Source organism: Alternaria dauci, chromosome 5 (assembly GCF_042100115.1).
Source record: "Alternaria dauci strain A2016 chromosome 5, whole genome shotgun sequence".
Lineage (NCBI taxonomy): Eukaryota > Fungi > Ascomycota > Dothideomycetes > Pleosporales > Pleosporaceae > Alternaria > Alternaria dauci.
In genome coordinates, this window is record NC_091276.1 from 1030996 (window position 1) to 1563328 (window position 532333).

The window sequence follows — 532333 nt, forward strand, 5'->3', positions numbered from 1 at the left end:
TAGCGAAGAGTACTAGCCACAAGGTTTGAGATGCTGTAAGGATTTCCAAAAAAAACCACAAATGCGTTCGATATGTCTAGGATCTCTTCCGCGATGAGATGACAGTTGTCAAGTGGATTGTGCTGATTCGGCACACGGGGCTTCAGCGATGCCAGAGTCAGGTGAGGTAAGCTTACGTCATTGGCATTACTCGCGACCTTGGGCTTCAACGCGGCTCGCACAAGACTGGCACCGGTTGGAGTATCATGTAGCTCAAAGGCTTCGGGCCACAGAGTCCGGATGGCTTCGAAAGCTCCACGCCGTATCACTATACGCGAAACTTTTTGTCCATCTCTACCGGCTGAGGTATGGATCAACGTCTTCCGCTATCACACCGACCTTGCCCACCTCTGGAACGTCGTCCGACGCGTCTCCCCAACCCTCCGCGCGTGTGTCGAGCATGCATTCGGCCAGCACTTTCTCAAGGACATACACATAGACTTCCAGCTCGAGAAGTACAACCTAGGTGGGAAGAGCAAGCGGCCGGAGGTGTCTACAAGGCTCGCGCGACGTGGCAAGGGGAAAGACAAGACTGTGGCTTGGTTCAAAGACGAGCGACCAGACATTGCCTCCGGGAAAGGAGCGCAAGGCAAGAAAGAACGCGAGCATTACCACAAGGTCACGCGTCGATGGGAAGAGAATGTAAAGAACTGGAAGGCCGAGATGCCCAACTACACAATCAGCATTGGGGACTTGGTAAACGATACCGAGTTGCCAGACCTCAGCATCGATGTCGCAGCCCGCGAGATCGCGTTTGATTGGAAGAGAATGCTCCAGCTCTTCTTCCGCGAACAAGAACGGCTCCGTGTGTTGAAGGACGAGTGGCATATCAAGACGGCGAAGAAGATGCAAGCCAACAATGCGCGGGTCAAGAAGGGTGACAAGCTCATGCCCTCTGATTATCCGCCGCCCTGGTCGACTGCTGAGGCTGAGATACGCAAGGACATTAGACGGGCAAGGTTGAAGGAGCATTATCGCGACGACGAGCAAATGGTGTGGGCCATTGACTCATTGAAGCATTTTGAACAATATGGGGCAGCGACTGGCCATACTAAAGAACTAAAGCTCAATCCAGATTTGCCGGGCGCTGGACTGGGGGAGAAGTGGTTTGGTAGTGTCAATTTGGTGCAGGAACTCTACTTGGATGAATGGAGTTGTATGCATAGGATTGATACAAAGGTTGAACATATCCGGAACGGTACATGAGAACCATTTTGTCTTCTGTCAATTAAAGTAGCCAGTTCTTCGAGCGGGACATTCCCGCGTCCGACTCCTCACAAAGTAAGGGACCTTGTCTGAACGACGGCAGACTGATCAAGGAGTCGCCGTAATCAAGGCTATCGATGTTTACCACTGTGCTGGCCTATCTTCACAACCAGACACTAATTGACATCCGTGTTTCAAGGGGTAAGAAATATTCTACGACGAGAATGTCAATTGTATGAGCTGTTGAATATTCAAGGTTTCGTGAAATAGCTACGCATAACTCCGTACATGCATTGAAGGCTCAACACCAAAGAGCCGATACAACCGTTAGCCATGAAGTTTATGAAATCGCATTGCCATCAACAGAAGCCAATCCCAGCATATCGCCTCATCCAAGGCTCTGTTCGTGATGATTCAATCCGTCAAAGAGATCGTGATGTTCCAAAAAATATCGTTCGATTCCAACGCATCGCTCTCAAAGCCGGCATCGTGATGGAACGCCATCCATTTATTGCCGCCAAGTCAAACACTTGCTCAACTCAGGAGAACCATGAGTTCACCGCCATTCCCCTCAGCTAATCATCCAACTCGCTTGCTTCAGAACCAGTGACAGAGGATGTAGCAGTAGGTGTAGCCATAGCCGCCATCTTTGCCTCATGCTCAGCGAGGATAGAAGACTTGGCAAGAGCAAGAGCCTTGGCCCGTCCACAAAAGGGAGCGCCACAGTCCGGATCCTTGTTATCAGAATGAGCCATGGCGAGAGAAGAAAAGGTGGCGAGGACGGCGAGGATGGTTGTGAACAAGTGCATGTTGCAAAGTCGGGACCGGTGGTGAGGTTGGGATTTCGAAATTTGGTCAAGTAAAGTTTGAGGTGATGGGACTTTATGGAAGTTGTGGTGTGGTTACAGGATAGAAGGGTCAGGGGAGGGGTTGTATGTTTGAAGATATCAGTGCGGTAGAGGAGGGGGTGATTTGAGTCAATTTTTGAACAGTATTATGTGCTGTTCGGTCTAACATTGATGCATCCGGGATCACAGCTGCTGTGAAAGGACTCTTCGTGGTCTTTCGTGGCAGTGAAAGTGACTAGCACTCGCATGACGTCGGACTCGATTCATTTGCATATGTGATGTACAACACACTCGCCTGCTGACTGCGCCTGATACTAGCGTGTATGTTGGCACCATCGATTCATGGCCAGTCGCGGACCTGACAAGGAAATTCACGGAAGAGTATCACGCGCAGGGATTCGAGTGAAGAGGAAGACATGACCAGATATGAACGTGGTTGGGTGATTTAACAAATGATCGGAGTGGACGTTTGCTCTCCAATACGCGGAATATCAAACCACGCAACTCGAGACTACAGACTATTTCTCAACAACTCCAGCTTACACCGAGCATTTTACTCAATCGAAAACGATACGGTTGAATTCAGGATATTACCCAAACGCGACAAAAATTAGTCGATGAACGATTCCCAATCCATCTCTTTCGGCTCTTCATATGAGAGTAGCGCACGCAACGGGTCACTGGGAGTTTCAATTGACTGTATAGGCTGCTCCGTTTCGGGATCGCTTCTTTGATCGCTCGATGAGCCGATGGAAGCTGGTTTACTGTTGGTTCCAATTGACTGCGTTGGCTGTTTACTGCTGTCGGTTGAATCGTCGCTTGATTCGGATGTTGATGACTCTTTCCTAGTAAACTCGATGGGCGGCCGAGGCAACCTACGGTCGTCTACATTGTCGCTCATATCATTGTCTTGAGAGCCGGCTCGGCTCCTGGACCTAACAGGCTGCGAGCTTCGTCCTTGCAGAGCAGCATAAGCGTGGGTACCGCGGGTTTGTAATTCGATTGTTCGTTGTATTGACGGTTTACTCCAATGCTTGGGCCTTTGCGCGGGCGCATCAGTATCACTGTTAGGGCTAGACTCGGTGGTGTCTGAAGTGTCTCCTTGAAGAACAGGTGGGGCGTCAAGAGGCTTCTGGTTGGCCAGAAAGGCAGATTCAGGTGGAATTGTGTCGAGTTCCTCCCATTGGGCACAACATCTTGTCCAGGAACGCCAACCATCAGGCACTGTTCTAATCTTCTCGTCTTCCTCCAGATCTTCCTCGTCGCTATCTTCGCCAACGTTCGCTTCTTCGGCCTTGGTTGGCTCAAGGCCAAGCATTTCCCAAAGGTCTTGCTCCTCCTTTCGACTTGTCTCTCGATCAAACTCGCCAAGTGTCGGCTTTCGAGGCCCGCGCCTCTCGAAATCTGTGGCCGGCGGTGGATTTGCAAGTGGATCCACAGTATCTTCGGACTGGGATGTGGTTCCGGAAGGAGTTGCGCTATCTTCGACAAGTGATTCATCGTCAGAATCCGATAGCGCAAGCTGATCCATAGGGAGTGGGGTTCCGCTCCGCTTCGCTCTTGCACTAAAACCAATGTTATCGTTACCGGATGTCTCTGCGTCTGTGGTCGGGAGCTCTGTCGACGGCTCAACTGGAGCCATGATTCGCTCGAATTCGTCCCACGGCACCTCTCGTCTGGTGTTGCTACGCCGGTAACGTGACCATTTGCCTTCGTATACTCTCAATGCACATCGTCTGGCTACTCCTCGCCATCTCTCCCGACTGTTCCGTGGCATGCCCACAACGTCGATAGCAGTCAGGGCATCTCTCCTTTTTATTAGAGGGACACCACCCTTGGCTCGCTGCCTCTGTGCTCGAATACGTGAAGTTGCTTGTATGATAGCAGTTTGTACGAGCCGCTTGGTGATGGAGACGACCAGTGTATGGAGATCGCTGAAGGCGCTACGATATATGCTTGGTTCTTGAGCAAACTCGGAGGTGTATTCGGACCAATGTGGCCAGGGCGAGGGTATCGTTGGTGAGCGGTTCATAAAGAGTGTCTTGGAGAGGGTGAGCATGACCTGTGGGTGTAGTAGACGGGCTTCGGGAATATCTTCGAGGATATCAGCCTTGGGCTTGGGTTTGGGCTTTTTCGATTTCGCGTCAGGTCGGTCACCCGTGTCGGGCTTGATAGACTGCTCTGGATATATGCATTCGCCCGTATTTCGTCGCACGCAGTTGGCGCATGGTGTTGCTCGATCGCACTTTTGCTTGAACTTTTTGCACGAAGTGCATGCTCTGGTACATGTTAGCAGACTTGTCTTTATTGCAAGCAGGGTTCCAATACCCTACAATTACTCTGCCACCCCTTCGTGCAGGCTCTGGCTCTGGATCCGGCTCGCTTGCAAGTGGTGATGTCGTGGCTCGCAGATGGCGGACGTCGAGTGCGCTCTCGATCTTGTCAGCTACGGCAGGCGTGATCAGCCAGTGGTCGCCGAACTTGTCTCGCTCCTGGCCCGCTTCGAAGACCTCCTGGAACCAGGCCAAGGCATCGGCCGCAACATGCAGCTGCTCGTTGCACTCGTCGCCCACGTCGATGGCGGCGGGTATGTCGCGGAGTGTTAGCCTGACATCGCCCTGCTTTGTGGCAGCATCATGGAGCAGTAGGAGCAGCTCCTGCGTCTCTGGTATGCTCTTGGTGCCGATCGCACCTGCTATGCCGGGGATGTCGTCCTTTCCCAACCGCTCAAGAGCCCCAAAGAAGACAGCCTGTTCCCTTGGCGACCAATTGGATGCACCAATCTGTTTGCTGTAGTATTGGAAGTCGTTGGGATCCGTCTCGAAGCGCGCAGCTGCGCGGTTCACGTCGTCATTGAACAGCACGCGGTAGGCGTCGTTGTACTTTCCCTCGAGATAGTATCTGCGTACGCGGGCAGGATCGACCGACTCTAGGCGGCGTCGCTTCTGCGGTGTGTGAGAGCGTGTAGGCGGTTGCGAGGCTTCATCGCTGGAGTCTTCTGACGACTGGGAACGCTTGAAATCGGATGCGGAACTCATGGCGGACGCGGTGGATTAGACGCGTACTCGGTATCTCTGCGGCATGTGCGCGGATCGGGGTCGTACATGCGCGCGCCTAGAGCGGCCATGGCGAAGGGTGAGGAGGTGGAGACTAGGTGATGAAGGCGGGAAACATTTTGGGTGGGGCTCGGCCTCGGCCTACCACAGGGTACAGCCAGCAGCCAGCCTTGGATCTGCGTCATGCATCGTGACTGCGCGACATCTTCGCTCCCTCCACGCATACCCTGGAACGCGTCTTGATGTTCACTCTCGCCCAACATGTGCTGAGACACTGCAGGCGAGCAGGCTACGGGCCCGTCCGTGCCACAATCAGACATGCTTCGACAAGATCAAAGAGGCCCCGGAACGTGGTGGCCAGCTCGCCAGCACAACCACCGCCGCCGCCGCCTGCCCCGCCGCTGAAGATCCAGCTGCGCGAGTATCAGGAAGACTGCATACAGGCTGTCATCTCCTACCTCAATGCCGGACACAAACGTCTCGGCGTCTCGCTGGCAACCGGCTCGGGCAAAACCGTCATCTTCACCCACCTCATCGATCGCATACCCGCCGCCGGCAACGCTTCGCAGACGCTGATTCTCGCACATCGCCGCGAACTCGTCGAGCAAGCCGCCCGCCACTGCGCTCTCGCATACCCCGACAAGCACATCGACATCGAAATGGGCAACCATCAGGCCTCTGGTGCCGCCGACATCACCGTCGCCTCGATACAGAGCATCACGTCGGGGGCACGGCTGAACAAGTTTGACCCCTCACGGTACAAGCTTGTGCTGGTCGACGAGGCACATCACATTGTCAGCCAGACATATCTCGACGTCCTGGAGCACTTTGGCTTGAGGCATCCAGCTGACTGGACCCAAACAAAGGCTCCTGCACTAGTCGGCGTCTCGGCTACCTTCTCGCGCTTCGACGGCAGGAAGCTTGGCTCGGCCATCGATCACATTGTCTACCACCGCGACTACGTAGACATGATTGACGAAAACTGGCTTTCCGACGTTGTCTTTACAACGGTCGAGATCAAGGCCGACTTGACCAAAGTAGGCTCTGGCGCCGGTGGCGACTTCCTGACTGGCGCCCTCTCTACAGTAATCAACACCGACGAAACAAACGAGCTCGTCGTAAAGACCTGGCTGGCCAAGGCAAGGGACCGCCACTCGACTCTCATCTTCTGTGTCGACCTTAGCCATGTCACCGACCTTACTGCCAGATTTCGCATGTCCGGCATCAATGCTCAATTTGTCACTGGTGACACTCCACCAAAGATCCGCAGCGCGCGCATCCAGGCTTTCAGGGACGGCGAGTTTCCCGTGCTGCTCAACTGTGGTGTGTTTACAGAAGGAACGGATATTCCCAATATTGATTGCGTCCTGCTGGCTCGCCCCACAAAGTCTCGCAATCTCCTCGTCCAGATGATCGGACGCGGTATGCGTCTACACAAGGGAAAGCAGAATTGCCACATCATAGACATGGTCGCCGCACTGAGCACTGGAGTAGTGTCGACACCCACATTGTTCGGCCTTGATCCGAATGAAATCGTTGATGGAGCAGACACCAAGACCTTGACGAAGCTCAAAGAGACAAAACAGTCTGAGAAGCAACGCGAACAGGAGGCTTCCGACCTGAAGAAGAGAACGGTTGCGAAAAAGTTACCTGGCACAATCTCCTTCACAGAGTATGACTCTGTGCACGATCTCCTGGCAGACTCTTCTGGTGATCAATACATACGTAACATCAGCCAGAACGCTTGGGTCGGTGTTGGCGATGGAAAGTACGTCCTCACTGGCAACACTGGCAACTACTTGGTCATTGAGCCATCTGGCGACATCGAAGGTCGTTTTAGAGCAAAGTACTACTGGAAGTTGCCCGAGTATAAGATCATCAAAAATCCCTACGGCACACCACGTGTCATCGCTGAAGGAGATTCTTTTGATCACGTCGTTCACGCAGCTGATACGTACGCGGCTGATGCTTTTCAACGCTTCTACATCTCAAAACATCAGCCATGGCGTAGGGGTCGTGCATCACAAGCTCAAGTCGACATGCTCAATAAATTCCGCCCGCCAGAAGATCAATTGAAACCAGAGGACCTTACCAAAGGCAAGGCAGGTGATATGATCACACGTATCAGACATGGAGTAAAGGGTCGATATGCCAAAGCCAGTGTAAAGGAACGGACCAAACAGCGTATGAAAGCTCGCGCAGAGACAACACAGCAACGACTTCAGGGACAAGTAAAAGTTGGACCTTTGGAGCAAGGTCAGACACTCGAGGAGAAGCTTCTTGGCTAAACAGCTCCATGTTTGCAGATATCGGGCAACAGCCTGTTTCCGTAAACAGAATTGACTTGTTGCGGAAATAATCCAGAGCTCAGACTTGGTCGGGTGGTTAGTCTCGGCAAGCGCGCGCGCAGCTCCCGCGGAGATGTTCAGCCTCAAGCACCAAGATCTAGTAGACCATCCAGAGTCTCTCCGGACATGCTTCTCATCGAGCCGTCTGTTTCGCATGCGACGCAAGGCCAACTGAGGCTTCTCCGAGGCATTTGGCGTTGCACCAGACAATTTGTTCCAGTGTTGACATCTCCGCTGGAAAAATGCCGGATCCACATGCAAAACCCGAGCCCCCACACCAAATCCAGCCTACTCCGTCCGGCCAGGAACATATCTTAGTCGCATCAAGGCCCGCTTACTCCCTTGCCACACAAATGGTGCGCTATTCCTAATCCGAATGTCAAAGATAAGGTCGCATGCGAAAATCCAAGGTAATTCGAGATGATCAGAGCCTGGCGTTCGATGACAGCTAGGATGATGACGGAATGCATGATTCAAGGATTTCCCCACAGATCGAAGTTGAGTTTCCGCGGTATTACCACTCAGTAACTGACGTTGACTACAACGTTGACTGGTCCCACTAGCTGATTGAAGGGTGCCACTACATTCTTAGAACATGTCGGATTTGACTTAGTACCAACAACTCCAGATACCTCCGATTGCAATTCCTACCTTTTGTCCGGTTCAGTCCTGTCTGGAATCTCAGCATTGTGTCGTCTATTGATTGCTTGACCGATACCCCTTTCGCAATACCAGCAGAACTTGACCAACTTGTTGTATTTCTTTCGATTGGAATAGTCGTCACGTTTAGTGCAAGCGCTATACCCACCCGCTGAATCCATTCATCACAAGATTCGGTACTGCATCTCTTAGTCACGCATGATGAGCGTAGCAACCCAGAACAAGGCAGGAGTGCCCATACCTCCTGCACATCAACACCAACCACAGCCACATGCCGCTTCAGAATCGATACAACTACCGCCATCGCCGCCAGAGACGGTAGACGGAGACGACAGCAAGTCTACCACTTCGACATCAGAACCAGATTTCCCACTTCCACCACCAGCAAACACCCCACCGCAAGTCCTGGATGTCGACAAGCCTACACCAGACGCGCATGTTCCACGAGATCCGAGACTAATCCGGCTAACGGGCGTTCACCCTTTCAACACCGAAGCACCCTTGACGGACCTGTTCAATGAGGGCTTTCTGACCAGCCCAGAGCTGTTCTATGTGCGAAACCATGGTGCAGTCCCGGAGGTGCACGACGCCGAGTGTCTGGATTGGGAGTTCTCTGTCGAAGGGTATGTTATCGCCCAAGTATAGGATGACATCATAAATCTAAACTTTGCATAGTCTAGTAGCAAATCCCCTCAAGATTACTCTGCGGCAGCTGCTGGAAGAATACGAAAACGTCACGTATCCTATCACTTTGGTCTGTGCTGGTAACAGGCGGAAAGAGCAGAATGTAGTGAGGAAGAGCAAGGGCTTCTCGTGGGGCCCCGCAGGTGTTTCAACGGCACTGTTCACTGGTGTAGTCATGAAGGACATCATCGAGCGAGCGAAGCCATTACGAAAAGCGAAATACGTGTGCATGGAAGGTGCTGACAAGCTTGTAAGTCACATGCTAATGGTCAACATACAACACCTAACACTATGCACAGCCTAATGGATACTATGGCACTTCCGTCAAGCTCAACTGGGTCATGGACCCGAATCGCGGCATTATGTTGGCGCACAAAATGAATGGCGAGATGCTGAAACCTGATCACGGCAAACCGTTAAGAGCTGTGATACCGGGACAGATCGGTGGTCGAAGTGTAAAGTGGCTGAAGAAGCTGATCATCACGGCCGAGCCAAGTGACAACTGGTATCACATCTACGATAACCGCGTACTCCCCACGACAGTCGACCCAGACGAGGCAGCCAAGAATGCAAAATGGTGGATGGACGAACGCTACGCCATTTATGACCTGTCACCTAATTCAGCCATTGCATGCCCCGCACATGAAGAGAAGCTGGCCCTTTCTTCGAGTCCTGAATCCTACAACGTCCGCGGCTATGCCTACAGTGGCGGCGGGCGACGTGTAACTCGCTGCGAGCTTTCTCTGGACAAGGGAAAGACATGGCGACTTGCAAATATTGACTACGCAGAAGACAAGTACCGGACCGTTGAAGACCGACAGCTGTACGGTGGAAGACTCGACATGGATTGGCGTGAGACGAGCTTCTGTTGGTGTTTCTGGAACCTAGAGATCGCCACCGACGAGCTGAAAGAGGCGGATGACATTGTGGTGCGTGTCATGGATGAGGCGATGTGTATCCAGCCAAGGGACATGTACTGGAGTGTCCTGGGCATGATGAACAACCCTTGGTTCCGGATCGTCATACACAAAGAAGACAATACTCTCCGCTTCGAGCATCCCACACAACCCGCACTAATGCCTGGTGGCTGGATGGAACGCGTCAAAAAGACTGGCGGGAATCTTACAAATGGATACTGGGGTGAAAAGATTGGTGGCGAAGAGCCGGAGCATGCCGCTGTTGAGCAGGTAAAGGAGATCAAGATGACAAAAGATGGGGTTGGCAAAGTTATTGAGATTGATGAGTTACGGAAACATGACAAGGCCGAGAACCCATGGTTTGTGGTCAATGGCGAAGTCTACGACGGTACTGCTTTCTTGGAAGGCCATCCAGGTGGTGCGCAGAGCATCATCAGCGCTGCAGGCCTAGATGCCACCGACGAGTTCATGGCGATCCGTGAGTCTTGCAGCAACATGAAGCGCGAGAATGACGGCTAACAACAAGCAGATAGCGAAACAGCCAAAGCCATGATGCCAGACTACCACATCGGCACTCTCGACGAAGCTTCCCGCAAAGTCCTAGCAGAAGGCGAACACGTCCCAGAATCCAACGAGCCGCGACCCATCTTCCTTGACTCCCGCACATGGCGCAAAACCCTCCTCCACTCCAAGAAGAAGGTCTCCTGGGACACACGCATCTTCCGCTTCAAACTCGACCACGATAACCAACCCCTTGGTCTCCCAACCGGCCAACATCTCATGATCCGTCTCCGCGACCCGGTTACCCGCGAGGCTATAATTCGCTCCTACACACCCATTAGCCAAACAACACAGAAAGGATTCTGCGACGTCCTGATCAAAGTCTACGCCGACACTCCCGACCGTGCTGGTGGCAAGATGACAAAGGCACTCGATTCTATTCCTACGGGCCATTGGGTCGATTTCAAAGGCCCGATCGGCAAGTTTGAATACCTTGGTCGTGGCCTCTGCGCTATCAATGGCAAAGAGAAGAGGGTGAAGCGCTTTTTCATGATTTGTGGTGGCAGCGGCATCACGCCCATCTTCCAAGTCTTGCGCGCTGTCATGCAGGACAAAGAGGATACTACACATTGCACTGTTCTCAACGGCAACCGCCTGGTGGAGGACATTCTGTGCAGAGAGGACCTGGACAGTTTTGCAAAGGATAATGCAGAGAAGTGCAAATTGCTGTATACGTTGACACAAGGACCAGAGGACTGGGAAGGCTTGAGGGGTCGGATTGGTGCGCCATTGCTGCAAGAACATTGTGTCAAGGATGAGGGTGAGAGCCTGGTCCTTATCTGCGGGCCAGAGGCTTTGGAGAAGGCTGCACACAAGGCGTTGAATGAGCAGGGCTGGAGCGATGAGAATTTGATGTTTTTCTAAGACGCTCAGTTTTAAAGGCAGCTCAGGAGTTTGGTATCGTCGTTTATGACGTCTGGAGTTGGGGACAGCATCGGGATACACATGTTTCGGCTTCTTTACTGTATATAGAGCCATTGCTTATGGCACGAAACGCAACGACTTTGATTCAAACCACGCATCATATCTAGGTGATCAGCTTCCCGAATTTCCAGCGGTAGAGCGGCACAAGTATGGCACGTATGGTACATAGCGACACTGCGTCCTAACTCGATGCGAGAAAAGAGCGCGACTTCACAATGACATGGCACTTCGCTCGCCCATCTCGATTTCGCCCTCCACAGCATCGTCAAGTCAAGCACCACCTGTATAATGACATCTTCCGGAAACCCAACAACACCAAAATGCATCTCCGTAAGAGATACTCCTGATAACGAAGCGAGCGAGGACCCCTGTCGCCAAGCCGCCTAGCTTGCGATAAGGAACGTCCAGCCACTCGACGCGTCTCCACAGCGAGTCCACATCACGCGAACTCTCTCAATCTCCACGGAGAACTTTGTCCCTGCAGCGTTTCCGTACGATAATGAGAAATGTCAATCGTTTGACTGGACGCACTCTTGTCCCCTTGTCGCTCTTACATGCCTGCTGACAGCGTGCCGCGGGACGGGAGCTAGGATGCGCTTTGCAGGCCCAGTTGCATGGGCATGGGCATGGGCATGGGGGGACCATAGAACCCCGCTGCGTCACGATGCATTTCCGTAAACACCGCGGGGCATGTGTGATTGGAGATGAGTGGTTCGATGCGCTAGTTGGGCTATCTATGCTCATTGTGGCGGGAAGGTTGGCGCGGGAGGGATGTAGCGTGTTGGGTGAGCTTGCGGGAGATGTCGTGCCACGGAGTTGTAGCTTGCGGGCGTTGAGGTCTATCAACTTGGTATTGGTCTTACTCGTTGGAGCTCGTCTCTTGTCTTCTGCGCATTCCTTTCCTCTCAAGTCTTGTTTCCTACACTTCTTGGAGCAAACAGTCTACGCTTACGGACTGCGGTATCATCTTGTGCCCTCTTGATTGAGTGTACTGGTACGACGACTTGCTTCATACGTAACCTTCTTTATTGTTGCGTCGAGATACCCAAGGCTTTCGTAGCCTCGAATCACACCATGGCCGAGACGGAGCCAATCGTCACACAAGGCATCGAGCCCTCATCCGGCGAATCACACTCACCACCCGGCGACCGCCATATCACAGCAACATGGGGGTCGAAGGACGGGAACATCTCTAATGCAGAGTGGAACGACGCAGAAGCCAACAAGCTGCCTGAGAAGGTAGCTGATTTGGAGAAGAAGGGCGAAATCAATGATCAACATCCACGGAAAAAGGTTGTGGTTGTTGGGTTGGGTATGGTGGGCATAGCATTCATGTGAGTTAGCCATCTCTTGAGCCGAACAAGACGAAAATACTGACTCTGTTCAAGCGAGAAACTCATGAAGTATGACGTCAAGCGGAGAGAATACGATGTTGTAGTTATTGGCGAGGAACCACATCTTGCATACAACCGCGTCGGTTTGACAAGCTTTTTCCAACATCGCCAAGTTGAGAACTTATATCTCAACCCCAAGGAATGGGTACGATCTGGTACACTGAAGAGAAGGCGTTTACAGCTAACCCGGGCATAGTATGCATCGATGCCGGAAGGTGCATTAAACTACCACCTCAACACCCTAGTTACCGAGATCAACTCTACCGAAAAGCACGTCAAGACCTCATCCGGCGAAACAGTACCCTACGATATCTTGGTACTGGCAACCGGATCCGACGCCCTTCTCCCACGACATACGCCCGGTCACGATGCAAACGGTGTTTTCGTATACCGCACAATAGAGGACCTTCAAAGACTCATTGAATTCTCCTCAACAAGGAAAGGCACAACAGGCGCGGTGGTTGGTGGCGGCCTACTGGGTTTGGAAGCCGCGCATGCCATGATGGACCTTGAAGATTTTGCAAAAGTGAAGCTCATTGAGCGGAATCGATGGGTCTTGTCAAGACAACTGGATGGTGATGCGGGTGGTATGGTTGTTGAGCAGGTTCGAGCTTTGGGCCTAGACGTTATGCTTAGCAAGAGAGTGGGCAAGATCTTGACCACAGAGGATAACTTCGTCAAGGGAGTTGTCTTTGAGGATGGTGACGAGATGGAGTGCTCCTGTATATGCTTTGCGGTAAGTGCTTTTGGATTTCGATCCGACGGCGGAGACTGACTTGAGCAGATCGGTATCAAATCACGAGACGAGCTCGCCCGAAAAGCAGGCATCAAATGCGCTGATCGAGGAGGTGGCATCGTGGTCGGACCTGACCTAGCAACCTCGCAACCTGACATCTATGCTGTGGGCGAATGTGCCAGCTGGGAGAACCAAACCTTCGGTCTTATCGCTCCTGGTGTTGAGATGGCAGACGTCCTTGCCTTCAACCTCACTCAAGCGAAAGCGCATGCACCCCGGAAGTTCAAGGCTCCCGATCTCAGCACTAAGCTCAAACTGCTTGGTGTTGAAGTGGCGAGTTTCGGTGACTTCTTCGCAGACCGCGACGGACCGAAGAATATGCCTGGACGCCAACGAGCCGAGAAAAAGGAGACCAACGGAGCGACGCCGAGAGATCGTGTCAAGAACTTGACAGACGGACCGGCACCACCGCCTGTCAAGGCGCTTACCTACAAGGACCCGTTCCAGCAGGTGTACAAAAAGTACCTGTTCACCATGGATGGAAAGTACTTGTTGGGTGGCATGATGATTGGTGATACCAAGGACTACATCAAGCTCGTGCCGATGGTGAAGAACCAGAAGCAGCTGGAGATGGCACCAAGCGAGCTTATCGTTGGTGCGCAGAAGGGCGATGATGACGGTTCAGACCTATCTGGCGACACACAGATTTGCTCATGCCACAATGTCACCAAAGACGACGTCGTTAATGCTGTCAAGGACGGAACTTGCAAGAGCATCGGCGACGTCAAATCATGCACCAAAGCCGGCACCGGATGTGGAGGTTGCATGCCACTTGTGCAAACGATCTTCAACAAGACCATGGCTTCTATGGGTAACGAAGTCAAGAACCATCTCTGCCCGCACTTCGAGTACTCACGCGCCGATCTCTTCAACATCATCTATGTGAAGGGCCTGAAGGACTTTGCCGCCGTCATGAAGGAAGCAGGAAAAGATCCAAATTCTCTGGGCTGCGAAGCCTGCAAGCCGACTATTGGAAATATTGTCGCTTCGCTGTACAATAAGCATCTACTAGAGGTCAACAACAGAGGTCTGCAAGATACGAACGACAGATTCTTGGCCAACATCCAACGGAACGGCACGTTCTCCGTCGTTCCCCGAGTTTCTGGCGGTGAGATTACCCCCGAGAAGCTCATCGTCATCGGTACCGTCGCAAAGAAGTACAACCTCTACACCAAGATTACTGGCGGTCAGCGTATCGATATGTTTGGTGCGCGGAAACAAGATCTTCCCGATATCTGGCAGGAACTCATTGACGGTGGAATGGAGTCTGGTCACGCATACGCCAAGTCGTTGAGAACAGTCAAGTCATGTGTCGGAACCACATGGTGCCGATTCGGTATCGGCGACAGTGTTGGAATGGCAGTGCGTCTAGAAGAGCGCTACAAATCCATCCGTGGGCCTCACAAGATCAAGGGCGGAGTCTCTGGTTGCGTGCGCGAATGTGCAGAGGCACAGAACAAGGACTTTGGTCTCATCGCTACCGAGAAGGGTTTCAACATCTTTGTAGGCGGCAACGGTGGTGCGAAACCTCGACACTCGGAACTCCTCGCGAAAGACGTACCACCGGATGATGTGGTTCCGATCCTCGACCGCTACCTCTCTTTCTACATTCGCACAGCCGACAAGCTCCAACGGACAGCGCGCTGGATGGAGAATCTGCCTGGCGGCATCAAGTACCTCCAGGAAGTCATTCTCGAAGACAAGCTCGGCATCTGCGCAGACCTGGAGAAGCAGATGGAAGACCTCGTCGGCACCTTCTTCTGCGAATGGACCGAGGTTCTCAAAGATCCCAAGAAGCGGTCTTGGTTCTCACAGTTCGCAAACACGTCCGAAACCATCGTCGACACCATTGAACCCACCCAAGAGCGTGGTCAAGAACGTCCGTCCTACTGGCCCAAAGACTCAGTCACAGAAGACTTCCGTGGCACAAAATGGACAGAACTGTCTTGGCAACCCCTCGTCAAAGCTGAAGAATTCAAAGACACCGACACGGGTGATAGCAAGGCCATCAAGCGCGGCGACACCCAACTCGCCGTCTTCAAGGTCCGTGGCAAGTACTACTGCACCCAGCAAATGTGCCCGCACAAGCGCGCTTTCGTCCTCTCCGACGGTCTTATCGGTGACGATCTCGCCAACAACAAGCTATGGGTCAGCTGCCCGTACCACAAGCGCAACTACGAGCTCTCGGGCGACAACGCAGGGAAATGCGCCAACGACGAGAGTGTCAACATTGCTGTCTTCCCTATCGAGGAGCGTGGTGATGGATGGTTGTATGTCAAGTTGCCTAGTGTAGAGGAGTTGGACAGCGTGCTTGGTACGAGCAAGTTCAAGATCAAGAAGAGCGAGTCGGAAGATCCGTTTGTTGCTCTGGATAAGAAGCTGCAGAGGATGCAGCTGAAGGGCAGGAAGGGAATGCAGGTTTCTCATCTTGAGGGTGGGTTAGGGGAGAAGGCAAAGGCGGCGCAAATACTTGCTGGTGGCGAGAGGGGTGTTGGAGGCTTGGACTGGTAGCCGCCGTGTACGATTTAGGGCGCGTTTGGATTGGCGTCGTGGTGTTTGTCGTATGATTCCCTTGATTGGACATTTGGATGAATTGATACATGACTCTTTCGATTGCAGTCTTGTTCTTATGCGCTGTGTGATGGACTCTCGGTGTGGTATGCCAGCGCCGTCACGCATGAGAGCCTTGCTTGTCGTCATCCGCTTTAACGGTCACTTCCGGAGTCGTGCGATCACTTCAACCTCTGCATAATGGCAGTGCTAGGAGAAAACCGCGCTATGGGTTAGGGTTTTCTTGTCCCAGTGGTTGCAGGTGACTTTCCGATTGCGCATGATCATATAGGTATGATCGATGCGTCAGCCTTAGCCATAGTGCTGGTATATGTGGTCCCTAGGTATCACTTGGTTCAAGTTGGTTGCAACATCAATGTAGCTGCCGGCACTGATGTATTCTTGAATTTTGTATGGCCATCGAACGGGCCGAGCAGGTTTTCGTTTCAAGGTGGTTGCAGTTCAGTCGCCGAACGCATGAGAGAGCGTCCCGCCCATAGTTATGTGGCCTTGATAACGGGCGCACTTGACGACATAAAGTCCGACACCATGCTCGCGATGGGCTTGGCCAGATTTTCACTCTTCCTTCTACGATATCCCAACGCTTGGTCTTCTATGTTGGATATCATAGTTCTCAAATGTCCGTATTGGAACAGGAGAGTTAGTCCCGTTCGTGTTGAACTCTTAGGTGTAAAATCCTTACCTAGGTATTGTAGCATCCGTTCTCGTGGATAATCGGATGGGGGAAAGTAACCTTGGAATGCTCTAGCCTTGGACTGGGGACCGCGAGAAGGCCCCTATGATCGCACTAGACGAGAAGACATGGCAGGTTGGCATGTGATACTCAGGTTAGGCAGCACATGGCATGTTCTAGCTTATTTTTATACGACGTATACGTCTAGTAGAGGATTCGAGCAATGAGAGCGTTGGTTTTTGCAATGCGTGTGATCACTTACGGTCCTCACAGTGACGCTGGCGCAATGCCCCTTGTTAAACAAATGACAGCCTGAAACTCTACGCAGGAAAGGTGGCCAACAATAATTCAGCGATGTTGCTTGACGGGGAATTTTCACCAATTCAGCTTATTGCAGGCTCAACGTCTTCAAGGTCAGATGATGTGTTTCGTGTTACTATTCCAGTGTCGGAAGCCCTGACATTAACCAGTACGATAACTGTATTTGCTTTTTCGATTGGTTAGTGGTGATAGCCTCGTATTGGCGAGGCGGATACAGCCACCGTCGACCAGTCACTCTTTGGATCACGTTGGACAGTCCGTGGCTGTAAAATGTGTCTGCTCACCATCGTATCATGGTTTGATCAGATATAGGGGGGCGTAAGGCTCAAGCCTTGCTGACCGCCAGTTCAGCAAACCTTGAAGGCCGCCTTGAGCTAAGGGCGCCAGCGTAGCATGGTGGAACCTGGTTTTGGGGCGGTGATCGAAATTGTCGGTAGCAAGTCTGCTGGAATGTACGGTGCCCCGCTCGAAATTTGACGTAGACCGTCTCTCGTTGAGATCCTGCATGCTTCCTAGCGGATCTGGTCTGATCGATCAACGGGAATGGCGACTCCCCTAACGTTTTAGCTAGGTACCATGAGTCCTGAAAGAGCTATCCCAACAAAGCAGGCTTGCTGACTGTTGGTCCGCTACAGACAAGTGTGAGGTCACATCAGAGTGTAACACAAGGCAGACCGCTGAGTGAACGCTGAAAGTAGTGCGTGCCATACTCCTTGACTGATCTTCCGCAGGTCGGGACAAATCCCTGAATGCATTAGCTGACGTGTCATTGATAATGTTTTAGGCCAAAGCATGATTGGTTCAGCGCGCTTTTGAAGGCTTCCCCTCGTCATTGCGGAAGCAAACATCTTGATGCTCTTGTGACACATGAAAGCGGCGCAGAGTACCAACAAAGCCCTCGCCGCGGGTTACCACGCATGTGAAGTCATGACGCTCTCACCGGTACTTCATGTGTATATAGTATTCAGTTTCTGGTTTGAGTACTGCTTTCTTATGCAATCAACTTTTTGCTGAACAAGAGCTCAAACATCCTTCGTCAAACCTGCGGCCACATTACGTTTCTCTCAGTGTCACTCGAAGCTTCGCGATCGAAAACATGAGAATAAAAATCGGATTGAATAAAATCGATGTGGATAGTGGGAAATTTCGGGCTTGGTTTCCCCAGATGTCGTATATGTCCGAATTTGACAGTGATCTCGTGGAGGGTATCAAAAATCGCATTAACGGAAGGTACGGCATAACGCAACACGACATCGAATGCACGCTACTCGGATTGTTCGAACAACTGGATTATCATCTCTTTCCGGTGGAAGGTCAGACCAGAATGCGCGTCGTTAGTCTTCTGATGCGTCAAGTGAAGAAGGCTACGCAAGAGCTGTGGAAGCTCAGAGGTCTTCGAAACTCGCGGCACATGTTCATTATCCTGGTGTACTTGGCGTCAGAAGCTCACTCCATATATCTTGCCGAAGCGTTAATTCGATTCTTGTCGCAGGGAAGGCAGTACCTGATGCAAGAACCAAGAGAATATCACAGAGACTGGCACAACGCCCTCGAAAAGATCCGGGAGTTGATGGAAGAGCCTCCGAATTTGGACCTTGGAGCTCTCGCAATGGTTCCATACGCTGTGTTGCATCATCAGCGATCCCCTCGCGCCCTAGCATTGCCATGGCTAGGGCACAGAGCTCGGTCATTACCTGCGATTCGACGTCGCCACAACGCAGACATGCGCCTCGCCAATCCCGCATATCCCAGTTCTGCCTGGACATCGCCGATTACTTCACCTGTTAGCTATCCGGGGAAAGACTATCTCGAGGAACTTGGCAACCTCCAGTACCAACAGAACGAAATGAACATGAAGTTGGACAACGTCGACGGAAAGCTGGACCTTTTACTTGCTGGCTTTCACTAGTAAGTAACAACAGCGCTTGTTGAGTCCTGAACATAGCATAGATCAGTCTACTGTTCTGGAGTGGACTGTCGTGGTGATCAACTGAGGGACAGAATCGCGGGCATCCGACGGGTGGTATTGAAGATTGGTTCGACATGGGATACGAGCCACGGATCGATTGTTGGAAGGCCTTTTAGCGGTCAAGCTCCGGAGTATTCGTGGTTCGGGTACACATGAGTGTTTCAGCGAGGTGTTGCATGGACGGTCTGCTTCGTAGTCATCTATTTGCTCCTACACGATGTCCGTAGTTTTGATTTTGCTAGATAGAAGCGTTATATAGCATACTAGGCACACTCTGCCTTCCTTACCATAGTCTAGAAGCCCAATACTTTTGAAAGCGAGATGAACCCTGTGTCTCCAAGGCCGATCGAAAGATTCGCCTTGCCTGTTACTCATGTAACCTATTTTTTCCTGTGTGTGAAATGAACGCAGCAAGCCGATTTGCACTTTCGTGTTACATTGATGGTGGGCCAAGCTGAGCCATGACATCGTCAGTTACTGGCTACAATGTTATCAGGCGACCATGCGCATTGTCGAAGCAAACACGTACGACACTCCAACGCAGTCGCCTGGCGAACAAACAGTCGCAGGAGATAGTGCCAGGCTAGTTCTCACCGGCATTTGATGTATAAAAGCATCAACGAACTGTTGAGAGTATCTCTCAACGTTTCTGTGCGACCACGAGTCCCTCCAAGCATTCTTAGAACCCCCCGCCCCCTTCACCGAAGTGCGCATCTCCAAACTTTATACGGTTGATTCATGGAGGATATTGGCGCCATTTATATCAATGGCGGCCGCTCGTTCCGCGTCTTCCTGAGTGAGTTGGAGCAATGGCTTCCAGAAATCCACCAGCTGGTCCGTTTCAATGAATTTGACGCTCGTGGCGTGGTTAGGCAGATAACCAGTATGTTCAACGGCCAGGTATACCATACCGTTACAGCTGAAACGGTCATAACGGCTTTGGAAGAGCTTATGACGCAGCTAGAGTCGAAATCTCTTTTCGCTTCTGCTACTGGGATAACGCTGCAGAGAAGCGTCTCAGTTCGTCTCAGGAAGGACTTGAGTGTCGCAAGTACCGTGGGGCTTCGGCGTAGCAGAGAGCAGTTTATAGTTTTTTTGCTTCTTAGCGCTACTCAGCCGATCGCAAGCTCTGGCGGAATCTATGGCAAGTTTCCTCCAAAGTTTCATTTGGGATGTCGTTCATGGTGAAGAACCCTCGTTGTTTAGAGAGTGGTGCATGGGCATCGTTGCATTGCAAGACTTGGTACCCCACCAGATAATCCACGGGCTGCTGGGCTGCTTCGCCGGATTCTTCGATCGAGCATACAAACGCAGGCTGCTGCCTGTGTACTACGACCCATGCGCAGAGACGACAAGGAGATACTTAATGCAAGCGCAATACCACCCGCTGCTCAACCATCAACGAAGAAGAGCACCGCTGATGCTCGAAAGCCCAGCTGTATACTTACGAGATCGACCTTTGGGCGTCGGACGTCCTCGCCAGCATCATCTTCGTCATGGCCAACTTCCAATCACATACCCATGGGCTCAGCTCAACGGATACTTCGACGAGATTGGGGAAATGCAGTATCAGCAGGAGGAGATGAACATGAAGATTGACCACATTGACCGAAAGCTCGATTATCTGATCTGAGTTCAGAGATTCGAAAGAGTTGGGACTCGATGTCGTTGTCGTCGTTGTGCGCAAAATCGTGTGTATACTGGTGGATCTGATTTCCTGGGCGACTTATGCTAGGGTATATTTGTTGGTGGCTGGAGTGGTTAGCGAGACTCAAGCCGACATGACCGTCTGTAGAAACTTACAGCTGCGTTACTGTATCCGGTTATTGCATGAAGTAGCATAGGTACTTGTAATGTCATTATGCTCCATGCGCCTCGCTAATTCGAATGATGTTCCCTGAGCATTCACGACCATGCCGGGCCCTCGTACTCCTCACTATAGCTATGCCATCATCTCAGGTAGTGGATGACTAGCCAGCAGAACAAGAAAAAGACCACCACTCCACCCCAGAAGATCCACTTGTCCTGCTTCGCTCTCCGCTCCACCATACGTATGGTATCACCACTAATGCCCAGGGTGTTTGCAACGGTGTAGAGCCGCCTCTGTGTGCCCTTGAGCATATCCCTTTGCTGACCCAGGTCGCCCAGCACCGCCCTCCCTCTGTCTAGGAACTCATCTAGCTGTTCAGACGTCTTGTTGAAGAAGGTGTTTTCCCTCAGCACATGACCCTCGCGATCATAATCACCGCCTTGAGGTGCGCCAGCAGAGTACGGATTTGGCCGGTAGGGAGCGTTGGGGTTGTACGGTTGGGAGGGTGCGAAGGGCGAATGCTGGGCGGCGAGATTAGGTTGTGCGTAGGGATTTTCGGGCGTAGCTGTGTTGTGTGGACGGCGGCCGAGCAGCTCTGTGCGCGCCTCTGTACTTTGCTTTTACTAGTCAGTACTGAAGCTAGGAGTCCAAGGTCGCTGGTTCGAAACGTACAATATCCTCATTTGCGCTCTTTATCCGCTTGAAGTTTGCCCTGTACTCTTCCAGCTCTGCTCGGAAATTCTTTAATCGCTCATGCGCCTTTTCTGCCTTGGTTTGTACAGGCTCTTGCTTTGCCAGCTTGCCATAGTCGTCGATAGTGCGTGCAAATGAAGTCAACGACGCGTTCAGTTGGGCTTGGAGATGGGGTGAGGGCGAGGCTGAGTCGGCAAACTGGTCGAGGTCTTTCCGTATCGACGTCGACTGCCGTAAGGCGGAGTTGAAGAGCGCGTTCTGTGTGCGATGTGAATTTGTGTTGCGCCCATGTGGACAGGGAAGCAAACCATTGTGAATCCGAAGAGTTGCGGGGAATGTTCGAGGCGTTAAAGGCACTGCGAGTAGGCTTGAGATGTAGCGCGATGTTTGCAGCAGCCGGTGTTATGTTGCAGCCTTGTAGGCAGACTTTCGAGATTTGACACATTGCATCATCGCGAAGTCCGACTGCTGGAACCTCGGTGAATTGCCAAGCCTCTAGCCTGTCTGCGCTAGCGGCATGCCTTCACTCTCCAGAATCCGACATCTGGGTACGCTATCGCAGCATATAAATCTCAGCTTGACTTCAAGACTCCGTGCGGAGGTCCCGGACCTTATTACTTTCGACAAGCACAGTACACCACATCGTCTCCAAGTGGTAAGCACCGGATGGTCCTTTCCTGCTAGCTTGAGTTCCTCACGATGCCGCGACTGCTGGTACAATGCGCCGTCTTCTAAAGACAAAAGACCAGGGTGTTCGCGAGCTTGTATCACTACGCGTTTTTGCGAGGCCTAACATAGTATGCTACTTAGCTATGCCTGCTGCTATTCGTATGTACCTGCACAGGCCAGAACGGTATGCTCTGCATAGTGGCAATATCTCCTTCTTTCCTTTAGTCATTGCACAGCGCCTCGCTCCTTATCGGCTTCTCTTTGGCGTGTTCAAGCTTTCAATGTCCCGTCGTTGACGTCGTCTTCTCTACTCCACCTGCCTATTCTGGTAAGCATCTACCCTGTCGGCATGTAGCAGGGCTGGGTATCAACGCTTGCCGAGCCGCGGAACGGGTCCATCTCGAAGAGAGATCACAGAATATGATGGGGAACGTCTATCATAGACCCGGTATGCTAACTAGTAGGGGAAGTTCGTTGTGTGCTGCTTCCGATATGCGATTCATGTTATAACGTACCTTCTCACGCTCTGGGTCATCTAACAACCTCTATAAGACCGCAACCTACAACGCAAGCTTTAGTCGGATAACTAGCTGCTCGTCGCATCGAAAATGTACCTCCGATCGGCACTATTCGGCAGTGCGCTGCTCTCGACAGCCTGCGCGCACGAGATTCTTTTTGGCCGCGATCTTCCATTGCCAGTGGCAGCCAATGCAGAGTCATACACTGACTGTGCTAATGCCGCATGGCCTCCATCAAATGTCGGCGTGGAGCTGGTTCCGCAAGCACCAGACGATGAGATGCGAGCCATTGTTAACGAGATCAGCCCAGCCAACATCGAAGCCACAATCGCCAAATTAGTCTCGTTCGGCACCCGTCATACACTGGCTACATTCAACAGTTCGACGCGCGGGATCGATGCAGCGAGGGACTGGATAGCTTCTGAGATGCGGAAGTATGCCGCGGAGAGCAATGGCACGATGACGGTCGAAGTACAAAGCTATCTACAGGGAGTGGCCAGCAGGATCCCCTTTCCCGTGTACATCTCGAACGTCTTAGCAACCGCCAAAGGAAGCGAGGACCCAGATAGAGTATACGTGATGACTGGACATATGGACAGTCGCGTTACAGATGTCCTCAACTATGAAGCGGATTCTCCTGGAGCCAACGACGATGCGAGCGGAGTTGCCAGTAAGTCTATTCCGAACTTACTTTCAGAGAAAATGGCTAACTTTGTAAAAAAGTTGCGATGGAAATTGCGCGAGTCCTCGCAAAGCACCAGCCGAAATCAACAATAATTCTTGGTGCTGTATCTGGCGAAGAACAGGGCTTATATGGCTCGACTTATCTCGCACAAACTCTCAAGAACTCCAGCACGAATGTCGAAGGTATGCTCAACTGCGACATTGTTGGTTCTTCGACTGGAGATCGGGGTCAGAAAGATCCGTACACTATTCGTGCCTTCGCACAAGGTGTTCCTCCTTTATCTGCCGAGAACAGCGTCATTGCAGCACGACGCCTCCAAATTGGTGGTGAGAATGATAGTCCGGCGCGAGAGCTCGCGCGCTTCTCGGCCGAAGTCGCTGCCAACAATGCCACCGGTATGAACGTAGCCATCATCTACCGTCTAGATCGTTTCCTGCGCGGAGGCGACCACACTGGATTTCTCCAGGCGGGTTATCCAGCCATCCGGTACACGGAGCCCAACGAGAACTTTGCTCATCAGCATCAAGACTTGCGTACCGAAAATGGCACTGTGTACGGCGACCTGATCGATTTTGTCGATTTTGACTACACAGCACGTGTCGGCAAAGTCAACCTTGCGACACTTTGGTCCCTCTCCCAGGCTCCTGGAATGCCACGCAACGTTACCATTGATACCACAGTTTTGGACAACGATTCGCGCATCAAGTGGATAGTCTCCAACAGCACAGATGTTGCAGGCTACGAGATTGTATGGCGATCCACTACAGCAAGCCTATGGACGCGCATGCTCGACGTTGGAAAAGTCGGCTCAGTCGTGCTTCCGCTTAGCAAGGACAATGTCATCTTCGGCGTAAGGGCCGTCGGAACGAACGGGTATAAGAGCCCTGCTGTCTATCCTTTCCCAGGATAGAGGGAGCTGACCTGGAATGCTGTGTACGAGGAGGTTGTCTTAACACGTGTAATTAGGATGAGTAAGTTGGTTTTCTTAATGCAGTATATCTGAGGTCTTTCTTACATATTTGTTTCCAAGAGACTAGTGGGCTTTCAACACTGATATGGTAATTATACGTGATCGATCTCTTAGGCAAGCCCTTTCCAGTACCTCCGCTTTCCGCATGTACGCGCTAGGCGTCGCCAGCCAAGGCAGGCATGGAAGTCCTGAGTCGGAGCGATATGATACCGCTTACGGTGTGTAAAGAGTCCTGTCCTTGCTGTTGACGCAGGATGCTTACCTTGTGCAGGCCATCATTCACTGGCTTGAAGAGTGCCACAATCTCACATGTTTTGGTTTCCTTGGTATTTCTCTCTCCGATGAGTGGCTATGCTAGTGCCGCCCTTGTCAACAACTGGCTGTTTGACCGTCTCGATCAGCGCGGAATTGTCTTCGTCGGACCCATCTGCCACTTTTTGGCCTGTGTCAGTATTAGCATTGCTTGCAACACACCATGACAAGCGTGCTCATCCTAGGGCCAGGCAAGCAGCGTGCAGTGTCGATGGACGCGATTGCCCAAAGCCATCTAAATATGGGACTATGACTTCTCTGTATCCCTCCTCCCACGGCAGTAGTCGGGTGGCCTCTTTCTCGGTCTTGTTATGCACAGGCTAAACAAGTTACACCTACTTGAAATTTGTGTTTACTGGCGTCATCTCCGTGGGCTGCACCGAATGCAATTCACATTCGACGTCATGCCGCAACTGCTTGATTCGACCGAAAAGCACTAACGCGTACTGGCTACTTTGTGAGTGATGCAACTGATAGTATCTTTTAGGACTGAGGAATCTAATCTCGCAGTCTCGCGCCTTTGCCCGCCATCTCCGATCCCTCCTCGCCAATTACATCGACCTCATATCGTTGACTTCACCCGAATCTTCTCCGTCTGACACCATAGACATCTCGCACTTCCAAGCAGCTACATCGGGTACGAAACCGGATGCGAAGGTTGATTCACACGGATTGCATACCTCCTCAGCCGTCGAACCGGAAAAGCCTGAAAACAATACCACAGCAGCGAAGATGATGGAGACTTCTGCAAAAGCTGAAGACAGCCCAGCGAAACCAAAAGAAACACCCACCGACATTAGTTTGCACAAGACTCGCGACAGACACCCACCCAAGTCTGACGACACCTGTATCAAGGGTCCCTCAGGATCTCTCGCGGAGTTTATCCGTCCTCCCGATCTCGATTTCACCCTGAGGAAACTGGTAGGTGTCCCCAACGACATAATCAAAGAGCACTATGGCGAACGCGTTCACTTTCTGGCCGTGATCAAACAAGACCCCTACACCATGATTTGGTCCATCAAAACGAACGATTCGCTCAAACCTTTTGCTACCCTTACTCGGACGAAGCCCGACGGAAAACTTTTGATATTCAGAAGCCAAGGCAAGAATCATCACGATCGCCGCCCGGAAGCGTTTGAGGAACGCGGCGTAAGGCTGCTAGAGATTGCCCGTACTATCCAAGCAGCCTGCGGGTGTAATCAAGTTAGCTTCTATGACGGCGAAAACTTTGTTTTGTTCACGTTTTCGCCGGGAACCAAGAAGGGTTTCTTCATAACAGTGGCTCGCGAGAACGATGGTCGCTGCAGACTTATGATCTGGCTGGGGGAAGGCATCATCAACGCCAAAGTGATGATGTTGAAACCACTCACAGGATATACGTTGGAGGATTCGAATGTGCAGGCCCTGGGGCTGATTTCTCCACCGCAGCGGTTGATAAATGACAGTCATATCGACAAGAAGCTCCTCCTCGGCATCAAGGCCAAATTCGGTGGATCTGAGTTCAAGATGTACACTATGCAAGACGGAACTGCAAGGATCGTCACAGTCGAAGATTGCCCTCTCCCTACAGTCAACGACCAAGACATAACCACAGCTATGGGTGTTTGCAAGTCTGCCCAAGAACCATTGACCGATTTTCTGGTCGAAATCGCCAAAGATCACGTCGGTAATCCACTGAAGTTTAGTTACGACCTCCTTCCCGACGCCTTGGTTTTTTATGTGCGCAAGCCCAAAGAACGTACCAAGGAATTTATTGGCATTCTTCGGTTTGCTCCCGCTGGCACTATCGTGCCCGGCGATTGGGGGATGCGAAATAAGGACCTTACATTCACGAATGGCGAGGGGATTGTGCGTACGGCAAAGCCACTATTCGATAGCATATTGTTGCTAGGACAGCAGCAGGAATGCTTTTGTATGGCACTATTCGATTATCACAATCTAGTCCTAGTAACGCGTTGCAAGGCCGGGAAAGTGTACGCAAGCATGGTGTTGGTTACTCCCGGCAGGATCCGTGGTGCATTGATGCAATGGCTGCTACGAGCGTTGGAAATCGCGGAAGAATCGTTTCCGGCAGTCGAATGAGCTGCACTTTCTTGTCACTAGTAATTGTCTAATAAATAGATTTATTTGCAACACGTCAGAGGTCTTCACTATACCCCTCATCGGATCTTCATGAGGCCTCCCGGAAGTGCGGTCAACCCTGGGTCAAGCCGTCAGCTGATTGTATACTGCGCAAGGGTACAGAGCATGAACTTACATCCATCAATATCCTCTTCAACGGTCCGCGGTACAGTACATTTCATCGCTTCCTCGGTAGACTGGTAATCTAGCACGGAACAAACATCTCCGGTACAGCGCGCATCCATCGCTCTCTGGAGCGAGTCGTCTTTCCAGCCAAAGACGTAATCGCCGTGCTGAGTAAATCCGTGCCTACCAACGATAAAGTCAGACCCGATGCGGCATTTTTGACACGCTAGAGGTGAAATCTAGAGGCAGGAAGATAAGGGCAGTAAATGACTTACTCATCTCCAGTACTAAGCACAAAAGGCTGCGTCCCATCCTCAGGCCACAGCGCCTCGTCATTAAAGATCCTCGTATCCCACATAACCTCATACATGACCTGCGGTATAGCAACAGGATGACTTTCTGGACAAGTTCCCGTAGGGCCAACATCAGTATCCAGCGAGCCGATCGCATAAGCTACGTGACTCTGGTGATCCGGACTGTCCAAATTGACACCATCCCAGCAAGTTGGAAAGGTAATGATGGAGCGTATCCCACCAGGACAGAAGCCTGTAGGAAATGTCTGAGCATCCGGGTCTACACAGTTGAGGCGATTTTCCTCGCCAACTTCAGGCATACATCGGTAGCACACTTTGCGTGCAGAGACCTGGGTCGTCGCCGTTGCGTCGCCGACCAGCATGCGGAATCCGGGACGGAAGGCCGTGACAGCTGTTTGGTTGTCCATGTCTGGTATGTAGTAGACGGTGATACCTCCGTTGCCCTTCAGTCCTTCACTAGTGAATTGCGGAACACGTTTGTAAGTGCCATTGCGTGCACGAAAGTACATGACTGCAGTCCAGTAGTTTGAAAAGTCTTCGGAAAAGGTGCAACTGGTGCATGTGGACGAGTTGACGAGGTCGTGCGTTACTGGTGGCATGGATGCAGTGAAGGAGTTTCCGCCCACAATCTGATGGAGATGGGGAGAAGGGGCGACGTTGGGGTTCACGAGGGGGTCCAACCGCTCGACGACGAGTTGCGAACATTGGAAGCGTAGCATAGGTGGTATGTTCATCGGGGGTTGGCTAGAGGCATGGCCAACAAATAGGAGAGAAAAAGATAGGCTTATCCACGCTCTTGTGATTGTGAGGCGCACCATGATGACGGCGTTGAGGGGAGACTGGGAGAAAGTAAAGAAGACATGGCAGAACAACCAAGTCGTATCTATACATGTCGCCCTCACCCCATGTTTTCCATTTTCTGAACTCACCCACAACCGAATGCTGTTGAGTGCGAATGCAATCTAACGCTGATTGTAGTGGGGTCCGGGAATTGCAGGCCCTGGCCTCAACTGAATATTGTGCAACATCAACCTACCTTTTCGGAACTGTCTGCACTGCACTCTACGATCCGCAGCATCGGTATGTGGGGCGTCAGCCGCGCCGTTTTGTAGCATGATGTATCAGTGAATTTTAGTTAAAAGTGCTGCAGATGTACACAGTCCACACTGCATAATTGGAAGCCTCTCCACTTTGCCTGATTTATCTCACACGAAATCCAACCAACGTCGCCCACAGGCTATTTCTGCAATGCCAGGCTAAAGTCTAGGGGTGATGAAGCTCGGCCTTAGCATTGAGACATTATACCGTCGTGTTGAGTCCCATCCACTGCCTGGCACAATATCGTGTTGCTATTGATGTCAAACATAAGCTGATTACCCGGTCGGCTGCAAATGCAAGGCTGCGTACTGGAAGCCGTTGTCTGACTTGTCCAAGGGGTGACCTGTCATATCGTGGAAGTGTCTCCACAGAATCGCGCGCTCTGATGTGTGTTTTTGGACCATTGGGCCTGTTGACTTTGGCGGCCACCACGAGAGGTTTGATGCCGGGCAGAGCCCCAAATGGACATGTTGTAACTGTCGATTTAAACAATATGTGCGTGCTCAAGAGGTGCACGAGTAGGAGCTCGTAGAGGAAGGTTTGTAGAAGAAAGGCTATGAAAGCAGGACGTCATCCTCAGCAGGCCAGCGGCGAACAGCCCAGATGAACAAAGCGAGTGCAGCGAGGCTAGCCGGCCGCGGCCGATCAAAACGGTGAGGCGCCAGCCAGCTCTTCGTGTCCAGCCATGGAGGGCGTAAGCTGTGCGCTCTCGGGGGAGGTGTACTTAGGGGAGTGATGGAGATGAGGACGGTACGTTCACTTGCCGACCTCTTTTGTCGCTGTTGTCAGACCGGCTGAGGCAGTGCTTGACATGCTACCACCACTGCCACTCTTCCTTCTATGGTGTTTTGTAGACTCAGATCCGACGCTTGCACGGCGGTTGCTCGAGACTGGCTGCATGGGGAAATAACCAGCCTCGTCTTCGATGGCAAAGCGCACTGGTGTCCTCGCCCTGCTCTGCACCGGGCTCATCCGGAACGCTTCTGACCCGGCGCTCCACCTCTGGCCTGGGCTTGCGCCGCCCGTCAGGCTTCTGGCATGTCTCCTAGTAGGCGTCTCGGCAGGCAGTTGGAGGCGTGAGTTGATGCCCATCCACAGGGCCTCTTCGTCGTCGTCTCCGGGCATCCTCCACCCGCCTACGCCCTCGAAGTCGCGCGTCAGCTCGCTTGTGCCGATGAGGGCCGTGAGTGAGTTGTTCTTGTGCTTCAAGAGACGCGACGTGTGTGCCGAATGGATGCCCGTGTCTTGGGAAGACGCTGTACTTGCCGTGCTGGCCCGGCGATGGCGCGGTCGGGTCGGAGACTGTCGGGCTGGCGAGGGCGTCAGAGGGGAGCGACGCAGCGGCATGGGCTTCGGCGGCGAGGGAGAGAGCCATGCGCCGACGATTGCTACGGCGAGGCGGCAGTACACGGCCAGGGCGCGGAAGGAGAGCAGCGATATGGCGACGGACGTGGTGACGACGGCGAAGATGGCGAGCGGGATCGAGACGGAGAGCAGTATCAGGGGCGTGAGGGCGTAGACTGGGTTCCACATGGTTAGCTCGACGCTGCATGAGCCCAGTCGAAGCAACATGGTGTCGACGCGCCGTCTTGGACAAGTCGATGACGGCCGCGTCCGCATGTGAAGGTTGCGGGGAAGCGCCAAGACCTAGGTAGCATCAGCCGCGACCTTCTCTCTTCTCTGGCTCAGTTGCCACTAAACCGCCGTGCCGTGCTCCGTGCAGGTGTGATTCCGATGCCAATGAGAACGGCGCCCAACGAAGTGCCCTTGAAGATGCTCTCGTACTGCTCAATCTTCAGGCGCGTCGAGTAGGGCTGGCGCTTGATGCGAAGAAACGTCGCGCCTGTGACAGCCAGCCACGCACCGAAGAGGATCTCGTAACGGTACTTCTCCAACGCGGTTTCCGGGGCGTTACCAGACATTGTACTGAGGCGATCGACCAAAAGCAAAAGATGGAAAATGCATTCACGGACGCAGGATTGGGCGGGAGACGTCTTGTTAACTAGGAAGGGCTTCATGACGTCGTCGGCACACCATCACGCGCTCGCCACCGCCATATGTCCATCACACCAGTCCTCAGACCACTACAGTGCCACCCAGAAGCATCGTCTCCAAACCCACCATGCCTCTTCACGAACACAGCGCCCTTCACTCTTTTCCTATCACTAACCATTGTGAATGTACTGTGCAGCCGTCGCATCGCTTTCTCCGCGATTAATTCCCCTTGTCTGTGCTTCTCACGGAATTCCCATCACGCAACCTACCCAACCGTCAAGGTCAAATCAGCCGTCATGAGTACGCCAGGCAAGTCAGATATCAAGTCCAATCTAATTGCAAAAATTCTCATTCCTGTCATGGCCGTACTCACGGTGCTCGTCATCGCAATCTTCGTCTCGCAGAAGGTCATGCCCTCCATCCGTCGTCGTTCGAAAAGGTCAGTCCTACCGGTAACTAACATACCACCGCGCGGGACATCCTTCCAGCGCCGCCTTGACTCTTTGCGGGTGTGGTGGAAGCCCACATTCCCATCCGGTGTTCAGTCAGATTCACTACCGAACACGACGGAGGCGCCTACTGTGACTAAGCCTTCTGCTGCTCGCTTGCCCCAAAATCGGGATCCATTAACTTATCAGGGATGGTCAATGGGTAACCATACCCAGAGATGTGCTTGTGAAGAAGAGCGCTACACGAAGCTGCAGGAAAAACGGAAGCCGAGAGTCTTCGCCGAGGAGTTCGCAAAGTATCAGAACCGGATTGCTGAACAGAAGAACAAACCTCAACAAGTGTATCCGAACAATATGGAAGCCAAAATGGAAGGCCGCTAGCCGCACGACGTGTGTTTGCTTGGCCCAACAAGACGAAGAGCTTAACAAGGACCACCGTATATCAACTATTGGGTACATGAAACATCACGATCTTTGTATTTGCATCATCAAGTTAGTGCGTATTTATGAAAGTTATGATCATGTACTAACAAACAGGGCTAACAAGGCTCGTTTCGTCATAGCCTGTCAGCCTCGCACTCGTTGTACATCGCCTTTGTACGCAAAATGGTCTGTGGAGGCTGAGCTGGGTATTGCATAGTCACGGCTTTGTTTCTTTATGCGTTCTGCAAACAAAGGTAATTACTCGACTAACTACAACACCAGTCGGCAGTCATCTGGTCCTGGAACACGACACCGCTCTGCCATCTAGGCCCACGTCACCCTTGTGAAATCGAGTTGCTCTGAAACTATTACAATGTCACTACCAAGGCTCGAGCCTGCCGCAAACAAGACCAACTTGTTTGACACGGATGCTGGATCCCTGCCTTCAACATCCGACGACTTCCAACCTCGAGCTATATCCGAACAAACATTCGTTACCGTCACTTCCGTACTAGCCGCCGCCCTCGTCGTGGTCATCCTCATTGGATCCGTATATTTCATTCTCCGCCGACGCCTGCGGCAAGATAACAATGATGGCGAACAACAAGATGTTGAACAAAGCCTACTGCGAGCTCAAAGACCAACACTAACTATAGACACTGGTTCATCACCAGCAAACGACTTGACGAGCTCTGCAGGCAGAGCTACCTTACCGAACCCGCCCAGATACAGTGATGTACCCTGTGTGCCACTATTACAAGTCAGGACTGCTCCTCCGAGTATTTACGGCTCTGGATTAAATGCTTTCGATCCAGTGAGACTTCATAGTGCGACCAGAAGTTCTTCAGGTTCACATCCGCCTGGCATTTCTGGCAGGCACGCGATGATGCCTGTGTATCAAGACAGTACATTTGAAGAGATCAGTTTCAGAGAGCCCATGCAGGCCCACAATCCGCATGATACGAGGATCAACCGCTATGTGTAGGCCAGTGGGAGTATTCAGCAAGCTGACTGCTGATTGCACTTTGTGTGCTCACTTCCCTTGAGTCTCTACACATTGTTGTTGTGCCTGACTCTCGACTACAATCTTATCTTCAAATTCCCCTCCCGGTCTACCGATACTCTCACGACAGCCGGATTCGTAGAGCCAGCTCTCCTCAACGACGGTATCGACACATGGCGTTGTCTCTCTCGGATATAATAGCTACCGTGTCAGGCTTAGTGCTATTAGTCACAGGTCTAATTTGGTCCTTTATCTGCCCAGTTGGTCGCTTCACCTTTTCGCCTAGAAGGTGTCCGTTGACAATACGAGACGAAGAGAATCAACTCATTTTCATATCTAGGAATCTCCACTCCGGCACCAGTGCTTTCGAGACAATTGGTAACCTTACAATTCCTCCGGATCGTTGCCCTCTTCCCCTAGCACTAGACATCATCAATCATATAGGGATGGCTATTGGTCTACCAGCAGGAGCAAAGCCAGTGAGACTGAAAGGTGTCCCAAGAGTATCTTTACATTTACCGCTTCCAACGCCCATTACTCCGGCAACTAAAGTCAACATCGTCATGGCAGAAGTCGAAGCCAAAGCTGGATTCCTACATGCCAGGGGCGACGCTATGCGTAACCCAATCACCTCACGTCAGGAACCTTCTATTCATCGTAGAACTGCTTCTCACGGACGAAAGACGAAAGACCAAGGTCATGTCACCTCGCGAAGTCGGGAGCCTACTGTTGCCATGGAAAAGCATGATTTCCACCTTGGTTTGCAGACCAGTTTGGAAGGGCCCTTGGCAAGAATACAGGATGTCTTTGTCATTGGTGACAGTGAAGACGACGAGCCTGGACATGACCATCTTGCTGATTCCGAAATGGCTTCCGGCTTTGGATCAGGTAAATCTATGGCTGCGCTCTATCATGCGGTGTAGGTTAGAGTATAGCATAAAATGCACCAACACATATCTACATGGCGATTCAGAATAAAGGCTAAGGAAGAGCACACGATAAAGGCTTGACATGAAGAGACACATGATGTGAAAGAGATTCTACGACTCTTATATGCTTGCGACATCGTCCAGTACTTGTACCCGAGTCCGGATGCGTATCATTGTATGCAATTGGGGACGCTCCGAAACAGTTCCGGCTATGGAAAAGAAGGAGGTTCGTGTTGGTATCCATTAATTAGGCTTCTTATCACGTGATTCACCCGCCAGCACTCGCTAGCATACTTCATCATTTTCCCTCTTTATACAAACAGGAGAACCTTTCTTCGTTGCTAAAACATTAGCACGATCAAACATTCTTTCTGTTTCACAGAACTGTTGCCTATAGACGTGTTGTGAAGAGAAGCGGAGTACCAAAGGATGAGCTTTCGCTTGACTGAGATCAGCGGGTGTGTGCTTAGTCAGCCAGTGCTTGACGCGCTGACGCGACAACGCGTCCGCCCTTCGCGTTTCCATCTATTCTTTTCGTGTCTTCATGGTCCTCTTTCGAATATCATCCACTGCAATGCAGTCAGGGCAACCGCCTCGGCGCGCTCGGCCCCTTACTCGATAGAATTTGCTCTTCATGCAAGCCTCACTCAGCGCGCGTAACAGAAAACTCCAAGGTTGCTCAACAACCACGGCTTCATACCAGCCCTGTACTTGTCATGAGACCGCGGAGTCGCCACGCGTGCCATGAATTCAATTTCAGTACCTGGCGGTACTCGATACCCCAATCGATGAGTGCACAATCAGCGTTGGAGCCTTGAAAGGTATCCTGGCCCGCAGTTTTCGGATGCATGCGCTTCTCGTTCCCGACAACTGCCACTCTCCATCTCTCCAAGCACTGTTCGCATGCGCACTTTGAGGACCCATGTGTGGTTTGGCGTCACATTTTTGATGTTATTCATTATTACTGGCTCGTGCCTCCACAGGTCACGTTTCAAGATCGTCGCATCACCGGAAGGCCCGTCGCGGGATGATCACATCTACTAGGACAACCCGGAAGACAGGTGAGGCTCCTCTGCAAAGCTGTTTTACCGTTCCTTCAGCACCCTGTGAATCCTGGAGAGGTGGTCCTGGCTGTGATCGGGTTGTCCGATTATGATGGCTCGTAGCTGACTTCTGTTTAGAATATCACCGTATCTAGAATGTCTCCAGTCTCATTCCCCGAAATCGTATCCCTATACACCATAGCCCAGTCCTTGTAGAACATTATAATGTAGGGAGGAGGCTCCGACACAGGATGCGCGTTCTTGACATGTTGCACGCGCGACATGGACCTGGCGTGTTTCTAGTGTTTCTAGTTCCAAATCTAGGATGTTTCGAAAACGCCATCCTGGACAGCATCACCATGTCGGTCGCGCTCGACATATAGTATCGTTATGGCTCTTGGCTGATGGCCTACTTTCGTTTCTCCAAGTGAGCGTTGTGGCAGGCCACCGCCATTGACACATTCGTGCTTTGGTTCCTTCTTGTACATGTCTTTGAGATACCCCACTACTTTCTTGTAATAATGTTTGCGTTTGCTTCTGAAAGGCCGGTCTGGCACCTGCTAGCATGCTTTGCGACACTCTTTTTGCTTTATTCATCGACTCCCTTCTGGTTCGGTACGCAGAACACGATCGCTAGCAAACAATATCCAGACAGCCTCACAGCGATCTTCACACCTCAAACTATCAATGCACTCAACCAAGACGTGCGCTTACACGATGCACTATTGTCTCTTACAGACGCTATTGCATACTCGTCCAGCAATATTGGTGAACGGTTTCGCTTGGAAAGCCTGAAAAGTTTCGGGTCCAATCTAACGGACGGAGTCAACAACATGCGCAATAAGCATCAGCAGCAGTTAAAGAGGCGACACATGCAGGATGACTTGAGTGGCGCCTTCCGAGATTTGACAGGTGGTGCTGTTAGTATAGGCGGGTTGAATATGACAGGTGGGCTGACGGGTGTACTGGGCAGTCTAGGAGACCTGGTGGTTGGCTCACTTGGAATGCCCGCTTTATTTTTGGGTATCGGTCTAGGGTACGTATGCATTCAGACCACTGAGCAGAGCTGATCATCTACAGCATGGGTACAACAACTGCTCTCAACCTGACCAATATGGAAGAAGCCAACGCGATAGCTACGAATATTGCGACCGCTTACAACGCTTCAGCAACAGGCGCGAACCTTGCCGCTCAACAATTCGGCAGTGGGCTATCGAGACAAATTACCCCCTCTTTCGGCAGCAACAACATCTCTCTTGGTCCTGCAGCTTTTGCGCTGGCATCCGGTATCGGGAACGCTACTGCAGTAGGCTTTGGATTGACACAGCAACGTTTTACGCCATCGGCAGACCCGAGCATTGAGGGCGTGGCTGGGAATTTTGGTCTTGGAGTCGCTATGCCGATTGTATCCAACCTTGACCTTCAAGCTATGGTCAGGAGTTTGGGAAATAGCTCTGGCTTCTCAACGCTGATGCAAAAGCTTCCTGAGCTTGCCGCGGCTGCTGGGTTAGGTATAGGGGAGGGCGCAAGGAACGGCCTGGGGTTAACCGCATCGAAGTCACCAGCATCCAGAAACCGGAAGCGACAATCAGTGAATACTACAACGGAAACGACCGACTTTCCTGGAACTGTTCAAGCCTTCGCCCGAGGTCTCAGCGAATCGTTCATCCAAGACAGCAATTTTTCAAATCTCAACATCGGCACGTTGACGGTGTTCCCTAACCAGACCGAGCTTCAAGGCATGCTGCGACCTATAGCAGCAGGAGCTGGTGCAGGTATAGGTATGGGGGTCGCCATCGGACTGAACTTGAAGGCTGCAGACTCGGAACCAATTCTCGGCAGTAACATCACCGGAAATGATGAGCAGATGGCTCTAGCCGCAAAAGGTTTCACGCAAAACCTGTTCGTTAACCTCCTTACAAATAGTTCGGCCATCCTGCAAGCCAAGCAGTTCATAGCAAGCAATCCGCCTGCGGCGTTTCAGAGCATAGATGGTGCCAAGGCGGCAGAAGGCTTCGCCAGAGGTACCATTGAAGGAGTTGTAAGCGCGATGTACTCTGTCGGAGGGGTCAAAAACTTGATTAGTGGCGATATTCCGAGAACCGCATACGACGACGTGCCAGTTCTGGCCCCGACGCAGTTCAACGACAGCGTAAATGGCTCGGCTGTGGGCTTTGCCCGAGGTCTGACTAGCAAGGCGACGATTCTGATTGCCGAGATCGCCAGAAACCTTACGCAGGGCATGCCGAAGTCGTCTGATACACGTCCATCTCGCAGAAGAAGTACCGAAGAAATACATGAGGATTCCAGTGTAGGTAAGGAATTGTTGTCGAACGCGTTGTTGTATATGCTAACTCGATGCAGTGACATACAGTCCAATTTCCATCCGCCAATCCGAAACACAAGCTAGTCAATTCCCTATCGCTATCGACGCGGGTACAGCACAGATGGGCGCTCAGAAAGTGATCGAGACTTTCACATGCTCAGGAATTGGTGGCATCGCATCAGCAACTTTAGGCGCTGTGACTGCGGCCAAAGCGAACGCCAGTATGATGAGTAGGGTAATGGGCCAAGCTAGTCCACCACTCGACCCAACTGTTCTGCAAGCATTACCTCGAGGTCCTATCGTCCTTTCATCCGAGGGGAACATGTTCGAGATTATCGTTGAACGCCAAAGTCTCAAGATAAATGGGTTAGCACTCGTTCCCTTCGCAGTCATCACAGGACTACATGGTAAGTGACGGGAGAACTGTCGTGGATCATGCAGAACTTTGGAACTAACTTGTGCATGTAGTACTGTTTGCTGGTCTCGCTTTCCTTACATTCCTTCCACTATATCTTGCCCTAGGCGTAGTCTGGCGATTCTCGGTCCTCACCGGCTACCCAGTCGACGAAGCTAAGAACAAGAAATGGCGCCTGGGATTCTTGATTACGTTCGCTATCCTGGGCGTTGTTGGCATTGTCCTTGGTATTGTTGGTATGGGAAGTGCAAGTCACTTCCGAGATACACATGGCGTAAGCTCCCTGTACGGGTATACTTTGAGAAGTTTGAACTGATTGTTACATACAGATCATGGGTCTCGTTTGTCTCATCTTCATTTTCCCGGCAGTTGGCTTCACCGTCGTCCGTTTACGCACCGAACTCCCACACCCCGACTCTTCTGCGTTCACTGGTTTAAAAGGTCCTGTAGCGCTTGCCAAGACACCGCAACGTATCTATCTCATTAGCGGTATCAGTACCCAACTCTTGTTAGGCCTCGGCCAGTTCACCTTCTTGCAAGGCTTCTCTACGCTCCGCGCAATATCACTCTGCATCGTCGACGCAGTTCTCACCTCCACGAGTGTTGCTGGTCTTGTGAGCATCGTGCTGACGATACAAATCGGTGTTACGGCGCTGGTTGGCATCCGAGCATGGCTAGAACAGCATATCGCCAAGAAAGAAGCATCAGGTATCAAGCCAGTACCGGTGACTGGTCTTGGCAGTCACGGACGAAGCGACACAATGGCAACGTTTGGTTTCGATAGGAAAGATCCACCACGTGCTCTCAATTTCAGCTCCAACAAATCAAAGCTCTCACAACGAAAGATGGATGAACTCAAAGGCTCTGAAGATGATGGCATCAGCACACCGTTCAACTTCCGCAAAGAAGGTAGCATGGCTGAGGCGGATACACGAGAAGATCCTTTCCTTTCACCGGAAGAGCGACTCAACTACCAGGAGCGCGGTATCTATAACCCCAAGACCGGAGGCTACACCTACCAAGCCCAGGACATGAACGACGATGACTATTACAATATGCCCGCGACTTATGGAGAACGCCGCCCATCATCAGGCGTATTTGATCCGTTGCGATCTCCTCGTCCCCCAATCGCAGTAGACAACGGGCCAAGGATGACGGGGGTTACAGTACAGGACCTATGGCCTCCGCCAGTGCCGGAGGAATCGAGAATGTACATGACCTCGAAGACTCAAATGAGTGTCAGTAGTAGGTACAGCAGACCGATAGATGGGAACGTGCCTGTAAGGGATAGCTTCATGGGCTTTGGAGACCGATGATTAGGACGCAGCACGCCGGAAGCGATGCAGATCGTATATGAGCCTTGATGTATGATAGATAGACATGAATGAATGCTGTCCAAATACAACGGCCTCAAGTACGAAAGTGATGGTCATGACTATTGATCTAATCAACGGTCAATTTGAGATGCGACTGCAGGTCGGTACAAGGCATCTAGAGTGAATAATCTTCGCTTTCCATATCCTCAGATTTATGCATTGGAAAAATCCTTTATGATATCGAGATAAATCTTCGCTACGCCTCCATATGACAACAGACTCTCTGTATTTGCCCTTCTGTCCCTGTGAGATCCGAACAAGTAGTTTGCAACCTGAAGACGAGATGGTTCAAATGTAGAATTGAGCAATCAAGCCATGCACTTTTCTTACTTATGGAAGCAGGTTATTTTGGGGGGGACAAGCAAGAGTTGAGAGCGACTATGTACAATATCTATCTATTACTGCGAAGACATGCTTCTCCACTAGCTCTATGGGCGTGAAGGAAGCACATAATTTGCCGGAGTGTAGTGAGCATTTTGCAGCAATCAATTGCCGTGACATGGCTCTATGCGTCTAGGACTTTGAGCATCTCCTCAACGCTCTGAAACTTCTCCCTCTCCTTGCCTTTACTCTTGCCTCTGGCGCGTTCAGCCTCGTCAATCTTCTTCCAATCCGACCATTGTAGCGGTCTCACACCTTTCACGATATCCTTGATGCCATCCCAGCCGAGACCTGTGCTTCTGTTGTCACCGCTAGTGTCATTCAAGAACGGTACATTAGCCTCCCAATCTTGAGCGATGATGTCTGCAGACGAAAAGGCGTCTTGCATAGTACTGGCGATGACACCAGTAGGCCCACGCTTTACCCAGCCTGCACAGTATAGCCCATGAACATGGCCTGCTGTCAAGTTGCCGGGCCCTGCCGATGGCGAGATGATACGCCCGTGCATGTCATTGGGTACTATGCCGAGTTTGTCGTCGAAGGGTACGCCAATGTCAGAAAGACCAGGCAGACCGGTCGATTTGTAACCCACGGATCTGAATGCTAGCGAAGCTTCTATCGATGTCTCTTCGTTTGTAGGCGCGACGCGGGCACGTTGGTCGAAGGGGTCGGCATCGGGGACGAAGCGTTGCTTTGTAAAGGTGATGGATGAGAGATGGCCGGCATCTGCGTGCATGGACCTGGGCGCTTGCATAAATTCAAGAGCCCATGACCGTGCAGCCTCGTCCTTGGTAGCCTTGCTACCCTTGAGCAGAACTTCAGCTATTCGCTTCTGTACACGGGGCAGCTTCTTGATCTCGGGGGGATATAGGGAGCGGTCGATGGGCTCAAAGGCGACGGAAGGGATGTTCATCAGCTCGCGAGCTTCTTTGACAGTGAAGGCAGCCTGGCTTCGGGTAAGCGATGTTTTCGAGTACGCGCACTATGAGACGTACCTGTATTGGCCCACGCCGGCCAACCACCCTCACGGAACGCACCGTGCTCTCGGAGAGCGTTTGTATAGCCTGCTCCGATATGTCGGTGTGGCGTAAACTATCGACAGGACTCAGCAGTATGCGCGCAACATCGAGCGCCACATTGCCCTGCCCTATGACAACTGCCTGCTCGCCGGCTCGGAGGTTGGGTTCCAGATTTCCAAACTGCGGCAGAGCATTGTACCACCCCACAAACGATCTGGCCGAGTACACACCCGGCAGATCCTCTCCGGGTATGCCTAGCTGTCTGTCCTCACTTGCGCCGTATGAGAACAGTATCGCGTCGTAGTGGGGCTTCATCTTGGCCAACTCGACATCGTATCCAACCCTAACATTGCCAATGTAGTTGAATCGCGGCGATTGCGCTACCTCTTCGAACGTATCCTGGCAGTTCTTGACCTCGGGATGATCGGGCGCGACGCCGTAGCGGACGAGTCCATAAGGTACCGGAAGTTGCTCGTACATGTCAATAACGGCATCTTGGTTCTTGCTCATGAGTCGGTACGCCGTGTAGAAGCCTGCCGGACCAGAGCCAATGATGGCGACGCGCATGCGCCCCCGAGCAGTCGCGGCTGTGCTGAATGCATTGCGAAGTGGTTGTCGTGATAAGGATGCAATGTTGGACGGAAACGTGCCCTGTCGAATTGTGCTGATCTCTCTCAGACGCCCGGGAGTACCATGGTAGCGTCTTCTCCGAACCGACGCGCTTGCTATACGTTGAGTGCAGCTAGCGCAAACATACGGCGTCCTCTGTAGACGCTGGGTGAGTTGCATGTTGTGAAGGTCCTTGCGTTTGATAGCGGTAATCGCCGCGCGAGGATTCTCGAGATGACTAAGGTCCAGTCACTTGAAGCCTGCACTCAAGTCACAGCATCTACGCCCACGATTGTCGCATCCGCTTCGAAACCATAAGCAGACGACACCCGGTTCCAACTAACCTTCCTCTCTCTACTCGGATGCACGTGCGACAACGCTCGGCCTTGTTATCTGCCCAACGTGCCGTTCTTGCGTCCGAGTTGGACGAACAAAGTAAACCTAACCACGATTCCCTGCTGCAACTCGTCGGGCCCCCACATGTTCCTGGCTAATTCAAGTTTCAGCCGCCCGTGGCTATCACTAGTCAATGCACATGTCCGTCCCAGCCGTGCATCCTCACGTCATGAGGCGTTCTGGATTTGCATTGGTCAATATTGATTGTTGTCATGACAACCCCGTATTTACATACATATCTCCCCAGGTCCCCGCGTGGGCCCATGTCATTCAACTACCAGCATTTGCATTCCTTTGCTATAAGCGAGAAGATATCTCTCACCTTCTGTCCAGACGGTCGTGTGCAGTAGAACTTCCTTCATTACTTCTCGCTCTCCATCACAACCATGGCGGGCCGCTGGCAGCCCCATATGTATGCAGCCTCAAGGGATTCCATGCTTGACACCGACCCCACTCGGCCGACTTTCAACCCCAAGGCCGTTACCATGGCCAGTCGCATGCCGCCTCCGCCGCCCAAGAAGAAGCAGGAAGGTCCTCTGATCGATTTCAACAAGCATCCGGACAGCTACCTCATACTTCCTTACGGTAACACAAAAGCGAAGCCAATGAGTCCCAAAACCAAGCTCTTCATCAATATTGCTCGATGGATCCAGTTTGGTCTTAGGATCCTGACTCTCCTTGGTGCAATTGGAGTCTTGCTTTGCGGCATCTTCATTCGGGGCGCTCAGGCCACAGAAGGCTACATACTGAGGATTCCGGTAAGCGCGTTCTGATCAACACACAAACACGTCGCTAACATAGACAGCCTGGTGTGGACCTCGTCGTTTCTCTTTACGCTATATACCACCTAATCCGTAATCCCAAGACGCGACCGGCGGGTAGCTCCGCCAGCTACCACTTCTTTGCTCTTGTCACCGACGCTGGCTTCATCCCATTCTACGTCTTCACCATCCTCATGACTCGCCGTAACTCTGATGAACAGGCTGGAACAATTGGACGTTGGCGCACCATGTTTCCCACCGACAATGAAACGAACATAGTCCTTATGACAACTTGGATCACAGCCATTGTTACCGGTGGTCTACATCTCATCTCAGCCATCGTCGACCTGTACCTGGCCATCCTCTTCCGAAAGATTTCAAAACTGCCACCGGACATGAACCCGCTTGAGGACAATTTGACCTCGCGTAGGAAGACCAAGCACAAGCACAAGAACTCCTCCATCTCTGCCATCACACCCCTTACATCAGACCAGGAAAAGCGATTCAGCGATCAGAGTACCATCTCCGGAGATCGCGATTCCAAAACTCCTTCATACGTCTACAGCGAGATCCCAAGCCCCAACAAAAGCCAGGTTGCGTTTATGCACACACGAACAGACTCAGAGACTACGTACTCCCCTCACACGCCTGCTTCGGCTCGCCAATCCAGGGAGCGTTTCTCCATGTACTCTCAGCCTCCATCCGCACACCAGTCCCGCAAAGAGCTCAACACTCGTCAAGACCTGCTTGACCAGGATGAAGATGATCAGACACTGGCTCAACGCAAGTCGATGCTCTCTCAGCAAGCGAACATCAAGCGACACACCCGAACCGACTCATACGTCACGAACTCGTCAAAGCAAGACGGCCATGCTCCTCCGGCCAACGCACGCTCTCTGAAACAAGAAGCGTCTGGCGATCTTTCTCTCCAACGAAACTCCCAGCAGAGCCTCAAGAACGACAATTGGTTCGTGCATCCTGAACAGGAAGACGAGTACGACGACAATCACCTATCCCCGGCACCCAAGCAGTCAATGTTCTCGACAAATGGCAAAAAAGGCTACAATACTGTCTCACGCTACGAAGACGTCTCTGACATGGAGGATGAAGCTGAGGAACCCATGGTTCCCGAACCTCTGCGAATGAATCCTCTCAGCCAAAACCCGCCTTCCCCTCTGCCCTCTCCTCCACCTACCGACGCCTTCGAAAACAACAACCAAAAGAGCACACCCCCACCAGCCGGTCTTCAGCGTACCCTGACCACGACATCAGTCTCGACCGAAAAGACCTTTGATCGCTCGCACTCCCGCTCGGGTACGCCGAAATCGCGCTACTACGGCAACCTCAAAGCTGCAACCGAAGGCGTCCGAAATGCAAACTCGCCTTCCAACTCCCCGACAAAGGGATCTTCCTACCCCAAACAACCAAACCAGTTCCCCAGCGCCACAAAGCAGTACGCGGTAAACTCTCCTCCGCCCGTTCCGCAGCACAACTTGACCAACTCGCCGTTTACTCTTCACAAGAAGAGTTACACGAGTATCAAACGTACTGGGGAGGCGAACTACACGCCTGTCAAGGGACAGTCACCGCGAGTGATCAGCCGGTCTGGTGTAGACTACGTCAATCCGTATGATTTTGATGACTCGGACCTGGGCACACCGGGGCGGAGAAGAGATGTTAGTGGAAAGATTGCCGAAGAGGGACGCGGTGGTGGGTGGAGCGGAATGAAGCAAAGGACGGTCAGTGGCGTCGCCCATGCTTACTAAATTTCTGTTTTTTTGTTTTTACTAGGGGGGCGTTAGAGAACACCCAGAATTTCCATGGGAAAAGGTTTATATATATGACTGGGTATATCATTAGTGTCAAGGGTATTGGGTCTGGAACTTGGGGCTTAGCATGACTATATAGCGAATTCTGGACGACTGGAAATGACGATATGGAATCTGTTTGCCGCATTGGCTCAACCACAATTATCTTCATCAGGCCTTGCCAATCTATCTCACGGGTTGTGTATGATGTAGGGTTATGCAATTGTCATTTCTGTGATGTAAGACGCAACGCGATCCCTCAGGCTGTACTATCGACATCATACTCGACATCCGTCCTAATCACGTATTTTGCGCCCTCAACGACTCCAGTGCCCTCATGGAGGATCGCGCCTTGGGCTTCGCCGTGCGGGAATACTGCAACACTACCCATGATAGGCTTAACCGGGTAGGCGTTGATAACGCCTTCCTTGACACTTGGAATGAAGAAGGTTGTCTCGCCACCCTTGAACTCATCGTTCAGGTAGATGAGGAAAGTGAACAGAGAGGACTGACGAGCGTTGGCAGGCGATGCATCATATTGATAGGCATCGGTGACAGGATTGATACCAGAAGGTGGCCATGCGCCGTCTGTTGAAGTTAACGAATATACTCGAATTGGTTTTGATAGACCACCTACCAATGTGCATGCGATACTCCGCACCAGGCACATATCTATACACTCTGAAGCGTCGATTGATACCTCGCACTTTTTTGCCAGCCACGCTCTCCGGTACGAAGCCCTTCACTCTGTCCCATAGTTTGTCGTGGAAGGCTTGGTCGACGATCCAATAGAAGTTGTGTGCCAGCACACTTGTGTCTTCACCTTGAGGTCGCATCGGCGCATCTGGAATGAACTCTATAGTCTCTCCGGCTGCGATGATCGCGGAGCATTCCTCTGGAGAAAGTACGTCTTTGATCAGGCGAAGGTTAGGCACAATTGGGTGCTTAAAACACTCTGCTTTGGGTCCTTCGCCTAGTAGTACAGTGTCGTCTTCGGAAGCGTACAAGATCGCGGGATGAAGATTCGGCGGTTTGCGCTGGAGTCCAGGAGTAGTTTCGATGATGCGAAAGCGGTTCTTCAGATCTGGGGAGCATGACTTGAAAATGCTCTTGTCCTCAACACTTCGCCTTATTGGACGAGTAGGCTTGTCGGTGCCTCGCAGATCCCAAGTATCTTGCAATGAGATACCTGATGCGATGTCTGTGCCGTGAGGTGTTGTATCCGTCGGACCCGTGACTCTCAGAATCGAATCCAACACTCCAATCAACTCGTCATTTTGCGCATTCTTACCAACTACTTCGTGACTAGGAACCTGGACATGAATTGAGAGCCCGGAAATTACGTCCAGAGTACGCACCCATCGGCAAAGAGCACCCAGTGTCGGAGTCTCTTTCCTAATCTTCATTTCTGCTAACAAGATGAGGGCTTCCGTGTATTTAGCGTCTGTGAGCGCGCCTGATATGCGCGCAGTAAGGTTGCTGCCATCTATTCTCACATTTAGTTTTGATGTTGAAGCTCAAGATAGTCGACGTACCGGCAGAGTTCAGGCCGGTTGTACATGCTTGACGAAAATCGTATACAGCAGTCCTAAGGTCTTTGCACGCTTTTGACTTGATGAGGAGCGGATGCGCAGATAAAGTCTGCAGTGTCTCTACGGCGACCTCGATTTCTTCAGACGAGATGACCGAATGTACGCTTGCTGGTTCGAGTGGATTTGCCTCTTGTGGTGGACTTGGGATGCCCGTTGTGGATTGCTTCTTCACGACCTGAGCTTGCGCATTTGCGCTGCGCTTCCGCTTCGCCATGCTCGGTGCTCAGGGTATTGGATGTTCAATTTGAAATCGAATGGGTGTGCACCGAAGATGTGTAGGCTATTACTGCATCGGATGCGAGGTGGTCCGGCTGGTTCGTACGTACATGCCAAGGTCTATGGTGGCAAGTGGAGAATTTCTACGGTCCGTGCACGGATGTCTTGCAGTGCTAGTGTGGAAAGGCCCGCTCTCCGGTCTCACCACCTCAGGCTACATACAAGTACGTTGCGCTTCTGTATCAGATCGACCGGACTTTCAAGACGAGGTGTGTTTACCGTCCCTAATATCCACTGAGCATCAGACTTGACAGGTGTTTACTCTCAGAGAAACTATGTATGCCTCCATTACCAATCCACACCGCTATAGTACCCAGGCAGGCTCAAGCGCTGAGCCGACTCGGGCGTATCGCGGCGATATGCAATCATTGTGTTTGAGGCGAGATCAACGGAGAACCGGATTTGAAAACAAACAATGGGGCGGTATGCAATGCAAGGATCGAGTGGTAAACTATATGCCGACGTGTAACGTGGGGAGCGAAGAAATGGTACGGGACAGAATCTACGGATATATGCAGACAGCTCGGGCGATCGCCCTTGCTCTTTTTTCCAGTATCCACCTCTACAAGTTCTTGAGTGTACTTCAACCGTTTGCATCCCCCCAAACTGCGCAACCCCTCCTACTGTTACACATCCCTGACGCAGTCTCTACACATTCGCCAACATGTCTACATACTCCTTCTACCAGACCACCATTCCTCAACTTCGCGGCATGGCCAAGAGCGCCGTCACCTTCCTCACAGCAGCCAAAGATGAGCAGTCGAAGAACAGCTCGCTCCCCTCTGACGTAGACATACTGAACGCACAGATCGGCGACATGGCTTCCATGCGCGCGCAACCTATCCTCCTGGGCAGGTTCTGTCTCGAAGGCATCAACAACCACAAGCTTAGCTCGGCTTCTTCCCCGAAAATGGACCCTTCTTCCTTCTCGTCCATCGATGATGTCATCAACTTCTTCAGGCAGCTCATTGCTGTCTATGATGCTATTGACGAGAAGGCTTTCAACGAGAGTGCCGAAAAGAGTTTCGACGTCAGTATTGCTGGCAAGTCCTTAAAGATCACCAGCATGGCCGATTTCTACAACAGCTTTGTCATCCCAAACAGTAAGTCGTACCTCTGTGTTAGCTGCGTGTAGACCGAATGCTAACTGGTCCAGGCTATTTCCACCTCAACGCTATGTACATGCTGTTGAGAGGCAAAGGTTTCACTCTTGGCAAGGGAACCTACGTCAGGGCTTTCTTCAGCGAGCAGACCAGGAAGGACTTGGCGCCGCTAATGGGTTAAAAAGAAGGAATGATTGGATACTTTTACTGCCGGACATGATCCAGGGAATGCTCTAGCATGTTCCGACCAAGGATCTGAATACAAATGGAATAAACAAATACTCTAGTGGAAGGTCTCAAATATTGCGAGCGGATAGATGTGACTACGCGCAGAGCAGGTTGTACACGCATGCTTGACAGACAGAAGTCACATAAATTGGAAAGCGCTGACGAGAACCTTTATTGACGTGCAGTACAAGTCTTGGGTGCTTCTAAACTAGTTCACTTATCGAAAGCATCTCTCAGCTTCTCAAAGTGTACCCTCGTTTCCTCACCAAGTTTTCCTTCAACATCTGCCAAGATTGTACACACCAAGCTGTAGTTGTTGCACAAAAAACGGTCTCTCTTCCGTGCATCACTGGTACCCTTGCTCAACTTCGTAATATAGGCTTCGTACTCACTTTTCAGTCTACCCACAGATACGCTGACAGGTTCATCGTCGCCTGCTTCTGAAGAGAGAGCCAATATGCCTTGGAGCAGGTTTGCAAATTTCTGCGTAAGGGGTGTTGGCGCTGTAGAGGTTGCATTAGAGGAGCTGGAGCCAAGCAACGCAGCCCCAGTTGACGGGCGACCTGGCAGAGACGTTGTGACTTTCTGGAGCGACGTACAGTGCATGTCTAGAATCTGCTGGAATCGTGGCCATAGCAACATATTTGTTGCATTGATGTAGCCTTCGACTGTTGGAACCTTCCTGCGTTGGAGTTCAAATGCAAAGTGCTGGTTTAGTCGCACGCAGAGCAGTATCCCAAGTGTATCCGTCGTTGCTTCCACAAGCGACTTTGTGACCGCCTGTCCGACGGCTAGCGTAGGCTCGAAGATTGAGTTGAAGGTCCGCGAGATCGCATGGAAATTTTGCGATGGGGCGAAGTATGTAGAGATGAAGGTATACTCGAAGCATGCATTGTCGATGAGTGCGAGATTAAAGCTGCGAAAAGGCACCTCCAAGTAGTGCGGTAATTTCTCATCTTCGGCGACATTGGCTGGTAAAGCATTGACGGAGGAGCTCTTTAGTGCATCGCGGCGTCGTCCAAGTGAGAAAGCGTCGTAGGCGACTGGTGCGTTTCGAGACTGGCCGAGCAGAGTTCCAGTCCTTCTAGCGCTGGGATCTTCACCCAGAACGTCGTACCTGTCCATGGCGTGTACCTTGATCTTCTCGAGCGCTGATCGGTAGCGGCTAAAATGGTTGAGGTAGTACCAGCGCATAGTATAGATATATGCCTGTGCTATCTGTTGTGCAAGCTCTGCCTGATGTTTCGCCAGGAAAGAATACAGGTCTTTGTATTTCAGGAATGCTTGCTGCTGTATAATCTGCGCATTGATGGAAGGTGAGCGGATGGCCTTGATCTGAGCAACTATATAGTCTCGTATTCGTTCAACTGCGCGATTTATGAGATCGTCTCGTAGTGGTTTGACGTCCTTTATGGCCATCAACTCTGGGTTCTCTTTGGCTTTATCGTTGATCGCTTTGGACCGCTTCTCAACCTCTGCAAGGGCGCGCACAAAACCCTCGTCAACCGGACCTTCGGCAATCTTGCGCACGACGGCTGGTGATATGCTGATGTCTTCCACCGCTGGTCCCAGAAGCTTCTCAACCACCTTGCGGTTTTCCAGCTTGGTGTTCAAAGCAATAGATCGGTTCTGGAGTGATTCTATTTCGGCAGAAACAGCCTCGAGATCGGATTGGAAGTTGGTCAGGTTTGCTTCCACCGACTTGAGTACCTCGTCGCACGCCAGTATGGATTTGTGCAGGTCCTCAAACTTGTCTCTGTCTTTGTCATCTGCAGACACAATGAGCGAAGACCTGAGACTCCGAACATGAACACGTACATTCTTCGACTGACTGCGCACTATATGTATGTACAGAAGTGGGTTGCTGTCGTTCTGCAGTCTTGACCGCTACGAAGTCGTGCAAGCTCAATTCCCCAAAATCAATATCTTCCTCTACCTCGTCGGGCTTTCCAGACATGTGCGCCGCCTCTTCCCCATTCGCCGCAGACAAGTTGCGCGGTGGCCCTCCCATGATCGACTCTAACACGTGTATAGGATCTGGCACGTTGGGAGGGATACCGCCTGTCTGTCGCCTCCGGAGTCCTCCATTTGGCATGCGCGCAGACAGAGGCAGGCTCGCAGTCGACGCATTGGGCGATATCAGGGGTGTCAGCGAAGACGATCGTGGATTGAGCCCCGGTCTGACAGGTTGCGCCGGGGCTGGGTAGCCCCTTCGCGGAGCTGGCGAGTGGGAATCGCGTCGCGGAGGCGGCATGCCGGTGGGCGTCGAGTACGACGAGAGCCTGTCCAAGCCCCACATGTCATGTGCTAGAGTCGCAGTCAGTTGAGTAAGAATCGGGGACTAAATGCTGGCGTCGAGGACGGGTGCAGGTCGCCGTGGATGCACATAGGGACGCCGGCGATTGTTTAATCCGCAGACTAGACAGGGATCTGCTAGCGCCACCTTCCCCTCCGCGCCTGCCCAATTTTGCCCACGCAAAAGACTTCTCTCTCCATCTCCCATTTAAGGACTCTGCCCACCCCACCGCTCTTCGACCAGCAGCCCGAACTCGCACTCTTCCTCACCGTCGCATCCAACTCTCATTCATCACCATGGCGGACAACGACGCGCAGGTACGTTTCCGCGGATACCAGCCCCGCATGTGCTCTCTACCCCACCCTGTCGGAGCACTGTCGCCAGCTGCGACCAAGCGACTTGGACATTCGCGCCTCTCCGTCACGCCCTGTACTGACTCTATCGTCTCTAGCATGAGCACACCTTCGACAGCGCCGATGCGGGTGCCTCTCTTACCTACCCCATGCAGTGCTCTGCCTTGAGGAAGAACGGCTTCGTCTGCATTAAGAACCGCCCTTGCAAGATCGTCGAGATGACCACCTCCAAGACCGGAAAGCACGGTCACGCCAAGGTCCATTTGGTCGCCATCGACATCTTCACCAACAAGAAGTTGGAAGATCTCTGCCCCTCGACCCACAACATGGACGTCCCCAACGTCACCCGTCGCGAGTACCAGCTCGTAAGTGGCTCCAAATAGCCCATTGCCAAGCCTAGGCTAACACAAGCCCCAGCTCGACGTTACTGACGACGGTTTCCTCTCCCTCATGTCCGACGACGGCTCCACCAAGGACGACGTCAAGGTCCCCGAGGGTGAAGTTGGTGACAAGATCGACAAGATGTTCAACCAGGATGGCAAGGACACCAGTAAGTGCTAAATGAAAAAAAGCCCCCATGTACCGTGCTGACGTGCTACTAGACGTCATTATCCTTACTGCTATGGGTGAGGAGGCCTGCATCGACGCCAAGGAGGCTCCCAAATAAGCGGGTCGTTCAATACGTAGACTGTTTAGCAGGAAGCAAAGCGCGGATTGCAGACAGATTACGAACGGGGCTACGACACTCTTTGCATACCTTGTGCAAAGTTGTAGCTCCACGGCAAGCGTAGCATTCTCCCGTGCAATTAGTTTGCACTAGGCGACCAATGCACGACGTTCTTCGGGCGGTTTTGGGTTCCTTGCATTGCCATGTGTGGGAAACGTATTACGATTCATTTCCCTTCCTAGATATATCCCTTATGCTTCTGGCAATGAATAAAAGGTGATGACTTTACGGCAAATTGTCGGCTTTCTCATTGGTAGAAAATTCGTGTGACTGGTTCCCGGATCCGCGCTAGTGGCTGGCGAACTCCTACATGCAAAGCGTTTTGTAAAGCCACTGTAACATGAACAACTCGACGCACAGCGGCATGTAGCCTGCTCAACTTCAACTACTCATTCTTCAACGTTGCCGCGATTGAATCCTCAACCACGTTCAAGCCTACTTCATGTCGACTAAAGGCCCCGTGTGTGGCGTCGAAAACTGCAGGTCTAGACGCTATGAGGAGGGCGAAGACGGCTACTTGTATTGTCAGAATGGCCACCAACAGGGGGGGTTAGTCCGCGGAGAAGATGATGATGACTACGTAGGCGCTGCCCGAACAGTCACGCGCAAAAGAAAAGAGACGGAAGAAGACGACAGATCGACGGGCAAGATTTACAAGGGCCGTCAGGCTTTTGACCTGTATTTGAAGTGCCTGCAACTTATCCTACGACATCAGCTTTGGTATCTCGTAAAGGACCGAGGATTGCCGGTTGAGCTTGAAGCGGTCACGCGAGATCTCTGGACATTGCGGATTGCCCAGCTTGGAGACCGGATCGCGAGTCAAGACGAAGATTCGTCAGAATCCCAATCTCAGCAGCAGGTTTTCAGCACTTTGGAGAGCGAGGATGATGCTACAGACCATGAGAAAGGCCACCTCAGAGATGCAAAAGAAAAGAGAAACTTGAGGTTGTCGACTGCACCCAATCTTAACGACTGTCTAGTTCTGTGCTATCTTGGTATCACGACGCTAAGACTGCCGTTCACGCCAGGCGATATCCATGCATGGGCGGCAGATGGGAAATTAGCATATAGAAGGGCAATCAGGCTACTGCCACTCACCATGAGAGATCGTCTTCTACCTGCCTACCGCGCTGTTCTCGATCCAAGCGTGCCGCTCACTCACACCCGATTTTATAAAACACTCGCAAACCTGCAAATCAGCTACAGTAAAGATCATGGTATGACCTGGCCAGCTCTCAACGTGCCGCTGCTGCTCTTCCGATATTTGAAAGAGCTCGCCTTACCACTTGAGCTGTACGATGCAACCAGGCGTCTTGGCGACTTGTTGGGCTACGACTTCGCTCCCCACTACAGCGGTAAGAAACGTCTGGGAATACGACATCTCGCCGAGGCGCAATTAGTGAGTTGCCTTATCATATGCATCAAAATACTCTACCCGCTTGACAACGAGAAGCGTTATCCACAGTCGCCGTCGGAACCAGCGGCAGTGGTGATGAATTGGCAAGCGTGGTGTGAGCAGATCCAAGGGACTGAAGAATCAAGGCGACAAGACAACGGACGCTTTACAACCGCGCAGTTGACGGGGCTACGGGAGAAGGACGTGCTGTCGATGGAACCCCAAGACATGGACCAGTACCTGGACTTTTACGCCAATACATTCCTCGACAATGCTGAAATACAGCGCACAAGGGACGTTGATGATTTTCGAAACGCGTTGTACGACATTTTTCCTATTGATACCGAGGTACAACACGCACCACAGGAAACTTCGTCCCAGCTTCCGCTCGAGCAGAAATTAGAGGCCGTGAAGGCAGTTCATGGCGCGATGACTACAGTGCCAGTTGTAGCTGAGGACACTGAGGTGCTTAGGGTAGGGCAGGCATATCCAATCTGGAAGATGGAGCAGGATCTACCAGACGTAGCGAAGATACTATACGAGCAAGCTGCAAAGATAGCAGGGCTATCCGTGAATATGCTCACTTTGGCAGTAGTTTTCACAGAGGCAAGGGTTGAACAGTGGAAGAAGGCACAGAAGCGGCAAGCTTGACAAGGTGGCCGTGCGGCGCGTATGTAGTAATAGCCTATGCTTCCACGAAACTCGAGCAGTACCGGAGTGTAAAGAATGATTCAGATCTATCTTTCCTAAGAAAACAGTGTTGCAGGTATTCCTTGCCGTGCTATGTGTCAGTTGAACGTGGTTGGGAAGGCGTCACACGCGAGGGGCATCAGGAACACGCTAACGCCGACCAGCCTAGTCGCGCCGCACAGACACCCACACAGCGTGTGGAATTCGTCTTCCTTCGCCCTCGACTTCGATCCTGAGATCACGGAACACTCGCAACACCGCCAAAGATGCAGATCTTCGTGAAGACCCTGACGGGCAAGACCATCACGCTCGAAGGTATACCTCGTACACACAGAACGCATCAGAGCATGCACTAACTTGTCCGCAGTCGAGAGCAGTGACACCATCGGTACGCAAACCCCAGCGCCACACGACGGCAACGCACCGCACCACACCGCATCGCTCAGCGCTTGCATGGCGACACCGAACAAGGAGGATTCAGGCTGACAGTACGGGTAGACAACGTCAAGTCCAAGATCCAGGACAAGGAGGGCATTCCCCCGGACCAACAGCGCCTGATCTTCGCCGGAAAGCAACTCGAGGATGGCCGCACTCTGTCCGACTACAACATCCAGAAGGAGTCAACCCTCCACTTGGTCCTCCGTCTCCGTGGTGGTATCATCGAGCCTTCGCTGAAGGCGCTTGCCTCCAAGTACAACTGCGACAAGATGATCTGCCGCAAGTGCTACGCACGTCTGCCACCGAGGGCTGTCAACTGCGTACGTCATCACCACGACTTCGTTCCTTGATTGAACGACAAAGGCGGACGTAGCATTGGACTTTCACTAACAACACCACAGCGCAAGAAGAAGTGCGGTCACACCAACCAGCTCCGCCCCAAGAAGAAGTTGAAGTAAACTACTCGCTTCTATCGGCGTCTGGCGAAGAGAGCAACGGGGTCGGTGGATACGAATTGCAACGATTGCATGCGATGGATATGAGGGCTAGGTCACTACTACTTCTTCCACGGCACATGGCATCAACGGAGTGCTTGTCTTGTCTCGCATTTGAGACTTTATGAAGGGAACCAGGCATGTAGAGTGAATCGATTCAAATTCAAAAACCACCAGCTTCGATTCTCCCTCCCTTGCTACAGCGTGGTTTCGTCGTGTTTCGCATGTTCGATCTGGTGAAGACAGGTCACGTGAGATCGCGTCGCCATCGCACCCGTATGACGTCACGAACCATGTTGCACCCCTGGCACGTTGCACGGAAATTGTCCCTTGGAACCATTGCAGTTGATCGATTCTGATTGTCCGAAGCCATAAAAGGCCTGAACAAGATCATGCACGTCAGATTCACGTTACAATTGTTACACCAATACACGCCAGCTTTTGTACTTTTGATGGATTTTATCGCAAAGCATACTGAACATACAAGTACACACAGATTCCCTCCTTCCCGCACACCATACATGCGTGTATGCGAAGTAAAAACGTCCACCGTTGACCGTGGTTCTCTTCGGTAGTTTGCATGCGCTTCATACTCCGCCGCCTAGGCAAAAGCGCTTTGATGTCGTAATCATGACGGCCGCAATAGCTTGTTACCGAAGTCCCACCCGTCAACACTGCAAGGCCTGTATCCACAATCCCCCATAACCAGAAGCGCCATCGAGAACATGGATTGGACATGTCGACCTTGTGGGTGTGGCATGTCCAGCAGGAAGAGAACGGACACGTCGCTTTGATTCAACAAGCCACATACCCCAGAAGAGAGAATAGTACACGTAAACAAGAGAAAGTTGAAATTCGAAACTCCGAGATACAACGAGGAGCGTGAAATGGTATCGTAACGCCTCGCTATGCATATAAAAACAAGGTAGAATTCAAAAAGGTGTATACATCGTATGCGCGGTCGACGTAGGCTTTGGTGCTTAGAATGTGCTGATCGTGTGCGGCGCTTCAGTAGGGTCGAGGGCAGACATGATGGGTAGTGGAAGAGCAATCTGCCGACTGGTGCGTAGGGCACGTCTTTCGTAGAGAAGCTCAAACGCGGGGCTTCTTCCAGTAGTATTGCTGAGAATAGTCAGTAGAGAATTACGTAGATAAGCAGACGTATTACGTACTTTGTGTGTCTTCCTGACAGACCGCAGTCCGGTGCTGCGTGTGCCAGCTGTAATGGTCTCACGCCTCATCTGGTTGGAGTCCATCTCCGGGACGTAGTAGAATTCGTTCTCGAGTGGCTGGCCAGCAGCATCCTTGCCAGCACGTGGAATCTCACCAACACAGGGAGTATCGTCGAGAATCCTCTTCAACTCCTTCCTAGAGAGCTCAGGAAGGGGAGTTGATGTGCCATTGCCTTCTTCATTCTTGCCATCTGTGCCCATGCTCACACAAGCCTTTAGTTCAGCTGGAAGGTTGCTGTGAATAGCGGACAATGGCTGAGAGTGGATACGCGAGAATGCCAATTGGTTAATGACATGGTTCTTGATTGGCGACTCTTTGTATCGGAGGGGCTCTGTAACGCGACGTTTGGGAGATGGCGACAGCAGTGGCCCTCGCATACGCGGATGGTTGGACTGCGTTGGGGTAGCGGTGTTGAACGAGGCCATGCCACTGAGCAGGTTCTGGCCGAAGGGCCCAAAGGAGTGTACAACGGGGTCGTTTTCTTCATCGTTGTCGGAAAAGTCGTCGGCAGCGAAGTTCACACTCTCTTTGGTGTCGACAATAGGACGCACTTCATGGCTGGATTTGGAGCTTGGAAGAGAGGGGCGGATGAAGGTCTGGTCTGCAGAGGCTGGGGTGGCAATGCTAGGGCTGTCTGCGCTGGCATCGGCATCTTCGAAGACCTCAACGGGCCCAGACTGCGGGTTCGTGCCAAGACCGGCGAAGACGGGAGGACGGATTGGGCTCTGCGAGACAGGCGACCGTGGAACGACGGGAGGGCTGGAACGGAGGTTGTCTTGAGTACGGCTGCGAGTCGGAGTAGGCATGCCTTCTTCCTCGGATTCCCAAGAAAACTTTGATACAGGGATAAATGGCCAAGCAATCATGACGCGGGTATCCTGCACATCCAGCATGATGGCCGTCTCGGGGTTCTCTGACATGTATGTGTCTCCCTTGCTCAGCTCGAAGACGCGGCCCTTGCAGTGGATCTTCGCACCGTTCCATCCCAGACATTCAACTTCAATGTACCCATGCGGATATGGTGGGCTTGGCGCGTGATAGGCGGCTTGGACGTGAACGCGTGAAATGAGACGGTTGGTCGAGAGCTGGTAGTCGGAAGTGTTTGAGCTCCGGCCCATTCTCACAATCTCGCCGTCTGCGGGGAGGTCGACGGTGGGCACGGCACCGAGTGGGGTCCTCTCTGACAGAGCAGAGAAGGTGCGTTCGAAGCCCGGCCGGGCATGGCGGGGCGACGAGGAGATAATGTTGGTCGACGACGTGGGCTGCGGGGTCGGGTAGTACTTGAGCTGCTTGGGGAAGGTGGGCGAGTCGTCTTCAAACTTGCGTTTCGCCGACGCTGGACGTGGAAATGGCGATGAAGAGAATGGCCCGTCCTCGCCGAAGGCCGGAAGAAGAGTTGGTGTGGGCTTCCAAACATGCCCCGAGTGCGGCTCTGTCGACTCCATGAGGGTCTGGGATAGCGTCTGGGTGGGTGAAAAGTCCATCTTGCGTGCGGAGCTCCTAGGACGCGAGGCTCCTGGTGTGTCGATGTCTATGGGGTAAGGTGGACGTGTCTCAAAGGGAGACGAGCGAGCCGGCGGCTGGGGCTGCGGAAGGAATGTTGGAGACGCGAGGGCAGACACGCGGCACTGTGGGAAAAGAAGGACGTAGGTTAGGAAGAGGAGGCCATCAAGTCAATTACGAAACTACAGGTCAGTCACGAACGCGGTGGGAGAAGACGTCGCGACGCGGGTGTGGGTTGACTAGCGTGATGAAGCTAGGGCCGTCGTAAGAACCAGCACCCGATTTCACCACGCCTCTGCTCCCTTGCAATATGTCTCTTGTAACATGCTTTCGGCTGCAAAGCATTCTGCACGTCTCAGCTAATCCGATTGCGTGTCTTTCTGCACTTTGCCAGCGCTCATTTCGCTATACATATCCCAAAGTTCAGCATCTTCTGCGACATGGCTTTCACCAGCCTCTGTGCACGAGCACAATAATTACGCCTATGACATACTCTGTCTCCTCGGCTGCCTCTCTAACTTGATTTTCTCCGCTCTGCCAGCCCCTCTACACCGCAGCTGATTCCACATTAAAGCACCGTCATTCGTAAAGTTGACGCGCTGACACAAAGTCAATCACACCTGACGATGCACTTGTGCCATGCACGCCTCTTGTGCTAGAGTCGCTTTCTGTAATAAAGTGCAACATAGAGGACAAGAGGCATCGACACGCACGCCATGAACGCGTATCAAGATCTTGAGGTACTGCGCGCTCATGCACAAAGATCGAACAGCCCCACTGTCCTACGCCTGTGTCCAAATGGAGGCAAACGTCACGCAAGTGAAAAGAAAAACCTTGTGCAGCAATCGATGCAGCTAACGCGAGAGCAAACACGTCCGTAACCCAAGTGGAGCTGTTAGGCCGACGGACGCGAACACGCAGCGGTATAGACTCGTCGTAAGAAGATGGCCAGGCGAGTGCACGGTGCCGGCGTTTCGGCTCGACCGTGTCCAGATGGCCCTGATCAATCGATAACGCGAACCAGTAAATCTCGTACGTGTAGCACTGTGCATATCCGACAGCTGCTGTCACATTCATGATCCCTCGCGGCTTGGTCTCATCATGAAGAGGTGAATGCATCTTCCACCAGTTTCTGAATCGCTGCCACGGGTAACGACTGCACATGTGCCACGGCGAGTACCGTTGGCCATGCTGCTGATGAAACCGCTGACTGCATGGAAACGAGAAAGTGAAATTGATATTGGCCGGCTGGTGACAATGCAAGGATGAACAGCCTGTCGTGTGCTTGAAGATACTGTGACGCGATGATTGGTTGGAACTGCTCGTTCGCCTTCCGCTTTCAGATGGACAGCCCCGCATTAGTCTCGGTCTGCCGGAGAAACCATATCACCGGCAAAAAGTTGGAAAGTTCAGTCCAGGGTCTAGCCCAGAATTTCCAGCGACGAGAAACATCGCAAACATATCACAGCAACAATGGCCAAATCCAAGAGTCTGACCAAGAAGGCCGAGAAGGCGACCGAGGCGCCTCTCACCACCAAGACCACGAGTGGTACACCCTACCAGCTTGACCCGTCGCAAGTGGAGCGCGCGGCGAAGGCGCTCGTTGCGCACATGAAGAAACATGTCGAGGAAAAGCAGCAAGAGGCGCCAAAGAAGAGCTTGGCGGCCGACGAGGACGAGGCGGAGGAGGTCGATGAGCCCATCTTCCTCAGTCTGGCGACAAAGAAGCAGATTGGCAACACCAAGAGCTTGAAGCCTGTAGCCATGTAGGTTCGCACACGACGGCGCTTGCGACACATCGCTAACAGTGCCCAGCAAACTACCTCACCCCATCATCGCAAACGATGTCCGGATATGCATCTTCACCAAAGATCCCCAAAGAGCATACAAAGACCTCGTCGCCTCTGACGCTTTCCCGGAAGCCCTTCGCGGAAAGGTGCAGCGCGTGCTCGGCGTGGACAAGCTGAAGAAGCGATACAAGGCATTCGAGCAAAAGCGTGCTCTCCTCGCCGAGTACGACGTTTTCATGGTCGACGATCGCGTAATCAAGATTGTCGCAGAGTGTCTAGGCAAAACCTTCTACAAGAGCAAGTCAAAGCGCCCGATCCCAATTCGTCTCACTGCAGGTGCATACATCGACAAGAGCGCAAAGAAGGATTCGAAGGAGCCACAAAACATTGTGGGAACACCACAGGGTGTAGCAAAGGAGATCGAGTCTGCTCTCAACTCGACCTATCTGAGCATGAGCCCATCTGCCAACACTTCCATCAAGATCGGCAACCTCTCCATGACCCCCCAGCAGATTGTCGAGAACACTGCAGCTGTTGTTTCCGAAGTTGTAAACAAGCACGTTGGGCAGGGCTGGCGCAACATTCGCAGTTTGCATGTCAAGGGTCCTGCGACAAAGGCTCTACCTATCTGGCTCGCTGACGAGCTGTGGGCTGATTCTGAGCAAGTCCGTGACGCACCATACCATAGTGCCATCACAGAAGGCACGCCCAAGGGCAAGTCGGCAGAGCGCAAGAGGAAGTGGGATGAGTGGGAGGAAGAGATGCTCGACGACGAGGAGCTTGCCGCGAAGCAGGCCAGGAGAGAAGCCAAGAAGGCTAAGAAGACGGAGAAGAAGAGCTCAATTAGCAAGGAGAAGCGCAAAGCGATGAAGCAGGACGCACTTCAGTCGGTGCAGACACCATTGATCGCTAGTTGAGTTATTCATGATAGGCGTCGTTGCATGGCATTGGCGTTCCGGTGTTCAAAAGATCTATTTGACGATATGGTAGTATACCACTGGTCGGCATGCACTATTGCAAGCTCTTTACAATGTCAAGTTTTCTGTTGCGTAAACACACCATGATAGTAGTGACAGGATTTTGCTTCATGTTTTGGCTGTGTATATGAAGGCGACGGAGAGCTATGACCTTGCTCGGCTGTACCTGCCGCGGCTTGATGCTAACGTCATGCAACGCGCCGGAGATCACAGGCGTCTCTCATACACTCGAGTTGCGCCTCCCAACACCACAACTCTCACTTTCATCAGACGACCACTGAAATGCTCCACTTGCTTCCGCTCGCGACACTCTTACTCGTGGCGCAGACAATCGCGTCGCCACTCGCACGAACCGACTCCAAGCCACTCCCACTGCTCATCTGGCATGGCTTAGGCGACAACTATGCTGCAGACGGTCTGCACAGCGTCGGCGACCTCGCAAACGAGACAAATCCTGGCACATATGTATACTATATCCGGCTTGATGAAGATGCCGGAAGTGATCGAACCGCGACGTTCCTCGGCAACGTTACCGAGCAGATTGCGCAGGTCTGTGATGATATCGCGGAACACGAGGTCTTAAGCAGAGCGCCAGGTCTAAACGCGCTTGGGTTCTCGCAGGGCGGACAGTTTCTTCGCGGACTGATAGAGCGCTGCGGCGACCGTATAAACGTCAGGAATTTGGTCACGTTTGGCAGTCAACACAACGGTATTGCAAAGTATCAGCTCTGCAAAGACGGAGACTGGCTATGCAAGGGCTATATCAATCTGCTCAAGGCTAACACCTGGGGTACATGGGTACAAGGTCACCTCGTTCCAGCGCAGTACTTCAAAGCCACCAACGAGACAACCGGCGAACCTACGGAAGAGTATCTAGAAGCCTCCAACTTCCTCGCCGACATCAACAACGAGAGGGCGCTCAAGAACGTTACTTATGCGAAATACCTCGCTGCACTGGACAACTTCGTCATGTACGTCTTCGAGGACGATACCACTGTTATACCAAAGGAGTCGGGTTGGTTCGCATATACAAACACCACCAGCAATGAGGTCACGGATCTGAGGGATCGCGACATCTACAAAGAGGATTGGATTGGGCTCAAGAAGCTCGACGCAAAGGGCGGTCTACACTTCAAGACCACCAAGGGCGGTCATATGGATCTTGGAGATAAAGTGCTGATAGATGTTTTCGAGACTTATTTTGCACCGGAGAGGACGGCGTGGAGTGGCATTGTCAACGAGATCCAGGAGATTGTCGAGTTGTAAAATAGTGTAAGTGGCTAGCTTGTATTCCCATGTAAGAACATATACCTTGATGCGATGGACAATTGTAACGTCGTACTTTGCACTCGAGCTGCATCCCGAAACCCGCGCCATATTACTTGCTATATATATAGACGATCTAGCGCAAAATATACGCACTTCTGGTTGGCGGGCTGTCAAAAGTCGACTTTCGGTGGCTCCTACGGTGGTACATGCTGAGATACCATCCTCCGCCAGGCCTCGTATCTACTCACAGTACAAGCGGATGAAGCAGATCCCGTTCTCTACGGAAGATTCTTTGTGTCTCAGCTCGTTTGCCGACATCGAACGAGACCTTAGAAAGCATATGCCGTCTACATACTGTCCATATCCAGCGAGTATAAAGTCGCGAACATCTTTAGCATGTGTGTTGTTGACAGATCTTCAACTCCAGGACAAAGAATTACCCATCACGCAAACGGTTTGGAAACCCACTCTTAGAGTTGCAATAAATGGTCTCAGGCGTCTGCCAGACACCATTCAGAGCGACAGTGAGCACCGATAATGCTACTCCTAATCCTCCAATCATTACACGTTGGTGTATGCGCATCCCCTCCCCCGACCGGGGTTTTGCGGCAGACGTCATGCTTGTGTGGGTCACCATGAGCATCAGCCCACAGCAACACTCCACGCCGACGCCGCTCGAAACGAGTCTAGTCTTGGCCTCTCTATGCTTTAAATACTCCAGCCCTCCCCAGAAACATTGATTGCTTTAATTGACAAATCTCGCCCATCGCGGCTCCTCTCCACTCCATTACTCTTCCGCGACGCTCTCGTTGAGCTTGACGCTCCTCGGACAGCTCCAAAGCTCTATCGATAAGCAGATCATTTGGGTCACCATCATCGCATTGGAGAAGAAGAAAGCCCTGGACCAAACATGTCGGTCTCAGCAGCATTGAAGAGCCGGGTCAGGAGGCCAAGTTATCTCAAGAAGATTGCTAAGGCTGAGGATTTGCTTCATCACTTCCCCAATGGAGCATACATTGGCTGGAGTGGCTTCACTGGTGTGGGATACCCAAAGTAAGTGCTTTCTCTGCTTTTGCGCTACAATAAAAGCCAAGTCATGAGGCTCTCCGGATACTCAGCATAACCCTGATTCTGGCATATACGACGTTGGGCCTGCCGGGTAGTTCGATCTGGGATCCCGAGGTGGAACGGAAGTTTGGCCAGTGACGAAAGCCGAACTATCCCCGACTCCACAATTCGAGCTGCGCATGGATCAGGTCGAGACGAGCAGTCAAGAGCCTTGGCTATGGCACTTGTCACGCATCCTGACTTGGATGCACAATGTTCATTGCCTTGTTAGACGTGTGAGGCTAATGTCTCAATAGGAAGATCCCCACGGCCATGGCCGACCATGTCGAGAAGAACAATCTCCAGGGTCAGCTCAAGTACAATCTCTTCGTCGGTGCATCCTCAGGTGCAGAGACTGAGAACCGATGGGCGCGTCTCAATATGATCGAGCGCCGGTCGCCGCATCAAGTCGGCAAGGAAATCGCCAAGGGTATCAATAACGGCAACATCAAATTCTTCGACAAACATCTTAGCATGTTTCCTGTCGACTTGATGTACGGATTCTACACATTGAACAAGCCCCACAACAAGCTAGACGTTACCATTGTTGAAGCCTCAGCCATCACTGAGGACGGTGGCATCATTCCTGGAGCCAGTGTTGGCGCATCACCCGAACTGATCCAGATGGCCGATAAGATCATTATCGAGGTCAACACCGCAGCTCCTTCTTTCGAAGGTCTGCATGACATTACTATGACTGATCTTCCACCTCGCCGAAAGCCGTATCTCATCATGTCTCCGGAAGATCGCATCGGCACACCGTACATTCCTGTTGACCCGGAGAAGGTCGTGGCGATTGTAGAGAGCGACTACCCCGATCAGACGCAACCCAACGCCGCTGAGGATGAAACCTCAAGGGCCATTGCTGCGAACTTGATCGAGTTCTTGAAACACGAAGTCAATCACGGCCGTCTTCCAGAGAACCTTCTGCCCATCCAGTCTGGTATTGGAAACATAGCCAACGCTGTCGTTGGTGGACTTGCCTCTGGTGGTGCAAACTTCAAGAACCTGAAGGTATGGACCGAAGTTCTTCAAGACTCTTTCCTTGACCTCTTCGACTCTGGCAACCTCGATTTCGCAACTGCAACTTCGATTCGCTTCTCTCCTGACGGCTTCCACCGGTTCTACGAGAACTGGGACCGATACGCACCCAAGCTACTGCTCCGCTCCCAGCAAGTCTCCAACTCGCCTGAGATTATCCGACGTCTCGGTGTCATTGGCATGAACACGCCTGTTGAAGTCGACATCTATGCCCATGCCAACTCGACATGCGTCATGGGTAGCCGCATGCTCAACGGTCTCGGTGGATCGGCCGACTTCCTTCGTTCTTCCAAGTACTCAATCATGCACACTCCCTCGTCGCGTCCTACCAAGACGGATCCAACTGGTGTATCCTGCATTGTTCCCATGTGCACACACATTGACCAGACGGAGCATGATCTCGACGTCATCGTCACTGAGCAAGGTCTCGCCGATGTCCGTGGTCTCTCGCCCAGGGAGCGTGCCCGCGTTATCATCAAGAAGTGCGCCCACCCCGACTATGTACCAATTCTCGAGGACTACTTCAACAAGGCAGAGTTTGAGTGCCTAAGGAAGGGCTGGGGCCATGAGCCGCATCTGCTGTGGAACAGCTTCGACATGCATAAGCACCTGAACGAGCACGGCACCATGAAGCTGCCCAAGTGGGACTACTCTAGTGCTGAGAAGGCCATGTGAAGATTGAATGCCAAGTATTTTGAATGTAGTAAATGTAATCGAACCCAATGTTCATCTACCTCGCTCTAGTGTAGTGTATTCAGTTGTACGAAAGGAACAAAGACAGCGGATCAGCGCATTTGGATGTGACCAATAGCACCAAGGATAGTGTGTGTGCGTGCGCATGTGTGCTTTTTCCTGACTCTCGTCACGTCGTCGACAGAACGCATGGTGTTTTCTACACTCTCAACCTCGAGACGGCGAAATTCTACCACCCAAAGTATGAACCACTGTGCTGTCCGGACGAAATATAGCACAAACAGAATATCCGCGCGGCATCTATATCGACTTGTACAGGCCCGGCCGTGGCATTGTGCACAGATGGTTTGCGTTTGAGCCAATGCGGCAGTGTACCACGGGTCTTCGCATGGACGAGAGCATGACGTGGGATGTTCGTGTTTGGCGCACGCAGTCACTGCTGACATTGCATTGCAGCAAGCCGTACGTGTGTCGTGCCGGAAAACTCTGCCCAGGCCAGCCGTTCGCCTGCATATGGAATGGATGGCGGTCGCGCCCTTACCGCCAATGTCGGAATCGTTCGTTCGTTGGGAGTTAGATTGCCACCCGCTAATGCTACGCGTCGGCTGGCACCATGTGACTGCGCGGCTCACAAGCGGCATTCAGGTTCTTGCATTCGAGCATAACGCCTGGCTTCGTCTTCACACACCTCACCGGAACGCGCCTCGAAGCTTTACGACACTCGCCCTGACATCTCCTGGCCTCTTTTCCGCGCCCCTTGCACGCTGCTTTGTGAGTGCCGAACAGGGAACTGTTCCGCCCGTTCGCGCGTCTTCCCGTATCTCGCGTGCTGCGCACGAACACGGTGCTCCTACGACACGTCTCCGACCATCGCTCTGGCACCGAGGACCGCCATTGGGACGCTTGCCATCCTGCCCTCTTGCCTTGCATCGATATTTCTGACGCCGATACTGGCATTTGTTTCGAGACTACAAGGACAGCGCGAGCCACTAGTTGCCTACTACCCCGCCGCCACGCTCGCGAACGATGATGCGTAAGTCAGTCGCGTTTCTCTTAAGCCGAGTTATTGCCTAGGTACTCATACGCCCATTGCACCAGCAGAAGACGCACACCCCGCCCACACAGCAGCCATTGCTACCGCAGACGACGCAGTGCCCCAGGACTCGCAAGAGTCGGTCCAATCTGCCGTCTCTAGCACCTTCTCGGCACCGGCACTCGCCTCGTCCTCGAGTAACCTGTCCACCTCCACCACTACCGAGACGGACCTCACCACCCTCTCGCCGACCAATGCAGCACCCCAAAGTGAAGCTCTAGAGGCACCAATGCCCAAACCCTCGAGCCAACCTACTGCCGGAGACGTGCCAGCTGCACCGCGCATCGATACAGCCGCCGCCAACGCGCTACAGAATGGCGACACAACAGCCAGTCCCATGCCACCGGAATCTCCAGCAACCCAAGGCGCCAAGAGAACTGTAGACGGTTCGCTCAAGAGCGCAGGCCTGGTGCCCGAACCGTCATCGGTGCGCACATATGCACACAAGAGAAACAAGAGCATGGATACACATTCAGGTACTCGCATTGGAGAGGTGCGTGTCGTAGCTTCAGACTAAGTCTTCAGGTTGCTGATGCAAACGCAGTTATCCGCACAGCTCAAGACGCGTCTCTCTTACGCCATGGTCAAAGTCCAGAACGGCTGGGAGAAGCAGTCACTTGACGAGCTCGAGGAAAGTCAGTCACAGCGTGGATCGCCTAATTCTGCTCCTGGGAGAAGTGATCACTTGGCGTTTGACTCACCTGGCACGACCGATCGCCAAAGAAGACCAAGCGGCGTCTCTGACATCTCAGACCAAATGATCATGTCCCCTGCTTCTGACCCAACTCGATCACTCGCAGGAACCCCAGCTTGTTAGTCCTCTCTCAAGACCTGTTTGCAAAGTGCTAACGTCTGTCAGCCTACTGGCGGCCAGGTACGCGTCCTGCGATGAATGCTGCGGCAAGTCTCATATCCATCACCGGAGCACAGCCTGGCTATGGCCTCGCACCAGCCCCGACTTTCCAGAATAGGCGGAGAAGTCGCTCGAGCGTCTCACATGTACCCCCTCCACTACTCGGGGCTGGTCAAAGGAAACACTACAGCGATGTTGGTGCAGGCCCGCGATCGCCAGCAACCCCCCGGGCAGGTATACTTCGCATGCCAAGTCAACAAGCAGAGAAAGACGCTGTTGATACATTGCTTTTCATGAGCAGCCCCAACAATTCACAACGCTTCCCAACAGGCGGCCAGCCTCAGCCGAGTCCACTCAGAGCTGAAGCGCCTCAAAGACGTGTCATGTTTGAGGCCTACCCTCCACAAGACAGGCGCGCCATGTACCAGCCGTCGATGCCTGCTCCGCCTCATCACCACCAACACGGACCGTACCCTGCGTATCCAGCGAGATAATGACGGAAGTAATTGTGCCATCAGATGCTACCTCCTTTTCTCTCTTCAACACTATTCTTACGGCTCGACGATCGCATTGCATGGATGGCGTTGAGATACCCACTGCACGGATGCAAATATTCTTACTGTCAGGTCTCTCTTCCCCTCTACCATGTTTGATAGTGCCCTTGTGTCGCGCTTCAGAATATCCTGCGAGGTGTATTCATATCGCTTGGCTACTTGTATGAGCTTGTGCTCTTACGCTTGTTTACTTTGGCTACCATGCCTTGTTGACATTTGTATGCTTGAGCGTTTTGGCTGTCACGAATGGGTATTATGACCATGTAACGAATAGACGAATGCGCATTTCGATTCTGTCTGATGTTGGATGGTGATGAAGAGAATACAGTGAGATTGAGTCACAAACTCCTTGCTCATGGAATGTTTCAAGTCAATGAAGCCCATAACGAGCGTGGTTTCTCGACCATTTGAGCATCATCGAGGAAGCCAATGACATTGCATGTGGTCAAGAGATCGACTGACCGCAACAAGACTTGGGTTGACGACTGCCTTAGGTTACACGGGTTCACGACTAAGAAGGGCATCTGACGTGTACGCAGCACAATACACACCAGACGTAATCTTTCCCTTTGAGACTACGCTTTGAGAGAACCATAGGTTCCTTCGTGCAACACAAAAACGAAAGAAAGCTTGACCAATGCTTTTCTAGAAGTAGGTGATGGTGGTGGTAGTGGAACACTTAGCTGTGGGGACAAAAAAAGGTTCTTCTCCGCCCACCACCAACACCCTTGGACCCGCGATGGGAGGCAGGATACCGAAAAAAAGAAAGGAAGCCCGACGTGGGGGTCTAATGATTGTTAGATGATGAATCGAACAGAGGAGTCTTGAAGTACTAACCGAACCCACAACCTTGAGATTGTATGCAATCGTGTCTGTTAGGACGTGATAACTAAGAGTCTCACGCTCTACCGATTGAGCTAGCCGGGCGATTGTTGCCTTTGATGGACAAACCAAAAAATACAACAACCATAATGCCAGTGCAAAGCTCTTTCTCTATGCCATGACTCCGCAGGCATCCAAGACTGCTTCAGATAGAGCCTGGTTGGTTGTGGAAAATTTTTGTTTGGGTATGCGGGTCGGGCAGGTAGGCAAATTCGCCCGCATTCAAAGACCCCGCATCCCTGGCTGGCTCAAGCACCACCCGCGCGCTCTCTTCCTTCCAGGTTCCATGTCTCCGGCACGCTCTGTGCCAGGACCGTGACATTCGGACGTTTGTGACGGATCGAACAAGTTGACGCTTGAGTAGCCGAAGTATTTCCTTTTCGGCAGTTTCGACATTAGGACCGATGCTGTGGCTCGATACTACCTACCTAGGTAGGTAGCCATTTACTCATCGCCGTTCTGCCTTGTGAGGCATGTTTCTGCTGCCTGAACCTGCAAGCAATATGCACGTCACCGTACCAATCAAGCCACCTTGCCCGAATGGGTCAGGCGGAGATACCCGAAAGAGGAACAGTATGCCTCCCATACCTGTGCTTTACGACCGCATCGCGACAACAGACGCGTAGAGTAGTGGCGAAGCAAGACGATGGTTTCATCGAGGCGCATATAAGCTCATCATCTATGAGCTTGAGGGATTTATCCAATGTCGACATTGGAAGCTGGACAGGCCTCCCCTGGTCGGAACGTCCTAGGTGCATGCGAGTTTTGTGTTGCACACATGTTCGGTGAATTCAGTGCTTCTTGATGTACTCAGGGGTTCGTTGGGCACGTACCATGTGAAACGTTGGATATCTAATGTGCCGATTGCTAGCAGGTACGAGGCAGAATGAGAGGCTTTCTAGACCTACATGGCATCGGTTTGGGATGGTATATACTAATGGTGCGCTTTGGGCGGCCGAAACTGGTCGGTTTCCTCGGTTCGATGTCATAGTCGCGCTGACCTATGCTGATCATTCGCGTGGAGTACTTAACTCGACACGTGACGTAATCACAACATCACTCTGTACCTACGTCAATCGTTGCTGGTAAGAAGATGCCGTCTTGGTGGAATACACTTATGATGTGCATAACTCTATGATCTTCTTGCGCCCGGAAATGTGACAAACACAAAGCGGTGCACCTCCAGCTAGGAAGGAAAGGACAAGACCAAGAGCGGGCGCTACGGCAAAAGCGGCACCCGTCTTACATAGTGAGTCGATGCCCTACATCACACAGATTCCATGATAATGTTTGTGATTGGCATTGGTAGGAAAAAGTACACCATGCGGAAGGAGCATTGACGACGTGACAATGGCAACCGGGTGGTAGGATCAACCGGGCTGTCCCAGAGTGCGGACAGCCGTGCCTTGCCGATAGTAGTTACCATGTCGTATCGATGAGCCATTACCTGGAAAAAAAGACGCTAGTGTAAGTCTTTTTGGACAAGGACGAGTCACTAACCCGATATCGATGGTGTCGCGGAGTGCTCACCGACCATAGTAGTCGGCATACTAGAGCATCTTGATGGGACACATGCGACGAGGCTGACAATGGAGAAGACGTCTGGAAACAAGCAGATGGAGTACGGCGATAAGTTGAAGCCACCGCTGTGCGATCAGATGTTCTAGTCCATCTCCATCACCCTAATTCGTTCTACCATCGGTAAACCACCGTAAATCGGGCCTCCCAAAGCGGACCACTTCGCTGCTAAGCAGAAAGCTTAATTCGTGACGGGCGTGGACACGCGTCTCAATAATCCTTGCTGACCCTTGGTAAGGCAAACTACGAGGCTGAAACTTGACCTTTGTGATGTCTCGCTCCTGCTGTATCGTATTGTGTACTGTAATGTAATGTAACAGCGCGACGAAGTTACCAGTGGAATATCCCTGGACATTCAATGCGCATGTCCCTGCACTCATTTATTGATAGCGTTCTAACTCTCCGCTAGCCTGAAAAGAATTGTCGTGTGATGTCGAAGTTGTGATGTAGAAGTTATGAAGTGACAATATATCGATAGATCTCAGGATGAATTTGGATCTCTAGGTACACATGCGAGACTAAAAGCCCCTTCTTAGTGTCGATATCAAAGTTCTCATTACTAGAAACAATTTCACTCTGTGGTGCATTCGTAATAGCTACAATCACCACCTACCGCTGCACCAAGATCTGATAAAGACTTTGAAGCTCATAGTACAAGGAGACGATCTGCGGAGAGACACCTCGCCTATCGCGGGTTTCGCCTTCAAGTAGCTGCCTATTCCTTATCGGAGAGTTCAACTCCCTTACGCGTCCATGACTTCAAACAACTAACCCCAGCTTGATCCTCTGCGCAAATCATATTCCATCATCAGCACAACTGCTCGTCCTCAACTCCGAATGGCGATTCCGCACCTTCAGTCTCACCATGTGCAAACAGGCGTCCGTGATCGTACCACATTTTCGAAGCGTGCATACACCCAAAGATACTCTCTTCTCATGCAGGAACGCGTACGCTCTTCCATAAGACTTTCTCCAGCATACGAGGCCTACCTCAAGGCAACAGCATACCAACTCAGGTTGGACCCGATTCCCGGTTCGAGAATGCGAAGAATGAGGTATGGCGTGCAACATCAACGACGCAGATCGACAGGAACGGGACGCCGTTCCACGTAGGCGGTCAAATTCCATGCCAATGGTACCTAGGGTACCGCGGTAAGCCACCATCGGGCTCTCGGTGTATCTTAACAAGGGGTCAACAAACAACGGCCCAAGGGAGCAGAATGGCAAAATCTAGCCTGTGAGAGACCAAACCGTAGGTAACTCGCGTATGCGATGTGGAATGCCACATGCGTCATGCATCGGATGAGGCAGGTAGAACAGCACACCAGGCGACGAGATCGTGCATCATGCAGCGGACAAGGTGGCAGATCAGGTAATCCTCCCTACCTTAGCCACACATGGCACTAGCTTGCATGCATGTGGTGTATTGATGCGCTGCTGCAACGGCTCAGGCTGTCTTCAAGGCAGAGAAAAATAACGTGGCCGCGCATCCTTGATTCGTGATAGTGGAGACGCCGACGTGACTCGACTACAGATCCTGTCTTTTCTTCTTTTTTTCCCCGTGGAAGCGCACTTGACTGGGATGGGCAAGGAGCGAAGTTGACTTAACGCGGTGGGTGCGCGAGGCGTCCAACCTTTACTCGGGGTTGAGGCTGTGTTGCACTCAGGCAACCAATCAGGGGTCCTGGATGCCGAGAAAGTCACGTGGTTAGGCTTATTGCGTCTGGAGAACGTGCAGCATCGGCACCCAGGTCTGCAAGGAACTTGTTGAAACACGAGTTAGCCTCCGTGAAACAGACCATCGCAAGGGATTTCAGGCGGATAATTATCTCTATTGCCTATTATGACGAAACCGTCTAGAGCCAACCTATCAACACTTCCCGAATCCAACCTATTGAGTAACTGACCGCCAAGTCTTACACTATAACATACATGTTGCACAGCCTCAAGAGCGATAGTAGGGATGTTGTGAATGTCTAGGGTCACGGTACATTGCCGATGCGCTCGGATCGTAGACCTGCTGACTTGATGCAGTAGGCGGCGAGCGATTCGGCAGCGTGGCATATGCTGCTCGGTCCGTGGAGGCTGTGTAAGCAATGTTGTGGGGTGCTATTGGTTGCTGGGCAACCTGATATGGACTGTAGCCATAGAGTGGTGGGTTTGTCGGTGCACCCGTGTGCAGCAATGGTGCCGGGTGGTGTGCGTAGGGCGATGTTTGATCCCATGTGGAAGGCATGTTCGAGCCCAGTGGTGGCTGAGTATACAGATATTGAGACGGGTGGACCGATTGATGATGTGCGTTTTGGTCGGCTATGGCGGTAGGTGTGGCGTATGTCTGCGGAGATGACCATGTCGAGTATGCATCATTGTCGAAACTTGACCAGGAATGACGGTCTGATCCATGAGAGGGTGTTGGCAATAATGTATTGTACACGTGTGAACTCTGGGAAAGATAGTCGTCGTCATCAGGATAGCTTGACAAGCCCGCCGGTGTACCACAATCGGATGGAGAGCTTGGAGCATTGGGCAGAGTAATACCCTGATTCTGATATCTCCGCACGAGGACAGTGTATCTTGAGATCATCAACAACAAGTCCCAAAGGTAACGGTAAGTGACATACCGATTCTTGATATCATTCTTCGACCTGCCTGGGAAATGCTCGCGTTGGATGTCCTTCCAGTGTCGTCCGAGTTTCTGGACCGCGTCGATAAGTGCGGCATCCTGCGAAGCGCTTGTCAGCTCACTGAAGCGTAAGATATCCTAGAATAATATTCACTGACATCTGAGTCACGCCACTCGCTCCGGTCTAGATCAGGATCAAGGGACTGCTGCCACCGCTTCGCGCACTCTAACCATCGATCAGCAATGAACACAGCTATCATCCACTGAACTTACGATCTGCACTGCGTGTTCCGACGCAGCTTGCAACCACCGTCCATCTGACAATAATACAATCAGCTTCAGTACTTTCCCATAAATTTTCTTTCACTGAACCATACTTTTGGCCGTGCTGCTGCACCCCTCTTGAAAGCAACTGATCTTCACTCTTTGACCATTGTCCTTTCTTCAGGCCTCCTGCTACTGAGTTGTGCCATCGTTTTCTACAGTCTTTGTTTGTTCGTCCGGGAAGGCTGTCGGCAATCTTGCACCTGAGCATCTTGTTAGTTGCGGAATCAACTAGCATGATACATGACCTACCAATCCTTGACTTCTCCTTCCATTACTGATGACATCCAGTTAGCTAAATTGAAGAAAGGTAAATAACAATGAACACAGCTTACGTTGTGCTTCCACTTCTTCCCGGAGTTTCTGGTCTTCTGCCAAAGACCATTTTCGAGGTTGGCGAATCGAGTGGTCCATTAGACTCAGGATAAAATGGATTATTGACTTTTGGATGTACGTGTATGAACGACAAAGAGACGTTCTAGCAACCGATAAAGAGTGCAGTAGAAAAGAGGGAAGATATCTGAGAGTCTCAAGGATTACAAGAAGCTTGTCTTGTATTGGTCAAGCAGGAGTGCTGAATGACGAGTAAAGAGTACAAGACAATCAGATCTGTAGACATCGTGAAGAGACAATTACAATCTTAAGCGGAAAGCTAGCACAGCAGTAGTTCGTCGTCTTGGCAAGCCAGGGACTTGGGTATAGTGGAGGTTAGCCGGTAGGGAACAGTACGCCAAGCTGTATTGTTTAAGGTCGATACTCGGTTTGGCTAGTGGGTGCGCCGACCTACAGCGTTTTCGAAACAACCGAGTAACGAACATGTTCCATGCATATCAACGGGGCTTCGCAGCCATGACGCGTGCGCATAGGGCTAGTGCATCGTTTGACGGGCCGTTGACCAGGTGGTGTGTACAGCCCCCAAAGGATTCCCGCATGGCTAAGACCCTGTAGGTAAGGCTGCATGGGCCATACACCGCTAACCCCCTAGGAACACCAGAACTTTGCAACCGGTGGGAATAAGCTTATTGCTCCACAGGATAAGCCATGTAGTTGCCAGGAACAGCGAGTTACACACATGCATGCCTGACGTAACAGCCGTTCATTGTTGGTGTATTTTTCTCCACCCTCTGGGGCTAACACCCCACTTCCCAATGGCAGAAAGTATGCTGGAACCGGTTCGATGGGAAGAAATGATGGTCGATGTGTACACCCTGCTTCTAGAAAAACCGGATGATATAATCGCTCCATGAGGAAGTATATCCATGCCCGGTTTCGAGTTGATTTCAGAGAGGTTGCATAGTGGCTGAGCTGTAGGCCAATATCGGTCCACGCTGGTCATATTAACAAGACCGCCGAAGGAATCTCCGAGATGAACCAGACCAGTCGATAACTACATGTAACTAACGAGGTGGAATGCGCGATGTGCGTGGTACATTTTGTAGGTACACGCATAACAACCACCACTTAGCGAGAAGCGAACTGTAGTATCGCTCACGTCTAGGGACAGTTTTCGCACTCGTCTTGCAGATTTTCAGCAAGATCTGGAAGAGCGAGCGGCTTGTATGATACCCTAGTGCTGGGATGAGCTCATTTCGTTGCAGGCGCTCATTACTACCGGCGATGTACTTTTGCTGGCACGACAGACGGATAGCGCAGCGGTCGCGAATGTGGGGATCCAAAGTCAGATAGAATGAATACTTCCCGGTGAAAGGATTATTATTCGTGTCGCAAGTTCACGTGGAGAGTTGTAAGATGTAAGACAGGAAGTGAGCGAGGGTGCGAGGGTGCGAGGATCACTGGGGCTTAATGCTTGTAATTCGGCCCATCGGCAAGTCCCGTCGGTCGTTTCTACCCAGGTGGCCGCCGCCGATCACCCTGCCTCTCCCGTTGTATACAGGAGCAACGATATGGATTCACGTAGCCGCCTGTATGTGCCGGAGTCGACATTGTCGGTTAACTTCTAACACCGTACCAAGCTGAAGTGCACCCTGACCCACCGCTCGTTTTCTCAGAGCTGAAGGTAAGGCTGGATATGTAACATCACACAACATTGATCCAAGGTGATCTCGAATGTCCTGAGTAACAGAACCGAATGAACAAATGAGTTGATTCGCTCAGATGTTTCGTAGAGGTATACCCATTGAGTCGTACACCCGGCCTAGTCTGATTGTGGGCCTTCTGATTCCTAAGGAAGCGCCGTCTGTTATTCGCTGGATGGTGGACTGCTTCCCCAATTGAGCGCGCACGTCAAAACCTAGCAGATGTCGTGGTTGCCCAGCATGCGTTCGATTACATTGGTCGACATGACTTTTCACCCGCCAAAAAGGCAGCAGCAGCTCCAGAGTAAATGGGTCAATACCGTCGTTGTTGTAAGTCGCAGTGATGTCTTTAGCGCTGATTGACATGCGTGATGATGAGAATAGCGTGGGCAGAGCGATGGCTTTGGCTGATGCGGGTACACCTATCGGCATGAAGCGTAGATGATAGCGTACCCATCATGTCATGCTGATGCCTCAGGTCTTGCCCATAAGCCTCTGGGCTTTAGCAAGCAGAACTGTGCTCTCTCGCCCCAGTTTCCTCTGTCCATTTGGCCCCCTCGCTTTAGCCATGGTTTTCCTGAAGCGCTCGCGCTCAGCAATCTTCCTCGCGCGCTCCTTGTCCGCTTCTTCCCTCGCTTTTTGCTTCGCCTCGATCTCCTCCCTCTTCTTTTGTGCCACTTCGGTCTCCTTCAAAAAGGGTTGCGGGCGTGGTCGGCGTTGCCGTCTCTCAAAGTTCTGCCTGGGTTCTGGTTCGGGTGACTTCTCTTCTAGCATCGCAATGCGATCAGGATGTGGCTCCAAAGTGGGCTCTGGCGCAGACTCGGTAGACTCCTCTTTCTCACCCGCGTTCCCGTCTTCATCGTCGTGGGCCGATTCGCGATCGTAAACGGACTTGCGCGGTGTCGTTGCTTCGTTTTCCTCGCGAGCCTTGAGCTTTGCATACTGCTTCTTTAGCTTTGCCTTGCTGATGAGGCTTTTCTTGATTTTTTCGACTGGGCGCAGAGTTAGCAAGTGAACTGTATGATGCGGCGCGAGCAGATGTGGGTAATCGCGTAGTTTCCGGCTGAACCATAACACTACAATACCCTCATCCGAGTGTCCACTGCCACGAAAGCCTGTGCATAAAAATCTAGTCGAGGAGACATACTTTTCCGTCTATGGGTACCGTCGGGGAGGTTGGCGGGGCCGATGGCAAATCGACTTTTCTGCTTCTTGACAGAAGACTTTTCGTCTCCTTCATGCGGTCGTTTGGTTCCCATGTTGGAGGCTGTAGAAGATTGAAAAAGTTGAGAGTCGCGGTACCAAGACGATCGCGGAGGACGCGAGCCGATTTGATCCAGCCTTGGCAGAGTGGGGCGCGATGCAGAGCCGGTCACGAGTCCTTGGACCACCGTGACGGGCGATGAACTCATGCCTCAGCTTTGAGCGCCGTCGCATCTATGCACCCAGTATTCACGCCTCCCGTGGGGTCGTGCAGGCGCACCCGGGAGAGTTGTTCTTTTTCGTCGTGTGACATGTCACGTCGGCCAATACCGGTTCGGTGGCACGAGCGACTTTATCAGCAGCGATTAGGAAACTTCCGTCGTGCAACAAAGCTCACAGCGCGTCATCCGTTCCGGTCCCTGCGTTCCTCCTCTCCGCACCTCGAATTGGGGCGCTCCACGGTGTTTCGTCTTAAAACTGGGCAGTATGACTGTGCAATGAAGCGGCCACTGGAGCCAACGCACCCGATTTAAACTGGAAACTCTTACTCATACCATTCGCCGGGCCAGCAGCTGCTCCAACCGCTTGACTTGACTGTCTCCGCCATCCTACGACCTGTCATCTCTGTGCTCTACGGTCTTCACGCTCGCCAGCACGCCACTATTCTCTGGTTCTCGTTAGATCTCTGTACTCATGCTGTCTATTGCTACAATTTGTTACAACCATGCCCATATTTCATGATCCCCATGATAGTCCGCCGACATCGTCATTCTTGCCTCAGGCATCGGTCACGGGCTTCCAGAAAGCAGACACTCTGGGATTCGCTGTAGAGAGAAACCTGGAAACCGACATGCAATCCGAATCACCGAAAACAGACATGTCCCTGGAGAGGGACCCTGAGTCCCCTAGCCAAACGCGCAAGCCATCCATGTTTGGACGGAAGGAGTGGATCGAGCGGATCAAGAGGACGAATAGCCCATCGTGGCTGCAGCGGCAGGGTGTGAGTACCCGGAGATCTAGGAAGCACCCACAAGTAGTTTGTTTGTCGATATAGGGAATACTGATAGTGTAATACAGGGCGAAGTTATGACTGAGCGCGATGCCTCCACCCGACCGACATCGCAAGACTGCCCGGAGACGCCTCCAGCTTCATCCACCGAGCCACAAACCTCACGAATCTCTACCCCGGAGCACCTTCGAGACCCTGCAGCCATTGGCTTGGACATTGCACGCCCACGATCGGCATTACACTCCGGAGACTTCAGGGAGAAGAGAGCAGGCGCAACATCTGAGAATGACCATTCGTCTTCAGACTTCCTGGCCACTTCGCCAGTCGTCCCTTGGAATCGCTCGTTCCCAGCCTCAGCCTTTGCTCCACAACACAAAGACGTCTCGTACCCGGGATCGCGCACCAATGACAATCGTACAGCTGCACGAGCACGGGCGATATCGCAGTCATCACAGTCACCCTTTAGTTCATTCGCTTTCCTACCGCCCACGAGTCCGCTTGTCCAGCAAGCAAACAATACAGACTTGGATTTCTCCTCAAGACCAAGCTCGCGCCAGGGATCGCGAAGTCCTGACAGAAATCATCGCCGACAAACATACTCTCCTGCGTCTTTTGATGATTACCAGCCCACACAGATGGCCCGATCTGCGACCGGCACTCCAGCGGCTCGACATCTACGCCATAGCAGTTCGATACCATACCAAGCGCATCAGCCTCGACGATCGATGACGTTCAATCAGTCTGAGCCTCATTCTCATTCGCAAACGCTATTCCTCCATGCACGTCGGCCCTCTTTCTCGTCGGAGGCATCTCCATTGCAGCACGCTCCCATGGTTGGGTCTTATGAGGAGTCGATACTACGGGGGCGCATGTCCACTACACCATCACGGCCTCTCGACTTTGTCGCTAAGATTGGAGTATTAGGCAGGGGACCGTGTAAATCAAGCCTCAAATGTCCGCCTCACGTTACAGTACCCTTTCCAGCAGTGTTTTACAGCTACAACACAGGCAATGGTAGGATCTCGGATAATGAGCCGAGTCCTTATGTTGGGCATATTGATCTAGAGAATTCATTGCCACCGCCAGATGAAAGCAGTGAGACTGGTAAACGCAAGCGACGACATGTTGTACCTGCGCATGATCAAGAAGATCTCGACTTCAGGATAAATCTTGGGGAAGAAGAAAATGGTCAAAGTGCAAGAGGAGACCTTCGCCGGAAAGAGAAGAAGAAGCGACGATCGACATCACCCAAGGCGCCTCCTGGGGGCTCCTATCGTATTCCGCCACAAGGCCAGCTCCAGATCGTATTGAAGAATCCAAACAAGACGGCAGTCAAGTTATTCCTAGTTCCGTATGATTTGTCGGATATGGAGGCTGGTCAGAAAACGTTTATTAGACAGCGCAGCTATTCCGCAGGGCCTATCATTGATATGCCCACATCATCACGGAAGAATTTGGGCACCGATCGCCCAGAAGCTGCTCTCAGCAATTCAGACGACCCAAACGACCGACCGATCTTGCGTTACCTAATTCACCTACACATATGCTGTCCTTCCAAGGGTCGCTACTATCTGTACAAAAGCATACGAGTCGTCTTTGCGAATCGAGTACCGGACGGCAAAGAAAAACTCCGGAACGAGATCCAGCAGCCAGAGCCTAGATATAGCACGTACAAACCGACGCGAGAAGTACCGTCGTTGCAAAAGTCACAGTCAGTCGGAGGCCAGCTTACCGCAGACAGGGCTTTCCGTCGGCGCAGCGCTGGATGGCCACTCTCGCAGTCTCAGCAAGCATACGAACAGCTGGATGGCGTGAAGCAACACACACCAGTACCTCCCCCAGCCGTCAAGTTCACGGGTGGTACCACCAACTCGTCAGCATCGAGCGGCTTCAGCTCGCCTATGCCAGAATTGCAACCCATACCCTTTAGCCTTGGTCGCTTGGCTGCAATCGATTCACGGCCTGTTTCCCGTGACCGCATGGACGTTGATCCCAAGAGCCCGTTTAGAACACCCATAGCATCACCGCGAGCTGGTGTGAGTAGCGTGGATAGTCAAAGCGAGGGTACGTTTGAGAAGCTGAGCAAAGGCGATGTCGGCTATGGCGGGAATGCATTCTCGCCGGTTAGCAGCCCGTCCGGTCCGCCCAATGCAGGTCTCTTGTCGCAGCGACTCCGCGGTCTGGATGTTCAGCGTAACGAGGAAGAGTAAGCTGTCTCACCATCCATGGGTCTTTGTACTATTTCTCGTGCGTTATGTCTTTCGTTAGAATACCCCATGACTTGTTGTTTTCTTGCACAGGCGTTGGTTGTTGGCACTGTTTGGTACGGCATCGGATGGCATAGTCTCCCCTATATACGTTTTTGCACACATGAAATGAAAGAATCTGTTCACCAAGAAGCACCTTTTTTCTTTTTCACTCCAAAATAGAACCACCAAAGATTGCATAGCGTATAGCGTCAGGATTGGCTTCCAACGGGCCCCGTCGTGCCATGGGGTCGGGATGCTGCAGCCGATTCGCGCGTGGTGCATTACGGTGCTTGCCGAACTGAAATGTTAGCGTGATTATGCTCCCGCGTTCGCGAAGAGTGACGTCGGCAATAATTTCACTTGTGACTTGAACATTGCCTGTCATAACCCGCCGAACAAACATCTTCAGCACTGCTAACGTAGACGTCGCCGAGTCCGTTCCAACTGCATCATCCCAAGTATTGCTGTGTTCATTGCGAAACAATGGCCACCCAGCGCGCCGCCCAACTGTTTGCCGCTCGCTCCACTGCCTCCGTCATCGGCCAACGGACTACACGGTTGGCCTTCACCACTGCACGCACTTTTAGCATTGCGCCTAATTCACAGCGCGTGAATGCTTCGAAGAGCAGAGCCGTGGGTGTAGAAAGCGCAGCCAGACTACAGGCAACGCCGGTGCAGAAGAGATGGCACTCACAAGCACCAAATGATTTGAAGCAGAACAAACTTTACCAGTTTGACGACGTACGTCTACGCTTTGTGTACCCGAGCTTCTCATTCCGAAACTCTTGCTAACCCACTCAGGTCCTCCACATCCTCGAAACTCCATCAGACTCACGTCTCCTCATCGATGTCCGCGAACCCCATGAATTCGAGAAAGACACCATCCCCACCTCCATAAATATCCCTGTCACATCGCAGCCCGATGCGCTGCTGTTGGACGAAGAGGAATTCCAGGATAGGTTTGGCTTCCAGAAGCCACCAAAAGGGAAGGAGGTTGTCTTTTTCTGCAAAGCCGGAGTGAGGAGCTCGGCAGCTGCGGGGATTGCAAGGCAGGCTGGGTAAGTTCACGTCTCATGCGAGAACACACACCTAAATCCAGCGGTGAAAGGCAGTATTTTTCAAAACAAAAGAACACTTACTGATTCGTACGGCAGATATACAAACGTTGGCGAGTACCGCGGATCATGGCTCGACTGGCAGAAGCGCGGCGGGCCAGGCACAAAGTCTCCGCCGAAGCCTGACGGAATGGGAGAGCCCAAAGCCCCTATAACTGAAACCAAGCCTACGGCTAGGACGGGCGACAGTGGAGAAGAGGACCTTGGACCTCAGGGACAGCCACCGTATCCACCAGGACCTATGGGCCGGCAGTAGATTTCCAATGTGATACATGGCTAGAGGATCAACAAATGAACTCAAAATATCGCACGGAGGCTGTACATATGAAGATCAAGACTGTACATATGATCACCTGGAGATCGCCACGCAAGCATATCAATGTAATGACATTGTGGTATTACAAAGGTAGAGTGACGCTGTCTGCAATTACAAAGCTGATCGCAAAAAAGAAAGATATATCTTGAAGAGAAGGCAATTAATACATTCACTAGGTACCACAATCAAGACCGTCCGGTATCATCGGTCTAGAGCCTGAGCCTGACACTGTTTGATAGTTAGCATATCTTAACCTGCGTATGTAGGTCAGTCGGAAACTCACCATTTGCCAATACACTCCCCTCTTCCTCAGCAGTTCCTGATGATCCCCCCTCTCCAACACTTTCCCGCTGCCCAAGACGAAGATAACATCCGCCTTCTGGATAGTAGCAAGTCGATGCGCGACAGCAATCACAGTTCGTCCACCCTCGCCAGCGGCGCGCTCAATCGCCTCTTGGACCAGTTTCTCGGATGCAGAGTCAAGAGATGACGTTGCTTCGTCCAGCAAGAGTAATTTTGGTTTCCGCAGCAATGCCCGAGCAAGACTGAGACGTTGTTTCTGACCACCAGATAGAGACATGCCTTTTGGTCCGAGACGCTGTGCGTATCCATCTGGCAACGAGGTGATGAAGTCGTGGATCTGGGCGTCGCGGCATGCTTGCTCAATGTCTTCGTTCGTGGCGGCATCAACAGACAAGGCGATATTCTCTCGGATTGTGCCTTCATAGAGTGTGGGTTCTTGACTGACGAGACTGATCTGCTTGCGGTACTCTGAGGGATCGAGGGAAGTGATGTCTTGCCCATTGTAGAGAATATGACCAGATGATGCGTCGTAGAAGCGCTCAAGAAGCGAGATGGTGGTTGATTTTCCGCAACCGGATGCACCTACTAGTGCAATGAACTGGCCTGGCTGGACTTGCATGTTGAGATTTGACAATACGGGCACTTCTCGATTTTTGTAGGTAAAGTTCACGTTTTGAAACTCGATTCCTACACCTTCTTCTGTTTCATTCAGTGGTGGGTATGTTGGCGACGAAGCGGTTTTCTGTGGACGCATGCTGAGGATACGGTTTGCAGCACCCGTTGCTTGTGCCATGTTTGGAGCGAAGGAAAAGAATTGGCCTGCTGCGATGGCGCCTTGGACGATGGCTTGGTAGATGACGAAGAAGTCGACGGTGTTGTACTCGCGAGAGGCCAAGAGAGTGCCACCATACCAAAAGGTGAGCGCCATACAAGCAAGCTCAATACTGTCACTCGCCGCAAAAATTAGGGTGCCGTACTTTGCACTCGAAAAGGCTGACGCGACGTGGCCCTTGAGCAGCGTCTCGTAGCGCTGGCCGATCATGTCTTCCATGATGAGACTGGATACGGTACGGAATGCACCGACAGCTTCAGCCGCGAACTGGCTGCTGTTCTCAAATACCTTTGCGTTGGTCTTGTCGAATTCAAGCTCTAGACGCACGCGAAGATACCCAGCAGCCAGGATGAGTGGCAGTGCGGCAAAAAGAGCAACCAGTGAGAGTTTCCAGCCGTAAATGAAAGAGATGATGACACATCCTACAACATTGACAACGGCAATGCCCGCCAAGGACATTTCGGTTGCCATCAGCTGCTGGATCTGCGTCGTGTCCGAACTCAGCCTCGCTGTCAGAGATCCGGGGCTATGTCCTTGGTCGTCGAAAAACGCAATGCGTTTGCGTATCAGGTTATCAAGATACTCTTGTCGATACTGCTTCGTCACCATGACAGCGATGAGATGACAAGCCGATCCCATGAAGAAGTAGGATAGGAATGTACTGGCAGCTAGCACACCGAACATGCCAGCCCAGAAGTTTCCCTGGCTCACGAGCTCGTCCATTGGAAGGATGAAGACGTTGACGACACTTGCAAAGATGTAAGCTTGTAGCGGGTAGACAGCACCGCTCGCTAACACACCGAGAACGGCGACCGTGTACAAGATCCAATGGTGGCGTTGCTCGTAGATGAGACGTCCAAAGCTACCGAGAAGACCTTTCTGTTTGTATTCCGGACCCGCCGCTGATTCGGATACCTGACTGTTGTTTTTGTGCTCCTCGATGATGGTGGTGTCTGTGCTCTTTACCTTCTCGAGTGGGTCAACACCGGCGTCCTGTTCGGCCTCCATTGTGATTTCTTGTGCATGTACCAAGCCGTAATAGACACCCGCTTCTATCTTCAACAGCTCGTCGTGGGTACCTTGCTCTACCAGTTGGCCTCGGCGTAACACAACGATCTTGTCCGCTCTCCTGATAGTGGAGAGGCGATGTGCGATGACGACGGTCGTTCGATTCTTCGATACACGATCGAGAGCTTGTTGAACAATACGTTCTGTCCTTACATCTATAGCGCTAGTTGCCTCGTCTAGAATCAGTATCGTAGGCTGCTTGATGATACTTCGCGCGATGGCAACCCGTTGTCGTTGACCGCCCGACAGCTTGATGCCGCTCTCTCCCACCAAGGTCTCATAACCTTCTGGTAGTTTGGCGACAAATTCTTCGGCATAGGCTTCGCGACATGCGTTTTCTACCATTTTCATCTTCTCTTCTTTTGGCAAATCTTCGTATTGAGTACCTGTCAGACCGAATGCGACGTTGTTGTATAGGGTATCATTGAAGAGAAAGGGCTCTTGCTGGACCAGACCAATCTGAGAGCGCCACCATCTTAGGTCGACATCCATTAGATTAGTGTTCCCAAGCATGATGTTACCAGTGCAAGTATTTGGACCCAGCTCTGGCTCCTCGTCCTTGCTCTTGTCATGTTCGACTTTTCCCGTTGATGCTTGTTTGTCTTCGGTCTTTGGTTTACCTCGTTTCTTGAACCAGCCAGACTCCTTATTGGCACCATCCTCGGCTTTAGAGTCGTCTTCGGGGGACGATGAGTGGCCGTGGTGTGCAGCAGATGATACTGTGGCTGTCGTTCCCGATAGGTCATACCATCTCTGCACCAACCCTACAATAGTAGACTTACCTGAAAGCAAGAGCACAGTGTCAGTAACGATTCGATGGTATAGGATAGTTGAGATCACTTACCACTTCCAGAAGGACCAACAATAGCAGTGACCTTACCTGCCTCAAGTTCAAGATTAAGACCCTCAAGGATCTGAACATTTGGTCGGCTTGGGTACGAGAAGGCAACATTCTGGAAAGTAATGTTTGCGTTTGCCGTTATATCAGGCTCCTTTATTCCAGCAGTATCAGGAACGGGGGCGTCGATTGTGATGAACAGTTCCGTAGCAGCAGACGCTGCCTTCGCAATGGCGATGATTGGGCTCACAACCCTGCTAATGTTCATGATCGCCATCATGACCGAGAATAGGACCACAACTATGACTCCGATGTCGGTACTCTTGCCCTCTGAGTACTGCTTGATGCCAAACCAGAACGCGATAGCAAAAGTGCCATACTGTCCAATCATCAAGGGCGACATCATGAGACCCATCAAAGGCGCAGCTCTTCGCTCGTTCTTCGCGGCCTTGTCCAGTAGAGTTTCATGTTGCCTTGCCAGTTTCGCCTCTGCTCCGAAGGCAGCAACGATGCGAATTGACGAGAACATCTCGAAAGCCATAGCAGAAGCATCTTCATGATGCTTCTCAGTGACCTTGTGTATCCGGATAAAAGGGGGTACTAGAGCGCCAGAAATGATGAGGATGAACGGCAGCGAAGCAGAGGCGACTACGGTAAGCAGCGGGCCTTTGACAAATGCTACCACATAGGCTCCAATAACGAATGCGAGAGATTGGAAGAGCATAGCGAAATGCTGCGATATGGCCAGTTGAACCGTGTTGGAAGAGGTCGTGATTCGGGTGGAGACTTTGCCGGGGCTTATAGTGTCTATCACACTGACGGGTTGCGCAAACAAGGCTCGCAGGTAAGCTAGGCGAAGTGCAGCCGAGATTCGAAGACCGCTAATTCGGATAGTGAGCTGTATCTGCGTTAACATGCTGATAGTATATTTGAGACATATGTCTGTACCATTGCTATGTATGACAACACGAACTTTGCGATGAAGAGGTAGAGGAGAAACAAGGTAAGTCTGTTGATCTCCGCTTGGAATTCGCCAGCCGTCATTGTCGTTCCCGGAATGAAGTAGTCTGTAAACGAGCCGACCAATTGACCTGATCACAGTCAGTGTTTCTTGAATGCATCTCACATACAGTGGCGTCAGATCATACCGAAGACAACATTCATCAGAGGAAACGTGACGCCAGAGGCTATTGATGTAACACAACACAAAACAATAAGCCAGAAGTCGGACATGGATCCGTAAGAGAAGACCCGCTGATCATGTTAGCGATGAATCACGTCCTAGGCGGAATGCCTACGAAGTAATTCTTCAGACCCGCCTGGGGCACTTTCTTTGCTTTTGTGGGGGTTTCTCCATCTTTCTCTGTAGCTTCAACATCGCCTTGCTTTTCTTTGGCTCCCGTCTCAAGGACTTGGGTAGCGAGCGTCGCATTTTCTGCTTCAGCATTGGTTGTTGGTCGAGGTGGCGATCGACTATCGGTGATACTGGAATCCATGACTGGATTCAAAAGGGTGAGAACAAAGTTGTAAAGGACAGGAGGAGAAGAGAGGAGTAAGCATGGGTAGCCGAGGAGGTTGTGTAAACGAAGGAACAAAAGTAGTTGCCTGGTGATGCGGCTGCCGTATAGATCGTATTCTTGTCTACATCGGTAGAAGTCGACCTACATGTTCCGATTTGGCACGCACATCGCAAGAAGACGGAGTAAAAGTGCGCGGTAAGGATTCACAGGCAGAATAATCTCTGAGCCATTCTTCGCCTGGGCGCCTGGGGGGCTGAGTTTGTACAGACTTGGCGCAATGAGCACTCGCGGCGCTAACTGGCATCCATCTCGCTTCACCACACATCTTCCCAATCGAGCGAAAACCTGCGAGCTCAAAGGGGCAACGCGCGTCTCTCATGTTTCATTGTCCAGGGTCCTGAAGTCCTGCTTGATGCGAATAGGAATCTCGGTTCAAAGGAAACGCTGCGTAGACTTGGCTCATCGCGAATCAAGACGAAAGGAATCAGTGATTGGTGGATGAAACCTTGATGGTTTCCTGGAAAGTCGGATGATAATTGCTCTCATCTTGCCCTTGAGCGGACGTCGGTGCCCGCGAGTCCGACGATACATCGAAAGGTCATGTGCACAACCTACAACACCCGACATCAACCTACACCCTTTCTGGCAATAGTTATGGCCAAGACATGTATTTGAGCGTGTCTGCAGAAATGACGTACTGACAAAGTGGTCCTACGTAAACAGATCTCAGGCAATATACAGACTGTCGTAAGTGTAAGGATCAGGTCAATAAAATGGGAGCAATCACATCCATGGTTAGGTTCGAGAGTTTATCCAAATAGCGTTAAGGTTCGCCGCAGATTGGTGAGGCAGGCGCGCATGGCCAGAGAGACGCAACACGGCCATTCCTCTTCTCAGTGGATGCCAATGCGACCTTGGGATATAGCCGTGTCTTGAGATGTCAATAAACAAAATCCTACATTCACGCTAGCATCCTAGTACGTCGGCTTCATCTCTACCACAATACTCCCTTTCCATCTCCCTTATAGCTTCCATATCAGAATTTCCCCTCGCAATCTCCTTCCTCCTCTCTAACCTCACCAAACTCTCAATCAGACGTTTCATAAGCCACTCACTTTCACTGATCCCAGACACCATGGGACTATCATCTCCGATCCAATCCCAGTTCACTAAGCCTTCTTCGTTTTCCTCATCAAACGGCATTGCATCACTTCCGAGATCGCGGTCCAGACGCTCTGGGCTGGTCAAGCGAATAAGTCGCGTAAATTCAACCCACTCCTCGTACGTATAGCGTTTGTTATCGGTTTTCAGATCGAGAGAAACCTTTTGGATGGAAAGAGCGAGACGGCGGGTGAGAGAGGCGCGGGTTGGGGGGTTTGTGATGTCAGCCTCGGCTTCATCTGCAAGAGCAAGAATATTGGGGTGGCGAGTTAGTTCTATGTCGGTCGCTGCTTCGCGGCGTTCAGGGTCAGTCAGAGTATCTTCTTGGTCCCGAGGGTCAGAGGAGTCCACAGAACTGTCCTCTGATCTCGGATCCGCGATGCTGAAGCCCCTTTTTAGTCTGTTCTTTCTCGCTCGGTATTCTGACCACTGCTGCAGCCATCGCAGCAGCCAGGGATGCTTGTTCAGGAACGAACGCCAAATACCTGCTTTAGGCAGTACCGTAAAGTCAGCGAGTTCATCGCTCCATCTTTTGAAGTTGGCAACAACCGTGTCCCCAAGATTCGAGACCAAAATGGTCATGGTCGGCACAGCTATCAGGCTCCAGATGACGAAGAAGCAGCGCCCAGAATTAGATCTCGGTGCCAAGTCTCCATAACCAATAGTCAAAAGACTGACATAGCAGAAATAGAGTGACTGAAAGTACGTCAAATTCAGCGTCTCCTCTTCGGTGACCCAGAAGACAACTGCGCCAACACACCAAAGAATTGAGAAAGTGGTGACGGACCAGAACAGTGCCATCCAACGCTTGAACTTCTGTGAATCGGCCTGAATCCTGCGCATAGCCTCAAAGCGATCCTTCTCTTCTTTCAAGAGCATGATCTTCGGTTGAGAAGAGGCGATGCCAAAAGCATGGGCAACACGGGGCACAGTTGATCCATGCTGAACTGACTCTCCCACAAGCGTCCTAAGAGGCCGTGGCTCAGTAGGTGCTGATATCCGTGGGAAGCCAAGTTTACGTTTCCGGACAAGGTGGTGAGCTTCGCGCTCGCGATGTCGGAGGTCGAACGAATTGGTAACTGTACGTTCTGCGACACGCTCGCGCATGCGATCAACGTGCTTCTGGACGATTTTCTCATCCCCGAGCTCGCGCATCGCCGTGTATAGTGACGAGACGATGAGGGCTAGCGTTATTGTACCGCCCACAGAGTAGGGGAACACAATACCCCTAGTGACGTTGGTCGTGGGTACCAGGTCGCCGAAACCAACAGTCAAAATAGTTACGTCGCAAAAGTAAAGAGCGTCGGCAAACCTCCAGCTATCTTGGCCAGCATCTTGCTCAAGCTTCGCAAAGACCGCTGCGCCGCCACCTAGCCAGATGAAGAAGGTCATGGTCTGTAATATGAGCGTCCTCTGACTGTCGCTCAGTGCAAAATTCTCTGGATAGTGACCGAGAAAGAAACCAAGCATGTTGACCATGAGAATCATAGAACATATGGTGTAGAATGCAGCAGCTGCAATCGCGTACCAGAATCCTTGCGTATACCCTTGTTCCGGTCGAACGGGTGGTTCGTAAGTGTTCATGCATATCGTTATTGCTATCAGAAACGCGGACGAAAGATACCACAGAATGACGGTTGCGGGTAAAGCAATAATGTAGCGAATCCTCTGTGTGAAGTTGAGGAGCAGGAAGAGGTTTCCGAGAAAACCGCAAATGAGTGAAGCTACATTGATCCAGTAGCACCATCTCGGGTCGCCAAAAGGTACGCCTTCGAAGTCTGAGACTTGAACGCCGTTGATGATGTTTTGTTGTCTCCAGGGGGTGACGAGAGCAGCTATCGAGCTCACGTTTGCCACTGGACCGAGAGTCGCAGCGAGCAACGGAATCCCAGTGCTGGCAAACCACCAGTCGCTATCCTGACCTTCCCACTTCTTCCACACGTTCCACCATCTCTTCCGAGTGCCGTCTTCCACTGGTGAAGGATCTTTTCTTTTCTCCTCCTCTGATCGAGGTGTATGCTGCCTTAAGTCGTTTACTTGCTCCGGTCCTTCATGTTCATGCGCCATTATCGGTACGATGCAAGGACATCGTCAACCCGGTATGCTGTATATCTTTAGCGAATCCAGGTATGTCAGAAACCGTCGAGACCTCGAGATAAGCCTGTATTTCTTAACAACACCCGGATCCAAGGTTTGTGGGACGCCGGTCAATATGTCCGGTGAGGATGTGCGCGGATGACCAGATGCTGAGAAAGCGGCGCTAGGGCACATTGACACAAGTATTGGAAGCAGCGTCCACGGTTAGGGGGCAGATACGGAAGAAGACGTGAAAGCGAAAGAACGATGACTGTCTTCCGCAACGAAATCATGGTTGCGCATCTGACCCAGGTCTCAGAAAGGTTGCGCGATTGACTGCTCGGCTATCGCGGCGTGGTGGAGACGAATCGTGGGCGCGTGGGTGCGGGTGCCGATCAGCCGTTGACGCACGCCAAGCAGTCGTTGACTGGGGATACTTGAAGATCCAAAATTAAGAACTTACACGCTGTCGCGGACTTTTCAGAAAGTGCAGGAAGTGCTGTATATTTTGCGTCACAACTCACAATGAGGTGTACAGGATTTCTCAGCATGATACCCGGGCCTGAAAGCTCACACAGTCCATGTTCTTCATCTTATTGGTTTATTCTTAAGCTATATACAACCTCTAGGTAGGACGCGCTCCGTGCTTACTGCGACTTGAGCTTCTCGGTCAACTCTGGGACCTTCTCGAAGAGATCACCAACGAGACCGACGTCTGCGACCTGGAAGATGGGTGCCTCGGCGTCCTTGTTGATGGCTGCAATGACCTTGCTGTCCTTCATGCCCGCCAAATGCTGAATAGCACCGGAGATACCAGCACAAAGGTACAATTGTGGCGCAACGTTCTTCCCGGTCTGACCCACTTGTAAGCTGTTGTCCGCAAAGCCGCTGTCGACTGCTGCTCTTGATGCGCCAATAGCCGCACCGAGCGCGTCTGCTAGCGGTGGCATGAGCCTGTCGAAGTCCTCCTTGGACTTGAGACCACGACCTCCCGAGACAACCTTCTCTGCTGAGCCAAGGTCTGGACGATCAGACTTCTGGAGGTCTTCAGATATCCACTCTGTTGGGCATTCGGCCTTGGGGTCGACGCCCTCCTCTACTGTTGCGTTTCCACCTTCGGTCTCGGGCGCGGGGAATGCGGTGCCTCGGACGGTGATGACCTTTGTGCTGTCCGACGACTGCACTGTCATGATGGCGTTACCGGCGTAGATTGGGCGGACAAATGCTGTGATGTGGTTAGCAACTCTTCATGCACGATACAGCATGCTCACTTACTGTCTTCGCCCTCAATGCCGGTGATATCTGATATTTGCTGTGTGTCCAGTAGCGCTGAGACACGCGGCATTATGTTCTTTCCAAACGCCGAGTGACCAGCAACGACGTGTGTGTATCCGCCCTTCTTGATGTTCTCAACCAGGAGTGGCGCATAGTTCTCGGGAAGACACTGCAAGATGCCGTCAGCCCTGTGACACGCAATGTCTCTTTGGACGACCGACCCTATCATATGCTCCATTCTCAACGTAGATGACCTTCTCCACGCCCTTTGACTTGGCTGCCTCCTCTGCGGCCGACTTGACCCCACTTCCAGCAACAAAAGCTGTTATTGATCCTCCGAGTTTTGTTCCTGCCGTGATGGCGGCCAATGACTGTGATACAATTTTCCCCTCCTTTTGCTCGAGAATGGCAAACGTTGACGCGAACCGTGCAAAGGCCGAGTATTGGGGTACGACGGTGGGTTGCGACTGGCGAAGCTGTGTTCGCGCTGTGCGAAAGGCGGACTGACGGGCGGCGGCGAACATGGTGGGCGAGAACAGTGCAACGCGCCTAGAATTGAACAAGACGCACAGTTGGAAAAGGTGGGATAGAAGGCCTCGTCCAACAATGGTGAAAGTAGCCCAAACGGCGCGGAGAACTATGACCTCGGTTTGACCAGGTTGGTTATCCGGCACTAGCCCTCGTATGCGGAGCGGCAGATGGGTCACGTGAAGAGGCTGCTTGCTCCTTAGTGCTCTTTTTGCTTAGGCGTTCGAGAGCATCGCGAACTTCAGACGCGACATCAACCCACCCATTGCAGCGCCCCCATCCCCACCTTCATTCAACAACGCCCGCGCTGCGACACATTTATCACGACACGCTGCGGTCGCGTAATTCATCCCACCACCGGCGCCCCGCGATTTCCCCTTTTGCAGTGCCGCATAGCGCCTTACAGCTCCCGTCGCATCGCAACTGTTGCATAGCACTGCCCAAGCCATGGCCGACGACGCGACAGCAGGCGCAACTGCCCGGGACCCAAGTCTTACAGGAGAGGGCGCTGCAGACATGAATGCGCTCGATCAAGGTAGGTCGAATCCCCATTCCTAGTACCACGACACCAATCCCCAGTCGCGTCGGCAACATGGACGACTGGCTCAACGATGATTATCTTTCCGGCGTTCCTGACGTCCCTGAACTGGAAGAAATGATGCGAACGCCCGAAGCAATGACTTCCGGAGATATCAGTCCACTAAGTTCCATAGATACCAACATGCTCGAAGACGTACCCACCAAGGAGTCTTCCAACGAGCCCACGACTGCTACGCCCGCACAAGCATCAGACAACCCTCTAGACGCACCCGATGGCCCACGACCGGAAGCTGAAGATGCCGATGGTCAGGACGACGAGGAGATGGGCGGCGTCGAAGATGCCAAAAAGGAGAATGGCGAGGGCGCTGAGCCTGCGGATCCAGAAGCACAGGCAAAGGCTGACCTACAATCGGCGGCACGCTCACATTTTGTCACCCAGACATATGCGACCATCATCCCCAGCTACGCAACCTGGTTCGACATGCGCTACATTGACTACCGTGAGCGCAAAGCCTTGCCCGAGTTCTTCAACGGTCGCAACCGCAGCAAGACGCCTGCCGTATACCGCGATTACCGTGACTTCATGATCAACACATACCGCCTGAACCCGTCCGAATACCTCACAGTTACTGCGTGCCGAAGGAATCTGGCAGGTGATGTTTGTGCTATTATGCGCGTACATGCTTTCCTCGAGCAGTGGGGATTGATCAACTACCAAGTAAACTTTGCCCCTCTAGCACGACTCTGAAGCCATGGTTAACATTCCCTCTAGGTTGACCCTCAGGAACGCCCATCAAACATTGGCCCTCCCTTTACCGGCCATTTCCGTGTTACCGTCGACACGCCTCGCGGACTGCAGCCTTTCCAACCCGCACCAGGCTCCAAAGTCACAGATGGAAAGCAGCTCACAGCCACCGACCGCGCTGCCAGCGCGCAACCTACCGCAAAGAGCGAGACCAAGTCTCTGGCCGGACGAAACATCTACGAGGCCAACGGCAAAGAGGCATCTGCAGAGCCAAAGGCTGCTAACGGTGAAGGCGCTGCGAATGGTCCCGTGGACGTCAAAGACCTTGAGGCCGCTGCCAAGGAGCCAATGAAGGTCATCAACTGCTTCAGTTGCGGTGTCGAATGTACCCGCGTACATTTCCACGAGACGAAACCTTCCGAGCAGCCTGGACAGCTGAAGGCCGCAGGTGGTCTGAAGCGCGATCTCTGCCCCAGGTGTTTCGTTGAGGGCAACTTCCCGTCTGGCACATCCTCGGCAGACTTCACAAAGATCTCCAACCCAGACAACTCGGCAGCGGCCGAGACAGAAGAGAAGTGGACAGAAGAGGAGACTCTTCTGCTACTTGAAGGCCTCGAGGAGTTTGATGATGACTGGAACCGTGTTGCGGACCACGTTCAGACCAAGACCCGCGAGCAGTGCGTGATGAAGTTCCTGCAGCTCGAAATCGAAGACAAGTACATCGAGGCAGATCTACCAGAGTCACAGTCTGCGGCCCCTTCAACCAAGTTCCTGCGCGATTTGGAGTATCTCAGCGAAGGTCGTGTGCCCATGCACCACGCCGACAACCCAATTCTCAGCGTAGTCAGTTTCTTGGCTGGTCTTGCACCTGCAAACGTCACCGAGGCAGCTGTAGCGTCAGAGCGCAGCGTTGGCGAAATGAAGCGCATCTTGCAAGAGAAGATCAACAAAGCACCAACTGCACCATCGGAGAAGGGCAAGGAGAAGGAAGGCGAACAATCTACACCCGCAGCGGCCGCTTCAGACATGAAGCCGGAGGGCGGCGATGCCATGGATGTTGACACTTCCGCCGAGTCGACCGCTGTAGCCACGAGGGAATCAGACTCCTCGAACTCCAACCCCCTGGCAACGCTCCCCTTCGCTCTTTCTGCGGCCCGGTCCTCAGCACTGGCATCGCACGAAGAACGTCACATCACTCGCCTCGTCTCAGGCGCAGTGAATCTCCAACTCCAAAAGCTCCAGCTCAAGCTCGCACACTTCAACGACTTTGAGAAACTGCTTTCCGCCGAGCGTCGCGACCTGCAACGCCGTCGCCAGCAACTCTTCATGGACCGCCTCAACTTCCAGAGGAGAGTCCGCGCATTGGAAGATGCTACCAAGCGCATCAGCAGCTCCATGGGCGGCCAGGGTCTACCTGGTAGCATGAGTAACGAAGAAGCTGTCCAGGCTCTGACTGAGGCTATGAGGATGTTTGGCGTTGGCAAGGGCGAGGATAGCATGGGTGTCAAGCGCGATAGCGTAGATGCTGATGTTGCTCAGCCTATTGCAGAGGGTGCAGAGGGCTACAGCAAGGTGGAGATCTAGAAATGTCTCAGCGCAGATGATGGGTATGAGACGGGGTGTCTATGAGCAAGCCAGAGGCATACAAGCGTCAGGACAGTGTGATGCCTCGACTTTGGATTGACGCTTGTTTGGGTTCGTTGGAAGGTGTTTTCTGGCGTATACACGAGTGAGTGTCTGCAAAGAGTCATGCTACATGGCCTGATATGTTGAATCTTTCTGTTTCTTCTTTTTTTTTGGGCAGAGTCAAAGTCCTGCTGTACAGTAGTTTCTATTATCAAAGACGATGCAAATTGTTCTCGAGCCCCACAGAACGCATGATTGTGAAAGTGCTTGGGTGTTTGGTGAGAACTATATACTATACATGAATTTTTCCTAGTCGTTAGTAGCAGGGAACGTAAGGTCCTTACTCTCCAAACGTGCTGTACAAGTAGTATAATACAACGCCATCTCTTTCATATCACATCTCCATCCACACACACCCTACAAGTACTCTACTTGCTCTCTAGCTTTGTGGTTCCCTTCTCGTTCTCGTCATGGCTGGCCTTGGGTACCATGCTCTCGCTCTCACTTACAGGTTCCTGGTTTTTGACCTGGCTCTTTGCCTTATTCGCCCTCTCGGTATCGCTATCACCCTTTGGCTTTTGCTTGTTCTTCTCCTTCTCCTTCTCACTGTCCAGACTGCTCATGTCTCCCCTTGCGTCGTAGACGGGGTTGTGCTTGGCATTTGGCTTGTATTCCTCTGGGACTAGGCTGTTTTCGTGCGGCGTGTGTGGCTTCGAGTTACGTTCACCAGAGAACTTGCCCTTGGCTGAGGCGGCATGGTCATTGCTGGCAGGTTGTAATGCGGAGTCGAACTGCGCGTTGGAAGAGGAGGCGTCTGAGGGCGGGGTAGAAGCAGGCGAAGAATGGGATGGTGTTTCCGTGGAGGCTGTCATGTCGTCCTCCTCGTCGGCATCAGAGTCTAGCTCTGAACCGTAAACTTCAGGGTATTCGCGGAAGCAGTTTTGCATGTCCCTGTGACGCGTAAGCAATTCATTCCATCATAATTCCGGCAACCTGTCGAGGCTCTCTTGTCATGGGGTGGACGTACTTGAACTTGTCGATGCAGTCCATGCCCTTGGGCTCTTCGGTGGAGTACACAAAGCAGCTGAAAGCAGCCTTGAACTGCTCACCACAAGGCCCATGAGCCATACCGCCCAAACATGGGCAATCCCAATTGATCTCGCCGGTTTCTGGGTTGAATGCGCCTTGTTGATCCGCCTCTTCTTCAAGCCCTTCTATGCCGCCCTGGCCGTCCTCTGAAGGCTTAGCATTCTGTTGTGCGCTCGCAGCCTCCTTCTGCTGTTGAGCATCTAATTGCGCCTGTACCGCTTGTCTCCGCCTGCGCTCTTCGGAGATAGATTCAATGGTTGGGAGGTGTTCGGATTCGACTTCGGTCTCGGGGAGCGCTTGAGCAAGTTCTGAAGACATGATTAGTTTCTTTCGTCCGTTTACACCACCCATTGAGATGCAAACATACGTCTTGGCTCTTCGGCGAAAACATCGGTAGTATTGTAGTAGTATATTATAGCTCCTGCAATACCAACTCTTGCGACTAAACTCTTGAAACTTCTCGACTTTTGTGATGGCGGAGCGGTGCTGAGGTACCGCCTGGCCGGCGCGGCCGACCGTAATGGCGCGGTTCGCAGCGCTGGACGCACAATTAATCGTGGGGCTGCACGAAACATGATGCCAAAGGATGTGACACAAAAAGAAGATGCAAGGAGAAGGTCGTGGCGGATGTCAACGGTCCATGCAAGTGTCGTCACTACGTAAAGTTATGGGACCTGCATTTCTAAGCGGATGGAGCAGGGATCTGCGTGGCTGGAGATCCCAGGTCACGTGGAAGAATCTAGAAGAATTCTTGCAACCTGCAACACGTTCGCCATGATGCTTAAGATCTGATCGTATCTTTTTCTGTGCTAATGTACAGAAGAACATATACTCTCAAGATGGTGTAATCAACGTGATGTTCGAACGGGTATATTGAACGTGAACCTCATATATACAGAAGTGGGCTGATGGAAACATCTTGGCTTATGACCGAAACCGAGTAAAGATCCTCTCGCTTGCTGTATGATACCGTAACAAAGCAAAAACATAGCCAAATTGGTACAGTCCAGATGATCATGATCTCAGTACGAATTTGTTGCATGAAGATGCCATTGAAGTGAAGTGCAAATTTGAAAAAGACGATCGGAAGATGTCTATTTCGGGGGGTTGCGCTTGAAGAAGTATCTGTTGACAGGATCAGCACACATGTCCGAAAAGCGGTTCTCGTAAGGGCAACGTACTGGCTGACATAGTAGTCGCCAACACCAAACAGTCCAATGACAGCAGCCCATGCTGCGACGACCTTGCCAGTCAACTCGCCGCGGACATACTGCCTGTATGCGCCAAATCCAACGATGCCACCAATGACGGCAAGACCGACCGCATTGCTCAGCACAACTGGGTTATCAGCGTTCTTCTTCACCTTCTCCTTCGCAGCGTCCTTCTTTGCAGCAGCCCGGTCTTTAATGTTCTTGGCTTCTTCCTTGATTTCCTCCTCGCGCTCGATGCGCTCGGCCTGGGTGTCGGTCTTGATTTCTTGCGACTCGTAATCGGAGGGAACAGAAGAGATGTGCGGGCTGTCTACGTCGACAAGGGAGTGAACGCTGTCGTCGGAGGCGTGCTCGACCTGTGGTTGAGGTGGGGCGCGACTATGAGTATATGTTAGAACAGCTCTTACAGCTCAATGCCTTGAAGCTCATTGCGCGTGTTTTGAAGCATCGTGGGGCAAGCACGGCGTGCCGCGAAGTACCCTGAACAGTCGCCGTCGCAGAGCAATGACCTCAACAAGATGAAAGGTATGACTTACGCCTGTCTTTGAGTTAGCACTGGCCCAGATTACGCAACGCTCTTGACAAACTTACCTCCTCGGGGCTCTGCTTGGGGCCCTTGGCGGCCATCTCTGCGTAAGACATGATGTATGTAGGGTGGTGGTAGTAGTTCTGTAGAGGATACAAGAAGTGAGGCCGAGTGTGTGGTTTGCAGATCAGTCAAGGAGCACCGGGGAACTATGGGAAGTTAATGGATGATCGTGTGAGACCGGAAACAGGCTCCCTCACATGCTTGTTCGCTTAGTGGGCGGTGACCGACGTCATCCTGAGCGCGTTAGCGGCGACGTAGCGAAACCGCCAAGCACAGGAACAGCACATCCTTGTGGAGCATGTGAATGACCTTGAAGTCTGCGTGCAGAAACTACCATCTCGACTATTCATTATGTACTGCAGCCTACGCTCAATCGACCAAGTAGAAAAGGCCCAAGGGTATAATAACAATTTCCATCATTGCCCTCAATATACACCTCACGGCCCTTGATACACATAGGTTCCAAAACTGTGCAGGTTCGTATGGTACACGAAGACAAGGACAAAACAACTCTTGGAGATCAGGCCCATAACGCCCGCTGTAGATACACATGCTGAAGATGGAAACGATATAACAGAAGGATAGGAAGTCTTTGACTACCCTAGCAGAGTGTTATGAGCAACCTGCTCATCTTATTCATCACCAAAAACTGTCTTGTAGTTTTCCAGTAGCGCTTGTACGGCGACGCGCTGCTGCTGCACGTCGGTGAGTTCGCGCTGGATGTCCATGGGCCGCATGATGGTTGGCGCGAAGACGACGGCGACATTTAGTGGTGTCATCTGTCAAGTGTTGGTCATTGCGCATTTCGAACAAAATCTGTGTATACATACCAAGTTGTCACTGGCATGTTGTATAACACGCGACAAGTGGAACACAAGGAATTGGAGTGTATCACGGTGAGCCTTGGGAATCTCGTTCACGGCGGCCGATAAAGCCTTGGCTTGCGCACTCGGCTCCTCAAGTTCTGTAGATGCGTTAGTGCTTGCCTGTGTTTCAAAGGCTATGTACTTACGGCCCGCTTCCAGGAACTGATCGTAAACATCATACGTGATCAACGGTACAGGAAGCCTGCGGAAGTAGTTCTTCAGCGCAGAAGTGACGGAGTGAATGTCCAAATCAGGGTCTGAGATGTCATGCTCCGTGTCAGTCTCGAAGCCACTGCGAACTTGGTTCACCTGAGAAGTTCCTCCACTCTTGCGATATATGCCTTCCACATCCATACCGCGGAGCTCAACCTCTTCAATGCATCGACTGACAATGCGTGGAATCATCTGCCGTTCAAACTCACAACGGGCAGTCAGATCAGATCCGAAGAGCACGGTACTGGCGTCGGCAGCAGCCAGGTTAGCAGTACTGTTGTTGTTGTTCTGCATGGGCTTGAAGCAAGCTTGAGGTGGCCCGCCGGGTCTGACGTTTCCGGGCTTTCCACCAAACCAGCCTCGCGGAGTACCTTGATCCATGGTGTCTCGACTCTTGATGGAACTAGACATGGACATGGATGCGATGTCAGGTCCGGAGTGCACAGAGCCGTACGGGGTACCAATGACCTTGACGTTGTAGTCCTCCTGCTTCTGCTCGGAACCGAAAGCGCCCTTGAAGCCCTTGGTGACGTTCTTTGTAATGGCCTGCCCACCCTTCTTCCATGTTGAAAATTTGGTAGGTTTTCCCGTCTTCCTAATGTTGACGACCTGTGGCTGGGCGACGGTTGCCTCGGTGTCGTCGTGGAGATTGGCATACGTGTGCTCATGGGGTATCGGCTGTGCGTCTACAGATACTTCTGACTTGCCACCCTTTTGCTGCGCGTTGTATATGCCTAGGCCATTCGCAGCTACGTCAAGGTTCTGTCCAGGCTTCTTGTTGTTCTTCAGATTCGTCTGTATGTTGTCTACCAGATCCCTGTTCATGGCGGAGAGTCTGGCATTAGCGGCTGTAAGCGATTCGTACTCCTGGAAACCTTTGTCTTTCATCTGTATGAGATTTGAGATCTCCTCTGTCAAATCCGATCTTTTTGTGATGAGGTCTTCTATTTGATTCCCCAGATTGTCTTTCAGTTTCTGCAACGAGCCTGCAAACTCTTTGAGAATGTCTGACTTGAGTTGATTGATCTCAATGTTGCCCTGATTGCTCTTGGCTTTCCTGAGGTGTTCAGTCATGATCTCTAGTTCGCGGATCACCATCTCGCGTTGCGTATCCAAGACAGCCATTGTGTTTCGCTTCTCTCTCAGCACCGTGTTCGCTTGCTTGATGTCGGCTGCGCTGTGCATCGATTCTTGTAGTCCATTCTTTTCGGCTTCGAGCTCTGCGATCCGCTGCTGAGCGCGGCGCAGCTCGTTTCGCAGGTTGACGCCCTCTTCTTTGGTATCCGGCGACGCAACCGTCGGGCTGCTAATGTCGATCGAGCCGTTTGTGGGCCATTTCTTGTGACCTCGCGACGTGACAGAGCCACGATCACTAAAACTGCGTCCATGCTTAGAAACAGCGTTCGAAACCCTCCTGAAGACTCCCGTCTCTTTATCGTCTCTGCCGTCCTGGCTTCCAAGCAAGCGCGCGAAGTCCTCGTCCATGGAGAAATCGCCCTGGTGGCTATACCGGGGCAGGCCACCAGCGCCGTATGCCTCTCGAGATGCCTCGCTCTGGGCACTGCTGACAGATTCATTCGTCTTGTGATTTTGTATCGTGGGCGGTTGTGGGGGTGCGCGTGGAGATGTGAATGTGTCGGCCGAAAGCTGTGCAGGACGCCCACCTGAACGTGCGGGAAGCGCAGGTGGATCGGATGGAGTTTTAGAGGACGGCGAATCCGCAGCACTGAGTATGCCAAGCCCCGCGTTGAGATTGGCACTTGCTATGTTCGTGGACGATGTTCGCTCGGGATGGCTGAGGGTCGGTGTGGTAGGTGACGGGCTTGGTCTCTCGTTGTGTGAAATGGGAGCTGACGGTTTCAGAGTTGAGGATTTGAGCGAATCCCCACGCGCAGGTCGTTCAACTACAAGATTAGATCCGAACGATGATTCCGAGGTTTGTGGTGAGTCCTGCGAGCCAAGTGGTGGAGAAGATGTGAACGTAGGCTCGATGAGCGGACGACTCAGCCGCGCAGACATGGTGTCGTTCCTGGAGGGAGTATGTAACTGCATTCGTTCCTGGGGCTGTGGCGACGGTGTCTCGTCAGAGTCCTTGCGTTTGGCCTCGGCCTTCTTATTCTTCGGGACATCCTGTAGCTTGAAGGGCTCCGCAGCTGAAGGAGCGGGAGAAGCGTGCTGACTTCTCGACCGAGACTCAGCTGAAGGAGATTCGTTGGAGCCGTCCTTCTTCTTCTTCTTCAGCGTCTCGACTAGTGTGTCTGAAGGCTGTCTTCCTTTCTCCTGGAAAACGATGTGCGGGCTCTGTGTGGTTTGTGTCTGGCGTCTCTCTTTGGAGGCTTCTCGGGAGCTGTTTTCCTTCAACTTCTCGCGATGATCGCCAGCCGGCCTGCTGAAGTAGTCGCGCCCATTCTTAGCGGCGCCGTTTCCACTGGGCTTAGCTCCCAGGGCTTGATCGTTGAATCGACTAATGGGTCGGCCAAGCGGTGACGGGCCTGGCGCAGGGTTGGGGTCTAGAGCGAAGGGGAGGAGAATACTGTCGTCGCCGTTGTCAACTGGTTCTGAACGTGTGCTGCTGTCCTTGTTGTATGTTGTCGCAGGGAGTGTTGTGTTGTCTGTGGATGAAAGTGTTAGCTAGGCATGGGAATCAGCGTAGACGGAAGGATGTTTACGTACCCCTTCGTGAAACATCACCAATTGGCGAGGCATCCCGTCTGAAGTTGGAGGATGAGTCGCCCCGTCGTGGCTGGGGAGGCCTGGGAGAGACGTCGGTCGTGGTGGGTTCCGAGAAGACATCAGATGGCGTGTCGAGGTCTGGGGTAAAGGTAGATGTCGGCTGCTCCTGGGGAGGCAGAGCAGGCAAGGACTTGTCCACCTTGGGAGCGACTGAGGGTGGCTTTTTGGATTTCTTGCGCCGTCGAGCCATGAGCGACTCATGGCAGGACATGCAGAAGATGCCCTGGGAAGTGCGGGCATAGCGCAGGTTCTCAATCTTGCGCTTGCAATTCCGGCACCTGAAGCAGTTGGCACAGAAGGCCTGGTCGCCGGTCAAGATGGCCAGATCCTCGATTTTGTTGCCGCAATGGTTGCAGCTGTATGTGCAGTTGTTGCATATCAGAGAGCCGTCGCCGAGCAGCAGCAGGTTCGCATCCGAGTCGAGGAGGGTGCCGCACGTGTTGCAGCGGAAGCAGTCGATGTGCCATCGGTTCCCGGCTGGGCAATGTTAGCACACGACATGCTCGGAAGGTGGTCTGGGGTGAGTGGTGGTGATGGTGGTGGTGGTGGGGAACACATACCCAGTTCAAAGGCCTTGCCTTCCTCGAGTATCTAGACTTGGTATGAGCGATTGAAGCGAGACTGGCGTGGCGGCGGGTCATACCTCTCCGCATCCCTTGCACGGATATACGACCTCGTCGTCGATGGGAGACTCTGGGTAGGCCCCGGGGCTCTCCATGGTGTGCTAGCAATAGATGTGTGTCGGTGAAGGGACAATGGTGGCGGGCAGCGCGAGTGCTGGCGCGTGGTGGTCGGCGGGCGTGTGCAGGAGTGCAAGGGGCAATTCGCAGACGGGCACAGGTCGTCGTGGCCGTGGTGTGGTTCCGTCGGTCGTCTGGGCGATGCCAAAAGTTCGCTCCACGACAGCGGTACCAGGCCGGGCGAGAGACAGGTCAAGAGTGGAAACGGCGCAAAAGCAAAAGTCAGCAGCCGGAAGGAGCGTCGGTGCACTCGCGAACGGCTTCTGTGCGCGACGAGGGCTGGTCGGTCGACGAGACAGGTGCACCTCGCAGGCGTCGGTCCTCTCAGGCGTGTGGTGGTGTGGAGGTGAATAGCCAATGGGCGGGTTAGTGCGCCTTCAGGGTCCTGGGAGGAAGATACGCGGCAGACGAATCCATGCAGCAGGGGACCGCATGCGATATCGAGTGAAAGCGTATATCAGCCTCTGCGAGATTGGGCCCTGCCTCGCATCGACTGCTGCTTCAGCGATCAACTTGCCGGCTGTGCTTGAGGCGCTTAGCATGTGCCGCACACGGGAGCACGACCATGGAAACTCCAAAACACGTCCCAAGGCGAAGACGCAAAGTGGTCAGCTTTCGAGACCGGGCTGCGACTCCAGCTCCACCAACGCTATTACGACGTGCGCAGAGGCCCTGCCAAGCACGCGCCATCGCAGATCGTGGGCTCCTTCCTACACCAAAGGCCCGTTAATTACTCCTGCTGCGCCTATAATTTGCAAAATGCGCCGCCAGCATTGCTCGGTCTGGATTCATCTCTAGCCCTCTGTCGTCTGGCAGTCGGTAGCGTGTAGACTGGCTGACCGTGTGGCGTGGCGCGTGTCATGGCACGGCACGGCATGGCATAGCATGGCATGGCATATACTTTGACTCCCCATCTCTCTGACCACCCTTCAGCAAGGCGACATCATCGTCAGCATCACGGGCCTGATTAATAACACCAATTCTCCCCGCAGTGGACTAATCAAACCATGGCCCTCTCGAGTCTTTCCCGGCTTCCCAGAATAGCTGACGCAATCAGAGAGGCCTTTCCCCTGGCGTGCCCCCATCAGCGTCGACATGTCCGTCATCTGCGCTGCACACATGTCTGGCATTAGATCATGCAGGAACGCGGCCGCTTTAGTGGCCTACCACCAACTTCAACCACTTGGTGCCTGACAAACATGTGCGCACCCGACAGTGTCAACTGCGTGTTTCAGCACTGGATATCAGGTGAGCGCACCCTGCCTGGCGGAAAGTGTTGGCGGCCTCGAGAGATTAAGGACGCGTTCATTCCCCGCAAAACACCCGTGTCTCTATTTCGAACAGCTCCGACGTCAACGACGCTAACAAGGCCCTGCCATCAGTCCCAAAATGCTGTCCATCGCACCGCGCTGTCGAGGTTCCGTCTCTTGGAGTTCTCGGCATCCGCGCACAACCAACCATGATCCTCGCATGCAGTCGATATCTGTGTGAACAGTTCCTCATCATTCTGCACACGTCGGAAGAATACTTACCAATCGGCACTTGTTCATTCCCTCGGTATCCCTCTGCCACGATCCTGAAACAAACGGGAATAACGAGGCGTACACAGACGCGTTTCATCCAGCCGGACGGTCCCTGCTGATCTGCCTGCCGCCTCCAGAGTCAGCGCCCAAACACGATTCGTGCTCTCCCAAATACCAACACCTTGCCTTCCCATACGAGGCATATCGTCGGACGAAAACAAGTGCCACGTACCACATATCCCAAGACAGTCGCCGCACGTCTGTCTCAGCTACACTTGTCGCGACACCGAGGCTCTCCTGGGCATATGTCCCTGTCGTTACCTGACGGCCTGACATTCGGATGCCCTTTGTCGCTCTCTGCCGTCCGCCACCACATCCAGTATGATCAGCACGTTAAACTGCTGGCAATCAGTATCTGACATGCCTCTGTCCTGACTCAAACTCCGTCGTCGCCGTCCCTGTCAACCTTATCTGCTGGTCAGATCGCGATCAACCTTATTGAGTCAAGCAGAGTACCCTGCCTCTGGTACACGATTAAGTTTGCCAGCCTATATGAAGACATGGGCAACCAAGTGACTGGATTCTTTCTCTTTGAGCCCCGCTAACTGGAAATTCTGCTGCGTAGTTTCAATTGCATTTGATGCATTCTACTAGTGTAAGTCTCTGGCTACGGAACAGATATGCATTTGGTCCCTCGCATACAATATTGAGCCTAGAAAACCTGCGTTCAAACATTGGTATTTCTTCAGTTATCAAAGATGACCGCCGTAGTGCAACGCCGAATCTCCCATACAGTTGTAGTAGTAATGTCGCTTCTCGGACAAAGTTGCAATGCCAAGGTAGCTCGTCTGAAGCAATTTTTACGCCATCACACAAGAACAACAACATTGATCAATTCTCTCCTCGAATCACGATCGAAGTTACGGCTACTGCATCCATTGCACAGGCATGTGTGCTCTTCATTTTCCCGCGTTGTGTGGGTCGGTCCTTCTCGACGTTGATCTATTGCTCAGAGCTGCGTCCGATTTTAGGCTACTAATGCGGGACCCTGTCACCACATACCATTTACGCTAATCAGATACTCCGCGGCGCTGAACTCGTGGATCCAGACGCGGTACGATATAGTGGGTCCTTGTGTATTCGAGCAATTCATACGCACATAGCTACAGCTACCCCACCTCAACGGATGACTGAGGATATTCATGGCCGGGACGGCGGGGTACCTTGAGATATTTAAACCTCTCGTTCAGTCTGCCCCTCGTAGTTTCCTTTGCCTTCCAACAGTCCAACTGTCTTTGCAGAGTTCAATTCAATCAAATCAGTATCCGTACTCATCCACTGCTTCAACATCTGAGACTATAGGCTGACCGTGGTACAGATACCTCTACCAAGTATGGCAACCACGATGCAGAACATGTTCCGCACGTGGGCGTTGTCCTCAAGTCACCTAGGTACTTTCACAGCTAAGTATACTGCATGAACCGGTGTTCGTTCCCAGCAGCGTTTGTCTACCAAACTGTCGTGGTTAATCTACGTCAGCGTGGTGGACTGGCACTGCTGGGTTCGTTCTGAGATTATACGGTTTCGAACTTGATCAGGATAATACCTGCGAAAAGGATCATGCTCTGCGCTGTCTCCCCCTGGGTGGAACAGACTTAACATTTCACAGGTTTCGACCCTTGAACATCTTTCAGCATGTCTCCCCCCGCCGCCATCTACGAAGCCCCAGTTGCTATCAACGACATGGGCAACAAGAAGGACCTCGCTGTCAAAGCTGCGGCCAACAGCCAGGCCAAGACTGTCGCCGAACTGGAGAACAACTGGGAGAAGTTTACCTTTGCTCCCATTCGCGAATCGCAGGTGTCTCGTGCGATGACCCGCCGTTACTTCAACGATCTCGATACCTACGCCGAGTCGGACATTGTCATCGTCGGCGCTGGTTCATGCGGCTTGTCTGCCGCATTCACGCTTGCGACCAAGCGGCCTGACCTGAAGATTGCTATTGTTGAAGCTGGCGTTGCTCCTGGTGGTGGCGCCTGGCTCGGCGGCCAGCTCTTCAGCGCCATGGTCATGCGCAAGCCTGCTGAGCTCTTCTTGAACGAGATTGGCGTGCCGTATGAGGACGAAGGTGACTTTGTCGTCGTAAAGCATGCAGCACTCTTTACATCGACCTTGCTGTCCAAGGTGTTGCAGTTCCCCAACGTCAAGCTGTTCAACGCTACAGCTGTTGAGGACCTCATCACTCGCCCAGCTCCTACCTCGAGCGACCCCAATGCAGTCCGCATCGCCGGTGTTGTCACCAACTGGACTCTTGTCTCGATGCATCACGATGGTATGTTGTACCATTTACTTTTGTCGGCTCTTGCTTATTTTTCGCAGATCAATCTTGCATGGACCCCAACACCATCAATGCACCGCTCGTCATCTCGACCACCGGCCATGATGGTCCTTTCGGTGCCTTCTCCGTCAAGCGCCTCGTGTCCATGCAGCAGATTGAGAAGCTCGGTGGGATGCGTGGCCTCGACATGCGTACCGCTGAAGATGCCATCGTCAAGCGGACTCGCGAGATTGTGCCCGGTCTGATTGTTGGCGGCATGGAACTCAGTGAGGTCGATGGCGCCAACCGCATGGGACCTACCTTTGGCGCCATGGCGCTCAGCGGTGTCAAGGCTGCTGAGGAAGCTGTCGGTGTCTGGGACGAGAGGAATGCCCAGAACAAGGAGTCGTAGATGTCATGATAGGCTTGTATGGACACAGAGAAGGCCTCTGCCATTTACACAGGGTCAATGCTAGCCAATAGCTCACAATGAAACCACTTATTCGCTTAAAATCCTTTGTTGTTGTTTGTTCCCATTCGGCTCTTTTCGAAACGTTGTTCCCCTTATGCAGCCCGCGCATCCGGCGTAAAGACCTATCACTTTCAGTTGCCACGGCCCCGCTTGAGTGATTTGCCGTAGTGTTGCTGTCTTGGTCACTGACGTGGCAAGGAAGAAAGTCTCAGTCAGGTCGTGTCATCTGCAACCTGACGTGAAGCGCAAAGCAGACTCGAAGGCAGCCCCGCGTTCATTGACCAGCTGTTCGCATCGTCTTGCGAAGCTTCGCAGGAGGGTGGATCATTGAGCGTGCCTGGGGTAAGCGGCGGTGCGCACGGACGGTTGCTCGGCGACGTACCAGTAGCGTGAACCCAGGGCAGTTGCGTCCCATAAACATTGCAGGTCACAACAAACCCCGCCTCCAGCATCGCAGAATTCTCGTGAACACAGGGCCAATTTGCGCCCACAATGGAGAAAGAGACGTCGGATCTGCTCAAGGCACTCCAGAAACCGTCGACGGACGTCCAGTCTCGACTTGCCCTGTTTGGCACGCTCAAGTCGAGCATCAAGCACAACCGGGTCCCTGAAAGCTGTCAGGCTCCCATCTTCGAATGCATCCGCATCGCCTGCACTGCCGCCACCTCGGCCGCCCTCGTCTCCACGGGCTTCTCGACACTGAGCCACTTTATCAAGCGCCTGCAACTGCAGAAGGAGACGTCGATTCTTACGTCACAGTCGCCGATACTATGTTCCATTCTCGCCGACAAGTTGGGCGATGCGCGCGAAAGCCATCGCAGCGCCGCCTCGCAGATTCTGGCTGATCTGCACTATCTATGCCCTACCGAAATCGACGAGCTGATGCACGAGGCAGCCAAGAGCACCAATCCTCGCGCCAAAGAATCTGCCATGTTGTGGGTGGTCAAGGTTTGTTTACCCCCGTTGCGCATCGGGAATGGGGGGCAATGTGCTAACGCTTCGCTCATGACAGATGAACAAGACTGAAGGCCTCCCTTTCAAGAGCTACTCCAACCAATTCGTGGCCAACCTCGAAGACGCGGACGCTGGCGTGCGCGACACCGCGAAGAAGGCCGTGGTGGATCTCTTTGGGTAGGTCAATTGGCGGCCATACTGCGCCATGGTAGCGACTGACATCACAATAGTCACGCACCAGAACACGCCAAAGCAAATCTCAAGAAGCAACTTGTCGCCCTGAACGTCCGAAAAGCCATCGCTACCTACATCACAACCCACCTCGACGACGACGCCATGTCCAAAGGTACAGATGCCGCCCCCGTGCAACCGCCCGTCCCCATCGCCCGGCCCATTCCAACCAAACGCGCCGAGACAATACATCCCGATGCCGGATTGGCAGACAGCTTTGCAGGCGAGCAGCCTCCTCCGGCTGAAGTTGTAGTCATGGACCCCATACACATCTACACACAGCGCGAGCTGGACGATGTCTTCCGCGACATGGCGCCTTGCTACGAAGGAAAAGAAAGCGAGGGAAACTGGCTCGCCAGAGACAAGAACTGCACCAAGTTGAGACGCATATTGAAGGGCAACGCACCCCATGAGTTCCACGCTACATTCGTCGCAGGCATCAAGTCGCTTCTGGACGGTATACTCAAGGTCGCCAACTCTCTCCGAACGACCATGTCCACCAATGGCTGTCTGCTGGTTCAGGAGCTCGGGAAAACACTCGGATCCGCCATCGACCCCTGGGCTGAAATCCTCCTGCAATCCTTCATCAAGATGTGTGGAGCCACGAAGAATATTGCAGCGCAAAACGGAGCCGTCACAGTAGATACCATATTCCAGAGCGTATCATACAACAGTCGTGTATTGCAGCATGTAGCCATGGCCTCCCAAGACAAGAACGTACAACCACGAACTCACTCGGCAACTTGGGCGAAGACTTTGATTAAGAGACACACTTCGCATATTGAACACTCTGGAGGCCTGGAGACATTGGACACGTTGATCCGCAGAGGCGTCACTGACGCTAATCCCAAGGTGCGTGAGGCATACCGAAGCGCCTATTGGACATACGCTTTGGTATGGCCTCAGAGAGCCGAGAAGTAAGCTTGCTCATAGAGAACCAACGATGTAGAAGTCACTAACACGATTCTCAGGATGTTCGATACGCTTGACAAACGAGAGAAAACCGCACTCGAAAAGGATCCGAACAACCCGAATGGCGGCGCCGTCTCGTCGTCCACCAGCACAGCTTCCTTCTCGAAATCGATAGGTCCAGGTGCTTCGCGGAACGCCCTGAAGGAGAAGATTGCTGAACAAAGGAGAGCCAAACTGGCGGCCGCGAAGGGTGTCCCCGAACGCCCCAACTCTGCTGCTGCCAGTTATTCACCAGTACCAACATCACAATCAGCCAAGTCGCTAGGCGCGAGAACAACATCGAACCTGTCTACGGCTTCCTCAGGTCCAGCACGACCACCCTCGGCGATGTCTGGAGAGTCAACGAAATCAGCACTGAAGAATTCTACGGGTACCGGTTCGTTGATGTCGGGCACCGTTCGTCGTCCTGTCCGACGACCAGAATTGAACAGGCCAGCGACAGCCGATCCATACGCTGTTCGACGACCAGGAAAAGTGACGCCTTCAATGACCCCAGAGAAGACGCCTGCTGCACCAACAGCTAAGAAGCCTGCTGTGCCGAAGAACAATGTGAGGCCACGAGCGCAAACGCAGAACAGCCCGAATGTCAGTCCGGCGCGTCCAAAGTCTAGAATCGGCCAACCCGCTGCCCATGGCAAATCCCCCAGCATGAGCTCTCGTCGCGAGAGCCCGGCTGTAAGCCCTGCCAAAGAAGAAGATTTGACAATGGTGAAGCCTTGGGTCCGATCGCAAAGCCACCACGATGGTGGTACTATTCCATTCCGAGCAAGAAATGGGCTGGGTGGAAGCGTATCTGTGGACGATGAAGCTGTGGATGTTGGGGATGAAGACAATTTTACTATGGTCATTCCTAATCTTGCGCGACCGACAACACAATCCACACACGACACGCCTCCAAAGCCGAGAAAGTCAGTCGGTCGATTACCAATACCCAGCCCTCGTGCCGCAGCGCTGAGAAGTCCGAAGTCCATGGGTCACTTAGAGAGCGCAAGTCTACGCTCTTCAACGCGCAGCCCACGCATAAGGTCCCCAGATCGACCAAGCACTCGTGGTACCGACGCCGGAGATGAAGTTCAAGTGTTTGAAGATCCATTTGTTGGCGAGGAACACACACCCGTCAAGAATGGGTCAGAGAAGCAGGTCCTCGAAGAGCTTCCCATCAACGAGAAGGCCAACGAGCGCCGCCAAAGCACCGGAAGCATGTCAAGCGATATCATGATGGGTAACGGGAACGAAGAGCGCCCACGTGGTCACCACAAGACGAACAGCACAGGAAGTGTCTTACACACGGAAAGCTACGACACGAACAATGCTGAAGTGCTTAAGAACCGACAGCTACTCGCAAGCGGCATTAAGAAGATCGAAGGACGTACAGTTGAGGCTCACATGTTCCGACGCATGCAGGACATGGTCAAGTCGAACCAAGAAATTTGGGGACCGAATGACGAGAACTTTGGCAGGCTTTTACTGGCATGCCTTGATTTCCTCGAGGCCCCAGTTCACGAATTGAAGGCACCCCAGATGAAGGCTGTCAACCTAAAGGTACAGGCTCTAGCAACGATTCGTGCGTTGCTCTCTCTCTATCGCAAGGAAACTGCAAAGTATTACTCTCGCGTACTACGTACTATCCTGCGGACAAAGGCGCAGTACGAAAACACATCGCACATGGCTATTGACCTTGAGGCGACCGCAGATGAGATTGTCAAGTATGGCCAGACTTTGGATTGCCTTAATACTGTTCTCGCAATGATTGAGGGCACACCTGCATCGACCCCGACGTCTTCGCCGAACTCCAAGTCTTCCATCTCTTCCCAGCCTGGCCAATCGGCGACCCGCTCCACAACCATGGCGTTGAGCACACTTGCGTCCCTTGTTCAGATGAGCGGCGCTAAGAACATTACACTATCACCTGAGCAGACTGCGCGTCTAGGCAGACTAGCCGTACGTTGCATGGATGATCAGGACGCCGATGTGCGAAAAGCAGACATTGAGTTCTGTGTCGCACTACACGAGCGTATCAACGGATCAGACGGCGCGAAAGAGGATGGAGGTTTCTGGAAAGTCGTTGCTGGTGCAAGGGAACAGCATCTAAACTTGTTGACATACTACCTTGCCAAGAAGGGTAAGGCATAGGTGACTGTCCTTCCGTTGCGACTGAAAGATTTGGATTGATCATTGTGCATTGCCTCGACAGGAGATTGGGATTTCCACATTGGAATTGGTGGTCAGGGATCCACGTTCTCCTTTGTCATTTGGTCTGGCGTTTAGTCATCTTCAGGGTGGTTTGTTGGGCGTTTTGAGAAAAGCGGGATCGCTCCGGTAGTCACTTCCTCGATTTTCTCTCTCTCTTAGTCTTACTTTCTATGATACTAGGGTTTTAGGGATCAGTAGTTGAACATGTAATTTTATGGTCATTTTCTTTTCGAAGACACATTCCCTTTGACCTAGACGGTTGTAAGGAGCGATCATGTGGTTCTTGAGCACTATTTCTCCTTTCTGTGCAGCGCTAAGGTAATGTAAGCAGCTTGACAGAAATCTCAATAGTGTACTTCAGAATCTGCATCACAGATATCCCTTCCATCCCACCGACTCAATAGCCTCCTTCAGCATCACTCCACCTACCCATGACTCTATCACACCCAAAATCCCCACTGAAAACGCCGTTTCCGCCGTCCCCATACTTTCCCAGCCTTTCTTCCCAAATAGACACTGTAAATCAAGAATCACAGGACCATGGACCATAAAAGCCGCATAGCTATACATGGCGACGTCTAACTTCCCTACGATCCAGCGCTTCCCCAAGAATGGCACACGTTTGCTGTAAAAGGCCTTGATGATGAATGAAGCGAGGAAAACGCCAGCGAATTCGTTGAAGAACGCATAGAGCAGGGCGAGCTTGTTTGGACCACCGAAGGCGAGGGGCATGATCTGAGGGGATAACATCCCGGTATGAGTCAAAACCCGGATGTGAAAGAGACCAATGGCGGTTATGAGCGCGGTAATGGTGCCGACCACCCGTAAGGTGGACGAAGAGATGGAGTCCTGGAGTGAACGACCAGAGCGATGTATGTAAATACCAATAACATAGTAGACTACATACTGGGATGCATAAGCCAGTTGGAGGGATATTGGCCACAGAGCTCGGCCTACGGGATAGTAGAGTCGGATGATGAAGGAGGATATTGAAATTGAGGTGACTGCAGCTACAACTTGGGTCGTGCGAAAGGGTTGCGGTTCCTTGCGTGATATGATAGCGTCCGCCGTAGATGAAGCTGCGTCGATGTTGACACCGTCGGAAGGTGTCTTAAAGGCCACTTCTTGACTTGGCGGCTTATCCGCAAAGTGGCTCGGTAGCAGTCCAGCGTACGCTCCATCAAAGATAAAGAGTAAAGCACAATACCATACGGGCCCCGAAACGCCCCGAACAATCTTCAAGCCTTCCAGAACCTCTCTACCAATGTTGGCCCAGTCCTCATCTCTCAATCTCCACGCTAAAATCCCTCTAGCAATCCCCTTCACTATCAGACTAAACACAAGCGTCGGAACACCAAGCCTCTTCCACTTCTCCTTCAGAAACTGATGTCTAGTCTTCTTTCTTGCGGCGATTGATGAAAAGTACGCTGAGATGAGAAAGAACGTCGCCATGAAGAAAGTCTGGTTGACGACGTTGAAAGTGAGTAGAATGGGAGAGCTGTTCGGAACATAAAGAGGTGAGGTATATGGCCATGGACCCGCGCCACCATAGGGCGTCGAAGCATGATGGAGGATAACCAGCGCCGTAAGGCAGGTGCGGAGATTGTCTAGAACGTGTGTGCGTGCGTTGGCCATTCTAGATCAGGGCTCGTCTGGGAGGTAAAGTGTCAGTGCGATTATCTTTGAGAACATGGCGAATGCTTCCTCTTATATCTTGCTGTGTTACGGGTGTACTATTGTCATTGAAGTGGCAGGTGTAAGCAGCGGAATACACACGCGTGTGAATAGTGGGGCTAATGTCTAGCCATGTAAGACGGAGTAAACGGCACGGAATAGCCATGCAGATTGATGATGTACTCCTCGCATACAAAGGATTACTGGCTCTCGTCCTTTTGCAATCAAGCAAAATAACCATTCATTTCCATTGCGACTACTAACCGCTCCATGGAGTTCTCCTCAGCGGTGCCTCTCCCTTTGCCGTAGCCTTGCTTGCCTGTTAAGCCCCGGCACACACTCAAGAACACTCTTATCTTTCCCCTAAGCTTCGCGTAAAGAATTTCGACGCCTTCCCCGCCCTGTTGGGTACTTGAGTTTTGCATCTTGGCAAAGAGGAGGATGTGGTCGAAAATCTCTTCCACAAGAGCCATGATCTTGCGCTGTCGCCTCCGGAGCAAAAGCGCAAACAAGATACTGTCTAGGCATTTTTCATGGGTATCGCGCAGAGAAGCGACGCCTTCTGTGACACGAACTCCTAGCTCGCCTGCGAGGTCTTCCTCGTGTAATCGGGTCTCCACTGTTCGGACAAAATTGTCAAACTCGTCCCACGGCTCTGTGATGCCCGTCTGAAAGACGTAATTTGTGAGCGTTATGACAAAATGGTATGCCTCGGTTCTGAATTGACGAGCGTTGCTGTCTGCATACCTACGTGGCAAATGCGAGACAACAAAGAGCATGCGTAAAAGTCGCAACAAAAACTTGAAGATGTAGTCGTACTTTTCCAGAGACGTGCTTGTAATCACCAAGTTTAGAGGAGCTGGTGCTACGTATTGCAGGCGTAAGAAGTCAAGCGCATGCAACGCGTCAGGGTCCATGACTTTCTCTTGTTCGGCTTCGGTGAGGTTACGAATGGCAAAGTTGAGCTGCCCAGGAAGCTCATCATTATCTCTGTTATTGAGAAGTGTTGTAGGTGCGACGATCGCGTTGGTGCCAAGCGTTGACTGATAGAGCGTGGAGGAATAGTAGCTCTCACTGAGAACGCCTCGTAATGCTAATCGGAGCTCCGAACTCGCTGGTGGCCATGAGGTTCGCGAGCCAAGTTGCAATCCCATGTGCACTCCGCTACGCATCTTGCCTTTATGACGTTCGGCACTCTCGCGGTCAGGGTCGAACAGAGCAGTTGCTAGTAGAGACGAGAATACGCCATCACCAAGGAGGTGATACTGCCGTTGCAGAGATAGGTGAAGCCGTAGCTGATGTGAACGAAAGAACAACCGGATAGTGGCTGCATTAACGAGTTTTGCTTGTGCTGTGATGAGTGGGCGAAACGACAGAGTAGATGCCAGAGACATGGGCGGCGAGAAGGTGTTGGTGGCGGGGTCGCCATCTTCGCGTGCATCTTGGAGCATCCTTTCCATGAGGAGTTGTAGCTCTTCTGGTAGCGCTTGAGAGGACCATTTAGGGGCTTCATCCATACGTCGAATGGATTCCTCAAAGTATTGATCGAGGTATTGGGAGTCGTTTGGAATTTCCGTCGTAGATTCGGGTGCAGAGGGCGTAAAGAGGGAAGGTGCCATGTCAGTCGAATCTGGACTGAAAGCGAGAAGTGCTTGTCTGAGTCTTTCTTCGTATGCTTTTGCTTTTGATGCCAGTATTTCGATGTCTTGCCACTGGAAGCCCCACTCCATATCCGGAGGCTGAACTGCCAGCCCATCCAGGCGAGCCAGTGGATGGTCTGGATGTTGTGATTTCAAGAAGCGAAGACTGTGGCCTGTTTCGAATATTGTGTTGCCATCTTCTGGAGAAATGAATCTTGGCATCATCTCAGATCGATAAGTGTAGTCAAGTGTGAGAGGATCAACGGACGTGTCTTCAACCGTTACAAAGCTGCCGCGTTGCCAGATAGGTATAGACGCTTGCTCTTTCCTTATGCCCATCCATTCACTGAGGAGCTCCAAGCTTGGCCTAGCTACTTGGCTAAGCACTAGACACGATAGCTGACGAAGCTGTTCATCTCCTTCTTCTAGCTCAAGTAGACGGTGGTGCAGTATGGAGGACAGCTGCTCGTTGGTTTTGGCATATTTGACCGCATCTACCATACGAGCGACGTGTATGAGGACTTTGCGAGGTTTGGCAAACTGGTGCTGAAGCTGCATGAGTGAGCGGATCTTGGTAAATTGCTTTCCCAGCGTGTCTTCCAGACTTGCCAGGATGCTCGAGACTGAAGTGGCAAGCGCAACCTTTGCAGGAATAGATGTGGCCGAGGCAAAGGTACGTTCTGCGAAAGATCGTAGATAGAGGAACGTGTTGCCGGTAAGTGTAAAGTGCGTGATCAAGCTCTGGGCTGTTTGCAGACTCAGTCCTGAGGCTCGTCCTTGTGGTATGGCGGATTGGAACGTCTTCAGCTTTGCATTGAACTGGAACAGGATCGATGACCGGCCCAGACCGAGGTTCCAGAGTGATTGCAAGAGTATGTCTGCCTTGAGTACCCGTCCAGCACTGGTGCTGCCGTCATCGCATACTAACGTCGCATCGAAAACCTCGGGCCCCTGCTCGGTTATATATGGTGTTTGGCCTCTGACATGACGGTTCTTGTCAAAGGATTCCCATGTATAGAATAAAACATCTTTGTTTGCAGGACCCAGGCCAAGTGCGATCTCCCAGACGTCTTCCTCGGGCTCTAACGGCGGTGTATCGATGGAAATGCTCGAGTCGTCAAAACTATCAAGCTCTGGCAAAGGTCCGAATTCGAATGTGTCCAGGTCAGGCAGGCGAAGTTCGCGTTCGAGATCATGTTTCGGGGCATATGGATGGTCGAATCTGATGGAGGAGACTGTGGCTGGTCAGCGACGCGTTCACATGTTGGTGGTGAAGAGACGCGACGACCCACTGTCTAGCTCCAAGGGCGCAAAGAGGGAGGATTCGTGCGCATCGGCATCGTCAAAAAAGGACGGCTGCTGCCACAAGCGATCGGTACTGAAGACATTGTGAATCGAATGGCGCGCATCCATGGCGGCAGCGGATGTGGAGTAGTGGACAGTGAGGGGTATGACGCGCCGTGGTTTTGGCGACTCGGCCCTTGCAGCTCGCAGCTCGCAGCTTCCGTCACTGTGCCTGCAGCTTCGCGACTTCGCGTCTCTCGACTTCCCACTCCCTTCTTTTTTACCCACCCCACCATCAACACTCTCCCCAGAATGCCGCCGCGGAAAAAGGCAAAAGCAAGTGCAGCTTCAACACCGCTGCGCGACACCCAGCCCAGGACGCCGCAAGAGTCTGGCCTGGCGCAGTCGCAAGATGAGCTGCTCAGCGATCCATGGGCCGATGAGCAGGAGACGCAGCTGCTGAAGAGCATGATGAAGTGGAAGCCGACAGGTACAAGACAACACGGCCCTCTTTCCACGAATCGCCCCCATTGACATGACAGGCATGCACAAGCACTTCCGCATGATATCCATCCACACCGACATGCGCTCGCACGGTTTTGCTAGCGACGATGCACCTCACACGCGCATTCCGGGTGTGTGGAAGAAGCTGTCGCAACTGTACGACCTGGACGCCCTCGATACGCGCGAAAACGAGTTCGCTTTCTCCGAAGACCCCGACCCCTTCGACCCCGAAGAAGCGAACAACATACCCGACTTTGAATTGCCAGAGGACGAGTACGGCGAGCTGATGTGGCAGCAGCGCTTCCATCGCGACTCCTCTGCCACGGCCTCGTCACCACCCATGATACCTACCCAAGAATACAAAGACCTCTACGCGCCAGGCATTGGCCTGCTCAAAGACCTGCCCGATGGCAAACGCTCGCAAAAGGCCGAAAGCGTAGCCGAAGCTACGCCCGCACCCAAGAATGCAAAAGGCACAAGAGCAGGCAGAGCGGCAAAGGGCGCCAAGGGCACCAAGGCTGGAGCCAACACTGCGAAGAACAGTAAGGCTCAAAGCACCGTGTCCGAGTCTGCAGAAGAAGAAGAAGACGAAGATGATGACGAAGAAGAATCTAGTGTCGAGTCCGAAGAAGACAGTGCGCCTACCACTCGCCGAACGAATCGTGCGAAACCAAAACCTGCGCCCAAGAGAACTAGGAAAAGGTAGACAACTGGAGTCCCCATTGGGACAAGGCGTTTGGTCATTATTAATACCCACATTTGTGCTGTGTCACCATGGTATGTTCACATGCACACCTCTCTAGTCCCGATACATGTCCGTCATGTATGCATCGTTTGCACCGTCACGGCCTGCACTTTGGCGGACGCGCGACTTGTTGCTCCAAAACTCTACATCATCATGACTTGTCCCAAATGACTGTACCCACAAGTGATGGGACAATACTGACTACCGCATGGTCAAGTACGTGCAAGACCATCACGAGCTGGTTGCGGCAGAAGGGGTCCTACTGGTTGACACTGGATCATTGTTGACTGACGAGGGTTATGCGTATCCAGGGTTGACGAGAAATCTCAAATCTCTTGGTTTCGCTACCTTCGAGCAGACCGAAGAAGAGGGCTGGCTGGAATATGACCTGCAAAGCACGTGGAGAAGCTCATATCTGCTAATTTGCGCAACCAACACGAAGACTCTCGTGTCTCCTCAGAACTTTGAGCTGTTGACTATTATTCAAAAAAAGGGGGGGCTAGTTGGTACAAGTTCAAAGGAACGAGTGTAATTACAAGAGTGAAAGAATCCCTGGTCGCGGCGATAAAGTCGTTGAAGTATCCCCAGTAGCAGCTACTTTCGCAGCCGCAGTCCCTGCTCTCCTTCCAAACACTGCTCCAGAAGTCAACCCACTACCTCCAGGGTAGTTGCCATAGAACAGTCCGCCAAGCATCTCGCCGACACAAAACAACCCCGCAACTTCTCTTCCAGAGTTCGAGATGACAGCAGTGGTCTTCGGGTTCACAGCCAATCCACCAAAGGTGAAGGTGACGCCGCAGCATACTTTGACTGCCATGAATGGGCCTTGATCAAGTGGCAAGGCCCAATTCGACTTTGCTAGTGCCAATTTCTTCTCGGATGACTGCGTGTTAAGACCGTCCTTTGTTGCTGGATCCCATTTCCGGCCGGGATTTTCGGTCTGCGATGCATGCACAGCTTCGTTGTACTGCTTCACTGTCTCGACAAACTGATCCGGAGCGTTCAACCCCGATTCTTTGGCTAGCTTCTTCGCCAGTTCTTCGAGCGTCGCACCCCATGTCTTTCGCACGCGCTCATCCCTATACTCTTCATCGCGCAGCCATGGGATCGTGCGCTGATCCCAGACTTGGTATGCCACGCTGGCAGGCTGCTCATGTACAGCACGTCCAAACTTGGCATATGTGTAGTTGCGCAAATCGATGCCTTCATCGACAAAGCGCACTCCATTCGTGTTGATCATGAGGCCGAGAGGGTAGCCGGATTTAGTGAACTCGTTTGAAACTTCACGGTCGCCACTGTTGGCAGGAGCGTTAGCGTCCCAACAGGTAGAATGGCAACCCGACCAATTTCCCGCTTGTCTGGCATTGACGTCTCGTATAGTAAACTCAAGAGCCTCGCCAGTGTTGAATGGGGTCCCACGAACGCGTGCGAGATCCCAATTAGGGCCAAGATATTGTGAGCGCATACGTGGGTTTGCTTCGAAGCCTCCTGCAGCGAGAACAACAGCCTTGGTACTGATGAGTATGTCCTCGCCCAGATGCTCTACCATCACACCAGTAATAGCACCGGTCGGAGAAGTGACGATGCGCTTAGCGGGCGTAGAATAATAGACTTCAACACCACATCGTTGAGCTGAAGCCTGATGGTCTGCGATGAGACCTTTTCCTCCATCTTCCGTCATGAGTGCCATGCCGCCCCAGAACTTGTACTTTCCATCGACCTTGTAAGCCTGACGGTTGAACGACAATTGGAATCTGATCCCATTTCTCGCGAGCCATTTTACAGCTTCATTAGACTCTTCAATTAGCGCTTTGCTCAATTCTGGATCCGAACGCCCCAAACACACACGCTCCATGTCTTTCTGAAAGTCTTCTTTGGTATAAGGCTCCATATCGATGATTTTTTCCGTGTCGGCATCTACGTTATTGACGATGGGTAGGAGGCCGCTTGTACCGTTGTGTACGGTGCGGAACGCGCCTGCCGTGAAGTAGCTGTTGCCTCCTGCCCACTCTTCAGGAGCCTTTTCGATGAGGACCACGCGACGGGCTCCTGATTCTGCTGCGGCAGTGGCGGCGGAGAAGCCTGCATTGCCACTGCCAACCACCAGGACGTCGATGTTCGGGGATGGTGTGAGTTTAGTCATTATTGTTGGGGTATGAAGCAAAGTAGAACGATGCGACGGTTTCCTCTAGTCTATATGGGCGTGTGTCTTGCGTAGAGCGAGACTAAGCGGAACAGAGTGTTATGAGAGTCGATGTGCAGCTGATGAGCGCAGTCCGCATCATACTCTTCAACGGTTGTAGGACGGAAATAAGGGCAGGTTAATCGGTATCGCTTTGGTTACCTAGGTAGGCACGAAGAACCTCGCACTTTCTAAGCTCTACATAGGCCAGTCATTCTAAACATAACCGCTCTTCTCTGTGTTGATATATCATCAAATCAAATGACGGTGCATACCTCGAAGTAAGAATTCAAGCGCAAGGTATCCAAAGCTTAAAAAGAATGCTTGTATCTCGCGACAAGCTCTTCAATCTCATCGACCTTTCGATTGAGAAACAGAAACATGGCACAAAGAAATGAAGTTTGACGTCCGGGGATGGTAAATAGAGCACGTTCAGTAAACATGCGAGTCAGCAATGTTGACGCTGTGCTTCGACATGAGACCCACAAAACCCTCCACTTCTAGGTACCCGCCAGCAGCTCCGATTGGCCAATCCCTCGTCCCCGACGCTACACTACGCCCTACAAGCCCAGTATGGATGTGTGCGCCGAGCCATTCCACAGGAACAGTCACCAGTTCAGCATTGAGTCACATCTCATATGTGTATATAGTCCTGAGGGTCTCACGCAGCTTTTGATGTGCCAAATAACTTCATCTACACAGTTTGAGTCATGACGTCAAACTCAGAGAACGGCGCATCTGCCGCCCTGGAAGTGAAGACAAAAGATGGCATCAGGTTTGGGAAGGAATTGAGGGAAAAGGAGTTCTTATTTGGAAATGGATTCTTGAATCTAAATCACGGTACGTTTACATGTTTTATATCGTTTTTATAATCAGGCATCCATTCCTTTCCATCATCTTGATACTCTTCCTGCTCAGGGCTGGTGTAATTGAGAACTGACGACAACAAGGCTCTTTCGGGACTTTCCCCCGCACAGTTCGCGATGCCATGCGCGCTTTCCAAGACGAATGTGAAGCTCAACCAGACCCTTTCATCATCTACAAGTATCCGCAATACCTCGATGTGGCTCGAGAAAGTATGGCCAAGGTATGCCAGTCCTTCCTGAATTAAGAACATATTCCTTAGTCGTATGCAACCGCATAGAACACCTCTATTTCACATGTATCAGTGCTTCAACTGCTCCAACTAATGATATTGCAGCTGCTCAACACGCCTTCTTCAACGCTGGTGTTTGTCCCCAACGCCACGACTGGAGTAAACACAGTTCTTCGCAACATTGAGTTTCAAACCGGAGATCATATTCTAATCTTCAGCACCATTTATGGAGCTTGCGAGAAGACCGTGTCGCTTATTACCGAGACTACTGCCGCAGAGAGCGTCAAAATCAAGTACACATTCCCGGTGGAAGACGACTGGCTGCTTGAGGAATTTGACAACAAGGTCAAAGAGGTGGAGAGCAAGGGCGGGAAGGTGAAAATCGCAGTTTTCGATACAGTCGTCAGTATGCCTGGAGTTAGGATGCCATTCGAGCGCTTGACGCAGAAATGTAAAGAGCTTGGAGTCATGAGCTGCATCGACGGAGCTCACGGAGTTGGTCATGTCGAGATTGATCTGGGAGCGCTGGACCCAGACTTCTTCGTGAGCAATTGCCACAAGTCAGTCTCACCTTTCTTCTTCTTCCTTGCAAGAACGCTAATTATACGTAGATGGCTACACGTTCCCCGCGGCTGTGCAATCTTCCACGTCGCACACCGGAACCAAGATATCATACGCAGTACCCTTCCCACCTCTCACGGATTCATACCGAAGGGCGAGAAGCCCGTCTCTCCCTTTCCAAAACGGACTTTCGCCCAGTCTCACGCCCAGCCTGGCATTGAACAAAACTCCTCTGAGCAATCAGCTTTCACCAAGTCCGCGTTCGTGAATACGGAGAAACCTGCCTTCATCGCCAACTTCGAGTTTGTGGGCACCATCGACAACAGCCCGTACTTGTGTGTGCCCACAGCTCTAAAGTGGCGAGAGAGTATCGGAGGTGAAGGTGTCATCAGGAACTACTGCCAAACCCTCGTTCGCCAAGCTGCTCGACATGTTGCGCAGGTCCTCGGCACTGAGGTCATGGAAAACAGCACTGGCACACTTGGGCAGTGCTGTTTGTCCAACGTGCGCCTACCAATATCGCTGCCTAAAGTTCAAGATGTCGCCATCAAGCATGGAATTGACAAGGAAGATGTTGGCATCGTGGTGAGGGACTGGATGAAGAGGTTAAGTTGCGAAGAGTACAGCACTTTCATCATGATCTACTGGTATGGCGGTGTTTGGTGGACGAGGCTGAGTGGCCAAGTGTATCTGGAGATGAAGGACTTTGAGTGGGCGGCCGAAACACTCAAGGAGATGTGTGCAAGGGTTGAAAAGGGAGAATGGGCGGTTCCAAAGACCAAGCTGTAGTTTGTAGGCTGGTGCGACGTGAAGGGAAATATTTGTAGTTTTGAAGATAAATGTATTGCCACAGGGAATGATTTATCCATACCCAAGAGGTACTCGGCAAACAGGTGCCCATCAATAGTCCCAACCAGCTTCCTGGCATGTGATCCATCTAAATCCCACACCTTTGTATTTCTCACAGATGAAGATCGCGCGGGCCGGCAGTGGACATATCATATACGACTCCGTCATCTACAAGGCGTAACGCGATTTCTCACGGCATTTGTCGAATACACCGCCACAGTTCTTGCACTAATTGTACCACGTCAGTCGAGTCTACTCTAGTAAGGCGCAATGGTATTCGATAACGTACCTCATGGCCTTGGTAGCGATAAACATGGCAAACATGCTCAATACAGGTCTGCTTGCAACCAGTCTGTCCTGCGGTATGGCCGTTCTACATGCCTGTCAGTATACATTCTGCCCTAGTTTCAAGCTCTTTAATTGCTTACCTTGACACAGAAGTCGAAGCGTTTGAAGCAGAAGTCGCAGTTCGCATCACGAGCTACAAGTTTATCGTCTCCAGTTGTAGTGGGCACAGCGGAGGCCATTATAGCGGCGGCGAGCGCAAAGATAATGGTCATGGCCCTCATGTTGTCCGAGAGTTTGGTGGTGTTGGGAGAGCTTTAGAAATATGCAAAAATGAGTGCCTGTTGAAAGTATATTTCTGATTGAGTCGCAAGTTGAATCGGCGCTGGAGACCAAGGTATTTGATTAATGGTGGAGGTGAAAAGAAAGATTTGTTGTCGCACAAAGAGGCGGAGAGTGTGAGAGAGGTGTCGGAGGCGGTTGCAGCGGTTGATGAGTGGTTTCGGGAGATTGAAGAGTCGAAGAGGTACTTGTTCGCCCAGTGAAGGCGCTTTACCTACGTGCACTGGACCCGAGTGTGTGCGCGCATGGACTATGCAAACGCTACTGTTCGCTGCCGTGAAGAAAGGTTCCTTCAATTTCCAGCCTCAATTTAAACCATAATCGTTCGATACATCGGCAGCGAGGATTGGTGTCACATCTAGAGGATGCAGAACAGCATAGCGTAAAAAGCGGGAGTCGGATTTCTGTGAAGAAATTGTTGGGTGGCAATGGTAATCAACGTACGGTCGGTTCACTGCAGCAAGTTAGCCCTTCCCAAGCTCAATCATCAGCAGACAACGAGGGGGTCCTCGCGGCCACCGAGCAGCGTATTCAAGGCACTAACAGTGTTGTCAAAAGCCACTGCTGTCTTAAGCCAGTCACTTGTCCAAGCATGATGGAACCTGCCAAAACCGAAGAAAATCTCAATTTAGGCTGGGTTGCAAGACTGTGAAAAAAAAGGAAAGGCAGTGATTAAGCCGGCGTAAGCTAGAGGCCAGCTCTGCTGACTTGAACTGAAGCGCGTGCGTACTCTGTATCACCCAACTAGCGGATGAGACGGTGAACTCAACATTGATTGGAAGGAAAGGATTCATCAGTCACGGACAGAGCGAGAGACAAGAAACTTATTCGAGAGTACTGAGTTTTGCATTGTTTTACTTGCTAGATAGGATTTTTCGATCGCAGTGCCGAGAATAGAGATGGATTCATCACCGGGATGCTGCTGGAAAGGCTGTGGGAGGAGCTGACTCCGTCGCCACCAGAATTATGTACAAGGTGTAAAAGGGAAGGGGTATAGCAGCGAACGTAATCTTCGTAGTAGTTCAGATATCCGATGCTAACTCTTGGTAATAGTAGGACGAACGAAAGCACCAAAAATGGGTATTAGATGGTGCGAACACCACGTGCCTGTTCAGCTCGCACGCGCCTCCTGTACTGGTCACGGTATTGAATGCGACCGTATGTGCCGAACCCGACGGCTAGGAAGAAGAAGAGGGCCCACACTGATGTGATGACAAGACCGATCGGGAAGAAAGCCAATGCGGTTCCAGGGATGACGAACGGCGCAGCCGAAGAAACGGCAGCGGATGCGGATGCTGCTGCTTGGGGGTCTGCATTCGTGGGGGCGGTGCCTGCCTTGGAGAAGATGCCATTAACGAAAGATGCTTCCTGAGAAGAGAGGGTGGTTTCGACGTCCTGGCCAGTAGTAGGGTTCCGCGCAGCGAGGTCGATTTGTGGGATGAGAAGGGGCTGTAGGGATTCTCTGGAGACGTGTTAGTTCTGGAGCAGGATCGGAGAAGACGATTACTTACTGGGTCATGGCTGAGCCCATCAAGTTGGCGTTGATCCGCCCAACATACATGAGAACCTTCAGCTCTGTCATGGTGCTGATGTCCTGCCTCTCGACTAGCATACCATCGCTGACCGGCCAGCTGAGGTCGCGCTTCGTGAAGTTTCCTTGCATATTCTGCACAGTTGCGCCAAGGTACGACAGTGTCATACTGACATCGGCCGCGGTAACGCCAACCCATGGATTGATCGGGGCTGATACATTATACATTCGGAGCTCCGCCTGGAAGACACCAGTCTTGTTGTCGAGGAAGGGCAAGTTATAGCATACAGCAATTCCACTCGGGTTGGACGCCTGGCCGTTGAGATTGCTCAGCGTACTCATACATGCTTGCTTTGTTTGTTCCTCCCACCTCGCCAGGTCCGCACCCGACGCATCGCCAGTCGCGGGTGTGAGCGATGCTAGTGGCGCTGTGTCTGCCGCGTTTGCGTCTTGTCTCTGTGTGAGGGTTGCCATGAGTTCAGCATCCCGTCGAAGTACCTCCTCCACGTCCTGGCCTGGTTGAAGAAGAGCGTTCACTTGCGGGCCCTTGAAAGCAATTGCGTGTCCAGCAGCAAGCAGAGCGCCTACAAGAGCTCTCTTGAAAAACATGGTCGAGGTAGTATTAGTCGACGCCGTGGTATTAAAGTCGATAGGACGAAGGTGGCCGTGCTGCCCAGCAGCTTACTAGAAAAAGAGTGGCGGACAAGGAAAGAACGACGATGCAAAGGTTAATCACTGCTCAAAAGAAACGGGCATTAGAAGTGTCATTAGCAGAAGCGAATTAGAAAAGTCGAACACGAGAGCATGAAGAAACGCGGCGTGCGAATCACGGCTATGGGTGGATCGGACGAGGCGGGCTCGCAAATGGCGTGACTCAGGCCGGGCACCAGACTCGAAAAGCAGCACCAAGACTGGCTTGAGGCTCCATCGCAGAGTTGAGACAGGTTCTGCTTGAGGCTGTGACGGGTGGCACAAGACATTTCTATGCGTTGATCCTGGGGCGACTAAGGACAAGCTTAATTTAGCATAGTTGAGCCGCATTCGGTGGGAGCCAACCAAGCTCTGGCCTGGAGATCGAACCGTTCGGGAGTGGAGACGCACTGGGCATGACGATGCCGGACCCCTTGAGACAATTGGTGTTGAGGTCTGGAGTCGAGCAACGATGCTAAAACTAGGGGCGCTTCAGATGTGCGCTAGCTTCGCACGTGATGCTGTACTCCGCGCCAATGAGCGGTGCTCGTGCTGTCTCTCCCGGCTTCTTGGTTTCACCCTCAAGCCGCCTAGAAGCCGATGTCCTCAGTTTCCCACTGCACCAGCCTCTGCGGTGCCATCTGCATATCTTGAGGCCTCTCTCTGGTGTGGCTTCCGGCGCGTGCCTCGTCAGAAACAAGCAATGTTGACACGGGTAGCCGCCGTTGTCACGTTTGCCCTGCGACACTTTGCGCTGACGCAAGCGTGTCGCCGGGTCAGCCAACCACCTGAACAACTGTACAACATCGACCGCATTTTCAATACCGCCTGACGGACCCAGCCGCTTACTGCTGTGGAGGCACGTCACTCCCGAAGCCACACGGAGATAAATTATTCCCTGTTCCGATGCCGAGAAGAGACGGTGAGCTGCGGAACCTCGTGTCCTTTTGAACCTCCACCCGGCAGAGACCTCAGCGGGAAGCTCCTCGGTATCGTCGTCTGCGCCAATAGTTGTTCACTGTGTATCAGAGCACAGAGGTTTTGCGTCCTGCTCCTGTCGCTCCTGGTGTGCTCTTGGCCCTGCAGCGCCTTAGCGGCCTTGTCGCGCAACGCTGCGCATAGTCAGGCACACTGCCGACCACACTTACTGGGTACGGGACGGATCGCGCGCTCCATATCAGACTGCTCGATGATCTGGCACCATACGGGAAAGCATGGGCTGCGAACATATGCACACGCTACGCCTTTGACCATGAAGGCGACTCTGAGGTGGCCACGTTCGCCTGCATACAACTAATCCACATGGGTGCGCTCGTGCCCAGCGTGCATTCGCCCAACACATACACCCACTGTCTAAGGCCATATATTGTCATCCTCCACTAACGTCTGGCGAAATGCGGGCGAGTAAGTGCCAGCACATCAAAAGCCTCTAGACCTTTACTGGCAGCAGCCTTATTTGGGCTCGCTGGAGCGTAAGCGGTCGACCCTGCCCGAAGAGTGCCGCTGTACTTCTTCTGCAGACCAGGGCACCTGGACCCAAGTCGTCCTTCAAGGCTCTCACGTTCCTCGCTCTGTTACGCTGATACTTCTTGTTTGTTTTTCTGCACATTGTCACGAGCCCACACGAGGCAGACCTCCAGTCGCTGCAAACATCCTTCTCTATTCTACGGTCCTCCTCGTTGGTGACGCTTTTCGCCTGACTTGGGCTCCATCCACTCTACGCCATGCAACACGCATCGAACTCCCCGTGGCGGACGCCTGCGATGCAATACCCCAAACCCCAATACAGCTTACAACATACCATATCCATGGTCAATCTCCGCGACGATGACCAGTCGTGGTACAAAGGCCGTGAGACTGAATCTCCTGCTACTTCGTCGGTCTCTTCTGCCACCAGTCGAAGCACAACACCGACGACCACGAACAACAACCCGTGGTCAAACGTCATGATTAGCCCAGCTTCAACGTTTTCCAACAAGTCGACCGACTCCTCGTCGCCGCAAGGTAGCCCCAAACATACTCCGCCTCACACGAGCCGATCGACAACACCTATTGCTCCTCAGCCAATAAGGGTGATCAATCCGGTAGCAGGATTTGCGCCCATGTCTCCACCTCCTCAGACTCCTGGGGAGTCGTTCAGGAATGGTGACTACCCGGGTTCACCAATGAATCCATATCGACAGTCTGTTGCTCCGTTAGTACCATTGGTAAACGGATATATCAATACCTCTATTCTATCATCTCAGGGCCAGTCTCTTTCTGGATGGTTCTACGAGCTCGTACGAAAGCAGGGATGGGACGCTGGTCTCGTAAAGAAAATATGGCAGTGGACATTGTCTAACCCTAGGCTCGCAATTCTGTTGTTCGTTTGCGACGATGTTGCGTCGTGGCGTCAGGCCTCCTTCTTTGATCTTCGAGATGAGAGCCTGCCGTTTCCGGAGGACCGTCTCCAAGGCATTGTGGGAAATGCACGCAAGGTCGTCGAGGAGCAATGGCGCGCAACTTCCAAGGAACTGCCGCTGACGGGAGCACATGTCGACTTCACTGCACGAGAAACAGTACCCCTACAGCATGTCAGCCTTGTTCGGTCATCACGCAATTCTGAAAAGAGCGTCGACTTGGTTCGCATGCAAGGTAGCAGTGACGATCGCGTGCTCGTGCGAAAGCGCTTTGTTACTGCTCGTTCCTCTCAGAAAGCTACTCTCTTGGATCAGATAAACAAGTTCAAGCAACATGAACACAAGAACATAGCAAAGTTGCTTTGCTCATACTCTCAGCCAAGCCACGTTGGTATCGTGACGGAGAAAGCACAGTACACTCTGGACGACTACCTTGCGCTTCCTGGAAGCGACCCAAACCGCTCCAAGCTGCTGGTGGACTGGATGCATGACCTGTCCTCTGCCCTTGAATATCTCCATTCGCAATCGATTTGCCATCGGAGCATTCGGCCTCGCAAGATTCTTATAGACGGTGCTCGCATTCTTCTCGCTCCTTTCGACATTGGACAGAGTATCGACACATTCAGTCCGACTATGGCGAACTCTCAACGCCTAGATCAGCTGCACACGTACTTCCAAGACCAGTCTTACGTTTACGCAGCGCCCGAGGCGATTGTCTCACGAGGTAAAAGAATGTCGGATGTGTTCTCGCTTGGCTGCGTATTCCTATCAATGATGACGGTAGCACAAGGCCAATCACTATCTGTGTTTGCGCAATACCGGGCAGCATCCACCCAGGATGCCTCATACCATGCACATCTCGACCGAGTTGCAAGCTGGCGAAACAGACTGCATGCAGCGACCACTTCGAACCTTAGAAACGGACTGGTCGGGTCCGGCCGAAAGCTAAGACAGTTGAAGGCAGAGTCCGAGTGGCTGACGATTATTGAGAAGATGCTCCTACCAGGACCAAAGGATAGAATAAAGATGAGGTTTGTTCTGGCGAGTTTGAGTGGCGGTAAAGCTACTGGAGGAAGGCGACGTAGCTTAGATGGTGGTGGTTACAGCGGGCAAGCAGCAGCATCTCTCGGCGCAAATGGTGCGTCAACAGCGACGTTGGTCGATATTTCGGAGCACCACGCGCCCCGCAAACCAGAACTAAGCGTTTTCGATGGTTATTTCCAGACCCAGACTCGCAGATTGGAACCGGCAGGCGGCTGGTAAAGAAACTGTCAAACGTCGAACAACATGTCAAACGTGAGGCTACGCCACGGTGATACTTGGCGAAACATGTTAGACATCGACTTTTCGAAGTTTCCGGTCAATCGGCACGCCGAAGCCGGATGGCTGGTATGAAACTTGACAGCTCGGAAAGAGACGGAAACGAATCTCAACGAGAATGAGTCGGAGATGCATCTCCTAGCGATGGGCCAAGAACCCATTTTTACCTTCTTCTTATCTTGTCCGTTCTGAATTTAGGTCGGACCATTGATACCCCTTCTTGCGACCCCGTTTTTGGAGGATCTTCTTGTTGGTTGTTTCTTCCCTTGTGTTTTCACTTTGCTTGGTAGTACGTTAGTCAGTGAGGTAGTATCCAGCGTGCATTTTAGAAGAATGATTATGAGCTGCGATCACATCAGGAGAAGGACGTTCCACAAACTTTAATGTTGAGTCGCATGTATAGCGCTATGCTAGTGTCTGACTTGATCACACGCGTTTATATACCAGGTACTCTCAATGAAATAGTCTCATTAGTAAAGACTTTGAGAGCGCGGCAGGTTGTGGGAAACTTTAACGGTTCGCCAGCATGATCTTGTTCGGAGAGGACGTTTTGGTGACGACTGAGCATAGAGCCCCATTTGTGCACTACGATATCATTGATGCATAGTGAGGGTAACAGCTGTCTTTTGTAGATATTTACTGAGAAGGCCCTAGACTGCGAATATTCTTTGAGGAACATTATCATCGACGATGTGAATGTGAACAAATTGCTTGTATGAAGACATTGGTATTGTACTGCCATGTTTATTAGCCTTCCCGCTTCCCCAGTCTCTCACAGTACCCCCTCGTGCTCTCCTCTTGGTTTTCTCCAAACTGGATGGAAGCCACTCAACCACGCAGCATTCGCAGCAGCATCTTCATCTCCCTCATCAGTCTCTTCTTCATCTTCCTACTCCTCTTCCGTCTCTGTCAGATCTTCTTCGCTTGTCAACGAGGCATGAACCAGAAGACTCAGAAGCTCCCTCCGCTTCCTTGCGGATCTGGAGAATGTTGGCTTTGGGGAATTCGTCGTCCGGGTCATGACTACTGCTTTCTCAATTTCGACTCCATGGTACAATATCAGAGCCATGAGCCATCTCTGCTTACACCCTGTTTCCCAAAAGTCTCACTGCCGTCACTATGAAATAACAGTGCATCAAGAAGGGCGTAGAGTCACAGGTACTGGGTATTGTGATGCAACATTTCGTCTTATACTGTACACATAGCGGATCATCGTGGTATCCTCATGTCACATATGATACATGCGCACTGCTGCTGGGTGCGCCGGTCTTGAACCCTCCATGTGGCATAACGTGGCGTAAATCTTCCCCTCCTCTCCGGCCTTGTCCCGACACCGTTCTTTTTCTTCCCTCCCCCGCTCGGCCATTCTTAATCTGTACAAGCGAAGAGTATGCCGTGCATCCATGCCATCCATGCCCAAAATAAATCCCCTACAACTCCAAAGTGCGGTTCATGTCGCCTGTCTTAGACAATAACCTCGCCGTGGTCGATGTAGTTCGGCCGCCACTTGCTCGTGTCCAACTCGCCCTCCATGCTGCTTGGGACGGTGACTTGGACTGGCTTGTAGAGGTACCATGCCTTTAATGCCGCTGTGGCTGCCCTTGTCACTCCCTCGTCTAGTGAGCTGCCTGACCCCTCCCCTAGCTTGTCCTTTCCACTGTATACGCCAACGACGAAGACGGGATGTCTGCTCAGACGACCGGTTTCTGAGATCAATCGGGCGACAGGCTGTTCGAAACCTTCTCGTGCGCATAATCGTGAAAGGTCGCGGGTGGGCACGCGGAAGTCGAAGATTGTGCTGATGTCGAGATGTCGGCTGAGGAAGTGGTCGCGGAAAAATCGCTTGACGAGCGGAGAGCCAAGGTGTACGTGCATGGCGCCGATGAGTGCTCGGACAAAGGATGAAGCGGCCTCTTCCAGTGGCACTGGTATGCTCTGCAGCGCGTGTGGACCGGGTGCGGCGTTGTCGGAGCCAAATTCGTCGGTTTTCATGATCTTGTGGGTGGCAGTGATATTCCACTTCCAGGGCGCTTGTCGTCTCAGCTCGGGCGGCAGATCATCGCCCGATGGTATCCTCTTGAATTGCAGTAGACCAGGATCGACCTCACCACCGGGTTCCGCCGCCGCCTCGATGCCCCATTCGCTTGCAATGGTGGTGAGGGCCCTCGGCCCAATGTATGCTTCTACGGCAGCGAAGACGACGTCTGTTGGAAGACGGGGGTAGTTGCACAGAAGCCACTCGGACGTGTAGTAGCCCAGCAGCTGGCGTCCGAGTATGGAGAGTGAGGCATTATTGAAGGCGGGGTTGGGGTCGGCGGAGGGGTGGACGAGGGTTCGTGCAAGGGCTGGGAGGGGGAATCGAGGCGGGAGGGACAATCGACTCCGTAGGGCGTGCAGTTTGGTCGAACGCTCGGCAGCTTTTGGGTGTGGGGAGGGAAGGCTCTCGAGCGGCCGTGGCTTTCGTGACTTGCGTGTCGATGGGGTGCCGGCGTTGGCTGCTATCTCGAGTTCCAATGCCCCGTCGTCGGGCAGTGCTGCTGTGGTGCTCTGGAACCGGGCCTGTATCCGGTGACTATGAGGTATGACGCTGCTTCTCCGTGCATTCTTCGCTGCAGTATATGGACACGAGGGCCGGCGTGGCGAGGGTGCAGCCAGCAGTTGCGAGGCGCATCTTTGTATGGGTATCCGCTTCATTAAGACAGACTCTGGGACAAGACGGCAGAAGGATCAGGACGGCGGAGTGGGCGGCAGCACAGCAGCAGCAGCAATTGGCCCGGTCGTGTGTTCACACAGGGCATGATCGCGACTGCCAAAGAATTTCCGCCAAGCTCGGGGCCCGTGCGAGCCCTACCTCATGCGACTGCGACCTCACGGCAGCTCCGCAGACCGCATACTACCCCACGAACCCGCACAACCACTCTCACCATGGGCGGAGGAGGAAAGATCCCGTACGCCCCGACTGCCAATTGCCTGGCCCTGCAGCGTTGACGCCCAACAGATACCCCAAGCACGTCTGGTCGCCCGCTGGTGGTTGGTACGCCCAACCCGCCAACTGGAAGGCCAACACGGCCGCCGTCGGCCTCGCCTTTGGCAGCATCGTCGGCCTGGCCTGGATGCTCAGCGCAAACCGCGAATACCGCGACAAGATGCCCGAGCGCCACCGTTTCTTCCCCAGCCGATAGTACGACGTGCCCCTGCACCCTGAGCCTAGGCCTGCATGCTAACAATCCCACAGCTGGAGCAAGCAGATCAGGGAGCACGAGCGGAAACAAGACCAGAGCATCATCGAGAGGACAATTGAGGGTTAGATTGGACATGAATGGAGGCGGGTTGTAGGGAGCAGCGAACGCGACTAAGGCTGTACATAACTAGCCAGCCGCTGCTTGAAATCTGAAAGCCTGTCTTGGACACCAACACCGTTCCACGTTTCCCCGTCCCCTGAGTGTGAGAGAACGGGCATGCCGATCTGCTCAATGGCAAAGCTCGCCGAGATGGACCCCCAAACCGCGGCTTCCTCGAGATTGTCTAGTGCGCACATGGAGCCACTGCGGAGTAGGCCAACTGCCAGACCTCCCAGAAAACTGTTGCCTCCTCCAGTTGGATCGGCTACTTTCTCGGCCGACTGATGATATGCAGGCATCCATTTACGCAGCCCTCTGCGCATCACCAGACAGCCGTCTTTCCCGCAACGCACGACAACCCCGCCATTGCCGTCACCAACTCCACTGTCCAGCCACTGACTACACAGCTTCTCGATGGTTCGGAATTCCACAGAATTTTTTCCGTCCGTGTTCCTGCCGAAGAAGCCGCCAAGTTCCCCGTGGTTCGGACTGACCACGTCTACATACTTGAGCGCCTTCAGGCAGTTCTCGTACTCCGCGGGTGTGCATAGATCAGGAACAGGCTCCCAGATGAACACGGGACGCCGAACATCCGCCGAATTGGAACTCTTTTTGCGTAGTGCAAGGATGCTCTCAATCAGATCGATGCAGCGTAACGGCGAACAGATCAGGTGGAATGACTTGGACCACAGTAGGTCGGTGTCAATCAGAGTTTCGTGGTCCACACGCAGCTTCGGCGTCAAGTATCGAAATGCTTTACGGGATTCATCAGCCTTGGAACTACTGATTGGGTGACACATAGACACTTACCTCGATGCTCATTCTCGCCAGTGTAGCCATTCCAGCCTCGCGTCGTCAGCCGATCAGGTGTTTCGCGTACCAGCACACCAGTCTCCCATTGCGCAATGAAGTCGCGCAGCTCAGGTGGGAAATCAGACCCACAGTCTACGATCCAGCCCACAGATTTCGACTGTGGTGGTGGAGAGAAGATACGCGCGCCCAAGGCCGAGTATGACCCTGCTCCTCCGACAATGTCTTTGACTGGAGGCTTTGGTGGGGGAAATTCGATCTCATCTTGACAGCTTCAGCGGCTCGAATGCATTTAGAATTATTGCATGCCTACCTATTATGAACATGCCCAGCGTGCAGAAATCAATCTTGTCACGGTCGCCAGCATGTTGACCGGCCATGTTGGATGTTTGCATGTTGCCGTGTGTCGAGCGCGAGGTTGATAGCATGCCGCTGACGTGCATGTCTCGAACGGACCAGGCTTGGCTGCAGACGGCTAGCGCCATGTGGGCAGCCGTGGCCATGCGTCTGGAGAGCTGACCCTCTGAAGTTCTGCCTGCAATTGTGCTTTTTACACCGAAAGAGACATCCCGCTGTGTTGGTAGCCTAGACACGGTGAACTCTCCTTGTCTGCTTGTAGCCTGCCCTCCCCACAGCACGACCCAGAGGCGTCGCACAAGCTGCAGCGTGCCGCGGCTGCCCCTTCCCCGAGCATTCAAGATACCTGTCCGAATACAGGTGCCTTCCCTACAAACGCGGAGACGCGCCTTCCCCACATGGCGAACAATATGAATAATCTCACGACGCTGATCAAGCGGTAAGTGTCTTCTCTTTGTAATCACGACCTATCACCACCTGAACCTACCGTCCTACAACACTCTGCGCATCCCGCTACTCTGTGAGAGCCGCCCCACGATGGCACCCGAGCCCGACCAAGCACACATCCTTGGTCGACATGGCCAGATTCGCGTCACAACGGATAGCGTACTAACGTCCATGGTCCGTAGACTCGAAGCTGCTACCTCGCGCCTCGAAGACATCGCCAGCACTGCGCTGCCCAACAACGGAGATGGCGCCGCAAGCCTCAATGGAGCCTCGACCGATGCCACTCCCAGCGTGACGGCGGCGAACACGAGCGCCAACACGCCCAAACTCGTCGCGGAAAGCGCACCACCCGCGATTGAAGCCTTCGACGAGCTGGTCAACTCGGACCTGAAGAACTGGCTAGGGCTGAGCGGAAAGCTGGGAAGCGTCATCGAAGGCCAGTCAAAAGCAGTCGAGGGAGCCTTTGCCGCCCAGCGCCAATTCCTCTTCATTGCGAACAAGGCCAAGAAGCCCGACGACCGCACCCTGATGGAGCTTCTCAAGGACCTCCAGGCGAGCATGGAGAAGACAGACGAGTTCCGACAGAGCAACCGAGACCCCGCGCTCAAGGACTCCGTCTCCATGGTTGCCGATGGTGTTGGCTCCCTCGGATGGGTTACAATTGGCCAAGGCGGAGGTATGAAGCCCCACGAGCACATCAACGAGCTGTTTGGTGGAGCTCAGATGTATGGCAACAAGGTCCTTAAGGAGTACCGTGACAAGTATGGTTGTCCACCTCCCCCCTACTGGAGGCAGTGCTGACAGATTCAGGCCCGACGGCGATGCGCATGTCAAGTGGGTTCAGGCTTACTACAAGCTGTTCAAAGCTCTCGCCGAGTATGCGAAGAAACACCACGCTACAGGCGTAGCCTGGAACAGCAACGGAATCGACGCAAAAGACGCTGCAAAGGAAATCTCCTCTGCACCTCTTTCAGGCGCGTCCAACATTCCTCCTCCACCACCAGCTCCCCCAGCAGGAGGTGTACCACCACCGCCTGGTCCCCCACCGCCGCCAGGCCCACCGCCGCCACCGGGTGCTGCGCCCGTTGCTAAGAAGGCCGCGCCCGATATGAACGCCGTCTTTGGCGATCTCAACAAGGGCTCAGATGTCACAAAGGGGCTCAAGAAGGTCGACCCAAGCCAAATGACACACAAGAACCCGTCGTTGCGAGCGAATGCGACAGTTCCTACACGAAGCGATAGCACCGGCAGCCTGAGGAGTAAGAGTCCCGCGCCGCCCAAGGCTAAGAAGCCGGAGAGCATGCGGACAAAGAAGCCACCGAAGAAGGAACTGGATGGAAACAAGTGGATAATAGTATGTGTTGCTCAGACAATGTGTAGTAAGACTTGCCGCTAACTCGTGCCTAGGACAACTTCGACTCACCATCTGAGACAATCGAGATCGACGCCGAAATCAACCACTCCATCCTCATCTCCCGCTGCAAGAACACAACCATCCGCATCAATGGCAAGGCAAACGCTCTTTCGCTTGACAACTCCTCCCGCACATCGCTCATCATCGACTCACTGGTGAGCTCCGTGGACGTGATCAAGTGCCCCAACTTTGCGCTACAAGTCCTCGGCACTCTCCCCACCATCCTCCTCGACCAAGTTGACGGCGCTACCGTGTACCTCTCCAAGGAGTCGCTGGCGACTGAGGTTTTCACAAGCAAGTGCAGTAGCATAAACATCAATCTGCCCGTCGAAGACGACTACGCCGAGAATCCGTTGCCTGAGCAGATCAGGAGCTATATCAAGGACGGCAAGCTCGTCAGCGAGATTGTAGAACACGCTGGTTAGACCATGTTGTCCAGCGTGCGTTCTTGAAGAGCAATCTTGGATATTCGCTGCATTGTCTGGAGACGACTGCAGCTTGGGACACGTCGAAGTGCGTAGCTAGCACGACCGATGTCGACGAAGTAGGCAGTCTTGTGTCTGTAGGATAGATCTGTATAGACCATCTTTACTATACGCGGAAATGGATCTTCCTCGTGACGTCTTTGGTTGCCAACATCCTTTGTTCGGTGCTGCTCAGTGAGATCCTTGGGTTTTTATCATGTTTAGCACGGATGGTGTAGAGTCCCACGACACGATCTTACCAAATACGAACATGGCGAGCAATTGACATGATGAATAAGCAGGCAATAGATTATGCTGCCTTCCAAGGTGAGAGAAGCAAGTGGGGCTATGGCGACGCACACAAAGACCCGCCTGCCGTCGGCTCCCGGTAAAGGTAGTCGGCAGCAGATAATGATCTGCCTCGTAGCTTCCTACTCCACACATCAATCTCTCTAACCCAACATCGGCATCACTACACTATAGCGACCATCGGGATCGATTCGGTTGCAGAGTTCTATTGCGAAGTTCCTCCGTCTACGCTCTATTCGGAGCTCCCGGAACAGGCTGAGGTGTAAGATCGAACCAAGATGCTGTGACACTTCAGTATTGGTCCCTGGTCCCCATTAGAGTGCCCTCGAGTATTGAAAACTATACCTCCACGAGCATCCAAGCTTAGGACAAGCACGTCATACACACTTATGGAGCCAGATGCAATGGTTTGATTCTGATCATTGATCAGTTTATTGTCGTCTATATCTACATTACAAATCGTTCGCGTCAACAGAGGAACACGTCAATGAAAGTCAAAACATATACCAAGGGAACCATCCCGTCAAAACGCTCCACCAGCTCTTCCCTATCCGGCACTTTTCGTGGTTCTGCAGAGCTTGCTAGCGTTTTAGTTGTCGCCAGTGTGAAGGTCGGCCCAGTGAGCATCGTCTTCAGCCTGCGTCATCTCTTGGGGGTCTCGACCAAACAACTTGGCCAATCCTCCCGCTCCTCCAGCTCCTCCCGCTCCAGCAGCACCTCCCTTGCCCTTATGATGGGGGTCTCGACCGAACAACTTGGCAAGACCTCCAGCTCCTCCGGCAGCACCGGCAGCACCTCCTTTTCCTTTATGGTGTGGTGAGCGAGTGTGGAGATCAGCCCAGTGCGCGTCGTCTTCCTCTTGTGTCATCTCTTGAGCCTCACGGCCAAAGAGCTGAGCTAGACCACCAGCGCCACCAGCGCCACCAGCACCACCCGCCCCACCCTTGCCCTTGTGGTGGCGAGCCTCAACGTCACGGCCGAAAAGCTGAGCTAGGCCGCCAGCACCGCCAGCGCCACCCGCTCCACCCTTGCCCTTATGATGGCGAGCTTCAACTCCACGATCTACGAGCGCAGCAACGAGGTTGGCTGCGTGGACAGGTCCACTTCCCTGGAGGGCTGTAAGTATACATCATGTCAAGAAGCAATGGCCAACTTACTGGCATGCGTGTTTCGACGGCATTATCGACGGCTTGCTTGTTGTTTGGCACAACGTAGGCTGAGGTTGAGGCACCCAGGGCCAATAGAGTAAATGCGGTAAATCTCATTATGAAGAAAGTTTAGATGAGTCTGGAATTGAAAGAAAGAATGAATCTGCCAGCAGGGAAGCGTAGATGAAACAGGTCTGAGTAGGTTGGGAGAAGGAATGAGCACGTTCAACGCTTGATGCCTTTTCTTCTGGAACTTCGAGGTGCTTTATAAGTGAGGTATACTCCCGGGAAGCATAGCGGGTACCTGCTTGCTTTCTCCTCCAGCTCCTGAGACATGTTGCATTGCTTACAGCACAGAAGCGGAGTTGACACCCCAGTCAGTCATCGAGTCTCCCCCGATGTCACAGCAGTGAAAGGCGTTTGTACAGGAAGCCAAACACGCAAGGTCTTGATGGGCTTCCGTCTCCACCAATGACAAGGCCTGTCAGTGTTTGAAGAATACGGTCGTGTCCAAATCGAGCCGCCGCGCAACCGTGTCTAACCTCAGGTTCCGTGACCTTTACCGATAGCTCCTTGCCTATCGGCAATGCTATCCGTATAGCTTGCTTTGACCGGATGATGTTGAAATTGTGGGACTCGTATCTCACTGGATAGGTCGACTGTAACCGACCAGTTTACCCATGGAACTAGTGCGGTGAAGCCGCGGTTCGCTTCTAGCACAGGCGTCTTGTCAACATTATTTCCGTTGTTCTCTCGTCATGCTGCTGGGACGTTTGTTCCATGTGCGTGTCATGTCAGTAAAGGATCCTCGTTTTGGCTGGCGCGCCAAGCTGAAACGATGGTGCCGAAGTATGAACATCCAGTCTTGGCTAAGTGTCCACCTCGAAACCCAAGCAGTGGCTGAACCAACGGAGATACTGGAACGTCCCCACTTTCTGCGTCTCGGAAGGCTTGGTAAAAGCTTGTTGCCTTAAAGCCTTGTTGCAGGTGGGTGCGCAAGGCTATTGTTGCCTTACGCCACCGGAAAGAGATGCCTTGTAAGAGAGATATGCACGGCATGGCGGCACCGTTTGAGATGTCCCGTGTTTCGGTGACCTGCCTCGAGCGATACTCAAAACGTATCGGAGGATGCTGTTCCAAAACTAAGCTTCTTTCCTCGGGCTATCAATTCCCACTTGCTACGTTGTGTGGTCCATCTTTGTTTTCCTTCTTCTTAATCGAAAGTTGAGCGACTATCATTTTTTTTTCTACATCGCGGGTCGACTAATATTTCTTCTCTCAACGTCACAAGGACAAACACCTCTTTATATCTGTTGTATAGTTCCCGCTGCAAGGGTCGCGATGGAGAAATATACAGACTCCGGCTCCTCTCAAGGCGACCCTGAAAACACCGCCTTAATCACCACACAATACCAGAGAGATGAGAGGCAACGAAGGAAAAGCTACACCTATCTTACACTCTTCAACCTTTTCGTCTTTGCACTATCAATGCTCTCATTGATATGTTCGGTCATGTCGCAAAAAGACTTTTCAGGTCACTCAGCGGCGAAATTGATGGATCAATTCGGCGTCTTTTGTATGTTCAAGGGTCTTGATTACTCCTGATCGCGAGCTGACATGATTCAGCGCCTGCAAAGCATCTTGTCGAGTACAGCCAAACAAAATTTGAGTTGGCGAACCCATTGAACTCTTCCAAGTACGTTGGCATTACCGACGATGTAGAGAATGCATGGATGGACATCGCATACCGTAGGTTACCATTTCTCTTCGTTGAACACCCATACTATACCCACCCACGTTCTGTCACTAACACTTCACAGTTCCCGATCAGATGGTCTCCATGGACGACTTTCCCAAGCTACAAAAGCCCGCCGATGCCCTCCAAGTCGTAGACCCGAGAACAGGCGAAACAGGATACCGGGTTGGCCTAGAAGTCTTCCACCAGCTTCACTGCCTCAACCTTCTTCGCATGTCAACGTACCCAGATTACTACTCCAAGGTCTGGTGGAGTGACATAAACGACAAGCCTGAAAAGGTCAGGGCACATCTCGGTAAGCTCGTGTTGAACCTTGTTGACTCGTGATCACAACTAACAGGATCGTCAAGATCATTGTATCGAGATGCTTCGTATGAACCTCATGTGCCAATCTGACGTCAACGTTTTCACATTCCACCCGCAAGAGGGCAAAAAGGGGTACTGGCCTGACTACGAGAGCAACCATGTGTGCAGGAACTTTGAGAAGATCAAAGATTGGGCCAATGATAATGCGATGCCTGACCTTGATGTGTGAGCTTCCCTTCGTGCATAGTTCGGGTCGCGATGTATATAGTGTAATGATGTTCGCGGTATAGTTGCGCCGACGAAACGGAAGATAATTTGATGGCATCCCTCTTCTTCTCTTGCAAAGTGCAGCATAGTCCTTTTTTCTCCAATCGTTCCTTGTATGCAGTTGATTCAAGTTTCTCGTTTATACATGAAACAAGCCGTTTCAGTTTCGCAAAACAAACTATATGCCGGGCTCGACTCATCCATATTGGTCACATGATACATTGTCACGTTATGCTTCTTGACCTACTTGGGCAATGTCAGGATAGTGGCGTGTAGAGATATTGGTGGATGTGCAACTAGCCAGAAACTACCTGATATCCCAGCATACTTCACGAGACTGTGAGATAGAGGCTATTGTTGTTCTCAAAGTGCTATGTATCGATTGAAGTGATGTGAAAGAACAGTGAGTTGTCAAGGTGTTGCGGGTGTTCCGAAAATGGATTGCGACAACATCGCAGGTAACATATGGCATCTAGCAATGCCAAGGGTAGGGTATACTATAATGACAAGCAAATGTACAGTTAGGGAGATCTATCATTCTCTAAACGCCAAAAGTGAAGCCTGCCTTCATGCCCTCTTCTATCACATATGGACATCTGGCATTTGCAGATCGTCGCCCGGTTCCATCATATTCAGGAGATAGCGTGATCCCGAAAACCATTCCTGCATGGGGTTCTGATTTCCCTGGGGTGTTCCGAAGCCTGGTCCTCCACCTTCGTTCGCATTGTGAATTGCCTGAGCTTCTCCGAAGGGGTTTATGTTCGCCGAAGTAGGAGCGGTCGAGTATGTAGTCGCAGGCCATACGGTTTCAGGCAGTAGGCCGAGGGCGGTGAGATATGGATCGAACTGAGACATAGTGCTGAGATCAAGCCGTGTGCCGTCGACAGTTGTATAGTATCCGGAATGTTCGTTTTGTGGAATTCCACGCAGCCGTGAAGCGGCATCTTGTCTCTTAGCCGCTACGTAAAGCTTGGTGACACGCAAGAAAAGATTACACATCTTATAAAGTTTGTCTGCGCCTTCAGAGATTGTGCGACAGGATTCGAGGCTGGTGACAAATTCTGAGAGGGAGTCTAGATCAGAATCGACGTCGGATGCATCTGCCTTCTGAATGGCATTGCAAAATAACACGATGAAGCTATAGTTTTGAGTCAGCTGAGCGGTCTGTAGATTGCTGGAGCAACTTACGGCGTGAAGGGTGCCTGGAGAATTGACCAGTGTACATATCCAGACCATAAATCTTCTTGGCCCTTTTTATTGAATTTTGCACTAGCTCTCATGTGCGCTACAAGAGCCGCTCTTGAAGACTTGAGACATTCCTGGTTAAAGGACATGTTGCTTGGACTCACCGCTCTTTGAATTAGGGCGACGGTCGAATAGTGCATAACAACATCAGAGTAGAAAAATATGTCTTGGATACGCTCAAAAGAACCTTTACCCAGACCAGTCAGCCGGGTTCGATTGTGAGAATGGGGAGAGCTTGCCTTGGATGTATTCGCTAATACCCGGGTCACGTCCCATGTGAGGTGACTTGTGTACATAACGCTTGTATTGAGACGGGAGCGGTGTCTCATTTGGAGCGTGGCCTATCACACTTGCCCGTTCCGAAGCCAAAGTAAATGTACTGCCTGGCTGGCTGAAATCCATACGTGAAGCATCGCCTCGTTCGTACCAGATTTGGTTGAGAGTATTAACAAGCTCGATGGCAGTGCGTGTGCGCTCCTCGGTAGATTTCAAAAAGGCAGCAGGGCAGAACAATTTCTCGTAGGTCAAGCCCTGTACACGCGCTACCTTGATCCAGTACGAGAGCATGTCGCTTGATTCAGGATTCTGGTCGTTGGGATCTCTCGATACAACGAATGGCAGAGATATGTCCCAGTCCTGGAGGATGCTTGAGCGACCCAAGCGTAAAGAAAGAGTTTTGTCGAGCATGTAAATCATCCAAAAGATATGGATTTTTGTTTGCCGGTCTTTCGGATTGTCGTCGACCATTGTGTAGATACGATGATAACCTAAGCTCTGGCACAAGGCTGCCGCGCTCGATACCATAGTCCAGCATAGAGAAGGTCTGCACTTCTCAACCGCTTGTGCTGCACCAAGTAACAAGGCCATGATGTTCTCAAAGGTTGCTGGCAAGCATATAGGCAATTGCGACAAGGCCACCTCTGTCTGCCTCCTGCATACGGTGGCGTATGTGTAGTACTTGGTAGTGTCCATGTTGACTAGTGGAAAGACCCGAAATTCGTTGAACACATTTTCCAAAACACCAAAAGTGAGCACGCGTCGAGCGGCGCTACAAGTTTCCGGGTTGTGATATGCTTCGTGAAAAATGTCCTTGAGATTAGCCATCCGTAAGAACGGAAACAATACCGCGAATGCCATGGTTGGATATTCTAATCCCATTAGCTCTGAACGAGATATGCAATGTGTGGCGTCCTACCGGTAGCCTTTTCCAAAGCATAACACGCTATATCCCACGGTGGGCGCTCTAGATTTGCAGGGTCAATGTCGGCGAGAGAGTGGTTAATCGTGTGGTTAGAATGCGTATTGTTTTGGCCCTGTTGAGAAACCATCTCCGCAAGAGCAGTAAATGCCATCTTGACTTCTTCGTTCTGGCCGATAGAGGGTGTACTCCCAATAGCTTGCGCCAACATCGCTCGAGCATAATCGGACTGGCTGTTGATGGAGCTCTCGCCCTCAAATGGCGCAGGTGTATGGCTATCGACGAGACCACTTCCTGGACTTCTGGAAGGACCAATCCTACTCGACCGCGACTGGCTGCTGGTATCAGGAGTGTCTTTGTGGAGATCTAGACTGCCAAGCTTCTAGATGGCCGATGTACAAAGTTAGTGTATGCTTCACGTGATGTTCGTCCATGGGAGCCTTTACCGTTGCAAGACTAGCAAGAGCATTTTCAATGCCTGCCAAACGGTCTTCGATTCGATCAATCTTCTTCTCGCTAAGGGAAGTCAGTTCTGATCAGATTACTCCACACCAGATGCGCCCAACTTGGTTGATTGGCTGTGGTCGACTTGACATGCCGCAGTATATGACAGGAGAGCATCGCGAAGTCGTTAGGTTCATGCGAACGCATGTTTACCGAGAACATGGGTATGTTCCCCAAAGCACAACCCAATAACCACCATTGCCATACAAACCAGGCCTCCTCGAGACCCAAAGGCAACTCTACACACTCGTGGCAGTGTGGGTACGCCTGGGGCCACAAACGATGATGACTGCGCCACAAGTGGGTTATACGTACTATTCTTCGGAGATGTGGACCCTTTGTCGCTGGGCCTTTTGCTGGGGAGGAGTTGTCTTGCAAGCTGCACGAATCAGCAGCGATTCCTAGAGTATGCCAAGTAAACATACCCAATTTGCTTGCCTTGCAGTTGGAACATGGCACGCCTCTATCGCAACGTATCTTGCGCGTTCGGCAACTGTCGCACTAGATGTGGATCGTCAACGTGTGTGCCGCCCTTGGTATGCCATATGCGACTTACCGCACGCCTAGACATAGCTCCGTCAAGCGATCCATCCATGTCGTCGTCTTCCATCGTAGCGGTTACGCAATCGGTGCCGCGGTTGTTCTACACATGAAGTGCCAGACTGGCATGTAATGTGGATGTGTGCGGAGGACGGAGTTTTCGGGATCCGCGGCTTTGGAAATTATCGACGATGTCATTACTCACAAGCAGAATCAGGACAGCATAGGCAGCAGCCTACTATTGCGTAACAGATCCTGTTCGAGTGAGTCAAAACTATAATCCTGTCAAGCCGGAAGCTGCCAGGAAGTCTCACGAGCAGTAGTGCGAGGAACGCGCAACCCCGTGACTATGCCAAGAATTAGAAAGTGTGCCGATTGGCTCGCATTACTCGTATACCGACCCGTAAAGGAGGTGTCCAGCCGCTTGCGACGCCCTTTCTGGACGCTTGTTCACCGCGGGCCCGCGCTTTGCAAAGTCCGGACGCAATGCTCAACCTCATTGAGATGGCTTTAGGTATCGGCGTGGTCCCTTGCTGTTTGCCTGCCCACCGCATGTAACGTTCGCCTCCAATATGTCGCCGGACAAAGACTTGCTTAATACCCCTGGGCGCAGCACAAGCGATGACGTCAAGAGAAGTACAACACCGACAGACAACACCGATGGCGCAGTTGAGGAGCCCAAGGGTGGTATGGGCAGCTACGTGGTAAGCATGCTTGGTAGGATTGGAGAAACGCCGAAAATAACGTTGTCAGGGCATCTTCAAGTATGCAGATCGCACCAGTTGGACGCTCAACATCATTGCGTTCGTCGCCGCAATCGCCGCTGGAACCCTACTTCCGTTGATGTAAGTATGTGTGCATAACACGACATGTTGTGTTTGGTATGACCTGCGAGGCTGCGCATGACCATCATCGCGCTTGTGTCTTGCAACGGCGGTATAGAGTCATCTGGGTTTGCTTTGCAGTAGAATTAACAGCTATGGAATCTTACAGCGCCTAGCGTCGGCCACTTTATGAACATACACTAACCTACTCTTCTCATTCTACAGGGATCTGGTCTTTGGAAAATTCGTGTCAACATTTACTCAATTCGCGACAGGCTCGATTACGCCGGCCCGATACCGCTCAGAGGTGGACAAGTTCAGCCTATACTTTGTGTATCTCTTCATTGCAAAGTTTGGTCTGGTCTACATACACTCGGTGAGTGGTAAACGATTTGTGTCGCTAAAATGTATGCTCATATTCCAAGGCTTTCGTCTCCATCGCGGCAATACGGACTACCAAGGCGCTAAGACTGGACTTCATAAGACACGTTCTTCGGCAAAACATTGCGTACTTTGACTCAGATGAGGCAGCCTCAGTCACAACTCAGGCTACGACGAACGGAAACAATGTCAACAACGGTATATCCGAGAAGCTTACGTTGATCATTCAAGGTGTATCGACCTTCGTCTCTGCATTCATCATCGCCTTTGTCGTACAATGGAAGCTTACTCTAATAACGATAAGCATCGTTCCGACAATCATCGTCGTCGTCGGTATCTCCGTAGGTATCGACACCAAGAACGAGAACCAACTGCTACCAATCTACTCCAAAGCTGGGCAACTTGCGGAAGAAGTCTTCTCGACAGTGCGGACGGTCCATGCGTTCTGGATCCATCCATTGCTGTCTCACAAATACGACAAGCTTCTTGGTGATGCTCAAGAAGTGGGTATGAAGAAATGCCCGAACTATGCCGTGATGTTTTCTACCGAATTCTTTTGCATCTACGCAGGCTATGGATTGGCCTTCTGGCAAGGCATTCGGATGTTTGCTAGGGGTGAAATCACAGAGAGTGGTACGTAATGCATCAGATGGGACTGAGATGAAGCTGGAAAGGACAGACCCACCAAGTCATATGACACACGATACTGACCGATCAACAGGCGACGTTTTTACCGTTATACTCGCTGTCATCGTCGCGGCAACTGCAATGACGACCATCGCACCTCAAATCATTGCTTTGACGAAAGCGGCTTCCTCAGCCGACGAGTTATTCAAGACCATCAACCGAAAGTCCGAGATCGACCCCCTGAGTGATGAGGGCGAGATACCAGATGTGTGTACAGGTGTCGTCGAGATTAGGGGTCTCAGTTTTGCCTATCCGGCCAGACCCGACATCACAGTCTTGAAGAGCTTGACTCTATTGGCACCTGCTGGCAAGACTACAGCCCTGGTAGGAGCTTCTGGCAGCGGAAAATCCACGATCATTGGCTTGATAGAACGTTGGTACGACCAGGCTAGCGGCACCATATGTCTAGATGGTACAGATATCCGAAAGCTCAACCTGACTTGGCTGCGTACAAACATCCGGTTGGTACAGCAAGAGCCAGTACTATTCTCCGGTACCGTATACGAAAATGTCGCGTTCGGATTGCTCGGCACCGAGAAGGCCAGTCTATCCGAAAGCGAGCAACGAGCGCTTGTAGAGAAAGCCTGCAAGGATGCTTATGCTGAAGAGTTCATCGAGCGACTACCGAAGGTGTGTCATGTTGCTTCTCGCATTCTCATGGAAAAACCTCTAATGTCAGACAGGGTTACGATACACAACTTGGCGAGCGCGCTATGAATCTTTCAGGTGGTCAAAAACAGCGCTTAGCGATCGCACGATCTATCGTTTCGGAACCAACTGTACTCTTGCTAGACGAAGCCACTAGCGCTCTCGACCCAAAGGCAGAGAAGATCGTACAACAAGCGCTGGAGCGCGTCTCTCAAGGCCGCACTACAATTGTCATCGCTCATAAGCTGTCGACTGTTCGAAATGCCGACAATATCGCAGTCATGGCCCATGGAGTTGTGGTTGAACAAGGTTCGCACGACGAGCTCCTTGCTGAAAATGGTGCCTACGCTCGTCTTGTAAAGGCTCAAGATCTTGGACAAACGAAGGGCGAGGAACAGCCAGACGAGGATCACATTGCAGAAAGGGTGGATCTAGTCCGAACACAAACTCGAGCATCGGCTATTGGTCAAGAAGCGCAGAAGTCAGACAAGGATAGCATCAACTACAATCTGGTGAAGTGTACATTCATAGTCCTCAAGGAACAAGGCGATCTCTGGAAATGTTTCCTCATCTTGGCTGTCGCAACCCTAGCCGGAGGTATGTTAGCAAATCACTCAGACCCGCCAGTTACTAAAGTACGACAGGAGCAACGTATCCAGCCCAGGCTATCCTCTTTTCTCGCGTTGTCGAAGCCTTTCAGCTTTCCCCGAGTGAAGCGGTAGATCAGGGTGACTTCTACTCCTTGATGTTTTTCATTGTGGCACTGGGCAACTTCGCCGTCTACAGCGTCGTTGGCTGGACTAGCAACATCGTAGCGCAGGTCGTCGCGAGAAAGTTTAGACGCGACATTTTCGACCTCGTGCTCAAGCAGGACATGGCGTTCTTCGACGACCAGGAAAACGCGAGTGGCGCGTTAGCATCAAAGCTCGATGCCTATCCTGACAGCTTGCGGGATTTGATGGGCTTCAACTTGATGCTTATATGCATTAATGTCGTCAACATCGTCTCTAGCTCTATCCTTGCCATTGTGGTTGGTTGGAAGCTGGGCCTCGTTGTGGTATTTGGGGCCATGCCGTTAATCGTGTTCTCTGGATACCTCCGGATCCGACTTGAATTCAAGCTAGAAGATCTTACCGGCAAACGTTTCGCTAGCAGTGCTGCTCTCGCTGCTGAAGCAGTCTCTGCCATCCGCACAGTTTCTAGTCTCGCGCTCGAAAGACACATCCTCGCACGCTACGAGGATCGATTACGCGGCGTCGCAAGAGACGGCATCAAAGCTCTAGTTTGGACTATGTTCTGGTATGCACTCACACAATCCATCTCGTTCCTGGCAATGGGTCTTGGCTTCTGGTACGGCGGCCGGCTGATCAGCACGGGAGAGTACACGACTGTCCAGTTCTTCACAGTCTTCATCGGTGTCATTTTCTCGGGAGAGGCAGCTGCGGCCTTTTTCTCGTACACCACGAGCCTGACTAAGTCGGCGACTGCTGCAAATTACGTCTTCTGGCTGCGTAGGTTGAAGCCTGCTGTACAGGAAGACGCGTCAAAACCGCCATTCGATGACGAGAAGGATAAGGGTCCAACACATATCCAGATGCAGGGCATTGACTTTGCCTATGAGTCTCGGCCACACGCTAAAGTCCTGGAAGGCATCGACATTGATGTGCAACCAGGTCAATTTATTGCCCTTGTCGGCGCTTCGGGCTGTGGAAAGTCGACGATGGTCTCGCTCCTCGAGAGATTCTACGATCCCGTAACGGGACGTATCACATGCGATGGCGTCCCATTGACAGGCCTTTGTCCGCGCAAGTACCGCCGAAGTGTTTCTTTGGTCCAGCAAGAGCCGGTTCTATATCAGGGATCAATCCGAGATAATATCGCCATGGGTGTGGAGGGCGATGCGACTGACACTCAGGTTGAAGTCGCAGCTAAACAGTCTAATATTTCAGATTTCGTTGCGTCTTTGCCGAACGGTTTTGCAACGATGTGTGGCAGCAGAGGCACGCAGCTATCAGGTGGGCAGCGTCAGCGCATCGCTATCGCTAGGGCGCTGGTCCGCGAACCGCGTCTGCTTCTCCTCGACGAGGCCACTTCGGCGCTTGACACCGAGTCCGAGAGGATTGTTCAGGCGGCGCTCGAAGAAGCGCAAAATGGGCGAACAACAATAGCGGTAGCGCATCGTCTCAGCACGATCAAGGATGCAGATGTGATTATTGTCTTTGCGAAGGGAGCGATTGTGGAAAGCGGCACGCACCAAGATTTGCTCGCTAAGAAGGGTGTATACTACGAGATGTGCTTGGGCCAAAGTATGGACCGGGCAATTCCCACGTGACAGCTGAACAGACACGATTGAGTGCTTTCTTTCCGTCTGAACTGGACCCAAAATTAGAACCTTTCATAGACTGCGATATGTAATATAATGTACTCGGCCCCGCTTCTCAAGTTTGGTAATTGCAAATAATGAATGATCGCCTCGGCAGGATAGTTCGGCTTGTGGACATGTGGCGCCGTCCTTAATCAGAACATGACATAGTCTCAGTTTTGGCCTAGCTCCCAGAAGGCAAGAGAGCACTCGACAGTAGATGATTGGCGATGCTGCCTGAGGAGACGAACGTTGTTGATGCGGAAGGCCGGTGGCCCGCGACTGCGTCATGCTAATGCCTCGCTTATCGACTGGGGTTTGCTCCACTTTTGACTTCCTTCTGCTCTGTAATCTGACCCTTCAAACCTTTCATCGCGACAGTCGATTTTCGTACCTATCCTTGAAATGCCAAACGTGGCCATTCTTGCCCTTCTTCGTCAAACAATCTAGATGCGCCCTGCCGCCGGACTGAACTCCGCTGCTCACGTCTTTGGATAGGTCTGGGCCTACGCGGCGCGTCATGCCTTTAATCTTTCGAACCACCGCCTTGATCTGCAAATTGACACAAAATGGCCGGTGTGTGGCTCTAACAACTGACATGCCGCTGCCGCGCATGCGGAGGTGCTGAAGCACAACGCGATCCATCATCGTCAGGTCAAACTGCCAAGACGTCTCACAAAATCGCCGCAACCAACCACGAACTCGAACAAGCAATACTCCCTGGCACAAGCGCGTCTTAGCATCGCTCACGTTAACACTTTCATGCCTTTTCTTGACGATCGCACACTATATGCTGTGGCTGTTGGTGAGCCTTAGTTTCAAGGACGCACTCGACAGCCCAATAGCAGATGAGCCGTTTCACGGGTATGCTCCGCACAGCGCTAGGGATCAAGGCAGCTCCGAGCTTACCCACTGATTCACACTTTAGAGACGTTATGCGACTGAGACTAGAGACCCTGACGGCAAACTCCCAAGCCGTCATCCCACATTGATAGCATTGGCGTCTCCATCTTTCACTGCTTCACTTTCCTTTCCACTTCTTGATTGATGTAGATTGTCGTTCTTTCAGGAAATCAGGCCCTATCTTCATACCTCCGTCGACCGGATACATTCATTTTGGTTCTTAGTCCTGGGGACATTCGCTACCCCGTTGTAGTTTGTTGATACTAATTGCGCGAGCGCATCTCAGTTTATTACTACCTAATCCCTTTTATTACATCAGTCATGGCCCGCTATCAACTCCGAAGGCCGTCTCCGGTCAAGGTCTTCCCAAAGCGCATTCGTCAGATCGATCCTGTTGCAAGTACGATGCCTGCTACCGGAGCCGAGGAGGAAGAAGGCCCAGAGAGCCCAGATTCACTATTCAGCAGCCCATCAACGGTCGGTGACATATCTGAGAGCGAGGATTCGGAATCCGAAGACGAGGCCGAGGCACCGCCACCAGTTGAGAATGGTGCCACAGCCGCATCTACTGCGACTCTGGATCCTACTTCAGCTGCCGCTACATCGATGCCAACATCTGTATCGGAGCGTGATAGTTCGGCTACGACTGTGCCTTCCCTCAACTTGGGCAGACCATCTTCAGGAAAGGATGCACCACAACCCCAGATTACCGGCTCCACCCTTTCAACCGCCGTTCGTCCTACCATAACATCAACCATCATCGAGGAGGTCAGACCAACAGACCCTCCGGAGCTGTCTTCCGTCATGGCTTCAATATCTGTAGCTCCGCCACCTACGAACACTGCTGAGCCTGAACTTTCTGGCGAGAGTAGTGCCCCTCAGAGGCTCCCACAACGAGAACAAGAGCCCACCATGACAAAAGACGCCATGATTGCCGCAATAGTGTTAGGCGTACTTGGTTTGTCACCACCGTTGTGGTAGCTACTATCTCGTTGCTAACAACTGAGTAGGTGCATTAGTGCTGCTGGTCGCTGTGGTCGTTTTCATCAAGCGCCGCAAACGTAAGCAGAGTTATATCGACGCGGATCCACCATTCGAATCCTCCAACCCATACGCACCCGCCTCAATCATACCTCCAGAGACCGCACACGTGGGCACCGCATCTTCGATCTTCGCGCGTCTCAACGGCGGAGACGGTGTCGGTGCAAACGCTCATTTGACCCGCTCCACCGACCGCAGCAACACACTGTTCGGTCCAGGCTCATACTCTCGTCCCGAAACCGTTTCTACCGAGCGCTCAACCCGTGTACCACCAACGCCAAATCCGTTTGCTGATCCACCCCTCAACAAAGCGTACGACGTACTAAATAACAGACCCAGAAGTACAACGCTTACGGATCGAGGAAGTTGGCAGCAAAATCCCTTCAAGAATCCAGAGAGCGAGCGATTTGATCCTTTCGGGGAGTTGAAGGAGAAGGCTAGGAGGGAAAGGATGCGGTATGTGGAGGACGCGAGACGAGAAGCCGAGTTGAGGAAGCAGATGGAGCAGAAAGAGGCGATGGGGCTCAGGCCAGATGGTATACCGTGGGATGGTGGATATCGGTGATGAATGGGACGAGTAGGTGTGTTTTTTCAACATGTTCGAAGGCTCGGCATGAGCAGGAGCTCTGTGCCTCCGCGGCGATTCAGTCGCCAGCGACTCGCCTCACTCGCGTGCACTTGGGATACCCGTGTAAAGCTTACCAATAATAATGCAAGAAAATGCTTGTGATTTCGCTTCGCCGTTGTCATTCAGTACTAGCACCGGTAAAAGTGGAAGCCCGCCACACGCCAATCGGTCACAAGTGAGAATCGCACTGAAGTGAGGTCGCATAAGACTCAAGAGCATGACACCGATGAAGCTAGGTGAACCAAGGCTAGAGCCACTAGGAATACCCCGAAAGCACGCGACAAGACACTCGTCAGCCACTATGGCTATTTACTCGCCTAAACTCCGCCATCGAACTTTGGATCCCTCGCATTCAAATCTGCGTCATATTGAAGCTCCTCTTCGCGCTCAACGCCGTCCTCGTCCACCATAAGCGCGCAGTTCCTCTTGATCAGGTGCCATTCCTTTTTATCATATGTCGTGGGCTCAGACGCAATGATGGTATGTTTACCCATTGTCCCTGCTTCCCCAACTTCCGTGCCCGCATCTGCGCTCCCACCATCCTTACTGTCCGGGTTGCCAGGGAACTTTGTATTGAGAGTGCGGCCCGCGAGCTCTGACCAGTACAGACTCGGTGGCTGCTGTGAGGCGTGGTTCCGGAAACGAATAGCGAGCATCTTCGTACCATCGGTGGTACAAAAGTTGAGGGAATTGGGCGTATTAGCTTCGCCAAGTGTCTTCTTTTGGAGTGTGAGAATCTGAGTGACGGTCTTCTGCATGGCTTCAAGCATTTTCTTGAGGGGGTATGGTTTCTCCCAGCTTTCTTTGCCACTGCTGTTTGTCAGGTTTGTCATGTAGAGAGCGGCGGCGTGCTCAGAGTCTGTGCTGCCTAGCACATTGCAGTATGCATCGAAGGAGAGGAGGGACGCCATTTCTCGGCGGATAGAAGAGAAGTTTGAGATGACACCATTGTGCATGAAGACATGGCGACCGAAGACGAAGGGGTGGCTGTTCACTTGCGCTACGACGGAGCCGCTTGTAGCACGGATGTGGGCGAAGACACATTGTGACTCGGTGTTGTAGCAGAGAGACTTGAAGTTGAAGTCGTTGATTGGCGGCGATTGAGATTTATAGAGGGCGGGGCGAGGACCTGTAACGTTCTTAACGTAAGATGAGGTCGCTGTCGTGTACCCTGGATGTGTGAGCATATTTTCAGGACTTGGGTGTTTTTGTGTCGCTGTCTTTCTGCGATTATAGGCTTTGGACTTTGTGGGAATGCCTCAGCTACAGTCTTATGACTACCAGGTACATCAAGAAAGCCATATAGTGATAACGGAATACGGTATGACCTACAAGCGATTCCAAGACCGTCCATGTTCAGTAAGGAGTTGCGCATTCGCATTAACTCATCAGGTGAATCATCCAGGTCTTTCTCTTCGTTATGGGGGAGTAAATGCGGAAGATAGTGCTCGGAGCATTGCTTGCTGATGCTGTTGTCTGGCGTAATGAGAACGTCTGATAGCAGACATGGCTCTGTGGGAGAAATGTATGCGAACCCTTGGTGTAGGTGTGCGGTTTCAGCATATGTCTCACATACAATTTGTACAGAGGCACTTACAACGACACATGATGCTTTGATGCTTTTGCGTTGAATGAGCCTGTTGATATTTGCGATATGACTAAATTTGCAGCATCAAGAACGGGCATCAATAAATGCACCGATTGAGGGCAGTGTTCTCTTTAAATGCCCACAATGTATGTCAGTACAAGATGGGTCGTACAAAAGTCCTGATGCGGTCTTTGTGACGTGGAGCTTTTTGGTAGGTGGGATATGTTACGAGTATACCAGAAGGCGTGAGGGCACGTATGATGGATAAAGGACAGGAACCTGTGAGGATGCTGAAGTGAGGAGATGCCAGGCACAAGAGGAAAACGAGGACGCGGAGATGACGACGATGAGAGCGCGCGTGATGTTTGTAGAAAGTAAGACACGACTTGTTCAGGCTGCAAGAAGGACTTGAGTGGCTGAGCTCGTGAGGCTGAGACGGCTTACGGAAAGCGTCTGGGGGCTAAGTGCAGGAGCTGCCAACATACAAAGCTTATACGAGGAAAGCACGATGGTTGTGGCGCGGGGCAGGCAGCAAGAGTGGGGCATATTGCTACGAACCTCCTGTTAAGCACCAACGCAGGCTCTGCATCATGGCAGGCAAAGCTGCTCTTCATTAATTCGCTCATTGGTCCTGTGGAAAAAAAAAGAGAAAAAAGAAAAAAAGGGCGTAAAGCTTGGGTTTGAGGGTGAAGTCAAGACTACGAGATCTGTAACAATACCTGGGTCATACAGCCGATGACGACATGTTCTCTGAGTGGTACGAGTAGAGAAGGCCGTCATAATCGTCCATCATTGCATATTCAGAGCGATCGCATGCGCCTGTGTCGGATCAAAGAAAGAGTGTGCGTTGGCTGCATCGCGAGCTGTCCGTGGCGAACAGTGATCGCCGCGCAAATACGATTTCCCTCGCCCGTGGACTCAGGGTCCATGCAGAAGTGTCTCGGAACAGCGGGAGAAGGAGAGTGGGCCGTGAATGGAGAACTCCACCAGCCACTATCTGCGAGCTGATAAGGAATGACTGAGATTGAAGAGAGCTAACATAGAAGCGCGACTCGCTTCCATGTTGCTCAAGTGAAAGCAGCGACCAGCGCGGTGGTCGAGACCAGAGTGCAGCGGTGCCGCGGAAAAGCCGTGAGGGTTGCCATGGTGTTGTACTAACGCGCTTGCGGGCGGCGATGGTGACCTACACGAAGAACAACGCGATTCCGACAGTAACACCTGGTAGAGTCGATGAGTTGCATTTCTTTGCTCAGTGACTATCAATTTTCACCTCGCCTGTTGCCCTCTGAGAACGTACTCAAAAAGGCCTCCTCCTACGATACGACGAACAGTCAGGACTCCAGTGCAGACACAACGAACGTGACTGCCACCCAGCCCATAATGGGGCCATGCCCGGGGCCCAGTGCTCTTAGGCAAACAACAGCCGGACGCTGAGGTAAGAGGCTGAACGCTACTCATTTGAACTGACCAGTATGAGCATTCCGTAGATTCGGCTCCTCGGATTCGCTACACCTGCTGCGGATCTCCCAAGCCACCCGTGGGTAGCTGATATGCAGGCAGTTTTTCTCGAATGGCAAACAAGCACAAGGCGACGCGAAGGGCTTCGACAATTACTATTCAATGCCGGAGCATATCTCAAGAGACGGCGATCAACTCTGTGTCGCATCAAGCTTTCATAGCAGAAGGAAAAAGGACCGACCCATGGCACATAGTATCGTATAGCACAATATGTCGGCTGCAGGCCGGTACTTCTCACGCGCGATGCCGTCATTTCATTTGTATAAGGCTTGGTCTCCCGCAATGCCAATCTCTCAACGCGCGCAAGACACGAATCAAGCACCGTGGCAGTATTCCTTGCTATCAGCCGAGCCCTGGTCTAGAGGCTCCGTTGTGCGGCTCCCCTAGGCACATGTGGCTCGCGGCATCAGACGACCTCTTTCTCACAAAAGATGCGAGGCTCTATCAGCCGCACAGCGCCACGCGAGAAGCAATGATACCAGACCCCGGATTCCCACGAGCCTGGTGTCACAAATGGCTCGCATCTGAGGATGCGCGCTGCCTTGATGCGCCTCGCATGCAGCCACTCGCCAGCACCGGAGGCCCGCCAACTTAGCAAAGCCCGCCGCGCTGGATTACGTTCCCTCAAGTGTGTTGAAATGGCGGAGGACCTGGGCCCTGGTCGCCCGCCCCAGAACCCGACCCAGGCGCGCCTGCCCATGGGCAAACAAGACGTTTGCGCTGCTTCGCTGAGCCCGTCTTGTCTCCCACCCGAGCTCAGTAGGGTGGCGCCGTCGACGCCGCTAACGAGGGAAGGCGCATCCCCATTCGCGTGCCACAAAACGAGCGGGGTCATGACAGCCGGGGTGAGTTGAAAACTCTGTGCCGTCGAATCCTATGCCCAGAATCGCGGTATGTGCACTAGGCCGCAACCGGCTAGTCGTTGCCGTCCGCCTAGCGCCCTGCCAAACCGCTTTCGAGTCCTAGTTGCATCGCAGCGCTCACCACCGAGAGGATCCACAGGTAGGGCAGACTGGGTGTGCCGCACCCGTCTCTGGCATAAGTACCCTACCTTTCACCCCGAACGTCCTGGTTCCGATAAGAGCAACCTCACCTCCTCTACCACGTTGTAGCCTTCCTTCTGTTCACTGGCATCCAGTGCAACTCATCTTGTTGTGGCTTTAGCTGCTCCCACCCCACGCGACTGATAGTCGATCCCTCCCTCCCTCGGCGGCGACTCCAGAGCGACAACTCCCAATACCTGAAGCGACCTTCCATACGCGACACTATTACTCCCTTGCGACAACTTGCCCTGTGCCTTAAGCAACAACTCCCACTGCGACCATGGCCGAGGACAAGAAGTATTCTGGAGAGTTCGTCCGCGAGACTTATCCTGGTGACGATATCCAACATGGCCAAGTGACCGACAACTCCGACGACTTGCAGCGTCATCTTGGTAACCGTCAGATTCAACTCATCGCCATTGGTGGTTCCATTGGAACTGCTCTTTTTGTGTCCATCGGAGGTGCTCTCAACAAGGGCGGTCCCCTCGGTCTGCTCCTCGCATACGCTGGATACTCTTGCATCATCGCTCTCGTGAATAACGCCATGGCTGAAATGGCCAGTTTCATGCCCGTGTCCGGAGGTTTCATTCGAATGGCTGGACACTGGGTCGACGAGTCCCTAGGCTTCATGGCCGGCTGGAACTTCTTCTTCTACGAAGCTCTGCTGATCCCATTTGAAATCACGGCTCTCAACATTGTGCTGCGGTACTGGAGAGATGACATCCCAGTCGCTGCTGTCTGTGCAGCCGTCATCGTTCTATATGCGTAAGACTTACCGATTTACCCCTGAGGGCCATGTGCCACATACATAGAGGACAGAAACTGATTACTTCTAGTGCTTGCAACATCCTGGCTGTAAAAGCATACGGTGAGGCCGAATTCTGGCTCTCTGGAGGCAAGGTCCTGCTGATCCTGATTCTCTACTGCTTCACCTTCGTCACAATGGTTGGAGGTAACCCTCAGAAGGATGCCTATGGCTTCCGACACTGGCGCGACCCTGGCCCAATGCCCGGCGGCAGCGACCTTGGACGTTTTGAAGGCTTCCTTGGTTCTCTTTGGGCTGCGTCCTTCTGTATCGTCGGTCCCGAGTACATCTCCATGGTCTCCGGTGAGGCCAAGCGTCCCCGCGCCTACATCAAGACCGCGTTCAAGACTGTCTACTTCCGATTCGGTGCCTTCTTCATCCTTGGTGCTCTTTGCGTCGGCATCGTTCTGGCGTACAACGACCCAGAGCTTGTCAGCGTCTTGGCAGCTGGTGAGAGCAGTGCTGCTGCCTCTCCCTATGTCATTGCTATGAAGAACCTCAACATCACCGGCCTTCCTCACGTTGTCAACGCTCTCCTGATCACGAGTATCTTCTCTGCGGGTAACACGTACACGTACTGCGCGACTCGCAGTCTGTACTCGCTTGCTATTGAAGGTCGTGCCCCCAAGATTCTGCGCAAGTGCACCAAGAACGGCGTTCCGATCTACTGCTTCTTGGTAGTCATGATCTTCCCATTCTTGTCTTTCCTGCAATTGTCAGACAACTCGGCCAAGGTCCTGACCTGGCTCACCAACATCATCACTGCTGGTGGTGTCATCAACTACATCGTCATGTGTGGCACCTACCTTGCTTTCTACAAGGCCTGCAAAGTTCAGGGCCTCGACCGAAAGACGCTCCCTTACTGCGGTTACTTCCAGCCATATGGTACCTGGTTTGCGCTCTGCTTCGAGATCTGCGTTGTCTTTGTGTATGGCTACAGCACCTTCAAGCCCGGCAACTTCACCCTTGAGTCTTTCTTCACATACTACACCATGGTCGGCGTTGCTCCGATCCTGTTCATCTTCTGGAAACTCTTCAAGAGGACCAAGTGGCTGAAGCCACATGAGGTTGACCTCGTCTGGGACGCTCCTCTGATTGATGCCTACGAGGCCTCCTTCATCACACCACCTGTCGGCTTCTGGACCGAGATGCTGCAACTTATCGGACTGAAGCGTAATGTCCCAGTAGATAAGCGTGCTGTTTGAAATGCTTTTAGCGAACCAGCGAAACTTGTATAGCAGAGATATTCTGTCATGATCTAACGCCATTGAATAGATTTTCTATCGCCAGAAGCCTATGAACACTGGCTGCGCTCTTACATAAATGCAATACCCATTCATTCTGCAAACGTCGAGATTTGGCAGCTTGCAAATGATGCACGACCTCCGCTATACCAATGCGACAAACAGCGAGGCCAAAAAGACGATACCCGAGCGACAAAACACCGTGGACTCTCATTTGTGATTAATATATTGCAGCATCCTTTCCAAGGGCCTACGCGACACTGCTGAGACGACGATTCGAATGCGACACATTTTCAAAAGATCTCCTATGCGACAAAGCTACTGTGTTTGTAGCAACGCTGGTGATACATCGGTCATCATGCACGAGCTTGCCTCGTGTCGTATGGTTCAAGACACTGATGGCTTTTGACTTGCCAAGGCACGCATAGGACGATCGACATTTCGCGCGCGTGCGTTGATTGGAACAAAACACCTGCAAAATACGGTACATCCGCTTGGCTTTTAGGATGTCGCCCGAACCCCAATGCGGCACCAGAGGGCACTTGTCAGAAGGCTCGGCAATGCGTTCCGCACGACTCACTGTCACTGTTGCGCTACTGCTGCTTCCGCCAGACACAGCTGACCACCGTGTCTGCCTCGACTCGCCTCCCCAGCCCCCCGCCCGCGCCACTATCAAACCATATCAACTCACCCACACTTGTATGTAGCCGCCTGCTCCTCACGTTGAGCCACGGTCTCCGGCTGTTTCTGGATGCTTCGAGCCTACAGGTCGCCGTCGTGGGCATCGCGCCATGCGGGATGTCTTATCTGCCTTGTCATCAGGCTTCCGGTGCTATTACCCAAATCGTTGCCATGGGCTCGTCAGAAATGTTGGGATCTTTGGTGTACGCATCTGCGACCGTGCCACCAACTCTATAGTGTCGCTGCACTTATCTCGGACCTTCTACCAAGCAAAGGCAGCATTTCAGACCATCTCCAGTTTCGCGAGCGTCAGTGCGCAGCACTGTATACCTAATCGCTCTTGACGTCCCGAAACGACCAATTGATCCCGTCGCCAATGTCCCGGTCCCGCTTGTGGCGCACTATAATCCCACGTTTACCACATCTCCGCATGTTTGCATTGGAGCCTCCATCTACCGTCAGCAATGCACTGTTCATGCCGCACCGCGTTGTTTTGGCTAGAGGTCCGTACCTTGCAGGATCTTCTCCGCAATTGATAACGCATGCGCTCGTCGACCAGGATGACAAGACGGCTCCATCTTTCCCCGCATCGTCCACATTGTGGACTGAACATATCAGTATGTTTGCGAGTAGATGGCTGAAGCCCAAGCTCCAGCTCAGACTGTGGAACCAGCATGCAATGCCCCGACACTCCATACCCCAGTATCTACAGCGAAATCGCACTGGGCACATTAGCAGAAAAGGGTAATGCGGAGATTCAGCCTCCCAACAACCAGTTCCGATAAGCTGAACAGTGTGATCTTTTCCGTCGGAAAGGTTCTTTGCCGTGAAACCGCAATACCTGCCTACTCTTCACTTGCAGACAGACGAGTCAATATCGAACTGGCACAAGCGATGGTTTGTTGTTTTCGTGATATGCACTATGTCTGCATAACCATGGTACAGTACACGTTTTTGACACGGCGCTATCTGAGCCAGGCTCCCGTTCTGTGGATGGGTACCACTGAGAAGTCACGGTACGCTACCACAGGCTGCTTTCAGCTCGACATTTCTCCGTGCGCGATTTGACGCATGTCAACTTTCTAGACCCGGCAGTCCTGTCATGCTACCCTCGGAGATGAGTTGAGAGTAGCAGTAACAGCGGTAGTGTATTATCAGTAGGTACAATCTCCCTAGAATGAACGATGTTATGGTACTTTGGCAGAGAGACTTAAGACGAAAGCGCAATTGGGTCGCATTGAATACTTGTCTGTAAGACAATAGGCACTCTGAACTCGCATTAGTTGAAGGGTACATACACTTCAAGAATCTGTTTCCCTATATTTAGGAAACAGGTCCCAGGCAGGTAGAGTTAGGTCATCTCCGCCATTGTCTTATCAACACATATAAGAGACTCGATAGTCAATTGATACAACAACACCTTTCTGCTTACACCCTTCGTTACTTTACATATTCGCCCTGGCACTTGTATACAAATGTTGTTGACAAAACCCACCACCTGTTTGAAAACAAGAACAATGCGAACCCGACGGTCTTGTCTCCACGAACAGACATCACACGACTCCGTGACCACGACCCACATATCCCGTTGCTATTACACCATATTGCATTCGCCTAGGTGTCACAGTACTGTCCTCGCTCTTTCGCACCAAAGACGGCAGCTAGAGCCCTATGCCTAGCCGGTCTTTTTCGCCATTCCCCCACGAAAAGACGGGCCGATTGCTCTTGGGTTCGCATTTTACCCCGTCCAACATTGCCAAGGTGTTGGCTGGGGGCCCAACGAGGAATGTTACCCGTCGTCGCCCAGCAAGGTTGGACGCCGTGCATGTAGAGGTTGAGTCTGGGGTAGGAGAGGAACAAGAGCTGGCATCGAATACGTCATCATGCGGAGAAGGCGGGACCCTAGATTGAATGGATGGGGCCGGAGTTGGGCCGATGAGATCCTGGGGCAAAGACCAGCGCTTTTACGAGTCGTCGCGTCGTCTTTTGCTTGTGTAATGTTGATCGGTTGTGAGGTGCCAGGTTGTCGTTTGAGTAGACTCTTCTTTCAGTCCATGCGTGTCCTTTATATAGCTCGATTCTGGATGTTGTACGTCTTTCCTCCTCTTCCCTACCAGCAACTCTGCCACTTTGAGTTTTTGCTTCAACATACGAGGCATATCATCGAAACCCATACAGCTGCCCGATGGCTTCTTGCATGTCGACTGTATTGAGTGTGATACGTGGTCTCGGATTTTTGATGCGTGTGACAATCTGAAAGACGAAGTGTGAACCCAATGTTAGGAGGAGACAAGGTATGACGATACGACTCAGTACACGACCCCATGAAATCTGTTCCTCTTGCGACTTTTTTTCTCTTACGTAACTCAATCGACCGAGCCATACATGCCAGCCTAGCAGCATGACTGCGGCGAGCGCGATGCTCGTCCATGAGGCCATGGCGTACGGTGATTGTGCTCTTCGATCTAACAGCTCGTATATCTCATCCAAGCCTCGGACGACGCGATGCATCGTAAGTGGAACAAAGAGCATGACTGCCGCGAGCGCAACGACTTCTAGGCATCGCATGCTGAGACGCTTGAGGAATGGCGATTCGGCCTTGTGGACGTGCCAGTGTGAGAGCAGACTTAGGAAGTCATTCGTGTGCGGGTGGGTTGTTGACATTGTTAGCAGCATGGCGGTCGATTCGGCGATATAGCGAAAGTTTGGCCGGCGTAGTGACGATGTTTGGGGAAGAATAATGGTACGGATGCGGCAGCAATGTCGATGCGGTGTTGCCAGTTCCTAGCGACGAGAGGCGCTCGTATAAGAATTTTGATGTAGTGGGTCGATGCTGTCTCCTGGAATTCACGTTGTTGGCTTTGTTGTTGATGTTGTTGCTGTCCTTGGTCAGGGCCACCCTTCCTTCGTTTGCCAACGTGTTGACGGAGCGCAGTGACGCAATCGAAGCAACACGCCTCTCTTCCTTCTGTTCTTGCCCTCCAGCCCAACCGGATGGCTGTTTCGATACCAAACTCAGATGTCTGCGCCTCTCCTCGTCGCGTTTTACGCACGGACTAAGACGATGTCTTCTCTAAGCCCCTAGCTCCACGATCTGCGAATCCGGGCGCGCACCAAACTGGACCAGAATGTGCGACTTGTCTTCGACCTTATCGCTATACCTCCTGGAAGTTCCGTTGTTGGCAGCAAAATCCTCTTGTCGAGATTGCACGTTTGGAAAACTCGTTGGGCAGTCCTACCTCGGCTCCTCGCGTCCGTATCCTCGTAAATCCGACGTACGAAGAACCCTGCCAAGCCCCTCTTCGCACAGGCCTTACCGCTCTCCCAGTACGGGTACCACGATTCGTATGCGGTGCTGAGTGCAACAACGATAGTCGTGTCCAAAGGTGCTCGTACGACAATGACTATTCCGCGTTGAGATGTTGTGTCACAAGAGGGTGAGAAAGGTAGGATGACACTAATGACGATGATGCTTACAACGATGTAGTCTGCGTCTTACGAAGTCTGCGTCCTGATCCGCACTGCGCCGCAGCAAGTAGGATTGCACTGGGTGCCTGAAGAGAGGGGCGCAGTAAGCGTTAAGGGTTGCCCCGCATCTGCAGCCTTGCGACGCTAGCTTTTGTCCTGGAGTTTTGATTGGTGCCCGGGCAGAAAGCGTGTCTGTGGCTGGTTAGAAGCTCACATGTGGAAATTGGAGTTACAAGGAGAGAGGAAGGTGAGTACCTAATGAGATGAGTTGGTGCACGTGATGTGATGCCTCTTAGGGGTAACGGGGCTGGTAAAGCTTCGTTGCACAGGGAGAAGATGCAATGGAATGATGGCGGCAGAGTTGCGAACTTTACAACCAAATGTTTCGATCACGTGAAGAATATTGAATCTCAAAGTGACCACCCGTCTATGCTTTCTATTCAAAAACAACCGTGAAGCCGTCCAGACTGCATTGGCCCAGGCATCTTGGCACTGGAGACAAACGTTGTTCAAAAAAAAAAATCAAAACACCGGCAGAATGCACGCTAAGACTCTAGAGCAACCCGCCCAAAATGCGCTACGTATGCTGTGCTTGCAAGCGATCAGACATGATTTCCGTGATCCCCAAAACTAACTGTCCTTGCGCGTGTCGGCTGTTGCAATCCCACATCGCCATATCCTTTACCCTCATAGTCATGTCCATTCATGACACCCAAGCTCTTCCAGCTAGCCTTCTCCTTCAAATTGCTCTTGCTTGGTTTTCCACTCAAGTTCCCGTTCTTGTCGGCATCGCTGTAGAGGCTTGGAGTGCTAGCTCGATGGACCGCAATGTCTATGCCCAGTCCTTGACCCTCAGCCAAAACACTAGTAGGCGTATTCTCATACGAAAAGTCTCCCATGTTCGCTGTGCCTTTGCCTTTGCCTTGTCCATTGTAATTCCCATCGTCTCGAAGAGTGATATCGCTGCTAAAGGCTGAATTAGGGCCACGACTCGGCATCCTAGCCTTGTCATTTGATGGGCCTGCAGCGGAGTCGCGTGGCTGAAGCGGCGAATCCGAGTACAGTGTATATGCGGTGTGAACTCTGCTCAGAGAAGCCGCTGGTGTATGACTTCTGCTACGAGGTGCGCCCTTCGGTATACCACCAGGGCTCGGTGCGCGGCTGGGATACTTGGTCATGAGGCCGCCAGCTTCGTTATCGCTGTCGCTGACCATAGATCTATTACCCCACGAGGTATCGCGGTGATGTGATTGGGGTGGATGGCGACTCGTGTATTGTGCGACAAGTAAGAGCATGTTATCAAGGAACAATACTAGGAAGGAGATTAGCTTGCCACCCCTTCTCTTTGAGCGTGGATGAGAATACTTACCACCAGCAAAGAACAGCACCACTATTGGAATTATCCAATGGCTCCCTTTAAACTTGAAACCACTGGTTGTCCTGTCGGCAATGACAGCAGATACTCCCAATATGATGAGCGTGAAGCCAACGACGACTCTGTTGATGATCTCGCCGAACTCGTATTTAGTCTTGTGTATCTTATTGAACCAATACATGATGGCCAATACCAGCAATACACAGCCAGCACCGATGAAGAACTGCATCGTAGTGGTGTCGAAAACCTCAGATACCGCGTCTAGCTTGATTCGTGGACTGGCCGTGGGTGAGGTCACAGCGTTGAGTTTTGCTAGAGAATCGTCATGTGCTTCGTACACAAAGACTTGCGCCCTGTCGAACATGTGACGAACGACGTCGCCGGTGCGGTTGTTCCATTCCTCCGATTTGAAGCCATATGTTGCGGTATAATTCTCAATGGCAGTGAAGTTAGTATTCCAATTGTATGTCGCATTCCAGTATTGGCTCGTGAATCTACTGTTGATTGCAATCATGCTCTGGTTGAGGTGGTCAATGTAACTAGCGGTGTCGGAATAGCCATCCGCTGGTTTGGAATAGTCGTCTGGCTTCAAGGACCACATCCATTTGAGAGCTTGGACGGCAGAATTCCATACAATCAGCGATGTGTTTCCTTCAACACAGAGGAGAATTGCTGAGTGTAATGGATAGTGTAAGACAGCCCAAACTTGTTGCCGTAGGGTTCCGAAGCGATCGTGAGAAAGCTGGTCAAAGTACAGCATCCATAGAAGATACTACGAGCTTGATTAGCTGCGTTCCCCATATTTCTCACATGTGGCGACATACCAAGAGAATGACAGCTGCGATGACGGTCCCAATCTCACTCATGTTATTGTTCGTCTGTCCGTTCGTAATACATGCTACACTCTTTACCATTCCGATGATCCCTTCTCCGATAATGATGAGGGTGAGTAATTGCAGCCGCTCCGTTAGATGGGTATATTTAAAGCTGATGATTCGCCATATCATTGCGATGAAAAAGATCAGAAGACCTTCGACAATAGATATGATTACCCTGCGCATTTTGTTAGTCTGAAAAAATATGGATTGGGAGAAGCCCACTTACCATGCGAGTTGCTCTTCAAGTCCAACACGGCCCCTAGGAAAGACAACCATGGTGATGGCATAACCTACCGCTGCTGCGGCATGTACGCCAGCGCTCAGACCTAACGGAATCAACGTCTGACGGAACATGCGGCCCTGCCACATCACCACAGCGTATTGTACAGCAATCGCAATTCTACCGATGACGAGTACAATGGCAAAGTTCCGGTATGATTTCTCAACTCCACTAGTGCTGTACTTGTCGAAGACCGGACCGGCATACACAAAGCCAGTGAAGATGCCGAATTGTATGGCCTTATGAAGACGACTCCATACACAGTCAATACTGAACCGCACGTCGAAAAGTGTGACGCTCAGCCAGGTGAACCACATCAGAGTGAAGAGTTTGAGGTAGTTGATTAGTGCTAAAAGAGCGTTAGTTACTGCATTTTAGGGTTGGACAAGCATACGTACACTCTACATCAGTATGTTGATGCATGTCTGTAAAGTATGCTAGATTTGCAACGAAGAAGAGGTCGTAGAACAGCTCTATCGTGCTAGCTTCCGTATGTTGCTTGTAGATGATGATGTTTCCGCGGCTTGTTCTACCGTTTCCGGCAAGTGTTGTCGTATCGTTCGAACTGTCAAATGTGCTGGTGTGCGTATTGGTCTTGCCTAAATCCGTGGAACTGCCCGTTACTACTTCGAGGACATCTTCGTTGATGGGATTTGCGAGGAGAGGCAGATAAGTCCGCCTGTTTCCATGTCCTGTATGAGTACTCCCGTGACTGTCCATAGTCTTCCGCCGTAAACTAAAATAGCGTGCGAGATCCATGACGAAACAAATGAAAAAGATGGAATGAGATTTGTTGACAACGTGGTTGGATTAATGGAGAAACTAGAAAATAGGCAGCCGTTCTACGCAAGATATATATGAAATGCCAGCTGTCGGCGAAGCCGCCCTGGAACAGTGCTATATCTGCCAAGTACGCACCGGTCCATCGCCGACAACGGATCGTAGTAGTCCTACCGTTGTATGTGGTAAGCCTTCGCCCCGAAACATCTTGCATTTGGCTGTAGCATCATCGTTAGGGAGCTTAAACGAATCATCTGTACCGACCGATCGGTTGGACTTGTGCGGCCAGGGAACTATCAAGGTAGTAATCACTAACTTCTAGAGACAACACCAGTGAGGCGTAGACAACGGAGACCGCGGTATGAATCAACGCACAGGCCGGAATAGATGCAAACGTATGTCAGAACAAGCCGTACAATCCGAGGGGTATTCTTAAGTTTGCACAACGTGAAGGCCGCTTGCCGTTGGTAGAGAAGTGTCGTCTGCCGTGAGCCATGCATATGTGCTGCATGGTCAGCCTGGAACGGCACGACTTTGTGTATCTCGAATCTGTAAGGCGAACCACGTTGTCGGTGTGATCAGTGCAGGGACAGTAAGTTGTGCCGATCTTCTAGGATGCGCGCCAATGATGAACGAACCAGCATTCGCCGCCAAGCTTTCAGATAAGCTCAGCGGGCAGCCTTCGGTCGCGCAAGATGCTGCGGTCCAGGCTGAGCATACTTTTTTATTCGCCAAACACTGTCTGAAGTCTGCTCGTGCTTACCCTTGCCAAGGAATGCGTATCTTGCTTGCAGCAGCATGCCAATACCTGCAGTTGACCCCCGAGTTCTTGATTTGGAAATGGGTGCCAGCGCAAGTGCTGAAACGAGCGAACAACGCTTGGCCAGAATACCACACCCTTCCAAACAGAGATAAATGCATGTTTGTTTCCCCATGTGACTGCACGCGCTTACTTCATAACGGGTGTATGAGACAGTGGCGGGTGTTTCGGCGATTATGAACAGGCCGCGGCTGATAGAGGCCTACACAGTTTCAGCATATCCCAATCACTTGGTGGATCTTTCCCGACGCATATACATGTGGTTTCCCAATAGACAGCTAGAAGAAGCTTGCCACCGAGCTGGCTGAATTGAGACAAAGACAAATACATGTTGACAGTCCAAACGAAGGCCGCGCTAGACACCGTGTGGTGCCTCCGATTGCTATCTTCGAGATGGCTCAACGTAGTCGCTGGTGCCTTCCTCAAAGTCTTCGTCGTCTTCGTCTTCATCTTCGTCGTCCTCAAAATCCGGGTCGGGGCTAACTCTGGGCGGATGCCTTGCCCGCAAGATACGGCCGGTCTGACTGGCTGCGACATCGACTCCGTTGACCTTCGCTCTCACGCGGCCCTGTCTGCCTCTGCCTTCGAAGTCAAGCTCCCACTCCAGCTCAAGTGCCTGCTGTCTGGTGCCCGCATTATCGATGATCCAGTTATACGGTTGCTTTAGAACGATCTCGGTGCGAATCACAAAGGTTCCCCAGCCCCGAGCTTTGAACTCAAAAGGTGGCTTTCGGAGGATGACGTGGTTTCGGCGAAAGGTAGGATGCTAGAATTTGTCAGCGCTGCAGTGATGAAAAAACTGGTCGATGCGCAAGTGTCTCCAAGTCATACGCCCGTTTGATCCTTCCCGGGATCCCGTCGAAGTCTCGAGCTTACTAGACGCTCTGTGCGGGGAGGCATTGGCATCGAGACATTGAATATTGAACCTCGTCTTGGCTGGAACAGGAGTCGGAAACATACCAGGTGGATGTGTACTTCCTTTATCAAGTCTGGTCTCGAGGTACGCACAAAAAATGTCCAGTCGTGCTCATTGTCATCGCCGGGGTTCCTGATGAGCCTGTGCTTGTTGCCTATGAGGATCATGACACCCTCAAACCCATCACGCCCGACACGCGATCCCCTGTCCTCTTCCTCTTCTACCCGTCTCTCGGCATACGTTATGGGATACTGGTGTTCCAACCGCCTTGCCAGCGCGTTATCCGGGGCTGCAGTGGTGCGAGTCCTGCACATGGGGCAGTTGGCTTCGAGATCATATGTCGGATCATAATTCGGGTCGAAGTCTGCGAGGTTCACGTCCCAGCTCGAATGTTCGATGCGGTTTGTGTTGGAGGCGTCGGACCACTGTGCCATGCATGACGCACATAGCAGGTGGTTGCACCGAGTTTTCACGGGCGTAAGAAGGAGGAGCTGGCAGATCTGTCATCTGTTAGCAGCGGCACGCGTGATTGCGTGATGTGCTTACGGGGCAGAGGTCGTCGTGCGCGACGAGTTCTGCGTTTGGCTGTGTTCCTGTTTCGGCCATGGCGATGCTGCGACGGAGAACATGAGGAAAGAAGGAATCAAGTCATGGAGCCATAGGCGCAGTCTTTAGCTGCCACCCCTAGACGTGATTGCGGCATGGCTCGCGCGATGTTGTTGGAGGTTGCGTTACCGCCATTGGCTGTGACGTCCTCCAGGCATCAGTCTGCACGAGCCATGGCGAGGGGAGCCTCCACGTGATCGCGCGTTGGGATCTGCACAAATCATGTCCCCGCAGTGTGTGCTTTGTACAGAACCTGATGCATTAGCTATCATCACACAAAGTTTCGCTGTCAAGCTGCCCTGTCCCGATAATACCCTGGATCAAGCGGATGCACATGAACCGAGTCAACTCTCTCACACTATCTTCCCTTGGATACCCTCTCCGTCCAGCGAGATGAACTTGCCGAGCATGAACCCAACACCGACCCTTTCGTACACCCTCAAGTCCCCGCTAGACAGGCTTTGGACGGGCATAACAAGTAACACGTAATATCTTTTCTCTTTGTCACTCCGCCCCTCTTTACCCTTAGCCACGACAACACATTGCGCCCGCTGACCATCGGATGCCGTCCGTCTCTCTGTGTCATAGACAATCTTGACTTCAAACTGTTGTCTACCTGCCACGTCAAAATTGCGGACAGTGGCCGTGATGGCGATTTCACCACCAGACAATGTAATTGGGGTAGTAGACGCAGAACCGGAGCTCCAAGGCGGCTGTAGTTCGTTGTATTCCCAGTCTGCAGAATGAAAGGGCGGATCTATGAAATCTATTCCGCCTTTGTAGGCCATCCAAGACCAGCTTGGGACTTTGACATTGCGACCAGGCGGGAACTCGATGGGTGTTAGGTGCTCGGCGTCTCCTTCTTCTTCGCCCCGCTGCCAAAGAAGACTGCGATGGAAGAGGCCGCCATTGTGTTTGTCACCATCGTCGAAGATGCCGTAATTGCCCTTCGTTCCAAAGGCTTCCTGTAACCGTTTCTCTAGGCCAGCGATGGCGAACGGTCGGTCGCCGTAATGAGTAAAGTTGAGACGCGAGTACTGCTTGTAGAGACCCTGGAAGTAGGATATTTTCCCTGCTCGGTTGGCGCGCATGGCTTTGGTTGGAAATTTAGGGTCGCCGAGGAAGTCGGCCATGTTGCTGTAGCAGATAGTGTTAGGCATCTGTACATGAAGGGACACATTTGTGGCATCACTTACTTGTGCATCTTGGTCATCGTCTCACACCGGATGCCATCCCCGCACTCAAAGTACATTTGGCTCTCGGTGAAGTAGATTGTCCGCCGCGCAAGCGCACGTTCCTGGAGCACCCATCCACGCTTGTTCAGTGCGCCTTCAATCACATCTTTGTTGAAGTTGTCGATTGTTTTGCAGACATAGAACGGCTTCTCATTCCCACGTTGAAAGGTGACGTAGTCACGTCGCTTCCTCGGACGCAGGAAGCCATCGCGTTGGTTGGTTGCCCGACTTGCAGCGAGAACGCAGTAAGCATCACTGAAGACATTTTCCATTCTCTGTGCTTCTTCCTTGAAATCACCATCATCGCCTTGGATGATGGCTAACGAATCAATCCACAGGTAGCGAATCCCCAGCTTTCGTGTGCAATATACAGCATCTTGGAAGGTTGCAGGCAGCTTTTCATGCGGTATGCGTACCCTGTGAGATGCAATATTTGCTTGCGACGTGCAAAACGGTGGATACTTTACGGTGTCTCCCCATGGATGTGAAAGCGCAATATAGGCTTTGCTCGAGACGGACTCCTCACGGGTATCGATGAGCCGAAGGATGGGATCTTGTGTGGAACCAACGTCAATCAGGCGTGTTGGAACACTTTCTGGCTCCTTGTGACAGTCTTGATGTTTGACGTTCTGTGGATCTTTGGCGTTGCAGTTCTCAAGCCACAGTTTCATTATCTCGAATGAAGTCTCGGTACCTGGCTGAGGTGGGTCAGGAAAGCCCAGCTGGATAGCGGTCGGTGGATTGCACTCTATCATTTGTTAGCATCTTGAGAGAATTCTCAAATGCAGGCTCCTCCAGGGGCTTCGAGTGCAGTCTACGCTGCGAAAATGCCGAGGAACTAAGGACTCACCAAGGCTTCTGAAGATCGAAAGTACAGGGAACGGCTCTCCCACAATCAGTAGAGCTGATTGCTTTCGTTCAAAACCAATGGCCTTTCTTTTAGTACCGTCGCTTTTGGCGCTGACGTCGTTGAGCATATTGCAAAAGTCGCAGAAGCGTGATCGATCTTCGAGGGCCGACATCGTGTCTTCGAATGCGAAACCTCCAACCCAGAAATCTAACTTGATGCAGCGATCGCAGAGCTTCTTTGCGGATACGGCATCAGTTGCTGGCGAAAACTCCTTCGCGACTACCCGAGTTGATAGAGCTGTAGGCAACTTCTCATCAATGTAGAATTCCCAGTCTCTGAGTGGAGGAAGTCGATAGTCGGACGTCCTTATAGGACGACCCAGAACGCCGCTGAGCATAGGCTCTTGCGTTGGCGTAAGCTTAGGAAACATCGGTACTTCATATCTGTTAGCAGCAGCAGCAGCAGGGGTCAGCATAGTGGCTCTCTTGACGGGCAGCTTCACGCTTGTCCTGAGTTTCCCTGTGAACAGGTATCCGGGTTTGTGTCGTATCTTGGCCAAAATGGTGTCTAGAGAGTCACGAAACTGCGCAGCCGTTGCACGATAACGCGTAAAGGTGTCGTCAATTCCTGGTTGTGCGAAAGACCGACCGCCGTTAACCGAACTTTCCCGAGTTGGTGGCAGAGGAACAACGAGCAGTTTCTCTTGGACCAAATGGAGAAGGTCGGCAATTGCCGTATTCCCAGAACACTCTGGATCTGTCTCTTGCATTGCCTCCATCCACTTGCGAACGACTCTGTGAACGTCCGGGCGAGTTGCTTCTCCTAGAATCGGCATTTCGAAATACTGGCAGTGATTCTGCGCATCTCCTTTCAACTGACCGTAGAAGTTGTTGAGCTCGTCATTGCCATACAAAAGCCATATTATGAACTCAAGGGTAATACAGCCCATTGACCAGACATCGTAAAGACGCGATCTTGGTCCGTTGAGTTCTCCAAATGCTTCTGGCGCCTCATATTGAACAGTACCATATCTCGTACTGGTGAGATGCGTCCGATCTTGAGTGACGACAATGTGTTGCTTTGCAAGACCCATATCAGCTAACTTTAAAGTTCCTAGCTTCTTCTGGGAATTCATGAATCGAAGGATGTTTTCGGGCTTCAGGTCGCCATGTCTGATGGACTTGGTAGTAATTTGATGAGCATCATATGTCTCCTCATCGTGTTCGTCGTGAAACTGCATCTCAGGTATGGCACTTTCTTCATGCTGTGCACTATTTGAGAGAGCGCTCACTGATTGACCACTGTTGCAGTAATGTAAACAATGGAGTGCGTCTGCGAGGCCTCTCAGTTGGCCAATGGCTTCATGAATCAGCTCAGCATTTGGACCCGAACTTTGTCGTGAAGTCTGGACCCAGTAGTCGCGTAAGCTATCGCCATCCGCCCACGGAAACATGAAATAGCGGCTGTCCCCTCTTCTTATTGCGGCAACGCATTCGGTGATATGTGGGTGCTTGAGCTTGTTGATATTTGCTAAAGCTCCTGCTTCTTTGTCCCAAGCATCCTCAGTGCCCTGCCTGTCGTTGCCCCGTGTGATTTTGATCTCTTTGATGGCTACCTACTGTAGAGTCAGTATTGATACCCGTCCAAAAAGTATTGACATACGTGTTGCATGCTGTATCGTCTCTGATGATCTGGATGAACTCGTACTTTGTGTACAGATCCGAAAGCTCCGACTTTGGGTGTAACGTCTTCTTTGGTAAACGGAAATATGCAGTTATGTAGCAGATTGTAGCTATATTGATCTGGTGAGAATACTGGTACAAGCAGATGCCACTGCTTATTGTAGAAGTCGTGGATCTTTTGGCTTGTCCAGACCTTTTTATGAAATACCTTCGGCGGTGGCGCCGATAGTAGGGGATCGGGTAGGGGCAAGTTCCTGTCATCGAATCCACCGGTTTTGAAGAGTGCCATGGAGAGCAGTAAATAATAGGGATCGGGTTCGCATTGGACGAGTATTGCAAATGTCTTCAATGCTTTTTCGCAAATCCAGCGTGCGAGGACTTCTTGAGATGCACGGTTGAAGGTTCTTTGGTTCTCTCGGACTGGTACATCTTCTATCTTTCTCAACTCTGCCTCAATTCTCTCTTTCGTAACTAATTCTGCGAAACGCGTCTCGGGGAGGTAGTCCCTAGGCGGGTCATGGAAATTGCTGGGCACGAATGAGGCTATCAAACTGCTGGCTAATGACTGCTCGTCGACAGGATCATCCAGAAAATCCAGGTCCTGTAGGATATCTGCAATGTCCGCTTCCGCTTCCATCATTGTGAGAAATTGTGATTGATTGTTTGCAGATGGCGGGACCGGCGAGCTGGCGAGCTACGGGATCAGTCGAGCAGCGTGCGAAGCGCAGGCGAAGGGGTCAGGCGTGCTACCGATGCTAGATAACTTTAGCCTTGCACTAGTGTGAGAGTGAATTAGCAAAATACTTAGGCCCAAATTATTGGCAGCGGCCTTGCCATTTATGGCTGGTTTTACCGTGCCGCAGGACGGCAGAGCCGCATGGTTGCTTTTTCGTGGATCGAGATACAAACATGCGAATCTGACAAATGGTACAAGGCCACGTCTCGTACCCCTGGTAATCAGCCTTCAGCTCAAGGCGAGAGAGACGGCGATCTGCCCCGATGCGTGCAAATGTGCCTGACCCCGCCCCAGCTGAACTGCAGGTGAACTGAAACTGATCTATGACCTGACCCCGCCGGTTCTTGAGGTCCATGAACAGGTGATGATCCAGTGTGTCAGCTTGAGTATTCATGGCACCGATGGTACCTACCTAGGTACACAGGCACATTGTCACACTGTCACACTGTATGTTTCAGCTCCAGATCTGCGCGCTTATTGAGCACCGCAGCTAGGTAGGCGCGAGAGGCAGAAAAACAAGCTGACAACCTTGTCATTCGCGTAGCAACTAACGCTGTCCGCATTGTTGAACAGCGGCTATAAGTACAGTTCGGCAGATAGCGTGATGCATGCCCGTGAAAGTAAGCACCTGTAGTACCGAGGCGCATGCGTGTATATTGCAGATATTCGTCCCAGGTTTCATCGATGTATCGGAGACAGAAAACTAGATTGTATGCTGAATCTCGCTGTTCAGGATGGGCTTCGAGTGATACTTCGCAGATAACGGCTTTTGTGTCGCTCTTTGATGTCGTGGAGTACTTTGCGCTGTCGTGCCAATGGGACATGCCGCATAGGAAGATTCTTCTCAATGACGCGTTCGGCATGCCGCGACATCTTCAACCTGAAAGATCGTGGCATCGGTTCACGCTTGATAGACCAAAGATTTCTCTCATCTGCGTAGCCCTCTTGCTGGGAACAGTCATCGTGCATGCGTTTAAGCCATCTCCAGATATCCGCGCAGGATGCTCGTTGAGCCGAATCCACAACTAGCATTTCAGTCTGAATCATATTCAGGAAGTCGTGCAGGTAGTCGGTACAATTGGGATGCCGATGGAGTTCATCTATGAACTGTAGAGAGAAGATCAGCCATTGGAGCAACGACAGAGCGGGTGGAAAATATACCAGTGTAACAGCTTTCTTGACCATGACTTCCGGTTGTTCAGTCTCCTGGTCTCTCACGACCTGAAAAAAGGTATCAGTTGGCTGGTTGTTCTGGAAGGCGTCTGGCGTGATTCGTTCTCGTGAGAATGTCAACAGTAAAGATTTTCCACCAAGTACCCAAGTTATGAATTCAAGGTAGACACAGCCTAAACACCAGATGTCATAGGATTGACGAACGATTTTCGGCTGAAGATCGCTCTCAGGAGGTCGATACGTCAAGGTGTTGGCAACATCACGAGGCTGCGTTCGGCTCAGTAGGGTGTTGAGTTCTGCTTGCCCAAAGTCGGCCAGCTTCAGGGTGCCCTTCAGGCCATCGTGATCAGCGTCGCTGTCATCATACCAAAGTATATTACCCGGATTGATGTCTCCGTGACGACCATACTTCTTTTGATGAGTCTGCTCCTCAGTGTCAATTGTTGTCTGGTCGAAGCCAACTAGCTTCTGGGTACGCTTGAGGACTCCGATACTAGCATTCTTGTTATGAATGAGTACACCACTTGCATCGTGGTCCCCAAGAGGACTACGGTGCTTCATGCGGCGCCGCTCACCGTCGACTGATAAAGACGACGGCCACAACGGCCGCTCCGATACTATCGGGCTAGCTGGCTGTTCAAGAGAGTCACACGACTGCACTCTATTGATGAAGGGATCGATGAAGAAGCCAGGAGCATCTGCTTCATTCGTTCCCTGATTGGAATCCTCTACATGAAGTGAGCAGGGTATTCAGTCGAACAATACGGTGAATAATTTTGTGCGCCGGGCACACAGCGTAACCGTACATACCTTTTTGGCGAAAAGTTGCATGCTTTGCTACGCCAGACTGGCATTCGGATGTCAAGTGCCTGTGAAGTCTGAGAAGAGCCTCGGCAATACCCGCACACTGTTCAGCTACCCATGAGATGCTGGGAAGGTCAAGCATGGGTCGTGTGTGGATGTCCTTCCAGTAAGTGAAAAGGTCGCCCTCTGCACGATAAAAGATGAGGTGAAATTTTCGGAACTGCTCATAAGTGGCTAGGAGAGACACAATGTGTCTGTGAGATCTTGCACCGCTGAATGACTTCAAGATCACAATTTCTTTCTTGAATGCTTCCCTGTCGCTCTCGTATAGTTGTTGCTTGACGGCGAAACCTCGACGACACAGCCTCTTATCACGGAAGTTGTGATGATCGCCGTGTATGCGCACCATGAAGACCTTTCCGAACCCCCCTGTCCTGTCCACGTCTTCTTCTTCGGCGTCGTCTGGGGGAACAAAAGGTATGATATGATGGTCATGTAGAGCGTAGTGTTTGACGTCTCCGTCGTCGTCTTGGGCGAAGAAGGGTGCTAGCAGCTTCCACTGGTATTCTTGAAAATTTCGGAGCTTGATGGGAGACCACTTAGGGTGTTGGAAGCACTGAAGCAAGGTGTTCGATGGCTTTCCAGATGGATCTCTGCGACACAGCCCACTCTTTCCGTTGGACTTCATCAACATCAGAGGTAGATCAAGGTCGCTCACATCTTCTTCAAGGAACAATGAAATCGAAGATGTGTACTCGGCGATGACAAGCAAAGCAAATATCTTTCGGAACGTTTTGATCTTTTCCTTTCCCCTGTGTATGACATGGCTCTCGCTGCACACGCGTCCAGCGAGTTGTCGGATACTTTCAGTAGTGTGTGAATGCGAGAGGTCCTTCTTGAGCACCTGAACGACAGTATCGGTGTTGACAAGGCGGCAAAGTGCGCCCTTTGGTAAGAATTCCTGATCGTGTCCTTGAGTATTCCACGTCCTTTGTAGAGCATCTAGGATTCTAGTTTGCAGTTCTTGGCACCCCTCAACTATAGGGAGGAGGTCGCATAGTTGCTCAAGCTCGAGCTTTGCGTCATCGTTACCACTCTCTTGGGCATCTGTATGATTTTGGTGCAGTTGTTGTTGGTTACCCGCGTCAGAGATGACATCTTGATCGGCAGGATAATAATCATGACGAGGAACGCTAAGAAACGAGGCGTCACCGAGGCGCGACGTGTAAGGTCGCTGCCCTTTCGATTGGGTCTCCAATATAGCGTTGTGTAGCTTAAGAGGAGTCGCCTAATAGTGATGTCAGTTACACGATGCTAGAAACTTTATGCTGCGCTCACACTCACAATAGGTTTGACTTCGTCATACTTTGGCTCGTCAAAATCAGAAGGCTCATCTGCTCCTGCCGTAGTCCAAGCTTCATCCAGAGAGGGAGAAGAAACGGTCGTTCCAGTCCGCCATTGGTTGGGGGAGATCCAGTCAGGCGAGCCTGAACCTCGTCTGATTCCTTGACTGCAAGATAGAGGCCTAGATTCTAGGTCGATTGGTGTCCATAGTTCCAGTATTGAGTCCTCGTCACCGTCGCCATCATCATCGCCATCGCTCGATTCTGATGGCTTGTGGAAGGAGTCATGCCGGGGCTTGGGTGTAATCGGGATCTTCAGGTGGTCACCTATGCCAAACTTATCGCTATCAATGCACTGTTGCCTCCATCCAAGCTTCGGTCCAACTGCGAAAGCATTTGATGTCTCTGTAGAACCAGATGACCGAAGATGTCTGCTGTTCGACGTAAACTTTTCGTGTGTCGTATCTGCTGACGCTACATTTCGAGCGCTAGTGTCCGGCAGTACTGGGCTTGATATGACTGACGCAGGCACGTGAAACTGTGGCGGGGCGTTCTGCAATTCTGCTTGGCCGTTGTTGGTTAAGCTTTTGACCGGATCATGACGTGGATGATGATGTGGGGCGGCCACCTCAGAAGCGTGCATGACTGTTTCTTAGACGTTGTCCAGTGCAACAAAGAAATGGCCCTAATCTTGAGACAACAACGCGGCGTCTTGTTGTGATATATGTGGCAGCCTCAGGCGAAGGACCTCCTGTGCAACAAGGCTGTGCATCGAGTGCCTCATGATAACCGCCGTTCCAGGTCCCTCGACATTTCTGCCTGCGGGGCTTAGAGACGTGGCTGCATAAGTTGCCTTGTTTCTATCGCCCAGCGTACGGTTGGCCGTACATGCAATCAGCCGGTCGACTTCAAAAGGTGACTGCTAGAGAACCTTGCAAGTGGCGCAGCTCAGCCCCCTTCAGCCCCGATGTAACACACGCGCGACCTTGGCCTGCTACCTCAAATATAAGTTGAGCCCTCCACGGCATTCAAGTCCGTGATGTAGTCCAGGAGGAATAGATTATCAGATTCCACTATTCTGAGTACGTTCAACATCCAACGGAAAGACAAGACAAGACAATGACGGTTTCCGCAATCAACACGGTTGTCGAAACAGCGCTGTCTTCGTCTGTCGAGCAAAGCCCTGGAGTTCCGGATCTAGACGATGCGCAGTCAATCTCTGGGCGAAATATAGATCCAAACAAGTTGACGATGCTTCTGAGAGTCAAGTTCGGCGCAGGAGCCTACGATGTCCATGTGAGCACAGCGCGAACGACGCGGGACGAGCTTCAAGAACCAGAACACCAGCTGACCGACATTGTAGATAATGCAGAACTCGTATTGTATCATCGCTCCGCGAAGGTTGTCAACTGTGAGTCGAGTATCAGCCTCCATGCATTTCGAAAGCTGACACAATACAGGGAGAGATAGCAAAATGTCGAAAAAGATAGATCGATCCTAGAAGCACTTTTTGTTAACTCTTCGTCCATTTGGGCGTTCTTTGCATGCGACGAAACCGAAGGCACTGTTGCGAATAGGGCGCAACGCTATGATTGCGACACGTGGATTGGAGCAAAGAACGTGAGGATCACGAGAGGGACGAGAACAGATGAATATACGCCTTCTGTTTGCGCTAGTGGCGTTTGCATATCGTATGGTGATGGAGTTTGGAGTTTGGAGTTTGGAGTTTGGAGTTTGAACTGTGGGGATGATTTGGAATCTCGGAAAGTACCTGGATAGAATAAGAACGTATCGGCGAAACCACGCAGATTTGAAGCTTGTTGACTAAGCAGCTATGACCATGTCTGTCTCCGATGCGATGACCATCGGTTCTGTTATACACGCTCAGTACATCGTGCACGCTTGTCTTGTATTCATCTGCGTTGAAAATGCATCAAGAAGCATGCTTCTGTCAATCGTGAGCGCAGAGTGACATGATACAATGACGCACCGTCTCCACATTGTCCAACGGTCAACCACATTGGGGTCGTATAGCGATCAGCAGCGCTACCAAAATACGACCACCCTCTCCTTTCATCTGAGCTGACATCAGACGAACACGGGGAAGGGCGCAGATGATGGCCGAGGCGCATGCCTGCACCGCCCGCTTTATGCGGGAAGCCATGTCAAGCAAGCTGCCGTACTGAGATCTGCCGAGCGCTTCGGGTATCGGACTTGCAACGGCGACGCATCAAGACGATTCCAAGGGCTTGAGATCTCGCGCGCAGATCCATGGCAAACGATGCGCAAGTAAGGCGAAACTGGTGAATGGTTTTAGGACTCGCGCCAGTACAAGCGCCGATCTCCCGCGCCAGTGTCTCACATAGCAACATTGCGGCGCGTCGCCATTGGCCCACGCTCAATTACGCGGATGTGGCTATGCCGGTTTCAGGGACTCGAAGCTTGATACTTGACTCCCCTATTCACCTGCAGCTGCGCGCCACCATCACCGCGCACCGCCAGCCTACTTTTGCCCAGCGTTCCTTCTCACAACTTGCGTCCCTTACGTCGTTGAGAGATAGTGATAACGGATCCTCACAACGCTCACATTCGTTTTGTGCATTGACCCCGGACGCCCAGTCACCCCCCCGGACCTGGTTTCTTAACACGGCAAAGCCCCCACGGGAATAGGGCAGTACACTCGCAGTACCCACCATGTGGTTCCGCAAACGCGAAAACGACATTGAGATGTCGGGTATGATGGACGGCGCGCCTAAGAAAAAGAAGCCTCAAGGCCCCCCAGAGGAAACAGAGTACCAAAAATTCGATTGGAAGAGGTTCTTCCTCGCCCCCAAGTACATCCGTAAGACCGCAAGCTGCCCTTAAAACAAAAAGAGCTTTCATGTCTGACTTGGCTACCAGCATGGCACATATTGTTCATCGTCATTGGTATCCTGACTGTCATCATCACGATAAAACACGACGAAGTTGTTGAGGTAAATTCTACCCTGTTTTGCTTCGGTGTCGAAGAACACGTGGCTAACGGCGTCTTCGCAGAAATTACGGCCGTGGTCCGAGAAAGTGCGTGACTTACCGGCAGGATGGCTGATTCCCATTGCTATCCTGATCGTTATTTCTTTCCCTCCTTTGTTCGGTCACGAAGTCATCGCATTGTTGTGCGGTGTTGTCTATGGCCTATGGATCGGATTCGCGATTGTTGCTGCGGGCACATTTATCGGCGAAGGCAAGCCCCACGAAGCTCACAATATCACATGCATTCTATACTAACATTCACCCCAGTTGGCACATGGTACGCCTTCAAATACGCTTTCCGCTCCAAGGCTCTTAAATTGGAGCGTACCAACTTGAACTACGGCGCCATGGCACGTCTGACTCGTGACGGCGGTTTCTTCATCGTGCTTGTCATTCGCCTCTCCGCCATCCCAGCGCATTTCTCCACCGCCGTTTTCTCAACCTGCGACGTCAAGTTCTGGCATTTCGTCGTCGCTACTTTCCTTTCCCTACCCAAACAGATCTTCCTTGTTTACCTGGGTGTGTTGCTCCTACAAGATAGCAACGACGATATGATCAAGACGGTCATGTTCGGCGCTATCTTTGTCATCACCATTGCCATGGGTGTCTGGATTTACATAAAGATGCGCACAGTGAAGAAGACGCTTCTGGAAGAGCAAGAGTTGCGAAGAGTAAAGAAAGCAGAGGCTGTGGAGCTGGTGCCGAATGTCGAACGGACGTTTGATTCACGGTACGATGGGGAGCCTGCAGCATGGTCGACTGTGCAACCAACGCAGGTCAGCAGGCCCATGGAGAGGAGATACGACGAGGAGTCTCCGGAGTGGGCTATGGCACCTACACAGCCGACCAGGATGGTTTAAACGTAGGCTCTGGTTTGGTGTTATTTGAACCTCTATATTCTTAATGGCATAATGATTTCATGACCCGCATGGGCTAGGTACCCACAGGATACTCCAAGTCAGGCTTAAGCTAACAGCCGCATAAAGTATAAAAAGTACCTCCTGTAAACAACCAGCCCCACTCTATGTAGTGTATCGAAACCACGGCACATTGTCGGCTAGCTCCCGCTCCAGCAACTTCTGCTCCTCGGTCAGTTCCCGAGCCCCGCCTTCTAGTGCAATCTTGTCGCGTCTCGCGTTTTCCATTCGGCACCACGTTGACATGAAGAATGTCAGGAAGAAAGCCATACTACAAGATGTCAGCACGCCAGCTCTAACCGATCCAGTCTTTTCGATGACTCACCTAACAACCCCAATCAGAATACTGTGTCCAATAATAAACCTGGGCCCTTCGCGCGATAGATAAACATAACTCGCGATAATGCCGCCACAGTTTCCGCCCATCACTTGCATGGCAATGCCTGTCCCACGCTTCAAGCTACCTCCAATATTTCCGCTATTCCATGCCATGCCCAGCGGAATCTGGGGATAAATTCCAATAGCCGCAAGCACCGTGCCAGCATATTGGACACTGGGCTGGCCAGTCGCGGCAAGCATGGCGAAGCCCGCGATAGCCACGACTTGGAACCCCATGAGAAAGATGCCACGCTTCTTTACCCGATCAGCGTACCAGCTCGCGACGATGGTGAAGAAACATGCGCAGACATAAGGCGGAACGGACATGAGCTGTGCGTCGTTGGCAGTATAACCCATGTTTTTGATGATTGTGGGGAGGAACAGGGCAAAGGAGTAGATGGGACAGAATCCCGCTATGCATATAAGTATGAAGATGTAGATCTTCCAGTCGGTGAGGGCCTGGTAGACATACTTCAGATCGAAGTCGTTGGAAAGGTGACCGTGGTCTTGTTGCAGGCGGCGTTCAACCTCTGTGCGCTCTTTCGGGGTGAGGAAACGGGCCGTTGCCGGGTAGTCGTATATGCACCAGTACGCCGTCATTGAGACGAGGATACTGAGCAGACCCTCTAATATGAAGATCCAAGACCAAAATCATTCGGGGATGGTCTCTTAAAGCTTGATGGAGACAGTGCACCCTGGAATGATGGTGAGATTTGTGTGATGCTGACATAAGGATATTACAGTGGAAACCGAGCGCTTCAAGCATAATGACCTCTCAGGCATTCTGCTTCCATATTTCTTTATTGCGGCTGAGTGCGATTTCCTCAAGATCTCCGTCTCTTTCGTTCGTCTATTGAAGCTACCATAGCCATGGAATAGAAGGGTGCGCATCTCTGGAGATACCAGGCGTCTGATTGGCCTCGGAGTCAAATGCCATGCATGTTCAGTGAAGCCGGGCGCAATCGATAGTTTCAAACAGTCATCCGTCGTACGTTGCGCAAACCCTACACACCTTCACCCTGATAGGGCACGTTTGCTGCAGAGAAAGCTGGCAAACCTTCGGGACCAGGCGTTCCGTTTATGATAGATTAGTGGCACGCGCGTGGAACAGTTCTGGTCATCAGTGGGCGTGCCTTGTACTTCCCTTCGCGTCTGAGCAAACAGTTTCGATTTCTGTCTTTGCTGACTGGCACAGTGGCGGGATTCCACATTGTCAGTGGACGGCGATGCATTGAAGCGACAACTGCAACTAGTGCGCCAGATCTGTAGCGTAGCGACTGCATATAGCATTTGCGACAGTCTGACAAGCATTTTGTGGTACAATCTATTCGCTCCAACGTGAGACCATACCATGCAATTCAATTATCTTGGGGAATGAGGAAGATCCCAAGCAGCGGTAGAGCAAGGCTCGCAAGGACTAGCTAATACCTTGGGCGTCGTCGACGCACTGGGTAATATTCTTCAAAATCACTTTCTTCGTCTTCTTCTTCTGCATCATCGTCGTCATCATCATCATCCTCGTCGTCATACTCGTAGCGATCGTTGTAATTATGCATCCAACCTGGCCTAGGTCGAGCTTGGTACGATGATCGTCCAAGCTGTCGGGTGCTCCCTCTCCTCCGTCTCGGGTAGTTGTATGTCGTGGAGGTATCGTAATCGCTCTCATCGTTCTCATTGTCGTCAAAGAAACTCGTCGAGAAGGGGGCACGGCGGATTTGAGGCCATGATGACTGGTCGTTCTGGCGATGGTGATTGGTAGATATTGGGTGTGATTGGCGTGATTGGCCGAGACTGAATGGCGACCACTGTCCATGGCCCATCCGCAAACCTCCCAAGAAAGGAAAACGATCTGAATGCGCTGTGCTTCTGCCTCTACCCATTCCCACGTCCACTCTCATACCTGACCCTATGCCAAAACCCATTCCGAAGCCCATACCACCCATGCCACCTAACCCGCCGCCACCCGTGTTCATACCCAGAGGTGAGGAGACACCAAACTGCCGGTGGCTTTGCATCATAGGACTCAGTCTGCCACGATTCGAAAAGGCTGATTGAGACCCTCCCATGGCCCCAGGCGATGATTGCTGGTTATGCAGTCTGTACATGTATGCTTGTCTTTGGAGCTCGATGAACATTCTCCTTTGATCCCTAGTGTGTCGTTCAAAACTGTCGCTATCGCTAGTATAGGATTCGTCGTAGCGTTGGTTCGGACGGAAACCGGGAGCGGGGAAGCTCATCAAACACGGCATGGCAATTCCAAATCTGGGTGTTCACTAAGTGAAAAGATGGTTTTGAGTGATGTTTCGAATCGGTGGGAGTAATCGAGTTGTGGGAATGTGGTGTATGTTGTTTGACACCCTTTGTGTTACAGAGAGGACGAAGGAGATTTCAACACATAGAGGTGCTGCATAGTTGACTTTGTAGGGACGCGAACATGCCACTAGGTGGACGAAAGTGTCTAAGACAGTTGCGGGTTGATCGTCTATGAATGGTTGGAGGCAACCCGAGTCGATGCAGTCACCGGAGGCGTAGGCGGAGCCAGCACGGTAGCCATCGCTGGCAAGGCGGTTCTTGGGCTGTGGTAGGCCTGTATGACACAAGGCAGGCAGTGATTGGCATTATGGTATCACTGTGATACACGAGTGAGATGGAGCAAACATTTGATCTAGTGAGCAAGAGCAAACCATACGACTGCAGCCATGTAGTCTCACTGGATAAAGTCTGCCAGCATAACGAGATGGATGAAAGCAAGTGCAGGGTCCACACAGGGGTGAACAGACTAGCGGGAAGACGGTGATGGAAGAAGGATACCGAGCGAAGGGTCCAGGGCACCAGACGATGCTTGACAGGATGAACAGCAGATATTGGAAGCATAAGTCGCTGTGGCTAGCTGCATGGGCCGAGCTGGGTGTTGCTCGGAGGAAGGCCGCGACGGAGCGTAGACGACACATTGCACCTTCCCCTTGTTCACAAAGGGGACACGGGTGGAGTCGTTGGTGCCTTCTGGGTGGTACGGCGGAGAGAGCGGGAAGCTCGAGGACAAACGACGGCACGCTGAGGGGGTGGTTCCAAGGACGCCACGGCCGAATAGGACGTCATTACTTAATTTCCAGCTGGAATGGGCAGGCGCGACGCGTTGACGCAGGACGCGTCGTTTCCAATTGGTGTGGCGGGAACGTTGAAGAAAAAAGTCGCCCGGAATGCGGCCAAAGTCACGTGCATCCATCTCGGCTCCAGCCAACCTCAAATGTCCAGCCATGGTGGAAGCTCTTCTTCTGTCGCCGCAATACGACTGCATCTCCCACCAAAGTCTCCCACGACCAACTGTGCCACTTCCCCTCGCATCTTCCCAGGACGAAATCGCTGCAAGCCTGACATCATCTCGACTGCACCTGCCTCCACCACTCGCCTGCCACAATCCCCACACTAAATCTTTTGGCCTCGACACCACACGCTTTCGTCTCGTAGCCACTTCCGCATCCGCATCCGCACCCACACCACCACACAATGGCTCCTACTTCTTTTGCTTCGGCAGCCGCAGGAAACAATGCCAATCCAGCGCGTCCAGACTCCGGCGCTGACTGGTAAGTCGTCCCTTGGCTGCGCCCCATGTATGCACCACTGTCGAGCTACACCCGGCACATGATTATCCCCTGGTCGCTATCCGCACAGCACTTGCTATTTTATTGTCCTATTCATCGCAGCACTCGCTACCGCCATGACTCTCTTCCCCCCCGACGCTTACCCGCAGAACAGGGCTCGACGCACCAACGGTGCTACGCAAACATTCCGCCGACCCTCACACGCGACCAGCCTCTCCGGCTCGACGAACCACTCCTCCTCCACACGGGACCCTGCCGCGCCACAGAACCCGTCGACAAACTCGGGCGTATATGTCCCTCCCCACGCACAGCCTGGTCGCAATGGCAGCTCATTCGAGGGTCGCTATTCGCGGGACCAACTGACGCAGCTGTTCCGGATACAGCAAGCGTCTAGCGACCTCAACGACGGACTGTGCGATTTGTACATGGGAGGATGGGAGCCTCACGCTACAAATGGTGCTTCGAGCGCTTCTTGGGGCCGCAAGGACGACCATGGCAGAGAGAGGGAGGCGCCGAGCGGGGTCGACCAGTGCTGGGACAGAGACGGTAGCATATTGCCACTCAGCCTGACCGGCATGACTGACGAGGAGAAAGAAGTAGGAGCTCACACCCCACTACACCTTCCCAACATACACTAACGCGCGCTTCCTCGCTTAGGTCTTCCACTCGTCTGTCAATTCGCCGCTGAAACCGCCCACGCAAAACAAGGACGGCACTCCAAAGGAGGGCCTTTCCCTACGCAAGACGTCGGTATCGCAGGGTCCAGGCACCCCATATGGTCTTTCCTCGCCCACAACCGCGCGTCCGGGTGCCCGCCGTCGCGACACTAGCGAAGCGTATCCGTTCCCCTCGTCCCCCGCCACCTCACGATTCGCGCGCGAAGAAGGCAGTGCTGTCACTCCGCCACCCGCTCTAGTACGCCGTCGGACAGATTACAAGGAGCCTGTAGAGGGTGGTCGCACTGCGGAAGAGCGCGAAAAAGACAAGGGTACGGCGGAAAGTGCTGGTGGCTTTGGCTCTGCAAAGCGCGCAACTACAGCACCTTTCAGCCCTGGTGGCGGTGGTGGTGCTTCGCCGTGGTCAGCGACTCCTGGTGGTGGTTTTGGCGCTTTTGGAAGCTTCGCAGCACCGCAGTCAGAAAAGAAACCTGGCTACGGAAGTTTACGTGGCGAGAGTCGATTCAAAGGGCTGATGGGCAAGCCGAGCATTGAGGACTTTGGGAACGGACCGAAAGAGAAAGCTTCAATGAGTAACTTGGGCAGGCTAAGCGAGGCAGAGCCCTCAAAGACAGGCAGTTCGTGGATGGAAACTCGCGCCAATAGACCAATGAGCAACGATACAGATCCGTTCCCCGAAGACGACCATCCCACCGGCAGTGCTGCGTTGCGCGGCGAAGACGTTAGCCCGCCCCGGCCACAAGGCTTCGGCAATTTCGCAACGCCCCACCGCCCCGACCACCGCGACGATTCTGGATTATCCGCATTTGGGATGACTACTGCCGACACTGGACTTCGCGACATGTATAACAGGAACAACTTCACAGATCAGTCACCCCATCGAGGTAACGAGCCAATGAGCCCGACGGACACGAATCCGTACCAGAGCCCACACCACGCACGAGACCAGCATAATGACGACTCGGACGATTCCGGCGACCAAAATGCACACTTCCCTGGCATGAGCAGCTTCCATATCGACCAGTCTGTTCACTCCAGCATCCACAATGCGTTCGGTGGGCTTGGGGGTCTCGGGAAGGTGTCTGCGCCATTCGAAACCGCAGCAAGTGACCGCAGCCAGACTTCCAGTGTTGGACCAGCTCGAGGGTTTCCTACCCTACCTGGGCTTGGCGGCCTCCCTGGTCTAGGGGGTTCTGCAGCGTGGCCTTCTGGGAACCACACCATGGGTACTCCGACTCGCGAACGTGGTGGCCTTGGGGGCTTTGACCATGCCTTCGGAAACGTTGGCGAGGCTCAGTCGCCCTCTCTGGCTGGCCTGGGCAACAGTTCGCTATTCGGACATGGTACTGTAGGCCGCTCTAGCAGGCTTGGCTCCCTGTTCCCGCCCTCCATGCAGGAACAAATGCGATCCAATGATCCAAACAGGGCGCATGCTGACGACAACTCCTCGCATGGCGACCGGCAACACAGCATGACTGGCTCGTTTGGAAGGAGTGCCTTTGGTGGACAGGCGCCGGCCCGTGATACAGAAAGCCCGTTCCGCGCAAACCGCAATCTTTTCGAAGACTTCTCCAATGCTCACCATGATGATCATGGTTCGGCCGGACAGTCGCAGAACATGGCTACCACTTCACTCTCAATGGCTGCACTCAACCCGACAAGGACTGCACAGCCATCCACGCCAGGCGTTGGGAGTCCAGCCTCCAGCCAGCCTCCGGTGCCTCAGCAGCGAATGATGGTTATGCCTGACAGGATGAGGTGGATCTACCGCGACCCCTCAGGTAATGTCCAAGGACCTTTCTCTGGTTTGGAGATGCACGATTGGTACAAAGCTGGCTTCTTCTCGCCTGAGCTGCTGGTGAAGAAGGCTGAAGAGCCTGACTACGAACCCCTCGCCCAGCTCATCCGCCGCATTGGCAACTCTCGTGAGCCCTTCTTGGTCCCTCAGATCGGCATCCCACATGGCCCTGCGACGTCTCAGCCAGGTAACTCCTGGGCAGGTGCTGGTCCCAGCACTGCCACTGCTCCGGGTGCCCAACCTCCATTCGCCAACAGCTTCCCCAGCTTTGGGACCACCCTTACTGCCGAGCAGCAGAATGCCCTCGAGCGTAGAAAGCAAGAGGAGCAATACCTCATGGCTCGCCAGAAAGAGCATCTGGCTCAGCAGCAACAAGCGCTTGCCCGCCAAGTTCAGATGGGAGTACTGCCGAACCAGCTCAATCACCATTCCAGCGCGCACAGTCTGCATAGTCAACCAAGCTTCGGCAGCATTACATCGCCAGGCGGATATCAGCCATCACCTACCCAAGGCGCTGCGGCTGGAGCGTCTGTGCCGGGTCTCATAGATAACACCTTCAGAGTTGGTCCCGGTCCTGTCCCAGGCTTGGGTCCAATTGGTCCCGGCATGGACATGCTGAACAACAGGAGAGATCAAGAGATGCCTGCTATGATGGACCGTCTGAACCTGGGACGCAATAATCAGCCTCCATTTGCTTTTGGACAACAACAGGATTCCGATGCTCACGCACAATATATGGCTTCTGTCATTGGTGATCGCGCTCGTCTCAAGCGCGAGCAGGCTGAGTATGACGCCACGATTCGCCCAGGTGGCCCTGAAGACATGCAAAATGCGCGGAACTTTGCTGAGCGTTTTGCTGAATTCCAAGACCTGCGAGTCCAGACAGACATGGAGCAATCATCCACCGCCGCTCCTCCACCAGAAGGTGTCATCGGAAAGCCGTCTACATCAAATGCCCAGTCATCGCAGCAACAATCTGAGCCTGCGTCCCCCGAGGAACATGAGGGACAGGACCATCAGTCAGAGCATCAGAACGAGGAACCATCTGCTGGCCAAGAGACGCTATCGCTCACTGAACAAGTTCAGAAGGCTGCTTCTGCTAAGCACTCTCCTCAGCCAGCAGCTGCATGGAACAAGGTTGAGCCTGCGATCTTCCCGTTCCCACCTCCACCATCCCAGTCTCCACTTCCTGCTCCAGCTGCTCAAAGGAAGCCTATTGTTGCCGAGAACCTCAACACTGAGTCTCGTTCGGGTGCGGCTACTCCTGCCGCCGATACCCCTAGTGTGTCCATTGCTCCGTGGGCGAAAGAGCCAGTCAACGCATCTCACGGACCCTCCCTAAGGGAGATTCAAGAGATGGAAGCCAAGAAAGCTGCAGAGCGTGAGGCAGCCGCAGCCGCAGCCCGTCGTGAAGCCTTTGAAAAGGAGATGCAAGCCCAAAATCAGTCACCCGCAGTTCAGCCTGGCTTGCCTTCAAGCTCCACCTGGGCCAGCGGTGCCTCGCCTGTCACCCCCAGCACGACCAGTGCCTCCGTCTGGACTAAGCCTGCCGCTACCAAGGTCACCGCACAGCCAACACCCGGTTCGAAGAAGACACTACAACAGATTCAGAAAGAAGAAGAGGCTCGAAAGCAACGTGCTACTGCACAGGCTGTTGCTGCAGCCAATGCCTTTGGCGCCGCTAGTCCAGTTCCATCGGCTGGCAAGCGGTATGCTGACTTGGCTAGCAAGAGCACACCTACGCTAGCTGCCGCTATGCCTGCCGGAAGCACTGCATGGACCACTGTTGGCGCAAGTGGCAAGGTAAAGACACCAGGTGGTACCACCACTCCTGTACCCGGTGCAGTCCGCTCGACTAGCTCGACCATAGTACCATCGATGGCCAAGAAGCCTACTGTCACTCGTAGTGCAACGATGGGAGGACAGTCCGGGAAGCTCAACGCCGAAGAGGAATTCCGAAAGTGGGCTGTCAACGAGCTCCGTCATGACCTCAACAAGGGTATTAATGGTGTGTATTCTCCGTTGCGATCCTTTGTACTAAACGCTAACTCTCTAACAGCCGAGGACTTTGTCTCTTCTCTTCTTAGCTTTCCGGCTGACGCTGAGCTCCTCACTGAATCTGTGCATTCCGCCTCCAATACTCTCGATTCGCGCCATTTCGCCGAAGAGTTCCTCCGCCGCCGTAAGCTAGCCGACAAGGGCATCATCGACGAACGAAACACTGCGTCTCCCGCTGAGAACAAGGCCGCAGGCAGCGGTTGGTCTGAAGTCGCCAAGAAGGGTGGCGCCGGCACTGCCCAGGCACAACAACAGGCGCCTCTTGACTCGAGCAACTTTAAGGTTGTTGCTGCAAAGAAGAAGACCAAGCGGTAGATTCGTTACGATCTTGCAGAGCTCGACGATGAGTACGTGTTGATTGAACCACACAGCTAAAGCGCATACGTGCCCATCAAGGGCGCGTTGTGCCCCACATGCCTGAAGAGAGCAGATGGCGCCTATGTAACTTAGATGAACACGAAAACCATTGTTGCTAGCTGTTAGACTTTTTTTCCCCACATGAACTGAATTCAAACGTGAGATGTACTACTATGTTGGAACACGCTGCCCAGTGTTGCCAGTACGTGTCGAGAAGGACACTTCAACTATGCAAGATTACCACGTCTCCTACCTGATGTATCCTTTTCAAGCCTAGCCTTCTCGTTCACTTCTGTTCTTATTGACAGACACATCTTCCTATCTTGATTGTTTTTCATCATATTCTTGGCAGCATATTAGTTAGCTTCGCAATTTGGAAAGCGTAGGGTAGGTATATATACTGAACATTTCTAAACTCCAGACTTGAGTCGATGCGACCAGCCTGCGCTCGGACACGATTTCTTCGAGCCATCATTGCCAGACCAAGCATCACATGCACGTGCAAGATAGGATAAGGGCATGGGGTATAGATGTGCTCTTCGTTCGTCTATCATGTGTATATCCCTGCGTATTCATCTGTCCGCCTTCCACCGCAGATTGATCAAAGAGTGGAGAGGAGAAAGACCTAATCGCACACATACCCCTCGGTTTCTAACACCCAGGTTTTCTACCCATACACCATTTCGTGGCCTACCAGTGCCCGTCTCACCACGGCTGGCAGGTGGGGGTATCATCGTCCCATCGTATTCAGCTTGCATCCACCCATCACACACTCCCAGCGCTGAGCACACAACGAAGAACGGAACAACAAAGACGCAAAATCCACAAGAAAAGCAGCAAATTGGTATATATTTCTGTTTGCGCCGTAATTGGGGAATCATTCGGACAGAGAGCAACAAACAAACGCCATAAACAAGAAACAGCAAAACAGACGCGTATAGGAAAACAAGACTGCGAACAACAACCAGCCAGGCCAGGTTTTTGACGTGGGTATTTTCGCCGTAGAGTAGGAGGGGTATAATTCTTTTGTCGTCGCACACGTACAAGAGACAATGAACGCGTAGCGGGGTATTCGTCGTTAAAGGCCGGGTACAGTAGTGGTATCAAATAAATGGTTCGAGATCGGTGTATCACTTAACGAGGAGGCCCAATAGGGGCCGGGTATCCAGATGCAGAATGAGAAGTACTGGGGCGCCCGCTGTCCACGGAGCCCCGCGGGTCGTACCTAGGGGTCACATCCCCAGGCGTCGCGGAAGAGGAACCAAAAGGAAACTTGGACTCGAAACGAGGTGCTGGCATGGGCCAGCCGTTGTTGTGGTGCTCGTCGTCCGCTAGGTTAATGCCACTGTCGTTCCACGGGTTGCGATAGCTACCGGTGGATTCAAGACTGGCAAGGGACGCCTTCGAAGCGTTGCTGGAAGCGTGCTTGAAGAGCGAACCGGGTGAGTTGGTGTTCTTGCGTCCGTTGAAAATGGACGTAAAGGATGACATGCTACCTGGTTTGCGAAGGCGGTCGAGCATACCGCGAGGCTCATCATCACCAAAATGAGAGCGGGTGGGTGAGTCGGTACTGTCGACAGCCGGCTCTGCGCGCTGGAGCAGCTTAGACTCGAAGAAGGGCAAGGAGTCTTCGAATGAGTCAGACTTGGGGCGTGGGAGAGCTCCACGGACCGTGTTAGTGTCCAGACCATGCATGACTAAGTTGTTGAGAAGAAAGTCGATGGCATCCTTCAACCCGCCAGCATTGTTTCGAGTGAAGACAATATGGAAGGCTTCAATCTGCTCTTCTTTACCGTCGGTAGTCTCTGTCTGCGCTTGTTGAAGCTGAGCATCGACCTCGTGCTGGGTTTTGAGCTTGTCGAGAACATCGGCCTTGAATTCGGCAGAGCGCAGGTACTCACTGAGTTCAGTGGTGGAAGGAAAGGCGAGATCGTGGGATTCCGGAACCATGCCCAGGAACTCATCGACTGCAAATGGCACCTGATATTCAGGACCGGAGACGGTGACGATGTCACTGGCTTCCTCTGTGCTAGGAAAGGTGATCTTGCAGTTGAACTTCTTCTCCAGCTCGTCGATCTTGTCTAAACGAGCAATAAGTTCTCGATGGTATAGGCGGTTGATGTTGATGGTTTCAGAGACGAACTCAGCATCAGCCTTCTCAACCATGTCCATGATCTCTTGTTTGACCAAGTCAAGGTTCTGAGCATTGCGGGCAGGAGTACGACAGATGACATTATCCACCTTGATGTCGTCCTCCTCTTTGCCGAAGCCGCCGCGGTCCATAGCGTTTGAGAACTTGACGAAGACAGAGTACTTCTTCATGATGCGCTGGATGTGCTGACCGCCGATACCAATAATACGCTTATGGTACTGGTCAGGAACATGGAAGGAGATGGAAGCAGGCATCTCCTGCTCGACAAGGTCCAGGCCGTTCTTTGTTGCCTCGTACTGGGCACCACGGACTACGATGTAGAAGTTGTACTCGTTGAAGCCATCGAAGACAATCTGCACACTGCTGTGGCTCATAATCTTGTTGATCTTGCCATTCTTCTTACCGCTGACGAATTCTTTGTGCTCGTTTGCGAGCTCGATCTTGACGCTCATGTTGTACTGCGACTTCTTCACGAATGGGATGTTGCTGATGACCATTAGTGCAGCTCTGACGGCATCGTCGGATCCGTAGATGTGGAAGTTGAGCTTCTCAAAGCTGACTTCAGCGCCCGAGTTGATACAGATATCGGAGAGCATAGCGCGAACATCGGCAGCTGTAGGTGGTCGCTGCGTAGGGTCAGGGTGGGTAATGAACCAGGAGGCGCTGTAGAATTGCCCGGCCTGATAGTGATTAGTGTAAATTCGAGTTCAATGCATGCGACAAACTCACAAGCTGCATCAGTTCGCGCACAGTACGCTCGACATGCAAGACGTCAGTGCCCTGAACACGCACAACACCACGTTGGACGCCAAGAGGGGGCAGTAGGATGTACGAGCCGTTGTTCTCAATAATCTTGCGCACCTTGTCCAGGCGCTCTAGCAAGATGGCGTCAAGCTTGGTGTCAGTGACCATGACAGGCTTCACGAAGACCTTGGTGGACATGACAAGATCGTGCAGACGTTGCTTGGCGCGCAGTATATTCTCCGAGTTCTCACCCGTGATGTATACTAGGTCGTCAGGCCTGCGCTGAGCACCCGGCGGTGTGTAGCCGAACAAGCGAGGGAAGGGCGGAGGGAAGTAGATGGCCGTGCCCGTAGCAGACTCGATCATCTTGATGTTCTTGCGCCCACGTCCGCAGATGAGCGTATGCATGGTCAGCTCGAGCTTCATGGTATCGACGGTCCGCTTGAGCTGTGACGGCATCGAATTAGCACATTACGCTAGCGGGCATTCAGTGGGGCTCGCAGAACTCACAATCTGGTCGATCATAATCAGCACACGCGTTTTGGCATGCTCCATGGTCTCGAGATCGCCGTAGATGGCACAGCGCAGACGCGGGTCCATGCCTGTGTCGATGTTGCCGTGGAAGCTCGCCGTCTCAATGTCGGGCTGCTTGGGCATCAGCAGGAAGATGTCGGCCTTGGTGGCCTTTGAGATCATGTCGAGCTGCTGCAGGACGGCACCCTTTACATTCTGCGAGGACGGGTCGATGATGAGCTGCGAGTCAATGTCGACAAAGGACGATCGCTGTGCCAAGACGTCAGCATGTGCTCCACGGGCAAAGTGCCAGCAGCATCAGCCTACCAGAGAGATGGGCGTCGAGTTGAGGATGCGGCAGCGCATCGAGTTTACTAGCTCCAGCTCGCCAGACAGACACACGTTGGTGACGAGGGCGCGCAACGGGCCCCGCTGCAGGCCGGGGAGCGGCTTCGACTCGGCCGACGTGACGTTGGCCGAGACGCGGCCGTCGGTCTGCTCGCTCACCTCTCGACACAGGTTCCGCAGGTTGTCGACGTTCTGGGCGTGGACGGGCAGCTTGTGTGTCGGGGTAGCGTCGGCGGTGCCTTCTGGGTGAGTCCAGCGCGCCTTTGCCCCCGGGCTTGCCCACATGATGTCGTCCGGGTCGGGGCCGGCGAGGTTGGAGGAGAAGGGCACGTTGAAGGACAGGTTGACCTGGGTGCCGGGCGGTATGACGGGGGGCTGTGACGTCGCCGTCGAGGGCCGCTTGATGGGAGCTGTGACGGGCATTTCGTGGCTGGACCGCGAGAAGGAAAAGGCCGTGGACGGAGCCATCTTCTCCCAGCCGTGGCGGGCCTGTGCCGGGAAGTTTGAGAGTTTGTGCATGGTGGTGGAGTCGACGCCCTCGGTGTTGGCGGGCGGGAGGTGGTGGAAGTGGGAGAAAGAAGAAGGACGAGGAAGACCGGAGGGCAGCAGCTATCGAGCGAGCGTCGAGCAAGGCCGTGCCGCCCTGTCATTGGCCTGTCCCCGGGGCCTAGTGGGCCACGAACACCATGGCCATGGTGCAACAAAAAGAAGACATTCACCCCTTCGCTCCCGGCCCAGCCCAGACGCAGACGCAGACGCCGCCCGTCGAGATTGGTCCCTGGAATTGCAACTCCATGTGCTTGTTTCCTTCTGCCCGTGTGCCATGTGCTGTCCGCGTGCTTGCAGTGCCTGTTGAGCTGAGCTGTGCTGTGCTGCGTCGTGTGGGCCGGGACGCGCCCTGCCAGTCTATCGCCAAACAAGCATAGCTGACGCTCAGACAGGCTCCGTATTACAGCATCATGGCATGTCCGAGTAAGAATAGAAATCCAGACGGCTTGCAGTCACACCCTCATTTCTACAAAGCATAAACCTCACCGCCCGCCTCACCTCGAGCCCTCACCTCGAGCCCTCGCCTTCGCGCCTACCCTACGCGCGTCAAACAGGTGCGGTTGCGCAAGAAACACTGTGTGTGAGACCAAATAGCCCGAGCATCCCTTCTGGCTGGAACCTTGAGGCAGTCCGCGCTCCCCTCCCCTCCCCCCTCTCAGGATCCATCCGTCTACGTGGGGATGCGATCTGCCCATCTCTTGGTGTCAGAGCCCACTGCGCGGTTACGTCTCCCCTGCAGTGCGATGACGGGTGCCCGCTCACCAGACTCAAAATGGAAAACCTTATGGTCTAGTCGGCACCATAGCCGAGGAGCCCTACTTGCGGGTATTGTGGCACTGAGACACTGACATTCGAGTCACCGAGGGGCACTTTTCGGAACTGGGACTGAATACTGCATCCAAATACATATGCAACTGAGACACCGCTATAGCAATGGCTGTCCAACGCTACATAGTCTCTTACAACTCGTCTACAACACTAATTGCCAGCTCCATCACACACAATAATTAGGGTATCCTACAGCAATTCAGCGCAAATCTACCACGCTCTAGTAGCGCGTGTATATGCGACGCGGCTCCACAAACGGATCTGAAGCTACCTCGATAGGCCCTTCCTCGACATATCGCCTGCCCTGAGGCGCACCAACATAGCGACGCTCATCGAAAGGCTCTTGCATAACACTGACCTCGCGAAATCGAGGCTGTGAAGCCCGAACCGCAGATGGTTGTATGCTCTCATGACGAACGTAACCTTCGGGCACTTCTCGTCGAACAACCTCTGGGCGCATACTGTACGCTCGCGCAGAAGCGTACTCGCGCGGCGGGCCCATCTCTTCATATTGTGGCGCAGGCCGGTACTCCACCTCTACAGGACGGCGAGAGGGCTCCCGCTGCCGATACGGGCTCTCAATCATCTCAGACTCCGATGCCTCAACGTAGCGCCGAATTGGTGGAGGCATCCTCTGAACAGCTTCCTCTTCATACAACTCTGCACGTGCGGGTGCACGCATCGTAGGCTCCCGCGTTACAGCGCGCTCATAGTATGGCTCAACCTCCACTCGTCTGCTAGGTGGCGCCATCGACTCTCGCGCATCCACCGGTGCTGCGTAGTACTTGTTTCCAAACTGATCCACGACAATCCGGCGTGGCGGTGGAGCCATGAGCTGCTGAGATGGCATGTATTCATGGATAGGTGATCGTGAACGTTCGCGTACGTATCGAGGTGCAGCTGACGGGCGAGCCGACGCCTCTCGGTACATGGGTGCCTCGGCACGATCGACGAAGGCGTGGGATGCTGCGCGAATTTGGCGAGGCTCAGGTGCTGCGTACACCTCATTACCGCCACCTGGCGAGTAGGGTCGTCGTGCGTATTGAAGACTTGCCACTCGTCTGAGATCTTGTTCATCACGTAGAGATTTGCGTTGTGGTGTGCGTATGACAGTCGGGGACAAAGGCTCATCGTACTCGCGGTAAGTTCGTGCAAGAGGCTCCGGATCGCGGTAATACACTGGTTGTATCCTGGGACTGTTCTGTGCGGATACGAGCTCTACTTCATCAGGGTGAGGCTGCAGCGCACGCCGCTTACTGGGCTGTGAGTCGGGGTACGCGGCGAAGGGAGGAGGCGACTGTGGCTCGTCTTTGATGTACGGTTCAGGCGAGTTGACAACACGTTTGTTGGCCTGTTGCTGTTGTTGGCGCTTCTTCTCGTCACGCTCACGCTTTTCTTCTCTTCTCCGCTTGCGAGGGTTCTGAACTGGTGCTGCTGGACCATTCGGGCTTTGACGGCGTGATCTGCAAAACATTAGTACCAAGGTAATTGAGAAGATACAAGACGAATATGTGGAGGTGAGTAGAGGAATTGAAGAACAGCCATGACTGGCGTCAAGGCAGCAGAGCTGGTGGGCCACAACATGGCAACGCTCGCTACCAGACTATCATAGCTGGACCTAAATGGACAGGCAGTTCAGGTATAGTGAAGACCAAGCTGTGTGATTCGGCGTGCTCGAAAAAACATCGGAAAGAGAAAGTAAGAGAGTTCTTTAATATCGTACCCGTTCGTACCCCCATGGCGGTTGCGCTGCCGACTCCTCAGAGGCTCGCTTGGCCCGATGTCGGCTGGAGGTGGAGAGTAATCTTCCTCTTCTTCATCACCCTCATGCAGTTGTACAGGCTCGGGCTCATAGATTTCTATGTCGTCGGCCGGCTCGTAGGCCTCTTCGTCGAGATCGATTACAGTAGACTCAGCCGGGCGAGGGTGAACATTGACATGCTGGGCTGCTGGCTGCGCCTGTGAAGTCAGTGGAGCCGCATCAGCATGGGCGTGGTCAGCGTGATCAACATCCTCCGAGGACCAACTGTTCGCCTTGCTAGAGTAGTACGAGTTCTCGTCAAATGACTCAACCTCGTCGCTGTTGTTAGTCGGAGACGGTAAGCCAGACACTGGCGGGACCAGCTGGTGAGCCTTGATCAAACACTGCTCAACATCGATGAGAGCTTCTCGCTCGTCTCCATCGTTGCCACGACCCTTTTTATCGAACTGGTCCTTTAGGGCGCGTTCTATCTGCTGCCGCTTGAGCTGCTGCTCCGCCTTGACCAGGTGTTCGGACTTTGTGAGCAAGATGGGATCGATGCTCGAAGAGGAAGACTTGGCTGAGTACGGTCGCTGTGTAGGGGGTACAGGAGACGTGGGAGGCCGTGTTGAGGACGCTGGACGCGGAGGAAACAGCTGCGATGAAGATCCGTTGGGTGTGCCGTTGGTCGTGGGTCTGCTAGAGGCAGTCTGCGGAAGACGCGGTGCAACCTGTTCAATTACTTTGGGTGGAAGATGAATACGCGGGTGTTTGCTAGCAAGCACTTGATCGCGTATCTGCAAAATCTTCTGGAGGAACTCGGCCTCGCGAAGCACCTCTGCAGACACTGCGCCGGCACCGTTCAGATGCGACGACGGCGCTGCGGCTGTCGCCATTGGTGCGACTGGTGCGGCCATCACAACAGACGCGAAGCTGAGCTTAGTATCAAACACCAACAAGCGAGCGCAAGACTGGCGATTATACAAATACAGGCGGCACCCGCGACTGAGCTGGGTGGGAAGATGATGAAGGGGAACGAGTGTTAGCAGCACGCCAGCGGGTGGGTAATGAATGTCGGAGCCACGGCGCGTTTTGGTTTTCAGCAGATGCACGCGCCAGCGATGGCGCTAGGCCCAATCGGGTTCGTGGCATCCTCATGTACTCATCACGGTTTCTCTGGCTGCAAATGTAGGCAATCACAACTACTTGAGAAGTACGCTGGAAAAACCCCTTCGTTTTCGTCTACACTGCGACAAGGTATGATGCTGGATCTGCATCGAGATGAGCATTATGGTTGAAGCTTACACCAGGTAGACAATCTTTGGAATCTTCCAGCGCCACCTATTCGGACAACACGACTTGGATAACTTGACCATCTCAGATCATTCGAACATTCCATCGCTTGAAAAAACTCTTCTATATCCACCAAGTCGCAGCCATGTCTTTCAACACAGCAGCGCCTCCCGAGACCATGGAGTACCGCCAACATGACTCAACAGCAAACAACAACGCCACAGTGGACGAGAACGAAAAGCCAGTATTCTTCTTCGATATCGACAACTGTCTCTACCCCAAGAGCCTTGAGATTCACCGAATGATGGCTGAGCTGATTGACCAATTCTTCCAAACCCACCTGAGCTTGTCGCAGGAAGATGCCAACGAACTCCACTACCGGTACTACCGCGAATACGGTCTTGCCATTGAGGGACTCGTTCGTCACCACAAGGTCAATGCGCTAGAGTACAACAGTAAAGTCGATGACGCGTTACCTCTGGAGGATGTCATCAAGCCCAATCCAGAACTGCGCAAGTTGATCGAGGACATCGACACGAGCAAGGTCCGGTTATGGCTCTTCACCAATGCCTACATCAACCACGGCAAGCGTGTTGTCAAGCTCCTGCAGATTGACGATCTTTTCGAGGGTATAACTTTCTGCGACTACGGCTCGGACAAGTTCTACTGCAAACCGCACGTGGAGATGTATGACAAGGCGATGGCGGAGGCGGGTATCAAGTCAAACGAGAAGTGCTACTTCGTCGGTGAGTGGGAATGAAAGCTCTCACTATACATATTTACTGACAGCCTGACGCAGACGACTCTTACATCAACTGCAAAGCAGCCGAGGCACGTGGGTGGAAGACGGCGCATCTGCTTGATGAGAAGGACCCTGCACCCGCTCAGCCAGCCAGCAAGTACCAAATCAGGAGCTTGCAGGAGCTACGAAAGGTCTTTCCAGAGGTTTTCAAGAGTTCATGAGACAGTGCATGAAATCAGCATGTTTGTGCAAAGGGGTAGACAGCGTTCATGCAGCCGGCTTGGACGCATTCTGCGGATCTTCAAGGCTACAACTATAACGACCATGACTAGACCATAGACTAGATTCAACCTGAATAGAAGAATCACAAGACTAATATCAAAGGGGTGGTATCAAAGGGGTGGTAGCAAAGGTGAAGCCTACAAAGAGATCCGTATCGTAGATAACCGTGGCTCGGTATCTTATCGTTCCGTAAGCACAGAGTGCACGTCTCCATTGCTCATGCATGTTCTTGCAACCAAAACGTAGCACCAAATTCAGGCAACAACGTCCCAGGACCTTAATCCTGTGTCCAAGACTTTACAGTTCTCATTCAAGTGACCAATGAAGACACCAAAGCAATATCAGACCATGACTTCAACAACTACCACAAACACAAGCCCACCCACCCCGCAGTCCTCCGCGCTACCCCCAACGCACCCTTTCAATACCTCCGCAGACAACGCAACAACCCTCGCCGACCACACCACACAACTCCCCATCCTATCCGAGAAAGTAACACCCCAACGGAAACCCCTCTTGCGCCTCGAACTTCGCGATCTGTCGTCCGATGGCGCACGCGCCTTCCTCCGCCTCGTCCACGCGTCGAACGCGCTCGAGTACGCCGTCGACGCCGTCCTCAAGTATCTCTACAGCGACCTACCCAAGTCATGCATACCTGGCACGCGCTCCGTCACCCTGATCCTGCGGGAGATGGACGGCGTTGCATACACTACAGGACGAGATCTCGATGACGACCACAAGGAGATCCATCTAAACACAAGCTACATATCCCACGTACCCGAGTCGCGGCAAAAAGAGGAGATTATGGGTGTCATAGTTCATGAAATGGTGCATTGCTGGCAACACAATGGACAAGGCGCTGCACCCGTGGGCCTCACCGAGGGTGTGGCAGATTGGGTGAGGCTGAAGGCTGGGTACGCGCCGCCGCATTGGAAGAGGCATGCAGATTGTGATTGGGACGCTGGGTACGAGAGGACGGGATACTTTCTCGAGTGGTTGGAGAAGGAGCATGGGAAAGATGTTGTGAGGAGGATCAATGAGGGATTGAGAGAGGACAAGTACGACGGCGAGAAATTGTGGAAGGGATGCTGTGGGGAGAATGTCGAAGAGCTGTGGAAGGCGTATAAGAAGAGTTTGGAAAACTGTGAGTGAGGGTTTGATAACGGGAGCAGGTCATTGTAAGAATTATTTGGACTACCACAAGAGGGACAGACTACTTTACCAACAAGTTCAGAACATACTACAAGGCGCAATTATATCACGGACGATCCCATGTGCTAGCACGATATCTTATTGCTATCTACCGAAACATCTCAATTCCGAATCTACTTCCGCCTCCTCGCAGGACCAGCCTTTCTTGGTGCAACCGCATGAGATCTCGAACCCGCAGTCGGTTTCGGAGCACTCCTCGCGGCCTCTTTTCTCTGATTCGCCATTACTTTCTCTGCCTCACGTTCTCTCTGTTTTTCAATCTTCTCCTCTTCCTTCCTCCGCGCAACAGCCATCTTTTCTTCTTGCTTTCTTAGCTGCGCGTCTGCCTTATCTTTTTCCTTCTGTTGCGCCTTAGCAATCTGGTCTCTCTGTTTCTGCTCAGCTTTTGCGGCTTGCTTTCTCTCCTTCTCCAGTGCCTTTGCAATTTGGTCCTTCTCCTTCTGCTGAGCTTTGAGAGCTCTGTCTTGTTCCTTCTGGTAGGCAGCTTGGTCGTGAGCGACCTCCTTCTGCTTGAGCCTTTCTTCCTTCTCATGCTCTTTTCTTTCAGTGGCTTCTTCTCTAGCAGCAGTTTTCTGCTTAACCTTCTCTTCCTTATCATGTTCTTTCCTTTCGGCGGCTTCTTCTTTAGCAGCGGTCTTCTGCTTGAGTTTCTCTTCTTTAGCAGCTTCCTTGGCTGCAAGCTTCTGTATCTTTAGCTCTTCTCTCGCGGCGACTTTCTGTTTGAGCTTCTCCTCTTTGGCTACAGCTCTGAGTTTCGATTTCTCTTCCTTTTCCGCCATCTTGTGCTTTAGCTTCTCTTCTTTGGCCGTCTCTTTTGCCATCAGCTTTAGCCGTCGCTTCTCTTCTTTGATAGCTTCTTTTGCTGCAAGCTTTTGTTTCCTCTCATCTTCTTTGTCAGCATCCTCGGTACTAGCAGCAGAGTCATGCTTCACATTAGACTTCTGCTTCTGCTTTTCCTCCTTGTTTGTTGCCTTCTGCTTTGATACTTGTACCTTTAATTCAAGCTTCTGCTGTGTCTTCTCTGCTTTCTTAGCCTCCTTATCGGCTTTCGTAGCACTAGTCTCTTTAGAATTGTCGGCATACTTCGTGTCTTTGTCGTTCAGAGACCCGTTTATTTCTCGGAAATCTTTCTTATCGACCTTCGCAGTCTCCTTCTCGTCGGCAGTCTCAGTTTTATGCCCCAACCTCGACTCCGGAGCTGCTCCTTCAGCTTTGGCTTTCTTCTCTCCATTTGTCTCCTTCTTATGCTCGTTGGTTTCTTCTTTAGTGGCTTTGGGGTCTACAGTCCCACTTTCTTCCCCGACTGACTCGAAATCTCCTGTTATACCCTCCTTGTTTTCGGCGTTCTTTTGGTCTGTCTTGGCCTTTCCCTCAGCACTCGGTTTTCCAAGGATATTAACATGATGAATGTGCTGGTGATAAGACGCTTGTCCAACGTTGTTGAATGACACTGTATTGATTCGCGGTAAAAGTGTGTTTCCCAAACACCTTGCTTCACTGTTTGATTTTTCAAGGATAACTTCGTTTGACGATCCTTTTGAGTCCTTTATTTTGCCATCTTGTTCGAAGAACTTGTCCGGATTGGTTTTTGCGCCGTCTTCCGCATCTTGCTTTCCCTCTAACTGATCGTTGGCGTCTGTCCGATTTGTTATCGCGCGGTCATCTTTAGTACCCGGCTCAGTAGCTGGTTTCTGGGCGTTAGGATCCTTTCTCGCTGTCTTCTTATCCTGCTTCGCTACTTTACTTCCAGCTCGCTTTCTCTCTACTTCTGCCTTCGTGTCTGTGAGTTGTTGCATCCCGCCTTTCTTCTTGCTATCTGCGGCATCCTTTCCTACTTTGACTACCTCTTGTTGCTGGATATTGACATCTATCTTTGTTGCTTTCATAGTCTGCTTTGCCGCCCCCCTATTATTTCCCTTCTCCAGAACTAAGCTTTGAAATGTACCAGAATATTGTTGGGCGGTGATTCGAACCCCACTTTCTCCGTTCTTGTTGCCTTTACCTGGCACGTTGAAGCTATTGGAAGTTTGCTTAGTCTTGGTTTTCTTCATCTCTCCTTTCAATTGCCTCATTGTCTTTTTCTTTGCTACGAGATTTGCTTCCTGTGCTTCTCGCTCTACCTTGGCATGTTTCTCCGGCCTGAGGTTCACATGCATACTATTCTGCTCGTGCCAATGTTCTTGCTGACAAGGACCTGGATTATTCTCGCCCCGATGATCAGGAAATACAGCGCCAGTGCGTTGCACACCTAAGTGTCCCCCGGGATGTTGTCTTCGACCCCCATCCCACTGGTCTTCTTGGAAATGGCCTTGATCACCATACCCTTGTCGATTCTGGTGTCTGTGTGCTGTGTCGAGGTTTTGGAGTACCGGTAAATTGTGGATCCCTTCGTCAGCTGCATGAGATCCTGGATTGGGATCTCTTTGCGGCCTCTCCACGGTATTACTAACTTTCATATTTTGTCCCTCTTCCTCTTCCTTTACACGCTGCCTGTCCTCTTTTTGTTCTACCTTTTTCTCACGGCCAGTCTCTCTCTTCAGTGCTCTGTCCTCTTCATCGGCCTCCTTCTTAAGCTTTTTATCTTCAGCTTCAAGTTCCCGTCTAGCCTTCTTAGCGTCTAATTCCAGCTGACGTTGCTGCACCTTGTCTTCCTGTTGCATAGCACGTTCCTCCAGACGACGCGCGGTTTCAGCGGCCTTCGATTCTATCTTGTTTTGCCTCTCAGTTAATCGCATCTGCATATACGTTTCCTGCTCAGCCTTTCTAGCTTCCTGTGTCATGGTCCGCTCCTCGAGACGCTGAGTTGCCTCTAGTGCTTTGCGATCCGCTTTCTCCCGTGCCCGTTCGATTTGGTCAGCTGAACGGAATTCCATTTCTATTTTCCGAGCTTCTCGCTCTATCTCTTGTTTCTGTTGCCGCTGGGCGGCTTCTTCAGCTTGAAGATCCCGCCTTTCCTCTGCCTGGGTAGTCTTCATTTCCAGCTCATTGGCCCTCTTCTCCTTTTTGGCTTCGTTATATATCTCGCGCTCCTCTCTTCTTTGCTCCGCTTCCTGGGCTTTTCTTTCTCTTTGGGCCTCCGTATCTTCTCTCCGGCGGGTGTACTGTTCCTCACGGTCGGCAGCTTTCCTTTCATCTCTTTGCATTTTCTCTTCAGCTCTTCTGTCATCCTTTGCTGCCTTCTCTTCGGCTTTCCTCTCGTCTCTTGCCGCCTTCTCTTCTGCCCTTCTTTCATCATTTGCCGCCTTCTCTTCAGCTATCTCTGCTCGCTTTTCCTGCATTGCCAGCTGTCTAGCTTCGTCCGCAGCCCTTTTCCGGTCTGCTTTGTCGGCGGCGTCTTGTAGTTCCTGTTGTTTCTGTAAATCCCGTCGTTCCTGTAAAGCGAGTTCGTCATCGGCCTTCTTCTGCATTCTCTGTTGCATTTGAAATGCTTGTTGGCGGTTCCTGTACTCGGCATTCCTCTGTGCGTTCACATTGGCGGTAGTTTCCGCAGCTTCCTGCTCTGCGGCTAGTACTACTTCCTCTCCAGCCCACTGCTGCGTCTGCTTTCGTCCTAGTCTCCTCTCGTGTATAGCAGCTTCCATATGTTCCTGATGCCTTCTAGGCATTGTCTGTCTTTGTGCTTGGACTTGAAGTTGCTGCACCTGGTCTTGCTCGTCTTCTCGTACCAGGTCTTCTACATCCTCTTCTTCGTCTACTAAAGATTCTTCCAAAGCTGTCTGTGCTGGCACAACTGGCATCTGCTGCTGGCGTTGCCACCCGAATGCTTGGTTTCGCGCTTGAAAACGCATTGGAGATGTTACTTCATCTCTCCGTGTATGAAATGGTCGTTCTGAGTCTGGATAATCTTCATCGGCACTCTCTTCTTCCTCAAGTTCCTCTATCTCCCTATTGTGATATCCCTCTTCCTCTTCATTTGCTTGCGTCTTTCTCGAATCTGGAGAACGTCTCACCTGATCTCGATGCTGCTGCATCAAATGCATGTATTGCTGTTCATCGAACTGATGCCTTGCTAGCATCTCACGTTCATTAACTTGCTGCTTCGACCTTACAATCTTTTGAGGAATTTGTGCAGGTTTTTGATGAACTTGGGCTCGTTCCACATCTACACGACGTTTCTCGTTCCGGTCTACCTCCAGCAGCTGCCGTTTAGCTGCGCCTATCATTGAAGGACCGTGTGGTGTGTAGTTGACAAGGTGTATTTGAACTTGTTGTTGCACACCACTGCTACCCTTGTCGCCCGTTACTTCGTCGATTTGGCTGTCATATTCAGAAACCCCGTCGTCTAAAGCATGGTTACGATCACTCTCTTCGACAGCACCATCATCCAATGGCTGATCTTCGCTGTCATCCGTACCCTCAGCTTCGTTATCAACTGTATCATCAATATCGCTATCTTCTTCAGTGTCGTCTCCGTTCTCCTCCTCTTCTTCGTCATCTTCACTGTCTTCGTCGTCGTCGTCGTTGTCGTCACTGGTACCATATTCGTTGTCGACGACCTCATCGCCGAGATCGCCATAGTCAGACTCGTCTTTATCATCCGTGGCAACAACGTGAAATCCTGGACTGTGTCCATTACATGAGATTTTAACCTCGCATAAAGGTTGAGGGACTGCGATGACTGGATGTGTTGTCATCATGATGTTCGGCTTTACCGGCATATAGCTCTATGTTTCGACCTAGGGAGCGTGTATGATTAGGCCTGCCTGAGTTGTGTGATAGAATAACAATTGTTTGATAGAATACCCAATCTTGGAGGAAGAGGTAGAGCGACTACGTAACAGACTTTTTATATATTCTAGTAGCGATACTAGGGTGCAGCTGTGAAGACTGAATTGATAACTTGCTATTGAATTTGACACCAGCTGCGTGAAGTAAACAGAGCATACATACAGGGAAAGCATCATCACGTTCCAGTCTGTGTTCTTCATGCTCCCGCATGGTACCTTGAGGCATAACTATCGTGACGTCCTTGCTTCTTCGGTTTCATTATCAGCACATCTTCGGCTTGTGACTTGTAATCAAGTTTCCAAAGATAAGGTGAATATTCTCACACAATCACAGATTATCCAGGGCTTATATATACTGATGAGAAATTTGATATAGCAGCTCGAAATAAATGAAGTAAACTCTACCTATTCACAAAATACATGTGTCTATATACATACCTATAACGCTGCCAACCCGATGTGAATCTTCCCTGATTTACTTATACAGCTGCCACTTGATTAATCACTATACTGAGCGATAGAATACGGTTCAGCGAACAAGGAATCGACCAACTTAGCTCCAATAACATCGACGCCTGTCTCTACAACAAAATCAATCTCATCAGAATCGCAGACCACAATCCCATCTACCGAAATCCAACACCATAGGATATGTGCATCAGTGTTCCTAGAGAGACCTGTCCTACATGTAGAAGAGGGGGTAAAGGTCACAGTCCATACATACAGAAAGGCGCGCAAAAGATTTCATGTGAAAAGAAAAGAAACGGCCAGTCATGTAAACCGATTACTAAAGGTGATACCAAGGGGCAACAAGGGGATTGCGAGGCATGTGTTTTAAAGAACACATATAAACAAAGGAAGAAAGAAGGTAAGCTGACGGAGAAGGAGAAGAAGGCGGACAAAAGGAATGATGCAAAGACAAGGTTCAAGTTGGATGTGGGAGAGAAGAGAAAGAGGCTGTGGCCTGATGCTGAATGAAGCTGGCCTTCTGACTATGGTGTAAGAAGCGAATAACACGAGGTGTATACGAATCGAAACTCGTTCGTTTCTGTTGAATTTGTATTATATAAAAACTAAAGCAATTGCATTCTTCAGTAAAACCTCAGAATCAGAAATGAGCATTATAGAGCATGTGTATTGATGAAACAATAGGCTGATAAAATGGAAGTTGCGAGGCAAAGGTCCAAGCGGTATTCAAAACAAAGAAAGAAGCAAGCAAGAAACATGCCTCGTGCCATTGAGGTAAGACGTTCCCGACTGGACGATGAAGAGTCATGACCTTAGCTTAGACGCCTGCCTGAGCTTCTATTCGTAAAAATGGAGAGGTGCGAAAGTCGTAAAGTATTATGGTATTGACGGCGTGGTATGAGAACTCATTGGGTAGCCTTCCAGTCCGAAGCCCAGGTGATACGCCGGCCGAAACCCGCACTGAAGCGCTTAAAATACAAGCCTAGACAACCAGTTTACAGCCGTCTCCATAGTCCTCAACTCCTAAACAAACCGCTCGCCGGCGTACCCATTGTATTGCAATGCAAAGGTCCACGTTGGTCGTTGACCGTGCCAACGCCCAAACTAGCAGCAGACAGCTCTTACTCTACGCCCTCGACCTTCCTCAAAAATTCCCTGACCCGACCTACTTCGACACCTTCTCCTTCTTCGCTGTCCAAGGCCGCCACTAAACCTTCAAGACACTCTTCAATCCTGTTCTCCTCTACCTTTGTGCACAAACTAACGACCTTGCGGTACATCATCTCCAGTTGCCCATCTTTCTCTTTCAGCATCTTGCTACGTTTGAGCAATGCGCCGTTCGCGTTCGTGTAGGTATGAAGTCGTTGTTGGAGGACCGAGGCGGCGGGTAGTTGCTGAACAGCATAGGTCTGATATTGCGGTTGATGCGACACCTGCTTGAGCGTTGCCGGATCCAGCGGGATAACTGTCGACAGATAAGAGGCTCCATCTGAGGCCCGACAATCTAGATGATCGCCCGCTTGCCGCAACTCATAGGGCAGGTCGTCTTCCTTGATGAGTATACCTGCACCTTCCAGGTCGGCGTATCCTATTCTCTTCTTCTCATGCAAGTCGATGTCACCTGCATTGACGGACAGCATGTGCCGCTGTGGCTCAAGCCAACGCTTTAGGTTCGATATTCGCTTGGCACGATCCTGTCGTAGACGTAATCGAGCACGTAGCGACTCCAGTTTTTGTTGCTCCTGCTTTTGTTGAGAAGATAGTTGAGTAATGAGCTCGTTCGTTTGATCTATAGCGTCTTGTTTCAGACGCGCTTCTTGTGTAAACTGCATCGAAGCCGACTGAAGAATGCCATTCATCACTGTAATCCTGTTAATGAATGGACCTCTGAATCGGAAGTGAATCTTGACTTACAGGGTTGTATCTCTCGGCTAGTCTCCTCAACTTTGCTCAGGGGCGCCTTGCCCTTGCTGGGGCTGTTTGCGGCCATTATGACTTCGCCATCGCCAAGATCACTGCCAACGCCAAAGTCGATCGGTCTCGTTCCCTTGTGATTGGGTATCGTCGGGTCCGCTTGTACTTCCATGAGTTGTGAGATGATGTTGCGATTGCCTATCCTTGCTGCTAGATTGAGTGCTGTATTGCCAGCTTTGTCCCGCGCGTTGACCATTTCTTGCATGAACCTCATCAACCCTATTGGTTTTGGGTAGCTGCTCGTGTCCTGGAAAGATGGCATCTGGCTGGCGCCAATATTACTTCGTACGAGATACTCGAGAAGTGCTTCGAGGTAGTACTTGCTGGAGGCCGCGCGCCCTTTTATAGCACACGTTACCGCAATGTGGTGTAATATAGTCCGTCCTTGGGAGTCGCGCAGCTCGATAAGCGGCGCCAAGATCTCGAGCGTCTCTGGGAAGCAGCTGTGGTCCAAGCTGTTGTTGACGGAAACTGCACTCATCAACGGTGTTTGGCCCGAAGCGTTTCCCCTAAACATGTTTGCTCCTTTCGAAACTAATAGCCTCATCAGCGACACTCGGGCCAGAGTCGCAGCCCAATGTAGCGCTGCATTCGAGGTGTTGTCAATTGGCATGTCTAGATCGGCACCAGAGAGATGGAGTATGGCGGGGTGATTGGTGAAGTCTGTCCTAGTCTGATCCGCGAATAGGTCTGTCAACATGGCCTGCTTCTCTTCGTTGTGCTTGGTGTCGGGGTGTGGTAAAGGTGGTAGGGCCGAAGGAACCTCGCCGTCGGGAAGCTGGATGCGTTGTCCAGTGTGATGTGGTTGGTAGAAGCTCTCACTTGGTTCTGTCGGCGAACCAAGGTCGCGCATTGACATGTCTGCTCCGTTGGGCTGCGAGTATGATTCCTCTTGCGATGTGCGTATGCGCTTTCGTGGTGGCTCTTGTGGGTCTTCAATGCCGGTGCCGTAGGCCGAGTCGTTGTGTGCTTGCCCGCTAAAACTGCGCTCCGATGCTACACTCTGCTGGCTGCTGGTGCGGAAAGATTCTTGGCTGGCGAGTGGTCCTTGTGATGGTCGTGCCATGCTTCTTCGGCCTTGGGACGATGAGGCGGGTCGTGGGGCAGGTGAGTTGAGGCGTGCGACCTTGTTCATGGCTGCAAGGGCGCTGGTGGCTGTGGAGGAGATGTTGCTGAAGAAGGTACCGCCGACGCTCTGGCTGGTGGTGCGGCCGTCCATGCTTTGGGTGTAGAAGCGCTTCCTGTTGGCTGCCATGGCCTGCTCTTTGGTGGGCGTCTCGATGCCCTGGCCCTGGCCTTGGTTGCCGTCAACGCTGATGTCGTAGTCCAGCAGTGGTCGCAAGACATCCTCGACGCCGTACTGGCGACAGAACTCTCGTCCGCGGCGGTAGTTGATCCAGGTGCCCTGGTACTTGCCGTAGCCACCCTGGACCTTTTCGTGTTCGCCATTCAGTATCTCCTTCTCCAAGACCTTGGTGCGCTTCCCCTTGTCGACACCAGCAACCTTGAGGATCTGGGTAGCGTTCAGCCAGCCATCTGAGCGTCGGCGCATGACAGCGACCCGATTCACTTCCATTTCGTAGACGGAGACGCCCGAGTAAACAGCCTAGGTTTGTCAGCATGCCAATGCGACGGCAATATTGTCATTGTCACTGTTGGTGTTGGGTTGGTAGTGGTGGTGGTGCGTACGGTGTATATCTGCGGCTTCTCCATGGCGTGCTGCTGGAAGCCGTTCATGTCGGAAAAGGACCGGCTGAAGCCAGCGGGCGCAGCCATGAGTCCTTGACCATGGGGAGACTGGGCGTACATGGCGGATTGGGGCGGCGAAGCTGCGGGGAAGGATAGCGACGAGCGCGCGACTTGCATTATGTCAGCGCAGTCGCTGGCGGGTGTTGTTGGTGACTGACTGTACGGGTCAAACGACGGTCATGGGGGCAGTCGCGGAGCGAGGCTGGGCGGCCAGCGTGGGCAGGTGCAGTCGGGGTGCGCAACGGGTGTGGGCTCAAAGCGGTATGCGCGGTGAAAGGGCTGCGATGTGCGATATGCGCCGTATCAGGACTCGATGTCGATATGCGGGTGGGCGGGGAGTGAATTGGCCGTCGTCGTGGAGAGAGTGGAGATTCGCGTCCAACGCGTCGTCGGTTGTGCGCAGTCGGCCAATCACACGTCTTGCCTATTGGATTGCCCAGCCCGCAGCCACCACAGCCTTTTGCTGCCCTTCCGTCTCGTCTCGCTCGTCTCCCGCATGCCTGCATCATTCCAGCAGAGCGCATCCCGTCTCCAGCCAGTTCCCCTGCTGCGCGCCCTTCTCCGCGAAGCCTCGTATCTGCCCGATGCGACTGCCCGTGACTACTTCCGCCGGTACATTGTCCACCGATATAAAGCCTACCAGCCCAAGCAGAATGCCACGGCTTCCTTCAGCGTCCATGCACTGGACAAGTACAGGCACAGGAGCTTCAAGAGGCGCCAGATAGCCATCATCAATGAGCGCACGCGACCACTGCTGAGGAAAGGGCTCAAGGGCCTGAACTTCCTGCGCCGGGCCAATCAGGGCGAGGTGCCATGTCTGCAGAAGGTCCTGTTCTTCGCCTATGGCCGCATGGGACGGCGCAAGTATGCCCTGCTGGACAAGATACTGAAGCCTGACCCCATCATGGACGGCGGTGCAATCGCAGCGGTAGACGAAGCAGGTCCCGCCCCGCTGCAGAAGCTCTACTACAGCAACAAGCGCTTCCTGCACTACTTCGATGCGCCCAAAGTCGCTACCACGACGCACTACACCATCAGCATCTCCAACCGCTACTCCCGCTTGCGCGCCGTCCTCAGAACGCAGCACCAGAAGGCCATCTCCATTCACCGAGAGCTCAAGAGTGCAGCCATCAAGACGCCCATCAACAATGCGTGGGAGCGCCCTATGCCTATCAAGCGCGCGCGCAACAACGTCCGACGCTGGTATGCCGAGACCATGACGAGGATACTCCCTCCGCTACCCACTGAAGAGTGGGACAACATACGTGCCATGATGGTGGGCGACCGAAAGATTGGCTTGACCAGACGCAGAGGACGTGGTGCGGCGCTGAATGCTGATCCTCTTACAGAAGACCAACTTTTCGCTAGCACGGTAGAAAAGGGCATTGCATTGGACAAGCCTAGTAGGGCGGACAGGCCGGCAGGCATGCAACGACCCCATGCCATTACAACTAGATTTATGCAGCGCATGTATACCAAGCTTCTCATACTCTGCTGCAAGCTCGAGTGGGACGGCGAGCAGAAGCGATGGAAGGCTATCTGGGGAGAACCTATGAAGACCATCAAACCCAGCCTCTACAACGCTCCTACGGATGAAATGCTCTTTGCGGGTGTCGACGCGAGCGGCAAGATCCCGAGCAGGCCCAAGAAGCATGCGCTGGACAAATCGCTACATGTCCAGCCGCGAAACTCAGAGGGTGAATACATGCGATTTCCCTTCTTCACCGAATACCTCCCTAAAAATAACCCAATACGCAAAGAACTCGACGAGTGGAAGAGGAAGCGTGCTGTTGCTGCTGCGCGAGCAGAGAAACAGAAGGCGCCATAAGAAGAAGCTCGGCTTATCAAGTCATACTATACATACTAGAATCTACCCTAAAGGCATGCGTGCTAATCTGGGTTGAAAAGCTATCAAGCAAGCGACAGTGTATGTCTTTATGGTACGTCTCGACACTTACGGTGCAACTGGGAAAATCAAGCTCCTTCCTAGGCGGGGTAGGTCCAATGCCGACGACTGAACGCCCATTACATCTCGGACTAGTTTTACCCCACATCGCGACTAGCACAGGGCGCACCTTACAGCAACATATATCAACGGCGCTCTTTACTCTGTATCTAGCCATTGCAGTTATTTGAGTAGCATTGCAACAAGCAAAATGGCATCTTCAGACGCAACAGTTCGCCACGCGACACGCAAAGGTACAGCATTTCCATCGCAATAGCGGGAGCCTACTAACAACTTGCGCAGATGTGCCTACAATTTTTGCCCTTATCCGGGAGCTTGCTCTCTACGAGAACGCCAGTGACAAGGTCGACTCCTCTGAAGAAATCCTCACACGCACTCTTGCACACTACGATCCTTCCACCTCGACCTTTTCTGAAGGTTTCGCCCGAACACTCCTCCTTACTGACCCTGACGGCACGGTAGCTGGCATGGCTCTATACTTCTACAACTACAGCACATGGACCGGCGTGCCAGGCATCTACCTGGAAGACCTTTTTGTCAAGGAGAGCTACAGGAAGAAGGGCTATGGAAAGAGACTCTTGAAGGAGCTTGCTGGGGAAGTCCTGAAGGTCGGTGGCAAGAGGCTCGAATGGAGTTGCTTGGATTGGAACGAGCCTAGCCTTCAATTCTATCAGAGCGAGGCTATAGGTGCGCAAAGGAAAGATGCATGGGTGGGTCTAAGAGTGGAGGGGGATGCACTGGGAAAGCTCGCACGTTCGTAAGCGCAAAGAGGGAAGTGTATTCCACGTTTGAGACCTCCAGGACTATCCCTGATCTTCTTCTGCTCTTGCTTAGGTGACCAAATGCCTAAGGAGCATTCACGTGAACACGCGCCAGTGCGGTCCGTGCGCGATAATGGCTAACGACTGTCTTGCACCTGCAACTGCAACCTTTTTAAATTCTCCCTCTCTCTCAGTCTATGAACTGGAACACAAATCTCTCCCTCAAGGTGTTTGGGAGAATAGCTTTACCGCCATTCGATACTGTGTCATCCAACAGAGTTGTGCTTGCGTCTTGTTACCAGCACGTTCATCTTGTTAATAACTCTCTCCCTCCGCTCTCATCGATCTGGAGTTCGCGACACCGCCATGGCTCACCCACTGTTCATAGTTGGGTCAGCTGAAGTAGCGACTTGCTGGGAGCAGCTATGCAAGTAGGTCATCATGTGTAGGGTGTGGCTGGACAGCGATACTAACCCAACACAGGCTGTTGCAGCACGATCAGGCGAGAAACATGTTCGACACCCCCCCAGCAGTCTAACGTGCAAAGGAAAGGCTTCGAAGAACTCCTTTACCTCACCGCTGACTCCGGCAGTGCACCTCGTCGGCCCCAAGGTGGCTTCCGAGCTCATCGAATACTGGTACCGGAACAGTACATCCTACATGAAGCACACAATATTGGATCAAACAGGGTCCGATGCGTGTTTTAAGAAGTGGCTCAACGAAGATCGTTTTCGCACTGGTTTGAAACCCTGCGAGCTCATCACAAAGTTTCATCGCCAGGTGTTGCTCAGTAATAGATTTCCAGCACCTGACGCAAAAATCCTGCAATGTCTCGACGGCCGATTTTTGTTCAGGAAAGTGACACAGTTGCAAGTGCTCTTCCAAGTTTTCCGTAGCGATGCGGTCGTAGAGTTTGTGAGATTCCTGAATCTCATACGTCCGATAATTATACGTCTACGAACGTCTGGTTATTGTTGCACAGTGTTGGCTTCCAAATCGTGCATTAAAGATCTCGATGGCAGAATTTTCTGGGGGTGGAAGCAGGAATTTGAGGTGGAGATCAAAGATGGTGGCAGGTCGGCGCTGAGCATTGTCTAGGAGGAAGGAGTCCTACATTCATAAAGATGTAACCAAAATATCCTGAACAATTTTACAATCGAGAACAAGTGGTATATCTCTGAAAGCCAGTATCCGTTACTCCGATTAGCGTACTCGGCTCTCGGACATGAGTAAATTAGCCGGTCCGAAGTCTATACTTCACGATGAATGAATACTTCAAGGGGCTCGGAAGTCTTGGGCCGCAGTAAGGCCGACCCACTAGTATCAACAAGGAAATGCATGAGAGAAGTTTGACGGCAAGGCAGAGAAACAATCAACACACAGACATGACCTGGTCCAGTCTTTCGACGGGAAGTGATATACCTCCATGGTTGTTTCACAGTTCGCCCCCAGTCATTCTAGAGTCGGGCCAGCCTTGGAGACTCGTCAAGCAAGACCATTTAGAACCTTGGAATGGTGTATTCATATCAGATTAATCCCAAGCATACCAGAGCAGAGATGCGCCTAGATACCATGCAGATGTATGGTGGAAGAATACAGTGTGCGCGAGCATAGCACTATTAGCTGGCTGGACTACTTAGGCATCTGCATAGTAAGACCTTCTAGCCTACTGTATCATGCACTGCCACGATCGCACAGCCTTGGCTTCTCTCCTATGGGGGTTTGGTCAGCGATGATATCAGAGGCGTTCGCGGGTATGATAGTGTTCCACAAACGTCTGTCACAGCTGAAGAGTCTAGATAATAATAGCCCGTCGCAGATGTACATTCCACGCGTGTGTACCTAGAGTTGCATTAAGATTCGAGGAGGCCTGATTCTTATGGCAACGGTCATTGGGCTGTGCTTTGGGAAACGGTTGGATTGTTGAGGCTTTGGTTTTGTTTCGCTGGAGCTCGTCTAGGTACCGTGCAGATGCACACCCGGGCACCTGCATTCTTGGCTTCGGGAGCCACCACCAATCCGAAGCCGATACTCTGTAGGCCACCATTGTGGAGGCTTACGTTTCTTCATGCATCGAATTGATTTTAGGTCAAATGTTGCGACACTAGATTGGATCAGTCATGCTGACCGCTTGCTACTTTGAGCTAACTTTACGAACAGCCCACTGTGCATATGCTTTTGTAGGCTGGGTAATATCCCAGCTGCTGACAAGCTACACACAGATTTTCATATATTACCTACCATACGATAACGGCCCGTTTGGTCGGCTTCGGACGCTTCCTCCCTTCCACGATCAGGGGCAGAACTTGTCGCGTAGTTGTCTACCCGCAGTAGTCACTATATATGAGCAAGCTGCTTTTTGGTGATAAGATTCTATCAACAAACAACTCAGCTCACATCTCATCTATCCGGTTCAATCATCGCCAATATGAGCAACCGTTTCATTTCCCCCCGAATCGGGAGGAAAACCATGCTCCTCTTTCTTTCCACCTACTTCTCCAGTTACGCTTTCGCATCAGCTGTACCCGAATCAGTGGACGTTGCCATTATCGGCGCTGGTCTCTCTGGCCTCACAACAGCGCGAGAGCTCCTTCACGGCGGCAAATCTGTCATCGTGCTCGAAGCCAGAGACCGTGTCGGCGGCAAAGTGTATAACCGTCCTTTGAAAAATGGCGGTGTCACCGAAGTGGGCGCCGAATTCGTTGGACCGACACAGGATAAAGTTCTACAAATGATCTCTGACCTAGGACTGGAGACTTTCGATACATACGCTGAAGGACAAAGCATCTTGTGGCGCAACAACACACGCCTTGTCTATGCACCGGATCCAGCACTCGGTGGTGCACCGCCACTTGAACAGGCATCTCTCCTTGAAGTCGGTGGTGCACAGGGGCAATTGAACGCATGGGCGGCGGAGCTCAACACGAGTGCCCCGTGGACGCACCCGAAGGCTAAAGAACTGGACAGCATGACTTTCCAGCAATTCATCGATCAACAAACAACCACCTCGGACAGCTCTCTCGTGTTGACCACAGCATGCAAAGCCATATTTGCCGCAGAACCACGCGAACTTTCCTTGTTGTATGTCGTCGCATATATCGCAGCCGCCGGAAACGAGACAAACGTCGGAACCTTGGACAGATTGATCGCCATCCAAGACGGTGCTCAAGAGAAACGGGTAGTCGGCGGAACCGGTCTTATTCCGGAAACTCTGGCGAAGAGAGTCGGCAGTGAGCATATCGTCCTTAATGCCGCTGTATCAGCCATCATCAAGACACCCCATGGTTACAGAGTCGTTTCTCGAGCGGGAACTGTACACGCAAAGGAGGTCGTACTGGCCATGGCACCTCCACTGTTGCGTCAAATCACCTTCTCGCCATCACTTCCTACCAGCCGCCAACAACTCAACAAAGAGATGAAGATGCCCTCAATCGGGAAGGGTATTCCAATCTACGCTACCCCCTTCTGGCGCCATGACAATCTAAGCGCACAGGTCTTCTCTGACAGTGGCTCCACCAGAGTAACATTCGACAGCACTCCCGAGGACACATCGTTTGGCGCGATTCTAGGGTTCATCCTTGGCGACGAAATGCGTGCTCTGGACAAGCTGACGCCGGCGCAATGCGAGGAGAGGCTTCTGGCTGACTACAAAAGGTACTTTGGGGACCGCGCGACAAACGTGACTGAGTTTGTGCTACAGCGCTGGGACTTGGAGGAGTGGTCCAGAGGAGGTCCAGTAGCGGTTGCTCCGCCCAAGGTGCTCACACAGTACGGAAGCGCATTGAGGAAGAAGGTCGGTGGATTGCATTTTGCTGGTACTGAGACGAGTACGTACTGGACTGGGTATATGGACGGCGCTATTCGTAGCGGAGAAAGAGTTGCCAAGGAGATTTTAGAGCACTGAATGTGGGCCCACAGTTCGGGGAGCTGTAGGATGTTAGTGTCGTAAACGATTTACTGCGTCATTAGAATGTAATATACTTGTTCTTACCCTTCAGTCAATAAATGAATTCGTCGAGGAAGAAAGACTCGAGGATCTAATTCAAAATGTTACTCCAGTTTGCGGCATTATACCTGATGATCTGCACACCCGTTCAACTAAGTTTCCGTAGCCAAGTGACTAGTAGCTCGATTCGACGCCAGATCGACATGTTGTGATGTGCCTCGGCTCCAAATGAATATCACGAAGAACTTCTATAATAAGAAGCTCCAAGACGGGCTGATTGCTTTTTGGGCCCTGCATCATTTCGACTCGTGTATTGCTCTTTGACTCCAGTATCGTGCCAGGTCGCCATCACCACAAGATACTCAACGACACCATGCACTTCTCACTCTTCGTCTTGTTCCTTTCAGCTATTGCGTCTTGTTCGCCAATTCCACAAGTCCTGCCCACAGCACAAGATGTGACTCAGTCGGTGATCAACATCCATGAAGCTGTCCTCGAGCTCGATGCCAAAGTGCAAGCCTTCCAGGGCGGCTCTTTCGAGACAGCCATCGTTGAAGGCAAAGAGGTGCTTGCTGGCGTAGCAAAGATCCATACTGTGAACCGGGAGGGTTTCCGACGTGCGACTCTTGCTCTGCCACCATTTAGCGTGGAGGACACCGTCAAACTCATTGATACCGTGGTCGCGACTGGTGGGTTGTCACGGTCCTTCGAGCACGGCGCAGAGTCCTAACTTTGTGCATAGTAAATGTCAGCATCCCGGATGCTACCAAGCATCTTCGCGAGAAAGAGCCCGTGTTCAAGGCAAACGGCTTCTCGGCTGTTGTCGTTGCCAGTTTGGCGTTGCTGGAGTTCGACCACGATACTTTCAGTGCGGCAGCCGCGAGAAACTTTAATCTCGCTACCGACAAGGCCAAGTTGGCTGAGGGTGTTGGAGCCGCTGCGAATATCCACAAGGTTGTTCAGGATGCCATTGTGTTCTACACTGTATCAACAGTAGTATAAGGGGAGACACGTAGCCGGCTGGGCATGACGGTGTAGTACGCGTCCGTGGGTGCCACGCACGCGCTTCTTTGTAAGAGTCGTGTGCGTACCAATTACCACACGTGCCTGATCCATCCGCTTGCACCTGCACAAATCTTCCCGCATATTGAAAAGCAAATATGTTGCCGATGAAGTCATCGCCTCAACCTTGTTTCCCTTGCATGCTTGGATAATAGTCTAGTTGCCGCTAGCTCTCCCGTAGTGGCCTGATGCGATCATCGTCATCCCAACTTTCGGATCTCTGATCTTCAAACTTCCCTGTGCACATCATTCTTGTTGCGCACACAACAGTGACAACACTACACGGAGCCTTTACAACCGAATCCTTCACAATGGGTATATGTGGCAGCAAAGAGAAGAATGACGGCCAATCGACCGAGATGGCGCGGCCGTCACAGCCCGCAGCCTCGAATGCACCGACACAACAAAACATCCCAGTGGCCGGAGAAGGTGCCACAGTGAAGGCACGCAGGTCACCCGATAACCCGATTGTGTACTTCGACATTGCGATTGGAGGCCAACCGGTTGGGCGCATCCAAATGGAGTTGTTCCTTGATGTTGTGCCAGCCACTTCAGAGAACTTCAGGCAGTTCTGCACTGGCGAATGCAACCTTGGCGGTTACAAGGGCAGCACTTTCCACAGGGTGATCCCAAACTTCATGATCCAGGGCGGTGACTTTATGAACGGAGATGGTACTGGCAGTGCGTGCATCTTCGGAGGCGATTCGTTCGACGACGAGAACTTCGAGCTCAAGCATACGCATCCCGGTCTTTTGAGCATGGCAAACTCAGGGTGAGCTGCATGTCCGGCCAACAAACAAGACATCGCTAACCATCCCGCAGCCCAAACACCAACGGTTCGCAATTCTTCATCCTGACCGCTTCCACACCGCATCTCGATCGCAAGCACGTCGTCTTTGGTGAAGTCCTAGATGGCATGGATGTAGTAAGGAAGATTGAGGCGACAAGGACTGGACAGGGTGACAAGCCGTTGAGCGATGTCGTAATCGCTGGATCGGGGCAGCTGGCAGGCGCAAAGCCTTTGGCTTGAGGAGTGATGGGCGGATGCCGGTGTTGGACGTTGGTCGATCTACAGTACATAGGTTCCGGTGCACGAAGCTGTAATGATAATATAACAGGTCCTGGAGGAGGGAACTGCGAAAGCGATACGCGCAAAGTCTAACCTGAATGGCCTCGTGGGTTTCTGAGATGCTGAGCGATCTGTAAAAGCTCCATGGTAGGAGTCTGACACCCCTAGGATTGTACGGCCCATCGTAGTCAAGGGTGGGTTATCTGGTACCCGTAAGGACGTGCAATCCTCAATGGCTCAGGAAGGATATAGGTTGAATCTCTACATTGTTCGTTAACCTAACGTTACAGCCTGCCATTACTCAGCACTCACTCATGTCATCACATGGCGTCCTCGAACTCCAGCATTTGCAGACGCATAGCTTCTTGCTCCCAAAACTCCGCTACTTGCTCAGCTCCTCTCCTACCACCGAATCGTACAGCACCGTTTGCTAGGTCGCCTTCAGCCCCGTCCATAAGACGCATGAAGCAGCTCTTGTTTTTCGGGTCGTTGAAGTGCGCGTATGGGTGATCCGGATTAAGCCACGCCGAACAAAGATAGCAGTAGTGCGATTTACACTGTGTGCATGTGATATGGTTGCACCCCATCTTCAGTACAAAGTCAGTATATGTCTTACATGTAGTTCGTGCAGGGAAGGAGCGGAGGGGCTACTTACGCTCTTCTGGCACGGTACAGAGCAGTACGGGCATGGCGTAGTGTTTTTGGAGATGAAATTGAGCGACGCCTGATCCTCTTCGGTGAGTTGTGCAACTTCGCGCGGCTCGCAACGTATAAAATCTCCGTGCCACGACGCTAGGCAGACGACGCAGAAGGCGAGGTTACAGTCTTCGCAAACCTGCAACCGATCCATACCTCGTACGCCAACTGCACGCTTCTCCGGGCCGGGTTCAGTGTTGGTTTCCTCTTGCTGAGCTGGACTCCCATCGTCTGCTTCAGAATCCGAATCGTCCATCTGAGTTACGTCGGTGATCTTAGGGTATTTGGTAGTCCGCATGGCGCCTTGACACCATGTGCGCGGACAAAACACAATGCTAGGGTCGGATTCGATCTTCTTCTTCCGCTTGATCTTGGCGTATCGCTCGACTTGATCGCGTGCTATAGGAATCTGGAGCAGCTCTTTAGGCGACAACAAACGGTCCTTCTTCTTTCCACTACTACCACATTCGGTGGACATGCACTTGACGTTGTTGACGTCCCCTTCCTTTATGCAGTTGTTGTAGTAGTCCTGGAGGCAATTGATGCAAAAGACGTGGCTACAGCGGGCCATGCGGTAGCAAGCAGATCCCTTCTTTGGCTCGAGACAGACCTCGCAATCGAATGTGTCCTTGTCGAAAAGCTCCTTCTTCATCTGGCGACTGAAGTTGACGAGCTCGTTCCGCATAGAAGAGGGTAGCGTAAGCCCGTCCAGACCAAAGGCATTCTCAGCCTTTTCTTGTAAAGAGCTGACATAAGCGAAGAGAATGCTAGCTCCGCCATATTCATCCCATAGCATCTTTGCTTCTGCTGTGAGTGTAGCCTGGAGGCCCTCGCCTAGCCACGACGGCGATGTAGACAACCCCACTATAGGCGGCGCTTGCTCGGGATACTCGGCGGGTAGGACAATCTCGAGACGCAGTGGGGGTAGATATGGAAGTCGTTCGACATCTTGCTGTGGCTCAAAGGTAATAGGCAGAGGCTTGGTTGGCGCGACGAGCAGTTCAAGAGTGGCAGAGTACGGGTCGCTATCGCTGATAACCAACTCCGGGTAGATGGACTGCAGCGTGCTGAGCTCTTCGGCGCGCTCGTCTTCCATGGCGAAGTCAGTCGTGGCAGTGATTTGCTCAAGAGTGTTGTGTATCGAACGTCAGACGGGTGAGATATGGATGTGGCGACGGCGGAGAGAGGGCGGAGATAAGTCGAATGCGGTCGCAAGTAAGTGTGAAAGGGCGTGGCGACTGTCTTCTATCGATAGCGCACAAAGGCATAAGGGACCCCTCAAAGAGGCCCATTGTGAAGCAGACGCGGAATTGCTATCACTACGAGTCCATAGAGGCCGTCAAGGACCAGACCGTTGCAGCAGGTACTGGGGACTGGAATGAAGCAAATTGACCACCGAGGCATCTCGCATGCGCCACGCCAAGGCCGACAGGGTATCGCCGGGAATGCGCCGTCATGGCTACTGCATGTGCATCCTTCACTTTTGACAGCTTTGGAAGCTTCACCTCCCACGTGAAGTCACCATGGAGGCTCCGCCGCTTGCGTCACTGTCGCTGACGCATGTCCATTATGTGCGTTGATTCTCCCGACAGCAAGAGCTCAGCTAACCGTCGCAGAATCCCGCAGACCGCATCTCCTACCTTTGCGCATGGCTCGCCCTCGTGCCCCAAGGCCTATGCGTCGTCTATGCGACGCTGATATGGTCAAACCGCGAGATTGAAATCTTCCTCATGTTCGCCGGCCAGATGGCGTGCGAAGCGCTCAACTGGGTGCTGAAGAGATACATCAAGGAAGAGCGGCCGCGGGGTAAGTTGACAAAGCACACTACTCAAGCGTAGTGCTAATTCTAGATAGAAATGCATGGAAAGGGCTACGGAATGCCCTCCTCACACGCCCAGTTCGTATCCTTCTTCTCCGTTACCTTGGGCCTGTTTCTCCTCTTCCGACACGTTCCCCACCCGACGGACACCCATACCCCCTTCTCACTGGCCGGCCGTTTCCTACTTTCGCTCCTAGCATTAGTTTGTGCCGGAGCGGTAGCTGTAAGCAGGATCTATCTGAGCTACCATACACCAAAACAAGTCGTTGTCGGATGTGCTGCCGGGGCTCTCTTCGCCCTGGCTTGGTTCGGCTTCACAACATATCTGCGGAGAGCTGGCTGGATAGAGTGGGCTCTCGAGACCTGGGTCTTGAGAATGCTGCGTGTAAGAGATCTTGTGATACAAGAAGACCTGGTTGATTCTGGCTGGGCACGTTGGGAAGATCGAAGGAAACGACAGACCTTCCAGGTTCAGGGTAAGAAAAGCAGGTAAGCTCTGAACCCTCTGTATGTATTTCTATGGCACTGCGTTGTCATACGCCTGCGAATCTGTCAATACTCAAATAGTCGTGCGGCACCCCCGGAATCAGATCGGGACGTAGACCATGCTTAAGCCTCTTGACTTACTTAGCTCCCGCGGGCCGTCGATGACCCAGTAGCGTTTTTTTTTTGCGATTCCAGTCCCGACTGTTGAGAACTCGGCCGCCAGACAAGCATGCCCCTAGTATCAATCACCGATCATCGTGTCATGGCGTTTGGAGTCAGCCACCAACGTCAGGCAGACGGTTGCTTCAGCCGTGTGCAACGGCATGTTCTTGCTCCAAGGTATAGCGAAAACCTATCACAACAGGTGCTTTCTTCACAAAGACACATACCGATCAGCCTTCGTTGGGAGTTCACCATTCATGGACGACGATCCCGCCGCTTAGTGGTTCAGACTATATGTGGACCCCTGACGCGCATCTTCCGTCACAGTCGTCATGTCTCCCTCTCCGTGCCGTTGGCTGAGACTAAGACCTCGTCAACCTGATTGATTGACCGCTACGGTTCAACGGCGGCCATTAGTTGCTTTTAGACTGTCCTTCAGACGGGTTCCCCAGCCACAGTGTATCTGTCCGATTTAGTATCGACATTTTTTTCGTCGATATATTCCATCATCTTTCTTACACAGCTTCTTTGTCAGAATAAACATCTTTCCTCCTTCATCCTCTCTTCGACCATCTTTGACCAACAATGCCGCGCATGTCCACTTACCGCGACCCAAAGCCTCCACCACGCCGGCGCTCCCGGAGCCGAAACGGTAACAGTAGTCCGCTCACACGCAATGAATCGGATTACGACGTACCTGCTCCTGAACCCAAGAGGCATGTCAGCAGTCTTGAGGGCCACATGGTAGCAGCCAGCGGAGAGTTTGTCGGCACCTTCATGTTTCTCTTCTTTGCTTTTTCTGGTCAACTCATGATCACCAATCAAGCGAGTGATCGATCGATTCTGAACGGCGGGACGAGCAGCCAGCAGAACATCTTCACAGCCTTGGTGTATGGCTTCAGTTTGCTGGTTAATGTTTGGGCTTTCTTTCGGATCAGTGGGGGATTGTTCAACCCTGCGGTACGTTTTATTTCCCTTGTACATACTAGAGGAAGGTAGATGATACTGACATGTCTCAGGTGACGATTGGTATGGTGGTTGCTGGTCAACTTCCCTTTATACGGTCACTATTTCTTTTTCCCGCTCAGCTACTCGCATGCATGTGCGCTGGCGGACTCGTCGAATGCATGTTTCCAGGAGACATTGGTGTCGTCAACACTTCACTATCTGGCGGTACCACAATCGCCCAAGGTGTCTTTATCGAAATGTTCATGACCGCCGAACTCGTATTCGTCGTTCTAATGCTTGCCGCTGAGAAGAGCAAGTCTACCTTTATCGCTCCCATCGGAATTGGCCTGGCGCTTTTTGTAGCCATGATGGGTGGTATGTCATCCCTCCTGCTCAAGGAGAGCAAAGTTTCGGGTTCAATGAGCTGACACTATATAGGCGTGTACTTTACGGGCGGATCACTCAATCCTGCACGCAGTTTCGGTCCTGCGGTTGCTTCACGATCGTTTGTCAGCTACCATTGGATATACTGGATTGGCCCTATACTTGGTGCGCTCCTTGCCTCGGCGTACTACCGCTTTGTCAAGTACTTCAATTACGAGCAGGCGAACCCTGGCCAGGATTCTGCAGGTGGTCACTTCGCTGCATGAGCGCCCAGGGAACGCCTAGAAAACAACCAAGGAGGATTTGTGATTTTCGAACATATAGCGTGGAGTTATGGAAGTATCTTGTGAATACTGGACAGTCATCGTACATGTGTTGGAGCAGGCGTTCTCACTTGGCGAGTCATGTATCTGCTTTTCGTCGCGGGTCTGGTTACATTGAATTTGTTGTTAAGAACAAATGCAACTCGAAGATCGAGTCAAAAGGAACACACTGTTATGATTCTAGTAAGCTCTTCAATGTTGCCACTTTGGCTTAATCTGTAATCAAAACCCGTGCCTCACGGTTGTGAAACACAATAGTTTCCCTCTGAACGTTGACCATGTGCAGAGCAAACTCTCCGCACGTCTCCCGGACCATGAATTCATCCAGGCTACGACACATTATCGACAAGTCAGACTATTCCACTTCGCATCTGCAAAAGATACATGCTGGTTATCCAACATTTTGTCGTTCGCGGTCTTCTTCTTGATGCTAGTCACACCCACAGTGGCATTCGATGAACCCCACGTCCTGTCGAGTGCCACAGCCGTAGCTGGTTACCACTACGGCTCTCACTTACCGATTGGATTCCTTACCACTAGGCATATAGATGGGCAGACTGAGATGCACGTAACCCAGAGAAGATTGCATTTGGGTCCACGTATGTGGAGGAGGAAGGAGCGCTCGACGTGCGCTTTGCTCATCCGATCTTTGAGTAATTCAACGTTCCCAGATTCAGCCTTCGACGAAAAGGGAGACCAGTGTGTTCATCCCCGGAGACGGTTTCCATATCGAAGCGCGGTTCCAATTGGTTCTGGTCGATGACCTGTTTAGTATTTTATTCGGGCTCTTGGATATTGACCGATGAGGTTGGAAAGAGGCGATGCGCGTCTTAGCCTGGTGAAGCCAAGGGTGCACTCTTGCCAAGCCAGTTTGTGCCACGACCACGCCAGCAGAGGACGGACCGGGCATTGCCTTGGCCAACGACTGCAAAGCCTTGGTCAGTCGCAGCGTCTCCGCTAGCATCGGGTTGTTCCCGCCAGATTTCCACACCGTCGAAAATGTCTAGGCTGCGTGCATGCTGTGCGACACGAAGCGCTTGCTCCAGATCAGCAACTTCAAGCAGGACGACCTTGGCTTCGACGTCTCTGGCAATCTCAAGCAGGCGCGGGTAGAAGGCATCGCCTTGCTCTGTGTCTGTCTGCTTGGCTCGGCGGGGAGGTACCAACGCGAGCTTTGGTTCGAAACCACGGACCGAACGCGTGGTTGTTTTCCAGAAGGCAGATGGGGAGATGTAAGGCGGGTTAGAAATGAGAATGTCCCAGAAAGACGGTAGTGCCTCGAAGTTGAGAGCAGCTGGTAGCGACAAGACGCCTTCAGTTTGATCGGAGAAGGGGTCGGTCATAATGTCTGCTTGTAGGAAATCCACCGGCGCATCGTTTTGAAGTTGCCGCATCTTGCGTAGTCTTTGGAGATTGTATCTCGCAAGACGCAGGGCCTTGTCCGAGATGTCGACACCAAGAATGCGCAAGTCTGTATCGTTGGACGCCAAGGCTATCTCGTGATGGAAGAGGAGAGGTATGCAGCCGGTGCCGGTGCAGAGGTCGAGTACGCGTACTTGGAGAGGGAGACTTTGCGCGTTCCGTAGAAGACTGGCGAGATGGGCGACTGACGCGGCTGTATCTGCTCTGTTCGCATGGTCAGCCATGGATCCCTTTGAAGGTGTAGTATCTATGCTATACCTCGGGATCAAGACACCAGGCCTACAGCATATCTCCAGATGGCCAAAGTACTCGGTGCCCAACAGGTACTGCAGCGGTTTTCCAGCGGCTCTGTCTCTGACTAATTGCCGTAGCAGCGAATGCTTAGATATCGTGGTCCCTTTGGCGCGACGCGCTTTCGCGACAGTCTCGACGTGTTCGCGGAGCCATCGCAGCTCGTTCTGGGCGGCCTGCAGTTCGCGACAGGGTGCAAGAAGAGCAGGAAGCAAGGCGTCTATGGCGCGCGCCTTGCGAATGAGCCATGTCGGTATGCGTGGCATGGTGAGGTGGACATGGTGGGGTCAAGTTGCGGCCACACACTAGCGTTGCCCTCCTCAGTTCGTCTGCACTCCAGGGCTGCCATTCAACACGCCGTGTAGCTAAGCTTTAATTTCCCCGCGCAGCAGCCGTTCTGACCCACACTCTCCAACCACTGTACCCGCACCCATACACCTTATACTTGCCCACCTCGCATTTATCCAATTGCTGTTCATAGCGCCCTCTCACTAACCCAGCTGTATCCACCCGCTCAACGGTACTGTGACACCGACTTCCATCATGAACAGCTGCATTTCCTTGGCTCAGCCACACACGGATGAGTATTTCCAGACCTCTTGGGTCAAGACTGTTTGTTGTCCAGTGCTTCACGCTGAACAATCCGCAAACTACGACTGACTCTTCGATCCCTCTGATTGTACCGGTCAACCTGGCTCCATATAGTCTGCAATCTACTGCAAAGCACACAAGGACATGAGCAGACTCGGGCACAAACACACCTGCCACCCATCCCTCTGCCCACACAGCTCTTCCCCACATCTACAGACGCACAAGTCGCAAAGTACCCTCCGCCATTGGCTCCAAACGAGCGGAGAGCCATCTGACTTGTGGGGTCACACAACTCAGGCCTGTCTGCACAGAGGACTTGGCAATAACTTGTTTCGGCAGATGGGTAAAGTCGCTGCTTGCATTTAACCCACACTGGGCAAATGATCTTCGTGGTATAAGGTAAAACGGATGGCGTGGCCTCGACCACGCGCACACTGTAGGAAAATCTAGCATTACACCTGCCTGACCCCTTCTTGTTTGTACACCAACTTGTTGACCATGTCTGATAACAATGGTTATACGTGGCGCGACCACTCGCGGTTATTCCTTGCCTGTGGTGTTGTGATCCTCAGCCCATTTCAATATGGTTTCGATTTTGGTATGATTGGAGGCTTGCAGGCCATGGTCGGGTTTCTCGAGGTACGACACAATTGAACGACTCCTTTCCTCGAGACTAATGGCTGACTGTTGATATATCAGATCTTCGGATATCGTACCGACAAAACACCTACAGGATGGAATATCGACACAGAAAGACAGCAGCTTATCTCTTCGCTCATGACACTGGGAGCTTTCATCAGCTCCGCCACTGCTGGTGTACCATCCACTCGATTTGGACGACGCATGTGTCTGGTCGCGGCATGTGTTACTTGCTTCGTTGCCAACATCATGATGATGGCTACGGAAGACATCGGAGCCCTCTATGCTGGTCGTCTTATCATTGGTCTCGCGAACGGCTACTTCATGACCTTCTCACAGCTATACCTGCAAGAGAGCAGTACGGCGGAACTTCGTGGCGTGTTCCTGACAGGCTTCAACTTTTTCGTCTCTTTTGGAACCCTCGTTGGCACCATCATTGACTGGGCTACCGCGAAACGACCAGACAAGTCCGCTTACCTCATCCCGCTAGGTCTCATCTACGTGTTTCCCTTGATCATCATCTGCTCAATATGGTTCATCCCGGAGAGCCCGCGCTGGCTGATTCTTCAAGGCCGTTTCGAAGAAGGTGTCAAAGCCCTTGAATGGCTTCGTCCTGCGCGCCACGATTCTCGAGCAGAGGCTTCCGCCATCTTGGCAGCTATTGAGAAGGAAAAAGAGACAAGCTCCGGCATAGGATGGCTCGACATGTTCAGCAACCCCGTCGATCGCCGCCGTACTTTCCTCGCCGTCTTCGCCGTTTTACTTCAAGCAGCATCGGGCTCCATGTTCATCATCGCATACAAAGCATATTTTCTCCAAATGGCAAAGGTCTCCGACCCCTTCGCCATGTCCAACGTCCTGTCCGCCATCAGCATAGTAGCCTTCATCGCAAACTCCTTCATTGTCGTACGCTACGGAAACAGGCGCGTGCTCCTCATGACCGGTCTTCTCGTCTGCGGCATCCTCCAGCTCATCATCGCTGTCGTATATCACCAAGCGCCCAACGCCAAGTCAACCGGAAAAGTCACAGTCGGCCTAACCGCCATCTACATGTTCAGTTACAACGGCATGATATCAACTTATGCCTGGCTCTCCGGCGGCGAACTTCCTACTCAGCGCCTGCGCTCCCATACGTTTGGCTTAGCTGCTAGTGCCGGCTTCGTGGGCGCATGGCTAACCACCTTTACCGCGCCATACTTTATCAATCCGCAGTCTATGAATTGGGGGCCGAGATATGGTTTTATTTGGGCGCCATCTTGTGCAATTGCTGCTACATGGGTCTTTTTCTTCCTTCCTGAAGTCAAGAATAGGACGTTGGAAGAGATCGACGAGATGTTTGAGGCCAAGTTGCCGGCGAGGAAGTTTAGTAGTTACAAATGTGTGGGGGCCGCGAGGCATGATGACGAGGGTAAGGCCAGGAGCAGCGTGGAGAGGGAGAAGGAGATTGCTGTGTTTCAAAATGAGAAGGTTACTGCCGAGACAAGTGTATCGAGGGATTAGACCAGCGTAAGATGAAATCGTAGGCTGTCGTCAAGAATATGCAGGCATAGGTGTGAAGTAATTTCTCGGGTATCTCAAAATATACTGTTGCGTTCCTTGACGATTTATTCCATGACAATAGGCATGCTTTGTTCCCCAATCCCTCCTCAACGCTTGAAGCGGTTCTCAACCGAGTATTCGCTCAATAACATATCGTCCGCCAGGCTCTTTTCTTTGCACCACCTTTCTAATGCCAAGCCCCCATCCTTGGCTACCCTTCTCCCCTACAAGGCTCATCTCGACCTCACACTCCCGCCTATCCTTACCGATCTCTACAATCTTGCCCTTTGGTTTACTTGCTTGTAGTAACGGTGTGTTGAGTGCAATATTGATGATCTGCGGCCTCGTGACAGGAGTAAGAGGATGCATGCGCGTCTTCGGTGTCCGGCTGCCAGTAATCGTGGACGTCGCCGCACGCTGGAGATGTGAGTAGATTATGTACCCCGGCATCTTCGCTGGGGGTGTACGTGCAAGTATAGAAGACGGGTGCAAGAAGACGTAATTTGAATGTGGGTCATCTGAACGCTCCGACTGTGAGGAGAACAGGGTGACGTATGGCACATCAATGGCTGTCTTAGGCTTCCTTGGAAGTTCGGGGGGCACAGGAGCAAGATCAGCGCGCATGGCAATCTGATCGATGAAGCCTGCCGCGCATATCTGGGTCAGAAGATTGATATTCCGCTCCGAAGGTGCTGGAAGTTTGGGATTATACGCCCCAATGGCGGTAGGTCGATGGGCACGAACAATATTGGTGAGCTGGTGGCGGAGCTGACTAGCCTCGTTCATGGATTTGGGGTTGAGGAACATGTCTTCACAGAACCGGGACGAGTCAGGCTCATATGCGTAGGCACATATTGCGTTACTGAGCTTGATGCAATCACTCTGCTTCGCGTTGATGCTCATTTTAGCTTGTGCAGCATTGTACGCTCTGCGCAGCCGTGAGCGCTCTTCGGCCTCGATGTTGTCCTGGTCCGTACGAATGGCGTCAGGATCTCTAGTTGGCTCACGAAGTCCCAGATTGTTCTCTGGCACAATGAGTTCCGGTACAGACAAAGCCGCTACCAATGCGATGGTCTCAGCTGCGAGGTTCTGCGCAACACCCATGGCGACCATACGGGCGAATCGCGGATTGAGAGGATACAACGAAAGTTCGTGACCAAGCTTCGTGACCTTGCCGTCCAAAGACAGTGCGCCCAGGTACGAAAGTAGGTTCTCAGCTTTTTGCAGACTCTCCCTATCCGGTGATGTCGGAAAGGGAAAGTTGACGACAGGTGCGCCCATGCTCTTCAACTGCAGCACTACGCCCTCTAGGGGTGTTCGTGAGATCTCCGGAGCTGCATACTCTTCAAAGTCTCGCTCGAACACTGCCGATGAGTATAGGCGATAACAGTGACCAGGACCGGTTCGACCGGCTCGACCAGATCGCTGATTGGCGCTGGCTTTGCTAATCCATCCCACTTCGAAGCTTTGGACGCCTGTGATAAGATCGTACTTTTTCTCCTTGGCTCTTCCGCAGTCGAATACGTAGCGGATACCAGGTATCGTCAAACTGGTTTCTGCGACATTTGTAGCAAGGACGATGAGACGAGAACCATCGGGAGGTGGCTCAAAGACTCGCAGCTGCTGGTTGGTGGGGAGCTGCGAGTAAAGAGGTAGAACATGGACGTTCATAACAGTCTCCTCCGGTTTTTCGTCCTCGATCTCGAATTCTTTTTCGTCTTCATCGTCAAGTCCCATGATCACAGAGCCTTCCGAATCTGAACCATCATCGTCTAAGTAGTCCTGGCTTTCGGCCTGTCCACCTAGCTCAATATCCTCTGCTTCTAGCGGCGTCTCTGCCGGAGAGATTACGACTTTACCGGCCTTCACCTCACGACCTTGTGTAGAAGGAAACGCCTCCTTCAGCCGCTTGGCTAGTTGCGAGATCTCGTTCTGACCAGTAAGGAAGACGAGCATTCCGCCTTTGGGCAGCTTTCGATGGCCTCTGCATACTTTGCGATACATCTCCTCGACATAGTCTCGTTGTGTGCGACGTGAGAAGTGATTCACAACAGTATACTGACGACCTTCTGCTTTGATCAGGGGTGGGGGCTCACTCCTAAAGAGGCGCTTGTTCTCCGTAAAGTCCGATATACGTAGAGTAGCAGACATGATGATCAGCTTCAGAGGCTTATTCTTTGAGTCTTCCTTGACCATCTGTGCGCGAAGATCCACAATCCTACTGAGCATGCCGATGAGAATGTCTGTGTTCACACTGCGCTCGTGAGCTTCATCGATGACAATAGCAGAATACTTTGTCAGTACGAAGTCTTGGGTGATCTCTCGTAGCAACACACCATCAGTCATGAACTTGATAGCGGTTTTGGCACTGGTTGACGTATCGAATCGGATCTGGTACGCCACTTTCGTTCCTTGGTCACCAAGTTCATCGCCAACACGTTTCGCCATACTGACCGCAGCCACACGACGCGGTTGCGTGACTCCAATCATACCAGGTGTAGGGCCATCTGGTGCTCCATATCCAGATTCTAGGAGAAACTGGGGCACCTGCGTGGTCTTACCGCTACCGGTAGCACCCCAAACTACCACCACATCGTTGTTGTGTATGGCCTCCATAATCTTCTGTTCTTCCGCTACAATGGGGAGCTGCAATCTTGACTCCTGTATTTCGGGTGATCGTTCGACGTTGACGCTAAAGGCCTTCCGTATCCCGTCGGTCGCAGTTTTCGTTTCGAGTTCTGGGGGCAGAGGATCTTGCTCGGGAGCTCGAGGCTTGAAGTTGGCGGGAATCGGTGCGTAAGAGAGTTGATTTGTCGGGGTAAATCCTACTTGCTCATTCCTTTGCTGCGTGGCCCATGCCTTAAAAGCCGATGCCCTTTCCTTCTTGGCGACCTTGTTTTCTTCGTCGGGACTCGTATCGCTATCCTCGTCGCTGTCGTCCTCGGAATCTCCAGATTCGTCCGACGCTTCGGATCCTGAAGTTGATGTCTCTTCTTCAGAATCCAGGTCAGAATCTTCAGACTCAGCACCAGATGCCTCTGACTCGTCCTCATCATCCTGTTCGTTCTTCTCGCTACCTGAGCTGAAGCCCTCCCATGCTACCTCATCCTCAACCACAACAGGTTTTTTGTTCTGACCTTTCCTGCGCTTTCGTACTTGTATGATGGGTTTGCCTGACTCGTCGACCTCTAGAGGCCTCTTCAGGCCGCTTCCAAATAGTCCACCAGTCTGCCTTGGGGCCGCGAAGATTCCCGTAGTCGGTTGGGAGACGTCCAGTTCAGGCTCGGAGGGGGACGGTGATGGTGAGCGTTCTCGTAAGGGCTCGTCGGTCTGCGCTGTTTGCGAGGAGATTTGTCGTGCAGTTGGTTTCGGAGCAGGTGTCGGTGCTTGTTCATTATCTTCGTCGTCGTCCTCGCTGTCGTCTTCAACTTCCCTAAAGTCGCGCTTCTCAAGAATCATGCCCTCATTCTTTTCTACGTCTATGCCGGCTCTGCTCTCGGCCAGCGCACGCCTCAGCGCCTCTCTCTTGGTATCTGCTCCTCGGCCAAGCTTCTTGGAGCTTTGGAACAAGCTGGTGTCGACCTTTTGAGATGCAAGCTTCTTCAGCAGCTCAAGATTCTCCTCTTTCTTGAGTTTTGTGTCCTGCAAAAGTTAGTCCTGAAGTTCTTCACCTAGCAATCCCAGCGCGAAATGGCTGCGAAAAGTGGTGCAAGCCACGCCAGGTAGTATCACAACGTACAATGTATTTGTCGAGGCGTTTCTTCTTCTTGCCACTCATCTTGCCCTGCGACTCTCGTGTGAGCTCATCCTTGAGCGCGGCCTTCTTCTGAGCGCGCTCTTGCTCCTCCTGAGGCAAAATCTCGGTCGCATTGGCGTCGACGGTGGCATCGTTCGCGGGCGTCTTGCGACGGGCCAGAACCTTGTGTTTTCGCTGTCGCGGCACAAACTTGGGCATTTTGGTGGTTGCGGCGTCGAGGACTGCTCGCAGCGCCCGAAAGTTTTTGGTGGGGATCGGACGCTAGCGGGCGAACTCCGCATTACTTCCGCGCGAGTTGAGTGGGCTGTTGGCTAGAGACGTAATAACACAAACGACCAGGCACACAAGAGAACTCCGAGTCGACATATTACTCGTGTGCATACACTCTCGGAAGCTTACGAGTCCAAAACACTCAGTCTACGCTAGTTCGTGTCGCCTTCAGGAGCGCAGCTACCCCTCCGCACCAGACGTACCAACGCACGAAACACAAACGCCATGGCAGCACCCACCACTTCAGACGAATATACTGTGACGCCCGCCCCGTACCCAGCGCGTACCAACACTTCCACCTCCATGATCAAGGGTATAGAAACCACGGCAACGGCGGTCAACTTTGCGGACAAGATCCTCATCACTGTTACACAAAATGGACGGCTAGCACATTGGGTATGCCCGTTTATACAGGTCCACTATGAAGACGTTTGCTGATACTACCTAGGTACATGTTCCCCTCGACATCTCCGCAACTGATGCCTCGATGACTTCGAATGCCTCCCTTGAACGCGACGAAGAAGACCCCAACTCGGACCTCCTTCCTATGCATCATCTCACGGCTACAAACATACTTGGCGGTACGATAGCCGAACTTGACATCCTTGGACAAACGCTCGCAACACAGATTGCTAGTGCCATCAAACAACGCGACGACAGGGAAACCAGGATGGTTGTGGTTGGTATGGGGTTGGACAAGAGCATGATCGGGCGAGAAGCATTCAGCGAGCTGATTGGACTCGTGCTGGGGGTCATATAAAAGGTCGTCGAATTCGTATTGCTTTAATCTATGCAATGCTCGACATGACGAGTTATGGGATTCTGTGCCCAAGAGTTACTCCGTCCAGTCTCGGGTATGTCTTCCAACTGTAGCCTGTGTTCAACCTTTTTCCCTCTATGCGCCGAATCATGCTGACATTCCAAGTACCGTAACGCCAACCCAATGCAATCCTGCTCTGATGCGGTTATACGCTCTCACGGAGTTTGTTGATCAAAACGTCGACTGACTCCATGTCGTTAGCATCCAGTTTTTGTTGCGGCTTAAATTCGGCAGGCATGTGCTCGACGGCGGCATCGAGCGCGGCTTGGAAGTTGCGAACGGATGACGAAAGGGCGAAGATGGCCTTCTTCCGGACCTTGTTCTCGGCGTCTGAGGTTGCCATACGAACAAGGATGGGGATAGCGCCGACTACAAGGAGCTGGGAACTGTTAGCATGGCCCATAGGCGCGCGTAGCATCAGGGAGTGCTTACCCGTTCTTGTGTTCTAATGTTGTTTTGGACGGCAGTACCGCAACACCATGCAGCGTAGCGTCGGAGTTCAGCGTCCTTGTTTTCCAGCTGTTCCACGAGAGGCGTCCACAGTCCCAGGGTCTCGATGTTGTTCGCGTTGTCGAGGTTCTCGATGAGTTGCTCAAAGTTGTCGAATGCGGTTACCCGGTGCTCCAGTTCTGCTTCCTCGTTTTGAATGACTTGCATGCTTTCTTGCATCAGTTGCGCGTCGGAGGGACCTGACATTCCAGTCACGAGTCGTTGCAGCGCCTCAACGTCGAGTTGTGGCGGCGGTTGGTCGGCGGCGGCGACGTCGGTGCGCGAGGCCTCGGAGTTTTGGATGCCCCATTTGAGAAGGTTGTTTAGTCCTGGGTCGTTCATGTTGTCGGATGTGTGTTTGGTGTGTTGTTTCTTGTGTGAGGAACGAAGACGGCTGCGGGGTGTGTAGACATTGAATAATTTTGGCGGGCCTTATGACGCCGACGCTGGCGAGGGGACCAGCAGCTTCGCGGGCCTTCCATGGGACATGGTGCCCAACACAGCAACACAGCTGTCAACACCATCAATCACATGGTGTCAACGTGACAAACACGACGGAAACGGCGTGTTTGTCGGAGTTGTCGATGTTGACCTGAAATGACACAATCACGACACGGCGGCATCGAGAGCTGAGTTGGTACGGCAAATGCTCGTTTGGCTGGGTACACGGCGACTACCCCTCCATGCACGTGACGCTCCACCCGTCGTATTCGGAATGGGCGGGGGGCATGGCGAGTTGGCGGTGAGCAGCCGCGGATGGCTGGGGACTGACTTGTGCTTGCTCCCGACTTATGCATTCACAGCGCGCCGTCGAGAACACGTAGGTCCTGGTGGAGTGTCGATGATTGCTATACGCCAAGCGTTTAACACCGCTGCCTGGCGGTCTGGTAGAGTTGACGTGCGTCGACAGCAGCGTCCTGGATGCTGTGGCGGGGAGCTTGCGTACTTTCCCAGTGCGTAGCACCAGGGCAGACGACGATGACTCTAGGCTGCACCATTCGGCCAGCAGATATAAGATAGCCGATGCTGTGATGGTCTGAGGCCAACTGCCCAACCGCTCCAAATTATACACAATCCCCTTTAGGAGCCGCCCGTTCGTGCAAAGCCTCCTTCGCGCCTGCGCTCCTGCCACCCCGCTAAATCTGGGCAAGGCCGACCCGCTTATTTAGCACACCCAGTTCTTGCCTCTGCGCACCAGAAACCTCAACCTCAACACCGCCGCCGAACCTGTAAGCTCCCCGAACACCTCCGTACCCTTTTTACTTTTTCACCGCTAGCTGCATCTCTGAGCTTAAACACTGACGCTCAATTGCTCCAGCGACTCTACACAGACACCCGTCTACAACTTCACGTCTACTCTAATCTCACCTTAATCAATCAACATGGAGGGTAAGCAAGCTCCACCCCTACCGCCCCGTGTCCTAACCATCGCCCTCCACCCTGCCGTCTATCTCAATGAGCTCTGCTAACCTTTATTGCCTGCCACAGAGGAAGTCGCAGCCCTCGTCATCGACAATGGGTGAGTTGGCACCGCCGAAGCCCAACACCGCCATCCCTGCTGTGGAGGGGCTGTCCGCGCCCTCGCCCTATCCAAGCCGCCGCGAACTCGTTCACGGCAGCGCGCGAGAGGGCAGAGATGAAACGAGCTTGAGCTGACAATTGACAGTTCGGGTATGTGCAAGGCCGGTTTCGCCGGTGACGATGCGCCCCGAGCAGTCTTCCGTAAGTACCTCCATCTCCGCCGTGGCAGCCACAGCTGCATCAAGCGCCCTTTAAGAGTACTTTCTGACAGCTCGCAGCTTCCATCGTCGGCCGACCGCGCCACCATGGGTACGATGAAGCTCCCGTAATCCCCACGCAATCCGCCGTCTAACAACACACAGTATCATGATTGGCATGGGCCAAAAGGACTCATATGTCGGTGATGAGGCACAGTCGAAGCGTGGTATCCTGACCCTGCGATACCCCATTGAGCACGGTGTCGTTACCAACTGGGACGACATGGAGAAGATCTGGCATCACACTTTCTACAACGAGCTGCGTGTTGCCCCCGAGGAGCACCCCGTCCTGCTCACCGAGGCTCCCATCAACCCCAAGTCCAACCGTGAGAAGATGACACAGATTGTTTTCGAGACCTTCAACGCTCCCGCTTTCTACGTCTCCATTCAGGCCGTCCTGTCCCTGTACGCCTCCGGACGTACCACCGGTATCGTTCTCGACTCCGGTGACGGTGTCACTCACGTTGTCCCCATCTACGAGGGTTTCGCTCTTCCCCACGCCATCTCCCGTGTCGACATGGCTGGTCGTGATCTGACTGACTACCTCATGAAGATCTTGGCTGAGCGCGGTTACACCTTCTCCACCACTGCCGAGCGAGAAATCGTCCGTGACATCAAGGAGAAGCTCTGCTACGTCGCTCTCGACTTCGAGCAGGAGATCCAGACCGCCAGCCAGTCCTCCAGCTTGGAGAAGTCCTACGAGCTTCCCGACGGTCAAGTCATCACCATTGGCAACGAGCGTTTCCGTGCTCCTGAGGCTCTCTTCCAGCCTTCCGTCTTGGGTCTTGAGAGCGGTGGTATCCACGTCACCACTTTCAACTCCATCATGAAGTGCGATGTCGACGTCAGGAAAGACCTGTACGGCAACATTGTCATGGTACGTTACACACTGCAATCCCGCAAAGTACGCAGCTAACAGCAAGTAGTCTGGTGGTACCACCATGTACCCCGGTATCTCCGACCGTATGCAGAAGGAAATCACCGCCCTCGCCCCATCCTCGATGAAGGTCAAGATCATCGCTCCCCCGGAGCGCAAGTACTCCGTCTGGATCGGTGGTTCCATTCTTGCTTCGCTCTCCACCTTCCAGCAGATGTGGATCTCAAAGCAGGAGTACGACGAGAGCGGTCCCTCCATCGTCCACCGCAAGTGCTTCTAAGGTACTGGCAGTCATGCGTCCGAGCGATTCATCGACTGACGGTTTTCTTCCTAGCGTGTTCCTGCGTATGGTTCTCGAAATCATGACAAGCCTAGTAGCGGGGGCATCCTTGTATTGGCGCCTTGTTATCCCGGGGTTTTACACATGTCGATTGTCCACAAAATAGCACAGCGGGCCAATGGTTGGGTGTTTGAGTTATGGAGGAGCTTGAGCTCACGTGAGGGTGTAGTAAGGATCTTAAGATTGTAGCTTAGAGCCTATGGACACTTTCATATCCCTTACAACATGTGGTCACAATGATGATGACATGATAATGTGAAGACTGTTTGGGTAACCACTCATTCGTGAGCACGTGTCCATTTCAAAACATGTACGCATGCTTACAAATAAACAGTTTAGCCATAATTGAGACGGGTCCTATTTGCGTCTGCATTCCGATTGAAGTAATGGCGTACAAATCTGAAGAGAGGTGGTTGGTCACCCCTGCTAGCGCCGAAATTGAGCACCGGCGGTCGGAAAGGCACCAAACGACGCGTTCCTCTACAAAATGCTTACCTGCAACCTACAATCTCACGTATGGCACGCCATGATATGACTCGAGTATCCGTGTAGGCTCTCCCCCATTACACCTCACCGCTGTATTCCTCTTATTCTTTTTGTCTTCTTCGTTGGGACGCTAGATCTATCAACACGATTTCATCCGTACTCCAATCAACTACGGAACTACTGCATCTAAACCCATCTCTACTTTACATCGGTCCTCGCGATGCCCACATCGTCTCCCGATATCGATGCGGCCTTGGCTGCTCAATCAAGCGATGAGACCACGCCTCTCTTGACCCATGTAGATCCTACACCCATAGATGAGTCTGTCGATCCTCCACCGCGGCAAGACTATCTTGAAGATGATGATGACAAGGACAAACCCCTGCCCAAGGCACAAATCTTTCTTCTGTGTTATGCGGTTTGCGCAGCACCTATTTCCTTCTTCTCCATCTTTCCGTACATCAATTTCATGATTGAGAGAGTGGGGGGTGTGGACAAAGAGGATGTTGGATTTTATTCGGGGTTGATCGAGAGTCTGTTCAGCGCGACGCAGATGTTTGTTATGATTCTTTGGGGAAAGGTACGTGGGCTCAGTCTTGCTATGGGCAAACATTGTCGCTCACATGGTCCCCAGGCCTCTGATCGATATGGCAGGAAGCCTGTGCTAGTCATCTCTTTGTTGGGGTTGACTGTTGCCACAATTCTTTTTGGCCTGAGCAGAACCTTGTGGCAGATGGCGCTGTTCAGATGTCTGGGCGGCGTCTTTGCTGGAACAATCGTCACTGTCCGAGCCATGCTCTCCGAGAATAGTACCAAGCATACTCAAGCAAGAGCCTTCAGTTTTTTTGCCTTTGCCAGCAACATGGGGATTTTTGTGGGCCCGCTGATTGGTACGTAGTTTTACAACTGCTCAAAGTTGACGGTAAACTAAGCACAAGTCTACAGGAGGTGCACTCGAAAGCCCAGCGGACAAGTTTACATCAACATTCGGCAAGACGCGGTTTTGGCATGACTATCCTTACGCACTACCCAACATCGTCGTGTCGGCCATTGCCCTTTCCGCAGCGATCACAACTATGCTGTTCGTCAAGGAAACTTTGCATATCCACGGCGATAGGAAGAAGACGGCAAACTCTAACATGTCTACACGGGAGCTTATCAAGTATCCTGGCGTCATGCGAGTGCTCGTAGTATACAATTACGTGATGCTCATGGCATTTACCTTCACGGCCGTCTTTCCAGTTGCCCAGTACACACCTATCCGCATGGGGGGTCTTGGTTTCACGACGGAGCTTATTGCTGCGTGTACAGCACTGAACGGAGCTTCTCAGGCAGCCTGGCTGCTTATTGTATTCCCTATACTGCACAAGCGGATTGGCACCGGTCGTGTGCTCTGGCTTTGTGCGTTAGCCTGGCCTGTTCTCTTTGTCGTCGGTCCAGTGTACAACATCCTACTTCGATACGGACACACTACCATTTTCTGGGCTACTGGACCACCGATTATAGTTCTCGCAAGTGGGGTCTCGATGGCATTCAGTGAGTTTATTTCCATGTTGATGTGTTAGGTACACTAACATATACATTAGCTTGTGTTCAACTCGCACTCAACGACATATCGCCCTCACATGAGACTCTTGGGACGCTTAACGCAGTCGCGCTTGCTGCTCAAAGTGGAATCCGGTCCGTGGCTCCGGCTCTTGCAACTAGCGTCTATGCCATTGGTGTCAAGTATCATATACTGGGTGGTCAACTTTTCTGGCTTTGCCAGGTCATTCTGGCATTTGGCTTGTTTGGGCTTCTGAAGCTGCTTCCTGCTAAGGCGAGAGGGGATGTGAAACCAAGGCAGTCGAACGGCAGTGTTTAATATGTATGTTTGTATAAGAGGTTGGAGGTGTTTTTACGGATACTAATGTATCTACTGACGTGATTGAGAGCAGAAGGTTGTGTATCGTACTTATTATGCCTTTGCGGCTATCGCAGACTCCAATCTGTCCATGGCTACCTACCTGGATTACTCGTTCGTCAACTACTTATTCTTCTCCTGCTCACATATCCTCGCCCTCTCGATAGCTACCCCACTCAAGTTTCCCTGTTATAAGCTTAACTGACCTTCCTTACCTAAGTTGCTCATTATAGGCTCAAGCTGGAAGAAAGTCGAACTTAACAAATGGCTCGCACAAAAGAACGAAGAATTCTGAAAACAACTCCGGCGCCATTCATAGTTTTCTTGTTGTTTCTCCTTTAGTATTGGATCATACCTGTGCGTTTCCCCACATGCCCGTTGCGGAGCACACAATACGAAAGAATAAGCACCTAATGAGTTGTGCCCCAGATACAATGCACTCTAAGGATACGTGCTGCATTAAGCACTAGCATGGTACAACACGACATCAGTTTAACTTCAGGATGTAGTATTGTTCGGGTACACCTTATGAAAAAAGAGGTCCGTCATAGAAATCGTGGGAGGGAACCAGTACAGCCATCGTTGTTAGGCATGATTGTCAACTGCAACTTGCACCTTATGTCTGAGAGGCTTTGGTCGGTACCCTTATCTGTCGATATATGAACACCTATCTAGGTGACCTCAAGCTTGAAGGGTACAGTCGCCAAGCGCACGCCTGTTGACATCATCGCCTATCTGCTTCGTTCCGCCAAACTCAGCTCCGCTCAAGTCAATACTCGCGCTCTTCACCGTCGTCTATTAGACTTATCAATGCTCTCACAGTAAAGCCGAGGAATTTTCGAACCCGTGAAATTACCATACGCCATTCTGTCTCATGCCTGCGGCACCGAGAGGATCATATTTAGCAAGATTTCGTCTCAGCCTGACCCCGACAAGGCTGGCTGGCGGAAAATATTCTTCCTATGCCAACACGCTCAATGCGATGGGCCCGAAAAAATCTAGAGCGACACTTGCTACATCGATAAAGGCAGAAAAGACGAGTTTTCAGAATCCATTGACTCTGTGTTTCACCAGTACCAGGAAACTGTAGTATGCTACGCCTATTATCCAAGGAGAGGACATCGCATACTGCCTGATAAGTCTCCTAGAAGTCAGTATGACAACACTTGATAGCAACGGGGGTATCGAGGCATTTGCTATATCGCAAGAAGAGTACCTCAGAATTAACCTTGACCAATAATTCCTCGTCTGGTGGTCTTGTCCGAATGAAAAAAACTTCAGGTGTTCTCGGACGTGCATTTCCTTGCTTGTCATCCAAAAGACTCTCGAAGATGTAGTCGAATATCCTTAACTAGCGATACTGTTGCACCACGTTCTTTCAACAACAACGAAGTGCGGCATACCAGGCTACCAGTCTTCTGAAACCATTGCACCAAAGTCGGCAGAAGCCCTGGGTACGTCGTCGTTCTTGCTTACTATCCGTGAGACAGGCCTGCGAAACCCAATGGCATACTGTTGTATGTTGTAGAAATGTCTGCTAAAACATTTGCGTTTTCACGAAATGACAGCTATTGCATTCTTTCAGGAATCCTATTCGACAAAGCACATTGACATAAATGCTGTATACTCAGAGCTTACAAGCGCTTCACTACCTGAGAGCTGTCATTAGAAACTTTGAATGATCTGCTAACATTATGGAGAAGAGATGAATTCGATGTCAACAATCCGACCAGAACCGAATTGCTAGGCTCATGAGCACAAGGAACCTCCCATCCTCACAAATCCACTCCAATTCCTTTAATAGAGGTTATAGTAGTTCTCGACCAACAAATACAAGGCAGCTATGAGTTTGTCTTCATTCATACGCCCCAACCTCTAGACGAGGGCTGAAGACATAGCTGGGCTGTGTGTAAGAACTACGGTTGGAGTGAATCTTGGGACTTAGGCACGATATGACGCTGAAGCACGCAGCTATATATTCGGCATTTCTCGGTGTGCGTCTTGAATGGACCGAGTAATATCTCAAAAGACAAACCTCGGAGAAGCTGTACAAGTCATGCTCTGATGTCATATACATACCCAGCCGACTTCCAGCCACACTCCATGCAAGAACCTCTTGGGAGCGTGCCTCTAATTTCGATACACGGTCTTCGTATGTCGACGTGAAGGCAGAAAATAGTTGTATTGCGCGTAGACTGCGTTCATGCCCAATCAGCACGTTCAATTCGCTCTTTACCACAGAGCCATTGGTCCACAGTGTCTACTTGACAACAGTTATATGGCTATTGTCTCCATGGTATTAGTTCGATTCATGGGCATTGGACACTGCAGCTACAAGCATGTTTGAAGTGTTCTCAATAGCCAAATGTAACAGGTTCATGCCCAAGATACCTAGGTAGAGAATGGGGAAGCATCTCAACTCTAACAGTTGTTACTGGTCTTTTGACATTCAGTCAAGCAAACTACAACAACTACAACGTCTCGTCCAACACTCCGAATGAAGTGGCTAAGCAATGGTTTTTAGCCTGTGGGCTCGGGCTCAGACTCTTCGGGGCATAGGACGTCGAAAAGCCGACAGGCGAAGTATCGTCAGGTTGAGATTTGGGGTTGTTGAAGGAAGTGCAAGCTTCCAATCGACACGTGATGTTACTTGAAGACGAACGAATGATTTCGGCACCAAATATCGAAAGTGATTAGCCAGACAGGACATTCTTGCGTTTTGAGATCCAGAGACATGCAGTCATGTAAACCGTGTTTTCAAAGGCTTTCGCCGATTTCTACAGGAACAATTTCAAAGATACTATTTGGGATATACCTCCAGGATGCGCGTTGCCGGTAAATATCACGTGAAGGTACACGTGTTATTCCATGTCAGTCATATACCTACCCTGCTGCATGGAACCTACGTGAATCCCTGAACTACAAAGATGGACAACACCACTGCAACCCTCCACGTCATCCCCAATAAGCAAAGTAACATCTTTAACGGCCCGTCTCGGTGTTATCCAGCCGCGCCGACAACAATACCACATAATCTCATGACGTCTTGAACCCACACGGAAGCTGAAACACGTGCAGTTACGATAAGGCTACCCAAGATGGCATGCTTGCATCAAGTTGTGGTGCTTGCATACGCAGCCCAGCCCAGCCATCGCTTATCTGAGCCCCCCGTGCAGCAAGCATATCGGCGTGATGACATCAATGGCGGGATGATCAGACAACACAGACCCCAGAAACACGCAATTATCTTGCCCAGACTGCCCCAGCCCGTCCGGGGGGATATGCTCGTTCATCACTCCGTTGGATCGACATTGCGCCTGCGACGCAAAAGGTGGCGGCTAAAAAGTTACAAAGGAGCCACTTGCGATGGGTGAGAATATCCGGAGGATGATCAAACGTCATGCATCGTGATGATGAGCAGTCGCTCTTTGCGCCGCGGATGTTCGTGTTTCGAGTTTTACTTGTTCCGTGTTCGCGTCGGGGGAACGATACGCGGGCGCTCTTATTGAAACTGGTGTCAATACACGACGAAAAATTTCGATCTAGGTAGTCACTGCCGTTCGCTAAAGACGAAACACTCCGCGCCTTGGCCCGTCGCAAAGCAAGGGCAACACAAGCAATACGTAGGCAATACGCATGCAACCTTTCACCATTGCTTTGTATCAAAGCAAACAGGGCTCTCATCTAGACAAGACAAGACGCGAAGGATGATGCGACAAGCGTTCGTCACCACGCCATAATCAGCATCATCATCACCACCACTACCACCGCGGCCCATGGCGCGTAACACTCCATGTCACCGCCCAGCCGCGATGCGACAAGATGGACAACTAAAGGTTAGTGCCAACCGTCACGGAGGCTCGGCACGCTAATAAGGCCACCCAATATAACGACAGGATGCAAAGACGTTATACTGAATACGCTCAATGGCCAGACACGCCAATTAGTCTTCCGGAGACACCGCAGTAATTTGTACATGGCACAATTGGAACGCGATACGAGAAATGAACACATGTCCATTTGGCAAGTACTCACAATCTACTAGCGCAAGCCAAGTGGGTTTGAATCAATTGACTTCATCGTACATGCCTCAATCCAACTAGGCGTTACGCAGCCAACCTCGCAGCACAAGTATGTCATGTTTGGCGATGGCTTGCATGAGCGTAGCCAGCCCGTTGCATTAGGGGACGACGCGATGGCGTGCAGCTGTCTTTACCCCGCTTGGTCGTAACAACGGTAGCAACCACAACCAACCCCGCATGCCCTTGTGACTACTCCACGCAAGTCGTATGTGGCTTGCATACTTTTTGCTAAGGTGTCTTTCTTATCAATGTTGTCTGGATGGACCTAAACTGGTAGGGCGAGTGAAGGGCGACTAGCGGCAAGTATTGGCAGAGCCGTGAATCTTTCCGACGTGCTAAGGATTCCTGGTAGCGAGCCTATGATTTGGACCAACAAACGGTTAGGACGATTGCTATGGTTCAAGTTGCAAAATGCTGGACATGTACAACAATGGCATAACTAAATGCGAGATTAGTAGACAAGCAATTGTAAAGCAATAGGAACATATTCACAGCAATATTTTCAATTGGGGTATTAATTGAGACAATGAAATTATGCTTCTTGGTATACATGAGAAGACTAGCAAGACGTGATGAAAAATTAACCTTGCTTTCAGGTGGGTTCATCAATCCCGTACAAATATCCAAATACACATCGCGTCATTACTGGACGACGACCCAAATTTACTCATCATCTTCCTCCTCAACAGCGCGGGGAGCAAGGACGTAGCGGGTTGTGCCGTGCTTGTCCTTGCCGTGCTCGAGAGACAGCTTGCTGAGGGCAGCAATCATGTTCTCAATAGCAGGGTTCTTGCGGCTGCGGTCCTTGCGGCCAAGGGTGTCGAGCCATGCGATGCGGTTAAGCAGGTAGTAGACGATGGCAATGATGATGGTAACACCAATGGAGTAAGCCCAGACAACGACAACGGTGACAATGTCGACCCATCCGTCGTCACGGAACCTGCTGTTGAGGGTAGGGGGGTTGGTTTGGTAAGGAGCACCAGACATCCAGCCGAAGACAGTGAAGATGGTCGCAAGAGCGTCGACACCGAGAATAGCAATGATGAGCTGGAACGAGGGGAAAGTCTTGCCACCACGAGTAACGAAGATGAGCCAGTTCTCGGTAAGAGCAACCTCAAGGAAGAGAATGGGCTGGATAGCACCGAAGTTCTGGATGATACCTCCGCTGGGGATGAAGAGAGTACCACGGACGATCCAGGTACCAAGAGCGAGGAGGAGACCAAGGATGACGGAGATGAACCAGATCTTGGGCAGTTGCCATTCGACGGGACGCTGCTCAGAGTGGGCATTGTCGTAGGCGACAGCGACGGTGGCCAAATCAGCGAAGAGAGCAAGGAAGACAATGAGCTCAGCGCGGATGGTCTCGTTGAGGATGATCATGGAGGTAACGAGGTAGACTTCCAAGTGGAGACAGAGAGCGATACGGTACTGGATGTAGGCCTTCATACGCTGGAAAATCTGGCGGGAGGTCTTGATGGCCAAGACGATGGTGGACAGACCAGGGGCAAGGAAGACGATATCAGCGGCAGCCTGAGCAGCCTCAGTGGAACCCTCGACAGCGATACCACAGTCAGATTTCTTCAGGGAAGGAGCATCGTTGACACCGTCACCAGTCATGGCAGTCAAGTGACCACGCTGTTGGAGCATCTCGACGACCTGGTACTTGTGCTCAGGGAAGACTTCAGCGAAACCGTCAGCACGCTCGACAAGGTCGTGCTGGGTAGTACCAGTGAGACCACCGCCGATGAGCTTGGAAGAGTTGTAGACCTTGGTACCGAGAGCAAGCATCTTGCAGGTCTCCTTGGCAATGGCAATAGCGTCACCAGTCAACATCTTGACGGGAACACCGAGCTGCTGGGCCTCAATGATGGTCTGGGCGGTATCCTCACGAGGGGGGTCGAACATGGACAAGAGACCGAGAAGAATCCAGTCACCATCGTTCTTCTGGTAAGCGACACCGAGAGAGCGGAAACCACGGCGAGCGAACTCAGCGGCCTTCTCCTTGTAGAGGGTAGCAGTGACCTCGTCGCAGTTGGCAAGGTTGACAATGGCCTTGGGGGCACCCTTGGCGCAGACGTACTTGTCACCACCCATGTGGCAGACGGCAGTGATACGCTTGGAGACGGGGTCGAAGGGAGTGAACTTCTCGGTCTTCCAGCCCATGTTGAGGATCTCACGAGCCTTGGGGTAGCGGCGGATGGTAAGAATGGTAACCTTGTCAATGGGGTCGAGCGACTTCAAGTTGTGGGAAGAGGCGAGAGCAGCGACAGCCATCATCCAGTTGACGTCCTGGCCCTCAGCAACGTAAGGCTCACGGAGAGAGAGCTGGTTGGCAGTGAGCGTACCAGTCTTGTCAGAGCAGAGAACATCGACACCAGCAAGCGACTCAATGGCAGTGAGCTTCTGGACGATAGCCTTCTGCTCAGCGAGGTAGGCAGCACCAACAGCGAGGGTAGTGGTGGTGACGACGGGAAGACCGACAGGGACACCGACGATGAACATGATAAGAGCGTAGTGGAGAAGAGTGACGGACTTGTCAGTTCCCTCGCGGGCAGTGGCAATAGGAATGTGACGGAAGAAACCACCAATCCAGGCGAGCAGGATGAAGAACATGACGAGGACGAGAAGCGCCGTTCCGATGGAGTTCATGATAGCCTTGAAGTGACCCTGGTCCTGAGCGCCCTGGACGAGGGTAGCAGTGCGACCGACGAAAGAGTGCTTAGCAGTGGTGATGACGATACCGTAGGCCTTGCCGCGCTTGCAACCAGTGGTGTAGTAGGCAACTTCTCCCATGTACTTGTCGACAGCGAGAGACTCTCCGGTGATGGACGATTGATCGCAAGCAACGAGAGGGTGGCCCTGGGTGATGGGGTTCTCCTCGTCGAACTTCTCCTCATCGACGTCGTCATCCTTCTCGTCCTCGGGATCAGCGTCGTGGAACTTGTCCTCAGCCTTGAGCTTCATGTACAACTCGAAGTCCTCTGGGTGATCGTAACCGCAGATAAGACGAGCGTCACCGGGAACGGACTGGCCCTCCTCAATGACGACGATGTCACCGGGAACAAGCTCACGAGCGAGAATGGTCTGTTGCTGGTTGTCACGAACGACGGTGGCCTTCATCGCGATATCACCCTTGAGCGAAGCGACGACATCGGCAGCCTGCTTCTCCTGGTACCAACCGACGATGGCGTTGAGCAACAGGATACCGCAGATGACACCGAAATCGATCCAGTCCTCAAGACCGGCGGCGAGAAGAGCAGCGAGCTCCATGACTATGATGCATTAGCTTTTGCGCTAGACAAGTTTGTGCAGGAATGCTTACCGTAGAGAATGGGACCAGTGAAGTAACCGATGAACTGCTTGAGAAGGTTGGTCTTCTCAGAAGAGATTTCGTTGAAGCCATAGCGCTTGCGACGCTGCTCAACGTCGGCGGATGTGAGACCAGTTCGGAGCTCAGTGTTGAGGTCTGCGATTGCATGTTAGCAAAATTCCCTCTTGATCGTGTTGCTCATTTCGGGTGCTGCAGAAGCGGGTAGTTTGGTGGAGCCGAGTTGCATGATTGGCTCCACCATTTCTGCCGCTATCGCGTCGCTAGCAGGAAGCAGCTTGAGCGCGGACCATGCCAGCCACCAAATGTCGAGGTAGAGCTCTCAACAAAGGATGAATTGGCGAGACAGCCTGTGCGCTGCTGCGAACGGCGATGCGCTGCAATGGCGCTGCGCTGGGTCGCGAGGAATGGAGTGAGGTAAAACTTACAGTCGTCAGGGACGGCACCGGCATCCTGGATGGGGGCAGCAGCGGTAGCTGAGCCCGACTTCCAGAACTGCCACCAGGCCTTCTTCTTGGTGACTTGCTCGGCGTGAGGGTTGGTTCGGGTGTCGCGGTAGAAGAGGATGTACTTCTGGAGCGCGGTGTACTCGTCCATGCCTTCGAACTCGGTCATGGAGACGATGGACTTTTGCCGCTCAGCGGCGCTGGACGCGCGGGGGCGCTCAACATCGTCGTTGGGCGCCATCTTGTCGAATTAAGGAATGCTGTTGCTCGTATGTATTATTATATCCGGTAACTCTAGGCACAGAGAAGGCTTTCCGAGGCGACTTGACGGCGAGGTTGAGTGTCAGGTCGAATGTGCTGTGCAAATGGGTAACTGCAAGCAGGGCCTTCTCTGTGAAGAAAAGACAATGGGAGCGGGAGAGGCTCTGGTTAAGTAGCGCGGCAGGAACTCACCCACGTATCAACCCAGGGAAAAACTCAGCAAGGACCGACCTTTGGCCGCTATGAGGGATTTATGATTGTCATAAAGCTAACCATGGAAGCGGCCTAGCGCGAGCCGAGAGGCCCGGGGATGAATTTGCTGTGAGGCGGCCCGTGCGGCAGACGCTACATCATCGGCGCACGACTGCGAGCAGAGATTGGCCGTCGCATTCACCGGCCGAGGGTGATGCGCTGATGACGGAGGGCTGACTGTTGGCGACGACCGTTTGCCGTGCAGTGCGGTGCGGTACAGTGTGCAGCGTGCAGCTTGGTTGAGAGGGCAGCGCGCAATTGCACTGGCAGCAGGATCCGTGCCAGGGCTCTCTGTGATTGCCTTTCCCTCGGCGCATGTTCGCGACTCTTGCTCTACTCCACTCAACAGCGGCAGCAGAGATTAAGCTGGAGATAGCGCGACAGTCCGCGACAAGCGTGCAGCGCTGCAGGGATCAGCTCCCATGACGTTTTGGCAACAGTGGCCGGCAAACAGCTCCTCCACGCACCTTGCTCTCTCTGGCCGCACCAAGCTTCTGCCCTCGCACACAGGAAAGCTTGAATGCTTGGCGCCACTGCCAGCCACCCAGTCCGCATGCGAGGCATTTTTTTCGCCCCGTACGAGAGAGCCGTGTATCCAGCGCTGCTGCTGCTCCCCACGCCTGCGCGACTTTTGCCTCTGCACAATTTTCTTCTAGCGGCCTTCCAGACCCACGATCCAAGACATGGCACTTGTCCCAGCAGCCTCAACTGCAGCCGTCGCGCCATGCCATCCGACTTCCCCCCATGCAGTACGCGCGACCAGCATGCCCAGATGAAGCAATTGTCTGCTGCCCCCCCGCGTATCGGCCGCCGACGCTTCTGCACAAAGCACCGCACTCCATGATTGAGCACGGGCCATGCGGCTAAGAGGCGCCTCGGCGCCTGCCCCAAACCAGCCTTAGCAATTCATTACCTGTTCCATATCGGCCGAATCACATGCCTTGCTCGCCCAGCGTCGTCAGGCCAACGCCTCGCCATTACCGTCCATGTTATGGTAATACAAACTGCGAGTCCACACGTCCAAAACCGCGCCGTTGCGATGCCGCCACAAGGTTGACGGTTGCGCAGGGTCTGGCTGGCTGCAACCTGGCCTGGCTAGCATTCGGTCCATGGATGACTTGGCCATTTGTGAGGCGCATGCGCCATTATGCCCCATAGCCAGACCGTGGAAGGCCTTCCCAACGAGGAAGCCGCGACGGACCTGCCACGTGACCTCATTCCCGGTGTGTGTGTGGCTCCCTCGCTCGCTCTCGACAACCTTGGCTGTGCGCGACTGCCGATGCTTCGCCGGTACACCAATGAGCCTCACCGCATTTGCCTCCAGAACGAGTGCGGGAATAATCGTCGCATCCACAAATATCACACACCGTCGCTGCCGACACCAACCTCTCCATGTCTGCCCCGAGCAGCCCTGAGTCGCAAACCCCCACCGCTGTCGGTCCGCCACCGTCACGCGCACTGCGACGCCATGCTGTTTCCATGTCGCCTGACGCCTTGCCTGTCGAGATATGGCATATTATCATCATGTATTTAGACGATCACTGTTTCGCCTGGTTTGTGCTGCGCCAGACGTGTCCTTTTCTGGCTTATGTGACGGAGGATGTCTTTGCACGATACATTTCGCGTACCTGCAGCCTGCGCTTTGCGGGACAGACACTAAGGAGCTTGCTGTAAGCCGCGTTTCACCTGCCACTGCTCGGGAAACCTTCACTCACGATGCCAGCCCTCCTGATCTCCGTGGTGATACTCAACCTCCAACCCCCCAATATCAGGCCGCCAATGTGCAGCTGCCATCGTTTCGCTTCCAGCCCTCATCCTTTGCTCCGGCACATACAAAGGCCCGGCTGGTTCTGAAACTATCTTCACCGGCAAGTGCTCGCGACACGCCATCCTTGCACCACACACATGCAGGGACAGCCGACTTGACGAGCCGCCTCACTTAAGTCTTCTTCCAGCCAGGCGCTGTTGCAACCTCCGAACGCACCCGTTTGCTCAACCAAGCGCACTTTGTGCTTTTCAATGACCAATTAAAGAGCATACACCTTCCGTCGGCTGCTGTCCATGTTGCTGCCCAGGAACTATCTCTAGATTGGCGTCAGCTCTGCCATACCTTTATGCGCGACGAATTCAAGTGTCGTTTTGGCTCCAGTGCATCGGTCGCTTGGTGGAGAGAGTTTCCTTGACCGGCTCTCGTGTCCCACATCAAAAGCCTACGTACCATTGCCGCGAAACAACAACACATTCTGCCGCCTGGGCAGGCACACGAGCAATCTAATAAATCGTTGCACCTCAAAATGGTTTTTGATGACCCGCCAAGCAGCAGATCAATTTTGCGTCAGACGGATCTGTGTAGATCCTCCTTGGCGTTGAGCACACCCAATTCCATCTGGCGATCAAATCTGTTCGCTTTGCGCGACTACTCCTGGTCCGCCTGGGCAACTTAATTCTGCAGTCTGTGTCCGGGTCATTATCGTTCACCAGCCGCATTTTACTTTAGGCAGACTATGCCCAGCCTCTCCGAGCGTCGCACTTGAGTGCGGGATTTCTGACATGTCCTTGGCTATCCTCACGGGACTATCCGAGCCGTGGACTTTCGACCCTCGACTTTCATGAGACCATACAATAGACCTGAGACAACACTCGCTGTGCATCATATGTCGTATGACAGTTCCGTCCGAATATATTTCTCAGATCATATCGTTTCCAGGCCGCCTCATCGTCGTCGTGGTACGAACATGGATTACAACTTAAATGATTGTCATCAGCAATGCAACTACCCCAGAAATCTGACAGCCCACCTCCGTGGGGATGCCAAGCAAAGTATCCGGTAGCACACGTGTTGCTTCTCCTCGCTAGACAGCATGTCAGCAGATTACGTGTAGCTGTCCTCCGCTGCCAAGTGTCTCTGTGTGGACAACAGCCTCGGCGGAGACCTTGTACCACACTACATGTGTTCTCCTGTCTGTGCATCATCTTGGCCATTTCGCCTTGTTACTTTTCTTAATTGCACTGCACCATGTGTTACTTTGTGGTACTTGTTCGCTCTTGCATATTTGTTGGAGGCGACTTTCAACTGTAATTGGTCAACGCTTGCTCACCGTCATCTACGACGAAAAGAAACGATTAGATACGCAAGACATTGGCACACATGCCAAGCGAAGAAAGGAGTACGTTGGCCAACTCTATGTCGTATTCATGTGTCTATCTATTACTCAATCCGAGGAATGCTTATATACATCTGATCAGCAAGCACTATGGATTTCACACTTGGCAGGCACAGGGAAAAAAGGGGACAATCTATACCATTTCGCAGAACATGACTAGAATAAAATTTCAGATTGTACAGTAAACTCACGTAACATCGCTTGTAACATCGCTTTCGTGTCAGCCTTTGGCGGCTTGTGATTCGGTCTTATGCAATGCCTTGCATGGCGCGACCGCTCCACACTCGCCTCTCTTTAGTATGGACCCCGAAAGCTCCAAAAAAAAAAAGGCGAGAGACTAAACTCAAATACTAGTTTCTGTGGAATGAACCGCTCAGAAAATAGTTCCTCGTTTCTGCCGGTCAATGTGGAGAGCTGTTGTTAGTGTCGAAATAGTAGCGTTCGTCCACTTCGCTAAATTCGCGTTTTAAGACAGAACAGCAACTAGAACAAAAATTCGGCACAGCACCGTCTTAGCCTGGAATGCTACGAAATCGACGCGAGGGCACGAGTAACGTAAGAAGATCAGTTCGTCATTTTTTTGAACTCTATTGTACCACTACACAGGTCGAAGTTAAAGGTCTTAGCAGAGTCAATCCCGCTTTCTCATCCACCAACCTACACAACGCCCGTCCTCAAAGCCGCCATTGCACTCCCCATAGCTGTAACAACATGATTCGCCACAGGCGCTACAGCATCACGCGGAAACAAAAAGATATACCTCACCATCACATCACTTCCATCTTTGACAACATGAATTCCACGAGTAACACTCCTCCCCTTGCCAACAACCTCGCACCCAAGCATGAGTCGCATATTGGGAAGCGCACTATTACGCCAGCTCGAATTGATAGCAGAGTAAGTAAACGAAGTCGCAGGGTCTTCAGCCAAGTAGATACCGTTTCCGTATACGGCGCCGGTGCGTTCCAAGGATGTGCCAGAGCAGACGATAAGACCTTGGGTAAGGATCGCCGGGAGGCGGTCGAGTGATGTGCCATGGAAAAGGACAGTAGTTTCCGAAGAGGGTCTGGGTAGGCGGGACAGGTATGCTGTTTCCAGCTTTGGACTCGCGTTGGCAAGTACAAATTGATGGGTACCTATCGGTAAGTTTTTGATCTTACACAACCCACCTGCGGTAGCTATATAGCCTCGAAATTGCGTACAGGCCCATGAAATGAGCTTTTCAGCGTCGGGGTGGTACTTTTCAAGCACTCTGGAGATGTGGACGGCGTCACGGATGACAGAGAGCTTGGGGAGGGAGTTGAGGATTGCTTTGATGGAGCTGGTCATGTGTACGGGACAACCTGGCAGAAGCTGTAGAGAGTCGGTACAGGCTGCATTGTACACCGAGGATAAGAGCATGTCGACGGTGAAGATGTCTGTTCGAATTTCGGGTATGCGGACTTCTAATGGGAGGGAGTACCTGTGGTGCTGGTGATTAGCGAACGTACTATTTGCGGCTTCAGGTGCAATATGGTCGTACCATAGCTGTGCGCATGCGACAAGGCTACATGGCGTAGATCTTCGTAATTGCGCCTTCTTCGCGTTTTGATCTGCTCCGCAGCTGACACACAAGCGGCCCATTTCTCTGATAGTAGACTGAACGGTGGAATAAAACCCTGCTATCATTACGTCGCAGCTGGCAGTGTACGTATAAATGATTCTGTTCAGTTGCCATATGAAAGCGCTTTGCGGCGAAAAGCATACATGCTCATGTGGCACGGTAGCCATCTTGTGGCAAATCCATGGGATATGTTGCGTAGTCTCAAGATCAGTGTCGCTGTCGTAGTGTGTACAGAAACTTGGTGGTCTGCTTCCATAGCGATCGAGATACAATCGTACGAGCAAGTTGTTTGCTGCGCTTGGTACGCCCATGGCGCTTCGTTGAAGCTCAGTGTATGAAGCGAGCGAGAAGCTCATCTCGACCTCGTCGTCGCCTATTAGCTCAACTAGATCGATGACACCAGCAGGGAGTTTCAACATCTCCTCTTCGAGCAGGCTAGTGTTAGGTACGTCGTACTCTTCAAGTAACAGGGCGGTACCTATAGGGTCTTTCGTTTTGAGTGCTCGCTTCAGACCCTCGAGGCGATCGGCTTCTCGCATAATCTCTGCTTCGATGCCATCCCAGAATGATGTTGCTTTGAGAAGCTTCGTTTCAGGTATCGTATTGTTGTAGACGTTCAAGTTGAGCAACCGTGCGAAGCTGTCAATGACAGTCTTCATCTCCGGTTTCACGTTATCGTCTTGGATCCAGCCAGCGACCATGACCTCAGTTACCGCTAATGGAATGTCGTATCTTCTTCTGGCAAGAATGTGTTGAGAATGTGATTCGCTGGTATCGAGGGTCGACGAGTTGCACTGTAGAGTGGTTTTGTATCGTTTGCATGTACCCTCGTAGAAGACATGGTCTCTCCCAACAATTCTATGGAGGCCAGCTTGCTCGTGTGTAGGAAGGCCGGGTATATCCAAGAAGCCAAATTTCGCATCGAAAATCTCTTGACAAGCCAATATGGTCTCGTCAGTCGCACCAAGTAGTTTGTGCAAACATTCTTTGACCTTGCGCACGTCCGATCTCTTGCCAGATACCGATATGACAACTCTCTGCATAATCGCCTCGCATGGACTACCTTCAGCTCTTTGAAGATATGAGAGTATAGCAAGGTCTTCTTTCCTCTGTGACTCTGTGCTTGAAGAAAGGATTGAGCGTACTGCGGCTGAATTACTTCCCAAATCTTCAAGAATTATCAACGTCTGGCTGAACTTGTTCAGCCTCGATACCCAGGAGACAAGCTGAGGCTTCAATAGAGATGGCAACTTATGCTCCTCAGTGTCATAGAAGACTAGATCCTTGAACAGCGTCTCGAGCGATTGCATAAACGAGAGCCAAGTTCTAGTGTCCATCGTTTGGACCAGGTAATCGACGAGGGCAGTACCACTTCTTGCTTCGAAATTGTCGTCTTGATCCAACCATCTGTACAGGAGACCTCTCCAACACTTCTTGCAACCTTTTCGGGTACCAAGAATGTTCGTCAAGGCAATGATGGCTTGCCGCGAATCGTCCTCCGCCACTTTAACAATACGCAACATGTCCCCAACAAAGGTAGATTGTTGACCCAGCCCAAGATCAACGGCAAGCTCGAAAATACACTCGCAGTGATGTACACCGGAGTGATCAATGTCTTTCGACACAAGGATCGCGAGCATGCGCCGGTCACTGTCATCCACTCCTTCTACAGAGTTCTCCCAGACGTCCCACATATCGCGCAACGCTCGGTCAACAGTATTGCAAGTCGCATCCATATTCAGTAGGTGGTCGAGACAGTGTCTTTCTATGATTGGTTTCATCGAGTGTCGCACCATCTCGTCTTCTGCATTGGATCTTGACAAGATGGACTCAGTTGGGATATCAGGGTCAACCCAAACGAATGCATTCCTTGTTCGCGCTTCATCTAGACACGCATTCTGAGCTGCGATATAGATCTCCTTGATGGACGTCATCCGTTCCTCACTTGGCCAACCCCGTATCTTGGCCTGGAACTCAGGCCTGAGCTGCGGAAATACATGTGTGGATGCTTTAACGGCAGTACAAAACTTATGTAGTTCTAATAGCAGACTCAGCCAAGCAGGATTGTTGACCTGCTCCCGTATAATAAGCTGACATTCGCGGAAGCATTCCTCGAAGCCATGGAAGAACCAGTCGTGGAGAAAAAGTCCACGAAGAATTGTCGCTTTAGGTTCCTCGAGGATAACAAGAAGCTGTTGAAGGACTTTGACATGCGCTCCACAAATGTGCTCTTTCTCAGACCATACTTCACGAATGGCTGTAAAGTAATCGCCTTTGGGTGTATGGCCGATCTCCAGGGAGGCACTCAAAAGATCTAACTCGCTCTTGGTGATCGTTCGTCCTACCGCCAAAGATCGAAAATGATTGAAGAGACTGTCACCAGAGGATATTGAGGTAGAAACTGCATCCAAGCCTCGCACAAGCCGTCCCAACACGGCGGCCAAGCATACCCTTGTAAGCTCGGGAACTTCAATCACCAGACCGCGGTAGTGTATCCATCGGCGTTGCTCATTGTAGTCAGCTACTAAACCTCGTAGTAGATTCCCTTCTGTGCCAGTAACCAGATCAGGCCCTTCCAAGGCTAATAGATCGAGGATAGTCGACGCCCATGTGCTGTTCAACTTGGAAAGATGTGTGAGACGATCAACATCTGGTGTCCATAAAGCCCACATCCTCCAGGCCGGAAATTGCTCGTCCATGATTGGTTCTATGCGGAGCGTGTCTGATGATTGTGAAGGTAACGATTCGTCCAAGTTTTTCATCCAGTCCACTGCTTGCTTGGCTGCGACCCAATCGCATGTCAACCGGAGGCCTTCTAGTTGAGCTGCATAATCCTTTATAGCTCTGCGTAAGATTGCCGCAAAGTTACCAAGGACACCTTGCATGTTCCGGGTTTCGAACTCCTTCAAGGCGCGTGTTACGCCCTTCAGGTAGCAGCCGGCTGCGCTGGCGCCGGAAGTGGAATAAGGCAGAAGCATACGTGCCCATTGTGCCTCCAAACGTGTTGTTGAGGCAGGGTTGCCTTCATTCGCGGCTATCAAACTCTGCAGCCATGTGTCAAGACCCCAATAACTTCCATACATGATATTCGTTTCAACAAGTAGCAACAGACTGAGACTTTGCTTCGTCATAGCATGCGCTACAGAAGCTATAGCAACATCTCTTGTCCGATGCGTTTGAACCAGTTTTGACAGTCTTGCATCTGTTTCTTCCTGACTGATTTTGCCTTTCTTCTTGAGATAGGTATCGGTGTGGTTACGTATGAAACCCCATGGGAACTGAGGATCTGAGGGGTGTAGTTGCCCAGCAGTGGCCTCCACCTCTTCATGCCATGCTTCGCTGTCTTTGACCTTCTTGAAGAACGTCGAATGTTTTAAGGGGATTGTTCTCTTGGCCCAGGACATACGTGAACGTTTGTCGGTGGTTCGTCCGGCTATGGGAGGAATGATGATAGCGGCGTCCATGCTTGTCATGTGTTCTCGAAATAACTAGTTATAGCCAAAAGACGTATAGGGAAGTGAGATTGGATGGCAGAGTCGCTTGTAGTCTCGTCCCGAACGGGTTGTACCAAAGTATCTATGGGTCTTGTATCCGGGAAAAAGACACGAGAACATTCGAGCAGAATAGTAACTAACCAAGGCAACGCACCCGGAATGTATGCTCCACCGTACCGTTCTTAGGATGATTGCGAGATCAGCGAGGTCTGGAGTAACAAAAAGTTTGGTAGTCGAGGAGGTACCGCCAACCGGCTGAGGTACGTCTGATGAGCCAGTATGAACATCAGATATTGGAGACCGATTCTTGGGCGTGACCACCCAAGCGCAGGTCCAATCAAGTATGTTATCCATGTCTTGGGTGAGCTGTACTGCAGGAGACTGAAACTCTGTGGCTGCGCACAAGGCTGACTAGCATGGCTTGTACCGAAAGTGAGTTCACCGGGTCCAGAAGCAGCTAGGGCCATGGCGATTGGTTAGGCCGACCACGGTACTAGACAACGGTTAGCGAACAAACGACCATTGGTATCCAATGTAGAGAATCGCTGGCAAAATGCATTTGGAAACTGGATCTAGCAAGTGGGGTGTGGGGATGCCTTGTGGGCTGTATAATCTAAAGGTCCTTCAGTGCCGCGCCGGAAACCGGCATTACCCAATCGCAAAATATCTCGATACCCAAGGTCATGATCTGAAAAACAGCGAAAGGCTTTCTCTACGTAATGTGCTTGAGCATGACCCATGTCTTTACAACTGCTTACAGCATTTAGACATAACGTATCAAACCAGAAGGCACTAAATCGCCATCGCGAAATACACAGAGAGTCGATACCTAAGCCAATGAAGCTGCAAAAAGTTGTCACATGGTTGAACAATTACCTCGCTCTGTATCCGGGGCGACGCCGCAGTTCTTCCGCAAGTGTGCAGCGGCTTGCTTGATGAAGTCACCCGTCTTGTGAAAACATACGAGATTGCCCTTTGCGTCCTGTACAGCCTCACCGATTGTGAAGTCATAACATTGTCCAGTGTGAGAGTCTTTGGCAGGGCATTTGAGGCTCTCTATCGCTTTCTGCTCAAAGTCTGGTACTGCTACGAGGTTAGCTAGTCGAGCGACATGATATTTAGCGATGGCTTACGAGTTGCGATATAGAGAAGAAACTCATCCACTGCTTTTCGACTAGGGAGGTTATCGCTACTTTGATCTGCTAGCAAAATTGCTGATAGCTTCTCCATCCGAACGATCGTTTCAGTACGCACGCCCTTGGACATCTCGTGTTGCTCAACACGTAGAGCCGCCAAGGAGCGCCCTTTTGGATGCAGTAGAATCCCCTTGACGTCTTTCGGTGTGAACATCTCTTTACTGAGAGGGTTCCGAAGTATGCCGCTGTTGGCCCGTATAGCCTGAACGAGTTCTGAAGTACGGTTTACGAAGTCAGTATACGTAGCATTTGTAGTTCATACGAGAGGGATCACGTACCGTCCATCGACCACGCGTAGTTGTCCTCAGTTACGTAGAAATCCTCCCGTGCAATGTCTTTGACCTCGTCTCCGAGCATAGTCTCGTCATTGACGTAATTTCTTTCGAGATGCTCATGCTCGACGTGCATAAAGCCAAGCTCACAATGGATCTTTAGCTCGTCAGGAAGTGCCGATTCGATTGCTCTCCGACGGAAAACAAGAGCATCACGGATGGAATCGATACTTGCATCCGAAAGCGTGCCATGTGGCGCGCGAACCCACTTGAGCATGTCTTCTAGATCTGTTATGACAAGATTGGTGGCCACTTTGGAGTTGTCCCGAACATTGCGCGCTACAGAACGAGCACTTTTAGGCGACGGCGTCCCAATGTAGGTGGCACTATCGTCTCCACCTGTCATAGCATGAACTTTGGCGAGGTTTTTGGATTGGGGCAAGCCGGATTTGTTCTGGAGGGCCTGTAGACGCAGCAGGTTAGCGAATACGTGTGTTGCTTTTGCACGTATGTTTCGGTATCCGGTGACCAAGTCTCGCTGCGAATCGTTCAAGTCGCCAACTGGCTGTCCCAAGGTCAAGTCTGGGTGGTTCGATTCACGTTTCCGTATCGGTTTAGTTTTGTGTCGAACATCGTTGGTAACCTCGCCACGTGATTGCGCCAAAGACGTGGGCCTGGCTTCGGCTGCCTTCTTCTCAGGCGCTGGAGGCTCTGGCTTCTTCTCGAGAACCTTCAGGAACTCGGCAACATCTGGGTCTGTTGGATCTATACTCTGAAGCTTCTTTACCTCGTCCAATGCACCTTCTAACCATTCGTTGCCGACCGACATGTAATGTTCGATCAGTAGCTTCCTAGCACCTATGCCCGGTGGGTGTCGGGATATATTCTCGTAAAGCTCTCCGATATAAGCCATGTCGGGACCTCCGATTCCAGAAATGCCTGTTGCTGCGGCCATGGCTGCTGAAGCGTCCGTTATGCGAATGTATTGTAGTGCCAGAAGAAAGACGATGATCTCGGTGTGAGTGCCTTTGGAAAACCTGCGCCCTGTTGGTCAGTGGATTATGTTAGTCGCATAGAGGTATCAAAGTCTGGGAGCCATAAGGCTGAATCAGCGGATCGCGGCCCCATGTAGCTGGCTCGCTACATGTGGTGACCGGTGGTTATCGACCGCAGCACTCGAGGTTTGACTGGGAAAGGCGGCGGAGGCCCAGGGTACCACCAGTGGCTTAGCGCAACGCTAGTGTTCCCTAAGCCATCCAAGGAGCCAACTGTCTCTGCCAATGGTTGTAAAGCAGATGAATGCGCGTGAGAAGCCTACCCGTGAAAATACCATGATATGTAGAGGCTTTCCAGGATGCGCCTTCACATCAGCCTCGCCGTTCTATATTGCAAGCCTGCCTCTAGATCTAGGGTATCAAGCTTTCTCTAACAATGAATCAACCCCAATCAGAATAATAAATCCGCATATTCTCCCAAAACACCTTCCTTTCCGCCGTCAAAGAAGTCGTGCATGCCGTCCATTGCCGCAAAGTTCTCAGCCACCTTCAAACCCCTTAGTCGCTCTGCCTCGATGACATCCCAGTTCCAATCCTTCGCCTCGACAGCCTTGGGCAGAACATGGCCATTCGCTTCATGTTCTCCAGGTACTTCCCCTTGATAGACCCAGCCTTCTGGCTTCGTTGGGATCATATCGGCATCAATCAGCGCCTGCTCCGGAGGGACTGTGATCCTGCCCCTCTTGATAACATACTTGGCAATTGCAGTTGCATACACAGCGCCCTTTAGCTTTTCGGGATCCACGTCCTTGGTGCTCTTAGACTTCTTCCAGGGTTGCAGTGTCCAGCTCTCCGGTTGTCCTACACCGGGCTTAACCAGATGTGTGACCAGGTAGAACCACTTCCTGTCCCAGCAGAGAAGTCTTGTCCACATCTCGTACTTCTTGTACGGCAGTATCTCCTTCTTGAACAGACAGCTTATGCCACCCAGTGCGATCATATGCTTGCCCCGTGTGCCTTCAGTCGCGCCTACTGCTCCTGCTACTGCGTTCTTGTTGGCACCATAGAGACGACTGTTCTTCCTGATACCGTTGCGAATAAGCGCGGTGAAGAGATGTGTACGCGATATATCCATATCGCTAAAGTATGTGCTGTTGGACTTGTGCATGTTGTAGTCTGTTTCGAGGAGCGTGGTCCGGGTCGAAGTTATGATCGGCTGGAAGAGCGCATGCGGAGGGATCGGTGTCGGCTGGAGGTAGAGGTGGTAGAAGAAGGCACGGATGAAGCGTAGCTATGCCGGTCAGCTTGAAGTCGTGGTTTCCAGTACATGGTCCAGTACGTACATGCCATACGAACGGCAGATTCTTGAGGTTTGCTAATGCGAGAAGAATTGCAGCAATCCTCCAGATGCCCCCAGGCGCGTTGTATCCTGTCCATTTGGCGAGCATAGCCATCAGGTTGCCTCTCAGCGCGGGTTGCGACACGAGTGCTGCTATCGACGCGCCCGCAACGACGATGCTGGCCGCTTGCGCCATCGTGACCATACCAAAAGGCAGCTTTTGATGTGAAGAGCGGCGGGGAGGGGAGGACACGTTCTTGTACACCAATCGTCAGCATATGACGCCTCATCCCTTTGCGAAGGATCAGATGCACTGCCTAATCGCGAGCCGAGGCTCGGAATGTTCCGCGCTAGACGCATGTGGATGGATGACTGCGCGAATCCCCTTCCAGGACTGTAAATCCAATACATGCACTGGTGGTCCTGCTTGGTTGCAAGTAGCAAAACAACAAACGAGATTACTCATGTGCGCGCAACATATGAGTTGGGTGGAAATAAGGAGCCTGATGGATGTAAGTTGATGTGGAAGAGAGGGCCCTAGGTATTCGGAAGAAAGATCATGCATCGCCTGCAGATGGGACTGGTCAACCGTTACTTTACGTATTCTTCGAGATGGCAAGAAAAGTAATTACTTATGTGTGTCTATGTGTATGATTCCTAGTTCATATGCAACAATGCATATGGCTTATCGCTAACAGCAAATGGGTATATAAATGTGGCCAGTCTGACCAATGCCTGCAAGCATGTACATAACGCCTTCATATCGACATGCCCCTTGTCATCAACTCAACTCACAATAGTGTGTCGCTGACTGCTTCTATCCTTACACCGCCGTTCAAATCCATACGTGGCCTTCACGGGGCTATCTCTGTCCATTGCGCCGAGTGTGGTGTGCGCAAGGATCAAGGTTGTGCCTGGTGTGCTCTTGTATCACATGAGTAGGCATATCTATAGCCGACCTGCTCGGCGCCGTTCCGTTCCCGGTTGGTGATGAGTCCTTCGACACTTGTAGGGTGTTTGAGGTCCCTTGATTGTTCAGCCCGGTGGCGTGGCTCGACGGGGTGATTCGGTTGTTCGAAGAGATGCTGATACACTGTCTCGCTGCATATCCCTCATGGCCTCAGCATAGTCGTTCTCAGCAACCAAATCTCTTTTGTTGTGATTGATCATGTCATTCATAAATTGATGCTGCTTCTTCTGCACGGGTTGTGCATCCGCCCTCATCGGACCATCACCTAACGCGCTGGGCACGATATCTTCCGGGTCTAATCCAGCATTGGAGTCGCGGTAATCCGGCTGATTGGAAAACATGACAGAGTCTTTGTGAGGCCTGCGCGCCCGCTTTGGCTTGCATGGGAAGTTGCTGGAATGTATGTAGTCGCCATCTGGGCTGCGCACATTCTCAAGCGCATTCGCTTCCCTCTCCATCTCTTCCCACGTGGCGACGAGGTTGTTGTCAGGGCGACTCCGACTATCGCTCATGTCACCCGAGAAGCTGCCCAATCGACTGATCCTGAAGGCTCGCAGGCGATCGAGTGCCACCTTGAAATCGTCGAGGACAACAGAGTCGGTCAGGCACTTGAAGACAAACGCAAACTTCCAGAAGGGATTGATGCCCGTGGCACCTGGAAGACCAATAGCCTCGGTAACGGTAAGAATGTCTAGGACGATGAAGATCATGCTGAGTATCATGGACAGCAACATGATACCGAAGCGTGGCGAGATGCGTATGATTTCCTTGAGGCTCAGTTCGTACTGGGTCTTGATGATCCAAAAGAGATAAATGGTGGTGAAGATCCACCAAGGATCGCGGCACAGAGCCTCGTACGGTCGTGTAGACATGAATATCTGGTTGACGCCATGAAAGTAGGCGAAGTTGGCGTATATCTCCAGGATCCAGTATGGTTGAGCCAGAATTACGGTGCCAATGAAGATGTAGCTGACGGGCTTGGAGAGGAATGGTTTAATCTTCATCCAGGCAATGACATTATGCAGAGACCATGAAGCGTTGAGAAAGATGGCGGCGACGGAGAGCCACCACGCGTGGACTGGACTAGGGAAGAACAACCAAAATCCTTGCCATATGCCGAGGATGAGCTAGAATCGATCAGTACGGATGCAGGCAGACGCGTCGATGTAGACTCACTTCAAGTAGAATCAACTAGATGGTTGTCAGCGGTGGTCATTGCTCACGGAGGATTTGTACTGACCTTGTGCAACAGCACGCCTCGCCTCATGTTGGCCAGGGTGATGAAGGCCATGATGATGAGGGACCCAACCAGGTAGCCCTGCGCCCATGCCTCGAGGATGAGTTCATCTGGATCAGTGGACTTGGGCACCACTTGATGTTCGTGCCATTGCATATCCGGTATGGGACTCATGATGTTCGCAGAGTTTTCGAGGTTCGGTTCCGGAAGCCGGGGCAGATGCCGAGGAAGCGTGCTGTGATGTCACAACGCGAAGAGGTTCGAGGTCGATCTCTGCACTTTTACCATGGCAGGCGTGGTGGGTGTGAGCGACAAGGGCGGGTTTATGAGGAGAGATGGGGAATGAGCACAAGAACAAACGGGCGCAAGCTGGGCGTTTCTCGTGGCGCGCCAGTTCTCCGCATCTCGCCATGACCTTTGCGGACGACGGTCATCCTGGAGGCCCCAGGGGCCCGAGTGTGTGCATGTTGGTGCTTTGCCCAAGGGAGGCGTAGTGCGACTGAATCATGGCCGTGGCGCTCAGTTGGCCACTGGCACCACGCGACCAAGAAGCGTTTTGTCGAGGCCGTAAATACGCCAGCCGTTGTCGACATGGCATCGAGGCCCTGGAGCCATTGGCCGGCGCGGCAGTTCTTTCGCTGACGCCCCGCCACCACGAACCAGTGCAGTGTTTGCAGTCGGCCTTACGCAATGGAATGGGGACTGGATGCGCAAGCTCGTGCGAAAATAAAATACCCCCCTTCCCGCTGTTGCTGATGCGATGACTGGCAGCACAGAGTCGCGTACCGTGCAACAAACACAGGCATCATGGTGCTAAAGATTGAAGCTCAGCACACCTTGACCGGAACCGGCTTACCTCGACGCCGAGTGCAGCCAGGTGCATGGATGTCGCGGCGGGTGAGCGACACAGGGCCCAACCGGCGCTGCAGCCTAGGCCAGTGTCCTGGAATCTGGGGACGAAGTCTATCTACATTCATTGTTCATCTCCCTGCATCTAGGTGTTTCGTGTGCGAGGCCGATTTCCCTTGAAGGATGGGCCATGCCCAAGCGTCGTTATTGTTGAAGAAGGGCAATGATGATAGTACGCCCAAGAACCTGCCTCCAATGCAATGAGCAACGAAGGGCGTCTCTGCAACGTGACTGCGCAAAACAGCTGCAACAGGCAAGCCCTTGTGCTGAGCTTGCGACGGATGGCTACAGAGTGCATGAGGTGAGATGGCTTTATCCGGAGGCTGTGCCAAGTATCAATAGGACAATGGTCTGCCATCGTCGAGGCATCTTGGCTCGCTGTTGTGGTGGTGGTTATTGCTGCCGCCGAGGGACGTCCTGTCTTGGGCCATGAAGCGACTAAAGAGCGTTATGATTTCAGGATCGACAGGTGAAGCCAGCACGCGCCCCCAGGTGTGGTTAATCTCCCGATGTCAACAAATGCCCGACCAGGGAAAAAGGAGCCTCAGCACCCAAATCCGATACTCGCGGCGCTGATAGTTTGGCTGGCGACAAAAGTCTAATGCGACGACCGGGTCTCTGGGTCATCCGTGGACCTCGTACTGCATAATGGCCCAGCGCAAAGCTTGTGTGCATGGACGCATGCGATGACTGCGATGACTGCGAAGATCAATGTGGCGTTGACGACAGTGTCAGGCGCAAGGGTTAGGCAAATGATGGGTAGCGCAGTGAATGGGTAGCCTGCATGCTTCACTCATTGTGAGTGAGAGGGCCTGAGGCACATGGCAAACAAACGCCATGGGGGGTGGGGGAAACGCGCTACCGGTAGCTGCCCCGCTGAAGTCATGGGGGACAATGGCCGCGTCAAACATTGCTTGCGGCCAACGCGTCATCACCACCATCGCCATCATTATTCAACATGTTCAAGAAGAAACCAACGGTACGAGCAGCAATTCCGCACGTGCTCGCGCCCAGACTAACACCTCGCCAGATCAAGCCCCTCTCGCCGCTCAAGTCCAGCGACCGCCGCAGGACTGCCGACCACATCATCTCCGCCTTTGGCATAGAGATGCCCGCTGAAGCCGACGCGACTCCCCAAGACACGACTGTTTCCACCGCCGCCCTGACCGCTCTGCGCAAAGCAATCCTCCCAGAGAATGCCCTGTCCGCGCGCTTCACCACCACCGCAGGGCCCGACCTCAGACAGGTGTCGGGGACAATATACGTAGGCAGCCATGAGGGCACAGGCGGCCACCAGAGAGTCTTGTGGGTCAAGGTTGGCGACAACATGTACCCGACCGTCTACACGCTCTGGCACAACCCACGCATAGTCCCCCTGCTATACACGCCACTCGTCGTCGTCGAGAAGATGCAGGGAGGCGCCGACTTGATGACGCCTGGCCTACAACGCGGCCCGCCTTTCCCCAAGAGAGCCACAAAGGGCGCCATCGTCGCCATCGCAAGCCTCGAGGCTCCCACCGTCCCCATGGCCGTGGGCGAATGCGCCATCGACGTGAGCGCGCTGGGCAACACCCAGGGCACAAAGGGCATTGCCGTCTCCACCTTCCATTGGGCAGGCGACGAACTGTGGTCCTGGAGCTCAACAGGCAAGCCAGGCAGTGAGCCTCCTGCTATCCTCGAGGGCTGGGACGATAACAATGGCGACGACGCGAGTCTTGCTCAACGCACCGCAGCCGTAGACTTGGACGACGAGGAAGGCGGCGTCACTCTCGATGCCAACCCCACCCAACCATCACAGGCAGAGCAGTCACAAGACGTACCAGGCGAAGACGCGCCGCCTAACAATGACTTTATCCATGTTCTTGAAGATAAAGAGCTGACGACCAAGGGTATGCCTTTCCTCCACGTCCACCAAGTCAACCATCTGCTGACAAGCCTCAGAAATCGACGAAGCCTTCAAGAACGCATTCCTGTATGGTGTCCGATACCACATGGATCACAACAAGGGCCACCCCTCCTACGGCCTCGATTTCCCCCTCTCGCAATCAAACGTCAAGGACATGCTCGTTCAGCCATTCCTCCCCACCTACACCCCCGCGCGAACCGCCTCGCTCCAGATCAAGAAGACAAGTTGGAAGAACCTTAGGAAGTTCATCAAGTATCTAGACAAGCAACAAATCGTCAAGTGCAAAGACCGCGACGGCAACGAGGTTGTTGTGCTTGATATCGATTTCAAGGATCGCCAAGTCGAGTCGTTTGTTCCCTACAGGTTGCCAAAGAAGGACACCCCAGCCGCAGCGAGCGCAAACGGCAAGCCAGCTGCACCCCTGTCCGACGAGTCTTCTGTTGGCCAAAAGCTAAAGCTTGTTTCGGTACTGCGGCCCAAGGAGAAACTGGCGCCTATACTGAGTGCCTCCAAAGCAGATCCGCGCGGTCTCTACACACCAGCAGAGCTGAAGCAACTGCTTATTGCATACGTAGAGGCGGAGAACTTGATCGATCCCAAGAACAAGCGCCTTATTCGCATCAACCCCCAGCTCGCAGACGCTCTACTCACTTCATCGGCAGCCGACAATGCCGCGCTTTCGTCAGGGGTCATGCCCAGAGACTCCCTGGCCGAACGCATGGTCGCTGCGGCATCGCCTTTCCACGCCATCATCCGCAACGACGCCGACATTGCTGATGCGAAGCCCAAAGCCGGTGCACCCCCCAAGATTCAAATCACGCTTGAAACACGCAGTGGCAACAAGACGGTGACCAAGGTGCATGGTCTGGAACCATACTACATTTCACCACAGCCGCTTGCCGATGAGCTCAGAAAGACGTGTGCGGGTAGTACGAGTGTCGACAAACTGCAAGGATCAAGTCCCAAAGCCCCTGTCATGGAAGTCATGGTCCAGGGTCCCCAGAAAGACGCCATCATGAAGGCTTTGGAGAAACGAGGTGTGCACAGGAATTGGGTGGATGTTGTAGACAAAACCAAGGGTAAAAAGAAGTAATTTCCGCCAGGCCTCAGAAATGAGTAAATGATACCCAATATTTGCACTGTTCATTCCTCGCGTGTTCCATCTGCCACGGGGCATCACATAATATACCCGCCAACATTATTTGTTCCATTACTCGGCGCCCATCCGCGGGAGACCTCTGCTAACACAATTAGGCTCTCAGCCTGTACGCGTCGTTGCGCCACCGCCTTTCACCACCCCCTTGGAGCTCTCCTTGTCTGTCATGAAGCGCTCGTAAAAGTCAAACATGCTGTCCTGACTTTCTTTGAGAAACTCCTGGATGCACTGCTCGGGTGTGATGACGTCGGCAATGGTCTGGATCTCTTGCTTCCATCCTTGGACATACTTTGCCTTTGGTTCGGTATGGACGACATAGAAATGGCGATAGTCGCGACGCATGTCGACTTGCAGTCCAGCATAATAGCGGATCATGTTTAGATTGGCGGCTTCTTTGCTTCGTGTGACTGTGTTGAAGTAGTCTACCGGCTCACATTCGGCGATGACCCGGCGCTCGGAAAGTATAGGGTATTTGTCGGGTACAGCGCTCAGTGGGACAACTGGATCATCTTGATCAATGTAGTTTGTTTCGGCGAGGAGCGAGTAGAGCTTGGCGCAACTGCGATCAAATTTAGCAACAGATCAGAATGTGTTGAGCCGAGTGAGCGAACCTCTGCATGTCAACATTTCCAGCGTTCAAATCTATCGCGTGGTCTTCGCACTTCTGCCATAGATACTCCATCAATTCTGGTCGAACGCACAGCCGCCACAATAGGCCGGCGTCGTCGACTTCGTGCCACGGAGCCAACGGGCCTCCACAACCTCTGAGATTCGCTATCTTTGCGAAAAAGAGCTTGACGATTTCCAGAGCAAGTTGTGGCTTCGTCTCAAAGACTTCCTCCGTAATGTAAATGAATCCGCCAAGTGGAAAAATTTCAATGCGCTTATATTGAAGCACGGGGGGGCTATCCGTCAAAGCAGGGTCGTATTCGAGGCCCGATTGAAGCCCAATTGACCAGACACGCACGTTCTTACGAAGGATTTCGCCGAAACCGGGAACTGCTGTGAAGTATTCAAAATCCGGATGCGCCTAACATATTTAGCACTCGACTTCTCTTGCAAACGGTGATTACGCACGATAATAATGCCTGAACCTCCTTGCAAGATTTGCTGCTGGAAAACAGTCCATGCACCTTGATAGCTCGCACTAGCAACCTGAACATGATGCAATAATAACCATCGCGTGATGATTTCCAACTCTTCAAATTGGTCCTCGGGATGGTGCATTAGAAAAGCTCTACTCTCCAGCAGATTGACGGCTTCCTCGCCGTCATTACTCGCAAACATATCCTCAAAATCCAGTGTACACACTGACCCCCCGGCCGCCCGCAATTGCTCGCATTTGATCCTGACTTCATTTGTGATGGGTGGAGGTGGAGGCGGAGGCGGAGGCGGAGGCAGTGGCGGTGGTGGAGGCGGTGGCTGAAGCGGGAAGTATTGTGGTTGTTCCGAGAGCATAGGGGAAGGAGTGTGCGTTGCTTCATTGGTTGTGTGTGGTTGAACTGCATCATCAATGTCCGTGTCGTCATACACATCTGGTATAGCAACAGACTCCCGTTGGTCTTCATGTGGTTCGGCTGCAAGAATGCCAGTATCCCTGTGCTGGTAAGCACACTCCTGTACCGAATATCGACAATTGCCTTTGCTCCAGAACCAGCAAGTAAGCTGATCCGGCTTTAAAGATCTCACAGCAGTCCTCTTCTCTCCGTGCCGACCTTCTGTACTATCGTACTTTGGTCGCTGGTTAGGATCGATCCGTACATCGCCCATTGAGGGGTCAGTATGCTTTATCCATCCAGTGTTTTGGTGAGCAAAATGACAATCTTCGGCGGATTTCCAGCAACCTTTGGGCCCATTGAGCCAAAACTGACAAGTGAGTGGTGGTCTGCGGTATTTGCCAGGTATCCTGCCTTGCATATCAGCTACAGAATATTCGCGACCGTTTTCGTCTTTATGCCTATGCATGAAGCGGCATTCCTTCGCAGTCTTTGTGCAATTGTTGCTAAGTCTCCATTGATAACACACTTGGGGGACTTTGTCAATCTCCCAGGGTGCCAAGGGTATGTTCCCGTCAGGAGACTCTTGCCTTGGAGGCTCTTCTTCTTGGGTCTCTTCTGCAACGATACGCCTAAAGCTAGGGTCACGACGAGCATATGGATCATGGTGTGATGCCGGCAGGTTTGGAACGACGAGATCAGGGGGAGCATTAACGAAGTTAAGAGCAGCGACATCAGGCGTACCCTCCCTACGAGACCTCTTATCTGCCTCTCCTTGTCGACGTAGTGTCTGAAAATGCGATTTCTTTGGCAAGGTAGTGGTTTGACGAGGTTGAGGTTTAGGCTCATTTACGATTCTGATGCCACTACTTTTTCCTGGGGCGGGTGCGCTCTTATGAGCACTCGGCTGTGTGGCAAGAGAGACTGATCGCTTTGTGGTACCTGAGCTTGTACTGCCGGTTGCAGCACCTGTAGGTTTACCGCTGCTACTTGCCCTTCGTTGTGTAGACTCTATCGTCGTTTGCTCATCTCGAAAACCTGGGTTTGCTTGTGGTAGCGACGGTCTCCGCGGATCTTTGCTCTGTGCCGGTCTTGCGAGGCTTGATTTCGTGACTGAATTCAGGTTTGGAGTAGTCGTAGCACGTTTCAACGGGGTACGGGGTGACTGAGCCGAATTTTGAATTGGCCGGCGCTCTATGTTAGGATCCTCTGCGCCGGCGGACGTGTGCTTTATGTTGCCCGATATTGTAGCCATTTCTTCCATCAGTGAGTCATCCGTCAACTCTCCTTCTTCAGAAGAAGAGGGTTCTGACTGCACGATAGGAGGCACACGTGCTTTGGGAGGCTGCCTAACGAACAGCCCCGCATTGTCTGTGGTAGGACTGTCCTCAAATAGATGATTGAGTAGATTTGAGTCTGCGGCTTCTCTGTCTGCGAGTGTAGTTTCCAGCGGCGATGCCTCTTGTTGGCCGTTGAGTGCTGCCTCATATTTTGCAATGTTTCTTTCGCACAGCTTTTGGAAATCGGCTTTGCTCATACTCGCTTTCTTTTCGTTCCATAGTTCCAGCGCGGTGGTGCTTGGGGGTTCGTCTGGCAGTGACACGATCTTCTCGAAGTTGACTGCTGGTTCCCAAGTGCCTAAGTAGTGTCAGAGAGACGTGATGGATGTTCGTCTAGAAGAAGAACAGTGCACGGATTGGTCCTGTTTTCTAGAGGAACTACGGAGCTTTGAAGGGCAATGGTGGAATGCTTACAGCTTCAAAGCTGGTTAGCTTGATTCGACAATACCACAAGACAGACTCACTCCTCAAGTGGATAACCTTCCCACTTGGTCAGGTACTTTGTAGCCGCGCCGAATGGATGCACATCCCAGGCGTCTTGCCACTTCTCTGCCAAGATGCATTCTACATCGTACTCTTCCTCCAAGCTGTCTTCATCAGGGCGCAATGACATTTTGTCAAGAGCGATGGAGGTGCGTGACCATACGAGGTTCTGATTGGTTGGGGGCAGTCGCAGACAGCGCGTGGGGTCTTTTTCCGACTATGCGCCGGGTCGCTGCTGTCATTCAGGATGCAGTGCGAGATCAGAGGACGATTGTGTCTATTTAGCGATCATGTCTACCTAGGCACTCGTCGAAAGGCGAGATGTTTTGCGGCGACGCAAGCAGACATGGAGATGATGGACTGAGTGAGGGCGCGGAGACTAGCGCCTCGCTTACCTAAGAAGGCATAGGCCTGCTCGCTCCTGGGGTGCTGGCTGGTGCTTTGACGGTGGAGCAGCAACTCCTCGAGGCAGCGAGATAGCGCACTTGGCCACTACCACGACGACCTGACCCTGAGTTTTTCTGCTTGCCTTGATACCCCAAAGCTTCCCAGGCTCTGATTTCACCAGTCTCGCCCACACATCGACTGAGACTTCCACCTGCCCACCTGCCACTTCCCCACCTACCGCAACAATGGCGAACGACGAATATGACGTGAGTCTCCATACCACAGCGGCCCTATGTGCTCTTGCATACTGACCACGGTGCACATAGTTTCTTTTCAAGGGTACCTGCTTCTCCCCCGCCGCCTTAGTTTGCCTCGTCTCGTCGCCCGCTAACCCCCGCAGTGGTGCTCATCGGAGACTCTGGTGTCGGTAAATCCAACCTGTTGAGCCGGTTCACGCGCAACGAGTTCAACCTCGACTCCAAGTCGACCATCGGCGTCGAATTCGCTACCCGATCCATCCAGGTTGACGCTAAGACCATCAAGGCCCAGATCTGGGATACTGCAGGCCAGGAGCGATACCGTGCCATCACCTCCGCATACTACCGTGGCGCAGTCGGCGCTCTGCTCGTCTACGACATCAGCAAGCACCAGACATATGAGAATGTGACGAGGTGGCTGAAGGAGCTGCGCGACCATGCTGACTCCAACATTGTCATCATGCTCGTGGGAAACAAGAGCGATTTGAGGCATCTGCGGGCAGTGCCAACAGAGGAGGCCAAGCAGTTTGCAAGTACGTGGACCCATTCGGCGACGGCGCCATTTGTACAGAGAGAGCCCGTGATATGTATGCTGACACTCTCTGCAGGCGAGAACAACCTTTCCTTCATCGAGACGTCTGCCTTGGACGCCAGCAACGTCGAGCTTGCCTTCCAGAACATTCTCACAGGTACGTCACTCTACTACACATGACGAGTAGCGGCGACAATGGTGATTGGCGCAAAGCCTGGAGTAGCATTTGTCGGTCCAAGTGGACATGTGTTTACACCGCCACTTTTGTTGTCACTTCAGCCGCAGATATCGTTAGCTTGAGTCGTTGCTAACACGGCTCCAGAAATTTACCGCATCGTCTCAAGCAAAGCCCTCGACCAGGGCGAAGGTAGCGGCCCCGTCCTCGGCAACGACCGCAAGGTGCTCGAGATCAGCAAGTCGGCCGACGCGGAGCAGAAGAAGGGATGCTGCTAGACGATAACGAAAACCCATAAATACCCTTCATCTACAATCTGTTTGCGCCGGGTTGCAATGCATGTTTTGGCGAAGCAGCGAGGGGATAAGGCTCGGATATTGCGAGCAGGACTACGATACAATATGCTTCACGTTTAACGCGTGGGATACAAGACGAGATGATGCAAATGCCCAAACTTGGCGTCCAGGAAGTCGCTCACTTTACGTCTGCTTTGTCTCTAATGGTGTCGGGATCTCTGCTTGGTTTTGCATGCTGCGAGGAGTATCTCCTTTGTTCGGTTCGGGACTGGAGGCGGTAATGCGAATAGCGCCTGTATGTATGGCGTGATTGCAATGTCAGCTCATGTTCAAGTTGCCTCCTGGTACTCGCTGTGTTCATCGTTTTTTCTTTCTTTTTCGGGCTTTGGATGTTGCGAATGGCTGACGCGTCAGCAAAGTCCTGGAGCGGCCATTGTATCACATGTGACGACATAGATCGACGGCTCCTAGTTTTAGTCGGTCATCTCGGCGAACCGAAGATTCTTTATGTTCGGCATGTAGTTCGGTCCTTTGTGCATCTTCACCAATACACTCAGTATCCTTTCCGGATCGTTTGTCAGAATGGTTGCTTGTAGCACTTTATCTTGAAAGAGAGATTCATCAGAATGCAACAAATAGATTCGTAAATGCTCATGAAACGCCTATACCCCTTCTACCATTCATGTCGCTAGGCCGCCAAGTATCCTCTGCTTTGGTCCCTGGGGGCAGGTAATGCGAGCTCTGCTCAGACGTCCTGCGATAGCCCGAATTGCCAGAATCATCATGTCTCTTTTCTTCTCGTGATTCGTGAATACCTGGCATCGGATACGCTCCTGTGTCCGGCATGGATGATGGACTGGCAGTGAAGACGGGTCGTGACTTGATATCTGTGGCCAACGGAAGTAGAGAGCCGCTGTTCTTGGACTGCAGAGCTTTTGCGCGTTTGTCTGCTTTGGCAGCGTCGTGCGTGCGGTCGTAGAGATATAGACCAACGAATGTGAGCACGAAACCAAAGGCTTGGACTTTTGTCATGGGCTTGCCGAACCAGACAACGGCGAACACGATGACAAAGACGCGCTTGATCAGGCTGGCGACTGAGTAGGTAACTGGAGATACCATAGAGAGCAGGACAAATGCTACGATATTCTGTCCAAAGTGGAAAGTGCCGTTGAACAGAAACTCGAGTAGCAAGCGCCCGTGATCCAAAGCCTCGGGGTGGTCTGATAGCTCGATAGAAGCGTCATGCAGAAAGTCGAAGATGAGAGTGAATCCTTCCGTCCAAAGCCAAAGTGGAAGGGTGAAGAGAAAGGCCAGGCCAGAGGAATAACAGAGGAGGTTCAGTTTATCCGGTTTGGTGAATTTGTTCGGTGGGAGGCCGTCTTTCTCAGCGGCTGCGGCGTCGTTGAAGATTTGCTTGGAGACAATGTTCTGCACGACAAAGAGGATGGCGCTGGCGAACGCAGACATGAGGCCGATCAGATTGGCATTGAAATCGGCCGAGCATGCCAGTATGACCCCCAGGGTCAGTGGGATGAGAGACAGGTATGTGGGTAACGAGTACTGGATCTTGAAGAAGATACTGTATGCCATGACCGTCAGGAGCGGCGAAAGTCCCTTGATGGTGTGTACCAAAGAAACAGGTATCCTGGACGTGGCATCGGCGCTCAAAATGTGTCCTCCAATTTGGAAGCATGTCAAGGGCAGCGTCGCCATGATGAGCTCCTTGGAAGGAGTGCGGATACCGTACTTCAGGAACGGCATGGTCTGTTTTAGCCGTGGGTATTTCCTAGCCAACATGGCGAGTATCAAGCACCAGCCCGATACGAAAGCGAATTGTACGGTCGTGAGGGTGATGGGCTTCGGCAGGGCGGTCAGGATGGCCTTGGAAGACATGTTGGTGAAGATGGAGGTCATGTACCACACACCACAGAGCACCTGCGCCTGTTAGCCCACAGGTCGTCGTAGCAAACCATGTGTATCGCGACCTACAATGAGCTTGGGCGATAGCGGTGCCTTGAGCGCGTCTGCAAGTTCATGCGCGTTCTGGCTCACGCTGCCCTTTCGCGTCCGTATCGTCCTGAAGGCCTCGGACAGGCTCTTCTGTCGCCCATGTCTGTTGGAAGAGGCCGATGCTGAGCCGTTGATTCCCCCAAACCGAGCCTCTTTGCGCGGTTGCCACCTGTCGCCTGGGCCTGGCACTGTGCTGCCGTTCGTCTGCGCTGCATGGCTGGGGCTGGCAGAGCGCGACGACGTGTGGCCGTAGATGTGGTCTTCCTCGGGCGTAGGCAGCAGATCGGGCTGGAAAGCGGGAAACTTGAAGGTAGCGTTGGGACTCGGGTCCCGCGCCAACGGAGGCGTCATGGCGACTGCGGGATGCAAGGTGGTCGGGGTGTCGTAGATGTATTCGCTACGCCATGGGGAGGGAACCAGTGCTGCAGGCGACCTGTACTATATGCGCGGAACCGTGGCGCACTCGCTGCTACACGTAAGAGCACGAGGGTGGCACAAGCAGCGGTAGCGATGGAGGGGTACCGTGGGTCGTCGCGAAGGATTAGTCCAAGAAGCGTGGTGTTCAGGTCAAGCGTCGCAATGGATCCGTAATTAGCGGAGAATTGTCTGGTTAGTGACATACGCGTTCCGGAGGCGGTTCGGATCTGATAGCCAGGGCAGGAGGCGACAGGGATTCCAAACCACCACCCGGCGTCAGCCAAGCTCTGTCCATGGACCCTTCACCACCTGCTGTGTCCGGTAGAGATCATCTGTCGCGATAGCGTTGCTTTTCAAAATCGCCATCTCTGCTCTCTCGTCATGTGTCGAGGCGCCGTACACACCACAACATGCTCGTTTCGATGAGCCGGCCGTCGCTGCCGCACTTAGTCTGCGCCTTCCTGTTCCTGCTGCAGTTGGGTCGTGCTAGGGAACATGGGCCGCTCGTGGCCCCACTAGCAAGTCGACAGGAGAATGCCTCCTTGTTCTCCTTCAGCGACAAATGGTACGTGCTAGGGCCATTCCAGATAGGAACTCGAGGTACGTTATCGCTCACGGTACCCTGGAGACGACAAACCAACATCTTGTAGAGGCGACATGGGGCGCAGATCCACTCGAGTACTATGGCGGCTTCAGAAGCCTCCGATACGACCCCAAAGCAACATTCCGAAGCTCGTTGCCTACTAACGGAACCGCATCGTGGAATGTCACCCAAGCTGTGCGGACCATGAGCGATGCTACTTCGGCCAATGCCTCCTTGAGCGTGGCCTACGCAAACGTTGACTGGGACTTCCTGAAAGTCGTATACGGATGGGCTGCTGTTCAATACCAGGCGTGGGCTCGGGGCGAACTTAACATCGGCGGCAACGAAACTCAACACCTAGTCTTACACACAGACACTATCCTAGAATTCTGGGTAGATGGCCAGCACTACTTTGGAGGAGACTTCTATACTTATCGCAAGGCGCCTCCTGTTCTGCATCTCAAGCCTGGCTCACACAGAATTGACCTTCGTCTAGCTCGCGACGTGAGGGCTTTTGGCGGTATCCTGGCGCCTAGCATTGATGTTGTTGTTGACGTGCAAAAGGCCACGGGGTCTTTGGAGCTTGCAAAACCTGGTATTCTCGTGTCCGACGTCATCGACGGAAAGCTTGCCTCGTCGATTGGGTCAGTGTACTTGAGAAATACCGGGGAGGAGGATGTTGAAATCCTGAGCATTCAGCACTCAAGTGTGAGCCCTTATGTCTCTTTCGCGGGGTTGGCAATAGGCGCTCAGTCATTGTTACGCGAAGATACTGATATTGCTGACCAGGAAAACTCTAACACGTCGAGTGACTCGCACATGTCCATCACTATTGTTTCTGGTCAAACAAAGCCCGTCACCTTCACTGTCGCTCTCCACGGCAACAACGCTTCTTCTGTGGACTATGACATCACATATAAGACAGTGGGTGGTACGCGCAAAAACACCATACGTGCGTCCCAGACTCTGAACCATGTCGACATCTACAAGCCCCACAAGGTTACGTTTCTCCATCCTGGTGGTATGGCTTCGTACGCCATGCTTCGACCCCCAGCACATAATGCAATATGCCCATCGGGGCGAGTGAAACTACCTGTGTTGCTGCAACTTCACGGAGCGGGCCTTGAGGCCGACAATCCCATGGTTACTGGCGCTCTGGATCCTGTTTCTGACCTCTGTGCCTGGGTACTGTTCCCCACTGGTGTCACACCATGGTCCGGTGACGACTGGCACAACTGGGGTTTCGCCGACGTTGAAGCGGCAATTGCAGCTATTCCAGACTGGATCGACAACAATCGCTGGACAGGCTACGATGTTGACACGAACCGCTGGATAGTCACAGGGCATTCCAATGGCGGGCAGGGCACGTGGTTTGCCCTTACGCATAGGCCTGACAAAGTTCTTGCTGCAGCACCAGTCTCCGGTTACGCCAGTATCCAGATGTACGTGCCATATCACTTATGGCAAGCTGCAGATCCCGGGCGCACAGCGGTCATCAGTGCATCCATCAACAGTTATCGTCATGAGATGCTCATGCCCAATGCGCATGGCATACCCGTTCAACAACAGCATGGCGAAATCGACGACAATGTTCCAGCATACAACTCTCGCCTACTTGCAGAACAGCTATACCGCACAGGAGTCAGCCCTGGAGTCATTGGAGCCAAAGCCTCATACAATGAAGTGGCTGGGCAGAATCACTGGTGGGATGGCGTCATGACAACACCGGAGTTGGTAGATTTCTACTATACTCAAGCGAAGAATGACGATATTCTGCCGCGGAAGATGGAGCACTTCCTCATCTTGGTCGGCGATCCTGGCGACATGGGTAGCAAGAACGGGATCCAGGTAAAACAGCTAGAGGACCCAGGACGCTATGGAAAAGTTGGTGTTCGAGGGCACATCATCAAGACGTCTAATGTCCGAAGTCTTGAGTTTGATCCCGCCATCTGGAAAGAGTCGGTCACGATCGATGGGCAATACTTGAGTCTAGCTGAGAAAACAGTAGTGACTGTCTCCTCCATTAGCGTTTACAAGTCAGATGATGGTTGGAGCATCGGCACACGTACTGCAGACTCCGCGCGACCACCGCGACCTGAGAGGATCGGCCGACAGCTGGGCTCCATGACCGCTATCCTTCGTACCCATGGGCCGTTTGTCATCCAGCACCCAGGCTCTGCCAACTCATCTCGCCTTGCTTTGCAGGCTTCACGCAACTTACACCAGTATTTTCAAGCAGATACTAACATTGTTCCTTCCGCGTCGTATCCCCTTTCTTCCAATTTTACTGGCAACGTCATCACTCTAGCTACCAGTCCCAGTCTCCAGGCTAGTCAGACAGATTTCCCGATCAAGGTCGACAAGTCCGGGATCATCACCATCCGGGGTCTCCGGGGACAGGAGCATCGATATGGCAAGGAAGCTAGAGCTGCTGCATTCTTGCGACCACTTGAAGGCGAGCGTCTTGAGCTCGTCATATGGGGTGCGGATGATGAGGGGTTGCGACAAGCGTCTCGGATTATTCCTATGCTGACCGGAGTCGGACAGCCTGATTTTGTTGTCTTCGGTGAAAGTGCAAAGTGGAAGGGGATCGAGGGCGTGTTAGCCATGGGCTTCTTTGACTCTGACTGGCAGATCGCTCCAAGTAGTATCATAGAGAGTGAATGAGCGATACAGGAATTTAAGCCTAAAGACGCGGCATCTGGTCATAGGTAGCAAAGGCTCAACATTTCACGTCAGACATATCGTCTGCATATTCTGTACTGTAGGGCTACAGTGAGCGCGATGGCTTGAGCATTCTTTTACTTGCGAATTCTCTCATTTTGAGAGAAACTGTTCGTTCAGATCGTTGAGAGTTGTAGAAGTTGTTATTGGCTCAAGCTGATGCGTCATCGCAGTCCCATGGGATGAAGTGGATGAAGTGGATGAATCAGACGGCAACCATGGGATGGATCAAGATGGGCGAGGGCTTGAGAAGTAAGTTGGACTGATTCTGTCTCAAGAGTCGACTTTTTCCGTTTTCTATGCTGAGTCAGTCTTTTCAGGCACAATGCTCTTTCTGTTTGCTGGTGAAGACGAATGCGGAACGTCCCGACGCGACGCGCCTTCCTCTAGTCGCGCTCACTTCGTCTTTTGAGAAGCTTCCATTATCGTCACCCCCACTTCTCCAACTGCTCTTAACTTCGTGTCAATCTCTTCTTTCTACTCTCTGCTGTCGTCCTTTCCTCACGGCGACACCCTCTGCGACCTACTAATTTATGTGCATTTGAGCTGTCCTCTCGCCGCTTCTGCATCTACTTTGGCTATATACGTCGCCAAACGAGCTGAGCTGAGCCTTCATCCCGCATATTATCTGCACATTTGCCCAATAACCTCAGATTTGTTTCAAGCCGCCTTCGCAACCGCAGTCTTCACCATATAGCTTGGAGACGTCTGCTGCCTCTCAGATCTCAACCATCTACCCACACTTCCAGGCTCTGCTACCATGAGCTTCAACATAGCTTCCGACGGCTCTCCTACACCCCGCAAGGGCCCCAATCGATTCACCATGGCTGGAGACCTTAGGATTGATACCTCGCCAGAGGCACTGGGCCAGGCGGTAGGCAGCATGAGCATGAACCAATACCCATTTGCCTTCCAACGTGCCTTTGGCTCACCGTTGACATGCAACACACAGGGCATGAAGCGGCCACTCGGTCCTTCTACCCTGGGCAACCAGCTTCCGCTGCAACAGAACAGCTCATTCGACGGCTATAAGGTCAGTCAAGCTGGATCCTACTATAGGCCCACCGTCGCCATATTTCATACCGTCCAAGCTGACCTACCCAGAAGCCCAAGATGGAAGCTCACGAAGAGTCGGCCGTCATGGACTCGCTCTTACAGCGCTTGAACGGACGCTCCCCTCCGCAAGACCCGTACAGCTCGTCCAGCGGATCCATCCCCATCACGCCGGCCACGGACGAGTTCACACCTACCCCATCTACTGAGATGGACAGCTCCATTGTCCTCGTCGAGGCTTGCGAGTTGCAGAAGCTGAAGCTGGAACTACAGGAGGCTCGCAACGAAGTCAACCGAGTCAACCAAGAGATGCACAGTCACCATGTAGCCCGGTCGACCATGGAGCACTTGAGCCAATCGTCTGAGGCTGATTACAGCTACCCGGGTGATGTGACCGAGCAGACCCTCACAAGTTTGCAGAACAAGTTCAACGCCTCCACTAGGAGCAACTATGGCTGGGGCAATGAACCTGCTCGTCCGACCTACACCAGCAGTAACAGCTTCGGACCCCCGTACCAGGCCCAGACGCAACCTCAGGTCCAGTCCCGACCACAACCCACACAGTCAGGCTACCGCCGCAATGGTTTCTTGAATGAGCCCACACACTTCCCTCTCGACCAGAGTTTTCGCAGCAGTGGTATGTCCAACAGCTTCAACGCTGGCATGGGTAACGGCATGCCCAATCCTGTCGGACACAGCTTCAACAACGGTATGGGTATGGGCATAGGTAACGGACTGAGCAATCCACCCAGCCGCCCCGGTTCAGCCTTCGACCCAAGCTACAACCAGTACGCTATGCCACCCATGTATCCTATAGGCCATCCAGCTCCGATTGGCACCATGGCCAGCAGATTGTCGCCCGACGCAAACGAGTTCAGCGTGCAGAACAGCATGGGACCGTCTCCATGGAATTCTCAGGTCAGTCGTCACGACAACATACAAAATCTTGGTATCTGCTGACATGACATAGACTCAGAATGAGGCAGTTACTTCACAGTACGTTCCCTCAGTTGAGCCCATGAACTATCGTCGCCTATTGGATCGCAACATGAGCTGCAACTGGAGATACATCGTCGATAAGATCATCTGCAATAACGACCAGCAAGCATCCATCTTCCTTCAACAGAAGCTCAAGGTAGGCACACCAGAGCAAAAGTATGAGATCGTGGAGGCCATCATCTCTCAAGCCTATGCTCTAATGGTCAACCGTTTCGGCAACTTCCTAGTACAGCGCTGCTTTGAGCATGGTACGCACGAACAAGTTATTGCTATCGCTCAAGCCATCCGCGGCAATACTCTTGCCTTGAGCATGGACGCGTTCGGCTGCCACGTCATCCAGAAGGCCTTCGACTGTGTTCCGGAAGAGTACAAGGCAACGATGGTCCATGAGCTACTTCGCCGCATTCCAGAGACTGTTATTCACCGATACGCATGCCATGTCTGGCAGAAGCTCTTTGAACTCCGTTGGAGCGACTCTCCACCCCAGATTATGCGCTATGTCAACGAGGCTCTGCGCGGCATGTGGCATGAAGTCGCATTGGGCGAGACAGGCAGTCTGGTCGTACAGAATATCTTCGAGAACTGTCTTGAGGAAGACAAGGTACGCAGAGATACCATCAAACATCTATTCCCATTTGTGCTGATCAGGATAGCGTCCCTGCATCAACGAGGTGCTCGCAAGCATCGATGTCATCGCTCACGGTCAATTTGGCAACTGGTGCATCCAGCACATTTGCGAACATGGCGCGCCCGCTGACCGTAGTCGCGCCATCGATCACATCCTCCGTTACAGCACAGAGTACAGCATGGATCAGTACGCTTCCAAGGTCATTGAGAAGTGCCTCAAGATTGGCGGTAATGAGTTCCTGGATCGATATCTGGACCGCATATGCGAAGCCCGCCCTGATCGTCCGCGTATGCCACTCATCGACAGTAAGTTTTAGGTCGCTTTCTCTGTGTGAATGGTTGCTAATTTTTCGAAGTCGCTGGTGATCAGTTCGGCAACTATCTCATTCAGTATATCTTGACGAACAGTGGCACACAGCATCGCGAGCTCGTTGGCGGCCACATTCGTAAGCACATGGTCTCTCTCCGCGGCTCTAAGTACGGATCTCGCGTAGCCATGCTCTGCTGCAACCCTGCTCTTGCGACGCGCCCAGGACCTCCGGCAGGTATGCTTCCCCGCTATGGCAACCCCGCACCGCGCCCCAGTTTTGGCGCTTTCCGTTGAGGGTGTGTGTTTGCCAGTCTACATGTCTTCGTCCACATGCGTATCGTTGGGTATTACCAGCCAGTGCACCACTCGCTCGATCTCGTAAAAGGTATCGTGGATATGCCCAAAAGCTAAGATCAATGTCCAAAAGATTGTCGAAAACCATTGGCTTAAGACGAAAATAGGCATTTCCTACAGTTGGTTGGGAAAGTATCGATTCTTGCACACACACGTTAGTACGACAGATCCTTTCTTGTTTATTCTAGCATTTTCATCGGGCCTGCAATACTTGGTAGCATTAGGGCGGAACAAGCTGGAGAAGACGATATGGAGAACAATGAACTGGACTGTACCTACATACTTATCCTTCTTTCCGAAGCAGACCGATCAGATGGTAGTATAGTTACAGCAATGCTGTCATGTGATGTATGCATCCTTCGATGGACCAAAAGCGTCGTGAACCTCACCTCTATTGTTGACCGTGATGCCTCAGGAAAGGTTGCTAGCATTACCGTGCTGTCGGAAAGTGATACAAGGACATGAAAAACAGGAGTCGCCACTCATTTTGTTGTCAGGGTCAGTGTGCGGAGCCGCTCGGTGAATCGTGGAGTTCATGCGGGTTTCGGTGGCAACTCGGACACGGTCGGAAAAGTGTGTTGTACATGTTTGTAGAAGATATTTCGAGCTTTACAAAGAGCTATGGGCCCTTGCATCAAGTTTGACGTTCTAGAAAGGTCAGGCGGCCATGTGTTGAGGAGAAGAAAGGTTGGCCGCATCTCTGCAAAGTGATGAGCAGTGCGAGCGGCGAGCGGCAACTGAGGAGATGCCGCTTCGGCGCAAAATCCGAATAGCTTGCGACATGCGACAAGCTGTCGGCAAGGAACAAACCGGGGATGCATTGCTTACAAGCATACAGAATCTTACTTAGCGGCTACTTGCATACTGTAATCAAGGGTAAGTAACGCATGCGTATGATGATGCATTTTACGGAGATACTAAGAGGAAGAACATCTTGGAAGTATGTGACGATTGGCCGCATGGCGCTGGGAATGCATCCCGTAACAGAGCTAATGTTCTTCATCCAGTACCAACACGCGAGCAATGAACCAACAGCAGAAGAAATTGCTAAAGAAGGTTTGCTCAATTCATCATGCGTCAGTGACCTGATCTCAGCGCGCACGATAATCGGCCCAGTGTGAAGGATGTGTAGGGCCAGGCAGGGTCTGCCGACGGGCACTTACCTCATCACAGCCCGCACATGTCAACGTGGGTCTAGCGGCGCCGGAAGTTCGGCGACGTCACCATGGTGTAGTTTTGAGCGTTGCGTTATCTTTTAATAAGTCGCCGCGTGCGCCGTCATATTTTATATATCGACTCAGACTCCGTACATTTGCTCATCCAACATCCGGTGTAGCCTGACGTGAACCTTCGAATAGCCAGTGCATTCTCACCTCAAACCAACACACCCGCATTCGAATCAAAGCAACTTCCACCCAAGACAAAATGAAGGTTCTTACCAAGGAAGAAGAGGCGGCGCATTACAAGTGAGATCCACGCATGCATGGCGATATTTGTGGAATTTGTACTGACAAGTTGAAGTGCCACAGTCAAGGGCGGAACAATTGGTGGTGTCATTGGTACGGCGATAGGCGCTGCAGGTGTCATTGCTGCGAGCAGAAGATACCACTCCTTCAGAGCGCTCACTGTCCCGTTCCGAGCTTTCCTGGTCGCTTCAACAGGAACATTTGTTGGTGAGTTTCCCGCACGCCACACTGTAAGACTCCAGAACTCGTATGCTAACAATGCTACCCCACAGCTGTCATTGCCGCCGACCGAGCCTCCGCAGCATACGATATCGAGCACACACCCGAGAAGAAGCGCCAAGTCGAGCGCGAAAAAGAGCGCGAAGCCCTCTACGAACAGAACAGAACCGCTTTCGAGCGTGCAAAAGACTGGGCGACCGAAAACCGATACCCGCTTCTCTTTGGTTTCTGGATTGCCTCCATGGCTGGCTCATGGCACATGGTCAACCGCAACCCATACCTGAGCGGATCACAAAAGTTGGTGCAGGCCCGTATGTACGCACAGGGAGGCACACTGGCGGCGCTACTAGGCAGCTTCGCGATTGAGGGGGCAGATGCAGCAAAGGGCAAGGGAAGGTGGGAGACGATTCGGGTTATTGACCCGAATGACCCCGAACACAAGCATGTTATCGAGAAGAAGATCCATCACGAGAGATACGCTGGCGAGGACCAGTGGAGAGGTATGTGGAACGACCGTTGCATTGTACATGGGAAACAGCGAGCTAACCCAACAATGCAGAGATGGTAGAGGCCGAAGAGCAACGCGAGAAGGAACGCAAGGCCGCTGCTGCAGGCAAAGAGCACCAGGCGAAGCAGCACCAGCACGCTGCTGACAAGAAGGAGGAGAAGGCCGAGAAGGAAGAAGAACAGAAGAAGAAGAGCAAGGCTTAAGCATGGGCTGACCTCATCTCCCACACCAACTTACTACGATCTCGAATACCTTCGCTCTTCTGATCAGCGCCTGATCCGGTCTTGCTCATGTCTTTCGAAGAGCCCTATCATCATTATTGGCGTTTGGATGAAACTCGATCTACGGCCCTGTCCCTGTACCTATTACGTCTGTATGATTAGGTCGTGTTCTGGTGGCTGGATTGCAAAGCGGCGTCTGTTTTGTTTGTAGATATGAGCGCACTTTGGCGCACCTATGGAAAGCACTTTTTGCCATATTACTGTGTCTGACTGGCACATTTGCAATTCCCGTGTAACTTTCGTGTGTTGTCGAATTCGTTCTGTTCAGCCATACAAGCTGCACGCGATGAATTCTCAGGGTCCATCATGACGTCTGTGTTTGTGGGTTGGTGCATCAAGCACGTCACATGCTTTCATGATAAACTAACAGGTGCATACATGTTGCAGAACTCGTTTATTCCATATGTTCATATGAACGGCTATCTCTTGCTGAGGTTACGACTATTAAACCACCTTCACCTTCACGCTCACCCTTGTACCCTGGCCAGAACCAAGGAGTCGGATCTACCTGAACCAAGCAACACAGATATGAGCCCATCGGATGTACCACGAATGCTGGGGTCAATATCGCAGACGCTCATACCGAACACTAATCTTGTTCATCCACCCAAGAAGCCCCAAGATGCACAGCTTACAGCGACTATTGCAGACCTACACATCCACCCTACTATCGAGGCACTGTTGCATATCTTGAATCACGATTTGCCCTCTGCACACTTCCTAGTCCGGCACATGCAGGCCCCGCCAGCTGTGGAAGGAATGCTGCTTCATGGTATCTTGCACCGCGCGGAAGGCGACTTTGACAACGCAAGAGCATGGGTAGGCGACGTGGCAGACGCGTGTGAAGGTTATCAACCCAAGCACAAACAAGATGGTCAGAAGCTGGATGCCGAAGTTGCGAAACAAATTGGCAGCAACTCTGCCATCTCTGCTTCGCTCATCGACTTCGTCTACGGCGACGAAGAGCCTAAGGGTCTGATTGACGCCGTCGAAGAGTTTCGAAGAAAGAAGAAAACCGAGAGGGCGAATGACGAGGAGGGCATCGAGAGCAGGATAAGAGGCGAGGCCGAGAGGGTGCTGGAGTGGTGCAAGAACAAGTTTGGAGACCAGGTGTTTGATGATGCGACAAAAGCGTGGGTCAAGAATAGCGAGGAGATTAGCAAGATCAGCGGAGATATGGTGAGTGGTGGGAAGGGATATAGGGAGTTTTGAACATGGTGGATAGTTTGGTGGTACGGGAACATGGTGTAGTGTGCACAGTGGGGTACATGTAATTTCTCTCCTGTTGCTGGAGCTTTGCGATGAGCAAAGGCGTCTAGAGCGATCGGTACGGCGATCTCCCAGATTTCGGTAGCTTGTCGGTAGGCGTCCGAGAACACGTTTATTTTTCAGGAACCTCGTGTCAAGCGATCCAGTGATGGTACCGGCGAAATCAGTGCCAAGAGGGGATGTGATTTTGGTCCTGCCCTTGGATGGCAACGTTGCATGCCCACTACCGCACACAACCAGGGTTCTGATGGACGTCCATGGGGCAACAGCACGCGAGGAGTTGAGCAGGAATGTCTCAGAAGCCGGTATGCCAACAAGGTGAATGATGCAGCCAGACCGTCATCTGTACGGCAGTAACCACCACCTGGGCCTAAGCGAGGATGCGGGCCGGGGTGCAGCGACGAATGGCGGCGAGACGCCCTCGAAGCGGTCGGCCGCCTGTGACATCAACGGCCAGCTTTCACCCCTAGACAACGCCATATTCTTCCCGCACCACGTGCAGCTCTCGGCTGCACTGTACACGCAGAAACCATGGCCGACGAATCCCTCCAGGTCAACGGCCAGAGCCGCCCGAGCAACATCAAACACCACACGTCGCCGTCTCTCATGATGAACGCCCACTTTGCCGGCGTGGGCGAGAATGCCGACAAAGGCGCCTACGAACATGGCATCCAGGTCATTGACGAGGACAAGATGTTCAAGTATGTCTTCTGCCGGTGCACGCAGCTTGGGTAGCAGAGGAGAGGGCTAATGGGTACTCGCCGTGCAGCACAAACCTATCCACATATCTCGGCATTGAGAAGGTCATCCCCTCGGGCTTCAACTACCACCTCATATCCGTCTTTGGCTCGCAATCCACCGGAAAATCCACGCTCCTCAACTACCTCTTCGGCACCCAGTTCGGCGTCATGTCCGAGCAGGAGCGTCGCCAGACCACAAAGGGCATCTGGATGAGCAAGAACAAGCGCGCCGAGGGTGGCTCCAACATGGCCGAAAACATCCTGGTCATGGATGTCGAGGGTACCGATGGCAGAGAGCGAGGAGAGGACCAGGACTTTGAGCGCAAGAGTGCCCTTTTTGCGCTTGCCACGAGCGAGGTCCTCATCGTCAACATCTGGGAACACCAGGTCGGACTGTACCAGGGTGCCAACATGGGCCTGCTCAAGACCGTCTTCGAGGTCAACTTGCAGCTCTTTGTCAAGGACAGCAAGTACGTTTGCTGACCACGCTAGACTCATCCCATGCTGACAGCCACGCAGGTCCACTCCGAGATCCCTCTTGTTCTTCGTCATTCGCGATCACATCGGCACCACACCCCTCAAGAACCTCCAAAACACCCTGATACAAGACCTGTCCAAGCTGTGGTCGACCATCTCCAAGCCCAATGGCCTGGAGAACTCGCGGATAGAAGACTACTTCGACTTCGCCTTTGTCGCTCTACCACACAAGATCCTACAACCGGAAAAGTTCGAGGAGGCAGTCACACAACTTAGCACAAGATTCAAGGAGGGATACAATGACCCCAGGAAGAACGGACTCATCGACGAGTCGACTGCACCCATCTTCCTGCCCCAATACCACCGACGCATCCCCGCAGACGGTTTCTCAACATATGCCGAGGGCGTATGGGACCAGATTGTCAACAACAAGGACCTGGATCTGCCCACGCAGCAAGAACTGTTGGCTCAGTTCCGTTGTGACGAGATCTCGCGCGAGGTCCTGGTTGCTTTCGACGAGAAGATCACGCCCCTAGAGGACAAGCAAGCCGAAGATGCTCGGATAGGGAAGCTCTCTGTCATCGCCGACCTCGGCCCTGCCATGAGCGCCGCACGAACCAAGGTCTTCAAAGACTTCGATACGAATGCGAGCCGATACCACAAAGGCGTCTACAAGCGGAAGCAGGCAGAACTTGAAGGCAAGGTAGATTCACGGCTGAAGGCTCTATTCCAGAAGCAACTTACAGCGGCTCACAAGTCTGGCGTGGAATCCTTCAGCGAAGCCGTCAGTGCGGCGGTCAAGAGCGGTCAGAAGAAGGGCACCTATGACTTTGCACAGATTGTTGATTCGGAGAAGAAGCAGGCACTTGCCAAGTTTGAAGAGGATGCCAAAGCCATGGCTATCGAAGGTGCAGCCTGGAGCAGTCACGAGAACGAGTTGAAAATCTACAAGAAGGAGCTCGATGACGTATCCGGGCGTCTGCGCAAGGAGGAGATGAGACGGCTGGCTACACGTATCGAGCGCTGGGTACGATCGCGGTTGGATGAGTCTGTCGGTCTTGAGTTCAACAAGCTCGGATCCGGTCGAGGCGGTTCTGGCGCGCCCGAGCATGGCGAGCGACCTCCAACAGAGAAGGATCTCTGGGACCGTGTCTGGACCATCTTTACCGACACTGTCTCAATGGCTGAAAAGCGATTCACCGACCGCGCATCGAGCTTCGATGCTAGTCCCGACGAAGTTGAGGTCGGTCTGTGGAGGTTACGGCGCAAGTCGTGGGCTGTGCTCCGCGCAAAGATTGACGAGGAAGTCATGGAAGGTAACATTCTATTGAAGCTAAGAGAAAACTTCGAAGACAAGTTCCGCTATGACGAACATGGCGTCCCAAGAATATGGCGACCTACAGATGATATCGAAGGCATCTACACCAAAGCTCGAGAGTCGACAATCACCGTCATTCCACTTCTCGCTCGTTTCAAGTTGGCCAAAACATCGAGCCCTCCACCACTCGACGCTTGGATCGGCGAAGCACCCGCCTCAGTAACGCCCGCGGATGAGGATGACTTGACACCCATCGGTGGCCTGGACGACGAAGAGGGCAAGACCCTAGAAGAGGAGATGACGATTCTCTCCGACGCTAAGCAAGCTGACCTTCTCGTCCGCTTCAAGAAGACCGCAGATGGCGTCTATGTGGAAGCCAAGCGTAGCGCGATTGGCGGTATTACGCAAGTTCCGTTGTACTTTTATGGCTTGCTCCTTGCGCTGGGTTGGAACGAGATAGTAGCTGGTAGATTCCCTCGTCGTCCCTCATCTCTGCCGTTTGACCACTAACGCTTCCCAGTTCTTCGCAACCCAGTATACTTCATCTTCCTCATCCTCCTCGCTGTCGGCACCTACGTAACCTACACTCTCAACCTATGGGGCCCCATGGCACGGATGGCCAACGCTGCATCACAACAAGGTCTTGAAGTCGGTAAGGAGCGTCTTCGTACCTTCCTCGAGAGCTCGGATACAGGACGCCAGGCTATGGCTATGAGCGGCGGTATGAATGACACCAGGAGACAAGAGAATGTCAGGATGGACAGGCTGAACGGTGACGGAAAGAAGAGCAAGGCTGAGGAGGAGGATCTCGATGACATTTGAGGGGGTGCTTTGCACTTGCGTTGTCTTTTGTGTAGACGCCGCCTAGGAATAGGATAAGTGAAAAGAATGGCATGCCATTCATGGGGTTGGGGTTGGGCTTGTGGATTATTGATAGACTCCTAGAGGCTGGGACGACTTCGTCTAAATCAGAAGCAGAATTTTTGAGCTATATCGTCTCATACAAGTGTGCGCAAATGATCCTGCAAAAACCACCATCAGCAGATATTCTTCATCGCCTTGAAGTCTGCGCCGGTAGGAGTATACCAATAATTTTGGGGCTTCCACAGCTCTCATCCCACTTTAAACTCTCCATCCTTGTTACCAAATCATACAGAATCACTGCCATATGGGCACGAACACCAATTCTAGTCTTCTACTATCAAAGTCTGGACGACAACATCCGTGTCATTGCTGACCTGAAGATTGAAGCATTCTCAACGGCTCAGGAATACATATTCTGCGTAATATGCATACTTGGAAAGAAGGAACGATGACTACATAATAAATGCGAAGAACTTGAGGTGTCTATTGTACGACAAGCCAGTGGCCAAAAGTCCACACTACATCTAAACACCGAACTTTCTGGGATCCAAACTACCAATTTGCGCACTCTTCGCATCGCCATCCCATACAAACTCGCTTAGCAGCTTTCCTGTCGCAGGTCCGTTCTGGATACCCCAACATGTGTGTCCAGCACCCATCAGCAGCCCCTTCACACTGGTCTTTCCAATAAGCGGACCGCTACCTCTGCTAACATTTGGCAGGTAACACGCTTGTCTTGCTGTGACCTCTCCATCTCTCAACTCCTCCGAGATAGCAGAGACCTGCTCAAAGATTTCTTGACACCGGCTCTCGTCACATTGAACCAGGTCAGTAGATGTAGGAAGGGGTACGAGATGGTCACCTTCGCCGCACGCGTAGACTTCCTGGTTAGGTCGAGCATAGATCTCTGGTGTGACGGTCTCGCCGCGTTTGCCGTTACCACGTGGCATGTCTATTGAGGTGAAGAGTGCGTAGGCAGAGACGGGTCGCGAAGGGCGAATCGTGACACTGTGAGCACGGAGGGCTGAGATGGGCGAGGGCTTCCAGACTGTCTTTGTCCATGGGCCTGCCGTAAGGATAATAGTATCAGCATCGAGTTTTTGCTCTTCGCCCGACTCTTTGCTCTTGTATGAAACAGACTTCACAGCGCCGTTCTCTTGATCAATGTTGGTAGCAGAGCCGTACACAATCTTGACGCCCTTTCCTTCTGCAAGCTGTGCCATACTCGTCGTGAAATGGTAAGGATGCACTTGCGCCGTCGTGAGTGGTGTACCCATTTCCTCGTAAGCCTTCATGCCATCTGCGGCCACCCAATCCAAATCTTTTGGTACACCAGCAGCGCGTAGTAACCCGATCGCTTTCTGCGTTCGCTTTTGTAGACTCACTGAGTCTTCTTTGCTCTTGCCATTCGCTCCGTCTTTGGCACCTTTGTTCTTGGCCAGAACACCATACATGTCGACCTGACCACAGTGTACTGCTCTGTAGCCCCAACGTTCAGTGCCACCATGCTTCTCAGCTAGCTCTTGATGCAGTTTGTAACTGAGCGGCACAATGCAATTCGGGTACGCCCATAATGCTAGAAGACCACCGGCTTTCCCCGATGCACCACCAGCAATCTTAGTGGCTTCCAAAAGTGTGATGCTGTCTCTTTCCTTGTTGAAGCTTGGGTGGTGCGAAAGAAAGTAGGCGGTGGTAGAGCCAATTATGCCGCCACCTGCGGTCGTTAGCAAGAAAACTTCGAGGTATACAAATGCGTCGGTGGGAGCTACCAATAATAACAATATTCCGTTTTTGCTGATCGGCTGCCATGATGTTTGTTAGGCGCGAAGTTGCTTTTAGCATGAAGATGTCGATGTTTTGCAAGCGTGGCGTTGTTGGTGTTGGACTTTTCGGAGAGATTTAAACCGATTACTGCGATACGTCATAGTTCACATGCGCCAAACGTTCGTTGAGCAACCCCTGACAATGTGTACGTTGGAATGAAATAGAGGTGTTTATCAGCTACAATGGCATACAGGATGGGCCTGCATCGTCTCAGAAGTCCCCGCCCATGTCGCCCATGTCGCCCATATCGCCCATGTCATCGCCGCCCATATCGCCATCATCACCATAGTTGTTCTCAACATAGGTGTCGCCGCCATCCCCCGCCATTGCGGATCCAATAAGTCCACCGGCCAGCAGACCTCCTCCTGCCCCAAGGGCCATGCCTCCCATGCCGCCTCCACCTCCTGGACGCCTGCCACCGCCCATCATACCACCACCCATAGGCATACCGCCACCCATTGGTCGGCCGTAGCCTCCACCACCATAGTAACCTCCTCCACCTGCGTGGCCGTATGCTGGCTGTCCGTAGCCATGCTGTTGTGGGTACCCGTGCGACGATGAGGAATGCGATGAGCCAGTAGCCTTGCCGAGGATCTTGCCTAGTAGGCCTTTGCCTTTACTGCCCTTGTCTTGTGTACTCGCATCGTGATGTTGTTCTTGGGAGTACGAGCTGGTGCTCTGCTGTCCATAACCGCCGTACTGCGGTGGTTGCGACTGCCCCGGCTGGGTGTAGTAGTCGTTTGAATGCCCGCCTGTGTTGCCTGAGTGTCCGTTGGCGCGCGCTTGTTCTTCTTCTTGTAGCCTTCTCGCAAGCGCCTCGTCCTCGCTCGTGTTCGCGTAGGGGTTGTTGCTACCAAAGCTTCCCTTGTCGTTCGCGGCTGAAGGATATCCACCGACAGCTCCGCTTGCTGGAGGCGCATATCCGGGGGGAGCGCCAGCGGGCGGGGCTTCGCCGGGGGGATAGACAGGTTCGGTCGGCTTATCCCATTGTGACTGCTTTGTGTAGATGTTGACGTAGAACCATTCGTTGTATTGCGTGTTCCATACGGCTTTCCAGCCTTCCGGTACCTTGGGTGGTGGGGGACCCTGTATGCCCTGTTAGCCATGACCACGCCATGACCATGGTTACGATCGCCATGTACATACTGCTGGTGGTGCGAAGTCTGCCATTATGTGATTGGTATGCGAAAACCAAGTATCAAGTCTTTGGATGAAGAAGACTGTGAGACAAAGGGAGCTTGGAATTACGTATAATCGAGTAATGTCGCAATGTAAGCTGGATGGCGGGGTGTGGGCTAATAACCCAGGGCATTACGTGCGAACGGGAGTTTCAATTGAGCGCGCGTCATCGTGGCGAACGAAAGCAGCGCCACATGCTTACTGGGCCGCATTGCGCCATGGTATGGCGAGATATATTGGAACACGTTCCGTATTCCCGTGGGTTGTGCGCAATGATTCGGACGGGAATGGTGGACATGGAACGGTGTTAACTGAGAATGATGTCATTGGGAGCTCAATATGCGAACAATTATGAAAGGGAGCTAGTCCCACATCGGTACTAGTGATAATGCACGACATGAGCTATTCTCTTGATAACTTCCAATCTTCTAAAATCGCTACATCCTCTAGCACTGGAGTGATATAGGTTACTGACATGGTTCTGGAACCCTAGGCTGTCGTCGTTGTTGCAAAACGCGTTTCCCAACTCCAGGTTCAGCAGGTGGCACTACACTAGTGGGGCATCTCGGATCTTGAAGGGTCTGGTGAATGTAGGCCCTTCCTTCCTAGGGAAATGTCTGTTTCATCGAGTCTTTGATGTATTGACTTTGCTTGGGGAAGAAGGCATCGGGGATGGATGTTTGAAAGGGAAGTGGCTTAGGGAACGATGCCGCTTGTAAAGCGACAAGTGGGCATTGCTGTTAGTAGCTCAAAGAGAAGAGTGACTGGACGTTGCGCGAGGCCAAAGAGTTGAAGAAGACGGTTGATGCAAATGAATAGTTTAGTAATAGAAAGCCGTATTGTTAATATGGTAGAGTTGGAAAGCCAATATGCGACAAGACTACGATGAAAACCTGTTCAAAACGCAGAATGAAGACTGAGCTGATGTCCATCGATTTGAATTGTTGAGGTGATAGACCGCAATGAGCCATGCAACGCGTGTTGGAGAAGACCGAGACAGGACTTGAGATAGACACAGATCAAGCCCATTTGTACAGAAAGAAGGTCAAAACCCCAATCGGCGAGGGAGTGTGAGGGAAGGTGTGGAGGTATCAGTGAACGGACCTGGAGACTCTGCAGGTGTTGGGCCAAGTTACTCCGCTAAGCGTATCGCGCCAACCGCCTCAGCCTACTCATACATGTCTGCCATGACGAACGCTTCTGAGGGCGGTCAGCAAAGGCAAATGTCAATTCACAAGCCTCCAGCAAGAATCGCGAAAGAGCTGAGCCACAAGCCGAATCTACGAAGAGCTTGATGGTTATTGCAGAGTGGCCTTGTATCCGCAATCCTTACATAGTCTTACCTATTGAGAAGCTAACACGGCCAGACTTCCTCCAGCATAGGCCAAAGATCCACTCTGTCGTATGTGCGAGAGCGGTATACCGGTGTAAGACCCCACCACGCCATAGAAGGGAAAAATCGAACGCTACCCCTGTAGTCGCCTAGGTAGAGTATTGCTCTATAAAGGAAGATAGATTACTCTTCTGTAGTTGCCTAGTAGGGTGTTCGATTTTTCCCTTCTATGGCGTGCACTGCTTCATCTTGGGCACGTACATGATGGCTTTTGGGAGTAGCATCCGAGCAGCGTCTCGTATCCAATGCTTCTATTGTGGCGCATATACCACGATTGGAGCTTGTTCGGCGGTCGCCGATGCAGTCCATATGCGGCTTTGAGAACAATGTACCGGTATGGTGAGTGCAGCGCCAAACAATGTTTTGCGGAGCCCCATGCATTGGTCTCACGCATGCTTGCATTGGAGCGGAGTCCCAATGTCTTATTATGGAGTCTGATCCACAGCTGCGTTGCTGACCCGAACTTCAATCTGCCCGCACCAAGCATCAAAAAGCTGCTACAGGCTTGTCGATGTCCAGAGTGTCCATGAGTTATGGGAACTTATCGATTAAGCACGAATGTGTTTCTTCAATATCAGTACTCGAGCGGAACGGCACACTTGTCAGCCTCGACTTGTTGTTGGGACGCATCCTACCGTGCCGCTCGGAGGATGATGGGACCAATGGACGGTGGAAATGGTGCCCGAGATGTTCCGGTGGCAGGCTCGCTTGTATGCGTCTTGGCCATACGCCTCGGTAATGGCAACTTGGGACGGGATATGGACATCAATGTGGCATAGCGTTCAGGTGGTAAACAGCGCATCTCGGTGAGTGTGGAGATGCTTGGCAGGGCTTTTGTATCTAGACTCAGCGGTTCGACAGGATTCTGTGTCGGCGGTGATTTGCCAGGGTTGGATATCGGCTCCATGTGTGGCACTCTGAGCTGCGTACCACTGCTTACTGTTAGCTTCGAAGCGCGATTTTTGGAGTCTTTGTCCGTGCGGGAGTCTATGCAAGACGCGTCCCAAGCATACGCTTGATGTAATGGCCAACCTAACGCGTTGCTTATTGTCTGGATATGCGCATAGCGCAGAGTGTGGAGCTGGGCGTCGACCGGGAAACATGGAAACAGGAACGAGGAACAAGCTGCGGGATATTCGGCGGGCGCGAGGCATTTTGACGGTATTGGGAAAGTCGAGATAGAAGAGTGGAGTAGGCGTCCCAACTGGGTGGAGATGGAAGGTGGCTGAGTCGAGATTGCCAGGCGACTAATGTGGTGTCGCGTGACGGCAAGTCGGGAACCTGCTTGGCACTCACCACCACCAAGGCGTTATCAAGCCGGCCAATCCCCATGTCTCGGTGCCATTTCACGGCCTTCGACTTGAATGCAGGGCAAACCTTCTCCAAGATGATGATTCAGGACGAAGACTACTTTATCCCGCCCAAGAGTGGCCGATACCGCTGGTACAATGAACCCCGCCAAACCTCCATCAGGTCGATAAGGATGACGGACGACAACACTGCTATGAATGATTCGAGCCCTTTGCTGCAGCTTCCTCGGGAACTACGCGACGAGATATGGGAGCTGGTTTTCAACTCGACGAGGCTGACTTTCGGACTGCGATACACACCCCGCTATGGCGAGAGGTATCTCAAGCCTGCCCCACATTCCCTCGCGCTATTGCGCGCATCCCGCCAGATTCACATCGAAACACGCGACATGTGGCTTCAGCGTGTTACTTTCAACTTTGAAGACCCCCAGACTATGCTAAACAGACTGTCCGAGTTGCCGGAGTCCACGGTGTCGAAGATCCGCCACCTTCGGTTGATCGGCTCCCCAATGATGCGCTATCTCAAAGGCTTCGACGATCTCATGTACCGTCACGAATCCATCTTCCAGTTGCTTCCAGCGCTCCGATTGGACTGTTTGACCGTCTTCGCGGTGGCAGCTGCTGCACCGGAGTATGATGCAATCACGAATCTGATAAACCGCGGTAACGGATGGAGAGAGCTTCGCTATGTCACTCGGAGTTCACGCATGCTCGGCTTTAGCCCTTCCAGAAGCCACGGATCTCGTGAAACGGGGGACATTTGCCGTCAGCCGCAGCCCAGGTTTTGGAACAAGAGACTATCAAACAGAGATGGAGAAGATTCCGGATCTATTGTGCAAGTCTTGAGAGCGACCGAGGAAAATGACTGCACATCCGTCCTTGATCCAAACAGGCGCGAGCCTTTCGAACAGAACCCAGAAGAGCATGAACTTCAGGGATTTGGCGGGATTGATGATGAAGAGCTGACTAGAGGTGCTGGCGCCCGGAAAGCATTACTTGTCGTAGTGAAGCGCGGCGACAATGTCGACATTACTCAGAAGTCGCCTGGGTACGGGAAAGAGCGTGACATGAAAGCGAGGTTTAACAAGAGAAGCTGGAGGCTGCGCAAAAAAGTCATTGTTTGGACACCACTAGATGCGGAGAAAGATGACGATGACGTTGGCAACGGTTGGGCGAGACCTCAGATACGACGTCCACCGTACGGCTTTGACGATTACTACGATATTGACGATATATGAAAAGAAGCGGGCGACCTCATGTTGTAATCCTTGGGGTTTGCGGGGCGGCTGGCTCGCTCCCGCATCGTTCCATTTCACTTGCAACATGCAACATGATGCCTTTTCGACATTCACGACTGCAGAGAGCTAATTGCGGCTGGCACCGTACGACGTATTCTGCCACCATTTCAGAGACTGTACGGCCACCCATCTCCATCTTACCGATCCTACTCTCCCAGCTAAATGGCATTACAGCGACATCACGAATCACCCCATGGATGGAATAGGACTGGTATCCTTGCGTAGCTTGCACAAGCAATCTGCGTATGTCGGCTGCGGCATGAAAGAGGTTCGGGTGCTTCCAAATCCTTGGAAATCTGAAACCTGATACCATCACCGTCATGAAGCGTCACAACAGTGATAATTATGATCCATGCAGTTGGGCTTTTATATGAAGCATTGCCCTTTTTCCTTTTTACAAATGGCTTTCGGCGTATTGGTCGGGCGCATAGGGTTCTGGTCACGGTCGTCATGATGTATCGTTTCGGCGCATTGTTGAGAGCTCTCTGAGCAGGCTCAGGCAGTCAGACACTAGAACAAATACTACTCCCGTAAAACCCATACGTTCCGTCGTCCTTCCCTTGTCGTTCGCATTGTTCACTGAGAAGCGTTATCATCGTCGATGCCGGTTTTGGAAAGAAGACGGATTTGTACGTGATTACGAGCACGACCATCTTCGGTCTATCGCACGGCTATTAGAGACAGTGTTAACACTCGCATTACGATGAGACCAGATATCTGTAGTGGCTTATCAAACGATATCCCAGATCACGTTACCGCCTCCCCCTCGCGAGTACCATGATATGCAACCCCAGACGGGGTGTCCAACAAGGTACTACTACACACAATCATGCACCTCTACCGCCACAAAAACGAAATTCCCTTCACAAAACTCCAACTAGACCCGTCCTGCGCCTCCAGATAGCTTTGCGACTTCTGAACACCCAACGGCTTCCCGAATCCCATCGAACAGACTTGCCAAAATGTCGCACGAATCAGTCTGGTACTCGCGCCCACGAACTTACGGAAAGGCTTCTATCGGCTGGTACGTTGGACCAACTCCATTGAGAAGAAGACTGACTGCTGATTTTATTGGTAGTGTTGTCACTGGTGACAAGAAGAAGTCTGGTATCATTCGCAAATACGGACTCAACATGAGTCGTCAGGCTTTCCGCGAGAAGGCACAGGATATTGGCTTCGTCAAGGTACGCTGGAGAGGCAAACCTTCTAGACAGAAATTCGAATCGGATAGATAGAGTGAGAGCTGACTGAGAAGTAGTACCGCTAAGACTGTCAGAAACAGGGGAGAGCCGTGATGGGGGACTCTTAACCATCCAGATACAAGGGTACCATATCAAAAGTTTGGTTATGAGGAAAAAGATGAGTCACAGAAGAAATGAATTCATCCTTAAATTCTAGTCATGTAGTTGAACTCATCCCATACTGTCCGGGTGTTTACAATTGATCAAAACGGAGGCTCTACGCATATCTACATGAACATTCAGCCAAGAACCAATTCGACGACCCAAAATAACCTCCAAACCCCCAATATGCTTTCACACCCCCAAAACATTCTGCGTCGACGTCTAAGCTGCCGTACGCTGGTCTAGAAGCTCGCAACATGATAGCTTTCTAACACATTGTCAGGCTCAGACATCGGATGCAATACTTGCAGAAGGCCTTGCGGGTTCCCAGTCTCGTAATCTTTCCCAATTTTCACGATCTGAGGGGCCGTATTCGCGACCTTACTCTCAGTCTTGCCCGTAATTTGCTCTACAGACTTGACCATGTCGAAGTCACCGTAGACATTGCTTGGCTCCTCGCACATCTTGTAGTAGGGAAGCCCGTGATATAGATATCTTTCGTGGAGAAGGGGCGGCGCAAGGGACTTGGCACCAGTTACAGCCTGGTATAGCACAGAGTTGAGGATCTGGGCATTGAGGACAGTGGTCTTGGTAGTATCCCAATTGGGTCGATGCGTATCGCGATGTATGACTTGCTTAATTAGACCACCAACTGCAATATTCATTTCGGGTATAGGCTTGTCTATAGGGGAGCCGGCACCTCGAAGGCGAAGGATCAGATGGATAGTGGCTTCCTTGAAGATGCGATAGTCCTCGAAGACTCGCCCGTCTATCGTATAGTTAGCACATTAATATCCGTTCAGATTATCACTGAGCTAATTTACCCTCAAGCTGCTTGCCCGCATATATCAAGCGGATCATGCTGATTGGAATGCCCGTGGCTTCACGAATACGGAGCTTGAAGTTATCGATGGGCTCCAGATTTGTGACGTTGAAGGTCTTGGTTGTACCATTGAGGTGCTTCAGGAAGATCTGCATGGGTCTACCTGGAAATGTACGCGAGATAGGGAGCTTGTAAGGGGTTATTTCGATCTGTACTCCGCCTATTGCGTCCTGCTGGGCCATTTGCGCTTCAACCGAGAGTCCGCTGTACAAAGGGGTAGCAACGAATTGGCGAACGGTACCGTCTCCGTTGGCGATTCCATCAATCCACTTCTGCCCCGGTACCACGACATAATCTTGAGGAGGAGACGCGGCTTTGGGGTCAGACGAAGTTGTCACTAGTTGCATTTGATGTCGAGAGCGGCTAGCCATGAGCTCCGTAGCGGTTTGGGCTGAAATCACATTCACGCCGCCAACGTAGATCTTGATCATATACGGTAGCATGTCTTCATGAATGGTACTGAAGTTGATCCACATGGCTTCGGATTCTGGAACATATTCGTCAGGCTGGGACTTTTTGTTACGGGCACTTAATGGTTACACTTACGATACATGGGAAAGAGTACTCCTCCCTTGGCAGCCATGCCTGAAGGCAGGGTTTTGCTATATTGCGATACGGGCTTGAGTGGAAAAGCACCAAGGTCGGGAGGAAGGTAGTTTGGTTCCTCAGTTTCAGGTACGCGAACTGTCCGTCGGAAGGAGATCTTCAGGTCGCCGTTCGCGACTAGGGCATCGTCCTTGATCTCGCAAGTCATACCGAGCACGGTCACAGCTGCGGTTGTTTGACTGTATATATTAGCTACACGAACTGTCTGTATTTGCCCAGGAAAGTCAGGATCTAAGTCGAGCGCAAACGCGAACGCCGTCGAGGTGAAGAAACTAGACAGTGTCCAGGTAAGTGCAAAACAAACGAAAACTTAGAGCAACCAGTTTGAGGCGAAGTTGTGCGGAGAATCCAGGGTCCAACACATTTTTGGAGCCGAGATGATTTATCTGCGTTGTGTGGGTTGCGCGATGACATTATACTCTTGTCCGGTACGCTGCCCCCAACTCCGTACTGAGCCCAATAGCTAGCCGAAGTAAGACTCAAACTAGACCCTTCCGGCTCTCCTCAACCACCCTCAAGCTCTTCTGACAATCTCCGCAATAACCTTTCACCCAGTTTTCCACCTGCTTCTCTTTCCCCTTCTTAGCTGCGCTCTCCAAGAGCTGTCCAACCTTGCTGCATTTGTGAGTCTCATCCAGCAACCAGTTTTCGTATTCCGCTTCCACTACTTCTTTCTCAATCCGATTGACAACCCGTAGAGCAACGAGTAGGTCATGACGATGCGAGCCAAGGCTCTGTCGCGTGCGGTGGAGACGCTGGGTGCTATGCGTAGAGGGTCTAAAGAATGACTGTGTCGAAACTGCCGATAAGGGGTTCTGAAGCAGAGTCGTGAATGTCTGATGGCTATGCAAAGTTAGCTACGTCAGGATTTCAAGTCGAGGGCAACGGACCATTTGTTCTCAGTGCTAGCCGCAACTGGTACTGAAAACTCAAGATCTGTACTATTCCTGTTCAAGAACGACTCCTCAATGTCGCGAATGTAAATCGAGCGGGTCATTGTAGTCGATGGTTTGACGCCCAGTCGCGACATATAGTTTACGGCATTTCGCTCATGCCACCAGTTCCAACTGTCTCTTGAAGTGTAGAAGAAATTGGCACCGCCACTGACTAACAGGAGGCCAAAGAGCAAAGAGTGTGCTGAAACGACTTTGCCAAGCCCTGCGCCGATTGCCAGTATCCAACTCATAACTGTTGACAGCACACTGATGACAATGTTGCCTATATATTGCGCAACAAAAGAAGCTGTTGTCTGTGGCCGTAACTTGAACTTCCGTGGTCGGTTTGGCGGTGGAATTTCCTGCGCATCGAGCTGCACAGCTTGTGTCTGAGCTCCAATCTGACCGAATATACCCGTAACCTTGTTCGTGCTTCGGTTGTGACCGAGCCTTGCGACCTGGTCATTGACGACATCAACAAGATCCTGAGCCTCAAGCTCCAAGTCTTGCAAGGCTTGACGTTCGATGAGCTTCTTCGCAAAACGTGGATTTCGCTTCCAGTCTACCTTTGTATGGATAGCCAGTTTGCACCGTGCTTTCGAGACATGTGTGATGACAGTCTTGCTGAGAAGCACAAATCGCTCGTGCCCTGGCAGGTACCAAGGCGTTTTGCGATCCGAGATGACGTAACAAAGATGGTCGTTCAAGACCTCAATGACTTGGTAGTCATTTATAACGACCGCTCCGTTTTTACCCGGCTGCGCGACTTCATACTCGAAATCCCTTCGTTGGAGGTTTTTGTCACTCGTGATCCAGGGGCCTTGAACAATGCGCGATGCTCTCCTCTCCCGGTATAGCAACTGGAACACAGCGCTCTTGTCGCCAAAGAGTATATGAAATAGTCCTTTTGCGCTAATGTCATACTCCTTCTCCACAGCAACTTGCGTCATGCCAGCAGGGGCGAAGACCACAGCTTGCGATGGAAGCTTGAATTTGGTGGCGTTCTTTCCAGCACTTGTACCTGATGGTCCAAATAGGTTGCCATCGATGCGGAGACTTGCTTTGATATTCTTCCCACCGCCATAAGTATTTGGGTCAATAGGCGTGTCTGGGGATATCTCCTCCCAGCCCTCTTCTCCCGCTGAATTAAGACTTTCGTCCGTCTCCATCTTGATCATCCCCTTTACTGTTTCTTCCAAGTTGTGCTCTCGGGAAGTAGTATTGCGTACAAGGAAGTTTAAGCGACGCAAGAGCAATTTGAGAGGCTCGAGGAACGTCTTGACAGTAAGCCTGGTTGCACCATCTTCTCTGGAGCCTGACTTGAAGTGGAGGAAGAGAAAGTCGCAGTCCTTGCCGGGTGCAGCGGTGACTTCATCAATGGAAGCCATGCTTATTCCAGTGACAAGCACAAGACCAAGATGGTTGCTGTAAAAGTAGATATTCTTGGTTGTGACATATACGCGTCCGGGGAACTCTTGTTGCTCTGTAGGATTCCACACCGCACGGAATACTAGCACAACCTTCTCCGCCCGAGGCACTGTCGGAAAAAGTATACGGAACTGCGCATCTTGCATCCGCAAAGCGAGAGGGTAGTAGTTTGGGAAATCAACCTCTTCGGCATTGGGCTTGTTGGGCACTGGAATGGGTCCGCCCATGCTACTTGACTTACGGTGAGTAGCGCTAGTTGGGACAGTAGGTGCTACCTCTGTTCCATTCTTCTCATCACTGGGCCCGACAACTGGGGATGGATTGACGGGGCTTGGAGGCCCAGATTGGCTACGATCACGAGTGTTGGTCTCTTCTTCGCGCCCAATAACGTTGACGTATCCCCAGTTGACTGAGCCCCACAGGTTGGCCATAAGCCCACCAGGCATGTTACCCTGACGACCGGTCCCAAGACCTCGCTCTCCGCTCACAGCGACAGCGGCTTTGCTAAGGTTTGTCGGAGCCGGCGGGCTCGCAAGGGTGGAGGGAGCGAGACTAGTATACGGAAGTGTCTGGCCCATGACAAGGCGAGTATCAGGAAGTCCGGGTGCAGGAGCGGCAATTTGTCCGGCCTGCACAATGTTATGACTAGCTGAGGCAAGACTCGCGGAGATGAGGCTAGCAATGCCACCGCTGGCAGAAGAGGGGTTGCTTCCACTCAATTGAGGGTTTACTGTGGATTTTCTTGTCAAGTCGAGTTTCTCCATGATCCTAGCAGTGTGATCACGGCGGCTGCTATCGCCTTCAGTCGTAGTGCCACGTCGAGACGACACGTCGAAGCTACCGCGTGTCGCGTTGCCATCACCACCAGGGACGCCGAGCGATTCGGCACGGTCCATAGCAACTGCATCTTCACCTGGTTGGCCAGCGTATCCCTCAGAGGTCTTTGCGGCAAACTCGGGAGCTATGGGAGGGCTTATAGAAAAAGCAGCGTCTACGGACGCCGCGCCCGACAGATCCTTGGATGTGTCCTCGAGGGCTTTGCGCTTGGCAACCTCAAAGGAGGAGATCCATTCGGTGATGTCGTTCTGGGTCTCGGCTTGGAGAAGGATGGTAGTGTCTTTTGTTTTGACCTCGAAGCAGAAGCGTCGCTCCTCGGCAAAGGCTGGCCGGATGCCGCATAGCAGCACACCGATCTTGTCTGACTCTTCAACGGCACCGGACCGCGTCCCCTGCGTGAGCCAGCCAAAGATGCCATTTTTGACGAAGAACCAACGTCTGACCCAATAGGTCCTGGCGGGCTTGCCGGTGATTGTGCGCTGGAACAGCCAGCCCTGTTTCTCTGCCTTTTCAACGCCAAACTCGGGCTTTGCTGGAGACGGTAGGTTTGCGGAAGAAGGCGCGGTGCCGAGGTAGGGGACAGTCGAAGCTGCATATGTATCCAAGTCTCGTGACGGCCTTGCACTGACTTCGGCTGCACCCTCGATCTGCTGCCGTGCCAGATGCAGCTCTCGCTTGAAGACACGCTCGCCGTTCTCCATTTCCTTACTCCAGCCGCGTACGCGCTCGACATCTGTTGTCCATGAGTTGAAGCCTTTGCTTGAAGCCTCTGTTGCGGCCTTCATGTCTTTCCACTGCTCGTTGACGACCTTGACTAGTATCTTGTCTAGCGTCAACCGCACCTGGGGGGCCATGACGCAGAAGTTCATGCTGGCTTGGAGGTATGCTCGTCGCGCCTCATGCAGCTGGAAGGCATCCTCCCTCAGCGACGACGCCTCCTTTGTCTTGACTTGACCGGCATAGCGTGCAATGGCCCCGTCGAATGTGCGCTGTGTCGAGTCGAGGTTCTTGCGCGCCTCCTTGAGCATGCGCAAGTCGTTGGCCACGAACGCCCTCATGGGCTCGCACATGGTCTGCTCGGCCCTCTTCATGCTGCGCAATGCGCCATTCCAGAACTCGCGTGCGCCCTCTCCGAATCGCTTCAGGGCCAGGACAGTGTAATCGTGGTCGACGACTGCTTCGGAGAGCTGCAGTGGAGGGTGCGAGGCTTGTATGTACGTGTCGATGAGCGACTGCATGTTGGTGCATTCTGCGGCCAGTTTCGACGTCACCGTGGCGAAGGAGGTGAGCCATCGTTCTATCAGCTCGATCTGGTCGCCGTAGTGGACGGCGGTGGCGCGGAACGTGGGCGAATCGAGGGCGGCTTCTTTGATTACGACTGGTCTGGGTGTCTGTGTCAGTGTGTGCCTGTCCATGTAGCTCACGTCGTCGGGACAAACATCAGATCCAGCGGTCTGGAGACGGGCTCTATGCTGAGTTGCGGCGGCATCTCGTCCGCCATGCTGCCGGCTTCTCGTGGACAAACGCTGTGGAAATGGGTATCGCGCGCAGGGAAGCTGAACAGGACTAGACAAGGAAGCTATGATACATGGTGCAGAGAGCAGTCGAGCATGTCGCGTGTTGACGCTTCTCCCTCACGCACCGCTCGATTGGGGATGCGGCGGGTCCATCGTCACTGCCGCGGCGAACGGACGCCAGGGTTCATGCACACTAGCGCCTGCTCCACCAAAATTTTGTGACCATCCGGCGCACGCCAGGCCAACCACCACCCCAAACCTCAACACCCCGCCATGGCAGCTACCAAGGAGAAGAAGAAGCCCACCAGCGGCGGCAAGCGCGACCTGGATGCGACGAGCGAGCCGCCCACCAAGAAGGCAAAGCTGCTCGACAACACCGACGACGAGGGCTCCGACGGCGATCATGGCCGGGTGTCGCTCAAGGTCAACGAGGAATACGCTCGCAAATACGAGCACAACAAGAAGCAGGCAGAGAAGTTCCGACGTACGCGCGTTCCGTCTCGAGTCATGTCATGCCCAGCGACTAACTTGAAGCAGTAGAGGAAAAGTACGGCAAGGACAAGGCCTTCGAAAACGGCGGCGACGAATCCGAAGACTCTGAAGAAGGCGTGGAAGAGGACGATGCGGCTGAACTGCTCGACGAGGAACTCGACGAGCAGGTCAATGCTACTCTCCAGGCTCTGCGTGCAAAAGACCCTCGCATCTATAACAAGGAAGCCAAGTTCTACAAGGAACTCGAAGACGGCGGAGCAGGCGCTGATGCAAAGAGCAAGGAGCCGTCAATGACACTGCGAGACTACCACACCAAGAATCTTCTCGAGGGAAAGTTTACAGTTGAAGACGACGACGAAGATGCGCCGCCCAAGACATATGCACAGGAACAAGAGGACGCTAGGCAGGATCTCGTCAAGGCACTCAAGGACGCAGATGAAGAAGAAGACGACGATTTCATCGTTGCGAAACAGAAGCCGGAGAAGTCCAAGAATGACCGGGTCAAGATCACGGCCGAAGACGTCGAGAAAGCTGACCAGGACCCCGAAACATTCTTGTCCAACTTCATGGCGTCTCGCGCTTGGGTGCCCACACAATCTGCCCGCTTCCAACCCCTCATGTCCGATGACGAAGAAGAAGACGCTGCTGCCGATGAGTGGGAAAACTCTTACAACCTATACTTTGAGGACACGACCGGCGCAAACGAGAAAATCATGACATATGCGCGTGATGCCGTTGCAAGCACCACCGTGCGCCGAGACGACAAGACCGGTCGGAAGAAGGCTCGCGAAATGGCCAGGGCCAAGAGAGAAGCCGAACGCAGAGAGAAGGAGCAAGAGCTTGCACGTCTTCGGAAGCTCAAGATCGAAGACATGGAGAACAAGGTCAAGCAAATCCGCAAAATTGGAGGCCTCAGCGGCAGGGATTTCAAGATAGAGGAGTGGAAAGATGTATTAGAGGCCGACTGGTCAGACGAGCAGTGGGATGCCGAAATGCAGAAACGCTTCGGCGATGCATACTACGGCGAGGCTGGCGCCGAGGACGAGGAAGATGGCGGTAAGAAGAGCAAGAAGCCTAAGAAGCCCAAGTTTGACGACGACATCGAAATCAAGGATCTCGTCCCTGACTTCAAGGACGATTCTGACGAAGAGCGACCCGACCTTTCATCAGACGAGGACATGCCCGATGCTGGAGCAGAGGTTGACGATGAAGAACAAGAAGAAACTGAAGCCGGTGCATCATCCAAGAAGTCGTCCAAGCAGCGGAAACAAGGACGCGCAGAAGCCAAATCCACCGCTCGTCGCGACCGCCGCCTCATAGAAAACCTCGTCAACCAAAACCTCGAATACGAGGCAGCGCTGGCTTCCAAGCCGTCCAAGGCCGCCTCCCGCTTCCGCTACCGCGAAACATCTCCCACAAGTTTCGGTCTGACTGCGCGCGACATTTTGCTCGCAGATGACAAGGCGCTGAACGAATTCGCTGGACTGAAGAAACTAGCAGCGTTTAGAGATCCCGTCAAGAAGAAGAAGGATAAAAAGTTCCTCAGTAAGAAGGCCCGCCTCAGGCAATGGAGACTAGACACCTTTGGCGATCCAGACGGACCCAAGGGTGGGTTTGAGACTTTGGTTGGCGAAGAAGAGCCCGCTGCTCCTTCTGGGCGCGACAACGGCAAGGACGGCAACATTGTCCAAGGCGAGAAGAAAAAGAAGAAGAGGAGCCGCAAGAGGAAGGCTGCTGCTGTAGAAGCATAATCTTTTCTCTAGCTAGTCTACTTGTATACCACTGCTGTACCAAATCAATCCTTTTGGGGCCCCAATGTTCTTCTACATTATTATTCGTTTGTTGCGTGCGACATCGCTCGACATTGGTATCATGCAACATGCACATATCCCCCTGATATCATACCATTGTAGCCCTGCTGCTCACACCACAAGACTCTCGCTGAAACTTGCCTATTCGCTTCTTCAGGGTCAAATAAAGCAAAGAAGATACGTGATACGAGGATATTAGCCTAGATAGGAACGACGTGGAATTAAGAAAAAAAAACGTCCCAGGACCAGGGAGCGGGACGCTCAAGGAGGGAGCGGGCCGCCTGGGATCTTGAACAAAAATAAAAGGCATGTCCGTTTGGAAACGGAAAAAGGAGGTGTGAACGTAGGGTCAGGGCAGCCTGCTGGAGTACGCGACATTTCCTTTGTTTTTCTGGGGAGGCTGAGCGACACAACGAGGGCGTGCTTTTTTCCCTTCCTGCCGCCTGCGTGGACTGTATTTTAGGGGTTCGCGTTAGATTACCGCAGCTACGACAGTGATACGTGGCAGACTAGAGGCAGGTAGCTATTGTTGGGAAGTCATATCGTATTGTCATCATCACACGTTGCAACTCAGTATTGGAAATGGGATGGTTTATTGATGGGCTATTACTTAGCCTGGCAAGCGCATGCTGGTCCTTCAACTACCTAGAGAATCAGCAGTCCCAGCTCCTAAACATGCCGTATGCGGAAGGTATCATGTATCGTCGTGGAGAGCAGTAGGACTGGTTGGAAATTCCTTTCCGCATCCCGAGTACTGCACTTAGCCGTGTGATGGGAGTGGACTCGAGATAGTATCGTCCAATTTCGGGATATTTGTCGTGCGATTGTAACAGTGATATCAGACGGACGAATGTCAATATCGGGTATGGTAGGGTCGCACAGTGGTGGCACAAAGCTCGAGGGCTCTACTGATCGTCCGCATCGTCGGGCTGGTCGAAGAGGAAGTTTGCGGCCAGCTCCTCGTTCTTGTCGCATGCGAAATAGGCCTGGATGACGAGATCGCGTTCAAAGCCGAGGCGACACAGGCGCTCAATAGCCTCGCGCTCCTCCTCGGTTACGGAGATGGCCTGGGCACCGGGCGGCAGAGGCGCATCCTCGTCTGCGTCCTCTGCGAGGAGCTGCAGGAACTGCTCGGGGTTGCTTGCGATCATCTGCGCCAACTGAGGGTTACCTGCGCCGACCTGCTGTAGAATGGGCTCAAGCATTTGTGGCTGCTGTTGTACGACTTGTCGTAGCTGCTGGAACTGCGGGTTGTTGCGCAAGAAGTCGAGAGAGTTGGCGTTGAGCGCACCGGCCCCAGCACCGCCTCCAGTACCACCAGAGCGAGCACCACCACCACCTCCGCGATTCTGAGCAGCCTGGGCAGCGGCCTCGAACAGGTTCATCGGCTCGTCACCTCCGGAAGGCGCGTTCCCGGTGGGCGCGGGCGCATCTGTGTTGCCTTGGAGGGGCGTGGGCGAGGTCGGAGCACGGGCTTGTGCTTGTTGTGCCTGCTCCTGGAGCGCGCTCTCTGGGATACCCTAGAATGGCGTTAGAACGTGTCTGAATGTCAGGAGCATCGCTTGTCCTACAGTCAGAAGATACTCAACCGCGCGGTCGGGGTTGAAGAAGGCAGCGCGCATGGCCCGGTCAATGTCGGCCCTTGCGAAACCCATGCTCTCCATGTTCGCAATGGCGGCCTCGCGCTCTCCACCCATAGTCAGAGCCGAGGGGTCATTGAAGCGCTCGCCGGACGCCTGTGCCGGTGCTGGCGATGGTGTAGCGGGGGCGTTCTGTGTGCTGGATGAAGGTGCCGGGGCGGCAGGAGCTGCGGGCGTCTGGGCTGCTGCTGCTGCTGGGGCAGGTGTGGACGGCGCTGCCCTGCTTGTCGACGCAGCGGCCTTTGGCTTGGAGACCATGCAGACGATGAAGCCCTTCTCCTCAATGTTGTACGACTCGACCGTGTTGGCATCTTGCAGGATCTTGCCTATGGTCTTGTGTCAGCGACTGGACTGTAGCTGCCGGGTGCGGCTGCAAGCTTACCAGAGTAAATGAGCTTCTGCTGAGGAACTTCCCAGCCCTTCTCTGCCTGGATCTTGGACTTGAGAGCGCCAATCTAGTGCGTGTGTTAGCATATGGTTGCGATGAATTTCGACCTGTGGCGGGTCTGCGCACCGTTTCCGAAGGCTCGGCCTCGATGACGAACTTGTTCTGCTTGAGGTCCTGCAGAGAGGTTAGCTGTGGCTCGGTGGCGGCCGAGCGTGCAGCAAGGAACATGCCTTGAATGTGATCTTCATCTTGGCGGTTGCTGTGTGCGTGGTTGAAGATGGCGCTGTGTCGGGTGGGGTGTTGATGTTCAAGACGAGGTAGTGGGGATGATGAGGCACTTCCACTTCTTGGCGGGGTTTAGTAGTACCTGAGCAGTGAGAGAAGGTGGCAGCAGGAGCGGGCTGGACGAAATAGCCGTGGTCTTTTTATCCTTTCAAAGCGTGCTTCGTTTGCTCAGAAGACTGTGAAAACTGCGAAAACAAAGTCCGTTGGTGGTAGGCTAGGCAGCATCTCTGTCGTCAACCACTTTGCCATCGCATGCGCCACAGCCAGCTTACCGCCACAGACGTGTGGCACATTATAGGCTCCAGGCACGCATCTGCATCCATGCATCGACGGACAAGATGCAGCTCAGTGCCAAAGCGAACGCGAAGACCCCTAAACCTCTACCTCGGTATGGACGTACCCCCACACACCTACATACACACCACAGTCACGGGACTTTTGTTTTTTGTAGCGAATGCTGACATCCAGCTCAGGGCTCGCGCATCCATTGCAGGGCCCCCAACGGCCAGAACACGGCCAGTGACGCAACAGCAGATCGCCCAGCCGCAGCTTCATCTCCTCCCCGGCCTAGTGGGCTGACATCCATCAACACACGGCACGCTTCCAGATGTCGCGCACAAACACCTCCAAAAAACCGGACAGGGTTGCTGTCATCGTCGTCGCCCAGCCATCTGCAGCACATCCGGCCGGCCCTTTGTTTCAATCGCCGCCCATGAGTCGCCAATGATGAAGCGAGGGCACCCGTTTCACCGCCATAGCAAACTCTGGCTAGGACACGCCGACTGTATGACTGTCGCCTATTGTTATGCTGTGACCTCCGCGCTGCACAAGGGCGACTATCGTCGGTCGCACCTCCGTAACGACCCCTCGAGCGCTTACATGGCAGATTGAGCGAGGCTCCACAGCTCATCAGTCCTGCAAATTGTCCGAACGCCATCTTGTATCGTTGTTTGTTGTGTCTGCCGAACGCATAGCCAAAACAACGCGTAAGGAAATGAAGGGCTAAACTTACCGCAGCTCCACACCTTAAACTTTGACAGGCAGGCCCTTGAACTGCTTCCGGCCCTCGACGCCTGAGCCGGCCAGGCCTGCTATTGGTCGCCTCTGCTCGTGTTTCGAAAAGACAAACTGTTTTTCTTCTTTTGCATCAGATTCCAGTGCATCCGGCACCAGTGCCAGCACGCTGATTCATAGGCATGCCATCATACTCTCAGCTCTGCGGCCAAGCTACTGCATTCTGCTGTGCCAATGTCGCATGGCCATGCCTGGGGACTCGGTGCCCATGCCTTGAGGTCGTGCAGCGCCATGCTGGACAGATGCTTGCGTGCATCCCAGCGTACTAGTAGGGGTTTCCCCGTTTGTCCTACGCGTGTTGCAGGCCGGTCCACGAAACAATGGGCACACATCAGCCCTCTCGACTTCTTCTAAATTTATTATTACTTCTCGTCCCTCCCCACATGCTCTCCCCTCTTCACGCCGCCGTCCTGTCCCTTTTTCGTCGCTACATCGCTCGTCAACCAGTCGTTGGTCGTCGGCCTCCAACGCTCGCTTCCCCAAACCCATCGTAATCCGTAGTCGCCTACCGAGGATCGGCCAGCCATAACGTACATACTATATCCGGCATAGACCCGCATCAGCCACGCCCCGTAACGGCTTGCTCGACTATAGTAGCTGCAGCTATACAGCCGCATTATTTCCTGCAACGCGTTCGTCTCGCGTGTATTCGGTTTCGCGCCTCTCCACAGCAACAACACTGGGGCTCCATCTTGCATTTCAACCGATAGTTCACCCACTTCTCTGCAGCATCCCCTTTGGCGCCACTCAACCAAAACCAATTAACGATAATCCCCCCCGGAAACCCCTGGTACTATAATACGACTATACCTGCTGCTGTCTGCTCGATACCTCGAGGTTCTCTGGGCTGACTGTCGCCTTTCCACCAACAGCACTCAGGCTGGGGTTTGAGCTGGCCAATAACCTCGCACAATCTTTCCATCATGTTACAGTCTCGGAAATTCTACCTTTCTCTTGTCGGCGTTGTTGCATGGTCAAGCACGGCTGCAGACTCAATCTTGTCTGTTCTGGAAGCAGCATCGTTTTCTTCGGCTCAATCCTCCCTCGTCAACATTGCTGCTGTGGCAGGCACTGTCGATGTTGTCTCTCTCTGCTGCATCGGCTTCTACATGTTCCATAATGTAGGAGATGTCCGTGGAGCACTGGAACGATCAGGCCGGGCGAGAAGGGCTCTTGTAGGCATTAGCGTCCTTATATCAGGCGCTGCGCTGGTACTTTCCCTCATCCTGATCATCATGATCAAGTCGAGATGGGCAGAAGTTACTGCTGGCCCCCTCAGTGGGCCTGTCTCAGACTGGGACAGCCATGTCTCAGGTCAAATAGCAGCCTGGGTCATTTCTTGCCTCAGTCAGATTGTCCTGTACACTTCGTCCCTGTGGAACCGCAAGACACCCAAAGTGCAAACCGTCATCATATCAGGTCCTCGTGACTCTGTCATGAGTGAGCTGCGAACTTCACGCCCAAGCAATCTCCACTTCGTAGAGCCAGTCCAACCTTCGTCTCCATTGGCCGCTCACCAGCAACCCGAGACCCTGGGAGCCTTGCCCTCGCCCACCTTCTCCACTCGGTCATCACAGTCACTTAAATCTTTCCGGAATTCTCTTCGCCATGTGGTCCGCCCAGTCACGTCGCGCACCACACTCATTAGCCAGAAATCTTCTACCAAAGACACGCCAGTCAGCATTTACTCAAATCGACAATCAATCGATACTATCTCCCACTCAGATGGTTTCGATAGCTGGGACACGAGCAGCGTAAGCCTTCCGGTGCGCGATGTCGTTCTGCAAGCAGTACCATCAAGAGGCACGACCTTGGAGCCAATTCCTGGTAGTCGCCCGAATTCGCCCGCGCGTGCATTGGACGGTCCCTTCCTCTCAGAGCTTCCCGAAGAGGATGACGAAGACTTAGCTCCCCCTCCCAGGATGATGCCAGACATTTCACGTCCCCCTAGTCCGGCATGCAGCGAGGCTCATATCCATCCGCTGTTCAGGTCAGAAAGTCCGTCTGGTCTGCCACCTCCAGCAGCAACGCCTGGTACCAGCATCATGGCCAGCCCATACTCAAATCAGGCCATTGCATGCCCTCCACGATCATTTAGTCGAATGAGGTCGAGCAGTAATCTCAGCCAAACCGCAATAGGTCCTCCCTCTCTTCACCAGGCCAGGAGCTTCACTCGCGAACGCGCGTCAAGCCTACAGTCCAAGTCTAGGAGTCCGTCCCCTCCTAGTCGGGTAATGACACCTCCAATCCCCGACTTCGTGCTTAACTCGTCTCCACGAAGCAGCATGAGCGGCTCCCGCCGAGTCGCCCTGCAGTACTCCCCAGATCGATGATTGATCTAACCCTATTCCATAGACATCACCCATGTCATATGCAAGATTGTAATGTCTCTACACGTCTCTACGATACGATTTTCCTAGCTTTCCATACCCTTGGTGTTTCCTTCATGTTGTATATTCCATTCTGTCAGTCGCTCTCGCCCTTATAGGGGTTTGATCGAGCATTGAGCGTTTTCGCATCGCAGCTTCATTAGGTTTGGGCTCCAGCATACGGGGCTGTTTTGAGCGGACAGAATCTTTCATCGTATGTACTATCTTGCTTGTTTGCTAGTAAATTGGTGGCGTACTACAAAGAACGGACTTTCGGATCGGATAAGAACGGAAGAGCGGAAGTAAGCCGCAAGGCAAGGCATTATACCCAAAACAATACAAAAATTCTGACTTGAATGGATACGAACTCTAACCCCTCCGACTTTTGTATGCGAACTATTATCGCGAACTATTGTCCTCTTCTCTCCCATCTGCAAAGTCTTTCAACCCTTCAGACCCTTCAAACCTTCCTTCACCGAAGCTTTCAGCCCCGATTTCAACAGTTCCTTACTACGATGGCGCTACATGACTGACGCCAACGCCCATTGATGCAATAGCATGCATCATGCCAGCGGAAACTTATTTGCCAGCCCCACACAGCGCGTCTTTAGGAAGCGAATAACAACAACATGGGAGATCCCCGCTTCACATCGCCGTTGAAAGGGCCCGAATACGTGCTTCATTTGCGAACCTAATGGACGGCCGTTGATGGCGAGCGTGTGGGGAGATGAATGATGACGAATCCGGGCGTGATTGCACCGAGTGCCATGTGCACGCCGGGTTTTGCGGATATGACATCCTGACCAGGCGCATGGGTGCCTTTTTTTCTGCGCTCAAGTTACGACGATGGTAGACAAGTGATTGCAAAGGCAGAGTGAACGCGTGGTATCGTATCGATGAGAGGATGTTCAATGTTAAGGTTTTCGGCGGTAAACATACGGTTTGTTGGATTTTGGGACTATTGGATGTAAGCAGGCAGTACAGAATACAGAGTCTATCTGAATGATCGGATTCTATCTTGTCGAACAAGTATCCCTATATTCGGTATGTTCAGCTAGATAACTCGTGGAGTGGCGTGCTTCTTGACTGCATATCATCCTGAAAGATGGCAGCACCACAGTGGCAGCGAGATTACAGCACTTCTACAGTAGGGGGGAGAATGAAACTGACAAGAGCTGCGCACAGGGAGACGTAGTAGCAATCAGTGCCGACGTTGACAAAAGGGAGCACAAGGGTTTCTTTGGTGTTGGGATGCCGATTGAACAACCCGTGGCGTGTTCAACCGCTCTCGCTTGTCCTGTGGCGCTTTTGACGTTGCAGGTATCTATTGCACCGTTGTACACAGCATGCAGCATCAGCAACAAGGGCTCCATGATAGGTCCAATCACACAGTCAGCGCAACATGCTTCGGAAAGAAGCCACGGCAACAGGTGAGATTCAGAACAGCTCGTTGACAGAAGGTTTTTTGAAAACTCTTTGCCTCGTAAGACCTATTTACGTGCGATGCGCTGCAAGGCGCTCGATGAATGCATGCTGCGCCCCATCCTTGGCGACAAGCTGTGTATCGGCTGGAGAGCATTGTAGCAGAACGCGAGAGTACATGTCTTTTTTAGCACCAAGCACTTGATGTGTTCGTTTTTGCGTTACCACCCTCAGATGGAAGGGGGCAGGGGCAATGGTGACGATTCGGGAGGATCGTCCCGTCTAGCGCTGCGGCTAATGACGTGCGACGTGAAACCTGGATGAAGCAACTTGGAAAGCTTCCAGAAGGTGCACCGGATGCTTCGAAGAGATTAAGATGCTGTGATGGGAAGGACAGTAGGGCACACGCGATGACTTTCGTGCGCGGCACGGTGGCGGCGGGAGCGATCCATATGAGGGATGCACGTAATCTGGGTGTCTGGGTCATTGCCGTCTTTGGTTGGTGTGCTGCATCAGAAGACTCAAGGCGCAGAACCAACAACGCCGTCAATACAGGCTACTAGCCATAGAAATTACGGTAGAGCATCCATCTAAGCCGCCTACCAACTGAGTGAACGCCCAGGTCCTATTGTACAGTATCTCACTGCGATTGCTGCAGGTGAAGAGCGCTGTCATTCGTGGACTCATATCCCAATCCGGCAAGGCGCGAAGTCTGACCAAGGATCTCACAAGAGCTTCATCTTCATGCGTCGGAGGAACGCGATTTTCAACACCCTCGACAGTCTCTGGAGCGTACGTTACAAGTGCGATCTCTTTGATATCTTGTTACCTTGATATATCCGAGCATCTGTCCCTTCCAACACCTCTGCTCCACAGTGCCACACGAAGCATTCCTTCTGCAGGGTTATTTCTCTCTTGCGAGCACCCACAACCTCGTTTTCGACAAGCAAACCGCGTTCAAAACACCTGAACATCGCTCTGTATCGCCCTGAAAGCTGTTCATGAATTCGCGGCTCGTTGATTTGGACTTCGCGTCACGTTGTCAAGCAAGTCACCGTACTCACTGAGGCGACTTGTCATAGTAAGTACTTCACATCCGCCACTCAACTTGCGCAAAACCACAGTACGAATTTGATGAATCTACACGATAGTACTAGCACAACGCGATGGAATTACTTAGGCGTTGTCCATTCCCGGTGCTACTTCCACCAACTGCTGACACGTTTTGCTGACAGCTCAATCATCGCTCTACCTACCACGCCAGGAAGTGACGATATCAGATACTAACTGAGCATCACATCTTGGACCCGTAAGTTCGAAGTGTCCTACCTGAAAGCTAGCTTCAGCTTCTGCTGCCATCCATCATGTCATGATTCCAGGCTAATGGCCGGCTCGCCAGGTCGCTACCTACGGGTCTCACTCAACAACATGCCGCCGAAACAAAGGTTCAAAGGCACCAAAGCCATCTCTAACACCCCTCTCAAAGCACCGCGTAAGTCCGCAAGCCTACTACGGCTGCTTTGCTATGCTCCCTAAAGGGTCATGCTAACCTTGGCATAGCCGCTAGCGCATTGTCTAATAAGCGAAGTAGTCTTCAGGGTTCGAGGACATCTCGCCTTGCTCCTTCAGTACCGTTCCAAATGACAACGCGTCGCGGTGCAAAAGGCACGTCTAACCACACGAGCTCGGCCGGGCCATCTAGCGCAAGCTCTGGCAGTCGTCGCAGTTCTCTGAACGAGATTGCGCAAAACGAGGATGCAACTCCCGACCATGAGGATGCGCGACCAGCCAAGCGCAGCCGAACATCGTCCGATTCTGGTTCGCAGCAGAGGTCTAATGGCTCTTACGACAATCACACACCCATGAATGGCACGCAAACTCCAGAGCTACAGAAGCCCTCGTCTGATGCGAATTCAACGGCACCAAAAGCAGCCGGCAAGAAGAGACGCGCATCGGACGACTCAACACAGTCCAGCAAAACACGTCCAACCGGAGTTCTAGCCCGAAACCAAAGCGATGTCTCCGAACAACAACCGCGCAAAAAGCGCAAAACAAAAGAAACAACAGCAGACACAACCGCCGACCAACCTCCTGAGTTAACAGATGCTAGCACCGCGCCCAATTCACCTGAGCAGGTTCCAGATGTTGACGGCCATCAAAGCCTTCAGAACGTTCTGCCGACCAATGGCGATGCCCCTGCAAAGTCCGGCAGGCGTTTGCCCGGTCGTCGGCGCCAACCGCATCCGGACATCAATGTGGAGACTGATTTGCGTCGGCAACTCAATCTCAAGATGAGCTACCGCAGTCTTGCAAAGGTTCAGAAGGTCTTACTAGAAGAGTTGGCGAATCGCACGACGAAAAACCTTGAGGAAGACCCTCGATACCACCAAAAATGCCCCGAGTACGATGCTGTCATGGCACAGCTGGATCAACGCCGCGACGCCCGTCTGGACCAAGTCCATGCTATGCGCACGTATCGACTCGAAGAACTGGAACGAGTGCGCATTGCTGAAGAGCATATCCAGCGCGAGCAGTATATCAACAGATTCCGAGAGCTACAAGATGACTTTATGCTTCAAATATTCTACCGCGCCAAGCAACTTGAACGGGAGATGAAGGGCCAGGAGGCCGACGCCACAGACGATGAAGACAACATTCTTCCGCCTACTTTCAGTGACGAACCTCATCATGCCGACGATTATCGTATCGGCTCGAAATTTGCCTCACGTAGCAGAGCTTACGTTGAGGCAGACAAGGAGCTCGAGAACGATTCTGTGCGGCGCAGGTTCACTGCAGCACGTCTCGTTTATGTCGAGAACGATGAAGAGGCCGATGATTCTATCGAAGACGTTTCTGGTGGCTTTGCAAAGTTTGATGGACCAGACCGTACAGAAGCGATTGCACATTACAATATCACCAGTCTCGCTGATGCTGCCGTCGAAGTTGAAAGGACGCCAACACCGCAACCGGAGCCACAGAAGGCCGAAATTATTCCAAACGAGCATGCCGCTCTGCTCATGATGCTTGCCGACGTATCAGCACATCAGCCGCGCACTACGGCCGTGCCAAAGCCCCAATACCACTACCCAGATCCGCGCCAGCAGCCGCCTCCGCCTCCACGTGCGACAACACCTATCATCAAACAGGAGCCGACACGAGAAAAATCGCCCGAGTTCGCCCAGCCAGCAATACCATTGGGGTTGCCGTCTCAAGCTGCGCATAGTAGTCCTCCTAGAAGCGTCCAAGCTGCAGTAGATCTGACCCAAAGTGGCCCTCTTTCTGAAACCAATGCCACGGCGTCGGTGAAGGAGACTGAAGCTCCGGCGAAATCAACGCCAAGACTGTCAACGCACAGGATCATGGACATCCTCAACGACGACCAAGAAGTCCCTGTCTCTAGGAACAGGGAGTCGCTGCCTCCAGCTCGAGAGCCGAGTACACCATCGATGCAAGAAGCTTCTGCTCATCGCCAGACACCGTCCAGGAGCGACGCGCTGAGAGTAGACGCTGTGATGAACAAGGAAGAGCCGCCCATAGATCAGGCATTGATGGACGCATTGAGCGGTCCGCCTCAAAGTAACCCACCATCTTCCCCACCATCGAATACCCAGTCTTGGCAACAGCAACCACCATCACAACAACAACAACAATCAAATATTCCACCGCAAACACGGGAGTCCGAAGAGTCGTTGCGTCGTCGGGATCCTTTACAAAAGATCAGGGAACTTCTGGACAGGAAGGCACGCGAGCTTGGCCGAGAACCTCTCGATCGCACTAACTACAGACAGAGTGCTGCGTGGCACAGAGCAGCCAATCCAGCCTTCAGTGTACAAGAACGAGCTGAAGTCGCGGCATATGATCCAACAAGGCCATCAACTGGGCTGTACGACGCGTTGCCAGGCATATTTGCAGCCCGTCGACAATCCAACGAACAAGCCTCTCAGCAATGGGAACATGACAGACGGATGAGTGGTCATCAGGTGCCTCAACAGTCTGCGGCATCGCCGTACCAATCTCATGCTCCCCAGCCTCATTATGGGGAGCATAATAAGCCAGGTCGGACTCCGCCAACACATCAGAGCCCATATGCTCCACCCTCAGGAGCATTGCCACTTCCGCCAAAGCCACCGGGGCCATTGCCATCTGCACCGCCCATCAATTATCGCTTCGCACATTACGATCCCGCACCACCTCGCCAGCCATACCCACCGCATTCACCAAGCTACCCACCAACGTCGCATGCGCCTCAAGGGCCATCATTGCCGCCATACTCACAGCCATATGGCGGTGCTCCGTCATACCAAGGCGGGTACATACCTCCACCGGGATCCTTTCAAGCACCGCCACCTCCGTCATCGAGCACGGGCTCATACCAACCTCTCAAGATCCACCAGTACGGTGGTCAACCTATACTTCCCGCAAACATGGCGCCTCCCCCACACAGCGGGCCACCGCCTCTACCCTACATCGGGCAGTCAGGACCACCACAACAGGGACCTCCCCCTCCTCAGCAACAAGCCTACTCCCCAACGCATCCCCATCCTTTACCGATGCACTACGAATCGCGTGAAGGGCAGTCCCAAAACAATGGAGAACGTTCATCTGATTTACAATCAAGACCCAGGCGGCAATACAGGGGCTACCACGCACCTGGAACACAATTCAGGAGCTACCAAGGGCCTGGTGAGCAACGGAGGAGGGGTAATTGAACACGTCTTTGGTTACAATGGAGATGGTAATTGTACATTATGACTGATTCTGCCGTCGTTATCAAGTGATTTTCTTTTTGTACTGGGCGGTTGCATAAAGCGGGTTCTTTTGGGTAACTGCATTGTTGTTTTCTTGCATAGTTCTATAGTATTACTTCATTCTGGATACCCTGGGCGGCCGCGCAGGTTTCGCGTGGGGGGTGGATTTTGCTAGGTAGAAGTTTTATTGATATCCATGTTCTGATGATACTTGGAAGTCTTACTGGTGTGGAGATTGCCATGGCGAGGTGGGATACGTGTTGTTTGCTCGCTAATAATGGGGAAAGTATATTCAAAGATTGCTTGAAAAAATTACCATGTACAGGACTTGGGTATCACTATCGCTACTGCTGCTCCGCCCTACTTTGACCAAAACATAACACTTGCACGAGCACTTCGCACAAAGCTCTTTGCTGGTATCCCATCCACTTACACCTTCTACGCTCTCCTCTTGACTTTAGGCGTAGGCGCCCACTCTCGTCTTACCCCAGACCCCTCCTTTCCCTCCCCACCGAACCCAGCACTGCCTCCACCCCTCGGTGTCGCTCCACCCATTCTCTCAAATAGTCTCTGAGCGGCTGGCGTCAAATCACCTTTCGCTTTCCGCCCTGGTGTCATGCCACCGCCGCCTATAGCAGGTCCCCTCCTTGGCGTCGGCGTGCTCAAGAACTTTGGTGTCTCACTTGTAAAGATGCCCAAGCCCGAGCCTGTCGGCTTCTCCTGCTTGTCCGCATTGGACCTTTTAGCACCAATCTGCTCAACCATTCTATGATGCATCTTCTCGCGCGACGACGATTCGTTGATTGTGAATGGTGTGGCTTTGTCACTACTGCCTAGGCCGTAGCGTTCCAGGAGGTCGGTGGGTGCGTCGTCGTCTTCGTCAGAGAGAGAAGGGGGTTGCGCGTCGACGAAGGCGTAGCCGTTCACTCTGGGTGTTTCGCTGCCAGTATAACCGCCTTCGCTGGGATTAAGACGCGGACGTCCTGCAATAGCGTCACGGACGGCCGAAAGTGTGGGGCTTGGTGGACGAGGAGGGTCTGCTTCGGGTGCAGGGAGGCGGGTATTGTTGTAGAGAACTTTCTTTGGGGGTGCGAGGGAGGTGTTTTCGGCTTGTTGCGCGCGAGTCGGTGCCCATTGTTCTACGCTATCTGGGCTGAACATGAAGCTGTTCCGGGCAGTATGTCTGTGTCCTGTGGGCGCTGCCGGCCGATCATCGAGGTTCTGGCTTGCTCGTGTGCTGAGTACCAAGTCCTTGCCTCCAGACGCACCGGCTCTGGCTTCGATGACTTTCTGTTGTGCTACGCGCTGCTTGCTCGCGTACATGTTGCCTTCCCGCAGCCACATGTTCTTCTCAAATTTTGTCTTATTCTGCTTGTCGATGATCTGGCTGAAACTCTCTTGGTCTTCGCTCGTGTACTTTGCCTGGAATGCGCTCAAGCTCATGTTTAGGTCGACGTCGTCTAGCTTGCCCAGGCCGTCCTCGTCGTTTTCAATTTCCGTTCCGGCGAGTGTAACAGGTGTGTCTGCGCCCCATACACTGGGAGTCTTATCACCAGCTGCACCTGTCTTGTCGAACCTCGTTCTCGCTGCCATCTTTCTCTGCCCGCTCGACACTGGGGTCATGACCTGTGTAAGCTTCTTGCCGGCTTCTCTGATCCATGACCGGTCTTTGCTTTCCACGGCGGTTAGATATTCGCGTTGTGCATCGGCTTCTGCTAACCCTGGGAAGAAGTCGCGGCGAATGATGTGCGATACGGCGGAAACATAGGTGTCTTCGTCCAGAACTACCGAAGGGCGTTTTATGCGTTTCGGGGCGGGCGGTGGCGGCATGAGCGCATTGGATGCGCTGCGCTTCGTGAGCGCTGTCGAGTCTGACATGACGCGGTCGGGGTGGGGTGAGGCTCAAGACGCGAGTGGAGGTTTCTGTTCAAAGATGCGGTGAACCTGAGGAACGTCGTGAGCGCTAATGTTGCTGAAGGGCGGGAAGAGAGCTTCGGTATGTGTGCTGCACCCACGTGGGCTGGTGAGAGAGCGTTGGCGCAAAGTGACTTTCGTGAACGATGATGCCTTAGCGTCGGCAGAAAGTTCCCACCGCCTCCAGCCCTATGAACCATGCCAATTGTGGGTGAAAGGTACCTGCATCAGTGACACAAGAGACTAGTGCAGTCGTACAGTTCTCAAATATTAGCAGACGTGTAGAACGAATTCACATCGAGGGACAAAATATGGCGCTACTCTTAACATTCTTTTCCACATCGTATCTGTTTTGATCATTGTGCACAAGTCGCACATACTATCCTCTCACAAGGGAACCCAGCCGCTCATATACCTCGAATACCAACATAACGACATTGGCGAGCCTACAGCGTGCCGCGGCAACAAGATGATCTAATGTCCCGCTTTCCCTGCACGTCGAAGGCTTCTTTTGAGCACTTTGTAGTTCGAGACGATATCATAATCCTTTCAGCGTTCCACCGCGAATCATGGCAAGCGGAGTAAGAATAAGGAGTCTTATTCAAGAACAGAAATCTAGTAGAAAGATTCAACCATGGCGTCCTTGTTGGTGGTGTTGATGTTGGCGGGGCCGTTGCCCTCACCGAGCCTGAAGACAGACTCGACAACGGAGAGCTCGGTCGCAGTAGTATCGAGACCTGAGTGTTGAGTTAGTGCTTGGCGCTTTTTGTTTTCTCGATTGATATGCACATACCAGTGACAGCCATCCAGTCGTTGACAACCATACCAGCACCCACGACCGCACTACCGCGGTTCACACTACCAGCGACAAGCGGCACCTGAAGCAGACTTGACAGTTCGTCCTGGTCCTGAATGCTTGTCTTTGGGTGGACAATACCACCTTGGTTGCTGAGAGCCATGTAGCTACCAGTGAGCACGTTGTCCGCAATAGTCTGCCTGAATACCTCGACGCCCAGTACATCAGCTATTATCTCCTCCGTTTCGCGTTCGATATCCGGGTGTACGAGAGCGACGTGGTCATTGCAACATATCACGTTGCCAAGGGCTGATAGTCGCTCTTCTATTCTCTGAATCTTGACTTCGTCGGGTATGGAATTTCGGAGATGCTGGAGTTCTTGGTCGGTGGTTGTGGTGGGGACGAGGAGACCTTTCTTGTTACTGGACAAGTGTTAGGGAGTCTTCTTGTAGCACTCGTTGACCATGGCGAGATGCCACAAAAGAAGGTATACATACCCAGCAGTCAATCTGCCGACGATTCTGGTTCCAGCAATGGTGGCGTGGCAGATGGGAATGACATCTTGGAGTTCTGCTTCGAAGACACTGTTGCGCCACTGTCAGTGGATGTTTTTCTCAGTGTGCGCTCGCTGCGGTCGCATAACATGTTGCCGCAGTACTGTGTCGAGTCGCGAACGAGTCTCCAATTATGCGCACCTGTAAAAGTTCTCGCTTGCGCCGACTGCGACAATCGCGTACGCATTTGTGAGTGTTGAGAAGACACCGACTTCGTTGGAGTTTTCAAACTGAGCGCGAACAGCCATGATTGTTGAGTCGACGTTTGGGTTTGTGTGTGTGAGGCTGTCTGTGGCGGTTGGAAGGAACAAGGCAAGGGTGCTTAGTGCGTGATGGGTGAGCTGGTTGTGAATCTGCAGAAACTGTGAAGGCGGGACTATTTTGTAAAGAGCGACATCATATAAGCCCCACTACCCAATCGGACCTAGCGCAGTTCGACTCATCCTGAGTGAACCCTGCATATGAGCCAAGTCCCGCTGGGAACTTCGCCACTGCGTCGACATGCTCGTGCTGCTATGACGATGCATCTCAAGAGTCATCATTTGGCGGGGGAGGAGGAGGAGATGAGATGGTCGTCTTGTCGACGTGATGCGACTCATACCGCGTCACCGTGCGTGCTTTGGACGTGTCGCTGGGATCGCACGTCCGTTATCGTGAAGCAAGCCACAGTCCTTGACATCTGCAATACATGGCTGTGCACTTTGTCAATTTCGCAACTTGTAGCCTCATGGCAACGCGACACTGCGCTTAGCAACGACTGCAAAACTCGGCGATAATCTCTCGGAGCATTGATCAAAAGCGACACAAGTCCATCAGACTGTTCGAGGCTTGATCAGAGCATCCGCAAGGAGCAGGCGCACGGTGCGACGCTCCACTTGACCTATATGTCACGACATTCCCGTCCTCTGCGGACTGACCGTACTGGAGCTCACTACTTACGCACTCTCAACCCTGCGATGATCAATTCAGGGCCCAATACAATGGAGAAGGTAATCGTTATATTGACGTCTCATCGTACAGTTGGCGTAGCACGCATGACAATAATTACAGGATCATATAGTTCGTCAAGCTCCAACCACGACGATATTATCCAGGAGCAGCGCACGGTCGACGCTACGCTTCAGATCCCCAGCCACCTCGACGACATCCTTGTCTCGCATCAAACCCCCAAGACGGTGTGACAGGTGGACAAATGACAAGTTACAAATATGGAACACGAAGATGGTGATATTGTGAAGTGGCTGATATCGCCAAATATTGCAAAGCAAATGGGTAATACGCTGTCGGCCACACCCGAACAAGCAGCAAAAAGAGAACGCCCGCTAAACTGCAGCATGCCGTACACGATAGGCGTGGAGAATCGAAATGCGAGAAATATACAACAGCGGCGATACGCAGACAAGACAACAAGCTCAAACGACATCTGAGTAGATGTCGAAGAGAGTGTACCTGCCGTGTGACGGAGCCAGAAAAACATTAACACTTGCGTCATGACATGATTATGTTCGTAAAATGGTTCGTAATGCAAGTGCACAGCGTGCAAATGTCGGACGGGGATGGAAAAAGTTCGGCGACGAGATCGTGGTGGAATCGGTTCGCCCGAGTGTAAAAGTGGGTGTCACTTATGACATTCGCGATGCGAGGATGGCCAACGCAACGATGACGCCGATCAGAAGCGTTCCTACTCCAGACATGACACGATTGAGGTTGCGCCACCAAGTTGCTTTCTGGAAAGACTTGTCGTCGGCGGGACCCATGGCTTGGGCGAACTGCTGCTCCAAGTCGGCCTGGCTGACAGTGGGGGTGCCGACTGTATTCGGATCGAGAGGCAAGGGGAGGAAAGAAGCAATTATCCAAGCTGTAGTACTAATCAGCAAATCTCTTCATGCATTCATCTGGCATTGTAGCCAGACTTGGTACTTACCGGGTGGGAAGATGAATCCTATGCAGAAAAGTAGGATTTGTCTGTTCTGACGCCCGAAGAGTGTGGTGTGAACATCGGCATCCAGAGATGGTGCGTTCCACGCGCTGTATCGTGTTTGACCTCTCTGATCAGTTCGGAGATGTGGTGTTGAGTACCCGCTGAGAGGGTACATGTGCGGTCCAACCGCATATGCTGCCCCATCGATGGAGTGGACGTCGTCAGCTAGAGAAACGGTATCAGCGTGTGAAGCCCGGTTCCGGGGGCGATTCCGCGGTCGGTAGATGCTGAGCGGGAAGTTGCTCTCCGAAGGAGTACGTGATCGCCCGCTGTGGGAGGTTCCTAGCCGTATGCTACCAGAAGACTCGGATTCTGGAGCGCCCACTGATATGCGCTCTCCTTTTTGGTAGTAGACCCTTGCCCATGCTGGGATGTTGTTTGCTAGGAACGTGGACATGTGGGACTGCGAGGATCCAGGCCGCGAGTCACTCATCGATGCTGCATCGACGCTGTTCGATCTGTGCAGATATCCAGAATTCTTCATCCGTAGCGGAATCGACGTAGGCAGCGGTGAGATGGTATCCATGTGCTCGCTGTTGTCCTCGGAAGAACTTCTTGACGTTGGGGAGAACAGCGGGCGAGGTACTGGGATCGAGGAGAATTCGGTATGGCCTTCCGATGAGACATTGTCCGACGACGATTGTGCGCTCCCGATGGTCTGTCCTCTCCGGCGTGGAATCGCAGTTCGACCGTTGCCCGCATAGCTCTCTTGAGAGTGTGATCTTGCGCCGATCGATCGTGAGTTCCGTGCAAGAGATCGCGAATCGCGTTCGGACACGGAAGCAATGGTCGAAAGCTGGGAGCTCCATTGGTGAACCAGCGAGGGGTCATGCATTCGGGATGCAATATTAGGCGTGTTCTGGGAATCAGCTCGCGAGCTGTTGGCCGACGGCGCGCGTACGACGGGATAATTAATTCGGATACCGCTCGCGAAGGAGGCTGTGCTTGCTTCATGAAGAGACGGCGATGGTTGTGATGAAGCGAGTGTATGTGTTGGCTCGATGCTGGTGTAGGAAATATCAGAAAACGTGAAAGACTCTGTACTTTGCTGAGGACTCAATACAGGTTGTCGATAGTCAGTGTCACTAGTGAGAGCAGGCCCCCTAGCTTGGGATTCGGCAGACGGGATTTGCGGTAGCGGTCGACCGACACTGACACTTGACGAGTTTCCGACATTACTGTTTGGGTGTGGTGAGGCGGGAGGAGCGGGTGAGGCAAACGATGCAGCAGAGGCCTTGGGCGTCAATGCACGGTCGGAGTCGCCGCCGGAAGAAGATGGAGGAACAGCGCGGATGGTTGGCCTTTGGGATTGTGCAGACACGACTTCCTCAAGTACCTCCAACCCTTTTGCATCCTCTTCTAATTCGGGTGGGGGTGAGGATGGGGCAGTGCTCCCCTGGGAAAATCTTAAAGTCGATGGCGTAAAGGAGGATGCTATGAGGGTATCTTCCTCAGACATGCTAGTGGAGGCCGAGTGTCTGAAACCCTTCTTGCGTGACAGGATAGGCTGTGGTGTGCGCGCTCGGCTCGCCTCGAACTTTGCAATGGTATTGGCAACCTGGCTGCCATTTGAAACGCGAGATCCCGGCCGCTCAAAGCCATAACCCGGCGCATGACGGGGTGGGGGCAGGATTTGCGAGGGTTCGCTGGGTACGGGATACTTCTGATAGATGTCATGGCCGGGATCTTGGACTATGCGGATGGTTGAAGCCGAGTGTTGATTGGTTTGCGAGTTTGAGCGCTCGTGGAGTGGCTTGCGGACAGGAGACGAGTTTGTCGGCGGCGATTGTGGCGGCGAAAATCTGGGACCTTGGTCGAGTTTGTTTTGCGAGTCGGCGCGACGGTGTTGTGATGAGGACATGGTGTGGTGGTGTGGTGGGCCGAGGATGCCGAGACGTGGGCTGGTAAAGGCGTGCTGCGGAGAAGTCGAAACCGATCATTAATGATGGGGAACGGGTAAAAAGGCAGGTTTGAAGATAAAAGAGGACGTAAAGACAGTGTGTGTAAAGGCAGTAGTCAATGAGTGACAAAAGTGCTAAAACATATCAAAAAGAATGGCGGCCCGGAGGCATTAACAGTAACAAGAACAGACGGAGAGAGGGCGAGGAGTGGTGGTGAGTTGGAGGAAGACGGGCGTTTGGCAGCAGCTCGGCCTAAAGAGGGTTCGTGGCTCTATGCAGAAGCAGGTTCGCGCTGCAGGTGCGATCCAATTGACAGCTCAGCCCCGGCAAGCGATCGAGCACGACCCGCGAATTATGATGACTTGTACACAAAGGTCCCCAATGCGCACAATATGCCCTCTGTCTAGCGTAGACGGACGGCGACTGCAGGATATGAGCTTCTGGATGTGCGGTCCACGCGACGATGGGATGCGCCCCGGGGATCCCTCGTCCAAACGGCGTTCCTAGCAGGTCGCGAGAGGCGCGTCGCGGTTCAACGTTAAAATGAAATTATATTTTGGGACGGGCCAGTGACGACGAGCTGCGAGCCGGACTAGCCGTTGCAGTGGCAGAGAGGCTGGCCAGTGGGCCTTGCGGTGTGCGTCCTGCAGGGGTAACGCGGGAGGGCGTGCTAAGTCGGCAGGGGACGAGACGAACGGACGATCGGGCGCACGTGACCAGCAGCGTGGGAGGGAGAATTTGGGGTGCGGCGGGTTATCGATAGCCAAGGGGGAGTGGGACGCTGTCCTGTGCGAAACAACACGCTCGCGACAACGCGACGGGGGCCTCGGTCAGGTATAACAGCTCGCTCATGGTTCTTTTCCTGGTCCAAGTATAGCGTGTTTGACGTGTCGCTACTTTTTTGCAACAGCTTGCCATGCCTCCACCCCTCAACGGCTGGCGAGACAGGTTCAGTGCGCTCGAGGACTTGTACGAGAGACATGTCAAGGGCGGTAAGTGACGATCCATTGGCCTGCGAGGGCTCCCTTTGACGGCGAGCCCTCTTAACCGCCTGCGCGACCCCCGTCGGACCAACTCTGCTGCGCTTCTTGCCGTCGAAACATTGCCATGAAGTCTAACGTGTCGTCAGTCCCCAAACCGCCCGTCCTCTCTGCGAGTGCTGCGGCGCTTCTGTCGGTACGTTTGTTTCAGAGCTCCCACCCCTCCCCACCACCATTTGCTGCCGCTCTCACCCAATCGCACCGCATGCGCCAAACATGCTGAAGTACGCCTAACACGCACGACTGCAGGCTGCCTATGTCTTCATCTACGTAATCCCCTTCTACCTGTCGCCCGCCACGCGACCCTCTCCGACTCTCACGCGCGATGCACCGTCGTCGATACGCGCCCGTGTACGCGCAGTCACCTTCTCCACTGCCCTGTGCTCTGTCCTCACCCTAATTGTACTCTACCAACACGATGCATCGGCCATGGAGATCCTCAGCCTGCTCGGCATATGGCCTGTTTCACCCGTAGACACCATCCGGACCATGCTTTTAGTCACCATCCTCTTCGCAGGCCCCATTTTCGAGCATGGCATTGTCGACGGCGAATGGCGAGACTGGCTCAAACTAAACGGTATCAACGAGTCCTTGAGCAGCTGGATCGGGTACCGGAACTATGTAGTCGTACGTTGTCTACTTGCACGGCTCACCTCTCACTCCGCTAACACTTGCACACCAGGGCCCTGTCAGTGAAGAGCTTGTCTGGCGCTCCTTCATCATCCCCCTCCACGTCCTAGCCCACTTCTCCGGCAAGCAGATCGTCTTCCTCACACCATTGTACTTCGGCATCGCGCACCTGCACCACCTCTACGAGTTCCGCATAACCCATTCTGAAGTCCCCCTCTTCGTCGCCGTGCTTCGTTCACTCTTCCAGTTCACATACACGTCGCTCTTCGGCTTCTTCGCCGCATTCGTCTTCATCAGAACCGGCAATGTGTACACGTGCATGCTAGCGCATGCCTTTTGCAACTGGATGGGGCTTCCGCGCTTCTACGGTCGGGTGGGAGTTGAAGCTGGTATCCCCATCGGACCGCCAGACGTCGATAAGAAAGATGACGAGCAAAGGAGCGTTCCAGCCTATCAAGGGAAGGGTCTTGGATGGACGGTAGCCTACTACCTCGTCCTCGTAGCTGGCGCTCTAGGCTTCTATCACCAGCTATTTTCGCTGACCGAGAGCAGCCATGCCCTACCTGTTGAGTTGAATAAGAGGTAAAGAACATCTGCGTGCTTCGTTTTCTCAGAGCACAGGAAGAGAGACACGCAGAGTTGTACCGTATGGTCGTGCACAACGAGCTGCACAATAATCAAAATATCATAAAGGTGCTTATCGTAATCTCGCAATAGCCCACCAGTTATCCTTCTCGTAGCCCGATTCCAACACAACCCCGCCAGCCTGCTCAATGTCACCCTCAAGCTCCCCTTTCCGATACAGGTGATAGTATCTCAAGAATGTCTTATCACCATCTGGCTTCGGCGTCTCTTCCTCGTCTGCCTGACTCTCGTCCTTCTTCTTCTTCTTCCTCTGTCCCTTTTCCTTTTCCTTCTTCTGCTTCAACACCCACGGCACCATAACATCCTGCTCGTGACCCTCGTCCCATCCTCTTCGACTATCTTTTTGCTCGAGTGCCCAAACATAGATCAGTGCTCTGCCACCTTCCGCATTGCCATCAGCATTCCCATGGGACGGTGACGATGGCCGCAGTAGGTCCAAAACACATTTCACGGCTTCCACCCTCCGCGCCGGCGTAGACAAATGATGCACTACCGCTATCGAAATAATAAAATCAAATACCCCGTTTGGATGAGGCAGAGAGAGATTGTCTGCTACGACCACATCGTGCGGTTCGTGTTGTTTGGCAATCTTGACAAGGTTTGTTGATCTACGTCTTTGTTAAACCGAGGACAATCATTCGTACTGCTCGAAACAGTCATTCAAACTTACCGATCACTACCCACGATCCACACCTTCTTATTGACGGCCAAGTATTTTCCGTTCCCACATCCCACATCGGCACCTATAGCGCCGTCGTGTTGTTCTTTTAGGAACCGTTCGACAATGGGCCAGGGCTGGTATTATTGTTAGTCATACATGCTCTCCTTCCGATTTATGCCACTAGACGCAAGGGTGGACGCACACCTTGTAGCGAGTCGACGAAAAGTGCGATGCAATTTCTTCGTAGACGGAGTGGACATGTTCGGCTTCGTAAGATACACCTTGGGTTTCGGAAGCCGCCATAGTGTTGGTGCAACACAAAATGTCGCGCAGTTGGTTGTGCAGGAAGTTCTAAAATGTGTCGATTGATAGGTGATGGGGCCAATGGGTGATGGAGGGGGTGCCAAGACGCTACTGAGGAAGGCAGTCTTTGGCGCAGTCTTTCTCGCTCAACACTGCCATCTGCTCATGTTTTGCTTCAATTTCGTCAGCTTGCTTGCTAGAACTATCTTCCAAGGCGGATGGAACGTTCAGACGATGCCGCCGTAAACAAACGTAAGCACAGACTATGATCTTTGTTCGCAGACCACACCGGCTCCTTCGCTATTCCGTCTACGTCCTCTCACGTATACACAAGCTTAGCTGGCAAGGAAACAGGTATCGTCAAGAATACCAAAGACATTTCCGTATTGCGCAGAAATGCCCAAAACCGGGGCAGAGTGTGCAGAAACGATCATTTTCATGAAGCTTTCAATCTACTCACAGAAAATGTTGAAAGCTCCGCGACATACCAAGACACCTCTTGAATCCCTGGGCTTCATATTTCAACAATTTTGTAAGGACCTGACTTGGAGAGCTAAGAAATACCCTTGTTGCTCGTCGAAGCCATGGCACTTCCGTATCCGGATATCGGTGTTTAACCGGCGGCACGTCACTGGTCAATTGCCATGCAAGTTTGTATGGAAATTCATCAATCCATATTACACTGCATACCGAACTGCGGGTTGCCCATAGAAGAGGCCTACTGCCGCGTGGCACTCGCAATGCCTACAAAATTGATCCTCTGCAAAAGTTTCCAAATTCTTGGCCACTTGCATCTTCCACAGTGCTACTTTCAGATCGTTTTGGAGCTTATCAGAAGCCCTAACTGCTCAAGATGCATATATCAACACTCCTTGCGACCATCTTGTTCGCTACTGCCGTCATAGCAACGCCTCACCCTTGGGCCGCACCACAAGCCAGCATTGCTCCAGCTCCAAGTGGTACGCGAAAGCATAATCACACGCATAGGAACAGACACAAAGAGCCAACACCTACCTTTAAGAAGCGTTGTGAATGCGCAATGCCAGTCGTGCCGATGAACCTGCTTAGCGCGAACGAGAGATGCTTGATGAAGCAAGCTGCTGCGATGGGTTGCTATATAAGCTCCAAGGGTGGATGTCCCTCGCCGGCGCCTGCTGTAAGTATGGATGTGAAGGAGGAGTAGAGAGTACTGACGCGTTGTAGTGCGGACTCGGACCACTGCCAGGCATCCCTATGCAATGAAGCCAGAGTTGCGATGGGCTGAATTGGAAAGTTGGGTATGGGCCTCGAAGACACAGCACGCATGGTGTTGGAAAACGCATTGTAATGACAGGTATCTAGGAGACCATGGCATGAGGAGTTGTCATTTTTAATCTCCTACACAATCCAGTTGTTGCATATACGTTCTCAGTATCTTTATGCAGTTCGTTTCATCATTCATTTCGTGTTTTCAAGTAGCTTTTGGCTCTCGACAAAATGGCAGTGGACAAGTAACCTAAGTGGCGATAACATCCATAAGGTAACATCACAGCCAGAGTGCCTCACCGAGCCCAACATGTCCTCCGAGGATTACTCAATCGCAACCCGCGCCCCTATCACATCCATTGGGAGAGGTGACTGACCCCACAAACCATCTACCCAATCTTCCTCCTCTTTCCTTGGGTGTCATCCACACCACCACCAAGCGCCCTCTTGTTAACACCCGCATCCCGGACTACCCTCAGCCTATCCTGCTTCAACGCCCCAGCATGCCTGCCTGTGGCTTCTCTATCCGGACATCCCTTCTCACCGGGTTCAATCAGAGGCTCAATCTCTGCTGTCTTGAGCAGCCCAGGTACTTCGCTAAGCAGAGTTTTGTACCGACCCTTCTCTTTACACCAGAGTATGAGTGCTGTCAGTGGACCGGCGTCCGGGCCAGTAGGCAACGACTGCAAGCCGTGGGCAAGGGCAAGAAGTGGGTAATCGATCTTTTCCCATACATCATAGACCCATCCTTCAGCTGTATAGCTCGTGGTCGTGTCGATGACCGTAGATTTGTGAGCTGGTGTAGGTGTAGGCGTAGGTGTGTCCTTGCCAACTTCGTCAATGTCCATCTCTTCAACCTCCTCGAGCTTGCCGCAGTCCTTCTTCCTTGCAGCCATAGCAGCACATGAAATCCTATTTGCTTTCACAATCTCATCGCCTTGAAGCCCTCGCGTCATGATAATGAAGTCCCGTATCATACTCCCAGTCACGCCAGCCTTTGCCATGCGCTCCGCTGCGTGACCCCAGTAGTAATGCTGCGGGAAGTAAGACAGCAACTCCACGATTGTGAATTCCGTGTCCTCAAGGAGAGTGATGTCTACGGTGCAAGGTGTCGCAACACTTTTCAACGGGCAGAACTGGTTCTTGTCCTTCATAGAGTCTTGGTTCTGAAGCAGTGGACTAAGTTGAATGTTTGGTGTGGTGGGAGTCGACTGCATAGAAAGCATCATGAGCTCGGGAATAGGCGATTTGAGCTTACGAGTCGAACGAAATGCCCCGCTTCCGTGCCATTTCTTCTCTGGTGTGGGAACGAAATCAGCAGCATGGTTAGTCTCTTTGTTTGATAGCCAACGCCAGGCATCGCTGAGATCGAAAACTTTGTTCGGACAATCCCGGCCTTCGCGCCATGGGTAAGTGATTATGGGTATGAAGGTGCTCGAGTCAGTGGCGCTCTTGATCTCATCACTACCGTAACTCTTGTTCATGAGATGGCGAGGAGCATGGAAATCCATCTGTCCCTCCCACGGCAGTGTCCAATCGACGCCATCAAAGTTGTACACTTCCGCGTCACTTCCATCGCTCAGCTTGAGCATCTCGGGCAACAAACCAAACTCAGGATGCAGCTCGCCACCTGGTACGTACTTCTGTAATCCTTGCTGATGAAGCTCCTCGCAGGTAAGCGGCATTGGTCCAACAGGAGTCAGCTTGAACGCTTGACGGTACGGATCGAAAGCGATTGGAAAAAGCCCGGACCAAGAAACATGCTTCCAGCCCATTGGAAGTACGAGTTTGGGGACAAGCGTGAAGTCGGGGAGGCCACCGATAATAGGAACGAACGCTTGATGAAAGAGAAGACGCGGGTCCAACGCCGGGTATGGATATGAGGGATGTGTGCTCCCTCCCGGAGGATACTGGAGCTGCCATGAAAGTGAATGAACGGTCGGCAGCCCCTCGAAAGGAACCACATCGCTCTTGATAGGTACAGCATTGAGATTAGCCTGCCCATCATGGTCGGGCGTCACTGGCGAAGGTGGTAGTTCCCGAGTAGTCTTTGAGGCTGCGACCGGTACCTGGACGGTGTCTTGATTAAGGACAGCTGGTTAGCTGAAGCGCTGATAATACTAGCATGCCGAGGACTTACAGGTTGGTTTCATCTGCGTACGCAGTCTATTACTCCGACGAGCTTTTGTTGAATGAAGCGACGCTTCAAGCTCGCGAGCAAGTATCGCATCATTCCGAGTCGCATCCTCAATCGTTTGCGGGGTCTCAGTCTTGACATCTTCGGCTTCCGTCTTAGTCGCATCGGTGCAATGCTGCATCAATATGGGGAGTTGATCGATAGCGTCCTTGGTTTGCTCTCGAGTATCTTGCCCAATTAGCTCTTCTTTCGCAGGGCCGGCAGATGGTGTATGGTGCGTATCACTGCAGAAGGTCGGGGTGCCTGGAGAGGGTAAACCATGCCAGAGTACTGGGACGCGCTTCTTCCTGGGTGTCTGTGGCTCTCGTACCAGTGCTGACTCATGAAAAGGTTTGCTGTCGGGGGTAGTGGTGTCGCCATCTAGGATCTGGTCGACACAACCACCTCCAGTGGGACACACGTTCTGAAGATGTAACAACGCCGCGGTTTGTTGCTGGTGTTGTTCATCGCTCTCGACTGCAGGTAGCTCAGACATGCGAGCCTTGATGTACTGCTGGTAGCTCGCGTGCTTGTCTGAGCGACTTGCGTATGCTTGCTGTGCAGTTTGCGGTGAATTAACATTGCCTGCCCATGTGTAAATAGCCATTCGCGAGTCATGTTTGTGGCCAGTCCACTCACTTGAGCTTATGTATGGCTCTCTCGTTGGAGATGGCGTGCGGTAAGTGTTTCCCATGGTGTTGGCTGTCGCCGTAGGTAAAGTCGAGGAGCGCGAATCAAGAAAAAGACGCTGCATGCCAAGCGACTTGAGGATGAGACCCCTCGATGAGCGATACAGTGAGGAACAGGGGTGATGATGAGAACGATGGTGCTATCATGTCTGAAGAAGAAGAGGAGGATGAAAAGAGATAGTGGCTTCACCTTCACTTCTGGGGCACGGTCGCATCATCTTGCAAGCTAGCTCCGCGACGGTGGAGGTGACGGTGACTTGAAAAGGTAAAGAGGTCACTCGAATCATAACCTGAGCTGTTATGACTATCAATGTGTGTGATTGTAGATTAAGACCGGACGACACGGCTGGGAAACAAATGTCGAAGGCTGACTTAAATTTGTAGCACACTTACTTGCTATCATATATCAGATACCGACAGATGGCGATTCCGTCATACCTTTAACCAGCCATAGAATTAACAACGAGCTCAAGTGATATCTACTCATATCTACCAGGTAGTGCCGAAGGCACCGATCGCTGGGCCATCTCCATCAAAGAACTCCTCATCCAGAAGTTGGAGGAGCACCTGTTGACCAACCCACTGTTCCTCCGCTGCAGGCCTGATCCTCTCCGGGGGTAGAACGAAGCCAAAGTCGCCGGTGTCGGGTAACTCGATGAGCATGGAAAACTTGGCGCGACCGATAGTGTAGACATGGTCGATCGATGCACCAGTTGTCGGGTACAAGGTCGCTCCACTAGGACCGAAGACGTACGTAGTTGCATTGGTCGAGTAGTAGCGAATGTTATCGCTCATCAAAGCAGCGGCTTTGGTCCACATGCCGAGTTCTGGCGCGTACAGGGTTTCTTTGTGGCCGAATGGGTACAGTATAAGTTGCGAGTAGCTGTGCCAGTCGATATATAGCTTGATACCTTGCTCATCCCGAATCTTGCGAATCAGGGTGTCCAAGCCCAGGTTTTCGGGCGTATCGCGGGGCGCTTCTCCCCTGTAGGTCTGCGAGCATGGGTCTGTCGAAGCTCCTCGCGGGTCAGCGTCCCAGTTCCTGAGATTACGGGTTAGTACTTATCGCAACAGCTTAAAGACAAGACCATCACTCACGTCTCCCAGTTCCGGTTTATGTCACGACCAAAGCATGTTTGGTTGGCGGCGTTTTCTGGTGGTGGCTGACGGTTCTTGCGCCACAAGCGGTTGTCAGTTTGAGAGAAGACGAATCCTATGCTCGATAAGCCAAAACCACCTAGTTTGATCGGTATAATGGGACTTACCATCAGGGTTGACGAACGGAAACATATAGACGTCGTAGTTGTCCAGGACAGCTTGCGTATCGTTGTCACCTGCCTTGTATCCGTCGACAAGCTGCTTCGCGATATACTCGATGACTGGTGCAGTGATCCACTCACGGGCATGCACGGTACCGCTAAATTTGGGTAAACAAAGTCAGTACATGTGTCACATGCAGTTCATACAGGGCAACTTACTGATAGATGACTGCAGGCTTTCCAGGACCATCAGCTCCCCAGAGATGAACGCCGAACAGATCGCGTCCTTCGTATGATGTTCCGGTGCTCGTCCAGTTTGAGTGCTCCGGGAACGACTCCTGTAAATCGCGCCACCAGCTAATGTGCTATAGAGAGTTGGTTAGTTTAGGTTCAGATTAGGGCGATGGATCACCAACGTCATCATATGGGTGGTAGCTATCAAACCATGCATCTTCAGATCCATTCGATTGCCTCTTCCAGACCTTCTTGACATGAGACTCTCGAGCAATGGAATCGGCTAGATTCTCGTGTAGAGTTCGAGATTTGAGCCCTAGTGCATTGAAGGCGTCCAACTGCTCGGGTGCAATAAGAACATCCCAGGTTCCACGGACTTCGTTCAAGGTCTCATGAGGGATGGAAGCAAGCGCCCGCTTCGCTGATGCATACTGGGATCCAGTAGCTTGGAGGCGGTGGACCTGGTAGCCATCGTATGAAACGGGCTGTGGGCTACGGATCGTGGCACACGCAGCGAGTGATAGCCAAGCAAGACTGAAGACGAACTTCATGATGATGATTCACTGAGGAAGTGATCCGGTGAGAAGCTTGAGTTGCTTGAGATTCTTGGAGTGCGCGTTCTTTATACTGTTTGCATGTCCAACAACTTAGCGTACCGCCGTCTGTTGCCACCATGTAAGCATAAAGCATGTCTTCTCAAGCCATGACCCTGGCTGTTGTTAGCTCAATGTGCGCACTGTGACATAGGGGATATTGCCCAAGAGCCCGGTCAATCGCTGATAAGAAACGGCCGGGGAAATTCCCCAAGTCGTGGTAGTCTTGACCTGCCGGTTTCGCATTAGGTCTTCCATGGCATTTCTGGGCGAGGGGTAGCAACGTCATATGCAGCCTCACATACTGTCGTCCATGAGGATGTATACTATTCCGTCTGATGTACGACCGGGCGCGTTCTGTTGTGTTGTGACAATTGCGTATACAGATTGCGGCGTAGTGGGCTAAGACGCATGGCTGAGATTCGAGGCTGCCCTTCGCAAAGCACGCCTGAAGCAGCGAGTCCAGATAGCATGAGTCATCAGTACACGGGCTGCCAGTACCAACCCATGCCGAATATAATAACATACATGATGCAACTACCGAACCGGAGCAAGAAGGTAAGGGGAAGTTACAGATAGAGCATGGGATCTCCAAGGCACAGTCACGCGAGTTTATATCCGGCCTAGTATGTCTGCAGGGCAAGGATACCCCGCCCACCACCGACATCACACCATTTTCACAGCACTGACCAAGTTAGAGTGTCTAGTGAGAAGCGTTGGATACAACGTTTTGATGAATGAATGCTTATCGGCCTGCTCATTCATTCACACTACTCCCGACATATCATTGAACGATATGTAGGAAACTCTTACAGCATTTCAGGTACAACGCCAGAGGTTCGAAAAGCTCTCATATGAATACGTGGGTATATTGCATCCAAATCCCTGCAGTAAATCCACTGCACAGTAAGTACATCACAGGAGCGCGACATTTCATGCTGGTTGCTTGGGACGAGCTTGCTAAATGCTCCACAACACATAAAAGTAATCAGGTCCGAACATACAAGATGACTCCACCAACTCTCGAAATCCAGACTGGTGTTAGTGCAGCTCGGGTTTCCAGATGGGCTTACTTGTCTAGAGTGTGATTAGACAAAGGGCTAAACAATGTACGGGCAGGCCTCTTTGTTTCCTTGTGGTCTACATCCCTCTTGTAGTGTTTCTCTCCAACCGTGGTCTTTTTGCTATATGTACAATGACTTTCATACTCGGGTCGAGGAATAGCAAAAATGCTGGCCAGGATGTGCTACTCGGTGAATGACTCGAGAAGTCTTTCTCTGACCTACTATGTTGTCGTATATCCGAAGATTCACTGCAAGGAACACAGCTACTCATCCAATTCTTGCATGATTTGTACGCAGTAACTTCACTTTGTATCGCCACTGGACTTGGCCGGACGGTCTGTATATCATTCTTAACCATCATCAACAACTGCCAGCAGAGTAACTACCAACTCAACCATCAGGAATCAACACCCTTGGCCAATTTCCAAGAAGGTCATTCGTTCAAGCCCGCAGTTCAGACAACAGCATTCATCAATAATGTCTCTTCCTAACTTCACACGGCATGAGATTCAGAACATGTTCGATGCAGCACAAGTGGACGCTGGATATCTATTCGCACACATCCCTTTCTTGCGCGACCAACTCCAACTGTTGTTCCAAGAAAACCTCATGGACTGCAATTCGCAAGATGTTGTTCCAACAAAGCTACTTCTTCAAGCTTTGAACATTGAGCGCTCTATTCTGAACGCTTATAACAAGCATCGTCTTAACAGAGCAGTCACTGTTTTCAACAAGCATGCCGAGAGGACAGAGGATGCTATAGAATACAAGGAAGAGGACAACATTCCAGAGGAGCTCATGTGGTTTCCATTGCGCGCTGAAGTTGCAAGATACGGTATGGAATTCACAGCACCGCCTATCTACCAACATAGGGTCACCGAAGAAGGATCTGCCGCCCGTCCAAAGGCTGTTCCCAAGAAGATTGTAAACAATAGGTCGCCTGCCAAAAGGAACAAGTCCACCGGGTTCGGTTCTGCAAGCTATGACAAGTTGAGAGATGCGCCCTCGGCCTGGTTGGATCTTCCCCATGGCAACCTCACTTTGGTAGAACTGACTGCCTTTGTTCCGCACGCCATCAAATCTTACGATGTGATGGACCGTTTCCTCTACAACGGTGCCACTTCAGGGACTTTTGCAACCCTTATCAATAGATACCGGCATATGCCATATGGCCCTATAGGAAACAACAGTATCTACCGGATGATGAAGGGACCAATGGACCATCGCGCAAAGGATGATCCCACGTACAAGGAATGGACAGTTGCTAAGCACGCAGCTATAAAGAAACCTGATGGTTTTGATCCATCGAGTGTTAGCGTAGCGGGCTTTCGTACTCCCATCAATTTCAATTCTCGACAGTCTGCTGCTGCTACCACGCAACCTCCACCTAGCATCTTGTTTCGCGACATGGCGAATGGTGTCAAGATCATGCCATCAGGGCACGATGCACTAGACCTTACTCGATGTGTGGAATATTGCGTAAAGCACAACGACGAAGGCTGGAGATATCCACAGGACTTCGAGAAACTCGTTGCTCACCTCGGAGGTGCTACTGTTGTGGGCCGCGAGCATCAAGACGAGGCCGCCATCTCGAGGCACATGTCTGGACAGAAGCGGACGAACGCGAAAGGGACTGGCGCACGACAGCGTGATGATCTCGGACATCTCAACAAACAAAAAAAGTGCTTCGTAGTGGATTCCGAAGAAGACGAGGAACTGGATGGAGAGTCCGAAGAAGACTCTGAAGAAAGTCTAGAAGATTCAGATCGGGATGCCGAGGACGATGATGAGCCAGCAATTACGAACAAGAAGGGTGCCGAGCGCAAGCATACGATCAAAAACGATATATCGGACGAAGGTGACTTCATGCACCAGATTGGCGATTCATCGAAACGCAAGCGTGTTCCTGCTGACGACGAAGATTATGGACAAACCCCGACTAGGCGGACACGCAAACGCAGCGGGAAGTCTCCACCAAAAGCGCACGCCCGTCGTTCAAAGAAGCCATCATCGTCTTCTTTTCGCAAAGAGATTCCGCACAGAGGCATCGACTCCGAGTCTGATGAGGACACGTATGTTGGACCTAAGAGGAGGAACAAGAAAGCCGTGGTTGCGACCCGCTCCTCTGCTCGTAACCGACCACTCAGGGGCTCGTATATTGCTGAAGAGGTCCTAGAGACCAGTGAAGAAGAGGACGCCGAGGAAGAGGATAAGAGCGATAAAGTAGAAGATACCCAACCTCAGAAGAGGGAGTTCTTAACTCCAGTGCAGATGCGCCAGCTCGGCCGCAAGCAGGACGCGAATGCAAATGACAAAGTCGACGAGAACAAGGTCGAAGATAGTATCGAAATGATCGAAGAAGACGCGTCCGGAGCTGAAGATGATTTCGATTTGTAAGGCGAGCGCATCCACTGTCAGTGACCGTAACACTGAGTGGCATGTGTCGAACCGTCTGCGACAGTAGGTCGTACGCGTGTTTGATACTCTCTTGTTATTCTCACGGCTTCTCATTCTTCGCTACCGTGCTTGAGGGCCTGTCTGATAGTGGTGTGTGTAGGCGAATCGTAGCGTATCAACTTACTTGATCAAGCCTCGTAAAATACATCGTGATTTGCTGACATGTTCTCATTGCTTGTCCGTCCTGCTTGCTCCATCGACTTTGCGAACGTACGAGATGCGCAGTTGTTCGCTGGGTGGGTACGGGCGCACGCTGCAGTGGCGGCCTCGGCGAGACTGTCTATCGCCCTACCTTACCAAATTGCATGCATCTGGGATCTCGGACAACGAGCCGTCGCCGTCACGGCTTGCGGTCCTGTCGTGACGATTAGTAGGGATTGAGTGAACGTGGGAAGCTGGTCTCAACAGCTAGGTAGCGCGTTGGCATTCCCAGTGCTCCAGCCACCGCTTTAACGCGTCGGAACGCGTCGGGTAAATCCCCTCTGAGACTGGGGCCTATCCTGTTTGTAAGTGACGTGATGGACGGCTCCAGTGCTATTCTCGTGTCTCGGCGATATACAAAAGGCTGCCAAAAAAGTGTTGCAGCTTGTGTCGAAACATTCCCGACGCATCCAGTCATGTATCGGTAGCAGTGATGTGGACGGTGGACCGCACTTTCTCCACTCGGCGCGTCCACCCCGCATTCCTACGCATTGTCTCCACCCGCTACCTCATCCTCCTCCTCCTCCTCCTCCTCCTTCTCCTCCTTCTTCATCTCATTCTCCTTTGGTTCTCGAATGCTACGCTCACTCTTGCGCTTCCGTGCTCATCAAACTTGGCCAATGCAGGCACGATGCAGCCGACTCTGCCCGAATACGCACGTGCTGAACAGTAGCGCACAGCCGATTGGGCACAGCGCAAGTCATTACCCACGGCCGCTACTGTGACATGCGAACCATGGGAGCTCTCGGTCAACACACGCCTGCCAAAGAGGGTCATGCAAACCCTCGCTCTATAAACAAAAAGCACCGTTGTCATAATACAATGGCGCGCCATGGATCCACAATCTCGTTTGTCTCCCACATCCATCACCGCCTATTGAAGTCATATCACCATGGTGAAAACGGAGACGGTAAGAGAAGTACTGTACGGCACGGCGTACGATATCATCGTACCTACAAGCCGTTTTCCGTAAGCTCGAGAGCCCCAAAGCCGCCCTTAGAACCAAGGCCGACCAGAAGGCAGAGGACCGCACTACACCTGAACAACATATTGTCCTGTCCTAACCCAACCTTGCGCTGAAAGAAACACGTCGTTCGCTGTTTCTTCAACCCACGATGGTCCGATTACCAGCACACTCGCAGAGACAAAGAAATCCGCACTTGACGCAAAATTCCTGCGTGTCGAACCAATCTGAACGCCCATACGCAGTACACTGCTACAAGCAACACGCTGGAAATCAAGGTCGCTACCACGGATATCAAATCAACGAGAGGCAGACGCAAAACACCCTAAAACCCTCCTCTCAGAGACACTCCACAACGCGCGCCCAAATCGGTGCGTACAAAGACGCCGTCACCACGAAAGCCTGGCATGATGAGTGGGGGGTAGAACCAGATGATTTTGGGACACCTGGATCACTGCTCGTCCTCAACCGACATGCGAACATCGACTTGAGAAACCACGCTTGGCGAACAAAGTCGATATACTTATGTCACTGGGATCAAGGCCATGAGCCGTTCGGTGTCATTGCTTAGCGGCTGGCAGAAGCAAAACAATTTACGGACAAGCAACAGACTAGCGCGTGCATGGGCAGTGAGCAAGATATGAGACGCATGAGAGTGAAGCGGGCCGTGCGTGACGCCGAGGTCATCGACTTGACAGGAGATGATACAGTTGGAGAGAGCAAGTTCCAGAGTCACGTCGGTATCGAGAATGTGGAGAACTACCCCCCAGGAACTATGGTGCAACCATGGGACTTCTAGAGCTGGACGCCGGGTCAAGCAAAATTAGCTTGCTCACATTTGACTCAGTCTTCGAATGTATGATTGGAGCCAGACAATCCTTGGGTGCATGCTCCGCCGTCAATATCTGAGCAGCTTCCAGCTTCACTTCGAAAAACCCACAACCCTTTGCCGCCCTATCTCTCGGCGCGGGAATGAGTTTTCCATCAAATCTTGTAATGAATAGCCTTTCCTGGTGAAAGTACTGAACTTCACTGTAACAATCGTTTCCATTGCATATCTACAGATCTATTGGGTGTTCTTTTGCCGTTCACTTTATCTGCCTTGAGGTCCACGCGCATAGAAAGGACCCCTTCTCTCCAGGTACAATCATGACGGGTCTTATCGCATTGCGCCAACTGCAACTTCAACCAGACTTTGTCAGCTTCCTCCTAGTAAACTCAACAAAAGCCAAACCTCACTGCCACGAGTCCAATCACTAGGACATCAAAGTCGTCCATAAGAGAGCGGTATGCAGCCAAGCCTCGGAGACCAGCCTTCACCAGGCACTCCGAACCATCTTCCAATTTCGAAGCCTCACCGACACCATAGGTCGAAGGGCGATGACCCAACCATGCCAAGATTCTCACTAAGAGGAAAACCGCGCGCGCAGTTTCTCTTGGATATCACGGCTCACGAATATAAACTACCCAAGGAAATGCCAATCAATGCGACAATCGTGGATCTCATCGCAGTCGTCCCACAATGGTTCCGCAACCCTGGGATCACATGGCGTTTCATGAACAATGGTCTCAGCGCTGCTGTTCATTTTGCAATTCTGGAACAGCATAGACATCTTGGCTTAACTAGCGCCGAGGAAGCTGAACGCGCCCGCGACCATATCTCAGATACATATCGGAAGACGATGCGCAAAATGGAAGGTTTCGCTGGATGGACAAGAGCAGGACATTATGTTCCCGACAATTGGAGCAAACTCAATATCTCCGTCAGCGGATATTTCCCGGAAGCTGCCAAAAAGAGTGGTTATGTCACGCCGCCATCCGTTCCTTTTATTGTCCTTGCAGTTGGTATGAAGAAGCTCCCTCACGGTCATGATGCTGGTGACTTGAGTCGCGCGCTCCAGTTTACAATGCAGAATCAGAAGATTGATGAACATGGTCGGCCAATGGAGTTTATGTTCCCAGACGATATCCAGCCCATTCTCAACCATATTGGTCGGACTCCAAACACAGAAGACAATGTTGATGGTACTGTCTTGAAGCATTACTTCGAGGTCCTAAGAGCTGCAGATGGGGCGCGTCGTAAGCAGTTCTCAGAACGGCGCCGCCAGCAACAAGCTGCTGATGAAGCCGCTGTAAATCCCGCGCATCAGTCTCAGGCATATGGGATGCCGTTGTATCAAGGGAGTTTGGGAGAATATTGTGTGCGTCGATCACCGCCGGTAGCTACATCACCAGCACCATCTACGCAATTACACCATATGCAGCCTGCAGCCAGCATCCCGGATTCGAGCTACAGCCACTACAGTATGTTTCCAGCAGATATGGGTGTCTTTTCGCCCACTGCTTTGCATGATTCACAGATGACACAAAATTTCTTCCGGGATGTACCTCAATGCTTCGCGTATAACCAAACGCAAGAGCAGCGCTATGGTGGAGCTGCTATGATTGGTACCAATTATAGCAACCCCTCTATATCGCAAGCAACCAGGTCGAACTCGCAGGAAGCCGCTGCAAATGTAGCATCAGAACTCTTAGCTCAGGGCACCCAGCAAGCTTATGTAAACTTTCCGGACATCCCAGATATCTGTAAGTTTGAGACAGACGATCAAGAGGATTCCTTTGTTGTGGACGACTGGGAACACCTAGATCGCCAATGGGCAACGGAAGACATGGATTTACTGATGGCGGCACATCAAAATCACGAACTGAATGCATATCCTGATACAGTAACATACTCACGGCAAGCCCAGTATCCTTACAGCCCCCTCACACTGCCTCAAGATAGCCTAGGAGCGTTGGACCTAGATGATCATAGCGACCTTGGTCTTGCATCGCGTTAGGTGCGGCAATGAGAGTATCTCTGCGATGACTTGAATTTTGGGAATAAAGGTCTAGTTCTCACCGCGATGAATGTTTCAGAAGCGACATCCGAAATAGCCGAGTGTTAAGCAGCTTCATGTAGTTTTGGGTGTAGAATGGTAATAATGTACAAGATGCACCCTGAAATATGTCGTTGAGATTTTGTCAAAGAGATCGACGCTACGTGTTATGTCTCATTTTGGAAAACGCGCTGAATTAATTGTAAGGCTGAACAGCCGTGGATTATATGCCCAGGTTTTAGGAATCAATATCATGGAGCGCTGTCCTCGTTCGACAATCGTCACTTCACTTCTCTGCCTTCTTTCCCGCGGTCTCCACCTCTTCCGCCATCTGCTTCATCCGCTTCAACCACGTCTCAATTTCCTGCTCTGCAATATAAAGCCACCTCCTTGCTACATCCTCGCCACTCAGACGATTCGATTGATTTCCACGAAAGGCTTCTTCCACAGCATGCGATGCGTATTTGATCGATCGTTGGTGTGCTGTAAGATACTCAATGAGCTTTATCTGATGCGCGACTCTGTGTATGTCTGCATTGAGGTCTTGAGAAATTGCTACTTGACTGGCAGCAACCGTGTGTTCTATTTGGTTTGATGCGGCTTGTGTGACCTTTATTTCTGGTACTTCGCTAGTTTTCCTGGACTCTTTGCTCTCGGTCATTTTTGTCTTGTGGGGCGATTAGAGAAGCAAGCTGGGTGTCAGTAACCAAAAGACTTTTCATACAGTATCTCTCTTTAAACGCCCAATACTGCGTTGCTTGTCCCTCTCCTCGTCGCGGCTAGCACGTCATGTCGTGAACATGCCGATCTAGCGATCAAGCATCAGCCAGTATTTGACGCGCAAATATTACATGCCAGCGTCTTCACATATTGCTATGTCTCCATATCCGTTTGATTCTGCGTTACTCGTGGCCAACACACTGTCCTGCAGAGCAGTGTCGTATCTCGCACCGTCATTGCTTCCACGTACGAGCGGTGTGCTGCTTTCAGCACATCCAGCAAACGACACACATAACCAATGGTTTCGGAAGCTTCGGCTAGGCTTGTCATGACCAGTCTTGTGCTACGTATGCGTCGTAGCTGTGCGCTCCATTGGCGGACCTGATTCCGAACGTTGTCAGCAAGGGAACGTCCTATCGTGAGGCTTCGTTGACAGTCGTTGTATCTGATGAAGGTGAGACGTAGGCGAAATTGAGATGCCTGACCCGTCGGTGTAATCGTCTTCCGAGGTTAACATTGCATGTAACAAATGTATACGTCATGATCCTGGGGATCTCGGCGGTACGGCCTTTTAGGCTTCCTGCCCATACTTCATTCGACGTATGACACGTAGCAAGAACCTACATTGGCTTTTGTTTCTTCGTTGATATTGTTCGAATCTGTCAAAATTTGGATTCGGTTTCTTGGATAGTCTACTATGGCGTCGCTATTTCTCTACATCAGATTCTCCACCTCTGTAGCATAGGCACTCTCTACTCTCGTTTTTGCGCGCCTCTACAAACCCCAAAATCCTCCGCATCGCAACCTCAAAGGCCAAACCGCAGTGGTAACAGGCGCGAACAGCGGGATCGGTCTTTCGATCGCGACCTCACTCGCGAAACAAGGGGCCATCGTGTATCTCGCCTGCCGCAATGTCGAAAAAGGCCATGCAGCTGTTGCTTCTATCGCTTCGCAGCTAGGTCCCGAAACAGAAACAAGGGTATTTTGCTGGAAAGTAGATGTTGGAGATTTGCACAGTGTGCGAGCGTTCTGTGAGAGATGGGGAGAAGAGGGCAAGAGGATCGACATGCTTGTGTACGCGATGTCCCTGGACGAGATGTTTATGGGAGACATACTGACTTCACACAACAAAATCTAGGCATAATGCAGGAATCCCAGAACCCCCGGTCGGCTCAAGGAAGACAGACGAGAAAGGTCGGGACATTGTTCTTGTGACAAATTTCCTGGGGAGCTTCTTGATGACGCGTCTTCTCGAAAAGTATTTGAGTAAGACGGGACGAGTGGTACTGACGAGTAGTACTGCGCATTACGGTGCGTCGGGCATGGTGATGCACGCTAGGCCTGTAGGTGTGGCCACGAAGACCGCTAGTGATGATGGCAGTCTTGCCCGAGGACCGCTGGGAAAGCTGAAAGCGTACCTCGGTATAGGTACAGGCAGTCTGGATTCCTATACGCTTTCCAAAGCCCACCAAGTTCTCTTCGCCGCACTCCTCCAGCGCCGTTTTGATTCGAATCAAGGCAACCAACGCACAGCACATGTGTTCACTCCTGGCTTTACTTCCACGCCGATATTTGACAAGTTTGCTATGGACTGGAAATCATGGTTCAGCAATCCCGTTTTCGCTCTTCTCAAAGTGACGGAGAGGAATGTCGCAGTCGATACGGATGAGGGTGCAAAAACCGGGTCCTGGCTGGCAAGTTCTGGCGGAGGGCACGGAGTTCCAGGGGGTGGGTATTGGGAACAGATGGGCAGGAAAATGAGCCTTATTGATTTTCTGGAAGGAAAACTTGGGAAAGAAGAATGGAGCAAGGCGTGCAGGAGAGTTTGGAGAGAGTGGGAAAACGACAGTGGGTGCACTTGGGATGTGGCGCTTTGATGCAAACAAAGAAGGAACTCTACCGGTAGCTACCTCGAAAGCTTCGCAGGTCAGCTTGACATGAGAACTGCTCTGCGCCGCACACAAACGGGCAAAAATATTATGATAGAGTTGTAGGTGAGGCATGTTTTGATGATGCGTCCGCGCACTTGGAAAGTGCAAAAAGAAAAGACATGATACTCTAGCTGCGGTTCGTTTTGATAAAGCGAGCATGCGTGTACCATAGTAGTGAGTAGTGTGTACAAGTCTGGTTAGCGTGATTTTCCAGAAAAATAAATCTTAACTCGAACCTGACCAGTTCAAATTCAATCCCACCCCACAAAAAGTGCAAAAAAAAAAAGAGATACAACGATCTAGCTGCTGCTCGTTTCGATCGAGCGTCCTCCGGGTTATGAGCCCGGCGCGCTTCCGCTGCGCCAAGCAGCTTTGGTGCTCGTTGTGAGATGTTTGGAAATTAGTGATCTCATAGCGTCACGGAAACGGGGGATCGTTGTTCAGCATCAGAACTGGATGCTCAGTTCAGTGGAGAAGAGCAGTAAGGCCAAAGGTGGGGCGGGGTAAAAGGGATCGCACTTTACTGAGGTGCCCCCCGATTGTCTGGTGCGTGAAACTGCGGCGGGTACGTATCAGTACAATCCGAACGCTTGAGCGACCCTCCGCCAGTGAAGCTTCTCGAATGCGAAAATAGCAGGTGTAAGCTGATGGTGGAGTCAAGGTGTATGGTAGGCCGCATGCATCGCACAAAATGGCAAATGCAGATTCTATGGCATTGCAACGTATTGGGACACTGGGAGGACTGTCTCTAACGGAGAAGAAGGGGCAGGTCGCCGTACACGACAGGAAATGAAGATTGAACAGTCTCGCATGGCGAGGGATGGCTGAACAAGTGCTTGGTGACACCACATCAATCAACGGGACTTGGCTTGGGACGAAAGCGAATGTGGCTAGCGGCAAAACGCGCCTTGAACGCGACCCGCGTCGACGCGTCCCTTGCACTTCAGTTTAGACCTGGACTCGGTCACGCACGCATATCCCGTTACCCCCCAACCATGCCCTCTGCCAGAACCGATGAGTAGCTACTCACCAGGCATACCGACCTCATTCGACCCTGCACTACTGCATTCCGAATTCGACCTCCCCGATCACGCGCCCGCTTCGCTCTCCCATTCCGACGAACTCGACGCATTGCAGCAGTGCATTGCCGAAGACACAGTGAGGAAGAACCGTGCAGGCGTCGTCATACAGCATCGCGCCTGGAACGTCGCAGATATCTTCCGGAGCGAAGAAGGTCCAGCGGGTACTAGGAGCGTCAACGCGCGCTGCAACTGGCACTAATCCCACCAGACACACCTGCGAAGCGCCACCAGCAGTCGTCCGCCCAGCGCTTTCCCACCGATTCTTCGATCCAAGACACGACCTGGCCATCCTCGCCTCCAGCCTACAACATGCCGCTTGTTTCGTCACCCATCGCATACCCGCCAAGCTCGTCCATGCCACAGGTGCCGTTACCCAACAAAAGGAAGCGTCCAGACGAGACACGGGAGCCGCTGAAGGACGTGCCAAACAACAACGCAACGCGCAAGATTGGAGGCTTCCTGGATGACTCGGACGACGATGAAGACATTGCGGCGCTCAAGGAACACACGCTGAAGCGGAGAGCAGTGAGCAGCATCAAGGACCTTCCAGCTGTCCCAGAAGGATTAGGAGACTATACACCACCTGCCAGCCAGGATGAGTCCGCCGACCCCGAAACGATACCGGTAGACGACCTCGATATCTACAGCTTCAAATCCACATCACAGTCGCCAGTAAAGCGGCCACAAACGCTACAACAGCCGACTTTGGCACAACACACGCGTGGCACCGTGGCCCGTAACGCATCAGGAAAGGTCTTCCACATAAGCAAGAAGGCCGCACGCCAGAACCAGACGTACGAAGAGATTATTGCTGCACGATCGGAACCCGTAGAAGGCAAGGCAAGGACGAGCTACTATGGTCTAAACATCCACCAGCTCATGGACGAGGCCAAGGCCCTCGATCAAGTAAAGGCTGTGAATGCGTCTTTGAACAACCATGAGCAACCACACCGGTCCATCGAGCAGCCAGTTGCCACAAATGCGAAGAACAATCGCACACTCATGTGGACTGAAAAGTACCGAGCAAAGAAGTTCACAGACTTAGTAGGAGATGAGCGTACACACCGATCCGTGTTGCGTTGGCTGAAGGCGTGGGACCCGATCGTATTTCCCGGCTCCAGCAAAACGAAGCCCAAGAAAGCAAAAAACGGATTCGAAGAAGACGAGCAGAGACACCGCAAGATCTTGTTGTTGACCGGTCCACCTGGACTCGGAAAGACTACGCTGGCTCATGTTTGCGCTCGACAAGCCGGCTACGAAGTGCAGGAAATCAACGCTTCAGATGAGCGTAGCGGAGCTGTTGTCAAAGGCCGCATCCGGGATATGGTTGGGACTGAGAACGTGCGTGGTGTCAATACTAGCAATGTGAACGGAAAGGTGCGCAAAGCTGGGAAACCAGTATGCGTTGTGGTGGATGAAGTGGACGGTGTTGTTGGTAGCGGAGGCTCAGGAGAAGGTGGCTTCGTCAAAGCTCTAATTGACTTGATCAATCTCGACGAGCGCAACACGAAAGCACTGGGGCAGCACCAATCCAGCACCGGTACCAACAAGAGGAAAGGGGACAAGTTCCGACTCTTGCGGCCCCTCATCCTCATCTGTAACGACCTCTATCACCCTTCGTTACGGCCGTTACGACAATCTTCGATGGCTGAGATCGTACACATTCGCAAACCTGCCCTCAACATGGTCGTTTCGCGCATGCAAGAAATCTTCGGAAAAGAGGGCATTCAGTGTGATTCAGACGGCGTGCGCCGCCTCTGCGAAGCTACGTGGGGTGTCAGCACGAAGAAAGAGGGCGGGACAGGCAGCGGGACGGGCGAAGGGGATATTCGTGGTGTCATGGTAGTCAGCGAGTGGATAGCCGCTCGGTTGCGATCTTCGCACGACGTGAAGTCAAAAGAGAGGCCTCATCTATCGCGGAAATGGATAGAAGATAACCTTATTGGTGACCTGCGCCACGGTGGTGGGGCTGCTCGAAGCCTAGGAAGAGGTGGCGCAAAGGATGTCGTTGATCGTGTATTCCGTGAGGGTGCTGGCTTTCCAAAGCAAGCTGAAACGACAGATGCAAAGCCAGCAGCTGCGCGCGCCAAGAGCGGTGTCATCGGTGTTGCCGAAGCAGGTAAACGGCGTGCTATGGATCGTCTAAGGGAGATGGTCGATACGAGCGGAGACTGCGACCGCATCGTGACCGGTATGATCTGTCCGGGCTCCTGCACTAATGCCATGCTAACGACGAACAGATTGCTTCACTGCTTATCCCGAAAAGCCATTCCAAGACGATACCCTTCTAAGCAAGCCATCTGCTGCATACGAATGGTTACATTTCCATGACACACTCAACTCAGCGGTTCATGGCTCTCAGGAATGGGAACTGGCACCATACCTATCTAATTCTGTTCTCGCCTTCCATGACCTCTTCGCGTCGCCCATCCGATCATCCGCAAATCCTGTGGCAGACCCGGATGCACAGCCAACTCCGTTCTCCGGACCTGGTGCAAGCTTTGCAGCCTTGGAGCAGTCAAAGGCTAGTAGAAGCCAGTTGCTTGCGCTACAGACAAGCCTTACTTTGCCGTTAACGCGCATGTTCCGGAGCCCCGAGGAAATGGCCATGGAGCTCATACCTTACGTCCTGCGCATGTTATCACCCGACGTGAAACCCGTCCTTGTCAACACTGGTGCCTCAGGCTCAAAGTCTTTCGCTACTGCCTCTGTGCGCAAAGCTTCGGAGAAAGAGCTTGTCAGAAAGGCTGTAGAAGCGATGGCAGCCACTGGTGTTCGATTCGAAAAGTCACGAATCGAAACCGAGGACGTGGCAAACAGAAGCGCTGGCTTCGTCTGGCGCATGGAACCCGCTTTAGACGTCTTAGCAACCTTTGAGACTCTGGCTGGCAAGAAAGATGACAAAGGGCGCTATGCAGTTCGCAGTGTCTTGGAGCAAGAATGGCGCAAAGAGTCAGCCCGCCGTGAACAAGCGAATCGCAAACGTCGTGGTGGTCAAGACGAACATGAAGAAGAAATCGAGGCTGGCAAAAAGGAAGAAAAGACTACCGAAGAGAAGGTCGCAGAAGCCAACAAGAAGGCAGTGAAACGTGACTTCTTTGGCAGGGTGGTTGTGGAAACGGATAAGAGTAGGAAAGAGGCGAAGAGGAAGCAAGATAGTGGGGAGATGCAGGGTAACGTTGGAAGGATATGGGTATCCTTTCACGAAGGGTTCTCGAATGCGGTGAGAAAACCCGTTACCATTGACGATATCATGAGGGATCTCTAGCTTTGCTTTACTCTTTGCCCTGCGAAAGGTGTCACCGACAAATGAATATTACAGACCATCACTCTATCCGAGAATGGCTCAGATGCACGTGCACACCCTTTTCTTGGTTCACCAAACGTTCGGCATGTGTGTGCCATCCATACTTCAGAGCACTATACTACATACTAGACCTCGTGGTATACTGCCCGTATTTCTAGGCGCAAGTGCGTTGACGCGCGCTCTGCTTTAATTGGAGGCGATTAGCAGAGTGAGCCCAAACGATGTCACCTAGTGTACAGCAGTCACCTGTGAGCCAGCAAGCTTCTGCTTCGCAGCATTAATCCTTTCCAGCTCTATCTCCCTTTGCTTATCGTCCAAATTGTCTGGAAGCGTACCAAGCGCACGGTCGCCAAATAGCAGATCGATCTCCTCGAGTGTAAGCTGCTTGGTTTCCTGAAACCCATGTTAACGTTTACTTGTTCTGTGAGCTTTTCGGATTGTACACGTACCTTGAACACAAACCAGATGGTGGGGAATGTGACACAGACGTTGAAGGCCACGAAGATGAAGTAGAACTTGTACGTGATCTCGCCCAGCCCGATAGGTGATACCTGACTCCACACTGTTCCAACAAGCCAATTACCGAAACCAGTCGCAAAGGCAGACCCACGTCCACGAATACTCAGCGGAAGGATTTCGCTGGCATATACCCATGAGATTGGACCAAATGACATACTGAAGATGCATGACACTAGGAACAGGAAGAAGACTCCAGCGGCAGATAGCGAATCTCTCCGGGAACCAGTAGCACCTTCAACTTGGGATCCGATGATTGCCTCGCAAATAAGGGCGATGGTGATACCAACTGTGCCGAAGAGGAGGGGCTTCCTGCGGCCCACGCGATCGAGAATAAAGACGATGAAGAACAGGTTGAATACGGGACCGACGACGTTGTAGATGCTGGTGACGAGAAGGTTGCGATCTCCGACTATGCCGAGATTCTCGTAGAGAATGGTGGAGTAGTAACCGATGACGTTGATGCTGATAGCAAGTTAGTATGGCTGTATCGACGAGCTTGCAAATTACACACCCAGTCATCTGCGTAAACACCTGGGCCAGGGTAGCATGCATGAGCCTCTTCCGCCACACCGGAACAGTAAACATGACTTTCCAGCCCGGGGCTGTAACCGCCCTCTCGGCATCGATAGTCAACTTGATCTCATTGAATTCGTTCTGAATCCATTCGTCGTTTGTGCCATCGTAATGCAGTTTCTTGAGCACCTTCAGAGCGTCGTCTGCGCGATCGATCTCGACCAGGTACCTGGGTGATTCAGGGAAGAACAGCATACCGCATATGATGATGAGACAGGGGATGCATTGGAAAGCGAGTGGAAATCGCCAAGAGAACGACGACGTTGCGGGTACCTTCGAAGAGCCGTAACCGACCCATGTCGAGACGATAAAACCAACACCAATCATCTGCTGGGTAAGACCAGTTATGAGACCTGAGCATATGAGTGATTGCAAACTGGGGCGGATCCAAGAGTACCGACCTCGTGTTTTAGGATGAGCACATTCAGTCTGGTAGATTGGCACAGACATAGACATCAAACCTACTGCCCACCCAGCCAAGATTCGGCCGACAAGTATCATAGCGAGATCGCGAGCTGCGCATTGAAGTATGGCTCCGACGAGGTTTATAAGAGCGCCTATCATGATCGTTTTTCTGCGGCCAAACCTATCCATTGTGAATCCTCCCCTGTCATCTGTCAATATATGTCGATAGCTTTATGTAAGGGCCTTTCTCTTACATCAACGAACCGAAAAAGGCTCCACCTGAAAACGTCGCATTGATGGCTCCTATGACTGGCGATGTTTTTTCTGTGTCGAAAAAGACAAGAAAGTTGGGCGATTGAATGACAATTGTCATTACTCCCGAGTCATATCCGAAGAGGAAGCTGCCTGTGCCAGCAAAGATCGCAAGGGCGATGTTAAAAATGAGACCCATGCTTGCTGCCCTCGTCTATCGACACAACGAAGACTGAATGAGATGCAGAATACTGAGAGAACACTCGAACCCAACGCGCTGCTGCTGCAGGTATATATTGGCCCGAGCAGTAATGTACTTACGCCAGCGACGCATGCTGATCATACTACATCTCCAGGGCAGCCTCGCATGACAAGCATTTTAACCGGAAGTTCGCGCCTAGCTTCCACTGCGCACTCATACATAAGCTTTGAAGGTGTCTGCTGGTAGAAAATTATGTGCTGATCTGAGTGAGTGAAACCCGGGGAACAAGTCGAAGGATGCTGGGGTGCAGTAGCGTGCGGGGAGGTATGTTGAATTTCCGCCAATGAATAGTGTCGGCCACCGGCTCGGTTCGCTGATGTAGCACTGTTGCAGCGGCTCTACTTCATGTTTGAAGCCCGTCACTAATGAACGATCGCAAGTGTAGGATGCATAGCCCCTCATGATGACCGGATCGCCTGCTTATCCTAGCTTCGCGACCTTCCAGTCCCCACCCAGTACATCCATACCCTTCAGCTCACCATCGGTGCTGACCTCTAGGATGCCCTTCTGTTCGCCCTTGTTATCCACCAGAGTCGCTTTGTCACCTTCCTTCACGCCATATAGCCTGATTTCACCGCCAGTAGCGAGCCAGTCATAGCCAAAGCCGCCCTTGCCTTCTGCTTGTCCAAGGACCAAGACAGTGCCTTCTCTAACAAACAATGGCAATTGGAGGAAGCCATACTTCTCCCTGATCCATTGCCCACCCTGTACTTCTTTGCCGTCCCAGAAGCTGAACCAACGGCCGGGTGGCAGGTAGTACTCAGCGCTGCCGTCTTCTTCAAATACAGGGGCAGCTAGAATCTGACTGCCAACAAAGAATTGGCGATCCACATACCAGGATGTTGGGTCATCTGGGAACTCAAGAGCCGTCGCACGAACGCTGGTAGGCCAGCCATTAGCGACGCTCTCTTCGGCCTGCGCGTAGAGGTAGGGCATGAGACTACGCTTGAGCTGCACCCAGTGTCGGAGGACCTCAGTGCAGTTTTCAGGCTCCACCGATGAGTCGTCTACTAGCCACGGCACGCGGTACGAATTGGAGCCGTGCAGCCGACTGTGCGAGTTGAGTAGTCCAAAGGCGACCCAGCGCTTGTATATCCAAGGTGGTGGGCTGCCCTCGAAGCCACCAATATCACTTGTCCAGAACGCGAAGGATGCAAGTCCGAGGCTTAGACCTCCGCGCACTGACTCAGAAAGTGCAGCAGGTGTCGATTCGCAATCGCCGCCCCAGTGGAGCGGAAAGCGTTGTGATCCTGCACAAGCCGTGCGCGCGAACAGTATCGCTTCGTGCTCACCCTCCCGCTTCTGCACTGCCTCATAGACCAGCTTGTTGTAGATGAAAGCATAGTAGTTGTGCATACGGCTTGGGTCCACGCTTTTGTCATGCCACTGAACGTTCTTCGTGGGTATACGTTCGCCGAAATCCGTTTTGATGGAGTTTACACCCACATCAAAGAGTTTCTCCATGCACTCGCGAAACCAGTCGCAAGCCTCGGGATTTGTAAAGTCGACGATGCCCATGCCAGTCTGCCACAGATCCCACTGCCATACATCTCCGTTCGTCTTCTTCAGCAAATAGCCTTTCTCGGCAGCGTACTTGAAGACAGGGCTCGCCTGGCCAACGTAGGGATTCGTCCAAACACTGACTTTGTTGATAAGCCCGTCATCCTTCATGCGCTTAATCTGGCCGGCTGGATCTGAAAAGCTTTCGGGGTCCCAGATGAAGTCGCACCAGTGGAAAGCGCGGAGCCAAAAACAATCAAAATGGAACACTTCGACTGGTATCTTGGAATCAGACATCTTTTCGACGAAATGACGGACAGTCTGCTCATCGTAAGATGTCGTGAACGATGTGCTGAGCCAGAGACCGTAGGACCACGCTGGAACTCTGTTCGATCTGCCAGTGAGAATGGAGTACTTGGTCAGCACTTCTTTGGGAGTTGGTCCGTAGATAAGGTACCTTGAAAATTAGCCAAGCAGCTCCTCGAAGACCCTCATGAAACTCACCATTTCAAACGCTGTCCTTCAACTGTAGTCTGCAACCTTGAGCATCGTTCGCTACCAATCTCCATATCGATCTTGTCCGGTGTGTCGATAAAGACGCCATAACCCTTCGAGCTCAGCCAGAATGACACGTTCTTGTACGCCTGCTCGCTCGAAGTACCACCGTCTTCGTTCCATACCTCGACATTTTGACCAATCTTATTCCAGGCACCAAAACGCTCGCCCAGACCGTGAATAGTTTCGCCGACACCCAGTTCAGTTTGAGTAAACATGTAATGTTTATGTACACTCAAATCCTCCACTAGTTTGGGCGTGCTGAGGGCTGGCGAGTACGCTAGCCCAACGCTCCGGCTGAGGAGTGAAGTCAACGTCTTCGAGCCGTCCGTTGCATGGAACTTGATGTCGAATGTATGTTCATTAGAGCTAACAGTCGCGCTCAATCCGCCTGAAACGACCGTAGTTCCCTTCTCAGTTTTCTTGATCTCACCCGCGCAGTCGGGTTTGCCTGCAGGGTACAAATCAAAGTCTGGACCTAGACGCCTGGCCCCGGCAAAGTGCGTGGCTTCGAGCGAGATGACGCCGTCAAACTGAGCTTCGATGGAGATGGAGATGGTGCTCAGGTTCAAAGTGTCACCCCTAGTGAAAATCTTCCTACTTGGACATAGGAGCGTAACAGCTTTCTTGTCTTGATGAGGCGTGACAGTATAGACTTCTTCCGCATGTTGGACTGTGAAACGGTCGTTGACCAGCCACATGCCTGTGCAGTTGTAAGCAGTGAGAGTTACTTGGGCGATACAGACTCATACCATCGCGGAACTTCATCTTTGCTTCAGCCTTGGGCTAGGATGCTCTGAATGGCCTGTAGAATAGTTTTTAGGTATTTCTAAACCACGTCTCTTGGTGTCGTTTTCTGTCGTTTCCAGGATATTCCAGGACGCCATGATAGCACTCGGATGTGCGGTCCGGCCCGTGAGCGATGCTAGGAGTGTGGAGGACTGTATGGACGGACAGTTCGGTGCCAGATTGCCCGATGCCCCTCGCGCTGCGGGGTACGGCTCGAGACACTTGAGTGATCAACAGTAGCTTGCTCGACGACCGATGGCCTATCTAGACAAGCTATTATATCAAGCAAAATGTACCCAATGGAGGACGTGGACTTTGTCGTTTCTAGTTTTGCTTTTAGCCGGCCACCCGAGCACGCACGAGTCGCTGAGGACTTGCGGATTGCTACCGTAAGACTCGTGTAGCGTCTGCGCGGCACCTTCTTCACCCAGACCTGAGCGTTTTCATGAGCAGTGCACATCGGAATAGTTTCCCGCCCTGATTCATGCGCAAAGACAAAAGAGAGTTTCGACGATACCTTCCACATGGGCAATCCAAGGGCACGTGGGGAGGTACTCGCAAGCGCCCCACGTAAGCGACTAGCCCAATACGGGAAGGCCGGATTGCTCCGCGAGACCGACCTCCTGCCAAGTTGACCGACCCGTCTCTTGAGTCTTGACCTTGCGGCACTGCGTGAGGCTGTACATCATCTGTCGGTCGCAACACTTGGGTGCGCGAATTCGAAACCGAGGAGAACAACGAGAAGCGAACGAGAAGTCTGACTCTGCTGCCGGAGACATCTCCGGCGCGCGAAACGTTGTTCACAGACCCACTACCTACTTGCCCCAACAGGGCGCAACGCTGTCGCAGTCGCCCAATTCGTCTTGTCATCCGTGCAACGCTTCCGCGCGGTCAGTGTGTGTGTGTGTGTGTGTGTTCTGTAGTCCCACTCGTAGGGTATGATCGTCTATCGAAAAAAGCAGATCCCATCTAGCTCCTGAAAAAGCTTGAACTGCGATGTGATTTGTTAACGCGAGCATGCCTCGAGACGCTCCCTGGATGCGTTGCACTTTCGCTTTTTCGCCGCGTGCGGTACTCTCCTACTACATCTACTCCGGTCTACTACGATACCATCTTTCCGCATCCCAAGACTGATCTCCTACCCTGAACTGCAACATGCCGATATCGGTTGTTTGTTTCTATCTACGCCGTCCAGATGTTACCCCGGAGCACTTTCGATCTTATATGGAAGAAACGCATATGCCATTGATCAAAGAGGTGTTCAAGATGCATCCGCTGCAGTCTCTGACATTGCGTTACGTAGCACGCGTCAAGACTGGGGCTGGCGACCGCTTGGGCGCTGTCACGTCAAGCAGAGGACGAGCTGATCCAGATGCGCCAGTCGTCCTCGTCGGATCGCCCGAGGATGTAGATTGGGACGCAATTGGAGAAATGGTTTTCCGCGATGAGTTGCACGTGCAACAATGCCTGGCGGTCATGGACGGACCCGGTGGACAGCGGATAAAAGAAGACGAGGAAACGATTGCAATAACGGAGAAGACCCGGGTGATACTCATGGCCAAGGAGAGCAGTTTTATATAAACTGCAGAGGCGCAGGCCTATGTGGACAGGGGGTGTGTGGAAAGTGAGGTGAGTCGTCGCAAATTCGTAGTGTACGGACAGTCTGACGTGAACACAGCAGTCGAGGTCAACGAGGAACAGCACAACAGTCAGCGGCTTCTGTCGGAGGAATGCGCCATCTACCATCTTTACAGTCAACGCCCCGAAGGGTCCGATGCTCATGATTGTTTCATACATGAAAACGCTCTGATTACTTCGGCCAACGCGCGAGGGGGGATGGGGGGCTCAAGTGACTGTAGAAAGTTGCAGATTGATAAAGAATAACGAGGCTGGTTCCAGCTATCCAGGTATACGCATATGAGCTGTAGATGCTACCCAGTTTGCGAAGTTGCGCTCGTTCATGGTTGGTCATTTATGGTTGGTCGTTCCGGTTGCTTCCGCGATAGGTCATTGATGCGCTTGACGAAACCCCGTCGTCGCTTTGGACATACATATATTCCCGTGGACGTGTCGCTAGGCGAGCAGGTCTAGGCCCGTTCAAGGGCACTCAGGCAGCAGGAAATCCGAGTCAGCTCTGCAATGGGAAACAGCTGTACAGTACTGCGCAGAGGAGGAATAGAGTATACAAAGATACCTAGGTAGATCCAGATTTACCGAAAACACGTTAGAGTATGGTCACGTGACGGTGTCGTCATCAAAAAGCCGCGGAATCTTGAAATCCGCTATCGCTAGGCAAGATCAGCCCGCTCCTGTCAAGCGGGTAACATGTTTCTCCAAAACTCAAATCCAATGACTATCGCGATACACTAGGCCTCCGCCGAGACCGGAAAGCGAACTCTACACTGTCGTGGGTAATATGTTTCCTTGCAGCGGCACAAACTGAACGTTCGAGCATGAGGCTTACATGTGGGGCCGACGGTCGCAATTGGATCATGATGGGTCCTGAGAACGTGTCGCGCTAGCGCGCCTAGGTAGAGTCGAAAATTCGACACCTGTGTAAATAGCGCTACAAGTTGGCAACTTTTCTGTTCACCCACTACATGCCCTGCCTTTCTATCCGCCTTGTTCTTGAACGATACTAACGAATGACGCAGCTGGCATCTCTAGAGGATACAACGCAAGAAACAGACCATCTGTGGCTTCCAAGGTTCTGTGCAGAGCGACCATCTACTCTGAACTACTGCAGAGCTACTCGGGTATTACCTTGTCAGGAGTATGCATGTGCCCAGCACAGAATGTTCCATTTGAAAACGTTGTGCTGTCTGTATGCCGCTACGCACTCCGGGCTCCATTCGCTGCAACCCAAACTTCAGGCATCAACCAGCCAGGACCTTTGTTTGCGCGGGGTTTGTTCGCGCATAAATGCATCCGTTGACTAGAGCGGACCTGCGTGGCTAGGCTGGATGACCTCTTGATCATACCGCAAGGTTACGATTGGTGATGAGTAGGATCGGGCCGCAAACACGACTCAGAGTTTTAACCGGTATGAAGACGCGCTAACACCGTAGAACAAGGCCAAACCTCAATGCTACTCCTCAACGTCATTTGCAATACCCATCACTCCTTCTAAGCTCTTTTCGGTGCTTTCCCATTCCTTTCTCACCACATCAAGCACCCATTGCCCCCTCGGCTTGAGACGAAACCTGAACGGCTTAGGCTCAGTCATGAAGCCAACAACTCTCATTTCCCATGGATCCACCTCCTCGCCCTCTAGAGCTTCCACATCGAACGCCCAAAGTAGATGGGCGATGTTCATAAAAGTCCCGTCTGTAGCAACTCGCTTTCCTTGGCAAATCCTTCGACCTTGGCCAAATACTGGGAGTGGAAGCTCGCCACGAAGCTTTCCATCGCGTAGCCAGCGCTCAGGGACAAAGTCTTGCACATCGCCATGGGAAGCGTCAAAAACCGCCTCATCGCGGCCAATTGCCCATGCGTTAGCCATGATGGTAACACCCTTGCTAATTTTCACGCCAGCGTATTCATCTGCGCAGTCAGCACGCCGTGGAATGGACCCTGGAGAGATAGGCCGCCAACGCAACAGTTCATGTGCGATAGCATCAACATAAACGAGGTTATTCCTGTCCGAAAATCTAGGGAGCCGTCCGCGACCAACAAACTGGTCTAACACTTCATGCGCACGGTTCATAATAACTGGATTCTGTATGGCTGCGACAAAGAACCAAAGCATCTGGCGCGGCGAGGTTTCCATCCCACCCTGGATGGATGTCGCGAGCGTAAAGGCAAGGTCGAGATCTGATACTGGCGAGTCCCTGGGAGCGTGTTTCTGTGCAGTTGCGATGGCTTGCTTTGTTGCATTCCAGCCTAGTGCGTTCTTACCGTGACGAAACAGGCGCATGTATAAATCAATTTGAGAGGCGTACAGCTTGTCAGCATATCGTTGCCATGGGGAGATGATGATGGGCAAGTAACGAAGGAAGGGCACAAGATCTGGAAGCTGAGGATTTGCGGCGAGATGGGTGACTTTCGCTTGGATGGCAATAACCTCATGGAGAAGTGGCTCTTCGAACCTCGGTATGCGGAGGCCATAATGAAGGGCGAGAATGACGCTAGACTGGGTCCGCTCGAGCAAAGGGTAGATGGTCTTTGTAGTGATCACGGAACCATCTGGGAGCTTTCCTACGGCCGTAGTGAGGTCAAAGAGCAGCTGCTTGGCCTCCAGTTCCATCAGCGGCTGGAACTTGGCCGCTGCAGGTGCACCCAGGCTTGGTGATAGGATGCGATGATGCAGCTTGAGATGATCGTCATAGTCGTGCATCAGCGTGAATCGAGAACAGCCTGGAGCGGCCCCTGTAATCATTTCCATGCTTACGGAAGCCGGTCGGTTGCTGTACCATTTACTACGACGACCGAAGAGTTCAGTGACAGCCTCGTACGAATTGAGTACGACGATGGGCACAATTCCAAATAGCTTGGGAACTGTAATCGGCCCGTGTTGTTCAGACCACACACTCCAGTTCACCAGTGGTTTCTCTATTGGAGAGCTGTGAAGATCACCAATAAGTGGAAGTTTGAGAAGGGCCTTCTCGGATGTATTTTGGCCCTTGTTGTTGGCGTAAAGATGGAGTGCTGCCAGGGCGCTCACAGTAAGAAAGACGGTGACAATAGTAAGGTTGGACATGGTTGGAAAAGCAACCCTCGAAAGCTTTGGAGAATGTCATCACTTGAAGGAAAGCCCGAGAAGGCGGATGTTATGCACGACATTACTCAGATTCCTGCTTCAAACCTTAACTTGAACAAGTTAGGCAAAGTAATGCTCGGCACCGACATCCCCGGTGCCCCATGTCAGTGCCCATCCAAGAGTGTGATAACGAAAGTACCGAGTTTTGATGATAGCGTCTCGGCGCAATGCCGCAGGTAGCGCGTATGGCGGGTACTTAGGTAGGTATCTTTACGTTCAACTGGACTGATATTGCAGGTGCCGCCCGCCCTGATAAAAAAAAGAGTCGGGAATATCCGATACGTTTTTACCTAGGTAGGCTAGGCAGGCATCAAGGCACTACTTATTAGCAGCCATCCGATATCCCATGATAGAAGATGTGGTGGAGAATTCCTGGTATGAAAATGCCCCGGACGCGCATGGCGAGACTCGTCATATTACGCAACACGCATAATCCGGCGTCTTTGCAGTAGGCCCGTTACCCCCACCCCCGGTCCGGGAGTGGATTGCGCAGGTTTGACCAGGAACCCTCACACAGATCTATCTGTAGTCTTTTACACAAGAAGATAAATGTTGCGCATCCTATGAGCATGATATATGCGGGAAAAGCCTCGTCGGAAGGGACTCCCGTTGTCGCACTTTTAGTGGTGTGGGTGATATACTAGTCAGATTAGGCGCCCGAGCTGGGGGAGAGAACGGCCCTTCAGACTGGCAGAAGGCTCTTGTTGGAGTCCCGGAGGAAATGGCCAGGGGTTTCTTGATCAGCACTGAAAACATGTCAAGATATGAGACCCGTATACAGGATTACCAAGCTTCACAAGGAAATGTCGTCGGCTGAGCATGCTCCTCCCTTGTTGAAAGCACTACCCTCTCGTACCACTGCAAAAGCTTTTCCAGCTTGACACCGAGCCCAGCGACTGCAAGTAGTGCAGAGACTTAGTTCCGAGGTCTGCATAACGACATGGCCACGTTCCCTATCCATACTCATGACCAAAGGGCTGTCCTAGGTGTGGCACTCTCTTTCTCCTTTCTCTCTGTTCTTGCCCTTGTCTTGCGCTTGATTGCGCACAAGATCGCCCGCAAACGATGGACACCCGCCGACTATCTCATCATCACCGCCTGTGTAAGAAGCCCAAGCTTGGCAACCGTGACTGCTGCTAAACGGATCCAGATATTCGCTGTTGGCTTGCAAGCGATCAGCATCGCCGGTGTCTTCCACGCTGGCATTGGCTACGGGCACGTTCCAGATATCATAGCAGAATACGGCCCTGAACCTATCACCAAACTCTCGCAAATCATTATGCCATTGCAGTTTCTTTGGGTTTTCAGCCTCACTTGTACCAAGATATCGATTCTCACTCTGTATGTTTTGATCTTCCCAATTCGATGGATTGTCTGGGCCTCCTACGCGACCATGGCCATGCTCATTGCCTGGACAATCGGATCAATCCTCGCTGGCTGTCTACTATGCAGGCCTATCGCGTTCAATTGGGACAAAACGATCCCCGGAGGAAGCTGCGGCGACCAAGTCATGTCGTTCATAATTAGTGGGGTCATCAATGTTATCACTGACGTGGTGGTCCTTCTCTTAACCATGCATGCTCTGTACCACCTCCAGATGGCCATGTACAAGAGGCTGACCCTCGTTGCTGTGTTTGGCCTGGGTACCTTGTAAGTTACATCAAGCTCTCAAGCCTGACCATGTTTTAACCGAAATAGTACGTGCATCGTCAGTACTTTTCGCATCTCCGTCTTGTCCAGTATGGATTTTACCGACATTACCTTCAAATCCCAAAAGCCAACATTTTCAGCTGTCTAGAGCCCTGTCTTGCTGTGGTCCTTGCCTGTGTTCCCCTAATGCATCCACTCCTCCGCCGGCATATGTCAACACCTTATGGCTCAGGGAAGAAGTGTGCGAACACCGAATCGAAGTCCGCTGGTGCGAGGGCGGTGAATGATGATGGATTCGAGCGGCTAGATGACGATACGAGCCACCTATGGCTCAGACCGGTGGGACGGCAGCACCGTGTTGATGCCTCCGATCTGCGAGAAACATTTTCTGGAAATACAAACGAGGGTGACCAAGAGTCGCTTGTTGGGCAAGAGAGGAATGGTGGTATGAAAAGTTGATGTGTCGCAACAGAGCAGCCGTTGACGTTGTGAAGACGTATCCATCGGTAGACGCGACATGAACTCTTAATGTTGGTAACGATTGTATATGGGATGAGAGTTCGGCCACGTTGGGACGCTTGTAATAGCTGTGTCTGCGTCGTGGTGTGGAAATCATGGCAGGCGCGACACTTCGTCGCATGTAGCCGGAGCGCCACCGTTCGTTGCCGACAGCCGAAGCACAGGCCTCTGCCGCTCGTTTCACGTTTCACCTTGCCTTTCCATTATCAAATCATCCGCATCGCCCCGTTCCTATGCCGCTGCCACAACCGTTGTGGCCGGATCGAGAACCAAACGCCAGGTCTCCTATGGAATTGCGCACATTTGGGTCCCTGCGATGTGTTAATACTTGGTAGAAGCGCTAAAGGACAAAGGCCACGTGCCCACGAAAAGCAATTGTAACGATCAAGGAACCTGCGAGGAATCTACTCTCGGCCTGCTCCTATACTAGAAACCTCAGCCGTTTTCTACCAATACCCGGTATCCCTTTAAAACACCCATCAGCAATCTCATTGCACACATGGCGCACGTGCTGTATCGTAGCATCATTGTCCTCGTATGATGCTATCGAAGCCATCTACAACCGATTGTTGTTTTCTTTTTTTGTGGGCAGCTCATGTTGTTGCGGATGTTCGTTCCGCGCTCCCAAACAATCGGTGCCATGAGCACGGGTATGTGGGTAACGGTTTGTCTCAGGGCCAGGAACGGAACCAATACGATTGGACGTTCGACTCGAGAGGACCTGACAATGGAACCCACATCTTGCCAACTACACATTACGTAGTGGAGCCCGCGAAATTTGGTTACAGTGTGAGGTTATTAACTGGACATCCTCTCCATCCATGCCATCGCGATGGTGCTACGTAACTGACTACACCATACCTCTCTTCTTTTTTCTTATTCTCCTTTCTTTGCAGCTGTGCTGCGTCCTCTCATTACGATGTTTTTCAACTCGACTGACAATGTGCTAGCCGCTCGTCACATACAAAGCGATTCTGATGTTGAGTATACAGTTGACTATTGGGGCTATGCTGTCCGCAATTTTCCATGCACCAACGACGCTGAGTCTTGCGAATATCTCGATGCCGTTTACGGCAATCACTACACCTCGATGGTTTTCACTTTCATCCTATGGGCCATGCTCGGCGCGATCCTGCTTCTGACGCTCTTGTTTCGACTGATCCGGCCGCGAAGAAGGGATGGTGTGAAGCAGAGTCTCTTGTACCGCCTTGTCAGTCTAGGATCCTCTACCAGACGCCGATACCTCTTGCCTGAATGCTCAAAAGTATTCAGACACACTACAAGACTGCAGGTTCTGATCTTGGCTTTGCTGTGTGTCTACCTAACAGCTTTCTCGTAAGTCACGTTTCCGATGGGGGATATAATACGACTGACTTACAAAAGATTTGTCGGTATCACTTACAAAACCTGGATTACACCTGTCAAAGGCACAAACTTACACAACATCCGAAGCGGCATTGGTGGCTTTGCCGATCGTGTTGGCGCCTTTGCATTCGCTTTGACTCCTCTGACTATCGTTCTGTGTAGCCGCGACTCCATTCTCAGTATGCTTACCGGCATTCCATATCAAAGCTTCAACTTCTTGCACCGCTGGACGGGCCGCATCATTCTTGTCCAATCGTTCGTACACGCCATTATCTGGACCATTGTCGAAGGAAAGCTATACCAGCCGCAACCAACAACGTACAACGAATGGATCAGCCAGAAATACATGATCTGGGGCTGCTTCGCGCAAGGCTTCATCACGTTCTTATTTGTCTTCAGCCTCAGGCCAGTAATCCGCTGGACAGGCTATGAATTCTTCCGCAAATCACATGTCGTCGTCGCTGGCCTGTACCTGGGAGCCTGTTGGGGCCATTGGGAGAAGCTGTCATGCTGGATGATCGCCTCGTTGGCAATTATGGGATTCGATTTCATTTCTCGGACCATTCGCACTTGGCTCATGCACACTGGGTATAAAGATGGAGGTCTTGGTTTCGGCTTCCGCTCTGTGGCTACAACTATGGAGATCTTCAAAGACCCAACTGGAACTATTGTACGGATGACGTTTGCTCACAACCAAAATGCGTGGGAGGTCGGCCAGCACTTCTATCTCACGTTCCCCGCACTCAATATCTGGCAATCGCATCCTTTCACGCCGGCAACCAATCCTACAAGTTCCTCCCCAGTTCAGAGGCATACTTACATCATCCGCGCTTGCAAAGGCGAGACTGCGAAACTTGCCGCTCTCGCTGAATCGGCTGCCAACTGCTATCCACGTCGCGAAGCGTCGACACCAGTCATTATGATGGGCGTGAGTATTTTTACAAAAACTGCGTACAAGAGATACACTGACAATGTATGCCTGCATTAGCCATACGGTAGCGCCGTCATGAACGATGAGGTCTCGAACGTCCTCGCCATCTCTGGTGGTACAGGAATCACTTACACCTTACCCGTCATCATGAACGCGTTAAGCAACGATTCCCCCGCGCGCAACATCGAATTAGTCTGGACTGTGCGACACCTGGAAAATATTGCTTGGATCGCCTCTGAATTGGCGTATCTGAAGTCACAGCTCGATAGATCCCTGGCGGATTCGCCCTACAATGAGGACAAGCTGGAAAAGGCACCCATAGTATCGGTTGAGACAAAGAAGCGCTTCAGGATCAAGATCTTCGTAACTCGACCGGACATGAGACACCATCAACCGGCCTCTTGGAAATCTCCCATGGACAAGGGCAATGACTTTGGCGATGGCGGTTCACTGTCCCACGCTACTTCTATTGACACCATGCCTCTCGATCGCCAAGTTGAAGAGCTGAGCCGCCAATGCCCTAACTTCAGTATCACATGGCTAAACAATTCACGTCCCGATGTTTCTGCTCTAGTCGGTACCTTCATGAGTGAGACAGTGGAGCATGGGAGAACCCAAGTCATTGGTTCGGGCCCTAGCGATTTAGGTACACAATTAAGAGCTGCAGTGGCGGCAAAGAACGCACCGGGAAGCGTCTGGCGAGGCGACGAGACAAGCGATGTCACATGTGTCTGGGATGATCGTATGGGTTAAGGCGATGAATGTTGTTTAGTTGGTAACTCTCGCTGTGAACGTTGGTCCCGAAACGTACATAAAATCATACTTCAACAGCCTCGCTGCGCATTACATCACCCTGCTCTACTCTCCATATTCGATCGACAGCGGACCGGATGCGCCTTGTTCCAAAATTTCGTCCAAGCAATTACATATATTGCCCACCAACATGAGCAACTATCCACCAACCGACTCAGGAGGCATTATGCGACCATATCGACCTCGATATGAAGTTCTTTGATCAAGGCGGACATTGCGCTTGCAGTTAGCAGGACCTTCAGCTATTTACATCACCTACAGGGGCGCGACAAATCAGAGGTAATTCCCTTGGCCCCTATGCAGTCATGCCTTGTCAAAAAGGAAACCCTTTTCGGCGGATGCTAAACACTATTCGGTGGACCCTAGAAAATGAGATGAAAGGCTCCCGAGCTCCCTAAATATCCTCAATAATCGATACTTTGATATATTATTACCTGATTAGGCAATATTAAGGCATTGAATTGCTTCCATCTGGTCTTTTTGGAGATTCTGGGTGGTGATTTGCTCTCATCTGATCTTTAAGGGGTCCACCGAAAAGGGTTTTCCTTTTCAAAAAGCACGTCGTCATCCGCAAGTGGCCAGTACTGGGGCCATAAGTAATCAAAGGAATTGGCACCTCTTCTATTTACGAGGCTCTTGCTCAAGAATCTCTTGGCCGCTTGATTTCATGCAACACCAACGACAGTCTTTGCGCGTATCCCGGAGATGCTAGCATGCTCGCTACTTGAGCCTTCGAGGATTGCACTGCTTCTTCGATGGGAGATAGCTTCTTGACGCTGATGCCTCTGCCTTCACAGCCCAAATTTTTCCTGGACCAGCCTTCGTATCCTACAGCAGAAACGGGTCATGTTTTCCAACGCACCACTCCAGTTACTGTTGCGCAGATGAATGTTGTTGCACCAGCTAATCGGCCTTCGGGTGGTGCACATGCTAGCGCTTATTTACGCATTGTCGAGACGCGCATCACCGGCTTCGCTGATGGCTGAACCAAGACCCTCCGCCACCCTAGCGACTACCGCCGGCACATGCGGAGGTAGCCCCCACATCAAAGTGCGTTTTCGACGACCGTGACACGAAGTTTAACCGCATGGACAAGTTCGTGGTCACATACACCAGGGTCACATAACGGCGCGCGCGGGGCGGGTCCATGATCGTGAGGATGATCGCTATCGCCTTGAGGGCGATTAATGGGATGTTGGAAGTCTTTGTGACTTACCAAATTGGAACCTCTTATATTTCATTCAGCCGGTCGTTATCAATACCGATACCTTAGTCGCTCATTACTATGAGTGATGAAATACAACAATCGCTACTGATGTGCCACGGACAAATCTATAGAGAAGTGGCAGTGCTATTTGCTTACCGGACCAAGACTTCACCAGCCTGAGCCCTTCCAAAACTACTCAGTTGCCCTGCCTAGAGCCTTACAGGCATGGAATGCTGACGTTAGAGTCCCATTCCCTGAACACGACGAGGACCAATTTGATCAAATATAGCCGAACATGCTAAGAGTGTGACAAGAAGACCTTTGTAACGCTGTAAATAGACTGAATAAGGCTAGTTGGTTTAGACCACAGATGTCAAGTATACTATAGAGATGCAAAATGTGAAGCTCGACATAGCGTGCTTGGCAGAGATAGGAGCAATGTGGTTTGGAGACTTCGTAAGACCGTCATCGGCCCGGTCCAGACAGTCTGACGGATCTGGACGGAAGAATCGATCCAGATATCCGGATAGGTCTGAGTTATCGGACCGGTGTGTTCGGGCCGCTCTTGATGTCAGCAATTTGGCTGATCTGTTCTAGAGCGCCTGAAGGAGTCAGAAGAGACTAGACCACATCAGTCGCTAAGGCCTGATGGCTAAGGGTTTCTATTTGCCCTTCGGGTTGGTGATCCAAGACCTTGGGTTGATTCCACTACCCCTTCTGGTATCGACTGTTCGCTTGGTACCTGAACACCATTGCTTGATAAATCTGCTTTCGTCTCGAGCGCGCCACTTTCGGATAGAACATGAGTCGTTCCGCCATTAGGGCTGATTCCATTACTTCTTTTGGCAACGATCATAGGCTTGGTATGCTCTCGTCATTGCTGACATCGTATCTGGATCTCGAAAGATCAAATTTCTGTGCGATAGTGAGCACAATGTCGCAAATTGCTCGCTCTGATCCCGACATCAAGCACCGTGTTCTGGTAGCCACGGACGACGGCAACATATGGAGGGTAAAGTTGTGAAAGTTATAAAAGGTTGGAGAAGCACATATCTTTCCAACACTCTCACTATCTCACCACCACTCTCTTTGGAGCGTCTTACCCACCCTTTTCACTCTTTACTCTAATCACGACGCTCGTTAGTTAATTCAAGTCATAATGACTACTTCATTCGTTAAGATTTTGCTCCTGGCTACGGCTAGTATTGCAACAGCAGCCAGTATCGACGCATCTGCCAATATCGGAGTAGCTGCCAAAATCGGAGCAGCTGCAAATATCGGAGTAGCTGCCAAAATCGGAGCAGCTGCAAATATCGGAGTAGCTGCCGACATCGGGGCAGCTGTAGGTCTCAACGCATCTGCCAATCTCGACGCAGCTGTCGACCTTGATGCGGCTGTTGACGTCGATGCGGCTGTAGGCCTTGATGCGGCTGTCGACCTCGACGCGTCTGCAGACGTCGATGCTGCTGTCGACCTGGATGCTGCTGTCGACCTGGATGCGGCTGTCGGCCTCGATGCGGCTGTTGGCCTTGATGCGGCTGTTGGCCTTGATGCGGCTGTTGGCCTTGATGCGGCTGTTGGCCTTGATGCGGCTGTTGGCCTTGATGCTGCTGTCGACCTGGATGCGGCTGTCGGTCTCGATGCTGCTGTCGACCTGGATGCTGCTGTCGACCTGGATGCGGCTGTCGGCCTCGATGCGGCTGTTGGCCTTGATGCGGCTGTTGGCCTTGATGCGGCTGTCGACCTCGACGCGTCTGCAGACGTCGATGCTGCTGTCGACCTGGATGCTGCTGTCGACCTGGATGCGGCTGTCGGCCTCGATGCGGCTGTTGGCCTTGATGCGGCTGTTGGCCTTGATGCGGCTGTCGACCTCGACGCGTCTGCAGACGTCGATGCTGCTGTCGGCCTCGATGCGGCTGTCGGCCTCGACGCAGCTGTTGACGTCGATGCAGCTGTAGACCTTGACGCGTCTGCAGACCTTGACGCATCCGTTGGTCTTAACGCATCTGTTGGTCTTGGTGCAGCTGTTGATCTTGATGCGGCTGTTGATCTTGACGCATCTGCAGACCTCGACGCCTCTGTTGGTGTTGACGCTTCTGCAGACCTTGACGCCTCTGTCGGTCTCAACGCATCCGCTGATGTTGGTCTCAACGCCTCTGTCGGTCTCAACGCTTCTGCCAACATCGATGCGTCTGCAGATATCGATGCATCTGCCAATGTTGATGTCGGTCTTGGCGTTTCCGTGGGAGGAGTGCGACTTGAGGACCTTGCCGAGGAATGCGATGTCCCAACCCATGCGATGGTCAACCTGCTCAACACTGACGACTTTACTACGATCAACGTCGATGACTGGACGGCTGTCCTCCAGCAGCCTGCCGGAGTTATTGAGGCTTGGTCCACTGCAATCAGAAATGTTGTTTTCGCTGACATCTCGGTCGAGCTCTCTGCTTTGATCGCTCCGGAGACTGCACAAACCCAGCTTCCACCGGCAGTCATAACCAACAATGTCGAGGCTACTGACTGTATCGAATCCGTCCGCCGCGTTGAACGCCAACTCGTTGCCTCGCACGATGCCCGCATAAAATCAGCCAAGTCAGGTTGCTCCCAGAATGCGACATGTGGTACTTGCATTACTGCCGCTGGGTTGACAGGTTTCGGTGCCATCGCTACTTGCGCTGGCGTGGATTTCGCGGCCATTGAAGCCAGCATCGACATTGATGTCGCTGCTGCCGGAGCCAAGGTCCATATTGATGTTTCGCTTGCTATTTCTGAACTGCTCGCGTGCAGCTCAAAGGTCAATGCCACCGTCGAGGCGGCCATTGGTGTTTGCCTCTCCAGCCTTTAGCTCAACATTTGTTGAACGATTGTGTGGTCAAAGCTGTGGTGTATGTCATACGTTTTCGATCCGCCTGCTGGTGAAGCATCTCGCTGACATCATCTTAGATTTGATCTCACGGCTTCGCAGTTTCGTCGTGACGGTCCTAATGTTTCGGTAGGATTGTGTTGGTCGGTGCAATACCCGTACGCTGTATCTGAGTTAATGTTTAAACAAATCAGGGGCTTGGGGGTTCGATGTCGCAGGAATGGGAGTAGGTAAACAGCGAGTGGATATTTAGTTGGCCTAACAGAATCAATACCGGTACTCACCCAAGTCCTATGCTGCGAGGATCGACGCCCCAACGCACCGTGACATGTATGGTGCACGTCTGTTTGGGACTCAAAAGCGTGCAAGCGGAGCATTCCCGCCTATTGCACAAAGCCCACTCGACATCAGCCATCAGGCATGGATGAGATCAGCGAAACCCTTGCGGCTGGTTGCAATCGACAGCGTGGTTGATTGAGCAGCGCGGAAGACTGCCATGTACAGCTAGGCCCCTGCCATGTACGGTTAGGGCCCCGCAAGTCTGGACCCTGAAAAGACGTCACCCGCCAAGATATGATGGCATAGCATCAGCCGCTATTGTTCAAATAGAAAGCAGTCGCTTAAGGGGGCGGGAACGAACAATTACGATTCTCTTACTGCACCTGCATACCCAGGAACCCTGAACGTTTGGTACGGTGCCTCTGCGGCCTCTTGGGGAACCACTCCGCTAACAGTCGAACCAACAGGGAAACAATACCCACCAATCACGCTACATCTCCCAAAGCTTAGTATACACCTTTCACGCCATGAGCCCACGACCATCTCTCATGCCGCCCACCCAGGGCTCTTTCCTTTCGTCGGGCGCCTTCACCCCATCCGGTCTCACACCCAACACACGTTCCGAAGCCGAAGCTGCTTTCACGTCCAACAGTGCCTCGCAGACTGACTCGGCAGCTCCCGACCCGCGTCTACTGCCGTTGATGGGCGCTGGTGGCGGGAACGAGACAACCACGGAGAATGAGCCAACTGAAGCTGTTCGGGCTTACACTGGCTACCGCCGACCTGGTGTTGCGCGAGCAAGCTCGTCCAATTATGAGAACGCATTGAAGCGAGCACAGCAGGCATCCGCCTCGTCAGACTTCTCTGCTAACTCTGAAGCACCTGCGAGCCTCACTGCCGGCCAGACAGTCGCGTCTCCTTCTGGTACTACCCCCTTCCCGCCTCCCGGCCAGGGAGTAGTACCACTCAACTATGGATCAACACCCGTCGGTGCTGGACAGGGAGATTCAATCAAGAAAACCCGGTCGCGAGGCCTGAGTCTCAGCGGTCTCGCTCAACAACAGGGCTGGAGCGAGCAGGACTATAAGCGCGTATACAGCGCAGAGCTGTTGGCAGAGGAACCCAAGAACAATGCTGGTTATGGTACAGGCCCGAAATAAAAGGTCAATATTGCCTCGATCTCTACTGATGGCGTTCGGGCGGGCCTGTGCATGACCGAGAAACATGCAGTGCCCAAAGGCGAGTCGCCAGACTGTTACAACTGTCAGTCTATCTTCCTACCACATGACATCAGCTACATGCAAGGCGCTAGGCGGAGTTCTTCCAACAGAAAGGTCGCAGGCCGACAAATACTTCAAATGTATCATTTACGATGTGGCATGCTGTAATTCTGATGCGAAATGAATGTCTTCGTGTTCCAGAAACACCCATCAAACATTGCGCAAGATCACATTATTCCAGTGCTATACAGCAAGTTATATGCCTGCATTCGCTCCACAAGTTTTCTCCTCACAAGCTGCGCACAGCAAGAGCTCACACTGCAGGCTTCTCCGATGGTCAAATTTACGTAAACCATGACGAGGCTCGTCTTGGGGGCTTGGAGAGTGATGTTCGCTGCTGTGTCCGCCGGGTTGTTGACAGCTGTAGTGGTACTACCGGCAGTCTATACAGTTCGTCTGCTGCTCATAGGCCACTCTCGTTCTTGCCTCAACATTGGTTGTTCTGTTGGAATCCAAGTTTTGTAATCAAAGGACCGGGAAGTGGCTGCTGAGACTTGAGTGGCTATACTATGGGAGACGGCCAACGAGGTAAGTTGAGGCTGCACAAAATGTATATGAGATGCACCCCGACTTTGTATCTTCACTTTTCGCAGTCAAGTTAGCTTGGCTGAGGAAACTGCGCCCTTCCCTAATAGACAGCATCTGGATGTTTGGTGGGCCTAATCAAGACATGATTTGGGCGTTGGTTGTTTCCGAGGAGCTCTTTCCCTCATAGCCCAAGACCCACCTATCACCTGTCACAACAAACGCTCACTCTTACACCGCTATTCGTTCTCTTTGTTTCCTCTCGAGTATATCAACGCGCTCTCTCCAACACCAAACATCCTTCGCACGCACCCTTCTCTCTGGCTCTTCTGCTGCCAAATTTCACCCCACGACCAATCCACATACACTGAACACGTTCACCAGAGATGCGAGTCCTCGATGTTCTCGTAAGTCTTGTAGGAATTTTACCCACAGTCTTCTCTGTGAGCATCCCGCCTCCAGAGAGTCTCTGCCAGCCAGGTGCCCAGCGTACTTCCGGCCAGTGTACTGAGCAAGACTGTGTTGTCCAACTCTGCGCACAATCATCAGACTGGACCATCGCTCGGGCCCCCTTCGTCGGCCGCAATGATGATCCCTCACAGGAGCGTCTTCCAACTGAGATTTGCGACGAAATAGGCGAAGAGCGCTGCCTTGGTAACCAGTGGCGCCTGGAGTGCAGCGCCGAACACCGATGGAAAGCTTTCGAAGAATGTCCTAAGCACGGAAAGTGCGGTGCGCTTGAGAACAAGACCTTTTGTTTGGCGGAAGGTTCATCGACATTGCCTCCGTCTCCTCCGTCCACTCTGCCACCCGAACCTTGTCATGGAGTTGGCAACTATCGATGTGCAAAGTGGTCCAATGGAATCCATCGCATTGACATGTGCGATCATGATCTCTTCTGGACCAGCATTTACACATGCAGCCCCGAGGAGTTCTGCATGTATTGGGTTCCAGGTAAAGAGCTCAGCTTAGGTCAAGCGAAATGTACCTTCACCAGCGACTTACCGCCAACACGTCCATCTCAAAGGGACCTTGCATCAAGGTCACGGATCTCTCAAGGTACGCCGGATGTACCCGAGCATTGCACGACTGTTGGCGAGACGCGATGCAGCGGAAAACAAGTTGAGATGTGTAGTGCTGAGAACGCCTGGATCAACATCGAAAGCTGTAGCGATACTGAAGAGTGTCGCGCAGAATACCATGATGCACGCTGTCAACTGATTGTTGCATCCAGACTTTCCACTCGAAGCTCCTCCACGGTGAATTCGAATTGGTGTAGAACGGGCGAATCTCACTGCCTGGGCAAGGTCCTTGTATTGTGCGAACAGAACAGCTGGAAACCGACAATGTGCCCTAGCCCGTCCAAGTGTGTCAAGCGTAACGATGTCGCGCAATGCTGGGTAGAGCCGCCTTGCCCCTCAGCAGTACCAGAGCTATGTGTACTGGGAGACAGGAAGTGCGATTCTGACGCATACGCCCTTCAGCTGTGCGGCGAAGATGAAATGTACCACACCGAGAAGAAATGCGCCGCTCCCGGTGATTGCAAGGCCGACGGCCCAGGTCAAGCGCACTGTGAAACAGGCAGTATGGATCCACCAAAGTTTGAACATCGGACCAATAGCACTCATTGCACCCACGGTGATTATGCCTGCGATACCCACCGCCGCTTTATGTTCAAGTGTGACAAGAACAACACATGGCAAGAACCGATTCAGTGCCACAGGGCTGGTGCCTGCCAGCCAGGTGAGCCTACGGCTGAATATCCCAAGGGAAGCATGGACTGCATAGGCTTCCCAAAGTATCTCTATCCCGACGACAGAGTATGTGAGACTGTCAGTAGCTGCGAATTCATGCGGTACATGTACTGTTCAGCTGTAAGTGCTCCCCTCATGCACTCTCTTACGTGCTCATTCCTGCAATGGCAGCCTTGGGGATGCATTTGGCCTGCGGAGGATGGACTAACGCGATGACAGGGGTCCCGGAAACCTGAGGACATGGAGAAATGCCGCGCGAGCATGTGCATGGATTGGGATGTAGGTTGGACGCTTTTGACACTGAGAGAAGAAGACTAACTCCACGATAGTGCAAGGACTGCGATCGCTGCACGTACCACCTCGGATATGGCGAAGTGCTAGAGCCTGATCTGAACACTTTGATCCATGGCTCACCGACACTGTAACGTGCCGTCGTGGAGATTCTGAGCCGGTCACCAGGTAGCCTGAATAGTCGTTGGACTACCAAGGGCTAGAAATTGTGCTTGGCCAGATGCCAGGTTGCTGCGCGGATATCAAATAGCCTGGTATACAGGGTGAGCAGTCGTATATATGGGCTTCTACCACGATTGAAACTTACTTCATGAATTTACGTCTTGAAATGGTAGTGACGATGTGTTCAAACACAGCTTTACTTCACTTTCACTTCCAGGTCGTACATCACCAGAGCAACCACGCTCCAGTACAAACGGCCTTTTCCACCTCATCCTCCTGCCTTACTCGCGCACAACCCACTCACCTCGAACAACAATTGGACCCCCAACGCTCAACCATGCTTCCAATGTTCATTGTGTTTTTGGCCATCACCCTTTTCCCCGAATCTGTCATAGCATCAACACGAACAACTAACCCCGAGGCAACAACCTATGACCTCTACATGCGCGTGGTCAGAATCCCCGCACCTGCAACCCTTCTCTCAGAGATTCCGTGTATGAAGATCTGCGAACTAGAAGTTGCGGCTTGCATGCAGGTCTGTCTTTTCTTTTCAAAAGGGAAGCGTGAGAATGAGAGGAACGAGATAAGCGACGAGGGCAGAAACATGTGTTGGAGCAGACACAGAGCTGACTTTATATAATAGGTAAAGTCTGCGTTGACGGAAGCAGGACAATTGCAGTACTGTAAAACTTGGGCTTGCGCGTTACATGATACGGTAAGTTGTTTTGAGTCTCCTGTGGAAAGCAAAGAAAAGAGCGTCGCGACCTTGGCTTGTATTTGGCAACAAGACGGAAAATACAGCGAGTGGAATATTTGTGGAGTACTTTTTCGCTAACCAGGTATCAGTGTCCAGGTTGTGGGTATTGCGACTTTGAGTACAACCTGTAGCGGCTCCTCGAACGCGTCATGGAAGGGATGTTAGGCTTATGTGACCGGAACAGTGGCAATGGCGATAGACGGTGATAGACTGGGGAGTATCAAGGTTGGTAAGAGGATAACCAGGTGGCCAATCCATAGTGACACCTCTATTGGAGACCAATGTCTATGTGAAACTTTTGTACGTGTTACCGCGCCGAGATGCAGTATGCTGATCGTCTTCCTCAGCGTCATACTATACTTCGAAATCACTTTTGTTGTACCCTTGATTCCTTGCTTATCCTCTTTATGCAGGACCACCAAGAAATCTCATCAAGTAGTCGCCCATCGGTCCAAGGAGTGGATATCGAGCATTGAGCTCTCCATTTCTGCCGAGCCACAGTGCATAGGTACCTACCACTATGGCAAGGCCAACAGCTCCGTACCGGCGGCGGTGGTACCAAATGCGCAACCTGATGTACTGTATTGTCTTGGCTGCGCGCCTTAGAGCCTGCTCGCGGCGGAGGTCCTGCTCTTGTTGTAGGAAAAACATCTCTCCGTCTTGTAATGTGAGATGACGCAGACTGGCATTTGTTGCAGACGATTTGAGCACGCTGGAAGATGAGATGCGCCACCACTCCCAACTGTTGAGTGCCGCAGGAGGTAGTCTCTCGTACAGCTCAACGGTGCGAGCGATATGGAACTCGACGTCAAAAGGCTCTGGAAGCTTGCCTAGCATGACGTAGAGTATATCCTCGTCTTCCTTGTCAAACTCGAGCAGCTCCCCTCTCTTGGACAGCACCACGGCTGCGAAGAGATATATGGGCATGACGGCATGTCGGGCCAGAAAGAAATCGAACAGCCTCGTGATGTCCTTGTAGTCCTGTATATTGTGGGCAAACATGGTGATTGTGCCGGCAAGCGCGAATGAGGGCTGGCTCTTGGGGAGATGGTCGTACAGGACGGGATCGGCAGCACGGAGGATAGGACGCAGCAATTCGAGCTGGGCGAGGGCTGGGTCGAGCGACGAGAGCATGAAGTCACGAATGCGAAGGAGGCTTAGCCGGGCGACAGCAGCGGGGGCATCTTCGGGGCCGAGGACGAGTAGGAAGACCTGGACGATATCGTGGTAGCCCTGGAAGTAGCACAGCGTGGGGTGATGGCGCAAGACGTCGAGGATGACATGGGAGAGGTGTTGCTTTCGACAATCAAGCTGCTTCTCGGATTCTGGCCATGTTAGCATACACAGACAAGCGCTAGCAGCTTGGGAAGAAATCACCGTTCCTTGGGTAGTAGACGAAGGCGCGGTTCACGTCCAAGCTAACCTGATGCTCGTCCTTGTGCTCGGGAAGATGCTCCCATGGCTCCTTGTCCAAGTCGTCTTCAGAACATCCTAGCAAGAGGGGCCCTGCTGCATGTCAGCATAATGCGGAACTATGTGCGAATGGAGGCGTACAAGCAGTGCGACGCAAGCTGTCGCTGACGAGGCCAGACGGGCTCGTGGCAAGGTCTACCAGCGCAGTGACGTCGCCACTGTCGATTGCCGCGCGAATTAGAGACTCCTTCTCCTTGTCGGCAGGCGTGAGTTGGGAGACGGGCGTGGCATGTCGCGAGGGCAAGCTGCCGGAGCTCACTGAGCGCGACACGGAGCCGGGGGGAGTGCGAGAGGCCATGACGATGCCCGCATCTCGAGACGTCCCGTCGATTCGCAGCAACAAGGAACAAGGGCGCGATGACGTGGCCGACGTGGGCCTTGTGCGCGCAGGAGAGCGCAAAGAAAAACAAAGAGATGCCAAAGGGAGCACAATGTTTGTCGGACGGATTACATGTTGCTGCGTGTGGGCGTCCCAGGAGCCAGGTTGACGTAACGGGTCGCGCCTTCCTGCTTGTCGTGCCGAGGCGCTTGGCACCCTGCGGACCTGTGAATGTTCCTGCCCATCAACACACCCGTTCCCTACCCGCTGCGACACCTTCACGCCCACCAACCAACCAACGCTTCAACGCCTCTCACGCCCTGTTCCGATTGCTGCTCATATAGCCATCCCAATCCGACTCAGATCGTGCTCCCTGCTGCACCATCTTCTGGCCATCTGCATCTGTGCGCCATCTTGACATTCGAGGCACGCTACCTAGATACACGGCTTTGCCCTCGTTTCCCATGTGCTAGTTAGTAGTGGGTGCACTTGCTAGCCTTGTGCATTCCCGTAGTGCGCCCAAGGCGCTACAGCGGCCTGTTGCAGCTGCCCGCCTCAACTGGTCAAGGCATCCCGGCTGCACTTGCCTTGCGTCGCTGCTGCTATTCCGCTCGCCACTACTACTATCCACTCCAGCCCTTGCCATATTCGACAGGCCGTCGACCGCCTCAATTCATCCCAGCTGCTACTACTGACTTTCCTTTGCCTCATCGCCTGTCTGACAAGCCTGCCCCGACAGGCTGCAATATGTCATCCATCTCAGCTCTGAACACTGTGCGTTCGTTGCTTCCACCTGCGTTGGCCCAATCCCGTATTGTACAGGGCCTCAACAATCTCAAGTTGGACATTGTCCAGGTCTACCTTGACGTCAGCCTCCTGAGCAGTCCTTGATCACAAATGGCTCAAGCTCAAGGCCTCAGCCTCGTCGACGGTGAGTGGGTTTCAAGACCTCTCGATCCTTACCAGATCATGGCCAACGCTCCTCGGGAACATGTCGAACTGCGGGATGCGACTACCAGGCCGTCAGGTCAGGTACCCGAATACGGCATACTGTCCCAGACAGTCGTAGAGACTCCGCTGAGCAAACTCATTCTCCCGGCCAAAATACGTCACAAGGACCTCACAGACATTGTCATGGTTGGCGAGGACTCTATACATCTCAAAGAGATCCGTCACTATGGCCGTATTCACCATGTGGCTTCCAAGGCTAACTTCAACGGCGGTCGCATCCTTACTGCAAAGGTCTTTGGTAACCCTCGCGAACTACCCGCAACCAAAGGTGCCGGCCTTCCATCACATAAAAACTACATGAAGCACGTCGCAACAAAGTCAGCGATAGGAGAAGACGGCAACATGCTGCCTCCGGAAGTTGTCGTGCTTAGTCTTTCCAACCGCTCATTAATGTTTGTGTGGGCTCAACACGACACGACAGGTACGACCACTTTCAGCCACAGAACTGTTAGACTACCTGCAGGAAATTCCCGCTCCGATCGTCTTGGCACTTTCCTCGCTGTAGATCCCAAATGCCGTGCAATAGCGGTTGCAGCACACGAGGGGCGCTTCATTCTGTATAAGACAAAGCCTATGGATAAATGGACGAGGCAGGCCAGAGAGAGCAACGAGATTACCGCGCCTATCGAAGACGAGCGGATCATATCAATCGAAGGGCAGATTATGCACATGGACTTCCTATCATCAGGGGGTGGACATGACGATTACCACGTAGTGTTGCTTTTTGTCGTTGTTCTCCAAGGAAAGACCAGGCTTACCTGCTTCGATTGGGACTGCAGGCAAGATCTTAGCAGAGCAACTCCACGGACAGAGCGCTATCTTGTTCAGTTTGGTAAGTGGATTCTTGTATGACGTGTTGGATGAGCTCGGCTAACCTATTCAGAGGACATGATGCCTTCTCTGCTTATTCCTCTTCGTCATAGTCCCGATTTCCTTCTGGTTTCAGACGACCACATCTCCGTTTACAAGAACGTCCTGTCCGGTGACCCGGCGCATATGATAGTACCAATTCATCAGACGATACTTCACTCTGTTCTACCGGGTGACAGCAAGAATGCTCCAAAGTGGACGGCTTGGGACAAGACCCCGCGTAATCCCGAGTATCAGAAAGAAGCCTTCTATGTGACCAGGGAAGATGGGCGTATCATTTACGTGGTTCGGGATCCTTCCGGTACTGTAGAGATAGATGAAGCTGGCGAATGGCAGTGCCGGGTGGATACTGCCTTCTCATGCCTCAGTCTCGATTACCCAGACATTTCGCAGCAGTATCCGGATCTCTTGATTGCCGGCGGGGCGAGCAACGATAGTTTACTTTGTAAAGTTGGTAACTGGCCGGCTGGGTACCCATATGCACTACGATATCCAGATACAAATCAGTTTTCTATCGTCGACACAATACCAAATTGGACACCTCTCACCGACCTTGCTGTAACTCAGCTTTCCAGTCCACGCGCGCCGGACGAGCGTCAACGGTCGTCTATTTTCGTCACCAACGGCAACCGACCGAATGGAGAGATTTCGGAGCTGAGGCGCGGAATACAAGCTGTTGTCGATGATAGTTTCAGTGGCATCAACGGCTGCACTGGCATCTGGGTTCTTGACCATGGCAGCCACATGGTAGAGATAGAGGGCACAATGACGAGCCAGCACTATGCTATATTCGCAATAACACTTCCGCCAGAGACGCTTGTGATCCGTGTTGTTCGTACTCAACCGGAGAGCCGCGCGGACTTTTCAGGAGCATGGGAGCAAGGTTCTTGGGACAAATTCCAGACACCTAGTGACGACGATCCACTCGAAGACGACTTGATGCGAGAAATGGAAACCATCTCAGCCTGTCCTTGGTCTGACAAAATATCGATTCAGATTACAAGGCAAGAGGTTCGTACACTTCTTCGGCCGACACTGAAACAGATCGAGTCATTGGCATTCGATGCCTCACTCTTGTTGGCTGCTTCCCTCGCCGGATGCCCATTTATTGTAATTGCATTGCGAGAAAGTGGCTGTGCATTACTGGAAATCGTACCAATTTCGAAGAGTGGCAACTTCGAGCGGTCAAAATCCTTCCGGCACCGGCTGGATCATGACCCGACGTGTATTGAGATATTAGATATCGACGGCTTCCCATATGTCTTTGTAAGTACATTCGACTCGAAGATTTTGCTCTTCAAGTACTTGGACGACGGCACGTCGATAGCATTGGAAGACTCATGGACAGAGTACCAAACATTCCAGAATCTGCAAAACCTTTGTGAGAGTGCTGTAGTTCTGAAAAAGGAGGAGAAACACCTTCTAGTCTGTGCAATGCGGGATGGCACTCTTCTGACTTCTCATCTTCACGTCGATAATAGTGGTAAGACGAGGCAGAAGCTACCGATAGACGTGGCTGACAATATCAAGGAATTTCATCTCTATCTTGGAACGCTGTTCAGATGGGCACAGCCTCAGCCAAGATAACACGTAGCGAGACCAATGTTTCAGCGGCATATGTGTCTTGTGGATCAGACTTTTGCCGAGTACGCTACTCTCCAAGCGGACTGTCTCATCTTGGGATTGATTCTATATGGTTCACTGATCGCACTCACCCTGAATACGACCAATCTCCAGTGTCAGCTCTATTTCAGCTGCCATTTCTCCCAGAACAGCATGTCTTTGGTAGAAACCTTGGCGGCTTCCTGTTTGCAGTTGCTGGAGATCGCCTTCTCTTCTCGCAACTCGATGCGGACGTCCAGCGTTCAATTCAGGATGTGCCCGCAGCATCCCCGCACGACACAAAGATTGTTCCACGGAAACTCCTTGTAGGCGCCAAGCCAACTAACGTACTGTTTATGAAAAAGCTACGTCGAGTGCTGGTATCGACTATGGAGGCAAAAGAGCGGCGTGGGCCACCACTTGGTGAACGGATCTTGCAGTCGTCAATGAAGCTACTGAAGATTCGGGACGACAGGCCATCCGATGACATGGAGATCAAACAAGAGATGGATACCCCGGCGGAACGACTAGTCGTTGCCCAATGTCCCCTGATGAACGCCGAAAGAGTATACTCCGTTGTCGAGTGGCAGTTCGTGAACAAAGACACCAGAAAGTATAATCTCATCATCGTTGGAACCGGAATTCAGACGAGCGCGACCCAGCACAATGGAAGGAGACTGATCTTCAATACTGGAAAATCTGGCTCGAAGCTAGATCTGCAGAAACAATCAACGTACAATGAACCTGTGTATGGTATAGCGCTTTGGGACAACCAAACTACGGTCAGCATCATCGGGAGATCTTTGTTCATTGATCATTTTGACGAGGACGCCGGTCGATGGTTTCAGCGCGGGAAAACAGACCTGCATTCTCCAGGTATACATGTGTCTGTCATTCGGCCATTCGTTTATGTTTCGACACTGCAGCACTCGCACCTTTGCTACAAGGTGGTTGAAGCAGCACGCCCGGGTACTTTCGAGTTCGTCCGAGAGTTCTCTGATAGCGGTATGCGCAACTGCGCGCGACATTTGGTCGTAGACTTGCCGAGCACAAAGGAAGACAGCAGCGATCGATTCGTGTTAGTTACCGACAAGAAAGGCAGCTCGGTAACGGGTCTGTACCAGCCGCCTGTACCAACCTACAGCAATGCGTCGCCGACACTATTTGAGGCGTGTCTTCCCCGCACGGTAATTCGTCTCGATCGCGGTGATATCCGTCCACCTTGGCGCCGTGCTGCGGGCCAAATTACCGGCATCGTTGTTGATGACATTATCGGTGCTTGTACCGATGGCACGATCTTCACTTTTTCCATCCTTGCCCAGCCCGCGCGCCTACTCTTGCGCTTGATACAAAACCTCATCGAAATCAAAGCTACCCGTTCGGGCGCACACAAATACGATGCGATCAATCCCCACAGCGGTGACATTTTCAACGTGCTCATGAACAACACCGCTGGAAACCAACACGGCGAGCTCTCGGTCAGGGATGTGGATCCACGCCACCTGTGGCAAAGTTCGAAACGGGGCCCTAAACATAAGCATGTTGATGGCGACTTGTTACAGAATTGGCTACATGAAGAGGGCGACTTGGAATTCTTGGTGCGAAACAATGCGGATGCAGAGATCATCGGACTGTTTGAGGAGCTAGCGCTTGATGTCGACCAGAGCTGGGGAGGAAGGGATCGGGGCAAAGGGATCGATCAGCATGAAAACAGACGACTTTGCGAACATGTGAAGAGATGGATGAGCGAGGTGTTGATGCCAGTATTGTAAGGAGTCCCGGATCGAAAATGTTCAGCAAAAGTGGTGACGAACAATAATGATGTCGGTTGAAATTGGACGGAGCATCTCGATGCGTGGCACGGATAAAGAATGATATGATTTCCATATGTCGAAAAACGCCAGTACTGTCTGCAGCATATGCGGCACGAATAGAATCATCCATCTGGAAAATAAAAGCATTATTAGCACGAAGACACGGTCATGACGTGTCTCTTCTCTCTCAACCACGACCCAAACACTTTCACTCGGTCTCACGCATTGTACACCCACCTTCATGCTAGTTAACGATGAGACAACACTGTCTCGCAAGCTTGGTGTAGACAAAACGATGAACATCTCCACTAGTACTTAAGCTATCATACGAATCTAAGCACGTTAGGCAAATCACCAGAATGAAGTTCCTCTGCCTTTCCATCTCAAAGAGAAGGAAGAAGGAACAATCTTTCAACTTCATCCGACTTCACCCTAAGCAACCAATCGAGCCACTAATAACGCCTCCTGCGACTCCATTGGTATTCACAGCTCCAAAGCAAAATCGACCCTCGGGTTCTCGAGCAGACTCGATTGTCCCGAAGTTCAGAGAGCGCCTTGAACTCCCTCCGGCATCTTGCGAGACGGCAGTGTCGGGGTTAGACTGTGCAGAGATTCTCAGACCCTTGACAGTGCATCCCTCTGAAGGTTCTTATCTGAAAAGTAGCAGTGGCGTGGGTTTTTGAGCGGGAAGAAGAGGGCCCACATCCTTATCTACGAACGTCGGTATATGGTGTTGTCGAAAGTTCGCATCGCGAGGGGTACGAGGCAGAGTGTGAGAAAATGAGGACTAGTGTGAAGTCCAATGGGTTAGATCGGTAAAGAAAAATGACAGTGGGTAGTACGACTGGAGAATTGCGATGAGATGGTGACATTATTGTTGACCCAATAGAGGAGAGTGGTGGCATAATCTGACTTATCTAGCTAACTTCTTCTCGCATTTTGAGGGCTGGAATTGGATCAGCTTTTAAAAAGTTCCACTTTTCTACTGAAACCGCCTCACACGCGGTTTGTTCATATCGTGATATATTACGTATTGTACATATGTACAGCACCTCCCTAAAAAAGACCATCAAAGTGTCTCTGCTGTAAGCGGTCAAATGTTCTAGGCATGGTTTCAATGGCCCTGACCGTCAATGGCGCGCTACGCTCAAGAATCTCCGTCATCCAAGCCTCGGCATTGGTATCATACCCTATGCCGCTCCTTTCGTCGTTCCTCACTTGGTCATGGGCCTTGGCTAATAAGACCAAAGTCTTGTACCGCGGAAGTACGCTTGTCTTCTTGATTTCGTGATGCCGAAGCTCCATCCACTGATAGCCCTGGCGATCATGGCGGATGTAGTTGGCGACGAGTTCGCGCCAACCGGGGAAGCGTGGCATGAGATATGCCTCGCAAATAGTGAAGGCGTCCATGAGGCGACCGCGAAGAACGAGTTTTTGGATAAACTCATTCAAAGTGAGAGTATCAATGGTGAAACCGCTGACAAGAAGGTCGCGGATAGTACGCTGGGCTTCTTGTAGGGCGTCGGGATTGTCCGATTGGGCGAGCAGACTACGAACGTAGATGCGGGAAGGCCTGGTGAGAATGTCGCGACGATTGTTTGATATGCGTGCTTCTCGAAAGCGTTGTTGAACCGAAGGGTCGACAAGAGAGTTTGATTCAGAGAGGTCCGAGATTTCAGGGTTATCAGTGTCGACATCAAGTTGTTGCACGGCTTGGTGGAAGGTCTTTGTGAGGTTTGTGGCCGAGATGCGTGCCAACTTCCAACATTTGGCCACTTCAGCATGTTCACCAGCCTTGAGATGGGCCTCCATCATCGATGTGGTAAGAGTCAACGGTATCGTGTAATTGTTGGAGTCAGGCGCCGACGCTGCAGCCTTTTCGAAAAGCTTCTTGCAAGTCTTGTAGGCCGATCGAGCGCTGTACAGCGATATCACAAGGCCGTAGTAGGACTGTGCAAGAGTACTAAAGTGATGTGTGCGAGTTGATCGTTCGTGTGCAGGTTGTCGATGAGCGACCTCTCGAGCTGTACTAGAAACTAGCATCTCCTCGAGAGCCTCCTCAACTCTAAGGAGTCTGTAGTTTATATGTTTGGCACCTCTCTTTCTCAGCTTGTGAAGGTCAGACAAACCGAGCGTCTGTAGAGAGGCTTGGCGAGAGCTCTCGGTTTGGGGGACCTTGCGTTGCACCATCCTTTCGTAAGCATGGACCGCTTGGGCATACTGCTTTTCCCTCAAAAAGCCGGTCATGACTATAGCGTAATGGAGTGCGTGGACCCGAAGCCCTTGTTCCGGCATCGTGACTCTCAGCAGTTTGTAGGCAGCATTGGTCTGTTTTGCTTCAACTAATGCTCGCATCAGACTGCCATAAGTCCAACTGTCTAGCGGGATGTTGTTTTCGACCATTTGTCTGTATTGTTCTCTGCTACCCACCAGGTCGCGATCCAAAGCACGCTGTTGGATCAGCAGATTCCAAGTATGTGTGAGAGGATATCCGTGAAGTCTCCCCGCCTTCCAGCTATTGAGCATGCCTTGCGCAATGGCTTGGGCGCCTTCTTCATCCCCTGCATTCAAAAATGCTTCAACATAGCCCGATCTTGCACGGACATCTGTGTCGAGTGGTATCCCCATCTGCTTGCCCTTTGAGAACAGTGTCTCAAAAGCCTCAACATCCCCTCTATGAGCACAAAAATCGAGCAAGGGTCCAAACGTATACACATCTGGTACAACGCCATAGCTCAAGCAATTGTTGAAGCATTCGAGAGCGCCATCAATATCTTCAGCGCGGATGTAGGCATACAGCAAAATGTTCCAGCAGCCGGCATCTGGAGTCATGTGGAACTCTTCATGTATACGTTTGAATTGCGTAATCGTGCCGACGACATCTGCGCTTCGAGCGTACACATAGAGGAGTGATGACAGGACTTTGATTGTCACTTCGTCTGGGTAAGTTGACTTGAGCTCATCAAAATATTCATGCACCTTGTCTACGTCACCGACATTCGCATATGTCTGAATCAAGAATTTGAGAAGGCGAGGGCGTAGCGGCTGATCGGGATACCAAGCGCGTAGATCTTGTACATGGTCTTGGACACGTCCCAAGCCACCCATGGTAGCATGCTGATCGATCAGAGACTTTATCAGCCCAATGGATGGCCTTGCGTCGTTTGTGGGGTCGGTCTGTTCGAGGTATAGCTGTCGAAACCTTCTATATAACTCAAGTGGAATCTTTCGCTTGTTGTTGTATGTTTTGTAGCGTGGGAGCTCCAGTAGCCGTTTAATAGCATACTCATAACAGGCCGAGGTAGGGAGCTGTAGAGTGTGGAGGTCGTCGAAAAGCCTAATGAAATAGTCCCAAATAAAGTCGTCGTCCAGCTCTTCGGTGTTCATGACACGGTCCATTACGTGGGGTACGAAGCTCATGACAAAGCAGGCCAAGTCACGCTCCAGGAGTTTGGAAGACTTGAGTTCGTGCTGAAATTCCCCGATATATCGCAAGAAAGACTGGAAATGCTCTAGCAGCTCTGGTAGTTTTGCCACCTCACCCCATAGCGCTGGGAGCGTATCTCCATGGCGTGTCATCCTGTACAAAAGCGTGCCATGATTTTTGACCGTCCGCCGTCTGAACATTCTAAAGACACGAAAAACAAGATCCCACTGCTCGTCGAGAACTGCTCGTCGAAGGATGACGTCCATGCCGCTACGCGTTTTGTTAAGATCTGGGTGGTCGGGCTCGTCCAGCAGCTGGATTGCTGGCCCAATCATTCCTAGTGCAGTGTAGGCTTTGATGGCCGCGAGACATGAGGAGGGCCACCGAAGGGCTGGTGGAAGCTCACCGAACACCTGGAGAACTCGCTCCGGTACCGCAGGCTCACCGTCCTGGACGACGCCCTGGACGAGGTATTCTATGAGATGACCTCGGATTCTTTCTTCTTGGCCTACCAGGAGTTGCTCGGGAATAGCAGTATACAACTGCCACGCCAACTCCTGCTTCCCAGGTGGCGGCGATTTCAGAAACTTCCGCAGCTCTGTAAAGGCATCCGAGTCTCGCACTAGTTCTGCTGCCTCTTTCTCGGCCTGGTCCACAACGTCTACGTCTAATTGTTCCTCCTGGTGCGGGGGTTGCACCTGTGTTGTCGAAAAATGGCGAATTCGAATCGCACAGGGCTGCCGTGGCCGCATGTCTGGTGTATTAAGCCGTTTGACGAGTGGCCGTCTAAGAAGTGCAAGTGTCTTCTCTGGGTACAGGAAGTCGAGCAAGACATGGTCCTGACGTTTTTGGTCCTCGGTGGTTTTCGTTGGCGCTGCATCATGGACGTTTCCGCCTATGTTGTTGGGAATCAGGGCCGTAGCCGACCAGGTCGGAAGAGTGGGATCGCTTGCACCGTGGTGCCGGAGGGTGGATGGCAATGCGTGCCGACTGCGTAGACATGGTTTCGGAGCGCGGAAGAGCTGGCGTCCGCCGGATTCGAGGCATGTCGAAGCACGCTCGAGCATCGCCTGGAGTGTAGGGAGTGCAGATGGTACCAGCACAGATTACCGGTAGGTATAAAATGTGCTTTGAACTGAGACAGTCAGTTGTGGTGGTGACGAGATCTGTATTGGGGCTTGCCCACACTTGCGCATGTAGGAGAAAGGTCGTAGAGTAGAAGACAAGAACAAAAAAAAAAGAGAGAGTCGACTCAAAAGAAGGAGGCCAGAGCAACGAACGCAGGACAAAAGCCGGAGAGTGGGCGTGGCAAGGGCGGGCCCAACTTCTATGATGTCTCGAAAAGTTTACGGCGCGACAATGACCTGAGAAGGCGATTCGCTTGGCAGGGCCATGGATAGCTCGCCAATTGATGCCCCTCCACATGAGCCGCACCCCCACAGTTGCACTCCCTTACCACCAACCCGGCCATGGACATTACCAAGTTTGTGACCGACTACCGGGAGTCGGCCTTCCTGATAGGCGACTACAACACCTACCACGGCCAGTTGTCGCGCCGTCTCCGCATTGTGAACAAGAAGCTCGGGCGGGCAACTCCCAAGAACGCCAAATATGCTGCAAAGGCGCCGGTGACGGCAGAGGACATCAAGAACAACAAAGAGTAGGGGCAACTAGCTTGTGCACATGCCGACTCGGAAACTGACTGTGGCAGGGCTCTCCACGTGCTCTTGCTCAACTCGGAACGGGCATGGGCGCAGGCCATGGCCACAAAGGCCACTCACTCTGAGGACAACGCCGACAGGAGCATCACGGGCTCGACGCGCCAACACATCCTCTCTCGCCTGCACAAAGCTTTGCAGTACGCAAGGCAGGCTGTAGATCTCGTCTCCGACACGAGCGCAAGCGGGGCGTCAGACACTGATGTGCTTGAGGCAAAGGCATATGCATACACGCTGGCTGGTGCGCACGAGTTTGAGAAGCAAGCCGAGGGCATCAAGAGCAAGAATGCCTCGCCCTCGCGCTGGGCGCCCTGTCTCACCAACTATTCTGCCGCACGCGTCATCTACAGCTCGTTACTCAAGGCTACGAAGAAGGACCTGTTCAAAGATGTCATGGCAGCGACCACCGACCCAAGCATACGCTATGCCGCGTACCAGAGTCGCATCCCACGCACCGTTGGTGTTCCGGCGGTTGCGATGAAGTATTTCCCAAAGGATGATGCAGAGCTGGTCCAGGCTGTGCAGAAGCTTGACTCGGCAGCCTTGAAGGAAGAGGAAGCAGCCTCATCTCGTAGGTAGCGGTATTCGTATATTCAGACAATGCTAACAGTCACGCAGACACCCAGATAACATGGCGAGGCCGAACAGCAAACGTAGTCGACGCCGCGATTGGCCAGGCTCTAGCATCTGTCGATACCGCCTCTGCTGCTCTTGACCAGACCGCCGCCTCCACCCCATCCTCCAAGGACCGAGCCAATGCGTACGACGACATCCTCATCGCGAGCCAAGACGCGGTCGATGCAACACGAAGGGCCATCGAGGAGCTTGAGAAGGAAGGCGTCGACGAGGGCGATGCGCGTATGCAGGATCTCCGTGTCACGAACCTGGCTGTCAACTATGACCTCATATCATGGAGAGTTGGGCGGAACAGAGTGCTTGTTGGCAAAGACGATGGGCTCACGTTCCCCACGAACCCTCCGCAGAAACCGCGGCGGCCGCGTAAAGACGGCAAGCAATGGGTCGAACGGGAGGAACCGACTGGCCGCAAGCTGGCACGCCTGCGAGAGCGCATCGCTCTGTACGATGCGATCCTGCAAAGTATCGACTCAGTCAAAGACCTCAGGGGTGCCGCTCGCGACACTGGCTTCATTTCTGAACTCGACGGACAGCGCGCATATTTTCAAGCGCTAAAGTGCCTGAACTTGTCGCACTCGTATGCGTTTTTGTCGACACCAAAACAAGCCTTGGCGCTTTGCAACAGAGCATTGACGTTGGCAGGCCAGGCGGCGTCTGCTCCAAGATCCCAATCACCTTCGAATTCCAACGCACCCAAGATGGAAGTATCGGGTGAACAGACACAGACGCTGAAGACGAAACTGGAGAATCTGAACTCGCATTACCGAGGTGTTGTGGCGCTTTCGCAACTGTTTGCAAACTCCGAGACTGCGTCCAAGGCTGGACTGGCGAATGCGGCACCCGTTGTTGAGAGACTGAACGAATACCCGTCGTCAGGCTCGGTTGATCTCAAGAACCTTGTTACATGGCCTCCGAAGTTGAAGCCTGTACCAGTCAAGCCTCTCTTCCTTGATGTAGCGTGGAACTATGTCGAGTATCCTGGACGCGCACCACAAGTGCAGGAGCCAGAGCCAGAAAAGGCGCCGGTTGAGGAGAAGGAGGAGAAGCCGCAGGCCAAGAAAGGTTGGTTCTCCTTTGGTAGATAATCAGCAATCGCCGCGCGGTTCCCAGGGGTGTATCCGCGGGATCGCCGTTGCTCGCTCAGATGCAATCACTACGATCAAAATGTCTTCAACTACAGCCTTACAGACACGTACGTGATGTAGCACGACCAAAGACCCTGAATATGCCCTTCTCCAGATTGGAACTTGGTTCACGCGACAGCTGCCTGTCTAATTTAAACCTTTTTTTTACGGGACAGCCACAAGTTGGAGACAAGGTGGCCGTGATTGGTCTAGTTGAAGGTATATGCACAGACATGCATGGCTGTGGTGGGACTAGTGTGACTTCAGCCTCAGGGGCAATAGCATAAGCGCCAAATCTGCGTGAACCATCACGCGCCTGACGGGACGGTTGTTTCGTTTCAACGATATCTGTTTGTGGGTCTTGCAAGTCAGGGTGTGGTGTTGATGAATGTGAACGTGTGAGGTGTGCTGAGCTTGGCTGTGATCTAATACCGGACGGCTGCATCGCTGAAGAAGTGCTCCTTTGTTCTAGGGCACGACGGCGAAGCTGGTACAACAGCAGTAAAACGGCCCGGCTCAAAAGAGACTGAGGGGCGCTTGGGGGCAGCAGTTCTGAGGTCATGCAGGTAATTAGGGTTAAATGAGATGGGTGGATATCGATAGGTCGATACGCACTGTCACGACCCCTTAGTACTTACCCACAAACGCGCAGAGAACGTATCTTGTACCTTGCAGCTCAATTTCTTGTCGTGCTCGTTCCTCTCAACAGACACTCTTTCATCACTGTTTTGTTAGCTGTGGTCCTTCGCTCCTTCGCTCCTTGTAGTCGCTCATTTACTTAATACCACACTCTTTTGAAGCTCCACCTGCCCGTTCGCGTCTTCTTTGGTGTGTATCATCAAAGCGTACCCGACCCCGTCCAATACCTTATCGACAATTCGAGAGGCGCCACGCGTTTCTCGACCCTAATACCTCATCACGGCTTCCGCACTGGCTACCTCTATCCTCCCTCGGCCCCAGGTCGACGACTCGTTTCGCAGACCCTCGATTCTGCAGGTTTTCGACCTGCCCGCCTTCAAGACGCCAACTACCAATTTCGAAGACAAGCTGCCGTCGATCGGCCACGATATATCACGTCCATCCTCGAGCTCGACCGTGGCTTCATACACCCAACAACGGCATGGCAGCAATGCCTCGATCCAGCTGCCCTCGCTGGCGACGCTAGCTTCAGCTGCATCAAACTGCCCCGCCGCGAACATGAACAGTAATGATAATGATAATATAAGGAAAGAGACGCCTGAGAAGAAAATGCCGTCTCCGCTCAGGTACGTTCCTCTCGAATGGCAAGCCCAGCTACAAGACAGTTGGTTTTTTTTTGATGAGTTGCGACCCAGCCAAAGCACGCCCTGAAGGTATACGCAGTAATCCACGTTGGTGTCTCATCAAGAGAGTAACAGTATATGCCTTGGGGATGCGGCATGGCTGAGGTGCGACTGACGAAAAAACGTTCGTGCAGCGCTGCGGGTGCCGGTCGTGACTGGCTTATCGCAAACGCCAAGCCTTGCACCGCGGACTTTTCAACTCACCCGCTAACATGGAAACCAGCAAACCCTCTAATGGCCTCAGCATGACTTATGCAACTTCTGCGCCCGCAACTGCTGGTGGACAAGCAGGCTCACCGGTACGTACAATTGTGACTGTTGTTGTTTTAGGTCAAGGCATTTCGCTCTATCACTATGGTCTTATCTCACCTATCGATAACCCCTTGCCCCAGCAACGAGCTCCCTCGTACCGTACCTTCTACAAATGCTCGTGCTGATTTACTTAGCCCTCGTGCATGAACTGTAGCACCAGCACGACTCCTTTGTGGCGCCGCGATGAAACGGGCGCTGTTCTCTGCAACGCCTGTGGTCTCTTCCTGAAGCTGCATGGCCGGTAAGTTGCGACTATACAGAATGCATATGAGACGTGTGCTGACTTCACATCCTCACCTCCGCAGGCCACGACCCATTTCACTCAAGACCGATGTCATCAAGAGCCGCAACCGCGTCAAGACCGGCGGGCCAGGAGGACGCAAGAGGGTATGCAGGTCACCTCGTAGCTGCTGTCACGACTAACACACGACAGACAAGTGACCAAGGTGGTCTTCCTGCTGCACATCCCGATGCCGATGGCCAGCTAGCCCTCGCCCAGCACCGCCGCGCATCAGGCAAAATCTCTTCAGGCTTATCTGATCGCTCACAATCGCCTATTTCACGCACCGGCACCCCGAATTTCAACCATCCTTCCAACATCGCTCCGTCGCACCTGTTCGAGCAGGCGCTGCATGGCGGCGACTTCCACTCGCCCTCGCTACCAGGCTTCGGCATCCGTGCTCCCTCACCCGCCAACTCGTCGATCAATGGCTCCCATCTTGAAGCTCCTCTCCCGTATGAGACTCTTGCCGCACAGAACACTGCGCTCAAGACACGTGTTTCAGAGATGGAGCTTATCAACGACCTCTTCCGGAACCGCGTGAGCGAACTCGAACAAAGCGAGCAATCAGCACGGCAGACGGAATCAACCTTGAGACAAGAGCTAGAGGAAACCAAGCAGCGAGAGGCTGACCTAAAGAGGCGACTTGACGAGATCGAAGCCGACAGCCCAAGACACAAAAAGATGAAGATGAGCGAATTCGTGGACGAGAGCCGCGCTGGCACACCTATTAGTGCTATGGTTGAATAGTCACCACCGGCTCTTGATGAGGCGTTTCCTTTGATTATCTAATGACTGTTTCCATGCATGCGGGAAGGGGCCGAGTCGCATCTGTCATCTCCCTGCGACGAGAGTTGGGCGTCGACGCCTGCTTTGTGCTCGGTCTTTACGACCATCTAATGTCTGAATACCACTTCTTATCATGGCCCCTCGGGGCTTGACTGTATTGTAATCTTTCTTTTGAGTCTGATACCAAGTGTTGATGCGAGCAGATGTGGCTGAGTTGTTACGGCTGGGACGGGCTGGGATGGATGGGATGAGGCGGGAACGGGTCATGCTTACCAAAAGTCTTATGTGGGGGATAGTTTAGTCGCCGTCCAATGCGATGTGAGCACTACATTCATGTGTCTTTGTTTCATGTTGCGTATGCAAGAGCTTGTACAGATATGGCATGCTCACGCACTGGTCTTGTCGACTTGGTGCCCAGGTGGTTACGACTATGACCGGTCAATATCGATGAAGGTGATGTTGAATGTCAGACTGCAAAGATATCTATCAGGTGTGCTCACGTTGATTCTCTCAAGCACACATGCGGGTTCTTGTTTATTGGATGCGAGTTTGTATGGTATTACCATTTCGTGTCACTGTTGTACACAGTCCGTCTTGTCGTAATGACTCTTGTGTCATGGAATACCTACTGTCGACATAGGCCAGACTTCGGGATGTTTGGATTGTAAAGAACCTTGGATGTGCAGGGCACATGAAAGAGTGGGATCAAGGTCGAGAAGATGACTGCACTATCTTCCTCAATTGATCAATACTAAGCCATGTTTGAACCTGAGCCAGAGGGTCTCGCCTGATATGTTGAGCGTGATGATGTCGATAGTCGGCTTGGTTCGTTCGGTTGATAGGAATGTGGCTCTGCGGTGATTGTAGGTCACACAAGGCTGTAAAGGTCTCCAAAATTTCCCAGCTCGGTGCCATGTCTCACAGGACTTGCCAGCTTCCACAACAACTCCCACTCATCTTAATCAGCCTCACGACACCGAGCAAGGTGGTGGTTGTCGGGAGTAAACGGGGAGCGCTAACCCGATGTGAGCTCCCGCACGGACTCTTGGCGGCTAATCAACCCTTCAGCGAGTTTTTGCATCCACCTCCTCCATCCTCCTCCCACCACTCCCCATCCATTGAAGGACCAATTCATCTCCAACTCATCTCCACTCCGACCGTCAACACCATCACCATGGTTGCCATCGCTCGCTCTTTCGGCGCCGCCCGTGTGGCCGCCCGCGGCTTCTCCAACGCTGGTATGTCTCGCGCCTGCCGCAGCAGCTCAAGCCATTGGGTTTGAGCTCTGCAAGCTCATCAAGCAGCCATTGACCATCATCTCGCAGCCCGCCAGCCCCAGCAGAGCACCCTCGTCGCTGCCCGCAGTGCCTTCCGCAACAACGCCGCCCGCAACGTCATCCAGAAGCGTGGCATCGTCGCCGAGTCCACCGCTGCCGCCATGGTCGCTGCCGCTAAGATCCAGGGTGCCGGTCTCGCTACCATCGGTCTTGCCGGTGCCGGTGTTGGTATCGGAACGGTTTTCGGTGGTCTCATCCAGGGTGTTGCCCGCAACCCCTCCCTCAGGGGTCAGCTCTTCCAGTACGCCGTTCTCGGTTTCGCCTTCGCTGAGGCCACTGGTCTTTTCGCGCTCATGATGTCCTTCTTGCTCCTCTACGTCGCATAGATGTGTGCATTGCATGGACTGCCGGACATTTGGGGTCAATGGTATGGGGTGCCGCAAGGTGGAAAACTTTTCTTGCGGATGGGTGTGTGCATAGGGACGACTACTACCTCTTTCCTACTCTAGTGGCCGGTCAGATTGTGTAAAACATGTACTTTAGACGAGCAATCTGAAGAGCAAGCTACCACCACGGCTCGCTTTCCTTACCCAGCGCACGTGCGGAAGCTCTAGCTATGGTAATGACATGTGCGGATGACTGACGTTAAGCTCAATGAAGTCGATTGGACCCTTATAGACGATATCGAAGCTTGTCCATGCCCGTGCCACGTTCCGTGATGAGCTACTGCTGTTCTAGCTGTCCGATGATGGAACTCGGTCGCGCCAAGCCTTTTACTCGACTTCAGCTGTAAGCTCATGGACATTCCGCACTGCGTACTTACTCTTCCGCAGCGATATCCAAGTCCGACTCAATGCTAAGCAACTATTGGGTAGTTCGTCTTACCTCCCGTTGCAGGTATACATATCGATGGCCTACCCCAGAACCCCGCGATTGCCTCGGTACGGCCCCCACCACCGGAGGGAGCTGTAGATGAACCATTGATACAAGTATGGAGTAGTGACGCCTAACTTGTTCGATTGTATGCACAACGTCGCGAATGCTGCTGTGCTAACGAGCATAACCGCAGTGTTGCGGTTATTGCTATAATACTAACCGTGCCTTTCTACGGAAGTCGCTGAAACAAAGTATGGACCTAGCAAAACCACAAAGATGTTTTCACGGACCTCGCTGATCGTTTGTAGGACCAGTATCACAATGCAGTCGGTACCGCTCGATCGTCCATGAAACGCACATCGCTCGACCTCTTACGAATGCCATACAGCACCAACGTCCTCCCACCCAATGGCAATAAACGGTGTATACACACGGTATGAGACAATGAGGAATGGCATATCTTGTGGAATCAAAGGGCTGTGGCTGATTTAAAAGATGGACTTGACACGGGCGGGATGAAGGCTGTGGCTCTTCATGATCAGGTCCACATACTCGGCCGTATCGCAACATGGGTGGTGGGGCATGTCTGGAGAGCCTCTGTGTCTGAATCCAGATCGCCCCGATACTTGATACCGTGGCAGAAGAAGCAAAAAACTGGTGCGCAAGTCGTATGGGGAGACCGAGGTCGCATCGTTTCAGAATTGTGTTTGGGCAGATGGTGAGGCTGTTCCCGAAACATGACACCAAAATACTCCTACCCGACCCCAGGAAACCGAAATTGGAAACTGAACAACCTGACTATCCCTTGTTTACTGCAGGTCATTCAGTGCTCTCAAACATCGAAATGATGTATGTTCTTACCCGGGGCGTGCTAACACCGTGAAACTACAGTGGATTTCGAGACAAGCTTCAGCACCTGACACCGCAAAGCTTAGCTGTCATGTCTCGCTGGCTTCATCACTCCAGCTCATAGTATTTAGCCCTCGGACGCCGTCATGAGGTCGATTGAGCAATTGCTATCCCATTTATACTATCCTGTTATCATATTTGTGCCGGTCACTTCTCTTCTATCAACTTTCATTACAATACACTTCGAAACCTTCTAACCAGTAGACATGCGTTGCACAGCCTTCATCACCGTAGCTGCGTTCTCCAGCGCTGTCTTCGCTGCTGGTAAGCTTCCATACCTCTATGGTGTCTATGTCGCATCGAATGTCCGTCTAACACCCCCCAGCCAGCCCCCAAGATGATGTTGCATCCATTCTTGAGGCTCTTCGCACAAACAACCCCGCAGACGCCGATGCTGCTGCTGCGGCCATGAAGGTCAAGCTCCGCCGCCAGGACAATTTGGACTCTATTCTTGCTGCTCTCGAGGCCAACAACCCCGACGACGCTGCCGCTGCTAAGCAGGCTGCATCCTCTGGCGATAGCCCTGGCACTCCCGTTACCAAGCGCCAAAATGGCTTTGTTGCCATCGAGACCAACACTCCTAAGCACGCTGCGGCCGCCAAGCGGGGGGCACCCTCTTCCGTTGCCACTGCCGTTCCCTTTTCTAGGCGTCAGGACGACGTTGCGTCTATTCTTGCGGCACTCGCGCAGAACAACCCTGGCGATGCCCAGGCGGCTCAGAGCCTTGGAAAGCGATGGAGTGCGTAGACGGAGAATGTCCTGTTGGCGAGATGTACATGGCAGGTGGGTATGGATTGTATATAGTTGGGTGCTTTTGGCTGAATCTATATGATGAGGGGTATTCAGGCATAGCTCTTACCAATGCACTCATTTGGACAGATTTTGGTGTTTGCTGAAGAGTGACGTTGTTGCTTTCGGCCAAGGGGATTTCACCAAATTGGGAACAGATGATGCAACCCCGGTTGTACCCCGCATCAGGACAAGAAGTGACCATCTATCACCACATTTTTCTCAACGTGTATGCTTCTCACCCAGATAGCACTGTGAGCTCACATGTTTGCTCCTGATATATTACAATCATTTTGAAAAATAGTCCAGTTTCTCCATCCGACACGATGGCCGAGTGGTCTAAGGCGGTAGATTTAAGCCCCGCTTAGATCTCTACTACAGAAATGTGCGTGGGTTCGAAACCCACTCGTGTCAAGGTACGCTTTTTGCCTTATCTTTTTGCTTGTCGGAAGATGTTTTTGGTTCGTGGCGTAGCTGGACGTCGAGGACGACCACAGCGGATCTTAGCAACCGACTGGCATGCCTCTGCTTCATCAGCGGTAAGCACTGGGCCGAGATTCTCGAATGTGTCGAATAATAGCAGCGTTCATCTTATGAGTGAAGTCGATGGACGGCACAAGAGCATGTCACACGCATCAAAGGACACGATGCCACATGCAGAATTCAAAACTGAAATGGCATTGAGTCTTGTCCCGCTCTTGGCCCCAAAACTAACCACTTCTTTTATATCCGCTCCTGCTTCTCAGTACCTCGCCGTACCTAGCCAAAACAAACGGCATACACGCGCCCAAAATGCTCAAACAGCCAAGTACTGTACAAGCCCACTGTGGACCCAGAATTCGGAACATCTGGACTGCAAAGAGGGGAAAGGTTCCACCAAGTATATACCGCAATATAGCGTTCGAGGCCATGGCACTGGCGCTGTATAGTGGTCCGTATGTGTCAGTCATGTACATCATACATGCCATGAAGATGAGCATATTGCCCATTCCAAAGAAGGCTTCGGCAATGGTCGGCACGATCCAATGTACACGGTAGGCTGCAGACCAGCCAAAGAGAAACAAGCCGATGGTGAGTATGGGTCCGCCCGCGAACGCAAGTGGTAAACGCTCTTCAGGCGCCAGTCGTGACGTTGCAAAAGCCGGTATCGGCCTCTTCTCTGCAATCGCCTTCCGCACGCGAGGCAGGTAGTAAAGTTTGCTGAACAATACGATGCAAACGGTAGCTACAATGACACCGACACCCAGGCCAAGGAATGTGAGGCCTGTGGAGATGCTGTCGAACCCATACTTTATTTCAAACACATACGGGAAAGCGGCGAAGAAGGCGTACAGCAAGCCAAAATTGAAGGCACTGTACGTGTTGAAGCTTGCCACGATGGGCTCGGTGAGCAGCATGTGCATGGGCCGAGTGAGCGTTTTGGAGGCGTAGATACTGATGACCTTTGGCAACGACATGCCTTCGGTGGGCGATGGCGGGAATGGAAGATTGCGTTTTTTTGCGCGCTGACGTAGGAGGACGGGTTTATAGGACTCACAGAAGAACGGAGCGGGCGCAATGACGAAAATGATAGTGAAGAAGAGTATCAGCCATGAAGTCCAACGCCATCCACGTGCCTGGGTTACTACAGCACCCAAGATCGGTCCTAAAGCTGGGCCAAAGAATGGTGTTGCGACGTACAGCGACATAGGACCAGAGCGCTTCTCAGGCGGCCAAATATCGCTCAACGTGCCTGACCCCATACTCAGACTGGGCGCAGCGAAGACGCCAGCCCAGAACCTCAACACCACCAGACTCGCCATGCTTTGCGCGAAACCCGTGCCTAGGACGAAGAGCGCAAAGATGGGTAAGCTTATGAAGATGACGGGTCGCCTCCCAAACGTTTCGCTAAGAGGAGCAGCGAACGGTCCACCAAAAGCTAGTCCAAGGGCATATATCGAATATGCAAACGTTGCAATGAGTTGCGTCGAGCCGAGCTCTGACGCTGTTTGCTCGATAGCAGGTGTGAAGACGGACGATGCGAATGTCCCAACAAATGCAATACCAGAAATCGTGTATGTCTGGTACCACTTCCGCGCTGTACTCCAGTTGTGAGGGTTCAGAGGGTCGTCAGGACCGTCGCAGTCGATAGTTGTAGGGCGAACTTGCGATGAGGCACCAGCAGCGGTTGGTGTTGCATCTTGGTTTGAACACGGCTGAGGTCCTTTCTCGGTGTCGGAATCTGGTTTCGAGTCCATCTCAGTGGATGGCTGACGAACTCCATTAGGAAGGTTTTCGACACTGACTGGACTTGGTGGTCTTGTCGATGCTGCTGTTGTGTCTGACCAAGAAACGGGTCGTGAAGTGCTTGGAGTGGCCATGACGTGTGTTCTTCACTTCACAGTGATGAGGAAAGGAAGCTGGCAACCAGTCGACAGAGCTTTCGCGAGACCTGAAAAGAAGGAAAGCGTTTGCGCCATGACTTTAGCATGGCCCACCATGGGTAAACTCCGATAAGACGACTTTCTGCACAGACAGCATGATTGCCGCGTAAATGCTAGTTTGGTGTTGATCAGGTATTCCGCGACCTGGACTGGTAGATCCTCGTAGTGCATCTGGATGATCCTGGCTCCGATCGGTCCAAAAATTAGCATGTTGAGCTTGTTCGAACTTGAAAGCCGGCTGCATCTAGGGATCGGGTGAAGTTAGAGGTCGGGATCGTGCCAGCGCTACGTTAGTGAAGCGGGTCTGATGACGGCGAACAGTGCTTCTTTTTTATTCAACCTCAACAGCACAGAGATGTCTACTATATTCTCCAGGTCAACGGAAAGTCATTAGTGCCTGTGAAGGGAGAACACATCTCTATACTCTAATCCGAGTCGGGTGCCTCTGGGGATGCTGGAGAAGCATGAGAAGAAACTCACTACTAGCCTACTCAGTCATCTAGAGCCGGCATACTAACTAGCTGTTATCGCGCGCTGGTGCAATCAGAGGCATAGTTTTAGACAGTGTGTCGCAATTAGCAACGTCTGGCCGCGGTTTAGTCGCAAACGCTCACACGTTGGACAGTTGCGCAATGCCTGAGTTGGCTGCCTTCTCTTTATGGATGCACTTGGTGTGCCGGCGTAGGATTGTAAGATGCAACAAGGGAAACACAAATAAGCCAGTCGTGTTACGCTTTGACAATGTACATCAGGGCTGGCACGATCGTTCATCATTGGCCCCACTTTTGCGGCGCAGCTAATTGCAGGTCCGACCCAGCCAATGGTGCTCTCAACAACTTCCTTCCGTAAGAGCTCTTCTATAATGAAGGTGAGTATGCGCGGCATGGTCTGAGCCACTACCTCGTATCGATATGCCTCCTCCCTCGGACCTCGCAGTTTGCGTGTCTCAAACCAACGCAGGCAACGCGAAACTGGCGCGGTCAGCTATGACTATGCGCTTTTTCGCGTTGGAAATGAAGCCCGTCATCACTCTGCGACAGCAACGACCACGCAATTCTGACACAAATTTCGGCCCTCGGCATCTACAGGAGTAGTCACTATCACCAGGATTTTCAGCATATCCTTAGTTTTGTCCCTCGAGATTGTCTACACTTTCCTCTCAGCACTTTTCAAGTACAAACCACCTCCATGGTGGTCAAGCGGATGTGTGCCCTTGGCGCCCACTTTGATTCGACCCCCCGAATTGGAATCGAAGTTGCATCAGATGTCAAGTTCTACGCTCTATTGACCGGGATGAACAAACTTGACACACGGTGTTGGCGATCGTCATCTTTTTCTCATCTACGGCAGCGATGCAAATCTCCGCAACAACTCCTGATTTCAGCTACGAGGGCATCGAGCATGCTACGCCGCTACCACAAGTGGGTCACGCCTCTCTCCACTGACGAGGAAAAGCACGGCAATCAGATTTTGAGAGAATGGAATGGGAATATGTCGTTCGATTATTAGCTGTGGCTTCTTCAACCTCCAGTCGGGCGCAGTTCACATGTCTTGTCGCACATCATAGGCGTGTTGAGACTGCATCATTGTCAACAGGAATGCCACTTATCGCCTAGGCCGACGCATGTTCTACTGCGATCAATCAGATACAGGAAGAGTGAGGCACGCAACGGCCAACCGCATTGTCCCTCCAGCCTAGTGGATGCAGCACATCTTGGCACACATAGCCTCACTTACAACCGCCATAACTTCCGAACTTCAATCTCAACCTTGGAGTCCTAACACAACAAAGTTACCAACACACAAATGGCCGAACTAAATATTCCACACCAAAGCGACGAAGGTGTAGACAAGAGTCGGCAACGACCGTCGTGCTTAAGCTCTTTCAGCTCTGCATCGAATATTGCATTCAAGATCAGGCATATCGCAGTGGCGTTTCAGGAAAAGACAAGCTCATTGAACAGTAGGTCAGTAGTTTTCCTGAGTACATTATAATTGTGGGCGACCTAACCACATGCAGGCGAATACAGCAGAAGCACCAGCGGGACGCCGTTCCTTGCTCCAAACTCCTCACCCTTCCACTCGAAATTCGTCTTATGATATACGACTACGTTTTCACTGCACGCGATGCTACCTACTCTGATATTCGTCTCGTTTCCTCCCGGAGCAACTATCTGAATGTATCATGGAATACTAGACTGCCACGCGGATACCGCATTAAAGGTCATCCTTGCATGGGCGAAGAAACGTTTTTGAAGGTTGCAAAAGCTTCATCAGGCTTAGCTGTTTTACATACCGAAGAGGTCGCCAATGGCAAAGGAAGCGAGGATGCCAACACACTATATCAAGAGTCGAAGCTTGGGGTAATGGCTTTGATGCTGACCTGTCGTGCGCTGTAAGTCCTGATACTTGTGTATAAAAAAAGAGCACCAACGCTGACGCTGACAGATACTACGAGATGCTTGACCTTTTCTACGCGCACCGAACTTGGCAGTTCAACGACCTTGACACTCTGGTCGTTGCTGCGGAACATATCCCGATGCGACATTTCAACAGTATCCGATCTCTCTATCTTGACGCAAGACACCTCCCTCGGTATGCAGATTTTACAGGCTACATCTGGGGCTTACCCCGCGAATATCAACAAAGGTTCAGACACTTGGCTCCTTCCTCAAGGTCACTCATATCGCGCCTATCACGCGCTGTTGACACCGGAGACATTCGTAAATGGCAGGCAGCATGTGATATAATAGCTCGGATGGAGTCGCTCAACAAACTGCGAATAAAGTTGTGTGAGCAAGCTTTCATTGCAGTGTTAGAGAGTGGGCGACCACATGTACGAATCACGAGAGAGTCGTTCGTGTTCGCTCCATTGGCTGAAATTGGGAGAAGAAAAGACCTAGAGGTATTCGAGGTCCAGGTTGACTGGCCTGTCGGTGATGACGATGCGTGGGCTGATGAAGCAGAGAAGGGGTTTACTTTGATGAGGCTTTCCGAAGAATCGAATACGGGGTTGCAATAACTCGTATCGCATATAGGGTCACCTAAAGGCACGACGCCTATTGTTGCCACCCCAGATAGTTGTTGATTGTTCAGTGATGAGGCATTCCATGGAGACCCTTGGGTTCAGTGAAATCAGGGAGGCCAAAACTACAGCTAGGATAATATCTCAATGCTGTTATATACCCTCTATGGCTTGTTGCCTCTCTCAGAATGCCGCTTCCAGTCGCGCTTCCAGATAGATTGAGGATCTCAAAGCGTACAGCCGTTGCAAATCAAACCGCAAACCTCCCTAGAAACCACAACAGCAATGACCTTGAGAGACGAACCAACTGTCTCAACGCGACATCATCACATTTGTACTACTTCGAGGTCTGTATGTTATGTTTCCGAAACGACGGGAAAAGGTTTAAGTCACAAAGTTATAGTGAATAAATGTGTTGCACTACAACGCCAAACAATGCTGTTGCTTGCGACACGAAGAAGAAAAGGCCAAAGGAGCAAATAAGCTACATAACCAGACGTGAAAATCATACACTACTGCCATAACACCTCGACTCTTACACTTTTGTCCCTAGAATCTGCACCCCTACCACATCTTTACTGGACATCAAGAATCTGCTTCAACTGTACAATCAACTTCCACTCTTCCTGGCTAACGTCGCTCCTGAAGAATTCCTTGAGTGTGTCAATGCTCTTTCGGCTAATAGCAGAGTACAGAATATCGTCTTCTTCCAAGTGGCGACCGTACATGGGCTGGTTGTTGCCCTCGATCTTGACGGCGACGGAGGGCTGACCCCTCTTGCATATTTGCATAGGTTTGTGGTCACGTTCGATAGACGTGCTGTTGGACGAATTAGTAAAAGGACATGGTAGTAGAGGGAAAGCAAACTTACACTCTTCCTAGATGAACGATTTCCTTAGCACCTGTGGTGGCGTTCTTCTTGACTGCGCAAATGGGCGTTGTCATTCTCAAAGCACCTTCAGTAACATCCACACCAATGATGATAGGATCCTTCTTGTTGAAAACCGCAACCGGCTTGAGTACGCAAGGGAACACGGCCAACATCTTTGACTCTTCCTTTCGTTGCTCCTCCAGTTGCTTCATGTGCGCTGTGAACTTGTCGAACAAGTGGTAGATGATGTCAGCTTCGAAAATCTTAACACCGACCTCCTCTGCATACGCCTTGGCTTCCTTGTCGACCTTGACGTCGAAGCACAACATGACAGCGTATTCTCTGGCCTTTTCTAACATGATACCGGCTCGAAGGACGTCCTTTCTGAAAACCGGACCGATGGAAATAGTAGACACAGGAATCTTCGAGACACGCAGGAACTCGAGGAGCGCTTCAAGCGAACCCAGAGTGGATGCTTGGACAGAGACACCACGACCGGTCTTGGAGACTTTGCTGAGCAAGTGTGCTAGATCACCCATGACCTCGTCCATGAGATCCTCCTCATCGTCATCAGGACCGACGACAAGTAAACGCGAACCGGCGATGGCTTGGTCAAGTCCATCAGCAGCGATCTTGATACCCATGGCAGCCTTGACCTCCTTGTTGTGCACGTATTGTGATTTGACCCGTAGCTCTTTCATCTCAGCCGGCGTCAATAGCGCTCGAATGTTGGTTACTATAGGTTCTGGATTACCACATAATACTATGCGGTCGCCTTCGTGAAGAACACCGTTGGACAAGATAACATCTATAGTGGTACCAAGACCTTCGATGACCTTGACTTCAAGCACAGTACACTCAACCTCAGAAAGGTACATGAGGTTGTTTGTAAGGCGCTCTTGCGTAAGCTTGACGATGAGTTTGATCATATCAGGGATACCCTCTCCAGTATGCGCTGATGTTGGGCATACGGAGACGTACTTGGACATGTTCTTGTTCCTGTTGAAGATTTCCGAGTTAAAACCTTGCTCCTGCAGCTGAGTGCGAACAAAGGTCCATCGCTCTTCAAACTCAGACTGAACGGAGGGCTTTTGAAGGCTCAAACTGTCTTCGAAGCCGTTGTTATCAATCTTCTTCCAGCCGAACAGACGGTCAATCTTGTTGAGAGCGACGATGAAAGGTGTCCGCCTGTCTCTAAGAAGCTTCATGGACTCGATGGTTTGAGGTTCAAGACCGTGCATGATATCGATAACGAGGATAGCAATATTACAGAGCGAAGAACCACGAGAGCGGAGGTTGGTAAAAGACTCGTGACCGGGTGTGTCGATGACTAGGAGACCAGGGACATTGAAAACAAAGTCGTTGTCTTTATTAACGACTGCAACCTTCTTCTGAAGTGCCTCAACGGGGAAGTAGGTAGCACCAATCTGCTGTGTGATACCTCCAGCTTCGCCTTCTTGTACGTTGGTCTGGCGAATCTTGTCGAGAAGCTTTGTTTTACCAGTATCGACATGGCCGAGAATACAGCAAATGGGAGATCGCAAGTTGTCTTTTGACCGCGCAGCAAGAGCCTCCTCATGAGCCTGCTTTCGTCGGTCGGCGGCGGCAGCTTTACGGGCGGCTTCGGCTCGCTGCGCGGCGGTTCCTTCTTCGTCTTCCGACGAGTCGTCTTCGCTGTCGTCTTCAGAATCAGAATCAGAGCTGGCGTCCTTGGACTTGTCGGCCTTGTCTGCAGCAGCTTTCTCGGCCGCCATCTTCTCTTCCTTGGCCTTCTTCTCATTTGCCTTGCGCTCTTCTTCCTCATCGGTGTCGACGTCCCAACTGTCTTTGACACCCTCCAATTCGTCGGCTTGAGCCTCCCAGTCGTCGGCAGAGTCACCGTCCTCCCCCTTCTTCGCTTCGGCGTCGAGGCGGGCTTTCTCTGCAGCTGAGGCTGCAGCGGCGGCTTGCTCTTCGGCCAGCTTGAGTTCTTCCATTTTCTTAGCCGCCTCCTCGGCCTCTCGAGCCTCCTTCTCTTGTTGACTCTCAGCCTGCTTCTTCTTCTTTTTCTTGCGATCATCGTAGACTGGCTTCTTCTTCTTTTCGGCTTCGTCGGCAAGCCCAGCGACCTTGGTGCTACCTGACTCTAGGAGCTGCTGTAGGCGAAGTTCGTTCTTTGCCTTTGCCTCCTTTTGGGCCTTGGTCATATACTTGCCCTCCTTCTTCAGCTGCTCAATCTTTTCTTTCTCCCTCTGCTTCTTGAGTGCCTTGGCTTCCTCCTTGCGCTTCTGTTCTTCAGCCTCTTGTCGCTCCAGCTCCTCTAGCCGGGCTTTCTCTTCGGCTTCAGCACGCGCCATCTCTTCTTCTCTCTTTTTGCGCTCTTCCTGTTGCTTCTGGAGAGCAGCTAGCGCAGGATTGAGCTTCTTCTTCTTGCCCCCAGCAGCAGGCGCGGCATCTGAGGTAGTTGTCGGGGCTGAGGGTGCGGCCGCGGCAGCTGTCTTGGTCTCAGTAGGCGTCGCAGGTTCGGCTTTGGCAGGGCCAGAGGCCTTCTTCTTCGCAGCCTAATACTGGTCAGTACACACTCATGCGACGGGTAACATAGTCGGTAGACTCGTACCAGTTCCTTCTTTCGCTGCTTCTCCTTTTCCTTCTTTTCCTTCTCCTTCTCTGCCTTGGTCTTTACGCGCGGGGCATCGGTGGCCTTCTCCTCGACAGGCTCCTCTGGCTGAGCAGCAGCACCACCTTTGCCCTTCTTCTTGCCGTAGTTTCCGGCAAATACATCATCATCGTCGTCGTCAAAGGTCCCCTCCTGTGGTGCCTTGTTTTCGAAGTCGCCGTTTGCGCCATCAACAGGTGGGTCCTCGCCTTCGACTTCTAGATTTGCGCCCTTCTTGTTCTTCTTCTTGCCGCGCTTTGCAAGAGCAGCCATCAGACCACCGCCTGCAGCATCGTCGTCGGCGGCAGCATCCTCAGGCTGGGGCTCTGCTGCAGCGCTGTCTTGAGGCGCGACAGACTCGCCAAGCTCGGCTTCCCAGTCGTCGTTCTGCGCCTTCTTGTTGCCCTTCTTTTTTGGCGGCATTTTGCTTGTAGCGTATTGCTACGGATGCGGTATGCGGACTCGTATATACAGATGTCGCTAGAGGCGTGTTGTGATGAGGCGTGGCTGTGTCGACAGTTTGCACCCGATGGATCGTACTTTGAGAAATCGCAAGTGGTTCAGCAGGCGGCCGCGCGCTTCACAGTGGAAGTGGCAGGAGGGGAAAACTGGAGCCGAACAAGACAGGTCCCGAATCAACCAGTAAAGGCCTGGACCGTGAAAGAGTGACAGAGAAACGCGAACGCACACTGGCTTCTGCGAAATTCCGTTGCAGTTTACCGATTGTTCTGTGTGGCGGCGGGCGGCGAACGGCTAGCTATGGAGGGGTAAGAGGCGCTTGGACCACTCATGGCGCCCATGGCTTGCACGTCTTTGCCTCTCATTCGCAACACCTTTCCACTAACGAGGACCCTAACCGGCAGAGCAAAACATGGTAGATATACATAGATGTCACAATGCAATTCTTCATAGCTATTCTCGCACCCTACGTTCCAGATCTACACCCAGATTTTCCCTTCCATGCGAAGCACACTACAAGATAACAAATACAAAGTGTGCTACTCCAACAAATTCCAGTACATCCAACGCCGTGCCAGAACCTCAAACTCCGACCCAATGAGAGAATGCAGCGACGATATTATAATGGTAACGATGAAAGCCATGTGCAGAAGCATAACCGTGTGCGTGACTGATGATGAAACGACGTCTTTATGGCAACGCGTAGAATCGTGAAGCATCAACGAAGCGGAAGCTAACTGCAGCCCTTGAGGCTTAGTATAGCTGGCCGCTGATGAGTAAGGACTCGACAGCAGAGCCAATAAACTGCTTCTTGAGCGTAAGATCGCATCCAAATCTGCCGTAATGTTAGTATTGATCGTGTTATTATATATGGCTGAACATACCTCTGCTCTAGTTCGCCCTTGATCTGCTTCTTGGTCACGTTCATCAGATCAGACTTGGACAAGATGTCCTTGATCTCAATCAAAATGGCATCGTCACTTGGCAGGTTCGCCATCTCCATGCTATCCATGCCATAACCGCTCTGGGCGAGACTCATCCGCGAGTGATTGTCGTAGCGCGGGAGGTTGAGATGAGACATGGAGCGGGATGGTGGCATGCCTCCATACTCTGAGCCAGCGACGGATGCGCTTCCAAACGGCTTCCTGGTAGCATAGGTGTAACCTGAAACCTCCGAGCGGTCGTCACGGATGGTGTGCTGCTCCCACATCTCTGCTTGGTACTCCTCCCACCTCTTCTTAGGGATGCTGGCAGGGTCAAACTTGCCTTCGTCAGTGACAACAATCTTCTGGCCCTTCTCACCAACAACGACACGAGTGTTACCCCAGGAGAAGTCGTCCATGTACCAGAAAGAGTACAGAGGTAGACCAAAGGCGAAGACAGGCGTTGCAAAGATGTAGATAATCATCCAGCCAATCATCTCCCATTTGCGTCGGATAATGAAGATGATGGCCTGTAGACCATAAATGGCACCAAGAAGAATGAACGCCGTGACAGGGACGATGTCAGGCGACCAGACCAACGTGTAGATGAGATAACCAATGTAGACGACAATGACAGGCTGTACAACCGTCGAAAGTAGATCCATGAAGACGATGAAGCGCATGCTGAAACAACAGAAACCACAAAGCTGGGTAAGCGGAATGAGTTCAATCAGGTTGTGAACAGTAGAGTTGATCCAGCGACGACGTTGGGACATGAAGACGGACCAGCTGTCAGGCGCCACGGTCCAAGCATGTGCTCGCATCGTGTACTTGGTCTTGTACTTGGGATGGAATTTGAGGAGGAGCGTAGTCAAGAAACGATCCTCTCCCAAGTGCAACAGGTTCTTCGTATGCAGAGTGTCAACCCGAATCTCCTGGTAGGCTTCTACAACCTCCTTGCTGACGAATAGTGGCTTTCCAGATTCGGCAGCGCGAATGCGGTACATGGTGAAACAACCAGGAAGACAAGTGACCGAGCCGAATAGACTCTCGAAAGCCTTGGTCAGGTTGTGGGAAATGAAGTATTCGTACACTTGCATCATCGTAACGAACGAGGATTTGGCGTTGGTGAGTGCGGTTTCACCACAAATGGCAAGCAGGCGAGTGTCGTGAAGGAAGGCTGCAACAAAGCGAGTGGCAGCATCAGGTGCGACCTCAGTATCAGCATCAATTTGCAGGAGGAACTCATAGAAGGTGGGGTTGACTCCAATGATGTTCCGGATCTGATGATGCATCTCGAGCTCAAGCGGAGTCATGGGGAGATTGTAGTGCACACGGTTCAAGAATCGCATGAGAATGATCTGCGAGTCACGTTTTCCGCGGTTACCAGGCTTGGAGACTTCCGAAGGCTTGCCGATCTTGACCACGACCAGGAAAGGCACGATGTGACCATGTACTTCGTATAGACCAGAGTAGCATTTGCCCATGTTGTGTTGACGTTGGCCTTCGCCCAAACTTTCAAAGCTGAGTGGCTCGGGATCGGTAGCCTCAGGGACACCCAGAATGTCGAGAACAATACGAGGAGTGGGCTTGTCGTTGCCTTGACCAATAATCATACCATCGCAGACGATAACGAGTAGTTTACGCTTGTCGTCATACTTCATCCTAGCGGCAGAATCGATGGCGCGACGAAGGGAGTCTTCGTCTTCAGTATAGGCGGGAACGGTGCAGATGATGAACTTGTCGATGTTTTCTGGATCCGTCTTTCGGCTGAACTGAAGAGCCGCAAGAAACTTGAAACCGATGACACTGACTAGCATAATGGAAATCGCAAGAAGGAAGTACTTTGCGAACAAGCACTTGGCCGAACTTCTGGTGTCCACATCGCCGACATAGAAGAGGTTGTTCATGCAGGTCTCCATGTTGGCTTTTGTTGTAGCGTCCAAGTTGAGGTTCTGCCAGTACTTGGTAATGTCTTTACCAGCCTGAACTCGGAAGATGTCCACGACATCTTGGTGCATGAAGTTGGCATCAATGTTTCCTGTATCGGTGGGTTCCTCGCCAATCTTGAACTTGAGTTCGCGACCACCTGGAGCATAATCCGTGAAATCATATACGCGGCCATTCATGTAGGCGATCAAGTTACCCTTGTTGCCAAGCGTCTTTAAGTACTCAGGGCTGTATCCAACTCGGCCTTTCATGTAGTTGGCCTTGAGGAACATTTGCTGCTCGAACCACCAGTCGGGACGAGAGTCGTTGGTGAAAGTCCGGAAGTCGTGATATTGCGCATTGAGATCAGTGGCACTGATGAGGTTGTTCACGGAGGAGTCGGTGTAATTGGAGTTCTTGTAGTTAAGTTGAACGGCGTCGTTGATACCCTGTCCATCCTTGCCTAAGCACAGAGCAGAGACCTGTACGGGGAATAGATTGGTCGCATCCTTTCCTGCGTACTTCTCCAGATTCTTCTGTGGAACGATGCTGGGGTAATGGTGTGGGATGAACTCTCCCAGGTCGTAGACGATACCCCGGATGGCAACGTAAGCTTCGTTTCCGTCCTTGCCGTCGTAGGAAGTCAATTCAGCAGAAGAGTACACGTGTTGTTTCGGGCAGATGACGGCGGGGAACCCAATCATGAGGAAAATGACGAACGCGCAGCTCCACCAAATGATCATGTTGATGGCTAACTTCTCTCGCCATGCCATTCGCACGTCTTTGCGCTTGATTCGTCCAATGTAGCGAATAGCAAAATCGGGGATGAGCCATGTCATGACGTAGACAATGAAGACCCATCTCTTTCGACTGCTGGAAGTGGGGATAGTTTCGACTTCTTGGAGTTTTGCATCAGCTGCTTTCTCGTCGTCGATAGCTTTGGGCTGTTCCAAGCCATGGAACATGTCACCATTGGTGACGCCAGACGGCGCTTCTGAGCGAGCGTCAATGTCTCTCTGACCAAAGTAGTTGCCGCTCTTGTCGTCGTAGTATGCACCAGGCGAGGGCGAAAGAAGGCCAGTTCGGACGTCACCAAACGATCGACCGGCATCGGGAGTAAGCAGATTGTCGTTGGAATCAGCAGGCCCACGGGCGTAAGGAGCGAGATTCGATACGTTGGCGATCTCGAGCCAGCACTTCTCACTTAAGAAGACACCAGTGGCGCCAACACGGACTTCATTCTCTCGCCACGGTTTCTGATCGAGGACCATCTCAGCCTTTTCTTTGTCGCTACCAACAATGGCAAGATCAGTCTGAGCAAGACCGAGAAACTCCGCAAAAGGCATGAAAATGCTGTAATCAGCAACCCGGAGACGTTGACTGATCTCTGCAATACCGAGGGCCTGAACTTGTTGACGAACGCACTTGCTGTCGAACTGGTTGGCGATCCTTCGATCATTGGGTTTCAAGCAGAAGACAAAGTAAGCGTTGGCTTTCCGCAACGTCGACTCAATGGTCCTCAGGGAACTGATGAATTGGCCCGCGGCACCAGTCTGCTTCTGAGACTCTCCAGGTTTTTTGGTGCCAGAAATGTTGCTTTCGGCATCACTGATGGCCTCTTCGTCGAATACATTTAGTTGACGTCCAAATCGACCGGTCTTGTCAGCCTTCCGCTTGGCCAGACTAGGCTGGCGCGTGGGTTTGGAGCTGACGGTGGCTTGTACAATAGCTGACTTCTCCTTGGGATGTGACATCTTCTGGAGAGCCTCTTGTCCAAAGAGTTGTTGAACGAACGGAGCCTGGGCAGACTTGAGCAGATGCATCATGTCACCAGAAATAAGCTCTGCGTTCTCTTCCAATAAGCCCTCGACGCTGTAGTCGATGTCACCTGTGAAATGGCGAATGGTGAAGGTTGGCGAAGTGTTGGGCGTAGGGAAGTTGCTACCGGGTTGCACGACGGTAAGACTACCAGGAACGATGGCTTGGTGCTTGCCGTCAAAACGCTTGCGAATAGCCTCAAGGAATTGCATGTCAGTCTTGCCACGGCGCATCTGATCATCGAGGATACTCAAGAGGCCATTGCCTGGCTTCATGAGGCCCGTCTTGACGGCGGTATTGTCGTAGAATGCCATGGGTGGCAGAGAGATCTCCTCGGCTTCCAGCTCTTGGATTTGCCGTTGGAAAAAGCTCTCTTGACAGAAAGAGATGAGAGATTCGTTCGCAGTATTGTTGAGCAGTTGATCGAGTGACGATCCGGTGGCCGCAAAGTTGGCGAAGCCGGGGAAGTCAACCATTGAAACGGTATTGGAAATTTGCTCAGACGGCACTGAGATCCTAGAGTTCATCTGCTCCATGACCCATGTGACAAGAAGTGAGTAGAGGGAACGGGCGAGCTCATCTGCGTTGGCTCGCGCACCCTTGGGATCCAGCATGACGGTGACGCGCTCGCGGTAGAGCGTCTTGGACTTGTATCGCAAGCTTTGCTCTAGATCGGACATGGCGACACCCAGAAATTGTGCAATGGGTACGAGAGACTCCTTGTTCTTAACAACGGTGATGGACTCACCACCCTCGTGGGAGTAGCCACCGCTCTCGTCGGGCGCAGGGGTAGTGTTTTGACCCATCTCGAACTCGAGTTGACCGATGTGCATAATCGTAGCCATAATCTCGCAGATACCTGCAATGCTCTCCTTACCAAATTCAAGCCTGCGTAGGGCAGCCTTGAAATCAGCAAAGCCTTTGGTGTCGTCGATGCCCACCTTGAGTTGTGTGGGATGTCCGAGATAGCGCCATCTCTTGTTGGAACCAAGCGAGGTGCGGTTGCCACCATTGCCATCTCCACCTACTGCGTCAAGGAAGAGATGTTTCTTCTCATTGAGACTGGTACCAGCGAGGAGGTAGTAGAGAACGTGGTAGGTGCGCTCTCCAGTGGGCACAGAAGCAATGCGGCTGCGCTCGAGACGATGAGCGAGGAACTGAGCGCCAAGAAGAGTTGCGTTGTTTGCGGTGGTGGTATTATACTGGAGCTCTAATAACAGACCGGATTTGGAGGCTTGCGGGGTGGTGAGGGACTTTGTGGTGGTGAAGGCATCAAAAACGAAGTTGGCGTGCTCGATCTTCTTGGAAAGGGGTGTCGAGGAGTAGGACATGAAGGACCTGAGCATGTGTCCACGGATGGTCGTCTTTCCAGCGCCAGACTCGCCACTGCAACATGTCAGCAAGGAAGATTGCATGTCAGTTTGGAAGACACTCACAGAAACACGATGGCCTGGTCCTCAGAACGATGTCCCAGACGCGTGTAGGCTCGGAGGGAGAGGTCCTCTGCGGCCTGGTGGGCACTCCCTTCCTTGCCGCCGTCCACGCCCAGGCTGGCATCTGTGCATGTGTTGATTGCGACAATGCCCTGCGATGAGAGGGATGCGATGGGAAGATGTGCGTGGTAACGGCTGGCAAGGGCAGAAGTCAAGCCCGTGTCGTTCTGCTGGTGCTGGGGCAGCGATGGCAGCGAGGGGTTTTGCAGCGGATTGGAAGCCATGGTGGGCAGCCGCGTCCCCAGGGGAGCGAGTGAGGGACTGGAGGGTCAGGCAGGAGCAACAGTGTCGGATGGCAATTGCTCGTCGGATTTGTTGTCTCTTGTCGGTGGTGCGTCCAGAGGGCTACTCAGAATGCAGGCGGAAACAAGAAAAACACGCCGCGGCAATAATTACAATCAGCGAGCGTGGTAACGGGTGTACAAACGAAGGTAAAGGACGTTCAAAGCCGTTGACTTGCAGAGCAAAGGGGCCGGTACAGTATGCTGGCTGCTCTGCTCTGGCCGGAGCGCACTGGAGAGCATGGGGCTACGATGCTTCTAGCTCAGCTTCGCCCGCCGCTGCACCAGCCACCCTTTGGCGTGTGTTGACTGGGAGACCCAGCGATCACGAAAAGGGGGCGCAAAAATAGAATAGAATACGCTGAACTGCCCTATTGCCTCGCATCTCGGTTGCGGCTCCACTCGTCTGCTTACTGATGAGACGGGAACTTTCTTTGGGCACTTTTCCCTCTCGCACTGCTCACGAGACAGCCGACACGACGAGGCAACGCGGCGCATGGCCTGGATCAGAGAAACAAGTCTCGTCGACATTCTTTTCTACGTTGCACTTTGCATCCCCAGGCGTGGATTCGGGACCCAGAGGCGCGTTGCAGAGAGAACCACTCCCAGACGCGCAGGCTAGTGGTCGCGCTCCCCCGGGAACGATCATCGCTGCACGCTTCAATGCACTAGCTGTTCAACCCGTATCGATTGCGCGGCGACCGAGAAATGCTCACACCGCGGACACTACTCCATGATGCTCACGTCTCCCGCCAGCCGCTCAGCTAACGTTGTTTCTTGCTGGCGTGAGGACGTTGGGCTAGACGGCCCACTGCCCCAGGAGCCAACAGGCTGTGCTGTGTACATGACTTTACCATAGACCCTTGAGTAGCGCCCGCGCTGGGGGGCCACTCAAGGATTGATTCTGTCGGTCCCAACGAGGGGTTGGTGCTTTGACGTCAGGTCGAGGGTTGAAATTGTCCCGGCGTGATTCGGTCTGGTTGAAACCATCGATCTAAAGACAAATGAGCGCTAGATGAAAGCGAGTGAGAGTGGACATTGCGACGTGCCCACGCTATGTTACAAGCTGCAGACACCGGAAGCCATCTCCACAGACGCCGACGGTGTGCCGTCCGCCTTATCGATTACACTCTGGCCATTGAGTGACGTGAATTCTCCGACGGTTGCTTCTTCACAGCCTTCGATAGTGTGTTTGTGTGTGTGGAAATATGGCAGCCATGAATAACAAACTAAAAATAGGGGCTAGAAATCGCAGCCAGCGCCACCCGCTCGTATCACACAGGCCCATCGGGTGGGCGCCGTAGCTGGTAGTGGCCACGAAAACCAAGACTCGCCATCCATGTTCGGCGCGCTGTTGATGCATTGAGCTGTCTCGCACGCGAATTAGTCATGTTGCTAACACCCCCTAACCATACCGCGCCATCCCCCATGCAGCTGGGCGGGAATGCATCTCGCCCTGAGCCAACAAACATCACGGCTGCTCTGTCTGTGTCCCACGAGCACTCTGTTGCTACCTACATTTTGTTGTTCTTCTTCATACAATCGTTTAACCCGTCCACTCGCTAGTCCCTTTCGCACTGTTGCCGTGAAAGGTGTAATTCTCTCCAGAGGCTACCCGTACCGTACCGTACCACGCCTGCCCAGACACTCGACCATCTGGGACGACATCTGCAGTTGACACACGGTACCACCTCATCTCCCCTCGCTATTGTACTGCTCCTCACGTCGACGGAAGGGGCGACCCGCCTCAGCCCGCAATCATGAGTTTCGTCAACAATTCACGCATGTCTGTCTACTCGACGGCATCTGCCTCGGCCTCGCGACCGGGCAATTCGCCCTCGCAGATATCCACCACCACGCTCCTCAACACCCTCAACTCAGCATACAAGAACGGGCGCTCGTACAACCTCGAGGCCAGCACCAGCATCGTCGTCAACACATGGGTCAATGCAAAGAGCATCATTGATGATCGCATTGGCGGCACAGTCGACCTCGAGTTGGGGCGAAAGGCCTGGGAGCACGCCCGCCGGAGAGCTGAGGATGGCTGCATAGTCCTTGCGTACGTATCCAACACCCTCTTCTTCCCGACTGCCCACTGACTGGTGTAGTTCTCTGCACGACTCGAGCCCTTCGCTCTTCTCTCCCTTCGTTTCCAGCCTGCCGCTATCGCTGCCGGGCAACTTCTACATCGCGCTCGAGGCCCTCAAGGCCTTCACGCACTGCGTCACCCCACAGAATCCATCTACCCCTCGCTACTCGGCATTGGCCGCGGTCTTCACAATCAACCTTGCGGGTGCTGTCGTCGGCGCTGAGATCAAGCTGTCCACATCCGGCTTGGACGTCCGACAAGGTCTGCTCCAGGTCCCTGGACAGACTGGCTTCCGTGCCTTTGATGTCTTCTACTACCTGAATTCCAGCTCGGCATCCAGGCAAGAGCGAGAGTACCTGGACATTCAATCCTTGGACAAATATGCCCTCCTCCGACGATCCGGAACATACGACCCTCCGAGCTACCTCCCTGATGCCGACGATGCCGCCGCAGCTGAAGACTTCCGCTCAAACCTGAAGGCAATCGGCATCAAGGGCCAAAAGCTGACCAGTCTCATCAGTTGCCTCACCGGCCTGTTGAAGCTCGGTAACACCCTCGACTATTTCATGGACGAGGAATCGCTGGCTGCAGTATGCGATGACGTTGAGACACTCATGGACCTACCCGAAGGTACCCTCCGCCAGAAGCTGGGATCCAACGAGCGCGAAATCGCCCTCGGTGGCATCTATGAAGCCATCGTCGACTACGTTGTCGCCCATGCCAACAACTCGATCAAGGAGGATATCCGCCGTGCCAAGTCTGGATTCGCCATGGACGACAGTGACGGTAGCGGCATGATGACACCTGACGAGTCTGAGGATGGAGACATTGTCAACATCACCGTCGTTGAGATTCCTAATCGCTCGCTGGGCAAAGCAGTTGCACTGCGTACTGTTTTTGATGACAGCGAAGGCATCAATGCTGAGATGCGAGACGACGGTGTACACGTGCCGCCTGTCGGCAACTCCGTTCTCGAGGCCATGCGCGAAGCCACGCAGAGCTGCGCGGCCGAGCTTGGCCTCAGCGGGCCCGCTCTCCGCGAGAAGGAATTTGATTTGGAGAAGCGCGAGACTATATTGGACAAGCTCGCACTCGAGATTCCGGGTGAGGACAACTTCTTGAAGCAGCTACTTTACCCGGTACCCAACAGTGGCGTAGTCCTAGGCAAGCACGGCCGCTTCGACCTGGCCATGACTGTCGCAAGCAGCAGAGTTTGGTTCCAGTTAGCTATTCATCCCTCAGATTCTATCCCCACCTCGCTGAACCAGGACCTGAACTCTACCTGGCAGGCCGGCGTGGTGTCTCGACAACTTCGTGAGTGGCGATTACCCGAGTGGGCAAATCGCCGCAACCGCAATCTCGATTTCACCGCCGACTTTGATCACCACGAATTCTATGATCGATATGCTCCATTGGGCTGCATGGATGGCCAAGAGGGCATCCAAAACTGGATTCTGCAACGCGGCTGGAGTAACGGCGAAGTCATGGTAGGCAAGGAGCGCGTCTGGGTCAGGGAGGGTACGTGGTGGGAGGCGGAATCGCAGCTTGACCTCAAGACACAAGAGATGGGGGGTTCTCCCAACATGCTTGGTGGCATGATTGGAGCTGCTGGCATGGAGAATGGATACCCCACACAGCTCCCACCCACAGCGAGCGCCTTCTTTCCGCCTCTTCCGGACATGTCTGGGACTCCCCAGAACCCTTTTCAAAGCTCTACAAGTCTGGCTGTGCCGGGCGCCGCAGATGCCAAGTCAATCGCCCCAACCACACACACCCTTCCTACGACGGGTCCTGGTGATTACGGCCTCGGAATGAAGGGTGACGAAAACAAAGGCGTCACTTACTATGACATGGAGTCAGGTGGTAACGCCGTCGTTACCGAAACTCCTCTCACTGGTACTCGAAGGCTCTGGGTCGCCTTTGTCTGGGCCATGACCTTTTGGGTTCCTTCACCGTTTCTCAAGTGGTTTGGTCGTATGAAGCGACCTGATGTGCGCATGGCATGGCGTGAGAAGCTTGTCTTGTTCATGCTTATCCTGTTGCTAAACGCCACTATCGTCTTTTACATTGTCGCTTTCGGTAAACTTCTGTGCCCTAACAAGGACAAGGTCTGGAACACGAAGGAAGTATCATCCCACCAAGGCGAGGACGACTACTTCGTCAGTCATCGCGGTGTGGTTTACGACCTGACTTCTTTCTGGAAAAAGCAGCACAGCGACTCCAACACCGAGGCTACTCGGGATCGGATGATGGAAATGGCTGGTGCCAACATGGACCCATATGTCGTCCCCCCACTATGGATTGCTTGCCCGAACCTGATCCCGGAGACTGCTCAAAACAAGGTCCTTCAGCTGACCTTCAACGAATCCACAGCTGAGAGTCTCAATTCGATCGCTGTCCACAAGTCTGGGTCGATGACAAACATGCCAGACAGCAATGCCTTAAAGAGCGAGACATGGTACCCCGACGTCTTTCTCCCTGCTATGAAGGAATTCAGGAAAGGAGACCTGGTCTGGGAAGAGGACAAGATCAAGAATGAAGGTGAGGATCTGAATCACATGTGGTTCAGGCTCGACGAGAGGATTTACGATCTGACCGACTACTTCGCCACAATCGACTACATGCAAAACCAGCCCCAGTACAACTTCCTCGATGCCAAGCTGATCGATATGGTCAAGAGCAATGCTGGTCAGAACCTGAAGGAAGATTGGGACAACAACCTGAACAAGACTACCCAAGACAACAACATGCAATGTCTGGAAAACCTGTTCTATGTTGGTAGAACTGACTTCCGCAAGACGGCCAAATGTCAGGTCAACGACTATATCCTACTGGCCTTCACCATCATCCTCTGCGCGGTTATCGTCATCAAGTTCTTGGCTGCCCTTCAACTGGGCTCTCGTAAACGTCCCGCAAACCAGGACAAGTTTGTCATTTGTCAAGTGCCAGCATATACCGAAGGCGAGGATTCGATCCGAAAAAGTTTGGACTCTCTTACTGCCCTCTCTTACGACAACAAGCGAAAGCTCATCTGCGTCATTTGCGACGGAATGATTGTCGGTGGCGGTAACGATCGCCCTACGCCCAAGATCGTGCTTGACATCCTTGGTGTTGACCCTAAGGTCGACCCTCCTGCACTTCCATTTTGGTCGGTAGGTGAAGGCAGCCAGCAGCTCAACTACGGAAAGGTTTACTCAGGACTATACGAGTTCGAAGGCAATGTTGTACCATACATTGTTGTTGTCAAGATGGGCAAGGAGTCGGAACAGCACAAGTCCAAGCCAGGTAACCGAGGAAAGCGCGACTCCCAAATTCTGCTTATGAGCTTCCTCAACCGCGTCCACCACCGTTCCGCCATGAACCCCCTGGAGCTGGAAATGTTCCACCAAATCAATAATATCATCGGTGTTGATCCAGAGCTGTACGAGTATCTGCTTATGATCGACGCCGATACCATGGTCAAGCCCGATGCTCTCAACCGTCTTGTAGCGGCTTGTGCCAATGACTCAAAGATTGCCGGTATCTGTGGTGAGACGAGCTTGGAGAATGAAGACAGATCATGGTGGACTATGATCCAGGTTTACGAGTACTACATTTCGCATCATCTTTCCAAGGCCTTTGAGAGTTTGTTTGGCAGCGTCACCTGTTTGCCTGGATGGTAAGTGCTTCACCCCACCTCGATTCGATTGTGCTAACTTACTTCAGTTTCACCATGTACCGTCTTCGCACAGCCGACAAGGGCAAACCCCTCATCATCTCGGACAAGATCATCAAGGACTACGCAGACTGCGTTGTGGACACGCTGCACAAGAAGAACCTCCTCTCGCTTGGTGAGGATCGTTACCTGACCACTCTGATGACGAAGTACTTCCCTGCCATGTCTTACAAGTTCATCCCCGATGCGTACGCTCTCACGGCCGCCCCTGACACGTGGAGCATTCTGCTCTCCCAGAGACGTCGATGGATCAACTCGACCATCCACAATCTGGCTGAGCTTGTCTTCCTCAAGGATCTCTGCGGTTTCTGCTGTTTTTCCATGCGATTCGTTGTCTTCATCGATCTCTTCGGTACCCTTATTCTTCCATCCATCTGTGCGTATCTGGTGTATCTCGTCTACACCGTCTCCTCGGGCGAGGGCCAATTCCCCATGTTCTCAATTATCATGTTGGCAGCTGTCTACGGTCTCCAGGCGCTCATCTTCATCATCAAGCGGCAATGGCAACACGTCGGGTGGATGATCATCTACATCTTAGCGTTCCCCATCTACTCGCTCGCCCTTCCCATGTACTCTTTCTGGAAGCAGGACGACTTCTCGTGGGGTAACACGCGTGTCGTCATTGGCGAGCAAGGAACTAAGCAGGTTCTCACTACCGACGACGAAGGTTTTGATCCCAAGGCCATTCCCATGATGCGATGGGACGAGTACGCCGAGCGCAACGAACTCCCCGGCCGTCGCGGTCTTCCCGGTATGACTACGGAGAAGGGTGGATTCAACGCATACGAAGACGAAGCGTATGAGATGAACGACATGCAATCTGTCTACTCTTCAGTCAAGCCAGCCTCTACCATCATGTCCAACATGCAGCACATTTCGCACATGCCGCCACAGTCGCCCGGTCCGTACCAAGGCATGCAAACGCGTCAATCGACGTACTCGAACTTGTCGCGCTACCAAGACAACCCGCACCAGAACCGCGTCATGTCGATGAGCAACATGAGCGACATGCACAATGGCAACAACGCCTCACCTTATGGTCAACGACAAAGCATGGGCGGCTTCCAGAGCTCCGACAACCTGATGGCATCGTCTACACCACCTGTGCGTGGCCGCAGTCCTCTCAGCTATGGGGCAAGCATGTCACGACCTGGTAGCACGACCAACTTCCAGAGCATGATGAACGGGCCGACTGACGGGCAGATTATCGAGACTGTTCAGGCATGTCTCAAAGACGCGGACCTTGACAGGGTCACGCGCAAGCAAATCATTGCGCTCGCGGAGCAACGGCTGCAGATGCAGCTGAGTGGCGAGAGGAAGATATTCCTCACGCAGGCCATTGACCATGAGCTGGCCAACATGGGATAGGAAGAAGATTGAGAATTGATTGCATTTAGCGGTGTTGCTTGGACATGTTTGCATGGCAGTAACGCCATTTAGTCGTTCTTTTATTCTTTGGAAAAATCTTGCATGGATTACATTGGGGCGCACGAATTACATGGGCAAAACTGTGGTGTCTGAGGAGCTAGCTAGGCTGTATTTACATGTAGTTGGCTTGATGTAATGATAATAGGAGATTGTTGTTGCATGGACTTGATTCGGTTCCTTGGCGTGACTTTGGCTGCTGCACGGCTTAGCGTTAGGTAGCTACGTACTTGCGTACCCACGTACCCCAGGCCAGCAGTCGCGGCCAGAGCTCCCTCGGCCATGCCGGCACCTCGTAACCAAGAAGCCTGAATCTCACAACCACCACGCCCACGACCTCGCCCACGTACACAAACTCGCCCCGCCCACCCTCTCTAATCCTCCGACTTGATATCCGCGACGCCAATTCCAGTCTCCAACATGGCGCCAAACCGCATCGAGCAGGACGAAATCGAAAAGTACTGGGAGATATTCAGTTCGCTCAGCAACGGCGGCACCCATCTCGACGGCGCGCAGGCAGCGCCGGTGCTCAAAAACTCACATTTGCGCGATGACCAGCTGGAGAGAGTGTGGGACCTGGCGGACGTGGACAATGACGGCAAGCTCGACTTTGAGGAGTTTTGTGTTGCCATGAGACTCATCTTTGACTTGATCAACGGGGTATGTTTCTTCGAGGCCCGCCGTCTAGACGACTCCAAGCGCTGATGAACCCGTCTCTCAGATCTCGGTCGATGTGCCCAAAGTCCTCCCCGACTGGCTGGTCCCCGAATCAAAAGCCCATCTTGTGCAAGCTACGCGCGCCCTCTCCGGCTCCCAGCCCGCCTACGAAACCATCCAGGACGACGACGACACACCCGGTCTGCGCGACGGCTTCGACTGGTACATGTCGCCGTCTGACAAGGCAAAGTACGAGGAAATCTACACGGCCAACCGCGACGGCCACGGCAACATTACCTTTGACAGCTTATCCGGCCTGTTTGAGAGCTTAGACAACGTTCCAGACTCGGACGTGCGCTTTGCCTGGAACCTGGTCAACCCAAAAGCAAGAGAAAGCGTAGGCAAGGACGCCGCCCTAGCCTTCCTCCACATACTCAATCAGCGAAGCGAAGGCTTCCGCGTACCTCGCAGCGTCCCACCGAGCCTACGAGCTAGTTTCGAGAAAGCCCACATCGACTACGACATCGAATCAAACGCAAACTCGCGGTGGGCTGCCACGCGCGACGAGAACACTGCCACAGGCCGCAAGGCAAAGTTCGGCGACGCATACCTCACACGGTTGGGTGTCGGCGACCGCGCCGCAAACTACGGTGCGCGCGGTGGCAAAGGCACAGATTTTGGCGGTCGCACAACAGAAGACTGGGAGGAAGTCCGGCTGAAGAAGCAACTCCGCGAGCTCGAGCAGAAGATTGCCGACGTCGAGAAGGAGGCAGAGAACAGACGGCATGGCAGGAGCAAGGATAGTAAGCCGGCCCTCGTCAAGCGGGAACTGGAGCTCCTGCTTGATTACAAGAGGAAGGTGTTGAAAGATCTGGACAATGACGAGGGTGGCGCGGTCAAGGGGCTTAGTGGAATCAGAGACGAGATTGAGACGGTTAGGGAACAGGTCGAGGGATTGCAGGGACATCTCGAGAATAGGAAGGCTGTTTTGGAGGATTTGAGGAGACAGATTGATGATGAAAAGGCGAGGTGAGAGGTCTTGGTGACATGTGTGTTGTGTATATATTTAGTCCTGGGTTTCTCGAAGCTGATGGAACAGCAGTACGTCTACGAAGCACAAGATGTTGCATCTTTGTGCGCTGTGGTCTGTCTTCTCACTGCGATATGACTTGTAATTCTCAACCCACCACCATACACGAGGGCCTCACTGCCCCTTCTTTCCAAGCCTCGCAAACAACTCTGGATGATCAATAGCATACTGTGCCCCTGCAGCCCAATGATACAACTTCGCCGCAATGACATACCCCTCCTTAGCAAACTCCTCCAGCCTGTCATACAATTCGGCAATAGGGATATTGACTCTCTGGATGTCCTCCCCTTCATCCAGATGCTGCTCTGGCTCTGGATCACCCTCATTCAAATGAATCTCCACCATGCAGAGACACAGATTCGCAGACGTCATTCCCGGATCCGCAGCCACGGGTGGGGAAGTCGATATCACTTTCCCCTTGTAGCCTGTTTCCTCGTAAAGTTCGCGTACAGCAGCTTCTTCGGGCTTCTCATCTGCGTCGATAAGGCCCGCAGGCCATTCTACCGTGAAGCCACCGACTGGCGGTCTGAATTGGATGACGACAATGGTAGAGGGGGGTTTGCTGGGGTGGTAGATGATGTTTCCCATGGCGACGGCGTCAACCCCGCCGGATCCAGTCGTCTTCCGTGAGGCGATTTCCCAGATGCGTTCCTTGCCTTTGGCGTCGACATATGTGGCCTTTTGTAGTTTGACCCATTTCGCGTCTGAGGAGGGCAGGTCAACGACGGAGGTTACTTTGGGCGTGCCGGTGGATGAAGCCATTGTGACTTTGTTGACGCGGTCGACGAGTGGCGAAACGAGCCTGCGACTTGTTCTGTGGAGAGACCTTTTTGGTGCGATATATGTGCTTGCGCGTGATATTGTTCGTTTGGTGAAGGACGTCAACATTGGCCTCCGAGCGGTATCGGGGAATTGGTTATTGGGGTCCCGATGACGTTATCGTGCTCGGAAGCAACAAGTACCACAGACGTCAGTGGAGCATGGAGTTGTGACCACAGGACTTTCAGTTTCCGCTCTTTAAGATCAAGAGAAGTCGAGTATATAACTCGATATACTGTATGGCTTAGGTTCAGTCTCAAAATGCCAGTGGAGGTGGCAATTGGAAGACCCCACTCTGTTTAGCGTCAGGAACGACAATTCACGTAACGTCATTCAAAATGTATCCAAGCCGCCGATAAGCCTCGCCAATCAAGCCTGCTATTGCACATAGTTCATCTTTGTCGCTGTTACATGGTGTGGCCTTGTGTCATTTACGCGTCGCTGTCTGATTTGCAACAAAGTACGCCAGGTTTCACCGTCCTTTCCTGAATTTTCCACCATGGCATCGTTGCGCATGTTTACTCGGTCTTCTCTACATACTAGAACATTGCCCTCGGGCCCAAGACATTTCTCATCAAGCGTACGGCGAGATGCAGACTTTACCCACGCTGTAATAGGTGGCGGCGTGGTCGGCCTAGCTATAGCCCGCAACCTACAACAGAGAGATGGCGCATCAACAGTTTTGATAGAGAAGCATGGCTCCGTCGGCACGGAGACGAGTTCACGGAACAGCGAAGTCATACATGCTGGTCTCTACTACGGACCCACGTCACTCAAAACTAAATTGTGCCTCAGAGGAAAGGATATGCTGTACGAGCTGTGCAAGAAACATGATATCCCACACCGCAACACTGGGAAATGGATCGTCGCGCAAGACGCAGCGCAAATGGACGCTCTGCAAAAAGTCCACGACTTTGCAAAGAGCATCGACGTACCAATCCGCTTCCTCAGCAAAGACGAGGCGAAGAGGCGAGAACCCGATGTCAGAGCCGAAGCCGGTGTACTAGAGAGTCCCAGTACCGGCATCGTCGATTCTCACAGCTTGATGCAATACCTCGAAGGTGACTTTGAATACCATGGCGGAATCTGCGCCTTCAAATCCCCAGTCACGAATATCACGCCTCTCGACTCTGGACGCAGCGGCTGGGAAATCACGACCAGGGGAGAAGGTGGCGAAGAAACCACCATAACAGCGGACACGCTGATAAACTCTGCCGGCCTATTCGCCGTTGACATCTCAAACATGATTCTACCCAAAGACCGACATCGAAAAGCCTTTTATGCAAAAGGTTCTTACTTCTCTTATGCGGTGTCCCGTCCCCGTCCTTCGACTCTTGTCTACCCGGCTCCAGTTCCGGGTCACGGTGGTCTAGGAACTCACCTTACCCTCGACATGTCTGGGCGCATTCGCTTTGGGCCAGACGTCGAGTGGACAGATTCGCCCACCGATTATACGCCCAACACCAAGAACATGGCGCAGGCTATCGACGACATTCAAACATACCTACCTGGTGTGGATAGAGAAGCCATTCAGCCGGACTATGTAGGCATAAGACCGAAGTTGGGAAAGCTTGCAGCAACCAGTGGAAAAAACTTTCAGGACTTTGTCATTCAAAAGGAGGATGGGTTTGAGGGTTTCGTCAACCTATTAGCCATTGAAAGTCCTGGGCTGACTAGTAGTTTGGCTATCGCAGAGGAGGTGGAGGGACTGCTGTACACTTAATAGTGATGATTCCTGAAGATGGCCTGAGCTAGTTATGTACTGTACAGAGGTCACACCGGGAAAACGTTGCTTTTTCTTTCTCAATAACAAACATCACACAGGGAAACACACGAGCATGGCGGAAATGATATTAACATTCAGCGTCTTATGTAAAAGTTCATTTTAGACATTACGCAGAACAGGTGATGTGTATATGATCCATCACATGGCTCCTACAACATGTGCACCAAAACGTATCTGAGAGCGAACCGTTTCATGATCTAACCAACAATCACGTTGTGCGGCTGATCCGTAATTTTTGATGCCATCCATCCCGCCGTCATGTAATGATGTAATATATGTACAGTAAGGAAAGGTTTTTGCGAGAAAAAAGACACTCGTGATGTGTTGCGGTGCTCGCTGAAAACGCCGGGACATCCAATGCGCACAAGGTTTAGTAATAGGAAAAAGCCAACTCTGGCGTGTCATTGATAAAGCCATATAGGCGGTAGATGGACGAAAGATCAAGACGCTAGATCAAAAGACGAAGAAAGGCGCTTATTTGCGGGGCTGCTGCTTGCTAAGACGCTTCCTCTTCTTGGAGTCGGTTGAATCACTTCGTCCGTGGTTTGATGCTGACATGGTGGGCTGACCAAGCGGGGCAGGCGACACATCACGCATCAAGCTGCTTTGCTGTGGGGCTTGAAGCTCAATGCCTTCACCAGGTGCCGTGTGGACGTATTGGCGAGCAAGAGGACTGCGTCCCTGACGTTGCTCCATGCTGTTTGTCCTGTTGTACGAAGGCTTGGGCGACTCAAGACCGGTCTGGTGGTTGGAGAGTGGCGATGTACGGACAGGGGCGTGAGCAAGGTCGCTGTTGGTACGCATCTGCGACGGCTGTTGCGGGCCCTTGGACTGGTACACAGAGTCGTCGTCGATGGAGTCGACAGACTCGCTGTACATGCCCTTGCTACCACCCGCACCGACTTCATATGGCCCTCCACGTGGCGCCTCGTAGAAGGCTCCACCAGCAGGCTTTTGCGTTTGTTGAGTCTTGTGGTAAATGCGCGCATCCTCGGGGTCCATGAAACTCTCGACACGGCGTGGCATGTAGATGGAGTTGGCGGCAGAAGTTTCCTGCGAAGCAAACGAGTCCATGGAGGAACGAGGGTGGAGAGGGACATGAGGAACATTGGGGTTGCGGGGCATTGTGTTGGGAAGCGTGAGACCAGAGTCGTTGCCTTGTTGGTACCATCCGTTGGGCAGGCGTTCCGCAGCAGCAAAGCGACCATCGATGTTCTCGCCAGGCTGGAGGGGGATAGGGGTTGGGCGGTGCTTGTGTGCTTCGGCGGCAGCCTTGAAGGTCTCTGGAACGACGTTGAGATCGTCACCAGTAGCCTCAGCAGCCTCGATAGCCTCCTGCGGCGTAGTCTTGTTGTCGGCGCTGCCAGCATCGGCACGAGGACCACCCCATGTACGTTGACCGGCGGTGAAGATACCGTACACCATGTAGACCCAGTTGAAGAAGGGGTTGACAATGAACATGAGGGGGTAAAGCATGATCTTGTAGCGTCCGAGCTTAGCACCAAAGTAGAGCATGAGAAGCCAGTTGAGTCCCAGGGAAATGGCGATGAAACCGACGGGAAGATTCTCGACCTTTTGTGAAGTAGTGATCAGAGAGATACACAAGATGAAGAAGAGCAGCGCGGTGGTTCGGATGGTGTTCTGCATGAAGCGGACGATGAGGAGGATTGGGTAGCGCTTCCAGAGACGAATATCAGTCAACATGCAAACTTCGTTGGTGATAAAACCCAAGAACCAGCGGCGACGTTGCTTAAGCAGAGATTGGTATGTTTGCACAGCTTCGGTCTTGCAGAAAGCTCCGGTGTTCATCTGAATCTGGTATCGTTCTTTCGCACCAATCATGAACAAGTGAGTGAGCCAGCGATCCTCGCCCAGATGGCACTTGCCGTAGTCGAAGAGATCGTCGCATTGCTCGGCCTTGTCAGCGAAGTAGTACTTGGCCATCCTGCGGAAAGCAGAAAATCGAAGCATAGTGAGAGCACCGGGCAAGCAAGTGACGGCACCGCAGCCGGACTCGACTGAACGCTCGAAGAGTTGACCGTGGACGTACTCCATATCTTGAAGAAGAGTAATGAGCGAGTTCTTTTCGGTTGTGGACGTGATAACACCAGTCTGGGCCAACATGTTCTTCTTGCTGCCAGGCTTGAGCTCCATCTCGTACATGAAGTTTTGAATGCAGGTCTTGTCGAGGATGCAGTCGGAGTCGATGAAAAGGACGAACAGGTTGTCGTTGCGCTTGAGATACTCGGAGTAGATCTTGTCAATGAGCTTGAAGGTCCTCTTCTGGCAGTGACGCTTACCACCGTGGGGAAAGCGGGAGATGGTAATGCGGCAGCTACGGTAGATGACATCGATGGACTTGGGGTATGTATCGAGCGTAAGAGGCACACCGAGCTTCTCGATGGTGTTGAGGTAAAGCTCGTCCTCCTGGTCTCCGTCGAAGGAGAGGAAGATGTGCAGACACGACGGTGGGTATTCACAGTCTACCAGCGAGTCGCAGGTTCGGAGGAGAATCTCGGGAATTTCCTTGTAGCAAGGCATGATGATGACGACCTTGGGAGCGGATGCCTCATCGAGAACAGACTTGATCCTGCGGCTGCGACCAACGGAGTGGGTGACAAGCTGGTAAACACAGAACAGCCATGGAACAGTCAACAGACCAGCGAAGGACCAAAACGCGAACCACTGCAGGAAGTCGACCATCTCCTGGGGGAAGTACTTTGTGACTTGCGAAGGAAGAGGCAGGGTAACGACCATGATTGGCAAGAAGATGGCACTGTTTACTATTAGATTTGGTTGTCATGCGAGGAGTGGAATACTTACCGGAGCGCGAAGAAGAGGATACCGAAGAAAATGGACAAGATGCGAACACTGATCGTCTCGGCCTTTTGGAAGACCTTGACAATGCAGTACAAGAAAGCGGCAACCCAAAGGAACCACTCGAGCAGCGCAGCCAACATGAGACCACCAATGATGGCAACGTAGGCAATCTGTCGCAGTCAGTTTCTGTGTGGGGACAATTGGCAGACGATGTACTCACATCTTTGGCTGGCCAAGGGTCGTCGATGTCTGGGATAGAGCCGTCGACTTCAGCGCGAGCAACCACCGCGCGGGCGGCGAGGCCCATCATCTCCTGCCAAACCATGGCGGGATATTAGGTATGTATATTCGTAGTTGTCGTTAAGCGGGATAGCGAGTGAAGTGGTATGCAGTCGCTCCGATGCAGATGCACGGGTCGTTGATGAAGCAGGTCGAGTAGAGGAGACGATATTGAGTAACAAAGAACCCAACAGTCACACAAGGCTAGACGACTGGCCTAGGCGGCGGCGATGGCGGGAATGCAGATCCAGAAATGTCGGAGGCGAGAAAACTACTAGTAGAGGTGAGGGATGGGTGTTTGACGGTAGTAGTTGTTGTTGCGATGTAAGCGGATAGAGAGTTCTTCGCAGCGCCCAGATAAACGAGTGTAAGGGTGGGAAGGACAAGAAGGGCTCAGATGGAGATCATCAACAAGACAAGAGGATACTGCACGCAAGGGCAGTGCGGAGTCGTGTGGGAGGAGCGCCTTGAGAAGAGAAGGAACCTGCTTCGAGGGGATCGAGCTGGTTTACAAGCACAAGAGGCGGGCACGCTCGGTCCACAGCGCCGTCGCCCAAACAGTCCTGGCCTCGCTGGGCGGCAGTCGAGATGCACGATCGTCACAGGGGCACTCCAACCACATCGGGCAAGCAACCCGCGCTTGGACGTCGAAAGCGAGTTACCTGCAGGCCTCTGCCTCGTCCCAGTGGCCCCGACTCGTGCCAAACCACGCGCCGGCACCACTATGCCTGTGGCCTCGCGAGTTATTTTGGGCGCCCCCCATGCGCCGTCTACCGTTAGCTGTCTGAAGACTGCAGGCAAGCTGTTCCTCTCGGTTTCGCATGTTTCTCGTCACAGATGGATGAGCCTTTTTGCGCCTGCGTGCCCGAGGCACGGTCAAGGGCTTCGAGAGCCGCGGTGTCTGCTGTCGCTGCCGTCGTGTTTGCAGGCAAAAAGTCTGTCTCGTGCGGCAGGACGAGCATCCCATTCTCGCTTGACATGGCACCATGGTGGATGGAAATTCGCCTTCAATGCAATGCAGCTGGTGGCCATTCATTGCCAAGCCATCTGGTAGCTTCGCGTCGACGCCGGGCGTTCAGGGGTCGCATCGCTCGCTGTCCTGAAGACGGGTCCAACCAATAATGGCACCACGCGCCTCATGCCGCTTCGTACTCCTAACGAACGGCCCCAGAGCATCGCGGTAGAGGCTTCGTCGTCACACTGATCCATGGCTGGTGGCTGTCACGAAAAGGAAGCCACATCCCCTCATCCCTATTCCCTATTCCCTCTGTCGTGGAGCTGCGAGCGCTAGGAAAATACTCGACGAGAATAAGAGCTCACTGTGGGTATGTCAGGCCAACCCCCCGCTCCAAAAAAGCACGAAACGGCGACGGCGGCCCCCAAACATCCATGAAGACTGACAGGAGAAAACCTGTGCCGCTTCCGCTCGTACCGGTAATCATGAATTTTTGCATGTTCCACTGCTTGGTGGATCGCCTGCTCGTCATGACGCATATAGCAACGTCAACGTTGCAGCACAGGAGCCAGCCTTTGCCATGATTTCCCTGAATATTTCTCACCAGCCCACTTCCGCTCTGCGCCTGACGACGGCTCGCAATCGATAATGTCGTTGCGCACCGGCGTCGTCCCGCAGTTTCGGATCCAGCTTTTCCTGACCCGCGCACGACAAGATGCTGATCTTTTTCGCTACGATGTGTTCAATCTTGTTTGTTTGCTGTCGGCCCAACCGTTACGGACCGCCATCCGCACGTCTCGCATTGTTGACTTGTTTGCAGCGGTGTACACATGCGCTTGAGCTGCTCCATGTTCGACATTCCTTCTGGAAGGACTGGGATCATGGCTCGTATACCAATCTTACACGCCCGTGTCGCACATGAATCGCCGCTGTTGAGACGAGTGCGCTTACCGACATTTCGCAATAGTGCCGCGGCATATCGACATGCGATTCCGAACCACACCCCTGAGCTGAACCTGAGGCCCACGATATTTTGCTTTCTAGTGCATCTGTTGACCAGTCAAGGACGAAAGAATGCGCCATGCGGCCATTCTCAGGGGTGAATGGTTAGAGTTTGAAGCTAGGTAGCCGTTTTCGCTCCCAGTCCCGCGTCTACAAAAGCGCTGCAGGGCTGAACTACTGGTAAAGTTCAAAATGAAGACGCCTTTGCCTGAGTGTGATATCGAATGTCATGTAACGAAACACCCTGACTCTCGTTGCTTGATCTTGGCGGTGAATCTAAGAACAAGTCTACCTAGGTACGACAATCCACATCTCTCAGCGATGACTGACTTGGATTGTTGAACCGTGTAAAGTGCATCGGTAGAACCCGCATGATCAGAACCCCATTGTATGGTGATGTTGCATTGGCCGTCCAACAGTAGCTGCAGATGTTGTTGGTCGAGGGGCATTCTTGTGGAGAAGCCGAGTTCGGCTTAGTCATTCACCTCGTCTGAACCGCGGGACATTTGGTGACGCACGGATGTTTCGATGCGTGAGCGAACTCGCTGCAGGTACAATTCACCAAACCACCCGCAACGTCGACGACAAGGCTCCCCAACAGCGACACTGCTAGAGTCGCAAATACGCACGCTCTCACTCGAGCTAGTCTCACCGAGCCCGAACAAATGCAAGCAGCAGCTGCGCCTGATATATTTCCCACCTTCCATGTGCGCGTATCATAACCGATCCGTGCTATCTACCGCCCCTCCACCACTGCGGCATCAACCTACTCCACCATGGAGAGGCACAGGAAGCGTACGTATCTGCAGCGCTTGCGGCGAAGAAATGCTAAATGTGTCTAGGCGAGCTTCGTGAATTAAACATACGCGCATGGGATGGCGACCAAGGTACGAGGGCCAAGAATAGTTGCAGCTGCAGCCCTTATGCTGACCGTGTACTCAGACATCTTCGCCGTGCAAGCCTCCCTCGATTCGTCCATGAAAAAGAACACGGCCTTCATCAAACGCCTGCGAACCGCCGTAAACGCAGCCGCTCAGGCGCAGTTCCTCCAAGAAATCCGCGCCCTGTCCCTCCATAAATATCTGTCCGAAATTATCTCCGCCTGTTACGAAGGCCTGTGCAAGCTCAAGTCTCCCGGAGAGATTGCTGCCGGTGTGGAAATCGTCAGCGCTCTCCACCAACGCTTTGGCCCGACAGAGTTCACGGGATACATTGGCTGGTACATTGGGAGGGGTCTAGCCACACCGGACAAGTCGCACTTGAAGACACTGGCACCCGAAGTGCGCGAGCGTGAAGAGAAGGAGCGCCTGGCCCGCCAGCGCATTCTGTTACGAGTTGCCACCGAACTCTGGCTTGTGGGTGTTCTGCGCAGCCTGGATGACGTAGCTAGACCTGAGGAGGCGAGCAAGGTCAAGGACAATGGTAAACTCGTTGAAGGCTCTGCGAAAGCAAAGTCGCGTGCGGACAATGCCGACGCTGAGCCTTTCCCGCTCGAGGTTCTGAAGGACATGTTGGGACACGATCGCGAACATGTCAATCTACCCCTTGTTGTCATCTTCGTCAAGGCCTTTGCTTGGGACATACTGGGTGCCAAGCCATCTTCTGCAGAGGGTCGCAGGACTGTGAACGAAGACGGGACTACAACTTCCGACAAGAATGGGGAGTCTTCTGGCGCTGAAGACGAGGAGCAAGACCCGCCCATAATTTCCCCCGATTTGCAACAGCGTTTCAGGAACATTCTCACCCGTTACTTCGAAGACGTCAAGACGCACCTCGTCCGCGACCAAAAGCACATACTCAGCCAGGGCCGGAAGAACGCTGAAGCGTACGTCAAGTCAGGCGAGGTCTTCGAGGATCGCCAGTCCAACTACGAGAAGCAGATGAAGTCCCAAGAGCGATTGGTGACAAACGCGCAGATTCTCGCCGACGCTTTGGGTGTGGATATGCCAGACCTCAAAGAGAAAGACAGTTCCGCAAACACGGGCGATGGCGCTATTGGCCTGGTCAAGGCGGGCGAATATCTGCGTGGCCAAAGCGACGGCGCCGGCATCTGGGAAGACGAGGAAGAACGACGTTTTTACGAAAATCTGATTGACCTGAAGGATCGCGTTCCGGGTATTCTACTTGAAGAAGTCAAGAAGAAGAAGACAGATGGTGACGAGCAGGTTGGCAAGAAGATCGAGGCGAAGCCCGAGGCCGCCGAGAAGGAGGCACCAGACGCTACAAACGACACGAAACCGGCAGATGGCGAAGACCAATCGACTGCTATAGCAAACAAGTCTGTCGGAGCCCAGGTCGATGCCCTATTGGCACGCCTTCCGGAACTGGCAACAAAGGACGCTGTTGACCAGACTGCCATGGACTTTTGCTTCCTAAACTCGAAAGCTTCCCGCAACCGCCTCATCAAGGCTGTGCAAGAGATCCCAAAGGGTCGATCCGACCTGCTCCCTCTGTACTCTAGGCTCATTGCAACCCTCGGAAAATACATGCCAGACGTTTCTCAGGGACTGGTATCGTACCTCGACGACGAGTTCAGAAGCTTACAGCGGCGAAAGTCGAAAGATTTCCTGGGACAGGTGCGAACACAGAACGTACGCTACCTTGCAGAGCTGACCAAGTTTGGCGTCGTTCCTGAGCATGTCATCTTCCACTGTCTGAAAGTCAGCCTTGATGACTTCTCACGAATGAATATCGAGATCATATGCAATCTGTTAGAGAATTGCGGACGTTATCTGCTTCGCAACCCCGAGACTTCTCCCCGTATGCATTCTTTCCTAGAAACCCTTCAACGCAAGAAGGGTGCCCAGGTGATCGGTCAACAGGAGCGTATGTTAATCGAGAACGCTGTGTACTACGTAAACCCGCCAGAGCGTGCGGCAATCGAACAGAAAGAGCGGACGCCAGTGGAGCTCTTCCTGCGCAAGATCATGTACCAAGACCTGACTCGTCGTACGCTAGACAAAACCATCAAGCAGGTACGCAAAATGCACTGGGAGGAAGAAGAGGTAGTGAATCTTCTCCACAAAGTTTTCGCAAAGCCGGGGAAGATCAAGTACAGCAATATCCACTTGCTAGCCGTCATGCTGGGGACGATCCATCGATTCCATCAAGACTTTGCCATCTCAGTTATTGACGATCTTCTCGAATCCATCACGTTTGGATTAGAGTTGAATGACTTCAAATTCAACCAGCGCCGAATTTCAGAAGTCAAATACCTTGGCGAACTGTACATCTATCGGTTGGTCGACTCGCCTCTCATTTTTGACACTCTCTACAAGCTCTTGAATTACGGATGGGAAGGTGGGTATGCGCGGCCCGGAGGATACAATCCTCTGGATCTTTCAGACGACTACTTCCGTATTCGCCTCGTCTGTAATCTCTTGGAAACCTGCGGCATGTATTATGACAAAGGCGCGGCGAAAAAGAAGCTTGACTTCTTTCTCACGTACCTGCAGTATTACGTATGCATCAAGGAGGCATTGCCGATGGATGTCGAGTTTATCGTGCAAGACGCTTTCAACCTAGTGAGACCGCAGTGGAAGATAATCACCAACCTGGAGGAGGCTTCGCGTGCCTTTGCAGAAGCCGTCAAACAGAACTACCAAACAGCGTCAGCCGACAAGCCTATAGAGCCCGACGAGGACGACATGTCTGCATCGGACGATGAGTTGGATGGTCCCGAAGACGAGGACGTCGTGTTGCCCGATGGCGAAGGAGACAAGTCATCTGGCGATGAAGATGAAGATTCTGACGATGATGAGCCTATGAAACAAACATCTTCGGACGAGGAGGAAGAGCAGATTGTGGTCACACGGCAGGAAGATGAACGCGACCCAGAAGCTGATGCTGAGTTCGACCGTGAGCTTGCTAAGCTTATGTCGGAAAGTGCAGAGTCTCGCAAGCATGACCGGAAACCTGTCTTCGACGTGCCGCTTCCAATGCGTCGCGCCCGCGAGGCTCCGGTGAACGCCGAAGACATTGGTACCGAAACACCTGTTCCAGTCGCACCGGTTCCGTCGCAGACGATGAAGTTCTCGCTGCTCAGCAAGCGTGGCAACAGAACGCAGACTCGATCTATTGACCTGCCCTCTGACTCAACCTTTGCTGTCGCTATGCGTAACAAGCAGCAAGCAGACACAGAAGAACGACAGCGAATCAAGAGCCTCGTTTTGAACTACAACGAAGCTCGCGACGATGCTGACGACACAACTGGTGATTCACCATTTCATTATACCCTTTCGCCTAATACCAATAGAATACGTACTGAAACTCCTCAAGGTCTGGACAAGACTCCGAACCCGTACGCGCAGCCGCGCCTTGATAAAGCTGGTGCAAATCGCAGCAATCAGCGTGCAAGGAAGCTACAGCTATCAGATGTCAATTGGTATGACTCCCAACCCTCTCTTCGGCAGAGTCGCCCTGGGTCTGGTGCAACGTCTGCTTCAATGCATACGCCGCTTCCGGTGTTTACATCGAAGCGTTAAGACGAGGCGCGAGCCCAGGCTTCTCACAAGCTCTACAACGCTTGCAGTCGACATTGATCATCCGCGACCATTTCGGAAGCGCTCTTCATCTTCACGAGGCTAACCACGAGGCCCTTTGTGGGCGACTGATTGTCTAGGACATGATTATCATCTACGATGCTGCAGCTAGCATCCAATACGAACGACACAGAAGCTCACTATGCTTACAACTGCTACTTCGACAGTATGCCATCAGCGGTAGGTAATACACAAGGACAAGCATCCGTCCCAGTATCGAAGCTCCATCCTCCGAGCGAAGAGATAGCTTTGACCACCTGGAAATATTCTAGTTGGCGCGAGAGCACCACTGGAGCATGTGAGTATGCTACGCCGAGATGTGGATATTCCAGCGATGAAGTTTGCGACAGGCGATGCTCGAGCCGGGGGATGAGCGATGATGGATCAGCGTCGGTCTACATGCCTATTAAATGACATGTCGTGTCTTGCCTACTGCATATGGCAGGATAAGGGACGTGACCGCTCTGCGCGGCAGAAATGAGCGCTTCACTGGCAGTACATCACAAAAAAATGTTCGTCTCTATCGCAGTTAAAACAATAACCGTCCCCATCCGTGCCTTTCTAATCCCTTTCGTGTGCTGTAAGATTCGCTGCATGTTTGCTTCTTCTTCTTCTTCTTCTTCTTCTTCTTGAATGCATCCGATTACCCGTTAGATTACAGATAGTATGCACGCTCGTAGATAACAGTGAACAAGCGACGACGTCCAAGACGTTAGCGTGCACGATCGGTGCGGCGCGCTAGCGAAGCGCGTACCTTGCAGGACCATCTACGTCACTGAAAACAAAAGGTCAAAACCGCGCAGATACCCCATCAAACCCTTCATCGCAGGTCAATTAACCTGGTGTACTAATCGACTCGCGACAACCTTCCACAATCGCTCGTGTGACAAGTCTAATGTCTAATATGCTGTCTCTTGCGCTCGCACTGACAGGATCAGCCTCGGCTTTAACATTGCCGACGTTCCTCCAAAGCCAGGGTCAAGGTCAATCACCACTCCGGCCGCTGGACCATTCGCAGAACTACAAGTTTGATCCTTTGTTGCATCTGCCTGGCATCTCGCCGTATTTTGACGCAGTCGGTGTGTACCATCCTCACAAGCTGTAGAGAAAGCCGAATCTGACTCCGTCCACAGGTTTTGGTCTCGAGCACCGACCTCCCATCGGCTGCAACGTCACCGCCGCATCGTACATCATCCGCCACGGTGCCATCTACTCCAACGACGCCGAATACGAAGAATACATCAAGCCTTTCCTCTGGAAGCTCGAACAACATCGTCAAGGATGGACTGGCCCACTAGCTTTTATGGAGAAGTGGCAGTCCCCAATCTTGGAAGACAGGTTGGAGGAATTGACGCCCTCTGGCGCTGTGGATGCTGAGCTGGTAGGCAAGCATCTGTTGCAACGATACCATCACCTCGTCCCAGACACGAAAAGGATATTGGCAGACAAGAAGAGCAGGACGTTTGACACGGCTGAGTACCTTATCAAGGCGTTCCCGCAAAGGGACGATATTGAGATTGTCAGGATTGTCGAAAACACAAACGGAAGCATGGAGAGTTTGATTCCGCACAAGTCGTGCAAGAACTTCTCCAAGAAGCCTGGCGAGAAGCAGCAGAAGAAGGTCATTGATCTCTATGGTGCTAGCGTCGCGCACCGCCTTTCGCCTTACACACCGTTCAAGTTTGAGCCCAAGGATGTTGTCGGCTTCCAGATGCTGTGTGGTTACGAGTCTGCCATCAAGGGCGAGCGAAGCCCCATCTGCGAGCAATTCACAGACTCGGAATGGATGGCGTACGAGTACGCATGGGACCTGAAATATGCCTACATGGTCGGTCCCCTCAACCCTCTCTCCCCTTACCTCGGTTTTCCGTGGCTCCAGACGCAATCCGAACTCTTCGCACACATCGAAGAGCATGACACACCCGGCGGTAGCTGGCCCGATCAGCAGCGCTTTTTCCTCGGTTTCACTCATCGCGAAGTCCCGCCTTTCATCGCCACCGCTCTCGGTTTGTTCAACAGCTCTTCCGACGCCGCAGAGCAGTTCCCTACTGACCACATCAACTGGACGCGCGCATGGAAGATGAGCGATCTGATTCCCTTCCTTGGCCACGTTGGCATGGAAAAGATGACATGTGAGCGCGGTGGCATTCACGGCGATGAGCCAGGCACCTATGTGAGGTTCATTGCCAACTCTGCACCAAGGCCGATTCCTGATTGCCAGGATGGACCCGGTGCGAGTTGCGAGTTTGGAATGTTTAGAAAGATTATTGGAGAGGGCGCAAAGGCTCACGAGGACTTCCACAAAGTTTGCGACAAGAAGAAATGCAAGGACGCTACTTGTGTAGGGGAGGAGGCATAGAGATTGTGTTCTGCATCGACCCTTGGAGGACACACCGTTTATATGTATATATCAATCACTCTTGGAGCTCGCATTACTGATTGTAGTCACTTTCAGGAAGAATTCAACTAATCACCTTCTTTCCCTTCCTCTTCGTCAAGTTCCATAATGTTCAGAATCAACGCCTCAATCTTCCTCTGAGCATATTGTGTTCAGCAATGCACTGGTTAGCCCTGCTTATTATAATCGTCACATCAATGTTTTCACAGTCAAGAAGCTGGGTACATTCCTTCCATCCAGAATTATCGTTACGCTGCGCTATCTATAAACGCTTACCAAAAATCGCAAAATGGCATGATGCCGCTGGGGATCGATAAACCTTCCCACATGCAAGGGATGACACATACAGCCTAAACATGGCCAAGACTGGTCACAGATTGTGCTTCCCACCGAAACACATTCGTTCCCGTATCCCCGTACGATAGCCATGCGGCTGTTCTCGATACATCTGTACGATTCGAGTATGCTGTTTCGCAGTAATCGTATACGGTCGTGCAATCACAAAGTCTAGCAGAAGATGCCCCAAGCAATCTCGCAGGGTTTCGTGCTCATCGTCGTTTGTCAATCGAAATCGTACTTTGGTCTCAGGGTGTAAGGGTCAGCATTCGCTGTTGAGCTTGTGCTTTGGCCAGTCGTAACCAGTTTGATCCCACGACTGCTTCACGTTAGTTGTCTGGCTGTACAAAAGCAAGGCAGACGTGTACAGTAAAGTTAGGATTGTTGTAAGCTCTCGGATGCTTTTTGATATAATCTGTAGTCTCGAAGCCTGGGGGATCGCACGTAACCATCTCCTCGCCTTTCTTCTGGTACCACCTCACGTAGTCGAAACGTACGGTAGTCGGAAATACCAGATTCTTCCAGTCGATCCAGGTCCATGAATTACTGAGACCCATGTTGAGAATGATTGATAATGGTTCCTGCGCGATTTGGCGGGCCTGTATGTTGCCGTTTGGTCCTACAGCGCGCCCGTCCAGGATGAACATTGTTTGGTCACCCACTTTCCAGGATATATAAGCATCTTTGCCCTCTCCTGGAACATACTCGAACGAGAATCGCTGATACTGTTTGTTGTCGAACCAATTTTTGTTTAGTATTGTCGTGGCAGAAATGGCCTGTTGGAAGGCTCCGCCAGTGTATGTGTTGATTCCGCTGTAACGAAGGTCCGGAAACGCCGTGTAGTTGTAATTCGGATAGTACCAGATATCAAACGGTGCAACTTGGTAGCTCTGCGTCGCTATCGGTAGACCATTCGGACCAGGATAGCCTGATGTGGCACCCACCTCAATGATATCAATCTCTGGCGCTCCTCTTCCCGTCCCGGGCGTTGGATGATCCTCACCAGGGCAAGTGCACGAATTCAGCCGTTGTCCGGGCAAGTGAGACAGGCCGTCAGGGCTAGATTGGTTGGGTGTGATACCAACGTCGCAAGCCTGGTAAGTGTAGGGCCACAGCCCGTCGGTTGTACTCAAGTAGCCTGGTCGGCCAAGGTTGCCCATCGTCCATGCACCAGGCCAAAGTCCTTGAACGCCGGCTGGACCTGGTAGTGATACAGAGACTTCGAAGATGCCGCCTTTGAAGCACACCTGGTTCCAACTGTTCAGCATACCCGACCGGAACTTGAGGCCATGGTTGAAGAACTCTTCTAAGCGCAGCTGAAGTGTGCCGTCATGGGTGGTGACAGCATCCGGGTCATACCATTCAATATCCTGCGTTGCGCCATACCACACGTTGGGTGCATAGAAGTAAGGGTCGTCTCCTTCGTAGAATGTACGATTGTTGTCGTTGAACTCGTCGCTGAAAACCAGGACATAATCGTCGCCGAACTCTCCAGTCCTTGTGTGTACGGATTCGGGTGTATCCGGATCAATCAGGCCCCTACGTATGTTTTCCAGTAGTGGATACCTTTTGTTGTTGACCGTTGCCCAGATTTGGGGTCTCCATGGGTTAGGAAACATGCTCAGCGGCATGCCGTAGGCTGAATTATAATCGATGATACCTACTGCCGAAAGTACTGGAAGTCCGACGAATATCAATAGCAGCCCGCATATCATAAACACTAAGCCGATGGTGGACATGATGCTGTCTCTTGTAAAGTGGTCCCGTATCCTGGGCTTGAACTTGATGTCATCATCATCGCGAGGCATGTGCATCTCATCGTCAGCTTCCTCTTGATCGCATATCAGTGGCCAAGAAGCCATGCCCTTTTCCTCATATGGCGCTGTCAATCTATCGTCAACAAAGGAAACATTCTTCTTTGTGTCGTACAGGTCATGGACGTTCTCGTTGAGACCCGTCGCAGAGTCATTGGGCGTAAGAAACGGATTACTCAGTGGTAAGCCCGGTGGCGGCGTGGTGGTGCGCGACTCCACGCCCAGTCTCCCGTAAGACCGCCGTTCTGACAAGGAAGTCCTCCGACTGCGGCTCGGGGTGCTGGCGGCGTCTGAGAAAGGATTGAAATAGCGAGTATAGTCGGTGCCCAAATCTTGTAATGTGAGTGGGGTGCCAGGAGAGCGAGTCGCTTGGCGTGATAAGTCTGTCGTGCTCCTCGCCCTGGGCGTTCTCAGGTGAGACCGGGGCGGAAGACGCAAGTGTAGCCGGCCTGTCGTGGTGCGCGACCGGTTCTCCTTTGTCCGTGTCTCATCACTTGAGGGCATTTCGTTTCCTTCTGAACTTCCATGGCTCACTGATCTGGAGTTTGCAAGCGGCGAAGGGACGATGGGCGCGAAGGGCAATGGCGAGGAGGCACGCTCTGCCGACGGAAGGGTGGCGAATTCGAAGCCGTCCTGATCAGAAGCCGAGCTTTGACTGCCGCTCGACTGGCTAATCAAGTGCTTTTGGGCTGCCTCTGTTTGCCCGGACATACCCTCTGTGTCAGTGTCATGGGGAGATGCAATTTCCCGCTCTACGCCTGAGCTCGACGACGACCGTCTGGGCTGCTCATGCCCATTCTGCGGCGGTTCTGAGTATTCCGAGGACGTATGCGAGGCGATTCTCGGTATGAACGCCATGGCTCCCGCTCCCTTGGGCTATTAGCGACCAAACGGTGTATGCGCCGGCGGTTTGCCTCACAGCCGGCCCTATGTCGTGCAGCTCACACCAGCTGCGACGCCGCTGGTAGTGGTCTTGTCGGCGGAACGTTGTGTTATGTCTCGTACAGAATGTGCGAGCGGAAGATATCCGGGGGCTAAGAGCTGCAAGCGTGTGTTGCCTGACGTTGAAGGGCACGTTGCTGGTCGGAGAGCCTTGACGTGGTGGGACGTGGGAGGAGTCGGGGGTGGATATGGCACCTGTAAGTGGGCAACACAGAGTGCGGGGTGCTCGCAGGAGGGAAAGTGGTGAATGCAGGCGAAATAACTTCCAAGGGGCCCCGTGGTAGCGACAGTGAGTAGCGATGTTGGCCTGGCAAGCGCGTTGATTGTTTGAGAGTGGGAAGACGAGCCTGATAGCAGCTTTGATGGTGAAGGCGAGTTGACGACCACACGGCCAATCACAGCTTCCTCCACGGTAACAAACAGGTAGCTGTCGCCGTCCGGAAGATAAGCAGGAACCGTTGTCTGCGCCTGTGCTGTGTTGCGCTTCGGACTCTCCTCATGCCTTCACCACACCCGAACCGCTGCTGGCACAACTCTGCTGTTTAGGGTTGAAAAGGTGCCGTCACCGTCGCGACCGGCGAAGACAGCCCAATTCATGATGTATTCGACTCGCATGTTGTACTCTGTTCCGGTTGCTCGAACCGTGCAAGGTACGATAGTCCAGTAGCGTGCTTACCTCATGACAGCCCTGATCCACTATCCTCGACACATACAGCCTCTGTGGTTACTCGAGACGTTACACAACAACGATGTGCTTGGACAATAGGTACGAGGCGGCCCGTACGTGCATTCTCCTCCTGATAAGCCGCAAACATGCCAAGCCCGCGTGTAGCACGATACCGCAAAACGTGCACGCTGTGCGGGTACACATTTCCAAGATATCACAAAGGCGCTGTTTCTATCGTGAACAGTATCGGCGCATCCGTCTCGACTCTTACATCGTTCGCTTTGACGTGGTTGCTGGTACTGACCTGGCCACCCATCTGCGTGTTCCACTCCTTGACATCCCACTCCAGCCCTTGGGTAGAGATAACCGCCGGCCCATATATAGGAAGAAGCCCTACGTTCTCCGTGAAAGTGCCACTTTCTTGCATCCCTCTCAGCAGAGTCTCTCCGCCCCTCAGCACAAAACTCAGACTCGACTCAGAGAACAGCCATAAACGGAGGTCGGTATGTTGAGTCTCTTCCCTGTACATTTCGTTCAAGAGTCCAAGCCCCTGGTCAACCCTCCCACCCAGGGTACCAAGAACAATGACATCCCGTACCGTTGAGCAAGGAAGACGCGACGATATTCTCTGCATGCATTTCCCAAAATCTGTGCTGTACTGGTCACGGTCTCGTAACACAGGAACACCTCGTGCTTCGTAGTAATCACGCACATCATCGCGTAACGAGTCCAAGTCCCCATGAATCATATCGGGTAGCTACAAACGTCAGCGGCTAACATCAACATCAAGCATCACAACTCTACTCTACTCACGTATTGTTCGCGCTGCTCGATCAAATCGTCTTTCAGCATATCGAAAAGTCTATTGGCGCCGCCATCGGCACATATACGATAACCAGTGTGCTTCCAAAGACGTAAGAACGCAGTGAAGTGGGCTATTGGCTGATTCAAGATGAGAAGGTCAGGAGGGGTTGACGTTTTCTCGGGGTGGGCGCTTTCCGCGAGAAATCTAGCAGGGTACAACTCGCTGATTCCACGTTCTGCCATGCTCTTTATGTCTCTGAGATGCCTAAAAAAACGATATAGCAAAGCAGACGATGGTGTCAATGAAGCATTTGATGAGATTGGTTGAAGCTGCGGATCCTGGACGATGTGCGCGATGCGAAGGCAGGTGCGACGCAGATGTGCCCGATCGACTAAGCTATAAACGTGCTAGTCTCTCCTCACACCTTGCAGATGATGTTTGTTAGCTCACTGCTCGAATCCTCTACCACGAAAGCATCCACGTCTATAATTACACCCAGGGGTCTTGGGTACTGCTCACAAACGGATTCCTGAACGTCCATCGTTCTGAATAAATCGATCTTTACTCGCAGCAACCCTCATCATAGTTGGCTGGGGGACGAATCTGCGATCCTGTTGATGCTGTTTCCCAACCGGGATCGTGTATTAACGTCAATTGCGGATCGACGAAGTGTCTACATGTCACCACTACGCAATCCGTTAATGTGAACCTGTTGTTGCCTGGCGTGTCTCCTACAGCTGTTGAGCTGGTGTCAAAAACGCCCCACGCGCCGTTCAGGAAATGATGTGGAGCGCCAAACCTCCCGCTTGCGCCGTGGTCAGGGTAAAACAGCATACGTTGCCATCATGCCCATCAGCATCGTCGCCGACATCGCCCCTCCACGAAGAAAACGCCTGCGAGATTCCGCCACACTGAGCGTCTTTAGACCGACATGGCCCCGCTCCACACGAAGCAGGGGCCTGACGGTCTACCTAGGTAACCTTACCACAATGCGCCACCTCTCATAGTCCGCTCGCATCATCAGCATGAATCTACAACGATAGCCTTGTACGAGGCACTACAACGCCTCACCACCAACCTTCCAGCCCTGGTCTGCATCCATTCTCTTTAAAGCGTCTGCAAAACTAGGTGCATTGCGTCTGAACTGGGATGTCGCTGATCATGTTCTTGATGCTCTGAAAACGAGAGTCTGTTGCGTTCGATCTTGTTTAAATTCGATTCACATGTGCTTACTGACTTCCAGTCAATCCCTACGGTCGAACAATATGCAAGACCCTAGAGCAACGAATCGCACTCGGTCCGCTTTCAAGATGGAGTACGCAATCAGCCAACCACCTGGACTGGCTCGGCTTGGGCCACACCACACGTCGTGTACGCTCTGTCATCGTGAACATGCCGAAACCCAACCACGCGGGTCCTGTCAGCACGCAGAACACCCTTGTTGCTATCCACGCACTGAGGCACTATCTACTACAACTACGCGTTCAAAGCACGTCCGCGGTGGCGTATCTTGCTAGCCATTCTCAGCAGCCACATCTAACTAAACTACTCCAAGATACCCTGGCTCAGCTTCCAGCCCTGTGGACAACGCCTCATCGATACTGGGACGAGCCCTCTGCTCTGCAGGATTCTTGGCAGAGATATCCTAGTCCCAAGCTTAGCATCACGCAAACCAGATATCATAGACGATCAGCTGTTGAGTGAAACTCTTGGTCCTGGTTAATTCCCGACTCTCTCAAGGGAACGAGTGCAACACGACTCAGTTCACAGCCTCTGAACGACTCCTGAGCTTCGTCATGTTTGGCCAAAAACACCTACACATTTGATCGATTGATCGTCCTCTTCCAGGGTTGACTCGAAGCGTACTGAGACACGAGTGGATCACATGCGACATACATCAGCTCAACTTCTCCTATCGAGCCAAACGTTCGAACGCGATGGACGCAATGACCTCCAATCTTCCAAGAGGCGCATCTTGTCACGTACCTACGCAGTCTCCGCAACACAACCCGTACGCTAGGATGCCGTCGAGAAGAGCAATCGCATGCGTTACATGCGCTAAAGCAAAGACCAAGTGCAATAAAGCTGTATGTGAGCATCACGTAAATTTGGGCTGGCCAGATCTTTCCAACGCTGACATTTCGTAGTTGCCTTCCTGCTCTCGCTGCATTACTAAAAATATCAAATGTCAACCGAGATCGACTCGTCGCACATCGGATAACCACGGTCGTTCAAACGTCAAGAAACTACCTAGGTTACCGAGGAGACATCGTGCTACCAAAGTTGTCTCATATCCACATTCACACGTCCCATCTGTTAGCTTGCCGACTTCCCGAGAGCCTGGGACTGCCTACAACACATCATATGTTCATACCGACAGTGCCGCAAAACCTAGTGGTCAGGACTCAAGACTTCTGGGCTATCCTCTGCTAGCCCAAATCCCGCCGCAAGGGCCATCAGCCTCTAATGACTACTATGCGCATGCAAAAAGCCCCGAGTGCGACTTGAGCATCTTCACGCGGCCTGGAGAAGCAGAGCACTATCTCCACCTCGGCGCTATATCACCACAGACACCAAGCCCTATCACTCTACACGAGCACGTGTCCGTATTGCATGATTCGGATCATTATCTCTATCATAGTTCGTGGCCTAATGAAGTACACATGTCAGACGAAGTTGGTTTCGAGACCAGTGTTACTGGTTTCCCGCCAGAGATGTGGGCTTTACCAGAATCGGCGACTATGGTGCCAACAGCGCAGATACCATGGTCCCTCTATGACATCCCGGATCTACCGCAGTACAAGGTAGACGGACCTGCATCATATTTCGGCGGAATGACCTCTTCAGCTCATTACCAGTTCAGGAATGACTTGGTTCCAATTCGACCCGAAACAACGTTTTACGGACCTGCTGTAACTGACATGAGCGTCGTCACGTCAGCACCGTTCATGTACGGCTTGAACCCAGCGACAAACTGTGTGCCAGTCTGGGAGGTTCCATCCATGCAATAGCGGCCCTATTGTTGCACTCGACCATGTACACCTGTTGTGCATCGACGATCTAATGTGGGTAACTTCGATGTACTAACTGCACCTGAACATTGGCTAACTTCGTACATCAAACTTTAGATGTGTATATCATAGAGCACACATTCCAATCGGCATCGCCATTCTTGTCTATCTTTTCTTTTCTCGTCAGTGGTGTGCGTTCTACTTGCAGCTCGATGCGATCGGCGCTCTTCTGCATCAGCCAAGAAGTATGTCTAGTACCTTCTTACTAGAATCCTTGTATGTACACTACTCCAAATAAGACAAATAGGTTCGTGGCGTTCAGAGGATGTAGTCGCTTAGTCTTACCACGTGAGCGGGTCAAACGGCTAAAAGCATCTCTTTCAGAAGATTGGTTCTCGCACACCCGCTCATCGTCGATATCCGCGCTTCGGGGAGCCCCAACAGACTTGCGCCTTACAGCAAGCCCACCATGACAATGCTGCTGGCCACTACTCTCACGCGAAAAGATCATCCTGCCTCCGCTGCCCTAATCTTATCAGGGCCATGGTTTGTCTAATATGATCTTCAACTGTGCAGCCGAAGTCACACGAGTGTTGATCATATGACACCGACAGAGTATCTTAGACAAGACTTTCGTCTTCGTCGGACTTCACAGCCTATTTGCCACCCCGAGTCACTGGAGACCACCCACAGTGGTCCTTCTACTGCTTACCCGCACATACCACCACCAAAAACCTGGATTTACGTCAAGCAATTCGAGGCAAGGTACCGATATGCGCAGACGTCTTTGCGCATGAGTACCTCGTGGCTGCAATGCATGGTGCCTGGATAAGGCGTTTGAGTTGCATACGCGAAAAAAAGGCACACATCAAGCAAAGCCCGGTCCAGATTACTGCTATGCAGCCAGGAGAATATTGTATGGGTGGGCCGCGCATTCATTGGCAGCTGTAGAAGATTGGCTAGGAATAATGGATCAGGATTTTACGCGCACATGTCGGTGGTTGACCACTGATGTAACACACGGCCATGATGACGAAAGTTTTCTCCAAATGAACGGCTGCGTTACAGCTTTAGAAGCGTCATGGTATTGCTTGAGGATCTCATGAGGAAGAAGGAGCAACTACGCTGTAAAGCGCAACTTGTTGACTTTACAATCTGAACATTTCAGCCCGTTGCGGAGGCCCAAGCTATACAACCTAAAGGCCGCCCTCATGATTCACGCATCATGCCGCATCTCTTACGAAAACAGTACCGCGGCCACTCATACAGCGGCCAGAACGCCACGGCGCTTGTCGGACCGGGCACGGCTCATCCGTGGAGTAAGAGGATGCATATGGCTGACTCGGCAGATCCTGCGGTCGTATGTAGCCCATCTCTAGTAGCAGTTCCCGCGCCATTACCATGGGGGCATGCGGTATCACGTCTCGGCCTTGTGTTGAACGCTTGATCCTTCAAGTCGCTTCGTCGTACAGCAAACCTTGTAGTTCTTCCAAGCAGACAGTGCTGCGCCTCTTCTGGTGGCTTGAACTCAATCGATAGTGTTGTTCTCAACTGCAGGTACTGCAATCCTACGTCGTTCGTGTCATCATTGTGTGTGTGTGTGTGTGGGTGGGTGGGTGGGTGCTCTGTCAGAATGCAGGAACGATAGACACTCAATGGCATGGAGAGCATGCGATTCGTGTTGCTTATGCCACCTGCACTTGTACTGCGATACCTGTCGTATGGGGAATGCTACCAGCGCACTGGGTTCCTCAACCACCAGCCCGGTAGTGGTTGATCGTATCTGAAGCCATCCGGGTCATATACCCGGTCCTCCGACTGCCATGTACCGCACACACAGGCTACGGGTAAAAGCATTACCGGAACGCATGGGGGCTAGATTGTAGTCTCACTACCGGTGACCCTTATCAACCTGCGAGGCTTGGATGGTTGATACAACCACCTGGATCCAGCCGGTGACATGCTTCGCAAGCCATGATCACCACGATCATGTGTGCTACATCTTACTATTTCGATAAATATTCGGCTTTCCTATTGGCTGTCCCCGTGCCCACGCCCGCTTCGTAGCTTGGTGGACTCGCTCGGTCACGGCACGGACAATGGGTTCGCAGCTAAATACGCCTTCGTTGACAATGCATTACCGTTTCTTGTCTACGCCAGCTCCGAGCACACCACCTGCACTCATCGAAAAGCTAAGCCACCATCTCCACCGCTCCGGTAGCAAATAGAACCTTGCTATCGTCAACCCGGGAACAGCGAATAGGCCACATGGGCAACCGGGATGGTACTCCCATGACAACAGAGCCCCTCTGTGGCACGGACGCTTTCGCAACGAGGATGTTGGAGGTGGGCGTGACCTGTGAGACACGAGCTTGGTCGGGGATTAGTCACTTTGAATACGGCCGGACTGAGCAATAGCACATGGTAGCAAGACCTAGAGTATGAAAGGTGGATGCTCTGTCTATCAATACCAAGTGCAGAGTACCTAGGCAAAGAAGACCGGACAAGTCTTCACCTGAGAGTCCTCACCTGGGCATTGTCCACCAAGGATGGGTGATTAGCCTTCTCCTAGCTGTAAGTCCCAGCTGAGGCCAATCCCACGAGTGGCCACTTGTCACATTAACGCTGTCGCGTTCCCAACATCTCGATCCTTCCCGTGTCGTCCCGACCCTCCCTTCCTGCCGCAAGCGCTACCCAAGGACTGCCATTTGACTCCACACTAGCTCAAACGTACCTAGTCCACGGCATTCCCGCGTGATTGAAACCTTGTAATGGTGTGACCAGGTCCCAAAAGGCCTACCATGGACGCGTAACCGCCCTGACATGCTGACGCCGCGGGCTTGGTTCTGGGGCGCGCTCTACGTTACGCACCTCATGAAAAGCGAATACGATATTCATCCGACGGAGAATATTCCGAGGAGATGGTTAAGACATTATACTCGTATCATCTATTAGACCTAGAGGTGGTGGCGAAGAGGCAACTGCGATTATTTGACCATAACGCGTAAAGTGGTAGCCAAATGCGGACTCTGGAAGGATTGAGAGTACGAGTGGCGTCTGACAAGACGTGACATGACTGCACAGTAACCACTCCGAGCATCGGAATACGAGTGAAGCTCCGTCCCCTTGGAGGCCAGGGGAACAGTGCATCCATAGCAACACGTTCTGATAACCGAGGCGTTACTGGGTTGCTAATACACCGCAATAGTCTTTGTGGATTAACAGCAGTACCTGTGTGCTTCTTTCTGGTGGTTCTCAGCCATCTATGGCGCAGATGGCACGTATATTATCAACGTGTGGCTGGAGCAGGCGTTCCTCATCTCCCAATACAGGAAAAAGAGTGTTGAGGTTGTCCACCTCACGCCTTACTGCATCGTCGGTCATGTCCTGTAATGGAGTGATGTATTCGCATTGTGTACGCCGAGCCACAACGACTTGAGCATGCTTCCTCTGTACCACTGTCAGCTGTCGCTACTGCAATGCAAGCACTGTCTATGATTCTTCATGGGTGCCCTGCGCCGTAGCGACTACGCGGCGACATATGCTAGTCTAACATACCTCAAGAATCTGCTCACACACTTCGACGTACTTTTCAGCTTCCCAGAAGCTAAACCCCACGACCACGGAAATCCGTCTCAGGACCTCCCCGTTGCCGCACTCTTCAAATTGCAACCGTCCATGTTCCAGATCGGATCGAACGTGCCAACGCTTCGACACCTGAAGCGGCGTAAAATTCTGCAACATGTTGTGTAGCAGGGAAAGAGAAAGGAACGGCTGTGTGCCATCATGCACGATACAAATCTGGTTCAACTGCTTGATGTCTCTTTCCCACATGAGTCTCCACAGTAACTGAACGATGAGCTCACGGCCTGGGCCTCCAATGCCTTTCTCATAATGTTCTGGGCGATAGCGAATGAACAATTCTTCTAGGCCTGTGAGACCTGCACGAGCAAACCCAAAGTTCTTGACGCGTCTGCGGTTTACATCTGCCGTGTAAGATTCGATGAGATCAGAGGGAAGTGTTATTTGAAGTTTTCGAATAGTTGACGTGAAGGCTGGGGACAAGACGCTAGTTTTTCGTCTCAGCTCGTCTGCTGGCGACCACTGGGTACTGAAAACTGTTGCTGACCAGGCGATTGCGTGGTACTCGTCGTGCAGTTGGCGACAGGTGGACGACAGTGCCAATGGAGAGATGCGCACCGGAAGAGGTGCAGTGCCGGGATTGCGGTTGAAGACGTAGTCTACGATCTGGTTTTTCAGTTCACCTGGCAGCAGAACCAGAGGCGAGTTTTGCATCATTGTCATTCAGACGAGGCATTTGGAACGTAGGCATATGAAGAACGCGTAGGAAATGCGCGCTGGGACTCTCGTGATGGCAAACTTGGAGGGCCAGTGACGATGTTGCCGCTGCGGAGCGCGTGTTATTGCTATGTGGGGCTGATTCTTGACGCTTAGTCAAGGTCCAGGATCTCATGTTGAGGTTGGCCGGGTGTCATGAATTCTGCATTTACTTGGCACAACCGAGTAGCTGTCCTGGGCATGTTATCGATGACTTCTATGAAGATATCAAAGTGGTTGCTGAACGCTGGATCGCAGTGGCACACCTCTATGCATAACTATCACGCGAACGCGACGCGAGCTCTCCTGAGTTTCCTTCTTGCCAAGTCTGATGGATTACTGCGAGATGGAAGCTTTCTGCATTCCTTGCCTTGACAGGGAGACAATGGTGGTTCAAAGTACGTGTATGTAACTGTGGAGCCAACATGGCGATGATGCAGGATGATGAGCCTTGCGGTGATGTCGGGTGCTAGCTGCTAGTGAACGGATGTTTAACTGGAGTGGCCGGCCCAACCTTCCGATGCTACCACGCTATGTCGCACTACAATGTCACTTGCACGCTACCGTCCATGGCATGCATGACAGTGACGTTGTAGACATGGTGGCCATGCAGCGAATTGCATCATGAGGAATACAAAGCAGAGGGAGAGAAGTCCAAGGCGGATAGGAGATACGGCTGTGGCGGCGTTAAGCGATGACAAGCGCAGTCGTAGTCTGACAGCAGACGGCTGTCGGCAGGAAGCGTGGAGTGAAATTGTCGCTTTTTATTTGAGAGAGAAAGAGGAAGAGAGGGCAAGAAAGTGCAGCAAGCTCAGTGTTTGGATGCGAACATTCCTGTCTTGTCTTATCGCGGTGCCGGATGGGCTAGGAAAGGTTGTGCATCTTGATGGCGTTCGGCAGCAGATCCTGGCATGCAGCGAGCGGCGTGATTATGTCGCGTCTTCAGCATCAACCCTGTCGTCAGCCTCGCGACCCGCCAACGCCTGCGAAGATTGTGCAGCAACACGACGACGAAGCCGCACAGCTCGGAGAAGAAGGGCGCGCCGTCGTGTGCCCCTCTGCAGAGGAGAATTTGGCGCGTCGCCACTACGGTGGATGCAGATCTTCCGAGGCAGGCGGGTGCGTGTTTTGACCCGGCGGTGATCCTGTCGCTCGTTACTTCACGATTGACGACTAGACTCGGCTCTCCTTGGCAGCTTGCGACGCCCTTTCCCCAAACACCCAAGCACTCCCGCCGTGCATTCTCTGCACTCAACAACCCGACGGAGCCTCCATGGACTGCTGCACCCCCAGCTCGGTATACGAGTGCCCTCTCTGAGCCCATTGAACCGCTCCCCCACAGTCGCTTCAGAAACCCACCCCCCCCGCCTGCCGCCGGAAATTTGCCGAGTCGTATATCCACGCCGAGGAAGGTGCGCTCGAGGCTGCACTCTCGTTATCCTGTACTGTACTGTACTGCTCTCGACTGCACTGCACTGTACGGCGGCACACTGCTAGATGCGACGGCGCTCGTCCGCAGACCCAAGCTCTGAGCAGGGCCACTCCGATTCCGCTGCCGACCATTCACCCGTACCAAGTCCAGAACATGAGGACAAGCCCGACGGCCAGACTGAGGCATTGCTAGTGAACACACAGCGCTGGGGCAGCAGCGCCAGGCCAAACGACGAGGCAGGCGCGTCTGCACAACGTCTGCCCACGCACCCGGTCGCCATATCCCACTCCTCGACCGCTCCACCGCTACCCTCACCCTCACCCATGGCGCTCCAAACCGCCCACTCAACCATCGGCCCGCTGGCCAAGGACACGCCGCCGCACACCACCGCTGCGCAACACAACAGGAAATGGCGCCACCGCCTCCGCTCTCCCTGGGCATGTTCGCCCTACACCCTCTTGACCACCCTGGCCGCCTTCGCCGCCATGTTTCTCATGGCCCAGTCGTTTTTGACGCGGCAGCTGGACGTCAAAGGCTGTGGAATGTCCTACATGCGCCCTACCTACTCCAGGTTCAGCGACTTCGACACCGAGCACACGCGCTTTGCCAGCAAGTACTCGTTGTACTTGTATCGTGAGAGTGGTTTGGACGAGGATACCAGGGCATGTGCTTCCCTTTGAGCAAAAGGGACTTTTACTGACAATCCTCAGGTCAAGGGCGTGCCAGTCCTCTTCGTTCCCGGAAACGCTGGGAGTTACAAGCAAGTCCGCTCCCTCGCCGCTGAAGCCGCATACCACTACCACAACACTGTCCAGCACGATGTAGACGCCGGCAAGGCGGGCAAGAGGCCACTAGACTTCTTTTCCGTCGACTTCAACGAAGACATCACCGCCTTCCACGGCCAAACACTGCTAGATCAGGCCGAATACCTCAACGACGCCATCACGTACATTCTGTCCTTGTACCACACTCCAGCAAAGTTTCTCCGCGACCCAAGCCTGCCAGACCCGACTTCCGTCATCGTAGTTGGACATTCCATGGGCGGTGTTGTCGCGCGCACCATGCTCACCATGCCCAACTACCAGGCCAACTCGATCAACACCATCATCACACTTGCCGCTCCGCATGCCAGACCGCCAGTCTCCTTTGACGGAGATATCGTTCGCACCTACAAGGGCGTGAACGAGTACTGGCGACGCGCCTACTCGCAGAAATGGGCCATTGACAACCCGCTCTGGCACGTCACACTCATCTCCATCGCAGGAGGAAGTTTGGACACTATGATTTCTTCAGACTATGCCAGCATCGAGTCGCTGGTGCCCGAGACTCACGGTTTTACTGTATTCTCTACGTCGATGCCCAATGTCTGGACTGGTATTGATCACCTAGCAATCACTTGGTGCGACCAGCATAGAAAGGCTGTTGTGCGCGCCTTGTACGAGGTCATCGATGTGTCGCGCGCAACCCAGACTGTACCACGAGCCGAGCGTATGCGCGGCTTCAAGAGATGGTTTCTGACGGGATTGGAGGATATTGCCGAGAAGACCTTGCCCCAAAAAGAAGCCAAAACACTCCTCACGCTTGAAGAAAATAGCGCCATCATTTCAGAAGGCGAAAAGCTAGTGCTTAGGAGTCTGGGAAGATCCAAGCAGCGGCCGAATGCGCACCTCATCCCCGTACCGCCACAGGCTGCAGGCAAGAAGTTTACGCTTCTTACCAGCGAACGATTGGACCACCCAGGAGATCATGGCTTGCTTGAGGTGCTGTTCTGCAGTGTATTTCCATCGCAGCCCGGCCAGTCTACCACACTCTTTTCCATGAACATGGATCTCTCAGGCGACAGTGTCGGTGCCACACGACTTGCTTGCAAGAGTGCTGCCTCAGATGTCATTGCACTCCCCGCCTCGACGCGTCACTCGACCCACCCCTTTAAGATGGACGAGCGTCCTTTTTCGTACCTCGAATACGATCTCGAGGATCTGGCAGAGCATCAGTTTGTAGCAGTGGTTGACAAGGCGGGTGAGCGCAGCACAGGCTGGGTGATTGCCGAGTTCAGCGCTGCCTCGGACTCTCAAATCGTCGTTGATATGGGTTTGCAGCGCCTTTTGACGACTGGCCTATCTCTGAGGCTTCCAGCGCAGCGTCCATTAATGTCGGACATTAAGATCCCAGCTTTGCACTCTGCTCTTCTAGCCTACAACATCCACATTGGCAAGCAATCGTGCGACGCAGGAGAGCTATTCGCCCCTCTACTGCGGCAGTACGTTACCGACATCTACGAAAGCAAGTTTTTCGTCAATGTCAAGGATGCTAGCATTAACCTTCATGGTGTATCGCCATACATGCCTCCTGCTCTGCATGCCAAGCAGCCTTCGAATGGTTTATCACTACAGATCTGGTCTGACCCCACTTGCGATAGCAATGTCGAGATCAACTTGAACGTGGATATACTGGGCAGTTTTGGGAAGCTCTGGATGCGTTACCGCATCATCTTTGCCGCATTCCCAATCCTGGTTGTTGCTTTGGTTCTACGCCAACAGTTCAGGACGTATGACAACAGTGGAGTCTTCATGAGCTTTACCCAGGGACTCAATGAGTGTCTGAAGAGCTCACTCCCGCTGGCTCTGTCTGCGCTGACGTTTCTCTCGATCGCTCTGGCAGGCGCTCAACATCAGTCGAAACAATGGTCTCTGGGTGGGAAGTCTGCCAACATAACGTCATTGCTCGATAGTGCCGGCAACGAATTGCTCCTCGGTTCCGACGATACCTTCTTTTGGTTCCTTGTCCCACTGTTTGGGTTGATGTGCATCGGCGTCTGCGTGGCTATCAATTATGCCGTGCTTCTGATAGAACTTACGCTCGCCTCTCTGTATTCTGTTGTCATATCAAGCCGACTTCGGAAGGACGAAGCAAGAAGATCCCCATCAGCCTTTGCAGTCACATCCAACCGGCAGCGCGTCGTCACTACGTGCATTTTGCTATCGCTCGTCTCAACGGTGATACCCTATCACTTCGCTTACGTTGTACTCTGCCTGGTGCAGCTTGCAACTACTGTCCGCGGCTTTCGACTGGCGAGAGAATCTGGTCTCGACTCCAACTACAACTTCTACAACTATGCCCACTCGATCTTCATTCTGATGTTTTGGATACTACCCATCAACCTCCCAGTATTGGTGGTTTGGATACGCAACCTGGCAGTCCACTGGATGACGCCGTTTTCCTCACATCACAACATCCTCTCCATCATGCCGTTCATCCTGCTCGTTGAAACCCTGAGCACTGGTCGCATGATTCCTCGAGCGGAATTCCGTGTTTCGTTCTTCACAAACATCTTGCTTTTCTCCATCGGCGCCTATGCTGCTGTTTATGGCGTCACATACGCCTATGTTCTGCACCACTTGGCAAACATACTCTGCGCCTGGCTGGTCGCTATTCACTTTGACCCATCAGCATGGTCTCCCAGAAGAGCGAGTGATGCCATAGAGGGCAAAAATCCGGATAGCGAAACAAAGAAACGACCATGACAGCAGCGATAATACAAATTTCCCGTTTTCTTCTTCCATTGTACACAATACGCGTACACTTTCGGCGTTCAATACCCCATTTTCCTTCTTTCCTTCATCTGCATGTTGCCGGCGTTTCACATCCCATGGCATCGGCATTTTCGGCAATGGGCATATATAATCCTTTCCTCTTCTATTTCATGGTTGCGTTGCATACGGTTGGCGCATATGGCTGTTTTGGGCAGCACTGGATTAGAATAAGATGGGATTGGAAGATGCGCAGCATAATGTAAGCATTGCGCGCGTGTAGGCGAGTGACAACCTGGTGGGGCATCACAGCTCCAGGGACTATATTGTGTAATGGCGGATGCAACAATAAGAAGACCAAGTTTCACCAGTATATGCCCTGTCTCTTCTGCGCACGTGGTTCATGACACCAAAGACGACGAGCAGGACATGATTTTTGAGTCTGTGGAAGAGGAATGGACGTGAACAGCAAACAATGATTTATCAGACTATAGTACCATAATTGAACGCCACGAAAATGCTACTTTGCTACCTCTGTCAAAATTTTACTAAAATAAACAGCCTCTAGCTTGACTGTTGATTCTATTTCCGCCTCTTACCTCCACCACCGCCATCCTCGCCCTGATGACTCCTCTTCTTGCCCTCTCTAGCCCAGTACTCCTGCTTCTCCCTCTTCTCGCGCTCCGCTCTCTTCTCGGCATTCTCAGCCACCTTCTTCTTGTACGGATCCTTTCTCTCTTCCTGCTTCTTGCGCCTCTTCTCCACCTTGTCATTGCGAATAGCAATGACCTGATCCATAAGTCTACGCGCCTTCTTCTCCTCACCACCCAGGACAACAGCACGCTTTTGCATATAGGTCTGCTTCTTCTGGGGCTTCGTCGTGGCGATTTGCGATTTAAAGGGAAGATCTGCGGCGAGTTTGCGGGGCACGCGGAGCGGGTTGAAGACACGCGTCTCGCGGACGACTGGGCGGTAGGCAGAGTTCTTCTCCGAGGGTGTGGCAATGCCGTTTTCGTACCGTACCAGACCTGTGAGACGCATACCTTGCCAGGAGGTGCTTTCGCCTTCTTGGTCAGGCGTGGCGGGGTTGAGCAGGTTGGTGACGGTGTTGTAGAAGCGGCGAGGCTTGATCGGGTACCAGGCTCTTAGGAAGACGATGTCGCTCATGAGAATCTTGTCTTCAAACGTGGCACGGAAGTTTCCTTCTGGCTTGCTCAGTGCGCGCTTGATTTGTCCGCGCACACCGGAAACTGTGCGTATGCTGGCGCCTTCAAACTTTGCAATCTCCAGACTGGATTTAAACATGTCTTTGATGAAAGCCGTGTTCTTGAAGATCTTGTAGGGGTGGCCGGTGAGTTTGAGTTTCTTTACAATCTCGGTGGATTCGTCCACGTTGAGTACGACACCTGTTGCTGCGATCCTGAAACCAGGCGTCTTGTTTGAGAGAGACTGGATGCAAACGAACCCAGTGTTTGGGGCGACCAATGGACCATAGAAGGTACCGAAACAATGCATGTGTTCGGGAGTGTACTTCAACATGCGATTCCTTGTCCGTGAATCGGAAATACTGTAGATTGGGGTGGTCTGGAACCGCCGCCAGCCCAAGGAGAAGATGAGGGGATCGTTCGTCTTGAGAATCTTCTTGTGCCACCTGTGGCGTTTGATACGGATCTGAACGAAACCAAAGCGCTCTTCAGTTGGAGTCAGACCACCGATGAGAACAGGGAAACGCGGATTGAAATGCGCAGAGAACTCGTAGGGTACTTTTTCGAGCACGATACGGGCGTAGGTGCCCGCCTTGTGACCTTCAACGCGAACGCGAGATAGCTCATCTAGTTGGTCGAATTCGGCGCGGTTGATGTCGAGCTGCTTCTGGATCATGGCCTTTTGCGCATCGTACCAGTCGTCTTCGCCAAACTCTTCCTCTTGGTCGCCTTCTTTCCGTGCATCAGCTTTATCGTTCATGAAGCCTTCGCGGTCTTCTTCTTCAAATCGAAGCTTCAGCTCTTCTTTTCGCCGTGCGTTCTTCTCGCGCTCTGCTTCGATTGAGTTTGCTTCAGCTTCGGCGCCGGTATTCTCAGTCTCCCCACCGTGCTTCTCTCCAGTTTCCAAGTCTTCAAATTCGCCGTCACCCTCATCGTCTTCGTCGAAGCCTTCAAAATCGTCGTTTTCTTCATCGTCGTCTCCGCCCTTGCCGGCCATGTGACCAGTAGCAAAGCGAGCCATGAGAGCCTCGACGTTTTCTTCGTCTTCCCACTTTTCCTCTAGTTCTTGGTAGTTGAACTTGGGGATGTACCGATCTTCGGCATTGGCAGCATCATCAGCGGATCTCTTGTTGAAGAAGCCGTCGTCTTCATCACCCTCTTCCTCAATGTCTTCCTCCTCTTCGTCGCCTCTCCATTTCTTGATGACCTCTTCTGGCGCTAGATCCATGTTGTACATCATCTTTGCGAGATCTGTGACGCGGTACGGCCGTTTTCGGCCGTGAAGTTTCGCAGCATTCTCCCGAAGATTGGCCTTCCATCGTGCGCCATCCTCAGCGTCGTCCTCATCGGAGTCTTGCGAATCAACCTCACCTTCGAGGTCTTCCAGATCAGGTTCGTCACCTGATATCGAACCAAGGTCAGAATCACTGTCTGCAAACGCCACATCCTCAACGGCATCTGCGTCCTGCTCTTTGCGCGAGACCTTCAGCTTGCCGTTCGATGGTCCGTTGGTGTCAAGGAATCCAGTGTCGTCTTCATCGTCGTCCGCATCGCTATGATCTTGCTGTAGTTCCTCGTCATCACTATCAATTCCCTCAAGATCCTCGTCGTCGACCTCTTCAGCGTCTGCTGCTCTAGCTTTCCGCTGAGACCGTCGACCCGTGTCCTCGACATCATCCTCGAGAGCCTTCCTATCCACAACTTGGCCATCCTTGAAGAGCCTGAAGTTTCCATCGTCTTCGCCAAGGAGCTTTCGCCCGCCCTGCAGTCCGATCATCATTTGCTCGCCCAGTCCCTTCTCCGAGTAATCGGCCTCAGGATCGAACGTCGCAGTCTTGACATCGATGTAGACAGCGTCTTTGTCGACAAGCACACCGCCAACGTCTGACATTGGAGCATACAGAATCTTCTGCTTCTCACCCAATCTTGTGCGCTTCTTCTTTCCGGAGGCTTTTTCGACAGCCTTCTCCGCAAACGGTGTTGGGCATGGATCGGGTAGCGCTTCCGTGGAGGTAACTGTGAGGTCTCCAACACCAGGTATGTGCACCCTCGATCCTCCAGCGGGGAAGTTTGTGCCGCGTAGATATCCGTACAATGCTACCGTGCGATCGCATTTCGGGTTCTGTTCGATATCGGTTGGAGGCGTGATATCCAAAAACCTATCCGCCAGACAGTACGGATGCGAGTTCCTCCATACCAGCGGTCTCGGATTCTTCATGACACTCAAAAATCTCGAAAGATTCATTATCTCTCTGTCCGGGTATCGCCCGTTTACCACACCACTGAGGTAGAAGAGTTTGGCGCCCTGGTACAACTCGCTCCAGAATCTGTGCTTGAGTCTCTTCTTTTGCAACTTGAGCGTCTCTTGTTTCCTGAACAGATCCAGATGTGTCAGGATTCCAAAGACGTTTCCTGGCATACCACTTGCGCTTAGGACGTTCAAGAACTCCATGGTCTCCATCTCGAAGCCGTAGTTGCCGTCAATCATCAACAAGACTATATCCACCACTTTCGCAATGTCGATCATGCTGGCGAGCGAGTCGGCGGGACATTCTAGGAAGGTAAGGCGTCTGCGCTTCGAGGTAACGACAGTGAGGGGCCCGGTGGGCGTAGAGAGGGTCTGCTTGGTGTAGCGTCTGATCAAACTCTTGATGAGAGTGGTTTTGCCGACACCGGGAGGACCAACGACACCGACGATGATTGGGGGAGCTTCTTCGGGAAGACGGTCGACGAGCGGTACGTGGAGGCGCTTTTCTTTGACCTATACACGTCAGCTGAGATGCGCGCAAGAGTTGGAATTTGGCCTACTTCAGTGGAGCGTGCAGCCTGCCTCTTCAGTTTACCAGGCGCAGAGAATGCGAAAGCCTTGGGGTTCCTGTCTCCGGTATGCGGTTTCTTCTCTTTCTTTGGCCGATGGGGCCGATTGCTCTGTGCGTCGGCCATGTTGGCTTGTTGCTCGTATCTCACTGGCGGACCTCAGTCGAAGTCGTCAAAGTGGCGTAGAAGGTCGGGACTTGTCGCGCGCAAAAGTAGAGATCCGGCGGCAAGCAACTTCGCGATCCTAACTTTTTCGACGACGCCGCGCTAAGCCAGACGCTAAGGTTGCAGCTGCAGGGATGCGCTTATCGATAAGCGGACGCGCCTTGGACATACGTACGGTGGTGGGGCACATGTCTCACATGTTGGGCATGGACAAGCCGTACGTCATCTCAGACGCCGCCTATCCAAGGCTTCAGGCTCTAGACTGCGCCAGGGATCGTTGCCAGGGTCTTTGCTCTTTGGTCTACGATAACTGAGGTATATAAGACACTACCCATACGCTTTGACCTTCCTACATCATACACAACACCACTGCAACCCACCAAGCTTACCCCTCAACTAGACAAACAACCCCTCACACATACACACAAGTCTTCGTCATGGCTCAGTTCAACGTGGGTCCTACCAAGTCACACTGCCGCTATCATGGTACTAACAACCCAAGATCACCCTGAAGAAGGACGCTCCTAAGGAGCAGCTCGACGCAGCAAAGAAGCACGTCACCGACCAGGGCGGCAAGATCGTCAACGAGTTCACCCTCATCAAGGGCTTCACGTACGTACCGTCATGTCCAACTCTTCTCGCACCAACCCAGCTGACACGTCACAGTGCTGAGATCCCCGACGACGCCGTCTCAACCCTCGAGTCCAACGAGCACGTTACTGTGGAGAAGGACGCCGAGGTCCGTACGCAGTAGATCGTTTACACAGCTACCGCTGATGGCTACACAAAGATCCAAATGTAATACCATGGGTGACGGTACGAGGGCATGATGCATGAGTACATGATTGCATAGGTATATTAGCAATAATCAACGGCCGTGCCAACAACTTGTCTTCTCCCCCTGATGTCTTCATTTCTGTTTCCTCTTTGCGCTCTCCTTGGCCTCCTGCACAGTGTCTACCCTCCCCACTCCCCTCAAACTAAGATAAACATCGGTGCCCCATCCCCAGAGACTCTGTACCGCAATACCCCCGCCAAAGTATTCCGCGTAGGCCCTGCCCAGCGGCAATCCATAGCCCAGCCCCGCCAGACTGTTCACCCCATCCCCGCCTGCTCCTGAGAAAGCGTTCAGCGCATCCATGCCGTTGGCTGAGTTGTTTCCACCTGAGAGGGTCGAGCTTGCTTGCGCGTCGTTGAAGGTTGTGAAGCTATAGTCCCAGATATGTGAGAGGTTTTCGGGGGAGATGCCACCGCCTCGGTCGCGGATCCTTATCGTTACTCCTGGCGTGCTATGCTTGAGGGGGAGGATGTTGGAGTCGGGCGGGGGCGAAGTAGGCGAGTGGTTGCCTGTGAAGCGCTGCGACACTTGGTCTACGTTTCCCTGGTCTTGGTTTTCAATCTTCTTGTTGCGGATGTCTTCTGCGCTCTCGCTTCTCCCATCGTCAGGTACGAGCTCCGGAAGCGGGGCAATGGTGACTTCGATAGGTTCGCGCTCCATGCCACTCTCTACTGTCGCACGGAACGCGTTCTTGAGCAGTTCAGTGATGATGTATTCGAGGTGAACGGGTATATGTGCAAATTCGTAGTCGGGTTCGCCGTTGATGACAACGGTCGGACGGACGCCGTATTTCAGCTCGCAGATTTCGCCCACCACGTTCGCGCAGTGATCTACAATCCGCGCGGGCCTGAGCCTGGTATCGATGACACCAATGTATCCTGGGTTCTCGTCTGTTTCGTGCATCACCTCGCAGTGCGGTTGACTCGAAAAATGCAGCGAGAGGTGTTGCTCGGCAATCAATCTCGTGCCTATGCGCGCTCGCAGATGCTCGTCGAGGAAACGCGTCACGTCCTTGGGGCTGATGTACTTCCTAGCCTCTAGAAACCCTCTTGCCAGTATACTGATTGTATTGGCGTGTGTTTGTACCAGGTCTGCCATGACCTCTGTGAACTTGACTTCCTCCTCCAGCGTCTTTATCTCCTGCTCGGCCCATGGTAGCAGTGTCGACAAGCTGTGCATGTAATTCGAGTGTATCTTGGAGACATGGGGATTGGAGACGACAATAAACGGGAGGTTGCGGAGCGATTGTATTCGGTGCGCGAGGCGGGCAGGCAGGATCGAGAGGGTAAAGTTGGCGGATGTGAGGAGCTGTTGGGTTGTGAGCGGCGGTCTTCCGTGTCTGTTGCACGCGACAAGGTTAGCCAGGCTGTTGAGTAGACGGCACTCAGAACCACGTCTGACAAGACTCACTTGACTAGATCGGCGAGCGTCAACGGATGCAACGGCAGGCTTGCCAAATGCGAGATGTCGTTGTCGGTAACCGTCTTGGTATGCAGCCTCCGGTAGTAACTGCCTCTGGCAAGCAATGCGCTGCTCGTCTTTCTGGCCGTGCGCGGGCAGCACAGTCGTATCATCTGCGACTGAATAACCAACGGCCGTTGAACCTGTGCCATGGCTCTGTGTTGCAGCGCTTGACGCTGGGTTGCTTCGTGGGCTGGTGTTGGAATGAGTCGTCGACCAAGTTGCGAGCGGAGTAGAGAGAGATCTTATGACTGCTAATTGAATAGGGTCATCCAAGTGCGATCGTGTGGTAATGCCCAAAGCTATGATTTCGTCGCCATGATGAATGGAAGCTGTCGTCTGGACGTCCTTCGGACCCGCTGTGTTCCATTTTGGCGGGAATCATAGTTGTGGGGGAAGCTTCACCAAGCTCAGCTGGGCATGCGGGATGCTACTTAGCGGTGTGAGGCCTGATGTCATTTGTTCGCAAAACAACATCCTGCAACATCCTGGCCCAGCACATCGACATCACACTTGTTCCACGTACAGAATCACAATCGCTGATACCCATGACGTGACATCTCTGCGCGAAAGAAGTATGCAGAATGCTACGAAGTTTCGGAGTGGAAACGATATAGTTTAGAGTAAAATACAAAAACACATCTCATCGTTTTTTCGACATTCCATCACCATGACACCTGTAGTCTTTCTTCTTATGCGATGTAGTAAAAGCATGCAAGAACTTTTTTCCGTGGGCAAAAGCCGCTCCAGCAACGCCACGCAATGCTCGTACTCAATCTCCTGTTTGTCGTGTCAAACAAACGCGAACTCAAGAAACTTTTGTGAGGTAATCAAGCCTCTGGGTATATATGTATAAGACCTGTTGGAACACCAGAAACAATCGACGTTTGGCACATAATATCAAACATCGTGCGAGGAGCTGCTGATGGAACTGCGACTGGTACCATCGGTAATATGAGTCGCGATACTCATGCGCTGGAACGGCGAGACTAGGTTTTGTTCGCGAGATGGCGGACTTGACAAACCCTGACTTCCCGCAGGTGATGAAGGTGGTGCGTGGCTTGGCAGTGCATCAGTTGCGCCATAGCGCTCTCGGAGGCGCTTGATCTCACGAAGTCGGTTACGCCAGGATGATATAGACTCACCACCTTCGCGAATGTACCATACACTGGAGAAGACAACCGCGTTGATGGCCATAAGGCGGCAGTAGTCAGCAAGGTACTTGCCGCACAGAATCTTTGTCTCCACCGCAGGAGATATATCGGGGAAACCTGACTTTGAGATGGTTTGGATCTTGTAGTAGCGATTCCTGCCGTCGGGGTCTGCGTCTAGTCGACGGTCAACGAAACTGGCCCTGGACTCTGGAGAAATCACAATGTGTACGTAGTTGAAGGCGGACGGGAATGTATTAAAGTCGTAAGGTAACCCAGAGTCGTTGAAGATGATGTTGACGAAGTCGTTACCGATGTGCCGTTTTTTGTTTGGATATGTCATGTCATCATCGCGGTTGGTAGGCATCATTGTGGGGATATGGAAGACGAGCTCCATGCAGCGGTCGCGCCAACAATACGTAAACTCGCCATCGATATCCTCGCGAGTATCGAGGCCACCAGTGTTAAATTTTGCACCCTTCAGACGGCACAAGGTACCTAGGTCACTGAGGAATGCGGTGTACGCTGGGGACCCCATGTCGTTCATGAAGATGTCTCTTTCGTTCGTTTGACCTTCGCCAATGTAGATGACACCCACTTTGTAGTTGTCAACCGTGGCAATGCGGTCGAATGTAGTAATGGCACGGCGCGTCGGCTCGTCGTCGGGCAAGGGAATCGGTGGATTACTGAGGTCGAGCGGTGCGTAGAAGGATTGGAAGATGTCGTCTGGTAGAATTCCAACATAAGTGTTGGAGTAAAACGCTTCAGAGGCAAGGCCGATGGTGATTGGCACCTGATGTCGCGGCGGTGAGGTAATCAGAGGCCGTACTTTAATAAAGCGAGTACCGCACTGTCAGTCGTTAGCACATGTGAAGCCATTAGGAACTCGGATGACGTACTGGCCGACGGGTCGTGACGACGGAGGCACCTGTCCTTGCCGCGGTCTCTATTGTTATAAGAGCATTACCAACGATCCAGGTCTTCTTCCAAACCTCGCCATCGCCAGGCTTGAACGAGCTTTCCTCCCGCGTCGTCTCATCGCGATCTGTGTATGCTACCATGTTCATGATATCGAGAATGACTTGTCCCTGCTCTTCCATGACCTGCTTCCCAGAGCTATCTGTGTAGTATAGGTTCTTCGTGATCCACGGTATCTGCTTTGGGCGATCCTCCATCTTCAACGCCATGAACCAGAATGTAATGACGTGATACGCGAGCGAATAAAGATACTGGGGTAGGTCGTCCTCGACGCTTCTCGGCTTGTTTGCACTCGAGTCGGACGATGCCGCAAAGTCTCGCGATGCACCGCTGTGCCGCAGGGTCCGATGTCCACTTTGCAACGAATGTCCATTGACTGTTCGGTCACGCTGGTCGCGTATGTGTTGTAGGTAGCGGAAGCACACACCAAAGACCAATTTGAATTCATCTTCGCGAAAATTCTTGAAGAGTTCCGGAAGACGCGCCAAAGAAGTGAGGAACTCCAAGATGTGTATCGCCGTAGCCGGTTTGGTAATGATTTGCGACATTTTCTGAACAATGCTGTCAAGCGACTTGCTGACCGAGAGCGGGATTTCGAAACAGCAGACCGATAGTGCGTGAATGCACCATTTCGAGGTTCTGTCCCATTGCACGATGCCCTGCAAGAATGCCTTCACTAGATCATCTTCTTCGCTCTTTTCAAAATACTCGTGATAGCTGATGATGATAGTCAGTATGTGAAAGAGGCACACCGCAACATCAGCCTTCTTCAGGAGCGTGTGCGGCGGAGGTTCGTGAAAGCTCGCATTTCGCACCTGTTCACAAAGAACATTTCGCAGCATCTTAAGCTGAGCAACACAACTGCGGACCAGCGCTTGGTTCGAGAGTTGGGGTCCGAGATGGACAAGCACGTAACTATAGATCTCCCAATCGGGTGGTCTCTGTAGAAGTGAGATGATTAACTCGAGCCACAACGTAATTTCCATATCCAAGATGTCGTCACTGAGGGGGTACTTTGCCGCGTCAATGTAAGAGAACACAACCCGGCTAGATTCCGATGGAGGTTCCTCAGGTAATCCTTTGGGACCTGGATACATCCATAGGGGGGGTATCGGTCTTGACACACGACCTGCCGGAGCAGTTGTACGGCCTGTATGTCGATTGAGAGAAGAACGAGGGCTTGAACCAGACGTTTTGCGTTGCTCTCGCCAGGAGGAAGTGTCTTCTGATCTGCCATGGTCACCCGCTGAGCTATCGTCCACCTTCTCCTGTGCGACCGCTGTTTCCACGGTACGGCAAAGCTCAGCGGCAATCCTTTGGCCTTCGGGGTCGGAGCTGACTATCAGAGCGTGGCGGGCATCGGCGCGCAAACGAAACAGTAGTTTGAGAGCAGTAAGACGGGCATCGTGTGCATAAGCGTCCCTTCCAGCAATTTTCCGTAGTTGTTCGTAAAGGATGCGTGTCTTTTGCGCCGAGTTTGTCACGCTGCGGGTGAAGAGCCGCACGTAAGCAGTTGCGATGACATTGCAAGGAGAACATCCATCTTCTTTGAGAAGGAAGGGGTGAGACTGCCATGACGGCAGGGAGGATGTCAAGGTAGCCTGTGGGCGGTCCAGACGTCGCTGTAAGACGAGAACAATGTGTGAGAACCGGGCCGTTGGTGCTTGATCAGCGACGTTCATTGCAAAGTCGACCAGTTCCTGCAGAACTTCAATGTCCTCTTCTTTTTGAATCCGACTGAGAAGAAGCTCTTCTGACTCGAATACTATTTGGCAAGGACACAACAACTCGACAGCATCATGCGTTTCCCGTAGTGATTGAATTACGAGCAATCGAAGTGAGCGCGGTCTTGTAGTATCGTCAAAGATACCAGAGACCAGCCGGCGGCAAAGGTCAAGCCAGTCGGCGTTTGAAGGGTTGAGGTAGCGTCCGGTGGCAAAGTATTGTATGACTCTCTCGGCAGTTGCATCACTGATACGGTGTGAAAGCAGCAGGAAGAGCTCCATGACCGCCTCTCGTTGGATGAAGTCGAGTGCGTCGCTCATGTGATCTAGCTTGACCAACACTTGAAATATGCCGTCATCTGGGTCGCGCCGAAAGAGCTCAGGGTGGGGTGCGGAAACATCGTTATCATGCTCTGCTCTGCCAGCATCGGAGGAGCTGTCTCCATGGGGCGATGTCTGTCTTTCGATGACATCCTTCTTCGTATCGCTCCCATGTTCTGCTGAAACAGTCGTCTTGGCTCGGATACGCTCGTCGTCACGTTCTGCACAAACACGTATAACTTGTAACATGTCGCCCAAGTCACTCTCGGCAAGCAACAGGTCCCTCATGCCTTCTTGGGCTAGAACCGCGTCTATCAGACTGATGACTATCTGCTCTTGGTCGGTGCCTGGTATGTTGATTGAAGCTTTCAAAGCTGGGAAGAGCAGGGACAGGGGCACCTTGGGCAGCTCATTTCGGCCATCCTCTAGGAGAAGAAGGCGCAACACCAGAGTCGTGCCCCTGTACATGCTCTCCAGCTTCCTCTTGAGTCCGTCGTTCTCCAGGGTCTCTCGGCTCGGGCCGTCGAGGAGCATATGCAGCAGTTCGGATATAGCAGCTTGACCAACATGGGACTTGAACAGATTGCTCAACGTATTCCAGGCTTGATCTTGGAGTTCGATAATTCTCTTGTGGATTTCACACAGGACCTCGAGACAGATGCGAAGTGAGCGCCTGGGAATATGGACGTAGGTGATGATGGTGTCGAAGAGCTTGACGCCGCACTCGACGTCGGGTCGATGAGTTGTAGCCCTGCAGATGGCGACGGTCCGTCGTATGAGAAGATCCAGGTCGTCGTCGGTGAAGACCTTGGCGTTGAACTTGCAGATGTCGGTGGCAAACTGAAAGGCTCGGAACATGTTGGCGACTTCTTGGGGAGGATTGGCCGCACTCCTCTTCCCATTTGCCTTGCTCCTCATGCTGCGGAAGGCATCGCCGCTGGCCTGGAAGCAGCTGTCGAGGGAGGTCAGGATGAAAGAGACTATGCCCGACTCGCATGAGTCGATGTCGCGCCCATGGTTGGTGAGGGTGGTGATGACATCAAGCCTCCTGTCGAAGAGGCGATCGTTCTTGCGCAGACAGGCGGCGTCGAAGAAGAGAGTGCGCTCGATGCTGGCCAGGTCGGACAGGGACGCGCAGCTCTTGAGAAGCTTGTAGCCCACCTCAGCGACATCGTCTGGCTGTTCGGGAAGGAGCAGGTCGCTTGCGACAGACCACAAGCCCAGTATGTTGTGCACGGGATACGCCTCGAGGATGTCGCATATCTTGTCCACGGCCAGGGCGCGCTCGGCGAAGGGGCGGCTCCGGTGCAGCTGCTCGATCAGGTCGTCGAGTTCTGGCGGTCCGCCCGTGACAGGCTTGCCCGTCCGCTGGCCTGTGACCTGGCTGATGCGCTGGAGGGTACCGTCGGCTGAGTGCGGGCTAGGGATGGAGCCGGGACGTATGGTGCCCAGCGAGGGAGTGCGCGCAGGCGTGCTGGTGGCCGACGAGACGGAGGGCGGCGGCGTCGGGCTCTTGAGACGGCCGCCCGTCAGAGAGCGGAAGGCTGTGAAGAGGGCCTGGGTGGAGGAGCGGCGGTCGGGCGTGTGGGGGACATGGTCGGGCGGCGGAGACATGCGTCGCGGTGTCGCGGGTCAGCGTCGCCGGGTGGATATGTCTGGGTAGGGAGGCTCCAGGACGGCCGCTGCAGAGGCTAGAGAGGAGAGGTGTGAGCGTGGCGCAGGCGCATCGAGTCTCTCATGGGTGCTGGTCGGCGGAGAGGCGGGGCGGGTGTCTGGGGCCCATCTAGCTGTGGGCAACGCAGCGAGGCTACAGTACACGGGACAAGGCGGGCGACGGGTTTACGCGCGGGGACCAGACGACGGGGTGGCGTGCTCGGCGGGCAGAGGGCAGGACAGCATCTTGTTCATGTCATGGATGCTCTCGCGGAAAATCATCTGGGGTTATGTACCTAATCCCTGCCCTCGCCAGAGCTCTTCCTAGGCTCTAGCGCCCCAAAGTGGGACACCCCAAACAGCAACCATCTGCCAAACATTTGCTCTCCCTCTCTCTCACCAAGCCCTGCCCGCGCCTTCCACATCCTCCGCTGCTGCAGACCCCGTCACCATGGCCGCCGACATTGCTACCCTCTCCCAGCTGCTCCAGGCCAGTCTGGACCCTCGGCAGAACAAGCAGGGTGAGTACCATTGTTTACCCCAGTGCTGCATGCCGTGTAGCCTGCACCAGCCGTCAGAAGAGAATGCGCGTGTATTCCCACGTCTCTCGGGCGTCCAAACGATTCGTCTTTGCACATGCTGACATGTGCGCATCGGGCCAATACGGCACTCCGTCTCTCAACACCATATCCATCGTCCCCATGCTAACTTTTCATAGCGGAAGAAGCAATCACCCAAGAGCAGACCAAGCCCGGCTTCTCTCTCACACTCCTCCAGATCGTCGCCTCCGACGCAAATCCCCAGACCACACGCCTCTCTGCCGCGCTATACTTCAAAAACTTCATAAAGCGGAATTGGGTCGACGAGGATGGCAACTACAAGCTGCCAGAGAGCGAGGTCGTGGCGATCAAGAGAGAACTCATAGGCCTCATGGTATCCGTACCCGCAAACCTACAAGCCCAGCTGGGAGAAGCCATTAGCGCTATTGCCGACAGCGACTTCTGGCAGCGATGGGACACCCTGGTCGACGACCTCATCTCGCGCCTCACGCCCGACAACACAGTCGTCAACAACGGTGTATTACAAGTCGCGCACTCCATCTTCAAGCGCTGGCGCCCGCTGTTCCGGTCCGACGACCTCTTCACCGAGATCAACCACGTCCTGTCCAAGTTCAGCACTCCCTTCCTCCAGCTGCTCGAGAACACCGACACCCTCATCACAAACTCCCAAGGCAACCCCCAGGTGCTCAAGAGCGCCTTCACAACTCTAGACTTGCTTGTCAAACTCTTCTACGACCTTTCTTGCCAGGACTTGCCTCCCGTCTTCGAAGACCACATCACCATCATCTCAGGACTGCTCCACAAGTACCTCGTCTTCGATAACCCCGCCCTACACACCGACGACGACACCGAGTCAGGGCCGCAGGAATACGTACGCGCGGGAATCTTTGAGGCGCTCATGCTTTACATCCAAAAGTACGAGGACGTATTCGGCTCACAGCTTGGACAATTCATCGAGAGCACATGGAGTTTCCTCATGTCGGTCGGCCTCGAGACAAAGTACGACATCCTCGTTAGCAAGGCGCTACAGTTCCTTACCGCAGTTGCTTCTACACAGCACGCAGAAGCCTTCAACAACCAGTCCGTCTTGGTTCAGATTATCGAAAAGGTCATCTTGCCCAATCTCACCCTGCGCGAGTCCGACGTCGAGCTTTTCGAAGACGAGCCGATTGAGTTCATCAGGAGAGACTTGGAAGGATCCGACAACGACACCCGCCGACGTGCTGCCACCAACTTCTTGCGTCAGCTCATGACTCGCTTCGAGACATTGGTCACAAGTACTTCCCAAACATACATCGATGCTTACCTCCAAAATTACGCTCAGGACACCGAGAACAACTGGAAGTCAAAGGATACCGCAGTCTACCTTTTCACCGCCATTGCCGCCAAGGGAACTGCGACTGCGGGCCAAGGTATCATGAGCGTAAACGAGAATGTCAATATTCTCGAGTTCTTCCAGACACACATTGCAGCCGACCTTCAGGCGCAGAATGTATCACCCATCTTGAAGGTTGACGCCATCAAGTTCCTCTACGTCTTCCGCAGCCAGCTGTCGGCAGACCTCTGGCGGGCTGCATTCCCTCTGCTGGTGAATCAGCTGGGCAACGACAACTACGTCATTCACACATACGCTGCTATTGCTGTGGAGCGTGCTCTGTACATGACAGACAAGAACCGACAGCCCATCATCCCCAAGGCAGACGTTGTCGGTTCGTCGAAAGACTTGCTGACGCACTTGTTCAAGCTCATCACAAAGAGCTCCGCGCCAGAGAAGATCCAAGAGAACGAGTTCTTGATGAAGTGCGTCATGCGCGTACTCATCTTCATCCGCGACGGTGTTCTACCCATTTGCGAAACCATCCTACAGAGTTTTATCAACATTGTCAAGGTCATAAGGCACAACCCCAGCAATCCTCGCTTCCAGTACTACATGTTTGAGGGCATAGGAGCACTCGTTCGATTCTGCGCGCCAAGGCATCCTCAGTTCTTCGAGGAAAAGCTGTACGAGCCGTTTGCTGCGTGCCTGCAAGCCAACGTCGAGGAGTTTTCTCCTTACATCTTCCAGCTCTTCTCTGCGCTGCTTGAAGCAAACCCTTCAAGTGGGTTGAGCGAATATTACAGGGGCCTGTTCGTTGTCATCATCCAGGGTGCGGTCTGGGAGCAACGTGGTAATGTACCAGCGCTAGCTCGTCTGCTGAGTGCAATGGTTGCTCGCGACGCAGAAAATATCGTTGCGACCAAGCAACTGGAGCCCATCCTTGGTATCTTTCAAAAGCTTGTCACCAGCAAGGCGCACGAAACTTACTCCTTTGAGCTCATCGAAGCCGTGGTTGCACACATCCCCGCTAGCGCCCTCCAACCCTACTTCGCTACAATTCTCCAGCTGATGCTAACAAGGCTGTCAAACATGAAGACCGAGAACTTCCAGCAGCGTTTCATCGCATTCTATCACTTCGTATCGGCACGACTCGACAAGGGACTTGGCACAGACTTTTTCATTGAGGTGTCCGATCAGATCCAGAAAGAGTAAGTGGTTTGCATTTTTCGGAAGCTATTGGAACCCATCGCTAATACTGTAACAGCATCTTCAAGCCTATCTACTTGACTGTCATCCTTCCAGATACCCAAAAGCTCGCCCGCCCAACCGATCGCAAGACTGCAGTTGTGTCGTTTACGAAGACACTGGGCGATTCGCAAGCTTTCGTTGACCGTTACCCCAAGGGGTGGGCCCTTACGACACAGCGCCTGGTTGAGCTGCTTGTCAATCCGCCTGTTCCCACAGCTGCAGACGATATCATACCCGATGCAGATGTCGATGAGCTCGGTTTCGGTGTTGGTTTTACGCAACTAAACACTTGCAAAAAGGCGCCGCGGGATCCCTTCCCAGAGATTACCAATGTGAAGGAGTGGGTGGGAAGTTACTTGAAGGACGCTAACAGCCGTCATAATGGCCGTGTCGCTACGATTATGCAAGAGCGTTTGGACGATACTTCGAAGCAGGTTCTGGCTGGTTACTTGGCCTAGAGCTGTATACACGATTAGGAAGTTGTTCAAGGGCATCGAAGAAGACGAACGCATATGAATGCATGAGGGGTTGGGCGCGGGAAAACAGTTGAGCCGGCATTTGAGGTTTTAAGGACATGATACCAGGTAGACAAGTGGTGGAGTTTTCAATAAGGAACAAAACTGAATTCATTTTCGTGGCGCACACACATAGTGTGCATAATCAAACCACTGCATCCGATCAAGCTTCCTGAACCTCGTAGCTCACCTTGGTGACACCCTTCTGTCTCTTGATATTCCTCACCACGATTTTCCCACACTCTTTCAGCTTCTGCACATGCGTACCCCCGCAAGGGTAACTTCCTTCACTTCCTATCTCCACGACCCTAACTCCATCCTCTTCATCCCCTTTCAGAGTCTCCATTACTCCTGTACACTCCTTCTTCGCCTTTTCTTCGTCCCAAAAGTGAATCTTGACGTCCATATCTGCAGCAACCATCTCGTCGACTCGAGCCTGTATCTCCGCCTTTTTGTCGCTTGGAATAAGACCTATGAATTCTACAAACGCTGCGCCCGGGTAATGCGATGCCTTTCCATCCACCACGTCCGAAGCTATCGAACCGGTAGTCCTGAGGTGGGCTGCCGCGAGACCGATTACGTGGCCTGCGGTGTGGATGCGGGAATGGAGACGACGTTTTTCGACATCGATTTTTTGTTCCGCATCGACTTCTCCTCCGAACTGCTTTTCTGACAGAGAAGAGAAGACGCCCATGTGCAGTATCGCAGGATCTACCTTTCGCACTTGGTGCACGTGGAATGTTGTGGATCCCGCTGAAATGGTTCCAGTATCCGAGGGCTGACCGCCGCCTTGGGCGTGGAAGATGGTTGAGGGCGTGGTGAGGATGTAGGGCTCTGTTTCTGGGGGTGGCTTGAAGAGCGATTGGGTTTCTGGGGACAGGGATGATAGTGGATAGATTGAGGTTATCGGGGAGGTGTGGTTGTATTTTTGGCCGTCTTTTTGATACAGAGGATCTGTCCTTTGGGATAGAGGGTCTGCCATTTTGCTGAGAGGTCTCGAGGTATGCGAGGTGTTATTGATTGTGAAGGAGTTGTAGCTGTGGCGAGTTGGTGATGCTCGATATGATCGTGTTGTTGTGCCGCGGAGAACAATCGCGAGCGGAGGATATTTCAAAATTGTGCGACACATGCAGCGGATTACCTGCTAACTTAACAGAAAGAACGTGGGATTGAGTCACTTGCAACGATCAAGGGCGTAGTAGCAAAGAGAACCTTCGAGACCGTAAAGTATGGGTCGGAGATGCGCCCTTGGGGTTTACATGCACTTTACCGCTTTAGGCAGGTACAAATCCCCTGTTCTGACGTCTTCTCTTGTGTTGGACGAAGCAAGACGTAGCTTGTTGTCGTAGCCAAGTATGTGCATACACAAGAGCTTTCCCGGTCTCGATAGCTCCATCTTCGTCGTCGCGATGGTGGGTAGGGCAGAAAAGGCTATTTTGATGATGTTGTAACAGGCAGCGTCAATACCTATCATTCTTTCTGATTTTGGGACCGCTTCTTTTGATCGTCTGTGAGAGTCGCTCTTATCAAGCTGTGCCTAAGAAACTCTCAAAGTCATTTATTTATCTTTTTGCTTTGGAAGATCTAGCCAACGCGGACATAGTCTTTAAAGATTTTTTACCTTTTTCTCTGTACAGCTTATCACGGACGAGCGTCTCTGTCAAACGTGCACTGCATCTGGAATCGAGTGTTACACGAGTGCTAGTATTTGAGACGACTTGTTGCGAAGCAAGCGAGCCATCTGTTACGGCATACTCATCGCCCTCTGAGTACACGGGCATAAGGGTCCTTTATCGGCAAAGAGCGCCCTGAAAAGATGAGTCGATACTACTAATGGAGATGTCTGGACGTAATGTTGGAAGTGTCAGGTACAGATACGGACATTATTACACCTATAACCAGTCTTTGCTACGAATGGAAGTATTAGACCTCTCATCACATTCGATATTGCTACCGCACTTCCAGGATTGTTTCCAACATTTGGTTGCGCAATGCAGCTGTTTGCTGAATCTTAAAGTTGACCACATGACGTTCGTCATTCTGGTGTCACCTCAGACAAGGTCTTCATCATTTAGCGTGTTCCTCAACGTCGCTTGACCATTCCCACCTGGGCACACTCAACTTCGTTCGACCACTGTGCAAAGAGCGGCTTGTCCTCCTCCTGAGTCTTCTTCTCAAAGCCTAAGCCATCCGTCGCGCGCTGCTCGTTCTCTCTCTTCTGCGTTGGCTTCCCAGACGCATGTCCTTGATTATTCTGATGGGAGATCATAGTGTCTTCAATAAGACCTGTGTCGTTTACGCGTTGCGAAGGCCTAGTCGAGAATGCTTTGGAAAGTCTGGGATTGAATGCAGAAGTCGTTTTATAGCCGGGCGCTGCGGAGTAACCAGTACGAGACCCAAGAGGGCTTCCAGCGTGGAATGGTGAGCCCTCAACATGTACATTGGGAGGAAGGTGGCCAGAGGCTGCTGAATTGCGCGTGATGTGTGTCTCTTCGCGTGTGAAAGGTGAGGCCCCTGGGGACGACAGCAACGATCCATCATCATCTTGTTCACTATAGACGTCCCCCTCTGCCACCACATCGTCTCTAGACCGATAGTAGGAAAAGTCAACGGCAGCAATTGCCTTGAATTGTTGGGTGGAATAGAGCAACTATATCGAGACGCCTGCCAGTGTCGTGAGAAAGAGCGTATAGGCTTGACCATTAGGATCCAACAGCCAGTATTTAAGACGCGTGCCGAGGAAAAATTGGGTGATTCGATTCGCCAGCCAGTTCATAGAGTTTCGAAAGAAGAGCTCAAGCGGAGCAGGCGTGCCGATATTGTCGTAGACTGGTAAATTCGACATTTCCAAAGTTGATATAACACAACAACTGGCAGCGGGCGAGAGGGGTGTAAAGCGGGGAATTGAGTCAGAACTGGTCTTACGAGACTATACGAGTGATAGAAGAACTTTAGCCATGGTTATATCTGCACGAGCGTGCAGATAGGCGGCAGGCGCACGGTCTCTTGGAGTCAGTGAAACCATAATTTCCTGACCCTAGGCGATGTCTTAAGTGTAAGATCACAAAAACACCAAGTCAAGACGAGAAAGACGGGTATTTAAATATCATTGAGCTTACTGTCTCATAGAGAAACCCAACCCTCCGGCTTGGTGCGCTTAGCAGCTGTTGGTCCTCGAACATCCCGTTGCAGTGAAGTAGCACCGTCCTCACAACTGAAGAATGCTGCAGCATAGCAAGACTCTTCTGGTGTTAGGCCCTTTGGCTTTTCAACCTCATACCGTTGGAATATCTCAAGAAAGAGCTACGGTCGAGGCAAGCCAAATTCAGTGTGCTAGCTCCATCCAACCTTCCCAAATGACGTATTTACTGGACTCTTATCTGACGGCAGCGGCCGTAAAGCAGCTTTCGGTACGCTGAAAATCTCTCTCCGCACTGGTGGTGATTCCGGCGGTCTACTTGCCCCAAATGCACGGCGCTCCACCAGTGGCTCTTCCATTCCCTTTTCCCTCCATCTTTCCTGGACTAGGTTGAACTCCATTCCTGGCGGGAACTCGGGAGTTCGTGTGCGTCGATGTTTGTATGGCGACGAGCTGGAGAGGTCGAAGTTCAGCGGTATGTGTCGGCGCCGCTGAACCCTGCGTACAAGCCAGTATGAGATGAGAAGGACCAGAATGAGGAGACTGGCGCCTACGATGTGGGCGTATCCATCGAATAATGTGGAAGATCTAAGAACAAGCCCGATTTGTAGCTCGAGCCATACGAGAGATGTGTTAATAAGTGCGGCGATGTTCTTGAATAATGGGCTTGTCATTTCTAGCGTTACTATCACAAGCCGATAGAATTGTTCACAACTCCATAGAAACGACATTGTGATTTGGGTTGAGGATAGTATGGATCTCACGCCTGAGCGGTATCACAGTAATATAAGGTAATTTCGCTGCTGAAATAATAAGACTCCCAATGTCTCACTAGTGTATCTTCAAGCTTGCTTTCACCGAATAGCATAGATCGCTCTTGCAGAGACTGCCCGGATTTCACTCGGCCTCAGCTCGTAGTAGTGACGATCTGTGATAGCAATGCCGACTACATCTTTTCGGCTGCTTCACCGATCAAGAGAGTCATAAGTCTAGAATGGTCGTCATGCCGCTTACGGTAGCATCAGAACTAGAAGCAAAGCTGGGCGATGTCACGCCGAAAGGAGTGTATGCACTATGTCCACGCCTCCATGTTGATGTTTGCTATCACAGCGTCACCACAATGTCGCAAGCACATAACAGTGTCTTGATCAGTCTATGGGTTGTTTCACATTCCCTCTCAACCCATTTATCCCTAGAGTCTCTACGCAAGTGAGCACTACCTACGTATATGGACTCTCATCTTCGCGATCTAGAACCAATGTCCATTGAGCATTTCTTCGCTATTATGTTAGCACTAGCCGCCACGTTACTCATCCTGCTCTTCATCATTATTCTGAACTACGAGATGCGTAACCGTTCGTTTCTACGATCCCGGTTGCAGGCTGGGAAGCAACCCTGGCTTATTGTAAGCTATGGAACATCATCACATACTTCGCATGCAGATTCTGATGTTGTAGTCGCTGAACAGGTTGTTTGAGTCGTGCATCACGGTGTGCCCGCATCCGGAAACAATCTCTACCGGACTACATCTCCTATTCTTCTAGTTTGGGATGCCACGCTGACATTGCATGAAACAGGGTTGCGCTGATGGATCTTATTGTGTCAGCCCGTTGTAAGTACCGGAGTGTGTGTGTACACAATCGGTACCTCTTGCGTTGATCTTTATTGGTAATGCTGGGTGGAAAGGCTTCCAGTTCAAGGTATAGATAGACAACTGCAATGACATGGCAAACTTGCAACCCAGAACTCCGATGCGCCTGCTATGTTACGTCATGTACTCAGTCCCGCCCCCAAATGCGGAATGCGCGCGAGAGGGACGTCAGTTCAAGATTGGGTTTGCCGATCTTGATATGTCGGACTTTGTCACGGGACTGTGTATATCCTCCTTTGTCATCAACGGTTTTGTCTGCGCGGATCTGGACCGTAAAAGGCCGTGGTGGATTGGGTAATCTGAGGCCTGTTTTGATCTGCCTCAGCACCTCGCATGCTCACGTGCTCGTTCCTCACCGCGAGGCTGGCCACTCCTCCTGCTAGCGACTGGATATTCGCATTCGGCGGTGGATTCATGTTTCCCGCGCCAGTCGTTGTACTGCCTTGAGTCGCTGCGTCTTCCTGTAAGCCATCATGCTGTTGCTGCTGAATGTGGTGCCCTGGCAGCCGCGAGTTCTCTGGAGGATCGAGCCCCCCGTATCGCTTCTTGAGTTCCTTGAGCCCAAGCTCAGTCTTGCCGATGATTCCTTCCTCTTCTTCAACAGCTCTTACAAGGTGCTCCCATAGTTTTTCAACTAATTCGTCCAGCGGTGAGACTCGGCTTCCACTATTCTTTGGTATCCGCACAGGAAAGAATTCCTGCTGCGGTTGTGGCTCCTCACCAGGGTATAGGGGAGCTTGGGGCGGGCCCTCGACGTGGGTATACAGACCGATGCCTGTTACGTAGGGAGTTGTGCCAGGCGGGCAAGGGCTTCTGAAGGCGTCGATCAGATCGGCATTCATACGGGCTTTGCGAGCGGCCGCCTCTTCAGGTGTGAGAGGCGTAAGATTGGCGGGTGACGCGTCTGTTGCAGGGCCATTTGGCGCGCTTTCCTGATGCGAAGCTGTGGGTAAATCGTATTCGGATGCTACCATGGCAGTCCGATCGCAGTGGATATGGTGTGAATTGACACTCTGTCGCATGTTAGTGTCTTTGTCGGACCTGCTCTTTGCGTGACTGAATTGCGGCAGACGTGGACTGTCGTATCGATGAAACAGTCATGTCGAGGCCCTGGTATTGGGTGTAACATTTCGACCTCTTTCCGCCTTTAGAACTGCTCCCATTCACGGGACGACCGGCTGCGCTGAGAACGTGCAGCTGTGATTTCTCCGCAGACGCACGCACTGCATGCAAATGAAAACGTACTTGCCTGCTGTCTCTGCACTCGATTGATAACCCTACCATGACCCCGTCATGGAGAACGCCGAGCACGCTCTCCTATGCCGCCGAGGTCAAGACCGCGTCGAGCTAACGTCGCGTTCCGAGAACTTCATCGATAGTGCCCGTCCGACTAGTCCTAATACGTCACACCTCCATTCCGCTCCATCAACGCGTCATTACCAAATCGTCATCGATCCACCCTCGATCCGAACTCTCCAAACGTCCAGGAACGCGCAAAAACAAATAAGTGCTGACATCAAGACAAAATGCGATTGGCTACCTTGCGTCCTAGCAAGCGGCACGTCACTGTACACCATGACCTTAGATCTCTTGACCTAAGAGGCTCGTTGCTGCTGTCCTATGACCTACGTTGTAACCATGCAGTCTGCAAAGTTATTTAGGGGTGCTGTTTCCCTGCGTTGCTGCAAATCAACTTCCATAACTACATCAGTCCTACCACATGCATCCGTTACTCGCATCACGCCTACTACCTCCAGACCTTATTCGTCAACTCCGCCAAACAATACCGACCGCTTGAAAGGCCCAGTTGAATCTTCTTCGACCATGCAGACAGTAAAAAACACCATTGCCGAGAATCTTGGTAAAGTCGTCTCAGGCGCCCACAGCCTCGCACCCGCAGACCAGCAATTCTCCCTCGAGGAAGTGCCAGATCTCACTGGCAAGGTGGCTGTTGTAACTGGTGGTTCCGAAGGCATCGGCTACGGATGCACACACACGCTTCTGTCGAATAACATCAAGAAGCTATTCATCATATCGTTGAGCGAAGACATCGTTGAAGATGCGCTAAAGGCGATCAAAGAAGAGATGGGAGAGGACAAGGCCAGCAGAGTCGAATGGCTCAAGTGCGATCTCGCAGACTGGGAACAGACAGGCAAGACCGCATTTGAGATTGCCAAGAAGACAGACAGGATCGATATTCTGATCAACAACGCGGCTCGCGGTATCATGACATACCAGCTGGCCAAGAACGGTGTCGATCTACACATGGCTTCCAACCACTTTGGCCACGTCATCCTGACTTCCCACTTGCTACCCTTAATCAAGTCCACAGCCGAGAAGGGCGACAAGGTCCGAATAGTACAGTTGGCCTCCAACGCACACGAGAACGCACCAAAGGACACCAAATTCGAGTCCATCGATGAGCTCAACACAGACCTTGGCCCCATGGCACAATACGGCCGCACAAAGCTCGCTTCCATCCTGTACACCCGCTATCTAGCCCGCCACGTATCATCCTCTCACCCTAATATCTTGTCCAATGCCACACACCCCGGTGTCGTCGAGACACGGCAGTCCGTCGACCACATCCACGAACCCTACCCGCTCGGTGGCTATGCAATGAGCTACGGTCTTGCACCCTTCAAGAAGACGCAATTTGAAGGTGCAGTGAGCACCATGTTTGCTGCCACCAAAACAGAGGGTACGGGCGAATATATTTGCCCGCCCGCGATACGGGAGCCGGGCAGCGACCTAGCGAACAACGAAGCGTTGGGCGAGCAGTTGATGGATCTGACGTGGAAGGTAGTCAAGGAAAAGACGAAGAGTTCAAGCGCTGACAAGGGTTGCCCATTCAAGGTGTATTAGAAGTGCGCCTGTACATCATGCATAGATTGTCTAATCATACCATATCAACCGGTTGATGCACTTGTACAACACCCATTACATGTGATGCCAAGCTCTCAATAGTACAGTAGTAGAGAACCTCGCGGCCGTAATTCGTTGCACCTCATTTCAAACAACTATGGTATCGCTCGCTTGGCGCCTTGCAGACTAAATCCATAACCCATGATAATACCCCTGAAAGAATGCGGTACAACCCACAACGCCTGGCCTAAGCCCATTAAGCAATTCCCTCCATGCCCATTGGCACTTGGAATCCACTGAGGCCTTCTCCGGCACTCGTCAGCCTGGCGCAGAGGCTCAAGAAAACTACTGTCTCAGTGGCAGCGAGGTAGTTGAGCGTATCCAGCAAAATCTTAAGATGCCGGGTGAAATTCTCCTCGTATTTAGCAAGCATGTCGAACATCTTGTCGACACGCTGGGGGTCGTATACAAACTGAGTCGAAGGTCGATGGGTTGAAGCGACTAGTGTGGCGGCGGGCAGTTTGGAGTTCTTGGCAGGGGGAGGGGCAAAGGATGCATTTACTTGAGCGACAAGGTCGGGGTCGCCGGTGACGAGGTAGCGGGAGAGGGAGTAGGTGAAGGATGCGAACATGCTGCATGTTGACATGATCTTGTTGTTGATCTGAAGGTTGTCAGTAACCGGATATACCACAAAGAAGCGCTCCTCGACTCACCCGAAGCAGTTTACTGTTAGTAAGCATGCATTCCTTTAAGCAAGTTGCAAGAAAGTCAACATGGTCCTGCATCAGCTCATCTACAGTCCGCTTGACTTGCGGGCCACCGCTCTCGTCCTCTGTTGGCTTCCCCTTGGCCCGCGCATCCTGTTTCTTCTCCTCACTTATCCGCGACATCAATGATGCCCAGTTTGGTTCAATGACTTCTGATGTGCAGTAGTAGGTAAGCTGCTGGACAAAGACCAACATGCGCGCACGCAGTGTCCAAGCTCGGCGTTTCCATTGCTCTATCCGTGGGTTCCTTGATCGGTGCTTCCAGGCTGCGTTCTTGCCTTGTTCACCCCAGCACTTGGCAAGATCAGTCTCGAGATGCTTCAGGCTGAGTAGATATCGAAAGAGTAGTTGGTAACGAGTGAGGGTGACGCGACTAACGACTAGAGATAGAGGGAATGGCATAGCGTAGTCAAATACCAGCGCTTGATAGCCGGTAATGTTGGTATCGTCGGTGATGGGCGCCGAGTTTGCAGGTGTGTAGTTGGACAAAGTAGCGGTGGCAGCATCCTGGTCGAGACCCTGGACATTGACAATCTTCATGAGCCAATTCGTAAGTCCAGTGTCGTTGATTTGAACTTTGATGTCCTCCTTGTATGGGTCTTCGACAGCAACTGATCCAGCATGTCGAGTTGCAAGATCGAGCAGCGATTGCAGCTTTCCGACGTTGACATGCTTTGCTGGTTTCTTGAGCTCAAGCTCGCTCATTTCGAGGAAGTAGGTGAAGAAGTCGGAGCGGTCGAGGAAGAAGTAGTGCTTGAGTGAACGTAGTCGTGCCGGCAGTTGATGTGTAGTGAGAAGCAGGTTGAGGAGCGACGAGTTTGCGTAGGCATAGGAGGAGTTGACGTTGTCTAGAAAGCGTGGATCGTCGAAGCTAGTTGGCGCGTCCTGCACGACTTTACTAACGTCGACGCCTCCGCACTCTCGAACCACGTTGAGGTACTTTCCTGCTAGGAGCACCTTGTCTTTGACGGCTTCAAGCTGTGGAGGCACTAAAGCGTCACGTATCGTGTATCGCTTTTCCCAGTATTCGTCCGTGTAGTCCTGATCCAGCCTTTCTCGCTTGATGCTTCTCTGCTCTTTGATCAAAAACTCGGAGTGAGGGTCCTTGATACCGCCGTGGTGCAGCCATTCGTTCAGCATGGCCATGTAGGGTCTGCTGGCTTCTCGCAACAGTGTGGTCAGTAGTGCCCGAGCTGCGGGATCTCCCGACATTGAAGATAGCCGCTTGGTGATGAGTCCCAGGACGCTTCCGCCTTTGCAAAGCTTCTTGGTTGCATTGCCTCCCTCGCGCAGCGACTCGAGGATGTTTTCAAAGTCGTTGCTGTCATCATCGGCCGAATCCTCGTCCTTTTCGTCTTCCAGAATACCGTTTGCTTTGAGCAGATCGATTCCGGTCGTGTAGAGCTGGAAGAGCATGTGGCTCGTCTGCTTTGTATGCAGGCTCAAGACATGCAGTGTGAAGGACTCGTTGGTCAGGAGCTGGTTCTCGAGCTGGGCGATGAGTATGAGGTAGTCCTTGAGCAGGCGTCGTACCGCTGCGCACAACGCGTGGTTGACGGCGCCGTACTCTTCCCGGCTCAAGACCTCTACACAGGTCTCGACGGCGATGTAGTGCGTGGCCGTCTTGAGCATCGACTTGGTCAGGTCCCTCAAGCTGGGATCCAGGCCGGGCATCAGGCGAAACTGCGGGCCAACCAAGCGCTCCTTCTCCTGGTGGGGGTTGTAGCCGTCGCCGAAGCGGATGTACTGTCCCTCGAAGCCCATGAAGACAAACAGCAAGTCTTCGAGTATGGCCTTCTCCTGGGCCTCGAGCGACAGTTTTGCGAGCGGTGTGGGCTGCAGCGACAGGGGAGCGGTCGAGGCGAGGGGAGGTATCGAGATGCGCGTCGCCAACGGGGCGGTCGTGTGTGGTATCAACGAGGCCTGGGGAAGCCATGGCGGGTGGGGCTCTTCTGCTATCGACTTTTGCGAGGCAGCGCTGCGGGACGGCCTCTCGACGTCTCGCGCCTGCTTGTCCGACCGGCTGCGAGCATGGGCCCGGCTCTCGCTGGCATGCTTCAGCGGGCTCTTGGTCCGCCTGACCTCGGCCTCGCGCTCGCGCACCTCCTTCTTCTCGACGCGGCGCTCACCAGAGGTTGCGCCTGCGGGGCGCATCGGGGCCGACTGTTTCCTCGCATGCGAGGCCGTGGCAGAGGTGCGTCGGTCGAGATGGTCCTCGCCAGAAGCGACGCGGGGTCGCGCAGTCGACGTGTAGTTGGCATTGACGGAGCGGCGATCAGCGCTGGACAGGGACTTCATCGTCGGCACGGTGCGGGAGGACATGTTGGCGGGCAGGGCGCTCCATGGAGCCTGGGGGCACGTTTGGCTTTGCTTGTTGCTGCGCCGAGTCGATGTTTGGGCTGCAGTAGCCGTGTTGATCGCCTCCCGCTCCAGACTACCCACCGCTACGCGTCGACTCGCGCTAGCCCACTACCGCCATCTAACCGAGCCATGACGCAGCCATACCAGCCAAACCTGCATCGTCTCTCTCTACACTCTGATTCCACTCCTAGTGAGTCTTCTCCTCTAGTCATGTTGTGACAAGATTCATCTTGATAGTCAGACACAGCACTCACGGCTCGTGTGACTGAGCGGGTAGACTATACGCAATACGAGCCATGCCCTGTACGAACTACCACATAGCCAGCTAGTGGCCACATTCCACATAGGCACACAGACGTATCTTGTTTGTTCTCTCAGCGAGAGTTAATATCGGGCTCCACTACCCGTAGAAGCCCCGACGCTATTGATTACGTGACACTTACTCAGTCAGCTCCCCAGAGTCTTGAGAGTCACTTCTTCCCCCGTACCCTAGCTTTTTGCTCAGGGAGAGGCAGTATTTACGACTTGCTACGGCTGTAATTCCACAGCTCTTTTTCTGGCCAGTCTAACAATCACAGGATCAAGGATACGTGTTGTGGTCGCAATGCCTGCCTCAGCAGGTATGCAGATGCGGTAGCCGTTATCGACGCGTGAGTGAAGGTTGTACCGAGGCAACCACGTGCAGAAATCCCACTATACATATGGGTGCGACGAAGAGGATGGAAGTAACATGCTCGTGGTTGAGACGTCGCGGTGTTTCCAGTTTGTACCGCGACTAGGCGTCGCCAACTAACGTGCTGCGTCCACTTGTGACGTACTGGGTCCACCAATAGCTATAGCTTGTCGCTAAATCACGCTCATGGCCAGCCGTTCACTCGACAATTATGTTCACTTGTATAATAATCTCTGTTGGATAAAGCTATACGCGTGCTAGTGCGGTTGGCAAAAGCAATCCCAGATGGATAGATGATAGGTATACCCAAGCGCCATATCCGTATCTGTACCCAGGTCCCCCTGGTGAACGCCAAAAATGCACAAACGAAATCTAAACTTCATACCTTCCTCGTCCTTGCCCAGTGACTTCATTGCCAAACAGCCGACCGGCGTCAACACAATACCGAGCCTCGCCTTGTCCGTCTCTTCCTACTTCGCTTCCCCAGCAAACAAGTACTGCGTCTAGAATATTTCCAAGAACTCCTTCCATGGCACCAAGGGCGCCCCAGCCAATCGCCGCGCTGATGATACCGACAACATATGCGTATAGACTGCCCTTGTACGGTACAGTGTCGTTGCCGATTTGGAGCATGCGTGCAGTCGAAACCCAGCCTCCAAACCCAAGAGACAGTGTTATGACCCAGCGAATGGCGTGCAATAGTAGTTTTGCAAGGCGATATGACTGTATCGATGGTCGCCCATGATCTTTGAACGAGCTTGGGCCAAGTGTCGTGGTCGGCGACGCGGCGGAGATGAAGTTCAACTGCGACAGGCCACGCGCGGCTTGATTGAGAGGTAGACCGTGAATGGAAGCAAAGGTCAGGGTGAGTGGATTAGTCAACGCCGCAATAGGTGTTGGCACGATGGAGTATGCGCACATGCCGATCATCCCCGCGAGCCGTCTAGGGAGAACGATCAGTGGTAGGCGAACCATGAGTGAGATAAGCGTGGACATGCAGATGGTCCCAGCCATGGTGTATGTTGCATGACTGAGAGAGGCTTGGACTACCGTTCTGGCAGCAGGTGTGGGGACGCTGTTTCGATGGAAATACCACTGAGATACTGTAGCTGCTGTTGTAGCACGTTGTACACCCGAAATGACTGCTAGGGTCCAAAAGTAATCCAGGAAGAACGCAACACCCAGCCACCACGTGCTGGTGTCGATGATCCACCGGGATTTGTTGCTAGCAAAGTGGCCGCCCAGGAAAAGACGTGTGAACATGAGAATCCAGATCCAAGACCATAGTATCACGGCAGCCAATGCCGCAATGCCCACAAGCAACAATGGGAACTGCGCTCTCAGAATGTCACCCGAAAACTCCAGCATGCCGGTAGCTTTGTCTAGAGAATGTCGCGCCTTGAAAACGGTGTACACCCAGAATCCAGCGAAGCAGAGAGGCCCAAATGAGAGCCAACGCATCAGCCGATCTTGCACGCTATCACCATGCCATGACCCTTTGAAGCTTGACACAAAAGGGTAGAAAAAGAAGGAGATGGACACGACTGGTATTGCCAGTAGCATCAGTTGCACCAGAGGCCGAGCGAAGGATCGCAGCAGCGACAGCCATAGGACGCCAACTATGACCGAAACCAACGAGTACACTCCGATGAGATGAAACGACGAATGCAGGACGGTATAGATTGTGTCACCCAGCGGGTTCTTCTTGTTTGGCGGCGACTCTTGTAGCAGAGAAAGGAACCAAGTGCCAAGAATGGCACACTGCACGATTACGAATAGCTCAGCCCAGAAGAAGTTATGTCGTGGCGCTGACGTTGGGTTCTCTGGCACGACATCGGGCACTGTCTGGCGATCCGGACTTATTGGGCGTGGGTGTTCTAGCAAGGTATCTTCGTCGGTTTCCTGTGGTATGGGTAGGGTATTTCGTAGTGGACTGCGACCGCGTTTCGGCCTCGGCATGTTGCGAAACTGTTGGAAGGGTGGTGGTGGCTCGTCCTGATGACCCAAGAGCTCGTCGCGGTCGAGTTCTTCTATGCTGCCTCGATCCGTGGAGTCGAGCTCCACATCGACGAGCTTACCCCTTCCTCTACTGCTGCGGTCTGTAGTCTCGGAGAGCGGCACACTTGACTCTCGTTCTTCATCGTCGGGGTTGTTGTTGTTGGTGGTGGCTGACCTTCCGCGTGCTGGCTTGTCGCCCTTCCAAGAGCTCTTGATTCCTCTTCCAAGACCATATCCGGGCGCTTCGTGTTCGTCTCTGTCTGCGCCTATGGTATGGTCTGATCGTTGAGGGTCGTCTTCGACTTCGGACGATTCGGAAAGGTTGCTTGCGCCAAACTGCCGCCGTGATCGCTGCAGCGCGTAGTGGTCGGCCATCTCGCGGTCGTGCTCAACATGGTCGTCCTCCTCGCGGAAATCATCGGTTGCCGAGTAGAAGAGCGGCGCGGGCGCGTTGGAGGTTCGTGAAGCAAAGGCGAAGCGGCTCATGGCCTGCGAGTTGTACGGGTTGGGCATGTTGCGGCGCTGGAGGTAAGCTTGGGCGGCTCGCGAGGACGGGCGTTGCCTGTCGGGGGCGTTGCGGTTTGAAGTCGACTCGGGCTGACCCAGTGACAGCCGCGACTGCGACTGGGAGAGGAACTTGGATGCATCTGGAGAGCACGCACGTCAGTCACGCGAGTCGGCAAGCTCTCCAAGCCAGCGGCGGCGGGTCTATCACATGTACCCCCGATAAGGCACCAGGTCACTTACATTCCGAGAACATGATGGCTAGAGTATGCGATATATGGCCTTATGCCTGCTGGCCGTGGCCGTGGCGCCCAGCTATGTCTATGGCCAGAGATGGGCGCGGAGGGAGAATGGGTGGGTGGGCTCAGGTGCGACGTCTGAGGTCAGCCGTCGTGAGGCGGTCGGGAGCACAGTACAAGAGGCAGCCGCGGATGACGCAGTCTAAGAGACATGCAGCCAAATGCCTGCAGATTGTGCCGAGCCCAGCTGCAGATATGGTTGAGATGTCGAGATGGCGTTGGCGTTGGCAGCGAACAGGTTAGCAATAGGGACAGCGATGAGCTAGAGCCCGCCGACGAGTCGAGGCTTCAGTGGTTGGCGGGTTGCCGTGGATGGGTTGCCCATCCTCGTGCCAAGCCAGCGCGTCGGGTTATCGATAGTCGGCCTGCCGTACCTCGTGAACCTGCAAGGCACGCGCTATTCTCCTAGCCTCACTCACTGCTCCACTCCCAAACATGCAGAGCATTCGGTAAACTTGACTCTATGGCGCCCTGAACCAAAAATATCGGCGCCTGCTCGCGTTCCCGCGAGCGCAATTTTGGCCTCATGCTGTCTGCCCGAGTCAAGCCAACCCTGATATTTGCCAGATCTGGTGTGCTCGAGAGACGATTGGTACAAGCTACAGAGAAAAGCAACATGACACACACACACATACACACACACGCACAGCCAAAGCTTGCGCAGAGTCAACTTGTGCGTGCTTTTGACTTTGCCATGAGACGTGCTTGATATGCTTCGCTGCGGCTCAAGTGGCTGCCGAGCTATGACCGCATTGTTGAACCCTGACCTGACTACACCTATCGCACCATCATCCAACTCGCCATCCATCATACCCATACCTACACAGAATTTACACCTGCCCGCCGCCTCATCTTGCATACCTTTGGAATAAAATTTGCCGTCTTCCAACACGACTGCCGCCTTTGCTGTCATCTTCACATAAAGCGTGCTCCGCAGGTCGACTTGTATTCCCGTCGCACGGCCTCACGCAGCATCATGGCTCAGCCGTGGGACTACATAGCGAAGATTGTGTCCCTGGGCGACTCAGGATGTGGCAAATCAAGTGTATGCGACACCCGTTCCTGTCATCCAGAGGCTCCCATGCTGACGCCTCACAGCTCACAGTCCGCCTTTGCGAAGGGCGTTTCTCACCACACCACGACGTGACCATCGGCGTAGAGTTCGGATCGCGCATCGTTCCCGTCGGCCCACCAGCCTCTCTTTCCCTGGGCATCAACAACCCCTCCAACTCACAACCGCAAGCGCCCGTATCGCCGTCGAAACAGAAGCAGGAGCAAAAACACATGAAGCTTTCGCTTTGGGACACGGCAGGACAGGAGACATATAAGAGCATCACGAGGAGTTACTTCCGGGGCGCATCGGGTGCGCTGCTCGTATTCGACATATCGCGGAAAAACACTTTTCTTTCCGCCACGTCATGGCTGCACGACTTGCGACAAATCGCAGAGGAAGGCATCGTAGTAGTGCTCGTAGGCAACAAGTCCGATCTCGCGGGTTCGTCCACCGTAACCGACTCCGAAGCTGCCAACAAGCGCCAAGTCACAAAAGAAGAGGCCGAGGAATGGTGTAAAGCGAACGGCGTCATGCAGTATGTCGAGACTAGCGCAAAGAGTGGGGAGGGTGTGGAAAGAGCCTTCTTGGAGGTCGCCGAGAGAATATACCAAAACATAGAAGCTGGAAAGTACGATTTGAACGACCGGAGGAGTGGAGTCAAAGGCCCGGGAGGTGGAGCGAATAGAGCGGGCGTCAATCTGAATGATGCGAGTAGAAAGGGGAAGCAGCAAGGCTGGGGCTCATGTTGTTGAACTATGGTCCACATTGGCATGGGTGCTTTAATTTGCCATACGTTGTTTGGCGTCCAAAGAGCGATACTCGGCCCGTATATAATGTTATTGTAATGAACATATCATCCCTTCTGCCGGCGCGTTGCCTCGGCCAGATAAGGCTAGATGTATCCCATCGTCCTTTCCCCAAAGGCTGCATGACGAGGCTGAGCGATGTCTCAGGAATCCTCCACCTCTTCCGGAATGAGTTCTAACAAGACATATTCTTAGATGCGTACCAGTCAGATCTCCCAGTGTGCATAATATGAACCAGGCCTGGGTGCTTCTTTTTCTACTACTGTACATCTCTATAATGTGCACACACTGACTATGTCCAGCCTCCAAAACGAACATCGACGAAACGAAACAATTGTTCCGGCAGTTCTCACATGGAACTAGGGTTATGCTACATGCTGTGCCGTGCAACCATGGTCTATATATGCGAAGACGTTGAGGCTACACCTGTATGCTGTTATTCTTCAGGTCAAGAAATATCAGAAAGTTTAAAGTTTTACAGACCATAGGATTCCTCCAAGTCACCTCAGTAAAGATGCCTGTTTCCGCCTGGATCACACTTGGGTTTGATTGTCTAGCTACTGCCTTCAAGACTGCGTCAAACACCTTCCGATAGAAAAGGTTCGCACTACGGGTTGCATAGACGAAGCAGGTATGCGCCCAAGAGTTGCGTTACAGCCTATCCATATTGGACCGGAGCAGTAAAACGCAGGTTATAAACAACCGTCTCTCCAAGAGATCGCAGATCTCAAGTCTTCCTAATTCTGCAAAATGTATCTCTTCTCATCAATTGCACATATTACTCAAAAACCGAACAGGTAAGTTTTGGACAACTGAACAAGTCGCGCACAAGTTGATGCCGTGTCCGAAGACTACTGGGGCCACTCTCGACTGGCTTCATGCAACTGGCATCCGAACTACCGCATGAAGCACTCTATTGATCATTTGTCATTCATAAAGTTCGAGAAGAACCGGCACTACCAGAACACAAGGCGCAACTCCGTCGAGTTCTCAGCCATAGTCGGCACCTGAAGCTTGAAGGACTGCTCGATGCCGACGACTACAACTACCAATACAAGCAGTCTGACGCAGAATACATTGCATGAGCATGTCGACTTTGTCATGCCTGCGATTGGGACTCGAGGCTTACTTCCAGTAGCTCAGGCACACCCAGGAACTAGAACTCCGACCAACACTAAAGAGACAGTACTCTGTGAGCGTAAAAATCTCTCGACGGGTTCGTACATCATGACCATCCGCTATTTGCGTGCACTTCGCGCATTCCATGTATCCACACAATCATACCGGAAACGGGCTCAGTGTCGTCGAGTTTGCGGATTAACTCTACTTCCAGATATCCGAGAACTTTTCAGAAACTAGATGTCCCATATTATCGCATTGAATGCAAGGTTATGATCCAGTCGGTCTGTCACTGGAGCCGGTCTGGAAATGCAGAGTGCCCTAAATATCAAGATCATTTACTTCACCATCTAATCACAGCATATCTGGATGTATCCAGCTGGCGAATTTGTGGATATGGGCCCTGCTAAAAAATTCAATGTCTTCTTGGGTGCCTTGGTGAGTCTTCTTTATCGGCTTTGTGACGTGACAGCACTGAGTGGTATCGTCTCTATCTCGCAGGATCAAACCCAAGGCACATTGCCTCAGTTCTGCGAGGAGCGTCAGTACCGCGAATTAGTAAATCTCAGTGTACAAAGCGTGAGCATCATAGTACTAAAAGCGAAGCAACGCGCTTCTTACCGGATTTCACCCACAATTGTCTGCATGTAAGTCCCCTTTCAATGTCTCAGGTGCCTACTTTGCCAGTACTAACATCAACGAAATGACCCCCTCTGGTGCTACAGCACTCCTCCATGGTCCTATTGCCAGCAGTGAAAGAGCAGTAGATAAGCCCAAAGACTAACAACCATACTATTGTTACGGCAGCTGATCCAAGACCATTCTCCGTCTAGCCTACGACGAGACTTTGTTCTTACGCACCTCTCAATGTATGCACCAGTACACAGTGAAGATATCAACAACTTTTCATATCGTACCTACCCAGACTGTTCAACTATTGGACTCGACTGCCATCCGTGCGGCCTAACCAAACAATTGCTGGAGGTAGTTAAACGGTATCAGCAGCGATCAGAGGCGGGCAGCGGTCTATTGGCTCTTTGAATTTGATCATCTACGGATGCGGAGATTTTGGACGATGGTACCGTGTGACACAATCCTTGGTGCCCGGGCGGCTTTGCAGCGAGTCCGGAGGCAGGAGCCGGTCTCGGGATACGGAACTCCGCGGTACGAGTAGATGCGGAAAGTTTTTTCGGAATGACCCTAAAGATGTTTATCGGTGAACGTTGCAGAACATGCTGCGCTGGAACTGCATACTAGGTAGTAGTTGTTTTAAGTAGTACAACGGTACTAGGGCCTGTCACGCTCTGCGAGTTTACCAATGAGTACAATCGCTCAGCCATAAGGGAGTATGACCTCGTCGCATCGTAAATAGTGTTTGCCTGAATACAACGATTAGAAGTAATGATTATCAACCCTTTCTTACCCAATTCCATCTCTTCAAGCCCAAACGCGTTGACCTGAATGAGGTTAGCACAGTCATCAGTAGCGCCGCCAAGATGGTTCGATATCCTACACGTACTCGTGGGATGGGTTAGCTTTCTTCCAAGAAACCTTGAATGTCCAACAAAGCAAAAACACAAAACACATCGTGTACGCATCAAGGCAACGTCATGAAGAGTTACGGCTCACCTCACGGCCTACTGCCCACGTTTCAATGCATCAGTCATATGATTCGTGAACGGGCACTTCCGCGCTGATACCACCTGCCCCGAAGCCGTCACGAGGACATGACCTGGCCAAAAGTAAATGAGTACTCTGCTGACATGGGGCTTAGCGGGACACTAAGCACGTATCAAACTCTTCTCCCGCAATGGCAGAGGTATTCTCCGGACCAACCCCCATGGCATGGACCAGCTGATTCTCATGGTGGCTGCCCGGGAGGCAGGTTCAGGAATCGCTACTTGTTGCGTCGAGGAAATGGGGTATGTGGAACCGCCAATAACCATGACAGCCCGGACCGTGGGCGTGGATTGCCATGAGGCTTATCTTCGGGCCTGTTTGTGAATTTGCGATTTCCGGTGGAGATTAGGAGCGGTTGGCAGGGTTCTCGCATCCCCACGTCTCCAAGTCGCCATCCGTGGGCCTTTCGGATTGTGCCAAAGCAGTACTACCGCTGGCAGTTGAGACGCTACTGATGCGGAACAGGTAGCGCGGAAAAGCTAACAAAGTTCCGTTGGGCGGTGGGTATGTTTAGGGCTAAAGCTAGGGACGATCTGATAGCTGCAACACAGAGCTATGGCGGGGATGATGTGCCGTGCTGCAACAGCGTGCATGAGGCTCAGCTGCAGGTTGCAGATCGTTTTGGTGGCCGTTGGACAGGATCCTCGCAACAAGGACAAGTCGGTGAACGAGTCATGGGTGGATCCAGAATGGAAGAATCTGGAAACGAGGAGGCGAGGAGCGAGGAGGCGAGGATGAGAGGAAGCGAGGAAGCGAGGCGGATGGGCGCTGCTGACCTGATGGCCCGTCTAATCATGGATACGATGGAGGTCCACTTGGTATCACTAATTCGCGTATGCGTCGGAATAACCCCAAGCCCCGAGCTTCGACCCCGTCACCCGCACGCTTTCCCCAGGCGCATAGATAACAAATGTGAACAGCTGAGGCCACGCGGCATGTAGTCGCCACGATGGACATTTGGGGGGGATTTTCCGCATGTATTGCCAAGAGGGGGGAAAATGCGGTCTGGTTCGATGCAAGCCTTGCGTCGGCGATGCAGCCGAGGTGCATTGCAAGCTTCGGTGTTCCTGGCGGACCGCACCCCCCACGCAGAGCCGACGGCGGTGAGGTTCGGTGTGGTGGACGATGGACGATGGACGGTGGACGTGTGGACGTGTGGACGGTCGTCACACGCCACAGCGTTTTTCCAGTAGTCCCTTGGACATGCCTTGACCTAGCACGCAATAGTTGTGCACATCGCACAAAATCGCCCTGCAACAGTGCACTACGGCGCAATTGTGGCTCCTCCAAACTGCGAGCGGAAGCGGGAGCGCAGAGTCTGAAACCCCTGTCCAGTCTAAAAACTGGGTCTTGTGTAGAGACGCGTCAGGGCAAAAAAAGTTTGAATCTATTCGAGGTGTCGTCAAGTCGCCCAAGTGTTGCGGCTCAATCTAGGCGTTTTGGCACGCACCACCATCCCGCGACGTACACAACACAATGCAAGCCGCAGCCTCCTTTTGCCCACCCACGTTTCCCAAAGCACAGGCTATCAGCTTGCGACTCCCGACTCATAGTCCACCATGTCTAGACCCTCCGAAAAAATAGGGGCCCTAAACCGACTTTTTTTTGGGGCTCCATGCTCAAGCTTCTACGCATGTGCCCACAAAAAGGATTGAGCTGCTGCTTTATAAATACTTGAACACCACGTCCTCTGCTTTCTTCCATCCACGTATTCCTGTCTTCCTGTATTCATATTCCCATCTTACTTTGTTCAACATGCCACCCCAAGTACCCAGGAACCTGCTGCGCGCTGCCCGCGCTCGCGCCGTCTTCCAGTCCACCAGACCCTCCCGCCCTGCTGCCGTCAGGTTCCAGAGCTCCGAGGCCGTCCGCCGGACACAGGAGAGCAACAATGTCTACAACGCACCTCCCAGAGCATTCTCCCAACGCAAGGAGGACAAGTTCACCGCTGGAACTGCTGCCACAGCGCAGCGCCAGACACCAGCGGCTCCCCTGAAGCTCAACAGCAAGAACCTCTCGCAACTCCAGAATGTCACCGTTCCCACTTACAAGCGTGAGGGTGTCAAGCAAGGCATTGTCCACGTCGGTGTTGGTGGTTTCCACAGGGCCCATCTTGCAGCCTACGTCGACACTCTCCTTGAGCAATTCAACGTCCAGGACTGGTCTATCTGCGGTGTTGACCTTCAGCCATTTGCTGCTCCCATGCGCGATGCCCTGAAGCCTCAAGACAACCTCTACACCATCATCGAGCGTGCCGCCGAGGGCACCACCGCCCGTGTCTGCGGTAGCATCACCGACTACCTCTTTGCTCCTGACAGCAGCGAGGCTGTTATCGCCAAGATGGCCCACCCCGATACTCACATTGTTTCCATGACTGTCACCGAGAGCGGTTACTACATGAACGAGAACACCCACCAGCTCCAGACCGACCACCCCGATGTCGCCGCCGATCTGGCCGGTGAGCAGCCGCCACGGACCGTCTTCGGCTACCTCTACGCCGCTATGGAGAGGCGCCATGCCGCCGGTCTGCGACCATTCACTGTTCTGTCCTGCGACAACATGCAGAAGAACGGTGATATCAGCCGGAACATGTTGGTCGCCTTTGCTCGCCACCAGAACCCCGAGGTTGCCGACTGGATTGCCAACAACGGCGCTTTCCCCAACTCCATGGTTGACCGCATCACTCCTCGCACCAACGACGAGGACAAGGTCAGCCTCGCCGAGAACTTTGGTGTCGAGGATGCTTGGCCCGTTGTCACCGAGCCCTTCCACCAGTGGGTTCTCGAGGACAAGTTTGTTGACGGCCGCCCTCCCTTTGAGAAGGCCGGTGTCCAGATTGTGCCTGATGTGCACAAGGTTGAGGAGTATGAGATGATCAAGCTACGTCTTCTTAACGGCAGCCACTCCGCTATGGGATACGCCGGCCAGCTTGCAGGATTCACCTACATCCACGAAGTCATCAGCCACCCTGTCTACCGCCAATTCGTCATCAACATGATGCACCAGGAGGTCAAGCCCCTTCTTCCCCAGATCCCCGGTGTCAGCGTTGACGACTACTGCAACACCCTCCTGGGCCGCTTCTCCAACCCCACCCTCAAGGATGAGCTTCCCCGTATCTGCCTCGGTGGCAGTGGCAAGATCCCCCAGTTCATCATGCCTAGCATCGCTGAGCAGATTATTGCCAAGGGCCCTCTCCGCCGCCTGACCCTCGTAGCTGCTGCTTGGTTCCGCTACAACAGCGGAATTGACGATGCCGGCAAGGCCTTCAAGGTTGACGATCCCATGGTCGAGGAGCTCCAGGCCAAGGCCGCAGAGGGCCCCCTGGCTCAGCTTGAGATCAAGACTCTCTTCGGTAACGATCTCCGTGGAGACGAGCGTTTCGTTTCTGAGCTCAAGGCTGCACTGGAGGGCTTGGAGCGCGAGGGTGCTTTGGCTATGATTGAGAAGTACGCTTAAGTGTGTTTGGAGAATAGAGATACCCCGGGGGGCGACAAGCGTTGGTTGCCTTACTAGACTTTGTGTCTTTTGGATTGGTTAATGTGAAGCATATAGATGATAGATGTTGGGATCTTTACAGCATTGGCGTTGACCTCAAAAAGAAAGTGTTATAGCGAGCGTTTTTATATAGCATTTTAATCATAGCATTTGACTGTTTACATTGTTTCCACATGCGCTTGGAATTGGTTGAACACCCAGAACTTCGCACATTTGATCACCTTGCAACACACATACTGCAAACAATTAAGCAAGCAACTTGTGTTGGTCCATATGTGGGCGCCTTCCCAAACCCTCACAGCGTAGGAGCAACCGCGGAGACGGATGACGTCATTATGATTGTCGTATCATTGTCGGTGACACCGTGCCGAGATGCGTCTGCAGTCTTATCTCAACACGAACCTTGTTGGGTGTGGCATGCACTATCCAGTGAGCCCCGCAGCCCTCTGGCTTTGCGTTGCAAGATCAAATTTCAAGAACAAATTCCATGCTCGTACCCACTCTCTTCGCAAACATTACATCAATTCGCCTCTGTGGGGCAACTGCAGCGAGATGGAGTGGAGTTCGCGTACTGTAGCTCTTTTCCCACAACTGGGACGGGACCCGGAATTCTGGACCCCGGCTTTGATACGCTAATGTACGAGTCCCACTGCGCGACTCACTAGAATTTCACCAGCAGATCTTGCCGCTCCTAGTTTCCTCCAGCTTGCCGAGTTGCGCCACCCAAAATCCTTCGGTGCATGGATATCCAGCCTTCCTATTTAGTATATGAGTCTTGGCGCTATGGCGAGTCTGCTTCTGCATGGTAACGCTTTGTGTACCTGCACGGCACCCTCAACACTTTGTACCAGCCCGAAGACGAGGCTAAGGCTTATCGCCGTTCATGAGCCGAGTCTGCTCGCTGCGTCTCTGACAACTATCGTTTCATTCTGCCATCTGGCTCGGGAAACAACAGAGCTCCAGCTTGGTGGAGCAACCAGGTCGTGAAGGTCGAAGTCTAGTCATAGTACCGACAATCTTGAAGAGATTGGCTAGTCAGAAGCCTGTACTAAAACACCTAAGGCTTTTCAGAAATACAAATTCGCGATACCAAGACCGATGTTGTTCAGGTGGTGCAAAACCATGGCAGAAGACCTGATTCCATGCTCCAAAACTACCTCATCAGCCAAGCATGGTGTTCTATATGAGTCCTTGTACTACATCGATGATAGATGGTGTTCCGTGTTTTGTTACTGCTTGCAGAATAAACAAACGGTTCGCATGCTACATGGTACCCATATGAGTGTGCCTGAACAACGTCTTTCCCATCATGATCACAGACGTCACGGCGTCCTTTCTCGTCTGGGAAGGATATCGAAACCACTATATTCGCAGCAGAACCAGCTATTTCCAACATATGCCAAAAGAACACAAAAGGGTATCACTGCGCCGATTATCGTACAAAACCGTCCTATCGTACGTGTACATCCAAAACGTCATACGAAGAAAGTGTCAAGATCCCACCGTTGTCCTACGAAGGCGTCATCTTGACGACTCCGAAACCATCGTCTTTTGGTGTCGCCCTTCCTCCACCAACCATGAACGTTCCACTGCCCTTCTCGTCGAACCAGCGACTACTCCTATGCCAACTAGGGAGATTTTCAGGGTCTTCGTCCTCAATCTTGCAGCCTCTTCTGCAGCCTCCGTTTTGCCGCCACTGCGCGCCAGCCCACTTCATACAACGTGCGTATTCAGCACAACGCCCTGCTCTTCGTTTCTTTTGTTGTGAAAAGTCTGTGAGGATCTGCCGAGGCGCAAGACGACGGAGAGTGATGACAGCGTGCGCGCAAAGATCGGATATGGGAAGAGGTAGATGGGTAAGCGCGAGGGCTGTCGTTTCGAGCGATTCGAGGCTATAAAGGAGTTCGTCTGGTGCTGCAAGAAGGAACGACACTGGTTGTTGGACTGTAAGAGAGTTTGATATGAGACTCGAGGCTTTGCGCCTAAGTATGCGCCTGGGTCCGGTTTCCGGCTCTTTTCGTTGCTCGAGTTCAAGGGCAGGCATCATTGGTGTGACTGCTCTAACCATTGCGTCGTCCAGCTCCTCAAGCGCTCCGATTGCAGCTCCGTCCACCTCCCACTCTAGTACTTCCTTCTCGCAGCCGGCCATGCCCATGTATATCAAGTCTTTCAGTTCCATCAACAGCTCGAAGATCATGCGTTGTGGTACAGGCCGCTGTTCGAAGAGTGTCTGTATCGGTGCAAGGAATCTTTGCGCTATCTCGCCCCCGGTGTATAGATTCTTCCCATGTGCAAAAGGGGCATTGTCGGCCATTTGTATTTCGATCTTTGACATCTGACGCGAGAGGCCAGCGGCAAGGTGACGGATTTGAATAAGCGGGTTCTGCGTGAGAGAACATTGGAGGGTCGAAGAAAGGTCTGATAGTTGCATGTCAGCATATGCGCCAATCTGTACATGCTTCACAAGTCACTGGTCGTTGGACACATACCAGTAAATGCAACCTCTCCAGCAAGGGCCACGAGCGCTTCAGCGAGCTCCTTTTCCCTTTCCTTCAGTTCTCGTCTTTGCGCCTGCATAGCCCGCCAGGGTACGACGAAGCCAATGCTCTTTCCGACATTGTCTATTGCCTTTCCATCTGCGATCTCTTGCGTGCTGTCCACGGTATTGCTCTTGCTATATTTCTTGCCCTTCTGGCCGCGGGCATCTTCTTGGTGGTACTGGAATGCGAGGAGGAGATCATTGTTGTCTTTGGTATGGCGAATGTTGCGCCAGACGCTTAGCACGGCATTGGTGGAGAAGATTTGTTGGTATGGCGACATGATGATTGCGCAGACGGATAGGCTTTTACATTGCTGATACAAGGATTGTCAGAAATGCGACCGAGTGCCGGCGGCGTGGATCTACCGCAGGATGAGGCGTAAAGGGCGCTTTGTTAGCAGGTTGGTAGGACGCGATGCGATGGAAGGAGTAGGGACCATGTTTGTCAACAGAGTTAGCCGCATTAGGATGCAACACGTGGGGCCGCGTGCGAGTGAGGGGCAACGCAACTACCACACGCGCGCGACTCGTGATAGCGTGTCAAACGCGTACGGGGAGATTTTTTTTTAAACTCGTGAACTTTTGTTCTCATCATGATTTCGATGCTGCTCGTATACATCGACTTCGGAATCGTGCCCTCTCTTAGACTTTATAGTACATTCGTTTACCAACGCTCCGTCCCAATCAATCCTGAAAGACCAAACACAGCCCCAACCGATTCCGAGTATGCTGATGCGCCGAAGAACACCGAAGTATGCATCGCTGCGAACAATGACCGAACCAACTCACCTCAAACTTATTAGATCATGCCGGCCATGCCACTTGATGCATATGCCATGGGTTTAATGTTCGGATGCGCGACAGCATCGAATTGAGTGAACTTGAGCTTGTACTCGGGGCCAATCTTGATGAAAGCGCCCTTGTTGTGAGTGCTGTCGCAGTAGTTGGGCGCCGAGAAGACCGTGATACAACGTCCATCGTGCTCGACTTCGTAGCCCTCCATGCGTACTTCGTGTGACCGGATGATGGCTTCGAGGCCGTTGTTCTCGCAGAAGCGCTTCGTAATGTCGGGGCCGAACTGCAGACCAACACCGCGCTTGCTGGGTCCGCGGCCTGGATTGGTTTGGGGGTCGGTCCACAGCATTTCCATCATAAGTCCAGACTGTCCCGGTTGACGCTGCTTGAATCGGTCCAGCTTTCTTACGTCGTCTAATGTGATCTTGTCATCCGAGAACAGACCACCGTGAAGCACAAAGTACTTTTTGCCGATGAGGGTTGCCAGAGGAAGCGCGGAGAAGGACTCGGAGAACAGCTTGAAAACGCGCTCCGTGTACTTGGCCCTGCATTCACCCTCGAAACCGTACATCCTGTTCATGTCGTCCGTCTCGTGGTTTCCGCGATTCAGGAAGAAGGTGTTGGGGTATAGCCATTTGTAAGCGTACAGGAGCAGGGCGATTTCGGTAGACCATGAGCCTCGGTCAACAAAGTCGCCGTTGAAGAGGAATGCGTGTTTTTCGGAGGGCTTGCCAGCGAGGCGGAAGATTTCCATGAGGTCGAAGAATTGGCCTAGCCTCGTCAGTACACAGCAAGTCTGTGAAGTCCGTTCCTCAACCTACCGTGGGTGTCTCCACAGACGGTAATCTCGTGACCATCCGCAACATCGTGCTCGACCATGGTGGGTTCCTTCTTGACAATGTCCATGACGGCGATGATGATCTGGTAGACATACTTCTTGGCGAGCTTCTTTCCGTTCTTGAACCTCTCAATCATGTCCTCGATGAATTCGAGTGTCATCTCGTCGCCCAGCTTTGCGCCATCGTACGAGGGGTCGACGGCCATGTGCTCGAGGTCTAGCCCCTCGGCTGCTGATGGCGCATCTTCGACTTCGATAGCCTTGAGGAAGGCGTCTCGCTTGACGACCTTGTCGCACTCGGCCATGCGCAGTTTCGCGTTCGCATCGTTGGGGGCTTTCTTGACGACGAGCTTCCAGTCGCGGAGTGCTTCGCGGTGCTTGAGGATGGCCGTGTTGGCGGAGGCGCGGCGGTAGTATGCCTGGTGCTGGAGTAAGCCGTCATGCCGACCAAGTGGGTTTGCGCCAACAGTACCTTGACATTGTTAGGGTCCAGTTCGATTGCCGTGTCGGCATCTTGTATGGCGTAGCCGTATTGTTCGAGCTTGATGTATGTCTGGGCGCGGGTTAGCAGAGGCTTTGTATGCTGTGCAGCAGGTGGCGGCGGTACCTGTGCGCGGTTGGTGTAGAAGGAGGGTTCTGCGTTGTATGCTTCTATGGCCTTTGTGTAGAACTCGAGGGCCTTGTCCCATTCCTGGTTCCTGAAGGCATTGTTGCCCTGGTCCTTGAGCTTGGTAGCCTCGTCGGTCGGGGAACCCATGGTGTATACGGAGAGGGTGGGGGGGAACAAACTGGGGTGTGCGAGAGACGCGGGTGTGGTTGCAGAAGGCGCCGACGGCTTGCTGCACCTGTAGGTTGACGGGAGAGGGAGGCTGCGTGCCTGCGCAAAATCCGATGGCGGAACAAACAAAGTGACGTAGAGGCAAAAGAGAGTGAACTGGTTGCCCGCACTGCCCGCCAAAAGTTGTCAAAGCAATTCGGTCCCGCCCTCTCGCCTCGCCTGGCCACTAACGCCTCCGCCAACGCGCCTCCACCAACCAGCGACCTCGGCTCGCAGCTCGACATCATGGCGCGCAAGGGTGTCGCAACGGTCAAGACGGCCAACAGAGAGGACAGGTACATGCCCATTGGCTCCGACGGCGAGGAAGTCACTCCCGCGGCCAGTTCCCCGGCCAATGCCACTGCTCCCCCAAGCACCAGCAGTGCAGACGAGCATCCGTACTTTGCGCATGAGCTGGAGAATGTCGATCCCGCAGCCTCACGCGAGCCACTAAACCCCTCTAAAGCGGCCGAGTCAGGGCCAGAGCCCGAGCAAGAGCAAGAGCGCCGCCAGCCTCGCCAAGCTTCCGGAACCGTAGAACAAAGTAGCACGCTTGCAGACGCCCTCTTTCCTGCCAGTTCCGAGTCGCCCACGTCCACATCTGCCCACCAGCCTCCGCACCGCCATCAAGAGCCTGTGCAGCAGCTCCGTCCTCGCCCCCAGAAATCTGCTACATCGTCGCGCGCCACCGCTCGAGGTCGCGCCAACGCGTCTGCACACGCCCGTCTCTCCAGTCGCACCCCCCATCTCCGTCTCACGCACGAGGACCGCCGTCAAACAGGTCGAAACCCCGAAACCCCCGACATGGCACAAGACATGATCCAGGGCGGCGCCTACATCCCGCCTGGCCAGCAGCGCAACATGCGCGCCTGCATGGTCTGCTCCATCGTCCGCACTCAAAACCAGTTCCTCACCCAAGGCTGCCCGAACTGCGAGGAGATCCTCGAGCTCGCTGGCAATCCCGAGCAGATCAACGACTGCACCTCGCAAGTCTTTGAAGGCCTCATTACCGTCGCCGACACCTCGAGGAGCTGGGTGGCCAGATACCAGCGCCTCGAAGGCTACAAGCCCGGTGTCTACGCCACTCAAGTTGAAGGCATCCTCCCAGACGACGTGATTGGGCTGGTCGAGAGTGCAGGCATCAACTACGTGCCTAGGGATGGTAGCGAGCAGGATATGCTGCCCAAGGACTAGAGGTGGAGAAGCGAGGACGAGGTCCAGACATATGTGTCAAACGCGACATGTGATAGGACAGAGGAATACAGGGGAGGGGAATACTTGCATTGCATCTTCAGCGCCGGAGTTATGGTAAAAGTGCATCCACGGATGCTTCGACAAGACGATACAACAGCTCGAAGAATCCATCTCATTACATATGGAACGTACACTATCGCTGGTACTCATTTGTCTTTCTCTAGTGATATATGCGCCTTGTCGCGGCTCGCCTGACACAGTCTGCATCTTGCATTCCAAATAGGGCGCCACGACATTTAACCCACAACATAAGAAAAGTAGTTGCCCAGTTCTTTCACATACGACCATAGTTTCAAGACTATAGCGCTTCCCGTTCGCTCAGCGGTACTCAAGCTTGTAAACGGCGGATTAGTAGTCAGGTGGGTGACCACTGGCGAATCCCCGCTGTTGTATGTTTTTGTCTATCAGTGATATTTTGCTAGAACGTACGTTTTTTTATCACTCCATCTTCAAGAGTCCTCTGAAACCTGGCAGGTATTTGCGCATCTGTGGGAGAGTTTTTCGCTGGTTACGTGGTACCGAAGAGCCTTCCCTAAGCGTTTCTTGTGTACAATTACTCGTGGACATCAGAAGGAACATACAAACCAGCACAGGCGGATCGTTTCCGCTACTTGACTCATCACGAGACGGTGCAAAAGATTGCAGACATTCGTCACCATTCTTTTTTGTGCTCAAAGGCGTCACCCAACTACCACACTGGCTGTCCACTACTCTCCAGCCACACAACACTCCTCGGACTACCCACACCCATATTCCCAATTCCTACGGTACTACTCCTTACATCCGATGCGACCACGATATTCTCCCCATAACTCAAATAATCGGTCTCGCAGTTCAGTATATCCGCCTCCACGATTCCTGACTTTCCCTTCTCCTCTTCCTTCGGCTTAATCTTCGCCCGTATGTCCACATTCGGCAATAGCGTATTTCCAGCCTTGAGCGGAATGAGCATCATGGGCCATTCATGCTCTTCATCTTCCTTGGCGGTAAAGTGCACGCGTCGTTGACCGGCAACGAGCCATACTTCCGGGTTTGCATCGATGGTGTAGACGAAATCTACGGGCTCACTGGCTTCAGTGAGGTTTGCAGCAGAGACCAAGCTGGAGGGTGAGGCCCAGCGGCGCGTATGCGAGATGCGCAACGTGGTTACGAGAGGCTGACCAACTGTTGCAATAATCGACTGTGAAGACGAAGTGGGTGAATTGAAGGACAGAGATGCAGTGTGCAGGATGTGGATCTGAGGAATCGAAACTGTGATGATCATCCGGCGGGGCGGGTTTGGCGATGGCGGGGCGGTTGCATGTTGCGTCGTGTCTGACGCATCGTTCTTGGTGAGCAGGATGGTCCTATGCTTCTACCAAAATGTGTTAGCATATGATATTGTGTGAAAAGCACCACTACTTACTTCATGCCACTTCTGCAACCAGGTCTGCGTATCATCACGAATGATGAGCGGCAGACTTTCCAGACAGTCTGCCCAGCCAACGTCCTCGAATGCACCCAGATCGAGCCTTTGCAGCAACGCAATCTTTTCGTACTGGTGTGGAAGAATGTCTTGCTCCAATCGGCTGATGAATGTATCGGTAAGCAAACGAGCCAGCCGATGCACCGGGCTAGCCTCGACAGCATCAGTGAACATCTTTCGCGCCCGGTCGAGAACATCTTCGTTCAAGCATCGGTACTCAACAGCCAAGGATAAACTACCCGTGGTCGAAATCTGGCTTTGTCGTTTCCTCGCAACGTCCGTCGCCTTCTTAGTGATCTTATACGTGACTGCGCCAGGTTGCTTCGGGAACACATGTATCGACTCCTTCGGACGTCTCGGCGCGTGGACATTGAACTCTTCTGATCCATCTAATGCAACATCCAGGAGCTCCAGTGGCACGTGATTGGCGGTCTTGATGTTGAACTTCGAGAACAATGACTCACTTTTGAAGTGGTCATGGACGTTAACGTCTAGAGGCAACTCGACGGGAATAACAAAGGTCGAGGTGTACTGGAATTGACCGTCATCAGTGAAGTAGTCGACGTCTATTTTGACTGTAAGATCTTGCAGTATCGTCTCCATATCGTAGGGCACCTTCAATGTCGCTGTGGAATTTGCTGGCATGCCTCCAACAGCGATAACGCCTGGTGTCGGCTTGCTCTCATCAATCTTGATCTCTCCAGCGGCCACACTTGCATTTGCCGTCCGGAGCCGTAAACCTGCTGAGGCAGACTTGAGTCGAACCTCTGCACGTGTCATCTCATTCCAGCCAGTTGAGCACTCGACTTCTATGTGTCGCGGCTTGTCGATGTGAATAAAATGCGAGAGATATATCCTGGCTTGAAACGCTTCGCTACGTGGGAAGCACAGAATTCGGGCTTTCTTTGCCGCTTTGAGAGAATGCACAGAGACCGAGGTGATGATGCCGAGGGGTGTTGTCGCCTCAGCTTTCTGCAAAGGCTCGTGTACAAAGACGATGCGCTTTGCTTCCAGGACTACTCTGTCAACCATATACGGACCAGTCGTGTTCACGTTACAGCCGATCCACATGCGATTCAACCCACTCTTCAATTGTATAGCTCCAGTCTCCTCAAGCCATATGTCCTTTGCTTGATTCGAATTCGCACTGACTAGGCGAATCTTAGCTGCTCGGATCTCGATCTCGTCCTCAAGGTGGTGTCTAAATTGGAGGCGTAACTGGAAACCGTCTTTGTCATCGTAGTGGCGAACGTAGGGTTCTACAGTGATATCCCCGAAATATTTCGGCATCTGGACCGTAACATCGTACGGTAGCTGCTGCGAGTAGCTGATAAGCTCGTGAAACACATCAGTAGTATCGACTTTATCATCGTTTAGCCAGTCACGAGACGCGTCAGCTGTATCGGTCGTGCTGGCTCGCTTGACCGAAGTTTTGAACGCCATTCGGCTCGCCGCTGATTTGGCTAAGAGATCAAGTACCGTTCGCACGTATTCGTCCTTGCGATTGAGCTTCTTTAGGCAGCGTGCATGCATCTTGAGCATGGTTGTCTCGACCGTGTTCCACCTGCTTTCTGCAAAATACGACGCCATACGCCCGAAGTACATCGCGGCTGCGGCAAAATCACCAAGCTCGCTATTATAAAGTAAGCATCTAACATGTTGAAGCTCGGAGACCAGGAGACATACAACCTAAGGGCAGCTAGGTCCCCAAGTACACTTTCTGCTGACTTGGTCTGACCTGCAGCCATGTAGTGTTTGACAATTAGATCGCTCAAGGTCTGGAAACGTTAGCAAAGACGTTTGACATCGCGATATTATACTAACCTCGTAGAACTGTCGGAATTGCTTGATGGACAGCATTGCGGTGACCAGCGCTCCGGCGGATATTCCAAGACGTGGCTTCGAGGCTTCGGTATTCGGTTCGGCACTCGACTCATCCTGCTTCGACTCACTCTCCTCTTCCTCCTCGTCTTCCAAGTTAACGTCTGCTAGCTCTTCTTTCGCATTAAGAGACGCCAAGATAGCATTCCAGCCTATATTCCAACCCATACTCTTGCCCGCGTGTTCGAGCAGGCGTCGCTGAATGGCAAGTAGTTGTGCTCTGGTACCGGCCAGTTCTTGCAAACCATTCTTCGCAGAAGGAATCGTGCTTTGTTGATTCGGCGCTGGTCGATCGTGATATTGGCCGTTCTCGAATACAACCTGGGCATTTGCTGCAGGCTGTGCATATGGCATATCTGACGCAGGTCGTCCATGATTGAGAGACGTCGACCGAGATGGATGGATCATTGACTTCGGTTCCGAGACTTTCATCTTTTGTTCTTTGTTGCGACCGCCGAATGAGAGGCTCTTGCCTGAAGAGCTGGTTGATGAATCTCTCGAGAACCTAGTAAATGGAAGTGACCCTGTAGAAGTTTCACGCAGCACTTGATCCAGCGCAGCGAATGTCCACGAACGAACAATGTTCTCGATTAGATGGTCGGGCAATGTGGTATCGTGAGCTTTCGCACTAAACTCACAAATCAGTACTTCGAATGGACAGACGTCAATTGAACTCACCCGTTGACAAGGTCGTCTCGCAAGAGCCGTCCGGCAAAAGTAATAAAGTTCAGTGCACGAGAGCAGAGCTCAGCAAGGGAGAAAAGATCTTCCGAGTCGTTTGCTTGACCACCCGATTTCATACCGATGGCGCTATCGTCAGTTGATCGCTGAATTATGCTGGCATTCGGTCGAGGCTGTAGTTTAGCTGCGAGGTCAGAACGTGCCGAAACTGAATTTCCGAGTCTCAAGAGCAAGAACATCTGGCGGGCGAAGATATACAGCCTGAAGTCGAAGATCGAGATGTTATTCGCGAGGATGAGACCGCGGTAGTCTTTCTTCAGCGCGTTGATCGGCCTGTCGTCATGTATGGCCGATCCTGATTCATCCTTCCCGTCCTGCTGCGCGATTGCGGCCGCTGTCTGATAGAGATCATCTGAATAGCCGAGTAAAACACTTCCTTGTGCATTCTCACTCGACTGATCACGTATAACGCTGTCCAGGCCGATGGAAAGCTCATCATATCCGAGCAGAGCATCTTCGACCAGGCCCACGCTTTCGAAGCCTCTTGCCAAGCCCTCCTTCAATATGAAGAAAGTGTTGAAGTTCCAGCCAGGAAACGAGCGCTGAGCGTCATTCTTCCGGATGTCCTCTTCGTACTGACTTACCCTGAGGTCAAACGAGAGGAGTATCAACACCTTGAACTTAGCTATGACATCAGCCCAAGCACGCTCTTGTTCCTGGGGGCTCTCAGTGACAGGTGGCGACGTGACAGGCGCTGCAGCTGGAAGCATGTGTTGTGGGACTCTTTCTTTTGGTACCCGTATCTGAGCTACGCGATCAGGTGCCGATTTCGATGAGACATTGAAGTCCGCGCGAAGCTTCTCGAGTAATGTGGTCGTTCCGCGCGTCCATCTAGACGCTGCCCCAGTCTTCTCCTTCTCGCCAGTCGTGGTACTGGAAGATCCACGAGGCTGACTTGCTGCTGGTGTCTCAGGTACTACCACATGTAGGATCAACCATTCGTATGCATCATGGTTCTCCTGTGTATTTGCCGTACTACTTTGAGAAGGTGGTGTGTGTTCCTTTACCCACTCGCGGACCTGCTTCCGTGCAGTTGCCTTATAAGTCTCTGAATCGTCACACCTCAGCAGATAGACCTTCAAATAAGGAGTTTGACGTAATCCCGGGATCTGATGCCGCCGCTCTTTCTCTTTGTTAGTCGCTCTGACAATCTCATCCACATTCCTGATAAGCGTACCTTGACCAGGTGCTGGAGCCGACGAGGCTGTACTAGCAGCTTGTGCTGATTCTTTACTAGGCACAAGATCAACGTGCAGAGAGTCGATGGATCTTAGTGGCCGCGTAGGAGCTTTCCAGTGCAAATTACGAAGGGGCAGGCGCGCAGCCAAGTCCTCTTGTATCAATGGAAATACTCCAGAAGGGTCATGGTACTCGACTGCGAAGCTTAAGCATAGGGGTCGTGAAGTTGCAGGGGTGCATACATACCCGTCACTTTGGAGCTTGATAGCCCGTCCATCACCGTAGGTTCAACTTGAGTTTGCCTAGAACCATCCTCTGTGGCACCCAGGGCTGGCGCACCATTTCCAGCCACACTCATGAAACGTGCACGACAAGAAATAGGGTCTGACGGCGGATTACGTGATAGGTGACGTCTGTTTGAGTGCGCGGGTATTGATACCGTCTCGAGATGAACGTTGCGCTTTGGGTGGCTTCACCGCCAGGCGTGACTAACCCAAACTCGGCGAAAGCGTCGAGGTCTCCACAACATCACGTGCAGCCGTCTCTTCTGTGGCCGCTGCGCAAGCCTCTCAACCTCTATTTCATCACCGGTCAGCAGCGGCTTGTTTCTCGCTTTACCCTGCTCCCGGTGGACCAACAGGCTCGTTCAGCCCTGCGCTATGCCTTGCAGACTTGTGTCGATGCTGCATTTGAGCGCCTATGGATTTTCGCATTCGTCGCATTCGTCTTTCCGTGAGGGGTCTGATGTCTGCGCCCCCCATTCTATACTGCCATACGTCTTATGCTTTGAATGATAAGTAGTATACGATGTCTTGAAGAGGGTAATGTGTTAGCATTTCTCTTCAGGTTTTTCTGAAGCCTTGTTTCGCATGCCTCCTGATTCTTGGGATACAACGTTTGACCCCCATTTTTCAGCTTTCACACTCACTGTTATACCTATTGGATCTAATCGCCAGCTCTCGAGATGGCTATGGGAGATTATGCACCTGGCAGCGTCTGGTACTATGCACCAAATAAAGCAGCACCAGGTAAGCTGCGCTTGTACGAAATGCATGCGAGAAATACACTAACTTCGTGTCTGCACCTCTACAGTCGTCTTCATCGTCATCTTCTTTATCTCTGGAACGCTGCATGCCTGGCAGACGATGTAAATACTTCGGCTTCCGCCGTTTCATCATACTGATATTTTCTAGTAAGCATAGGTCATGGCGAACAACACTACTGCTTCCATGGGCCGCTCTCCTGATGATTAGCGGCTTCGCAGTGCGACTTGCTGGTGCCTATCACAACGACAATCTAGCTTATCTCATAGCTTCGACTGTGTTGATCATGTCCGGGCCTCCCGTTTACGCCCTCATCAACTACTTCATACTGTCACGGCTTCTCTATTATATTCCCTACCTGGCGCCTCTTCACCCTGGACGTGTAGCAACAACCTTCATAGGTCTCGATGCCGTATGTGAGATCCTTATTGGACAGGGTGCTTGGCGCATGGCCGACTCTAGCTCTACAGATGCAGAACGGCAGCTCGGCTCAGACCTTGTCACTGCATCACTTTGTCTCCAAGCAGCACTCTTCGGTGCTTTTGGGCTTCTCGCAGCGCAGTTCCACCAACGTGCCAACAAGGCTGGAGTACTCAAGAAGGACCTACGTGTTGTACTCTACGTCATGTACGTGAGCGCCGCCATTGTTACTATTCGTTGCATATACCGCCTCGTCGAATATATTCTCGGCTGGGAATCCTCCATCTACCAGAACGAAGTGTACTTTTGGATCTTCGAAGCTGTTATCATGGCACTAAATACTGCTCTGCTCAACATCTTTCATCCTGGAAAGCGCCTGCCTCCTTCAAACTCCATTTTCCTGGCTCGCGATGGCGTAACCGAACGGAAAGGGCCTGGCTGGGGCGACGATAGGCCATGGATCATTACCATCTTCGATCCCTTCGACCTTTGGGGCTTGGCTGTGGGGAGAGACAAGAAGACGCAGTTCTGGGATATGAGTGATGCCGAGTTAGAAGCAGCGAGGATGGAGAAAAAAAGGAGGAAGAGGGGAGTGCTTAAGGGCTTGTTGGATCCTTTCCATCTTTGGGGTGAGGAAGGATACATTAGCAAGTACTTTAAGAAAGATGTGACCAGCGGGCCAAGGAGAAATGAGGTCGAGACGCAGATCATACACGACGGGCAATTGAGGTACAATTTACAGCCATGAGAACCGAGTAGAGAAACAGAAGAGTTATCGGAAGAACCATGTACGCCGTCAACGCCGAGGAGCCATGCTGACTGAGAGAGACTTGATCAGAGTGAGGGTCGAAACATTAGGTACGAGTGTGGTTTCTTGATTCAGGTGGAGGGACAGGATGCAGCAGCTATGGCCACTTTAGCAGTCATTAAGGAGGAGCTCAAGCCGAGACGAACGCTCTTGAGATGCGTAATACCACAGCGAATTCACGTAAATTTAATGATTGGTGGAAATAATGGACAATAATCGGGCGGTCTAGATCTCAATGCAGGTGTCGATACGCGGCCGTCGACTTAGTGATTCCCGAACAATGCAACTATTACGCGGCAAGCACTACGCGTCCTGTTAGGCGTCGTCACCATCTAACCTGACGTTAGAGCAGTACAATCACAGTTACGTCGAAGAACAGGCAGTTTTTTGGAAGAAGAACAACGCTAGAATATTCATCATACATGCTATACACTCTTCCAGGCGCCATACCTAACTCCAGGTAGGTTGGCGAGTATGCAAGTTCCTCTAAAAAACCGAGAGGCTATAATGCCATACTACCCTTGAGAACGCCAATGATGCACGTATGCATTTGTAAGAAAAGTTCATTAAGCAGGACAAGTATTAGGAAAATTGTGATTTGCACATCAAAAGCCGTTGAAGCCCATCAAAATACCTGCGCCAGCGATTGCTGCACCACCAACCCATGGGTTCGTAGTTGCAACAGGCATGGCAGCGCCAGTGGAGGTTTCAATTCCACCGCCACCACCTGTGACGCTGGGGCTGTTGACTCTGGGTCCGCCAGTGCCGACTGCTGCCGTTGATACCGCACCAGCGACACCGGTTGCGTTGGGTACACCGTCAGAGCCTTGCTGGATTTCTTGAATGTTCTCCGACGTAGCGTTAAAGTTGGTCTGGGCGAGAGAAATTTCGTTGTTCTCAAGGTCGTAGACAACGTATGCCGATCGTAGGAAGGTGTCACCAAGAACGGCGACAGATTGTCCGGCTGGTCCAATACCAAGGATACAGACGGGCCGTCCACGACTAACAGCAGCAACTATGACAAGCTCGTTGAGTGGGACGGAGATCTGGACACCAGAGAAGTTGAATTCGAGCGAGCCTTGCTCGTTTGCAAGATCACAATCAACGAAAGCCGCGCCCTGCGAAGCGTCGTATTGGGCGTCAAAGGTTTGGTATAGCGAGCTCGCGACATTATCAGGCAAGTACATCAACGAAGACCCAGAGTCGAGCAGGACGGGCACGTTGTCGTTCTCAAAGATGGAGCCATTATTGCCATCGCGGCCCATTCCAGTCAGGGCAATGATGAACTCAGCAAACTGTCCTTGGTCGGGGATGATGGGTAGTGTCTGAAGCTCGCCCTGGTACTTGTCTGTGTCGACGCCACCGAAGAGAATGCTCCCAGTGGATGCGTCCAAATCGTTCAGCCAGAGAGAGTATGCGTTTGCGTTGATGGCGCCATCATCCTTCAACTTCTGAGGCAAGTTTGGGTATGGGTCCAGTCCTGCGCGGCCTACAGCAACCTCGTTGATGGTGTATCCAATTCCAAGGATGCCTTCTGGTGAGCTCGATACGTAGCCGATACCAAACTGCAGATCCTTTACTGTTTGCCCACCGAGGCGGAAGTCGTCTGTCGCATAGTCTCCCGATGCGCCTGATCCGTCCACGTATGAGATGTTGAATGCGCCGTTGACGTAGTTGTATGTCGACGAATCGTTTGCGTTGTATGTGCCGGATTCGCCGCACTGGTTGCCCCCTTGACTGCACAAATTCGAGTTGACCGAGTTGACCCAGAGATCGCTGCTGCCTGTGTCGATGTGTAACCGGAAGTTTTGCTCGGGCGTGCCTAAGCTGGCGTTGGCGAAGTATAGCGTCTCGAGATTGTCCAGTGTCTCCTGGACGACGTTTTGCCGTCTTCGTAGCTGGTCGTGTGCGACGGGGTTGACGACGTTTCGGCGTTGAGTATCTAGGCGCACTACTCGAGGGTTCTACGTGTAGCTTAGCATTGCAACTCACGGCGACGCGTGCGCCTATGCGCTGGAATGGAACGACTTCGGGAGGATCCCGCTTCGGACTGAAATGCTGGGGTGCCAAGAGTCGCACTTACCTCTCGTGGTGCAAGCCTCACTGCCACGGCCGACGATGCCAATTGCGCCGCCAGGAACGTCGAGTACTTCATAATGCTGTCTCTGGAGGTACGATGCCAGGGCTATGTGGTGGATGTATACCACGGTTTACAAACAGTCCCTGGTGTGGCTTGGTAAAACCTGACGCGCGAGTGGTCGGAGCTGTGACAAGGGAGTTATGCGTCGTGTCTGAGATTGCAGTGAAGTCGCAGAAAACGAAGCGTTGTGCAAGCACACGGGAACAGTGGGCAGCAGGGAAACAATAGCAACAGGGTAAGGATGACTGGGGGGCGACTAGGAATAAAGCCAGCATGTAGCAGAGAGAGGCGCAGACAGGTAGGCTTTGGTCGGCGAAGGGGGCGTTCGAGCCTGTGGATGACGACGCGTATGATGAGGTCAAGTCTGGAATTGTTACGGATCCCGTGGCCCTTAGTGCAGCTGCCCACGTAACGAACATGGGCAGCCGCCGACATTTCCGGGGCTAAAAGCCTGCAACCAACAGGACTTTGTGTGTGCCCTAATGGAGAATGCGCAGGGCGTGGCGGTGCCTTGACTGCGAGACGATTCGCCTTGACGCCGCTTCCTGTGCCCGGCCAAGCGCTTGGTGCCGATCCGACAAGCCTTGCCGCTGCATCGCATGCGCCTTGTCAGTACATGTGGTAGGCGAACACTGCGCAACAATACCTATACCGTCACAGCCTCAAAGAGTAAACGTCGGGAAATGCTGCTTCACAACAGCTACGTCGTGTTATGTGGATTGTAGGTTGCGCGGGTTCGGCCGTGCTTCCGTCAGCCGCACACGTCACATGCTCTACCACAGTGTCTTGACACCTTCGTCCATCCAAAGACTACTAGAAGAAGCAACGTACTATATTCCAGTAGCCTAGCGGCTGATGAATTTCCAGACGATGTTTCCAGGCGCCTGGAGTCAAGAAATGCTGCGTCGTTGAGAGACGCCTGAAAGCGCGGTGGCCCTTGGAAAAAAAGACGTTTGAGGCTGAAACCTGACGCCCCTGCAGGAAATCGGTACCTGGGATCGTGTCTATGTAGCTGGTAGCGTACCATCGTCATCGGTAGCGGAGAGCCCCGAGAAGGAATTGTCTCGGCTCCTAGGCAAAGGAGAAAACGGCCGATGGGCCACGTCGGATTCACACTCTCATTGGTACTCGACTTGAGAAGCCTATGCCGCTGTAAATTGGTCGTACTACCGACAATTTCTGCGAGGGTGACGTATGCCGCGTCCACGCACGCACGTTTGCAAGATGCAACCCATCTGACCAAGGTCGCGCCCAGACATGGCATGGTCTAACCCAAATAGGCAATTTCTCTCACATAGCATGCTAAGACTATGCCACATTATCTTAAAAATTAAAATTAAAGAAGAATTAATTCTAATTTAATTTACAATTAATTTACAATTAATTTACCTTAGCACCTTAGCATGCTATCTCTGGGCGCGACCTTGGTCAGATGACGTGTATGCACGCACGTTTGTCCTATCCTTAGTGCGATGGGCTGCGGGTCGATCTTCGATGCACGTGAGCGCTAGTCCTAAGATGGACGACCCGTGAAAGCGCGTTTGCAGAGCATCGCGTGTTTCGCGTCACCCCTCCAGACCAACACCCACAGCCCAACATGTCCAAAGCCGAATCTTCCAAAGCAGCTGCCAGCAATGGTGTCAAACCAAACCCCAATGCTGCTGGTGGTGCCAACTACGAGCTGCCATGGTAATTGACCGCTCTTGCCCTTCCCAGCTCATCCAAACTAACGGGCACCCAAGGGTAGAGAAATACCGTCCCGTCTACCTCGACGATGTCGTCGGCAACACTGAAACTATCGAGCGCCTCAAGATCATCGCCAAAGACGGCAACATGCCACACATGATCATCTCTGGCATGCCTGGTATCGGCAAAACCACGTCCATCCTCTGTCTCGCCCGCCAACTCCTCGGTGATGCCTACAAGGAGGCTGTTCTCGAACTCAACGCCTCTGACGAACGTGGTATCGACGTCGTACGCAACAGAATAAAGGGCTTCGCGCAGAAGAAAGTCACACTTCCGCCAGGCAGGCAAAAGCTCGTCATTCTCGACGAGGCGGATAGCATGACTAGTGGTGCACAGCAAGCTCTGAGGAGGACAATGGAAATCTACAGCGCAACAACACGATTTGCATTCGCTTGCAACCAGTCGAACAAGATCATCGAGCCCCTGCAGTCGAGATGTGCCATACTCCGATACGCGCGCCTTACCGATGCGCAAGTCGTGCGCCGCATTATGCAGATTTGCGAAGCCGAGGACGTGAAATACTCAGACGATGGAATCGCGGCACTCGTTTTCTCGGCCGAGGGAGATATGCGACAAGCCATCAACAACCTGCAGTCGACATCCGCCGGTTTCGGCTTCGTAAACGGCGACAATGTCTTTAGAGTGGTCGACAGCCCGCATCCCATCAAAGTGCAAGCCATGATCAAGGCGTGCCACGAGCAGCGGATCGATGATGCCCTGGCATCGTTGAAAGAGCTTTGGGATTTGGGATATTCATGCCACGATATCATCAGCACAATGTTCAAAGTTACAAAGACCATTGATACACTGAGTGAGCACGCGAAACTGGAATTCATCAAGGTAATTACTGTTGACTCAGACGCTACCCAATGGCTGACAAGGAACAGGAAATTGGCTTCACCCACATGCGCATCCTCGAAGGCGTGCAAACACTCCTACAACTGTCCGGCTGCGTTGCGCGCTTGTGCAAGATCAACATGCAACCCCACTTGTTCGCCCTCCCCACGACATCCAAGTAAAACAACTCCTTTGGAACATCTGCAGCATTTAGCATGGAGTTTGGCGTTCACATGGGCCTATCCTAACGCATCATGGTATACACGCTATCTGAGAACTTCTCATCGTAGTCCTCTCTTGTCGCCCATGTCCGAATCTCCGTGACGTTTCCCAGTCCTTTTCGTCGAGTCGAGTCATGTGTTACAAGAGATATCGACCCACATTTGTGTCTTTGGCTATGTTCCCCAAGATTGCAACAGAAGCCTCTCAACATGTTTGACACAATTTACTACTCACACATGGAAACTAGAACTGGTCAACCATGTCGACAATCATGCCTCACACCTTGCATGTAGATGACACAATGATTCATCTCATCTATGGTGTTGATTATACGTTATGATGGCTATACACATTACATGAAGAGCTTTGACTATGTCACCTGTACTCGTACCCAAGGTTGCATTGAGTTCGCATAGGGCAGCATAGCTCAATGTGCCAACGTGGTCGCAGGATAGATAGGCGAAGGAAAAGCCTGAATGAAGGACGACGTGATTGGCACAAACGAGTTCGTGTGGGTTGCGTTCGCCGAACCAGACGTGGTCAAATTAGCAGTAATCTTCTCCTCGCCTGTTGCAATGTCGTAGTGGTAGAGGGTACGGTTGAAGTAAGCCAACGCGGCAACAGCTATGAGTCCCATGTTAGCGAATGATATGGTACGACCAAACTGGTTGGAACAAAGGCGACGAAGACACTTACGTTGGTAGTAAGGAACCTCATGGCCCGACTCATAGATGCGCGCAAAGCTGAAATTGCCATATTGGCGTACCTCGCCATATTCTGTGCCATCTACAACCATGGCTTCGTAGCCTGCGGCACGGAACTCATCGCTGTGAGTGTATTCTATTGCTAGACTGATGGCTTCGCCACCAAACCAATTGCCTAATCGTGTCAGCAGATCTCATACTGTTTGGAACGACGGTGAATCTTACAGATGTAGTCAGCGTCGCCATACGCAAGACTGACTCGTACATCCTGGCTGAGCAAGTACTCCAGATCAAGTCTGAAGTTTGGATAGATGAAGTCTCCTGTGTTCTGGAATGCGTAGTAGATACCATTGCTACCAGAGTAGTTGAGTGTGACACCTAGAGCATCCTGTACCTCTCCGAGGTTAAGGTAACCGGGGTAGTTGGAAGGCGGTGTAGGGTCTTCATAGGTGTGTCGGATATCATAGACTCCGCGACCAGAATAGTAGTAGTAGGGCGATTCGACGTTATCACGGCACATGTCTGCTGCTTCGTTGCAAATCTGCATCTCACCAGGTGTCAACTCTGCCTCCGTGATCTTTGCATCAGCGTGGTAGTAAGTGGTGTTGCCTTCGGCAGCAGCTCGGCAGAGATCGATCTGGTAGAGACAGCCGTTGAACATGTTGTTCGCGAACTTGGCGTACGAGTAGACAGTGTCGTTGTACGCCTTGATGCCGTAGGTGTTGTTGACGGCAAACTCAGGGTAGTGTTCAGCCTGAATGGACTCGTCGATGATACCGTTGATTATGCCGAGCGAGTTGAAGTTAAGCGGGTAACCAGGCATGCTGCCGTTCTCAATCTTCAAGTTCTGGTTGTAAAAGTAGCTGAAGAAGGCTGGGCCATAGTGACCACCGTATGACTCAGTGAAGAGGTTGAATTCTCTTGCTGCATTCAAGTCCCCAATCTTCGCATCGAATTTGGGAACAGTAGCCAAAAGTGCCTGGAAGACGTGCTGCGTGTTTCGAGCGATATCAGCTCAAGCAACTGGCATTCGATGTAAAGACTTGACTCACCCATACAGCAACTGCAGCAAGGTCAGTAGTGTCAACTGTGCCGGTGTTTAGCGGTTCCAACCTAAAGATCGGTGTACCAAGTCAGTATCTGTGTCACGTGTAGTTTGTACAGAGGTATTACGTACAATGGCCACCGACCTGTAGCAGGCCACTCGCTAGAGTTGTAATGAAAGTCTTCAGAGAATGGGTTGAAACTTCCTACACCCTGTTTCTGGTAGCTGAAACCTGTTCCGACAGGCTGCGAGATGTACAGCATATTCGAGACATTGTTCCAGCTGTAGGGGTTGTATACTGCTGTGAGGTTGTCATCGATCATACAAGGTCCGTTCTCCTCGAACAGACCGATGAGCGAATCTGAGCCAGGTCCTCCGTTCAACCACAGAGTGAATGGGTCGGATGCAGGGTTGTTGCGAGACTCGAAGAACCAGAAGAAAACATGGACCTACACGGTGTTAGAAGCAGACCTTGAAGCTGTATGTGATAACGGTACGTACGTCTGGTGTCAGATCTACATATCCGGAGTAGCTATCCACACCTGGAGTAGTCTCACAGATACCTGGGTTCTTGTATCGAATGGTGACATTGTTCGGAGCTGTAGCAGTCTTGTAGTCGCTAGTCTCTTTCGGTAGGTACAGATGATCGCTCCGCTTGCTCCATTGCTTGTGGGAAACAGCAGTAACTTGCAAGGCGAGGCTTGAGAGCGCCAACAAAGACGTTACTACTGACTTGGTGAGCATCGTGATAGGTGCAAACAAATTGCGCAAGAACAATGGAGAAAGTACAGGAGTGACATACCCTGGTGTATTTAAGCAGTCTTGGAAAAGGCTTGTAAAAGCTTGTCGCATGCGCGTTGAGGTCACTATCTCGACTTGAGCGGGTGTTATCGAATCAAAGCGGCTCGCGCGTCTGAGAATGGTTTTGCTCCTGCCTCAAAAAGCTTAGACGCTTCGTACAGAACCAGTACCATACTGTATAGTGTATGTAACCTAACCGGTTCGACCGTACGACGTTATTACCGACGATAAGTTGATCCGGGCAGCACAAGAACTTTGCCGATGTCCCGTTAGCTTACGTGGGCACTCGGATAATACTAAACTTGTTGGTAGATTCTGCATGGAAAGGATTGCTTTGTAATCTAGGATGCGGGCTGATCTGGATCTACTGACGTGCATCTAATGGCGGAAATAAGAACTCCCTTCATTTTCCTTTGATCACCTCGAGCAGACGTACCTTGACAATCTGTTCTCCATCCATTGCTGAAAACACCTGCATCTTGGCTCATATGTGGCATTCTCATACATTTGCCTATCCGTCCTTTTGGCCAGAGGAGAGAGTGCAGTCGTGACCAATCGGCCTTCTCCAAGATACGGCTGCGCTCTAGCTTATGGTGAGCGGAACGCTGAGGCCTCCCTCCAGTTTCGTAACACATTCTGCTACTGCTCCTCCCAAGTCAGGTTGAACCGTCCAGGCGCGTTTTCATACTCCTTTAGACACGTCAACACCTCATCAGCGCTAAGAGCCTCGGAGAGAATCCCGGCATTGGTGGGCGCAATGAAGCCGTTGGTCACAGCGTTCTTGACCCATTCGATAAGTCCGCTCCAGTAGCCATCCACGTTGTAGACTATCACAGGCATGCTATGGATGCCCAGCTGATTCCAAGTAGTGACTTCCATCAACTCTTCAAACGTCCCGTAGCCTCCAGGTAAAGCGACAAAGCCGCCTCCAGGTCCCCCCTTGACGACTTCCTGAGCCATCATCTGCTTTCGCGTGTGCATGTCTTTGACAACAGTAGTGCGTCCGTATATTGCCGAGTCGATGGAGTGGCCGCTAGGATTGGCCGGGTCGTGATTCTGCTCAAAGGTGAAGATGGCGAGTTAGTGCATGTTTCACAAGCATTTTGTACAGTCACGACTTACTTGCTCGAGTCGAGTGAGAGCGGCGGGGATGATGCCGTGAACCGAATCGGGGCCGGACAGCGAAACGAGGGTGCGTGCTACCTCGCCCATGAGACCAACAGTGCCGCCACCGTATACGAGCTTGGTGTTTGCTTTGTGAAGGGCATGCGCCAGCGACCTTGCTGCCTCCATGTGGACTGGTGATGTACCGCTCGAGGCGCCGCAACTGCATCGCGGTCAGTGAATCGATGCACCAGCTGGCTCTGTCTTGTTCGACGTACAAAACGGCGACCACGGGTTGGTTGGCAGAGCCATTGCTGGCTGTAGCGTCGTCGGTTGCCATGTCGGTTGAGTGGTTGATGAGTGTTCGGAATCAGAAAACTAGTGTCGGAACGAGAGCTGTCAGAAGCAAATGAAGCGTTGGGGAGGGTGAGGGGCAGTGGCACAAGGCTGTAGAGAGCGACTCAAAAAGTAAAGATTCAGGCAACAGTCCCATTCCCAAGGCGTAACCAACACCTTCGACGACTCATGGCTGCAATCGCCTGGAGAGCGGTAAACTCTAAAGGGAACATGCAGTTCGGTAAGCTGCATGTCGTCACTGCCACCTGGGCCGGCATCTCGCTGGCCCATGTGGCTAGACCCTGAGCCGGGATAGGCAGGCACGGACCTTTGGGAAGCGCCAGTTCCTCGGAAGTCTCCAGGTTATCTGTTCAGACCTCATCGCGAGTTTATCCTCCTCCACCTAGCAAGCTGCTCAAGACGGAATTCCTATTCCGCACGTTGCCACTATGCCAGAGGCACAAGCAGCCGCCGCCCCGCCCGAGGAGGGCAAGAGTGTATGTCGCGAACGAGGCCCCTCCACTCTGATGCAAGCAGCTAACGTCTTCTTCACAGCTCCTCAGGTCAATCGCGCAAAGCGTAGGCATCTTCATGCTTATCCAGGGTGGCATGAAGTACCTCATGCCAAAGGCCCCTCAGACGACCCCCGCTGTCAACGATGCCGCGCAAACTGGCGCTGTCGCCGCTGTCAAGCCGACTGGCAATGTCGTGATCCCCGCATGGGAACAGCGCCCACAGTCTCTCGACCCCGGTGCTCAGTGGAACCCTGTCCCGTACGCTGTTGCGCCCATGTGGCCTACTGGCATCGAGATGGACATCGCCATGTACATCTCCTCGTCAGTCGCCATGCCCCCGCTCAAGTCGATGCCCAAGGAATCGCTGTTGATTGACGAGAAGAACTTCAAGTTTGGGGATTACAAGGACACTAGAGAGATCCAGACCGAATTCAAAGTTCCGCGCGAGGTGCAACACAATGCCACTCTACTTGCCCACTTCTATGTGGCACAGAGCGGCAGTGTGCTCGATCCCGCGCAGCCAGGCTACGACACTAGCAAGGCCTATCACTTCATCCGCCCACTGTCCCAATACCAACCCAAGAAGAAGATCGCCAAGACAAGGAACCTGCTGAGCGACATGCCGGAAAGAGATGCCGTCGAGACCGAAGAAGAGAAGAATGCGCCAAAGATTGTAGCTTCCTACTATCATCCCAACTTCACCATCTCCTTGATCCCCGACGCGGGCACCATGCAGTACGCCACCATGCATCCCGGCCCAAGGCGGTTCATTACCGTTGAGGCTACCGGTGCACGAGATGCGACTGGTCAGCACAGCTGGTACTATCCCATTGTCTTCACAAACACTTTCTGGCAGCTCAAGAAGCACATGATTGAGCTGAACGACACTGTCACAACCCTCCCGCTCAACGTGAAGCTCAACAACCTTGCCCACTGGAAGTACAACCTCTTCGCAGCAGTCGACGAGAACCTCAATGCCAACGCCAGGGCTGCCGCTGCCGGTCAATCCACCCCCGGAGGCGGCGATGGCTCTGAGATGGAAATGTTCAAAGAGATCCTCATTGACAGCAACTCATACCTACTCGCCATCACCGCAGTTGTCTCTGTCTTCCACATGATCTTCGAGATGCTCGCTTTCAAGAACGACGTTCAGCATTGGCGCAAGAAGAAAGACAACGTTGGAACTTCAGTCCGTACTATCCTCGCAAACGTCTTCATGCAGGCCGTCATCTTCCTCTACCTCATCGACAACAACGAGAATACGTCTTACATGATCCTCTTTGGTCAGGGTATGGGCATGGCAATCGAAGCATGGAAGATTACCAAGTCAGTCAATGTGCGCATTCGTCAAACCGCGCCGGGCTCTCTGCTCCCGTATACCATCGTGTTCGAGGACAAGCACGTCCTCTCTGACACAGAGAAAAAGACGGAAGAGTACGATGCCATTGCATTCAAGTACCTCTACATGGTCGCCGTACCTCTCCTCATTGCATATGCGATTTACTCTCTCATGTACGAAACACACAAGTCGTGGTACTCCTTCATCATCACCACCCTTGTTGGCTCCGTCTACGCCTACGGCTTCCTTATGATGGTCCCCGCTCTCTACATCAACTACCGTCTGCAGTCCGTTGCCCACATGCCTGGACGCGCCATGACATACAAGTTCCTCAACACATTCATCGATGACCTCTTCGCTTTCACCATCAAGATGCCCACTCTGCACCGTCTGGCTACTCTCCGTGACGACGTCATTTTCTTCGTTTACCTCTTCCAGACTTGGAAGTACAAAGTCGATTACAACCGTGTCAACGAGTTTGGACAGGGTGGTGATGAGGAGGAGGTCGAGGAAAAGGATGCCAACAAGCCACTGGCTGCGCATCCTGGTGGCGATAAGAGCTTGAAAGTGCCTGACGCTGACAAGCTAGAGAAGGTGCAGAAGGAGAAGGCGGAAGCACAGGCGACGGGTAGTCAGAAGAAGAGTGGTGCTACCAAGAGGAAGTAGAACCTCCTGTGAAGATGGGGCAGTGGATATTACACAGGAAACCCAGTAAATATATAATGTTGGACAACTTATCAAGAAAAGATATCACCATGTCCATTAACAGAAGCCCTGTTAGCGGGATGCATAGTTTCCGTTCGACATCCAGATTCGTGCAATGACAACTTACAAAGGCCCTTGCTTTCCAGGTTGCTTGATTCTCCCTACTTGCTGGCTGCCACATCCCTGTTGTGTGCGTGTGGGTTGAACATGTATCAGTTTCAAACTCAGTCAAGCGTGAGATGCAAACGCAAAGGATGAAAGCGGGGCGAAGATGAAAATTCGTATTTTCGTTACAAGACCAGCAACCGGGGTAGATATACTAGAGATATACCGCCAAAGCGTGAATGTAAACTAATGTAGTGGTACATTTGACTGGTGCATATGAGAAACCTTTGGGATGTCTTCACTCCCAACGTGTGCCAGCGCTGGGTTGGATAACTAATAGACGCAATCGCAGCAGCAACGCCTCGCAATGCTCTTGAACTGGGAAAGAAAGCAGTCCACCGTGGATGCGCTTTATCAAATTTCCGATCATGCTCAGAACGTATTTGTAATAGACAAAAGCCAGAAAGACCCGTATTGGAAGACTACCACCTCTGGCAGGCTAGTCGGTTGGAAAATAGTTGTATACAGAAAAGCGATTTAGATCAAAGTGCCGGCACAATCACTGTGTTGAAAGCAGATCATCTCGGTGGGAGTCATGAAAACCCTGGCAGCTGGAATCCAAAGCCAGGAACTGCAGGTGGGACAGCAACTCCTTGCTCAGGTCGGGGCGAAATGTGTCGTGGGTCGTTGACGGCACGATGGTCTTGCTTGCGGAACTTGGCCGGACCGTTGTTGTCGAAACCACCACACCCACCAGCAAAATCGTTGCGTCCAAAATCTGCACGGTCGCTGAAGTCATTTCGTCCGTTGGGATTACCACGTCCGCCATGGTCTCCGCGTGCATTAAAGTCACCTCGGTTACCGAACCCTCCGCGACCACCACGAGGGACATCAGTCGGTACACGTCGGCTGATGGCTATGTTTTGTTAGTTGGGTAACAAGTGAGAAATTGGTACACGTACCTTTTGAAGAAACACCCGCACCGATCTCGATGTCAGGCTCCTCGATTACCATGCCTCCTTCTAGAGGCCGGCCACCTGTTCCACCATTCTCAGCGGTCAAAGCCCACTTGCGATCAGCATCGGTAAGACGAGAAATAGGAACAACACTAATGCCCGTGGTGTAATCACTACAGTCACGAGGACCAAAACCGACACCCCATCTCGTCTAGTATCGTTAGTAAGTGAGGTAGGTACTCCAAGAATAACATCCTTACCTGGCGCGCCTTGGATTGCGCAGCGGGATCCTGGAGAGTGTCCATACCCTGTTTGGCAGCGACGGCATCCGGGCGGGTCAACATCTTGACGAAAGCATGCCGCTTATCCTGGTTGACAATACATGTTTGGACTCTACCAAAACGAGCAAATATGCTTCGGATCTCACTTTCCGTCCCACCAGCACCACCTACGAATAATGTACGACTAAGAACCCTGATGTGCTCGCGCGGAAGAGTTTCATCCCACTCGATATACTTTGACTGGCCATACGCCGCTCTAGGTGGACTCGGTTGTCGTCGCGGCGGCGAACGCTGGCGATACTCATTACGATCATTACGACCTCCCCGCTGTTTACCACGACCACGACCGCGCTCACCTCGCTCAAAGCGTTGTGCATTGCCTTCAGGACCTGCATTGGGATCGTACACACCATATGTTGGACTCTCCCGCCGATTCGGGTTGGGTGGAGATCTCACAGGTGATCGTCGACGCTGATAGTCTGGCGATCTGCTACGATCTCGCATTCTAGTATCGTTCAGATCATATCTGTCTCCCTGGTTACCGTTTTGTACAGCAGGCTGAACCTGTGGAGTCTGTGCAACAGCCGGAGGCGGCATAGGCATTCCGCCATTTTGGGCCATAGCCAATGTATTCAGTGCCTGTATTGCCTGGTCGGGTGGGATAGAGCCAGCAGTCATAGCCTTTAGAATCTGAGTCACGATCTCATTCGTACCAGCAGGCGGAATGGGCATGTTAGGCTGCCCAATTACTCCAGTAGGTGGCGGAGGCACAAACCCTGGAGGTGGAGGCGGCACCATATTCTGCTGAAAAGGAAATGGAGAGGCTGCTGCAGGTGGGGGGTTAGTTTGCCCATTTTGCTGACCAACGCCAGCCAGTGCGGCGAAAAGAGCACCTGGGTCCTGTGGAGGTTGAGGCATAGCTACAGGTGGTGGTGGCGGTGGCTGTTGGTTAGTGTGGCCATTGAAGGCTGGAACTAAGCCGTTGCTCTTAGGCGGCTCTGAGGGTGCTGGCACGTCTATGTTCACTACTGGTTAGCTATATGGAGGCTGGAGTACGGGCCGTGACCTACTATTCTGGCCTCCGTTCAGCTGCTGCTTGAAGCCGGCGAGCATGTCGAGCGGGAAGGTTTGGCCGCGCTCCCATATGTCTAGCAGCTTGGAGATCTTCTCTTTCTGTGTCTCTGGTGCGGACTGAATCAAGTTGTGCATCATGGCTGGAAGCACGTCTCGCATCATCTGCACTCCTGAAGCATATGTTCCTTGGGCGGCATGCTTAGACACGGTCTGGCCGGCCTGCTTAGCTCTCTCGACCCATTGACGGGCGACTGCATCTACGACGTATAGTACTCCTAGCTTGTGTGTGGCGACGCTGTTCTGAAGCTGTTGGGCGATCTTTTGAACGATTACGGAATGCGACTATATGTGGGTTGAAGTACTTAGTACGGTGTCCCATGTGCACAGATGATGTGTAGGAGGTCCTCGCGACTGGCATACCTGGATGTTGTCTACGCACAGCTGCGTGATAGCCTTGATCTTGGTGGGTGTGACACCAGGCGGCTTGAGGGCTTGTAGCGACTGCAATTGCGTGCCTAATTCGTCCATGGCTGCCATGGTTAGGTTCAACGAGCCAGATCAGACTTGATGCGAAAGAAAAAGACGTGTCGGTGATGGCGTGCTATGGGAGTTCAGCGCGGTGGTGAGAGAGCCGAGACGGCAATCGCGCAAGCACTCTACTCGAACCCGCAAGATGACAGCCGGAGCGGACAGATCTAGGTATTAGGATGACTGTAGAAGAAAGGTGCAGTTGAGCGAGCTGAGTGCGAGATGCAATGCGCAGTGGGGGGGACTGCGCTGACGTGTTGTGTAGGGTGAGAGAGCCGACTGTTGCGCGCTTCAATCTAGAGTGCGACCGCGCGCAGAGATTGAGATGCGCCAGCGGTTTCTACGAGATTCGCAGCGAGCCAGAGTGCAAAGAAGCAGCGGGGATAGGTCGCAAGAGTCGAGGCTGATCTACGTCAAGGGCGCAGTTGCAGAGCAGGCGAGTAAGACCTGTGAGATGAGTCCAGAGGGATAGCTAGGTGCCTCCTTCGTGCTGAGTTTGAGAAAATGGCGCTAGCGCCGGTCACGTGACGAAATGATGGAGTTGCTCCACACCCAGCCCGGACTCCCAAGCCTGCTGGCCGGACGCTTGCAGCATCGGGGAGCCCTGCATTTGTTGACCCAACAATGTCCCGACGTTTCTGTACATGTGGCCTTTTCCAGCTGTGTGGTCCACAGCAGAAACTGTGCCTTGCATATGGGCAAACGAGCGTGTTCTGTCTGCATGTTTTCTACAGCACTGCCGTCTCCAAGCCCGACTGATGTTCTGCCGAGGCGATAAGATGTCCTGTTACATGTTCCAAGCTTAGCTACTCCATACCATGGCTTGTATACACAGACGCCCGGCAGCAGCGGCTACGTAATCGACGCCGGTGCGCACAAGCGAACGTGGGCACGACGACAACATGAGTTCCTCGGTGTGCTAGATCCGGGCCATTGGGCGAAAGCAATGTTCCCTCGACAGCCATTGATTGTCCAGGAAGCCCACAGCTCCGGAACTGAGGGACTTCCGGACGTTGCCCACGCGGGTAGTCTTCCTTTCGCTGCATGGTTGCGCGACCATGACGACCGTGCGAGCTCCACCGATATTTTCTCGCATCGTCCCGATCGCAGCCTTTTAACTCGCACCCATCCACCCGCCCTCTTGTCCTTCTTCACCCATCACCACAATGGCATCTGCTCTACGACTGTCGAGCGCTTTCCGCGCCGCCGCCCCCCTGCGGACCACAGCCTTCAATGGCCTCCGCTGCTACTCGAGCAAGACTCAGGTATGCCCACTTGCTTTGTTCCGCCCAACGACGGCGCTAACCAAGCCAATTGCAGTCGCTGAAGGAGACCTTCGCCAACAAGCTGCCCGGCGAGATTGAGAAGATCAAGAAGCTCCGCAAGTACGTGCTGCCATGCCCGCGCCCGCCGCAATGCACCGCTGACATCATATCCCAGGGAGCACGGCAACACTGTCATCGGCGAGGTCACTCTCGACCAGGTCTACGGTGGTGCCCGTGGCATCAAGTCCCTCGTCTGGGAGGGTTCAGTCCTCGACTCTGAGGAGGGTATCCGCTTCCGTGGCAAGACCGTATGTTGTGGCACTTTTAACCGCCTTTTTTTTAGAACCACTGCTTATACGTGATAGATCCCCGAATGCCAGGAGCTCCTCCCCAAGGCCCCCGGTGGCCAGGAGCCTCTCCCAGAAGGTCTCTTCTGGCTCCTCTTGACCGGCGAGGTTCCCTCCGAGCAGCAGGTCCGCGACCTCTCCGCCGAGTGGGCTGCCCGCTCCGACGTCCCCAAGTTTGTCGAGGAGCTCATCGACCGCTGCCCCAGCGATCTTCACCCAATGGCCCAGTTCTCTCTCGCCGTCACCGCTCTCGAGCACGAGTCCAACTTCGCCAAGGCCTACGCCAAGGGTATGCACAAGTCGCAGTACTGGGAGCACACCTTTGAGGATGCCATGGACCTCATCGCGAAGCTCCCCACTCTCGCCGCCAAGATCTACCGCAACGTCTACAAGGACGGCAAGGTTGCTCCCATCCAGAAGGACAAGGACTACTCGTTCAACTTGGCCAACCAGCTCGGTTTCTCCGAGAACAAGGACTTTGTTGAGCTGATGCGCCTGTACCTCACCATCCACACCGACCACGAGGGTGGCAACGTCAGCGCCCACACCACGCACTTGGTTGGATCCGCTCTCAGCTCTCCTTACCTGTCTCTGGCTGCCGGTCTTAACGGTCTTGCTGGTCCTCTCCACGGATTGGCCAACCAGGAAGTCCTTGTCTGGCTCCAGAAGATGAAGAAGGCCATTGGCAACGACCTCAGCGACCAGGCCATCAAGGACTACCTGTGGTCTACCCTCAAGGCTGGCCAAGTCGTTCCCGGATACGGCCACGCTGTTCTCCGCAAGACCGACCCCCGCTACGTGTCGCAGCGCGAGTTCGCTCAGAAGCACCTGCCCGACGACCCCATGTTCAAGCTTGTCAGCCAGGTCTACAAGATTGCCCCCGGTGTTCTCACCGAGCACGGCAAGACCAAGAACCCCTACCCCAACGTCGATGCCCACTCTGGTGTCCTCCTCCAGTACTACGGCCTCACTGAGCAGAACTACTACACCGTTCTCTTTGGTGTATCCCGTGCGCTCGGTGTCCTTCCCCAGCTCATCATCGACCGTGCCGTCGGTGCCCCCATTGAGAGGCCCAAGTCTTTCAGCACCGAGGCTTACGCCAAGTTGGTTGGCGCAAAGTTGTAAGCACGTTACTGCAACGTGCTCTACGGTCAGGAGAGTGTGGAGGAATTTATTTGACATTCTAAGATACCTTGTCCTGTGTAGAATTGCAATGTAAGGATAGGGAGCGGGAGCGTTACGGCGCTATATCACTACTTTTCAGTAGACGACTTGCTGTAATGTCACGTCTTGATGACCAGAAATCTACTCTCTATGAAGTTCACCACACTGTGTTTCTGTGCATGACCAATTCCGATGAGGGCGTCCGGAGATGATACGGTTGCACCAGTAAGCGGTGCAAAAAGTAACAAACGGTGAGAAAAGTAACCGGAATACGCATAGTGCGGGTATCCCCCTTTCGTTGAGCGATGGGGAACCGATACGGCTCGTTGAGGTGTGGATGCAGTGCGCCCGACGCCAATCCGAGATCCAACAGCTCGCGGCGCAATTCAAGTCGTACAGAGTGCGAGGTAGCAATTGCAAAAGCAAGCATGGAGACGCTCGCATTGGAGGGAGCGATTTCTGCACAGGAACATGGATTGCGAAAGCAACGGCAGACCCCTCCAACATGGTACTGAGGTGCGGAAAGCTCGAGCGGGACATGGCTCTTCCGCCAAGTGGCCGATAGCCTCAGGGACAACCCCAATAATAGCGCGCCCGGACGGCGGTCAACCAGAGAAACACAGACCACCTCGCAAGCTCCTACCGTTTTTCTATGCATCCTTTTCCTCTCTCTGCTCACACACTTGACACTCCTCACATTTGCGACGAAGCACCCTTTTGCCTTGGTCAGGCCGCATATCTTGGACAAGAGAACCCCAGAGAATGAGCTCCACACCTGCGACGGGCGTCCCCAGCATGGCCAGGAACGGCCCGCCAACGCTCGAGAAGAAGCCGGTCAAGTTTAGCAACTTGTTGCGTGAGTCTGCCTACAGACACAGGATTCTTGATGTATGCTGACGGCAACGACAGTTGGTGCTGGTCTCAACATGTTCGAGTAAGTAAACACAGCCCACTTCGACACCAAGATAGGACTGGCACTAACTGAGCCCTACAGAGTAACAACTCTGGGACAGGTACGCGATTCCGACAGATACGTCGTTTGCTGGAAACACACTAACGCTACTTGATAGCCGTTGGAGGTCGTCAAGACTACCATGGCTGCCAACAGGTCTGAAGGCTTCTCGGGGGCTATTGGCCGCATCTGGGCGCGCGGAGGTGTTCTCGGATGTCAGTATCCGTTACCTGGTGCTCAACAGTTGTCCCTAACAGACATGCAGTCTACCAGGGTCTCATTCCATGGGCCTGGATCGAAGCCTCCACCAAAGGAGCCGTCCTCCTCTTCGTCGCTTCGGAAGCCGAATACTACGCCAAGTCGTTCGGCGCTCCCGACTTCCTCGCCGGTATCTCTGGTGGCATGACGGGTGGTCTCGCACAAGCCTATGCCACCATGGGTTTCTGCACTTGCATGAAGACGGTTGAGATCACAAAGCACAAGGTCGCAGCCACCGGCGCGAAGCCCCCGGGTACGCTCGAGACGTTCATGCAGATCTGGCGCACTGAGGGTCTCCGCGGTATCAACCGAGGTGTCAATGCTGTCGCGGTGCGTCAGGTCACCAACTGGGGATCTCGCTTTGGTCTGTCCCGTGTTGCGGAAACCGGTATCCGCAAGGTCATGGACAAGGAGCATGGCGAGAAGCTCTCTGTGATTGAAAAGATCACTGCTTCAGCTCTCGGTGGTGGTTTGAGCGCGTGGAACCAACCTATCGAGGTTATCCGTGTTGAGCTCCAGTCCAAGACTGTTGACCCCAACCGCCCCAAGAACCTGAATGTTGCATCAGCGTTCAAGTACATCTATTCCAACAACGGTATCAAGGGCCTTTACCGTGGTGTTACCCCCCGAATCGGTCTCGGCGTTTGGCAGACGGTCTGCATGGTTGCTCTGGGCGATGTGTAAGTTTTACCATCACTACCACATGTCCGCAAAGGTGCTAACCAATTTATAGTGCCAAGGAAGCTGTTGAGAAGCTCACTGGCGACAAAGTCACTGCAAAGCATTAGATGGCGTTCGGAGTCTCAATCTAACGGGTTTGATGTTCAAGCTATGATCTATCCAATCAGTTCGCGGAGGCTTTTGTCTTTGTAAGAGGGAGCACGACTAGAGATATATGACTCGGATGTTCATATGGCGCAATAAGATTATAATATTGATGAAGCTGAGAAGTTTCTGACATTGGAATTTCTCTTTGATCATGCGACTTATATGTGAAACCCTATGAGAATGCATCCCAGGCGAGCGTTTCCGACTACAAAAAGACTTGTTATCCCTGAGCGGTCCTCGGTGACACAAATTCCTAATTTTCTCACCTTCTTTTGCGTATATAGTCGCACGGCGTACAACATAATATACCCTCCTTAATTGGGGTGTGCGTTACCACTCGTCAAATTGGGCGCATCCATATCCTTGAGAGATCGCAGACGTTGGATCGTCCAATCACGAGACCGTGCTCGACGCTAGTTCACGTCACACATCTACGATCAACTCATGTTCCTTCCCTCATCATCGCTCCTGTATCACCTCCCTCCAAGCAAGAATGCGGTATTCGTCATGTACAAACATATCGCCTGCATCCCAACGGGACGTCATCGCGGAGACCAAAGGGTGAGTTATTCACCGAGTTGACCAATTGGCTTCCTCATACGGCCGTTGTTGATCCAGAATAGTTTCTCAACAGCGTCGCACAACCAAGTTTGAGGGGATGGCGTTGCGACTTAACGGCACTTTCGCACCGATACAATCTCTATTTCCTCGCCTCTGTCGATGTAGTTCATGTCTATCAACCCACTTTTCCCGATCAGAACTTACCTAGCGAGGCTGAGCTGGTCCTACATCCGCCCAAAACCGGTGTCATTGGCCAAGGCATCGACCCCTTGAACCCTCACTCTATCACACGTCTCCTTGTTGATTATCTCGGCAATGATGAGATTCTTCTTCTGGCCTGTGACGACGGCGACGTTATCGGATATCGGACCCAAGAGATTCAACGAGCACTGGAACACCGAACCAATCTGCAAGAGCCTGCCAATGACGATAGCGTTCATGCGTTCCTCCATCGTAACGTTGGTGCAAGTGCATGGGGCCTAGCGGTACATCGAGAGGCCCGCATCATTGCAGTTAGTGCGGTAATGATGATTTCCAAGTCTCGCACGCGCCCTACTCTTCTGACCTTGAACAGAATACTCATCGGATCACCATAATCGCGTATGCCCTCGCCTCTGATAGCGAGTTGGATGTCTCAGGCCACAATGCTGAAAGACTTCCTCCCCCTGGCCCTAATCCTCCACATAACAGGCAAACAGACGATGTTTTTACTCTCTCGGCGACAAACAACATACCTGCGCTGTCATTCTACGGCAATTCTGGGCGTTGGCTATTGAGCAGTTGCATCGATGGCAAAACCTCGCTATGGGACTTGCATTCAAGAGAAGAGGTAGCTACGTTCCAGCTGGGCTGGTGCGCAAGCGCAAGCGATCTCTCGACGCCGCCTCGCTACTTTCGCCATAGATTCCTGTGCGAATGCTCGGCTGCCCAAAATATACTCCATGGGGCCTGGGGTACTATAGCACTAGATACACGATCAGCGTACGAGTTATCCTCAGTGGAAGAATCCTCGCCAGCTGCCATTACGGCCGACTTTCTGGATATTACCAATCAGAAGGAACGATTCCGAGTTTCGAACCGCGCCTATCTTTCCGAGTCCAGCGACAGTGATTACGATTCGGATGATACAGATGATGCAGATGACGAAGACGATGGCACAGATGAGGAACAATCCGCACAACCTTTTGCGCAATTGATTCAAGCTGTAAGTTGAAACACGTGCACGAAGGGGCATGAGCTATCCTACTTGTTGCTATGGCTCAGATTATAACCTCATATTCAACACAAGAGGAACCCTGTCAAACGGTATGATACTAACTACATGTTTTGCTGTTAGATGGTAGGCGAGCTTCAAAACGGTGACACTACACAACCGCTTGTTCAACATGAGTCTCATCTTCATATGTTAGACCAGATGGGAACGTTTTATAGGGCCCAACCCGTAGTCAAAAGACCTTATCGCGTAATTATGAATTCAAGACAGCTCACGCAACTCAGCGGCACGGTAAGATATATGTCTTCACCTTCTTACATCCTCCCAAACTTATCAAAATCAGGATGCCATCAATTCCCCTTTTCTGATCTTTACGAAAGAGGACGTTTTTCTTGTCCAGGGCTCATACAAGACATCCATGAACCATGCCCTCAATCAAGTAAGGGTCCAAGTTACGAATCGCAGGTGAGATAGGCACTGACTTCTTACACCAATATTGCAGGTCACTGCTATGCAGCGACCACTACATCCTGGCCAATGGGTAGAGGCTCTTGATTCTCAAGATCGACACTGCTTCTTTTCTCATGTACCTGAGCTAGGTATCTTCATAGTTGGATCGCCCATCGGTCATGCTGGCGTATTCAGCTTATATTTTACCAAACACGAGGACCGTGAACAGCCACGTTATGGATTCAAGCTGGAGTATTTGTTGCCTTTCCACAAGAACGATCAGACCAAAATAGCCGGAGTGCCGCAGGGACGACTGCTTGGTATAGCTGTAGCACCCATACAAGGTACGATGCAGGATGTTCATGTATCAGTCTAGTGTCTAACTAGTGTTTGATCTAGGCATGTTTGACGTTCCAAGAGACAATGAAGCATCAGAGAAAGAGAAAGAGACGCCGCAACCAAGACGATGGCGCTTGATCATGTACTATACGGATCACACCGTATTGAGCTTTGAGTTGTCAAGGCAGAGAGTGGACGAGTCACCGTCCTTGAGCGATATGGTCGTTTAGCACTTTGTATATTGTATCGGTACTATCATCCAGTGTAGGATGCTTTGTTTCTTGTGTATCATCCATTTCCTCATGACTGATTACTCTCCCAACTTTATATCGACTTCAAGTATTCTCCTCCACTGCCTAGCCGCTAGCCGCTCCTTCTCAAACTCGTCACTCTCTTCATCATCATCCGTCTTCTCAACCTCAGCCTGCTCAATCATGATCCTCAACTTCCTCGCCATCGTACCCTCAGCCGGTATACCCTTCCTCATCAATGTTTTTACATTCTCCCGGATTCGCTCGTCGTTCATGCACAGATATAGCGTCTCAAGATGTGCATAGGGGCGTAATACAGGGCCGATGAGAGAATACAAGTCGTTTCCAGAGTAGGAGATGAGGAGACGTTGAATGCGTGATATACTGACAGGTGGGAGGATGGAAGATAGCGTCGTGAGACGAACTGTCTCGGTAGTGTTACACGCGGCTGTAAACCTGGCACTCAACCAGATAATATCCAGGTTGAAGTTGAAGTAAAAACCTTTTCCGTCTTCTTCTTCATCTTCGGCTTCGCCAATCCTTCGTCTGTGGAAAGACAACAAGGCGGTGAAGGTGCTTGATGTAAAAGTAGCAATCTCTCCACCTTCATATGCGATACTGAAGCTCCTGGCTTCCTGGTTTGTGGAGAATAGAGGCGGAAGTGGGGGTATATAGCGGAGGCGAAGGATGTGATCGATGGTGTTGTAGGTGTGGAGCTCAAGGAAACGAGTCCGTGCTGCTGGAGCGGCGAAGGACCAGATCAGTAAGCGTACATTGAAAGGCAGGTCGGCGAAATATTGGAAGGTGTTCAGTGTTTGGCTCGCGGTACTGGTGAGGTTGTGACTGCAATACTGATCCACGATGCAAGTGTTGACATCTTGAGTAGACTCCGCTCCAAAATGGGGTAACCGCAGGCTATGGACGTCGCGGCCGTTGTCTTTTGGATCACACTCGCTATCAACGTCCATTGCGCCGGAACGTGTGGTATCGAAGCTTTGAGTAGGAGAATCGGTCGTCATGACGGCGTCTTCCGACAACTGCTTTACCTTCAATATAGCCATCATGGTGTCAAAGGACCTCTTCAACCGATTGGGCACCATCGTTCTTGGTAGCGACTGGAGTGTCTGACGAGTTTGCGTTCGCGTATTTGAGCAGTGTCAGGAGTAGAACTTGCGGCGGGTCAAGGATAGAGCTACTTGTGTCGATTTGTGGTGTCGGGTGAGGGCATATCTGGGTTGCGGTCACAATACGCGAGGCTGCAGATGCCTCGATGGCGCTTGGTTTCGGATTCTTGGCCGCCATCGTAAGCGTTTGTTGACGGGTTTGCGTTTCATTTCTGCTTTCACTCGTAACGATGAGTACTCTGCGATAGCTGACCCGAGTCCCCCCGAGTATAGGTGGAATCGTTCATTTACTCGAAGCGGCTGCTAAATCATTGCTTTAACTATCGGTACTTGGAGGTGGCATCTTACATGCTCTATTCGACGTCTCAGCAACTGGGTACGTCTTTAGTGGGACTGTTCGTGTGACACGTAACTCTGACTCTTCATCGATCCTTTGTCGAGTCTGACGACGAGTTTACTAAGCGTCGCTTTGCTCTAGGATGATACCAACCGTATCCTGCTCATCGATTGTGGGTTGAGATCAGGATTCAAGATATTGGTGGGCGAGTTTTTTCAATTCGGAGGTTATCGTACTGTGACCATCCGCGACAGGCTCTTATATACATCGCACCAGGATGTGAAGAGTCCTGCAATCGAAGGACACCACTACTCGCTCCATCTCTTGACCTGCTTTTCTATACAAAATCCTTTCTGTGTTAGTTTCCCTTGAATAGAAGACAGAAACTTAGATCATCATGGGCCGCAATCTGCTTGGCCTCTCAGATCGTGATACCAACAATAGGTCCATGCGATCGTCCACGTGTCCGAATAGCGATTGCTTTGAGATTGTGATGCTCATAGAAGGAACACACGTGAGGAATGAAGCAAACTGAACCTGCACTGAGTCATAGTATTGCGACTTTAAGCTCATTGTACCCCGCGCTGAAGACATACCGATACTAGAAATGCAGGACAACTTAAATTGTTGTGTTTCATCTCAGGATGCAGATAGGGCATGTACGAAATAGAAGGTGATCAAAACGTATTTCAAAAAAAGCTGTCTTAGTGAAAGTTGCAGAATGATCAACGCAAACAGTTGTGTAAACATGGAGAGTACGGTAGGGTATATTTCGTGCTGGCGTTCGTGCCGTGGCTGAGCATGGCTGACAGGACCCAGCTGAATTCTTGTCAAGCCCAAACTCTACTGCTCCAAAGTTTCCGACGGCCAAAAGACCCAGGCAAAAACTGCCAATAATTTCAAACCACAAGCAGTCCACAGGGCACCTGCTAGACCTACACTGCTGTGAGCATATAGGCCACCAATGCAAGCTCCCAGAAGCAGCATTAATGGTGCACCAATTCTCCTGTTACGCTCCACGTTCGATAGCTTGAACAACTGCGGATCGGAAAATAGATCGCAGTAGTTACTGGTAAGCACCACACTAGTGAGACCATTGTATTTCAAGGCGCGCGACGTAACCGCCTGCCCACTGGACTGGAAGGCAACCGAAGCAAGCGGGACAAGCATCTGCCAATGAAGGCCCTCCTTGGTATCCTTGCCGACTGTCGCGATCAGTGCCGCTACAGCGATGAGTAGCATTTGGAAAGAATAGGACACGATGAGCACCCATCTCTTGGCGGGTGAGAAGTAGCGATGAAAGCGCGCGAAACAGAACGAGCCCGCACAGAAAGCAGTGATGGACGTTAGGGCTTTGATCCAACGAATACCCTCGGTAGGTGCAACAACGCCCAGTCCAAGATACACAGTGTTGCCTGTTTATTGGTAAGCTTCTGGTTCAGGAAAGATGCCACATCTTACTCACCCGTCTGCATGCTCACGAAAGAGCCCCATATGAAGACAGCCGAGCTATCCAGTAGCCCAGTAATAATGTAGCAAAACAACAAAACAAGGTCTGCCCAGTTTTTCGTGACATCGCAATTCATGTGCCGTTTGAACCGTTGCACAGTCCCCGTGGTGTCCGACTTTCTGCCGGTTGGGCCATCTCGGCCGAGAAGTGGCGTCTCTTCGTCTGCGCTGCTGCGTGTGGCGTTTCTGCTGCTCATGGTTGCAGGCGCGAGGGAGAGGAGGTGGTGCTGTCGAATCCTGGGAGGGTTGCGAGGGCTGGTAGTTATGTCGATTGGGGCGGGGGTGCAGATTGTCCGCGCCAGCGTGCAGATCGACAGGCACTTGGACTCAAGCTTCAGGTCAAGCTTTCGATGCTGGGCGCGGAAATCGCAGGATAGCCCAGGGATTGTGGCTCGCGCACCTTCCCGACGTGGCTTTGCAATGTGTTTGACGTGCGGGGAAACGGTTTACAGTGGGTATGGCGCGTGGAAAAATGATGATTGATGGGCGGAGATGTCTTGGGAGGGATAGGTGATGGTTTCGTGTCAAGCAAGCATCATCAATAATAATGGTCTCATCTGTCGTCATCGGAACACGGCATTGGACGACGCGCTATGCACGCGGCACGTCAAAAGGGAGTCGTCTGCCGCGTCGACGGACTTTCACATTGTGATTCCTTTTCAGCTTCTACATTCCAAGGCAGTCGAAGCAATCATGCATCTTCCCTCGTTGCTTGTCGCGCTTGGTGTATGCGGTGCCGTTGCCGCGCCTTTGGAACAACAACAACCACTCCCGGGAAGTGCGCGACACCACGCAGGGCCCAACAAGGTCTTTAATCCGTACAAGCCTGGCAACAATGACCCCTTTGACAAGAAGATTGACTCACAAGGTGACAAGCTTCAACCACTGCCATACGTGAGTTCAACATTGACATGGTCATTCAGCTGAATGACAAACATCCAGCGCATAGAAACTACATACTAACGAATTTTGCAGCGGAATGGTGATGGCGCAAGTGTGTTGGGGCCTCGTAATCGCGCTCGTGAACGACAGAATCCAGATCTTGTCCGCCCACCCAGCACCGACCATGGCGCGATTCCCAACATGCGCTGGTCTTTTGCGGATTCGCATATCCGCATCGAAGAAGGCGGTTGGACACGTGAGACGACCGTTCGCGAGCTGGGCACTAGCAAAGAGCTAGCCGGTGTGAACATGCGCCTAGAAGAAGGTGTCATCCGTGAGCTTCATTGGCACAAGGAAGCTGAATGGGCCTATGTCCTTGAAGGCAAGGTCCGCATCACTGCTCTCGACCCTGAAGGTGGCTCCTTCGTCGACGACTTGGAGAAGGGTGACCTGTGGTACTTCCCCTCTGGTCACCCTCACTCCCTGCAAGGTCTTAGTCCCAACGGCACAGAGTTCCTACTGGTCTTTGACGACGGCAATTTCTCTGAAGACTCCACTTTCCTGCTTACTGATTGGATGAGACTCACACCCAAGTCAGTCTTGGGCGAGAACTTCCGTGTGGCACCAGAAGTCTTCAAAGCTATTCCCGAGAGTGAGAAGTACATTTTCAAAGGCTCAGAGCCCGGTTCCATTGACGACGAGGTGCCAAGCAAGGGTAAAGGGTACAAGAAGTCGAAGATCCAATTTACCCATAAGATGCTGGCTCAGGAGCCGGTCAACACAACTGGTGGTCAAGTCCGCATCACTGATTCGACAAACTTCCCCATCTCAAAGACTGTCGCTGCAGCACACTTGAGCATTCAACCTGGCGCCATCCGCGAGATGCATTGGCATCGTAAGTCACTTACCTACCCATGCCTAGCGCCTTGCTAACTCATTCCCACAGCCAACGCAGACGAATGGTCGTTCTTCATCGCTGGCCGCGCCCGTGTAACCATCTTCGCTGCCAAAGGTACAGCACGCACCTTCGACTTCCAAGCCGGTGATGTCGGCGTCATTCCCCGTAACATGGGTCATTTCATCGAAAATCTGTCTGATGACGAAGACGTCGAGGTGCTGGAAATCTTCCGTACAGACAAGTACCAAGATTTCAGCTTGTTCCAGTGGCTTGGTGAAACCCCACAGAAGCTTGTCAAAGACCATTTGTTTGCAAATAGTCCCAAGGAGGCAGCAGAGTTTGAGAAGGCGATTCGCGATGCGGAAAGAGACCCTATCAAGGATACAGAAGTCGACGAGGAGGACAAGGAGGAGTTGTAGGAACAGGCGTTGGTATGAAATGATGTGAGACGAGTGGCAGATGAGCATGACAAACAGCTATTCGCTATAGCCACTCCCCTTGTGGTAGAATCTCCGAATGTTTACTAGTATTTGCTTTATTGGCACGAACGCTGAACAAAAGTTCGTCTTGTTACTTCTTCGTAGAAACTAACTGAAAGAGAGGCCGAGCAGCCACACGGGCTATTGTCAAGAAGACGAGCGGGCTCGGACTGGCTTCCGATACTGTGGCTGCTCGACAAGAGACAGCGGCGCGTACAAGAGACCAAAGAGGCGCAAGTGATGTTCGCATGCATGGTGTTGGTGGTGGATTTGGAAGGATTTGTGGCTTTGGTCTAGCCGCAATATGATTGGTGGAAGAAGCGGCACCGTTCAGAACTCGGGAATGATCGCGTGGGCAGGCACGTGGCGGGGATCCCCCAAGGGCAACTTTGTTATTCCTTCTAGTTGCGTTGCCCCAAATTCTTCGCGCCATGACAGTCATCACCAAAGGAAGTCGAGTGTTTGTCACTGGCATCAGCGGTCTCATCGGCTCCCATGTGGCAGACCATCTACTTCGGACCGGGTACCGCGTCCGAGGTGCGGTGCGGAATCAGGATGAGGCAGAATTGATGCATTCCATCTACCGAGCGCGTCACCATCAAGCAGAAGATTCCTTCGATACTGTCATAGTCGCAGACATGAAGTTGCCAGGAGCCTTCAAAAACCTTCTCGCCGACTGTGAAGGAGTCGCCCACGTCGCGTCTGATTTGAGCTTCAGTCCTGACCCCAACGTTGTCATTACAGGGTGCGTCAATGGCATTAAGGCGATACTAGAGGAAGCTCGTTCGACACCCACCATCAAGAGATTTGTGTACACTTCGAGCAGCAACGCAGCAACTAGACCCTTGGTGGACGAGGCAAGACATGTCAACTCAAGTTCGTGGAACGACGGCATCTTAGAGGAAGCTTGGGCGCCACCACCGTACCACCCTGAGCGTGCTTACGCCGTGTACGCGGCCTCGAAGGTTGCGTGCGAGCGTGCAGCTTGGGCCTTTGTGCAGGAGCAGAAACCGAGCTTTGTCTTCAACACTGTGCTTCCCAACTACACGTCTGGCATCATATTACAGCCTCTCCATATTGCAGGCGCAGGAAGTACCGCGCGTTGGGTGCGTGACGCCTTTGATCACCCCTCCGAGGAGGAATATGTAGCAAAGCTGCGGGACGATAGTCCCCAGTGGCAAGTCGATGTCGAAGATGTTGCGAAATTGCATCTTGCAGCGCTCATGTTTGACGAGGTCAATGGCGAGCGGCTGTTTGGTTTCGCCTTCCCTTTCAACTACAACAGCTTCCTCCGTGTGTTCCGAGAATTGGCACCGGACCGTATGTTTCCAGCCGACGAACCTGGGAAAAAGAAACCGAGTACCACAGTGGATGTTCAGAGGTCCATTGAGCTACTGAAAAAGTTTGGGGCAAGTGGTTGGGTGCCATTCGAGGAGAGTATCCGACGTTCGTGCTTGGGTACATATGGAGACGGCTTCAGCGCATACAATGGCCTTGTTGGTTGATGGTATCTTTCTATGCTACGAATATCAAGCATTTTTGAAATCTTGTCCAGTATATGTGCGTGTTGCTGGTGGGACAAATCAGTGTTTGTCTCACGAAGTTTGTACAGATTGTAACATGATGGGTTGATGCCGTAGACGAAGACACGATGGTCCAACCAGAGCTCTTAGTGACGCTATGCGTGTCTTTGCACATGGTTTGGACGAAACAACACTTCGGGAGATTGTGTGTTTTGTAGGTGAGCTGTCACCGAATTGCCGATTGACAAAGATCATCAGTGCCATATACATCAAGGCAGAGCCTACGTCCCAACTCTTATCGTCTTAAGATTGCACGACAAGGCTTTGTCCACTGCGAATACCGAAGCCTTGCCAAAGATCATACGATTGCCTAGCAGAATGGATATGCTGAAGAAGTCTCCCACAGTGTCGCCACGTGGCCGAGTTGATCTCATGATCGGTCGGAGCAGATTCCAAACGGAATTCAATGTGCAGCCAAACGGTACTCGAAACTAAGTGAGCCCAAGTTGATAATCTACGCAGCCTCTGTATGATGTCATGTTTGTTTCGAAGATTTCTTTTCGGACCCTCGCTTTGCTTTTGCGGCCACGTTGCGCCGCAAAGCTTATCACATTGGTTGACGGTGGATGGTTCACGACGTGGGCACGCGAATGGGTTGTTGTAGGGCAAAACTTTGGCTCTGTGCTGTACTGGTAGCCTGTTTTGGCCTTGACGGTGTTGGGCGCGGTGCTCGTGTTGTTATTCGAAGCATTCGGTGCTGTCAAAACAACTCTCAGCCTGCAGAGAAAAAGCTTCGTGGTTTCGCATTCCATGTTGAATGCGCACTTGCGGAGCCGCATGCCCAACGACCTGTGTCTACATGGCTCGGTGTCTATGGTCAACGCTTCTCTTCCGGGCTCGACGAGGACGAGTATATTGATAAGCGTAGTTACGGGTCGTTGGGTAGACGCATCGCTGGTCTTTGGATGAGATGGCAGTGTCAAAGTCTACCATGCGCTGTTGGAAACTTGGGTGGTTACAATGAGCGACTGAAGCGTGGTGTCTGGGCGCCTAGTGTCATGCCCGAGCAGTAAGCTGAGCAAATGTTCAAGGTTTCATGAGGGGTTGTAGGCGATCATGTTGCGGTTATCATTCCTCGGCGGTAAGCTGACTCTGTTCCATCTAGATTGTACCTGGTGGACCCTGTAACTCGGGAATCGGGGTCGGTCTCTTCATGATGCCCGAAAACGATGACGTTCATGCTGACGCAACGTGGTAGCCGGACAAAAACTTTTTTTTAATCAACGTGTTCGTACACAGTGGTCATGGAGTTGTAGACTAGGGTCACCTGGCAGGTAGGTGACACGTTGAAGGAGAGTGGGAGTGGGAGCGGCGTTGGGGGTGAAGAAGGGCGAGGGCGAGTGTGGCAACTGGAAAAGCACGTGAGAAGGGGCACTGGAGGCATTGCTGTAGAAAAGCAGGCAGCGTGTTTGATGAGCACAGCTAGCCATGTATGGAGGGGGTGATTGTTGCGAGTACGCGCGGCGCAGACATGTGGAGCGTCGCGATGTAGCGCATGGGGATCAACACGCAATACGATCTAGGTGCGCTCTCGCGACTGCTTTTACGGATACGCGCTTGCGACAATCGGGAGCGATGAGCCGTTGGCCGGGCTCAGGCGCACAGCACGCGGTGGCGTTGTGCCAAGCGTGTGACTGGCGGTAGAGTTGTGATGGCGTTTGATTGAGTTGCACATGGGCCGATGGCCATGTCTGTCCAGGTGTCCCTGAGATGGTTCGAGGGTGGTGTGGAGAGCAGGGCCGACTGCAGAGATGAGAGGGAGGAATGGAAGAATGGAAGCAGGAAGGAAGCAGAGGAGGACTGGCGGGTTTGCGTTCCGGCTGGCACGACGACTCAGAGCGAGTTTGGCTGTCGCAGCTCAAAGGTGGTCCCAGCCCAGTGTTGTGGACGGGTCCAAGGGGTTTTTCAGGGTCCACGCTAGGCCGTTTGCAGCGGGCATCTGGAGCCCCCAAGGGCCTTGGCGTGCATTGCGAGCACGGGCGCTGCGTTACACCTGCCCGAAAGGGGCCCGTGGGCAGCTCCAGCAGTCGAGGCCGTTACCCACTCCCCTATTCCTCGCCCACCTGCGCCGTCAATCTATACGCCGCCTGCAAGATTGATCTCCCGTCTCCCTCTGCTAGAGGCTCGCATGCCACTCGTTGGTGCGCACCTCCGCGCTTCTCGCGTCCGCTTTCGTGCTACCACACAGACGTGACGTACTGAACAGCTCCGCCCCCTTCGCAAGCAAACGCTCCAGCATTTCGCCAGGCCCCGTGAACCGTGCACACGGCGCAGGCGGGAAATCTCCCCCCCCAAAGAAAAAAAGTACCCAGGTTCGGTCGGTGCCAGAGGTACTCGGCCTGCCGCCCTCCTCCTGCCTTTCGTATATATCCTGCTTCCCGCTGATTAGCACGCCGCTGCCCACCCTCTCTTCTTCACAACCAGCCCGAGCAATCATCATGTCGCGACACCAGATAATTTCCCCCGCAGACATTGAGCGTCAGATTGCCCAAGGCGAGCCTATTGTGATCCACGAGGGCTATGTCCTGCATCTTGGAGAATGGATCGATAAGCACCCGGGTGGTCGTCTCGCTATCCTGCACATGGTCGGAAGAGATGCGACAGACGAGATCAATATGTATGTAATGCGGGACGAGCCTAAATCTACTCCAGCCCTACCAACCCAGCTCTAAAAGGCAAAGTCCGCCCTATACCATGTCGCCGGATGTCTGCGGAAGGGTTGAGTAAGCACACCACCTTAACCTCATGCTGACCTCACACCAGCTACCACACCAATAAGGCCCTACTTATGATGACAAAGCATCGCATCGGTCGCGTACAGCTGCCCTGGGCCAACCTTGAGCCTCCAATTCGCTCGCCCGACTACTACATAAATCTCAAAGAGAGAAAACGATTGGCCGCTGCGCCAGAGTCCGAAAAATCTCGTCGCGGGAGAAGCGTCGACCTGGGATCCGTGGGTCTACCCGTCTACCCCCACACACACACTCCATACACCCTCGCTAACACCAACAAGGCTGCCGCCATCATCGGCAAGAAGCTGATTGGAAAGCCCGATACTTGTGTCTACCGCTCCACCAGCCGTCCTGCAAGTGATCCCGAGAAGCTTCCTCTTATCCAAAGCGAGTATGACGCTGAGCCGCCCGTCATCACCGCTGCAGAGGAGAAGAAGAGGCACAGGGAACAGTATGCCATCGAGCAAGAAGAGAAGGAGATAGAAGAGGGCCTCCGCAACAACCCTTCGCTCGACGTCGAGACGCAAAAGGCCATTGTCCAAAACTACCGTTTACTCCACCAGCAGTTCAAGGATGAAGGCCTCTACCAATGTCGCTACTCCGAGTATGCCAAAGAATCCATCCGATACGCTGTTCTTTTCGCTGCCTTTGGCGGCTTCTTGTACGCCAAATGGTACATGACCTCTGCCATCTTCCTTGGTTTGTTCTGGCAGCAAATCATGTTCACAGCACACGACGCCGGCCACCGTGGAATCACCGGCAACTTTGTCGCAGACACGCTCATTGGCGCCTTCATCGCAGACTTTTGCTGCGGCCTCAGTATCGGCTGGTGGAAGTCCAGCCACAATGTCCACCACCTCGTCACCAACATGCCCGAGCACGACCCCGACATCCAGAACATCCCCTTGTTCTCCACTTCTCCTACCTACATCAAGTCCATTCTCTCGTCCTTTTACAACTTCCAGTTTGTATGGGATGCAGCCTGCGACTTCATGGTCCCCTACCAAAAGTACCTGTACTACCCCATCATGGCTTTTGCTCGTTTCAACCTGTACTTCCTAGGCTGGTTGCATCTAGTCTCGCCACGAGCTGCCCAACTAGGCGCAGCATGGTGGACACGACACGTCGAAATCCTCTTCATGTGCTGCTACTGGTACCTCTTTGGCTACCTTCTCGTCTGGGTCACATTGCCTACATGGCCGATTCGTGTTGGTTTCGTCATCGTCTCGCACATGGTTACCATGATCTTGCACGTACAAATAACCCTCTCTCACTGGGGTATGCCCACTTCGGATCTCGGACCCAACGAGTCTTTCCCCCAACGCCAATTGCGCACTACCATGGATGTCGACTGCCCACCGTGGCTCGATTGGTTTCACGGCGGTCTACAGTTCCAGGCCGTCCACCATCTCTTCCCCCGTGTGCCGCGCCACAACCTCCGCCGAGGCCAAGAGCTCGTCCGTGAGTTTTCCTCAAAGACGGGTGTCAAGTACAACTGCTACGGCTTTGTTGAGGGCAACAAGGTTGTCATCAGCCGCCTGGAGCAGATCTCCCAGATGGTCAAGATCATGGTCGAATGCCAGAACCACATGGCTGAGACGGGCGAGAGCGGATTGCATTAGTACGCGCGGGCGCGGAAGTTGGTTTTTCTTTTGCTGGTGTGTAAACAGCTTCATGATGATGTGTTAGACTTGTAGACCTTATCTCCTTTGTAATGTGCATAGTTAGCGGGAAAAAGAGGCTACATCAAGAACATTACGAGCAATATACACGATATTTGCATTCAGTACAGTGTCATTCAACAGTGTTGTGCTTACATCTTTTACCAGCACGTTTATCATCTGAACACATGATATTTGCATATTCTATCCTTTGTGCATGTTTCTTCTATGCGATCTTGTTAGGTTGGCTTGTGAGATGACAGAAGAATCACGTGTCAGGGTTCATTCAAGCAAATAAGGGGCGTGTGGTCGGACTGTCCCATGCCTGTCATCGCACGGTCGTGGATCCCGGATGTCTGGTCTCGCAAGCCGATACTGCGCACGTCCTGGCCGCCAAGTCAGAACAAGTGTCAACCGAGTCATCCAAAAGGTCGGGTAACTATGTATAATCAGGCAGGCTCCTGACTCATGGACTCCGAGCAACCTGCTTGACTTTCATGTCCGACCTAGCTGGCTCAGTAGACGTACCGAGGTCGCCACTGCCCAACCTTATTTCCTACTAATCACGGCCAACACGTTAGTCCGACTATGATGCTGGCACTGAACTATGTATATATGCTGGCCGTGCGCATGGATGGCAAAGCACATCCATCTCCAAATGCATGGCACTCTGGTCGGCCGAGATTGACATTTTGACATACATGTGCTAATACAAAACTACAAAGTGGGGAAGCCGCCGTCCAGTGTAGCAGGACCCTGATCGTTGTGCAGTCAGCAAAGGCGAAGCGGTCACGAACAAAAAGCGCACAACGTACCATGCGCACCAAGTTACGGTTGGTGATCTTCCAGCTTCCATCCTTCTGCCTGGCCCACGTGTCCTGGTACTGGGCCTTGTCAATCAAAACCTTGCTATTGTCTACCGTGTTTCCAATGCCAGTGTAGGGAGTAAAGTAGTGCGTGGCCTGGAAGTACGTGACGGACACGGCACTGGTGAGACCGCAGATGTGAATCAATTGCGTGCCGAGATGATGCTGGGTGGAGACAAAGGTACTGAGGCTGGGCGCTAGGGTGTCGATGATGGCTTGTACACCATTTAACACACCAATGGGGTCAGAATAGTTGGCACGGGTGTCGGTAGTGAAGACCTTTCTCAGGACTTCGTAGTTGCGGCCATCAATGGCAAGGGCGTAGAGCGCCAGGGTCTGCCGAATAGATTCCGTCGCAACGGGGTCCGGGAGAGATTGAGGGGTAAATTGCCCCGCCAGGTAGCTGAAGCTCACCGGCCCGGGCGCAATCTTCGGGCAGCCGTTGTCCACACCGAACGATGTGATGGACGTGCTGTCATTGCTTTGAGCTGAAACAAAGGGTAGAGCGAACAGAGCCGTAACGTGCAGTGTGATTGCGAAGCGCATGTTCATACAGATACGTAGCAAGGATGTGGGTTCGAGGTAGGTGTGGTTCAGAAGAACGTAGGCAGGACAACGAATCAGAATCGAGCAACCAACAGAGACCTTCGGGTCTGAAATGTATACTAGATGATTGGGGCTGTATATGTGTAAACAAGTTTCGTGCCAAGGGTCGATGCTAGGAAGAAGTAGCAGTGAGTGAGTTTGTTGATGATGGTCGATGATGTTTTGATTATGCCGTATCACCTCCCTAACGCGGTTTGGTTCTCACTATCAAGTACCGCGTTGGCGGCTAATCTTGGATGTCAGTAGAGTCAAATCTCTGGACGTTGGGATGTACAGCAAGCGACACAGCCTTTCACGCGGGGCAGTTCTTAGCGAGACTGGTGGCGGGGTACTATTGCAGCGATTAGTCCGTATCGCACCTTCAACCTTTTCTACCTAGGTAACGTCAACCGCAACATCTCTACGACCAATGCATCTCTTTTGCGAGTGCGATTTTTTAGATAGATCTTGGCAAAAAGACTCGTACCCTGGAGACATGCTGCAGCGCTTCTCTTCGACGGCTCGACTATTCTAAGGCTTGCGAGTGCGTTGTTCTTCGCCTGGGATGTTGCTCAGGCACATGAAGGATAGCGCACAGCGCAAGGATTATGAAGGTAAGCTCTTTGTCAACGAAGCATATGACATACATCCGCCTGGCGTGCTTGCTTCAATTGCCATTGTGCCATCCTCGCCAGCCGGCAACAATGACGAACTCTTCAAAGCTACGGGCACTCTTCGTCTCACAATCGAGTCAAAGTGTATGGATACATTCTCCCGGTACAACAGTGACTAACGCGATAATTTACAGACACTGCTGTGGGTCGAGCTGATGTTTCGCGATGGCCTTGGGGCTTTCAGACGTATATCTAATACCAACACAGCACGAATCTGTCCAAGAGGGATTATGTGACACCCGTTACTCAGCTCTTCTATGCTTGATCATGGTTATTTCACAATCTACGATTTCGCCAATTCCCGAGTTAGAAGAGCTGACGAGAACACTTACTAGTGGAGGCATCAACATGACCGAAAAAAGCATACTCGGTCACGGCATCCGAGGGAAAGACTCCTGTTGTCGTTGAGACCGGTCGAGGTCCATGGAAGAAGAACGGGAGATGAGTCGCAGTAAAGAAGACGCTTTGTTAGATTGAATGGCCAAAACTCTCAAGATATAGACTTTTAAACCAAACGAAGACGGTCATCCGACCACAAAGCCGCACTTCACGAGGATTTCAACAATCAGAGACCATATCGAGCCGTGAGAGAGAGGACGTCTCTGGAGCCTCATTATCCTCGACGATATTCGAATGAAATACTGAATGCAAACATAGGATGCAACCTGGCCTGTCGCTTGAGTAGCCGAAGAAGCGGAGTGAAGACCCCATGAAAAGACATCAGTCTATGTAGCCACTGGCACAGTATATAGACGCAAGCATCACGCTGATCTTGCCAGGCTTGCCGATACGTTATGACGACCCGTTTTATGGCGAAATCGTGATGTTCCATCCCAGGGCCAGGGAACTTGTTTGATATGGCAAACAATCCAACGAGACTGGCCGCGAGCAGGTTGCTAATTCGGCCGGTTGGCGGATACATTGATGGCCATGGATGGTACCTGCGTTAGTTCTGGTGTCTTTCTCGGTACTAAAACTCCAGGACAGACTCGGAATTCGCCTAATATGCGCTCCTCGAATCTGCATTCTGGTGCTGCCTTCGCATTGTTCATCGTACCAACTATCTCCGTGCCCTTTACTGGGACGTTGTCACCATGTCAAACTGACACGAGCAGATACCTCTGTCTTTTCTAAGTCTCTTCTGCGCATCTTTAACGACTGGCCGGTCAGTTTGCCTGTTCGGTACACACCAACTCCACTACCACATCCTCATCCCACGTGCCAAGCATCAAGGCCACTCCCAACAGGCTCTTGCACACTACTACAGCGTCACACTCGGTAATTCCGCCTACCCAGGACCTCTTGAAGCCAATCGTCTACCTTGCCGGGCAAGTTCTTGCCATCTTTTACGGAAACTGAGTACCGCGATGTCCACCGCCAAGGCAACCCGTCGCCTTGGCTCGGTGCCCAGACATGTAGGTGTATGCTATGCAGCAGCAAACCGAAAGCACGGCATACAAAACCTTCAGCCCGTAAGTACCACCTTGAGTTCTTCGCTCTACTACCTCACACGAAACACTATATTCGAAGCCTCGTAGCACTCTCGTCACCGCACACCCAACTCGACAAGAAATCCACGGTCGTTCCTACAAATCCATCAATATGAGGTTCTCGGTAATTGCCCTTCTTGCTGCCGCCACCGCCGTTGTGGCACAGGACACTGTCTCTGTGACTGCTGGTGGTGATTGCGAGCCTCACGGCGATCACTGGTAAGGCGATCTAAATATATATGTTTCACGAATTCAACTGACAGCCTTCAGGCACTGCCCCGACGGCGTCCCAGAGCCTACCACCCCTCCTACCCCAGAACAACTCGCTTCCCATTCTGCGGAGGAGGCCGCTGAGGAGACAGCTGCTTCTACCCCTGCCTCTACCATCGCTTCAACCACCCTCACTGTTGTCACCTCTGGATCTACCCTGATCACTGCTTCCGCAACTCACAGCCACGACGATGACGACGAGGACCACGACCATGAAGCCACTGCCAGTACTTGCGAACCCCATGGTGACCACTGGCACTGCCCTTCCGGTGTTGCTGAGCCTACCACTGCACCCGCCGAGACCGTCTCTGGTACTGCTACCGTCACTGCTAGTGGCGACGCTGCTGAGTCCGCCGCCGGTTCTTCCAGCGCTATTCCTGAGCAAACCGCGAATGCAGCTGTTGCTCTTGGCGCCGGCAAGGTTGTCGCTTTTCTCGGTGCTGCCGCTTACTTCTTGTAAGCACGGATTGGCCTCGACTGTTTTGCCGACCTTTGAATGCAAGCAAGCTCTCAAATGAGCGGATATGCATATTATGGACGAATGCATCCTTACTATATGACTTCACTGTACATAATACGATGTCGGGTACTCGTAATGATATCCTGTTTCGAAATCGAACAACAAATGAAATAAATATAAAGATTGAGATCACAACTAGTGCTGTCCATGATGGTTGCTATTGTGTCCATCTGTCATATTCCTTTACCAATCAATTTACGCCATTTTCTCAGCTACTTATCAGAGTCAGCCAAATTGTGCGCTTCCTCGGAGATGGTCATCCATGCGGGCCAAATGGAAACTGAATTTTGAGTTGTGGTTGTAGAGCATACATGCCTGTTTTCTTTAATACAACAACCCACCGATGAATGTATTACCCGGAACTTAGACATAGGCATCTCGAGACAAAACGAACCATGTTTAGCACTACAAAACTAAACAGCGTCTTGTCTCATGGATTGACAATGAAAGAATCCCAGACGCACCAGAAAGAAACAAAGCAAAGCCATTGTTTAACAAACAAACATCCCTACATGCGAAAACGATTGACATGGTATCTCAGAAAACGCCCGTTTCATATATCGCGCCGTCGTTCATCAACAGATAGCAAGTTTGAGGCAAGCCAAATATTATCTCAACACACTTCGAGGCCAATTTTCTCCTTGGGACAAACCGATCCACGCAGTCAAGCGCCACTCCAAAGACGAAAGCGAAACTCACAATAATGGCATTTTCCTGCCTCTCTCACATCTTCACCAACCTTACACCCGCAACACAAGCAGTCCACAAACCCGGTCACATGGGTCTTATCCACCAAGCCTCTTGCCCAACAAAAACACCTTCCACATTTCCTACCGCACCCAACCAACCCACAACAGCGTTCGCTCCTAATCTTGTATCGGGCGCCGCATTTCGTGAGCGCATACAGGAAATCTTGTCGGGACCGCAGACGCCAGAGCAAAACGAAACAACAGTCGAGGACGGAGGAGAAGACGGCACGAGTTGGGTGTTGGCGAGCAAGGATGTAGATGGATGGGATGTTGGGCGAGAGAAGGCTACGCAAATGTTTGTTAAGAGGAAAGGGAGGGGAAAGTTTAAATTCGAAGAAGCGATGGTGGAGGGGTGGGGGCTTGAGCTGACGGAAGAAGGTGCGAGTAATGGAGTGTTGGGGGCGTGGAACAAGGACAGGGAAGTTGTGGCTAGGGGAGGTCTTTTGGAGGATGGTTTTGAGTATCGAAGTTGGATTGCTGAGTAAAACAAGAGACATGTGCGGGTAGAGAAAAGGAGTCCATGTGCAATGGAGATGGTATTCATGCTGCGGTAAATTTGGAGGGGCAAAATGTGATGGAAGGAATGAGGGACAGAGTAAGACAGAACAAGTGTCACGAGACAGGTTTTGGACAACAATCAATACGCGTAGCTTTTCACTGGAGAGCAGATACTTTCTCAATACATAGTAGTACTGTTTAGGCTTCGCCACCTCTTCTCTTACTGTGTAAAGTAATCGCTGTCGCATCTTAGCTGTCGTGGTGGATTACAAGTGGTGGAAGGTACGTGCCGCATTATGCAAGGGGGGGTCCGTGTACGAACCACTAATCCTCTCTCGTCCACAGTTCACATCAAAGACCAACTGGAATACCGTTCTGAAGACGATACGCTCCAGAAGAAGAGTTGTGGCCATACACGCGGGAACCAAGCGTGATTGTCACTGTTCAACGGACGCGTTCAAGGACCACCTGTGCCGCATTGCTTCAACTAGTTGATAAGATGAAGATGACTAGACAGCAGTCTGGATCCTTATGATCCACTATCAAGGCGTATTTGTGCCGTGTATCGAAGTAAGCTACGACATTCTGGCGAATCAAGGGCGATGTGCGAGGTGGCACTTCATGTCGATTATACCTAGAAGACCATGATGCCGCACGTAACACGTATAAGCAGTGTGCAATCACGCACATGCATGCAGATTCGATAGTTGGAATTGCCCTGTTGACTCTTTAGCAGATGGGACGAGCAGGTGGTAAAGGGAAAGATATGCCTACCGGAATGCCATGAAGAGATGCATATAAGAAGGCTTCTCACGTACTTTCTCTCCTATACTCATTCATATCTCCTCATCTTTCAATCGCTCGACCTGAAGTCTTCATATTTCCAAAGACAATACGGACTCATCATGAAGCTCCTCAGCCTTGCTTTTACCGTGTTAACACTCGCCGCCACCAGCGCAGTTGCAGCACCAGCACCTACCTGTGAAGGACGCTACTGTATCGTCTACCCCGAACCGTGGACTGGTGCCCGCAGAAATGTGTCTGTAGACTGCAAGACCAACGCCGTCTCTTCTTTTATTTGGTGCACGGGAGCATGTGAAGATGGTGCCTGTCTATGATCGATTGGCTTGACTTGGTCATGGCGAAAGAAGGTCAGTGCGTCTAATCCGCTGTGAGCAATGAATCTCAAGGCTGACCGATGGCAAAGATGAGAGAGAAGCTGCTGGGAACATTGTGGTTGTAGCGAAGGCTGATGTCCTAATCTTTGGAGGTTTTAAGATGGGAGACTGCTGTAGAGGTGGTGTGATCGCAGTCCGATAGGGTTTTCTGTGTAGGGAATAAAATAATAATCTAGTAAGCTGACGAATGCATGTAAATATGTAGGCTCCAGTGCGAACTCCCACTATCCTTTCCCTGCTCGAGTTGCGAAAGAGCGAAGCACACGAAGTGACGCTCTTTGGCCAAGATTCCACATGTGACAATCGCATTAAAACAGGATCCGTAAATGGTAGGAATAAGAGTCAACGACCACGATGGTACCAGGAAAGAACAGTATGGAAGAGCCGCACCTACGGATTGCATGACGAAGTAGGAGCAAGCTGACATGGCAAGCAGAGGAGACGACTGCCACGGTCAGGTGGACTGGTGCGTAAGGTGACGTATACCTGTCCTTCTCGAAATGGAGTACGGTTGACGACCCATACAATCCATGTTATCAGAAATGCATACAGTTGTGTTTGTAGATGGGGCTGTGTAAAGCCTAAATGGCCCATGTTGTGAGTGCTAGGTTATCTGGTATGCTGATTCGTACCCGCGGAGCAGAATCCAGATGTCGGGACGTTCCTAATCGCCATGAGAGGCTGTTGATACGATCAGATAGAAAGGGCCGTGAACTCGTGTTAGCGCCCTGCACTTTCTGCGACGCTGATTGAGCAGCGCGCATCCAATACCAACAGATGATCTGCATCCGCACTTCTACTTCAAGCCTCGTATATGTGCAGTCGTCAGAAATGGCGCTGGACCCAACGTCTGCAGCCGCTGAACCTCCCGCATCAAGTAAGGGTACCAACGGTGCCAACATACCAATAGGCTCTCCACACGCGCATTCTTTTACCGATCAGATGATGTCTTCTAGAAGGACAGGGACTTCCAGAAGGCGGGAGCCGCCCTTTGGTAATGCAAATGTAGATCTATTTCAAGCCGTTCGGTGCTTGATAGGCACTCGGATCTCATCGAACGACAGCGGAAGGAGCGTGCAGCATGCCAGCGCATT

At 52.4% G+C, this 532333-nt stretch overlaps 168 protein-coding genes across 168 annotated transcripts; 86 read left to right on the plus strand and 82 right to left on the minus strand.

Moving 5' to 3' along the window:
• Positions 1 to 279: 279 nt before the first annotated feature.
• ACET3X_005835 (uncharacterized protein) lies at positions 280 to 1245 on the plus strand (the record flags this gene model as incomplete). Its single annotated transcript, XM_069451981.1, has 1 exon — positions 280 to 1245. One exon carries the CDS (start codon positions 280 to 282, stop codon positions 1243 to 1245), a length of 966 nt encoding a protein of 321 aa, XP_069306195.1.
• A 1458-nt stretch (positions 1246 to 2703) lies between these two features.
• Positions 2704 to 5131, minus strand: ACET3X_005836 (uncharacterized protein; the record flags this gene model as incomplete). Its single annotated transcript, XM_069451982.1, has 2 exons — positions 2704 to 4372; positions 4422 to 5131. The coding sequence occupies 2 exons, from the start codon at positions 5129 to 5131 to the stop codon at positions 2704 to 2706; spliced, it is 2379 nt and encodes a 792-aa protein (XP_069306196.1).
• A 260-nt stretch (positions 5132 to 5391) lies between these two features.
• Positions 5392 to 7437, plus strand: ACET3X_005837 (uncharacterized protein; the record flags this gene model as incomplete). Its single annotated transcript, XM_069451983.1, has 1 exon — positions 5392 to 7437. One exon carries the CDS (start codon positions 5392 to 5394, stop codon positions 7435 to 7437), a length of 2046 nt encoding a protein of 681 aa, XP_069306197.1.
• A 921-nt stretch (positions 7438 to 8358) lies between these two features.
• Positions 8359 to 11183, plus strand: ACET3X_005838 (uncharacterized protein; the record flags this gene model as incomplete). The annotated part of the gene is made up of 5 exons (XM_069451985.1): positions 8359 to 8780; positions 8833 to 9091; positions 9141 to 9368; positions 9399 to 10236; positions 10288 to 11183. The coding sequence occupies 5 exons, from the start codon at positions 8359 to 8361 to the stop codon at positions 11181 to 11183; spliced, it is 2643 nt and encodes an 880-aa protein (XP_069306198.1).
• Positions 11184 to 12123: 940 nt separating this feature from the next.
• ACET3X_005839 (uncharacterized protein) lies at positions 12124 to 16028 on the plus strand. The gene is made up of 4 exons (XM_069451986.1): positions 12124 to 12577; positions 12632 to 12782; positions 12834 to 13373; positions 13422 to 16028. Exons 1-4 carry the CDS (start codon positions 12318 to 12320, stop codon positions 15942 to 15944), a joined length of 3474 nt encoding a protein of 1157 aa, XP_069306199.1. The 5' UTR covers positions 12124 to 12317; the 3' UTR covers positions 15945 to 16028.
• Positions 16029 to 17210: 1182 nt separating this feature from the next.
• Positions 17211 to 21893, minus strand: ACET3X_005840 (uncharacterized protein). The gene is made up of 4 exons (XM_069451987.1): positions 21779 to 21893; positions 21450 to 21728; positions 20771 to 21394; positions 17211 to 20719 (listed from the first exon to the last, which is right to left on the minus strand). Exons 1-3 carry the CDS (start codon positions 21779 to 21781, stop codon positions 20918 to 20920), a joined length of 759 nt encoding a protein of 252 aa, XP_069306200.1. The 5' UTR covers positions 21782 to 21893; the 3' UTR covers positions 17211 to 20719; positions 20771 to 20917.
• An 854-nt stretch (positions 21894 to 22747) lies between these two features.
• Positions 22748 to 26706, plus strand: ACET3X_005841 (uncharacterized protein; the record flags this gene model as incomplete). The annotated part of the gene is made up of 5 exons (XM_069451988.1): positions 22748 to 23327; positions 23381 to 24192; positions 24471 to 24530; positions 24584 to 24638; positions 25112 to 26706. The coding sequence occupies 5 exons, from the start codon at positions 22748 to 22750 to the stop codon at positions 26704 to 26706; spliced, it is 3102 nt and encodes a 1033-aa protein (XP_069306201.1).
• A 77-nt stretch (positions 26707 to 26783) lies between these two features.
• ACET3X_005842 (uncharacterized protein) lies at positions 26784 to 27904 on the minus strand (the record flags this gene model as incomplete). The annotated part of the gene is made up of 3 exons (XM_069451989.1): positions 26784 to 26824; positions 26882 to 27054; positions 27147 to 27904. 3 exons carry the CDS (start codon positions 27902 to 27904, stop codon positions 26784 to 26786), a joined length of 972 nt encoding a protein of 323 aa, XP_069306202.1.
• Positions 27905 to 29039: 1135 nt separating this feature from the next.
• On the minus strand, positions 29040 to 30205 carry ACET3X_005843 (uncharacterized protein; the record flags this gene model as incomplete). Its single annotated transcript, XM_069451990.1, has 3 exons — positions 29040 to 29803; positions 29854 to 29930; positions 29985 to 30205. 3 exons carry the CDS (start codon positions 30203 to 30205, stop codon positions 29040 to 29042), a joined length of 1062 nt encoding a protein of 353 aa, XP_069306203.1.
• Positions 30206 to 34958: 4753 nt separating this feature from the next.
• Positions 34959 to 38182, plus strand: ACET3X_005844 (uncharacterized protein; the record flags this gene model as incomplete). The annotated part of the gene is made up of 5 exons (XM_069451991.1): positions 34959 to 35161; positions 35206 to 36440; positions 36490 to 36858; positions 36920 to 37140; positions 37196 to 38182. The coding sequence occupies 5 exons, from the start codon at positions 34959 to 34961 to the stop codon at positions 38180 to 38182; spliced, it is 3015 nt and encodes a 1004-aa protein (XP_069306204.1).
• A 395-nt stretch (positions 38183 to 38577) lies between these two features.
• On the minus strand, positions 38578 to 40522 carry ACET3X_005845 (uncharacterized protein). Its single transcript, XM_069451992.1, has 2 exons — positions 39619 to 40522; positions 38578 to 39569 (listed from the first exon to the last, which is right to left on the minus strand). The coding sequence occupies exons 1-2, from the start codon at positions 40429 to 40431 to the stop codon at positions 38748 to 38750; spliced, it is 1635 nt and encodes a 544-aa protein (XP_069306205.1). The 5' UTR covers positions 40432 to 40522; the 3' UTR covers positions 38578 to 38747.
• A 511-nt stretch (positions 40523 to 41033) lies between these two features.
• Positions 41034 to 43174, plus strand: ACET3X_005846 (uncharacterized protein; the record flags this gene model as incomplete). The annotated part of the gene is made up of 2 exons (XM_069451993.1): positions 41034 to 41405; positions 41453 to 43174. 2 exons carry the CDS (start codon positions 41034 to 41036, stop codon positions 43172 to 43174), a joined length of 2094 nt encoding a protein of 697 aa, XP_069306206.1.
• Positions 43175 to 43475: 301 nt separating this feature from the next.
• ACET3X_005847 (uncharacterized protein) lies at positions 43476 to 45022 on the minus strand (the record flags this gene model as incomplete). Its single annotated transcript, XM_069451994.1, has 3 exons — positions 43476 to 43804; positions 43854 to 44702; positions 44752 to 45022. 3 exons carry the CDS (start codon positions 45020 to 45022, stop codon positions 43476 to 43478), a joined length of 1449 nt encoding a protein of 482 aa, XP_069306207.1.
• A 726-nt stretch (positions 45023 to 45748) lies between these two features.
• On the plus strand, positions 45749 to 46368 carry ACET3X_005848 (uncharacterized protein; the record flags this gene model as incomplete). Its single annotated transcript, XM_069451996.1, has 2 exons — positions 45749 to 46187; positions 46241 to 46368. 2 exons carry the CDS (start codon positions 45749 to 45751, stop codon positions 46366 to 46368), a joined length of 567 nt encoding a protein of 188 aa, XP_069306208.1.
• A 260-nt stretch (positions 46369 to 46628) lies between these two features.
• On the minus strand, positions 46629 to 48669 carry ACET3X_005849 (uncharacterized protein; the record flags this gene model as incomplete). The annotated part of the gene is made up of 2 exons (XM_069451997.1): positions 46629 to 48184; positions 48234 to 48669. 2 exons carry the CDS (start codon positions 48667 to 48669, stop codon positions 46629 to 46631), a joined length of 1992 nt encoding a protein of 663 aa, XP_069306209.1.
• Positions 48670 to 48903: 234 nt separating this feature from the next.
• Positions 48904 to 50024, plus strand: ACET3X_005850 (uncharacterized protein). Its single transcript, XM_069451998.1, has 4 exons — positions 48904 to 49028; positions 49163 to 49429; positions 49482 to 49614; positions 49667 to 50024. The coding sequence occupies exons 1-4, from the start codon at positions 49008 to 49010 to the stop codon at positions 49729 to 49731; spliced, it is 486 nt and encodes a 161-aa protein (XP_069306210.1). The 5' UTR covers positions 48904 to 49007; the 3' UTR covers positions 49732 to 50024.
• Positions 50025 to 52096: 2072 nt separating this feature from the next.
• Positions 52097 to 52949, plus strand: ACET3X_005851 (uncharacterized protein). Its single transcript, XM_069451999.1, has 4 exons — positions 52097 to 52192; positions 52245 to 52265; positions 52376 to 52635; positions 52717 to 52949. Exons 1-4 carry the CDS (start codon positions 52144 to 52146, stop codon positions 52771 to 52773), a joined length of 387 nt encoding a protein of 128 aa, XP_069306211.1. The 5' UTR covers positions 52097 to 52143; the 3' UTR covers positions 52774 to 52949.
• A 346-nt stretch (positions 52950 to 53295) lies between these two features.
• On the minus strand, positions 53296 to 55778 carry ACET3X_005852 (uncharacterized protein). The gene is made up of 2 exons (XM_069452000.1): positions 53982 to 55778; positions 53296 to 53931 (listed from the first exon to the last, which is right to left on the minus strand). The coding sequence occupies exons 1-2, from the start codon at positions 55524 to 55526 to the stop codon at positions 53902 to 53904; spliced, it is 1575 nt and encodes a 524-aa protein (XP_069306212.1). The 5' UTR covers positions 55527 to 55778; the 3' UTR covers positions 53296 to 53901.
• A 1240-nt stretch (positions 55779 to 57018) lies between these two features.
• ACET3X_005853 (uncharacterized protein) lies at positions 57019 to 58252 on the plus strand (the record flags this gene model as incomplete). The annotated part of the gene is made up of 2 exons (XM_069452001.1): positions 57019 to 57311; positions 57361 to 58252. The coding sequence occupies 2 exons, from the start codon at positions 57019 to 57021 to the stop codon at positions 58250 to 58252; spliced, it is 1185 nt and encodes a 394-aa protein (XP_069306213.1).
• A 342-nt stretch (positions 58253 to 58594) lies between these two features.
• Positions 58595 to 59578, plus strand: ACET3X_005854 (uncharacterized protein; the record flags this gene model as incomplete). The annotated part of the gene is made up of 1 exon (XM_069452002.1): positions 58595 to 59578. One exon carries the CDS (start codon positions 58595 to 58597, stop codon positions 59576 to 59578), a length of 984 nt encoding a protein of 327 aa, XP_069306214.1.
• Positions 59579 to 60491: 913 nt separating this feature from the next.
• Positions 60492 to 62404, plus strand: ACET3X_005855 (uncharacterized protein; the record flags this gene model as incomplete). Its single annotated transcript, XM_069452003.1, has 2 exons — positions 60492 to 60634; positions 60946 to 62404. The coding sequence occupies 2 exons, from the start codon at positions 60492 to 60494 to the stop codon at positions 62402 to 62404; spliced, it is 1602 nt and encodes a 533-aa protein (XP_069306215.1).
• A 1044-nt stretch (positions 62405 to 63448) lies between these two features.
• Positions 63449 to 64486, plus strand: ACET3X_005856 (uncharacterized protein; the record flags this gene model as incomplete). The annotated part of the gene is made up of 5 exons (XM_069452004.1): positions 63449 to 63455; positions 63524 to 64008; positions 64060 to 64327; positions 64375 to 64389; positions 64446 to 64486. 5 exons carry the CDS (start codon positions 63449 to 63451, stop codon positions 64484 to 64486), a joined length of 816 nt encoding a protein of 271 aa, XP_069306216.1.
• A 4841-nt stretch (positions 64487 to 69327) lies between these two features.
• Positions 69328 to 70743, minus strand: ACET3X_005857 (uncharacterized protein; the record flags this gene model as incomplete). The annotated part of the gene is made up of 7 exons (XM_069452005.1): positions 69328 to 69955; positions 70004 to 70104; positions 70164 to 70231; positions 70279 to 70322; positions 70383 to 70532; positions 70582 to 70606; positions 70665 to 70743. The coding sequence occupies 7 exons, from the start codon at positions 70741 to 70743 to the stop codon at positions 69328 to 69330; spliced, it is 1095 nt and encodes a 364-aa protein (XP_069306217.1).
• Positions 70744 to 72839: 2096 nt separating this feature from the next.
• ACET3X_005858 (uncharacterized protein) lies at positions 72840 to 73624 on the minus strand (the record flags this gene model as incomplete). The annotated part of the gene is made up of 2 exons (XM_069452007.1): positions 72840 to 73357; positions 73513 to 73624. The coding sequence occupies 2 exons, from the start codon at positions 73622 to 73624 to the stop codon at positions 72840 to 72842; spliced, it is 630 nt and encodes a 209-aa protein (XP_069306218.1).
• Positions 73625 to 73972: 348 nt separating this feature from the next.
• On the plus strand, positions 73973 to 76973 carry ACET3X_005859 (uncharacterized protein). The gene is made up of 2 exons (XM_069452008.1): positions 73973 to 74568; positions 74646 to 76973. The coding sequence occupies exons 1-2, from the start codon at positions 74293 to 74295 to the stop codon at positions 76785 to 76787; spliced, it is 2418 nt and encodes an 805-aa protein (XP_069306219.1). The 5' UTR covers positions 73973 to 74292; the 3' UTR covers positions 76788 to 76973.
• Positions 76974 to 77192: 219 nt separating this feature from the next.
• Positions 77193 to 78197, plus strand: ACET3X_005860 (uncharacterized protein; the record flags this gene model as incomplete). The annotated part of the gene is made up of 3 exons (XM_069452009.1): positions 77193 to 77567; positions 77628 to 77884; positions 77981 to 78197. Exons 1-3 carry the CDS (start codon positions 77310 to 77312, stop codon positions 78195 to 78197), a joined length of 732 nt encoding a protein of 243 aa, XP_069306220.1. The 5' UTR covers positions 77193 to 77309.
• A 136-nt stretch (positions 78198 to 78333) lies between these two features.
• On the minus strand, positions 78334 to 83402 carry ACET3X_005861 (uncharacterized protein). Its single transcript, XM_069452010.1, has 6 exons — positions 82597 to 83402; positions 82447 to 82552; positions 82247 to 82389; positions 81305 to 82196; positions 78541 to 81242; positions 78334 to 78485 (listed from the first exon to the last, which is right to left on the minus strand). Exons 1-6 carry the CDS (start codon positions 82792 to 82794, stop codon positions 78459 to 78461), a joined length of 4068 nt encoding a protein of 1355 aa, XP_069306221.1. The 5' UTR covers positions 82795 to 83402; the 3' UTR covers positions 78334 to 78458.
• Positions 83403 to 83784: 382 nt separating this feature from the next.
• Positions 83785 to 86046, minus strand: ACET3X_005862 (uncharacterized protein; the record flags this gene model as incomplete). Its single annotated transcript, XM_069452011.1, has 1 exon — positions 83785 to 86046. One exon carries the CDS (start codon positions 86044 to 86046, stop codon positions 83785 to 83787), a length of 2262 nt encoding a protein of 753 aa, XP_069306222.1.
• Positions 86047 to 86632: 586 nt separating this feature from the next.
• ACET3X_005863 (uncharacterized protein) lies at positions 86633 to 87966 on the minus strand. The gene is made up of 3 exons (XM_069452012.1): positions 87552 to 87966; positions 87331 to 87499; positions 86633 to 87280 (listed from the first exon to the last, which is right to left on the minus strand). The coding sequence occupies exons 1-3, from the start codon at positions 87852 to 87854 to the stop codon at positions 86703 to 86705; spliced, it is 1050 nt and encodes a 349-aa protein (XP_069306223.1). The 5' UTR covers positions 87855 to 87966; the 3' UTR covers positions 86633 to 86702.
• A 339-nt stretch (positions 87967 to 88305) lies between these two features.
• On the plus strand, positions 88306 to 90727 carry ACET3X_005864 (uncharacterized protein; the record flags this gene model as incomplete). Its single annotated transcript, XM_069452013.1, has 3 exons — positions 88306 to 88393; positions 88572 to 89116; positions 89171 to 90727. 3 exons carry the CDS (start codon positions 88306 to 88308, stop codon positions 90725 to 90727), a joined length of 2190 nt encoding a protein of 729 aa, XP_069306224.1.
• A 470-nt stretch (positions 90728 to 91197) lies between these two features.
• Positions 91198 to 92433, minus strand: ACET3X_005865 (uncharacterized protein; the record flags this gene model as incomplete). Its single annotated transcript, XM_069452014.1, has 3 exons — positions 91198 to 91720; positions 91797 to 92166; positions 92226 to 92433. 3 exons carry the CDS (start codon positions 92431 to 92433, stop codon positions 91198 to 91200), a joined length of 1101 nt encoding a protein of 366 aa, XP_069306225.1.
• Positions 92434 to 92952: 519 nt separating this feature from the next.
• Positions 92953 to 93517, minus strand: ACET3X_005866 (uncharacterized protein; the record flags this gene model as incomplete). Its single annotated transcript, XM_069452015.1, has 3 exons — positions 92953 to 92983; positions 93040 to 93402; positions 93477 to 93517. The coding sequence occupies 3 exons, from the start codon at positions 93515 to 93517 to the stop codon at positions 92953 to 92955; spliced, it is 435 nt and encodes a 144-aa protein (XP_069306226.1).
• A 478-nt stretch (positions 93518 to 93995) lies between these two features.
• On the minus strand, positions 93996 to 98817 carry ACET3X_005867 (uncharacterized protein). Its single transcript, XM_069452016.1, has 6 exons — positions 98114 to 98817; positions 98031 to 98061; positions 97411 to 97947; positions 94671 to 97349; positions 94489 to 94622; positions 93996 to 94437 (listed from the first exon to the last, which is right to left on the minus strand). Exons 1-6 carry the CDS (start codon positions 98186 to 98188, stop codon positions 94291 to 94293), a joined length of 3603 nt encoding a protein of 1200 aa, XP_069306227.1. The 5' UTR covers positions 98189 to 98817; the 3' UTR covers positions 93996 to 94290.
• A 2659-nt stretch (positions 98818 to 101476) lies between these two features.
• On the plus strand, positions 101477 to 102462 carry ACET3X_005868 (uncharacterized protein; the record flags this gene model as incomplete). Its single annotated transcript, XM_069452018.1, has 2 exons — positions 101477 to 102065; positions 102113 to 102462. 2 exons carry the CDS (start codon positions 101477 to 101479, stop codon positions 102460 to 102462), a joined length of 939 nt encoding a protein of 312 aa, XP_069306228.1.
• Positions 102463 to 103014: 552 nt separating this feature from the next.
• Positions 103015 to 106812, plus strand: ACET3X_005869 (uncharacterized protein; the record flags this gene model as incomplete). Its single annotated transcript, XM_069452019.1, has 4 exons — positions 103015 to 103470; positions 103535 to 103653; positions 103707 to 104624; positions 104679 to 106812. 4 exons carry the CDS (start codon positions 103015 to 103017, stop codon positions 106810 to 106812), a joined length of 3627 nt encoding a protein of 1208 aa, XP_069306229.1.
• A 1958-nt stretch (positions 106813 to 108770) lies between these two features.
• Positions 108771 to 111599, minus strand: ACET3X_005870 (uncharacterized protein; the record flags this gene model as incomplete). The annotated part of the gene is made up of 2 exons (XM_069452020.1): positions 108771 to 111421; positions 111479 to 111599. 2 exons carry the CDS (start codon positions 111597 to 111599, stop codon positions 108771 to 108773), a joined length of 2772 nt encoding a protein of 923 aa, XP_069306230.1.
• A 183-nt stretch (positions 111600 to 111782) lies between these two features.
• On the plus strand, positions 111783 to 112680 carry ACET3X_005871 (uncharacterized protein; the record flags this gene model as incomplete). The annotated part of the gene is made up of 2 exons (XM_069452021.1): positions 111783 to 111960; positions 112013 to 112680. The coding sequence occupies 2 exons, from the start codon at positions 111783 to 111785 to the stop codon at positions 112678 to 112680; spliced, it is 846 nt and encodes a 281-aa protein (XP_069306231.1).
• A 571-nt stretch (positions 112681 to 113251) lies between these two features.
• On the minus strand, positions 113252 to 114862 carry ACET3X_005872 (uncharacterized protein; the record flags this gene model as incomplete). The annotated part of the gene is made up of 1 exon (XM_069452022.1): positions 113252 to 114862. The coding sequence occupies one exon, from the start codon at positions 114860 to 114862 to the stop codon at positions 113252 to 113254; it is 1611 nt and encodes a 536-aa protein (XP_069306232.1).
• Positions 114863 to 115889: 1027 nt separating this feature from the next.
• ACET3X_005873 (uncharacterized protein) lies at positions 115890 to 117347 on the plus strand (the record flags this gene model as incomplete). The annotated part of the gene is made up of 3 exons (XM_069452023.1): positions 115890 to 115988; positions 116103 to 116557; positions 116609 to 117347. The coding sequence occupies 3 exons, from the start codon at positions 115890 to 115892 to the stop codon at positions 117345 to 117347; spliced, it is 1293 nt and encodes a 430-aa protein (XP_069306233.1).
• Positions 117348 to 119117: 1770 nt separating this feature from the next.
• ACET3X_005874 (uncharacterized protein) lies at positions 119118 to 120174 on the minus strand (the record flags this gene model as incomplete). Its single annotated transcript, XM_069452024.1, has 2 exons — positions 119118 to 119496; positions 119546 to 120174. 2 exons carry the CDS (start codon positions 120172 to 120174, stop codon positions 119118 to 119120), a joined length of 1008 nt encoding a protein of 335 aa, XP_069306234.1.
• Positions 120175 to 125438: 5264 nt separating this feature from the next.
• ACET3X_005875 (mitochondrial 54S ribosomal protein mL44) lies at positions 125439 to 126668 on the minus strand (the record flags this gene model as incomplete). The annotated part of the gene is made up of 1 exon (XM_069452025.1): positions 125439 to 126668. The coding sequence occupies one exon, from the start codon at positions 126666 to 126668 to the stop codon at positions 125439 to 125441; it is 1230 nt and encodes a 409-aa protein (XP_069306235.1).
• Positions 126669 to 126899: 231 nt separating this feature from the next.
• On the plus strand, positions 126900 to 127282 carry ACET3X_005876 (uncharacterized protein; the record flags this gene model as incomplete). Its single annotated transcript, XM_069452026.1, has 3 exons — positions 126900 to 126922; positions 126973 to 127155; positions 127210 to 127282. 3 exons carry the CDS (start codon positions 126900 to 126902, stop codon positions 127280 to 127282), a joined length of 279 nt encoding a protein of 92 aa, XP_069306236.1.
• A 44-nt stretch (positions 127283 to 127326) lies between these two features.
• On the minus strand, positions 127327 to 128520 carry ACET3X_005877 (uncharacterized protein; the record flags this gene model as incomplete). The annotated part of the gene is made up of 3 exons (XM_069452027.1): positions 127327 to 128069; positions 128126 to 128389; positions 128439 to 128520. 3 exons carry the CDS (start codon positions 128518 to 128520, stop codon positions 127327 to 127329), a joined length of 1089 nt encoding a protein of 362 aa, XP_069306237.1.
• Positions 128521 to 128892: 372 nt separating this feature from the next.
• ACET3X_005878 (uncharacterized protein) lies at positions 128893 to 130768 on the plus strand (the record flags this gene model as incomplete). Its single annotated transcript, XM_069452029.1, has 4 exons — positions 128893 to 128921; positions 129112 to 129690; positions 129740 to 130283; positions 130337 to 130768. 4 exons carry the CDS (start codon positions 128893 to 128895, stop codon positions 130766 to 130768), a joined length of 1584 nt encoding a protein of 527 aa, XP_069306238.1.
• Positions 130769 to 131705: 937 nt separating this feature from the next.
• On the minus strand, positions 131706 to 132381 carry ACET3X_005879 (uncharacterized protein; the record flags this gene model as incomplete). The annotated part of the gene is made up of 2 exons (XM_069452030.1): positions 131706 to 132224; positions 132274 to 132381. 2 exons carry the CDS (start codon positions 132379 to 132381, stop codon positions 131706 to 131708), a joined length of 627 nt encoding a protein of 208 aa, XP_069306239.1.
• A 1371-nt stretch (positions 132382 to 133752) lies between these two features.
• Positions 133753 to 134555, plus strand: ACET3X_005880 (uncharacterized protein; the record flags this gene model as incomplete). The annotated part of the gene is made up of 4 exons (XM_069452031.1): positions 133753 to 133840; positions 133891 to 134013; positions 134085 to 134315; positions 134371 to 134555. The coding sequence occupies 4 exons, from the start codon at positions 133753 to 133755 to the stop codon at positions 134553 to 134555; spliced, it is 627 nt and encodes a 208-aa protein (XP_069306240.1).
• A 620-nt stretch (positions 134556 to 135175) lies between these two features.
• ACET3X_005881 (uncharacterized protein) lies at positions 135176 to 138150 on the minus strand (the record flags this gene model as incomplete). The annotated part of the gene is made up of 8 exons (XM_069452032.1): positions 135176 to 135731; positions 135782 to 136025; positions 136078 to 136986; positions 137034 to 137418; positions 137483 to 137552; positions 137856 to 137919; positions 137966 to 138041; positions 138097 to 138150. 8 exons carry the CDS (start codon positions 138148 to 138150, stop codon positions 135176 to 135178), a joined length of 2358 nt encoding a protein of 785 aa, XP_069306241.1.
• Positions 138151 to 138652: 502 nt separating this feature from the next.
• On the plus strand, positions 138653 to 142952 carry ACET3X_005882 (uncharacterized protein; the record flags this gene model as incomplete). Its single annotated transcript, XM_069452033.1, has 7 exons — positions 138653 to 138784; positions 138834 to 138925; positions 139130 to 139280; positions 139330 to 139918; positions 140007 to 140602; positions 140656 to 141217; positions 141265 to 142952. The coding sequence occupies 7 exons, from the start codon at positions 138653 to 138655 to the stop codon at positions 142950 to 142952; spliced, it is 3810 nt and encodes a 1269-aa protein (XP_069306242.1).
• Positions 142953 to 144206: 1254 nt separating this feature from the next.
• Positions 144207 to 145491, plus strand: ACET3X_005883 (uncharacterized protein; the record flags this gene model as incomplete). The annotated part of the gene is made up of 2 exons (XM_069452034.1): positions 144207 to 144843; positions 144896 to 145491. 2 exons carry the CDS (start codon positions 144207 to 144209, stop codon positions 145489 to 145491), a joined length of 1233 nt encoding a protein of 410 aa, XP_069306243.1.
• A 380-nt stretch (positions 145492 to 145871) lies between these two features.
• ACET3X_005884 (uncharacterized protein) lies at positions 145872 to 147161 on the minus strand (the record flags this gene model as incomplete). The annotated part of the gene is made up of 3 exons (XM_069452035.1): positions 145872 to 146725; positions 146887 to 147090; positions 147152 to 147161. The coding sequence occupies 3 exons, from the start codon at positions 147159 to 147161 to the stop codon at positions 145872 to 145874; spliced, it is 1068 nt and encodes a 355-aa protein (XP_069306244.1).
• Positions 147162 to 149983: 2822 nt separating this feature from the next.
• Positions 149984 to 151713, plus strand: ACET3X_005885 (uncharacterized protein; the record flags this gene model as incomplete). The annotated part of the gene is made up of 2 exons (XM_069452036.1): positions 149984 to 150468; positions 150540 to 151713. 2 exons carry the CDS (start codon positions 149984 to 149986, stop codon positions 151711 to 151713), a joined length of 1659 nt encoding a protein of 552 aa, XP_069306245.1.
• A 4790-nt stretch (positions 151714 to 156503) lies between these two features.
• ACET3X_005886 (uncharacterized protein) lies at positions 156504 to 159193 on the minus strand (the record flags this gene model as incomplete). The annotated part of the gene is made up of 5 exons (XM_069452037.1): positions 156504 to 157213; positions 157271 to 158048; positions 158101 to 158329; positions 158381 to 158783; positions 158833 to 159193. The coding sequence occupies 5 exons, from the start codon at positions 159191 to 159193 to the stop codon at positions 156504 to 156506; spliced, it is 2481 nt and encodes an 826-aa protein (XP_069306246.1).
• Positions 159194 to 160416: 1223 nt separating this feature from the next.
• ACET3X_005887 (uncharacterized protein) lies at positions 160417 to 161556 on the minus strand (the record flags this gene model as incomplete). The annotated part of the gene is made up of 3 exons (XM_069452038.1): positions 160417 to 160800; positions 160995 to 161450; positions 161497 to 161556. The coding sequence occupies 3 exons, from the start codon at positions 161554 to 161556 to the stop codon at positions 160417 to 160419; spliced, it is 900 nt and encodes a 299-aa protein (XP_069306247.1).
• Positions 161557 to 161909: 353 nt separating this feature from the next.
• On the minus strand, positions 161910 to 165963 carry ACET3X_005888 (uncharacterized protein; the record flags this gene model as incomplete). The annotated part of the gene is made up of 4 exons (XM_069452040.1): positions 161910 to 162693; positions 162753 to 163539; positions 163642 to 165256; positions 165304 to 165963. 4 exons carry the CDS (start codon positions 165961 to 165963, stop codon positions 161910 to 161912), a joined length of 3846 nt encoding a protein of 1281 aa, XP_069306248.1.
• An 825-nt stretch (positions 165964 to 166788) lies between these two features.
• Positions 166789 to 170022, minus strand: ACET3X_005889 (uncharacterized protein; the record flags this gene model as incomplete). Its single annotated transcript, XM_069452041.1, has 4 exons — positions 166789 to 167166; positions 167221 to 167960; positions 168043 to 169324; positions 169381 to 170022. 4 exons carry the CDS (start codon positions 170020 to 170022, stop codon positions 166789 to 166791), a joined length of 3042 nt encoding a protein of 1013 aa, XP_069306249.1.
• Positions 170023 to 170498: 476 nt separating this feature from the next.
• Positions 170499 to 170869, plus strand: ACET3X_005890 (uncharacterized protein; the record flags this gene model as incomplete). Its single annotated transcript, XM_069452042.1, has 3 exons — positions 170499 to 170675; positions 170743 to 170790; positions 170840 to 170869. The coding sequence occupies 3 exons, from the start codon at positions 170499 to 170501 to the stop codon at positions 170867 to 170869; spliced, it is 255 nt and encodes an 84-aa protein (XP_069306250.1).
• A 1204-nt stretch (positions 170870 to 172073) lies between these two features.
• ACET3X_005891 (uncharacterized protein) lies at positions 172074 to 173251 on the plus strand (the record flags this gene model as incomplete). The annotated part of the gene is made up of 4 exons (XM_069452043.1): positions 172074 to 172221; positions 172281 to 172354; positions 172416 to 172602; positions 172659 to 173251. 4 exons carry the CDS (start codon positions 172074 to 172076, stop codon positions 173249 to 173251), a joined length of 1002 nt encoding a protein of 333 aa, XP_069306251.1.
• Positions 173252 to 173413: 162 nt separating this feature from the next.
• On the minus strand, positions 173414 to 174286 carry ACET3X_005892 (uncharacterized protein; the record flags this gene model as incomplete). Its single annotated transcript, XM_069452044.1, has 2 exons — positions 173414 to 173579; positions 173634 to 174286. 2 exons carry the CDS (start codon positions 174284 to 174286, stop codon positions 173414 to 173416), a joined length of 819 nt encoding a protein of 272 aa, XP_069306252.1.
• Positions 174287 to 177193: 2907 nt separating this feature from the next.
• ACET3X_005893 (uncharacterized protein) lies at positions 177194 to 182136 on the plus strand (the record flags this gene model as incomplete). The annotated part of the gene is made up of 4 exons (XM_069452045.1): positions 177194 to 177270; positions 177443 to 177884; positions 177946 to 181771; positions 181823 to 182136. 4 exons carry the CDS (start codon positions 177194 to 177196, stop codon positions 182134 to 182136), a joined length of 4659 nt encoding a protein of 1552 aa, XP_069306253.1.
• A 562-nt stretch (positions 182137 to 182698) lies between these two features.
• Positions 182699 to 186497, minus strand: ACET3X_005894 (uncharacterized protein). The gene is made up of 4 exons (XM_069452046.1): positions 185915 to 186497; positions 185585 to 185857; positions 185060 to 185521; positions 182699 to 185010 (listed from the first exon to the last, which is right to left on the minus strand). Exons 1-4 carry the CDS (start codon positions 186452 to 186454, stop codon positions 183313 to 183315), a joined length of 2973 nt encoding a protein of 990 aa, XP_069306254.1. The 5' UTR covers positions 186455 to 186497; the 3' UTR covers positions 182699 to 183312.
• Positions 186498 to 186929: 432 nt separating this feature from the next.
• ACET3X_005895 (uncharacterized protein) lies at positions 186930 to 190113 on the minus strand. Its single transcript, XM_069452047.1, has 2 exons — positions 189036 to 190113; positions 186930 to 188775 (listed from the first exon to the last, which is right to left on the minus strand). Exons 1-2 carry the CDS (start codon positions 189968 to 189970, stop codon positions 187533 to 187535), a joined length of 2178 nt encoding a protein of 725 aa, XP_069306255.1. The 5' UTR covers positions 189971 to 190113; the 3' UTR covers positions 186930 to 187532.
• Positions 190114 to 190491: 378 nt separating this feature from the next.
• On the plus strand, positions 190492 to 191309 carry ACET3X_005896 (uncharacterized protein; the record flags this gene model as incomplete). The annotated part of the gene is made up of 2 exons (XM_069452048.1): positions 190492 to 191092; positions 191146 to 191309. 2 exons carry the CDS (start codon positions 190492 to 190494, stop codon positions 191307 to 191309), a joined length of 765 nt encoding a protein of 254 aa, XP_069306256.1.
• Positions 191310 to 191618: 309 nt separating this feature from the next.
• On the plus strand, positions 191619 to 192631 carry ACET3X_005897 (uncharacterized protein). Its single transcript, XM_069452049.1, has one exon. It carries the CDS (start codon positions 191692 to 191694, stop codon positions 192520 to 192522), a length of 831 nt encoding a protein of 276 aa, XP_069306257.1. The 5' UTR covers positions 191619 to 191691; the 3' UTR covers positions 192523 to 192631.
• A 6030-nt stretch (positions 192632 to 198661) lies between these two features.
• On the minus strand, positions 198662 to 201826 carry ACET3X_005898 (uncharacterized protein). The gene is made up of 4 exons (XM_069452051.1): positions 201659 to 201826; positions 201441 to 201610; positions 199692 to 201357; positions 198662 to 199638 (listed from the first exon to the last, which is right to left on the minus strand). The coding sequence occupies exons 2-4, from the start codon at positions 201558 to 201560 to the stop codon at positions 198899 to 198901; spliced, it is 2526 nt and encodes an 841-aa protein (XP_069306258.1). The 5' UTR covers positions 201561 to 201610; positions 201659 to 201826; the 3' UTR covers positions 198662 to 198898.
• Positions 201827 to 201996: 170 nt separating this feature from the next.
• ACET3X_005899 (uncharacterized protein) lies at positions 201997 to 203328 on the plus strand (the record flags this gene model as incomplete). The annotated part of the gene is made up of 1 exon (XM_069452052.1): positions 201997 to 203328. The coding sequence occupies one exon, from the start codon at positions 201997 to 201999 to the stop codon at positions 203326 to 203328; it is 1332 nt and encodes a 443-aa protein (XP_069306259.1).
• A 328-nt stretch (positions 203329 to 203656) lies between these two features.
• On the plus strand, positions 203657 to 204227 carry ACET3X_005900 (uncharacterized protein; the record flags this gene model as incomplete). The annotated part of the gene is made up of 2 exons (XM_069452053.1): positions 203657 to 203699; positions 203749 to 204227. The coding sequence occupies 2 exons, from the start codon at positions 203657 to 203659 to the stop codon at positions 204225 to 204227; spliced, it is 522 nt and encodes a 173-aa protein (XP_069306260.1).
• A 2470-nt stretch (positions 204228 to 206697) lies between these two features.
• On the plus strand, positions 206698 to 208131 carry ACET3X_005901 (uncharacterized protein; the record flags this gene model as incomplete). Its single annotated transcript, XM_069452054.1, has 1 exon — positions 206698 to 208131. The coding sequence occupies one exon, from the start codon at positions 206698 to 206700 to the stop codon at positions 208129 to 208131; it is 1434 nt and encodes a 477-aa protein (XP_069306261.1).
• A 415-nt stretch (positions 208132 to 208546) lies between these two features.
• Positions 208547 to 209175, plus strand: ACET3X_005902 (uncharacterized protein; the record flags this gene model as incomplete). Its single annotated transcript, XM_069452055.1, has 2 exons — positions 208547 to 208862; positions 208916 to 209175. 2 exons carry the CDS (start codon positions 208547 to 208549, stop codon positions 209173 to 209175), a joined length of 576 nt encoding a protein of 191 aa, XP_069306262.1.
• A 371-nt stretch (positions 209176 to 209546) lies between these two features.
• ACET3X_005903 (uncharacterized protein) lies at positions 209547 to 210265 on the plus strand (the record flags this gene model as incomplete). The annotated part of the gene is made up of 2 exons (XM_069452056.1): positions 209547 to 210007; positions 210058 to 210265. 2 exons carry the CDS (start codon positions 209547 to 209549, stop codon positions 210263 to 210265), a joined length of 669 nt encoding a protein of 222 aa, XP_069306263.1.
• Positions 210266 to 210533: 268 nt separating this feature from the next.
• Positions 210534 to 212096, minus strand: ACET3X_005904 (uncharacterized protein; the record flags this gene model as incomplete). The annotated part of the gene is made up of 4 exons (XM_069452057.1): positions 210534 to 210565; positions 210617 to 210665; positions 210724 to 210891; positions 210960 to 212096. 4 exons carry the CDS (start codon positions 212094 to 212096, stop codon positions 210534 to 210536), a joined length of 1386 nt encoding a protein of 461 aa, XP_069306264.1.
• A 395-nt stretch (positions 212097 to 212491) lies between these two features.
• On the plus strand, positions 212492 to 213402 carry ACET3X_005905 (uncharacterized protein). Its single transcript, XM_069452058.1, has 3 exons — positions 212492 to 212571; positions 212617 to 212806; positions 212855 to 213402. The coding sequence occupies exons 1-3, from the start codon at positions 212524 to 212526 to the stop codon at positions 213310 to 213312; spliced, it is 696 nt and encodes a 231-aa protein (XP_069306265.1). The 5' UTR covers positions 212492 to 212523; the 3' UTR covers positions 213313 to 213402.
• Positions 213403 to 213954: 552 nt separating this feature from the next.
• ACET3X_005906 (uncharacterized protein) lies at positions 213955 to 215242 on the plus strand. Its single transcript, XM_069452059.1, has 3 exons — positions 213955 to 214427; positions 214487 to 214790; positions 214854 to 215242. The coding sequence occupies exons 1-3, from the start codon at positions 214053 to 214055 to the stop codon at positions 215063 to 215065; spliced, it is 891 nt and encodes a 296-aa protein (XP_069306266.1). The 5' UTR covers positions 213955 to 214052; the 3' UTR covers positions 215066 to 215242.
• A 710-nt stretch (positions 215243 to 215952) lies between these two features.
• On the minus strand, positions 215953 to 217101 carry ACET3X_005907 (uncharacterized protein; the record flags this gene model as incomplete). Its single annotated transcript, XM_069452061.1, has 2 exons — positions 215953 to 216748; positions 216803 to 217101. 2 exons carry the CDS (start codon positions 217099 to 217101, stop codon positions 215953 to 215955), a joined length of 1095 nt encoding a protein of 364 aa, XP_069306267.1.
• Positions 217102 to 217924: 823 nt separating this feature from the next.
• On the plus strand, positions 217925 to 219565 carry ACET3X_005908 (uncharacterized protein; the record flags this gene model as incomplete). The annotated part of the gene is made up of 2 exons (XM_069452062.1): positions 217925 to 218065; positions 218126 to 219565. 2 exons carry the CDS (start codon positions 217925 to 217927, stop codon positions 219563 to 219565), a joined length of 1581 nt encoding a protein of 526 aa, XP_069306268.1.
• A 76-nt stretch (positions 219566 to 219641) lies between these two features.
• ACET3X_005909 (uncharacterized protein) lies at positions 219642 to 223559 on the minus strand (the record flags this gene model as incomplete). Its single annotated transcript, XM_069452063.1, has 2 exons — positions 219642 to 223246; positions 223344 to 223559. The coding sequence occupies 2 exons, from the start codon at positions 223557 to 223559 to the stop codon at positions 219731 to 219733; spliced, it is 3732 nt and encodes a 1243-aa protein (XP_069306269.1). The 3' UTR covers positions 219642 to 219730.
• A 297-nt stretch (positions 223560 to 223856) lies between these two features.
• Positions 223857 to 224564, plus strand: ACET3X_005910 (uncharacterized protein; the record flags this gene model as incomplete). Its single annotated transcript, XM_069452064.1, has 4 exons — positions 223857 to 224027; positions 224080 to 224314; positions 224480 to 224485; positions 224557 to 224564. The coding sequence occupies 4 exons, from the start codon at positions 223857 to 223859 to the stop codon at positions 224562 to 224564; spliced, it is 420 nt and encodes a 139-aa protein (XP_069306270.1).
• A 32-nt stretch (positions 224565 to 224596) lies between these two features.
• ACET3X_005911 (uncharacterized protein) lies at positions 224597 to 225282 on the minus strand (the record flags this gene model as incomplete). The annotated part of the gene is made up of 2 exons (XM_069452065.1): positions 224597 to 224830; positions 224884 to 225282. The coding sequence occupies 2 exons, from the start codon at positions 225280 to 225282 to the stop codon at positions 224597 to 224599; spliced, it is 633 nt and encodes a 210-aa protein (XP_069306271.1).
• A 712-nt stretch (positions 225283 to 225994) lies between these two features.
• Positions 225995 to 228179, plus strand: ACET3X_005912 (actin). Its single transcript, XM_069452066.1, has 6 exons — positions 225995 to 226329; positions 226429 to 226459; positions 226607 to 226662; positions 226740 to 226770; positions 226824 to 227595; positions 227645 to 228179. Exons 1-6 carry the CDS (start codon positions 226323 to 226325, stop codon positions 227873 to 227875), a joined length of 1128 nt encoding a protein of 375 aa, XP_069306272.1. The 5' UTR covers positions 225995 to 226322; the 3' UTR covers positions 227876 to 228179.
• A 462-nt stretch (positions 228180 to 228641) lies between these two features.
• Positions 228642 to 230285, plus strand: ACET3X_005913 (uncharacterized protein; the record flags this gene model as incomplete). Its single annotated transcript, XM_069452067.1, has 4 exons — positions 228642 to 229001; positions 229056 to 229311; positions 229367 to 229957; positions 230008 to 230285. The coding sequence occupies 4 exons, from the start codon at positions 228642 to 228644 to the stop codon at positions 230283 to 230285; spliced, it is 1485 nt and encodes a 494-aa protein (XP_069306273.1).
• A 4612-nt stretch (positions 230286 to 234897) lies between these two features.
• ACET3X_005914 (uncharacterized protein) lies at positions 234898 to 238922 on the minus strand. Its single transcript, XM_069452068.1, has 3 exons — positions 238163 to 238922; positions 237729 to 237872; positions 234898 to 237678 (listed from the first exon to the last, which is right to left on the minus strand). Exons 1-3 carry the CDS (start codon positions 238419 to 238421, stop codon positions 235070 to 235072), a joined length of 3012 nt encoding a protein of 1003 aa, XP_069306274.1. The 5' UTR covers positions 238422 to 238922; the 3' UTR covers positions 234898 to 235069.
• A 1295-nt stretch (positions 238923 to 240217) lies between these two features.
• ACET3X_005915 (uncharacterized protein) lies at positions 240218 to 240636 on the plus strand (the record flags this gene model as incomplete). Its single annotated transcript, XM_069452069.1, has 2 exons — positions 240218 to 240363; positions 240417 to 240636. The coding sequence occupies 2 exons, from the start codon at positions 240218 to 240220 to the stop codon at positions 240634 to 240636; spliced, it is 366 nt and encodes a 121-aa protein (XP_069306275.1).
• A 2767-nt stretch (positions 240637 to 243403) lies between these two features.
• On the minus strand, positions 243404 to 244161 carry ACET3X_005916 (uncharacterized protein; the record flags this gene model as incomplete). The annotated part of the gene is made up of 2 exons (XM_069452070.1): positions 243404 to 243460; positions 243604 to 244161. 2 exons carry the CDS (start codon positions 244159 to 244161, stop codon positions 243404 to 243406), a joined length of 615 nt encoding a protein of 204 aa, XP_069306276.1.
• Positions 244162 to 247542: 3381 nt separating this feature from the next.
• On the minus strand, positions 247543 to 249545 carry ACET3X_005917 (uncharacterized protein). The gene is made up of 3 exons (XM_069452072.1): positions 248429 to 249545; positions 248088 to 248363; positions 247543 to 248037 (listed from the first exon to the last, which is right to left on the minus strand). Exons 1-3 carry the CDS (start codon positions 249375 to 249377, stop codon positions 247811 to 247813), a joined length of 1452 nt encoding a protein of 483 aa, XP_069306277.1. The 5' UTR covers positions 249378 to 249545; the 3' UTR covers positions 247543 to 247810.
• A 323-nt stretch (positions 249546 to 249868) lies between these two features.
• On the minus strand, positions 249869 to 250952 carry ACET3X_005918 (uncharacterized protein; the record flags this gene model as incomplete). The annotated part of the gene is made up of 2 exons (XM_069452073.1): positions 249869 to 250708; positions 250761 to 250952. 2 exons carry the CDS (start codon positions 250950 to 250952, stop codon positions 249869 to 249871), a joined length of 1032 nt encoding a protein of 343 aa, XP_069306278.1.
• Positions 250953 to 251791: 839 nt separating this feature from the next.
• ACET3X_005919 (uncharacterized protein) lies at positions 251792 to 253137 on the minus strand (the record flags this gene model as incomplete). The annotated part of the gene is made up of 2 exons (XM_069452074.1): positions 251792 to 252853; positions 252967 to 253137. 2 exons carry the CDS (start codon positions 253135 to 253137, stop codon positions 251792 to 251794), a joined length of 1233 nt encoding a protein of 410 aa, XP_069306279.1.
• A 1693-nt stretch (positions 253138 to 254830) lies between these two features.
• ACET3X_005920 (uncharacterized protein) lies at positions 254831 to 256871 on the plus strand (the record flags this gene model as incomplete). Its single annotated transcript, XM_069452075.1, has 3 exons — positions 254831 to 254851; positions 254903 to 255761; positions 255814 to 256871. 3 exons carry the CDS (start codon positions 254831 to 254833, stop codon positions 256869 to 256871), a joined length of 1938 nt encoding a protein of 645 aa, XP_069306280.1.
• A 165-nt stretch (positions 256872 to 257036) lies between these two features.
• ACET3X_005921 (uncharacterized protein) lies at positions 257037 to 258161 on the minus strand (the record flags this gene model as incomplete). The annotated part of the gene is made up of 3 exons (XM_069452076.1): positions 257037 to 257493; positions 257546 to 257964; positions 258012 to 258161. The coding sequence occupies 3 exons, from the start codon at positions 258159 to 258161 to the stop codon at positions 257037 to 257039; spliced, it is 1026 nt and encodes a 341-aa protein (XP_069306281.1).
• A 2724-nt stretch (positions 258162 to 260885) lies between these two features.
• Positions 260886 to 261882, plus strand: ACET3X_005922 (uncharacterized protein; the record flags this gene model as incomplete). The annotated part of the gene is made up of 5 exons (XM_069452077.1): positions 260886 to 260906; positions 260967 to 260979; positions 261041 to 261430; positions 261506 to 261586; positions 261752 to 261882. 5 exons carry the CDS (start codon positions 260886 to 260888, stop codon positions 261880 to 261882), a joined length of 636 nt encoding a protein of 211 aa, XP_069306282.1.
• A 669-nt stretch (positions 261883 to 262551) lies between these two features.
• ACET3X_005923 (uncharacterized protein) lies at positions 262552 to 264261 on the minus strand (the record flags this gene model as incomplete). Its single annotated transcript, XM_069452078.1, has 2 exons — positions 262552 to 263835; positions 263890 to 264261. The coding sequence occupies 2 exons, from the start codon at positions 264259 to 264261 to the stop codon at positions 262552 to 262554; spliced, it is 1656 nt and encodes a 551-aa protein (XP_069306283.1).
• Positions 264262 to 264737: 476 nt separating this feature from the next.
• On the plus strand, positions 264738 to 267577 carry ACET3X_005924 (uncharacterized protein; the record flags this gene model as incomplete). Its single annotated transcript, XM_069452079.1, has 3 exons — positions 264738 to 264927; positions 264978 to 265618; positions 265700 to 267577. The coding sequence occupies 3 exons, from the start codon at positions 264738 to 264740 to the stop codon at positions 267575 to 267577; spliced, it is 2709 nt and encodes a 902-aa protein (XP_069306284.1).
• An 817-nt stretch (positions 267578 to 268394) lies between these two features.
• Positions 268395 to 270917, plus strand: ACET3X_005925 (uncharacterized protein; the record flags this gene model as incomplete). Its single annotated transcript, XM_069452080.1, has 5 exons — positions 268395 to 268667; positions 268739 to 269605; positions 269658 to 270287; positions 270340 to 270619; positions 270670 to 270917. 5 exons carry the CDS (start codon positions 268395 to 268397, stop codon positions 270915 to 270917), a joined length of 2298 nt encoding a protein of 765 aa, XP_069306285.1.
• Positions 270918 to 272230: 1313 nt separating this feature from the next.
• ACET3X_005926 (uncharacterized protein) lies at positions 272231 to 273656 on the plus strand. Its single transcript, XM_069452081.1, has 4 exons — positions 272231 to 272443; positions 272499 to 272650; positions 272716 to 273162; positions 273222 to 273656. The coding sequence occupies exons 1-4, from the start codon at positions 272403 to 272405 to the stop codon at positions 273371 to 273373; spliced, it is 792 nt and encodes a 263-aa protein (XP_069306286.1). The 5' UTR covers positions 272231 to 272402; the 3' UTR covers positions 273374 to 273656.
• Positions 273657 to 273979: 323 nt separating this feature from the next.
• ACET3X_005927 (uncharacterized protein) lies at positions 273980 to 274663 on the plus strand (the record flags this gene model as incomplete). Its single annotated transcript, XM_069452084.1, has 1 exon — positions 273980 to 274663. One exon carries the CDS (start codon positions 273980 to 273982, stop codon positions 274661 to 274663), a length of 684 nt encoding a protein of 227 aa, XP_069306287.1.
• Positions 274664 to 275251: 588 nt separating this feature from the next.
• On the plus strand, positions 275252 to 278077 carry ACET3X_005928 (uncharacterized protein; the record flags this gene model as incomplete). The annotated part of the gene is made up of 4 exons (XM_069452085.1): positions 275252 to 275421; positions 275490 to 275930; positions 275980 to 277721; positions 277776 to 278077. 4 exons carry the CDS (start codon positions 275252 to 275254, stop codon positions 278075 to 278077), a joined length of 2655 nt encoding a protein of 884 aa, XP_069306288.1.
• A 566-nt stretch (positions 278078 to 278643) lies between these two features.
• Positions 278644 to 279928, minus strand: ACET3X_005929 (uncharacterized protein; the record flags this gene model as incomplete). The annotated part of the gene is made up of 2 exons (XM_069452086.1): positions 278644 to 279833; positions 279889 to 279928. 2 exons carry the CDS (start codon positions 279926 to 279928, stop codon positions 278644 to 278646), a joined length of 1230 nt encoding a protein of 409 aa, XP_069306289.1.
• A 225-nt stretch (positions 279929 to 280153) lies between these two features.
• ACET3X_005930 (uncharacterized protein) lies at positions 280154 to 281113 on the minus strand (the record flags this gene model as incomplete). The annotated part of the gene is made up of 2 exons (XM_069452087.1): positions 280154 to 281029; positions 281090 to 281113. The coding sequence occupies 2 exons, from the start codon at positions 281111 to 281113 to the stop codon at positions 280154 to 280156; spliced, it is 900 nt and encodes a 299-aa protein (XP_069306290.1).
• Positions 281114 to 283902: 2789 nt separating this feature from the next.
• On the plus strand, positions 283903 to 285063 carry ACET3X_005931 (uncharacterized protein; the record flags this gene model as incomplete). Its single annotated transcript, XM_069452088.1, has 1 exon — positions 283903 to 285063. One exon carries the CDS (start codon positions 283903 to 283905, stop codon positions 285061 to 285063), a length of 1161 nt encoding a protein of 386 aa, XP_069306291.1.
• A 1645-nt stretch (positions 285064 to 286708) lies between these two features.
• Positions 286709 to 292656, minus strand: ACET3X_005932 (uncharacterized protein; the record flags this gene model as incomplete). Its single annotated transcript, XM_069452089.1, has 6 exons — positions 286709 to 287235; positions 287291 to 287836; positions 287896 to 288134; positions 288745 to 288798; positions 288846 to 292538; positions 292595 to 292656. The coding sequence occupies 6 exons, from the start codon at positions 292654 to 292656 to the stop codon at positions 286709 to 286711; spliced, it is 5121 nt and encodes a 1706-aa protein (XP_069306292.1).
• Positions 292657 to 292945: 289 nt separating this feature from the next.
• On the plus strand, positions 292946 to 294915 carry ACET3X_005933 (uncharacterized protein; the record flags this gene model as incomplete). The annotated part of the gene is made up of 2 exons (XM_069452090.1): positions 292946 to 293156; positions 293210 to 294915. 2 exons carry the CDS (start codon positions 292946 to 292948, stop codon positions 294913 to 294915), a joined length of 1917 nt encoding a protein of 638 aa, XP_069306293.1.
• A 643-nt stretch (positions 294916 to 295558) lies between these two features.
• ACET3X_005934 (uncharacterized protein) lies at positions 295559 to 297487 on the minus strand. Its single transcript, XM_069452091.1, has 5 exons — positions 297234 to 297487; positions 297130 to 297177; positions 296998 to 297070; positions 296547 to 296941; positions 295559 to 296495 (listed from the first exon to the last, which is right to left on the minus strand). Exons 1-5 carry the CDS (start codon positions 297249 to 297251, stop codon positions 295881 to 295883), a joined length of 1149 nt encoding a protein of 382 aa, XP_069306294.1. The 5' UTR covers positions 297252 to 297487; the 3' UTR covers positions 295559 to 295880.
• A 6094-nt stretch (positions 297488 to 303581) lies between these two features.
• On the plus strand, positions 303582 to 305651 carry ACET3X_005935 (uncharacterized protein; the record flags this gene model as incomplete). Its single annotated transcript, XM_069452092.1, has 3 exons — positions 303582 to 303645; positions 303714 to 305588; positions 305638 to 305651. 3 exons carry the CDS (start codon positions 303582 to 303584, stop codon positions 305649 to 305651), a joined length of 1953 nt encoding a protein of 650 aa, XP_069306295.1.
• Positions 305652 to 307339: 1688 nt separating this feature from the next.
• ACET3X_005936 (uncharacterized protein) lies at positions 307340 to 308779 on the minus strand (the record flags this gene model as incomplete). The annotated part of the gene is made up of 1 exon (XM_069452093.1): positions 307340 to 308779. The coding sequence occupies one exon, from the start codon at positions 308777 to 308779 to the stop codon at positions 307340 to 307342; it is 1440 nt and encodes a 479-aa protein (XP_069306296.1).
• Positions 308780 to 309125: 346 nt separating this feature from the next.
• On the minus strand, positions 309126 to 310528 carry ACET3X_005937 (uncharacterized protein). The gene is made up of 4 exons (XM_069452095.1): positions 310307 to 310528; positions 310109 to 310195; positions 309609 to 310033; positions 309126 to 309552 (listed from the first exon to the last, which is right to left on the minus strand). The coding sequence occupies exons 1-4, from the start codon at positions 310411 to 310413 to the stop codon at positions 309431 to 309433; spliced, it is 741 nt and encodes a 246-aa protein (XP_069306297.1). The 5' UTR covers positions 310414 to 310528; the 3' UTR covers positions 309126 to 309430.
• A 1259-nt stretch (positions 310529 to 311787) lies between these two features.
• On the minus strand, positions 311788 to 312543 carry ACET3X_005938 (uncharacterized protein; the record flags this gene model as incomplete). Its single annotated transcript, XM_069452096.1, has 2 exons — positions 311788 to 312023; positions 312090 to 312543. 2 exons carry the CDS (start codon positions 312541 to 312543, stop codon positions 311788 to 311790), a joined length of 690 nt encoding a protein of 229 aa, XP_069306298.1.
• A 553-nt stretch (positions 312544 to 313096) lies between these two features.
• ACET3X_005939 (uncharacterized protein) lies at positions 313097 to 314007 on the minus strand (the record flags this gene model as incomplete). The annotated part of the gene is made up of 2 exons (XM_069452097.1): positions 313097 to 313150; positions 313210 to 314007. 2 exons carry the CDS (start codon positions 314005 to 314007, stop codon positions 313097 to 313099), a joined length of 852 nt encoding a protein of 283 aa, XP_069306299.1.
• Positions 314008 to 314963: 956 nt separating this feature from the next.
• On the plus strand, positions 314964 to 316303 carry ACET3X_005940 (uncharacterized protein; the record flags this gene model as incomplete). The annotated part of the gene is made up of 4 exons (XM_069452098.1): positions 314964 to 315039; positions 315177 to 315223; positions 315337 to 315714; positions 315770 to 316303. The coding sequence occupies 4 exons, from the start codon at positions 314964 to 314966 to the stop codon at positions 316301 to 316303; spliced, it is 1035 nt and encodes a 344-aa protein (XP_069306300.1).
• Positions 316304 to 316414: 111 nt separating this feature from the next.
• Positions 316415 to 317326, minus strand: ACET3X_005941 (uncharacterized protein; the record flags this gene model as incomplete). Its single annotated transcript, XM_069452099.1, has 3 exons — positions 316415 to 316970; positions 317033 to 317157; positions 317228 to 317326. The coding sequence occupies 3 exons, from the start codon at positions 317324 to 317326 to the stop codon at positions 316415 to 316417; spliced, it is 780 nt and encodes a 259-aa protein (XP_069306301.1).
• A 1634-nt stretch (positions 317327 to 318960) lies between these two features.
• Positions 318961 to 321441, minus strand: ACET3X_005942 (uncharacterized protein; the record flags this gene model as incomplete). The annotated part of the gene is made up of 3 exons (XM_069452100.1): positions 318961 to 320666; positions 320712 to 321332; positions 321387 to 321441. The coding sequence occupies 3 exons, from the start codon at positions 321439 to 321441 to the stop codon at positions 318961 to 318963; spliced, it is 2382 nt and encodes a 793-aa protein (XP_069306302.1).
• Positions 321442 to 321753: 312 nt separating this feature from the next.
• On the minus strand, positions 321754 to 324681 carry ACET3X_005943 (uncharacterized protein). Its single transcript, XM_069452101.1, has 5 exons — positions 323112 to 324681; positions 322915 to 323060; positions 322702 to 322853; positions 322535 to 322649; positions 321754 to 322478 (listed from the first exon to the last, which is right to left on the minus strand). Exons 1-5 carry the CDS (start codon positions 323478 to 323480, stop codon positions 321926 to 321928), a joined length of 1335 nt encoding a protein of 444 aa, XP_069306303.1. The 5' UTR covers positions 323481 to 324681; the 3' UTR covers positions 321754 to 321925.
• Positions 324682 to 325063: 382 nt separating this feature from the next.
• Positions 325064 to 331161, plus strand: ACET3X_005944 (uncharacterized protein; the record flags this gene model as incomplete). The annotated part of the gene is made up of 1 exon (XM_069452102.1): positions 325064 to 331161. The coding sequence occupies one exon, from the start codon at positions 325064 to 325066 to the stop codon at positions 326981 to 326983; it is 1920 nt and encodes a 639-aa protein (XP_069306304.1). The 3' UTR covers positions 326984 to 331161.
• A 3591-nt stretch (positions 331162 to 334752) lies between these two features.
• ACET3X_005945 (uncharacterized protein) lies at positions 334753 to 338088 on the plus strand (the record flags this gene model as incomplete). The annotated part of the gene is made up of 3 exons (XM_069452103.1): positions 334753 to 334981; positions 335029 to 337011; positions 337061 to 338088. 3 exons carry the CDS (start codon positions 334753 to 334755, stop codon positions 338086 to 338088), a joined length of 3240 nt encoding a protein of 1079 aa, XP_069306305.1.
• A 267-nt stretch (positions 338089 to 338355) lies between these two features.
• On the minus strand, positions 338356 to 339414 carry ACET3X_005946 (uncharacterized protein; the record flags this gene model as incomplete). The annotated part of the gene is made up of 3 exons (XM_069452104.1): positions 338356 to 338520; positions 338577 to 339108; positions 339158 to 339414. The coding sequence occupies 3 exons, from the start codon at positions 339412 to 339414 to the stop codon at positions 338356 to 338358; spliced, it is 954 nt and encodes a 317-aa protein (XP_069306306.1).
• A 1144-nt stretch (positions 339415 to 340558) lies between these two features.
• On the minus strand, positions 340559 to 342961 carry ACET3X_005947 (uncharacterized protein; the record flags this gene model as incomplete). The annotated part of the gene is made up of 3 exons (XM_069452106.1): positions 340559 to 342095; positions 342143 to 342896; positions 342946 to 342961. The coding sequence occupies 3 exons, from the start codon at positions 342959 to 342961 to the stop codon at positions 340559 to 340561; spliced, it is 2307 nt and encodes a 768-aa protein (XP_069306307.1).
• A 3109-nt stretch (positions 342962 to 346070) lies between these two features.
• On the minus strand, positions 346071 to 347681 carry ACET3X_005948 (uncharacterized protein; the record flags this gene model as incomplete). Its single annotated transcript, XM_069452107.1, has 1 exon — positions 346071 to 347681. One exon carries the CDS (start codon positions 347679 to 347681, stop codon positions 346071 to 346073), a length of 1611 nt encoding a protein of 536 aa, XP_069306308.1.
• A 2869-nt stretch (positions 347682 to 350550) lies between these two features.
• ACET3X_005949 (uncharacterized protein) lies at positions 350551 to 352959 on the plus strand (the record flags this gene model as incomplete). The annotated part of the gene is made up of 4 exons (XM_069452108.1): positions 350551 to 350560; positions 350861 to 351245; positions 351294 to 352203; positions 352264 to 352959. The coding sequence occupies 4 exons, from the start codon at positions 350551 to 350553 to the stop codon at positions 352957 to 352959; spliced, it is 2001 nt and encodes a 666-aa protein (XP_069306309.1).
• Positions 352960 to 356525: 3566 nt separating this feature from the next.
• Positions 356526 to 358528, plus strand: ACET3X_005950 (uncharacterized protein; the record flags this gene model as incomplete). The annotated part of the gene is made up of 3 exons (XM_069452109.1): positions 356526 to 357048; positions 357715 to 357779; positions 357836 to 358528. 3 exons carry the CDS (start codon positions 356526 to 356528, stop codon positions 358526 to 358528), a joined length of 1281 nt encoding a protein of 426 aa, XP_069306310.1.
• A 4014-nt stretch (positions 358529 to 362542) lies between these two features.
• On the minus strand, positions 362543 to 363908 carry ACET3X_005951 (uncharacterized protein; the record flags this gene model as incomplete). Its single annotated transcript, XM_069452110.1, has 3 exons — positions 362543 to 363462; positions 363515 to 363643; positions 363692 to 363908. 3 exons carry the CDS (start codon positions 363906 to 363908, stop codon positions 362543 to 362545), a joined length of 1266 nt encoding a protein of 421 aa, XP_069306311.1.
• Positions 363909 to 364826: 918 nt separating this feature from the next.
• Positions 364827 to 369184, plus strand: ACET3X_005952 (uncharacterized protein; the record flags this gene model as incomplete). Its single annotated transcript, XM_069452111.1, has 4 exons — positions 364827 to 365332; positions 365384 to 365772; positions 365824 to 367293; positions 367341 to 369184. The coding sequence occupies 4 exons, from the start codon at positions 364827 to 364829 to the stop codon at positions 369182 to 369184; spliced, it is 4209 nt and encodes a 1402-aa protein (XP_069306312.1).
• A 1098-nt stretch (positions 369185 to 370282) lies between these two features.
• On the minus strand, positions 370283 to 373405 carry ACET3X_005953 (uncharacterized protein; the record flags this gene model as incomplete). Its single annotated transcript, XM_069452112.1, has 1 exon — positions 370283 to 373405. One exon carries the CDS (start codon positions 373403 to 373405, stop codon positions 370283 to 370285), a length of 3123 nt encoding a protein of 1040 aa, XP_069306313.1.
• Positions 373406 to 374122: 717 nt separating this feature from the next.
• Positions 374123 to 376092, plus strand: ACET3X_005954 (uncharacterized protein; the record flags this gene model as incomplete). The annotated part of the gene is made up of 3 exons (XM_069452113.1): positions 374123 to 374313; positions 374365 to 374942; positions 374990 to 376092. 3 exons carry the CDS (start codon positions 374123 to 374125, stop codon positions 376090 to 376092), a joined length of 1872 nt encoding a protein of 623 aa, XP_069306314.1.
• Positions 376093 to 377328: 1236 nt separating this feature from the next.
• Positions 377329 to 378795, plus strand: ACET3X_005955 (uncharacterized protein; the record flags this gene model as incomplete). Its single annotated transcript, XM_069452114.1, has 5 exons — positions 377329 to 377396; positions 377677 to 377752; positions 377900 to 378006; positions 378071 to 378152; positions 378199 to 378795. 5 exons carry the CDS (start codon positions 377329 to 377331, stop codon positions 378793 to 378795), a joined length of 930 nt encoding a protein of 309 aa, XP_069306315.1.
• A 1127-nt stretch (positions 378796 to 379922) lies between these two features.
• On the plus strand, positions 379923 to 380781 carry ACET3X_005956 (uncharacterized protein). The gene is made up of 2 exons (XM_069452115.1): positions 379923 to 380072; positions 380160 to 380781. The coding sequence occupies exons 1-2, from the start codon at positions 380009 to 380011 to the stop codon at positions 380495 to 380497; spliced, it is 402 nt and encodes a 133-aa protein (XP_069306316.1). The 5' UTR covers positions 379923 to 380008; the 3' UTR covers positions 380498 to 380781.
• A 1321-nt stretch (positions 380782 to 382102) lies between these two features.
• On the plus strand, positions 382103 to 382643 carry ACET3X_005957 (uncharacterized protein; the record flags this gene model as incomplete). Its single annotated transcript, XM_069452117.1, has 2 exons — positions 382103 to 382160; positions 382222 to 382643. 2 exons carry the CDS (start codon positions 382103 to 382105, stop codon positions 382641 to 382643), a joined length of 480 nt encoding a protein of 159 aa, XP_069306317.1.
• A 752-nt stretch (positions 382644 to 383395) lies between these two features.
• ACET3X_005958 (uncharacterized protein) lies at positions 383396 to 385045 on the minus strand (the record flags this gene model as incomplete). The annotated part of the gene is made up of 1 exon (XM_069452118.1): positions 383396 to 385045. The coding sequence occupies one exon, from the start codon at positions 385043 to 385045 to the stop codon at positions 383396 to 383398; it is 1650 nt and encodes a 549-aa protein (XP_069306318.1).
• Positions 385046 to 388481: 3436 nt separating this feature from the next.
• On the minus strand, positions 388482 to 392354 carry ACET3X_005959 (uncharacterized protein). The gene is made up of 3 exons (XM_069452119.1): positions 391601 to 392354; positions 389005 to 391544; positions 388482 to 388952 (listed from the first exon to the last, which is right to left on the minus strand). The coding sequence occupies exons 1-3, from the start codon at positions 392060 to 392062 to the stop codon at positions 388709 to 388711; spliced, it is 3246 nt and encodes a 1081-aa protein (XP_069306319.1). The 5' UTR covers positions 392063 to 392354; the 3' UTR covers positions 388482 to 388708.
• A 159-nt stretch (positions 392355 to 392513) lies between these two features.
• On the minus strand, positions 392514 to 398777 carry ACET3X_005960 (uncharacterized protein). Its single transcript, XM_069452120.1, has 3 exons — positions 398205 to 398777; positions 392983 to 398154; positions 392514 to 392933 (listed from the first exon to the last, which is right to left on the minus strand). The coding sequence occupies exons 1-3, from the start codon at positions 398483 to 398485 to the stop codon at positions 392852 to 392854; spliced, it is 5535 nt and encodes a 1844-aa protein (XP_069306320.1). The 5' UTR covers positions 398486 to 398777; the 3' UTR covers positions 392514 to 392851.
• A 1525-nt stretch (positions 398778 to 400302) lies between these two features.
• ACET3X_005961 (uncharacterized protein) lies at positions 400303 to 405714 on the plus strand (the record flags this gene model as incomplete). Its single annotated transcript, XM_069452121.1, has 3 exons — positions 400303 to 400601; positions 400651 to 404289; positions 404337 to 405714. The coding sequence occupies 3 exons, from the start codon at positions 400303 to 400305 to the stop codon at positions 405712 to 405714; spliced, it is 5316 nt and encodes a 1771-aa protein (XP_069306321.1).
• A 477-nt stretch (positions 405715 to 406191) lies between these two features.
• Positions 406192 to 407461, plus strand: ACET3X_005962 (uncharacterized protein; the record flags this gene model as incomplete). Its single annotated transcript, XM_069452122.1, has 2 exons — positions 406192 to 406431; positions 406493 to 407461. The coding sequence occupies 2 exons, from the start codon at positions 406192 to 406194 to the stop codon at positions 407459 to 407461; spliced, it is 1209 nt and encodes a 402-aa protein (XP_069306322.1).
• Positions 407462 to 407632: 171 nt separating this feature from the next.
• ACET3X_005963 (uncharacterized protein) lies at positions 407633 to 408280 on the minus strand (the record flags this gene model as incomplete). Its single annotated transcript, XM_069452123.1, has 1 exon — positions 407633 to 408280. One exon carries the CDS (start codon positions 408278 to 408280, stop codon positions 407633 to 407635), a length of 648 nt encoding a protein of 215 aa, XP_069306323.1.
• A 943-nt stretch (positions 408281 to 409223) lies between these two features.
• Positions 409224 to 410060, plus strand: ACET3X_005964 (uncharacterized protein; the record flags this gene model as incomplete). Its single annotated transcript, XM_069452124.1, has 1 exon — positions 409224 to 410060. One exon carries the CDS (start codon positions 409224 to 409226, stop codon positions 410058 to 410060), a length of 837 nt encoding a protein of 278 aa, XP_069306324.1.
• A 123-nt stretch (positions 410061 to 410183) lies between these two features.
• ACET3X_005965 (uncharacterized protein) lies at positions 410184 to 413713 on the minus strand. The gene is made up of 3 exons (XM_069452125.1): positions 413164 to 413713; positions 412947 to 413113; positions 410184 to 412899 (listed from the first exon to the last, which is right to left on the minus strand). The coding sequence occupies exons 1-3, from the start codon at positions 413266 to 413268 to the stop codon at positions 410598 to 410600; spliced, it is 2574 nt and encodes an 857-aa protein (XP_069306325.1). The 5' UTR covers positions 413269 to 413713; the 3' UTR covers positions 410184 to 410597.
• A 2017-nt stretch (positions 413714 to 415730) lies between these two features.
• Positions 415731 to 420270, plus strand: ACET3X_005966 (uncharacterized protein). Its single transcript, XM_069452126.1, has 5 exons — positions 415731 to 415974; positions 416022 to 416066; positions 416122 to 419391; positions 419458 to 419563; positions 419801 to 420270. The coding sequence occupies exons 1-5, from the start codon at positions 415956 to 415958 to the stop codon at positions 419805 to 419807; spliced, it is 3447 nt and encodes a 1148-aa protein (XP_069306326.1). The 5' UTR covers positions 415731 to 415955; the 3' UTR covers positions 419808 to 420270.
• Positions 420271 to 420552: 282 nt separating this feature from the next.
• On the plus strand, positions 420553 to 422187 carry ACET3X_005967 (uncharacterized protein). The gene is made up of 2 exons (XM_069452128.1): positions 420553 to 420799; positions 420854 to 422187. The coding sequence occupies exons 1-2, from the start codon at positions 420616 to 420618 to the stop codon at positions 422077 to 422079; spliced, it is 1410 nt and encodes a 469-aa protein (XP_069306327.1). The 5' UTR covers positions 420553 to 420615; the 3' UTR covers positions 422080 to 422187.
• Positions 422188 to 422783: 596 nt separating this feature from the next.
• On the minus strand, positions 422784 to 424316 carry ACET3X_005968 (uncharacterized protein; the record flags this gene model as incomplete). The annotated part of the gene is made up of 1 exon (XM_069452129.1): positions 422784 to 424316. One exon carries the CDS (start codon positions 424314 to 424316, stop codon positions 422784 to 422786), a length of 1533 nt encoding a protein of 510 aa, XP_069306328.1.
• Positions 424317 to 426091: 1775 nt separating this feature from the next.
• On the minus strand, positions 426092 to 426729 carry ACET3X_005969 (uncharacterized protein; the record flags this gene model as incomplete). The annotated part of the gene is made up of 2 exons (XM_069452130.1): positions 426092 to 426634; positions 426691 to 426729. The coding sequence occupies 2 exons, from the start codon at positions 426727 to 426729 to the stop codon at positions 426092 to 426094; spliced, it is 582 nt and encodes a 193-aa protein (XP_069306329.1).
• A 9057-nt stretch (positions 426730 to 435786) lies between these two features.
• Positions 435787 to 438987, plus strand: ACET3X_005970 (uncharacterized protein; the record flags this gene model as incomplete). The annotated part of the gene is made up of 2 exons (XM_069452131.1): positions 435787 to 436125; positions 436174 to 438987. 2 exons carry the CDS (start codon positions 435787 to 435789, stop codon positions 438985 to 438987), a joined length of 3153 nt encoding a protein of 1050 aa, XP_069306330.1.
• A 588-nt stretch (positions 438988 to 439575) lies between these two features.
• Positions 439576 to 443141, minus strand: ACET3X_005971 (uncharacterized protein; the record flags this gene model as incomplete). The annotated part of the gene is made up of 2 exons (XM_069452132.1): positions 439576 to 442959; positions 443007 to 443141. The coding sequence occupies 2 exons, from the start codon at positions 443139 to 443141 to the stop codon at positions 439576 to 439578; spliced, it is 3519 nt and encodes a 1172-aa protein (XP_069306331.1).
• A 304-nt stretch (positions 443142 to 443445) lies between these two features.
• ACET3X_005972 (uncharacterized protein) lies at positions 443446 to 443982 on the plus strand (the record flags this gene model as incomplete). The annotated part of the gene is made up of 4 exons (XM_069452133.1): positions 443446 to 443632; positions 443683 to 443792; positions 443847 to 443919; positions 443971 to 443982. Exons 1-4 carry the CDS (start codon positions 443618 to 443620, stop codon positions 443980 to 443982), a joined length of 210 nt encoding a protein of 69 aa, XP_069306332.1. The 5' UTR covers positions 443446 to 443617.
• Positions 443983 to 444090: 108 nt separating this feature from the next.
• Positions 444091 to 445876, minus strand: ACET3X_005973 (uncharacterized protein; the record flags this gene model as incomplete). Its single annotated transcript, XM_069452134.1, has 2 exons — positions 445429 to 445876; positions 444091 to 445357 (listed from the first exon to the last, which is right to left on the minus strand). The coding sequence occupies exons 1-2, from the start codon at positions 445629 to 445631 to the stop codon at positions 444091 to 444093; spliced, it is 1470 nt and encodes a 489-aa protein (XP_069306333.1). The 5' UTR covers positions 445632 to 445876.
• Positions 445877 to 446081: 205 nt separating this feature from the next.
• On the minus strand, positions 446082 to 451534 carry ACET3X_005974 (uncharacterized protein). The gene is made up of 2 exons (XM_069452135.1): positions 447530 to 451534; positions 446082 to 447480 (listed from the first exon to the last, which is right to left on the minus strand). Exons 1-2 carry the CDS (start codon positions 451265 to 451267, stop codon positions 446380 to 446382), a joined length of 4839 nt encoding a protein of 1612 aa, XP_069306334.1. The 5' UTR covers positions 451268 to 451534; the 3' UTR covers positions 446082 to 446379.
• Positions 451535 to 451757: 223 nt separating this feature from the next.
• On the plus strand, positions 451758 to 454890 carry ACET3X_005975 (uncharacterized protein; the record flags this gene model as incomplete). The annotated part of the gene is made up of 3 exons (XM_069452136.1): positions 451758 to 451827; positions 452025 to 454392; positions 454449 to 454890. 3 exons carry the CDS (start codon positions 451758 to 451760, stop codon positions 454888 to 454890), a joined length of 2880 nt encoding a protein of 959 aa, XP_069306335.1.
• A 4333-nt stretch (positions 454891 to 459223) lies between these two features.
• ACET3X_005976 (uncharacterized protein) lies at positions 459224 to 461065 on the minus strand. Its single transcript, XM_069452137.1, has 3 exons — positions 460987 to 461065; positions 459734 to 460750; positions 459224 to 459679 (listed from the first exon to the last, which is right to left on the minus strand). Exon 2 carries the CDS (start codon positions 460709 to 460711, stop codon positions 459980 to 459982), a length of 732 nt encoding a protein of 243 aa, XP_069306336.1. The 5' UTR covers positions 460712 to 460750; positions 460987 to 461065; the 3' UTR covers positions 459224 to 459679; positions 459734 to 459979.
• A 496-nt stretch (positions 461066 to 461561) lies between these two features.
• ACET3X_005977 (uncharacterized protein) lies at positions 461562 to 462602 on the plus strand (the record flags this gene model as incomplete). Its single annotated transcript, XM_069452139.1, has 1 exon — positions 461562 to 462602. One exon carries the CDS (start codon positions 461562 to 461564, stop codon positions 462600 to 462602), a length of 1041 nt encoding a protein of 346 aa, XP_069306337.1.
• A 256-nt stretch (positions 462603 to 462858) lies between these two features.
• Positions 462859 to 465667, minus strand: ACET3X_005978 (uncharacterized protein; the record flags this gene model as incomplete). The annotated part of the gene is made up of 2 exons (XM_069452140.1): positions 462859 to 463263; positions 463316 to 465667. The coding sequence occupies 2 exons, from the start codon at positions 465665 to 465667 to the stop codon at positions 462859 to 462861; spliced, it is 2757 nt and encodes a 918-aa protein (XP_069306338.1).
• Positions 465668 to 466775: 1108 nt separating this feature from the next.
• Positions 466776 to 469461, minus strand: ACET3X_005979 (uncharacterized protein; the record flags this gene model as incomplete). Its single annotated transcript, XM_069452141.1, has 2 exons — positions 469149 to 469461; positions 466776 to 469048 (listed from the first exon to the last, which is right to left on the minus strand). Exons 1-2 carry the CDS (start codon positions 469159 to 469161, stop codon positions 466776 to 466778), a joined length of 2286 nt encoding a protein of 761 aa, XP_069306339.1. The 5' UTR covers positions 469162 to 469461.
• Positions 469462 to 469982: 521 nt separating this feature from the next.
• ACET3X_005980 (uncharacterized protein) lies at positions 469983 to 471160 on the plus strand. The gene is made up of 2 exons (XM_069452142.1): positions 469983 to 470249; positions 470303 to 471160. Exons 1-2 carry the CDS (start codon positions 470181 to 470183, stop codon positions 471008 to 471010), a joined length of 777 nt encoding a protein of 258 aa, XP_069306340.1. The 5' UTR covers positions 469983 to 470180; the 3' UTR covers positions 471011 to 471160.
• A 4396-nt stretch (positions 471161 to 475556) lies between these two features.
• Positions 475557 to 477519, plus strand: ACET3X_005981 (uncharacterized protein). The gene has a single exon (XM_069452143.1). It carries the CDS (start codon positions 475619 to 475621, stop codon positions 477317 to 477319), a length of 1701 nt encoding a protein of 566 aa, XP_069306341.1. The 5' UTR covers positions 475557 to 475618; the 3' UTR covers positions 477320 to 477519.
• Positions 477520 to 478705: 1186 nt separating this feature from the next.
• Positions 478706 to 480286, minus strand: ACET3X_005982 (uncharacterized protein). The gene is made up of 2 exons (XM_069452144.1): positions 479848 to 480286; positions 478706 to 479776 (listed from the first exon to the last, which is right to left on the minus strand). Exons 1-2 carry the CDS (start codon positions 480176 to 480178, stop codon positions 478869 to 478871), a joined length of 1239 nt encoding a protein of 412 aa, XP_069306342.1. The 5' UTR covers positions 480179 to 480286; the 3' UTR covers positions 478706 to 478868.
• A 186-nt stretch (positions 480287 to 480472) lies between these two features.
• Positions 480473 to 482478, minus strand: ACET3X_005983 (uncharacterized protein). Its single transcript, XM_069452145.1, has 4 exons — positions 482138 to 482478; positions 482003 to 482083; positions 481514 to 481949; positions 480473 to 481463 (listed from the first exon to the last, which is right to left on the minus strand). Exons 1-4 carry the CDS (start codon positions 482285 to 482287, stop codon positions 480697 to 480699), a joined length of 1434 nt encoding a protein of 477 aa, XP_069306343.1. The 5' UTR covers positions 482288 to 482478; the 3' UTR covers positions 480473 to 480696.
• Positions 482479 to 482593: 115 nt separating this feature from the next.
• On the plus strand, positions 482594 to 483541 carry ACET3X_005984 (uncharacterized protein; the record flags this gene model as incomplete). The annotated part of the gene is made up of 1 exon (XM_069452146.1): positions 482594 to 483541. The coding sequence occupies one exon, from the start codon at positions 482594 to 482596 to the stop codon at positions 483539 to 483541; it is 948 nt and encodes a 315-aa protein (XP_069306344.1).
• A 748-nt stretch (positions 483542 to 484289) lies between these two features.
• ACET3X_005985 (uncharacterized protein) lies at positions 484290 to 489144 on the minus strand (the record flags this gene model as incomplete). The annotated part of the gene is made up of 6 exons (XM_069452147.1): positions 484290 to 484955; positions 485007 to 486699; positions 486753 to 486844; positions 486891 to 487575; positions 487626 to 489063; positions 489114 to 489144. The coding sequence occupies 6 exons, from the start codon at positions 489142 to 489144 to the stop codon at positions 484290 to 484292; spliced, it is 4605 nt and encodes a 1534-aa protein (XP_069306345.1).
• A 1052-nt stretch (positions 489145 to 490196) lies between these two features.
• Positions 490197 to 491078, plus strand: ACET3X_005986 (uncharacterized protein; the record flags this gene model as incomplete). The annotated part of the gene is made up of 1 exon (XM_069452148.1): positions 490197 to 491078. The coding sequence occupies one exon, from the start codon at positions 490197 to 490199 to the stop codon at positions 491076 to 491078; it is 882 nt and encodes a 293-aa protein (XP_069306346.1).
• Positions 491079 to 491525: 447 nt separating this feature from the next.
• On the minus strand, positions 491526 to 493592 carry ACET3X_005987 (uncharacterized protein). Its single transcript, XM_069452150.1, has 2 exons — positions 493222 to 493592; positions 491526 to 493102 (listed from the first exon to the last, which is right to left on the minus strand). Exons 1-2 carry the CDS (start codon positions 493291 to 493293, stop codon positions 491744 to 491746), a joined length of 1431 nt encoding a protein of 476 aa, XP_069306347.1. The 5' UTR covers positions 493294 to 493592; the 3' UTR covers positions 491526 to 491743.
• A 1283-nt stretch (positions 493593 to 494875) lies between these two features.
• ACET3X_005988 (uncharacterized protein) lies at positions 494876 to 496043 on the plus strand (the record flags this gene model as incomplete). The annotated part of the gene is made up of 3 exons (XM_069452151.1): positions 494876 to 494967; positions 495021 to 495864; positions 495912 to 496043. The coding sequence occupies 3 exons, from the start codon at positions 494876 to 494878 to the stop codon at positions 496041 to 496043; spliced, it is 1068 nt and encodes a 355-aa protein (XP_069306348.1).
• A 467-nt stretch (positions 496044 to 496510) lies between these two features.
• Positions 496511 to 498576, minus strand: ACET3X_005989 (uncharacterized protein; the record flags this gene model as incomplete). The annotated part of the gene is made up of 5 exons (XM_069452152.1): positions 496511 to 496707; positions 496780 to 496962; positions 497013 to 497778; positions 497961 to 498281; positions 498334 to 498576. 5 exons carry the CDS (start codon positions 498574 to 498576, stop codon positions 496511 to 496513), a joined length of 1710 nt encoding a protein of 569 aa, XP_069306349.1.
• Positions 498577 to 499272: 696 nt separating this feature from the next.
• On the minus strand, positions 499273 to 500077 carry ACET3X_005990 (uncharacterized protein; the record flags this gene model as incomplete). The annotated part of the gene is made up of 3 exons (XM_069452153.1): positions 499273 to 499689; positions 499756 to 499960; positions 500016 to 500077. The coding sequence occupies 3 exons, from the start codon at positions 500075 to 500077 to the stop codon at positions 499273 to 499275; spliced, it is 684 nt and encodes a 227-aa protein (XP_069306350.1).
• Positions 500078 to 500522: 445 nt separating this feature from the next.
• On the plus strand, positions 500523 to 502673 carry ACET3X_005991 (uncharacterized protein; the record flags this gene model as incomplete). Its single annotated transcript, XM_069452154.1, has 2 exons — positions 500523 to 500570; positions 500629 to 502673. The coding sequence occupies 2 exons, from the start codon at positions 500523 to 500525 to the stop codon at positions 502591 to 502593; spliced, it is 2013 nt and encodes a 670-aa protein (XP_069306351.1). The 3' UTR covers positions 502594 to 502673.
• Positions 502674 to 502937: 264 nt separating this feature from the next.
• On the minus strand, positions 502938 to 506007 carry ACET3X_005992 (uncharacterized protein). The gene is made up of 5 exons (XM_069452155.1): positions 505469 to 506007; positions 505045 to 505390; positions 503954 to 504990; positions 503700 to 503904; positions 502938 to 503653 (listed from the first exon to the last, which is right to left on the minus strand). Exons 1-5 carry the CDS (start codon positions 505583 to 505585, stop codon positions 503331 to 503333), a joined length of 2028 nt encoding a protein of 675 aa, XP_069306352.1. The 5' UTR covers positions 505586 to 506007; the 3' UTR covers positions 502938 to 503330.
• Positions 506008 to 506690: 683 nt separating this feature from the next.
• On the plus strand, positions 506691 to 508508 carry ACET3X_005993 (uncharacterized protein). The gene is made up of 4 exons (XM_069452156.1): positions 506691 to 506841; positions 506897 to 506961; positions 507017 to 507149; positions 507207 to 508508. Exons 1-4 carry the CDS (start codon positions 506743 to 506745, stop codon positions 508311 to 508313), a joined length of 1404 nt encoding a protein of 467 aa, XP_069306353.1. The 5' UTR covers positions 506691 to 506742; the 3' UTR covers positions 508314 to 508508.
• A 639-nt stretch (positions 508509 to 509147) lies between these two features.
• Positions 509148 to 510350, plus strand: ACET3X_005994 (uncharacterized protein; the record flags this gene model as incomplete). The annotated part of the gene is made up of 6 exons (XM_069452157.1): positions 509148 to 509208; positions 509262 to 509286; positions 509347 to 509365; positions 509423 to 509519; positions 509570 to 510242; positions 510296 to 510350. The coding sequence occupies 6 exons, from the start codon at positions 509148 to 509150 to the stop codon at positions 510348 to 510350; spliced, it is 930 nt and encodes a 309-aa protein (XP_069306354.1).
• A 484-nt stretch (positions 510351 to 510834) lies between these two features.
• ACET3X_005995 (uncharacterized protein) lies at positions 510835 to 513183 on the plus strand (the record flags this gene model as incomplete). The annotated part of the gene is made up of 5 exons (XM_069452158.1): positions 510835 to 510951; positions 511014 to 511472; positions 511526 to 512155; positions 512667 to 512958; positions 513014 to 513183. 5 exons carry the CDS (start codon positions 510835 to 510837, stop codon positions 513181 to 513183), a joined length of 1668 nt encoding a protein of 555 aa, XP_069306355.1.
• Positions 513184 to 513263: 80 nt separating this feature from the next.
• ACET3X_005996 (uncharacterized protein) lies at positions 513264 to 514268 on the minus strand (the record flags this gene model as incomplete). Its single annotated transcript, XM_069452159.1, has 1 exon — positions 513264 to 514268. The coding sequence occupies one exon, from the start codon at positions 514266 to 514268 to the stop codon at positions 513264 to 513266; it is 1005 nt and encodes a 334-aa protein (XP_069306356.1).
• A 1095-nt stretch (positions 514269 to 515363) lies between these two features.
• On the minus strand, positions 515364 to 516668 carry ACET3X_005997 (uncharacterized protein). Its single transcript, XM_069452161.1, has 2 exons — positions 516131 to 516668; positions 515364 to 516080 (listed from the first exon to the last, which is right to left on the minus strand). Exons 1-2 carry the CDS (start codon positions 516369 to 516371, stop codon positions 515509 to 515511), a joined length of 813 nt encoding a protein of 270 aa, XP_069306357.1. The 5' UTR covers positions 516372 to 516668; the 3' UTR covers positions 515364 to 515508.
• Positions 516669 to 516867: 199 nt separating this feature from the next.
• Positions 516868 to 518373, plus strand: ACET3X_005998 (uncharacterized protein; the record flags this gene model as incomplete). The annotated part of the gene is made up of 3 exons (XM_069452162.1): positions 516868 to 517068; positions 517150 to 517951; positions 518003 to 518373. 3 exons carry the CDS (start codon positions 516868 to 516870, stop codon positions 518371 to 518373), a joined length of 1374 nt encoding a protein of 457 aa, XP_069306358.1.
• Positions 518374 to 518864: 491 nt separating this feature from the next.
• ACET3X_005999 (uncharacterized protein) lies at positions 518865 to 519938 on the plus strand (the record flags this gene model as incomplete). The annotated part of the gene is made up of 1 exon (XM_069452163.1): positions 518865 to 519938. The coding sequence occupies one exon, from the start codon at positions 518865 to 518867 to the stop codon at positions 519936 to 519938; it is 1074 nt and encodes a 357-aa protein (XP_069306359.1).
• Positions 519939 to 522454: 2516 nt separating this feature from the next.
• On the plus strand, positions 522455 to 524370 carry ACET3X_006000 (uncharacterized protein; the record flags this gene model as incomplete). The annotated part of the gene is made up of 3 exons (XM_069452164.1): positions 522455 to 522633; positions 522780 to 522969; positions 523030 to 524370. The coding sequence occupies 3 exons, from the start codon at positions 522455 to 522457 to the stop codon at positions 524368 to 524370; spliced, it is 1710 nt and encodes a 569-aa protein (XP_069306360.1).
• A 756-nt stretch (positions 524371 to 525126) lies between these two features.
• ACET3X_006001 (uncharacterized protein) lies at positions 525127 to 525827 on the minus strand (the record flags this gene model as incomplete). The annotated part of the gene is made up of 2 exons (XM_069452165.1): positions 525127 to 525165; positions 525225 to 525827. 2 exons carry the CDS (start codon positions 525825 to 525827, stop codon positions 525127 to 525129), a joined length of 642 nt encoding a protein of 213 aa, XP_069306361.1.
• Positions 525828 to 526228: 401 nt separating this feature from the next.
• On the plus strand, positions 526229 to 528896 carry ACET3X_006002 (uncharacterized protein). Its single transcript, XM_069452166.1, has 3 exons — positions 526229 to 526474; positions 526669 to 528243; positions 528295 to 528896. The coding sequence occupies exons 2-3, from the start codon at positions 528137 to 528139 to the stop codon at positions 528752 to 528754; spliced, it is 567 nt and encodes a 188-aa protein (XP_069306362.1). The 5' UTR covers positions 526229 to 526474; positions 526669 to 528136; the 3' UTR covers positions 528755 to 528896.
• Positions 528897 to 532333: the final 3437 nt, after the last annotated feature.

Coding starts and splice junctions, on each gene's coding strand:
- ACET3X_005959 (XM_069452119.1), bottom strand. CDS start 392,062: ATGCCGCCAAAAAAGAAGGGCAACAAGAAGGCGCAGAACGACGACTGG. Junction 391,545..391,600: donor AGCAGCGAAAGAAGGAACTG/GTACGAGTCTAC, acceptor GACCAGTATTAG/GCTGCGAAGAAGAAGGCCTC. Junction 388,953..389,004: donor ATCGTTCATCTAGGAAGAGT/GTAAGTTTGCTT, acceptor TTCGTCCAACAG/CACGTCTATCGAACGTGACC.
- ACET3X_005917 (XM_069452072.1), bottom strand. CDS start 249,377: ATGGCCGCAGCAACAGGCATTTCTGGAATCGGAGGTCCCGACATGGCT. Junction 248,364..248,428: donor CTACGCGTGGTCGATGGACG/GTACGTGATCCC, acceptor ACCGTACTTCAG/AACTCGTTCAGGCTATACGG. Junction 248,038..248,087: donor TCTTCTCTATATCGCAACTC/GTAAGCCATCGC, acceptor ACCTCGTAGCAG/TACCAGACTTTGAGCAGAAA.
- ACET3X_005937 (XM_069452095.1), bottom strand. CDS start 310,413: ATGGCTGTTCGCGCTCAGTTTGAAAACTCCAACGAAGTCGGTGTCTTC. Junction 310,034..310,108: donor GTCGGCAGATTGACTGCTGG/GTATGTATACCT, acceptor ACACTTGTCCAG/TAACAAGAAAGGTCTCCTCG. Junction 309,553..309,608: donor CGACTGGATGGCTGTCACTG/GTATGTGCATAT, acceptor CTCAACACTCAG/GTCTCGATACTACTGCGACC.
- ACET3X_005859 (XM_069452008.1), top strand. CDS start 74,293: ATGCCCATATTTCATGATCCCCATGATAGTCCGCCGACATCGTCATTC. Junction 74,569..74,645: donor CGTGGCTGCAGCGGCAGGGT/GTGAGTACCCGG, acceptor AGTGTAATACAG/GGCGAAGTTATGACTGAGCG.
- ACET3X_005965 (XM_069452125.1), bottom strand. CDS start 413,268: ATGGTTTGGCAGGAGATGATGGGCCTCGCCGCCCGCGCGGTGGTTGCT. Junction 413,114..413,163: donor ACCCTTGGCCAGCCAAAGAT/GTGAGTACATCG, acceptor TGACTGCGACAG/ATTGCCTACGTTGCCATCAT. Junction 412,900..412,946: donor ATCCTCTTCTTCGCGCTCCG/GTAAGTATTCCA, acceptor AATAGTAAACAG/TGCCATCTTCTTGCCAATCA.
- ACET3X_005960 (XM_069452120.1), bottom strand. CDS start 398,485: ATGGCTTCCAATCCGCTGCAAAACCCCTCGCTGCCATCGCTGCCCCAG. Junction 398,155..398,204: donor GACCAGGCCATCGTGTTTCT/GTGAGTGTCTTC, acceptor GACATGTTGCAG/TGGCGAGTCTGGCGCTGGAA. Junction 392,934..392,982: donor AAGGGCGAACTAGAGCAGAG/GTATGTTCAGCC, acceptor ACATTACGGCAG/ATTTGGATGCGATCTTACGC.
- ACET3X_005867 (XM_069452016.1), bottom strand. CDS start 98,188: ATGGAGAGCCCCGGGGCCTACCCAGAGTCTCCCATCGACGACGAGGTC. Junction 98,062..98,113: donor CGTGCAAGGGATGCGGAGAG/GTATGACCCGCC, acceptor TACCAAGTCTAG/ATACTCGAGGAAGGCAAGGC. Junction 97,948..98,030: donor AGGCAAGGCCTTTGAACTGG/GTATGTGTTCCC, acceptor AACATTGCCCAG/CCGGGAACCGATGGCACATC.
- ACET3X_005863 (XM_069452012.1), bottom strand. CDS start 87,854: ATGTTCGCCGCCGCCCGTCAGTCCGCCTTTCGCACAGCGCGAACACAG. Junction 87,500..87,551: donor AGAATGGAGCATATGATAGG/GTCGGTCGTCCA, acceptor GGCATCTTGCAG/TGTCTTCCCGAGAACTATGC. Junction 87,281..87,330: donor CGGCATTGAGGGCGAAGACA/GTAAGTGAGCAT, acceptor ACCACATCACAG/CATTTGTCCGCCCAATCTAC.
- ACET3X_005897 (XM_069452049.1), top strand. CDS start 191,692: ATGAAGACACCAAAGCAATATCAGACCATGACTTCAACAACTACCACA.
- ACET3X_005987 (XM_069452150.1), bottom strand. CDS start 493,293: ATGAAGTACTCGACGTTCCTGGCGGCGCAATTGGCATCGTCGGCCGTG. Junction 493,103..493,221: donor TGAGGCTTGCACCACGAGAG/GTAAGTGCGACT, acceptor AGCTACACGTAG/AACCCTCGAGTAGTGCGCCT.
- ACET3X_005926 (XM_069452081.1), top strand. CDS start 272,403: ATGAAGGTTCTTACCAAGGAAGAAGAGGCGGCGCATTACAA. Junction 272,444..272,498: donor GAAGAGGCGGCGCATTACAA/GTGAGATCCACG, acceptor GACAAGTTGAAG/TGCCACAGTCAAGGGCGGAA. Junction 272,651..272,715: donor TTCAACAGGAACATTTGTTG/GTGAGTTTCCCG, acceptor GCTACCCCACAG/CTGTCATTGCCGCCGACCGA.
- ACET3X_005966 (XM_069452126.1), top strand. Junction 416,067..416,121: donor CGCATGGGATGGCGACCAAG/GTACGAGGGCCA, acceptor CCGTGTACTCAG/ACATCTTCGCCGTGCAAGCC. Junction 419,392..419,457: donor CGATGCTGACGACACAACTG/GTGATTCACCAT, acceptor AAACTCCTCAAG/GTCTGGACAAGACTCCGAAC.
- ACET3X_005851 (XM_069451999.1), top strand. CDS start 52,144: ATGCAGATCTTCGTGAAGACCCTGACGGGCAAGACCATCACGCTCGAA. Junction 52,193..52,244: donor CAAGACCATCACGCTCGAAG/GTATACCTCGTA, acceptor ACTTGTCCGCAG/TCGAGAGCAGTGACACCATC. Junction 52,636..52,716: donor CACCGAGGGCTGTCAACTGC/GTACGTCATCAC, acceptor ACAACACCACAG/CGCAAGAAGAAGTGCGGTCA.
- ACET3X_005905 (XM_069452058.1), top strand. CDS start 212,524: ATGGAGGCTCCGCCGCTTGCGTCACTGTCGCTGACGCATGTCCATTAT. Junction 212,572..212,616: donor CGCTGACGCATGTCCATTAT/GTGCGTTGATTC, acceptor TAACCGTCGCAG/AATCCCGCAGACCGCATCTC. Junction 212,807..212,854: donor CAAGGAAGAGCGGCCGCGGG/GTAAGTTGACAA, acceptor AATTCTAGATAG/AAATGCATGGAAAGGGCTAC.
- ACET3X_005967 (XM_069452128.1), top strand. CDS start 420,616: ATGTCTAATATGCTGTCTCTTGCGCTCGCACTGACAGGATCAGCCTCG. Junction 420,800..420,853: donor GCCGTATTTTGACGCAGTCG/GTGTGTACCATC, acceptor CTCCGTCCACAG/GTTTTGGTCTCGAGCACCGA.
- ACET3X_005914 (XM_069452068.1), bottom strand. CDS start 238,421: ATGGCGCCCAACGACGATGTTGAGCGCCCCCGCGCGTCCAGCGCCGCT. Junction 237,873..238,162: donor CGGTGCCGTCCCTGACGACT/GTAAGTTTTACC, acceptor ATGCAATCGCAG/ACCTCAACACTGAGCTCCGA. Junction 237,679..237,728: donor CACTGGTCCCATTCTCTACG/GTAAGCATTCCT, acceptor AATGCATCATAG/TCATGGAGCTCGCTGCTCTT.
- ACET3X_005934 (XM_069452091.1), bottom strand. Junction 297,071..297,129: donor AGGCCGAGCCTTCGGAAACG/GTGCGCAGACCC, acceptor CACACGCACTAG/ATTGGCGCTCTCAAGTCCAA. Junction 296,942..296,997: donor GCAGAAGCTCATTTACTCTG/GTAAGCTTGCAG, acceptor ACAAGACCATAG/GCAAGATCCTGCAAGATGCC.
- ACET3X_005976 (XM_069452137.1), bottom strand. CDS start 460,711: ATGGTAGCATCCGAATACGATTTACCCACAGCTTCGCATCAGGAAAGC.
- ACET3X_005993 (XM_069452156.1), top strand. CDS start 506,743: ATGGCATCTGCTCTACGACTGTCGAGCGCTTTCCGCGCCGCCGCCCCC. Junction 506,962..507,016: donor AAGATCAAGAAGCTCCGCAA/GTACGTGCTGCC, acceptor ATCATATCCCAG/GGAGCACGGCAACACTGTCA. Junction 507,150..507,206: donor TCCGCTTCCGTGGCAAGACC/GTATGTTGTGGC, acceptor TATACGTGATAG/ATCCCCGAATGCCAGGAGCT.
- ACET3X_005845 (XM_069451992.1), bottom strand. CDS start 40,431: ATGCAACTCACCCAGCGTCTACAGAGGACGCCGTATGTTTGCGCTAGC. Junction 39,570..39,618: donor GCCGGCGTGGGCCAATACAG/GTACGTCTCATA, acceptor ACCCGAAGCCAG/GCTGCCTTCACTGTCAAAGA.
- ACET3X_005992 (XM_069452155.1), bottom strand. CDS start 505,585: ATGGCAGCCATGGACGAATTAGGCACGCAATTGCAGTCGCTACAAGCC. Junction 505,391..505,468: donor TGTGCGTAGACAACATCCAG/GTATGCCAGTCG, acceptor ACCCACATATAG/TCGCATTCCGTAATCGTTCA. Junction 503,654..503,699: donor TGCGGGTGTTTCTTCAAAAG/GTACGTGTACCA, acceptor AACAAAACATAG/CCATCAGCCGACGTGTACCG.
- ACET3X_005982 (XM_069452144.1), bottom strand. CDS start 480,178: ATGTCGCCATACCAACAAATCTTCTCCACCAATGCCGTGCTAAGCGTC. Junction 479,777..479,847: donor TGGAGAGGTTGCATTTACTG/GTATGTGTCCAA, acceptor TGCAACTATCAG/ACCTTTCTTCGACCCTCCAA.
- ACET3X_005852 (XM_069452000.1), bottom strand. CDS start 55,526: ATGGACTTTTCACCCACCCAGACGCTATCCCAGACCCTCATGGAGTCG. Junction 53,932..53,981: donor CTGTCAGGAAGACACACAAA/GTACGTAATACG, acceptor GACTATTCTCAG/CAATACTACTGGAAGAAGCC.
- ACET3X_005997 (XM_069452161.1), bottom strand. CDS start 516,371: ATGAGCAGCAGAAACGCCACACGCAGCAGCGCAGACGAAGAGACGCCA. Junction 516,081..516,130: donor TTTCGTGAGCATGCAGACGG/GTGAGTAAGATG, acceptor ACCAATAAACAG/GCAACACTGTGTATCTTGGA.
- ACET3X_005981 (XM_069452143.1), top strand. CDS start 475,619: ATGCCACCCCAAGTACCCAGGAACCTGCTGCGCGCTGCCCGCGCTCGC.
- ACET3X_005912 (XM_069452066.1), top strand. Junction 226,663..226,739: donor TGCGCCCCGAGCAGTCTTCC/GTAAGTACCTCC, acceptor GACAGCTCGCAG/CTTCCATCGTCGGCCGACCG. Junction 227,596..227,644: donor TGTACGGCAACATTGTCATG/GTACGTTACACA, acceptor AACAGCAAGTAG/TCTGGTGGTACCACCATGTA.
- ACET3X_005983 (XM_069452145.1), bottom strand. CDS start 482,287: ATGGGTTCCCCGACCGACGAGGCTACCAAGCTCAAGGACCAGGGCAAC. Junction 481,950..482,002: donor TGGACCCTAACAATGTCAAG/GTACTGTTGGCG, acceptor CTCCAGCACCAG/GCATACTACCGCCGCGCCTC. Junction 481,464..481,513: donor CGTCTGTGGAGACACCCACG/GTAGGTTGAGGA, acceptor TGACGAGGCTAG/GCCAATTCTTCGACCTCATG.
- ACET3X_005861 (XM_069452010.1), bottom strand. CDS start 82,794: ATGGATTCCAGTATCACCGATAGTCGATCGCCACCTCGACCAACAACC. Junction 82,390..82,446: donor TCTGATGAATGTTGTCTTCG/GTATGATCTGAC, acceptor GACTGTGATCAG/GTCAATTGGTCGGCTCGTTT. Junction 78,486..78,540: donor GGGGAGTGTATTGGCAAATG/GTGAGTTTCCGA, acceptor ACTATCAAACAG/TGTCAGGCTCAGGCTCTAGA.
- ACET3X_005943 (XM_069452101.1), bottom strand. CDS start 323,480: ATGAAGTTCGTCTTCAGTCTTGCTTGGCTATCACTCGCTGCGTGTGCC. Junction 322,854..322,914: donor AAGCCTGCAGTCATCTATCA/GTAAGTTGCCCT, acceptor ACCCAAATTTAG/CGGTACCGTGCATGCCCGTG. Junction 322,650..322,701: donor TCCGTTCGTCAACCCTGATG/GTAAGTCCCATT, acceptor TATCGAGCATAG/GATTCGTCTTCTCTCAAACT.
- ACET3X_005850 (XM_069451998.1), top strand. CDS start 49,008: ATGGCGGACAACGACGCGCAG. Junction 49,430..49,481: donor CCCGTCGCGAGTACCAGCTC/GTAAGTGGCTCC, acceptor CACAAGCCCCAG/CTCGACGTTACTGACGACGG. Junction 49,615..49,666: donor CCAGGATGGCAAGGACACCA/GTAAGTGCTAAA, acceptor ACGTGCTACTAG/ACGTCATTATCCTTACTGCT.
- ACET3X_005898 (XM_069452051.1), bottom strand. CDS start 201,560: ATGTACGCCCAGTCTCCCCATGGTCAAGGACTCATGGCTGCGCCCGCT. Junction 201,358..201,440: donor AGAAGCCGCAGATATACACC/GTACGCACCACC, acceptor TGACAAACCTAG/GCTGTTTACTCGGGCGTCTC. Junction 199,639..199,691: donor TAGCCGAGAGATACAACCCT/GTAAGTCAAGAT, acceptor ACAGGATTACAG/TGATGAATGGCATTCTTCAG.
- ACET3X_005974 (XM_069452135.1), bottom strand. CDS start 451,267: ATGTCTCCGCCGCCCGACCATGTCCCCCACACGCCCGACCGCCGCTCC. Junction 447,481..447,529: donor TCGTCACGACCCGTCGGCCA/GTACGTCATCCG, acceptor AACGACTGACAG/TGCGGTACTCGCTTTATTAA.
- ACET3X_005906 (XM_069452059.1), top strand. CDS start 214,053: ATGCCGCGCATGTCCACTTACCGCGACCCAAAGCCTCCACCACGCCGG. Junction 214,428..214,486: donor GGGGATTGTTCAACCCTGCG/GTACGTTTTATT, acceptor GACATGTCTCAG/GTGACGATTGGTATGGTGGT. Junction 214,791..214,853: donor TTTTGTAGCCATGATGGGTG/GTATGTCATCCC, acceptor GACACTATATAG/GCGTGTACTTTACGGGCGGA.
- ACET3X_006002 (XM_069452166.1), top strand. CDS start 528,137: ATGAGGTTCTCGGTAATTGCCCTTCTTGCTGCCGCCACCGCCGTTGTG. Junction 528,244..528,294: donor GAGCCTCACGGCGATCACTG/GTAAGGCGATCT, acceptor GACAGCCTTCAG/GCACTGCCCCGACGGCGTCC.
- ACET3X_005840 (XM_069451987.1), bottom strand. Junction 21,395..21,449: donor AGAGCGCAAATGAGGATATT/GTACGTTTCGAA, acceptor GACTAGTAAAAG/CAAAGTACAGAGGCGCGCAC.
- ACET3X_005839 (XM_069451986.1), top strand. CDS start 12,318: ATGGCCGAGACGGAGCCAATCGTCACACAAGGCATCGAGCCCTCATCC. Junction 12,783..12,833: donor ATCTCAACCCCAAGGAATGG/GTACGATCTGGT, acceptor ACCCGGGCATAG/TATGCATCGATGCCGGAAGG. Junction 13,374..13,421: donor GCTCCTGTATATGCTTTGCG/GTAAGTGCTTTT, acceptor TGACTTGAGCAG/ATCGGTATCAAATCACGAGA.
- ACET3X_005956 (XM_069452115.1), top strand. CDS start 380,009: ATGGTTGCCATCGCTCGCTCTTTCGGCGCCGCCCGTGTGGCCGCCCGC. Junction 380,073..380,159: donor CCGCGGCTTCTCCAACGCTG/GTATGTCTCGCG, acceptor ATCATCTCGCAG/CCCGCCAGCCCCAGCAGAGC.
- ACET3X_005895 (XM_069452047.1), bottom strand. CDS start 189,970: ATGGCCGCACCAGTCGCACCAATGGCGACAGCCGCAGCGCCGTCGTCG. Junction 188,776..189,035: donor CGCCATGGGGGTACGAACGG/GTACGATATTAA, acceptor AATGTTTTGCAG/ATCACGCCGTCAAAGCCCGA.
- ACET3X_005894 (XM_069452046.1), bottom strand. CDS start 186,454: ATGCACAAACTCTCAAACTTCCCGGCACAGGCCCGCCACGGCTGGGAG. Junction 185,522..185,584: donor TGATTATGATCGACCAGATT/GTGAGTTCTGCG, acceptor ATGCCGTCACAG/CTCAAGCGGACCGTCGATAC. Junction 185,011..185,059: donor TGCGCGAACTGATGCAGCTT/GTGAGTTTGTCG, acceptor AATCACTATCAG/GCCGGGCAATTCTACAGCGC.
- ACET3X_005980 (XM_069452142.1), top strand. CDS start 470,181: ATGGCTCAGCCGTGGGACTACATAGCGAAGATTGTGTCCCTGGGCGAC. Junction 470,250..470,302: donor CAGGATGTGGCAAATCAAGT/GTATGCGACACC, acceptor GACGCCTCACAG/CTCACAGTCCGCCTTTGCGA.